Below are 576,716 nucleotides of genomic sequence, written 5' to 3'. Positions count from 1 at the left end.
TGTTCTCCTACCTCAGCCTCCCAAGTAGCTGGGGTTATAGGCATACACCACACCTGGCTAACTTTTTTTTTTTTTTTTTGAGATGGATTGTCACTCTGTCGCCAAGCTGGAGTGCAGTGACACGATCTTGGCTCATGGCAACCTCCACCACCGACAGTTCAAGAGATTCTCCTGCCTCAGCCTCCTGAGTAACTGGAATTACAGGCACCTGCCATCGGGCCTGGCTAATCTTTGTATTTTTAGTAGAGTCAGGGTTCTACCATGTTGGCCAGGCTGGTCTTGAACTCTGACCTTGTGATCCACCTGCCTCGGCCTCCCAAAGTGCTGGGATTACAGGTGTGAGCTACCATGCCCTGCCAGGTCTGAGTTTTCATGTAAAGTATTTGTCTTGCTCTATTATTAGCTCCAACAGGAACAGATGCTACCTACTATTACGTATTCTTCCCTCTACAGCCATGAACACCTATGTCATGTTCTCTACGCTCCTCCTGATGTGAGCAGGAATCTGCTTGATATTTCTCTGAATTTGTGATGCTTTTCATCAATTTTCATTCAAACGCAGAGCTTAAAGAAATGTAGCAAGCCTGAAAAAGTGGCAGAAATGATCCACTCTGTGTAAACACCATTAAAGAAGAAGAAAATATATTGTAGCCATTTTCACTTATTTTTAATTTCTGACCACTAGTGTAAGTAACTTCTATTTTCTCCACCGAAGATGAACAAAAATTGATTTATTTTAGCCTGGTCTGGTGGGAGACCAAAGTGCATCTCTTTAATAGGTCATATTATCATAATTTAAATTAATGTTCTTTTATGGGTTTAAAAGTGACCATTTTTATCCCTGGTGATCTTTGCAGTAACTTTTAAAAGGCTGAAATTTAGGATTTAGAAATCCCTAAGGAAAAAGGGTGCTAAGTTTAATTAATTTAAGTCACGTTTTTGGGTGTATGACATTTTTCAATTTTATTTCGGCCAAGAAAGACACCAAAGTCACAGGCACTACCACCACTCATCAGACACTCTTGGTCCTGGGGTCCCTTCAGGTCTTTTGAGAAACTTTTCTTTATAAAATAATCTAAACAATAACAAGCAATTCCCACCGAGAGTACTTTTTATCTCTGTATCACATCAAAATAGCTAACACTTCGCAATAATATAAGTAACTCCATGCTCAAACACATGGTGGGGGTGAGGAGGCGGGAGCTGGTAACATTTCTCCCACCTATCACCTCCCCTTACCTGGCTCAGTCTCTTACTTGCATCCATACTGTATAGCTATGACCAGGTGGAATTCTGGGTTTAAGTCTGCCTTACCCTGCTGTCTATGAATTGAAGGGTACCAAATAGTGGCCTTCCTGCTTGGCTTTGAAATGCATATATCGAAAGAGTTGCAATCCAGGAGGCCACCTAATATAATCTTCTTCCTCAGGTTCAAATCCATTATACAATTCCCCCACATTAAGGGGTCTTATGCACAAAACTCCTCTAATCAAAGGTAATTCCTTAGTAGCATTACTTAAGAATCACATAAACAATAATAAATCAGAATAGCTTCCTCAAGGCCATAGTTTAAAAGCTTAAGAGTAGATCCCTTAGAATTCATATAATCACTAAGATGACCTGAATGAGCAACAGCTGAGTCTTCGCTGAACTACAACCGTATTAACCACCAGGATTAGGAAAAAAAAAAAAAAAAAAAAAAGAGTCCTGACTTAGACCTAGCCCCCAGATAGGACGCAGAAATAAAATAGAAATCCTCAGCAGTGCAGGAAGTTTATATCATGGACGGGAAAGTACTGGGGCTGGTGCATAAATACATGTTTAGGCAGATTGCTCCTGAGTGGCAGGAAACAAGATGGTGTCTAAGTTAGGAGAACAAGGATAGGAAGAAAAGGAATCAGGCCAGATGGCAGAAATCTATGCCAGCCAGTCTTCAGCTCGAGGATAGATGTCTGAGATGAAACGGATTTCATGCTGAATCACATTCTCAACTAATTTATTGAGATGCTTAAGGAACCTGCCCTTTGAAAACTCTTTTACTCAGTTTGTATTTCCTTTCATTTCACTTCATGTTTTTAAGATCCAGTCTCCTGAAATCACTCAATATCCTATCCTGACATTCAATTTCCTAAATCTAACATCTGAAATAAGAAACAGGTGGGCTTAGATGGAGTATTCCATTACACCCACCCCTCGGTATTTCACATACTTCAAAAAACAGCTAAGTAAACTTTGTGCACCCTTTGGTTTCATAAACAGGGACTACAAATGATGCAAGCTGAACAAGCTCACTCTGGAGGTCAAATACTCCTCCGGTGTCTTTATGAAAATGAGACTCAAGAATTAGAATAAATGGGAAAGAAAGGATTCCTGACAGAAAGTTTCCCTTAAATATCAGTATTGAGCCAGGCAGTAGTTCCCAATGTGTTACAACCATTTGTGCAAGAAGAACTTTCTGCATAACCCTCAATTATAAAAGAGATAAAGGTTTGGATGCTCCAGTTGAAGTGACCCTGAGGAACCCTCAACTTCAGAGTCTGTCTCCCTTCATCATCTTCTCCCCACGGTTTCTTCCTTAGTAGCTGCGTCTGAGGTGTATCTGCAGAACCCAAGGGCTATAAAAAAATATGATTTGAAAAATACTGGCTAGTAGTTAAAAGTACAGGCTTTAGAATCAAGAAATCCTAGTTCCAAATCCCAACTCTCCCATTTATCACCTGCATGAATTTGTGCAAATTAACCTAAGCTTCCATTCCTCATCTATGAAATGCAGATAGTAATAGCAACCTCTAGGGCTGTTTTGGAGGTTATATAACAGAACGCATGTGAAATATTTAGCATTGCCTGGTCTATAATAAGAATTCAATAAATGTCAGACATTATTAAGATGACACATTCTAAAGAACTTTAAGAATTCTAATACAGAAATTTTTTGAAGTAGAGGTAACAGTGTAAACTGTTGCCCTTGAAATCTTCTAGAATATTTCCCCAGTTGTGTTCAGCAGAACATTATCCCCATGAAATATTTCATGAATATAAAGCCTGTGGTCAAATCTGTTAGGAAGATCTTATGTCTAGTAAAGCCTCCCAGAAATTCACAATGCATAATAAAGGCCCAATGTCTGGGGCAGAAGCCCATTAGTCACATGATAAATTTTCATCTTAGAAAGATCCCTCTTGCTGGAGAGGGGAGAATGGAATAGAGCAGACAGGACTAATGACAAGGACACTAGTTACGAAGCCATTGCGGTAATCCAGGGGAGAGGTAATGGTGGCCTGAACCAGGGATGAGTAAAGAAAATTGATCAAATTCAAGAGGGAGTAGGGGAGAGGGCAAGGAATATGACAGAGTCCACGATGAAACCCAGGCATCTGGCCTGGAAAATGCGATCAGTGGTGGTGTCATCAATGCAAATGAAATACAAGCGCAGGGCCAGATTGGGGACAGATGAGTTTCATTTTGCACTAATGAGTTTGAGATGCATATATTACACATATTTTTCATTGCAAGTTACAGAAACCTCATTCAAACTTAAAAGGGGCTATATTAACCGTAACTGGGAAAGAGAGGGGTGACTTGATCTTGGGAATAACTGGCACTGGGGACTTGAGCTTCTCTCAGAGCCACTCTTCTCTGCCTATTCCCTTGTATCTGCCTGTGCATTGGTTTCATTCTCTCCTCCTGGGGATGGGCTACAGCAGCTCTGATTTAAAGCTGAACAATCAGAGACAAAAAATAACTCTTTTCCACCAACTTGTTAGTAGAATATCATGGGTAAGGTCTTGGATTGTCTGGCATGGGTTAACATTCCCTACCCTGCATGGTCAAGGGCTGTGATTGGCATGGGAAAGAAGCAGTTTTCTCAAAGAACTGGTTCTATATCCAGTAGGAGAAATGAATTTAGAAAACGAAGAAGGCATTCACTATAGGATACCTATACATCACCCAAATGATACTATATAATAAGCAATTGAATTATAAGTTAATATTTAAACTTTTTGAAGGATATTTATCAAAATACTATCATCGAACACTCTGATACATGGTTCTATATTCTTTTATTATAAAAATTTTGATAATATTAAGAGAGTTCCTTGCCATTTACAAAACCCTTTCTCTCTTCCTCCCTGTAACCTTCAAAACAATGCATGAAAGAGGTATTACCAACCCTATTTTACAGGTGACATGGAGCTAAGACACAGAGAGGTTAAGTGACTTGTGGAGCCAGTACTTTGGAGTCCGAGTCTTTGGATATTAAATTTCATGTGTAGTGTGGCTACAAATTTAATGCACATCTTAACTCTGAGGTACAGGTCTAGTCTTGCTAGTACCTAGTCACTTTTCAGGGGGCTGAGTGTGGAATGAATGAGGAGAGAAGTGTAAGTCCCATTTGGTTAAAACTTAGCCCACACATATAATTTAAATACTTCTTTTAGGTAGGCTCTGTCTGTGGGGAAAATTAAAGTGTTCACTAACTCTTCCTCCCCCATAAAATGTCACTTTATTACATGGAATAAAGTATGTGGTTCATAGCAGTGTTTGATTAAGGGGAGGACAGTGTCCTCTGGCTCTACTGGACACTGGGGCAACATCACTTGTCCACCCTATGGCTGGTGTCTTCTTCTTTCTGCTTGGCAAGAGCCCTGTACCAACCTGATTAAGTACAGAACCCCTCAGCCCTCCCTGAGGCTAGAGAAGCCTTGAAGATCTGACTGCTCCTCCCATCTGCCTCAACCCGGAAAATATGCTCTGCAACCTTTTCTCAAAACCACTATTCCCTTTGATAAAGTCACTCCTATGGATAAATTCCCTAGCTGGACCCTCAGCTAAGTCTGATACTTGTCTATACCACAAGGGACTTAAGGAAGGCTTAGACAAACTGAAAATTCGAAACTTCTCAGCCTGACCATACAGCAACACCGAATTCTTTTTAGGTTTGGTGACATCTTCAGCTGGTATAGGCCAGCTGAATGGATGAGTTCCAACTAAGGAACACAGGTGGAAGAGCCCCCTTCCTCTGGGTTGCCCTCACTCCTCTAAAACTCATCCCCTTCTTGGCTTAAGCTCAGAGAAGAGAAAAATAGGGACATACAGCGATCGTACCTCTTTCCTACTCTACCTCTCCCCCATCCTCCCATATGCCCTGCACTGCGAGGGGTGAGGTTTTCACTAGTGCTTTTCAAAGTTCAGTGAACATCAGAATCACCCAAAAGGACTTGTTAAAAAGAAAAAGAAAAAAAAATAGATTGCTGAGCCCTATCTCCAGGGTTTCTGCTCTAGTAAGTCCGATGTGAAACCGGGGAATTTGCATTTCTAACAAGTTCCCAAGCCATACTGATACTGCTGGTCTGGGGACAACACTGAGAAGCGGTGCCACAGGTCATTCTTCCCCTCCAACCTGTGGCTAACTCATTGCAAACAAAGGGATGTTTTCTACAGCTTGAAAAAACCCTATGCTTTAAATCCTCTTGATTAAGGGTGCTCTCTTTCTCTTACATATGAGGAGAACTTTAAGCTATGGATCTTACAGGCTTAGTCCTTGATTTGTTAAATAGAACCTAGCTTAATTTCATAAATCTTTTCTGAAACTAAAATGCCTGGTTTTACTGCATCCTATTAAATATTTCATGTATCAGAAGCTGAACATTACTCTGTACATTCCTGTACATCTTTGCATTCCCGTATGACAATCCTAGCATACCTACAGATAGATGGACATCCTTAGCTGAGTGAGGAGCAAGTCACAGTCAGAAAGAAAAAAAAAGAAAAAAAAAATCACATTATTTTCAAAAATCTACCCCTTAGATGTATTTTTTGCCACTGGAATTGTAGAAAAATCCTTTCTTTCCAAACAAATTTTCTTCCTTCAATTATAGCTACATACTCATGGTGCCTCCTCTCTGGACACAGAAGCTGAATACTTAACTGGAGGTTCCTTTTTGTTGTTTCTTTTAGCTGATATTTTCTAGATAACTGTTTCTCTTAACCAACTTTTTAGTCCTCTTTATTCCTGGATTCTTCTTCTTTTGCATGCTTATACAATTTTTAAGAAAAAAACGAAAAATTGGAAGGTGCCTGTGTCTTTCGTTACCTATCAACACAAGCACTATGAAAGTTTGTTTTGAAAAAGTCATCCTTTCTCAGCTGTCCTGGAGGGAAGGGAAAAGGTTTGTGTCCAAGTTTTATGAGAAAGAAGCAGGGCCCTAACCCAGAATTAGGTGGTGTCCAGGATAACTAAAGGAGAAGCCCTGTTCTCAAGTGGGAGGATGCAAAAACAGAAAGGGGTGTTTGGGGACTAATTGGGCAACTATCCTTCTCCCGACTAAAGCTCACTAAGGAGAGGGAGCAGGGATGGTGATCCTAATTTGGATAGCTTGAGGATTTCCTCCATAAGTCCCTCTGTTCCCAAAGTGCTTATACAATTTTTTTTTCAGGTTGTCATTGGTCTCCAGATGTGCCCTTACAAAGGCCTATCCTCCTAGTAGGTATGCCACATCCAGAACAAGAGCATTTGGACAGGACAAAGGAGTAAAGGCAAGCATGGCTCATGAGTGCTACCCAGAATAGGTGAACCCAGGTTTGGGGTCCCCTGGAAGCCAGAAAACAGCATGAGGCTGTGGGAGAACGGGGAAGAGCTAGAGCTAAAACTCCAAAAAGAGCAGAGGCAGGTATGGTATCCTCTACACTGGTAAGGCTCAGAAGCTGCTAAAATGGCAGCATCTCAGACTCCATTCACATCTGAGGGTCATAACCCTGGAGTTATGCAGTGCACAACCTGGGCAGCCACATGCAACAGCCCCTGTCCTTTGAAGGCCAAAATAAATCACTAAAAGGAGGAGAAATTGAGTGCTCGTGGGTCTCAATCTCTCTCATTCTGTACAAAATGAAGCCTCCCTGAAAAAATATTAAATCACAAGAATTGCCAAGTTGGACGAAAACTGGCATGGTTTTCTTGAAAAGCCTTAATTTATGAGGTTAACTGCCAGAACTGCATACAGCCTTCAGGCTGAACAAGGACAAAAACATCCAGCCTTCAACTGCTGGCCTTGCTTACCTAAAGCTTTTAAAGAGAATCAAATAATAAGAGCCAAAGACCAGCAGGGGGAAGAATGTTTTTCCACTGAATCCTAGAAAGGGCTACAGTAGGAGAAGACCCCAGTTAGAGGAAACTGACGCACCCTAGTATGTATCTGAGACAGCCTCCCTCCAGAGAGTTCTACAGCACCTCCCTCTTCTCCAGGAGGCCACTGAGCTCCCATCTGGGACCTGGGTGTCCTACTGCACTCCTCCAGTTGACTATTCTCTGTCCATGGAAGAACATCTGTGATTTTTTCACTGTGTTCAAAAACAATGCAGCAAAATTGTCATTAGCAGTTTATAGAAAGACAACTGTGTCAACAGGTCAACTTTCCCGACTGTGCTGTAAACTAGTACTAATTAACCAGGTGACCTTAGGCAAGTCGCTTCTCTCTGGCCTCAGGCTGTTTACCTAAAGAATTGGGGATCAGACTTTGTACTATCTATAGATAGTCCAGCTCTAGCACTGCATTCTATGTAAGATTAGTCCAGCTCTAACACTGCATTCTATGTAAGATTCTCTATCGTTCTTTCCACATTTTTCCCACGCCTATACAAAACTTACCATTGCTCTTATTTGATGAGGGCAAGAGTCTTTGCAAAGGCAAACATAAGAAGGAAATCAGACAACCACTTCTGACATAGTCTCCTGTAGAATTTCTTTGTAAAGTTCACCCTCAGTGTCTTTCATTAAACATCAGGCACAAAACTGCATGTATAAAATTAAAGCAATCTACTGTCCAGCAATCTGTAAGCATCTTTTGAGCTGAAGCAATTTGTTGTTCCCCTTTTCTGTGCACAGTGAGACCTCTCTGAGCCTCTCTCAAAAGGCAGGCAATCAAAAGGCAGAAGTCTTATCTCACCTCACCCCACCAGGCATTGTGGCAACCCCTCCACCCATCATGTTCGAGCAGGAGTTAGCAAAGCTCCATCTACTCTTCTTCACCAGCACTTCAACCTAGGGGCAGGGTCTACTGCAGCTTGCCAAGTGGAATATGGACCAAGCCAGAGCAGAAAGACATTGTGCTTTCAGGTTCTGAGAAGACATGATGAACAATGAGAAGCCCTTTTGAGCGTCTCGGGCCCTACCTTTTAAGTTTCCATTCAGCCCGGGATGAATTCGAGCTGCTCCAGGAAGATATCTGTTCTTTCCATCTTCCTTCCTGGGCTCTTGTTTTCCTGGGAGTTGCTAAGGATGCTCATGAAATTCGCACCCCATCCCTGCGTTTTTTTGTGACAGCATCACTCTAATTCATTGAATAAGCTCTGTCACAAAGAATAACAGACAGCAAAAAAACAGATAACACATATTGATCAATTCCTATGTATTTCAGGTGCGTGCCTGGTACCTTCTCAAGTTATTCTCACAATAACCCTATCAGGTCAGTACTGCCTTAACTCCACTTTACAGAAATAACACCAGAAGCCACAGAAATTAATTCTCCCTCTTTCACACAGCTAATAAGCAGAATTGGGATTTGTCTTAGTCTATTTTTGCTGCCATAACAAAATACCTGAAGCTGGGTGATGTATAAAGAACAGAAATTTATTTCTTACAGTTCTGGAGGCTGGAAAGTTCAAAATCAAGGCACCAGCAAGTTGGGCGTTCAGTGAAGTCTGCTGTCTGCTTGAAACACAGAGCCTTGTTGCTGTGTCCTCTGGAGGGAAGGAACTCCGTGTTCTTAGAGAAGGCAAAGGGTAAGTGAACTGAGCAGCCCGTGAATGCTCTTTATAGAGGCCTTAATCTCATTCACCTGGAAGGAGCCCTCGTGTCTCTTACCTCTTAAAGGCCCCACCTGTTAAAATCATCAAATCAGCCATTAAGTTTCAACACCTGAGTTTTGGAAGGAACACATGCAAACCATAGCAGAATTAGAACCCAGGAAGTCTGAGGACACAGCCTGCATGCTCTACTTCTCTGCTACGCTGTGTAAGCCAGACCTTTCCCATGTCCCGGCTTCAACAACCTTTCCCCATAATTGGGGTTGCCTAAGGTTTGCCTACGGGCTTCAAAGAATCCAGACCCAACCTTGATCTCAGGGGTAGGTAGTAAAGGAATTATTTGTATGGCTCTGTATATATACACATAGTACCAAGATACCTTTCCTTGTGGCTCCAGCCTTGATTACATGCTCTAAATACACAGCTAAGTTCCTTACTTATTCCTGGGCCAGAGTCCCTGTTGTAAATTATTTATTACTTACATAGCCCTTAACTCATTCATTGCACAAATATTTTTGATTACGTATTACGTGCCAATCATGAAAAAGAAAAAATACAACCCATTAACAAATATGTTATATCCATTTTACAGATTGGAAAACAGAAATTTCCTGCCACCCCACACCTAGTAAACAGCAGATCTAGCATTTAATTCCAGGTCTTCCTCTTTAAGAAATTTGGACCCTGCCTTATTCTTGCCACTCTTCTCCTTGACGCTTATATTGTTTTCCAAACAACCAATTCTCTAATTTTCTGACAGCAAATGAGTGTCCAAGTCATTTCTGACACTGACCATCTAGAGTTGGTGCAAACTCCACAAGTCTCCGTTCCACGAGATGCCAGCTGCAAAAGGAGTCCCCAAGATACCTGCCTCGGACCAGTCAATTACAAGTTCCAGGGTTCCCATGACCTGTCCTCAGGTCCAAGGATTTGCTAAAACGACTCAGAGAACTCAGGAAAACTCTATACTTATTATTTCAGTTTTCTTATAAAAGCTACAACTCAGAAACGACCAAATGGAAGAGACACATAAGGAAAGGTATGGGTTATGAAGGGAACGTGCAGAGCTTCCACGCCCTTGGCAGGTGCACCACTCCCCCAACATAACAGTGTGTTCATAAACCAAGAAGATCTCCCCTAGCCTTGTTGTTCAAAAGTTTTTTTATAAAGCCTTCCTTATGCTGACATGATTGATTGAACCATGGCACTGATGATTAAACTTAATCTCCAGCCCCCCTTTCCTCCCTAGAGGTTGAAGAGTGAGGCTGAAAATTCCAATCCTCTAATTACAATGTGTGGCCAGCCCCTCCCTTGAAACTATCTGAGGTGCCACCTTGAGTCTTCTCATTAGCATAAACTCAGATATGGCAAAAAGGGGTTCCTTAAGAATAACAAAAGACTGGCCGGGTACTGTGGCTCACACTTGTAATCCCAGCACTTTGGCAGGCCAAGGCAGGCGGATCACCTGAGGTCAGCAGTCCGAGACCAGCCTGGCCAACATGGTGAAACCCTGTCTCTACTAAAAATACAAAAATTAGCCAGGCATGATGGCACACACCTGTAATCCCAGCTACTCAGGAGGCTGAGGGAAGAGACTCGCTTAAACCGGGAGGCAGAGGTTGCAGTGAGCTGAGATCATGCCACTATACTCCACCTTGGGCAACAGCCATTTCAAAATAATAATAATAATAATAATAATAATAATGACAAAAGACAGTCCAGTCAGTTAGGAAATTCTCATTTCTAAAGCTCTATGCCAGGAACTGAAGGCAAAGACCAAATTTATATATCCTTAATTGTACCATAACCCTCCAGGAACCATAGCTAAGGACTGAAACTCTGTTACCTGCCACCAGACTCCTTTGAAGAGAACGACCTGCCTAGTGTCTGTGAATGCTTCCTGGCCTCCCCATCAGTGTGTTCTGCACACCGTCAGGGGGCAGCCTGTCTGCTTACCTGGAAACTCTCCCTTCCACTTGGTTCTGTCTACCGGACTAGTCTTGCCCCAGAACCCACAGGCAGCTATGCCCCCTACCTCCCCACCCACCCAAGCCTGTCTCATTCCAGGGAACTTGTCTCCATCCAGGACTCCCCCACCCAGGTCTGTGCCTATAGGAGTTAACTGTGTCATATTTTGCCAGAGATGAATGTGATCCAGACATGCCCAAAGGGCATTTGACTTTGTCAATTATGAACATGGCAGACCACAGACTTTGGCAATGAAAAGGTTAGAGAAAGAATTGGGTCAGTATAAATCACAGCAAGAAAAAAAATCTATAGAGTATTAGATTTGGAGAATATTACTATCCAGTATTATTAGAACACCTATCTGGCCATGCTAGCTAGGGCTGTATCAGTGTTTCCATTATAAATCCTATTTTCAAGGGTTTATGACTTGCTGTAAAAATTCAATTGAAGCTGAGAAGCAACATACTGAGTTTGCAGTGCAAGAAGCAGTTTGATTCAAAGAAAAGATTAAAAATTGGGGAGAACTAAACAGAAAAGAGAAAAAGGAAACATGTTGTCTAAAAAAGAGGAAAGCTACAGAGCTGCCCTGCTCTTGTGCCCTCATGTGAATTAAAGATGATTTTGCTTTTAGATTTGAGTTTTCACAGGTTATTAACTCTTATGTGGGAAGAGGCCTATACAGATACTAAAGCCAAATGCATTTAGCAGCATGATGTTTTCTAGTTGGGAAAGGCGTGATAGTAGCAAAGGTAAAACCTTGTTCCACAGGGGGTCCTGCAGGGAACAGTGCTCTCCCATCCCAGACTGTATTCATGAAAACCCTCGAAGGATATATATTGAATCTTTCCTGGTTTAGTAAAAGCCAGATGTGATGGTTTCATTGATGTCAACTTAACTAAGGGATACCCAGAGAGCTTGTAAAACATTATTTCTAGGTGTGTCTATGAGGGTGTTTCTGGAAGATATTAGCATTTAAGTTGGTAGACTGAGTAAAGAAGATCCACCCTCACCAGTATGGATGGGTTCCATCAATTGAGGTGATGAGAACCCAAGCAGAATAAAAAAGCAGAGGAAAGGGGAATTCACTCTCTTTCCTGAAGCTGGGACATCCATCTTCTGCCCTTGGACATCAGAGCTCCAGGCTCACTCCCTTTACCCTCCCCACACTGTTCTCAAGCTTTTGGCTTTGGACTGAGAGCTATACTATCTATCAGCTCCCTGATTCTCAGGCTTTTTGACCCAGAAAGAATTACTCCACCAGCTTCCCTGGTTCTCCAGCTTGCAGACAGCATATGGCGGGACTTCTCAGCCTCCATAGTAGTATGAGCCAATTCCTACCATAAGTCCCCTCTTAAATATCTATATATACCTTGTTGCTTCTGTTCCCTGGAGAACCCTGACTAGTACAGTAGGGCACAGGAGATGCTCAGTAAGTTTATACTCTCTGATGAGGAAAACATTAGTTCCTGAAAATAAACCAGTCATCTATGTCTCTCTCTCTCTCTCTCTCTCTCTCTCTCTCTCTCTCTCCCCCCCCCCCCCCCCCGGAGAGTACATTTTGAAGCAGGTGCTACAATTTGTCTACATCTGTGACTATTTATCCAGTTATCATTTCATTATAAAATAGCCCAGAAGATACTTTACCAGCATTACCCCTAACCCATACTTCCCAAGGAGAGAATGCTTCCGTTAGTTCAGAAATAGCATCTCCCAAATGTTGGAAGTGCATGCTTAGAATACACAGTTCACCAAAGCCTACCTTGCATATTTGATGATGGGTCTTTGGCCCCCTACCCCAATTTTCAATAAATAAATCTTGGGTTAGTTCAGGAGAGTAAGAAGAAGACAACATCCAGTCTTTGGGTCCAGACTTTCTCCATGGGAGGGAGTCCAGGGATGGCAATCTAATTGAAAGAATAAAATATAAAACTTGTTTTGAAGCTGTGATTACAGCTGCTTAGATCATTTGATTGCTTAGAGGAGCTTTAAGGGAAAGCTGATAGAAATAATTAGGGGGACATTAATGCCTGTCCAATCTTTGTTGCCATTGCCCAAGTGAGATTCTGTATTCAGGAGGATGATCTATCTGAAACTCATGGTTTAATCTCAAGTAGAAGGGCTGAATGAAAGGGAGATAGAATTTGTTTTTAAGTATCAGTGCAGTGCCAGACAGTATTCCAGTTGCTTTCTATATGTTATATCTTGTAAGCCTTATAAAAACCCCATGATATAGACATTAATATTCATGTCCATTTAAACAATGAGGAAATTAAGACTAACTCACCCAAGGTTAAGCCACAAAGTGGCAGAGGTAAGATTGAATCCACACCTTTCTGACTTCATAGCCTTTGATCTTTTCACATCAACTCCCAGCAATACTTGGATAAATTACAGAATGGAAATGAATTGGAGATGGTCTGAAAATTTCAAGCTTGATGTTATCTGGGATAGGACCGAGGAGAGGCCTGGTAATCATCTGCCCATAGGAAGGCTGGCTTTAATTGTGCAAATTCCTCGAACCTAGAAAAGTAAGGTTAAATTCAGAAAATAAAAAGCTCCTAGGATTGTTTAAATTAAAGCATTTAACCATCTTGCTAATTTTATATGTGAGCAGTCTTACTATGAACTCTGAAAGTTAAGAGCTTCCCACTTTCAAAGGCAGTGTTGGTAATTAAGCTATTGTCTCCCAGCTCCCCACCCAGCCTGCTATACTCTGCTTTGCGATGTGACTGGGAGCCTGCAAAGGACATCTCTGCTTTGCCAGCCAGCACCCTGTTAGGCTTTGCCAACCAGAGGTGCTAGGAGGAAACTGGGAGACTGCAAGGGGCCTTCTGCCTCCTTCCTGCCTACTTTCTGTTCCTGCAGCAGTACTTGGTTCCAATTTCAAATGTTTCCCACACTCCCAGAACCAGCCTTATTGTACTCCCTCTGAGATACCGGGACCAGCCAGCTGTCTGGGGCCCCTTCTCCTAAATTGTAGATTCTTTATGTATATATAAAATTTAAGTTCTGGGGTACACGTGCAGAACATGCAGGTTTGTTACATAGGTATACAGTGCCATGGTGGTGTGCTGCATCCATCAACCCGTCATCTGCATTAGGTATTTCCTCTAATGCTACCCTCCCCTAGCTCCCCAACCCCCAACAAGCCCCGGTGTGTGATGTTCCCCTTGCTGTGTCCATGTGTTCTCATTGTTCAACTCCCACTTATGAGTGAGAACATGCGGTGTCTGGTTTTCTGTTCTTGTGATAGTTTGCTGAGAATGATGGTTTCCAGTGTCATCCATGTCACTCCAAAGGACACGAACTCATCCTTTCTTATGACTGCATAGTATACCATGGTGTATATGTGCCACATTTTCTTTATTCTATGAACCTCAACCCGTTACCTCTGTCCTCCCAGCTCCAGAGTCACCTATGTGACTTCTGTGTCCCCTTTGCCTTTAACTATTTAAATATCTGTTTAATATATTTCTTTTATTAAATTCTCTCTTAAAATAACTGGTGTGGTTTATTTTCCCGAATGGGCCTGACTGATACAAAGTCCCCTGGAGGAAGCTTCTTTAACCTTTTTCTGAAGTTTCAGTCTCCTTGTTGTCTGAAAATTCTTTTTTATACTGTGTCATATTAAAAATTAACCTATTCTGTCCCCAGTATTTACTTATTATTTAACTCGGAGCATGATAACTTTTCTAAGGCTCAATTTCAGTATCTCTAAATCTGGGGTATAATACCTACCCTTAAGTTATCATAGGGACTAAATTAATCTATGTGTAAATATCCAGCGCAATGGCTGGTACATATAGATGCTTGTGGTGAATATATTTATGAGCACCTGAATCAAACCTTCTTTGAAGTTGATAACTGGTGATCTTCTCAGTGAAAATATAAAAAATAAAAAATAAAAAACAGGCTGGGCACAGTGGCTCATGCCTGTAATCCCAGCACTTTGGGAGGCTTAGGCAGGTGGATCACCTGAGGTCAAGAGTTCAAGACCAGCCTGGCCAACATGGCAAAACCCCATCTCTACTAAAAATACAAAAATTAGCCGGGCGTGGTGATGCATGCCTGTAATCCCAGCTACTCAGGAGGCTGAGGCAGGAGAATCACTTGAACTCAGGAGGCGGAGGTTGCAGTGAGCCAAGATTGCACCATTGCACTCCAGCCTGGGTGACAAGAGTGAAAATCCATCTCAAAAAAAAAAGAATAAATTCTTTTTTCACTTGATGAATTTTAAGTTGGGTTTCTCCCCTTTTCAACCAAGAATTCTGGATAACATTGCCCTCAAATTAATGTTAATTAATTTAAAATCCAAGACCCATTAAAATTTTAGTTTCAATCTGTTCTGGCTTTAGTAGAGGTAGGGCATAGCTTACCACTGCCTTAACTAGAAAAACCAGGCATGTCGCAGAAAACTCTCAAATACCCTTCAACTATCTCTTCTTCAAGCTCAGTAATCCTAGTTGTTTCAACTTTTTGAAACACTGTTTGAAAAGTTCTTTTTGACTGCTATCTAAACCAGAACAGCACATCATGTTTTTTAAAATTTCTTGATGTAAGTCAAAGATATGAGATATGTAACTCCCCTCTCATATCGACAAAAGAAATGGCCAATGTGTCTAACCAGTGACATTTTGCCATCTCATCCAGTGGAGAGTAATGCAGAATAAACAGTCTGAAAATGAATCTTCTTGCACTTCAGATCTCCTCACTCCTCTCTCATGATCACCTTGATGTTTCTTATGCATTATTAGTGAAGGACTAATCGCATTTTAATGTTGTAGACTGGAGTTTAATTGTTAGTATAAAATTTAATGGTCCTAAGTACAGGGAACTAATTGCCTCCATGAAAATTTGATGTGACTCTGTCAGGTGTCCATCTGGATACAAGAATACCCCTACGGCCGGTGAGTTCATCGGTTTGCTAATTTTCTACAAGGGATTGGATTTTATTAACTTTTCTTGCCTCCATGGCAAGCTTAATCACACAGAGATTGGCGTGAGGCTTGGGGTAACATAAACTACACCAAATGGGTGGAGTCTTTAGATGTGCTGCAACTGGAGGAAACCTGACAAAATGCTGATAGTGGCAATAGTAACAGCAACAGCCACCCATACAGGCAAATAAAAATAGATTCTTACTTTATGAACAGGAACCCCAGGCAAGTCTTTTAATATCTGTCCTCGGGTTTTTCATCTGTAAAAGGAAGTGATTGGAATAGATGTCTGAGGTCTTTTTCAGGACCAAAGTTTTGAGCTCTACATCCCAGAATGAGATTGGTTATTAAGTGATTTCACTCTATAAAAAAACATGGGGCCAGGCATGGTGGCTTACTCTTGTTATCCTAGCACTTTGGGAGGCTGAGGCAGGTAGATCGCCTGAGGTAAGGAGTTTGAGACCACCCTGGACAACGTGGTAAAACCCCTTCTCTACCAAAAATACAAAAAATTAGCTGGGCATAGTGGCGCATACCTGTAGTCCCAGCTACTGGAGAGGCTAAGGTAGAAGAATCGCTTGAACCTGGGAGGTGGAGGTCGCAGTGAACTGAGATCACTCCGTTATACTCCAGCCTGGGTGACAAGAACGAAACTCTGTCTCAAAAAAAAAAAAAAAAAAAAGACAAAGAAAGAAACATGGTAGAAACCATTATTCCCATTTTATACATTTTATAGTTAGGTACATTTCAGCAGCAGCTCAAGGCATGACAGCCCAAACAAAAGAAAGATTTTCTTTATAAACCAGATAGTGCTGTATTCATATATCTATTCAGTCAGTCAGACCATAGTTACCAGGACTACTTTAGTGGAGAATGGTGCAGAATGTAATTCTAGAAACTCCTTACTAGAGACATAAAACCTGGAGGAACATTTCAGAATCTCATAGTTAACAGATACCAGCTGCTACAACAACAAAACAAATACTACATACCAATAACTTGTAGTCATCAAAATTAATAATAACTCATATCAAGATTCATATTACATCTTCCTATGCAATAAGTGAAATTACACATTTATAAGACACTTTCTTAGGCCAGAATTCAAGAATCTCCCAAGCTACAAGATCTGATATAAGGCCAGTTTATTTTGCAATCAACACCCTATGGAAATACTAGGAGGACAGAATGAAAGGAGGAGTGAATTTTGTGTTTATTAATTGGTGATATGATAGAGCTAAATGCAGAGCAATATTAAGGTGATACCAGCTGGGATGTCAATCAATCATGGATACTAAGACATCAGTAGAAATTTACTTTTTTTCCATAGGTTATTGGAGCACAGGTGGTGTTTGGTTACATGAGTAAGTTCTTTAGTGGTGATTTGTGAGATTTTGGTGCACCTGTTACCTGAGCTTTATACACTGTACCCTATTTGTAGCCTTTTATCCCTTGGCCCTCTCCCACCCTTCCCCAAAGTCCATTGTATCATTCTTACACCTTTGCAAAAGACATGATTAGAAATTTAATGAAATAGAAAAACATGTATTTATAAGAACTCTTTTCAGGGTTCTTTTCTATGTGGTTGGAAAAAATATTTTTAAACACCACTTAGGGTTGGAATAAACCCCTCACCTGCCCCAGGAATATATTCAAGTAACATGAGATGGTACATTAATGAGCTGCTTTCTAAGAAGGGTGATTGTGTTAATACAGAGATTTCTTTCTTCTAAGTTAGGTACACAAGTTTGGCGGGCGAGGCGGGGGGTGCGATTATGAATTACTTAGAGCAATAAGTAGAGCTCTTCACTCAGCATCCTTTCCCCCATGAGATAGGTTTTCAGCCTCTGATGAGCAAATGTTTAATGAACATCGGATTGATGGGATATAAAATTATGAGCATATTCCTGGGATGCATCCATGTTATAACCCAGCTCTTCCCACACACACGCTCTTCTCGGGCTTGAGAGAAGCAGAGTACACAGAGAAGGAATCCTACAAAATCTGATCCCAGGAAGCCAGGGAGACTCTTCCTCCTCCCGTCACAGTGTTGTGCCCATCACAGTGTTGGACACTGGAGATGCAAAAAAATGAGAGCGCACAGGCCCTCCCTGAACCTCCCTGCAAAGCACTTTCAGTGCATTGGCTGCTCTTCAGTAACAAAAAAAACTGAATATGAATAGGTGTCAGCAGTGGTCCTGGACCTTAGTTTTAATTTCTCCCAAGATCTGCCTTTTCCTCTACATAAAATGCTCTTTCAGAATATACCAGAAGATCCCCAGGCCAAATGATTCCATTGTTCAACACACATTTATCATGCATCACTCTGCACTGGATATGGTAGCAGGTGCTGGAGACAGGATGAATAAGATAAAGCGCTTGCCCACGGGGAGCTCAAAGCCAGGAGCATCCTCAGACAACTCAGCCTTAAGTGTTGTGATGGAGGTAACCACAGAGATCCAGAGAGAGCAAAGATAAACACTGCACAATCTGATTGCATTCAGAGATGATGACGATAAACGACGCTGTGCTAAATCCTCTACGTTCATTATTTCCTTTCATCCTCTCAGCAACCCTATGAAGTATTAATAACCCCATTTTATGAGTAATAATATGGAGAAACGTTTATCTTTTTGTTCATAGCAGCTGGTCAGACGATTCTTCTGTGAAGAGGAAGCTGTCGGATAAGCCCACTCATCCAAATCGAGAAGAATCAGCCTCCATGACAGGGTACTGGGCTGGGCACTAGATTTCCTTCAGAGGAGCAAAGAGAGCTGCTTTACATAATAAAGAGGAAACAGCGGCTGTCAAGAAAATGGGGAAGAATGACTGGGAGACGTGTCAGCAGAAAAACAGAACTCCTGGCTAAGGTGTAGGAGGGGAGGAGGAAACAGAAGAAAAGGCAAGACTAAGAAAGATTTTCCTCTCGCCTGTAATCCCAGCACTTTGTGAGGCCGAGACGGGCTAATCAACTGAGGCTGGGAGTTTGAGACCAGCCTGGCCAACATGGAGAAACCCTGTCTCTACTAAAGATACAAAACTAGCCAGGCATGGTGGCACATGCCTGTAATCCCAGCTACTCAGGAGGCTGAGGCAGGAGAATTGCTTGAACCCGGAAGATGGAGGTTTCGGTGAGCTGAGATCATCCCATTGCACTCCAGCCTGAGCAACAAGAGCAAAACTCCATCTCAAAACAAAAACAAAAACAAACAAACAAAAACAAACAGATTTTCCGAAAGAAATCCTGTGTGCTGTGTGAGGGAAGCTTGCCCTGGAACCTTACAGATATTCAGCAAATATACTTGAATTTCTTATGGAAGACAGTGAAGAAGATGTATTTTGGCTCAAAGTTGACGAAGTGCTGGAATAGAGTCTGAATACGCTGATGAGGCCAAGGGCTGGTGTCTGTTTTAGAATAAAAATGGGGAAACCAAGATGAAAAGCGATTATGCTAAAAGCCTAGGCTCTGTTGCTTTTTGAGGTACAAAAATGTCTGTCGAGAGGCTGGAGAATTCTGTCTGCTTCTTAGGAATGTTGAGAGATGAAGACATAGTCTCTAGTGGAGAGCTGAAATAACCACCCTTGCCAAAGGATACATGGAGATCCAAAAGTCCTGACTTTCCAAAAATGAAAGATTTGGGAGTCAGAGGGCTAAAGATCATAGAAACAGACCACATGAGCAAAGCGTTGTTAGAAAGGAAGTATTGCTGGGGCCTTGTAAAAAGAAAAAAGAAAGAATGAAGATTCATGAGCCCAACACACTGAGTCTCTCTGGAGCAGAAATGATGAATCAAATCACCATGGAAAAGTGAAAAAAACAAGAAGAGGGAGAAACAATGAAAAAGTATAGGGACGGTGGGCCAAGAACCTGAAATGAGATGACAGCTGAAATTCAGGCTGGGAAACGACGCTATTGAGCAATAGAAAAGGAACTGTAAGAACCTGTTCTGCACAAATAGCTTGAACAATATCTTTTGTAAAAAATCTGTAGGAGTGAGTTTTACTTCCAGGAAAGGATGTGACTTTGTGGCTAAGAGAAAAGAGAATTGTAAAGGGATGGAGGAGTTAACCAGGAAACCCCTGGCCTCTGCTTTCCTAGAAGTAGAAACATTTTTGTGGCATTTATGCTGAGAAATGAGGTTAGAGGAATTTGTTCAGTTTTCCCTAAAAGAAGCTCTCCTGTCTCACTCACTTTGGAGCAAAGAGGAAAGAAATGGGACAAATGTGGCATGTGGTCCCTCCCCCACATTTCCGCTGGACACATTCCACCTCCTGGCTCTCCTGTGGCTAACCTTGTTCTGGGTGCTCAGAATACTTATTTTCATTCCTCACTAATAATCAGGGCTGCATCCGGGTACATTTTTTCCCATACAAATGTAGATGCCTTCTCAGGTTTTTACAGCTTAAATCTGCAGTCTCTTTGAATACGACCTTTTCACTTCAGAAAGATTTTATTAATTTGCAACTCAGTGATGGTCTCCAGACCCTACGTTGCAATTAAAAGCATCAACTGTGTAATTTTAGAACTGTTCTTCGGTGCTCCCAAGACTTCAATATTGAAATGGTAGTTCATTGAACTTGAAGAAAACAAAGGCTCCTGCAGCCACGGTGTCAACAAATAAGTAATGGCCCTAGCTCACCAGAGAACTGAAACCCAAAGTGTGATTTTGAAAGCAGTAACTGACAGTCATGAAACAGCTGAATTACTTTATACTATAAAATGAAGACAGTCTACTCATGAATCTGAAGGGAGGAATAAAAGAGTAGGGTTTATAAGTAATACATTATGTAGATTCATTTTAGAATGTGAATAGCAGAGATTGTTACTATGACGCATGCTCCAAACCAAGGCTTTTGCCATTGAATGAAGTAATTATCATTCATTAATCTTTGCAAGGATTATGAAAACGTGTTTATGATCAGGCTCCCAAGTATCTGTAGCCATGATTATAAGGATAGATTTGTCATTCCAAATAAGCAGATAATCTTCCTGTTTAATAAGCCTCTCTTCTTAGAGATTGAAATGCATTGTGGGAATCTCAAGCAAACGATGCTCCAAACACCATTTGTTAGTTCTAGGTTTATTCAATGTGATTAAACTTTAAAAAAGAATCATAATAAAGCACCTCTTCTACTTCATCCTTTTCCTCTCTCCCTTTGAACTTCTCACTCATTAATTTATTTCAAGCAACTTCAATAATGCCAAATACAGATCACAGAGTTATTTTTCCTCCTCATCTTTTTCGATATGATGAACAAGACCATTCAGCCTGCCGTGGCACACCGAGGAAGCAGATGGTACCACTCAGCAGTAGAAAGAAACAAGAACTTTGTGCCTAACAATCGTGGGTTTGAATCTCTATTCTATCCATTATTCCAGGCAAGCTATTTAATGTCTATCAGCCACACCTTTCTCACCTGTCAATGGTGTAGTGTGGTTTAAATGATTCAATGGATGCAAAGTGTGGATGCTTAATAATGGGAGCACCACCAGTCCAGATCATCTTACCTCTGTGTCTCCTGAAAGGTGACTAGGAGCAGCAAATAATAGAATGGACCTGTCCCTAGACCCACCTGTACCCCCTTGACAGCTACCACTCACACTAGAAGTCTGGTATGGCAAATGTATGGCCAGTGACCCAGCAAAGCATGCAGGAAATCTTTCTTTGGTACCTAATTCATAGAATTCTTATAGCACTCAAAATCTGTACCACTCAAAGTCTCTACACTCTGTTTTATATTATGGGTTCATCACTTTGTACACAAGTCTGATTTTTCCAGTGGTACTCCTGTTTCTAACAAGCATGGATTGCATCTTGCACTGTTTAATTCCTTAAGAAAACTAACATCCTACCAGCAAATTCAACCCATAAATATACATTTTTTTAAATTTTGAGACGGAGTCTTGCTCTGTTGCCCAGGCTGGAGTGCAGTGGTGCGATCTCAGCTCACTGCAAGCTCCGCCTCCCAGGTTCACGCCATTCTCCTGCCTCAGCCTCCCGAGTAGCTGGGACTACAGGCGCCCACCACCATGCCCAGCTAATTTTTTTTGTATTTTTAGTAGAGACGGGGTTTCACCATGTTAGCCAGGATGGTCTCGATCTCCTGACCTCGTGATCCACCCGCCTCGGCTTTCCAAAGTGCTGGGATTACAGGCGTGAGCCACCGCACCCAGTCAAATATACATTTTTTTATATAAGGTGTTCCTTTGTTTTTTTTTTTAATGAGAAATTTGTTGTTGATTATTTAAGGTATTGGTCCTTCTCCTTTATTACAGACCAAATAACAGTGGCTTAACTGAGATAGATACTTAATTCTTTTTCAGTAAAGATCTGGACTGGTAGGCAATCCAGGAGTGTGAGCAACTCTGCTCTTATCTTGTTGCTACCAGCTGTCCCTGAAAGTGATGAGCCTATCCATGTGGTTGAAACAGGCTCACCACCAGTAAGAAGGGGAGAAAGAGAAAAGAAATCCAAGGAGCTTCTTTCTAAGGACATGACAATGAACTTGCACACAGCTCTCACCTTCAACCTCCACTGAACAATACTTGGCCAATGGCCACATCTTGCTGCAAGGGAAGTGGAAAAATTGAATATTTAGCTGTGGAGCATAGAGAGAAGGGGAGGGCACATGTCTCACTAAAACTTGAAGGATCCATTATAAAGAGAAAGAAGGAAAGAGTGGGTTCTGGGCAAGAGCAATCCCTGCCACAGTAGCCACATTTGAAATCAGTCCTAGAATACTGGCTTCTAAAAGAAAGAAAGAGAGAGAGAGAAAGAGAGAAAGAAAGAAGAGAGAAAGAAAGAAAGAAAGAAAGAAAGAAAGAAAGAAAGAAAGAAAGAAAGAAAGAAAAAGAAAGAAAGAAAGAAAAAGAAAGAAAGAAAGAAAGACAGAAAGACACAAGGAGAGAAAGAAAGAAAGAAAGAAAGAAAGAAAGAAAGAAAGAAAGAAAGAAAGAAAGAAAGAAAGAAAGAAAGAAAGAAAGAAAGGAAGAAGGAAGGAAGGAAGGAAGGAAGGAAGAGAGGAAGGAAGGAAGGAAGGAAGGAAGGAAGGAAGGAAGGAAGGAAGGAAGGAAGGAAGGAAGGAAAGAAAAGAAAAGAAAGAAAAGAAAGAAAGATCTGATAGCACAGGGCTCAGATTCCAGTGAAATAACAAGTAGGTGACTCTGAAGAACAGTTGCAACCTTTCTTTTTTTTTTTTTCTTTTCCTGTAGTCCCCATCAGGCCCTGATACCCATCTTACACATGTAGTCTCTGTTATTTATTCACATCATTTGTCTAGTCCCTATGGGCACTGAGTTTGCACCTAATGTATCCAACATGGTGCTGGGCACACCTACTGTGCACTTACTGTGTACTAAGCACTTTTCCCACATCATTGCATTTTATCCTCACAGCAATTTTGCAAGGCAGCTTTCTTTACTCTGTGGTATAGCTGAGCAAACTAAGGCTTAGAGAGGTTGAATAACTGCTAAGTTTATCTAGAAAGTGACAGATACAAAAAAAAAAAAATGTTAAGCTTTCTCATCTGACTCAAATGTCCATGCTGGGAAGTGGGTGGGCAAGGGATATCCAGAGAGAAATCTGGCACAGTTCAATTTATCATTTTCATTTTCTTTAGTGAAACAACTTTCTTCTTTCTTGCCCATGACATCTTTAATATGGACTCTCTTAACAAAAGAACAACTGCAGTATGTAATTTGAGTCATTAGAAAAGCACATCTTAAGACTGCTAGACAGAGTGAGAGTGGACTGGCTTGGCGTGGAAGACCTGGGGGAATTTCCCACCCCCTTAAGGGTCCTGGGGTTTCCCATGAGAGTCCAATAGAGTGTGCATCCCTAGTAGTCCCCAACCACACCCTATGCTGCCCTCTCTGATGCCTCCCCTGTCTTAGAATCCTCTCTGTATTTTTTTTTTTTTAAGACAGAGTCTCACTCTGTCACCCAGGCTGGAGTACAGTGGCACCATCTCGGCTCACTGCAATCTCCGCCTGCCAGATCCAAACGATTCTCCTGCCTCAGCCTCCCAGTAGCTGGTAGTACAGGTCCAGGCATCTATGCCCAGCTAATTTTTGTACTTTTAGTAGAGCTCGGATTTCGTCATGTTGGCCAGGCCTGTCTCAAACTCCTGATCTCAAGTGATCCGCCTTCCTTGGCCTCCCAAAGTGCTGGGTTTACAGATGTGAGCCACCACCTGGCCTGCTTTATCACTTTCTAGAGGCTTCCCTCTGACCCTTTGAGGCCCAAGTTCAACTCAGCCTCTTCCATGAGGTCATCCCCAACTAGGCTACCTCCTGTGACCACCCCTAGATCTTACAACCATCAGTGCTCACTGTTGACCCTGAGCAGTATGTTCACACACATTCTTCCAATCTCCCAAGCCAGACAGCAAGCCTGCAGCACTAAACTCACTGCCCAACACAGAGCACATCTATGGTGACTGATTAATGTCATAGTGGATGTTTCTCATTTCAAAAAAACCGAATGGAAAAAAATTTATATTCTTGGTTTAGCACTTCCCATGTATATCCTTGAAACTGGCCATTTCTCCTTTTCAGCTGATAGCGTTATGGTCACTGTGAGGTGGGAAACAGTGTAAAAGGAGTAAAGAAAAGTTGCCTGAGAACTTTTAAGGATCAAGTCTTTGGTCTTGGCTCTCTTTCCATTCATTCATTCATTCATTCATTCTACAAACATTATTGGCCATGTACCATGTGCCCTTGAAACGGGCACTAGAAACACAAAAATGAACAAGATGGGATTTTACCACCAAGAAGATCTCATTCTGGTTGGAGAAAGACATAAGAAAACAATGATTACATTACACAGCAAGGACTCTGTCAGACGACTTGAGCATGGGGAAGGAATGTCAAAGCCAAGCCATGGGAAAATGACTCTATTCTTCTGTGCCTTAGTTATCTCACACAGCAAGACAGAAATAACTGTTCTACCTTTGCGAGGCTTAATGCAATCAAAGGAAGCAAAACATTGGATGTGTAAGGTATCGTTATGGAAACTCAGTTTTGTTCTTCCATTGGTCTTGACAACCTTCATTAATCTTCTCACCCTTGTTTACCCAAAAAATAGTGACTCACAGTTACATAACAATTACCCAAAAAATAGTGATTCATATTACATAACAATTAGTGATAAAGTTAATTAGAATCCAGATTTCTTAACTCTTGTTTTTCAGCAATTGCTCACTGTTTAACACGAAAGATCACTTCAAATGAGAGATAAATGGAAGCAAAAGCTCATTGGGAATAGACTAAAAAACATATACATATGAAGGTCATCTGTTTCTTTTTAGATACTGAATTTGGGATAAGAGCACCTTGAGTCTGGGGCATGGGAGATTGGTCAGCAGTGGTGGCCCCAGTCATGGCAGGTGGCTTCTCACAGGACTGTGAGTCCCATGGAAGACATGGCAGGAGAGTTGGCAGGTGGAGAAGGATGAATCCTGACTCCTCTGTCTTTCTCTAAGTCAAGACAGTGGAGCATGTGTGCTTTATATCATGTGTTTTGTCATTTATTCCTTACAACAACGCAGTGAAATATGTTCCACTATTATCCTCATTTTACAGAGAAGGGAACTAATGGCATCGCCTTTTTTTTTTTTTTGGAAACAGAGTCTTGCTCTGTAGCCTAGGTTGGAGTGCAGTGGCACTCAGCTCACTGCAACCTCTGCCTCCCAGGTTCAAACCAGGTTCAAGCGATTCTCGCACCTCAGCCTCCTGAGTAGCTGGGATTTCAGGCATGCACCACCACGTCTGGCTAATTTTTTTTGTATTTTTAGTAGAGATGGGGTTTTGCCATGTTGGCCAGGCTGGTCTCGAACTCCTGGCCTCAAGTGATCTGCCCACCATGGCCTCCCAACGTGCTGGGATTACAGGTGTGAGCCACCGCCCTCAGCCTCTAACAACATCTTGATTAGAGAAAATCTTGGGCTAACTAACATGGTCACTGTTTGAGTCAACCTTCCAGCAAAAAGGGAGGGCAGGAGGGAATTATTCAGAGCAAAATTTCCACTGATTTTCTCCTCAAAATGTGGAATAAGAAGAAAACCCGGAGAAGAATGCCCGAAGCAGATGTAGTAGAAGCTTCCTCTCCCAAACATCCTCGGCAGCCAGCACCTCAGAGAGCAATCCAGCAATAACCGCAATTACCCAGCATCGCACCAGACACGTCAGGAAAACAGAAGCACAGGCCTGCCTCCCACCGCTCACAACTGGATCAGGGGAAAAAGGGAAACCATGGGGCCTTCGGGTGCCAATTATGCATTGTTGAACACGGAACACTAACAATGGCATTCACTCAAAACTCCAAAAGGCCCGTGAGTCAGTTCTGACAAGCATAACAAGTCCTGACTAAATACTTTAAGAAACTTTCTGATTTAAAACAAAATTATCATTTAAATCAAACTCGAGTATGGTTAATTGTTCTGTGACTCACTCAAAGAGTGCTTTGGGTGAATTTTACTTTACTTCTTTTCCCCTTCAGTAAGCTAAGAACCTTGATTCTATCAGTTGGAGCTTGTCACAGAGAGGGGCTTGATGGGGAAGGAAAATTAAGAATAATGGAGTAGTCAGAAGGGAGATACCCCAGTCCTAATCCTCCTTTTTAGGGAGGAAAACTGAAGATTCAACAATGCCTCCAGGTGAATGGTCTGATCCATCTTCTCTGTAATAAAAATGAGCTATGAAGAATTTCCCACTGGAACTATTGAGGGATATATCAGTTACCATTCTTGTGGGCAGCAGGCTAATCCTTCCAACTCTGATCATATTGAAGAGGTCATGTGTCCACGGTAGCCCTGTCTTCTTGTCAAACCATCTATATTGATACGTGTAGCTATGTAGGGTCCCCCTCATCTGACTTACAGCCTGGAAGAAACAGAGGCCTGTGACCTCTCTTTCCTCAAGGGCAGCTCTTTCAATCAACAGACTTTCACTGAGCACCTACCTTGCACCAACCATTCTGAATTCAGAGTCCATCTCTTCTCTCTGGGAATGTACAGACTACCGAGACAGAATCACGGAAACAAAACTGGAATGAAATATGATTACGATAATAGAGGTAGGTACATGGAACCACAGGAAATAAAGAAAAAAACAAAGGTAACGCCAAACAACTTGTAAGAACTGGGGACAGAAAGAGGGTCAGGGAAGGGTTATCAAATGAGTGACATTTGAACTAGGCAGTAAAGGGTAAGTAAGAGTTTTCCATATACTTACGTTTCCTGCTCATCTGTAAGATCTCCGAGGTAGGATCAGGTTTTCTTCAGAGCTGTATTTCTAGGCTGAGCACAGCGGCTCAAGCCTGTAATTCTAGCACTTTGGGAAGCTGAGGTGGGAGAATTGTTTGAGGCCAAGAGTTCAAGACCAACCTGGCCAACATAACAAAACACTATCTCTATTTTATGTATGTATGTATGTATGTATTTGAGACAGAGCTTTACTCTTGCTGCCAGGCTGGAGTGCAGTGGCACAATCTCATCTCACTGTAACCTCCGCCTCCGGGGTTCAAGCTATTCTCCTGCCTCAGCCTCCCGAGTAGCTGGGATTACAGGCATCTGCCACCAAGCTGGCTAATTTTTTGTATTTTTAGTAGAGACGGGGTTTCACCATGTTGGCCAAGCTGGTCCTGAACGCCTCACCACAGGTGATACACCCGCCTCGGCCTCCCAAAGTGCTGGGATTACAAGGCATGAGTCACCACGCCTGGCCTCCCCATCTCTATTTATTTATTTATTTAAAGCTGTATTACTAGCAACTAGGACTTTTCCTGAGACAGGAAGGAAGGAGGGAAGGAGGGAAGGTGGGAGGGAGGGAGGAAGGGAAGGAGGGAAAGATATTCATTTCACAGGCATGGAAAAGGGGTATAGCAGACATCCTTTGACTTGCTCCACCCCTGTTCTCTGGAATCTGCCCGTCTTGCCCATAGGCATTGTATTAACAATATGTTTCATTTCTTCTGCTTGAACCTGGCCCCTGAACATGGTTGACCGCTCCAGAAACGGTCTGTCAACATGAAATAAACCAGAGTGCCTTGAGAATTTGACAGTAGAACACACACAAAAAAAAACCTTAGCCTCTGGATCACTGAATCTATAGCTGATAAACCTGGGAGCTGTGGGGAGTCCATGTCTTCTACCATGTGAGCAGGGAGCAAAGGAAGCCAATTTACAAAGAGCAAAGAATGAAGTGCATGTGCAGAGATGAGAACCAAGGAGAAATGAGAGATAGGAAATACAAACTAATTTCTACTGCCTCCCAGGTCCTAGTTCCTGATACCAGGTTACATTCCTGTTCTTAGGTTATTTATGAGTCTCCCCATTTTCTCAGTAAATTTTCTCTTTTTTATTTAAGTCAACTTTACTTGTTTTTTGACATTTGGAACCAAAAGCATTTTATGCGTCAACAGTGAAGTTTGGGGTAGAGAGGATTCTAGGCAGAGGCTTAACATGAACAAATGCCCTGAGGTCTGAAAGGGCTTGGTTGTTTGAAGAATAGGGAAGAATTTGGTTCTCCATTAATCAAGACAAAGGAATGGGTCCTGGGATGCCAGAAAATCCCAAATAAAAAGGGACCAGTCATGCTGGAAACATCCACCTTTCTCTGAAAATTCCTACATTTGGAATGTGCCTAGGAATCACAGTCATAAAGTCTGAGAAAGGTGTTCAAGTTCCATCAGCAAATGAGTACAGATAAAAATCTTACAAGGGCCTGCACTACATAGGCTTTGGAGACTAATGAAGTTCTAAAATTTGAAAAGGGTCAGCAGGATCAGAGAATGGATATTAGACCTGAGGAGAGACTCACACACTTAAAATAGGACAAGGTTTTGCTCACTTATAGTGAGATGCAATGATCACAGGCCCACGAATGCTTGAAGTCTACCTGCATGAGACATTCCATCTTATCTGACCATAGGATCACAAAGTCCCTGTGAATACTAATTAGAATTTACCTATATGCGCTCCTCCATTCTCCACACAAATGTTAATTTTCCGTCATGCTCTTCTGTACCTCCTGAATCATGTTGAAAGTCATTACAATAGTTCCTGACACATTTTCAGCCTTTCATCTGCTATTAGGCAGAATCCCATGCACCAAGGTATAGGAAAACAAGTATCCTAATGTCCTTCTATCCATTCGTATTATAGAAACACAGTGTGGGCCAAGGACTACCAAGGACTTCCAGAAACCCCAACTTAGCATATCACATGTTAAACAGGTATGTAGGGTAGAGCTTATTAGCATTACAAATGGCATTGCAACATGAGTTTTCTCTTTCAAAAGATTGGTTTTCAAGGTTACTTTAACTTGCCTGCTTCTCCAGCAGTTAAAATATCATGTGATTTTTTTTCCAAACAGCATTTACACACACTCTCCCAGGAATTCTATTATTGTTATGGGATGGGTTTGACCTATATTGAACTTAAGATCTTTGGCAAAAGTAATTCCAAATCACAGCTCTGGAAAGTTTTTCAAGGAAGTCAAGAGTAGAAGTTGCTTTTTGCTGCATCAACACAAGAGGAGACGTGAATGAAGTAAGTCCCTCTTGGTTTTAATAATTCACTGCTTGATGTTATCTGTGTCCATGTGACCATAGGCTTGGGTATCGAGCATGCACTCAACAACATCCTAGGCACATAAATAAACCATCTTCTGCTCTGAGTTCAGGAAACAGTTATTGATCTTTTCCTACCTGACTTTTCTGGAGATTTCCAAAACAGCTTGTCTTAAGAGAATTAAAGACTCAAGTATATTTCTTTTGTTCTTTGACCAATATAAAATCACCAACACCTTGCAAAAGATGAATTCTGACAGAGAAACATTAGCATTTGCTTTTGATGGCCAAAGCAACTGTCCTGGTAACTTAGCCTGGAAGTTAAGATACAAAAGGAAAAATTCAATCTCCTGGCCACCAAGGCCATTTTGCTCTGTCAAGAATCAGACTCTGAATTACAGCTCTGGGACCCTGATCAGCCGAAAATCAGGCCATATGATCTCCATGGATCTAATAGGACAAAGAGATACTGTGGTGCAGAAATTCTCCCTCTCCACATACTCAGTTGCCCATTTTGGATACTAAACTGAAAATCTAGATGTTAGCCCTAGCTCCAACAGGCTACGTGATCTCAGAAAAATCCTGTTGTTCCTTGGAGCTCAGTTTCTCCATCAGTCAGATATCAATGGTTGGTCAGCCATCAGGCATTTCCTTCCCCTTTGATCATATCCCACTACAGAGGCTACAAATGCTGATTCACACTTTCCTAGCCATCTTTGAGGCCAAGGTTCTGTGATACGTGTGGACAAGTCATCTGGGGGGATTCTATATGCATATCATCCTTGGAAAACAGTGACATAAGAGGAAACTACTCTCTCACCACCCGCAGATACTCTCTTGATTTCTCCTTTACACCTTTTCATGGAAGATAATGAGGCTTGAATGTTGCCACACACACACAATAGAAAAGAAAGACCGGAAGAACCTGCATTGTTGAGGCGGTATCACTGAGCCAATGAACTAGACTATAACCTCCTCCAGACTTCTTGTTAAGTAAATAACTCCTGTCCTTAGGATGTAAAATATGATTGGTGGGTTTTCTGTTATTCACAGCCAAAGTATTTCAACTGACACATACATCTATAAAATACGAGGGTCAGACTGGAGTCTCTAGGGTTCTTTCTAGCTGTAAAAGTTATTAGGTAATTTTTATGTCGCTCCTTAGCACCATCAAAGTCTCTTCCCTTGGCTGGCTTGCTCATGAAGAGCAAGTAAAACCATGCAGTTCCCAAAGGTTGTTCTTCAAAATGATAAATTAATAACAATTGTGTTGCTTCCCCTATAAGAAAATGGAGCCTCTGACTCACCAGTGGTAGAGTATGATTTTGGCAGAGCATGACTTGGGCAGAGCAGTGAGCATGCACACTAAGCATCTCCAACCTGGCACATGATCAAGTGCATTGTTAAGACAATGTCACTGATCTTTAGAAAACGCAAATCAAAACCAAAATGAGATACCATCTCACGCCAGTCAGAATGACTATTATTAAAAAGTCAAAAAATAGCAGATGCTGGTGAGGTTGTGGAGAACAAGGAAGGCTTATACACTGTTAACGTAGTGTATAAGGCTTATACACTGTTAAAGACAGTTCCTGTCTTTATAAAGAAAGAACAGTTACTGTTCTATTATAAAGAAAGTTCCTGTATGTTCATCACAGCACTATTTGCAAGAGCAAAAACATGGAACCAACCTAAATGTCCATCAATGATAGACTGGATAAAGAAAATGTGGTACACATACACCATGGAATACTGTGCAGCTACAAAAAAGAACAAGATCATGTTCTTTGCATGGACATGCATGGAGCTGGAGGCCATTATCCTCAGCAAACTAACATAGGAACAGAAAACCAAATACTGCATGTTCTCCCTTATAAATGGGAGCTAAACGATGAGAACACATGGACACATATACAGGAACAATACACAATGGGGCCTGCTGGAGGATGGAGAGTGGGAGAAGGGAGAGGATCAGGAAAAATAACTAATGGGTACTAAACTTAATACCTGGTGATGAAATAATCTGTACAACAAACACCCATGACACAAGTTTACCTATATAATAAACCCGCACGTGTACCCCTGAACTTAAAATAAAAGTTAAAAAAGGAAACAATGGAAATACTTGGGAGATTGGCCCATGGCAATAGGAAAGTGAGTAAATGCCTATTGGAATGTGATCTGAGGAGCATTGATAAAAAGGTTTTCAATACCAAGTAACTCTCTCATCCCCAGGAATTTCCACGCAATTTTCAGCATTTCTGTTGCCAGAATCTTCTTGAGACAAATTGAGAGAAGTAACCCATAAGCCAGAGAACGTTTAAGCCTTGAGGAAATGGAAGGCAGACCAGATGGATTTGGGGAAATTATTTAGGGTAGCAAAAAGACTATAGACTATAGAGTTATGGAGCTATGCTTGAGTCCTTGTTCTACCACCTAATACCAGTATATCTTGAAAAAGGCACTTGAGCCCTCTAAAAGTCATTTATAAAATGTTCTGCCCTGACTTCCTTTTCTCTATGGCTGTTACAGAAGGCCAATAAGCATATAAGGAAAAAGCCTTTGAAAAGTGGAGTGATGGCTAGGTGTGAGAGACCTAATTCTTAATTATAAGGAATAGGCAAAGTGCAGAGGGATGTCCACTGGGCACAAGAACCTGGGGGTCAGAGGGGCACAATGGAAGGCCAACAGCCACGACTCCACGAGTCAATCTGAGGCAGGCATTTCCTGGGTTGATTTTTCTCAGTTTCTAGCCATCTACCCTATGCAGGGGTTAACGCCAGTTCCTGGCTTAAGCAGTGCCTTTCTTCAAACTAAGTATCTGACCACCTAGTAGTTGCCTTAACAGCTGCAGGTATTGGAAGTACCCACATCTCAGAGCTGCTTCCTCCTCCTACCTGGTTTGGGCTGTTTCCAAGGCATTTAATCTCCTCTAAGGATGTTGAATGCTCTAATCTTTCTTGTAGTCCTATAAGGGAGATTGAACTGTGCAACTAGGCGGAACAGAGAAAGAGGGCCAGGGTATGAGTGGGTAGACATTGAACACTTGTTAGAAGCTCAACTCAGCTACAAACCCAGCGTGCACAACAAGGCTTGCCACCTATTGGCTCGGGGCCTCAGTTTCCACATCTGCCCTCATAATAGGACCAATTATTACCTGTCCTGCTGGCCTCCCGGGAACACTGTGAAGTTAAAGTGAACTAATGGAGGGAAAGATGGCTTGAATACTGGAAAGCAAACAGATATGTTTCTGGGGCAGTGTGCAGTTGTGGGTAAAAGGTTGAGCTTTGAAGTCAGACACATTCAGCTTGTGCCCTAGTTGGTCACCCTAGCTGTATGATTTTGAGCAAGTTGCTCCGTCTTTTCAAATCTCCATTTATTGTCTTTAAAATAAGACCCTAACATTTACCATATAATCTGAATTAGTGGTTAAATTGAACAATATATTCCTGTCACTCATTAAGCAAATGCTTAATCAATGTCAGTAATAGTAGTATTTGTTGTTGTTGTTATTACTATTAATCCCATTCCCTTGTCAGATCACAGGATTGAAACCCAGAGACAGCCTCTGCCTATGCCACCTCTCAACCTTACCTCAGTGTTTGTTCTACAATGTCACACAGGCACTGAAACCTCTATTGAGACTTACAGATGTGAAGATAAGTCCAGAGCTTTACACTTGATAAGACCCGCATCTCAGAGCCCCTTTCTGACCACCACTGTCCTGTCGGATCCTTTGCTGAGTGAGGTTTTACAGCAAATGTCTGTGCTCTGATGCAGAACGCAACCAGACAAAGCTCAACATCGTTCTTGCTAGGCTCCCTGCCATGGAGAATCCACACTGCAGTGCTGACGCAGCCTGGCAGAAGCACCTGGCAAAGCCCATCCAAGCTAAGCTTCACCCCCTCTGGTTCCACAGCCCCCACAGGGCGCCTGGCTTGTCCTTTTTGAGACCTCAGTCCCTGCCTCCATGTAGGAAGCCAGCACGCCAGCCACATCCAGACTTGTGCCCTACACAGCACCCCTTCTTAAGTGAGAGGCAGAAGCTGAGCGTTCTTCCACCCATTGCCATTCCAATGTGGTGGGCCAACAGCTGAGTTGGGGCCAAGCCTTCCTGGGGCACCCGCAACCCCAAAGATAAATGTCCTTATCTTTAGACTTACCACATTGTATTTTTTTCATGTAATTACTTGTCTGTCTCTCCCACTAGATTGTGAACTCCTGGAACACAAGAGCCCCTTCATATTTATTTTTATATTTCTAGGCACTGACACTGACCACAAAAACTCTCAGTTACCATTAATTTACCTAAACTGTTGAACTGTCAAATGCTAAAATGCATGAGCACATTTTGGGGGCATGTCGATATAAGGAGAGTCCAACAAACTGCCCCTAAGCACTTTCAGATATGTGTTAGCCTATCACTAGGCACACTTCACTCACCTCACCAGAGGCCCCAGTACAAAGAAACAGAGTAAAAGAGCAAAAATGTAAACAAAAAAGTCCTCAGAGCAACTATCCCTTCTATCACATTACAAGCTCCCTGCTCACAACTGGCAAAGCTACCCAAGAACAACTCAACTTCCACCTTCTCGTGTCCACCTCTGAGCTCTGGGGCTATTGGAAATCTGGGCCATCACCAGTCATGGCCTCTAGTCACAACCAGCCCCTCAAATAGCACAGCCAGCCTTGATTATTTCCCTAGTGAGAGAAAGCTCTTCTCCAGGACCACTTCCCCACCCTTCTAACCCTCAAGACGTTACCTCTTATTTCACCAAGAAAATATACGCCACTGATGAGCACTCTCTCAACTTCATGCCAACATACCAACATTCCTTCCTATATACACACATTTTCTTTTTTCCTTCCCTCAAATTATAACAGATAAAGAATCCTCTCTCCCATCCAAAAATAAGCATTTCTAATTATTTGTAATCTATCTTTGAAACTTCAGTTTCTTTTCTGATGGATCCTTCCCAGTGGCGTGCAACCTCCTCAAGTCTCTTTTATAATTAACAAAAAATAAATAACAACAAAGACAAACCAACAAAAATATCCTTATTCACAGCAAAATTGAGTGCAAAGTACAAACAACAACAAACTTGTCATTTTGTCTTTGTTGACGACAACTTCTATTCACACAAAACCTACACATGGATGTTTATAGTAGTAGCTTTATTCATAATTGCCCAAACTTGGAAGCATCCAGGATGTCCCTCGTGAATGATTAAATAAACTGTGGTGCATCCATACAATAGAGTATTATTCAGTGCCAAAAATAAGTAAGCTATCAAGTCATGAAAAGACACAGAGAAACCCTAAATGCATATTACTAAGTGAAAGAAGCCAATCTGAAAAGGCTTTATGCTGTAAGATTGCAACAACATAAAATTCTGGAAAAGGCAAAACTATGGAGAAAGTAAAATGACCAGTAATTGTCAGGAGTAGAGGAACATGAGAGATGAATAGGCAGAAAGCAAAGGATTTTTGGAGCAGTGAAAAGTATTTCATATGACAGTATAATGATGGATATATGTCATTATACTTTTGTGCAAAGCCACAGAATGTACACCAAATGTGAGCCCTAATATAAACTATGGGCTTTGGGTCACATGATGTGGCAATGTAGGTTCCTCAATTGTAATTGATGTAACTAGTGGGGGATGTTGATAATGGGAGAGGCTGTGCATATGTAGGGGCTGGGAGTATATGAGAACTCTTTGTACTTTCCACTCCATTTTTCTGTGAACCTAAAACTACTCTAAAAAAACTAAAAAGGCTTTTAAAGCTAAGCACACACCACACACACACACACACACACACACACACACACACCCCCCACATGTATAATCCTCATTCAACCCTCAGGTCCAATTACCAGATAAGTTGGCATTAAAATAATTACAAAATATTACAGGTTACCCTATAAAAGAATAATTAAGAAGGCATGTTCATCATTCAGCCTTCCAAGAGCCAGGGCTCTCTGACAGTTATCTTTCATTATAAATGAACTGCTGATATACAGACATGGATCTTAGGCCATTTGTATTCATTAATCTGAGCCAGTGTCATAAGTCTGATTATCTTTTGTCTCACCCAAGAGTGAGCTTCTGGACATCCAAAACATAAGACCAAATGGTCATATAATCTAGATTTAATAGATATTCTCTTAACTAAGCTGTATTTACTGAGTTGACAGTGCTCCAGCCCTCCGTAAAACATACAGACTGATGGCCACAGCACACTGAATGCTGTGGTTAAGCTGGTATCACAGTCTCTATTAACATACATTTCTCCCAGCTGAACTATATGATTAAAATCTAAACAGTTTATTTTATTTTATTGAGACAGGGGCTCACCCTGTATCCCAGGTTAGATTGCAATGGTGTGATCATAGCTCACTGCACCATCAACTTCTTGGGTTAATTTTTAATTTTCTTTAGAGACAGCATCTCTCTATGTTGCCAAGGCTGGTCATGAACTCCTGGTCTCAAGTAATTTTCCCACCTCGGCCTTCTGAAGTGCTAGGATTACAGGCATGAGTCACTGTGCCCAGCCATTTAAACAGTTTTAAAAACTCTTTACCTATTATAATTATGTAATTTAATTAAATATTTATATACTGATATGTATTACTTTATATAATATGTAGGTATACTTGTATATTAGAAACTGATTAAATATAAATATGAAGAGATTTGATTCGTTATCAATACAATTTGTTACCTACAAGAAAATATGATTTTTATTGCTTACAAAATATTATTTGTTGCCTAAAACAAACACACTTCACCTGTAAAGACAAACAAAGACTGAAAATAAAGAGATGAAAAAAGATATTCCATGCCAATGGAAACCAAAAAAGTGCAGGAGTAGCTATACTTATATCAGACAAAATAGATTTCAAGAAAAAAACTATGAGAAGAGACAAAGAAGGCCATCATATAATGATAAAGTGGTCAATTCAGCAAGAGGATATAACAATTGTAAATATATATGCATCCAACACTGGAGCACACAGATATATGAAGCAAAATTATTAGAGTTAGAGAGATAGACCCCAGTAAAATAATAGCTGGAGACTTCAACACCCCATTTTCAGCACTGGACAGATCTTTCAGACAGAAAATGACAAAGAAACATTGGACTTAATCTGCACTATAGACCAAATGGACATGTGAGATATTTACAAAACATTTCATCCAACAGCTGCAGAATACACATTCTTCTCCTTAGCACGTAGATCATTCTCAAGGATAGACCATATGTTAGGTCACCGAACAAGTCTTGAAACATTCAAAAACACTAAAATAATACCAAGCATTTTCTCTGACCACAGTGAAATAAAACTAGAAATCAATAACAAGAGAAATTTTAGAAAGTATGCAAATACTCAGAAACATTCTTTCTTTTTTTTTTTTTTTTTTTTTTTTTTTTGAGACGGAGCGCCCGGGTGCGGTGGCTCACGCCTGTAATCCCAGCACTTTGGGAGGCCGAGGCGGGCGGATCACGAGGTCAGGAGATCGAGACCATCCTGGCTAACACGGTGAAACCCCGTCTCTACTAAAAATGCAAAAAAATTAGCCGGGCGAGGCGGCGGGCGCCTGTAGTCCCAGCTACTCGGGAGGCTGAGGCAGGAGAATGGCGTGAACCCGGGAGGCGGAGCTTGCAGTGAGCCGAGATCGCGCCACTGCACTCCAGCCTGGGCGACTAAGCGAGACTCTGTCTCAAAAAAAAAAAAAAAAAAAAAAAAAAAGAAAGTATGCAAATACATGGAAAGTAAAAAATATGCTCCTGAATGTCCAGTGGGTTAATGATGAAATTATGAAAAAAAATACTGAAACAAATCATAGTGGAAACATAACATACCAAACCCGTGAGACACAGTAAATGCAGTAGGAAGGAGGAAGTTTATAGCTATAAGTGCCCACATAATAAAAAAAGAAGACAAACTTCAAATAACTAATCAGATGTGCCCATCATTTTTATTTGAAAAGCTCCAAATAATAATGATGCTTCTTAAATAACTAGAAAAGCAAAAACAAACCAAACCCAAAATTAGTAGAAGAAAAGAAAAAATAAAGATTAGAGCAGAAATAAATGAAATTGAAACAAAGAAAAGTATACAAAAGATTAATGAAATGAAACTTGGTTTTTTGAAAAGATAAACAAAATTGACAAAAATTTAGCCAGACTAAGAACAAAAAAGAGAAAATACATTAAATAAAATGAGAAATGAAAAAGAAATTCAAATGATTATTAGTGGCTACTATGAGCAACTATATGGAAATAAATTGTAAAATCTAGAAGAAATGAATAAATTCCTAAACATGCACAACCTGGCAAGATTGAATCAGGAGGAAACCCAAAGACTGAAGAGACCTGTAAGAAGTCACAGGATTGAAGTTGTAATAACAAGTCTCCTGGCAAAGAAAACACTGGGACTCAATGTCTTCACAGCTGAAACATACCAAATATTTAAATAAGAACTAATAGCAATCCTACTCAAACTGTTCTGACAAATAGAGGAGAATACTTCCAAACTTATTCTATGGGACCAGTATTAACCAGATACCAAAACCAGACAAAGACAAATGAAAAAAAAAAAAAAAAAAAAAAAAAAAAAAAAACTACAGGCCAATATCTCTGATGACTATTGATGCAAATATCCTCAACTAAATGCTAGCAAACTGAATTCAACAACACCTTAAAAGATTATTTATCATGACCAAGTGTGATTTATCCTTGGGATGCAAGGATGGTTCAACATATGCAGATTAATCAATGTAATACATCATATCAACAGAATGAAGGACAAAAAAACCATATGATCATTTCAATTGATGCTGAAAAACCTCTTGGTAAAATTTAACATCTCTTCATCATAAAAACCCTAAAGAAACTGGGTATGCAAAAAACATACCTCAACATAATAAAAGCCATAGAAGACAGACCCACAGTTAGTATCATACTAAATAGGGAAAAACTGAAACACTTTCCTCTAAGATCCAGAACACAATAAGGATGCTCACTTTCTCCACTGTTATCCAATACAGCACCCGAAATCCTAGCTAGAGCCATCAGACAAGACAACAAAATAAAGGGCATCCAAATCAGAAAGGAAGAAGTCAAATCATCCTTGTTTGCAGATAATGTGATCTTATATTTGGAAAAGCCTAAAGACTCCACCAAAAAACCCTTAGAACTGATAACAAATTTAGTAGTTACAGGATGAAAAAATCAACATACAAAATTAGTAGCATTTCTATATACCAACAGGGAATAATCTGAAAAAGAAATATAAAAAGTGACCCCATTTACAATAGCCACAAATAAAATTTACTAAATCAAAGAAGTAAAACATATCTACAATGAAAACTATAAAACATTGATGCAAGGAATTGAAGAGAGGACATCAAAAAAAGTAAATATATTCCATATTCATAGATTGGAAAAATCAATATTGTTAAAATGTCCATACTACTCAAAGCAATCTACAGTGTAATCCCTATCAAAATACCAATGACAAGCCAGGCACAGTGGCTCATCACTGTAATCGTAGCACTTTAGGAGACTGAGGCAGGCAGATCACTTGAGGTCAGGAGTTTGAGACCAGCCTGGCCAACATGGTGAAAACCTGTCTCTACTAAAAATACAAAAAAAAAAAAAATTAGCCACGCTTGGTGGTGTGCACCTGTAGTCCAAGCTACTAGGGATGCTGAGGCAGGAGAATCGTTGAACCTGGGAGGCAGAGGTTGCAGTGAGATTGCAGAGGTTGCACTGCAGTCTGAGTGACAAAGCAAGATACAGTCTCAAAAAAAAAAAAAAAATACCGATGACATTCTTCACAGAAATAGAAAAAACATCCCTAATATTTATATGGAACTGCAAAAGTTCCAGAAGAAGAGACACAACTATTCTGAGTAAAAAGAACAAAACCGGAGGAATTACATTACCTGACTTCAAATTATAGTACAGAGCTATAGTAAACAAAACAGCATGTCATAAAAACAGACATATAGACCAATGGAACAGAATAGAGAACCCAGAAACAAATCCATCCATCTACAGTGAACTCATTTTCAACAAAGGTGCCAGGAACATACACTGGGGAAAGAACAGGCTCTTCAATAAATGGTGCTAGGAAAACTGGATATCCATATGCAGAAGAATTAAACTAGAACCCTATCTCTTGCCATATACAAAAATCAAATCAAAGTGGACTAAGAACTTAAATCTAAGACCTCAAACTATTAATCTACTAAAAGAAAACTTTGGGAAAGCTCTCCAGGACATTGGAGTGGGCAAAGATTTCTTGAGTAATACCCCACAAGGTAACCAAAGCAAAAATGGACAAACGGACTCACATCAAGTGAAAAAGCTTCTGCACAGCAAAAGAAACAATCAACAAAGTGAAGAGACAACCCACGGAATGGGGGAAAATATTGGCAAACTACCCATCTGACAAGGAATCGATAACCAGAATATAAGAGGAGCTCAAACAACTCTTACAGGAAAAAAAAAAAAAAAATCCAATAATCTGATTGTTAAATGATCAAAAGATCTAAATAGGTGTTTCTCAAAAGAAGTCATACAAAAGGCAAACAGGCATATGAAAAGGTTCTCAACTTCATGATCATCAGAGAAATGCAAATTAAAACTGCAATGAGATATCATCTCACTCCAGTTAATATAGATTATATCCAAACAACAGGGAATAACAAATGCCAGCAAGGATATAGAGAAAAGGAAACCTAGTACACTGTTGGTGGTAATGTATATTAGTACAACCACTATAGAGAACAGTATGGAGGTTCCTCAATAAAACAAAAAATAGAGCTACCATACAATCCAGAAATTCAACTTCTAGGTATATACCCAAAATAAAGGAAATCAATATATCAAACAAATATCTGCCCTCCCATATTTATTGCAGCACTATTCACAATCACCAAGATTTGGAAACAACCTAAGCGTCCATCAGCAGATGAGTAGATAAAGAAAATATGGTACTTAGACACAATGGAGTATTATTCAGCCTTAAAAAAGAATGGCATTCTGTCATTTGCCACAACACAGATGGAACTGGAGGACATTATGTTAAGTGAAATAAGCCAGGCACAGAAAGACAAGCATCTCATGTTCTCACTTATTTGTGGGATCTAAAAACTAAAACAATTTAACTCATGGAGAGAGAGAGCCACAGAATGATTACCAGTGGCCGCAAAGGGTAGTGGTTGTTGTGGGGGAGTCAGAATAGTTAATAGGTACCAAAAAATAGTTAGAAAGAATGATTAAGACCTAGTATTTGATAGCACAACAGGTTGACTATAGTCAACAATAATCTAATGGTACATTTATATATTATAACTAAAAGTATAATTGAATTGCTTGTAACACAAAGGATAATGCTTGAGGTGATGGACACCCCATTTACCCTAATGTAATTTATTATGTATTGCATGCCTGTATCAAAATAGCTCATGTGCCCCCAAATTTATGTACTCAACAATGCATCCAAAAAAATTAAAAATATAAAAAAGATTGGGGGAGGAGGGTGTTATACAAATCTTGAAGTGTTCTACACTCAGATTGCTTCCTAGTGTTAAATTCTAATTCCATTTTACAGAAACTGAAACTGGAAGTCACAGATGGTGTACTGTGGATATGGTTATGCAAGAAATACAGTGCTAAACTCCACAGTGACGTACCCATACTCAAAGGCCATGATTTTGTGTCAAAAGATCAGCACATAAATGCACATTTATCCAGACTGAGTTAAAATAAGATGTCTAGGGAACCGATGAATCATGTTTTATGCTTCTTCATTTTACTCAGTTTTTTCAATTAACCAATCAACTGCTGGTGCTGATCACGTAGAATCAAAGGGCTTTTAGTGTAGTACGGTGCTGGATTCTGCCCAGCTGCAGAAGGCCTCCCTCAGATAACACTACCATCTTCTCCAAATTCCTTCAGCTAGGTCAAGAGGGCTCTCATATTTAGATCCAGGCCTTTGGTTATGCCACAGCAATTAAGCTGTGTCAATTATGACATCAAGCAGATGTTCAATAAATGATTGCTAGAAAAACAAATTAATGAAAAATAACAGAATAAAGATGTGGAGCTTCTTCCAAAGTCCATCTCATCTAATCCCATATCACTAGCCTAAACTAGTTTTTTTGTTTTTTTTGTTTTTTTTTTTTTAATGTTAGTTGTTTCTTCGTAAAAGCCCACTAGAGAAGAAACTAGTTAAGTAACTCATCCTTGCTTTGGAAATATAAGGATCTGTTTCTCGTCTTCTTACCTAATCTAAGTCATCTGTTCTAAAAGTAAGTTTATTTCTTGTCTGCTCTAAAAGACATAACACTGCTTATTGCTGAACCTACCTTGGTTCCCCCAAATCTTCCTAAATTACTTATTTAACACTTACCAATACCCATCGGGTGCTGACAGTGTGCCAGGAGCTGTGCTCAGTGCTGGGGACAGGTCAGGGAACAAAACAGACACCATCCCATTTCTTAAATGTCCTAGTCACAAAAGCTTTTTTAAAAAAAGAAAGTTGTTTTAGGTTATAAAACAACCAATCCACAGATTAGGGTGCAAAATTTACGGAGTCTTTGCCCACGAGTTCCATGCAGAAACCAGAAAGTGATGCATCCTTTAATTTTGCACCCTAGTCCCCTCCCTGTCAGTAGGTTCCTCATTCCTCCTTCTATGTTTTAGCTTTTCTATAGCCAAGCTTCCAGAATCTTGTTTCTTCAATTCATTCATAGCCCGCTATAAATCTCTGGGCCTTTTTTGCCACATATGTGTCTGGTATATTTTGACATGGTTTGCACCTGGGAATAGATCTTAAAGATTTGTTTAACCATAAATGTTTCAGCCTTACTACTCTTCAGTGAGAAAGAAATCACTGAGTATTTTATTTTTCAGCTAAAAAATTAGCAAGCAAACCTAAGAATAACAAATAATTGTGTCTTATTCTGAGAATAGACAGGTTTCAGAAAATGCCAAGACCTAAACTTGTGTGAGTTTAAAGGTACTAGGAAAAAAAAAATACCTTGCTGAAAAAACCTACTGAGAGACAGAATAAAGCAGTAGAAAGAGACTAGTAGTCAAGACCTGAGTTCAATTTCAAGTTTTAACATGTGCTGATTGGATTTAAAAATGAACAAAATATAATCCCTGCCATCAATAGGCAGACATCTAACAGGGATGATAAACAGATGATTACACACAGTGAGATAAGTGCACTGATGGATATACTCACAGGCTTAGGGAGCACAGAGGATGGGAGACTGAGGGGAAGAGAGAAAAGGGAAGTGCTATGGTCTGAATGTTTGTGTCTCTCCCAAATTCATGTGTTGAAGTCTAACCCCCAAGTTATAGCATTAGGAGGTGGAGCCTTTGAGAGATGATTTGGTCATGAAGGCACTGTTCAAGGGTTAGTGCCCATACACAAAAAGACCCCAAAGAGCTAGCTTGCCCCTTCTACCATGTGAGGACAACCGTAAGAAGGTGCCATCTGTGAGAAAGTGGGCTGTCATCAGACATTGAATCTGTTTGCACCTTGATCTTGGACTTCCCCGCCTCCAGAACCATGACAAATAAATTTCTGTTTTTTTCATAAGCAACCCAGTTTATGGTATTTTGTTATAGCAGCCCAAGCAGACAAACACAAGAAGAAATGAGGAGGAGGGGGTACCTGAACTGAGTTTTAAAGTAAGATTCTAAATTAGCTGTGGGTAGAAGGGGCAGAAGAGCAATCTCAGCAGAGGGGACTGTCTGAGATTTTTCCAGATTCAAAGACTAAAAAGTTGGTTCGGTTAATAGGAATTTAATATAAAGATACACAAGGAAATAAGAGACAAGAAGCCATCTCTATATCAGAATAGTCACATCTCCTTTGGGATATTCAGGAATCAACACAATTATTAGCATTCAGTTATCCTGGGTTCTCCAAGAAGTAGGTATATTGTCCCTGATTCTAGTGATCCGTCACACTGGTGATTAGCATCTCTCTCTCTCTCTGTCTGTCTCTCTCATCCTCTCTCTTTCCTCTGCTTTGCTATTTCCATGTTTCCAGTAAAAGATCCTTTCTTTGTTTTGGGGTCTCATTCCCTCTAACTTCTGTTTATTCATGGTATTTATTGCCACTGCGCTTCTGCCTACCATCTTTTCCTGGTATGTCTTGGCTTCTTCCGTCCTACTGTCTGTTGATTCTGTTCATTGCATTTGAATTCACCAAAAGAGGGAATCCACTGGCAAGGTCCATCCCGTATAGAGAAGCCCTGCTGAGCAGAGAGCTCTCATGCCAGGCTACCTCAAGGATGCTGGTCAGTGGCGTCTGTGTCACTTGATTCCTCCTGGTTGAGTTATCAACACTCAGAGCAGCGACATCACACAGTTTGAAACACCATAACCTATATAGAAGTGGTTTTGTTTTAGGAGCATCTTCTCCAGCACCCCAAGCAAAGGTACCAAGGTAGAAAAGAAGTTCTGCTTGGAACTGCAAGCTGCTTGGCCATGCTGAAAAGTAAAGAAGGAACAGGGTGTGTCTAGGGATGAGACTGACCAAGACCCTGGAGGGTTTTGTATTCAGGTTTAAGATGTATCAGGCTTGAATTTCAGTCTATAAACTGAGATATATATTAGTGCCATATTTCTGCATATACTTTAAATCAGCTTAAATCCAATGCAGATGCACCCTTTAACATAGTGGCAGAAAATTCCATCTCAGTTGTTACAGGTGGTGTGGAGAGCTTATCCCTTGGGGTTGTGCAAAGATCCCAGGGTTTTCTGCAGAACCAGTGCATCAAGGAAGCTCCCTTGAACTCTGGTCATTTGTCCACACAGGAAACCACTTAAACACCCAGTGTTTGCCACTGCCACCATTGTATCTGTGCAATGTAAAGGGCACAGGAGCCTCTGCCAAGTCTGTGACCATCAGTGGTCTGGTCAAGCCTTCCGGAGGACACTGAGCAGTCATTTGCCTTTGAAGCAGGAGGGCAGCCTTAGAGAAAGACAGCAGGGGTGGAAGATAAACCTCCACTCTCTTTTTTGCTGAAGGCTGACCCAGACCCTTAACCACCCAGGGCTAATGGAGCAAAAAAGTAGCTCAGCTCCTAAGTCCATGCTCACTACCCTCTTGCATACAGGAAGCCTTGCTACACGGATGATCTCTGCCCCGAACCCCAGCTCAGAGGGTGCTACCTCCGTGACCCTCACTGTCAGCCACACGTGGTTACAAAACAGAACAGAGGATTTTATAGAATCTGTCTGTCCCTCTGTAGAATTCATTTATGAAACAGCCTGGCTAAACATAACGAATCACAAGATAACACATCTAAAATGAGAACGCTGGGGGTTGAGAGCTGGCTATTCAGAAGGAAACGTAAGCAATGACAGGACAAAGAACATCACTTTCCCAGGAAGGTGCCGTGGCTGAAATGAGAATCCATCACTGACAGAGATGACATGGGGAGAAACAGAGAGTGACTGGCCAGGGGTAGGCATGAGCAAACAATGAGGCAGGAGTGTCTTTCAGGATTGATTTGACAGAAAAGGAGACAGCAGTATTTCAACCGGAGCTTTAGAGCAAATAGAAAATCAGATCTCTGACTGAAACAGTAGCAGAAGAAAATTTGTATTCAGAATACATTTTCTCCTTAAAGAAGAAAAAATATAGGGCCACAGAAAAAGGCTTTGCAAAAACAAGACAACAGTAAGTCACCACAGCCTCCTCCTCTTCCCCCCAAGGAAGGCCACGATTGCTGGAAGGGGATCTGATAACCTAAGACAAGGCCATGCTCTCATACTTCACCTGCTGTGGGATCTCCAGTCAAGTACTTCCAATCTCAGAGCCTCAGCACCCTACTCTATTGAATAAGGATAATAAGACCTGCCTCATAGGGTTGCTATAGTTATGAAAGTCCTCTGCAAATTCTAAAAAAGGCTGCTACATATTATTAATATTATTCCAACTCTGTGACATTCTAGAAAGGGCCACACTATGGAGACAGTGAAAAGATCAGTACTTGCCAAGGGTTAGTAGGGAGAAAGGATGAAGAGGTGAAGCACAGAGGATTGTTAGAGAAGTGAAACTATTCTGTATACTATCATGGTGGACACCTGCCATTGTACGTTTATCAAAACCTGTAGAATGCACAATGCCAATACCGGGCCCTAACGTAAATGATGGATTCTGGGTGATAATGATGTGTCAATGGAGGTTCACTGATTATAACAAATGTGGTAGGGGATACTGGTAATGGGGGAGGCTGTACACATGTGGAGTAGGGAAAGTAAAAGTATATGGGAAATCTCTGTATTTGTAGCTCAATATTGCTGTGAATCTAAACCAGCTCTAAAAAAATTAACTTCATTAATTTTTTACAATTAAGCCTATTTTTTAAAAAATTACGTCTAAGCCAGTATCATCAGACTCATTCGCATGTTAGTGTGTAATGCTCTCTATGTGAATGCATTCATGTCTGACAGTCCCAGGGCTATCCCCACTGGCCCCCATTCCAACACTGCACAGCACCTAACAGGCTACAGACCACTTTCACATTCCTCCTCTTGTGGCTTCCCCAAGGCACACAGCCCTTAGCTGATTTAGGTGGAAGAAGGCGGCCTCAGTCAATTCCTGGTCTTATGGACTCAGGCCCCTGCTCCTTCTACCATGTTGTGTTTACAGATTTCTGAGAGATGGATTATATCTATACCCAGCCTGGTGCCCACCACCTCCCTCCCCAATGTCTTCCAGAGCTGCCAGGATGTGCTGGCCCTTCCTTTGCTAACATGTCACCCTTTCCTGCCTCCTAGCCCCTACAACTTGCCACTAAGACCATGTACCCCTCCCTCCTATTTCCTCTGCCTATGCTCACAAATGTGTCCAAATGGGTCAGACTCTACCCCATTCACATCAACCCATGGATTTCTGCCTTCAGCTCTTCAGAACCATCATCCTGTTATAAATTTACCTTTGGGAAAACTACTAGTAGCATCATTATTAAATATTTATTACATACTATGCACTTATATACATTTTCACATAGAATTCTCACTGTAGCCTTTTGATGTTGCATAGGTAATAACCAGTATCCCCAAAGTGAGGCTCAGAAGACTGAATCTCCAGTTTGTATTTAGAGGAGTCGAATTCAAACCAGATCAGTCTGACGTCAGAGTCTGTGTTACACTGGCTCTGACACCCCATCCTCAGAACTCTCTTAAATGACACATTGATCTTCTGACTCAACGTTCCTCCTAACCTTGAGCAGTGAAAGTGACTTCTCCTCATGCCCATTCTTCATTCTGAGCTAATCTTTAATCACTTTCCCTCAACAGATGAAGTGCAGGCCATCGGGCCACAGCTTCCCTCTGGTTTTCATCACGGCCCTTTCTCTATGATGCCCTCTATCATCATACCCAAGATTTCCAACATCCCTTCTTAAAATGCTTTTCATTCCTTAGCCTCTGAGTTTCTCTGCAAAGCTAGTGACCCCAGTCTCTACTCAGCCACAGGAAACTGCAGAGTAACAGGAATTCCATAGGTGTCTTCATGGATCCAAACAGCCGCAAAGCATCACACCATGTCTATAAACTGTCAGTGTCTCCATTCCTGGACCTTTACTCCACCTCTCTAGCCTCTTGTGATCTCCATTTCCCCACCTGAGTTAGCCTCCCAGTCCATCACCCCCTCTCAGGGACCATTTTCCCACATCTCACTTTAACAATGCACTCATTGCCATCCTAGAACCTCATTTGCCACCCAAATGTGATCCTTCCACAGCTAAACAATGCCCTCTATTTCCCAAGACTTTCTCCAGAAAATCTAGGTATCTTAAAATGTGGAAATAGAATGATAAAATAACCCTGAGCACCTTTCAACGTAAGATCAAATACAAACTACTAAGATCAAATACTAATCCTAGCAGGGCCCTCCCTCTTGCTAGAACTCTTTCATTCAGCTCCCTTGGCACTGTCTGTGAATGGCACTGCCCATAGCAGCCACTCTGTTTTCTTAGCCTTAATTCCAAATGTGCCACCTCACTTTCCATAGGTAATTTTACTTTCACTGTGAAGATTACACAATTATTGCAAATTCCCTCAGCTTTCCTAGCTCTCTTTAAAATATCTCCAGAACTTCTTTCCCTGTCATATCTGAGAAGTGTCCTGTTTTTCTGTCAAGACTAATACTTCTACCTGTTCTTGATCCCATTCACTCTTATCCCCTCCAGCATCTCATTCTTATGCCCAGTGCCATCTCCTCTCCCCTCTATCTGCGACCTCCCCCTCTCCCATCTCCCCCCACCTCCCATCTTCCCCTCTATCTCCTATCTCTACCCCTATCTCCCACATCCCCCTCTATCTCCCACCTCCCCTTCTATCTCATATTTCTAAGCCTATCTCTCACCTCCCCGCATCTCCCATTTCTCCCTTCTATCTCCTATCTCTACCCCTATCTTCCATCTCTCCCCCATCTCCTATCTCTACCCCTATCTCCCACCTCCCCTTCTGTTTCCCGCCTCTCCCCTCTATCTCCCACCTACCTCTCTATCTCCCACCTACCCCTCTATCTCCCACCTCCCCATCTATCTCCCACATCCCCCGTGTATCTCATATCTCTCCCTCTATCTCCCACTCTCCCCACCATCTCCCATGTCTCCCTTCTACATCCCTTCTCCTCCTCTAATTCCCATCTTGCCTGTCTCCCATCTATTTCATCTATCTCCGATCTATCCTGATGTCTTTCCTTCCTCTGGCTTCTTGCGCTATGTTCATAAACAATGTGATCTCCCCATGCTAAATCAGCGATTCTGGCAGGGCCATCTGTGTATTCAGGAGTCATTACTGAACGCTATGAAGCAGGCTTTCTGTTTGGTGCTGATGAGACAAAGAGAAATGGGGAAACTTCCACTCCCAAGGAGTTCACACTCCAGGGGAGAAACAGATGCGTGAAGAGTGGGACCAATTCTAGGTAAATAGTAAGTACAGGATTATCAGGACAACAGTTGAAAGAGGTCTCCTCAAGACAGGGAGTATGCTCTCTACCAGTGTCAAAGGACTAGAAGACGGGGAACCACATTTTCAAGATTCACTTGCCATTAAGGTTATGAGGTCATATCCTAATCAAGCTCCTCACCTCCTCATTTCCAGATTACGGCAACATTCTCCTGGATAGTCTCATAGCTTCAAATCATCTTCCAATCCAAACTTCACACTGCTTCAAGGGTAAACATCACTTCATAACAGACACTTCAATGCTAAATATTATTCACTAGCACCAGGATACAAAAATAGCTCACCTGAACTGCACAACAATGGAACAAGCTTCTTGCAAAGTAGACAACTCTCACCATTACTATTGATACTACTTATTTTGTATTTACTCCATTACCTCTCATTACTCGTTATATTTCCGTTTGTATATGACTCATTTTCTTTACTAAGTTGTAATTTCCATGAGGGAAACCCTGCAGATGCAGGAGTTCTGAATCTTTTTCCATTGAGTCATGCCATGTTTCAATTTCTTAGTAGGCAAGAAAAATAAAAGAAAAAAGAGTAAATCAAGATAAATATTTGCAGCATATATGACAAAAACAGTTCTTATGTATATTATATATAAAGTGTTCTTAGAAATCTCAAAGAAAATAAATGAACATGCCAATTTAAAAATGGTCAATGAACATGAATAGGCGTTGAAAAAATGCTCATCGTCACTGGCCATCAGAGAAATGCAAATCAAAACCACAATGAGATACCATCTCACACCAGTTAGAATGGCGATCATTAAAAAGTCAGGAAACAACAGGTGCTGGAGAGGATGTGGAGAAACAGGAACAGTTTTACACTGTTGGTGGGACTGTAAACTAGTTCAACCTTTGCAGAAGACAGTGTGGCAATTCCTCAAGAATCTAGAACTAGAAATACCATTTGACTCAGCCATCCCATTACTGGGTATATACCCAAAGGATTATAAATCATGCTGCTATAAAGACACATGCACAGGTATGTTTTCTGTGGCACTATTCACAATAGCAAAGACTTGGAATCAACCCAAATGTCCATCGATGACAGACTGGATTAAGAAAATGTGGCACACATACACCATGGAATGTTATACAGCCATAAAAAAGGATGAGTTTGTGTCCTTTGTAGGGACATAGATGCAGCTGGAAACCATCATTCTTAGCAAACTATGGCAAGAACAGAAAACCAAACACCACATATTCTCACTCATAGGTGGGAATTGAACAATGAAATCACTTGGACACAGGAAGAGGAACATCACACACCGGGGCCTATTGTGGGAAGAGGGGGGAGGGATAGCATTAGGAGATATACCTAATGTAAATGACGAGTTAATGGGTGCAGCACACAAACATGGCATATGTACACATATATAACAAACCTGCACGTTGCACACATGTACCCTAGAACTTAAAGTATAATTAAAAAAAAAAAAAAGAATTCATTTGGGAAAAAAAAAAAAGAAGTTGGATGGAGTATTGGGTGGGACACTAAGCATCTAAGTCAATAAGCTAATGATAATTGTAATTATTCATTGGGTACAGTGTATGCTGCTTGGGTAATGGGTATACTAAAATCTCAGAAATCACCATTAAAGAACTTATCCATGTAACCACATAGCACCTGTTCCCCAAAAACTATTGAAATAAAAAATCATTATCAAAATTTAAAAAAAGAAATGCAAGTAACTAATACACATAATTTCTAAAATTATGTAAACTTACTAGTAATCAAATAACGTAAAAATTAAGTGTATTTTAAAATATTATATATTTTCTAACAATAGCTAATTTTTATTGAGTCTTTGCAACAAGCCAGATTCTCTTCTAAGAACTTGACATGAATTCATTCATTAATCTTCCCAATAAGCCTGTGAGGAAGTTACCATCACTATTCTCTAAATTTTACAGGGAATGAGGTACAGAGAGGTTAACTGACCTACCAGGGTCACGCAACTAGTCAGTGCTGAAGACACAATTTTAATTCAGATACTTGGACTCTAAAACCATGTTCTTGGCCACTCACTCTTCTAGCTCCTCTAGATGACTAAACAATTATTGGATGTTTTGTATGTGCCAGGTACAGTGCTAAATGTTGTGAATAAATTATCTTCTTTGACCCTTACAATAATCCTAGAGAGGATTTATTTTCTCTTTACTTAGCAGACTAAGAAATGCTAAGAGAAGCTAAGAAATTTGGACAAATTAACAGCTATTACAGTAAATGGTAGAAATGGGTTTGTTTGCACAAAAGTCTATACAAGATGTTTGCAAGGGTTTGGGGAAATAGGTACTTTCATAAACTTGATGGAAAAGGTAAACAGTATAACCATTTTGAGAGGTAATGTGGCAAACATCCTTGGCTTTTTTTAGTTTACCATTGTCTCATGTAGTTTTTTAAGCATATTGTTTTCTTTAGAAATCACCATGTATGATGATTCTCTGATAAAGATGTCTAATTAATATTATTTATATTTGAGACTAGAGAAATAGCTAATAGTATATTCTTATAAAGAAACACAATATGTTCATTAAAATGATGCTGTAGTCGAATATCTTTATGATATAAAAAAATGTTAATGATATGTTGCAAAGGGAGAAAGGTTAGATCACCAAACAGCAAGTACCATATGACTGCATTTTTATTAAGAAAACATATAATATAAAAAGAGTTGACTAGATAGCTAGATAGGTAGATGTCTAGCTAGTTAGACATTTAGATACACAGAGCTACCTAAACAGACAGCTACAGGCTAAAAGCTTTTTAATAGTAAGAAAATATTTAAACTGGCTGTCTCCATATAGTAGAATTTCAGTTATTTTTTCTTCTTTGGATTTTTCTGTATATTTTCAATGTTCTGTTTTTCCAGTTGTGACAAGGGGAAAAATGACAATTTCTGTATGTGGTTCCACAGAATAAACTAAAGAAGGTGTCTTGGAGCTTATAAAAGTAATATTTCTACCTAAAGTTCACAGACAATGTCAGTGGTTGTTGTGCTAAGACAGACAAAAGCCAAGAATAATTGTTAATATTTCCCATAAGCCAGTCACACAAAAGATCAGTCCTTCCTTACAAACCCAGTTAGAAAACTTTCTAGACTCTGGATCCCTTCTCACCAGGGAAGCCTAGACAATTCTCTCTTGCCCTAAAATACCGGGTTTTCATTTGATAGCATTCCCCATAGACCCTTCTCCCAGTCCTAATGGACCTTCTTGTCAGATGAGCCAGTTGCCTTAGTTAGAAATCTTGATTTGCAGGTTACAGAAACCAAATACAGCAGCATATGTCAAAATGACTTTATTAAGAAGAAAAAGGGTCATCTCTCACAGAACTCAAGTACAGGACGAGAATAGCCATGGGCAGCTTCTTCCTGAACACCAGCTTCATTCCCCTGTGTCTCCATAAATTGGCTCTCTCTGTTCCTCTACTCCATGGTAGAAGATAGCACCCACACCTCCTGAGTCCACAGCCTCAGGATCAGTTCCACAGACTCGCTGGAAAAAAGCCAACTGGCTCAATTTTGCTCAGGCATTCCTCTTTGACACTGCTAGGGTCAGCACACGACTTCCAAGGTACACCTGTGGGGTCAGCTTGTGACCTTGTGGAGGGAGGGTGGTGGTTCCTAGGAACAAGGGGTGGCTGCAAGCAGCAGACTCTTCGAGAGGTGTCATCTGCCAGCCCTGCCAGCCCTCTTGGCTGCATTGCCCTTTCAGTTGCGGTTAGGATCACACAGGTAGCATCCTGCAGCTCTCTCATTATGTCCAATCAGTGAATCCTGTCAGCAAACTCAACTGTAAGGGCAGGAACCAACCTTACCTCCTGCTTCTTCGATATCTTCCTCTGCACAGCACATTGGAGGCTTTGGATACTTATCTGATTGCCTCCAGGATGTGTCACCCTGCAGCATGAGCTAAGCACATGGCATAAACACTCCCAAACTAACTTTTAGGTGATGAAGCCAAACAAACAATTCTGCTCCAGAATCAGAACCAAGGATGAGGATTGAGTTTTGAAATCTGTGTGGTTTTAAAGAGATATTTACATGGATATCAATTCTCTCTCTCTCTCTCTTTCTCTCTCTGTGTGTGTGTGTGTGTGTGTGTGTGTGTGTGTGTGTGTGTACATTTTCTCCTTTACGGCCAAAGTGAAGAGAAGGTAAACTAGAAATTGCCTCCATTTTCACAGTCCACTGTTTTCCATGCTGGAAATCTATAAAAGAAATTTTGGTCTGTGAAATAAAGTAGCAATGTTCACATAAGAATGCAAACAGAATAGAATTTAGAGCCCATCTCCTCAGGCCTACCTGATATCAAGCTCAGACACATTAAGATAATGCCATTTGGGATCTTGTTTTAATTGGATTTTCTAATCTTCCGTATATTCTAATGAGCTTGGGGGAAGGAAATCTTCAGTGTTTAGGATACAGCCTCTATCAAGAGGATCCAAGAGTTTTCTCTTTGGGCTGCCCTGTGTCGAGGAGTGAAGGTGAAGAGGGACTTAAATGTGAATCTCAGCCACCTATGTGATCTCCCAGCCTTCAGCCTTCAAGAGGTGCCTGTTCACATCTTTTATTTCCATCTCTAAGGAGCCATAAGTTACAAAAGAATGACCCAAAAGTCTTCAGCAAAATGTCTTTCTCAGAGAGCTTACTGTAGTTAATATGCTGCATTTGATAATAATTTAATAAGGATCTATAAATCCAATCACAGCCAGAGGTCAGTGGGCTGCAGCCCAGAAGGGGAGAGGGCTCTGTTGACCATGGCCACCCAACAAAGGGCAAAATGCCTGACCCCTCAGCCCAGACCAGATGGCCGGAGATGCCCAGCTCATCAGCAATACCACCTAGAAAAACAGAAGTGGACACAACAGTGAACACCTCTGACTATCTGTTAGTGCTAGGGCTGCCATAAGAGTACCACAGACTGAGGAGTTATTTTGTTTTGTGTTTTGTTTTGTTTTTGAGACGGAGTTTTGCTCTTGTTGCTCAGGCTGGAGTGCAATGGCATGATCTTGGCTCACTACAACCTCCACCTCCCGGGTTCAAGTGATTCTCTTGCCTCAGCCTCCCGAGTAGCTGGGATTAGAGGCATGCACAACCACGCCCAGCTAATTTTGTATTTTTAGTAGAGATGGGGTTTCTCCATGTTGGTTAGGCTGGTCTTGAACTCCCAACCTCAGGTGATCCGCCTGCCTCAGGCTCCCAAAGTGCTGGAAATACAGGCATAAGCCACTGCTCCTGGCCCAGACCGAGTAGTTTAAACAACAGAAATTTATTTTCTCACAGTTCTGGAGGCTGAGACCAAGCTCTCGTTGTTGGCAGGGTGGATTTCTCTGGAAGCCTCTCTCCTTGTCTTGTAGATGGACACCTTCTTGCTGTGTCCTCACAGAGTCTTTCCTCTGTACATGTCCATGTCCAAATTTCTTCTTCTTATAAGGACACCAGGGTAAGGTTGGTGCCTGCCCTTATAGTTGAATTTGCTGACAGGACTCATTAGGACCTGCCTCGTGACCTCATTTCAATGTAATTACCTATTTAAAAACTCTATCTCCAAATACTGTCACATTCTGATAATCTGGAGGTTAGGACTTCAACATATAAATTTGTTCAAACAATTCAGTCCATGAAACCATTCAGAAGAACAAGCTGGGAATACACATACTTTCTCTAAACCTCTCCGACCCTGCTGGGAAACCAGACCAGCACTGTTGTGACATGAGCAAGCTCTAGACAGATGGCCTAGACCCCAATACTACATGTCCAGATACAAGCTGTGAGACCTTAGGCAAGTGACTTGTCCTCTCTGGGCCACGGTTTCTCAGATGCAAAATGAGGATGATTATAATAGTGCCTAAGTCCTATGACATAGGATTGCAGTGACAAGGAAATTAGTTCCACACTTGAAGGGCTTAGAACAGCCCCTGACACAAAGAAAATGCTTAATAAATATTGGTGACTTTTATTATCAGTTGAGCCACCGGGCACCCTAGCTAATTACTAGCCCAGCCAGGGTGGAGATTTGCTATATCTACATCCACTGTACTGTTGAAGGTGCCCCCAATGAACCGTAACTGAGGCTACCCATGAACCCATAGTGAGTCTAGCCAAAACCTATTAGCCACAAATTGGGAAGCAAATATCCATCCACCTTCCAGAAGCCTCAGCCAGCTTACTCTTTCAACTTAAGTCCCTGAGCACTTAAGGCTTCTGCTTCAGTGAATGAATATGCATCCACTTCTAAGCCCCTTCGTATAGGCTGAACGGACAGGTGATGAATTTCTCCCTTTGTTTTATGTTTGTTTGTTTGTTTTTTGTTTTTTGTTTTTTTTTTTTAATTTTCACTAAAGACTACAGAGAAAGGCTTAAACTAATCCTGGGAAGACAAAAGTCTTCTTTTCCTAGTCTATTTAGTCTTGCCCATAGCTAATCAGCGTGTTTGTTGGAGCGGACCCTAGCTCTGCTACAAAAACACGACAAGGAGGAATGTATAAGCCCTAGTGACATTTTCACTTTGATGTACTGGGTGTTTGTAATTTGACGATGCCAGGCGTTCAGCTTTACAGGCACTACACCAGTGTCAATGGAATCCCTCACTTCCATCTCAGAAGTGGAGTGCCATCACTTACATCAACAGACTTTTTAAATTTTTATTTTTATTTATTTATTTAGGGGTACAAATGCAGGTTTCTTACATGCATATATTGCATCATGGTGAAGTCTGAGCTTTGAGTGTACCTGTCACCTGAATAGTGAACATTATATCCAACAGGTAACTTTTCAACCTTCCTCCCTCTCCCATCCTCCCACCTTTTGTAGTCTCCAATGGCTATTATTCTATTCTGTATATCCATGGGTACCCATTGTTTAACTCCCACTTTTAAGTGTGAACATGTGGTATTTGACTTCCCGGTTTTGAGTTATTTCACTGAGGATAGTGGCCTCCAGTTCCATCTCTGTTGCTGCAAAAGAAATTTTGTTTGTTTTTATGGCTGAGTAGTATTCCATGATGTGTATGTGATATATCAGAATCTTCTTGACAAATCCTATTCAACCATCAGCATAATATTTTCTCTTACTGAAATTTTACATCTCCTTGCTTGAAGATGTAAGTAAGAATGCTTCATTAGTCATTGCCTGAGTTTCTTGACTGTCTTCCAACGCCCAGATTTTAAGTGTGTGTGTGTGTATGTAAAATAGTCTGCAAATATTTTTTCCCATTCTTTAGGCCAGGGGTCCTTAACCCCTGGGCCATGGACCAGTACTGGTCTGTAGCCTGATAGGAGCCAGGCTGCACAGAAGAAGGTGAGCAGTGAGTGGGCGAGCGAAGAAGCTTCATCTGTATTTACAGCTGCTCTCCATTGCTTGCATTACCGCCTAAGCTCCACCTACTGTCACATCAGTGGTAGCATTAGATTCTCATAGGAGTGTGAGCCCTATTGTCAACTGTGCATGTGAGGGGTCTAGGTTGTGGGTTCCTTATGTGAATCTAATGCCTGATGATCTGAGGTGGAGCCAGGCAGTGATGCTAGCACTGAAGAGTGGCTGCAAATACAGATTAACATTAGCAGAGAGGTTTGACTGCACAGAGACCATCATAAATCAATTGCTTGCAGACTCATATCAAAACCCTATCAATGAGCAGCAAGTGACAATTAAGCTGGATCTCCCTATTGTTTAAAATCCAAATGAATGGCAGTGATAAACCCAAAATTCAAAAGAACAGTTACTTCAAGGTAGAGATGGAGGCTTGGGGTGAAGAAAAAGAACATAGATTAAACTATATATATATATACACACACACACACATATATACACACATACATATATATATACACATACACACATATAGATATGTGTTTTGTTTAGGTTTTATGTTTTTGAGATGGAGTCTCACTCTGTCACCCAGGCTGGAGTGCCGTGGCGAGATTTCGGCTTACTGCAAGCTCCACCTCCCGGGTTCACACCATTCTCCCGCCTCAGCCTCCCGAGTAGCTGGGACTACAGGCGCCCGCCACCACGCCTGGCTAATTTTTTGTTTTTGTATTTTTAGTAGAGATGGGGTTTCACCGTGTTAGCCAGAATGGTCTCGATTTCCTGACCTCGTGATCCACTCGCCTCGGCCTCCCAATATGAAACTGTATTTTTAATGTTCTAGTTTTATAAGCTGAGTGTTGGGTTTATGGTGTTTATTACTATGTTTTATAGCAAATGTGTTACATATTTTATGTATCAAATATTACAAAATATAAAATAATTATAATTTTTAAACTGGATTTTGATGTTTTTTCAGTGACAATTTTAACCATTTCATTTTTTAACTTTTTATAACATTTTACTTTTTGCTGCATTTCACACATATTTCAACAACCACTTTTATTCTTTCAAAAGGGGAACAAAGAATGCTTTATTGAAGCATAATGGTAATGTGCTCAATCCCTTTACCCAGGTATAAGAAAATGGATGTCAGTTTCTATGTCAGATCCATTTAACATCTTCAAGAGATTGTTTTTGCATTCCAGCCCAGGTGGTCATGGTGGCCCTAAAGATAGCAACACCTTGTACCTAAAAGCACAAATCCTAACAGGGCAATATTGTTGCAAGGTAATACTTTTCTCCAAGAAAGCAATGAAAGGTAGCATGGGTGAGTTAAGGAGCAACACTGCTATTCTCCTCAACTCAGTGGCATCTACTTGGTACCTACTGTGTGCCCAGCATTGTCATGGGCACTGAGGATGTAGTGATCACTAAAACAAAAACACACAGCCACTGATGGCAGGGGACTCACCTTCATTTTTCTGTAAGTTTCACTTTTTCAAATTTCCAACTTTTATTTTAAGTTCAGGGGTACATGTGCAGGATGTGCAGGTTTGTTACATAGGTAAACGTGTGCCATGGTGGTTTGCTGTACAGATCATCCCATCACCTAGGTATTAAGCCCAGCATCTGTTAGCTATTCTTCCTGATGCTCTCCCTTCCCCCATCCCTGACTCTCCAATAGGCCCCAGTGTGTGTTGTTCCCACATGTCCACGTGTTCTCATCATTCAGATCCAATTTATAAGTGAGAATATATGGTATTTGGTTTTCTGCTCCTGCATTAGTTTGCTGAGGATAATGGCTTCCAGCTCCACTCACATCCCTGCAAAAGACATGATCTCATTTCTTTTTATGGCTGCATAGTATTCCGTGGTGTATATGTACCATATTTTCCTTATCCAGTCTATCACTGATGGGCATTTACATTGATTTTATGTCTTCAATATTGTGAATAGTGCTGCAATGAACATGCCTGTACATGTATCTTTATAACAGAATGATTTCTATTCCTGTGGGTCTATACCCAGTAATGGGATTGCTGAGTCAAATGGTATTTCTGCCTCTAGGTCTTTGAAAAATCACCACACTGTCTTCCACAACGGTTGAACTAACTTACATACCAGTGTAAAAATGTTCCTTTTTCTCCACAACCTTGCCAGCATCTGTTGCTTTTTTTACTTTTTAATAATAGCCACTCTGACTGGTGTGAGATGCCATCTCATTGTGGTTTTGATTTGCATTTCTCTTATGATCAGTGATGTTGAGGTTTTTTTCATATGTTTCTTGGCCATATGTATGTCTTCTTTTGAGAAGTGCCTGTTCATGTCCTTTGTCCACTTTTTATTTTTTGAAAAGGAGTTTTGCTCTTGTTGCCCAAGCCAGAGTGCAATGGCGCAGTCTTGGCTCACTGCAACCTCTGCTCCCAGGTTCAAGTGATTCTCCTCCCTCAGCCTCCCAAGTAGCTGGGATTACAGGCATGGGCCCGGCTAATTTTTTGTATGTTTAGTAGAAACAGGGTTTCATCATGTTAGCCAGGCTGGTCTTGAACTCCTGACCTCAGATGACCCACCTGCCCGGCCTTCCAAAGTGCTGAGATTGCAGGCATGAGCCACTGCACCCGGCCCCATTTGCCCACTTTTTACTGGGGTTGTTTTTTTTGGGGGGGGGGGATATTTGTTTAAGTTTCTTGTAGATACTGGATATTAGACCTTTGTCAGATGGATAGATTGCAAAAATTTTCTCCTATTCTGTGGGTTATCTATTCACTCTGATGATAGTTTCTTTTGCCGTGCAGAAGCTTTATTTAATTCATCCAATTTGTCAATGTTTGCTTTTGTTGCAATTGCCTTTGGCATCTTTGTCATGAAATCTTTGCCTATGCCTATATTCTTTATGGTATTGCCTAGATTTTCTTCTAGGGTATTTATAGTTTTGGATTTTACATTTAAGTCTTTAATCCATCTTGAGTTGATTTTTGTATATGGTGTAAGGAAGGGGTCCAGTTTCAATTTTCTGCATATGGCTCGCCAGTTTTCCCAGCACCATTTGTTGAATAGGGAATTCTTTCTTTGCTGCTTGTTTTTGTCAGATTTGTCAAAGATCAAACGGTTGTAGGTGTGTTGTCTTATTTTAGAGTTGTCTATTCTCTTCCATTGGACTCCCCTTCTTTTTAAAAAAAAATATGAAATGCTTCACAAATTTGTGTGGCATCCTTGCACAGAGGCCGTGGTAATCTTCTCTGTAGCATTCCAATTTTAGTGTATGTGCTAACAAAGCAAGCAAAGAACTCACGGTCTGATGTGGACAGGCCAAGTAAACTGAAGTGCAACAGTGTTAAAGAAACATGAGTAGCCCAGGTATGGGAGAAGTTTACTATAAGTTGTGGGGAGGGGGGTTGATGGTGAATTAGAAAAAGCTTCTAAAGGTAAAGGAAAAAAACAATCCAGAGAGAGGAGACAACATAGGTGAAGACATAGGATCTGAATATAGTATTACTAAATGGTATATTAAGTAGGTGCATTTAATTTTTAAACAGCCCCTAAATCCCATTTAAATGACATTTATGTCAGCATGGAAACAACAAGGGTGCCACTGGTACACCAGGAATTTTGAGAAATTTGTGAGTGTACTCACCAATGCTTCATTATGGGCTTTGGGTTGCTAGAACTGGGGATGCACAGGTTATATTTCAGATGATTTAAAATTTGCTCTACAAGACTTAACATCTAATCATAGCTGACTAGAATCAATATTTAAAATTATTTTACATCTCTTGAGCTTTCTGCAAATTAAAGGGGGAAAAAATTGGCTCTGAATTATTGGGGAATAAACACAAGTTGGAAATTGTTTTAAAAAAGGAATACAAAAACCCAGATCATTAGGACAGTCTCTGCAATCAAATCATCAACTCCCTCCATTGGAAGAGATGGCTTTGCAAGATCTTTGCTGTGGCCTTCCTTGCCCAAGCCTCCTCCATAGGCATAACCATTCTCAATTTCTATGAATCCTTTCAAAGAACTAGAGAGCTGTTTCTGTCAGATAGAGGCACATAGTATTATTACTGCAACAACCCAGTCAGAAGAAGGCTTTATAAATTACTCACTAGGCTGTGGGTGGGTTAAGAACTGATAGTCTGAGTTCCTAGACTTTCCTAACAGAAAATGGTCAACTGCAATTACTTGATTCTCCTTTCAAATGACTAATTCTCCTCTGGTTTCTTTTGGGTCTCTCCCATTTCCATTCTGGGTAGCAATCCCTGCTGGCAGAGATGGTAATTAGGTGTGATTTAAGTGTTGCATAATTTGTACAATGCTATAAAATGCCAGTGCAAAATCAAGAGAGTTTGGTCAAGAGGAAAATTTATTTTGGAAAAAAAGAAGAGAGGGGGAGCAGGTGGCACTAGGCCATCTGCTTCAGAAGGAATAATTATTAGGATTCTTGTTTTGCTGAGAACATTTTTAGAAAAAGCATTTGCAAGGGTTGCTGAAGAGTAGCATCAATGGTCTGAGAAGGGAGTAGGAAGAGACACAAAAGCCAAGCAGGCCAAACTGTCCAGACAAATCCAGGGCCAACTAAGCCAACCCTGCAAATGAGAACTTCCCAGAAACATCCAGTAGGAAGGAAATCCTGAAAGTAAAAAGTCATCATCAAAGTAGAAAGGATGATTTCAGCTCTGATATTGTCTTTTCATCCATTGATACTATCCAATGCCTTACATCTCCAGGAAGCAGAGTAACATGAAAAGAATTGTGGACCACAATGTTTTAAGGATGTCAGACTTTCTTCCTTCTCAATCTCTACTCCCTGATCATGTGGCCATTTCTTCATGCCTATACCCCTGTCAAGACAAAGGGCTTGGACATATAACTCCTCAGGTGTAAATACCCATGGAGAAAGAGACAAACTCTTACAGGTATCAAGGAAAGAAAAGGGAAGAGAGAAAGAGAGGAAGGGAGGACAAAAGGGTGAAAGACAGTGAGAGGGAGGGAAGCAGGTGAACAGAAAAAAGTGCAAAGAAGAGTATGCTGCTGGGCTCTAACTTTTAGAAGGTATTGATTTGTGAACAAGTACCATGAATTTGGGTTGCTAAAGATGAGAAGTGGTTTCTATAAAATTACCAATTCAAAGGAATTTGTGCTCTGTGATTTTTAATAAATATTGCACACATAATTTAATGCTTTAGTTTTAACAGTTTCTGTAATGTGAACTAAATTAGTCCATTTATTGCAATATTTGCCAGCATCTATTATAATCACTATAATTACTTTCATCTGTCTATTAAAGGACACTTTCTATTTCATATCATTATCCTTACACTGAAATAGCACAATACAAATTAGAAATTATATACAGACAAATCATAATTTCCTCCCAGAATTTAAGTTTCTCATGTGAACACTTCAGTGATAGATTTCAAGTTTGGCCAAAAGAACTTAAACTTAACTCATAATTGGTATAAAATGAGGTTTAATGGATAATATTGAATAGAGTAAAACCTCATGAATTTGGGGTTTTATAAATATATCTTTGTTACATTCATAAAAACATAGTTTTCTAATAACTTATTATTAGTAATTATCTTGTACCAAGAAGAAGCTTCTTAATGCTGTCTCTGAGAGTCTTGAGTGTTTCAAAAGCACTTAAAATTTTCTTATATGCACCGTAGGTTATACTGTTACCAGAGCATTCACTGCTTACTGTCTTTTGGAACTGAAAATAGAGTATTATATCTACCCTATCTATTACACCTGGAAAAATATGCTATACTAAAGGCGATGTAATCTCCCCTTCCCCTACTTGAAAATACTCTTCTGAAAAGGTTACAGAGAAGGGTTAATTGAAAGAAAAAATATAATCATATCACATATGGTCCTGGTTCTTTGTATGTGTAGATCCCCCAAAAAGGAAGACCACAGAGAAGAGGAGTGAGTGAGAAGGTTCCAAGAACCAACTCTCCCTCCAAACTCACCAGCCAAGTACCTAAACCCACATCAGCATAGAATAAAAAAGATTCAGGTCATCTTCTCACAAGAAACTTAGCTTTGCTTCTGAAGGAAAGCCATCTACAAGAAACCCCCATCTAAGATCTTGACTCATTGTTTCCTTGAAGCTATTTAAGTAGATATAGAGACAAATGCCTGTGTTCCCATTTGAGTCATTCCTTGTCCTTTCCTCCACTAGAAATACTCAAGGGACTTGAGCTCAGGGGTCAGTTTTCCAGAAGGAAAAATACCTCATTATGCCTGCCCCAGGCAAGCCTACCTTGAGAAGGAAAGAGAGGAGCTACCCTGATTATGGTGAGACTACACTGAGTAGTTGAACAAGGTGATCCCTAAGGCCCTACCAAAAACAATCAATCTTTTAGTTCTAGTTCAGTCTGTGCCTGATTTTATTGATACTTCTATATGTAAATAATGATATTTTACTAAATGGAAAACACAAACAGAAGTGATGCTTGTGAACTCAGTGCTGCCCTGGTATAAAAGAAAACACAACCAAACTCAGCTGACAACTGTCCACAGAGGCAGCATTTAAATTAGCCTGAGGCAGAGGGGAATCACCAATCACAGTGGTCCAAACTTGAGTTCCTGCAAGCCTTGCCACTGAGAGCTACAGTGCTCTGGGTGTACAAATAAATTTTAAAGGCAGTCTAGGCCACAAGGACTGCAACCCCTAGACAAGTCCTTCTGCTGAATTGGACCCAGAGACAATGGACAGGTGGGGCAGGTGACCTACTGAGACACCAGCCAAGGTGACTGAGTGCTGGTATCACCCCTCCCCTAGCCCCAGGCTGTGCAGCTCACAACTCCAAAAGAGACCCCATTCCTTCATTTGAGGAGAGGAGAGGGAAGAATGGGGAGGGCTTTGTCTTGCACCTTGGATACCAGCTGAGCCACAACAGGATAAGGTACCAGTCAGAGTCACAAGGCCCCTTTACTAGGCTCTAGCTCCCAGATAGCATTTCTAGACACACCCTGGACCACAAGGGAACCTGTTGCCTTGAACAGAAGGACCTAGTCCTGGCAGGATTTATCATCTACTAACCGAAGAGCCCTTGGGCCCTGAATAATCAGCAGTGATACCCATGTACCACGTCAAGGGCCTTAGGTGAGATTCTGAAACTTGCTGGCTTCAAGTGAGACTCATAATATTCCCAGGTGTTGTGGTTACAAGGGTAAGATGCCCTCCACTTGAAAAAAGTGGAAGGAAAAGCAAAGGAACTTTGACTTTCACCTTAGGTACCAGCTCAGCCACTAGGGGATAGAGCACCAAGTGGCCTCTTAAGGTCCCCAGTTCCAGGGCTTGGCCCTTAGTCAGCATTTCTGGACTTGCCCTGGGCCGGAGGGGAGCCCAATGTCCTAAACAGTGAGTCCCAGGCCAGGCAACATTCACCACAAGCTGACTGAAGAGCCCACGTAAGGGAACATCAGTGGTAGTTTGGCAGTACTTTCTATGAACCTTTGTTGGCCATTGCCACAGGATGAGGCTCTTCTGCCTTTGGTAAAAGATGGAAAGATGGAAAGAGAGGGAAGGACTGCATCTTGTGGTTTGAGTGCCAGCTCAGCTGCTATGCAGTAGAACACCAGGTAGACTTTCAAGGTTTTTGACTCTAGTCTCTGGTCTCAGATGGCACCCCTAGACATGCACAGGGTCTCGGAGAACTTGCCACCCTGAAGGGAAGGAAGTAGGCCTGGCAGGCTCTGCCACCTGCTGATGGTAGAGCCCCAGGGTCTTGAGCAAACATAGGCCATAGCCAGGGAGGGTTCCACCAGGTCTTGGGTGAGACCCAATTCTGTACTGGCTTCAGGTCTGACTCAACACAGTCCTAGGGGTGATGACCCCAGAGGTGCTTTTGTCACATTATTCCCAGCTCCAGGGGGCTCAGAACAGAGGAAAAAGACTCCATTCATTTGGGAGAAAGTATGGGAAGAAAACAAGGGTCTCTACCTGGTAATCCAGAGAATTCTTGCAGATCTTATTCAAGACCATCAAGGCAGTACCTCTATGAGTCTGCAAGAACCACAGTACTACTGGGCTTGGGATACCCTCTAAAGCAAATATAGCTTAGATCACAACACGCAAGTCCTTTTGAATATCTAGAAAGCCTTCCTAAGAAGGATAAGTACAAACACCACCAGACAATGAAGACTACCATAAATACCTAATTCTTCAATGTCCAGACACTAAAGAACATCTACCAGCATCAAAACCGTCCAGAAAAACATGACCTCACCAAATTAACTAAATAAGGCACAAGGGATCAATCCCAGAGAAACAGAGATATGTGACCTTTCAGGCAGATAATTCAAAATAGTTGTGTCAAGGACACTCAAATAAATTAAGAATAACACAGACAAAGAATTCAGAATTCTATCAGATAAATTTAACAAAGAGATTTAAATAATTTTTAAAAATCAAGAAGAAATTCTGAAACTGAAAAATGCAATTGGCATTCTGAAGAATGCATCAGAGTCTTTTAATAGCAGAATTGATCATGCAAAAGAAAGAATTGGTGAGGCTAAAGACAGGCTATTTAAAAATACACAGTCAGAAGAGACAAAAGAAAAAAGAATAAAAATTATGAAGCACATCTAAATGATCTAAAAATAGCTTCAAAAGGGCAAATCTAAGAGTTATTGGCCTTAAAGAGAAGGTGGAGAAAGAGATAGGGATAGAAAGTTTATTCAAAGTGACAGTAACAAAGAACTTCCCAAAGCTAGAAAAAAATATCAATATCCAAGTACAAGAAGGTTATAGAACACCAAGCAGATTTAACCCAAAGAGGACTACCTCAAGGCATTTAATAATCAAGCTTCCAAAGAACAAGGATAAAGACAGGATTCTAAAAGCAGCAAGAGAAAAGAAACAAATAGTATACAATGGAGCTCCAAAATGTCTGGCAGTAGACTTTTCAGTGAAAACCTTAGAGGCCAGGAAAGAGTGGCATGACATATTTAAAGTGCTGCAGAAAAAAATATTCTACCCTAGAATGGTATATCTGGAAAAAATATCCTTCAAACATGAAGGAGCAATAAAGACTTTCCCAGACAAACTAAAGCTGAGGGATTTCATCAACACCAGACCTGTCCTACAAGAAATGGTAAAGGAGTACTTAATCAGAAAGAAAATGATGTTTATGAGCAATATTATATCATCTGAAGACATAAAACTCACTGGTAATAGTAAGTACACCAAAAAAAAAAAAAACACCACAGAATATTATAACACTGTAACACGAATGTGTAACCTACTCTCATCTTAAGTGGAAAGACGAAATGATGAACCAATCAAAAATAATAACTACAACAACTTTTCAAGACAGAGAGAGACAACAAAAAGTTAAAAAGCAGGGGGACAAAGTTAAGGCATAGAGTATTAGTTTTCTTTTCACTTGTTCATTTGTTTGCTTATGTAAACAGTGCTAAGTTGTTATCAGCTTAAATACTGTATTATAAGATAGTATTTGCAAGCCTCGTGGTAACCTCAAACCAAAACACATGCAACAGATACACAAAAAATTAAAACTGAGAAACTAAATCTTATCACAAAGAAAAACTCCTTTGCTCAAAGGAAGACAGGAAAGAACGAAAGAAGGAAGAGAAGACCACACAACAACCAGAAAACAAGTAACAAAATGGCAGGGGTCAGTCTTTATTTATCAATAATAATATTGAATGTAGATGGACTAAACTGTCCAAGCAAAAGACACAGAGTGGCTCAATGGTGGGGAAAAGACCAGATTCAACGATCTGTTGCTTACAAGAAACATACTTAACCTATAAAGACACACACAGACTGAAAATAAAGAAATGAAAAGGCCGGGCACAGTGGCTCACACCTATAATCCCAGCACTTTGGGAGGCCGAGGCAGGTGGATCATGAGGTCAGGAGTTGGAGACTGATCTGGCCAACATGGTGAAACCCTGTCTCTACTAAAATTACAAAAATTAACTGGGCATGGTAGTAGCACCTGTAATCCCAGCTACTCAGGAGGCTGACGCAGGAGAATTGCTTGAACCCAGGAGGTGGAGTTTGCAGTGAGCCAAGATCGTGCCATTGCACTCCAGCCTGGGCAACACAGCGAGGCTCTGTCTCAAAAAAAAAAAAAAAAAAAAAAAAAAAAAAGATATTCCATGCCAATGAAAGCCAAAAGAGCAGGAGTAGGTACATTTACATCAGACAAAATAGATTTTAAGACGAAAACTATAAGAAAAGACAAAGAAGGTCATCTTATAACAATAAAGGAGTCAATTCACCAAGAGAATATAACAATTATAAATATATATGCACCCAACACCAGAGAACCTAGATATAAAAAGCAAAAATTATTAGAGCTAAAGAGATAGAACCCAATACAATAATAGCTGGAGACCTCCAAAACCAACTTTCAGCATTAGGTAGATCTTCCAGACAGAAAATGACAAAGAAACATCAGACTTACTCTGCACTATAGACCAAATAAATCTAATAGACATTTACAGACCATCTTACCCAATGGTTGCAGAATACACATTCTTTTCAGCAAATAGATTATTATCAAGAATAGACCACATGTTAGGTCACAGAACACATCTTTTAAAAATTCAGAAAAATTAAAATAATATCCAGTGTCTTCTCTGACCACAGTGGAATAGAACTCTTACTCAATAACAAGAGGAATTTTAGAAACTATGTAAATACAGGAACATTTAAAAAATATGCTCCTGAATGACCAGTGAGTCAATGGAGAAATTATGAAAAAAATCTTAAACAAGTAATAATGGAAACACAACATACCAAAATCTATGGGATACAGCAAAAGCACTACTAAGGAGGAAGTTTGTAAGTGCCTACATGTAACAAGAAGAAAAACTTCAAACAAATAAACAACCTAATGATGCATCTTAAAGAACTAGAAAAGCAAAAGCAAAACAAAACCAAAATTAGAAGAAAAGAAATAATAAAGAGCAGAGCAGAAATAAATGAAATTGAAATGAAAAAAAAATAAAAGATCAATGAAACAAAAAATGGTCTTTTGAAAAGATAAAATTGACAAATATTTAGTCAGACAAGCTAAAAGAGAGAGAGAGAAGATCCAAATAAATAAAATCAGTGACTTCAAAAAAAAGGAGACATTATGCTGACACTGCAGAAATTCAAAGGATCACTAGTGGTTTCCATGAGCAACTATATGCCAATAAATTGGAAAATCTAGAAAAAATTGACAAATTCCTAGACACCTACAACACACCAAGATTGAACCAAGAAGAAATCCAAAACCTGAACAGACTATTAACAAGTAGCAAGATCAAAGCCATAATAAAAAGTCTCACAGCAAAGAAAAGCCTATGCCCTAGGATACAAATTCTACTCAAACTATTCCAAAAAAAACTGAAGAGGTGAGGAGGAGGGAATATTTCCAAACTCTTTTATGGGGCCAGTATTATCCTGCTACCAAATCCAAAGACACATCCAAAAAGGAAAACTACAGGCCAATATTGCTAATGAATATTGATACCAAAATTCTCAACAAAATACTAGCAAATTGACTTCAAGAATACATTAAAAAGGTGATTTATCATGGCCAAGCAGGATTTATGCCTGGGATGCAAGGATGATTCAACATATGCAAATCAATCAACGTGATACATTATATTAACCAGATGAAGAACAAAAACCATATGATCATTTAAATTGATGCTAAAATAGCATTTGATAAAATTTAACATCACTTCATGATTTAAAAAAAAACTGAATATAGAAGGAACATACCTCAACATAATAAAAGTCATATATAACAGACCCACATCTAGTATCATACTAAATGGGGAAAATCTAAAAACCTTTCCTCTAAGATTTAGAACAGGACAAGAATGCCCACTTTCACCAACGTTATTCAACATAGTACTAGAAGTTCTAACTAGAACAATCAAACAAGACAAAGAAATAAAGAGCATCAAAATTGAAAAGAAACAAGTCAAATTAGCCTTGTTTGCAGATGATATGAGCTTATGTTTGGAAAAACGTGAAGACTCCATCAAAAAACTATTAGAACTGATAAACAAGTTCAGTAAAGTCACAGGATAAAAAAATCAACATACTGGCCGGGCACAGTGGCTCATGCCTATAATCCCAGCACTTTGGGAAGCCACGGCTGATGGATTACTAGAGGTCAGGAGTTCAAGACCAGCCTGGCCAGCATGGTGAAATCCTGTCTCTACTAAAAATGCAAAATTAGTTGGGTGTGGTGGCATGCACCTGTAATTAATCCCAGCTACTCGGGAGGCCGAGGAAGGAGAATTGCTTGAACCCAGGAGGCGGAGGTTGCAGTGAGCCGAGATCATGCTATTGTAGTCTAGCCTGGGCAAAAAGAGTGAAACTCCATCTAAAAAATAATAATAATAAACATACAAAAATCAGTAGTATTTCTATGCATCAACAAGTAATAATCTGAAAAAGAAATTAAAGAAGTAATCTCATTTACAACAGCCACAAATAAAATTAAATTCCTAGGAACTGACTTAAGCAAAGAAGTGAAATATTTCTACAATGAAAACTACAAAACACCAATGAAATAAATTGAAGACATGCAAAAAAGTGGAAAGATATTCCATGTTCATGGATTGAAATAATCAATATTGTTAAAATGTCCAGACTGGCTGGGTGCGGTGGCTCACACCTGTAATCCCAGCACTCTGGGAGGCTGAGGTGGGCAGATCATGAGGTCAGGGGATCGAGACCATCCTGGCTAACATAGTGAAACCCAGTCTGTACTAAAAATACAAAAAATTAGTTGGGCATGGTGGCATGCACCTGTAGTCCCAGTTACTTGGTAGGCTGAGGCAGGAGAATCACTTGAACCGTGAAAGTGGAGGTTGAAGCAAGCCAAGATCACGCCACTGCACTCTAGCCTGGGCAACAGAGTGAGACTCCATCTCAAAAAAAGAAAAGAAAAAAAAAAATGTCCATACCAGCCAAAGCAGTCTACGGATTCAATGCGATCTCTGTCAAAATACCAATGGTATTCTTTACAAAAATAGAAAACAACAATCCAAAAAGTTATATGGAAACACAACCCATCCTAAGCAAAAAAAACAAAACTAGAGGCATCATATTACCTGATTTCAAATTATACTATAGAGCTATAGTAACCGAAAAAGCATGGTACTGGCATAAAAACAGACACATAGACAAATGGAACAGAATAGAGAATGCGAAACCAAATTTATGCATTTACAATGAACTCATTTTTGACAAACGTGCCAAGAAGATGCACTGGAGAAAGGACGGTCTCTTCAAATGGTGCTGGGAAAACTGGATATCCATATGCAGAAGAATGAAACTAGACCTCTATTCCTTGTGGTATATAAAAATCAAATCAAAGTTGCTTAAAAACTTAAATATAAGACCTGAAACTATGAAGCTACTAGAAGAAAATATTGGGGAAACACTTCGGCATATTGGTTTAGGCAAAGATTTCTTGAGTAAAACCTCAAAAGTACAGGCAACCATAGCAAAAATGGAAAAATGGGGTCATACCAAGTTAAAAAGTTTTTGCACGGAGAATGGCGTGAACCCGGAAGGCGGAGCTTGCAGTGAGCCGAGATGGCACCACTGTACTCCAACCTGGGAGACAGCGAGACTCCGTCTCAAAAAAAAAAAAAAGTTCCTTCACAGCAAAGGAAGCAATCAACAAAGTGAAGAGACAACCCACAGAATAGGAGGAAAATATTGGTAAACTACCTATTTAAAAAAGGATTAATAACCAGAATATACAAGGTACTCAAACAACTCTATAGGAAAAAAATCTAATAATCTAATTAAAACTTTGGCAAAAGATTTGAATAGACAGCTCTCAAAAGAAGACATACAATGCTAAACAGGTATATGAAAAGGTGCTCAACATCACTGAACATCAGAGAAATGCAAATTGAACCTATAATAACATGTCATCTTACCCCAGTTAAAATGGCTTTTATCCAAAAGACAGGCAATAACATATGCTGGCAAGGGTGTGGAGAAAAGGGAAGCCTCATACACTGTTGGTGGAAATGTAAATTAATGCAACCACTGTGGAGAACAGTTTGGAGGTTCCTCAAAAAACTAAAATTAGAACTACCAAATGATTCGCAACCCTACTGCAGGGTATATACCCAAAAGAAAGGAAGTCAGTATATCGGAGAGATATCTGCACTCTCATGTTTGTTGCAGTAGTGTTCACAATAGTCAAGATTTGGAAACAACCTAAGAGTCCATCAACAGATGAATGGATAAAGAAAATGTGATACATATACGCAATACACTATTCCGCCATAAAAGAAAAAAATGAGATTCTGTCATTTGTCACAACATGGATGGAACTGGATGTCATTATGTGAAGTGAAATAAGCCAGGCACAGAAAGACAAACATCGCATATGCTCACTTTTTTGTGGGATCTAAAAATCAAAACAATTGAACTAAAAGAGATAGAGAGTAGAAGGATGATTACCAGAGGCTGGACAGGGTAGTGGGAGGGTGGGGAGATGGGGATGGTTAATGGGTACAAAAAATAATTAAAAAGAATGAATAAGACCTAGTATTTGATAGCACAACAGGGTGACTACAGACAATAATAATTTAATTGTACATTTTTAAATAACTAAAAGACTATAATTGCATTGTTAATAACACAAAAGATAAACGTTTGAAGGGACAGAGAGCTCATTTTACATGATGTGATTATTATGTACTCTATGCCTATTCCAGGCACGGTGGCTCACGCCTCTAATCCCAGCACTTTGGGAGGCCGAAGCGGGCAGATCACAAGGTCAGGAGATCGAGAGCATCCTGGCTAACATGGTCAAACCCCGTCTCTACTAAAAATACAAAAAACTAGCCGGGCATGGGGGCGGGTAACTGTAGTCCCTGCTACTCAGGAGGCTGAGGCAGGAGAATGGTGTGAACCTGGGAGGCGGAGCTTGCAGCGAGCCGAGATCGCAGCACTGCACTACAACCTGGATGACAGAGCGAGACTCTGTCTCAAAAAAAAAAAAAAAAAAAAAAAAACCTCATCTACCCCCATAAATATATACACTTATTATGTGCCCACAAAAATTAAAAGTTAAAGAGAAAGAGGTGATGCTTATCAGGTCAAGCCATGGAGTCACTAGAAGACTGCACCAACAGGGCAGAGCCATCACAACCTCTAGCTGTACTGAAAACTGTGGTCTTCAAGGTAAGGAAGACAGTTGGCCAACGTGTTCTTCAGTGCAATATAGTCAAGTGGAAAGGGCACCAGGCAGTCAGGAAAGCCAGGTGTCAATCTTGCTGAACTTTTAACTACCTGTGGGGCCAATACAACCTCTCTGAACATTTTGTATATGTCTTGCCTATAAAATGAAGGGGATGAATATCATGACTGCTACGTCCCTTGCAGCTCTAGGACCCTGTGATGTTCATAAAATGCTCCCTCAATAGAGATGATAAGAAGATAATGTTATTTTTTTAAGCAAGAACTATACACCTAAATGTGGCATAATTTACTCCCAATTTTTGAAAGAAACAAACTCAATTTTTTAAAAGTTTGTCAGAAAAGATGGAAATTTAATTAAGTAAAGCGATTTCTTTACATATTCCAAATTCAAAATAAATGGTGTTCAGTCTGTTATGAGTGATTTTGAGAAATCTTACATGAACAACAATTTGGCTCTCAGCTGAAAAATCCTGGTGGCTTGTATTTCTGACTTGTATGAGCAATTAACACGCCTCTCAATGGACACGTGAGCAACAACTTGGGGCCACAAGTAATCAAGGAGTTCATTTTCATTTCCTGGAGCATGAAAGACAGAAACCGGGCGTTTCAGCAGAAGCTAGAAAATGGCAGAAGAGATGCTGATTGTGGTTTTAACTTTCTAATTTCATCTTCAAGTGCAGAATGTGCCCAGAAGCAACACCCAGCACAGAAACCTACAGCAAATGTCCATAATTACTTCTTTCCCAGCCTCCTTGAAACATTAGCAATCTGGAGGCCAGGTCCATAAAACTGGCCAGAAATCACTCCAAATCAATTTCCTAATCGTTGTCTTGAGAAGCAGGCAGACGTTATGCCATAATGTGACTCCCCTAAATAATTATTCAATGAAATAGGGCTCCTGCCTCTGAAATCCTCTAGGACCAATGGGATTTCAGAGGCAGCAATGAAGCAAATATTTTGTTTCCCTTGGAATTCAAATCATGTGGTTCGCTCTGTTTCCCTGTTCTATATACCTAGATAGATGCTTATTGCTTTCTTCTAAGTTCTGAGACAGCCAAAATATAGAACAGTCTGCCTTATTATAATACTTCCATGTTTACAAACATATTTGCCAGGCTATGTTCCCAATCTGTAGCCTGAAAAATTGGATATCCTGACTACTGGACCTGCCATAATTTATCCTCTATACATTCACAAGCTCTTTCTTGCTCTCACTCTTCTCCAGGCTGGTACCAATCAAACAGTCTTGGCATTTCTTCAAATAAAATTTTAAAACCCCAATCCCCAAGTTGGTTTTGGTCAAAAGATTCTTTCAAATCCTAATCAAAAGCATTCAGAAAAATAAGAATTTATTTTGTCTCCAGAGGTCCATCTGAGATGTCAATTACTAGTATAGACGTAAACATATGGAGATTTAAACACTCTGGCTGACGATGTCAAACATTGCAGTGGAAGGACAGGGTGGGGAGGCTGGAACACAAGGATGCAAGATAAAGAAGGGACAGAGAGAACAGCGTGATACAACTTATCTTGGACAGAAGGAATTTGTTTAACCCTTTCAGTTTTCATAAAACATCATCCTTGGAACAAGATGACCAAGTGGGGAGAAAATCCAGCCACCGTCTGTGCAGACATCATACTCAGCAGAAGTCAAGCAAGAAATCCTACCTTGAGGGAAGCCAGTGCCCTCCTCAGACAGATGGAGTCTGCTGAATACCTGCAGGAAGATGTCTAAGTGATGCCCATTCAGACATCTTCATGCCACTACCTCCTCTTAAAAGGCCAGAAAGACCATTTTGCAGCTGCAAATGTTCCCACCCTAGACTCCCGGCAAGCAGTCGAGTGCTGGGCCAATTCACTAACAATGGAAAAGAAGCCACTTGACCTCTCTTCAGGACTTCCCTCCATCCCAGCAGCCCCCACCACACCTGCCCTTCCTGTAATTGCTCAGGGCAGGCAGCAGGTCATTACTGGAAGGGCAGATGTGCCTCCCCTCCTGACTAATTCAGGCAACATTTTCACACTGCTGAGCAACAATTCACAGCATGAATAAAATAAAAGAGGCAAAGAGATGGATTCTTTTACTGCAAGTGAATATGGAAATCTGCTCTGGTACTCTAAAGTTATAAAGGTGCAGTGGAGACACTGGGTTCCCCTGAATTCACCAAGAAAACCTTGGCATCATATAAGTAGAGGAATGCAAAGACTCTTAAAGTTAATAGTTGCACTGGAACAACTCAGGAGGGTGTCCTCTAGTCTAGGGCATAGAATGAGGGAACCTTTCTAGGCCTTTTTAGTTTTCATAAACAACATTGTCAGACCCACTGTATTGGTGCCTTGATTATTTTAAAAATGTAATACAGAGTCCTCTTGTGTGCCAATCTGGCCTACTCACATCTGGTATATCTAACTCCATCATTAGTTTTAAAGCTGACCCCAAAAGAGCGTATGGTTTTGGTCAAGTGGCTTATCTTGTATGATGGACAAAACTCAATGATGTTGGTCAGGAGATGCCATGAAGTTGCCATCTCAACCAACGTCAATTTGGTCTTCCAATGAGGCTAGACCTGCAGAGTCAATGGCAGCCCCATTCATTGGCTTTTTTTCTCCTCTATTTCTTCTTCCTTTCTTAAAATTTTATTTTTAAAATTCCTTATACATGTATAAACATTTGTAATCAAATGTACAAATAGACCATATCAGACATCTTGGTTTTTTGTGTTGTTTTGCTCCCCTGCTCCCATTCATTCTTAAAGCTCCACTCACATGATGGCCCTGTTCCCCAGCAAGGAATCTTCTGGTGACAACCTAGCATGTGTCCTTCCTTATTTTTCCTTGTGTTCATATAATAATAAATACAAAAATATATATAAAATATACATATATCCAAGATATGGCAATGTTTTACAAAAATGGAATGATATTTTAAGCGCTTTGCATCTTGTTTTCTTACTATAAACCAGCTCATGGAAGTCCCTCCAAGTAAAGCAATGGAGTTACAGGTTTTCATTTGGTTTTGCTTTTGATTTTGCTTTTTTAATGCCTGCATAAGACATTAGGGTGTGAATGAAAATATAATAATTGACAAAACCACTCCCCTCCTGATAAACATTCACTTTGTTTCCCGTGTGTGTGTGTGTGTGTGTTTTATGTATATATTTTATACACACATATAAAAATCAAGAGAGAGAGAAAGAGAGATATTTATTATGTAAAATTGGAGGCTGAAAATTCCCAAGATCTGCAATCAGCAGGCTGGAGCCCCAGGAGAGCTGATGGCTTAAGTTCCAGTCCAAAAGCCAGAAGGCTCAAGACTCAACAAGACCCAGTGGTTCCGTTCATGGCAGAAGAAAAGAAAAGAGTAATGTCCCAGCTCAGGGAAGTCAAGCAGAAGGAGGCCCCTCTTACTGGAGGAAGGGTCAGCATTGTTGTTCTAGTCCGGGTTTCAGTTGATTAGATGAGCCCCACCTACACTGTGGAGGGCAGCCTGCTTTACTCACTCTACTGATTCAAATTTTAATCTCATCCAGAAACACCCTCACGGACACATTCAGCATAATGTTTGACCAAATGTCTGGGCACCCTTTGGCCCAGTCACATTGACACATAAAATTACCCATCACAGTATCTCCACATATTAGTGTTTTTGTCCTTACAGGATAAAGTCTGTCATGCTTAGCTCAGGCTACTATAACAAAATACCTTAAACTGGATGGCTGACAAACAGAAATTTATTTCTCACAGTTCTAGAGACTGGGAAGTCCGAATTCAAGGTACCAGCAGATTCAGTATCTGGTTCATAGATGGCACCTTTTCATTGTATCCTCACATGATGGAAGGGGCAAGGCATCTTTCTGGGGCCTTTTTTATGAGGCACTAAACCCATTCATGAGGATTCTACCCCTTGATCTAATCACCTCCCAAAAGGTCTCACCTTCTAATACCATCACATTGATGAATAAGTTTGAACATATAAATGTGGGGGCATGACAAAACACACAGACCATATCAAAGTCATAGCAGTGGAATAGCGAACAGAAAGGAATGTGCAGTGTTAATTTTAATGGTGTTTGACAGTTTGATTTTCACAAAGACAAACGATTTATATTTCCACCAGCATTGTAGAAGAGGACTCTTCTCCCCAAATACATGGAACCAACCCAAATGTCCATCAATGATAGACTGGATAAAGAAGATGTGGTACATATATACCACAGAATACTATGTAGCCATGAAAAGGAATGAGATCATGTCCTTTGCAGGGACATGGATGAAGCTGGAAGCCATCATCCTCAGCAAACTAACACAGGAACAGAAAACCAAATACTACATGTTCTCACTCATAAGTGGGAGGTGAACATTGAGAACACATGGACACAGGGAGGGGAACAACACTCACCAGGGCCTGTTGGGTGTTGGGAGTTGATGGTAGGGAACTTAGAGGACAGGTCAATAGGTACAGCAAACCACCATGGCACATGTATACCTATGTAACAGACCTGCACATTCTGCACGTGTATCCCTGATTTTCTTTTTTAGAAGAAATAAAGGCAAAAAAAAGAAAAAAAGCAGGACTCTTCTCCATATTCCCACCAGCGATGAAAATTAATGCTATCTTAAATTTTGGCCTTTGATTTTTTTTTTCATATCTCACTGTTACTTAAAATTGGATTCCCTGAACACAAGTGACTTTTAATAGCTTTTCATAAGGCTTTGGCCATCTGGAGTTCTTCTTCTGCAAATAGTCTCTGCATTCCATTTGTCCATTTTTCCACTGGGTGGTTTGTCCCTTTTTGACAGTTGTAGAAGTTGTTTGTAAATTATTAGATGTATGGCTATTAATCCTGCTTTCCATTGATTTTTTTTCTGTGACTATCACGTCCTTGGTTTTCTTTCATTTTGTTTGGTAAAATCTTTTCTTTGGTTATGACCTCCCCTGCCATCAGATTGTACAGGTTAAATCCCAATTTGTTTTGCAAGATTTGTATTACCGTATGCTTATGAAAATAATCCAATTTTGCTTTGATCCAGATGGAGAACTAGGAATCCCAAGGCCATATTATTTAATCCAGCCTTTTCCTACTGCAACACATTAAATTCTCACACAAATCAAGCTTTATTTATGGATTATCTATTCTGTTCCACTAATCTCTTTATTTTTCTTAATGCCAGTATCATGTTGATATTATCTCATTGACTTAAAAGTGGATCATAATATCTGGTAAGTGAAGTCTCCCCTTCAGTTTTGTTTTGCACATTTCTCTTTGTTAGTCTAAAAAAAACTCACTCTTCCAAACAGATAGAAAATTACAGCTAGATAGGAGGAGTAAGTTTCAGCTTTCTATAGCACTACAGAGTGAGTAATAAACAATTTATTATATATTTTCATATAGCTAGAAGAGTGCATTTTGAATGTTCCCAACACAGACAAATGATAAATGTTTGAGGTGATGGATATACTAATTACCCTGATTTGAGCATTACACATTGTATACATACATGTACGGAAATATCACACTCTACCTGATAAATATGTATAATTATGTGTCAATTAAAATATTGAAAATTTAAAACAAAATGCTTCCTCCACATTACACTGTAAGATTGTCTAATTTCTAAGATAATAACTCTGTTGGGATATTCACAGAAATTACCTAAAGTTTGTACATAAATTTTTGAAGAAATTACTTTTGTACTAAATGTTTTCCTTTGGAAAAAGAAAGTCTTTCCAAATGGTTAGATATTGTTGTGTGTCCCTCAATAAGGTTGTATCGTTTTCCTCAAATAAGTCTATGTCTTTCTTAATATAGTCATTTAGTACTTAAAGTTATAAATGAATTTTTTCCGTTTCTGACTGCTTGCTTACTTACTAAAAAAGACAAGTTTTGGTATTTGTATATGAATCTCATTCCAGCTACCTTACAAAATTATTTTACTAACTTGAGTAGCCTTTTTTAATATCTAAAAGTAGAGCCTTGGAGGCTTTGAAAGGTTAAAAAAAAAAGCATACTTCTTTTCTTGACTTATTTCATTCACTAGAACTCCAACACAATATTGTACAATGACAGTGAGAATATTCCTTTTCAGTGCCTGATTTTGACAGAAATAGATGTAGTGTTTTGTCACTTAAGGTAATATTTGCTGGTAGGTAGCATGACTGATCTTTATTATATTTAGGTTGTTTACTTCTATTCCTATATTACTTCACTGTCTTTTATAAGAATTTTATAAAATGCCTTTTCAAAATCTACTAATGTAATTTTGTAATTTTTCTCTTTCAATTAGCTCTTTTAATCTCTTTCCGTTTGTTCATTAGAGTTATACTGATACAGATATTTATATCCATCTTTTCTTGCATTTCTAAAATAAATCTTATTAGGTCACAGCATTCTTTTAAAACTCCACTAGATTCTATCTGCTATTTAGTTTATGTTTTGCATCAGTGCTCTTAAGTTAGATTGATTTATAGTTTTTAAATTTTCAATTATACTTTATTAGAGCTGAGTATTAAAATAAGATGGACTCTATTAAGTGAATTAACATCTTCATTTTTTCATGATCTAGAAAAGTTTATTTAACATTGCAACTATCTTTCTTTAACTATTACAGAAATCTGAGTTAAGAACCCGTTTAGTTTTGCGGCCTATTTTCATTGGAAATTATTTCACCAAGTGTTGTTCTCCTCTCTGCTCTCTACACTTCCAGCTCCAGGGTTCAGCTCAGTGGTTCAGGGTCTACAGAGAGCAAAGTTCTTTGCTCAATACTGTTTCCTCTCCACTTCATTTTCTTCCCAGTCTAGTTCATTTGCTATTTGTTTTGAGTCCTTTTCAAGTATTTTGCTGAGATAGTGAATGGGAGTGAAATATACGCTGGAGGATTGCATGTCTTCAAATCATGGTAGTTTTTTTTTGCTTGTTTGTTTGTTTTGGGGCTGGTTTTTTTTTTCGTTTGTTTGTTTTGTTTTTTTTGTTTTGTTTTTTTGGCCTTGATGGGAGAATATCTTGGCTGGACATTGGATTCTTAGGTTGTGTAGTTTCCGTAGATTTTGCTCCAGTATCTTCTAGCTTCCAGATGAGAAGTCTGATGCTAATCTTCCTCTTATTTCCTTATGAGTAATCTTTCTTCCTGTCTAAAAACTTATAGGATTTTCTCATTATACTTAGAATTCAGGAATTTTTAGCAGAGTATGTCGGGTCTCACTTTTTTCATCAACCTGACCTGGAACTTGGCTAGACCCTTCAATATACTGACTCAAGTCTTTTCAGAAATTTTTCTTCTATATTTAATTATTACCTCTTCTTTAGCTGTTTCTTTGTATCCTATTGTAAATCCTATTCATTCCAAGTTGTCCCCTGGTTCTATCCTCCCAGTCTCTCTCTCCTTTTTTCTCATGATTTTATCTGCTTTTTTCTCATGATTTTCATCTGATTTTGCTCTGTGCTTTGATCCTCTAAGCCACCAACATGAGTGGCCCTCAACAGTGACCATTAACTCCTTCAGTTACATCTACTAAATTGGTGAGGACTTTTCTTTCCTTTAGAAAGTCCTTTCGTAATGCACTTACATTTCTTTGGGTTTTCTTACTGCTTTTTTACTCATTTCCTCCAACAGCTCTGTTTTGCTGAGATTGTGTTCTGTTGGTTGTGACTCATCTTTCTCCAGCTGGTAGGATCTTTCAGATGCATGTTCTTTTTCTCTGTTGGCTCTGTGTGATCAGGTCTGGTTGACGGCAAACAGGACAGAGTCTCTTTCTCCAAGGGCTGGTAATACAAAAGCAGGCAGGTTGCAGGTCCTGCCAAGGCTGCAGGAGGAAAGTGCCCGGCACCCCAGGAGCCTCAAAGAGAGAGGCAGTTGGACTACTGCTCAGCTCTTTATTGGCCTCTTAGGCACCAGGGGGACCAGAAGTGTCCACAAGACTGATGTCATCCTTCTTCCTGAGGTACTAAGATCTCTCTGGGCCAAGCCATTTGCAGGATCAACTGCTTGCCAATTTCCATAGAACTCTGATGGTTGTCCCCACACTCTTACTAAATCTGTGTCTAGTTCTGATATAAAATTCCTGTCTAAATTCTCCAGAGCCTCCAGCCCCACCTGGTCCCAGCACTCACAGCTCCAGCTGCCAGTTAGTCTCAGAGATGCAGATAAATTGGAATTGGGAGTGTGATGAAATTAACGTATTTCCCGGTTAATAAAACACAAACACACACACACAAAAAAAAGAAAAAAAAAATACTCTGCATGTCTCTCCTCCCCACTCAGTCTATTTCTAACAAGAAAATCACATGGGTGCCTGGTACACAGGCCTGCTAGAAATAAAAATTTAAAAAAAAAAAGGAGCAATCCAAATTAAGAAACAGTTTAAATGATATTTTTCTTCATTTCTGCAAGGCCTGTCCTGGTTCTGTGGAGGCCCACAGCATGTGGGTCAATTCTTATGTTCGCCACTGTGTTAATTAAAAACAGGAAACTGGGCTGAGAAGGTAGATCAGAGGGGAGGAGTTCTTTCCTCCCAGCTCTCACTTGGTCTTCATTTAATTCAGCTACAATGCCAAGAAAACTAAATATTACAAAGTAATAATCCTTGTGTGAGCACTAAGTTAGGAAATGAAGAAAAATATCACTGGCTCATGCCCTAATAAAGCCAAGCTATTGAAAAGGCTGAGAATTTATAGCAAATTCCCTTCTGAGGTGCTTAACGACCATTCTGCTTCTCTGTTTCCTTTTTACCAATGCTTGAAGTATGTTTGTGCAGCCTGCAGCTGCCCTGGACTCTCAGCCTACCTCACTTCACATCAAGCCCATTGGAAAACTGCAGGCTCCAGAAGTCTTTGGGAAGCAAGAGTGGGCTCCAAAGAACAAACATAAATGGCACAGGTCCCTCAGGGCCCAAAGTGGGGAGAAAGCTCTGGACCAGGAGTCTGCCTAGGTCTCCTCACCTGTAGGGTGGAGGCCAAAACTCCTGCCTTCCAGGACTCTTGGAAGGTTAAAGGAAAATGCTTCATAAAGAGCCATGCAAAAGCAAAGTGATGGAAGCTGTTACCGTCACATCCTCATCCCAAAGGCTTTTGTGGGTCTTGCTTTCCAGGCCCATGCTTCTGCTCCATTCAAGCCTGACAAGTTTCAGAAAACACATTGCTTCACACCTCTATTTTTACAATCCCCATTAGCAACAAGAGGCATCAGAGTGATTAAGCCAGTACTACTATTAACAGTCTCTCATTGATTTATGACAATGCAAACAGAAGCATCATATGGGTGTAGTTTAACTGGATACATTAACTGTGCAATAAAAGGTGTTATTTATCATTAATAAACTTAAATCAATCCTGACTCTGATAAAAACATAAGAATAAAAGATCTTAACAGGTTCAAGTATCTAGAAGGAAAGCATTGTTTTTTGTTTTACTTTTCTTCTCTGCTTTTGTCTTTCCTAATAAGGGTCTTCTCTCTAGTTCTTTTGGCAGGGAAATAACAAGATTTTTCTTCACTAGAGCGCTCAGCAATTATAGGATGTGTTTGCCTTGACTTACTGCCCTCCCACTAATAACAGAGGGAGGCATCTTATCTCCAAAGGGCAAAAAGCAACTGAGAAATTCTGGAAGCATCACTAATCCCATAAACTGGCAATCCAGGGTAGTGGCTCAGAGACAGGCTTCCTTTTAGAGTCAGAAACATTTCAGTTCTAACTATATTCCTCCACTTGATCGCCTGAACTAGTCATTCAAAGATTTCTTCAGCCTCTTTTAGTTTCCGTTTTCTTGGCTTTGGAATATGAAGATGCTCTATAACTTATCAGTGAGGATAACATTAAGTAAGATAAGTATTTGAAAAGAAGCTATCCCAATAGCAAGTATGCTGTGATTTGATATTAGTTTTTGTTAATAAACACCATTTACTTCTACCCTAAAATGCCCACGTATTATTCAAAGAAAATAAAATGCTGATTTATCCAAAGCTAGGGTTAAAAATCTGGAGACTGTGGCTCGGATGAGTGATTCCCAAACCTGCCTGCTCATCGGAATTTTCTGACGAACTTAAATTGCAGAGGCCACATCCCCAGTGAATCAGAACCCCCTGGGGGAGGGGGTCATGGCAAGAAGCTGTGTCTATTAAAAGCTTCCCAGGTGATCTTGGGGAGCAGTTGTGTATGGGAACCAGTGGCTGAGACAATCAAGGCTCCAGAAAAATTAGTCCCGTTACATAAAAAGCAAAAGCTAAAAAAAAGAAAAATTGCATCCCAATTTCATTTCCAAATATGTCGCTAAGTTGCCTTTTAAGACACTATCTTGGAGAATGCCTTGTATATGTGATTAAATGTGATAAATATAAATACATAAAGAAACAATATTCACAGAAGTAAAACACCAATGGCAGCCACCAAAGGTACACATTGCCATAAATGAGCTTCATGAAGCACAGACACATTGTCTGATGAAAAACATGAACCAAACCATCTTTTAGTTTTTACGTTACAATTGGTTAAAATTCAGTAAAGGGTCCTGAGGGCCATTGAAAACTCTTCCCTGATGATGTGGTCCAGAAAAGCCTACAGGAATTTGTGTAACATCTCAAGAAAGGGTGGTATATGGGAAGCACACATGGATGCCAGCTTACTTTATATTTGCCCTTAAGGCTGGTCCTTTCCTGTGTATGCCGCCTACCCAGTGGCCCAAGGCAAAAACCTGGCAACACCCCTGACTCCCCCTTTCCCCCCACTTGCCTCTCCTGCGCAGTGACCAATGCGTCCTCTCTATTTCACCTTCTAATCATCTTTCCTCTTGTCCCCCTCTACTGGACCACCACTGGTCCCAAAGAGGCTGTTATTTTCCCATCCTAGCCATTCCAGTGCCCTTGAAAGACAGGAATCTGCTTGGGACCAAGGTCCTAACAAAAATGCACTCAGGAACTCATGGATGCTGAAAGTGGACAATGCAATAGATGGGACAGGCAGATACAAAATTCTCTGGGCCTGATTTGAGACCCCTCAGAGAAGTCTATGTAGAGTCTCCTGGTCTAGAGAGTCTTGTGTGTTTTTATTGGACAAGTCATGGAAAGGGAGGGCCACCAACCCCAGGATCAAGGTCTCTAGCCAGAAGCTCTAAAAATTTCTATCCACAGAATAAAGAAAACACATTATAGGGTAATATAAGACAACAGGCAAGATCCGGGTCAGAGCAGGTATGGATTTGAGCTGCATTGCTGCTGCGTCATCTTAGACAAATTCATCTCTCTGAACCCCAGCTTCCCTATTTGAAAATGAGAATGACAGTGCCCATTTTACAGAGCTACTCTGAGAATTAAAAATATTTAAAAGTGCCCAACATGCAGCAATCACTCAATAAATTCTAGCTATTACTCTTATCAATAACTGGATGTATATGTATGTAAGTTTGCCTATTAGAAAGAAACTGAAAAGATATATTCTAAAGAGAACTATTCTTTACGGTTGCATCATCCTCATTTTTAATTTTCGATATTTTACGAATTTCCCCACAGCTTAAAAATCTAAGATTCTTCATCCTTTAACGACACAGTCTAAATCTAATGCCACTTTGATGACAGTAAGGCCATCAAAATGTGGAAGGGTGAGGGATGAGAGTGGAGAACAGAAATGGGTGAGAAAGGTACTTAAAATGAATGACTTCTGAAGCCTTATTACAACAAAGCCAATCACCAATGGCCTTGACCAAAAGGATAAAAGAGTACACATTCAAATACAAGATGCTATCACACTCACCTGTACAATCTACCCAGAATTGGGACACCCATTTGCAGCATGTGAGCAAAGTATAATCTTAAATAAACCATGCATTAGTCTGTTTTCTTGCTGCTGATAAAGACATACCTGAAATTGTAATTTATAAAGAAAACGAGGTTTAATGGACTCACAGTTCCACGTGGCTGGGGAGGCCTCACAATCATGGCGGAAGGTGAAAGGCTCGTCTTACATGGCGGTGGCGAGAGAGAATGAGAACCAAGTGAAAGGGGTTTCCCCTGATAAAACCATCAGATCTCGTGAGACTTATTCACTACCATGAGAACAGTATGGGGGAAACAACTCCCATGATTCAATTATCTCCCACAGGTCCCTCCCATAACACATGGGAATTATGGGAGCTTCAATTCAAGATGAGATTTGGGTGGGGACACAGCCAAGCCATATCAAACTGTATGAAGGTAAATAAAGCCAGCTGCTAGAATGACAACCCCCAAATCTCAGTGGTGCCATTCTATTATGCTCTGTTTCTTACAAGACAGGATCATCATTTCACAAGACAAGAACACATGGTCATGCAAAGACCCAGATGCCTTGCATCCTAGGACCCCATCCTCTTTGGAATCCTCTCCAGCCCACTGGGAAACTGGAGGAGAGAGAGACGATCAGAAATGGTAAGTTCTTATGGATCAGGGCTGGAAATAGGCCTCATCTCCTCTTCCACTCATATTGTATTGGGCTGAACTCAGTTAAGTGCCTCCTCACCTACTCCCGTAATAGCAATGACGGTTGGAAAATATAGTCCAGCCACAGCCCAGCAAGAAAAAGAGAGCACAAATACTGGTGAACCTCATGAGTCTCTCAGATTTTCCTAAAGCAAATACTGCATTCAGAGGATTTATGCACTGTGCGTTTTTTCCCAAAGACTGGGAAACCTGTTTAATTTTTAAGATCGTTTACTGATTCCAGGAGCGATTGGCTAATCAAGTCCTAGGGTCACTACAGGTGGCGTCTGGCCCTTCTTAGACTACCCTGAGTTCACTTTACCTGTCAGATGTCATGCAGACCCTACCACTTGAGCCACAGGGACACCAGTCAGGGCACTGTCGAAATTAGCAACCAAGCAAGATTTCCAGGAAGGCAAAGTAACCCAACCGGGTTACAGCCTGGAAGCTGGAAGTCTGAGAAGAGACAGGGGTAAAGTCTGTCTGAGGTTTCCAAGGTACAGCTGTGGAGAAGCCTTTATAGCTCCCAGCCAGAGAACACCAGGTAACCACTACCCCATAGGCCATCTCAGCATGGCTGGCCAATTGACTTGCTTCTCAGTCCCATCCTGAAACAGCACTGTCTTTTCAGCTAATTGCTAATGCAGGGTAGTAAGGAAAGCTCAGGAAGAAGCCCTTGAGGAGAACTCCACATACAGTAGATAATAATATAATAGCTGATGTACCTCATGCCAGTCAGAATGGCAATTATTAAAAAGTCAGGAAACAATAGATGCTGGTGAGACTGGAGAAACAGGAACGCTTTTACACTGTTGGTGGGAGTGTAAATTAGTTCAACCATTGTGAAAGACAGTGTGGTGATTCCTCAAGGATCTAGAGCCAGAAATACCATTTGACCCAGCCATCCCATTACTGGGTATATACCCAAAGGATTATAAATCATTCTACTATAAAGACCCAGCCATCCCATTACTGGGTGTATACCCAAAGGATTATAAATCATTCTACTATAAAGACACATGCACACGTATGTTTATTGTGGCACTATTTACAATAGCAAAGACTTGGAACCAACCCAAATGCCCTGGATAAAGAAAATGTGGCACATATACACCATGGAATACTATGCAGCCATAAAAAAGGATGAGTTCATGTCCTTTGCAGGAACATGGATGAAGCTGGAAGCCATCACTCTCAGCAAACTAACACAGGAACAGAAAACCAAACACTGCATGTTCTCACTGATAAGTGGGAGTTGAACAATGAGAACACATGGACACAGGGAGGGGAACAACACACACCAGGGCCTGTTGAGTGGTGGAGGGCAAGGGGAGGGAGAGCATTAGGACAAATACCTAATGCATGTGGGGCTTAAAACCTAGATGACGGGTTGATGGGTGCAGCAAACCACCATGGCACATGTATACCTATGTAACAAACATGCACATTCTGCACATGTATCCTGGAACTTAAAGTAAGAACAAAAAGAGAAAGTCTTAAATAATAACAATAATAATAGCTGATGTATCAAAATTGGATTTTGTTCCCAGGTCCTGTCATAAGCAGCTTTACCTTGGCTTTCCTGTGTAATTCTCATAATCACCTTCTGAGGTGTGTTCTACTATTATGCCCAGTTTGTAGAGGAGGGGACCGACACTTGGCAAGGTTCAGTCACTTCACCAAGGCCTTTCAGAAAATAGAGGCAAAGCTGGGATTCAGTCTCCAAAGCTGAAGAATGGAGCTGCTACAATCTGCCCTCTGCAAAACTTCTGATAGGGCTTCTGGTTCTTGCTCTGCATTTAGCATGGGCAAGAACTGACCCTAAAGAGTGATTCTCCTAAAATAGGATGCAGTCCCTTCGCTTCTCCTCAGATGCTTTTCATCGTGGTGGGGAAGAGGGTCGGAGAGGGGCTGTTGCCTAGCAACATTGCATTTGCTGCCACACCCTTCCAACTCCCTCCTTGCAGATTCACAAATAACCTCTCTCCTCACATTATGGCAATCCTTGCCCCCTGACCCCTCAACATCCAGGAGGCAGAGTAAATACATGGCCATCTTCCCCATAGACACCTCTAGGCTAGGAGAGGCTAGGCTGCAAATCATCTACCACTTCAGAGACGGAAGGTGTAGAGGGTGCAGAACCTTACTTTCCCCATTGCAACCCTCGTGGGATGCTTTATGTAAATGTCTTCTGATTATAAAAGAATGAGGAGGGGAAGGGCTGATTCGTAGCCAGCCAGGTCTTCACAAAGCCCTGGGGCAGCCTGTACAGCCCCAGGCTACAAAGACTATCCCTGAGACCACCAGAGGTAAGACAGGCTCCAGAGATGTGCATGTGGGGAGGGGGAATGGATGTGTAAGCTCTACCCACAGGAAATTCAGGACCAATCCCCCCAGAGCAAATGCCCCAAAATCTATAATGCAGGTGCAAGAAACCTGCCGAATGCTTTTCGATCAGAATAAAACAGATTTCTTTTTCTGCTTTTTCTTACCAAGTGACTCCTAGAGTTGGGTCACGGTGTCCCCGTCCTCCCAGCAAGCACCACGTGGGTAAGCGCTTCCGCACGACCTTGTTAGGATCTGAATTGAACACGCTCTGTCCACGTAATACCTAATGCAGTGCTCAGCGCAGGCAGATGCTTAGAAATTACTTTCAAATGAGCATTTTACAGATGACCTCTCTTCTCTCTCTGCAAGCCATGTTGAAATAAAGAAGACAATGATAATGGTAATACGCAGGAACTTTGTTAGAGCACTATTTGTTCTCTTGAGGCTCTATCCTGGGTCCTTTTCAAAGGGATTTGGTTATTAAAATACCTCAAAGATGTATTACAAGGCAGTTTCACCAAAAAGACAGTGGGGATATATCAAAACTTTTTTAAAAACTAAATACCCTGCCGTACCTCCATCCTTCAGGAGTTAGAAGGGGGAGGCACTGGGATGAGGAGAGGAGGAGGCGGATCACACTTTATGACCTTCCCAATAGTTTACCTATGCATGGAAGAGGGACAGGGGAGGGAATCTGATTTCCTCAATTCACTGAAGCAGCTTCCTGTAGCTATATCAAGTCCCCCAAATGTCCAATCGTGATGGAGACATTGGGACTAAAACACAACCCTTTATTCTTTCAGTGTGAATTAAATGCCTTAACATACCAGATACTCTGCTGTGCAACAGGGATACAGTCATGAAAAAGACCAGCCTTCTTGGAGTTCCTAGTCCAGTAGGGGAAGCAGACGAACAGGAGTCTCGTGGCGATGTGAGTAGGGGGTGAAGGAGCATCTCGCACACTCCCCAATATCAGATACCTCCTGGCCTCACCTCACATCCTCTAGGCTTAACTTTTACCCCAGCAGCTCTTCCACGGATGCATCCTGAAAGCTGCTCCACATGGCTCTCACTCTCTGTCCTGGAGATTCTCTGCAGTCACTTGGGATACCAGCAGGAGCCACCGGCTATTCACACGGGTGCAATCTGGAAGAGCAATACTCCTTGGTGCACTGACAATGGAGAGCAGGAGCCAATGCTTTTCTTTGAGGTACCTTAGGCAGACAGTTCTGAGGTCCATTTATACAGCTTGTTATGCATTGAATCATGTTCCCAAAAAATATGCTGAAGCCCTAACTCCCATTACCTGTGAATGTGACCTTACATGGAAATAGGATCTTTGCAGATGATCAAGTTCAAGGTGGGTCCTATTCCAATATGACTGGTGTCGTTTTAGAAAGGGGAAATTTGAAGATAGACTTGCAGATAGGGAGAACATCATGTCAAGATGAAGGCAGCAATCAGAGTGATGTGCCTGCAAGCCAGGGAAAATCAAAGAGGGTCAGCAAACCTCCAGAAGCTAGGCAAGTAGCATAGAAGAGATTCTCCCTAACAGCCCTCAGAATGAACCAACCTTGCCAACACCTTGATCTGGGATTTTTAGAACCCTGAGACAATACACTTCTGTTGTTTCAGTCACCCAGTTTGTGGTACTTCGTTATAGCGGCCCTAGCAAACTCATACACAACTCCTCAGAATTCCCAGTGAGGTGCTTCCTCTGTTTCTCGCAATGAGGTCCAGCTTGGTAGCCCATGCTTGTGATGGCTTCACTTCAATCCCTGCTTCCATTTTCCCAGCAACCTTTGCATAGTCCCTTGGATCTCAAAATTAAGTCCTCTAATTAAAGCCCCTGCACCAAACCCTTGACTTTGCTTTCTAATGGGAAAAGCCAGGCTATGGCACCCACCTTTGGAAGACAGTCAGCCATCAATCTAGGTCCCTGAGTGGCTACATGGAGGAGAGACCTTGGACTGTTATGTGAGTGAGAAAGGGAGGAGCCGCTTAGCCTACTCTGAGTCACACAGGGTGAGCCCCCTCAGGGCCTGGCTCTGACAGACACATCCTCTCTAGTACACGGGTGTAATCAAGCCCATGATGGTGCTATTAGGAGAAATTAACAAGGTGTTGGGGCAAAAGGTCACCAGTAACAATGCTCACTTCCACGTCTTCCCAATGCAGACCTTCTTCACTGCCTTTATTTAATCAAGTACAGGGGTAGAGTCTCTTTGTGGAGGCCCTCTTGTTGGCTTCCTGGAGAATCCCACCACCTGTCCTTCCCTTCCTCATCCTACCTCACCCCCACCCATCTATTCCTCCTGGGTCGGGGGCTGCTGGGTTAATCAGATACATTGCTTAACCACTCCAGCTACTTCCTAAGAGGTATTCCAGAAGAAATAAAAGAAAATCCTTTATATGCTAAAAAGGTGCTACTGGAAAGTATTTATTATATTATTAAAATGTCTATGTTTGTATCTTGACTCCTGCACTAGACTGTAAACTCTTAGTGTCACCAAATGTGGGGAAATCTTTCTTGCTTTGTATAAAGTAGGAACTGAATAAATATTTTAAAACTGGGAAGGCATGGTGGCTCACACCTGTAATCCCAGCACTCTGGGATGCCCAGACAGGAGGATCACTTGAGGCCAGGAGTTCAAGACCAGCCCGGGCAACATAGCGAAACCCCATCTCTAAGTTAAAATGAATAAAAATAAATAAATATATAATTTGAAAAAGAATTTATTCTCCTCACACTTAAATTTAATATTCCCTAGTCACTCCCTTTTATCAAGTATTATCCCAAATATGGTAGTAAAAGAGCAAAATTCAGCATTTTTCCAAGATAATTTTTTTACATATTTACAAATGACTGGTTTTAATGCCATGGTTTGAAATGAGCATGTCTGTGTAGAGAACTGGGAAAGTCCTTCCCCGCGGCCTTGCCTCTGACCACGCGCACGAGTGGTGAGCTACTCCTGCTCACCTCCCAGAGCGCCCTGTATGCACACGATAATCAAGCTGCATTCGTCCATCTGGCACTCAAGGACTTGGAAAGGGAGCCAGAAAACATAAAGGCAAATCTCTTTCCACAAAGCTTCCCACCTGCAGAAGAGCTGTGATAACACTCCTATTTTTAGCACAGAATAATCACATCAGGTGCTTAGTGAGGGGCTGGGGGAAAGGGCTGGAATGAACCAGAAGTTCTGCACACACTCACTCTGCCTCTGTGCTGTGGACACCCTCCAAAATGTGCTTGCTGCCAGTGGCATTTAAAAATCATAGAGTAAGGCTGGGCACGGTGGCCCACGCCTGTAATCCCAGCACTTTGGGAGGCTGAGGTGGGTGGATCACGAGGTCAGGAGTTCAAGACTAGCCTGGCTAAGATGGTGAAATCCTGTCTCTACTAAAAATACAAAAAAATTTAGCCAGGCATGGTGGTGGGCACGTATAATCTCAGTTACACAGGAGGCTGAGGTAGAGAACTGCTTGAACCCAGGAGGCAAAGGTTGCAGTGAGCAGAGATTGCACCACTGTACTCCAGCCTGGGCAACAGAGTGAGACTCTGTCTGGAAAAAAAAAAAAAATCATAGAGTGTGTTCAAGACACTAGCAGCACAGAATACTAAATACTACAAACAATTTAACTCTGTGGGCAATTATTTGCTCAGGATTTGTGTGTGCCTGCAAATATTTGGGCAAGGTCTGAATAGCAGAGGCATGGAGAGGTGAGGAGTGGTGGAGGGAAGCCAGCCTTACATTTCCCTACTAAGGCCTGGTGAGGTCTGTCAGCAGCATTTAGAAACCAGCCTCCAGGGGAAGTGGGTCTGCCCTAGTTTCCAGCATCCTGGAAAGCTCCAAGTCTTCCCAATGATACCAGGAAAGCAAATTAGGCAGAGAAAGTGGTGATTCAGTGGCTGGTACAACACTGGGTAGGTCCTGATGCCTAGGAAACTGGAACAGAGTCTAAGTCAGTGCAGTTCAGCTACAATAAACCAATCAGAGTTACAACTTACGAGCACCTAGTGGGTTTTCATTTGTTTGTTGTTTTGTCTTTTTTTTTTTTCTTTTTGAGACAGGGTCTTGCTCTGCCACCCAGGCTGGAGCGCAGTGGCACAATCGTAGCTCACTGCAGCCTCTATCTCCTGGGCTTAAGTGATCCTCCAGGCTCAGCCTCCCAAGTAGCTAGGACCATAGGCTCAGGGCACCACACCCAGATAATTTTTTTAAAATTTTTTTTAAGAGATGAGATCTGTCTGCGTTGCTCAGGTTGGTCTTGAACTCCTGGCCTCAAGCAATCCTCCTGTCTCGGCCTCCCAAAGTGCTGAGATGACAGTACCTTTACAGTAAGGTGTTTACTGGGCCTTTCCAAACTTGTGGATGGAGGTGCCCATTCCCACGTGAACTGCACAGGAGCGTCACCGATCAGGAACTGTCTCCTTTGGATCCAAAGCCCAGAGGAGTTTTCCAGTTGTTACACAAGTCTCAGTTTTAACCACCTTTGAGAAATACCACACAAATTCTGCTCTGAACCTCTTGCCAATAAAAAAATAAATTATTATCCCCAGCAGCAATCCTGTGGCTATAAGCCACAATAAAATTATGAAATACATCAATGAAGGTGCTAACACACTATCCAACGAAGAATGCTCTCAGCTCATCAGATGCAGTAAAATCGATCCCCTGGCATGATGTGAGCACTTGATCAATTTATTTCATTGACAAAGGGATCAATATGCCGATTTTTTACGGTATTAATCATTAGGTGAATTGTATTCGTTCTGCAAAAACCCTTTATACACTTAGCAAAAGGGTTTTCTCTCTCAAAACTGTCGCTGTGAGGCTTTTTTCTCCGCAGATTTGGCATTTCAGCACTCAGGCCCATCTATGGACTGAGGACCGTGAACACAAAGCAATCCCAGTCTCGGGTGGCAGGCATAAGAGGCAGAGGCTTTATTTTTCCAGGAGTGTGGTGATCTCACGCAATGCTAAAAAAGCGGTGGAAATCTGGAGGCAGAACGAGCATTCACTGTCAAGCCCGGGACCAGACAGAAAACACGTGGCTTTCTTCCCCCATCCTCCCTTTCCCCAACACTCTGGTACCCTGGTGTCTCCCGGTCTAGTGCCATAAAGCTCTCTTCTGAGTTTGGTAGGTGACTGAATGACCAGAGCCCCAGGAAGCAGGAAGCAGGGAAAGAGCAACAGAGATCGCACCTGAGAGCCTGAGGCCCTGCTAGGACAGGCAGGAATATCATTGCACCAGAGTCCTTCCAAGAGCAGACTGGTTTAAAGGAAAAGTTAACAGGTGAGCTGAGGTCTGAAGCATCCGTTTAAAAAAAAATACAATAAGCCACCAAAACTTGCAGTACCGAGTCAGCCCTAGGGAAATGGCTCAGAAGGAAAAAGCTACAAGTATTATCAGAGACTGTCATCAACTGGGAATTGACATTCCTCAACTCAGGAGGCACCTACTGCAGAGATGGCAGCTGACTCCCAGTGATGCCAGCAGGCTCTTCACATCTGCGCTGGCAATAAAAGGCAATGCAAGGAAAGCATGTGCGATCAAAGCATGGAAACACAAGAATATCTTTCTGATGTCTGTCCAGAGATTATTCTCCTGCCAAGGGCCATTTTTACCAAAAGGGAAGCACACCAGGGCCATCCTGATGTGTGTTTGTCATGGACACCTTGCTGGACACAGGATGTAGGACTCCAGGATAGGAAATCAGGGCAGGGTACGAGCAGAGTACGTCGTGCAACAGGGAGACAACAGTGAAAAAGACCAGCACAAACATCGTGTCTTGGAACTCAGTCCCAGGTGGACACAGCTGGGACCTCTTAACATGAAGTGGGAGCGATTCAGAGTGATTGGGGAAATGCAAGGCCAGAAGAAGCTAGTCCTAAAAGGAGGTGTCCTAAGTGAGGAACGGGCTCTTCTCAGAGGCCCTGGAAGGATTGCTACAGAGGAGCAGGAGGAGGGTACGGAAGGACGACAGTCAATATTTTGTCAGTTACCCAGCGTTGTCCTGGTAAATTTAAATACCCACCTTCCTTCTCTGCTCCCACCTCCACCAGAGCTCCTAGTCCAGTTGCTCAGAACACTGACAGATGACCCAGTGGCACTGCTCCTCTGACACTGCAGACCCAGTGTGTGCAGGCACATGTCCACAACAGCTCTTTAGGGGGCAAAAATGTATATACATGTATATGTCCATTCATTTCTTATAAATGTAGATATAAAAGGCGTAAAACACACAAGTGACAACTAATAATAACATTTATAATACTCTCTATTGTACATTTCATATAACTGATTCTTCCAGAATGCTTTCGTCAACTTTGCCAAAGTCTTCTAATTGACTGAAGAGCTGTCTGAGGACCACCACCCGATGGGGCAACATTCAGACAAAGGAGCAGGTGGGCAGAAATTTCAGAGTTACCAAGAATTTGTCTGGCCAAGAATTACTTTGAATATGATAGTCAAAAGTTGCTGCTCCTACCCCAGCAGCGCTGCTCTTGTGCACATCTGTGTACAACACACACACACACACACACACACACACACACACACTCTCCCTGCCATCCGGAACAGCCTCACTTTTCTATTCTCCAGCCAGCAAATTCCTGAGCCATGGTGTTAAACGTGGAGTTACCATATGACCCAGCAATTCCACTCAAGGGAAATGAAAATGTAGGTCCACACAAAAACTTGTAGATGAATGTTTATAGCAGCATTCTTTATAATAGCCAAAAAGTGGAAACAAGTCGAATGTCCATCAACTGAAAAACAAATAAACATGATGTGGTATATCCATATAATGGAATATAATTTGGAAATAAAACGGAATGAAGCACTGATACATGTTACAGCACGGATGAACTTGGAAAACCTTCTGCTAACTGAAAGAAACCAGACCCAGAAGGCCACATATTGAATAATTCCATTTATGGAAACCCAGAGACAGAAAGTAGACTAGTGTTTACCTCAGGCTGGGAAGGTTGAAGGAGAAATGGGATGTAACTGCTAACAGATATGAGGTTTCTTTTGAAGATGATGAAAATGTTTGAAAATTGATTATGGTGATGTCTGCACAACTCCGTAATATACTAAAAACCACTGGGAAGGACACTTTAAAATGGTAAATTATATGATATGTTAATTATATCTCAATAAAGCTGTTTTTCAAAATTTCTGAGCCATGGCAAAAAAGCTGGTTGACGTCTTATTTCCTGTGAACGTACTTCCATTGCTAATGGTTGAAGAAGAGCTTTATGAAATGTCTTGACCTCATTTTCAGATTGGATTCCCACAACTACCCTGTGAGGCCAGCAGAGACGAGATTGTGTTTATTTATAAAAGGCTGAGGTTCAATCTGTTAGGTGACTTGCTTAGGGTCACACAGCAGATTTAGAATGGAAGTTGGTCTTAGCATTTTCTACAACTTACGCCGACACAGTTCAACTAACTGCAAACTAAAGAGAGGGTAATTACCCTACAAGTGAGTCACATGGTAAGGCTAGGAGTTCAGGCGGGTTACAGAACTAGACCAGGGGTGCGAAGGCCCTGCTGAAAGTCCTCCCTATAAGGCTGAAGAACAGGAGAGCTGAGGTGCTGATTCACAGAATGAGGCCCTAAGAGTGGGTGAGATCAGGGCTCCGTAGGCTGAACGTCAGGCACACCTAATTGATTCAGGTGTCCACCCAGTTAATACTTAATGGGCATCTACTGTGACCTAGGCCCCAGGGATTCAAAAGAGAACAAAGTCCTCACTGTCATGGCTTTCAGGGTAGAAAAGGACAGACGATCCTATGACCAACTAATTATGATTGTGATAAGGGCTCCAAGAGGGGAAACAAAAATGCCAAGAGTATATAACGGGACATGGCCTGCTTCAGACCAAAGACAAATTGGGAAGAGAAAATCCAATATTTTGCCAGATTCTATCTTACCAATTCTAAGTATGTCTTTTCCTTGCAAAGTCAAACCAAATAACCTGTTTCTGGTTTTTTGTTTTTGTTTTTGTTTTTTCACATTGAGCATATGATATTCACTCCTCTGCTCTCAGGTTTTCACAGAAGATGAAACATCTATAAACACTTCAAACCACTTAAGAAGTCCCAGGAAGGGAAATTTGATCTTTCTTTTTGCCTTTTTACTTGCTTTTTCCCAGAGAAAATCAGGTTTATCTGATTAGCAAAACTGGTGAAAGGCTGATACCCACCGGGCCCATTTACAGTGGGCAGGCCCACGCACTGTAACATAATTATGGGCCGATCACTCACCTCTCACTCTTATGGGCCCCTGGGCTCTGGAGGCCTGGGCTCTCCTTGTTAAGCAGAACCAGAAAGTGCCTGCCTATTATGCCAAGCCCAATCTCTACTCTGTGTTCCAGTTTCTTTATCTGAGGCTGGGTGAGTGTTCCAATTACCCATGAGTAATAAACTATGCTAAAGCTTAGTAGCTCACAAGAACAGTTATTTCATAACATATTGCAATTTTGCAGGTCAAGAATCTGGGATGAACTCAACTGAGCAATTCTTCTGCACCGCATGACATTGACTGGTGTTACCTCATGGTGTTTGGCTAGTGGCTGGGTCAGGTTACAGGGGAGGTGGGTCAGACAGCTTCACTAGTATGCCTGGCACCATGGCAGGGACGGCTGGAAGGCTGGGCTCAGGTGGGCGCCTCTTCCTCTCCATGGAGTCTCAGGTCTACTGTGTGGTTTCCCAGCAGGGAAGTTGGACTTCTCACCTGCCCGTCTGAGTTCTAATAGTGAGTAGTCCAAAAAAACAGAAAAATAAGTCACTAGGAAACTGCCACAATGTTACTTCTACCCATATACTATTGATCAAAGCAGCCAAAGATCCCGTCCTGATTCAAGAGTGGGGGACATAGATCCTACTTGCAATGGGAGGAGGGTCAAAGATATGAAGCTATCTTTATCTACCATAATGGGTAGGTCTGATTTTGAGGTGGGGGAAGATAGAGAAAGCTCTATTTGGCCTCGAGCCTACACAGTTTTCTGGAGAGCCCTTACTTTGGTAAATAAAGGTGCCCTGTTGGACCCCTGCTTAACTCAGTTCTTTGTGTTTACTTTCTATAAGTCAGAACCCTGGAGAGTAAAAGGAATGACTGTCCACCCAGACCTAGGATAGCCTGGGTTTACAGAAGCTAAAAATCCTAAGAAACCAGGGCAGGCTAATAGAGTGAGAACTCCAGAGAACACTTACAATTTCTTCTAACCTCTTTTTTTGCTGCCAGCATGAAACTCAGACTCAGACTTGGTGTGCTCAGCAGTTGCTATCCTGTGACCTGTGGGGTAGGCTGGGACTGGAAATGAAAGACTACAAATAATGCTTTTGGAGTTCTTCCCCAGTTGTTCCATTAGAAATGGGCCTTGTGGGGCCTAGAGGTGTAATTCCTGGGATCTAACAGCTGTGGCCTCTGCATTGCTTGGCATCTTGCACCACCTTTTCTGGAGCAAACAATCTCACAGCAGACCTGGTGTGCTGACCCTGGGGATCGTGTGCCATCGGAATCACAGATGGCTCTCAGGCAGCAGAACCCTGCACGGGCACATGCAAACCTGACGCTGAGATGCACATGCGTGTTTAATCAGCCTTGTGCCTCATCTCGGTAAGGAGCCCTGTAGCCCTCATCAAGGCCATGTTTCTGGGAGCATGGATGTGGAATGTTGCATAAACAATGCACAGAGGCAAGGGCACGCCTGATTAAAGCAGCAGGGATCGGTGCTGAAGATCTAGGACATCTTATTTCCCATCCCAAATCCAAGTGAATGATGCCACCAACAACAATAAAGGTAACAACAACCACTGCTCTAAATATTTAAGTATGTAAACTCACTTAATCCCCAAAATAATCCTGTGAGGTAGGACGCCCATTAACTGCATCATACAGGTAAGAAATCCAAGTACATAGCAATTGAATAATTTGCTCAAGGTCACCTAGAAAGTAGGTGGAGAAGGAGGGCTCTTGAAATCCAGAGCCCACGCCCTTAGTCACCCTGTCTTTATCCTGGTTAACCTCAACAACATAGCTGTGGACTGTGTCCTTAAAATCAGGAGAGTGAGGCCGGGCATGGTGGCCCACACCCATAATCCCAACACTGGGAGGCCGAGGCAGGTGGATCACCTGAGCTCAGGAGTTTGAGACCAGCCGGGCCAACATGGTGAAACCCTGTTTCTACTAAAAATACAAAAATTAGCCAGGCATGGTGGTGGGCACCTGTAATCCTAGCTACTTGGGAGGTTGAGGCATAAGAATTGCTTGAACCCGGGAGGCAGAGGTTGCAGTGAGCCAAGATCATGCCACTGCACCCCAGCCTGGGCAACAGAGTGAGACTTTGTTTCAAAAAAAAAAAAGGCCAGGCATGGTGGCTCACGCCTGTAATCCCAGCACTTTGGGAGGTCGAGGTGGGCGGATCACGAGGTCAGGGGATCCAGACCATCCTGGCTAACTCGGTGAAACCCTGTCTCTACTAAAAACTTCAAAAAATTAGCCGGGCACGGTGGTGGACGCCTGTGGTCCCAGCTACTTGGGAGGCTGAGACAGGAGAATGGCGTGAACCCGGGAGGCGGAGCTTGCAGTGAGCTGAGATTGCGCCACTGCACTCCAGCCTGGGCGACAGAGCAAGACTCCATCTCAAAAAAAAAAAAAAAAAGAAAAAAGAAAAATCAGGAGAGTGAAGCAGGACTTCGACTTCTGGGTTTCTCAGCTCCTCTGGTGTGTTGGTTTGCTAGGGCTTCCATAATCAACTGCCACAGATGAGGTGACTTAAAATAGTAGAAACGTATCCCCTCCGGTTTCCAGCGGCTACACATCCAAGGCGAAGCATCAGCAGGGCCGGGCTCCCTCCGAAGGCTCTAAGGGAGGATTCCTTTTCGCCTCTTGCTAGTTCTGGTGATTGGCAGCAATCTTTGGCTTTCTTAGCTTGTAGAGGCATTGCTCCAATCGCGGCTTCCACCTTCACAGGACCATCTTCCCTGTGTCTGTGTCCTCTGTGTATGTCTCTGCTTCTCTTTTCCTCTTCCTGTAAGGAAAGCAGTCATTGGATTTGGGGCCCGCTCTATTCCAGAATTACCTCATCTTAACTAATTTACCAGAAGATTCTATTTCCAAATAAGGGCACACTCTGAGGTTCAGGGATGAGAAATTCTGGGGGATACAATTCGAACCAGTATATTTGGGGACAAAAATGGGGCCATTCCACTGCAAAGAGGCAAGGACATCTTGATTTGGACTCAACTCTACCTTCCCTGAAATTAAAACGGCTGGTCCATTTGCCCAGCTTATCTTTCTCTGCGGTCTCTAAGCTCTTTTAGAGTTTGTATGTCATCTGTGGTAAGAACCCCAGCATTTAGGTAAGAACCCTGGCTCACTTGTGAGGTCTGCTTGTTAAGGAGACTCTACGCTTCCCATTGGTGGGGCAGTATCCCATGTTTTCTGCCTCTCATGACAGCTTGCATAGCCTGTATTCACACAGGTCACAAAATGGTCTTTCCAAAGCACAGTCTGAATGCATCATTTTCTAAAGGCTAAAATCTTTCCCAAACCCTCACCCCTCCGAGGAGCTCAGCCTGGCATGCAGTCTCCGTGACAATGTGGAATAGCCCCGTGCTCACAAGCATGAGCTCCGGAGTCAGACTGCCTTGGCTCAGAATCCTGGCTCTGCCACTTGTAAGCTGAGATTATATGGGCAATGCACTTAAGCAGTGCCTGGCACATAAGAAGTGCCTGCTAAATGTTGGCGATCATTATTATCATCACTGCTTTCCAGCCTGGGTTCCCGATCCACATTAGCTCCTCGCTACTGCCCAAACACTGACATTTTTCAAGCTCCCGTTCTTCACTTTTCTAGAATGCCCTTTTTCCTCTCTTTCCACTGGAAATTCGAATTTATTGTTTTAAGCCCAGTTCAAATTTGCCCTTTCAGTGATGCCTTCTCCCACCTGACCTGAGCAAACTGTTGCTTTCTCCTCTGTGCTCCCACACACCCTGACCTTTCCATCCTCCCTCTCTGTATCGCCTGCCCCTCTTGTCCCCAAAAGCATCCAGCACCGTGGCAGGCACATCGGTAAGCTGTCAGAAGCTATTTATTAAATGGATGTACAAAATGCTGAATATTGGACATTTTTTTCAGCCTTTCCGCTCTAGTCTCTCACCCTTACAGACTCACCACTGTCCTTCAGTCCGCCTCCCGACCCACAGCCCCTCCAGGCTCATTTATAAATAGGAAATGACATCTGCATACAAATATATCCCAGAGGCCAGGAATGCTCTGAAGACAAGGTCAGACACACTTGTTTTTTTCACCTTCTGAAACATCTGATTCCTACCTATTTTAGCTTCAGTATCTAAAACTCAGGCGTCTCCCTCAAGGTCAGTGAAGGTTTTGCCCACCTTTTCACACCCTTCATGGAAAGCCTCTCTCCTTTGGCTGGTAGCCCTTCCCCAGGATAACTCCCATCTGGTTCTAACGCGCACCATCTGAAATGATGACACCACGCCTGAAGAACCCAGTGCTTTATTTCTTCACCCATTCAACACAGACTCTAACAAGACAGACAGATTTGGAACCTCTGAGTTCTCTATTGTCAAATGAAGACGGTGTTATCCCATGAGGAGCTGCATGTTTTGTAGGCCTTATGAACATGCAAGGGGTATGGAAATGTATAGCACAGGTGTGTTCCCCAGTCTGAGGGGAGACAGGAAGTCCCCGTGTGGAAGTGATGTTTACTCAAATATCTTGAAGGATGAGGAGGAGTTATCCGGGAGAAGAGCTCGGGGAAGACTGCTCAAGGTAACCCCGAGGCAGGAGTGAAAGATTCTTTATACCCAAGAGCTGAGACAGCTAACATGGCTGGAGAACAGTAAGCCATCGGGCTGCTGAAGGAGGCAGAGGCCCTATTACACAGGACAGCGTGACTCGAGGGAAAGCTCTTCAACCTTATCCAAACAACAGAGAGCCTCTAAAGGGCTGGAAGCAGAGAAGGGAGCTGCTTCGATTTGGTTTAGAAGGTTCATCTGGCTGTGGACTGGATAATAGGTTGGGGATGGTGAGGTGATGAGTTAGGAGGCTGCCGCCGAAATCCAGCCTCCTCCTAATGATGTCGTATTAACTTGAATTCTGACACTCTTTCCTGAGTGGGAGAGAAAGTGGCGATGCCGGCACATCAGGAGTATGAACAGAAGTGTTCAGCCCACCAGCACATCATCCATCCATGCACTGGGGACCATCATCTGATGCATCAAACGGGTCTTCCTGGTTGAAAGTTGCTGAGAGTGGCTGCCATTCTTCACCTCCTCTCTCTGCTCTGCTTCCTCGTCCCACTGCTTGCTGTGTCTCCACTTGGCTCTTACAACACCAGCAGTGGAGGACACTGGTAGTCCACCAAAATCTGCTCTTCCCTTTTTCCATAGGAGTGGAATCAAAGTCAGGCTCAAAGTCAGGCATGAGGCTGCCCAGCCATGCTACATTTGCCAGCTTAGCTTCTGTTACAGTTAGGTGAGGGCGTGGATGAAGCTCTTACCAGTGGGATGTGTTGTAACCAGGACCACTTGCAGCCTGCAGCTCCAGCAGTGTGTCCTGACCTCCTCCATACTCTCTTCCCACATGTGGCTGTGACTCAGCCTTGGCCATCCAGGCAGTGAATGGCAGAGTGCTGGAGAAGGGCAGAGCCTTGAGATGGAAGCAATCTAGTCCTCTAGCAAGTGGACAATACTGCCCATGGTCCAGGAATGCTTATCTAAGACATGCAAGACAAACTCCTTTCCTCTTTATCCCACCAAATTTGGGGTCTTTTTGTAAGAGCAGCTTAGCTCACACTCATGTGCTGACCTCCCTTCTGTCCAACTCTTCTAACACAGGAACTCACACTTCTGGTCACAACACTTCTTGCTTTTCACAAATTATCACTAAGCAGTTTGGTTTTCTTTTCTCCCCTTTTTAAAAAGGAAAAACAAACAAAAACATTGTAGATACCAGAGGGAAGATACAAAATGCAGACAGGCAAGAAAAATGATGCATAATCTCATGAAAATATGCAATTATTTAGTGGCTCATTCTGTGTTATTATATTTGTGATCTCTTTTAATGTAAGAATATAGTAAACATCTTCATGGGTTTTTTTTGAGACTGAGTCTCGCTCTGTTGCCCAGGCTGGAGTGCAGTGGTACGATCTCAGCTCACTGAAACATCCACCTCCTGGGGTCAAGTGATTCTCCTGCCTCAGCCTCCCAAGTAGCTGGGACTACAGGCATGCACCCCCACACCGAGCTAATTTTTGTATTTTTGGTAGAGACGGGGTTTCACCATGTTGGTCAAGATGGTCTCAATCTCTTGACCGCATGATCTGCCTGCCTCAGCCTCCCAAAGTGCTGGGATTACAGGCCTGAGCCACCAGGTCTGGCCAGTGAACATTTTTTCATATCAAGAAATATCTTTTTACAACAGAATTTTTCGTTTTTAAATTTTTAAATTTTTTATTTTTAGATGTGACTTTTTAAAATTGAAAACGAAAAATGCCCTCAAATCTTTGAAGTCCTATTGGATTGGGATAAGTAGAGACAATGAACAAATATTTTGAGTAAAACAAACCTGATACAAGTCATGGCAAGTAAGGAATGTCCCAAAGAGGATTTTCCAGAGTTAAAATACATTCCAAGGCCAGCCATCTTGTCCTTCACTTAGACCCATGCTTCATCCTGGCCTTTGATTTGTAAATTTGCTTTGTTTCTGATTTACCATAAACTGGAAAAAAATAGAAATAAGTCTTTTAAATAATCTTTTTGTTATTTTCACTTTATTTTCTCCCTTTATATATATTTTTTTACCTTTTTAAATAATTTCAACTTTTATTTTAGATTCAGGGGACATCTGTGCAGGTTCATTACCTGGATATACTGTGTGATGCTGAGGTTTAGGGTACACATGACCCCATCACCCAGGTACTGAGCATAGCACTCAGTAGTTAGTATTTGAGCCCTCTCCTCGGGCCCCCTCCCTTTTCTAGTGGTCCTCAGTTTCTATTGTTCCCATCTTTATGTCCGTAAGTACCCAGTGTTTAGCTTCCACTTATAAGTGAGGACTTGCAGTATTTGGTTTTCTGTTCCTGAGTTAATTCGCTTAAGGCAATGGCCTCCAGCTGTATTCATGTTGCTGCAAAAGATATACTTTCATTCTTTCTCATGGCTGCATAGTATTACGTGGTGTATATGTACCATGTTTTTTAATCCAGTCCACTGTTGATGGACACCTAGGTTGATCCCATGTCTTTTTTTTTTTTTTTTTTTTTTTTTGAGATAGGGTCTTGTTCTGTCACCCAGGCTGGAGTACAGTGGCACGATCTTGGTTCACTGCAACCTCTACGTCCTGGGTCCAAGCAATTCTCCTGTGTCAGCTTCCTGAGTAGCTGGTATTACAGATGTGAGCCACTATACCCGACGGATTCCATGTGCTTGCTATTGTGAATAGCACTATGATGAACATACATGTGCATGTGTCTTTTGGTAGAATAATTTATTTTTCTTTGGGTACATATCCAAGAATGACATGGCTGGGTCAAATGGTAGCTCTGTTTTAACTTCTTTGAGAAATCTCCAAACTGCTATCCACGGCAGCTGAACTAATTTACTTTCTGGCAACAGTGCATAAGCATTCTCTTTTCTCTGCAGCCTCGCCAGCATCTGTTGTTTTTTTTTTGGCTTTTTAGTAATAGCCATTCTGACTGCTGTGAGATGGTATCTGAGTGTGGTTTTCATTTGCATCACTCTGATGATTAGTAATGTGGAGTATTTTTTTATATGTTTGTTGGCTGCTTGTATTCTTCTTCCGAGAAGTGTCTGTTTATGTCCTTTTTTACAACAGAATTTTTAATGGATGCGTAGTATTCCACTGAGTCTACCATAATTGACTCATTCACTCTCCAACTGTTGGAAATGTATGTCATTTCCAGTTTGTTTGTTTGTTTTATTCTAAACAACTCTAAAATGAAGATCCTTCAATATCCTTTATTATTTCCTTAGCATAAATTGCTGAAAGTAAAATTGCTGTATAACGGAGACACAAAATTCACAGCTTTTGATGTATACTGCCAGCTTGTCCTCGAGAAACAGTAAACCAATTTAAGGCAGGTTGGTTTTCTAATGACTGCTATGTACTGTCTATTTGGGCAAACAGAAAACAAACAAGAAGTCCCTCAAGCCTCACACGCCCCTCCCTTGCACTTGTAACCATAATACCATCTTCTTGGGCAGGCGCTGAGCCTCCTGCCTCCCAGGTGTCCAGGCAGCAATTCTGCGAATGCAGCTTGCTGTCCCTCATATGGAATAAAGATTGGAGGCCAGGTGTGGTGGCTCACGCCTATAATCCCAGCACTTTGGGAGGCCGAGGCGGGTGGATCACGAGGTCAGGAGTTTGACACCAGAGTGGCCAACATGGTGAAATCCCCGTCTCTACTAAAAATACAAAAGTTCACTGCGTATAGTGGCAGGTGCCTGTAATCCCAGCTATTCGGGAGGCTGAGGCAGGAGAATCCTTGAACCTGGGAAGCGAAAGTTGCAGTGAGCCGAGATCGTGCCATTGCACTCCAGCCTGGGTGACAGGGCGAGACTCTGTCTGAAACAAACAAACAAAAAAAGATATGTAAGGCAAGAAAAAAAACGTAATTTCTGCTATTTTTATTAAGGGCAGCTTCTTGAGGCTCTCCGAACAGGGCTAATTTCCATTTTCTGAGACCTCAATAACCCTCTCTCTCCACAGGAAAAAAAAAAATCAAAATATAAATTCCTTAGTGAACTCCTCTCTGATCTCCGCAAAGATTTAATGGCAGAGTGGAAGAAAAGTCTTAAGGTACTTCAACAGCTTAACCACATAGCATACCTATGCGTTTGCCGCACATGAGGCAGGGCTGCAACCGTGTCTGTCCAAGTAAACACAGGGGCGCCCCTTGATAATATCCCTTGTTGGCTTTTCTTTTCTCCAAAGTCACAAAGTCGGATCAAAACAACTCTACCAACACCTTAAAATCCTAATGGGCTTCTTCATTTAGGATACCTTCGTGAAGATTTTCTGCACTTGCTTTTTCTTTGAGCGATCTAAGCCGCAAGCATTCTGAAGCCCGGAGATCAGGGTTTCGAATGTTAAGTCTATTCTTGACATCTTCTCCTCTTTCTTTTCCTACTCCTCTTTTTAATGATGGACCCACAGATTCTTAATATTTCTTCCAAGTTCCTTAGCCTCCCCAGAAGCCATGCTTAAGATCTTACAGTGGCTGTTATTTGGGAGATGGTCAGAGGAAGGGCTGCGGTACACTGACAGCGTGGTACATATGCTCACCTGGCCGACTTCATTTCCTTGCCTGTACATCGAAGGCATCCAGGCCTCCTTCTGTCCTGTGTGCCCATGGGTGTATCACAAAGACAGGCATTGCAGTGAGAGCCATTTCCAGCCGATCTTCACCGTTGCTTCAATAATGTTGAAAGGTGTTTACTTTATTCAGCTGGGGGCACGGCTAAGACTCGATCGTCATGGACCGTCATGGGCCCTGGAGAACATAGATGTTACACTGGGGGCAGCAGTTCTAATATTTTTAGATTAGAAGGGGAAAACATGAAAGGGAAAATGTGATTCTTACAGTGTGAGGCTTTAGGTGAGATGCAATACTGAGCTGTGGCTTCTGTCTACCTCTAGCATGTGCGCGCTAGTGGTTCCTCAAAATCCCAGCTTAGATGTGGCCTGCTGCGGCAACTCTGGTGTCTCTTCAATGCCACAAACTTCTGGCTCTGACGGCCACTCCCAGCTCCGCTGCTGCGACTCTGTAGTACCTAATTTAAACTCCCTTGAATTTCAATGAGCAGGAGACTCTCACTGACCCAGTTTATTTTTTGCTCTCTTGTGTATCAAGTCAGAGTTTGTCGGCTCAAGGTTGGGCCTCACCGTGGTCTGGTCAGCTGGGGCCATGAAGTATAAGGGAGAAGAGGTTCCTATTAGGCCAACCCTTGCATGTGGCAGGGAGGTGGGAGGGGTCTCCTTACTTAGAAGGTACTTGTGGTGCCAGAAAGGCCTCCATCTATGAATTCATATTCTAGCAGGGAGGAGAGGAAGAGAAATTTGAATAACGCAGACAGCCCATGCTGAAGCCGGATCCACCCCACACGAGTTCTCTTTGTCAGGTGTGGGAGGCACATGAAAGAAGAGGGGTAGAAGGAGATGCGTTTTAAAGAGACAAGAGCCTTCTCCAAGGCAGAGATTCCTCCCTGAGTCTCAGAAACCTTAACAGCGCCTGGACTATCTACACACTGAAGTGCCTGCTCAACTGAAAAGCCAGGAAGCAAACGCAGGCTCCCCACGGGGAATCTCCAGACACAAAGGGATCCCTCCTCTCACTCGTCCCTGCATTGTCTTCCAGAACATCCGGAGGTGTGTGCCTGGGAGGAGGGCAGAGCTGAACATGACTCACCTGAAGAGCTGGGTGGCAAGGCTTCTGTGCAGGCAGCAGTTTTCATTCCCATGGAGTGCTCACTCTTGAGGAGGCAACTGGAAACCCTCCTCCTCCTCTTCCTCATCCCTTTGGTGCCTTCTTTGCAGAGAAGCAGCTTACAGCTCCCTCTGAATGGTGGGGGCCAAGCTGATTTGCCCTTGTACTTATGGGAGCTCTGGGACAACGAGCTGGCTCCAAAGCTTAAGGAATCATCAGCAGTTGAGGCTCAAAATCCTTCCTGAGTAGCCAGACTGTCTGCTAGATGCCTCAGCACACTGGGAGTGACGCTGAGCTGCAGGCAGTTCTGAGGTTTAAGGCCCAGGTGGCTGTCTGGTCCTTGCGGACTCTTCCAGGCCATCCTTTTTTTTCACCAAATAGTACACACTGGGCATGGTCTGTGTCATCATCAAGGGGAGCACACCCTCTACCAATGGCTAGGAACCCTGCATTTCCATCATTACGCCTCCCAAGGTGAATCAAGGCCTGCAAACGTAGCTCTCAGAGTCCCACAGCTCCATGCCCCAAGCAGAGACCTTCCTCCAGGAGTCAGCCATCGGCTGCTCCACCGACCACAGAGACCTTCAGCTGAGGCTGTGCAGGGAAGAGGCTGTGGTGAGGAGGCCAAGCTGTGGACTTAGCCCAGATTCAAATCCTGGCTCTGTGACATGGGGAAGTCACTTACCTCTCAGCCTGTTTCCTTACCTGTAGGATTGGGTAAAACACCATCCCTTCAGAATTAAAGGATTAAATTCTACCTAGATTAAAGGAGATAATGGGTGCAAATGGCTTCACACAGATAGTGCTTGGTGTAGTTAGGCAGAACCAGTAGCTCTCATTGATCATTCATTTATTCACACGCACACATTATCATAGGCACTTTCCTTGTGGCAGGCACTGGGCTAGGTGCTAGAATGTGGAGAAATCAGACAAATAAACAGTTACTTTTACTGCAGCACACAGAAGCACTGAGTGTTGTGCAAATATATGGAAAAGAGTTCTAACTCAGGTTGGGGGAGGAAATCAAGGAATACTTCCAAGAGGAGGTGGCAGCAGTGAGCCGGGAAAAGAGGGGTGATGGGAGAAAAGGGCGTTCTTGGCAGAGGCAGCAGCACGTTCCAAAGCCCAGGGGGTTATGAGAGAGTCTCCTGTGCTGGGACCCACAAGGCCACAGTCGTGGCTGCTACCTAACACCACGGGAGTCAGTTGTTTTCTCTGTGAATTTGAAGGCCGGCAATGTATCTGTGCATATGATTTCTGATATCAACACACATATAATGCTATTAGGTTCAAATGCTTCCAAGCCAGTGCCTCACAGAGAAAACACTTGCTGACAGTGAACATCTGTGGCCTAGAGGAATCCAGTGCTGGTGATGGGGCTGTGGTTTTAAATTTAATAACATTTTTACTCACTCGAGGATAGTTTCTGTTCAGCCCTGCGGCCCTCAGAGCCAGGCTAATTTGCACACAGCAGAGACACCCAGATTTGTTTTTACCCAGAGCAGGAGATAATAAATAGGTGAGGACGAAAATTCTCATTGGATAAAGGTAGTTCAACTGCAGGTGAAAATAAAAGTAAAAATCCTCATGAACTACCCAGTCTCCTGTGTTACCAAGTGGTACCTCCAGCTGGGGCATTCCAGTCATTCAGGATAACAGACAGGCTGATGTTTCAATGACTCATCTTTGCAACAGCAGGGTCAAGACCAGAGGTTAAGAGACACGTTTTAATTTAATAAACCATCTGTAGGAAATGCAAGGTTTTCAGTTTACTGTCTTTGGCTTCCCTATCTAAATACATTTACATTAAGGTCCAGCACATCTCTAATTAAAATCTAAATTGTATTCCAGACTCACCTCCAAAGAATGGCCTTGAGTTCTGCGAAGACCTGGCCCACGGACTTGTGAGTTCATATTTGAAAGCTCTTTAACTCTTCCCTCCCCAGTACACCGTTTTCCATTTTTCACCTGGCTGGCAGTAACCTTGCTATGAATATAACTAGGGCTCATTTCTCCTCCCAGCAGATATAACTGCCACTTCATAAAAATAGTCAGAAATCTTCAAATGATTCATCTCATCAGCAGCATAACAATAGCTTAGAAATATACTAGATTTTCAGACATAGCTCTTACATGTCAGAGAACGGGGAGAGAAAAATGCACCGTAAAGCCAATTAAGTCTACTTATAGAATACTAACTCCAGGCTCCACGGTCCACCCAGCAGTTCTCAACCCCAGCTGCACATTAAGATCACCAAGGAAAGATTCAACTACACAAAAGAGATGGAATGACTAAAAACAATGAATTCTCCAGAATGATTTAGAACGATCCACCAAGTGCAACTGACACCGTTTGAATAAGGTCTGTAGATGAGTGAACGGTATTGTATCAATGTTAATATCCTGGCTTGGATAGCTGCGCTGTGGTTATGTAAGATGTTAACATTTGGAAAAACTGGGGGAAGGATACACAGGACTGCTTTGTACTATTTCACATCTTTTTTTGGAAGTCTGAAATTATTTCAAATGAAAAGTTAAAAAAAAATTTTAAAGAAAGTAACTGGGAAAAAAAAATACCCAGGAAGCCTTTAAAACATACCAGTGCCTAGGCCCCATCTCAGACCAATTAAATGGAATCATTGTGTACAGAGCCTGGGTTGCAGTATTTTTAAAACCTCTCCGGTGATTTTAATGTGTAGCTAGAATTGAAAACACAGTTAGGGGTGGGTGAAGTGATTCTGATTCCAGTTTTCCCAGTTGTGTCACCCCCTGCTCCATGACTTCAGGCAGGTCATTGAACCTTGCTAAGCCTCAGTGGTCTTATCTGTTAAATGGGGAGACTAAGCTGTAGCGGAGTATATTGACAGTGTGACAGTGGAGGGAAAGTGCAGATGGAAAAGGCTTTATACAGTTTCAAGAACTGTGGAAACGGAGGTGTCGGTGAGTCATTTCCTCTAAAGAGAAGCATCAATACTTAAGAGCCCCAGTACCTTTAGAATGCAATGACATGTGCCAGGTGCGGTGGCTCACGCCTGTAATCACAGCACTTTGGAAGGCCGAGGTGGGTGGATCACGAGGTCAAGAGATTGAGACCATCCTGGCCAACATGGTGAAACCCCATCTCTACTAAAAATGCAAAATTTAGCCAGGCATGGTGGCGCGTGCCTTAGTCCCAGCTACTCAAGAGGTTGAGGCGGGAGAATCACTTGAACCCGGGAGGCGGAGGTTGCAGTGAGCTGAGATTGTGCCATTGCACTTCAGCCTGGTGACAGAGTGAGACGCCATCTAAAATAAAGAAAGAATGCAATGACATGCCAGTACATTAATAGGGGTAGCCTAGTGGTCAAAAAGCAGGCATTTCCATTATAACCAGGGCTTCCTTTCCATTGGTCACCTCAACCCAACCTTGCCTTGCATCTCTTTTTTTTTTTGAGACAGAGTTTCCCTCTTTTGCCCAGGCTGGAGTGCAATGGCGTGATCTCGGCTCACCACAACCTCCACCTCCTGGGTTCAAGCGATTCTCCTGCCTCAGCCTCCCAAGTAGCTGGGATTACAGGCATGCACCACCATGCCTGGCTAATTTTTGTATTTTTAGTAGAGACGGGGTTTCTCTATGTTGGTCAGGCTTGTCTCGAACTCTCGACCTCAGGTGATCCACTCACCACAGCCTCCCAAAATGTTGGGATTACAGGCGTAAGCCACCATGCCTGGCCCTTGCCTTGCATCTCCACAGTGACAAGGACATTTGTGCTTGGACCACACACCATCAGATTTCACTACCTAGGTTTTTCATTTTCTATGTGGGCTTATGACCTAAAGGATAGGTGATGATCTCTATTTATTAAAAGAACTGTCTTCTATTTGTTCTTGTAACCACTCCATCTATAATAACGGTTCTTAAATGGTAGCATGCACTAGAATCACCTGAAGGGTTGTGAAAATATATATTGCACAGAAATGTTCATAGCAGCAATATTCCTACTATGGTTTGAATGCCCCTCCAAAATTCATGTTGAAACTTAATCCTCAAGGTGGCAGTATTGAGAGGTGGGGCCTTGGAGAGGTGATTGAATCATAAAGGCCTTGCCCTCATGAATGTGTTAATCCATTCATGGATTAATGGTTTGATGAAATAATAGATTATCCAGGGAGGGAGACTGGTGGCTGTACAAGAAGAGGAAGGAAGACCTGAGATAGCAGTTAGCGTGCTCAGCCCCCTTGCCTGCACTATCTCAGGACTCTTCAAACTATCCCTAAGCACAAGAAGGCTCTCACCAGATGCGCCCCCCAACCCCAACCTTAGACTTTTCTGCCTCCATAACTGTAAGAAACAAATTCCTTTTCTTTATAAACTACCCAGTTTCAGGTATTCTGATAAAAGCAACAGAAAATGGACTAAGACAATTCCTAACAGACAAAAAGTAGAAAAACCCCAAGTGTCCACCAACTCATGAATATATAAACAAAGTGTGGTATATCCAAATAATGGAATATGATTTGGCCATAAAAAGGAATGAAGTACAAATGCCTCCTGTAACATAAATAAGCCTTGAAAACATTATGTTCAGTGAAAAAAGCCACACACAAAAGGTCTATAATATAGTTTTCTTTTCTTCTTCTTTTTTTCTATTTCTTCCTGGTTCAATCTTGGGAGGTTATGTGAAAAGGAAATTTACCTATTTCCTCTAGATTTTCTTTTTTTTTTTTTTTTTTTGAGACGGAGTCTCGCTCTGTCGCCCAGGCTGGAGTGCAGTGGCGCAATCTCGGCTCACTGCAAGCTCCGCCTCCCGGGTTCACGCCATTCTCCTGCCTCAGCCTCCCGAGTAGCTGGGACTACAGGCGCCCGCCCCTGCGCCCGGCTAATTTTTTCTATTTTTAGTAGAGACGGGTTTCATCATGGTCTCGATCTCCTGACCTTGTGATCCACCCACCTCGGCCTCCCAAAGTGCTGGGATTACAGGCGTGAGCCACCACGCCCGGCCTATTTCCTCTAGATTTTCTTATTTATTTATTTTATTTTACTTTAAGTTCTGGGATACATGTGCAGAACGTGCAGGTTTGTTACACAGGTATACATGTGCCATGGTTGTTTGCTGCACCTATCAATCTTCATCTAGGTTTTAAGCCCCACATGCATTAGGTATTTGTCCTAATGCTATCCCTCCTCTTGCCCCCCAACCCCCGACAGGCCCCGGTGTGTGATGTTCCCCTCCCTGTGTCCTTGTGTTCTTATTGTTCAGCTCCCACTTATGAGAACATGCAGTGCTTGGTTTTCTGTTCCTGTGTTGGTTTGCTGAGAATGATGGTTTCCAGCTTCATCCATATCCCCACAAAGGACATGAACTCATCCTTTTTTATGGCTGTGTAGTATTCCAGGGTGTATATGTGTCACAGTTTCTTTATCCAATCTACCATTGATGGGCATTCGGGTTGGTTCCATGACTTTGCTATTATAAATACTGCTGCCATAAACATACATGTGCATGTGTCTTTAGTAGAATGATTTATAATCCTTTGGGTATATACCCAGTAATGGAATGGCTGGGTCAAATGGTATTTCTGGTTCTAGATCCTTGAAGAATCACCACACTGTCTTCCACAATGGTTGAACTAATTTACACCCCCACTAAAAGTGTAAAAGCGTTCCCATTTCTCCACATCCTCTCCAGCATCTGTTGTTTCCTGACTTTTAAATGATCGCCATTCTAACTGGTGTGAGATGGTATCTCATTGTGGTTTTGATTTGCATTTCTCTAATGACCAGTGATGTTGAGCTTTTTTTCACATTTGTTGGCCACATAAATGTCTTCTTTTGAGAAGTATCTGTTCATATCCTTCACCCTCTTTTGATGGGGTTGGTTTTTTGGTCTAAATTTGTTTAAGTTCCTTATAGATTCTGGATATTAGACCTTTGTCAGATGGATAGATTGCAAACATTTTCCCCATTCTGTAGGTTGTCTGTTCACTCTGATGATAGATTCTTTTGCTGTGCAGGTATTTTCCTATTTATACAAAATGTCCAGAATAGGTAAATCCACAGAGGCAGAAAGTACATTCGTGACTGCTAGGGCTAGGGAACATGGTGGGAGAGGAGGGGATACCTAAAGAGTACAGGGTTTCCTTATGAGGTAATGAAAATGTTTTAAAATGATTGTGTTGATAATTGCATGAATCTCTGAATACACTAAAAACCATTTAGCTATACACTTTAAATGAGTTCATTGTATGGTATGTGAATTACATATCAATAAACATGCCAAAATATATTAAAAAGTGTATCCACTTCTCAAAAAGAAACCCCACACATTTCTGGGCCCTAACTCCAGAATTTCTGACACAAGCGTATCTAGGATAGAACCCACGAATTCACATTTCTAACAAGTTTCCAGGTGACACTGACGCTGCTGGTTCTGAGGCCCACACTACAAGAACCACGGATCTACAGTATTCTCAGTCTGATTGCCTAATAAAATGCAGGAGGGCTCTGTGCATGTCTTCTGGGTCTTTGGAGATCTGCATTCCCCTTTTTGTTTTCTTTTCTTTTCTTTTCTTTCTTATACTGGGATGGTCACAGCATGAGGAAGTGAAGTCTTCTGATTTATCTCTTGTAAGAGCAGTGGACGCCCAATGCAAGACATACCCCTGAACACAGGTTCTACGCTGGTGAGTGGCTTTCTCAGAGTGTTGAAAATAATTCCTTGTGGCATTTGATGTGACTGGCTTGGATGCAAAAAGTATCCAAGAGTCTTTTCTAAACCTTCATCTTGACTGTAATTTAGAGTTAACTTATTCTTTAACTGAGGGGGCCTCATTAGGTATCTTGCCTCACAATCTTTAATACTGTTATAATATGCACATTTATTATCCCACAATTTCCCTTCTACAAATGTATTCTGAAGGAAGTAAGAAGGATGTGTGCAAAGATTTAACTGTAAGGACATTCATCATAAATGCATTCAATAGCAAAAATTTAGAAACCACCTAAATGTTCAATCATAAGAGATTAAATAAAATATGATGCATCTGTTGCATGTCATTTTCTGAATAAACCTTTTATTTTAGAACCACTTTAGATGCACAGAATCACTGTGAAGCCAGCATAGAGTTTCCATATACCCACACCCAATTCTCCTATTATTAACACCTTACACTAGTATGGTATATTTGGCACAATTAATGAACCAATACTGATTAAATTATGATGAACTAAAATGCATACTTTATTCAGATTTTCTTACTTTTTACCAAATGTCTTATTTGTCCCCTAAACTCCTCTTGACTGCGACCGTTTCTCAGATTTTCCTTGTTTTCAATGATCTTGAGAGTTTGGGAAAGCACCAGTCAGGGATTTTGTAGAATGTCTCTCCACTTGGATTTGTCCGATGTTTTTCTCAGGATTAAACTGGGGTTATGTATTCTGGGAGAAAGACCACAGAGGGAAAGAGTCATTCTTTTCTTCTTTTCTTTTTTTGTTTTTTTGTTTTGTTTTGTATTTTTTGAGACGGAGTCTTGCTCTGTCCCCCAGGCTGGAGTGCAGTGGCGCGATCTCGGCTCACTGCAAGCTCCGCTTCCCGGGTTCACACCATTCTCCTGCCTCAGCCTCCCGAGTAGCTGGGACTGCAGGCGTCCACCACCAGGCCCGGCTAATTTTTTGTGGTTTTAGTAGAGACAGGGTTTCACCGTGTTAGCCAGGATGGTCTCGATCTCCTGACCTCATGATCCGCCCGCCTCAGCCTCCCAAAGTGCTGGGATTACAGGCTTGAGCCACCGCACCTGGCCTAAAGTGCCATTCTTATCACCTCATATCAAAGATACACACTATCAATATGACTTTTCACTGCTAATGTCGACTTTGATCACTTGGCAGAGTTACTGTTTTTCAGGTGTTTCCACTGTAAATTTATTCTCTTTTTTGCTCTTTTCCTACTATATTCTTTGGAGGAAAGTCACTATGCACAGCCCACACTGTAGGAGTGGGAGTTTATGTTTCATCCCCTTAAGGACAAGACAACTACATGAATTATTGTGAATTCTTCTGCACAAGAGACTTGTCTCTACTCCCACAATTATTTATGTATTCAATCATTTATATCAGCATGGACTCACGAAAACTTATTTTGCATGTTGGGTTATAAGTCAATACTACTTTATTTTGTTGCTCAAATTCTTTCATCTTTGGCCACTAGTTCTTTCACTTGGCTCCTGTACTCTTTGGCATATTCTCACACTGTGAGTTTTGTGTGTGTTTCATACTCTCTTACTTTTGGGCAATACAAGATGCTCCAGGCTCATCTTATATATTTCTTTTCTTTTCCTTTCTTTTTTTTTTTTTTTAAAGAGAGAGGGTCTTGCTCTGTTGCCCACGTTGGAGTGCAGCAGTGGCAAGATCATAGCTCACTGTTAACCTTGAACTCCTGGGCTCAAGCGATCCTCCCACCTCCATTTCCTGAGTAGCTGGGACTACAGGTGTGCACCACCACAGCCGGCAAATTTATAAAAACTTTTTGTAGAGATGAGACTTCATTAGGTTGCTCAGGCTGGTCTCTAACTCCTGGCCTCAAACCATCCTCCCACCATAGCCTCCCAAAGTGCTAGGATTACAGGTATGAGCCACCATGCCCAGCCTCATCTTGTATATTTCTTCCCACAGTTATAGAATCGGCCGTTTCTCCAATTTTTTTCCTTTGTTTGGAGAATGGTATCAGATATTGGAAACCAAGATCTGGGCACTAGGTGTGCTTATTGCTTGTATGTCATATTCAGTGAAATTTTAGTATGTCATTGAAAATTGTGTTGTAAAAAGATACTTAATGTCTACCAAATATTTAGAGAAATATGTAATTTATAAAATAGTATAATCTCATAAATTATTTCATATATAGAGAAGAAAATACACGAAAATACTAACAATGGTTATCTGTAGACATTCAATGATAGGTAACTGTATTAGGTTGGTTTTGCATTGCTATAAAGCAATACCTGGCCAGGTGTGGTGGCTCATGGCTGTAATTCCAACACTTTGGGAGGCCAAGGTTGGAGAATCCCTTGAGCCCAGGAGTTTGAGACCAGCCTGGGCAACATGGCAAAACTCTGTCTCTAAATAACAACAACAACAATAATAATAAAAGAAATGCCTGATTGGATAATTTATAAGAAAAGGGGTTTTATTGGCTTATGGTTCTGCAGGATATACAGGAAGGGTAGCAGCATCTGCTTCTGGGCAGGCCTCAGGAAGCTTCCAATCATGATGGAAGGCAAAGTGGGAGCAGGCACATCACACAGTGAAAGCACGAGCAAGAGAGAGAGAAAGTGCCACACACTTTGAAACAGCCAAATCTCAAGAGAATTCACTTACTATCGCGAGGACAGCACCAAGAGGTTGGTGCCAAACCATTCATGAGAAACTGCCCCCATGATCTAATCACCTCCCAACTGGCCCAACCTCCAACATTGGGGATTACATTTCAACATGAGATTTGGGTGGGGACACAGATCCCATCTATATCAGTAACTTATTTTCTTTGTTTTGCATAACTACAATTTTAAAGTTTCTAAAACATACATGCATTCATTAATAATATGAAAAGAAAATGAGCTTAGGAAGCTCCTGTGATTGACCCAAAGTCACAGAGGTTCTATTGGTAGAGCTAGGATCAGAGTCTGAAGTTGGAAGACTCCACTCCAGCCTTTCTCCCACAGCACGAGGCCCATCATGTATCCCAAAGGGTGTCACTGGCACTCTGAGGGAGTTGGGTTAAGACCTCTGACATCCCTTACCACTGAGAAGATGATGGTATAATCCCCCCTCCCTAAATAAATAAAAACAGTACTAAATTATAAAACACAAAATGTATATGAATGTCAAAATTAAAAGATCTTTCCAAATTTTTTAAATTGCAAAATGCAAGCAACATCTATTGAACCTCAATCTTTCACACTTTTAAAAACTGTTGTGGCTTGGTTAGATAAGCATAATGAAGTAATCGTGCTGCCTGGGACACAGCAGTGCAGGGCTGGTCCCCCAGTTCTACCAGCCACGCTCCTGATTTCCACAGATGCCAGGGACCATGCACAGCACCTCCCACCTACAGAGAAAAGCTAGGCCCTAGGTAGTCAGACCAATACGAGTTGCATTATTTTTGGGAAGGGCTGGAGATAATCCAGTTTCCTGCAGAATTCAGATGGAAGGTCTCTAAAGATGCTTCTCCAAGGTCCATGACTGTAGGGTTCTTGTTAATGCAAAGAATGATAAAACCTTTTCATTAATTTTATAGCTAAAAATCACACTGGCTATTCCATTGTACCTATTAGACCAGTTAAAATGAATAAAGTAACATACCCCTACACTGGAGTAGAAGTAAGCCTTCTAGCTATTGATTCATTTATTGGCAATGTAGAGTAAGGTATCTTGCAAGAGTTTATGGAGTAGTTAATTTATATACTTGTTTGTTTGTTTACAAATACATACATCCATACAAGAATGTATATGGCAGCTTTATTCGTAATAGCCCCAACCTGGAAACAATGCAAATGCCTGTCAACAGGAAAATGAAAAACAAATTGTGGTAGAACGATTCTCTTTTAGTTATCTATTGCTACATAATAAACTACAGTAAAATTTAAAGGCTTACACAATAATTTGCTTTTTCTCACAATTCTGTGGGCTTGGTTGTATTGAGCTGGGCAGTTTTTCTGTTCCACGTGGTGTTGACCATGGTTATGCATACGGCTACATTCAGCCAAGAGTTTGGCTGGGCCATGTCTGGCATCTCAGCTGGGTGACTGGAATGTCTGGTAGCTGGGTGAGCCGCTCCCTCCACATGGTCTCCCGTGGTTCTGTAGTCTAGCTGAATTTCAAGAGCAGCCAATGTCTTATTACCAATAACTTTTTCTTGAGCACTTACTATAACCCAGACACATCATTATATTGCTTTGTTTAATCTTCAAAAAAGTGACTGGAGGTGCACATAATTATTATGCTTTACGGTAGACTAATATGAAGCTCAGAAACAACAAATGTCAAATCTAAGTTCAACAGCTAATTAAGTGTCAGGGACCAATTAACCAGGAGTAAGAGATAGAGTTGGAGCTCCAATTCCTATCTGTCCCATTGCAACGGGAGTAACAATACTGCCAATATACAATTGGTCAGTGGCTTAGGGTAGCACTAATTTGATTTCCAAGCAAGACAGCAGCTCCCAAAACAAAGAGACAAATATGTCCTGGGTATCTTCATGCTCAGTAAACTCAACACATCCCCTAGGATTAGTTAGGGTCCTTGCTGCTCTATGGCTGTGCAAAGCCCATCTCAATGGGGCATTTGCCACTTTCTACACTCAGCCAAGGGCTTTACCTTCCAAGCTCAACCTTTTTCTTCCCCTAGCTGAGTATTAGGCAATGGCTGTCTTGGGTAAACTTTAGTGTGAATGACTAAAAGTCTCAGTCCTGCCAGGCTTATATGCTTTTTAAAAGAAAATCTTATGAACCCCAAATGGATGTATAATTAGTCAGATGTATCTGTTCATTCAAACAATGCTTGTTGTGTGTTCACTATGTGCCTTTTACTATTCTAGGAGCTGGGATACAGCCATGACAAAGATGATACTCTCTGGCCTCAATCAAGGAGCTTACTTTGTTTGGCAGGGGTAGGAGAGGAGAGTAGCATGAAGATGGACAAAAACAATGTCAGGCAGTGGTTAAGTGATAAGTACGTGGTTAGGATGGAGTATGCCTGGGTGGTTTAGAGGGTGCTATTTTCCATGGACTGGTCAGAGAAGGCATCTCATGAGGTGACACTTGAGCCATTCAGGCACCTGAGAGTCAAGAACTTCAGGCAGAAAAAAATGCCAGAGTCCGATGGCTGGGTGCAGTGGCTCACACCTGTAATCCCAGCACTTTGGGAGACCGAGGTTCATGGATCACCTGAGGTCAGGAGTTCGAGATCAGCCTGGCCAACATGGTGAAACCCCATCTCTACTAAAAATACAAAAAGCTTATCCAACACAATCAAGTTGGCTTCATCTCTGGGATGCAAGGCTGGTTCAACATATGCAAATCAATAAACATAATCCATCACTTAAACAGAACCAATGACAAAAACCATATGATTGTCTCAATAGATGCAGAAAAGGCCTTCAACAAAATTCAACAGCCTTCATGCTAAAAACTCTCAATAAACTAGGTATTGATGGAACATATCTCAAAATAATAAGAGCTATTTATGACAAACCCACAGCCAATATCATATTGAATGGGCAAAAACTGGAAGCATTCCCTTTGAAAATTGGCACAAGACAAGGATGCCCTCTCTCAACACTCCTATTCAACATAGTACTGGAAGTTCTGGCTAAGGCAATCAGGCAAGAGAAAGAAATAAAGGTATTCACATAGCAAGAGAGGAAGTCAAATTATCTCTGTTTGCAGATGCCATGATTGCATATTTAGAAAACCCCATCATCTCAGTCCAAAATCTCCTTAAGCTGATAAGCAACTTGAGCAAAGTCTCAGGATACAGAATCAATGTGCAAACATCACAAGCATTCCTTGTGACACCAGTAATACACCAATAATAGACAAACAGCCAAATCATGAGTGAACTCCCATTCACAATTGTTACCAGGAGAATAAAATACCTAGGAATACAACTTACAAAGGATGTGAAGGACCTCTTCAAGGAGAACTACAAACCACTGCTCGAGGAAATACGAGAGGACACAAACAAATGGAAAAATACTCCATGCTCATGGATAGGAAGATCAATATCATGAAAATGGCCAGACTCCCCAAAGTAATTTATAGATTCATTGCCATCCCCATGAAGCCATCATTGACTTTCTTCACAGAATTAGAAAAAAAGAACTTTAAATTTCATATGGAACCAAAAAAGAGCCCACATAGCCAAGACAATCCTAAGCAAAAAGAAAAAAGCTGGAGGCATCATGCTACCTGACTTCAATCTATAATGCAAGGCAAATACAAGTAACCAAAACAGCATGGTACTGGTACCAAAACAGAGATATAGACCAATGGAACAGAACAGAGGCCTCAGAAGTAACACCACACATCTACAACCATCTGGTCTTTGACAAACCTGACAAAAACAAGCAATGGGGAAAGGATTCCCTATTTAATAAATGGTGTTGGGAAAACTGGCTAGCCATATGCAGAAAATTGAAACTGGACCCCTTCCTTACACCTTATACAAAAATTAACTCAAGATGGATTAGAGACTTAAGCATAAGACCTAAAACAATAAAAACCCTAGAAGAAAACCTAGGCAATACCATTCAGGACACAGGCATGGGCGAATACTTCATGACTAAAACATCAAAAGCAATGGCAACAAAAGCCAAAACTGACACAATTGGGATCTAATTAAACTAAAGAGCTTCTGCACAGCAAAATAAACTATAATCAGAGTGAACAGGCAACCTACAGAATAGGAGATAATTTTTGCAATTTATCCATCTGACAAAGGGCTAATATCCAGAATCTACAAAGAACTTAAACAAATTTACAAGAAAAAAAAAATCTCATCAAAAAGTGGGCAGAGGATATGAACAGACACTTCTCAAAAGAAGACATTTATGTAGCCAACAAACATAAGAAAAAAAAAGTTCATCATCACTGGTCATCAGAGAAATGCAAATCAAGACCACAATGAGATACCATCTCACCCCAGTTTGAATGATGATCATTAAAAAGTCAGGAAACAACAGATGCTGGAGAGGATATGGAGAAATAGGAACACTTTTACACTGTTGGTGGGACTGTAAACTAGTTCAACCATTGTGGAAGACACTGTGGCAATTCCTCAAGATGTAGAAGATGAAATACCATTTGACCCAGCAATCCCATTACTGGGTATATACCCAAAGGAATGTAAACCATTCTCTGTAAAGACACATGCACATGTATGTTGATTGTGGCACTGTTCACAATAGCAAAGACTTGGAACCAACCCAAGTGCCCATCAGTGATAGACTGGATAAAGAAAATGTGGCACATATACACCATGGAATACTATGCAGCCATATAAAAGCATGAGTTCATGTCTTTGCAGGGACATGGATGAAGCTAGAAACCATCATTCTCAGCAAACTAACACAGGAACAGAAAAGCAAGCACTGCATGTTCTCACTCATAAGTGGGAGTTGAACAATGAGAACACATGGACACAGGGAGAGGGACCTGGGACCTGTTGTGGGGTGGGGGACTAGGGGAGGGATAGCATTAGGAGAAATACCTAATGTAGATGATGGCTTGATGGGTGCAGCAAACCACCATGGCACGTGTATACCTATGTAACAAACTTGCATGTTCTGCACATGTACCCCAGAACTTAAAATATAATAATAATAATAATAATAAGCACAAAAATTAGCTGGGTGTGGGGGTGGGCGCCTGTAATCCCAGCTACTTGGGAGGCTGAGGCAGAAGAATTGCCTGAACCCGGGAGGCAAATGTTGCAGTGAGCTAAGATCATGCCACTGCACTCCAGCCTGGCCAACAAGAGTGGACTCTGTCTCCAAAAAAAAGAAAAAAAAACAACAAAAAACAAACAACAACAAAAGCAGAGTCCAGTGTAACTAGAATGGTGTAAAAAAGTAGTAGATGAGGTTAGAGTTAAAACAAAATATATGGCCTTGTAGGTTATGGAAAAGGCACTCGATTTTACAATAGTCCCCACATATCCATAGGTGTATATGTTCCAAGACCCCCAGTGGATGCCTGAAACCACAGATAGTAACAAACCCAATTGCTGTCAATTGAAAAACATGTCTGTTCATGTCCTCCACCCATAAATGTAATGCCTTTCCATCTTAACTAAGCGCATATCACACACTGTGGCTGTAACTTGTGCAGTTTGAAATGTAACACCAAATCTAGCACGCATTTGTTTTTCCTTCTTCACAGTTTCACAAATAGAAGAATCACTGTTACTGTCCATCTTAGCCAACTTAGCATACTATTTTTTTCTCCTTCCTTATTAAGCCAAGAGCTTTCACCTTTTCACTTAAAGGTGGCTTCTCTTTGGCATATCCGAATTGGCAGCATCACGACTCTTCTGCTCTGGGGCCATTATACAGTAAAACAAGGTGACTTGAACACAAGCACTGTGATATCTTGACAGTAGATTTGATAACCGAGATGGGTGACTAATGGGTGAATAGTGCAGGAAGTGTGGATCCGCTAGACAAGGAATGATTCACATCACAGACAGAATGGGGCAGGAAAGGGCTAGATTTCATCACACTACTCAAAATGGTACACATTTAAAACTTCTGAATTTCTTACTTCTGAAATTTTCCATTTAATATTTTCAGACCACAGGTAACTGCAGGTAAGCAAAACCTTGGAAAGCAAAACTGCAGATAAAGAGGGACTACTGTATTTGAAGTGAGATAGGAAACCCATAGTTTTTAGCAGAGTCATCATACAATCCAGTTGATGATTTAAAAGGATCATTTTGACTGCTGTGTGAGGGAAAGGGTAGAAACAGGTAGACCAGTCAAGAGGTTATTGCAAAAGTCCAGGGAATCGTGGCGTGGAATAGAGTAGAAACTGCCATGGAAATGGTGTTAAAAAGTTGGCTTTTGAATGTATTTCAAAAGAAGAGCTGGTGGGATTTGCTAATAAATTGGATGGAAGATGGAAGAGACAAGTCAAGAATGTCTCCAAGTTTTTGGCCTGACAAACCAAAACGGTGGAGATGAAATTTACTGAGATGGGAAAGAAAAAGGAGGGGAAGACTGGGGGGTGAAATTAGGAGTTCATTTTGGAACATATTAAGTATGAGACGCCCACTAAACATCCAGGTAGACATGTTGAACATGAGTCTGGAAAGCAAAGATGTTCATCTACAGACAGAAATTTGAGAGTGATCAGTGTATACATGCAATTTTATGCCATGAGACTAGATGAGATCATTCAGGGAGGGAATTTATTAGGTTGGTGCAAAAGGAATTGCGGTTTCTGTACTGTTGGAATTTGCCATTTGATACTGAAATAAATGTGGTTATGTTATACATCATTTTAATGGGCATTTCTTGTTTTTTTTGTTTTTTGTTTTTTTTTTTTTTGCTAAGGACTTATTTCTTGCTGTTTATGTTTATTTTAGACTTTGGAAATGATGTTAGACAAAAGGCAAATGCAAGTGATTTTCTTATTCAAATTCAAAATGGGTCATAAAGGAGTAGAGACAACTTGCAACATCAACAATGCATTTGGCCCAGGAACTGCTAACAAACCTACAGTGCAATGGTGGTTCAATAAGTTTTGCAAAGCAGATGAGAGCCTTGAAATGAGGAGCATAGTGGCCAGCCGTCGGAAGTTAACAATGACTAATTGAGAGCAATCATCAAAGCTGATCCTCTTACATGAGAAGTTGCCAAAGAACTCAACACTGATCATTCTAAATTAAAAGCTCAACATTGACCATTCTAAATTTTTTAAAAAATCGCATCTTCTCTTATTCTACACACCAACAATAAACCATTTCTCAATCAGATTGTGACGTGCAACAAAAAGTGGATTTTATATGCCAACTGGTGACAACCAGCTCAGTGGTTGGATGGAGAAGAAGCTCTAAAGCACTTCCCAAAGCCAAACTTGCACCAAAAAAGGTCTTGGTCACTGTTTGGTGGTCTGCTGCCAGTCTGATCCAATAGAGCTTTCTGAATCCCGGCAAAAATCATTACATCTGAGAAGTAAGTATGCTCAACAAATTGATGAGATACACCAAAAACTGCAATGCTTGCAGCCGGCATTGGTCAACAGAAAGGGCCCAGTTCTCCACGACAACACTGGACCGCACATCGCACAACCAATGCTTCAAAAATTGAACGAACTGGGCTATAAAGTTTTGCCTCATTCGCCACATTCACCTGACCTCTCATCAACCAACTACCACTTCTTCAAGCATATCGACAGCTTTTTGCAGAGAAAACCTTTTCACAACCAGCAGGATGCAGACAGTGCAATCAAAGAGTTCATTGAAGCCTTAGTACGGGTTTTATGCTATAGGAAAAAACAAACTTATTTCTCATTGGCAAAAATATGTTGATTGTAATTGTTCCTATTTTGATTAATAAAGATGTGTTTGAGCCTAGTTATAATGATGTAACATTCATGGTCTGAAAGTACAATTACTTCTGCACCAACCTGAAGGCCCCTAATGTTTAGAAGTCAAGAACATGAGGAACAACCAGAAAAGGAGAGTGAAAAGTAGTAGTAAGGACACACACACACACAAACACATACACAGAGAGAGAGAGAGAGAGATCTGAAAGCTAAGCACAAAAGCATTTCGAGAAGGTAGGAACATCACTTGTACTGGAAGGTTGATTAGGATGAGCCCCAAGAACTGTTTTTGGATATAGCAAGATGGAAGCTGGTAGTGAGTTGACAAGAGTTGTTTCCGTGGAGTGACAGAAACAAAAATTTAATTAAAACACTTTAAAAGAGATGGGAGAACTGCCAGCACCCATCTTCCCACTGCAACCTGAAGGTGTGACACTCAGAAATGCTCCAAGGACTCTTCGTGCTGGAGAAAACATCTAACGTCACAGGTGGGCTCTCCAAGGAGGAGCACTGGAAGACTTTCAGCATTCCAGTGATGAAGACCATCAATCACATTGAGGAAGAACAGATTGCTGGTGCTGGCCATGAGGCTTGCTTCAGTGAAAGCCCCACACAACGATGTGGGGTACGGTTTGGAGACCAAAGGAAGTGCTTCCTAGAGAAGTCAGCAGCACAGTATGGTTCACAAACACACCTGCTAAGGTGGCATCATGTCTAGCGGTGGCAGGCTACTCTGTGGGCACCCTGGCTGCATGCTCTATGCAGTGCCTGCCCGGTGCACAGTAGGTGCTGAGGGGATAAAGTCTATGAGGGACCCCACTCCCACAAACGACTTCACCTATTTATGCCCTACACCTCTCCTGTGCCAGTTTCTCCTGTCTTCTCCCACACACACTTTTCTACCTTGCGTTGTGTCCTGGAAGACTACAAATCACATCTACAGGCCACCTGCCCTCTGGTTTTGGGTCAAGTATGACCAATGCGGATCCCAGGCAGAAGTCTAGAAAGAAGGAAAGCGAGGTCAGGGTATGTATTCTGTGGTTTCTTCCCTGTGGTCACCTCAGCCTGACAGCTCATGTCAACTGAAGGTCATGAATCAGGTGTTTATGTTCTCTCTCCATCCGGATTCTGATAGCTAAACACTCTCTCTCATCCCCTCAGGGGCGAGGGATGGTAACACTTCTATTCCTAGCTTCAGGGCAGACAACGCTTTGTGGTTTCCTTACCCTGCCCTTCTTATGCAAATAATTATTTTATTAAACCCCCTTAGAAGTATCCTAATTTTTGTGTGCCATCTGTTTCCCGAACTCAGATAGAATCTGTATCTGTGAATAATGACATTAATAACTCTCTGAATTCCACTAGAACCTTGCTACTCAAATATGCCAGCAGCATCACCATCTCCTGGGAGTTTGTTAGAAATGCACAATCTCAGGCCCCACCCCAAAGTACCGAATCAGAGTGTGCATGCACTTTAAAAAGAGTAATGAGGCTGGCTGCGACGGCTCACACCTGTAATCCCAGCACTTTGGGAGGCTGAGGCAGGCAGATTGCCTGAGCTCAGGAGTTCGAGACCAGCCTGGGCAACATGGTGAAACCCCATCTCTACTAAAATACAAAAAAATTAGCTGGGTGTGGTAGCGGGAGCCTGTAGTCCCAGCTACTCAGGAGGCTGAGGCAGGAGAATTGTTTACACCCGGGAGGCGGAGGTGGCAGTGAGCTGAGATCGTGCCACTGTGCTCCAGGCTGGGTGACAGAGCGAGACGCCATCTCATAGATAGATAGATAGATAGATAGATAGATAGATAGATAGATAGATAGATAGATGATAGATAGATGATAGATAGATAGATAGATGATAGATAGATAGATGATAGATAGATAGATGATAGATAGATAGATGATAGATAGATAGATAGATAGACAGATAGATAGATGATAGATAGATGATAGATAGATGATAGATAGATAGATGATAGATAGATAGATGATAGATAGATGATAGATAGATGATAGATAGATAGATGATAGATAGATAGATGATAGATAGATAGATGATAGACAGATAGATAGATGATAGATAGATAGATGATAGATAGATAGATGATAGATAGATAGATGATAGATAGGTAGATGATAGATAGATAGATAGATGATAGATAGATGATAGATAGATAGAGAGATGATAGATAGATAGATGATAGATAGATAGATGATAGATAGATAGATAGATGATAGATAGATAGATAGATGATAGATATAGATAGATAGATGATAGATAGATAGATGATAGATAGATGATAGATAGATAGATGATTGACAGACAGATGATAGATAGATGATAGATAGATAGATGATAGATAGATAGATGATAGATACATAGATAGATGATAGATACATAGATAGATACATAGATAGATAGATAGATAGATGATAGATAGATGATAGATAGATGATAGATAGATAGATGATAGATAGATAGATAGATAGATAGATAGATAGATAGATGATAGATAGATAGATGATAGATAGATAGATAGATAGATAGATAGATAGATGATAGATAGATAGATAGATAGATAGATAGATAGATAGATAGATAGATAGATAGATAGATGATAGATAGATAGATAGATAGATGATAGATAGATAGATAGATAGATAGATAGATAGATAGATAGATAGATAGATGATAGATAGATAGATAGATAGATGATAGATAGATAGATGATAGATAGATAGATGATAGATAGATGATAGATAGATGATAGATAGATATAGATGATAGATAGATAGATAGATGATAGATAGATATAGATGATAGATAGATGATATAGATAGATAGATAGATAGATAGATAGATGATAGATAGATAGATAGATAGATAGATAGATAGATGATAGATAGATAGATGATAGATAGATAGATAGATAGATAGATAGATAGATAGATAGATAGATAGATAGATAGATAGATAGATAGATAGATAGATAGATAGATAGATGATAGATAGATGATAGATAGATAGATGATAGATGATAGATAGATAGATGATAGATAGATGATAGATAGATAGATGATAGATAGATAGATAGATAGATAGATAGATAGATAGATAGATAGATGATAGATAGATAGATAGACAGACAGATAGACAGATAGACAGATAGGGAGTAATGAGCCTTGCTTCAGTGAAAACCCCATCACCACCATGTGGGGGAATGGCCTGGAGGCCAAAGGAAGTGCTTCCTAGAGAAGTCAGCAACAAAGGACGGTTCACAAACACACCTGCTAAGTTTGGTGATTCCTGTACACGTTAAAATTTAAATAGATCCTGAAAGCTGAAGTTGAAGCACTGAGGTTGACACTCTGGGCTATACAGAGAAAGCAGTGTCAGATGGTGGTTAAGAACACCTTGTAGGCAGACTGCCAAGGTATAAGTCCTAACCTGGCCCTTACTCCAGCCAAAGTGCCTTACTTCTCTATGCCTCAGTCTCCTCAATTGTAAAATGAGTGAAATCAGAGTGGCTGGGAGAATTACATTAAATAGTGCAGGTAAAATAATTCAAAGAACAATGCACGCAGTCACGGACTCAATAAAGGTTAACTCTAAAAAAAAAAAAAAAAAAAAAAAAAATCTAAGAAGCACGGCATTGGAGTATTCTGAGTGTTATTGAAGCTCTTTAGGTACAAAAAACCCAAAGACTCACTAAGCCTAGCTCAGGCAGGACAACGGGGTCTTACGCCTCAGGCAGAGGAGACAGACTTACACAGCAATCCAAGAAGAAGACCCATGAAAAGGTGAAGCCTCATGGAGACAAGAACCAGGGGGTCAGCTTGGATCTGGGAGTCTTCCCCAGACGGCCCTGACCAGGACTCACGACTCTGTGCATTGCTTCCGCTCCTATGACCAGTTGGGTCCCTCACCACTTGCTCTTGTCTTTTTGCCAGCTCTTTTTCACCTGTAGTTTTGTTGTTTTTTTTTTTTTTTTTTGTCTTTTTTTTTTTTTTTTTTTTTTTTTCCTTTTTGTGGAGAATGGCGTCTCGCTATATTACCCAGGCAGGTCTCGAACTCCTGGGCTCAAGCTATCCTCCCACCTCTGCCTCCCTGAGAGCTGGGATTACAGGCGTGAGCCACCACGCCTGGCCTCACCTGTAGTTTTAACTAACTTCTAATTTGAGTTCTTTTTGCCTATCACATGCTCCCTGGTCTGTCTCATAACCTTCCAATTTTGCTCACTACCTAAATTTCAGTTTCTGAGAGTAAAAAAGTCATTCACTCAATTCATCCCTGTTTGGGCAGAGCTTTTGGCACCAGCCTCCCTCACAGGCTAATGGGTTAGAATTTCTGAGTCAGCAGGCACTAGGTAATACAGTATAAAACATTTCTGCCCTGGGCTGTCGGCTCAGCAGGGGCTGTGGAAGAAAATCACACTGTGATTACATGTCTAGTTAAAATGGTCTTAAAAGACATGAAACAGGGTTTGAAATCTGGGTTGCAGGCTCTTTCCCCTTCACCTATACCACCATCTCCCATCCTCCCTCCTTCCCCCCACTTCCTACGAACACCTGCACCCTCTGGCAGTTGAGGTGACTTTTCATGTTCAGCATATTTCAAATGTTGTGTAACAAAATTAATTACATTTAATTAAACTTAACAATTTTGTACAGCCCCAAACAAATCTAAAATGCCATGTTAAGCTTATGAGATGGCAGCCCTCCAAAGGGTTCTGCTGCTGGGAGAATCCATCAGAGGCTTATGTAATTTTAGGGATCATTTTACATGAGTCTGATGAAAGGCCCCTTAGCCTTCATTAAGCATCAAACAAGAATTATTGTCTGGGTCCTAGACCAAGCAACTACCTATGTCCTCCCTCCTTCCTGCATTCCAGCAAGAATTCCCTCACTCAAACCACAATCTTCCTCTTTCCGTCTGCTCTTTTCAAGGTGCACTCAAATCATGAGATTGCTTCTCTCTTTCCCCCCAGTACACAGCAGCAAGGGAGGGAACTGTATCTCTTACGAGCACAGGGCCTGGTATATGGGAGTTGCTGAATTTATTAACATTTGTCGAATGAATGACTGCTCTTGCTCATTGGTTATGTGTTTCTCCCACCTCGTGTATGAGTCAGGCTTTACTGTAATAAACCCCCAGGTCTCAGCGGATTTCTTGTTCTGCAGGATTGAGAGGTGGCTGTAGGTCTGCTTCACCTGCCTTCTCACCTTGGGCCCAGACTGAGGAGTGTCTTCTCTCTGGTTCATGCTGATCTGAAGGTGTAAGGCAGGACTGATGGAAACATCAATGCAGCTTCAAAGCTCTGCGTGTGACCAGCCCACAGTCACTTCTTCTGCGTACTATGGGCTAAAAGCAGGTCACATGACCAAGCCCAATATTGGTGGGCTGTTAAGAATATGTTCCCCAAGGGAGGGAGGGAGCCAGTGAGTATCTGCTGCACAAAATACAATCCATCATGCATTGTTACATGAGTTTTCTACCAGCGCTTCTCTGATGCTTTAACTAGTTTTCAAAATTGGCAAAGTAAAAGCCCCTATGACACATATATTAGGATCCATTCAGTTCCAGGGACAGAAATACAAGCCAAAATATTTTATGCAAAAGAGAAATGTACTTATTCATGACATAACCGTGAAGTCCACGAAATAGATTCGGGTGAAGCCCAGGGGTTTGATGTCATCAGGGCTTTTTCTTCATCTCATTACTCTGCTCGCCTCAGTGTGTTGGTCTTATTCTCCCCACTCTCTCAGAGGCAGCCCGAGGCCTTATGTCTACATCCTTCCTTCATAGTAACTCCCCATGTGTACAGAATTTCTTCTCACTTGCAGGGAAGGAGTCTAATTGTCCCCACCTGGGTATTACAGCTGCACCAATCTCTGTCTCTAGGAGACGGGTTCCGATGGCTGGCCAGATTTTAACCAGGTACCCACCCCTGATGTCAGAGAAAACAGGGTCTATTACTAAACATTCACACATGGTACAAATGACAGGGAGCCAAAACAGTAGTTAATTTAGCCCACTTACAAACATATTTGTTACCCAAGTTTTCTATTAGCACTGTTCTGATCTTTAGAATTCGTTTTCAAAAATCTGCACACTAAAATCCCCTACAACGTACACATTTGTCAGGATCCATTCAGTTCCAGCGACAGAATACAACTCAAACTAGTCTATGAACCAAAGGCCTTGCAATATGTTTATTCAATGTTTATATATAGGGAGTAAACTGCCTTAATTCCTTACTTGGGTCAGGAAAAACAATCTGAAACCTTACAGGGTAAATTCAACAGTAAACCTTCAGTTTACATACTCTTACACTTTATGTCTTTTGAAAATATTTAAGGCCAAGAGATCCTGTATCAGAAACTTTTTTTTTTGAGACAGGGTCTCACTCTGTCACCCAGGCTGGAGCACAGTGATGCCATCACAGCTCACTGCAGCCTCGACCTCCTGGGCCCAAGCGATCCTCACAGCTCACTACAGCCTCCCAATTAGCTAAGGCCACAGGTATACACCACGACACCCAGCTAATTTGTTAATTATTTGTAGAGACAAGATCTCACAAAGTTGCCCAGGCATGTCTCAAACTCCTGGCCTCAAGCGATCCTCCTGCCTCAGCCTCCCAGAGATGGGATCCCAAAGGCTTGAACCACCATGCCCGGCCAGAAACTAATTTTAAAAATCTACCCAGGTTGTTGTCCACTGAATTCCTTTCCCATCTACTTTCCCCTTTCTTCTCTATACAGCCATTTCGTCCAGTTCTCATTTCTATCATTCTATATCCTTCCTACGAGAAGTGATAGGGGAATGTGCTACAAAAGATCTTTAAAAATTGAGCTGATTTTATGTCTGCTCATTAATTCACTAAGCAACCAGAGGGCAGTTGCTGTGTTTGGCTCTGGGGATGAAACATGGCCCTTTTGCTCTTTCAAGAAACTTGTCATTATAAAAGGGGCAACAGACATATAAACAAATGTCTGTAACATCGCACGATAGGCACTGTAATAGAAGGAACAGCTGGAGAGAAGTGTGCCGAGATCCACGTGCTGTGAAGAGAATTCTGAGCACCAGGGGAAGGCTGGGTGGGAGAAATGTGAGAGCAGAGGCAGTGGCCAGGCAGGAGATGTTGCAGGGGTCTCAGCAGCACATGATGGGAGAATGAACTCTGACTGAAGGCAGCAGCTGTGAGAATAGAGAAGAAACAATGGATAAGAAAGTTGTGGCCGGGCATGACGGCTCACGCCTGTAATCCCAGCACTTTGGGAGGCTGAGGCAGGCAGATCACCTGAGGTCAGGAGTTCAAGACTAGCCTGACCAACATGGTGAAACCCTGTCTCTGCTAAAAATACAAAAAATTAGCCAGGCATGGTGGTGGGCGCCTGTAATTCCAGCTACTCAGGAGGCTGAGGCAGGAGAATCGCTTCAACCCAGGAGGTAGAGGCTGCAGCGAGCTGAGATCACGCCATTGTACTCCAGCCTGGGCGACAAGAGCAGAACTCTGTCTCAACAACAACAAAAAGAAAGTTGTTACAGAAGAGGCATCAAAAGAACTAGTAAAGCAAAGAGTGGGAAGAGGGAGAAGATGAAGTGTCGCCTGATTTCATTGTGATAGTGAAATGATGTTGGTGCTGGCTCACAAGGATACCAAACAAAAAAAGAAAAGAAACTTTTCTGAGACAAACGCGGACTTAGGCTGAGTTGAAAAGGTTTGAGATATCCAGGTGTTAATGCCATCATTTCTCTTCCTTGTAATTTTATTTGCACCTGTTACTGAAAATATTTGTGCATGGAGTGGGAAAATAGGAAAGGGACGGAATCATGAGAAGGTAGCAGATCTATAAGATCAGTTTCATGTCAAGACTCATTTCTTTACCATATTCTTTCCCCTTGAAGAATCTGAGTTATCTGTAACAAAAAAGAGGCTCTGCCTTGTTTTGCATCGTACTCATTACCAGGAGCTGGGTCTGGGTGGGGCTCTGCGGTAGTGCTGACTGGAGCACTTGCAGAGGACCTGCAGCTACTACATGCGCAGTAAGAGGCCATGTTTTAGTCAGTCTTCGTATTTAGAACTTCTGTGAATTTTATAAACGATCACTAGCAAACCTGCAAGTGTTAAGTTAAATGATATCCTTGAGAAGGCTAACTTAAGAACATGACAAATTCACTGTTTCAGGAATTGGCCAAGCACTTTAACCTTAAGAACCTTCCTTTGAGAGTTCTCTTACGTTACTGGACATAATGTAAACATTAATACTTTCTTTTATAGGAAACATGTTTATTATTGATTATCTCAATTCAAAAATATTCTTTCTCAGGGCTGGTCCATCATGCTCAGTCTCTTTGCAAATATTAAATACACCGAAATCATGAGCAATTTTAACAGTAACATAGAAACTTCTGTACAGTAAGCAAGACAGGAATTTCCAACAATGACACAAGAGCTCCAGAACTTGCCAGTAAAACAAAGGTAGCATTTCCAATGACAAGGCGTAGGAACCCATGGATAAAAATCTAACGGAACACATGCTGGAAACCGGGGTCAGGAAATGGTATCATCCACCCTCGATCTGAGTATGCTCAGTGATGGCACAAAGCTTATCCTGTGAGAGGGACTTGGAGATACGATCGCTTCTATCCAGAAATGTGCCCTTTGGGAATGGAGCATATGATACCTAAGTGCCCCCAAATCAACTGTGTTTCAACTTCTTGCCTATACAATCATAACCAAGGTTTCAAGGAGAAGGCAGGCGCAGGAAGTATTTAGCTTTGACTTCTTAGCAGATGTAACACCAGCTCTTCATCCTCCGCTAAAGACAGGCCAGTATCCAAAGGCTCTAACGTGTCCCACTTGGCCTTCTTTCGGTTACGACTTGATGGTCCCACGTCTTCCACGTCACTGTTGTTCCTCTTCTTCATTCCCTGCTGCTTCTTGGTATCACTGGTGAGAAGAAATCCAAAGATTTACTTTAGACTCAGTATGAAATCAAACATTTAAAATAGGACAAAATTACAGAGAGTTGGTAAAGTGATATTATTCAAGAATGAAGGAAACCATGGCAACATCAAGATATCTGTATAATTAGTAAGTACCTTCCCATCAGTAGATAGGTCCTACCATGCACCAAGCACGTGCAAGGTACTTTGTTCACACTGGGTATTCCAATCTTCACAATCATTCTAGGAAGTTACAGCTGTATCATCGACAATTTGAGGACACGGAGAGGCACCACAGGTATGTCTGGCTCCAGTGTGTGCTTGTCCTGCCATGTCAAACTACCTCTACTGAAAGTCAGGTTATCTTTAGGTAACAGTGTGCAAGCTAACAGCTATCTGGACAACAGGTGCTGCTTCTAATATCTGTTGCATTAAGCTGTGATCTAGAGATCATGCATAAAATAGAACCTGAGATGTTAAACTACAGATTACTTAAGACGTCAAATAAATTTCCTCCATTTAAAAATCTGTATCAAAGACACACACATAGCCTTAAGAAAGCAAACATTATTGCAGTATTTTGTACATACCCAAGACATAGACTATAAAAACAAAGCTAATTTCTAAAAGTAGAGGAAATCACTTGATATGCTAAAAATAGAAGAAAAAGCAAAACATTATCCTCCAAGCATTTTGAGATATTAGCTGTTCCAAGATGACCCAATTATTGGATATACGATTAAAACAAAATAAAAAGTCCATCTATTGGCAGTAGCAACCATGAATACAAGGCTTCCTCAGGGTCTGGCACTGCGCTACATACCTTACATAGATTATGTCATTGATATTCATGGTAACCCTCAGTGTGGAGTGCATGAGTCTCGTTCTGCAATGAGGTTAAGAGAGGTTAAATGACTGGACCAAGATTACACCCATGGGATTCAAACCCAGGTATGAATGATACTGAACCCAGCCCCAAAGGCAGGCTTTTGAAAGCAATTAGAGTTGACTCAATCAACATTTAAATACCAGGAACTGTGGAAAGAGCACTGGTTTGGCATCAACACAGTCAGACCTTTAATTAACACTTCTAACCCTCAGTTTTATTTGTAAAGACAGGTATTATGTAATTTATTTAAAATTGTGAGAATTAAATGAACTTATATAAATGAGAACACACAGTAGTGCTCAATACATGTTAACTTTCTGTCTATAAACTACTTCCTTTTAAATTCTCACATTCACTATATCTAATCAGCAAAAAAAAAAAAAAAATCACAGAAATATTACATTATATCCCAAGCACATGACGTGTTCTGAAAGAGAACAAACTGCTCCACTTCCAATGGCCTGGATTACTCTTTAAGAAGACAGCCTGGATATCAAAGTGAATGCACCTAATCAGCACATCCATTTATGACCAGCTTGATGCAAACCTGGAAATCATTCCTCCATTTTCCTCCCAGAAGTGTCCAATGCTCTGACTCAGCCATTCTCTTTCACCATTGGAGGAAAGACAAACTAGATGGCACTATGAGGTTATTTAAAGCCACAAATTACTGTATTTTAAAAGAGTGCCTGGAGAGATGAACATGAAAGAGTTCCCTGTGATACAAATTCAGTCAGCAAATAATTAAAATAATTCTTAGTGAAAAGGGGCCTTAAAAAAAAGTATTGAGCCCTAATCTTATGAGTATGGCCAGTCCTGTGACAATCCCACAGGGTTATAGTGCCAGGATTTATCTGGTTCAAGGGAATACTGATTTTTGCTCTACCTATACGTCAAGTGCATCTCAGGTCAGCTCATCAGAAATGGCCTGATTAGTGAGCTGTCTATTGCATCCTCTGTTAATGTGCTCCTGCACATTACATGCGCTGCAGGAAATAGGTGGTTTGGATAACAAAAGGTGGAAAATTATGTAGTCCAAGTATTTTCACAATAGGCAGCTTTGCTGCTTTGTGGATCACTTCAAATTCTAGGAAGGCCCTTTATACTACTTTCTATAGCAAATGAGCAGCAATCTGTATAATAAATTAATTATTAAACAACAGTATAGGTATTCTACAGATAAATTACCAAAAGGGGGATACTGTAATAAACCTAGAAAGTAATTAGGAAGCAGAAAGCAAACTATAGCCACTATCTGGTCTCTTCAGAAAAGGCCTCTTCCAAATGGAGTGGCACTAGAGGACTCCCTTTCATTTACAACCTAATGAATCAGGCAGGCAGTGGGGTTCTGACCCCATCTAGCTAATGTTCACCTGGAGCTCACTGGATCCAATTAGGGACAGGGACTTCTTTCTGATGGGTTAACAATCTAATATACGTAATAGAGAATTCTAGTTTCTTGATTTTTAAATATTTTCTGCAAGTTCTGGGAGGGGCTCTTGCATCTTTCTATCATGAGTTCTGTTAGGAGCCATGGTGGCAGCACATCATTGGTGCCATGTATCAAACAGATAGTAAAACATTCTGAAGATAACAGGTCCACTGAAATAATGAAAATGCAATAGAGGTTGAAAAAGGAGTGAAATCAGTGTTCTCCACTAAGCCGAGGGAGGTAAGGAGGTCCCTGAGATGACTGACAATGAGGGGGTGGCCTGCAAAACTGGGGCGAGTCCAAGTCTGAGCTCCACATTTTATCTTCATGTCAGCACTTCTGTGGGACTTAGACTCTTGCCACATTCTTTAAATGTTCAAGGCAAGGGTCAAAAGCAAACATATCACTGCTCAGCATTAAGACAGTGCAACACAATGGATAAAGCACATCTTAAAAAGCCAAAGCATCGCTTAACTCAGCACACCAAAAGCCCCACTACTGCTATAAAAATCAAAAGTAGAGTTAAAGAATTCAGAGATGTCAGTCTTTCAATAATCCAAATAACAAAGACTTTATTAGTAATGTCTGGTGTGCCATTTAAAGGACGTATCATACAACAGAGAAAAAAATCATCATATAATATGTAATCTGAACAGATGATGACAGGGAAATTCGATTTTGAAATTTTTGTGAAAATGGATACACAAAAGCTTGTCTGGATAACCAAAGTAACCATCTGAGCCAAACAACTCACTCATTGCTAATAATTAAGCAAACAAGATACAACATTGGAATGTGAGTTCAATTTTAAAATCTTTATTTGTAATTGAGTTTTAAACGGAATATAACTTTCTGAATTTCTAAATTTTCTGAAACCAAACATCAGAATACTCGGAGAAACTGAACTTATTTTTCAATAGGGCTGATTTCCTGGTTTCAACATTTTAACTTTTTTAGACACTTGTAGGTTACATCATCACCCCGGAATAACAGGGTTAATTTCACAAGAAACAAAAGAGCTGGAAGAAAACCTGAAGTTAGCATGTTCAGGTCAGCTTTCCTCCCAGTCCCTCACTCCTCAGGCATGGCCCTCACTCGCGAGCTCGGCAGACACTTGGGCATTTCCACCAGTGTTTGCTGCAAATGTGGTGCCTCCCTCTTCTGGGTCTTCCTTTGTCCTTCAAGACCCATCTCCAATTCCTTATCTCCCATGAAAGGTACAAATCTGCCTATTAAAAGTGATCTCTTTCTTCTGAATTGGAAAAGCGCCAATTAACTATTCGTTAACTTTCAATAATCCAAATAATAAAGACTTTATTAGTAATGTCTGGTATGCCATTTAAAGAACGTATCATACAACAGAGAAAAAATCATCATGTAATATGTAATCTGAACAGATGATGACAGAGTAGGTATGCTACGTAATCTTTGTTCCTGTTGATAACCTGATCTCCAACTTAGGGTCCCTGTGTCTATGGGAAAAGGTGAGACTGCTTAGGTCAAGATATATGAATCATGGGTTATTTTCTATATATATATATATATATATATTTTTTTTTTTTTTAATCTGATATTGTGTGCCAAAGACTAAGTTGTGGGATTTGTTTGCTTTTGGCTAGAATTATATTAACTGGGCTTTGTAAATGCTCAATACTTCAGATACTTGGATGAACTGGAAATTACATCTTTGTTAATGAAACAAATGCGAAATATTAACTTTCTTGAGAGATAAAAATCTTTTAACACATGGGACCACTATGGTTGAAAACAGATGATGACAGGGAAATTCTATTTTGATGATTTTGAAATTTTTGTGAAAATGGTTATACAAAAGCTTGTCTTGTGATGACGAAAAGGTTTGGAGTCATCATTCCAGGATAGAAAATGGTGCTCCATGGATCATATGGAGAAACCTGTGAGAATTCCTGATAATTTTACTTTTCAGTCTTACATATCAGCCTTCTTAGGAAGCCATTCAATAATGGTTTCCATGACCACTCTCCCCTCAGGACAATACAAAAAAATTAAGAACCAGTCATCTTAAATAAAAGTTCTTGCTGAAATATCATTTATAAAACCTTCATGTATAACATTTCTCTTTTGAGCCCATTGTAAGCACGCTTAGAGAATTAGTCTCCGTCAAGCACAGCTTGGCTCTTGTCTTTTTCATAAAAATTTCAGTGGTTCTCTAGAAAGATTATTAGTATAATCTTTAAGGAGCCTCATGATCTGGTATATGCCTGCCTCTGTAAGCTGTTTGGCATTAGTCCCCCTTAATATAAAAGAGCCCCTGTTCTTTGGGGCTCCTTTCTATTACCTGAATATGCCCTAGCTTCTCAGTTTCTTTTATCTCGATATGGAATTTCCTTTTCTGTTTTCTAACTATCTAAACCTCCCTTATCCTTCAAAAGCCAGTTCAAATAATACCTCTTCCTCAAGGATTCCACCTTGTGCATTGTAATTTGGTATAGATTTCTTCTTCTGCCTACTAAATGGGTAGCTTTTTGAGGTCTGGGGCTCCTTGTCTTCATTTCTGAAGATGACTTAAAGAATTCATTCAGTAAAGGTCCATTCATCTGAACAGTAAAAATAATGACAGTTAGGGTTGTTCGAAGCCCCAAGGATTACCATCACTGCAACAAAAAAGGCAACATTTCAATGGATTTTGCTTCTAATTCAACTTCCAGCAGAGTTAACAGAGGAGAGTGTCACGTGTGGGAGCACCCCCCAGAACACTCAATCCAGTCTGTGGGTGCACAGGCTCCTGTCTGCTGACTAATCCTCCGTTTTTAATATCACAAGTTCCGGTGTTCTAAATTTTGGCTTTGCATGTTTTAAAAAATTATATAAGTGGCCAAATTATGGCTAAACCCAGTAACTTGTTTTTTCAAACACAACTTCTGCTGAGTTAACGCCCTGTCAATGGACAGTTTAAATTTTACCACTACTGCAACTTCCATGAGATGTAATCAGCAATCATCTAAATTTAAAGTACTTAAAGGTTGACTACAACCTCCCTGATTGTACCTTCCCAGTTTCCTCTTCCTCTATCCATTACATAAATGTTCATTTCCCCAGGTTCCATCCTTGGGCCTCAACTGTCCTCATCTTACATATTCATTCTGGGTATTCTCATGCAGTTCAGTGTTTCCACAGTCTTCCACAATGCTAATGACTTAAAAATGTGCATCTTTAGCATAGGGTTTTTTCCAGACCACCAGATCAGCATATTCAACCAACTCCTGGATGTTTCTACCTGCACCTCAAACTAAACATACTTCTATCACATGTTTTCCCCAAATCTGTTCTTCCTGTATTTATTTCCCTTCTAAGTGAAAAGGACTACTCCCCCACTGAAAACCTGGAAGTCATCCTTGAGCTACCTTCTCCTTTATAACCTTAATTTAATTGATCCTCTCTCAAATCCATCTATGTTTTCTAGGGCTTCTGCAACCATCCTCACTCATTGACCTCCTTCCAGCTCTGGGAAGCCTTCCCTGACCCACCCCCATGTGAGTTAAGTGCCCTCTTAGGGTTACCCTAACATTGTGATTACTTCCATCGCACCATCTGAAATGCCTTATGGCAACTGTCTATGTGTTTATCTTCTATTACATTACAAGTTCCCTAAGGACAAAAACTTTGTCTTGTTCTTTGCAGCCACACTGCCTTGGTACCCAAGGGCTTAATACGTGTTTCTTGAAGAAACGAACAAACCCCCTGGGCCGAGCTTCTGTCCTGCGTAGTATCTGACTGGCCCACTGTATGTCATATAGGGTCAGAAAGAATAATCCCCAACTAAAATCACATTCTTATCTTCTTTGCAGCATACATGATTCATTTTAAGCCAGTATGTAAGTAGACATTTAAATCTGCATTGTATTTTTTCTCTAAACACTGTATCATTAATTCCAAAGAAATTGAAGAGATCAAAGCCACAGTGAAAATTAACACACTAATGGTGGAAGGGAAATTATACTGTAAAAAAGTACCACCCAATAACTTCAGACTCACAATGAGAAATGAGACAATACTTTTAAGATTATAAAAAGATCAAAACTTGGCATGTCACTTCAACAAAAATGAGTAATTTTGATGTTCTTTGCAATAAAATCTAACTATTATCCTTTTAAAAATGTGTGATCACATCAAAATCTTAACCCTCAATGAAGTACTGACAAACACACTCTCTTTTGACCAAACTTGAGTCTGGCTCTTCTAAGTCGTCTTTCTGACTGGGCTTTGTCTTTAGTCCAGGTCTGCCAACTTAGTCCAGTTTAACAAGAATCCTGCTGAGTCAGTGTAACAAAAATCTCTCACCCTTAATATCTGGTCAAATTTCCCATCCCCCAGGCTTGCCTTCGGTAACAATCCTGTGGAATCTGTTTAGCCAGAATCCTCCAAACCCTTGATGTTCCTTCTTAATAACTTTCCATTAATGATCCCTCCCTGTAAATCTCTGTAACTCTCACTCGTCCTAGTTGTACTCTCAGTTGAGCTCAGTCTCTCACCCCTACTAAAAAACCCCATTGCAGTGGCCCCTACCCCTTGAATAAAGTTTGACTTACTATTCTTTAGTAAGTGTCATGAATTTTTTTCTTTAACAGCATGTAGCACAGTCAACAAATGACTATGACTTCAAGACAAAGGTATCAGGTTCCATAAGACCTGCAATGACAGTGGGATCTCCCCTCACTTTCCTGGACGTTAGACTCAGGGTGGTTTGCCACCAGCAGATACAATATTTCAACAGAGTATAATAAGCAAATACAGCACTTGTCAAAAACATTAAAAGTTAAAATTGAAGTTGCTTTCATTTTTATCACAAGAGTACTACCTAATGTTGATGGGAAACTAGACCAAAAAGCAAATTCTCAACTTATATCTTTTGTTTTCTTTTGAAGAGAAAGACCTTTAGAAAAAAACAAACAAGAAACATTGGTATCCAGGAAAGAAACAAAGTGGATGAAGATTATATGAAGCCACTAGCTACTCTAAATGAAGTACTTCCCTGATTGTTGAGAACTACATACTGGGTTCTTAGAGAAAGTGGAAACCATCTTGTTCATTAGGGTCAATGGAGAATGGAAGAGGATCCTCAAAGACTGGAGACTGGCAAAATGGTTCCCATTTTATTATTATTTCTTTTTAGAGATGGGGGGTCTTGCTATGTCGCCCAAGCTAGCGTTGAACTGAGCTAACACAATCCTCCTGCCTCAACCTCCCTGGGACTAAAGGCGTATCCACCATGCTCAACCTGGTTCCCATTTTCAAAGAGAAGGAGAAGGTAAATTTTGCAAAGTATATAAAGCTTTCAACAGGACTTTAAAGTGGATTACCAACTTTAAAAAAGAAAGGCTGGTCAGCGAACTATACCTGTGGGCCAAATTTCACACAGTGCCTGTTTTATACCTCAAGTTTTACTGATGATGCAGCCTCACCCACTTGTTTATGTATTGTCTACAGTTGCTTTACCACTGTACCGGCAGAGGTGAGTATCCCTCAAAGTGTAAAATGATTACTATCTGGCCCTTTACAGAAAAAAGGATAGATCCCTTTTTTATATTTTACACACTGATGACATATGTGCAAAACAAACAAAACCAAAAACCAGACTCCTGGTTCTAGTAGCTTTTGTTGGCTCACTAAAAACAATTCCTATAAGACTAACCTTACTGCTTTGAGAGGGTTATTTGACTGGTAAAGCAGGAAAATGAATGCTTTTAGGCTTCAGCAAGGCACAGAACACACCATAACCTTGTGGATAACATTGAGACACAGGATCTGAAGACAAAATTAAGAGGAAGCGTAACTAGGTGATTAAGAAGAATCTTTAGTTTCCTAAAAGGTTTATTGTTAAAGGTATTTTATAACATCTAGTTCATGGTGCCTGGATCTTACTGTAACTTCGTCCTATCAAGTTTAACTCAGTATATTTGGAAGACACTGTGACCATGGAACCTTTTTTCCCCTTAACTTTACAGGTAAGTTCTCTGAAATATACACATGGCATAATGTAAAAAATATCTACTTTTCCCCCTTCCTTGTTTAATGTTGTAACGACTGCTTTTACAAATCAGTTACTTAACAATGATTCAAGTACTGTTATTAAATACGTCATTTCCAAAATTCTGGCACAGAGGAAAAGAAAATGGCTTTGGAGACAGTCTGACCCAATTTAAACCCTAGCAGTTGCCTAAAACTTGGGAAAACTGCTGAACGTCACGCAGTGCCAATTTTTATGTTTGCAAATGTGACTAATATCTACCTCATAGAGAGATTAAATAAGTGATATATGTATAGTGAATGCATTATAAATGTTAACTATGGCTTCTCCAACTCCCCATGGTAGGCATGATCTTACTTTTCTGTTGATGTTAACTGGATTATATTGGTCTTTACCAGGTAAGGTGAGAAAGCCTTTTAACTTGAGATGTCCCCCCACCCCCTGAGACAGGGTCTTGCTTAGCCCAGGTTGGAGTACAGTGGCACTATCATGGCTCATGAGAGAACTCCTGGGGAGCTGGGACACTCAGGAAGGGATTCTGAATGGGGTAGGGGTCTGGGACAAATTCTAGGAGGGAAGAGAGGTCCTGGGTCCCTGTTAGGTTAAGGCCCTCAGCAAGCAACAATAGTCTTTGATGCGTTTATTAAAATTAAGTATATTATTATTAGCCTTATCTCAGGTAAATCTTCACTTTGAGAGGCTGAGAAGACAGTTTTTCAAAGGGCAACCCTGTTCGTAAGGAAGGGCTACGCTAAGCTAGAATTTCATGTTTGGCAGAATAGTACTTAATCCAGCATATAACCAAAATCTGAAAAGACAAAGTCTATTATTATCACAGTCTACTATATTTTAAAAATTAAAAACAGCTTTAAACTACAGAAGTTATTATGAAATGGTTAAATTCCAAAAGACTGACAATACAAGATGCTGGTGCGGCTGTGGAGCAAAAAGAGCTCTCGTTCATTGCTGGTAGGAATGCAAAATGATGCAGCCACTTCGGAAGAGAGTTTAGCAGTTTCTTATAAAACTAAATATACTCCCTACCATGTGATCCAGCTGTCGTGCCCTTTGATATTTACCCAAAGGAGCTGAAAACTTATTACCACACAAAAACCTGCTCATGAATATTTATAGCAGCTTTATTCATAATTGCCAAAATGTGGAAGCAGCCAAGATGTCTTTCAATAGATGAACAAACTGCGATACATCCATACAATGGAATATTATTCAGTGATAAAAAGAAATGAGCTATCAAGCCACAAAAAGATATAGCGGAACCTTAAAAATATATTGCTAAGTGAAAGAAGCCAATCTGAAAAGGCTGCATATACGATTCCACCCATATGGCATTTCAGAAAAGGCAAAACTGTGAATACAATAAAAAGACCAGTGGTTGCAAGGGATTCGGAAAGAGAAGGATAAACAGGTGGAGCACAAGGGATTTTGAGAGCAATGAGCTATTCTGTGTGATACTATAATGACATTCTGTGTGATACTATAATGACATTATACATCTGTCAAAACCCATAAAATATACAACACCAAAAGTGAACTCTAATTTGAACTATAGACATTAGTTAATAATAATGTATCACTATTAGTTCATCCATTGTAACAAATACACCACACTAATGCAAGATGTTACTGATCGGGGAAACTGCAGAGGTAGTGAGGGGAAATATGAAAACTCTATTTTTTATTCCATGTTTACTGTAAAAACTAAAACAGCTAGGAAGAAAGTCAAGAAAAAAAAGTATAGTTTAAAATAGGTAGTATACCCCCCAATACATTATAACTTAATTAAATTAAGCATAACAACACATCAGAGTTTTCTCTTTTTATCCCCAAAGAATTACATGTCCCTTAATACATCACCTGAGTTACCTTTCCCATCCTCATTTAGAGTACTCAGACCATCTCAATTTCACTTTTCTGTTCTTATGAGAATTTCAATGTTGGCTCACTCCTTTCTAATGAGTTGCCACTGTATGGACTAGAATAGCAACTGTTTCTTATACTCATCACCTTCCATGAAGTCAGTACCACAATCAGGATAGACACATGGGTAGAATGATGATGAGGTGAAAAGCAGCCAAGGAATCTCCTAACAGGAATACACAGAATTGTACAGTCATGATGATGCTATTAGGGTAAATATTTAAATAATAATTGTCTACGCAAACCATGATTAGAACACTAGGATAAATATGAATCATTCCTTCTTCCCAGAGGTAGCTTTCAATAATTTGTCAGGTCTCGCCTCAGAGAGGGTTCTTCCTAACCATCTTGGCTAAAGCGAACTCTCCCAATTCCTCCCTCACCGGTTATTGTTTTCAAGGCCCTGTCACCACCTCTTATCTGGTTTTTGCTTACTTCCTTATGGTCCACCTCTCCTGCTGGAGTGTACGCTCTATGAGGGGCTGGGGTCCAGTACCTCTTCTTTATTGCTCTCTGCCAGTCACATGGTAAACTAGCAGTTTATCAAATGCCTAAATCATGGGACTGTCGAAGGAGAACAGACAGGTAAGGACAGTCCTACACTCCAATTTGGTAACATGGACTCTCTATCCACATTTTGAATAGGCTATGTTACATGACATTATTGTCACTACATCATTAATTTCAACCAGGCTGTAGGATATTTTTGCAAACTGTTTTGAATATAGGGCCTAGTGCTATCTGGGGACTTAATAAACGACTTCAATGAGGAAGACAGTGAAAAGTAGATACCCTAGAGGGCATTAAGTTTTATTCCTATCAATGTATATACTCATGTACTAACTCCTACCAGTTTCGCTTTTAGTAATTAAAATAATTACTACATATTAATGACCCTATTCAATGTCATACTTCACTTTCTTTTTACCCTTGTTAGATCTTTACAGTAACTTTGCAAGGCAAAAATTATCTTCCTTTGACTGATGACAAAAGCTGGGTCACACAGGTTAAGTAACTTGTCAAAGGTCCACAACTTGTGAAAGAAAGATTCAAACTCAGGTCTCTCTGATCCCCAAACCTGCAGTTTTCCCCACAAAGCCAAGTAGCCTGCCTTTGTTCTAACAGTCTTAATTTCATAAAACTACTTTCCCTGTCACAAAGTTGATAATAATACTGCATGTAGATCAATATTCTAAAACTACAAGCAGTGGCGTACGTGGGCAAGGCATTCAGTCTCTTGGTGCACAGAACCTCACGTAATTCGTATCTCACACCTGCTAGAGCAACTATTTTTGTAAAATGGATGCTTCTGAGAACACTCTGCCAGGATCAGGCATAGTTTAAATTCCTATGTATTGACAGAGAAAGGCATAAGGAGAGAGACTGACTCACTGATATATTATTCCAAGTAGCGGGAACTCCTAGGGCTTGTTCCACTTGAATTTTAAATTCCCTTTCTGGCTCTTAGGACACTTTAGCTAATAAACTTACAAGTGTGGGAAAGAGTGGGGCAAATGACATATGATCACAAGAAGAGCAAGGTAATCATTGGTACCTGCCATGAATAGGAAGACCACTCACTGGTAAACAGCATACTTTAAATAAATGACGTGTGAATTAAATCCAAAGAAAACAAGTCAGAATGTCCTTTGTAACCCAGAAACCACACTTCCTGGGCTGCGAAGACACAGTAATCAGAACCACTACACCAAACTTCAAGAATGTTCCTGCCAGGTGCGGGGCTCACGCCTGTAATCCCAGCACTTTGGGAGGCCAAGGCAGGCAGATTGCCTGAGGTCAAGAGTTCAATACCGGCCTGGCTAGCATGGTGAAACCCTTTCTCTACTAAAAATACAAAAAAATTAGACGGGCTTGGTGTTGTGCACCTGTAGTCCCAGCTATCGGGAGGCTGAGGCAGGAGAATTGCTTCAACCCAGGAGACGGAGGTTGCAGTGAGCTGAGACCGCGCCACTGCACTCCAGCCTGGGCGACAGAGTGAGACTCCATCAGAAAAAAAAAAAAAAAGTTCCAAGTGCTGTCCGATAGGCTATGGCCAAGGCAACATAGAAGAAAAACATCTTCTGGGAAAATCTGTCAACTTCTCTCCTACTGGATGCAATGCCTTATAGAAACCCAACGTAGTGGAGTGAGCACTAAACTTCCAAGGATGCTGGGGCAGACAGTTCCAATAATTAAGTTATAAAACGGCAACTGAAATTATGGGGGATTCTGTAAACCTGACTGGAAAAGAGACTGTGCAGCCAGAAAGTGGCATAAGACTCATTTTAGAGCTCATAACTTCTGTGGCAACTGCATTTCTTCATGTACAATTAGGGGTGCGCAAGTTCGTATGTGTTAAATTACAGAATAGGGGATTGACATCACTGTACAGCCTATTCAAAAATTTCACAAAAGCAAGGACAAGGGGCTGCTAGAAGAAAGCACACTCCTTTTATTAGACAGTCTGAGCAGCTTTTCAACTTCTTGCTTTTTCTTCTCTTTCTTTTGGAATGCAAACTTTATCAGGTGAAACCACAGACTGATACAGCTGCAAGGAAGCTGAGGGTGGGTGTCCAGAGGTGGAGAACAGTGAACATGCCCTTACACAGAAACCCTGGGTGTCCTTTTACAACACGCAGCTAAACTGGCTGTGCAAAGCTACTGGGAGAACCAAGAGTTTAGTGCCCGAGAGCCCAGTTTTGGACATTTAATTGTATAAAACTCTCCTTCTTGCATTCATATCCATAAATGTAGCTTGGATTTTTTTCCTAAATAATTTAAACCTAATAAATGAGCTTGTGATCATTTGAAACATACTCAGAAACCTTTATACCTATCCTAAAGTATTGGCACTTTGGTATTCAAAAATGTTGTGCCAGAGACTTTTCTCCTTACCATAAATTTTAATTTATGAGTCCATGCAACGGTCCTAATGAAGATTAATTATTGCAGTACATTCCATAAAATGTGCTCAGCTTTCTCCTGTCAGCAAAGGCTACCACATGTAGAATTGGTAGTGAAAATATATCACATCCTTAATGTCTCTTTTCTAGCTGCTCAGTACTAAAAACAAATTTGTAAAAACAATTTCATCTAAGAAAAGATTGATGGGCTCAGACTTCATTATAAACATAACTGCAAAAGGAGAGGAAAAAACTGGTCCTCTTGGATCAGAATTCTAATAATCAGAAAAGGCTGGGGGTGGTGAGGAAGAACGAGAAGGCAGAAGATTGCACATCACACCATTACTTCACATATGTGTTTCCATCTGTAAAATATCTACGATGCCATTTAGGACCGGCAAAAAGTTTTTGGCCCCACTCTATTGTTCTGGTCATAAATCCAGCAGTTAACTGCACAGGAGTGTCTATGCTACATGCACGCCCACGCCATCATTTCGCATGCAATCTCAAGATTTCCCTAAAGCTCATCCAGAGTCCAGGTTAAGAATCCCTGCTCCACAGCAGTTTAGAAGGTACAATTATGTCTCTTCTCCCAGATTAAAAAAAAAATTAAACATCATACAAGTTGAGTTTATGCTATGCATTTTTCTCATGGCTAATCTGCATGTAGAACATTTTGTGCTCCCCAGAAACACATCTCATCTGCTTCTCTCTCAATCTACTTTCCCTGATTAGTTTTCAATATCCAAGATCATCACCTACCCAGGCATGTCCCTAACATTCCAGCTATCTGGCAAAATGAAGTTTTACAGTTTAGTCTCACTCTTCATCAGTCCTTCAAGTGACTTCAAAGGAGACAAAACCCAGTCTTCAACAAGGCTGCCCACTAAAACATTACTTATAATTACAAAATAAAATCAAATCACACAAGAACCCAAAACCTAAGCAACCTTTAAAAAATTTACTAACAATTTAAAAAAATTACTTACAATAACAAAAATTAAAACCCATTAAAATTACTTGTAATAACAAAATAAAACCAAACAAGAACCAAAAACCTAAGCATAGGTGAAATAAAATCAAACAAGAACCAAAAACCTAAGCATGGATACAATCTAAAAATTTTAAAAGGGAGGTGGGCAAGGAAATTATGGTGTAACCAAGGGATGGAAAGTTTGCAGTCATTAGGCACGAGTGCATTCTATGTGAATGCAATGTGAAATGACTAAAAGAAACATCCTAAGAAGTCATTCACAAAGGTTTTTTCGGTGAAAACAAAGTTGCAGCGCACCAGAGTTAGGGCACCTGCCAGAGAACCCTACTAGCAAGGGTGGTTCATCTTAGCCTCATGCCATCCTGAGCTATTCGTCCTTCTTAAGAGATCCTGGTGCTTCTGAAAAAATGACAGGCTCCCAACTGTCCTGAGTTATATAATGGTTGATTAAATGGTAGAGTAGAAAGCACAGGGCAAAAACAGTAACAGTAAAAGAGTAGCTTCTTAAACTCCCAATTTCTCACACTATGTCTTCCCCATCTTAACTCAGCCCTCACCCCAGAAAATAACATCCTCCTTGCCCAGTGTGTAGCAACCTTTCTCTAAAAGTCCGAAGACAAATATTGCCTTTCCCACCCCCACCCCAACAATCTGCCTCGGGAGTTTCTCCAAATAGTGTTCTTATTTTCAAATGTTTGACAAGTAAGAAATGATTAAGATTTTCTCTTGAAAGTTGCTCGGCATGTGAGAATGGGGCATATACTCCTGAAGTTGAAAAGAGTAAGAGGAAAGAATGGCAGGCACACAATAAATTCACTACATAATTAAGCTGAGCCAACTTCTTTCTACATCTGCTACACACAATGAGACTCAATCAAGTAGAGGTTCAAGTAATTGGAAACCGTAGTGAATAGTATTTTTTTAAACAATCATCTAGACTAAGAAAAAGCTCTTTTAGCTCCAGCCAAAAACAAGGAAATGAAAATGGCTTCTGAGAACTTTGTTTTCCAAGTGAAAAGCCTCCCACAAATTATGAAGCCGACTGTAAAATCTTAGAATAGGTACTGAGCAAAACTTATTTAAGAGATGTCACAGAACTCAATACTAGGAGAAACCACAGAGGTTAAAGTAGTTCATCTACTTCATGTAAGAGATCATTTTTAAAGACAGGCAAGTTCACTCAAAAGATAGACAAATGAATATGGAACAGATTTTCAGAAACAAAACAAAAACCCAAATAAAAGAACAAACACGCAGACCAAAAACCTTGATTAGTCTTTTGATTCAGAGGTGTGTAAAAATAGGTTAAAAGAACCACCTAATTATATTTAGACGTGGAATCGTTTACTCTGTACAGGAAAAGGTATCAATCCATATAGAAGTTATCATATCTAAATGATGACAATGGCCTCAGTACAAACTACAGATGTAATTGGTCTTATGCTACCTAGAATAATCTACCAAATACCCTACACCATGTAAGAATTCTTGATAAAGCCACCTGCCTTAAAGAACGTAGGCTGCAAAGCAAAGATTGATATAAGGTACCAAGAGTCTAGTCACCACCTTTTCTTTTTCCTTTTTTTGTTTGAAAAAGGTTAAGATTATAAATATTAAAACCTTAATTTGACTGGATAATGAATATCTGGAACATCTAGCTGTTTCTTTTTCATTGTATTTAATACTTTGCAAATTTTCACACCATTAACAATTCACACGAAGATGGCCAAAAACCAAACATGATAAATGCTACTAGATATACAAAAATTAATCTTATATGTTCCGAGTCAAGTCTCTCAGCCTGTGAAGCACAGCTGTGAGAAGCAATTTTATTGAAAGAAGAGTTTTAAATGGAATATGATTCAAGACACTCATCTCACTTTAGAGGCCACACTTTTTAGAAGTGCAATTTACCCTCCCCTCTGCTCAGTTAACACTTACACCTAAGTCTGATTCAGTGTAGACATCACTGCCTTCAGGAAGCTCTTTCTGATCCACCAGGCCTAGACTGGACCCATCACTTATGTGGTCTCCATGTTCATTCTCTACCTACTCCATTCCCTCCGCCTCCCCCAGTGCACAAACCACAAACTAATTCATCACACTGCTGTGTAATTGCTTACTTAGCTACCTGTAACCTCCATGGAACAAAAAGCTTTGTGAAAGCAGGAAAGACACTTTTCCTGTTTAATGTTTTATCCTCTGTATCCATGCCTGGCCCATGACAGGCACTAAAACATTTTTAGTTGAAAGAATGGATGGAAGAAATGTTATAATCCAGAGACTAACAGATCAAGTGGGTATTCTTAACTCTTAAGTAAAATATGATTTAAATAATGCAGAAGATTCTTACTCTATTCCTTGGCACCCCATATAGAAGCTTTTAAAAATATTTTTATTTTGAACGTGATGTAACTTTATCGCATGGACAATTTGAAATGAAAAATCATTCACAAGCCCAAAGGCAATTACAGTATCTGAGGTCTTCGTTCCTAAAAAGGTACAAAACTCTTGCAAAACTTACTGGAGGAAAGAACACAGGATTCTGTGCAGTTCCCAGCAGACCAATAAATTCAATGAATGTCACAAAGCCCACTGAAACAGAAAGCTGGGTTTCCTACTAAGCTGTTTTGTCTACAACTGCAACAACAACAACAACAAATCCTAACATCTATTAATTCTACCTGTGTTAACTCCACATTTTCGAAGAAAGAATGAGAGGTGAAAGCCAGAGTAAAACGCAGCCTAGACCAATGTGTAAGACGGATAAAGATGAGCAAAAAAGCCAGAGAACATCAAAGCAAGCTCTCGCTTCTACACCTGTTGTCAAAAATAGCACATGAAAGCCTAGATCCTTAAATGGAGTTTGGACATCTGGCCCCAACTACTTCTGTACTACGGGTAGATTAGCTGGTCCCCTGTTTCACAGTTCTGTTTTTGAGGATAAATAAACTATTCATGGTAGCATTCTTAAAGCTCATCAAAAGAAACCCAAAGTCATATAATTTTCATTGTCCCTGAAACCCTATTATAAGCAAGATCTCTTTTGGTAATGCTAACTAAACTGAGTTGAATCCACATCAGAACTCTTTCGAAATCTCAGTGCTGGAGATAACAATTCTGATAATCCTAGAGGGTCGAAGGTAGTTTAAACTCTATTGCAGCTATGCACTGAACTGAGAAAGAAGGCAGAAGTACAAACTCTTTAAAATCCTGTCAGACCTCCCTGAGGGGGAACTATTGACCCCAGATTCTGTCATTCTCCACTAAATCTGGTTCCCCATTGCCTAGTTCCAACTGACAGTGTCTTTTCCACATGGAGCAACAAAAGTGTTACTCATGCTGAATAGTTATGCGTGTCAATAAAGTGAAGGAAAAAGAAACACCCATAGAAAACTTTCAAAGAAACTAGCTCATGCTACTTAATTTGGGACTAATATCTACTTTCTAATTGGTCTATCTAGTCCCCTAAGAGTGAACTCATCTCTGAAAATGCTAAGTGTATGGCCAGAGAATAACCTACTGAGAGATGTGATGATGTCTAAGAGGTCAGAGTACTAGTCATTGCCTTAATTACTGAGTAGAGGGTTAGAGACTGCATAGCAAGTAAAACCTGTGAACCTATCAGGAGGACCCACTAAAGCTGACATCACAAGATCTTAGCACATAGTCATACAGCTTATGAGAAGCAAAGAAAAAGAAGGTGTAGCCAAACTAGAAGAATACAGAAAAACTGTACTGGTGCTACTATGCAAATAGTAATAGCAACAGCAATTACTACTGTCAAAATTCTAGTATATACAATCTTCCAAATACATTTTCTTTATCCAAAACAATTTTGGTTTTAGTTTACATACATCTTGATTCACTGCCATTGAGGTAAAGAAACCACAGAAAACGGAGAAAAATGGAAATTAAAGCATAAATAGAAATTACAGACATAGGTTACTACTTACAATTTATTCCAAATCCTGCCTGCTAGTACAGGAATGGCAAATAGGTTTTACCTTCTGTATCAGTTCCAATTGATTGATAGAGACTGTGCTGAGGACTGCTTAGGCCAAATGGAACTGAATAGAGAAATAGCCTACTCTGAATGAAGGACAGGGGAAATTAAGCACCAGTAATATGTATCTGCCATCTGGGGTCTAGTCCAGTTTCTCAACTGTGGGCAATTTTGCTTCCTCAGAGATACCTGACAATGTCTAAAGATATTTTTAGTTGTGCCAAATGGTATTGTTAGAGGCCAGGGATGATGCTAAACAGCCTATACCCTTCCCCAAACAAAAAATTATCTGAGCCGGAATATCAATAATGCTGAGGGTGGGAAACCATGGTTTAGTGAAGTCTATGTTATGGTTAGTCCATGGAACCAGGTCTTTAGTCAAATGACATTATCCTGAGCTACTTCTCTCAACACCAGGATGATTCTATACACCTAACTAAGATTCTAGAACTAGGGAATCAGTTTAATTAACAAAGATCACATTGGTCTGTCCCTAAATTTTATTGTGACCACAGACAAGTTATTTTAGCCCTTAAAGCCTTGGTTTTTTCATCTAAAAGGAGGCTATAAGATTAGACAATGTCTGTGTTCACAGGCCAAAACAAAAAACCTGCTAGGAAGCCCTTATATACACTACAGGAATAAAATCCCTCATCAGTAATCAAGCCCTTGCTGATATCCTCCTCTTCAACAAAAGACAATTTTTTGTCAGCTTAAAACAAGTTAACCAATCCCAGTCTCCACTAATGCAGACTTGTTAGCTGTGCCTGAAATTAAAACTGCTGTAATTTTCATATAATGCTTAAATACTTTCCATCTGAACCCTTGTCTTTAAGTTAAGATGCTTTGTCATCTCTCAAGGTACTCCTACCTTCTTGTCCATCACCAGTACACTGTATGAACTCGGCTTCTTCCAACTCTCCATCTATGTTCTGCCATCTCTTGTATCATTCAACCTATTAATATTAGGACCAATGATATAGCCTCTTACAACTACATTTCTTTTTTAACCCTGTAAATCTCCTTCATCAATCAATTAATCCATTCAAATATGTCAAGGCATTCTCTGTGCCATGACATTGATATTAGGGGTGGGAAGTGAGGCTAGAGCAGTTAAGTGTTGGTACAAAAAAAATATGTAAAGACAATTTCTAGGCACAAAACATTTACAGCTAATTAACAGGATGAAATACATAAGCTACTAGAGAACGAGTTATATTAACTAGGTGGTAGCACGGAAATGTCACTAGAAGGGCAAGAAATGACAGAAGAATGAAAATGAAATGCCTGCTGTACACAGATGAAAGATGACCCAGAAACTGTCATTAAAAATGTTAGGGAGAAAATCCATATAAGTCCAATGCAGAAGGATTGCTGACATCCCACCAAAGGTTTCAAAGGTTGACGCTATCTTTTAAAGGTATATTAGACAGATACGCAAAATACGGCTGCAGAACTGTAAGAACCAATTAATGCTCCTTCCAGAGAATCAAGTTACATGGAAACACTTGGAAGATAATGACTAAAAGTCATGTATGTTACATTAAATCACATCTACCAAAATACAGACCCAATAAACCCTTCTAAAAGAGGTACATTTATATAAGAACCCAAGGGGCAGCAAACCTGACCCCACTGGGGTTCATCTAGGTCTCAGACACATACACCAAGGAACTCAGTGTGTACATTTACTCTTAGAGGTCAATTTTCAATGATTAGGAATATGCCCAGAACCTAAATTATTTAATCCTTATGGCACAAACATTTATATATTTTTGTAAATTCTAATCAAATTCTTTTCATCTGTGGTGCCTCTTGTGGTAGTAAAGCAAACATGTCTACTACCTAGAGCCTACACATGCTGTATAAAGCTAATATGTTCAACCACCTAGTTGTCCAACAGCAAATGGAAGTTTCTGGCATCACCTCAGAAGACTGCATTTGGATAAGTGAATTTTCTCTATTAAAAAATAATTCATGTTTAAATATGCATGAGACTCAAATGAAGAGTAACTCTGTCTCCCCACAGCATTTTCACCTAAGAAAATCTTTAAGACTTTTTCATAATGTTCTTGTTTAAAACAAATTATAACTCCCTATGGCCTATTTCTCCAACTCCAAACTCCCTGTGCTAGCACTTCAAGGGTTCCATCAAGCTTCCTCTTTTCTTCCATCATATTAATTCTATCTGTTGTCATTAGTACCTCCCTTCCGTAAAGAAGCTCATTGGTTTAGATCGAGCATGAGGTTTAACATTCTCAACTTTTAAATCAATAGACTCTTAACGTAATCTAATACATAGTACTCTGAAAACAAATGCTAAGCAAGTCATACTATTATTCAATTCTTCACATTTCATTTGTTTCTGGCAATGGTAGCAAATAAATAATCCATAGATTTTAAAGTGAAGGAATTTGTCAAAGGTTGTTTCTGTACAGGTTTTCCATTATTTTATTTATTAAAAACCATTTTTTTTGGTAGATTCAGGGTCTCACTTTGTTGATTAGGCTGGTCTCAAACTCCTGGCTACAAGCAATCCTCCCACATCAGCCTCCCAAAGTGTTGGGATTACAGGCATAAGCCACGGTGCCCAGCCCCTCCAGTATTTTATTTGTTATTTAATTCCATATAAAAGAATATGGAAGAATGATGTCCCCTTCTTAAAATTCAAGGACAATTTTTAGCAGTATCTTTAATAGCGTTCTTTGACAATGAAAAAAAATAAAACCCTAACGCTTTTTGCAGAGAACATATCTTAGTGCATCAAATACTTAGGCATAAAGGACTCAGAGAAAGATAAGGAAAAAAAAAAAAAAGGAAAAACACAACTCATGTATCACACACATCCATTAATAAGGATTATAAAAATGATCAACAAGGCACTAACATGATCAGAAAAGCGTATTTCTAGAACAATCTGCAACAAAATGAGTAAAAAAATAGCAGCAGGATTTCCAGGAATATAAGTAAAGATATATTTAAAAAAAAAGAAAAAAAGCAACAAACATCTCGGAGTAGAACTCTTAGTAACGTCTTTTGGTGGATTCATTAGAAGACTCATGTGAGTATTGAGGATGCATTTCATACCAATGGTAAAAACATACCTAATTTTATTTTCCATATCTTCACTATCTGAATCTTCAGAGCTTCTGTACTTATCTGGATCTGGGAGCGTGCTTGGATCAAATCCATCATCATCATCATCACTCCAATCCAGAAAGGCTTCCTCTTCATCTTTGGCCTAAAAAATAATAATAACGGAAATTGTAGTTGAAGAAGTCAGTTGATAAATAATCAGGTTTTATTTCCAGACCCAAATGGATACCCCTCTAATTGACATCCTCAGATTAGAAGTTTTCTATTCTGGTGAAGGCAAGCGACTTTCAGAACCACAACCATTTGCAAAGAGAATGAAAATCCTTATCATTTCAAAAATAAAATAAAATAAGATTCAGAAAGCAAATCACTACTCAGTCCTTTAAATACAATACAGGAGAAAATTGTCTATTTTATTATTTCCATGTAATTCAACTCAATTATCAAAGAAATAAAAGCCAAGTGCTGTGGCGTGCTCCTGTCATCCCAGCTACTCAGGAGGAGGAGGCAAGGGGCTTGCTTGAGCCCAGGAGTTTGAGGCGGCAGTACACAATGATCACGCCTGTGAATAGTCACTACACACAAGCCTGGAAAACATCTCTAAAATAAAATAAAAATAAACATAAAGAAACAGCATATAAAGTTGTTTTAGTGCTCCTGTCCACACATCTAAGTTTCAAAACTACCAAAAATATTAGGTGAAAATATAAAAGACCAGAAGCAAGAGTACAGTAACATTTGTTTGATTTTACGACCACAAAAGTATAAGTCTTAAAAAACTATCAGATCTATTAACTGGGCAGGGTAGCATGTGTCTGTAGTCCTAGCTACTCCAGGGGCTGAGGCGGGAAGATCTCATGTGCCAGATGGCTGAGGCTAGAGTGAGCCATGATTGCACCACCGCACGCCAGCTTGGGTGATGAGCAAGATCTCATCTCTTAAAAACAAAACAACAACAATCATCAGATGTGTACAAGTGTATTTATAGTGATGGGTCTTCTAAATTCAAATGCAAGTGCAAAATCACTAAGAACAATGGGAAAAGGGGAGGAACACCAAGAAATGGGAAAAGCAATAGTGCATGGGAGGGAATGTATGGAAGTTGAGATCTTTTCAGTTTCATGCAAGCAGGTAGGTAAGGGGGCTTTTTTTGTTTTTAATTTTTGGTGGTTATTTTTGTCAAAAAACAAAATAATGCAAAATTAAATGTATTATACATTTATGTTATGAACATCACATAACAAATTTATTTCTGGTAGACTGGTTTTGTCAACTACTAGATAAACCAAAACTAGCAGTGGCACATGCATTTAACAGAAAATTTTAAGTAGGACTAAAAAAACTTCAGGGTTTCTTTCAGTTACCATCTTTACAATACTTCTTCATACCAAATGATACAAACTTCAATGATTCTTTGATTCCTTTGATTTCCAATGATTAATGCTCGTTCCCAGAAATTGAATAACAATTCAGAATAGCATAATAATACTAATTCAAAGTAATAAAAATTTACTTTCAAATGGACACAATGCTATTTTGGATTTTGTTTAATGTGTTTCTTGTAATTGACAACATCTAGGCTTTGCTATTTCCTGACGTACAAAATGATTGCAATGTTGATGCTATACCGTATTGTCTGCGCTGCATTACAGTCAATTCATGACAATGACCAATAAAATGTATAATACCTATATTATGGAAAGCATGATGTGACTAATACCTTTATTAACAAACAAACAAAACCACTATCATTTACAACACAAGTCACTAAGTTAAAAATATCACCATAATGAAAACATTCTGAAGTACAATGTCTTTTTAGCAAAGTCTAAAAGTATGTACTTTCTAGCCATATACGGTAAGTAAATGGACATTCTTAGCTGCTCTCTTTGATTTCATGAATCATTTAAGAGATAATTTACAAAAATGGGACTGTGAAAGGGAAACAGGGACGGCAAAGTCACTAAGCAAGAGGGAAGTCAAGCTAGGGACTGTGTCAGGCAAACCTGTCTCCCATTTTATTCCTAAATAAGATAGCTACAAAAGCTACATACCTCCCTTGCCATTTGCCCACAAGGATATTCCTTGTGAACAAAGGACAGACAGAACTCAAAGTCATCCCTCTGCTCATGTGAGACAAATGCTTCTCTGATTGCTTCCTCTCCCCTATTGTTTCACTGAGCCAGACTAAGGCGTGAATGATTCCTCTACCTCCGCCTCACATGTGATTTGTGTATTTAGTAAGAGGCTAACCAGAGACTCAAAAGAATGCAACTGTTTATCTCTTAGCTACCTATGACCTGGAAGTTCCTTCCCTGCTTCGAGTTGACCTGCATTTCTAGACTGAACCGATGTACATCTTACAGATACTAATTGATGTCTCACGTCTCCCTAAAATGTACAAGCTGTGCCTCTACCACCTTGGCCGCATGTCCTCAGGACCTCCTGAGGCTGTGTCATGGGTGTGTCCTTTAATCTTGGCAAAATAAACTTTCTAAATTGGTTAAGATTTGTCTCAGATATTTTGGACTGACAGAACCATCCTCGTTTTTACCTCCTTTTGACTTATTTTCATGAGTCAGACAAATATTCTCTGACATATCTATTACCTCACAACTGTCCAAAAGAGCTGGACAACTCGAAGCAGGGAGGGGGGTTTCAGGTCATAGGTAGATAAGAGACAAACGATTGCATTCTTTTGAGTCTCTGATTAGCCTCTTACTAAATACACAATTTACATGTGAGGTGGAGGTAGAGGAAAAGTCGCTTGTGCCTTAGTCTGGCTCAGTGAAACAACAGGGCAGAGGAAACACTCAGAGAAGCATTTGTCTCACATGAGCAGAGGGATGACTCTGAGTTCTGTCTGTCCTTTGTCCACAGGAATATCCTGTGGGAAAATTGTGAGGAGGGCATGTAGCTTTTTTAACTTTGTAGCTATCTAATATAGGAATCAAAGAGAAGACAAGTTTGCCTGACACAGTTCCCAGTCATGTCAGTGTGTTAGGACACCATGGCTGGAAACTCACTGCTGTAAGCAAGGGAAAACCATTTAAGTATTTTAGCAGGAAACTAAATTAGTACCTTAGAAATGCAGCAATAGAAAGGGTGGTTGGAAGGTATAACATTTGAAGGAAGGATATAAGTTTTAAAACTGTAATAATTAACAAAGGAAGTAGCAGTGGAGATGAAGGTGGAGGATCGGTATGAGAGATATTAATGAAGGAGAATCAACTAGACTCTGTGGATTACAGGGGTATTACAATGGACAATGTTTGCACCTCTCTTCATTCATATGTCCATACCCTAATCCCAATGCGATGGTCATGAGGGTGCAGCCCTCATGCATGGAATTAGCACCCTCAAAAGAAGGAACTAGAGCGCTAGCTAACTCCCCTTCCACCATGTGAGGACACAGTGAGAAGCCATCTACAAATCAGTAAACAGGCCCTCATGAGATACTAAATCTACTGGCACCTTGATACTGAACTTTCCAGCCTCTAGAACTCTGAGCAATGTGTGTTGCTTAAATTACTAGTCTATGGAATTTGCTACAGCAGCCCAAAGTGACTGAGACAGGTACATAATATATTTAAGAGAATTAGTATATACAGAAGCATAGTCGTACACATCAGACCTCTGTTAAATACAGAAACAAAGAAGACAGCAGTTTAATAAACACTGAGAGGATACCTTACAAAACATGCTATGGTCTGAAGTTTGTGTCCCCCGCAAAAATTCATGTGTTGAAACCTAACCCCCAAGGCAATAGTATTAACAGGCAAAGCTTTTTGGGAGGCCGGGACAGGTGGATTGCTTGAGCTCAGAAGTTCTAGACCAGCCTGGACAACATGGTGAAACCCCATCTCTACAAAAAAATTAGCCAGGCATGGTGGCACGCTCCTATAGTTACCTGCTACTTGGGAGGCTGAGATGGGAGAACAGCTTGAGCCCAAGAGGCAAAGGCTGCAGTGAGCCAAGATAACGCCACTGCACTCCAGTGGGTGATAGGATGACAGAGCTAGCTAGCCCTGTCTCAGGAGGGAAAAAAAAAAAAAAAGTTGGAGGGCGGGGGAGCTTAGGTCCTAACAGTAGAGCCTATCTGAATGGGATTAGTGCCCTTATAAGAGGCCTGAGGAACCTTGCTCAGTCCCGCTATGAAGCAGAGAACAAGCCCTTACCAGACCCTGAATCTGTTGGCACCTTGATCTTTGACTTCCCACCTTCTAGAACTGTGAGCAGTTAATTTCTGTTGTTTATAAATTACCCCCAATCTAAGGTATTTTGCTATAACTGCACAAATGGATTAAGAGGGAGATGTCTTCATTCAACAAATCTTTATTAAGCACCTATTACCTATAGCAGACACACTTTTAGGTTCTGGAGATGCTGCAGTGAAGAAAATAATGTCCCTGACCTGATAACAAAATGAGCTGTTCTCGAACAGTTACCCACATAAGTATGAAAATGAAAGCCAGGTTCTGCTATTTCTGGGGAGCAGTCAATCAAGAGTGAATCAACTCCACAAGCCCTGCTAAATGTCTAACATTTGATACAGACAGAAAGCAGTTTTCACCTTATGGATCCCCTAACATGTGGCTGACTGATTATGCATTCTGGCTGTCAACATGCTTCTTTTTCTTCATATTTCCAGGTTGAAAGTTGCCACCACTACCCCCTCACCGACTAGTTCTCCCATCTTTCTCCACCCTTCCAGCCTGCTCAAAACAAGAACCCCCTATCATCCTCAGACACAGACACACACAGACACACACACACTCCTCAAAGCCCTGGGCAGAGAGAGGGGGAGCATTTCACCCACATGAAGAGATCAGTGTCACCTCTATAACTGGCAGTTTCTGAAACACAGTTTAAGAACCCCTGAGGAAATTATTTCACCTAAAATAGGAATGACTTTTCTTAAAACAGTTAGTTGGAAAACTCATTTACAAGTAGGGCAGGTGAAAATGTCCCAAAACAGAAATGTTACCTGACTGGTTATTTTGGTTTTGGTTCTGATAATGGCAAGAAACACAAACAAGATGTGGCAGTCTCCTACAACAAACGTACAAAGTGCTTTAACATAGATTATCTTACTTGATCTTCAAAGCCTATGAAGTAGGTCAAAAAGATTTATTGTTCCCATTTTTGAAATTACAAAACTGTGCTTCAGATGACTAAATTACTTACTGAGGTCACACAAACCTGGACATACACAAGGAGTTTTCTCCTACATCACCCTGAATCTCAATTCTCACCATTAAAGCTTTGGATGTGCTTGCACAGTGTTTTTTTCAGTATCAAGCGTATTTTATAAGCTTTGTAAAACATGCAGGTGCTTCCTATGATACCTTACATGTGGTAATCTCCACTTTCCTTATCCTTGGCTCCCAAGCCTCCTTTTGGCTTTTGTTTTGCCTAGAATATTGCACCAGCTGCCTAATGGGTCTTCCTGCAAGTATTCTTTCCCCAATTCTGATCACTCCAATTCTGTGTTGTAATTAGAATTTTGAAATAGATTTCAAATCTGACATGTGATAATATAAGACACCGGTTTACAACACATGTACTTTCAGGTCCTGGCACTAGTCAAGCCTCTTTCCACCTCCAGTCTTCGTGCATGCTACTTCTCTCCTGGAACACCCTCTGCTGCTTCTTGCCTGTTGTGGTGCCTTCTAACATCAAACGCATGGTGCCTCTTCACACCAATCCAACAGGTACCAACAGGTGCCCAAAAATACAACTCAATTCTGTCAGTAACCATGCAGAGTGTCTTAACACAGATCCCACAAGTCAAGGGTTCAGTCCCACAATACTGTCCACACTTCAGACAACCGTGGCCAGTAGACTACAAATTCAGGGGTTCCCACAGGCCCATCTCAGGTTCCATAATTCTCTACAGCTTTTCACAGAACTCAGGAAAGTGTTTTACTTAATGATTGCCCATTTATTATGAAGGCCTAAACTCAGAAACAGCCAGAGGAAGAGGCACAGGACAAGGGAAGGGGTGGGAATGAGGCACAGGACAAGGGAAGGGGTGGGAGTGAGGCACAGGACAAGGGAAGGGGTGGGAGTGAGGCACAGGACAAGGGAAGGGGTGGGAGTGAGGCACAGGACAAGGGAGTGAGGCACAGGACAGGGGAAGGGGTGTGAGTGAGACACAAAACTTCCATGCCCTTCCTGGGTGGGCCACCGTCCCAGCACATGAATGTGTCTGCCCATGCAGAAGCTCTCTGAACTCACTGTTCAAGGGCTTTTATAATTCAATCTCCAGCCACCCTTCCCTTCCGGGGAGGATGGGGAAATAGGGCTAAAAGCCCCAACCTCTAATCAACTGTTTGGTCTTTCTGGTAACCAGCCTGTACCCTGAAGCTATCTAGAGACACCACCCTAAGCCACCTCATTAGTATAAACGCCAAGTGCTGAAAGGACTTCTTAAGAATAACCAGAGACACTCCTGTCACTCAGGAAATCCCAGGGGCTTAAGGGTGTTCTATGCCAGGAACCAGGGACAAAGACCAAACATGCTTCTTTATACTATACCTGATAACACAAGTCGTCAAGTATTTCTAAGCATCGCTTCTTCAGTAAAACTTGTAAAAAGCATCTGTTTCATAGGACGACTGTGCAGGTGAAATGAAACAACATAGGTAAAGCACTTAAGAGTACCTGGCACACAGTAAGACCCTAAAATATGCTACATAATAACACACTTTTCATTTCCATTCCCCCAGAACTCAGCAAAGTACGTGGTAATGTCTGTCGTCTGACGCCAAATATAAATGGGACACAGGAGTAAAAACATATTTAATGTATTAGAGACCCACTGCCTGATTTTTTAAACAAATTTCCTGATTAATCTGTTGCCCTAGTCATGCTAGGCTGTCAGTGATTATCAGTGAGAAAATGTATTAAAAGCCTAAATACAGAGAATTATCTTTATTACATTCCTACATGCCATACAGCATTTATAAAAACAAAATAACCTTTAAGAAATGAATTTAAATTTTAGTTATTTAATTCCATCTAGGACTTAAAGTCTTCCCATATTGTATGAATTAAAAGCAAAATGTCAACTTTGAAATTTCACAAAGAGGAAAAATTCCAAAATTTATTATAAACTATTTTTTATTCCAACGAGGAATGTAAAGATTAAAAAGAAAATTTTAGAGAAAAGTGAGGCAATCAAAACACACTTTGTTCCACTAAAAAAACTTCAAAACAACTTTCTAAGAATGCATTAACTTTTCACAGTTTTTAAATTTAAGATAAAAAATGACTGCTAGGGATAAATGACCATCCTCAGTAGTTAAAGAGAGACTGATTTTGAGATTTTCCCAAGCTATAAATCCTAGGCACTAAACTATTTACAGAAGAAATTAAAAATTTTTCTGAATTATGAACACAAAAAGGTTAGTGATGTTATTAAATGCATCACTGAAAGTGAGTATGTATTTACTAAGGCAGATGTGCAGAATAGGAAACATAAGAGCAACTGACAGTGCTGAGAAATTATGGTTCCCACACCATAATGTTAAATTTTAACATCCTGGCCCCATTACCTTTTAATAATAATGTTGTAACACTAACAAAAATATTTCACAATAATTTCAGTTTATCTGCCTCCTAGAAATTTATTCTACAATGGTGATTTGGGTTACAGCATAATACTGATTTACATACTTCATCTTTGGTATATGACCAAATGTGTATGTATTGGGTGCACCTCTAATATATGCTGGCTTAATTGTACTTTAAAACCCCAACCTTGATCCCCTACAATTATGGGGATCTTGCTCAGAAACATCTCTGCCCTTCCTAACAGCCAGCATTAATGTATACAATTGACACAGCAAATGAGAGGAAGGCAACACATTTCAGATCTGGCCGCCTAACCATATAGAAATCTGAGGGGATGAGAGGCAATGGGAATTCGAGACCAGCCTGGCCAACATGGTGAAACCCTGTCTCTACTAAAAATACAAAAATTAGCCGGGCATGGTAGTGGACACCTGTAATCCCACCTATTCGGGAGACTGAGGCAGGAGAATCACTTGATCCTGAGAGGTGGAGGTTGCAGTGAGCTGAGATCGCGCCACTGTACTCCAACCTGGAGGACAGAGCGAGACATCGTCTCAAAAAAGGAAAAACAGGAAAAAAAAAAAAAAAAAAAAAAAGAGGCAATGGAGGATGCTGGGGAATGATAAAAGCCATATTGAGGAACAAGCAGGTAAATTCAGATAAATGCCACCTCAGTACAGAATTGGTCCCTTCAATAAAGTAGCACTTACACAATTTCCTCTCAATACTTTTATTTTTTTTCTCATCATTCTAAAACAATGGGAATATCTGACTGAAGGACTATGAGGAAGTGATATAAATAATGCATGCAGTGAATAAAGTTAAGAATGGCAGGCAAAGGGCTGGCACATGAATATGCAAAGCCCTAAAGAGCATATTCCAAAATTGGACGGCTCTTCAGAACTTGGAATATTCATTTAACAACTGTTTACTGCACACTTCCTGGGTGCTGAGCATTGGTATAAAAGAAGAATGTAATCTGAGACACAGCACACCAGTAAAGGACTCTGATTCAGCATTTTAACCTTAAGACTTTTAGCAAAATGAGATTTTTTTCTAAGGCTGCTTTGCACAAAATTCATTCTTCTTCCTAAATTGCTTACTCACTTGCTTTCTTAATATACGAATATTCTACTGAGCCCAACAGGATACTGATGATGCTACAATTTCATAATGCCCTATTAAATAATGGTGCATCTTATTGATCATCTTAATTTCTTGTCTTTTCTGAGAAATGTTACACTAAATAAGATATTAAGTAAAAGAAAAATTGCAAGCCCAGTTCACTATTTTTCTTACAATAATAAACACTATAATAGGAGATGAGTCACAAAACACTAATTTGACTTCGGCTCCACTAATGGCTAGCTGTGTGTCCTTAGGCCATTAACTCAGGAAGCTTCTGCTTCCTCATCAGTTTAATCTGAACACTGACATCTACCATTCAAGGTTGTTATGAGCACTGGAAGAGAAATGCATGTGATGATGCCTATACTAACATTTACCATCAACCCACGTGTGCACACTGGGAAAAGACTTTCCAGCAGTTTGGCAGTCATATCCTTAAGGACCCTCCTGCTTTCTCTAAATTCTAAACATAAGCAGAAATGTGAAATATTTACATCATCTAAGGAAGCAGTGTATCATACTAGAAAAATATACAATACTATACACAAAAGAATATAATTGAAACTAAATAAATGATTAAGGCTCAAAGGAGTACCAATGTTAGAATGAACTACAGTTTTTTGTTGTTGTTGTTGTTGTTTTGAGATGGAGTCTAGTCTCATTCTGTTGCCCAGGCTGGAGTGCAGTGGCAAGATTTCGGCTCACTGCAAGCTCCGCCTCCTAGGTTCACACCATTCTCCTGCCTCAGCCTCCTGAGTAGCTGGGACTACAGGCACCTGCCATGATGCTGGGCTAATTTTTTTTTTTTTTTTTTTTTTTTTTTTGGTAGAGACGGGGTTTCACTGTGTTAGCCAGGATGGTCTCGATCTCCTGACCTCGTGATCCACCCGCCTCAGCCTCCCAAAGTGCTGGGATTACAGGCATGAGCCACTGCGTCCGGCCCAGAATGAACTACAGTTCTTGAGGAAGATAAATAAAAGTAATACATGCTAAACCAGGTATTAATAGTAAATAGTTTGATGACTAAAATATTACTCAATTAAAAAAAAGGAATATATACAAAACCATGGATGTTATGATTTGGATCTGTGTCCCCACTCAAATCTCATGTTGAATTGTAATCCCCGATGCTGGAGGTGGAGCCTGTGGGAGGTAATTGGATATCACAGGGTAGATTTCTCATGAATGGTTTAGTACCATCCCCTTGGTTCTGTCTTTGCAGTATCTCGTGGTTTAGAAGTTATGTGTCACTCCACCCCCCTTCTCTTACTTCTGCTCCATGCCTTCTGCCATGAGTGGAAGCTTCTTGAGACCTCCCCAGAAGCCTCTATGCTTCCTGTATAGCCTGCAGAACCATGGGACAATTACCCAGTCTCAGGTAATTCTTTATAGTAATGCAAGAACAGCCTAATATAGTGGATGAATCTCAAATGCACCTTGCTAAACCCAAAAAAGCCAGACCCCAAAGGCTACATATTAGATGACTCAATTGATAAGAAATTCCAGAAAAGGCACACTTATTGGTACAGAAAACAGATCAGTACGAGGCAGCAAGAGGGCATTCTTGAGGTGATGAAACTACGTCGCATCTTTGATTATGATGGATACATCACTATGCATTTGTCAAAACCCATAGAAGTGAACCACAGTGAATTGTACTGCATGTAAATTAAAAAAAAAAAGGACTCCCCCACAGAATAATATTTTAATGACATTTAAGTGTTCACAGTGGGTTAGAATATAAAGAATGTACTATAAAAAACATATATAGAGGAAACTTCAGGTGGTGGGACTGGGTCACAGGATTTCCCCCCGCCTCCTTTTAAACAATCTAATAGTATCTTACAATAAATAACATTTTTGAAATTAAAGAGATGAAATTGTTTTAAAACTCTAAAAGATCTTGGTATAGAATATATTGTAACAGGTTCAGGAGAGCTTTAGATTAGAAGTTCTTCACCTGGGGTTCCTGGAAGCCACCAAACCACTGAAACAATATGAAAAATATATAGTAAATATACATAACACATTTTGTGGGGAGAGTAGAGCCATAACTTTCAGAGTTCATGGGCAGCCCGCAACTCCCAGTTACTACTGCCCGGGGCTGAACTGATAATAACAACATAGGTCTCAAATTAGACTATCCTGAACTTTAAAGGTCATTCATCACTGAAAGCCTTGAACATGTTTTAGGTTTCAGCTGCCTGGTGACACATGCCAATCTTAGGCTGCTCAGAAGCAGAAAAACAGAACAAAAGCATAAATGCTACATTTTTTAAAGGCAAGAGTTAATAACATTTCAATAATTCAGAAAATAGCCATGGAGTCAGTGGGCTCGTGTATCTCTCTGGCACATGGCTACATTTTCAATCTTTGGCTAAAACTGTCGTATCTCAGGGGAAAAGAAAAACCCTGACGGAGCTAGTTGAGATCTGTTTTCACATAAATAAACAGAGGAGATGGATTTTCAGTCAAGTGCATGTTTGGTTTACTACATTCTTCATTGGTTGTTCCATCAATTTATCATCACTTCTCCAAGTCGGAACCCAGACCATTTCTCTCAGTGAGCTATTGAAAAACTACTCTTTGCAGGTACTAAAACTGACTCATATTTGGTGAAAAATAAATAGCAATTTGAAATCAGAAATGAATTGAATGAATTCAGGTTTTGACAAATGCATATGAATGAATCCAGCAGAATGTGAAAATCCATTAACCATGCGCATTCAAAAAGGCAGAAACACTAAATAGTGGGGAAAACATTCCTACAAATGTAAAAATTACCAACTATGACACACCATCTTGCCAAAAAAGTGTCACCTTGATACCCCTGAATGAAATGTCATGGAATGAACATTTCCAGCCAAAAACCATTGTTTTCCTTTAGCATTTTATAAAGAGGCCTCAGTCACTTCTGCTGAAACCACCCTGCTCTGACACCCTGCTCTAATACAGTAGGGTCATTTCCAACTCATTGGTTTTAAATAAAATGTCCATTTATAAAAAGAAAAATCAGAGAAAAAATATTTTTTTCTCTCCCAATTTCCAATATTATAACACCAATGACTCAAGGAAAGTGGAATCAAACAAGGAACTTAATTAAAGAGTACTTTGCTTTGGAAAACAGGAAATCTTCAAAAAGTTAATCATAAAGTTATCATACAACACAGCAACTACAATCCTAGGTATATACCCAAGAGAACTTAATACATATCCACAGGAAAACTTGCACATAAATGTTCATAGCAACAACATTTATAACAGTCAGAAAGTGGAAACAATGTAAATGTCTTATAAATGGTAACTGGATAAATAAAATGTGGGCTACTCATACGATGGAATAAAACTGTCTCTTGGTATCTGTGGGGGATTGGTTCCAGGACCCTTTATAGTCATTCCTCAGTATCCATGGTTGGTTAGAATCAAACAAAATCCATGGGTGCTGAAGTCCCTGATATGAAATGGTATAGTATTTGCATATAACCTATGCATATCCTCCCATACACTTCAAATCATCTCTAGATTACTAATACCTAATATAATGTATTATAAGTGCTATGTAAACAGTTCTTATACTGTATTGTTTAGGAAATAATGACAAGAAAAAGTCTGTGCATGTTCAGTACAGATGCAATGTTTTTTCAACTATTTTTCATTCATGTTTGTTTGAATCCATGGATGAGGGACTCACAGATATGGAAAGCCAACTGTACTGTCAACGAAAGAAAGGAAGTCCTGGTATATGCTACAACATGGATGAACCTTGAAATCATTATGATAGGTGAAAGAAGCCCATCGCAAAGGACGACATATTGCATTAATCCACTTATATGGAATGTCCAGAATAGACAGATCATGGAGACAGAAGGTAGTTTAGTAGTTGCCAAGGATGGGGGAAAAGGGAATGAAATGGAGCTAAAGGGTACTAGGTTCCTTTTGGGGGTGTCAAAATGTCTGAAATTAGATAGTGGTGCTGGTGGTTGCACAACATTACGAATATTAAAAGCCACAGTATTGTATTTCTTCAAAAGGGTCTGCAGGGCCAAGTTTTTCTGTGGACATGTATTCAATTCTCTTGGTATATAGCTGGGATTGTAGTTGCTGGGTTGTATGGTAACTACGACTAACTTTTTGAAGACTGCCTGTTTTCCAAAGCAATCTTTAATTTTATAGTACATAAATTATCACTATTTTAAAAATAAAAAAATTAAAGGTTATTTTGATTTTCAATGTAAAGGTGCAAAATTTTTTACATTCTACTTAACAAATAGAAATGATTATTTAATAATGTAAAAATTCCCTTTAATTTCTCTAAAATGGTCAATCCAGTTATTCAATAAGAGTAAAATTAGAAAGGAAAGGAAGACGAAGAGATAGCATCTTAACGTCAGCTAAAAAACGCCAGCAGACTCAATACACTCAGGAACACTTCCTGATTTCAAATCCCATCGTTGCCAGAGAGGTTTAAACAGATTATACTCACTTAGAGTTCAAACAGTGAATATTCAATGAGAGAAAAAAAAATCCTTAACTTTTTAGCTTAAAACAGGGTAAAGGCCACAACCATAGAAAGTGTTAATATTCCCATTACAGAAATTCAGATTTGAAAACTGAGATTTAAAGGGGCCAAATAACTTTCTCAATGACATAGTTTAGATTATAGAGTGGGAAAGAAATTCCAGTACGTTTGACTCCAAAGTCCACCCTCTTCTCATTAGGTCATGAAGAACCAACTTCACTCTTGAGAAATCCAAAGATATGTTAGCCCAGGATTCTGGGTCCAGTTATTGTTATGGCTCGAACATAGCTTGTAGGCATGAAGTTTTGTGCCCTAAGCCTCTCGCCACAAGCATTACTGCACACATTGAACTCCTGATTTATGTTGCTGTTTAGATAAATTCTGTAGCCTCAAAAGAAATATTTCATGAGTTAGAGCCCTGTGTGCCAATCAACCTCCAGTAAATTCTTTGTTACAGACTATTCCTGACGCCGGTGGTCTCATGAAAACTGGTCATGTAACAGAGCTTAAGAGAAGAATTAGGACACACTAAGAAATCTGACACTAAGAAAATCGGATGTTATGTCTGAGTAGCATCTTTCTACACAAAGAACAATACAGTCCTTTCATTATTCTGTCAAATATTAATGAAGTTATCCACAAGTTCTACTGGCTGTTTAAGATTATTATTTCATAAATGCCCACAGACAGTTTTGCTCTAGTTCTTTCAGAATCCAACATTACCTAGTATATTTTAAGACATTTAATACATTTCCATAATGACTTTTTTAATACCCTAGATATCGAAATCCCTGTAGATAAGATAGTTGGTAAAACATTTTGGTTATTCCTAATGAAATATTTGTGCCTTTCAGATATTTGTGCTGGCTGGCCTATCTTTCCTCTTGTTTATAATTCTGATAAGAGCCACAGAGGAAAAATTTCTTATAGAGAAGTTGCTTATTAGCAAGTAAAATATTTAAGGCTACAGCATGTTTATGAGCTTGCAGTTTATTTGGAGCAAAGGGATGTTTTCTGAAGTCTTTATTTGTAGGCACATTCCAACATAACCCCAGAATGTTCACAAAACTAAAAATTCTGTACTCTAGGATGCAGGGTAAAACGTCTCAGAAGACATATGTAGGCTCATATATACTGCTTACAGTTTTAGTCCTGGTAATAAATTCTATAATGAAAAGTTAGCTACACATACGGAAGCTAAAGTTTAAATCATGTAAATATCTTTTAACATAAATTTTAACTCAGAAAGAACAATGTGCTTATTGTCTCACTTGGTTCAGAAATCTAGGACTACGATTAGCTTGTGCATTAAATTCATGCAACAAATATTTAGTGAGTGCTTACTATGCATGATGTACACATGGTAAGGGACTTTGGGGAATACAAAGAAAAACCAGATCTGTTCCATGCTCTGAAAGTGCTTCCAGACAAACACAGTCAACAACACAGGGGCATGTATTATTCTAAAATGAGGGAGGGAGTGATACATGAATTACAGGAGAAACTACATAATTACAGTGCTAGTAAGGCTAGGCCAACAGAAGGCTAGATCTGGCACTCGGACAAGGTGGTGGTGGTGGCAGATATTAAGGAAGACTTCATGAAGGAGATGCCATTTCAGTTATGCTCAGGATAAACGAGGAAGGGAACATGTAGAGGTGATGAGGAGGGCATTTAGGTGATGGTACAGTATAAACAAAGACACAGGACACGAACTGTGTAGACACATACAAGGTAGATACTAGAAACAATCAGTAGAAGTACCAAGTCCTCCTCCTTTCGAGCAGAGACAGTCCCTTGCCAGAGTACACAACTTGGGAAGCAGGATTTCAACCCCCACAGACTCTCTCCACAAGGTATAATTCCACTGCTAACCTGATGACCGTATGGGGCAAACCTGGGCATGTATGGGAAGAACATACAGGGCAGAGGTAGTTACTTCTGCTAAATCTTGGGTCTACCACTCCGGTTGTGCAACTTTAAGTAAATCAACCTTACTGTACCAGAGATTCATTATTTGAAATAAAATGGTATTAATAACTAACTAATGACTCTAAAGCCTAATGAGAAAATAAATATAAAGTGTCTTATACTAAGCTTGGCTAATGCAGGCACTCAATCAGTGACAGCAGTAGCCACTGTTTGTGTTAGCAGAAGGAAAGCAGAGGACTTTAAGTATTCTAGAAAGGTGGACTGGACATAGAATTCTGAGCTGACGTATCTTTGGATTTCTTAGTAGTCAAAATATCTGTAGTAGGGAGCCATTATTTTAGCTAGGTGTGTTAGGCCATTCTTGTACTGCTATAAAGAAATACCTGAGACTGGGTAACTTATCAGAAAATAGGTTTAATTGGCTCACAGTTCTGCAGGCTATATAGGAAGCATCACACTGGTATCTACTCAGCTTCTGGTGAGGCCTCAGGAAGCTTACAATCTCAGTGGAAGGTAAAGGGAGAGCCAGTATCTCACATGATAAGAACAGGAGCGAGGGGAGGAGGGAAATATCAAACTTTTTTTTTTGAGATGGAGTTTCGCTCTTGCTGTGCAGGCTGGAGAGCAGTGCCACAACTTCAGCTGACTGCAATCTCTGCCTCCGGGGTTCAAGCGATTCTCTTGTCTCAGCCTCCCAAGTAACTGGGATTACAGGCATGTGTCATCACACCCAGCTAATTTTTTGTATTTAGTAGAGATGAGGTTTCACCATCTCAAGAGTTTCACATCTCGAACTCCTGACCTCAGGTGATCCACCCACCTCAGCCTCCCAAAGTGCTGGGATTACAGGCGTGAGTCACAGCACCTGTCATGGTACCACACATTTTTAAACAGCCAGGTCCCATGAGAACTCACTCACTATTGCGAGGACAGCACCAAGCCATGAGGGATCTGCCTCTGCAACCCAAACACCTCCCACCAGCCCCCACCTCTAACATTGGGGATTACAATTCAATATGAGATGTGGTGGGGACAGACATTCAAACTATATCACCAGGTAAAGGGCAAGTTTAGGATGACAAAATAATTCTAACATTGTTGTGCATGTCTTTATGTTGATACAAAGGTACCAACATCATAGGAAAGGACTTCTTTGTATTCTATTGTCTTTTTCTATTTTATTTTCTTTTTACAAAAAAAAAAAAAAAAAAGGTAGCTGTGCATGCTTTTAAGTGTTCCTAATGTGAAAATATAAACAGGTGGCAACACCACATATCTCCTTCTTTTTCTGTTTATTTTGAAATGCAAAAGTATGGGAACCAGCATATTCAACACACTCCTGAGATCTCTGTAATTGGTTTTAAAATCTTCAGGCATCATAAATTTCATCCCAAGATTATAATGTTAAGAAATACCACTTGGAAAAGTCAAAATAATTTATAACTTAACACGGGGGGCAAGGAGGTAAGAAAAAAGAAAAACCCAATAAAGATAGTTCCAGAACTACTGCAGAGAAAAGGGATTGACATAGACCAGTGCATTTGTATGATGAGAAACTAGAGGCAGTTGAAAAGTGAGAAAGAATAAAATAGAGATTGACCCAGAGACAGGAAGTTGCAGTTGAAATTCTGAACTTTCTTGTGTTCAATGGGCATTTGAAAATACTAGGATTTCTGTTGGCTTGCTTGAAGAGATCAATACACACAGTTCATATTTTGAATGACTCCCATGTAAATGTGTGTACATTAATAAACTGGCATGCCGTTTCTTCTAGTAATCTGCCTTTTGTCAGCTGACTTTCAGCAAACCTTCAGAAGGCAAAGGGGAAGTTCTCTATTTGCCCCTATGCTTTTGGCACCGCGAGCAGGATATCAAAGCCCCTCTGCTCTTCTGGAAGCCACATTCAGGGGAACCTAGAGCCTGACAAGCTAGCAAGAGTGTTAAGTATTCCTTACCAGTTAGGCTCCCAGTCTCTGTATATGGAATCTGGTTGAGTGGATGGGAAAAATCTCACTTGTCTTTTTTTTTTTTTCCCCTCTGCAAAATTTTGATTAATGGGGGAAAATTATTGGTATGACTTGACTTAGGTGTAGAAATTCTGGTGTATTTTCAACATGAATATTCATATTGTCTGATCCTTTTCCTCCCAGAAATTACCTTTATTCTGCTGCCTCTGTCTTGCTGTGTCATTTGTTATAAAGGGTCCCTCTCATCTTATTTTACATCCTTGAGAGCTTGCTTTGGGACCAAACAGGAATACCTGCTCCTGGTTTCCACCATCTAGGGGACATGATTTTTGGGTCATGTCTGGTGGCCAGCCTGAAAAGACTGGGAACCCTGAGACATGTAACATCTTAAGCAGCCTAGTCTTTGTTCTGAATGTGCCAAGATCTCAGGGGAGTTTGTCTTAAGTCCCATCCATAGTGGCCTTTTGTCATCTTGATTCTTGATGTCTGGTTAGTCCTGGGAAAGTCCAATCCCAGGAGGGCCTACCCAGTGTCATGGATTAATGGGTCTGTGATGGGCAGCCCCTCACAAATTTGTGGGATACTGGAGGCATTCTATATACAAATGCCATCCTTGACTTCTGTGGCAACAAGAGTTTTTTTCTTTCTTAACCTATTTCGGGGAGTGAACTTTTTGAAGGATCATGGGAACTATCTCTTCTATACCCTCTCTAGGAACAGCTTTTGCTTATATGGTAAAATTTTATTCTAAACCTAGAAAATTACTTCGTAGGCTTTCCATGAAGACGCTTATTGGATTGAGTTGATACTAGAATAATACACCATCAGAAATCCTAATTGTCAGTGGCTAGAAGATGGTTCCTTTGAATCAGAAAGACTTCTGTATTTGAAAAAGACTTCGGATAACTCAAATTCTAAGCAGTTGCCTTATTTGTATTTATGGGAGGATCAAACTGAAAGAAAGACATATATTAGTGTCATGGTTAGCCTTAGATTGTCTCTTAAAAAAAAAAAAAAAAAAAAAAGCAGAAATCAGATTTAAAACAAAGTTAAAATCCTTTGTACGTTCAAACTGCCTGCCTCGGGTCCCCTGCGAGATTTGCAAAGAAGGCCCCTCCACCTTGTAGTCTAGTAGTTAAAATTCCACACTCTCACCTTGGCAGCCTAGAAGTTTGATTCCCTGCCAAGGAACCAGCCCCTTGGAGATGTAAATCCTTTAACACAAAAGGGGAAAGAAAAAAGAAACATTTATTTTTAAAATGGGTTTGATATTTGTGTGACTCAACTTTTTGGGTACCCATTTGTTACTGATCCTTTTCCCTTCCGTGGACAGTTTTTGATTTCCTATCTCACTAACTGTCTCCTTTAATCCTCCATCCATGGGGCACACAGTTGTCAGGCCTTTGTGTGTAGACAGTCAGCTGGGAAGCTGAGACCCTAGAGAATACTGCCAAGCAGAAACATGGGCTGTCCCCTGCTTGCAGCTAGTGAAACTTTGCTTTCTTTGAACTGTCTTTGGGGGTGGTCCTGGATCTTGTGAGGCCTGCTTTCCGCCTCTTTGGAGATAATTTGCACTTCCTTGGTTAAGTCATAAAAGGCTTATTGTTTTTGGTCTTCAGTCACTTGGACGGTACCTTCAGTTTAAAGAAGTTAAAAAGCCAGGAATGTTAGCTGTTTCTCTCAGCTAAAGTCTAAAAAGAAATTTTTTTTTAAATTTTCGAAAGAGCTCTATGGTCAAAAGTCAGCTTAATTAAAAGCTGATATTTGGATTATCATTTTTTCTTCTTTTAAAAAAAAAAAAGTCTTTCTACTTTTTATCTGTTGGATCCTATTTCTCTACAGGGATTTTTTTTTTTCCCCAGTCAACTGAAACACTTAGTTTCTCAGTCTTCTAGTCAAGGTCAGACAATGTCACTGTCATGTAAGGATTATACGTGTACCAAGCATTCCGTACAAGGAAGGCACTCAATAAAGATTACCTTTCCTTCCTATCAGAGAAGCAACTACGATATGAGGACAGATGTATGATACCAAACTGGCTTGAATTCCTCTAAATATGTATCAGTTACAGAAGGATTATGATTTCAAACAGAACTCAGTGAATATTCTGGTAAAAACCAGGAATGCTCTTGCTTTAACAATAAAATCTAGATTGTTTTCTACTACAGTACCAATCAGACAATTTCCCACTCTAAAACATGTATGGGTTAGCATCCTGAGCTAAAGGAGACTGGCAACTAAACAGATACCAGTATATGCATTTATTATCACTCATATTAACACACCACAATGTGCCTAAACCAATTCCTTCCACAATAAGCCTAGAGAGTACAGTTAAAACATGCATTGGCAGGAAGAAAAAAAATATGTATGTGAAGGACTACTGCTTTAAAAAAAAAAATCACCAGTTCTAAATACCATCAAGGGGCTGCAGACATCTGTAACGCTGGATTCACAAGCATGTTTGTTCATTTGTTTTGTCTTTTAAATATACCAGTGTCCACTGTCAGTACTCTTTAGAATATATAAATAACTAACAAGAATTGCTCTATAACAATTCACAGTAGCTGTATGTAAGTAACAATTCTTAAGCCTATGATCTCAGATGGATAATATAGTCATGGCAAAGTGGAATATCCTACTAAAGTTACTTTCAATTAATTTGCATCTTAAAGTTCTGAGTCACTTCCTCTGAATGATTAAATTTGGGTGGCATGATGTATACAAACATTCCAGTCCTGCTCGGTAAATAGCAAATTGCCACAAAGAAGAAGTTGATATAACTTTCTTTTTGGCATAAATGGTTTATTTCAAATCACAAACTATCACCACAAAGGAAGAAAACAATTCAGTATTCTGGGCAGCAGGCTGATAACTTTTCATTAGTCTGAAAACACTTTCCTGAATTTTCTGAAAGCAGGACAATTGGAACAGAAGCCTCATATGCGGTTGGTATCTGGGCATCTATGCTATGAAAATAGGATTTGTGATCTTTCCTCTGCTACTAGCTCTATATTAATCAGAACTACTGAACTTTGGGTTAAAATTCCCCAAATATTTTTGGTGACAATTACTAAAGACTAGTGCTGCAACATTATTATTAAGTAAACTTGTATTATTAGTTACATCTTTCAAAAATCCCAGGAAAGATAGAGAAGGTATTAATTTTATAAGATGTTAAAATCAATATTGACGTATTACTGAAATATAGAAATATAAGTCCTTTATGGTCTGAAAACTAAATTGGGCTCTAGTCATGATATAATATGCCACAAAAGGAAACCTAGTGACTCCTTAATATCTGCTAGGAAGTAACACTCAGATTTTAGGAAAAGATCACTTAATAAGAGACTAATGAGTTTTTTTTTTTTTTACTGAGTTTATACCCAAAGGAGACCTGGATATAATACAAGGGAACTAATAACTCAGAAAAAACAAATCACACCTTAAGTACAAGCAAAAAAAGAAATCACTTATCCAGTGATGATATGTAATGCTCTGGCGAAGTTTCCTAAAGAATTTAAGAGAACATTTAAACCTTTTAAAACAGAGCTAATTTTACTGTCCAAGCATTTGTAAGATTGGTCCCAGTATGCGCTTTTGTTAATTACCCAGGTCAAAGCTTGTCTCTATAAATCACTGCAGATATTTCAAACCTGGCTGAACTTAAATTACAAGTTACCTAAAATTCCATCTTTTTATTTTGAAATTGTCCAAAGTAGTTATGATCTAAAGTATAGGCCAGAGCAAATGCCAACTACAAATCCAATTTTCTACAAAAGTTTCTACTTAGGTTATGTGAGAAATTTCCATTTTAAAAAAAGGGAAGAAAGCAATCACTTGTAATATTCTTTCCAGCAGTAAAGGAAGCTTTTCCTCTTCAAAAATGAGAATGAATTACAAAATGCCCCTCAGTGCCCTCAAAATTTCATAATAACTATTTTATTGAAAAGTCACATAGTTGTCCTTTACTGAAGGCTTTAATTTTTTATGCCAAAGTGTTTTACAAAAGAGCATAAAAGAGTATGCCCATATGAGCAAAATACCATTTTTAAAGAAGTTTTGCATTTTGAATTCTATTGACTTTGTTATTTTCCCATGACACTTTGGCAACAGAAGAATTAAGTTTGTATTTACAAAAATTAAAGAAATGGCTCTAAGATACGCCATGATAATTTTCTTAAATCTGCTCCATTATTTACTTTAGGCTTCTACTTTCAAATTTAAATCATCCAAATTACACATTAAAATTAGTCGTGATCTGTAGCACATAATAAGCAATGGCTTATAATCAGGAAAAAGACTGATAACTCACTTTAAATTGTATAAATACATCTTTTAATACTCCACTGAAGAATCTCCATCTCAAGTGTATTAGAAAGGATGAACATTTTAGTATCAATTTCCTACATCTTTACCCACCTTCACCTTAAAGACAATGAGAATGCATGAAGATATTTCAATTGCACTATTTCCTAATTCTTAGTCTTCCTGTTATCTGAAAACTAAGTGCCAATCTACTATCTCCACTGCTAAAACATGCCAAGTGTATTATTCTCATGCTCTCGCCTTTTTAAATCAAGAAAAGCAATTAACTAGTTCATAATTAACATCTGATCATTAGATTTTCATAAAATTCACTTGTGCAGTGAAAACCTTCAAGTGCTGAAATTCTCTATTCCATCTCTTTACAGTTTACTGCACAGTCATTTATAAGTGGACTTCAATAGGAGAACATTTAATATAATCAATTTTCCATTCAGCAAGACAAAACCAAAGAAAAATACTTTGTTTGCACAGGAGACATATACTTTGGGGAGATGAATACTTGGGAATCATAGCTAACTTATCCACTGCATACATTTGCATGAAATTTCTATTTTCTATTACTTTCCCTGGGGAAAAAAATAACCTAATCTTGCGTATCAATCTCTAATATTCTGTTTAGCAATCAATGCCCCCCTAGTAAGGGACTGACAAAAAGAATTTACATACATCATTGAGGTGCTGGACTAAGATTGAATCACCTATCCATATGTAATTATTTAAAGATAAATAGTTGAGACTACAATCTCTGGTGATGACATATTTGAAAGACAGTTTATTTTGTGCATTTTTAAAGGTACTTTTTCCCTCCAAAAAAATAAGGAAAATAAACTGCTAAAAGGAAAACACAAACATGGTACAAAATTATGAGAAGGAACAATATCATTATTTATGGGTTAACATTTAAAAGTTAACAATGTCTAGCACATTTTTAATGAAAAAATGAATGAATGAAAATGTGTTAGAATTTCACATTTTACAGATAAGAAAATTATAGGATGAGTAGACAAATATGGCAGTAGAACTAGAACCCAAATCTTTTGGTTTTAATATAAAATTATTTTTTAATAAAATTAATACAAAATTATTTCCACAAAAGATAATTTATCCAAATATCCCTTACCATCCATAATCTGCACTACCAAGTCAATGATGTGAATAATCTTCAAATCAATCCTAAACTATCACTATATTAAGAAGCTACTATACATGTTAATGAACTCTCATGTGCACTTCATCTTTTCCTTCCTTTCTTCAACAAGTATTTATTGATCATCTGCTATATGTCAGTTTAGTAGATGAAAGACTTTCTATAGAGTAAAATACCTGTTAATAGAACTACTATATTAGCCTACACATACACACAAAATAAATTAAGAGGAAAGTGAAGATTTCACATATAAGATTTTAAACAGTCTTAAGGATGAGTTGGAACTTATAGGGCAAAGGGAAAGATGGAGAGGCAGGAAGGAACAGGGAGTGTTCAGTACAGCAACACTGAAGGATAGGTGAGAATAGTGGTAAGGGCCAGTTGTACAGGTGCTAAGGAAATTTGCACTAAATTCTGAGTCCAAGGTTATTAACCTTTTAGAAGTAAGAACGTCCTTCATCATTAAAAAAAATGGTATAGATCCCTCAATCCCCATCTCATCCCAAATGATAATTGTACTTCTGTTATCTGAGAACATATACAGTGACAAAAACTATTATGAATTTAGAAACCCCTTTTTAAACTATAGTTTTCACTAGTTCTATTAATAACAGTACTCACATATTTTCAAATTAATAATATATATATAGGCTAATTATTTGAGGTATGTCTTTAAAAAATGCTGATTGTATGGACATTACTACAGGATAATGCAAATGAAGAAAAACACCAACAAATGAGGTTAAAAATATTAATGGCAAAGAATATGAAATCACATGTCTCAGTCCATTTATGATGCTATAAAGGAGTACTTCAGACTGGGTAACTTCTAAAGAAAAATGGTTTATTTGATTCACAATTCTGTTGGCTGGAAGACTGGGCATCTAGTGAGAGCCTCAGACTGCTTCCAAAGGGGAAGGGGATCAAGCTTGTGCAGAGATCACATGGTAAGAGAAGAGGCAAGAGAAAGAGGGAGGGAGGTGCCAGCTCTTATCACCAGCTCTCTTGACAACTAATAGAGCAAGAATTCAGAACTCACTCGTTACCACAAGGATGGCACCAAGCCTTTCATGAGGGATCCACTCCCAAGACCCAAACACCTCTCATGAGGCCTCACTTCCAACACTGTGGGGATCAAATTTCAACATGAGGTTTGAAGGGTCAAATATCCAAACTACAGCAACATCTGTTCTGACTACTACAGAAAGCGTAAGACAATGCGGCATATTCCCAGACTCATGTGCAGGCTTCCCAGGTCTCTCTCAGCCTTCTGGTTGGAGACATTGAGAAGCTATTGATAATACTTGAACAAATTGAGGATATTTGCTGCTAGGTCTGAGAAACTCATCTTTGCTAATTTTAGGGGGATTTTTATACCACCCTGTTAGCTCTTCTCTCTTCTCGGTGCCCTCCCCACCAAGTGTTCTGGAGAATTCTGGCTCCATGCCTGCTGCTCACAAATTCAAGTAGCACAATCCTGACTGTAAATTATGACAACAATGGGTGATCAGACAGCCAATTTTATAGGTGTAGCATACTTTAGAGGACAGGGTTGGTGCTTACCTGAGATTCATTCCTGAACCACAGTATGTAATATAATGTTAACAGTAACGGCATTATGATGGGGACTGATTTACAACTATACTTTGAGGCAAGAAAGTGCAGAATTGCAACACTTTTCTGAGAAGTCTACTTTTTCTTTGGATATTGGTTATCCACAGAGTCATATGTAATTTGAGAAGGTCCACGATGGAAAGTTCCAATTATTAAAAGAATGTGTTGTTCATTCATAACGCTTTCTGCACATGCAAGAGTCAACTGGACAGACAGACTTACTTATCTGCCAGACAATCATGATTTCATTGGCTAGGTTATAACCTCAGCCCTGCAGAGCGCCTGTGAAGGGCTCAGGACAGTGAAACATGATCTTTCAAGGGCCTGGAAGTAAGTTGGGAGCACAGGCACCATTGCAGGATGATGAGAATGAAGGAAAAACCAACAGATTAGTTTTTAAAAATGTAAAAATTCCTCAAAATGCTTAAAATCTTTTTGAGAATGCTGGCCTAAAATATAATTCCTGACTGTCACCAAAATGCTTAATGAAGACCCCACACTGCTGCACAATCGGTGTAACTGCTATAGAGGTCACAGGAGTTCCACAAGGGCTTCATAAAAGGCAGGACACAGATTTGAGACAAAATTTTAAAACTAAGTGGCAGATGGAAAGACAGTCAGTAGACACACACAGAAATGGCCTCGAACGCAGAGGAGAGCAGGGAGAAAGGCTGCATGCACTAGAGCAAGAGACTCTAGGAGGGGAAGTAGAAAATCAGGTCACATCTAGCAGTTCAGAGCTAAACTTTAACCTCAGCTGCTGCAGGCATGGCATGTACAGGTGGGATTTCCTCCTTAGTCTCAACCTTCAGCTCTTTATTTCAATATTTCCACGGTTCCTCCCTCATTTCTAAATATATTTACCCATTATTTTATTATAAGTGTTCTCACATGCTCCCCCAATTCTCTGTGGAGTAGAACTCAGTGTAATAAACAGGTAAATTTCTGGCAGGATTGTAGGGTAAGGTCATATTATGTTGAAAAAAGTAGTTTAATGAATGAGGAGCTCTCCACGGGTTTCTGAGCCTACCCATAAACAGGGTAGAGGCTTTTTTTTTTTAAGTGGCATTTGAAAAACTCATTCCAGCAGCAAGCAGCATGTTGAAGCAATGGGGGAAAAAGAGGGTGTTGCAGCACTATAGGAAGCAGGTGACACTCAGAGGACTTGAGAGCAAAGTAGCAGCTCTAGAATAGCTGAGGGCATCTGCAACATACCATTGATAAATCCTACTACACAGGCACCATTTGTTATTCCCAAGAAGTTACTAGGGGGCAGAAGTCTCTCTCTCAGCTACGATTGGGAGTTATGGTTTATCATAGATGAATTCTTCAACTAATAGCCTACTTATAGGCTATTACCATCTAGGCACAGAATGTGGGCTCCATATTACATATTTTTTCCTCATTTTTACAATTGATCATGAATATCCAAGACATTTCTGTGAAACTACATTTATCCTTATAGGAGACACCGTAAAACTACCAAATACTCAGAATAGTGAAATTCTCAGGTTTTGAAAGCCTTTGCCTAAGGCAATCCATGGATCTATACCATAACAAATACCCAAGATCTACTGGTTTATTCTGTATTATCTGGTCATATATCAAGTTCTATATGCTTTTTATCTTTATAAGGATATTCAACACACATTTTTTGAATCTCTGCTACAAAAGAAATGAAATTCCTTAACCTGTTTAAGTACTGAAAACTATTAAAGAATTGGTATGTTATGCGTTGCATTTTCTTTATAATGCTTCAAAGTGCCAGACCAATCATTTATACTTATCATGTGGCTACTCAAGCCAAACTTCAAAGTGAAAACATTTTCTCATTCTCATGCTTGTTTTTCATTCTTGGCTCTGTCTTCTAAAACTGTGAGTTTGCTTTATAATTCTGGTTTACTTGTCTCATAGCAACCATAAAAGCACACAGGTAAATGGCTATTCTATGATTAAATAACCTTTTTAAAGGTTCTCCATATATTGCTGTAATTCAACTTATAATGTGAGCTACAGAATTTGACATTTGTTATGGTCATCCGTACTTTGGCACAAGTTTTTTTCGGTAACATTTTGTTTATTTAATAAAAAGCAATCTGAAGCAAAACAAACTGCTGACTTTTGATATTAGTGGGAACACAGATGATAATTTTATTTTGTACCTTTTCAATTAGTTTTAAAGGTTTTATTTTATTTATTTATTTATTTATTTTGAGATGGCGTTTCACTCTTTTCACCCAGGCTGGAGTGCAATGGCGTGATCTCGGCTCACTGCAACCTATGCCTCCTGGGTTCAAGCGATTCTCGTGCCTCCGCCTCCCAAGTAGCTGGAATTATAGGTGCCCACCACCATGCCTGGCTAATTTTTTGTATTTTTAGTACAGACGGGGTTTCACCGTGTTAGCCAGGATGGTCTTGATCTCTTGACCTTGGGATCCGCCCACCTCAGCCTCCCAAAGTGCTGGGATTACAGGTGTGAGTCACTGCACCCAGCCTTTAAAGGTTTTATTATTTAAAATTTCAAAAACCTTAAATATCAACAAAAAAGAATAATGTTAAAAAGAATAATATCTTTCATCCATTGTGAGAATCCCTCACTAAAGTTTTATACAGTGACAGTACTTCTAGCTCATAAATAAAATAAAATTTCCATTATTCAAACACAATGAACTGGAATCTTCAATTAAGTTAAAATTTGGGGACATTAAAATTTTAGATGAAAGAAGCAATATGTGTTATGAATCACTACAGATTTCAGCTTTATTCTCTTCTGATTATGACATCTACAAATTATGTAATAATAAAAGCTGAAAAGGATAACCTGGAAACACTGTAAGATCCTGAAATAAGAATTCTGACACCTGTATAACCAATACAGTTTACAAAGCACTTTAACTAAATTGACTCTTAATTCTCAAACAAACCTATTTGATGGGCCTTTATTTCTATTTTATAGAAAAGGAAACTAGGGCTCAGATATTAAATACCTTGGCCATGCTGTTGGTAAATGGGCAAGGTCTGAACTAGAATCAAGTCTTCTAGCTACAAACTATGTTCTTATCACTCAATCATACCACTTTGTATCGCAGAAAACTAGATTTCAACCATGGAGATGAACACCAGGGTCTATTGGTTAGCTTTCAAAAAAAGTTTTGTTTTTTTTTAAACGATGGAATTTGATAAATCTTGTCAGACACATTAATATGTATATCCCACGTCTAGTCTATTACCAGTGCAGCAGCACATCCACGCAGCATCCTTGGTAAAATGCTTTAGTTTAAGCCAACCTCATCAAATTAGGAAAGGACATAGGAATTCTGCAGCATAATCCCTAGTCAAAAATACAAGTACAACTGTAGTCTTTCAGGGGTCTGTGTGTGCGGGGAAGTTAGGCAGGGAATATATAGAAATAGTCAAGACAAGTAACATTAACAACTATATCTGACTATAGGAAGCAAATGGCATATGACCTTTACAACCAGAAGAGAGTGTATTTTGCTTACTTAGATCATCACTGGGCTTCTGTATAGTAAAGAAAGAAGTTTAGAGGACTCTTTGGCCAACATAACTACAATGCTAATAGAAGGGGGGAATATATATTGAGTAAGTATAAGTATTAAGAGAATTGGAGCCACCCATGGTATGTGCAGACATGCTACCAATAAATTCATGTTAGAATACTATTGCCACCCCTTATTCAAATTTAGTTTGACATTCAATACAGAGAGGTTTTTTTTTTTTTTTTTTTTAGACGAAGTCTTGCTCTGTGGCCCAGGTTGGAGTGCAGAGGCGTGATCTCAGATCACTGCAACCTCTGCCCCTCCAGGTTTAAGCAATTCTCTGCCTCAGCCTCTGGAGTAGCTGGGATTACAGGCGCGTGCCACCACGCCCAGCTAATTTTTTTGTATTTTTAGTAGAGACAGGGTTTCACCATCTTGACCAAGCTGGTCTACAGAGAGGTTTTTTGTTTTTTTTTTTTTTACGGTTTATGGCCTACAGAAAAATAATATAAATGGTTTGATATCTTTATTTTCATCTCAATCATTATTCCTCTCCTAAGAAGACTTGTCTATGAAGTGAATAGCAGGCTATTAAAATCCGTAAGTCATCGAACCTAAAAAATAAGGTTCATAAGCATTAAGAACACTACCTCAGACAAGTAATATCCATTTTCTCTGATTGAAAACACTATAAAAACCAAGGGCAATTTAGTAACTAGAAAGTTAAGGGGAAAAAAAAGCAGCTTTTTTTTTTTTTGACATAGAGTCTTGCTCTGTCACCCAGGCTGGAGCGTAGGGGTGTGATCGCGGCTCACCACAATCTCTACCTCGCACATTAAAGCGATTTTCCTGCCTCAGCCTTCCTGAGGACTAGCTGGGACTACAGGCACCCACTACCACGACCAGCTAATTTTTTGTATTTTTAGTGGAGAGGAAGTTTCACCGTGTTGGCCAGGCTGGTCTGGAACTCCTGTCATCAAGTGAACCACCCATCTCAGCCTCCCAAAGTGCTGGGATTATAGGAATGAGCCACTGCACCTGACCAAAAGCTGTATTTCTAACTAGTGGTGTTTTTTTATTTTTATTTATGTTTTACTTTTTAGCAGACTATGAGTTTCAGGTTAGTGCGGGTTTATTCTTACATCAAGAGAATTAACTAGCAATCTGCTCAGAGCATTAACAAACTTGCTGTACCACGTTTTTTTTTTTTTTTTTTTTTAAAGGAAAAAAAAAATCAATGACAAAGCTAGAACAAAGGAAAAATAAAAACAACTCTTTCCCAAGCAACTAATTTTCTACATACAGACAAATATAAAAGAAAAATACACCTCTAAGATTTTTTTAAAAAAGAATGCTTACTTTTCTGTTTGGGAAATAAGTACTTATTTCTAGATATCAATTAATTATCTCTATTCTATTATTCATTAATAGCCTTGACTATCACATTGGATAAAGGACAATATTACATGATACCTAAATGGGCTGTGTACAACATGGCAATAAATATTGCCATTCAGAAGACTGAAATTATAGATAAACACCCCAATTTTCCTTTTCTCTATTAAAAATATTCTAATTTGTAGGTATTTCCAAACTCTACAACATGGAAGTAATGAGCTAATTATTCCATTTCTAGTGTTTTCATATAATACGCCATTTTCCAAGAGTTACATATTTAGTTGCAGAAGAATACAGAAGGATGGTGACTAAGGCAGCCCAGAAGATAAAATACAGAAATGTTTCATTACAATAAAGCAATGGTCATAAAAGTAACAGATAACCTACAAATGTCCGGAACAGCACATGAATTTTCACCTGATGAAACCAGTTTTGAATGAGATTAGCAATGGGTGAGATCAGTCATGAACGAGATTAGTTTTATATGACTCATGGAATAACGTTTGCTGGAAAACGACACAAGAACACAGATTCAAACTTAACTTGGTGGTTAAATAACTGAAAAATGCTTGTTTATCTTGAAGAAGCATCTTTCTTATCTGCTGCCTAGTGGTTTTGATTTGTTTCATTCCAAATAAATCAAAGCTACTTTGTTTCTGGTATCTCATATCCTGAATTTGACTGATAAGTAAAGCAATGTTATAGACAGCATTCAAATGAGGATGGATTTTCAACGGCAAAATGCAAAAGGACTTTCAGAGGAACTCAGATTTCCAGGGGGTACAGGAGGCTTTTTACATTCTATTATCCAAAAACCTGGTATAAAGAATGAATTTTCACAGGCCACTGACAATGACCTATGAAAAAAACAATGCATTTTCACACAATTTTTCAGAGGAAGAAGACAGACTGTAGAGCTAAAAGCTCTGAGTTTGAACCTTAGATCTGATACTTCTTTAAGTATTTTACCTAATCTTTCTGAGTCTATCTTCTCATCTACAAACGGGGCTTTAACAACCTGCTTTTTAGAGTTTTGAAGCTCAAATATCTTTCACAGGGCCTGGCAAATACAAGAAATTAACAAATGCTACTTCCCACCTACAGAAGCCAACAAGTGAGATGCACAGATATCAGAGGAGAATGAATCATATACCCTTCCTCCTATCCCCTCCCCTTCTCAAACTAAAAGCCAAAAACGTGGTATTACACATGAGTAAATTAATTTTTAGTTCACTGAAAGCTATTCCCAGTGCTGTATCTTCACTTGAATTTTGCCTTCTTCCCTTGACATGTCCAAATCCAATTATTCCTTTATGGATCAGCTCAAGTCTCAGTTTCCCAATAAAATCTTTTCCCTTAATTCTCTACATCTCTATGTGTAATAAATACAAGATTTTCTACCTCAAAGTGACTTATCTGAATGTCTGATTATTCATAAATTTTGGCCCCAGAGGTTGCCCTTGGGAGCATTACACTTGTTACCATGTACATCCCTAAATTTTTCCATGCTGTTAGTTTTAACTCAATTTAAAAGCATTTTATCTTACTACCTGCAAAGCAGAGTATGGGAAAATGGGGGCAGAGGCAGGGGAAACTTAATGAGCATTAAAATTGTGAAAATGGGCCGGATGCAGTGGCTCACACCTGTAATCCCACTTTGGGAGGCGGAAGAGGGTGGATCACCCGAGCTCAGGAATTCGAGACCAGCCTGGCCAACATGGTGAAATCCTGTCCCTACTAAAAATATAAAAATTAACCAGGCGCGGTGGCGGGCACCTGTAATCCCAGCTACTCGAGAGGCTGAGGCAGGAGAATTGCTTGAACCCAGGAGGCGGAGGTTGCAGTGAGTTGAGATCGTGCCACCACCCTCCAGCCTGGATGAGAGCACGAGACTCCATCTCAAAAAAAAAAAAAAAGTGAAAATGGATGGAGATGGAATCATGGAAGGCCAATGATATCACACTGTGAGGTTACATGTATTGTATTTACTGTGCAATGAGGAGCTACTAGAGGTACCAGGAGAATAACAAGATTAAATATGAGTTTGAGAAAAAACTGGTAGTGACACGGGGGCATTAAGATACACTGAAGGCCATTTGGAAGCTTACTGTCATTAGTCACATTAACAAACAAATGAAGAAACCAACAATAACAAAAACAATGTGACAAAGAGTATTAAACTAAAGCAGTGGAAATTAGAATGTCTGTAAATGGAATTTGGACATAAAAAAGGAGGGAGGGGGAAGACTCAAAAAAGCTTGATCCATGTTTTTGGTAATTTCATTAAATTTCACAAAATCATGGTGGAAAGACCACCTGTAAGGGAAAAATGAGTCATATTATAAATATGTTTAATGTGTGAAGCTTATCAAAACATGTTTGCACAGAAGTTGAGAAAGACACTCGAAAGAAAGGTGGGGCTGCATTCGTAAGACTTGGAAGTCAGGTCTGAAGAGATCATAATTGAAGTTAAGGGGGGAAATCTTTTAAAAGTACAATAAGAAGTAAAGAAGTGTGATGGCAAATTTTGTTCAATTCTCAAGCAGCAAAAGAGAAAAGAAAACATTACATAACTGAACCAGTAAGATCAATAATTCTGAAATGGGTGGGGATAGAGAGTTAGAGAAACTGAGGAAGAAGAGTTTCATAAAAGAGGAGAATGTAGAGTAGGATAAAAGCTGAGATACGATCCAGTGCTGTGATTTCTGAGTTACAGAAGAGCAGAAAGAGCAGAGACGAATGAAGACAGGGACCTACACCAAGGCTGGAAAAATATTAATTAGAAGGTAATTGGTAGGTAGCCATCAATAGTTATCGGGGGAGGGGAAGAGGTAGAAGGCAAGAAGCGAAGGAGGGACAAGGAGGGAAGTGGGCAGAGAGGACGGTCCATATGTAGACTGGGGGAGAACAAGCTTTCTAGAATAGGGATCATCAAGTGTGAAGGCCCAGAGGTAGCCAAGTACCTGGTATGTTAAAGGAAGGTGTGTGCCTAATCAACCCCTGGTGAGAAATGATGGTATATACCATGATGGAGAAGACGTGGAGAGGTACTGATTTAGCAGAAATCAGGATGAAGATATGTAAATAAAAAATTTGTCTAGTTGTGAAAAATTTGAAATGCCTAATAGACACCCAAGTGAAAATATTAAGTAGGCAGTTAAATGCATGAACCAGGGCTTAGGAGAGAGGTCACAGCTAGAGATATAAATTTAGGGTTCATCAACATTGGAAAGGTATTTAAAGGCTAAAAATGGATGAGATCATCCAGGAGCAAGTGAAGACAGAGAGCAAAAGAAGTCCAAGGACTAAACTCAGAAGCATTCCAACAACTGCGAGTCTGGAATTAGAAGAGAAGTTAGGAAACAAGACGGAAAAATAGTTCCCAGGGAGGTAAATGGAAAATCAGGAGAACTTTATATCCTCAAGTTTACTGAAGAAGGGCTTCAAGGAGAGAACGGACAACTGTGTCAAAGGCTGAGAGGTCCAGTAAAATAAAGACAGAATTGATCACTTTATTTGATAAGACAGAAGGTGCTGCTGATTATGAAAAGACAGGTTTTGGTGAAGTGGAGGTATAACATGCTGAGTACGTAGCCTGATGAGAGATGAGGAAGTGGTAATAACAGCATACAGAATTCTGTGGCATTTGACTATAAAGGTAAATCAATGTGACACAACTGAGGATGAATGCAGACTCTAGAAAGAGACTTCCTCCCCTTATTAGATAACACGTTTGCATACTAATAAGAAGATCTGGTAAAGAGGGAGAAATTGCTAATACAGAAAAGACGTGGTATAATCCTGCAACAAAGTCCCCAAGGAGAAACAAGAGGATGGGATCCAGCAACCAAGTAGAGAGGCTGGCCTTAAATTGGAGTTGGGACGATTCATTCGTGGTAATAGATGGAAAGGCACAGATGCAGGAAAGAATATGATATAACAAAAAATAATATCTTGAATTACTACTGTTTTCTCAGTAGTAATTTCAGAGATTCTGTCAGTGATTGCTTCAAAGCAATCATCACAGGTAATACGGTCTACTGAAAATAGGACGAGCCAGGAAGTGGGTTCTAGATCTGGTTCTGCCAGTTTGCCACCTAGCACTTTGGGAGGCCGAGGCAGGTGGATCACGAGGTCAGGAGATCGAGACCATCCTGGCTAACACAGTGAAACACTGTCTCTACTAAAAAATACAAAAAATTAGCCGGGCATGGTGACGGGCTCCTGTAGTCCCAGCTACTCGGGAGGCTGAGGCAGGAGAATCACCTGAAGCCGGGAGGCGGAGGTTGCAGTGAGCCGAGATTGCGCCACTGCACTCCAGCCTGGGTGACAGAGCCAGACTCTGTCTCTAAATAAATAAATAAATAAATAAATAAATAAATAACACCAGTCAAGTCTCTCAAGTTTTAGTGAAAATTAGTACACAGTGTCCTTAAGCAGAGAAAACATGTCAAGGGAGGGGAGAAAAAACTCGTAACATATCCCTTTCCTGTTCCTTTAAAGCCAACACTTAATGATTTTAATGATAATGATTATTTGAAATGGCAGGAGCGGAAAAAAGAGGAACGAATGGACAAAGACATTATTGAACAACAGAACTTTGGATACCGAAGCAACATTTTAAGAATAAATGAGGAAATGTTGATGACCCAGAGATTTTAAATGATTTGCTTAGGGTCATATCATTGGCCCCAAAAAAGCAAAAAAGCATAGTATGGTGTATAGTTTATGTCCTTTCTTCAAAGAGCATTTTCGCACATTACTGAAAAGCACTTCTCTGTAATTTCCTAAAGTACTAACAGAAATAGAAACAAAAGTTAACACAGACAAGAAACTCGTTAAGTCTCACTTCCCATCCATCAATGAAAAGAAATAAATTTGACTCTCTATGTACATATAATAACTTAAGAGCATGTTTCAAATTATTATCTACACAATAGAGGATTAACTGCTTACATTATAGATGTCATCATGAAATTGTTATGGGGTTTTAAAATATGTTTCTTCACAAGGTGGAATTAAACACAAGTCTCCTTTAGTCAGACTGCTGAGCTCATTTCAGCCCAACATTCATTGATGAGGTGCTCAATCTTTTCTAACCACTGCCTCCATTTCTGAGACAGATGAGGAATTAAAACATGAATAAAGCAGTCTGGGATCATAACATGAATGGAAGGCCCTGGCGTCGAGAGTTATCTTTTCAAATGAGCACAGAAAATGTGAATGCTTCTGCCTATTCCCAGATGTAAAGGAGTGGGGGCATATTTTGAGCAAACACCATTTCATGTAGGTTTTATGGTATAGGAAAGCAAGAAAATGACTTCAGAGAATTCTTAAGTTACTTGGAGTGATTATTTAATCTATTTTATGGAGGATGGGATGCTTTTCTCATTTTCTTTTTTCCCCACAGTTCATAATTACTTCATGGTAAAGCAACTCTGATGCTATTCACTTCTCCAATAGGAAGTAAACAGAGTTTAAAAATACTAAAGTATTTAGACTTGACAATTCAACTATTTGTTAGTGAATCTCCTACTGGTTTGCTCTTGAAGGATATTCTACCATAGGATAAAACAACACTGGTCAGCACCATACAGAGTGGTGGCAAAAAAAATTTTTTTTAATTAAATAACATTTGGGAACTCTATGTAGACTATTTATCTAAAATATGTCCCTTATTATCAAAAAGGACTACTGTATACAGATACTCCTTGACTTACAAAGGGGTTGCATCCTGATAAACCTATCATAAGTTGAAAATGCATTTAACACACCTAACCTACCAAACATCATACTTAGCCCACCTTACCTTAAACATGTGTAGAATGCTTACATTAGCCTATCATTGAGCAAAATCATCTAACATAAAGCCTATTTTATAATAAAGTGTTGAATAGCTCATGTAATTCATTGAATACTGTACTGAAAGTGAAAAACAGAAGGGTTGTATGGGTACTCAAAGCATGGCTTTTACAGAATGTGGATCACTTTCACACCATCATAAAGTTAGAAAATTCTAAGTCAAACCATCTTTAAGTTGGGAACCATGTATATACTACTGAATTGAAAGGATTAACACTCCCCAAACCATAATCCTGTTATGAAATAGAGAGACCTTGTTTTGTAAGGCTTATTTTTCCAGATTGCTTTACCTCAAATAGCAGGCTTGCCATTATGATCACACTGTGCTTACGCATCTTTAATTTACATCCAGGACTTCCACATCGCTAAGTTGATCTATGAGAAAAACTTGCACAAAGGCAATCATCCTATGGAGGGCAGTCATAAAACTTAACAGCCTCCCCATCTTGGGGGGGAAGGGAAATATTACCATTAAGCTACAAGCTTTTGACTATTTACAAAGGTTTCTAGAGGATAAAATACTGAATCCTTTTGATACTGTAAAATGTTGTGCTCATAATGCATGTGAAGCATTGAGAAACGGTTTAAAGAGTATTTTAAAAATGATTAAGTTTTAAACACAATACGTATGGTTTAGTTCAGAGAAAGCAAAAATATGCATAAGAGTCTGTCTATAAATATGTGGTACTCATAAAAATAAGGCTTTTTTCAGGTCAGTCAAAAGGGAGAACAACGTAAAAATGCCTTAAGCTACAAAATAAAAAATTCAATGTCAATAGCAGAAAGACTTCAAAACAGCACAGAAGAAAGCTTTTCTAGAAATACAGCTTTAAGTACCACTTGGTAATAATAGCTTCGATTACATAGTTAAGGAAATAGAAAATTCCACATCTGTCTAAAGTCTGGGCCAGATGACCCGGATTATGTTACTTTCCTGTTTAAAAGCTCCTTGAGGTTCCCTGTTAACTATAGAGCAACCCTGGGGTATATGATGTTACTTCCTTTTGCCAAAGTGCCTACGTTTTCCTTGTTCACATCAACTCCTACAATTTTTTTCAATACCCAGCTAAAATGAGACTGTCATTTGAATATATCTGCTATCATATTTACGAGATTATACTCTGATAATCTGTTTACAGAGTGGGCTTTAAGCACTAGAAAGTGGGCCCTTCAGAGATTAAGGTGATGTCTAATTGATTTTTACATATTCAACCATAATGCAACGCCGTTATGGATTAAATTTTCAGTACTCCACTCCCACCACCAAATTAACTTATTGAAACCCTAACCCCCAATGTGGCTGTATTTGGAGACAGGGCCTTTAAGGAGATAATAAGGTTATAAGGGTAGGACCCTAATCCGATAGGCTTAGTACACTTAGAAGAAGAGGAAGACACACCAGATTAGTATCATTCTCCCCCGCTCCCGCCCCTCACCCTGCAAGCACAAAGGAAAGGCCATGTCAGGACACAGCAAGAGGGTGACCAGGAAGACAGTCCTCCTCAGAAACCAACCTTGACAGCACCTTGAACTTGGACTTCTGGCTTACAAAACTGTGAGAAAATAAATGTGTTATTTAAGCCATCCAGTCTGAAGTATTTTGTTATGACAACCTGAATTGACCAATACAAATGCTAAGAAAGTATTTTGTCAAGTGGAGTGTTATTCAAAGCTAGTCTTCAAGGATCCAAAAGTTAGGAAATTGCCTTCAGTTACTAGCAAATTTTTTTTAACATCATGTCTTAAAGCTGAAAAAATATGCAATTATATCTATAAAAACCTGGTCTTGATAGGTGTAAGAAGCAACAGAACATTTTGATATGGCCACCTTGTAAAAAGGGACATTCTGACAAGGCTCGTTTAAAGAAGCCATGTCACAATAACCCCATTAGAATGTAAAATTCATTTTTTTTATTAGTAAAATTTTGTGCACAGATAGCACTCTTATTCTATTTCTAATGTCACCTATCCAGAGCTGGTGAGAGTCATCCGATTAGGGCCAAGGTTACTTACTTTATTGAAGTAACTTGGTAACAACTACAGGTGAAATAAAGGACCTTTGTCTTTTTGGGCCTTCAGCATTGCCCCTGTATCAAAATAGCCAAGCCAAATACTATAACCATGTGTTACTAAGTGCTCCCAAATCTGCTACAAATCTTACCCATGATATTTTATCAGTGGGAGCAATGTAGAAATTACCATTTTAGGAAAATTATATTACTACTTATAGTAATTCCACTACAGAAATTTGAAGAAGGATCTAAACTACAGTATATGCTATTTATATAAAAAGAAAGCTACCTGTTTATCTTTGTAAGGATACAACTAATCTTATTCCTACAAGTAATGAATCCAAATGTTTAGAAGACAGAAAATTTCGGCTGGACGCGGCAGCTCACACCTGTAATCTCAGCACGTTGGGAGGCCGAGGTGGGCGGATCACGAGGTCAGAAGATTGAGACCATCCTGGCTAACATGGTGAAAAACCCTGTCTCTACTAACATACAAAAAAAATTAGCCAGGTGTGGTGGCGTGCACCTGTAGTCCCAGCTACCTGGAATGCTGAGGCAGGGGAATCACTTTGATCCCGGGAGGCAAGGGTTGCAGTGAGCTGAGATCGCACCACTGCACTCTAGCCTAGCAACAAAGCAAGACTCCGTCTCCAAAAAAAAAAAAAAAAAGAGAGAGAGAGAGACTTAGAAAATTTTCACAGTAAAAAAAGCATTCTATCCTCAATTCTAGTTAGTGCCAAACATGGAACACTATGGAAGTTAACAAAAGCAAAAGTATTTCAGTTGCATTTAGCGGCTATTCACTACCATAGGTCACTAAATTACAGTTTAGCAGTTAAATAATTTTTGTAAGTTCACATACATAGTAAGTTTTCAAACTGAGATTAAAAAAAAAAAGAAAAACTATGTTCATCTCTAATGCACAAGTTCTTTGCACTAACATATAGCTTTGACAACCAAATGACAAAGGAAGGCAAGTATTTACCACAGCAGTTCATGTTGGAATAAATCTAAGAAGTCTTTAATATAGAGAATCCCATGATAACATGTCAAATAATGACCCTCATCAGAAAGAACCAAGTGAAACATTATAGGAAGTCTTTGTCACAAGACTTGATGGGTTATTGTGGCAGAAACAAGGAGAATTATTTTTAAATAATCATAATTTAATTATAATTATAATTATATAATTATAATTAATAATTATTTTAAATAATCATAATTTAATTTCATAATTCAATTTAAATTGCCACATTAGGGAAAGAAAACAAGAAAAGAAAACCAATACAAAAACTATAATTCAGTGGAAATAACAGTAGCTGGCCAAAAGAAATGAGTGAAAAAAGACATGAAAACTTTCTGTTGCTGTAGTGATGGTGTGATATATACATCTATATTCACAAATAAACTTTTGACATGTAATCTCCAGTTCACTGAGGCAACTCGTTCTTCACAAGAGGATGCTTCAGTGCATCTCAGCTGAGTTGCCTTTTCTTCCAGGGAGAAACAGATGAACAAACAAAAATTTTGGTCCAATCTATCTTTTCTTTATAAAAACCTTTCCATATTTGGAAATGGAAAGTCATTACATTGAAACATCTTGTCCTGTATACAAATCCAATATGCCTATCTTTGTGTAACATTCAATGACAATCAAATATGGTATTTTGTCATGGAAAATATTTTCAAATAAGTAGATGAAAAAACAGCTTTCCTTTAAAGCTTCCTTCATCTGAAAGAAAAGGAAGGAGGGAGGGAAAAAGAAATCACTAAGGTACAAACAGAAGCAAGATAAAGAAAAGGAAAAAGACACATTTGCTAGCCCTATCCAGCTGTGCCTTAATAAGCCTTCTTGATGTAAACTTATTTTCCTCAGGCTAGACTGTTTCACTTCAAATGATGAGATAAACTCTGCCAGATTTGGAAAGCTACAACAAATGGCAAAGCAAATGGGAACTGTGCTTTTCTACCTACTCCTTACCAAGACAAAATTCTCCACGCCAGGGAGCTATACAAGTGTCTTCCACAGGATTCCCATAGTGAAGTCTGTATCTACTCAGGTCCACAAGTTTAGACTAGGAAATATATATCTTTTACACATCAAATGTAAACAATGCAAACTTATCTTGAAAAGGCACCCCCCATCCTCACAATAAGTCTCTAACAGAAGCTTGATTTGTACAAATATTTTAGAAATTCAATGAAGTTCTTTACAGCAACTATGCTGTAACAATAGGCTTCTAAGTGTGATTGAGATTTGGATATAACACTTCTGGAATCTCATTTGGTCATTAAAATGAAAAAGTAAAAATACTTTTTCTATAACCAAAAGTATTACATAAATTTAAAGAACTATAAATATACACAACTTACTAGACTTTTTACTTTCCCAGAATAATGTCTACATCATGGAAAATAAAAGAAAAACAGTGCTGATAACTTTCAAAGAATCATAAATATGAAGCAACCACAGATTTTATATTCAAGTTTGCACCAAGATTTAATCTGAAAACATTACTTTGAAAAGTTAAGTATAGTATATAAAAACAGCCACAAGACAACCAGGACTTCATCCATTTACGCTTTTCTCAATGGGGGCTATATATTCAGAGTTTTGAATTTTCCAGAATATTTTTGATTGTTTATGAAGACAATATGCCAAGCTTTGGCCTTCTGTTCTCAGTGTTTACAGCCATCTCTTCAAAGAACCCAAGAATTAGCAAAGGTTCGGGAGGTCAACTGGACTAACCACTATCAAACCAAGAATTTCCTTTATAAGGGAGGTTTTCGACTTTTATTTGGACGCAGCTAGTAGTGATGGCGAGACAACACTGAAATCTCTCTAAAAACTTCAAGGAAAGCTGCCACATTTTAACACCCATATGTTGGTCTTTGATATGACTTCTACAATAATCAAAAAAAGGATGCGATTTCTGTCTTCTAGAAAAGTGGGGTAAGAGAGGGAACTAATTTGTGGACAAGTCTGTAAGTGCCGTGTACTAACAGGTGCTGCACAAGTGTTATCTCACTTACTTTTTTTTTTTTTTTTTAGCAACTTTAGAGTTTAGGTACTAATATAGCTTGACTTTACAAAGGAAAAAACTTAGGCTCAGAGAGTTTAAGAAACTTGTTCAAGATCACACAGCTAGTAAATAAACTGGGTTTTAATCCAGGTCTGTGTGTCTCAAAAGTCAATGTTTTCCCTTCCTAAGTATCTTCTGGGCGAAACTAATTAAATATCCATAGTTCCTCTGTAACTGTGGATATAGTTATATACAGTATGTTCCTCATACCTCATGGCTCCAAAGGCCCCTCGCCATTTTGTCTGCTGATGTGGCATAGAGGGAAAAAAGGTATGAAGTCTGAGGTTTTTCCTGGTACGTAACTTATGTACAACTTCAGATGAGTCATTTAACCTGTCTGACCTTCAGGCTCCTCATTTGATGACAGAAAATAACAAATGTCAGATATAACATAGTAACAGGAAGGTACTCCCAATGGACCTAAAAATGAGTGAAAAAAAGACTATTGTGTAAGAGTCAAACCACAAAAATCAACATCAAATCAGGAATACACAAATAATTATTAGATTCAAACTATCATGTGATATTACTGTTTTTATCAAGAGTCAATTATCAGTATTTTTTTTAAAGATTCAACCTAATATTTTTTAAAGATTCAACCTACTACTTTTCAAAGATTCAACCTAACATTCTCGGAGAATATATAATATTCTCCAAGGTTCTATTTTCTTTACGTGCAAACCTGGAAGAACGTCACATGCTCTAGTGTACATAACAGCCTTAGTCACTCTAAGTTAGGTTCCCACGGTCTTATAAGCTAGGCAACATCTGTATGAAAATAAACAGTAAAACCCACAGATACTTCCCGGAGATTCATTATTTGGCCTTTCCAACCTCACTGACTATCTCCAGTTCCTGCTAATACAACAGTAACCACCTCCTTGCAAACGGCAGCGGTAAGAAGCTAACCAATAGGACCGCAAAACGTGAAAGTGCTTCATGAACTGGGAAGCCAAAGCCGACGTTAGTTATTATATTGGATGATAGTTTTATATTCTTCCTGTGGAAACAAAGATCCTCTCTTTTTCTAACTGCTCTCCTGGACACCTGGTCATTTGTTGTGGATGAATATTAGTACATTACAGGCACTATTCTTCATCTGTGCACTTAACACATCAGCAGCCACAAAAGGCATTCTGATGAGAGCTTAAAAATTGCAACAACAAATCTCTTGCTGAGAGACCCTTCTAAGTTTACAACCCCTGAAACTGTTCTTCTATAATGACAGAAAAAAGGCTACAGGGAGTTCTAAAAATGGGATTAGAAGTACCTGCAATTTTTCACAAGCTTGTGACCCATCAAACCTGGTTTCCACCAGGATCTGCAGTTTCAAATCATGACTCATTAAGTTCTCAATGTAGACAAAGGGCTAAGATACAAGAAGTCTCATTTTAAAAATACGTGTATTAGAACTTTGGAAATGTGTGTGTCAGACAACCAGCACAGATTGACTAAACTCAGCCAGTCTCTTTTCCTTTAAATCAGAATTAAAATGTCATACACAGTAATGCAGGCTCCATAGAAACTTTATGGTTCTATGGTTTCTTGGGTTAGGGTTATTTCTTCAAATAGGCAAAACCTCCTCCTGGCTCCATAATCCCATTTTATTGGTTGTTTAACTTTAGTTGTGGTAACTTTACATGCATTACTTCATTTAATTCCCCCAAACAGTGCTATGAAATAGGTACTATTTTTACCTTCATTATATAAATGGGGAAATTGCACAATGGGTTTAAATAACTTGCACAAGAATTCAAACCCAGACACTCTGATTCCAGAGCCTCTTTTTCGCCAATAAAGGAACTCAGCTGAAGTACTGCAGCATTTCACTAATTCAAACCCCGTTATTCTGGCATTGACAGTTTAAAAAAAAAACAAGTCTGGCTGAAATGAGCTTTTGAGATGTCAAGTAAGGCTGGATTTGTCAGGAGGTTAGAAAGGTTTTAGAGCTACTGAAGAGATAAAACTATTCTCAAGGACCTTCAAATATCTCAGAGCACCCACTCTAAAAGCAACTGTCACTTGTAATCCCAGCATTTTGGGAGACTGAGGTGGGAGGATGGTTTAAAGCCAAATGTTCAAGAACAGACTGGGCAACAAATCAAGACCCCCCATCTTAAAAAAAAAAATAAAATAAAAATGTTTAAAAAGCAACTGTCATGCTAACAGATAGCTCTCTGCTAAATAATATGTTATTTTCTGCTTCTGATTACTTTCCAATGTAGAGTAATCAACAGAATTATGAGTTTCTGAGTGTCTTGAAAGGTCTTGGGATCTGTTTCATCCAAACTCCCACTAAGGGCAGAAATGCCTTGCTTCAATGAAAATGGCATCTAAAGTAGAGACAGTGTGCAGCACGCTTCCCTCATGAGGGGGGCTCATTCTGTTTCTCAACAGCTCTAACCGTCATGCAGTTTTTCCACTAAGCAACTTTTAAAAAAAATTTATTTTAAGCAAATTTCAATCTTCATCACATACAGTCTTTTTTTTCCTATAAGTCCAGTCATCTTGGGTGAACCACTGATTTTACTGCATATCTTGAGCTATAAAACACTGCAGAGTTATTGTTTTTCCTGCTTTTATGAAAACATCACACAAAGCAATATACCCTCTGACTCTCAGCAATCTTGCAGATTAAATAGAATGCATCTTCTCTTAGGTCAAGTAGGTAGCTACTTGGTTAGCTACAACATCTAACAGAAATAGACCCTTTGCAATTATTTGAATGAAACAAGTTCATGTACTGTTTGATCCAATTTAGTCCAATACCTACAAGAATGGAAGATTAATAGAGTAATTTACTTGGGATTAGTGATTTACAGTCTGTGCTGTAATAAAACTATAATGATCTATAATCTATACTTTCTCATAAATAGCTTTGTATTGCAAATAAAACATTTGAGGGATGTTCTGGTTCAAGCAAAATGCCTAGACAGTGTACATGTATGTCGGAGGGCCTTAAGTCTGAATTCTCCTTCTTGGACAATCAGTCATTCAATCTCTCTGGGAAGAGGTTTTATGAAAGAAATTTGAGATTCTTTACAAGGAAAAAAGAGAAGATGCAGACCACAAAAGAATTTGTCCAAAAGAAGGTGTTCTCAGAAAGATAGAAGTTTTCTTGCTTGGGACAGGCAGGACAATGTTATAAGACAAAGATAACCATAGATTATCAGGGGAAAACAATCCTATAATGGCTTACTCCTATAATAAATGGGTTGTTTAGTTTAGTCATTCAAAAACATCTTTCTCTGAACTATCAGGCATAACACATCTGTAGATCTAAAGCTGAGAGTGAAAAGGAAAAAAGAAAAATATTATAATTTTTGTTCCCAAGGGGACAGAGGCAACATACTCATTTTTGATAAATATGCTACTCATGGACAACGTGTCAAGTTTTTCTCAAACTTGACCTTCAGACAATTAAGACATCCTTGTCTACCTATTTGGAAAAACAATATATCATGACTCAATTTTTTACTCTAACAAAAGGGTCACTTAGTCCATACTTAAATATCATATTACCCTAACACAAGATGACAATACAAAATTTGCTGATCTTGCACTGATTCATGTGAGAGTCATAAAGAATTGTGTGAGCACTCAGGATGATTTAAATATGAATTATGCCCATTATGTTTATTCCATAAACACTCACAGATTTTATTCCAGGCCTCCTCCTGAGCAGTGGCTCCTGATCTCAAGTCACAACACAGCCCATATTTAATGAGGGTAATTCCTAGTTTTCAGAAGCCTTTATAATATGAGAGCAGAAGAGGTGGGAGGAGTGGGAAAGTGAGAGAATGGAAGGGAAGGAGAATGACCATAAGAGAAAGGGAAATGGGGGGGGGGGAATGGAAATTAGCATCCGTATTTTTAAGAAAACATATTTGTATCTGCCCCAAAAAATACTGCTATAGAGAAATACTATCAAATATTTTCACAAATTCAAACACACACATCCCACTGGGTGCCACAATTAACTTACAAACTCTTCTAAAACAAACGATACTAGTGCCAGAAATAATAGAAGTCAGTTGAGAAGCTAGTACACTGAACCAAAATGGACTCCTATTTTTGTTGTTAAAACAAGTTTGTTTTGCAAACCAAAGCTGTCTAAATTTGGGGAGAATATTATCTCAAAGTATCCCTGATTTTGTGGAACTTAAAATACTTTTTATAAACTACGCCCGCATCCTTCCATCCCCTACACAAACTTATATAAGTGCTAATTTCAAGGGAATGAGGGCTGTTTTCTTAAGTATTTTATGCTTGTATCAATTTGCTTTTCTCTGAAATAGCCAAACACAGTAGAAAATGCTTGTTTTATAGACACGAAAATAGAACACAATGATCTTAAAGGATATTCAGTGCAAATAACCACTTAATGGAAAATTAATTATGTAAAATTGACTTTGAGTACAATCAGTCATCAATCTCTTTTATGCATTCGTGATTTATCTTGATATAATATTGTACCAGTGTTTGGTATCCACAGAAACATTTGAGAAGATGAGTTTAAAAACATACAGAACAAAAGTAAGAATCAAGATTACTGCAAGATCGTTAACTCTTAGGGCAAATTCAGAATGTTACAATGAATGTCATTTTAGTAAATTGCTACTAGCAATGCAATCATTTGTTAACTTAAATTTCTTAGTACCTCACTAAAACTCCTTTATACATAAACAAGGGGGAGACATTCACCCTATCAAAGCTTAATTATTATTATTTTTTTTTTTTGAGGTGGCCCAGGCTGGAGTGCAATGGCATGAACTTGGCTCACCACAACCTCCGCCTCCCAGGTTCAAGCGATTCTCCTGCCTCAGCCTCCCAAGTAGCTGGGATTACAGGCATGTGCCACCACGCCTGGCTAGTTTTGTATTTTTAGTAGAGATAGGGTTTGTCCATGTTGGTCAGACTGGTCTCAAACTCCCAACCTCAGGTGATCCGCCCGCCTGGGCCTCCCAAAATGCTGGGATTAGAGGTGTGAGCCACCGCACCCGGCCCAAAGCTCAATGTTTTAAATTAGTGGGACGGTTAAGGAGGAGGATGGATTTGGGGTGTAGGCAAATGGATGGTACAGAGGAAGCAGAGCTAAAATTTGTTTTTAACTCTAGAGCAGTGGAAGGAAAAGATTTTTTTTTTCTCAGTGCTAGGGTGACCAGTAGAGTATGCTGGAAAGAAAGGGGGATGAATAAAATGCAAGGAGGCATTACATTATAATTCAAATTTTTCTACCAGCAGGAGTTTATGTGTTCTGGAGTTCCAAGCCCCCACCAGAGGGCAGGATGCCCGTTCCCATAGAAGCTGAAGGCATCTTTGAGTTACAATTAAGGTGATCACACCTGGGTTTGCCCAGGACAGTTATTTTGGTAGAATTAGTCACTGCAACCCCTTTCACTCACCAAAGTATCCTGTTGTATGATACTTTATATGGGCATCCTAAGTGATAACAGAAATCAACCACAGTATAGAACATCTTTTCTATGGGGGAAAAAATGTTCCAGTTTACATATGAACTCCGAGACAAAGTGTATAGTTAGAGATTGTCCATGTGTGCTAATATCTATCTGGGTCCAGTTAACACTGCTTTCTAGCCCTCCCCCTCTTTATTTTGTTTTACTGTTCTGCCTCTGAAAGGATTCTGAAACATCCCTAGAGTTATTATGCCTTTCAATAAACAGTATGCTATAATTCTTCAATTTTGACACTATTTTGGAAGTGTCACAATGAAAACAAGAAACTGTATTAAAGAGTTACTGCTTCTTTCACTCGATAAATACTCAGTACCTACTGTTTGCTCGTATCAGGCTAGGCAATGGTGATTCAGCAGTGAACAAAACAAAGTCCCTGTCCTGAGTTTCCTATTCTAGTGATGGTAAAAACAAGCAACAACAAACTAGTATGTATTTATATATTGCCTGGTAGAAAGGAGTACTATGGAGAAAAATAAATCAGGGTAAGAGAATACAGGATAAGAGGAGGTTGCTATTTTGCATCAGGAAATCAGTGAATGCTTCTCTAGTAAAGTTATGTTTTAGCAGAAATCTGGAGACAGTAAGGAAACAAATAACAAAGCTATCTGGTGACACCAAGAGCAAAGGCCAGAATCTGCTTGGTGCATTTGAGGAGTAATTAGACAGTCTGAAGTTACGCAAGTTAGTGACAGAACAATGGGAAATAAGACCAGAGAAGGAGCTGGAAGCTAGATCATATGTGAACTTTGTAGCTTTTGTGACAAATTAGACAGGGAAACTCTTAAAGGATGGGGTTCTGAGCAGAAGAATTATAAAATGCGACTTACTTTTAAAGGCTCATTCTGGCTACTATAATTAAGAATAAACTGGGGATAGGAGAGTGGGAGGATAAGAGAAAGAAGACTAGCAGACTAGTTAGAAGACTGCTACAATTAGTAATTCATGTTACAGATTATGGTGACTTGGATGATAGACATAGCAGGAGTGTTAAAAAGTGGTTAAACTCTGGATCTATTTTTAATAGTTTTTATTTTTAAATAATTGTAGATTTACAAGAAACTTTCAAAGGTAATACAGAATTCCCATATACCCCTTATGCAGGTTTCTCCTATTGTAATTTTATAGTCTATTTCTCCCAACCAAGAAACTAACACTGGTATATTACTATTAACTAAACTCTAGATGCTATGTGGACTTCACCAAATTTTCTCATCTACTTTTAAGATACAGTCAAATAGGATTTGCAAATAAATTGTGGTGCAGTATAATAATGAAAGAAGTGAAGGCTATCTCTAGGGTTTCTCCTGAGCAAGTGAAAGAATGAAGTAAGTTCTTCAATTTCAGCCTTCTCCTAATTCATATTCACATTTTACCATAATTTTCTATAATGAAAGTAAAAATCTCTACTGCCAAAATTGCAGTTAAAATCTTAAAAAATGAACACATTGCAGAAAGCAATGAGTCAGTATCGATATACTGACTCATAAAATAAAAGTTTGAACATATCAAACTTTTCTTGTTAAAAAAACAAAAATTCTTTTGGCAAAATTATAGGACATCACAAAAGCACAAAAATAAGATTTTAAAGTTTACTTGTAAACATGAATAATCCACAGTCTGCTCAGACTGAAATTTACAGCAAGACTTACTCATTGAATGAATTTTAGAAGGGTAAGAAATTCCCCAAAAATAAAATGTTAAAGAAAACTTATCAATAAAATGCAGAACAATCTGCATCAAAATGGAAGACTCGGTCACATCTGTAACAATTCACACTTGACAAAAGACCTGCTGACATGTCTTATTCCAAATGATATGCTTCTAAAGTTCAAATATCAGTATTTTTAGATTTCAACGTTAAACAATGAAAAATGCTTTCTCAGTTCAGCTTCTTTCAAAGAGAAGATGAGTGATGAAAACGATCATAGGCCATGACAGAGCATAATGGCAATTTTATGCCCTGGCCTTGCCGGGTAAATGGGCTGGAATTTTACAAGATAACTTTAAAAAAAAAAAAAAAAACTGGTTTAAAAATTAAAGAATCAGAGTTTAGAATGCATGTGCATGGCTTTTAATACACAAGTAAATTCATCAAGCAATTATTTGGGTTTTCCTTTAATTCTTCATCTAACTTCTCCCCCTTCCATGTCCATCCTTATCACTATTTCTTGCCCAGGTTTTTGAAAAGGAGAGTTTACCTTAGCTTTTTCTCCTACTCACTGTCAGGCAGTCACGGGAGAAAAAAAAGGAAAAAAAAGAGCTTAATTCTCAATTGTGGCTGGGGATTTACCTCTTTGACCCTCAGTTTTTTCATCTGTATAAATGCAATAGATAGTTCCTCTTACCTTCATCTCAAGATTATTATGGGTAATGAATTAAGTAACATATGTGAAAGTTATTCACAAACTGTTAAGGAGCTCTGCTAGGGTATTATTGACATATTACAGTACTGGCACAAAGACATAGTTATGTTAGCAACCTGACACAAATTCTTCAAGGACTTTTGTTGCCTAGATCAGAGAACATTGGCACTGGAGAACATTTGGAATATAACCACAACATACCCCTCTAGCTTTGCCTCTCCATAAAATAATCCACTTTCAACTAATATTAGACCAGCGTCATTAAACTCATTAGAGTATCAACTCAGTGTATCATGAAGCCATCAGCAGATTGTGACCAGCATTTTATAAAAAGAAAATAGAATGAAATAGAAAATTTTGAGCACGTGGCACATAGTAAGGGTATGTTATCATTTTGTGAAATTTTTCTTTTAATGTTGTGTGTACATGTTACCAGGAAGTGATGAAAAATGTATTTCTTACTCTAAAGTGTAGCCCCCCCGCCCCCAAAATGTGGAAATCCCTACACTGAACTCCCTACTCTTCCACAGCCATACCTTCACGGTCTTCAATCGTCCAGCCATACTGATAACGTTCCTTGCACCCAGAATGCCCTTCTACCTAAGCTTTCTGGATCTCCTTTCCTTATCTGAAAAATGGAGGTAACACAAACAGCATTTCACAATGCTGCTATGAAAGTCCTTTGTTATTAGGTATTAAATGACATAAGGCCCCCCCAAATTTTTTTCTGCCCCTTCTTTCCTGACTGCAAACCTCCATGACAAGGTAAAGAAATATAGTCAGTAGTCTTAAGAACTGGAGGCAAAAGAAAAATGAATCTGGTTCAGTATATGCAAAGCTATAATATCTAGAAAACTAGGAGTTTCCTCAAGCTACCATTCAAATGAAAGAGATCTTTAAGTCAGAGATCTTAAGTCAGGAGGGCTGCCTGAAGACAGATCACTAACTTATTATTTCCTTGATGTCGGAGGAAAAGCATTATAATCATCAGTGTTATAACAAAGTAGTGCCCTCTGGGTCCAGAGAGATTTCTGGGGACTCTGTGCCCCTACTACTGTGTTGTAAAGTCATGATATCTATTTCGTTAATAATTTTCCTATACATTTTCCTTGCTGCCCGTTATCATGTTTCACTTTCTGATAAGGGACTGGCCTTTAACAGACTACATGTTCTAATTTGCTATTTATCTTCTGCAGTGTTATAACTCACAAAACCACTTATGTTAGGACCGACTAAAATGAAAATTAGTGTGTATGGGTGTGGGCCTTGCCTGGAGGCAGAATGAATGTACTCCATACACACAGGTGTCATCACTTCTATGTTGACTGACAGAGGCATTTTGTTCACTTCCAGGTTCTTGACTATGGTAGTTAATTTTCAAAACAGTGTTATATTTTATCATGGATGAGACTAGATCTCAGTTTTTAAAATTATTGGCCTAAATTGAACAACCAAAATTTCCCAAGGTAGAGTGTCAAATAAAGTTCTGGCTTGCTCTTCAAACTTCAAACTTTCTACTCAAACTAGTGAATAAATGCATATGTGCGTGAACATACATTCCTACTTCTCTCAAGTCTTCAGTGACTACTGCTTACTCCATATACCTCAAACTACTTACTATAACTATAATTCTTAATATTCAAAGCCCTCTATTTTAACTTGTACTGCTCCACTTTAAGAATCTCTACTTTTCAGGTAAAATTCTGCTGGTAATAACTTGTGACTTAATATTTCCTTTTGTTTGATGTTAACCTAGCACATTTGATCCCACTTATTGTTACTATAATATTTCCATGGTTCATTACTATGAAAGAACTTTCACGAACACTCATCTTGATTTATGCTTCAAGGCCTGACTCAAATGCCCTCCCTGGGATGCTTTCTTTTGTGAATCCTACAAGTCAAAAATAGTCTCTCCAATGTCTGAACTGTCTTTATACCAGTCACAAGTGGTGCTTCTATAACGATGTCCATTATTTTATCTTTTACTGACCTGCCTTACAGAACAGAAGCTAAATGTTAAGATTTTGGAGTCGGTCACTTACTAAATGTCAGTCCTTGAGTAAATTTAACTTACTTAAGCCTCAGGTCCCTCATCTGTCAAAATGTGTTGATAATACCTACATGTGAGGACTAAATGACATGCCTTAGCACAGTGTATGGTACGCAATAGTTCAATACTGGCAGCTATTAAAAATTGTCCTCTGTTATAGATCTTAGTTCTTCCTAAAGCATTCAGCACATGATAAGCGCCAAGTTTTGGAAACCTCATCTCTCCGAATATCTCCATGTTCCAGTCAGTTACTGATATTTTACAGGTATACTTATTGAATAAAATGCCCTTTCCACCTATTCACAGTCCTGCCCAGGACTCAACATCTCAACTACTGAAATGGTCTCCTAACTGACTTTCCCAGCTGCTCCAGCCCTCCCCATCAAATCACACAGTGCAAACAAAATTGATCTTATTAACATAAAAATAATACTCTCATTGCCAAATCCTATGTTTGTTTACAGTTCTCAACCTACTTCATCTCCTTGTGGCACTCCTGTCCAAGTCCTCCTTTAAATTCTCTTTTCATACTTCCCTGAAAAATATACCAGTTTTCCCAGCTGCTTTTCATCTGCCTGTTCCTTAACTGTTGCTATTCTCCAGGATTTGTGACCTGGCTCTTTCTCTCATTCACTCTCCAGAGTCCAACTACCAAACTGGAATTCGGAATCCACTACACACAAGGAGGTATGCAACCTTCTATACTAAAATTTCTTCTTCTGTTAAATGGGGATAACATTATTACCTATAACTTCAAGAGCTGAAGTTTGTACACTTAAAATACATTACTTAAACTCTCCCTGGAGTTAGCACTTAGAATACTACCCGACACAGGCCGGGCGTGGTGGCTCACACCTGTAATCCCTGCACTTTGGGAGGCCGACGCGGGTGGATCACAAGGTCAGGAGATCGAGACCATCCTGGCTAACACAGTGAAATCCCGTCTCTACTAAAATATACAAAAAATTAGCCGGGCATGGTGGCGGGTGCCTGTGGTCCCAGCTACTTGGGAGACTGAGGCAGGAGAATGGCATGAACCCAGGAGGTGGAGCTTTCAGTGAACCAAGATCGCACCACTGCACTCCAGCCTGGGTGACAGAGCAAGACTCTGTCTCCCAAAAAAAAAAAGAATGCTACGCAACACATGGAAAATACCAAAGAGATGTTTCATTATTTTTTTTCCTTTGGATTCAATCATTACATATGTAGACAATTCCCAAAACTTCTCTATCATAGTATTAATTACATTGCTCTACTTACAAATTTCCTCCATTAGACTGTGGGTTCCTTAGAGCAGGCTAATTCTATCGTGGCATTATGAGGGGTAACACATAGTAGGGTACTCAAGAAATGTGTGTATGTGTGTGGAGAAAACAAATGAATCCTTCTAGGGTCATCCTACCACTTATACTGCATTCCCCCACCAAAATCTCAATGCATCCCGCACGCTCTCCTGAGTCAGCCCAAATCTTCAACTTGGTGTTCAAGATCCTCTATGATTCACCAATTTCTCTAGCTCCAGCTCCTGTTATTCCTCTTGAGTGCCAGTAAAAAAAAAAAAAAAATGATAAGACCCTCCCCAATCTTACACTTTCCAAAAGCCCCAAGGAGACCAATCAAATCCTTTCTACTGAAATGGTTAGTCTCCTGCTGTATTTCAACCACTGGTAAACATACTATTCAGAATAAGTGACACACCTCAAAAATATTACATGGGAAGGTTAGAAAGGATACAAAAATGATAGATCATCACCTCCTGAAAAACAGAAATCAGAATTGTAGAGCTGAAAGGATATATAGTCCTGAACACTTCAAGCAGCATAGTTAAGAGATTTTTCTTAAGACCACACAGTGATCTACTGCTACCACCAGGATTAGAAATCAGAGTCCCAGACTGTCCGACCCTCTATGTCAGCACTGGTTCCACCTAACGCACCAGGGCCACTCTCTCCCAGTGTGGTCACTTGAAGCATTCTCGCCTTCTTCCAACACTGAGCTAAACACAACAGGATTTACATGTATACCCACCAAGGAGAAACCAAATCCTGCTGCCCCTTGGCAACAAGGCTCTTGGCAATGTATCTCTCATATTCTGATGCCCTTATATCCCAGCATTGGTTTTAGATGGTGTCGAAAAGAGTTCGGGCTAAGAACAACAGGTGCCAGACTGCCTGCAATCAGGCACACTGAAGGACAACTAGAGCCTGGTCATGCTGAGTTTGTAAATAATTTAAGAGACAGGGCTTACATTTACCCTCGTATCTTCTAGTAGACATTCTGCCATGGGGGTGTAGCCAAACCAAAAATGGAAAAGGTCTAGCACCTCAGGGTTGTAAGAAGTATACAAGTTGCCAGGCATGGTGGCTCACACCTGTAATCCCAGTACTTTGGAAGGCTGAGGCAAGAGGATCACTCGAGTCCAGCCTGGGCAAAACAGAGAGATCTCATCTCTACAAAAAAATAAACAAAATTAACCAGGTGTGGTGGCATGTATCTGTGGTTCCAGCTACTCAGGAGGCTGAGATAGGAGAATCACTTGAGCCCAGGAAGTGAAGGCTGCAGTGAGCCGAGATCACGCCACTGCACTCCAGCCTGGGCAACAAAGTAAGACCCTGTTACCAAAAAAAAAAGTATAGAAGTTGATTCTATATATGAATATAGACCACTGGTTCTTAATGGGGTGGTAGTAGTATCTTAATTATACATATATACTGCATGAACACACGTAAATAAGTCCCCTACCCCAGTGATTCTGATGGGAGAAGGGTGAGGACAGAGGAAGCTAGATATGTGCATTGTGAGACATCTTTCAGTGATTCCCAGCCCTGATTGAACCACTGGTTCAGATCCTAAGTATCTGAGAATGAACCTGCCTAAAAAGGCAACATATACTAATGCTGATTAATCATGGCTCACATTTTTTAATGTAATTCATAGCTCACAAAGTTCTTACACGTGTATTATCTTCACAAGAACCCTGGAAGGTTGGCAATGCAGGTAACACCACTACTGTTATTCTAAAGAGGAAACTGAGGCTTGGAGGGAACATGACTGCCTTGGATTCCAAAGCTTACTGGCAAGAACTGAATTTGGACCTCCTATGTCTCAAACCTAATGCTCTTTTAGGAGAGCTCTAACAACCTGGCAGTAAATGATAAAGGCTGAATGAATTGAAGCCCAAAATCTGATCTAGCATTACTGATGAACTCACAATATGGATTAGAGTCCCATTCATTCTCATTTTTCTCTTCTGCTTAGAGAGGACAATATTTTTTTTTTTCCTTCTCTCACTTTCTGTTGTCCTCAAAGCACCAACCACAAAAACATCATGTACTACTAGCTCTACTGAGTGGGGCAAAAATCTTATGGTTGGATGGATGCCAGGAGGCAGGGATCAATAGCAGTCGTGTTTAGAATTCAGACATGTACGACTCATGTTAAAAGCAATTAAATGAGGCTGAAGCCTTCCAATAATATACTTTCCAAAGAAAGCTGTGCTAATATAAATAAATGGATGAGCTTGAGAATATATATCATTTCCAACTGAAGGAAATGAGATAATTTTATGAAATAAAAATCAAATGTGTCTGTAGTAAGAGGGAAAACTAATGTACACAGCTGAAAATCAAGATAGGTAAAATAAAACAATTGGTCTTAATTCTAGCAGTAATCATCTTATAATCCAAAGACAGATAAGCGATAGAATTCTTGATAAAAGAACTTTTAGATCATGTATATACCATTTCTGCAGCATTTTCCAAGCTTAACATTTTATCTGGAATCTTATAAAAGATTTATTCCCTCAAGTAAAGACAAAAGTGAGGCTACATGAACAAAAAGTGCCTACTTCCCCCTTAATAATATCATAAACTCTTAATACCGGACCAGACAGAGTCCAAGTACATTACAGATACTAAGTACCTTTACTCTGTAGATGGTGAAAGCAAAGAAATAAATATTTAATTCACATAAGATGTACATGGAAAAATAAATAAGGTACATTACAGATACTAAGTACCTTTAGCCTGTAGATGGTGAAAGGAAAGAAATAAATATTTAATTCACATAAGGTGCACATGGAAAAATAAAAAATAACCAGAATCTATGGTAAGAATGAGGTAAGTCAAATTAATATGCCTCCTCATGGGAAAATAGTCACTTCTTTATTAGATGATCTTTCAGGCTTTGTATGTTTCTGAATTTCTATGGTCAGTTACTATTCATCTATTTCAATTTATAAAGTTACAGTAGTCACATATAATGATCTCTCAGACCAATGTCCCTTTCATCACCCTTGTGTTCCTTTATTCTAAATAAATGCCAATTCAACAGCTCTTAGTGTCCTATCAGACAGCATGAAGAGTAGAGATCTCCAGAACATTCCAAGGCCACCACATCACCTCATAAGTTTAGAGCAAAAACTAAAACTCACTGGGATGTGGAGGAGGTTAAATGTCTCTGAACAGCATAATGATGACCACACTCCTCCTTATTTAAAAAATACAATTTTTTCATTTTAATTTACACCAGAGTCAAAATAAAGCTCATTTTCTCATTTAGGGGAAATTGTTTTTTAAGTTTTAGGAGGTCAAACACCACACTTCTTGGAACAAGGGGATTTTAAAAGAAATGTGTATTTGAAGAATATGAATTATTAATTGTCTTTCATAGCTTTCATAAAACATGAATGACTCCAGGGACTAACGCTCCTAATGCTTCTAGAATTACAAGAGTTATCCATAATATATTATTTTCCTGAATCTACAGATTAAAATATCTAGGCTGAAAGCATATAAAGAGATCTCATCTTCCCCTACCATTTTTAAAAAGTAATCTTTGCCCGGGCTCAGTGGCTCATGCCTATAATTCTAGCACATTGGGAGGCCAAGGTGGGAGGATCACTTGGTGTCAGGAGTTCATGACCAGCCTAGTCAACATAGAGATCCTGTTTCTACCAAAAATAAAAATAAAAAATTAGCCAGATTTGGTGGTACATTCTTGTAGTCCTCGCTACTCAGGAGGCTAAGGCGGGAGGATTGCTGGAGCCCAGGAGGTCAAGTTTACAGTGAGCTATGATAGTGCCACTACACCACAACCTGGGCGACAGAGTGAGACCTTGTTGATTAGATTGATGAAAGAGAGAGTGAGAGAGAGAGACAGAGAGAGACAGAGACAGACAGAGAGAGAGAGAGAGAGAGAGAGAGAGAGAGAGAGAGAGAGAGAGAGAGAGAGAGAGAGAGAGAGATGGGGTTTATTAGAGACGTGGTTTCACCATGTTGCCCAGGCTGGTCTCAAACTCCTGAGCTTTAATTGAAGTATGGCATACCTCCAAAAAAGTGCACAAACCATAGGCTTATAGCTTGATGAATTTTCATAAAGTAAATATACCCCATGTAACTACCACCCAGATTAAGAAATTAGAACACTCTCAAGTTCTTTAGGAGCCCCCCTTCATGCTCCTTCCCAGTAATCACTCCCTCTTTTCCTCAAAGGTAAACTCTAACCCCAAATATTAGTTTTGCTTTTACAAAAAAACCTTTATGTAAATAGAGTATCATAGTATTTACTCTCCTGTCTGGCATCTTTTGCTCAATACCATGTTTCCGAAATTTGTCCGTTATTGGATGTAGCAGTAATTCCTTCATAGCTATATAACAATTTGTCATATGACTATGCCACAATTTATCTACCCTACAATTTAGGTTATTTCTAATCTTTGACAGTGATACTTAGTGCTGCTGTGAGAAACACACTCACCCGTCCAAACCCAAAGAATGGACTTAGAGGCACAAAGAATAGCAAAAGTGAGACTTTAATAATGGTCTTACAAGATCAGATGTCTGGTAGGCAGGCACGTCCTGGGCAGTCACAACAGGTAATTTATCTGGGTAGGAAGCATCCAGCAAGGGAGAAAGATGTAGCCTGGGAGACTAGGCCAGTCTCTCCTTTACACGTTTTTCTGCCTGCTTTATATTCGCTGGCAGCTGATTAGATTGCGCCCACGAGATTAAGGGTGGATCTGCCTTCCCTAGTCCACTGACTCAAACATTAATCTCTCTTGGTAACACCCTCACAGACACACCCAGGATCAGTACTTTGTATCCTTCAATCCAATCAAGTTGACAAGCAGTATCAACTAGCACAGTAGGAAACTTAGGTCTGTTCTTCTTCTGTGTTCCATCTCTGTTATTTCCTTTTCCTACTGACTTTTTTCTCCTTTAAGATATGGAAGAAATGGAGCCTTCCCTGCCATTTAAGAAATAGTGGTGGCCGGGCACAGTGGATGATGCCTGCAATCCCAGCACTCTGAGAGGCCAACGTGGGCAGATCACTTGAGGTCAGGAGTTCAAGACCACCCTGGCCATCACGGCAAAACCCCGTCTGTACTAAAAATAGAAAAAGTAGCTGGGCAACGTGGCATGTGCCTGTAGTCCCAGCTACTTGGGACAGTAAGGCACAAGAATCACTCCAGCCTGGGAGGCGGAGGTGGCAGTAAGCTGAAGTCACACCACTGCACTCCAGCCTGGGTGATGAAGTGAGACTCTGTCTCCCAAAAAAAAAGAAAAAAGAGAAAAAAAGTGGCATCCTCCTCCTCCTCCTCCTCCTACTCCTCCTCTGCCCCATCTTCCCCCTCTTTTCTTCCTCCCTATGACTGACTGTCTTCAATTTTGACTAAGTGTTAAGAGTATGGTTGTTTCTGCTTACATACCATATGGCAGTGCTCTCAATCTTTTTCAGTAGAGGAAGACGTTTAACATCAAACTATTTACAAGATGATAATTCTACAGTGATATATGTCATTTAAGAAAACACAAGACAGAAAATTACTCTGAATTTAGCAAAACAAACAAGTTCATATTTTGTTAATCTTAATATAGCTTTTACATACTTTTAAGGAATGATAATATATATGTATGGTATAGATAACTTATTCACTGTAGAGTCAATGCTGAGAATTTTAGAAATTCCTAGTAATAACATGGAAAACCCACACAGATTCTTGTACCATAGGCTGAGAATTACTAAAAGCAAGTCTTACAATAGTTCTCTAGCCCTGCCTTTATTTCTTCACATAAGCAACAGGATTCTGAGTTATGAAGCAAAATATTAGGAAGAAGAAGAAAGGAGGAAAGAATCTACATGTTTTTTCCAACTTTGAGACTTTTGTGTACTATATCAGAAATTATGATGATATAATCTTACAACAGCCAGTAATGACTACTAACAGTCAAAAGAATTCCCATCATTTAGACCATTAATGAATGCTAATACATACAAAAATATAGGCAAATGATTGTAAGTATCAGTCTCCACAATCATGATGGTCACATCCACACATACCCACATACACAGTTCTCTACATAGTAGAGCATGTAACCAGTGGAATAACAGACTCAGCCACATAATGAAACTGACCACAATGATTCAAATACAGTTAATTTGTTCTGCTAGATGTGCCTATAAATCCCTAACTCAAGTATATAAATGTCAAATTATCTCTAACTTGACACAAGCTGAATAAACCATGATGAAGTATAAAGGGCATCACCTGGATTGATTTACTGTTTAGGCCGTTTCATTGGAAAGGATCTAAATGACCACCCAACTGAGCAGACTATTAATAATACAACTATTTTCTACAACATAAACAAAGGGATATATACACACATAGCCCTTTTTTTCTAACACCTTACTCAAATTTATTATGAATCTGTTTTCCTCAAGTTTTATCTGGTTAGTACATTTTGCAAGTTTAATAAAAGAAACAGTACTCTGACTCTAACACCAAACATTAGTTCTCTAAGAAGTATTAGAATAAACACATTCTGACAAAGTCATTAAAATTCTGCCTTAAATGAATCTCGTATAATACTCCAAGTGTAACAACAACAGGTTTGACTTGTTTCCTGAAAAATTTCCTCTTATTCTCAGAATTAATGGCTGCCCTGAACAGGTTTAAGATCATCCTTAACACCCACTGCACAGTCAAGGAGTGCAATCCGACCTGGATCTGAGTGCTAGCTCTCCTACAATCTAATCACATTTGAATAAGGTCACAATTATTCAGGCTACTCACGTTCAATGGCATCAAATGCAACATTCACCATGATACTGTCAACGAAGAAATTTTAGCAGGACCCACTTTTTCGGTCAAACAGATATTTATGAGCAAGGAATTGCATTACAGAGTGAAGTCACAACTTCCATGAACATTCAGTTCCAAAGTTGACAGGCAAGGTGAAAAATCAACATATCAAATTACCCTAGACTATCCCTTTTACCACCCAGAGTACATATGTATTGCATATGGAATATACTCAGTTTTCCATATGCAACTTGAGGAGTTCGAAGTTAGATAAAAGGAAGGAAGAAAGGCAAAATCAATATGCACGTCTTAGGACAACTCATCTTTTAAGAATTCATTAAATTCTTTGCAAATAGGACATGTGTAAAGTCTTCTAATGGAATTCTGATTGCCTATAGAGTTTACTACATTGTTTTAATATTAAGAATCTATCATCTTAATACAAATTCATGGATTTGTTTAACACAAGATGGGGTAGAAGGGAAGTAGCAACTTGGAAAGGGCTGAGTGTGTTAGATACATCCAGTCTGCAGAATGGGAATTTACTGTATAGCATTAACATGTAAAATGTTAACTTTAAGAATGAATATAGTTGCATTTCACTGCTTCAGATATCTACAGAGCATTTATTATGTGCCAACCATGAAAAAAACTCAGCTGCTGCTCTCAAGGAGTTTATAGTCTAGTGATGAGAGACAATCACCAAGTAACACAGCAGAATGATGTACACGAAGTCCGGTGGTCCAGAAAGGAAGAATTTCCCGAGTCGGCCTGAAGGAGGCAGAAAAGGCTTCAAAACGGAAACAGTTCAGAAGAAAAAGCAATGAAGGAGAAGGTATCCTAGGCAGAGGGAAAATGTGTATACAATTTAAAAATCAATAAGATACGAGAATATGGTATGTTTAACTGGTCTTCATGGGCTGGAAGTAATGGTAAACGTTTCCTAATATTTCATCCGTAAGAAAAAAATTAAGCTGCTGGGATTCCAGTGAGATTTTATAGTAACTAATAGGAGATGCACAATAATCTGTATCTGCCTACGGTTCTGTTCTATTTCTTAATGTTCTGTTTCCTAATGTAGCCACTTGTAAAAGAGAACTAATTGTGGATAAGGAGAGCAATTTCAGGAGAAGAAATATTTACTTGCAACTTCTGCTTCAGCTTTTAAGACTCTCGAATGCGAATATTCTTGACTACCTCGGAAATGACCTATGGCCCTAATGCTTCAGAGTCAAGGCTTCAGAGTCATATAAAGCAGATTTGCATCCCGGCTCTGCCATTTCCTAGCTGGATATTCTTGGGAAAGTTACTTCAACTTCCTAAGCTTCAATTTCCTCATCTACAAAATAAAAGGTAAAACATGAGTGACCTCAGCCCTGTTTACGAGGAGATGGCCAACTATGAGCCAGAAAGCCTGCCCTCAGCCGACAAGCACTGTGATGAGCGATAGGAATACAAAGGAAAATAAGAGCCAGAGCCAGAGCCAAAGACAGAGAGAAGTGCAACCACATCAGCGCTGTAATGATTGGAGGTGCTCTACACAGGGGACCACGGGAGTAGTTCCAAAAGCAGGAGCCCGTAGGATGTGAGAGAGTCAGAAAAACCTTCATGAAAGGGGTAACCTTTTACACATGCTGACAAGAGGCCCAGAAAGATAAATGGCATGTCTCCAGCCACCCAGAAACTGTAAGACATAGCCTGCTTTTTAGACCTCAGCCCAGAGTTCTTTCCTTACTAAAGGTATTTGCTATTAGTAATTTTCTACGACTAGTTGTTAGATCATGGATCATGGATGACATTTGTTTTTGCATAGAAAAAGAAAAAAAAAGCAACATACAGAAAGAGCATAGGACAATAAACAACAACAGGGAATGAAGATTCAGGAGACCTGAGGGCATATACCAGTTCTGCCACCAAAGAAGCTGTGACATCAGGCAAGTCATTCACTTGCTTTCAGCCCTTATTTGGGTACTAGCTATGTATGTATACATTTAAGGAAAACAGTATTTCAAACAAAATCTTCCCTGGAAGCTCAAAATGTAAAGAGGAAAACAAAGTTGAGCTGGTCTGGATGAGGACTAAATGGAACCCTAGAGCCCTGCCCAAATAACTCACGCGGGGGTGGTGGGGGGTGGAGAGCAGAGTCCATAGGTCTCTCAATATAATACTGAAAACCACTGGAGTAGATCCGTGGCTGCCACACTCGCTCTTCAATTTCATGGATCAGAAAAAGCTCAAAAAAGATTTTAAAGGGGTGAAATGGGTTTTTACTTTGCCAAATAATAAGACTTTTTAAAAATTATCAGTATTATTTCCTAAATGAAAGGATATTTTAACACCGAAAAAGTAGGAAGAACAAAATATCAAACGAATAAAGTTAGCTTTGCTTTATGAAACTACTGTTCGGTCAGAGAAAAAGTCATTGAAGACCAGTAGATTAGAGAGTCAATCCAGGGCATCTCTCAAGTCTATTAGAGTTTTTCAAGTTTTTTTTTTTTTTTTTTTGGTGTTTTGTGGGGTTTTTTTGGTCTGTTTGTTTGTTTTGTTTTGTTTGAGACAGAGTCTCACTCCGTCACCCAGGCTGGACTGCAGTGGCATGATCTCGGCTCACTGCAGCCTCCACCTCCCAGGTTAAAGTGATTCTCCCACCTCAGCCTCCCAAGTATGCTGGGATTACAGGCGCACACCACCACGCCCGGCTAATCTCTGTATTTTTAGTAGAGATAGGGTTTTGCCACGATGGCCAGGCTGGTCTTGAACCCCTCACCTCAGGTGATCCACCCGTCTCGGCCTCCCAAAGTGCTGGGATTACAGGCATGAGCCACTACGCCCAGCCTAGAGTTTTAAAATTAAATAACTACTACTTCTTCAGACCTCCTATTCTGAGAGCTCTAACTTCAACACTACTTTTCTGTTAGTACAGAGATTACTTTAGGTATTCAAGAAACTGTTACCTAAAACCACTATTTGTTAAGTATAAATAAAAACACAATACAAACCAGAAATTAAAAACAAGTGAAAATGTACAACGTCTATAAAACTTCAACCTCGAAATGTATGGCATCATATTAATTTTCCCCACACCTAAAAACTACGAACTATAATCATCATTTTTAATACAGTCAAAGCAACTTTTAACTATTTTAAGTATTTGAGTTCTTTCCTACTCTTTGCTCCTTCATAGTCAGTGTTCAATTTCATCAGACTCAGACTTTTGTTTAATAAATCACACTTTTGGCCAGGTGCGGTGGCTCATGTCTGTAATCCCGGCACTTTAGGAGGCCGAGGCGGGTGGATCACGGGGTCAGGTGATCAAGACCATCCTGGCTAACACAGTGAAACTCTGTCTCTACTAAAAATACAAAAAATTAGCTGGGCGTGGTGGCGGGCGCCTGTAGTCCCAGCTACTCGGGAGGCTGAGGCAGGAAAATCGCTTGAACCTGGGAGGCGGAGGTTGCAGTGAGCCAAGATCGCACCACTGCACTCCAGCCTGGGTGACAGAGCAAGACTCCATCTTAATAAATAAACAAACAAACAAACAAATAAAAATCACACTTTCTTTTCAAAAGTAGCACAGTACTGAGATATTTCTGAGGATCTATTTCCCCAAGTTTTGGCACTGTTGTTCCTTTTCCTTACATTTCTACAAAATCATTCCAGCGACCAAGGACTCCTACTGGCACTTGCGACCCTCAAAGCAAAAGGAAATTTAGCTAGATAATGAGGTAAAGCTGTATTCCAGGATTATGTAACCTCCCTGAACCCAAAAAGCAATGTGGTCTATTGATCACTGCTACAAGTATTTTTCTGGATCTTAGTTTAAAATCTCTAGGTCATAAGAATATACGACATCTTGTTAGCTAAAGTAAAAACAATTCTGTTGTGCAGTTCAAAGATTTCTCTGCTAAAGAAAGTTTTGATACCCAAAAGACCTATATTTCCCAAACCACTATTAGGTACCCAGCAAACCTTTGTAACAGTTTCAGCTCCGTATTTATCTTCCATTTCCAATTCTGCACATAACATAATCTAGGCAGAACTTAGGTCTATCTTTTAACAAAAAGTCGTATCAGATTCCTGAGAGGTCCATTCCAACTTTAGTTTATCCTACTCACACTTTAAAGCAATTTTTCTTAGAAATACTTTCAATATGCCAGAGAAGAGATTACCAGTAATCATCATTTCTAAAATTGAAAATTCACATTATCATTAAGTTTTCTCTTTTCTGGGAAATAAAGATAATTCCATTAAACTTCACTCAAACACTCCCCCCCACCACACACACACACACACACACACACACACACAAATACTGTGTCCTTTATATCCTTCCTTGCATAATAAAATGATGTTTGCTGCACAAAACACAAAACAAGGTAGAAAGACAGCTATGTGAGTCCTCCCTTTCTTACACTTTCAGTTTCTACGCAGTGATTGCTTAAAATAGCTATAAACAGCTATGACTACATTTCCTGGTAAATTAAGTCTGCAAGTACCACCTTCTTTGACCATTAAAATACCTTCTGGATATCTTGTAGGTTCAGGGATCAAAGGGATGCTCTAGCTGGAATCTGACTGAAGTGATTCAGAAGGCAACATCCTAAGTAACACAATGATTAGGTTTACATAAGAGGATCAACGAGAAGACAAAGTTTACTCAAAAACTAAGTCACATCTGTCATTTGAAGCACACACACTGAGAGAAACCTGATAATTTACATCATATTTCTCCTTACATATCACAGAAATTTGTGCCATCATCCCTTTACCAAATGTTTCCAAATAATATCTTCTGGGTCTGCTTCCAAAAGGCACCTCAAAAGCCATGAGGGCCTTCATCCCCTGTCACTTTCATTTGAAAGGAAGCTAGGTGCAAAAGGTTGGTTTGAGCTCATTCCTTGGGCTCTGTCAGTCAGCCTGAACCTGTCATTGCTGGCAGTCCTCAGTGTCTTAAGGAATGTTTGAGTCCTGGCTGCAAACCAGCCACTGATCCCTCTGGTAATATCACTCTTACAAAAGGGCTGCCATCTCTGAGCACTCAGACAAGGGCTGTGAAATGGAGGTAGCTAAACTATTCAGAGCAATAATAAAACACAGCCTCTGTCTATTTAAAGCTCCTGGCTGAGCTGTAAAGCCATGTCAGCTCTTCTTTCTGTTCTTAGTCCGATCCTTAGTGGTTATACAGAAATGAGACCTTCTCTTGACAAGAAAAATCTTCTTCCTTTTTTAGATGTCAGGAAATAAACACACAGGACAAACACGGAAGGGGAGTGGGAAATGGAAGGGAGAGTCTGGCATAAGGAGTTCACTTAAGAGATCAGTCCCCAGTGAAAATGCCTGATTCTCACGACTTTACCATTTTTTCATTTCCCCAGCAGACACAGTATTAAAACCAAATATACACATCAATTTATGGGGGAATAAAAGAAGAGGTTTCCAGGAGGATAGCTCAAGGGTGAGAGCAATTTCTTACAGCTTAAACCACCATGGAAAAAAAAAAATTGAGCATACACCATCAGTAAGTATAAAAAATAAACCATATTTAGTGATATATACAAATATGCATGAATAAAAACAAAGGAAATACAGTAACAGGGCTTTCTCTGGCTCTAGATTATATCTTTCATCGTACATTTATACATGCAGAAATGAGAGCTTCTTAGTGAAATAAAATAGGTTTATTTTTATGCTGAACATGCAATATTCATAGATATCAAATGCTTTTATTAGATTTAAGATTTTCTTCTTAAATTTCAATCCTTCCCACTACAGCCTCTGAGATCTAGTGTCCCTGCCATGGTGGTTCATGCCTGCACTTTAAAGCATACACAGAAGCCACCACCTTAGTTAGCAGTCAGGCTGCACACACTGGAGCTCTCGTTTTCGGGCACCTTTGAAGACAGAGTGATATTTAATACTGAATATAAGCAGTCTTTTCATCTTACACTGTAGAATAATTGCTTCCCACTTCAGAACTATAGCATGAGTTATCATCTCTGACTTGCTCTCTAAGTGCTATGGCCAGCATGGAAAAAAAAAATGACAAAGAATATTAAGGGCCTCCTCAAGGGAGTTGGAGCTGTGCTAACTGCCAAGAGGAAATCATGGCTAGTCAGAAACTGCACAATGAGATACAGCATGAGAAATGACATACGTTTTTGGGCCCTAGTTCTAGGAAATCATTTCTACTAAATGTCCTCAGAATGCAGAAGCTGAACACTTCTCAGTGACAAACACATTATATAAAAATCATAGCTGCATGTGGACGGTGTTTATAATTATACATACATACTTGAGGAAAACTGTACATATGTATTTGCTGAAAAGTATCAGCTACAGACTATAGTAAAAGTGGGAGATACAGAATGCTTTTCTCCTAGATTCTAAAAGCTGAACTGATGCTTTCAGAGTTACCTGTTATCAGGTTGGGTTCACACGGGCTGTCTACCTGAACATGATACAGATGAAAATTCTATCAGGCCTGGCCCACAGAGTCAACTGCCTTTTGTATTTAATAGACACAAAATATAATGGGAAAAAGTGGTGGAGTAAACAAGGCAAACTCAGTAACAAATTATCTTAGGTATTTTTCAGCCTGCACCAGAGAGGAAACAGATGAATACAAGAAAGTGAATAGAAGGCCGCATGGGCTTGACTACAACTAGAATATCATGATATACAAATGATATATAAAATCCATACTGAAAAGAAGAGGATTTAAATTCCATTTTAACATTACAAGCATTGTTCTTGCCAAAATATAAAATGCTTTTATCAATTCTACCTTAATAGAGCTTGGAAAAACAAATGTATATAAACCCTTACCTTTGCTTGCCTCTTGTTGGCTTCTCTTCTGGCTTCCCTTTCTTTCAGTCTTTTCTCCTGGAGACAAGGAAGAGGAGAAAAATTAGCAGCATATAATTGGGTATAAAACAGAGTACATATTCATTACAGTTTTATTCCCTAAAGCTAACTAATATGTGACTTTCATTTTTCAACAAATATTTACTGACTATGGGATTGGCACAGGTATTCATGAATCATTAAGAATGTGTCAGACAGATCTGAAATCAAATCCCAGTTCTATCACTTACTCTGGCTATGCAATGGTTAGTACTGACTTTCAAATAAAACACACACAAACAGGACAGGTAAAACATAATGTACGATTATACAAGAGACACATCCTAGTGATTACTTGGAGGTTCTAGAAACCAAGTTCAGTGGAAGGAAATGCAAAGGAGAAAAAATAAAAACTCAGAAAGCTTTTGGCTTGCTTATTATCAAAGAGCTTCTTTAGAAAATGACCGAACTCAAACCTGGGTCTTCATGTGCCAAATCTAGTGCTTTTTTGCAATACATTCTAATAAAAATAAAAATGTTAATATTTGGGGGTTAAACATTAACAGATGTGACTTTAAAAACAGAAGAAAATAATAACTAGTATTATTTTAGCAAGCAGCCAATTAATGCAATAGTGATTATCAAACTTTATCCCTGAATTGGTTCTCTAATGAGATTATAAGAGATGTTCTGCCACTAAATTAGAATAATCTCAATGCTTCCCCAAGTTGTGGGGAAAAATGATGGCAGTTTCTAAACAATTTGTTCCTAAATTAAGTTGGCACCAATCACAGGCTTTCTTTGAGCATTAGTAGACTACAAAATACATGAAAGAAGCAAAACAAGATTAAAGAAAAAATGTGATATAACTGATCATAATTAACACTTCATTTGAGCTGGCTTTAGCTTGTGGATACACGTATTTGTAACTTTATCTCCCTTCTCTTCCCACCCCACCCTCCATGCAGAGTTTTCCTGTGTTAGACATTCATGTTATTCTACGAAGACTGCACAGTGACTTGAGTGTTTTGCTGCTTACACTAATGTTAAGACTATAGCTATATAAAATATCAAGTAACTGCAGAGAGGAATAAAATTGTACTTTCATAAAAATTTATTTGTCCATTAGCACATTACTATGCTATTTTCTTACCAACAGAAATAGCTCAGAATTATTAAGTATCAACAATGTGCTAGGCATTTCATATAACAATTCGATTTTTTTTATCTTTTTAAACCTATGTAACAGAACTTATAAGGTATTACTATTCCCATTCTGTAGATGAAAAATGGAAGATCAAAGTAACTAAGTAACTTGACTGATGTCACACATAGTAAGTGATGGACTTGGGATTAAACTGGGCCTGCGGAGCCGAAGTTCTCACTCCCTCAAATCTAGCACATCACTACACTTCATACTCCTCCACTGGAATACTGACTTCACTTTGTAGGTTCGTACGTAGTATTTGTATCCGTATCAGCATGTTTTAGACAAATGTTGCCACTTCCTTTATCATTATAAATAGTCCGCTACCATACAGGTCTTTTCATCCTGATAGCATTTTTTATTTTCCTGACAGCATTTTATAGACATTAATGAATTTTTGTCAGTCTTCTGCGCAGAAGAAACAGGTAACTGATCACATTTAAAAGCCATACAAATTTTTGTTGTAATTATTCAACAACTAGTCTTCTTTCAACACATCAGTGTCTGAAAATGGCACTTCAAACTTGCAAAGAATAAATTCGATATATTCACATCAGAAAAATCCTTTCTACTCAAGCAAACATAACCATGCTGAGGTTTTCCATTTAGTCATTTTAATCATAGCAGAAAAAAATGGACAATTTTCTACTTTTACTGAATTCCAATATTAATTCATTATAGTCACTAAAAGATATTTTAAATTTCAGCTTTAAATTGGCTATCAGAATTTATATGTGCATGCAAATAAGATAATTTTCCCTTTTAAATTTTCTACCAAAATTTTCAGACAGATGAGATATCCAAAGACTTTTACAATATGAAGCAAATGTTACCAAGATATGAAACAAATGCACTAATGACAAATTTTTAATACTGAGTAAAACTAAAAGAAAATAATTTGAAGTGAATCATTAGAAAATGTTTCTTTCTTATCTGAAAAAGCTTTATTAGTACCCTGTCTGAAAAGAGCCAAGAGTAAACATCGAGAGAGAAGCAAAAGAACTGAAAGTAGATATGTCATAATTCAAAACTTAGAAAATGAATATATTCTTTGTGGGGGTAAGAAAAAAATATTTTAAAGACAGTTTATGACATATGACAAAACATAAAGATAAAAGGCTGGAATACAGTCACTTCAAGAGAAAAGTATAAGTGAATTTCATTAGATTCGGTAACTGAAGTCCTCCTCCCCTTTTCATTAGGTGTGGCTCAAATGCTTTAAATCCTTTATTTTTCCTATTTTGTTTTTGAGGACATCCTGGTACCAAAAACTATTTTATGCTACAAAAAAAGAAGGCAAAATGTTATCTTTAGTTCTGCCATGCTACAAATGATTAAGTATAAGGGGAGCATGAAATTCAATAATGAAAATCAAATTCACAAGGGACAGAAAAACAGAAAATCAAATTTCAAGGTATAAAATACTCCCTTTATAGATATTATATTTCTTTTGGATTCTCACACACTATAGGTCCTTAGCTTCCAGAAAAGAAAGTACCATGAAATATGAATTTCATGAGCAGTCAGGACTACGAATTTAAACTTTTTCATTCTAGGGTGATACTTGAAAATTTGTAATTTGAAAGTAAGACTCATTTTTGGAGGTTATGGAAGTATAATCCATTTGCATGACTCTCGGGCAACTGTGTCAGTTTGGTAAGGAACTGAGTCCCCAGCTACCACGTAAGGAAGAAGGGGACATGTATCTTTACTTCAGTATTATAATAACCTATTTTTCAAAAAAGAAAACTGGCTTAACAAAAGTGAACAAAAGAAAGATCATGAGAATTGTTAAGTCCCAAAGATATCCCCTGCCTCTAAGAACAAAATTCCAGTAAACCTAAATCCTTGCCAGGAACTTAACACAACAAGGTTCTCTGATCTGTTACCTATTTTACAGAGTTTTGCTTGAACGACATTAAAAAGTGGACTTCTATGAATAAATCTGTAACAACTATAACAAGGATATGAAGACAGAATGAGAAAAACAAATTGATGTGGAAACACTGAATTCACTAGTTAAATCCTTTGAATATTTACCCAACCACATGGTAGGCTCTGGATACATATAATGGGCAAAACAGATATAGACCATTGCCCTTTGCAGTTTATAACTTAATCCTATCAGACTCCCTGATTCCACTGGCAGCAAACTGCTCCCTGCTCCTCAACCCCAATCTCTAACTACTCACCATCAACCTAATACCCAACCCACCTCTCCAACACCATATAGTTTAAAAAAAAAAAAAAAAAAAAAAAAAAAAAGCATGAAAATAGATCAGATTTATGTAATTCTGAATATTTGTCTCATTTTTGATGCTGGATATAGAGCCCAAACACCAAGATATTGAGCTAAATGTCACTAGATGGTATAAGCTTGTGAGAGTAAGAACAGAAACCTCCCCAGGCAGACATCTCCAAATGGTAGGCAAAGATTCTGTAGTAACAGGTTGGCTTCCATTTTAATAATAAACCTGGTTGTGACAGTAGAAGGGCTGAAACTAGAAGGAAAAAGGGTTGTAATGAAAAGGATCTTGTATTCTCTTCTATAAATAAGCTTCATTCACAACATCCATTTTAGAATTAGGCACCAGATGCTGAGTCCCTTGTCCTCAAGATGACACTTCTGATCTTAGTAAAATTTTGTAAGGACCATGTGAGCCAGACCAGTCTCTGGTTCTCTTTCTTTAGACTCTTAAATGGCCATAGCTATGGAAAAATGGATTCGGGCACTAGTGTATGTACACATACAGCTATACAATGAACATTCAGGAAAAAGTGGTATTAGTATAGAGTCTTAAACTATACTACTAACCACAACATTAATTTATTCTTTTTTTTTTTTTTTTTGAGACGGAGTCTCGCTCTGTTTCCCAGGTTGGAGTGCAGTGGCAGGATCTCGACTCACTGCAAGCTCCGCCTCCTGGGTTTATGCCATTCTCCTGCCTCAGCCTCCTGAGTAGCTAGGATTACAGGTGCCTGCCACCATGCCCAGCTAATTTTTGTGTTTTTAGTAGAGACAGTGTTTCACCTTGTTAGCCAGGATGGTCCCAATCTCCTGACCTCGTGATCCACCCGCCTCGGCCTCCCAAAGTGCTGGGATTACAGGCGTGAGCCACCACGCTCGGCCTTAATTTATTTTTAATTTATTAGAGATCAATGACCTTGCTCTGGAAACATGAAAAATTTCCATTATTTGTCATTTCTTCTTCAATACCCTCTACTCTTATGATCATCCTCCACCTTTTACCTCATTGCTTCAGAGTTACTCTGCTATAAAAGAATGTCTGATGGCTTGACATAGGTAGCAACACAGCTGAATAGTTAAAAAGCATAAAGTCTGAACAGTAACAAAGACTTTGGTAAGAGTCCCAGGACTGCTGTTTGCAAGCTGCAGGGTTCTGGACACATTACCTGACCCTTCTAAGTCTTAGTTTTATAATCTGTAAAATGCTAGCTCACTGATTTCAGAAGTTAATTATTAGCATATAATATGATGGTACATGTAAACTTACTGCAGGGTCCAGTTAAGTAAGTGTTACTTGTTACTGTTAATATTCTTGTGGCTACTATTCCTCAGATGCCTGATTACAGTTTCCCTCTTTCTTGACTATCACACAAATTTATGGTTAAGTCAACTGGACTCCAATGCAACTTAATTATGTGTCAACAACAATAAAACAAGATAGATTTTCTAAAGTCTTCCTTTAATACTTTCCTAACTTTCTAACATTCAAGCTGGTAGTAAATGGAACATAGAGTAATGCTGTACCATCTCGGGAAGCAGTCCAGAGCCACATCTTGACATGTTTATGTTATCTAAATTCATAATCCGATATAGATAAAGCATTAGAATTTCAAGGGAATGAAAGAGCTTCATAATGAATTGTTTTTCTCTATTCTCAGCTGTGATAGCAAATATTATCACCTTAACTACAAGTCATCTTTCAGAACTAAGAATGATGACACAACACAGAGCAGGTTTTCACTCCATTAAAGTAAAAATCATTCAAAAATAGGATCCATGGCCTATCTTTCAACAGTTCAGACTCAATTATTAAAAAACACATTGGCAGGGCACGGTGGCTCACGCCTGTAATCCCAGCACTTTGAAAGGCCGAGTTGGGCGGATCACGAGGTCAGGAAATCGAGACCAGCCTGACTAACACAGTAAAACCCCGTCTCTACTAAAACTACAAAAAATTAGCCGGACATGGTAGCGGGTGCCTGTAGTCCCAGCTACTCGGGAGGCTAAGGCAGGAGAATGGCATGAATCCGGGAGGCTGAGCTTGCAGTGAGCCAAGATCGTGCCACTGCACTACTGCCTGGGTGACAGAGCTAGACTCTGTCTCAAAAATAAAAAAGAAAAAGAAAAAAAAAAAAAAAACATTGCTTTCATGTGAGAGTAGCATTTTGTCTTTACAGTTTACTAGTTTACTAATGGTTTCATATGCAAAAGTTACAGCTTTTGCTATTTTTATTTCCAATGATTGGTTTCAAGAGGTTCTAAAGAGAAAATAAAAATAACAGACATATTTAAGCACAGCTACCTATAAGTGCCAGACAAAGCTGAATGGCGGGGTGGTCTCAGAAGAAAGCAGTGCTTAAAGGCTAAAACGACAACTCATGAAGAGCAACTAAAGCTGCTAAATGACCCAAGGCAGTTACAGAAGGGTCCCTGAAGTCCAGAGTAGCCGCTGTGCATTTTGGCAAGCAGGCAGCTTGAATTCTACTCCCAGTGATGCCATGAAACTATATAGTTTGGTTTGATTTGTTTTGTACTTTAAACCAGTTAGGATCTTTAGATCTCTTATATACAAGGGAATTGAAATTCGTATGTCAAATAGATGTCTACACTCTCACATTTATTGCAACATTATTCACAATAGTCAAGGTATGGAAAAACTGAAGTGGCCATCAACAAACAATGGATTAAGTAAATGTGCTGTACAGATGTACAATGGAATACTATTCAGCCTTAAGGAAAACACAGAATTCTGTCATTTGCAACAAGAAGACTTTTAGAAAAGGGAAATAAGCCAGGCAGAGAGGTAAATACCGCACCATCTCACTTATCTGTGGAATCTAATTCATAGAAGTAGACTTCATAAGAGCTCACAGAAGTAGAGCGTAGAGTGGTGGTTACCAAAGGACTGGGTGGAAGGGGTGCAGGGGAGATGAGCAAAGGGAAGATGTTGGTTATAGTGTACAAAGTTTCCATCCGACAGGAGGAATAAGTTCTGGTGATCTATTGCACAGCTTAGTGACCAAGTTAACAATAATGTATTGTGTATTTCAAAATAGCTAAAATAGTGGATTTTAAATGTTGTCACCACAAAGTAATGATAAATATTTGAAGTGATGGTTATGTTAATTAGCCTAATTTGATTATTGCACAATATATACCTGTAATGAAACATCTCATTGTACCCCATACATACAATTATGTGTCAATTAAAAATAACATAAAACTTTAAAATAAAAAATAGATGTAAAAAATCTTTATAACTCAGTTTTTTAAATCTTTAAAACAAAGATTTACTTGAATCATTAGAAATTATATAGCTTTCAGAATCTGGTAGATGAAAATATGATTCAAAGACAGGTGTAATAGTATGAGGGAAAAACAAGTAGGACAAAATGAGTAGCTGAGTCCTACTATACTAACACTGAGTGCATATGCAAAGCTGTGATTCAAGGCTGTTAACTTTTAAATGCAAGAGCAAACAACTACTTCCAAACAGAATCATTAAGACTAAATTCACTTACATATTAAATATCCTATACTTTAAACCAAAAATATAACATTTTGAACACACTGAAAAAAAATGCCAAGGCTTACAAAATCTTCTACAACTGATACACATTAAAAGAAATGTATTAAATACAGAAGCATGTGACAGGTTTTGTGAAGTTTTTTTCACATGCAAAATTCATTCAGGTACAACCCTTATTCGTAACTTTGGGTCAAAAGTTTATTCACCTTCTTCTATCTTCCTGAAGTAAAGCTTCCCCTAGACCCTGTTGTTAGTATTGTCAATATTCTTTAGGGACATATAGTTCTTCTCAATATACTTTCATAAAAGTAAAAATTATGAGTGACAGCCTCAAAGGGAAATAGAATTATATTTGCCCAAGGCAAAATTCTACACTAAAAGAACTAAGAAGCGTTATTATAGTAGTAGTATACTCAGGAAAAAAATGTGACTTCAAAAACCAACAATATGTTCAAGTAAAGCAATTAATTAAAGCACAGTAATTTGTGCAGGATTAATAATATATTTAGTTTTTAAAGTTTTAATGGTTACTGGAAATATGTAAAGAAGAAAGTCTTTTTTTTTTTTTTTTTTGAGACGGAGTCTCGTTCTGTCACCCAGGCGGCAGTGCAGTGGCGCGATCTTGGCTCACTGCGAGCTCCACCTACCAGGTTCACGCCATTCTCCTGCCTCAGCCTCCTGACTAGCTGGGACTACAGGTGCCTGCCACCACGCCTGGCTTTTTTTTTTTTTTTTTCTGTATTTTTTAGTAGAGATGGTGTTTCACCGTGTTAGCCAGGATGGTCTAGATTCCTGACCTCATGATCCACCCGCCTCAGCCTCCCAAAACACTGGGATTACAGGCATGAGCCACCACATCCGGCAAGAAGAAAGTCTTTTCATAAAGTAAAGCAAGCAACCTGACTTGTCAGGGAGAAAAAAATTACAAATTAAAATTCTATTTTCCAAACAGTAAAGGATGATTTTATTCCCACGTCTTAACTAGATCTACGGAGCCAGAGATCTCACTGACATCTGGCATTAAGTCCCACTCCTACTCCCTGATTTTTCAGATTAGGAAAGCAAAGTCCCAATCAGTGACTAGTAATCCAAGCTGGACTGGGTATAAACTGTAATTACTGCACCAACGTAGTCATTCCACACTCAAGTACAGGTTATTCCGCAATACAGCACAGTATTCTTCCCAAACATCACTGCTTCGCTATCCCAAATGTGAAGATGTGCCACTTAAGAAAATATTCCGTATTTCCCGGGTAGAAATCTACTCCATAACAGCTTGGTGCATAAATGATGGGAGTACCTATATTGTGCCTTATGTATGCTATTGCAGTAAACATGCTAATGCTACAGTACTCACAAATGCAAAGTTTTCTCTACTTTAATACACACAAATACATGTATGTGTTTGCCAATGAAAATACTACAAAATCAATCATGTGAGCATCAGGTAACATTTATATTAAAGTTGAAGAGAGAGAACTATTCTAGTTATTTCTTTGTGCTTTTTTTCCAGGTAAGATTTTCAAAATCCTATTTGGAAGGCATGTCTTGTACAGAATACACATATTTTACATAAAATAGAACGTTGTCACTTTTTAAAAAAAATACTGTGACTCTTGTAGTCACAGAAGTATTGACTTCAAAACCAGCTGTATGTAAAGTTCAGGTGATTTCTCTCACAACTTTGTCAGCTCAAAACTGTTCTGTTCAGCCTTGCTATGAGATAGTCACGGAGACGGTCTAAAAAATCACATGCTATGTTCTAATAATGATGCAAAGAAAATGATTTACAAGCTCAAAACTAATTGAAAATGGAAAAGTGTATGATACACCTTTCACATAAGAAAAGAAAAAAATACGTATTCCTACTTATTTCCATTTGCATAAGGAAAGTGAAAGGACAAGTTTAAAATTAAAAGTAGTTAGCTATAAGGGTGTAGGTATGAATAAGATACACAGACATAGGCAGAAGCATGAATTCTCAATGTGTGTGTGTGTGTATATATATATATATGTATTTTTTTTTTTTTTTTTTTTTTGGAGATGAGTCTCACTCCTGTTGCCCAGGCTGAAGTGCAGTGGCACGACCTTGGCTCACTGCAACCTCCACCTCCCAGGTTCAAGCGATTCTCCTGCCTCAGCCTCCTGAGTAGCTGGGATTAGAGGTGTGTGCCACCATGCCCAGCTAATTTTTGTATTTTTAGTAGACGGGGTTTCATTATCTTGGTCAGGCTGGTCTTGAACTCCCGACCTCATGATCCACCCACCTTGGCCTCCCAAAGTGCTGGGATTACAGGCGTGAGCCACCACGCCCAGCAATGTGCAATTTTTTATCTTGATTTTTGAGTCATGTGATTATTCATGCCAAAACATTTTATGAAAAAAAAAAAAAAAAAAAAAAAGGATGTGCAAGCAACTTTTGTGAAGTAACAGCATGTCCACAGTTAACTAAGACTTAATTATAATCTTCCTGAAGATGGAGGGACCCATGTACATATGTTAGTTTTTTCTTATTTTTCTTTTTTAAAGAGACAGAGTCTTGCTATATTGCCTTTTATTAATGAGTGGCTATTCACAGGTGCAGTTATAGGACATAGCCTCAGGTTCCTGGGCTCAAGTTATCCTTCTGCCTCAGCCTCTTAAGTAGCCAGAACTACAGGTGTGAACCGCTGCACCCACTCAGCAGCACCCGGATATTTTAAATATTCTATGTTCACAGCCTATGGCAGAGCCTAGCAAACAAACACTGTATAAAACAAGTACAATCTGCCAATTTGAAATTAACTTTCTAAAGGTTTCCAGAACAATATTCAGTGATCTGGTATAGTAATAACTTCCACATGGGAGAAAAGAGATGGCAAGGAAGGGGAAGGGGGTGAACTTTATTTTATGTAAATCCTTCATATTTCTTTTACTGCTGGCTACAACTTAGAAATACAGTACATTCTTGCTCAGTTGTCCCCTGGATAAATAAGTAGACTGCAAGCTGAAACGTGACAAGCTCCTGATACTCTTAATAGTAAAGATTTTAACAAATTGCTAATAATGTCAAATTTCAATTTAAGTACTGCACTAAGAGTAGCAATGCAAGAAATGTTTAGTTCTCTCATTAACATAAATATCCAACAATTGTAACCAGTATATTTCAGGTTCATTTGTTCTCCATATTTTTGGAACGTTTTTCTCAACATTCATTTTCCATCCCTAAAGCTATCTCCAATATCTACTTTTTCATCAAATGCTACTCTGAAGCTACATCAAATATTAAAATAAAGAAATGAGAACTGCTGTTCTATTTTTATAAAAAAGTGTGTACTGGTCCATGAAAGGTCAAATAGGAGTGAAAAGCTCTAAGAATCCTTCTCAGAATGTACTTAACAATGTCCACATCCAAAGGTATTTTGTTCTTAATACAAAATTTAATATTATAGCAGTGCTTCTCGGGTGTTTCTCACTGCATTACCTTGAAATCACTGCGTCAAAAGGGTGCTAAAGAAAGTTCTTTAAAAAATGTAAATCTACTTTATTTCGTTAATTCATTTTTTATCTAGTGAAATGTTCACTTCCAGGGAATGAAGTAGTATAACGGCTTAACAATATCATGTGTGACCACTACATCAAGGATGACAGAAAACTGCCAAGTTCAAGGCCACAAGGGCACATGCTAATTTTTATAGAAGTGTTACAAAGTCTCCAGTTTTAATACAATAAATTTAATATATTATCAAGTAATTGATATGGAAAGAAATTTATCAAGTTGAATCTGGAAACACCATCAGTCTTTTCCAATGGTTGAATGGTGAAACAAACCTCAGTACATCCATACCATGGGACACTACTTAGTAATAAAAGGAAGAAAGCATTGATGCACACGACTTGGCTGTATCTCCATAGAATAATGCTGAGTGAAAAAAGCCAATTCCAAAAAGCTACATACTGCATAGTTTTATATAAAACATTCTGGTAATGACAAAATTATTGAAATGGAGAGCTTGGGATATCTCTATCAACTACAAGTGAAACTACAATTATCTCAAAATAAAAACTGTAATAACAACAACAAATCCACTAATACTATTTAGATCACCTCAGACCAAAGACAGATTTAAGTGGCATTCTCAGAAACCAGTCAATATACAGACTCCCCCAGCAGAGGAACAAATGAACAGAAAAAAGAAGAGAGTAGCCACAGAAAAAGAAGTGTCAGAGAAAACAATGAAGAAAATAATATACTTATTAATGAATAGCTAATGAATATTTAGACATACTTAGGGACATTAAATTTCACTCAGTATGAATTCAAGATGGAAAGCTTACCCGATGCTTTGCCTTAATCTTCTTTCTATATTCTTCTTTGTCAAATTTGTCCTCTTCCTCAAGTCTTTCCTTTGCTTTATCTAAGTTGATACCACCGGTGTCATCATCTTCCTCAGCATCCTTGATGGCAGATTTCTGCATCTGTGGCCACTGCTGAACCAACTACAGGCAGAAAAAAGGTCAGTGTCAGCAAGAAGTAGGGGACACTCCAGAAAAGCACTTCATTTTGTCTGATGATTCCAAAAAGGTGCAGACACCCACTTTCTGCCTTACAATCTGTATTCTTAAATCTTTTAACCAACTTCAAGCCACGGAAGAGACCGCCCTAGTCAGAGTAAAGTAACACTGCCAAACCCAATGAGAACAGGATTAAAAGAAAATTTCACCAAATAATTTGGAGAAGACAGTCACAGACTAGTGATGCTCCAGCATCTTCCCAAACAGCATTCTTAGTATCCTATTCTCCACACAACTCAGCTCAAAATTATCTGCACACAGCAGGAGTCGGGCTGAGTAGGACTCAGGCTGTACCTCCTTTGGGCTTCCATGGCACCCAGTGTGTTACTCTCACACAAAGTTCATTGCACCGCATTGTTTTACGATCCTGTTTCTCTCACTAGCATTAATCTCCTTGAGGGCAGTTGTATGTGTTGTTTACTTATCCTTGGAGCCCAACATAGTATCTGGCACGTATTAAACAGGTGCTCAAAATGGATCAATGAATCACATATCAACTGACAATACATATAATGACTGAAATAACTAACTGAAAAGGAGAAAAACAGTTTGGGTTTCACAGGCTTGCTCAAACCCACATGATTTTACACAAACAGTTTAGGGTAAGGAACAAGGTGACCTAGAAGATGGGGCACTGATCTGGGAATGAGGGGACCTGGCTAAATGTCCTGGCTTTTTCATTACTACATAATGCTAAATAAATTAATCTCCAGATATCTATGTCCCTTCCGGAAAAATAGAGGTTTATTTAACTCAGTAATTTCTAAGTCTAACACCACAAAACTCTATAGACAATTCAGACAAAAATAACTCTTATTTTAAATAATAATTAGTTGCCCGAAAGATTTAAATAACTGCCATTGTTTTGAAAGACTGCTAATTAACCTGCCAACAAATGGAAACTGCAAGCACACACATCGCAGGTTTTATTGTCTCCTCTCTCCTCTGTGGCCACCATAACCATTCTTCAAGATGAGATTCCTATGGAGTCTCAACCTTTAGCAACCAATGGGATTGATAAATATCACTGAGCAGCCATGCTAGCAGTCACTGACCCTAAAGAGGCAATGTGAGGGATCAGTTGTAATAGTATGAATATCATGATACTTGGCTCCTCATCCCCACTGCAATCAGAGGGCAAAAAGTTTATCCTTCTATGAGCTAGAAAAAAAAAAAAACAGTGGCATTTCTTTCAGAGCATTAAGTCAGAAGTTTCAGTATGGCTCACATCCACAAACATCTCCTATTAGCACTAAGCACACACTGAAACATTTTATACTTGAGGATTTACATTCGTTTTGGAGCTAAGTGGCATAATTTGTGCAGTTAAACTTAGTAGCATACTAAGGAACCTCATTACGCCAACAGCACTCATCTCATTTTACAGTGAACATCAGATGTCATATGACTATTCCAGTTTAGTCTGTTTCTCAGGTGCTGACCTCTTTTTCGTAATTTCATAAAGACTCATTATCTGTCATTTAGATAAGCTTCCTCTTCAACTTCCACCACCTTTGAATGACACACTATTTTGTTACTTTTCATGTGATTTATATGCCCCAAAATAACATCCAAAACTTTAACTTCAAAATTAAAAGGAAACATACTCCATTGGGGAGAGGTTGCTTAAGCAGTCTTTATGTTAGTGACGATGAATATATAATGTGCTATATTAGTTAATATGAAAAGCTGTTCTTTTATTGAAATAGATGTTTCATTCAATCAATAAATTTTTCTGAGGGTTTATTACATTAGGTATCTTTCTAGGTGCTGGGGATAGACTAGTGAACAAAATCAACAAAATACCTTCCTCGCAAGAAGAAATGGAGTGGAAACTGACAATAGTCAAATATAGATTGAAGTCATAAAGTAAGTGCTGTGAAGAAAAGTGAGGCAAGGTGAGAGAAATGAGGTTATGATGGAGGTAGGGTGCTCTGTGCTACATGAGGATAGTCAGGAAAACCTGGGCTGGTGAGAATGAGGCCATGAGATGATATTCAAAAGACCCTACCTACTATAACCACTCCTCAGGTAAGTCACTTGACATACTGGCTCTATTTCATCATTTTAAAATGAAGACAACAGTTATGTAATAGCATGAACTTTCATGAGTAATCTGTGAGTGGTAGCCCCTTCCCTATACTATGGGTATGTATTTACAATATGGCTTAGGGAAAGTTGAGATTAAACAAGGCACCTCTGTGTCTTAGGTTACTTTATAAAGCAGAGAATTCCCTCCCATAGCCAGCCCAGCAAGATATATACAAGTACAGCATTTAAAATTGAGGACGTGCAAAGCAGAGGCCTGAGTGAAGCAAAAGAAGCTGTGGTACGTAGCTGTATTAGTATTCTCATGTCTGTTCCATAGAACATAATGTTCAATACCATGAAGAGAAAACCTTATCTTTAATAAAAACATAATTTAGAAAGTTCAAAATCAACTCTGTGTCAGTATTACCAAGAAGTATCTCGGTTCATTGCCAGTAAGGCATCCTTGTTCACAGCAGTAGAGCTGATGTACAGCCTACAGTAACAGTGAAAGGAACGGCCCAGCATGCTGTAGAGAAACATTTACTCTATCATTAATGAGTGGTAAGTAAGCAAGAGAGCCAATCTCTCCTAATACTCCAAATGTACCTCAGAAACGAAATACTTCTAAAATCTTACCTCCCCTTCATCAGTAAATGTTATCTTCTTATTCACTTTGAAATTTCTCTTCATTACTTTTTTTGCTTCTGCAACTTTGGTCACTTTTTTCTTGATGCTGGATTTAGAAGGTTCGTTCTTCTGTGTAAGAACATAACAAAAAACACAGATGATTAGGGAAATGGTTGCTCTACATTAACAATCCAACTCTGGCAATATACTTTTCAAAACTGGGTGCATTTATTACTCATTGGCTAATGAGAAGCGTTAAAAACACTGTCCAGGAATAACATTATTTGGCTTATTAACTATGAACTCCTCCTAAAACCTAAAAGTTTAAACACAAATAGGAGGGCTAGTAGACGAATAACATTTACATTTTCTCTTATTACTAGAACTGTGCTATTTGATAATATTTAAGGACTAAAAATTACATAAAGTAATACATGAGCATAAGATAAATAAAGCTATCTTCCAGTCAAAATTTCATACATATCTTAAAATGTGAAGTTGCAAACTTAAGTTCTTAGAGTAGGAAAATGTATACTTGGAAAGCAAAATGATTGCAATACATTGTTTGCAACCAACATTCCTCCTCCAATTATAGTAATTTACCATAGGAACACAGTAAAATATCTGATGACAATTAAACTGTGTCCAGGCCGAGCATGGTGGCTCATGCCTGTAATCCCAGCACTTTGGGAGGTCGAGGCGAGTGGATCACCTGAGGTCATGAGTTCGAGACCAGCCTGGCCAACATGGTGAAACCCCACCTCTACTAAAAATACAAAAATTAGCTGGGCATAGTGGCGGGCACCTGTAATCCCAGCTACTCAGGAGGCTGAGGCAGGGGAATCACTTGAACCCAGGAGGCAGAGGCTGCAGTGAGCTAAGATCACACCATCGCATTCCAGCCTGGGGACAGAGCGAGACTTTGTCTCAAAGGAAAAAAAAAAAAAAAAAGCTGTGTCCAAAGGTGAGATGGAGGCAACACTTAACAGGATGTGTTGAGTAGGACCTAGCTTACAACCTAAAACCACTATAGCAAGATACTAAAAATTCAAAGCCACTGCTTACTTATGCTAAGTGAATGGTGAGCGGACCCTCTGAGACCCTTGGAGAGGTCATAGCATAACCTGCTTTGAGAAAGTGACAAGACACAACCCGTGTCTAAGGATTTGGATTATCCTCCTCAAATTAGAGCTAGTATTACTATTGGTGGTACTTAACCCAATGCAGCTTCCATTAGACAGAATAAGAAGTCTTTGGTGCAGTAGTTAAGAACGAAAATGTATTTGAGCTCAAGCTCTATCACTGATACGCTATATGAGAGTAAGTTACCATTACCCAACCTCTGGGTTTAGATGTAAGTTGAAGACAACAATAGCATCTATCTCATACGGTTATTGGGAGGATTGAAAAGTAAATGTAAAACATATGAAAAAGTACTCAATAAATCTCAAATACAACTTTTACATGTTGATTTTGTGCTACACAGAGAGATCACGCCAAGTGCATAAAGGCTTACTTTGCAAAATACCAGACTTACAGTCTCCCTAGTTGATTGATTTTTAACTCTGTACTATAGGGAATCACACAAGGAAAAAAGAGGAGGGACCAATCTAGAACATTATCTATAATTACCAGAAGTTTTGGGAAGCAGTGCATTGGTTACAACTGCTACATTATGGTAATAAGTACACACAAAAAAGGCAAATCTTTTAGTAGGAGATACTAACAATGATGAATACATAAATGCTTAAAAATAAACCACCAAGGCCGGGTGCAGTGAATCACACCTATAATCCCAGCACTTTGGCAGGCAGAGGTGGACAGATCACTTGAGGTCAGGAGTTCAAGACCAGCCCAGCCAACACAGCAAAACCCTGAGTCTACTAAAAATACAAAAAAATTAGCTGGGCATGGCGGCACACCCCTGAAATCCCAGCTACTCAGGAGGCCGAAGCATGAGAATCACTTAAACCTGAGAGGTGGAGGTTGAAGCGAGCCGAGATTGTGCCAGTGCACTCCAGCCTAGGCAACAGAACAAGACTCTGTCTCAATAAATAAATAAGCAAAAAAAAAAAAAAAAAAAAAAAAAAAAAAACCCAGGCAATTAAAAATAACAAATCCACTAAAATAAAGGCCTGTGCCAAGTTATCAACGTATTATATTTTTAGATAATGGTCATAGTTATGAAAATCTGCTAGTGCATCTGCAAAAATATTATGATTTAACTACAAGAAAGTTGTTTTGACAATGATGGTTCTACTACATGGGTATTACTAAAACAATGACTTTGTATTTCCGGTTCAACATGAAAGTCATAGTATCTAGTTACATTTATTTCTCAGACTACAAATTACATCATTTTATAAGTTACCGCCATCTTCAACCCATATAAAGCTAATGAAAAGATCAATTGCCTCTGAGGTAGCTTTTATTATATCAGAGACACTTCGTATGCTATAATTGAGGCAGGAGAATAGGGTCTGGAGGCAGGAAACTTAAGGCTAATTCCTGCTGAATCAAGAAAAACACCAAGGTCTGGAGGCAGGGAACCTGAGGCCGGTTCTCCTACTTCCCATAGCTGGATCAAAAGGAAAACACCTGGGTCTGGGGGCAGGGACTGTAAGGCCAATTAACACAAACTTCCTAAAGCTAAACCAAAAGGAAAACCCCCATCTCCCAACATGGAGTAACAAAGGATCAAAGGCTACGCTCCCTACAATCCCCCCACCCCCATCACACCTCAGATGGAAAGGAAAATACCCTGGATCGGCCAACCAGGGACCATCCCTTCACCTGCACATGGTGCCAGTTCACCTCAGCCTTTAATTAGGCTTGGACCAAATCCTTCATCCAGATAAGGGGTAACTGATAGGAACCTCAAAAGAAGTACTTAAAACTCAGAAAACTTTGTAACAGGACTTTGAGCCACTTGCTCAGGCCCACTTCCACCCCATAGAGCGCTTTCTCGCCTTAATAAATTCCTGCTTTTGCTGCTTCTTTCCTGTGTTTCACTCCTTTGTTATTTTGTGCATTTTGTCCAATTTGTTCAAAATGCCAAGAACCTGGACAACTTACTCAAGGCCCTCCTTCCAGTAATATAATCACTATATACACATCACAAGACTTCTATGAAAACAGATTAAGTTTTAGATTTCTTCTTCCCACTGGATATTCTCCACTTCCTCCACCTCCCAGGGGTCCGTGACTCCACAAATATCACCAACTGGTGACAAAAGGCTCTAAATTGCTGTGCCTACCCTCTCTCCACCACTATGCTTATTCTAAGATGTGTGACTATTGTTCTTCCTCAGTTAATATAATCTTCATTTCCTTATCTCACTTCAGAGAGTAACTGAGTAAGTTGTGCGGTAGTAAAACATCTAATAAGCTTGTTCACCTAAAAAATAACCTGTAGGACCCCTGTGAACACAAGGGATTAATAAGACCCCCACTTCTGTCAGCCTAGTCAGTATTCCTACACCTCCTTTTCCTCACAAAGGCTTAGAGACCACCATCAACACAACCACCAGGGCTGGTGACTTTGTTACTGACTCCTACTGCATCTTCTTTGTTTTAGGGCTGGGACAATTCTTAAGGACCTTGGATCTCTCATCAGACCTCATCTAAAGACAGAGGCAATGCTGATCAAACAGTATAAACTTAAGGGATCATTGTAATATAAACATAACATAGTAAATTATAATCACATAAACCAGTAAACAAAAAGTACTAGGAAAGAACCTGAGTAAACTTTCTGGGGTGATGGCAATGGTCTAGATCTTGGTAAGTTTGAGTTACACAGGTGTATATATTTGTCAAAATTCATCAAATGTTACATGTAAGATTTGTGTATTTTATTGTATATACATTTCTATCTCAAAAAAGAGTACTGTAAACAATATTGAACTGTAGTTAATGCCATACAAGCTGAAGTATATGGAGGAAAGTGTAATGATGTTGGCAAGTTACTCAAATGCACTAAATAAAAAAGGATGGATAGATAGATGGATAGTTATGTGATAAAGAAAATATGGTAGATAGGTGCCTAATGCCTGTAACCAGCATTTGGGGAGGCCAAGGCAGGAGAATCTCTTGAGCCCAGGAGTTCAGGACCAGTCTGGGCAACTTGGTGGCACTCTGTCTTTACTAAAAATTAAAAAAAAAAAAAAAAAAAAAATTAGCCAGGGTTGGTGGCACAGGCCTATAGTCTTAGCTACTCAAGAGGCTAAGGTAGGAGGATCACTTGAGCCCAGGAGGTCAAGACTACAGTGAGCTGTGATCACCCCACTGCAATCTAGCTTGGATCAAAGAGCAAGGTACTGTTTCAAAAAAGCAAAGAAAGAGAGAAGTATGGTAAAAGGCTAACTGTAGAATATGAATGGTAGAATGCTGGGCGTTTGGATGTCCAAAAGTATTACTTCTTACAACTTTTCTGTACGTTTGAAAATGTTCATAAAACACAATAGCCCAGTCTAGAAACAACGGGGGAAAAAATCAGAAAAATGTTACCAAAAATTGTCAATGGAATAAGGGTCAGAAAAAACAATCCTGCAGAGTGGATCCTTAAGTGAGGTGGGTCAAGTTGAAGAGCTTTAGGGAAATCCATGAAACCACTAAAATTACATGACAAAATGTAGAAGCATTTGCATCTCTGCCTTCTATGGTTTACATTGGTTTCTGAAAGAGTTCTGTGTCCTGCCCCCTTGAAAAAGTAAAACTTTTAGTTTGTTTTAGGGAAGTCACTGGAAGAAGGAACAGAAATGCCCACGTGGGTGAGAAGAGGCTTGTTTATCATATTTTCCTGTTAGGCTCTGGCTTTGCTCTGATACTCTAGAATTATTCTTCACCCATTCAAAGATGCTGTGAATGTCAATGCCATCCAAGGCATCATAGTACATAGTGAGGATGCAGCAGTGCAAGAGGGGTGGACTCCCAGCCTTCACAGAGCCCAACTCTCTCTATGGAAAAAGATATTAAACAACTAGAACAAAACATTAATTACAAATATAAGAGCTTAGAAAAAATATATGGAATAAATCAATATGACCACCCTAGGTAGTCACGGGTGATGAAAGCAGGTCAAGGAACTTCCTTTCAAGGAAGAGATGTTTGAATTGAGTGGCAAATACTAACACACTGTGGCAGTGCCAGCACATCAGTGATGTGCTAAACACCTGTGCTGTCCACTGATGGTGTATTTTACACATGGCTGACAAGACAGTCTTAGTTCCACGGCATTCTTTTTAATATTAACTTTAGCAGGTAATACATGCACATGTATTCTGTAAATTGTACTTAAGTTAAAAGGTTGTTTTTCATGTCCTCTTCAGCAACCTCAGTTTCTCTCCTAAGGATCAAGTGCTGTTAGCAGCTTCTGTATCCTTCCAGAGAGATTCCACTCACATTCAAGTACAAAGGAAAAACATGAAGTTACTAAAAGAATTACCTCCCGCAATTAAAAGCCTTGATTTTATCTATTCTTACACGTGCTTTTATATATCCAGATTAAGTTTCTAAAAGTGAAAGTGCTCAAAGAGTATGTATAGTTAAATTCTGAAATACATTTCCAAATAACCCTCCCAAAGTTATACAAACTTACAATCCCACCAAAAATTTATAAGGAATTGATTTACCGCATCTGCAGCTAAGTATATTATTACGCTTTATGTTGCCAGTCAACTAGGTGAAACAGAGTACCTCGGGGAAGTTTTAAGTTGCAGTTGTATTATTTTACGTATGACAGAACATCTTTTCAAAGGCATTATTTTTCTGTGCACCATTTGTATTATCTGCCAGTATTTCTAATGAATTCCTGGCATTTAATTTATCAAGTTGTGAAATCTCTTCATTCGTTAACAATGCTTCAGTAGTTTTCCACATCTCATCATTTATATTTAGACTTTTGCCATACAAGGTAATCTTGTTATTTTGCTATGATTTGGTTTTTGTGAAGGTGACGTGTTTAATTTTTTACATAATCAATTTTAGTAAATGTTTTCTGGGTGTGTACTAAACTTTATAGTTTTCTAACTAGAAGAATTTTTAAAAATAAATTTAACTTCTTAAAATGCAGATTTTACTTTTTTAGAATTTAAAAAAATGGCTCTTGGACAAGAAATAAAGTGTTAATACTTTTTATACTTCTATTCATTAAGAAAAATATAAAATATATCTACTGTTAGGTAGGAGTTATATTTTTTGACAAGATTTTGTATTATCGGTACAAGAACAAAATTTATAGCAGCCCTAAGAAATACAGTGAAACATTAGCTGACAATATGTAAAACATCAAAACATGACTTTCATTTATATTTGCACCTCTTCTACAACATGTATGCTAGACTTTAAACAGCTAAAAGGAAAGTATTATAAAATACAAAATTGATAGTTACTCTCAATGTCCTGTGATAGGTGTAGAAAGTTACTAGAAATAATCTGGAAGATAAAAGAACTACTGCCACCACCACCAGTCACAAAACCAATAATGGTTCTTATCATAAAGACCATGTTAGCTAACACTGGCTACAAGAAAATTCAAAATATAATCAATGAAAAAAAAGCTACTTTAATACAAGCATTACTACTACATATCCTACAAAAGAAAATAAAACTATTGTTAAAAAATGGCATTTTAAATGAAAAGCAAAAATCACAGGAAAATAAAAGTTAGAATTAAAGACAGTCCAAAGAAATGCAATTTTTATGTTTTCTTAACGTTGCTCCCATTTGGGCCAACTAATAATTTATAATGAAAACCATTATATCTAAAAGTGAAGTAAACCAACAAAATAAATAACAGTCAACACTGGAGGAGACCTTTAAGATTACCTATTATAGCTGAAGCCACTCCTATGAAAGATAAGAGCATTTCTTTTTCTTTTTTCTTTTTCTTTTTTGAGACAGAGTCTCACTCTGACACCAGGCTGGGGTGCAGTGGGGTGATCTCAGCTCACTGCAACCCCCACTTCCCGGGTTCAAGCGATTCTCCTGCCTCAGCCTCACGAGTAGCTGGGACTACAGGCGCATGCCACCACGCCCGGCTAATTTTTTATTTTTTGTAGAGATCGGGTTTCACCATGTTGGCCAGGATGGTCTCAATCTCTTGACCTCGTGATCCGCCCACCTCGGCATCCCAAAGTGCTGGGATTACAGGCCTGAGCCACCATGCCCGGCCCGATAAGAGCATTTCTTAAGATTAATAAACACTGTTTCCCAAAAGTCCAAACATATTTAAGTATACACACTTCTATTGGCTAAATAACCAAACTCTAATAGAACTTGTTTATGATTTAAAAAAGAAAAAGCAAGCCCACCTGCTATCAAAGCATAATGCCTCAGTCATCCTAAATCAAATGAATTACAGTAATTCAAATATTCTCTAACTTTATGGTATAAATTAAGAACATACTATTTGATATTTTGTTTTAAAGTCATCTACAAAATCTTTTCTTAATAAACTATAAACAGAACCAAAAACAAAAATCACATGATTATCTCAATAGATGCAGAAAAAGCATTTGACAAAAATCCATCATCTCTTTATGATTAAAACCCTCAGCAAAGCCAGCATAGAAGGGACATACCTTAACATAATAAAAGCCGTCTACAACAAATCCACAGCCAACATTATACTAAACAGAGAAAGTTGAAAGCATTCCCCCTGAGAACTGGAACAAGACAAGGATGACCACTTTCACCACTTCTATTCAACATAGTACTGGAAGTCTTAGCCAGAGCAATGAGACGAGAGAAAGAAAGAACGAGCATTCAAATCAGTAAGGAGTAAATCAAACTGTCGCTGTTTGCCGATGATATGATTGTATACCTAGAAAACCCTAAAGACTCATCCAAAAAGTTCCCAGAACTGGTAAATGAATTCAGCAAATTTTCAGGATACAAAATTAAAGTCCACAAATCAGTAGCACTGCTATACACCAACAGCGACCAAGCCAAGAATCAAATCAAAAACTCAACCTCTTTCACAATAGCTGCAAAAACATAAAATAAAATACTTAGAAATATACCTAACCAAGGATGTGAAAAACCACAAGGAAAACTACAAAACAGTGCTGCTGAAAGAAATCACAGATGACACAAACAAATGGAAATATATTCCATGCTCATAAATGGGTAGAATCAGTATTTTGAAAACGACCATACTGTCAAAAACAATCTACAAATTCAGTGCACTTCCCATCAAAATACTACCATAATTATTCATGGAGCTAGAAAAAAAAATCCTAAAATTAATACGGAACCAAAAAAGAGCCTGTGTGGCCAGAGCAAGACTAAGCAAAAAGAACAGGTCTGGAGGCACCACATTATTCAACTTCAAACTATACTATAAGGCCATATTCACCAAAATAGCATGGCACTGGTATAAAAATAGGCACATAGACCAATTAAACAGAATAGAGAACCCAGAAATAAAGCCAAGTACTTACAAAGGTAACAAACATAAAGTGAGGAAAGCACACCCTATTCGACAAATTGTGCTGGTAAAACTGGCAAGCCACATGTAGGAGAATGAAACTGGATTCTCATATGTCACCTTATACAAAAATCAACTCAAGATGGATCAGAGACTTTAACCTAAGACCTGAAACCATAAAGCTTCTAGAACATCAGAAAAACCCTTCTAGACATGGCTTAGGTAAAGACTTTATGACCAACAAAAGCAAATGCAACAAAAACAAAGATAAATAGATAGGACTTAATTACACTAAAAAGCTTCTGCACAGCAAAAGAAATCAGCAGAGTTAAGAGGCAACCCACAGAGTGGAAGAAAATCTTCACAATCTATATATCTGACAAAGACTAATATCCAGAATCTACAAAGAACTCAAACAAATCAGCGAGAAAAAAAAAATCCCATCAAAAAGTTAAGGACATGAATAGCTAATTCTCAAAAGAAGATATACAAATGGCCAACAAGCATGTGGAAAAATGCTCAGCATCACTAACTATCAGAGAAATCCAAATCAAAACCACAATGCAATACCACCTCACTCCTGCAACAATGGCCATAATCAAAAAATAAAAAATAATAGATGTTGGCATGGATGCAGTGAAAAGGGAACGCTTTTACAGGGCTGGTGGGAATGTAAACTAGTACAACCACTACAGAAAACAGTGTGGAGATTTCTTAAAGAACTAAAAGTAGATCCATTTGATGTACTTTTTATCCAGATGATTTTATCCAGCAATCCCACTACTAGGTATCTACCCAAAGGAAAAGAAGTCATTACATGAAAAAGATACTTGCACACGCATGCTTATAGCAGCACAATTTGCAACTGCAAAAACATGGAACCAACCCAAACACCCCCCAATCGATGAGTGGACAAAGAAGCCACTAAGCCAGGCACAGTGGCTCACGCCTGTAATCCCAGCACTTTGGGAGGCCAAGGCAGGTGGATCACCTGACGTCAGGAGTTCAAGACCAGCCTGACCAACAACATGAAACCTCGTCTCTACTAAAAATACAAAAATTAGCCAGGCATGGTGACAGGCACCTGTAGTCCCAGCTACTCAGAAGGCTGAGACAACAGAATTGCTTAAACCCAGAGGCGCAGGTTGCAGCGAGACAGGATCACACCACTGCACTCCAGCCTGGGCGACGGAGCTAAAGTCTTAAAATTAAACTGTAGTCTTAAAATTAAGACCCACCTACAGAGTTTCGGATCTGAAAAATGAAAAGTTCTGAAGATTGGTTGTACATCAATGTGAATATACTTAACACAACTGAACTGTACATTTTAAAATGGTTAAAATAGTAAATTTTATGTTATGTGTCTTCTACCACAAATAAAAATGAAATTTTAAAATTAAGAGCCAATGAAAATACAGCAACTTAAAATGTTATTACAGAAACAAAGTTTGTCTTTTCAGAATTCCTACACAAATATTAATTTGCTAAGACAAACATACCTGCTATAGCAATAGTCCTAAAATTACACAACACTAAAGGAGAAGAAGTTTTGGCTGGAGGATGGGGAGCAGGGTGGGCAATGCAAGGGAAGGGTAGCAAGGGAAGTTGAAAGCATTCCCCCTGAGGATTGGAACAAGATAAGGATGTCCACTTTCACCACTTCTATTCAACATAGTACTGGAAGTCTTAGCCAGAGCAATGAGATGAGAGAAAGAAATAAAGGGCATCCAAATCAGTAAAGAGTAAATCAAACTGTTGTTCCTTTGCTAGACACAAGGAGGATTAAAGGCCCACAATAGAAATCAACTAAAATTATATGAAACAAGAATACTTATAAATTATGAATTGTGGAAATAATTTATAATGGTTTAAGAAATCTCATAGGATTTTTCTTCTAAAAAAATCCATATTTATCAATCTTATGTTTTAAGATTTAATAGAAGGCACACTATAGTAAACCTTGACCATATGCATAAGTTTGAGAATGTGGAAATTAAGAGAAAAATGAAAATCAGATCTGCCTCCACCACCCAACTGTTACTGTAATTTCTTGAGTGAACGGCTACTGCATTAGCCTGTCACACAGACTCTCTGCGTGCACTCTCACCCCCATTATAGTAAGCCCTGTGGTAATCACTTGTTTACTTCTGTGCTTTTTCCTAACAGATTGTAATTCCCAAGAGGGTTAAGACCATTTTTATTCTATTTATATCCCCAATGTATCACAGATAGGCCAGCATATAGGAAATATTCAATAACGACTGAAATAAGAATTAGTGAATAAACTACATATGGACTACTTCATTTACCATTCAGAACAACTGTGAGTCACATCTTGTTCCTACAAATTTTTAATTAGAAAACTAAAGCTTAATTCAGCAATTTGTTCAAGGTTATATAACTTCAAAGTATTTGACTCTGTTCATATTCTACAATGCATAGTTTCATTTCTGTTCAAACTGCCTTAGAAGACTGTAGCATCATAATTTGACTCAATATTTGCCTTTCAAATTTCTATCAATTTAAGAATGTTTGAGAATTGCTAATTTGAGAAACTCCCATCGCTTTTTTCAACTTTAAATCCATGACCCACTATGAAAGATTTTCAGAGAGCAGAGCATGGCAGCTGAAAGCCAATGAGTTAGAACTTGAGTGTTCCGGATCAAGGGCCTTTCAATGACGTTGGACCCGGAGGGCACAAAATGGAAGATGCGTGTGGATGTGATCTCCTCCTTACAGAGCTTCCTCATCTATGCGGCCCTGCTGCAAGTCACCGCTTTTATCTTAAAGAAATTGGGCAGCATATGAAAATTGGGCATCACATGTGACTGCCAGATATGAAGAACTTGGTTAGAGTTTCTACTCCCACCTGCAAATAAAGAGGCCCAGAAAGGTGTAAGAGACTCTTCAATTCAATGGACATAAAAATTCTACTTGTTAAGAACAAGTTTGGCTCTGGTAACTGAGGTCCATAGCTAAAATATAAAACTATTTGGGAAGTACGAAAAGATGTCTCATGGTCATGGTGTGCCCTTAGGCCTGTGATATTCAGCCTTTTGTGAATGTTAGAATAATAGTAAACAATGTCACGCTCCATTTTCTGGCAAGTATTAATTATAAGGGAATTATGTCCCTATGACAGCTATGTCTGTTTACCCTTATACTTCTATCTACAGTGTATTTGTGAACAGTCCCTTAGTTACACTGTATGAAAGTCAGCACACAACCACAATGACATTTAAGCACAGGACCATTCATCTATGTTTTTAATAAATGTACCAATTAAAAAAAAAGATTTTCAGACTTTATACATAGCTTGATTAGTTTTAAAAATAATTGTTTTCACATCCAAAAACCTTTTTAAATACTAAATATACTATTTCAAACTATAAGACCCCAATCCTAATTCTCTTCTGATAAGAATCACAGCTATTATGAAATTAATTTATATGAAATACTTGACTCTTCATCTTGACACTTCATGAATTATATCTAGAAAATCATTTAGAAATGCTTCCAAATGTGTATATCCTATAGATAATTCATATTTACTCCAAAGTCCTACAGATGACTGCCTATATTTCCTATCAAAGTTACTCATTTGTCAAGGCTTGATTGGTCCTGATTATATTAAGACAAACTACCAGTAAATGTTAATCTTTTTTCTGCATGATTAATAAGGCCATGCACTACTATTTTCCTTGTGGTTTATAAATTGCAATTCTAATCTACAATGTGATGAAAGAATACAATGATATATTGAGCAACAATGACAACTATTTACTACTAAATATCCATGATTCATTTTTAAGTGATCTTAACAGGTGAACATGAATGAGAACAGATGATTATGTCTTGCTTGTTTCCTCCCCACCCCAGACCAATACTACATAGATATGCAGTGATCTTGGTTTTGTTCAAACTTCCTTCTGGTTAAGGAGGACCATAAGGCAAAACCTCTACTGATACTGCCAATATGAACATTCTATACAATGTTTTTTTGATTGCTACATTCCTCCTTCAGGATTTCTGGTGCCTCCTTCAGGTTTAACTTGGAATACTTTTCCAGAAACTGCTTTTTAACCTAACAAACTCTTCCCGAGCATGTGTACCTGTCACCTTAACTAATATCTTAAGGAAAAAAACTTTCAAATATATCCCCTATACAGTTTCTTTCCCCTCCACTGTTTCTCTCATTTTCCAGATATACATTCCCCAAAACCCCCATTCCAATGCCTACAACATATCTGTCTTCCTTTCCTCAATTTCTTGTTAGAATTAACATAAGTTTCTTAATTTTAAAACACCTCTTTATAGCATTTTGGCCTAATTATTATTTAAATTTTTCACTGTGCCTACAATTAGTCTAAATAACATGTAAATTTCTGTTCTTGACCCAAGCCCTATCTGACTTTCCTTTCATGCCATTTTCCTTACTTAAGCCTCATTCCCAACTAAGTCTCATTCCCAGTCAAGTTTTATGATCATGTTCATTTATTTCCTGTCTTAAATGATTCCTTCTACCTCTTTGAACATTTACAGTGTTACAATATTTAAGGGAAAATCCCATAATTTCCTATTTATTACCTTAGGACATTTTCTTTGATTTGTTTAAATTGTTCAGGCCATTTACTGTTCTGTTTTGCTGGCTGGGAAATATGTATTTGCTCTACACCATGACCCTTGAAAAAAAACAAAGCCACTATAGTGACAAAAAATCTCAGATATTTCCTGCTGTTTAACAAAATTATGAAACCACTCATATTTTGCTGTAGGAATCCAATTTTTAACCTGCCACTTTTAATAAATATTTCCATATTAGGAAGCAAGCAGCTGGAAGCAATTTAGAGAAACGGTGCCTGATACATTTTTCCCCTCTCCTTTTAGATTTCAAGAACGACAGTATTGATTTCATTTTTAATTTGTGTCCAAATTGGCTATATAAATTTCTCATCTCTCACAGCTTTTGGAATTCTTCTAGAACTCAGAAATTTTATAAGCCACATAGCAAAAAATAAAAATAAAAAATAAAAAGCAGTAACATTAAAAGGAAAGGTAACTTGTGTCACATGGTCATTTAGCTAACAGGGTTAAGGGAAACTGACCACATAGGGGAGGCAACAAGGCGATAATGAACTAAGTTAAAAGTCCCAGGACGGGACAGGTGCGGTGGCTCACGCCTGTAATCCCAGCACTTTGCAAGGCCAAGGCGGGTGGATCACTTGAGGTCAGGAGTTCGAGACCAGCCTGGCCAACACAGTGAAACCTCATCTCTACTAAAAACACAAAAATTAGTCATGCATGGTGGTGAGCACCTGCAATCCCAGCTACTGGGAAGGCTGAGGCAAGAGAATCACTTGAACCTGGCAGGCAGAGGTTGCAGTGAACCTAGTTGCACCATTGCACTCCAGCCTGGGACACTGAGAAGACCCTGTTTCAAAAAAGAGTCCTGGGACAGAAATCATGAAACTATTTCAAACAATATGACACTATGATATACTTCTCTTACAGGAGTGTCTCAGCTATCTACACTTCTACCACCTTCCTTCCAAGTGATACCAGAGACTCAGCAAGAATGTGCCAGTAGCTAATTTAATCAGAATTTGTTTGAACAAAATGGGAGAGCATCAAAATAACATTCAAGATGTTTCACTGTACATTTGACTGAGAATTCCACAATTGGCTCCAACACCTATAAGAAAAGCGTATTACTTGACGGTCTGGCTAGTGTGGCTTAAAGCAGAGTTTCTGTAAATTCATTCATCATTAAAGTCTAAACAAACAAATGCCATATAACACTAGCTATTCAGTGAACCATCAATTTTTACAAGTATACAAAAACACACACATGCATGTGCATCTATACTATCTATAACCCTGTTAGCCAAATCATAGAGAATCTCTCTATGATTTAAAGCCTTCACAAAGAACTACAATAATGGAAGAAAGATATATGCTAAATTCAAACTGGGTTTGGTACCTGGTTGCCATTTGTTGGTACCATTTTTAACACAGTATTTTAAGACATTTAAGAGATGTTAAAGCTGTCCTCTTGGCCGCCCAAAAGGAGATCATCACTGTTACGTCTGACATTTTTCTATAATGACTTATGTTATTAAATCCCAATACACACATGGGCTGTATGTTAACAGCAAGTGAAACAAGTATCACTGCCACAGCCAAGCTATGTTCACAACTACCATGTGCAGTAAAGTTTCCAAGTTCTACCTTGTATTGTATACAAATATTAGCTAAGCAGAAAGTACCAAGTGAAAAGTCAAAGGCTAGCCTATGTGTACTATGTTTCAACAAAAAAGTGCCCGGATGATGTCCAATATTATTCAAAATTGGATATTCTTACACATACCGTTTGTAAAACTGTAGTGTGCAAAGCCACATAGTGGTGATTAAAAAAAAAAAATACTGGAATCATTACAGAACTTGGAAGGATAAAAGGACCCTCCAGGATCACCTAGAGAAACACCACCTACCCACTCCCAATCCCTGGAAAGTCAAGAGAGAATTTCAAGATCACATAGACAGTATCAGCAAAGTCAGGGCTAGAACCCCAAACCCTCCAAAAACCTAGTCTGTGCTCCTACCCTGACACTGTATGTAAGAGTATCTTATATTTCATCTTAGCCAAATGGCCAAGAAGCAATATATAACAGTATCTCCAACGGAAACACCTTAGAGCTAGACCTTCCTCTGTGAATCACAGTTTTCCTAAGCAATACTGAGAGACCTCATAAAATAAGAAGAGTAGATTGACAGCAAATGTTCTCTTTAAAATGAAAAGAATCCTTGAAGGAATTCATTTTTAAAAGTGTAATTTTCAAGACAGCGGGACATTCCGCTTCACAGAGGGAACCTTCATAGTGCTAGTGATGGAAGAGAATTAAATATGGGTGATGTTGAGAAAGGCAAGAAGATTTTTGTTCAGAAGTGTGCCCAGGCCTACACGGTGGAAAAGAGAGGCCAGCACAAAACTGGGCCTAATCTCCATAGTCTCTTCGGGTGGAAGACAGGTGAAGCTGTTGGATTCTCTTACACAGACACCAATAAGAACAAAGGCATCACCTGGGGAAAGGATACACTGATGCACTATTTGGAGACTCCCAAGAACAACATCCCGGGAACAAAAATTATCTTTGCCGGCATTAAAGAAGAAGGCAGAAAGGGCAGACTTGATAACTAATCTCAAAAACGCTACTAATGAGTAATAATTGGCCACTGCCTTATTTATTACAAAACAGAAATGTCTCATGACTTTTTTATGTGTACCATAATTTAATAGATCTCATATACCAAAATTCAGATAATCAATGACAGAATATTTTGTTCGGCAGTCCTGATTTAAAACTAAGACTGGCTTGTGGTTAAATGAATATGTCTGGTTTTTTGAATTTTAATAGTAATTAATTCAGTAAATGCTAACACTATTTACCCGTTCTAAAGATATGATTCGATTTCGTTAGTAATGTTCAACTTCTCACAAAGATGAATGCCATCTTAAAACTTAATAGAGATTGGTTTTATATTTAGATTTATATAATGGTTATGTGAATATATTGAAATACTGGGGAAATTCCTTCACACTGTCTCAGAACCAAGCAAGATTCATCTGTGTTTCATGTTCATTTGCCTCTTAAAGGCAAGAGTTGAAGATAAGGTAGCAATGTCTACTTTATATTTTTGGCCTTAACTATGCCAATCTAATTAGATTCCTTGTATCTAAAATGATTCTTTTTACTTATTGAAAGGCATTTTAGTGTGGTTTATGTGTAATATCAAATAAAGATAACTTAACACTTCTCACATTTTTTAAAAAGCGTTTTCTTTTGTTCATAAAAGGACCATCGAAATGACTAAACCTGACCTCTAATTTCTTCTCTCTCAAAAGTAGAGCATATGACAGAAAGAAAAAATACTCTATCCCTCAATGTTCTGCACTACTTTACAATTTCCATCTGTCCCCATTAGCAATTAATCATTAAAAAAGTTTGACAGCCATTTAAAGTTGTTAGCAGATTTTTGCTTATTAGTTTTTTTCCTATCTCCTACCTTAGAATGAGTCCCTGCTTATTCGTTAGTAAATCATCACACTAAAATGCAGTATTTTCAGAAATATAACCTCCAATAAAAACAAGTGTAAATCAATTCGCAAATACTAATTTTAATAAAATTTTTACTAGTCCCCAAACTCCATGCTGCATAATCAGCGTTTTAAAAATCATTCTCCTTCCTACCATCCCAGAGAGACTAGAAAATTTAAGACCTATCGGCCAGGCACGGTGGCTCACGCCTGTAAACCCAGCACCCTGGGAGGCCGAGGCGACCGGATCACAAGTTCAAGAGATCAAGACCATCCTGGCTAATACGGTGAAACCCCGTCTCTACTAAAAATACAAAAAACTACCCGAGCGAGGTGGCGGGCACCTGTAGTCCCAAGCTATTCGGGAGGCTGAGGCAGGAGAATGGCGTAAACCCGGGAGGCGGAGCTTGCAGTGAGCTGAGATCTGGCCACTGCACTCCAGCCTGGGCGACAGAGCGAGACTCCGTCTCAAAAAAAAAAAAAAAAAAAAAAAAAAAAAAAAAAAAAAAAGAAAGAAAAGAAAAGAAAATTAAAACCTATCAATATGTTTGAAATTCTTCCCCTAACAGCAAATTTATGTGAAGATTCACCACTGAATATCTTAAGATATTTGAGACTTCTTATCACCTTCTATCCTCAGCCCTTTGTTGATGTTTCTCATGATATTTCTTACACTCTACTTGTGTTTTTAAAGGCTTCTTTTACTTCATCCCTCTGAAACACCCAACTCCCTGAGGGAATGAGCTTTGTCATACTCATCTTGTAATGCCTTGAGCAAGCACACACACCACGCTTAAACAAATCAATAATTATTTCTGGAACTGAGTTGAGCTTGGGCTAATCAAGATCAATTTTCTTTGAGAATAACACTCAAAGACTCTGAAATGCATTCTACTGTTACCTATTCTGATACCAGTTTGCTTAAATAGCATAGAAATAAGCATATTTCACATTTAACTTGACATTTATTTGTTGAGAAAACGGATTCACAGGCTCTAGGCAATCAAGTCTGATGTGAGAAGCAGACCTGTCTGAAAACACCGGGAGTCACTGTGGGCAGCCTAGACCATGAGCTGGAATCACTCCATCCTCCTCTTTCCCAGCCAGTGAGGCTGCAACCACGCTCGACTTCTGACAGGACCATGGCTTCCTCCCTCAGCAAGGCAGACCCAACTTCCCATGAACCTCAAAGTCTCCACAAGCCTGACAGCTTAATTTCTCAGATGACTGCAGGCATCCACAAGTATAGTGTCTGGTTTGTAGGATTACACACTGATATGTTTGATCGGCCACTTATTCTAAAAGAAGGGAGAACAATAAGGGAAGGGATATCTCAAGTGGAACGAAAATCTATGCTGTGTCTAGCAGATTGGCAAAACTCTGGGAACCTGCTATGTGGAATAAGAGGGAAACCGGGAAACCACCTCCTTCCCCTACTTCATCCTGGCTTTGTACACATTCCCTTTTCCCAACAAAGTGTATTCCTTAATCCATGCCATATGCCATTGTGGAATTTCTCCGGATTTATGATGACAAGTGCCAATCCAGATGGGACCTACCTGACAAATCTAAACCTTTCAGAGTTTAGTGAACAGTAGTTAATAACAGATGCCACGTGCCAAACACCATGCTAGAAGTTTCGTATTTCATTTACTCAGCACAACCACCCTTTTGAGGAACTGCCTGTATTTTACAGATGATGAAATAATTATTCAGCTAAAAAGACAGAAGCATGCTCTAAACTCAGGTTTATCAAACTTCAAAATTTATCTTCTTGAGCTTTGAAGCTGTACTCTTCTCAGGCCTCCACAATACCACTGATGGAAATAAACTTTAGGAACACTGCTTGTAGGAAGATTAAGTCTACTCCCTAAATTTTGAACCCTATAATCTCCCTCAGAAATAGGCGTACAGTTTCTACTTGAACAAACCCTTTGACAGAAAATCCACTAAATAAAACATGTTGTACTGGGACACCAATTCCTATTCTTCTTGTATATTTTTTTAAATAACTGTATCAACGGAAAACTACTGTTTTTACTTTTTTGAAAAAATGTGTCATTTCCAAATGAAACAGGCAATTTATATTGGTCAAAATGCCAATCTAAATGTTTTCTTCAAGTTCTAATATTACCCTCAAGAGGGCTATGCTGGTACTGAAAGCAAAGACTAATTGCATTTTCTTCTGTTACTCTAGGAATAAGACAATAGTAATTACAGGTAGAGGTAAAATAAAGCTGGGGGAAAAAAACAGGAAAGGTAATACGAGTTCTGCGACAAGCTTCAGTGATAACTATGGGCCAAAAGATAACATGTATAGAACAAAACAGATATGGAAAAGGACAGCTGTACAGAGCTAAGACAGTTATAGTGATTAAAAAGAGACAATGTGAAAACAAAGTCAGAAGAAAGGAAGGAACAAGGAAGAGCCAAAACTCTATGAAAACAATCTCCTCTCATGTGTTGCAAAAACATCGCACCATACTGCCAAGTCACTCTCCCCACCAACAGAACCCCAAACTATCAACTTTAAATTGGGAAAATAGAATAATTACACCAACAATGGTAAACTTTGAGAATTTCTTAAACAGATACTAACAAGATGCAAAAAATTGCCATCCATCTCCCAAATATATTCTCTTGTACACCAAAAGAATGTCTGAGATACAAAACTACAAGTGATAAGTCCCCCAAAAAGGGGCATACTGGAACATAAAATCAATCTTTGGCATTCACTGTGGTCATTTCCAAGTTAGTATGTTATTCCTAACCAGTACCGTTCACAGCATATTCTACACTGTTTCTTCTCCAAGCACTTTGGTTATTTGCACCATACAATAATTTAAAGGATTCAGCTGACTCACTAATAAATGAAACATTAAATAACTTAATGATGATCCTAATAAACGATTTTCCTCAACCAATTTTGAATACATTCAACTTCAATCAAATGAAGTAAACAGGTTGACTAAAATTTTCTATTAAAATGCAATTAATACTCTACTATTCTATTAAGATTCCTGGAGTTACATTATGAAACTCACTCATAATTTGCCTCATTCCAAACCTAAGAGGTTAAATGTCAAAACTTCCTAATAAAGACCACAAACTACCAAATAAGAGCATGGTCACAATAGTTACTGTGGTCAGCTATTTGAGAACCTCCAGGAAGCCTCATTTGACTAAAGCACGCTATATAGTTAATTTTCAACTTGCTTTGGAATGAGCCTCACATTTTAGGAATAATTAATAAACTGCCTCTCACTGTTCTGTCACTAGAAAAAGACCTTCACCTTGATAATGGTGTTGAAATAAACTCTACCTTACTCAGAAGCATGCATGTCCATTGGTGAGGGTAGGGGACACTGACAGGAGGAAATAGGAATGTGTGTGAATATCTAATCAGTTTCCAGAGTTGCTTCCTTCAGTTTACTTTAAAGACAGGTATTAAAACACTGCTGTATAAAATTCACTATTTTGCATTTCACAGGACAGTTGTTGAAATAAGAAAAGCTGTGCTTCTCCAAAGTAGCAGAATGTTGTCTCCTTATAGACAAGATGTTCTTTTTGTTTTCACAGTCAAGACTTCAGAGGCAAATGCCTGATCCACATTTAAGAACTATGTAAAATCTTGTATGAGCTGCATATTAAGTTTCCCACCAGTCATTCCTATTCTATCTGTACTTTACATGCCCTGCTGTTTTCTATTTTAATACATTTTAAAGCACTTTATAAGCTACTTCAAATTCCTTGTAGGATTAGGAGGGATAAAATACGAACTACAAAGAATAAAGGAAGCTCGGTCATTTATTCAACGAACACTGGCTATCTACTCTACTCTAAGTACCATTCTAGGCACCTGGGGTACAGCAGAGTTTGCATTCTAGTGAGAAGACAGACAAATATGCACATATGTCAAGGAGTTTTTAAGTGTTAGAGACAACGGTAAGGCGCTAGGGAGTAACTGGGCAGAAGGTAACGATTTTAGAAATATAGGGAAGGCCTTTCTAAAGAAGGTGCAAAGATCTAAAAGAAATGAAAGATGAACTCATGCAATGATCTAGATAAAGAGTTCTAGGTGGAGAAAACAGTAATGCAAAGGCCCATAAATGGAAATTAGTTTGTTGTTTTCAAGAAACAAAAAATTCAGGATGACTGGACTAGAGTGAGCAGGGTGGAAGGCGTTAAGAGAAAAAGACACACAGGAAGATTCTGTATTATATAAGGCCTCATAAGACAGAGTCAGGAGGTAGATTTCACCCTGAATGTGAAAGAAAGAATACAGCAAGTCCTCACTTGACACTGTTTATGTTGATAAGTTCTTGGAAACTGCAAATTTAAGTGAAACAACTACTGTATAACAAAACCAATTTTGCCATATTGATACAAACCAGAGTTCATTTCCTAAGACATAAAGAATACCATTTTTCTTAAAGTCAGAGTTTCCAGTAACCCATTTATGACGTTAAGTGACGACTTTACTGTGCGCATTTTGACTGAGATACATGATATAATCTTGTTTATTTTGGAAGGTGGGGGTTGCCTGCTATGAAGATTTAATAGGACCAAGGAAAGTGAAAAAGAAAACCAATTAGAAGGTTATTTTATTGGCCAGACGTGGTGGCTCACGCCTGTAATCCCAGCATTTTAGGAGGCTGAGACGAGTGGATGACCTGAGGTCAGGAGTACGAGATCAGCCTGGCCAACATGGTGAAAACTTGTCTCTACTAAAAAATACAAAAATTAGCTGAGCCTGGTGGTGGGCGCCTGTAATCTCAGCTACCTGGGAGGCTAAGGCACGACAATCACTTGAACTTAGGAGGCAGAGGTTGCAGTGAGCCAAGATCGTGCCACTGTACTCCAGCCTGGGTGACAGAGCGAGACGAAAGAAAAGAAAGGAAAGGAAGGAAAGGAAGGAAAGGAAGGAAAGGAAGGAAAGGAAGGAAAGGAAGGAAAGGAAGGAAAGGAAGGAAAGGAAGGAAAGGAAGGAAAGGAAGGAAGGAAGGAAGGAAGGAAGGAAGGAAGGAAGGAAGGAAGGAAAGAAGGAAAGAAGGAAAGAAAGAAAGAAAGAAAGAAAGAAAGAAAGAAAGAAAGAAAGAAAGAAAAAAGAAAGAAAGAAAGAAAGGAAGAAGGAAGGAAGAAGAAAAGAAGGAAAAGGAAGGAAGGAAGGAAGGAAGGAAGGAAAGAAAGAAAAAGAAAGAAAGAAGGAAAGAAGGAAGGAAGGAAGGAAGGAAAGAAAGAAAGAAAAAGAAAGAGAAAGAGAAAGAAACAAGGAAGGAAGGAAGGAAGGAAGGAAGGAAGGAAGGAAGGAAGGAAGGAAGGAAGGAAGGAAGGAAGGAAGGAAGGAAAGAAGGAAGGAAAGAAGGAAAGAAAGAAAGAAAGAAAGAAAGAAAGAAAGAAAGAAAGAAAGAAAGAAAGAAAGAAAGAAAGAAAGAAAGAAAGAAAGAAAGAAAGAAAGAAAGAAAGAAAAAGAAAAAGGAAGGAAGGAAGGAAGGAAGGAAGGAAAAGAAAGAAAGAGAGAGAGAGAAAGAAAGAAAGGTTATTTTATTGGTCTACACACAAGATAGAGTGTTTGAATTAGGGCAGTAAGTGAACGATGTGGTAGAGACTGGATATATTTTGAAGTACACTAGACTCCTTAAAGGGATAGATCTGGGAGATAAAAGACTTAGAGAAAACTCATGGGTTCTTGGTCTGAGTCTGAGTGAATGAATAAATGGTGTTAAACATCCAAGAGATATTAAATAACTGGTTAAAAGAAGTTTACAAAAGCAGAACAGGCTCAGGACATATACTTGGATTAGCATATGATTTTTAAAGAAAAGGTCTTACTAAATTTGCCTAGGAAGCATATGTAGATGGAGATTAGAATATAAGCCAAAGCTTTGGGGGTATTCCCCATCATTTAAAGATGGGAAAAGAAGGAGGAACCAGCAAATACAACCAAGAAAGAGCAACCAGTGAAAACTGGAACAAATTCAGGAAAAGTGTGATGTGCCAAAAGCTAAGGGAAGAGGGCAATTCCAAAAAAAAAAGAAAGTATGTTGCTAGGATGTTAAGATGAGTCCTAATAATTGATACTTGAGTTTAGCAAAATGCGAACTGTTCCAGACCATAGCAAGAAAAGTTTCAACAGATTGGCAGGGACAAAAACCTGATGTGAATAGATTCAAAAGAAAATGTAAGATAAGGTAGTGAAAACTATTTAAGCTACTCATTAAAGGAATTCTCTTCCTCATCCTCTGACTATCATGATGAAGGTCCAGATTTCAATCTAGTGTTATTGAGTCTAAAATTTAGCTATATAATGGGTTACTTTAATATACTAGAATGAATATCTAGTCATCAATTTTTACATTTTCCAGAAAATTAAGGATTATAAAGAATTCTTATCACAGTATATATTAGGAAAAAAATCAAAAGGAATCCAAAAGCATTTTAATAAGCGTTCTCTGAATAAAATGTTATATATCCATTCATACAATGGGACACATGACAGCATTAAATTTAAGCTCTTAAGTATGATATTATAGAAGTATACAGCTGACCCTTGAACCATATGGTTTTGACCTTCGAGGGTCCACTCAGACACAGATTGTTTCCAACCAAATCATACGGAATTTGCAGGATGTGAAACCTGTGTATACAGGTCAACCTTTCACTTACATCAGGTTCTCAGCGCTGACTGGACTGCGGAGCTTGAGTGTGCACAGATTTGGAACCAACCCCCTGCATATGCTAAGGGATAACTGTATTTACTCACTAGACAGCTTTCCCTAGTATTGATAATTTTTTTTTTAAAGGCCACAAATCATAATATCATGTCTGCTCTGTAACTTAAAATGTGTTGGGTAAAGGAGTATGTATGTTTGTATACATAGGGAAAAAAGACCCAGAAGTATATAAACTAAAAGGTAATGTTACATCAAAGTATATGAGAGGAATATGCTTGATTTTTGTTTTCTTTGTATTTATTTTTCAAATTTTCAGCAGAAGAGTAAATGAATGGCAACAATTACTATTCATAATAAGATTTGCTGATAAAAATGTTAAAAATAAAGAACATTCCTACTTATACTTCTAGATTAGCTCTAATGTCAATAAAATAAGTCTTTCCTGATTCCACTTTTCTGCCTCATCTCTAACAAGCTGGGCAATGAGCCCTCGTCTATGCTCCCAAGACTGTATCATTAAACTGTCAGTTTCTTAGGATTTATAATCCACTAGATTATTTAATCAATGGCACTAAACATGAGTAATTTGTGGATATTCAGATAAATATTAGCTGATTTCACTTATTCCTATAACAAATATATTGATGTATTATAATCTTCCCCCTAATGATTATTAACTTAATTACAAAGGATCATTTTTCTTTTTAAACTGACATTTGAATATAGAGTCATTCCGAAAGTTTGACTGATTTTTTTTGTTACTCTAAGATTCAAGATTTTAAGCTCAAGATTGTATGAAGCAGAAAATCTCTGATGCTATATTAGTTTTTATATAATGCATTTTACATTTTTATTGCATTCAATCTCCTATGGTAATCTATGATACATAAAAAAGATACGGATACTGGTATGACGGCTTGTCATCCAAAACTGCTAGAGATCAGAGCTGAGAGTGAATTCTCTAAACCTGGGGCTTATCATGCTGTAAAGCTGTAAAATAATAATCACATTTGATTTAGGACCTAAAGTAAAAATCAACATTTCACAAATTATGTTAATTAAAAATGAAAAATGCCATGGTTACAAATAGAGACTAATAAAGGGGAAGAAAAATTCACCCTTTAGACTGCAAATAATCTTTATACAAAAAATTAAAACTGGACAAGGCCATGTTTCATTTACAATACAAAGACCTACCATCTCTTAGTCTATGCCTATACCATCTGACTAGCTAGAGAAATGTAACCTTTCTGGAACACATATTACTCTATACTTCCCAATAAAGCTTTGGGTGGAAGGTAAAGAATAGGGAGAAGGAGACGAAAAAACATCCAGAATCAACCCTTACGGTGGATTGCCCAAATTTGCACCACCAGAAGTCTCCAAGTCAAGAAACAAACATAAAAACAGTTTAAGTTCAGAATTTCAGCAAACTCTGATGAGAAATAAGTATGAGTAACACTCTAATATATTTAAACATTATAAACAAACATATACAGATCAATGAAACAGAAAGACCAAAAACAGACCCAAAATACATAAGGTTTTCAGATAAAGTTGACAGGTTAAATCAGTAGAAAAGATTGACTAATGAGCAATATTGGAATAATTGGGTAGTTATATAGAAAAAAATAAAGCTGGATCCACACTTCACATCTTGCAACAGAATTTCAAATGAATCAAAAGCTTAGATGCAAAATATTAAACCATAAAAGTACTAGAATTCTCCCAGGGTTTATTCTTTTATAATATTAGAGTAGTGAAGGCGCTGTTCAACTTTAACATGAAATTTAGAACACACACAAGACAAAATTGGCAAATTCACCAACATAAAAAGTTTAAAAACATGACACAAAACAAATGACAATCTGAAAAACAAAACAAAATCAAGTAATTTGTATGTCCTCAGATTGGAAGCAAAAGATAAATTTTCACAATACAGAGAGCAAATAAAGAGTAAGAAAATTAAGATCGTCAGCCCAATTGGGTAAAAGATATGGACAGTTCCCAGAACAGTCAATATAAATAGCTCACTCATAAAATAAGACATGCAAAGGTAAACTTCACTAAGATAAGAATTCCTTCTTAACCAGAAAAGATAAAGTATTTGAAAAGATGCTGTGTTTGAAGAAAAAGTGGCATCAGATATTGAGTAGAAATGTGAATTAGTGCAACTAACAGTATCTACCGACATTCAAAATTTACATACCCTTTGACTTAGTCATTTCACTTCTAGGAATTTATTCTATAGGTATTTTTCTTAAACAAATATGTGCTCTTAATTTTTTTCAACATCAGAAAGAAAGTATATTTAGTATTTGTTTCCGTTTTCAAAAACATACATCATGAATTTTGTACCAATTTAGGAGCAACTTGGTACAAATCTGTTCATAAACAGTAAATGTTCGTGGCTTTTTTTCTTTTTGAGACGGAGTCACTCTGTCATCCAGGCTGGAGCGCAGTGGCATGATCTCTGCTCACTGCAACCTCCGCCTACTGGGTTCAAGAGACTCTCCTGCCTCAGCCTCCTGAGTAACTGGGATTACAGACATGAGCCACCACGCCCAGATAATTCTTGTACTTTTAGTAAAGATGGGGTTTCACCATGTTGGCCAGGCTAGTCTCGAACTCTGGACTTCACGTGATCCACCCACCACAGCCTCCCAAAGAGCTGGCTTACAGGCGTGAGCCACCGCACCAAGCCGATGGCATTTTTTTTATGGCTGCTTTTTTACAATTTCAGAAATCTCCATTTTACATCTTTTAGCACATGCTACAATCAATCTAGTCAACAGTTACGGAAGAACATATATAAGTTGATAAAGAGTAATAATATCTAAGAACTACAAAATTGCAATTCAGTGTTTACTACTATAGCTTAAATATATTAGTGCAGGCAGAGATGTGACATGTCTAATTGGTTGATCAGAAATCTATGAAATACTAATACTCTCCTTCGATTGCACATTGTTGAGAGATATAATACCATAAAAAATACACAGAATGAAAAAAGTCAACTGAAAACAAAGGCAGTTAATTAACTGACTACATATGTCAATTGTAGCAAGATTCACTGGTGCTGTGTGGCAAAAATTAAGCTTATTTCAAAGGCATAGTATTCAGTGTATTCATGATTTAACAAATCCAAGGAGTTAACTAGATTTTCTAAAAATGTCTTAGTTATTGATTTTGTTGTCTATTCCACAAATAGCATTTAGTTTGCTGGACAGAGTCTCTAACAACAGCTATATGGAAATTAATGAGCAGGCTGGCTGCAGGCTATCAAAGCAAAGTGATCTATACTTTTCCTAGAAGAAAATCAGGAACATAGTAACATGCTTATATCTAACTAGTACCAGGATTAAAAAAAAAAAAAAAATTCAAGTGAACATTAACAAAAAAGATCAAGATCTTCTACATATGTATAATTGCAATACATATAAGAAAAATATAACAAGTGTCTAGCAATAATTAATGCCTATCATGCCTAACTACTCAGCTCTCTTCCTCCCCAATATTTATAATTAATTCCCCTTTCCTGTGTTTCCCTTTTATAATCATCCTTTGATCTATTTGTCCCAACTAACCAAAATTCAGTAGAATCACTTATCATTTCTAGAGTATAAAGCAATGGGAAACTGGTAGGCAGTTAATGACAAAATATTAATTGGACATAGAGTCACAGTCATAGTTTGGAAGATTCTTTCCTACTCTCTGAAAAGGCAAGCATGTTAGGTGATCACTTTTAAACAAATCTCTCTAAGGTTATATAACATTATGTTCAACAAGTTTTCTGAGTTTTTTTTGTTTGTTTGTTTGTTTTGAGAAAAAGATACTATACAAATGGTTACATTAAAAAATATTATTTAAATTTAATTGTGTGTGATATGCCAGATCACGGCAGAGGATGGTGAATAACTTTTTAATTTGTTTCCTTTTCAAAAATAAATCCTGAGAGATGGGAGTAAGATGAGAGAAAGTTCAGAGAAGAGGTATCATGAAGGCTGTTTTCCTGGAGTATCCTTCCTTACTTGTACCCCAATATCCTTTTACAAGTCCAGTTCAAGTTTCACCTATTTCATGAAGGCATTCTTTTGCCCATTCCAATATGCTGACCTTGGATCAATTCCTACCATATAATTTAGCCCTTAACTTTGCAGGTCTTATCACATTTCCTAATTTTTATACATACCATATATCTCCATAAGGTGACGACTGAATGTACATACAGCCGAAGTCATTACTGTCATCCCCAATATACACACACACTGTACTGGGTACACTGCTGAGTACAAAATGATGGTCAATGTATACTCATACCATGTATCAAGTGGTCAGCTACGACTGATTCAACAAAATCTAGTGATCTCCTACAAGGGATCACTATGGAAGGTTAACAAAACAAACATCTCCCTTGGAGAGTTTATATTCCACTGGAGATAGGCAAGGAAAAATGGTAAGAATGTTTAAGTGCTATGACAGTAAGTATACAGCAGAGCAAAGAAGAATGGTGATTGTGTGGTGTGTGTCTAGGGGAGGTGGAAAACGGGTTGGAGGTGAGGTTGGAAGATTCTTTCCTATTCACCGAAAAGGCAACATGCTGGGTGCTCACTTTTAAACAAATCTCTCTAAGGTAATAACATTATGTTCAATGAGTTTTCCGGGTTTTTCGGAGAAAAAGAGGGTTAAAATTCCTAGGATTTCTAGTTGTGTGTGTGTGTGTGTGTGTGTGTGTGTGTGTGTGCGCGCGCGCGCACACACACATGCACTTATCACTGACATGTGGGACTAATCCAAAACAAATCACAGGTTCCATGGAACCATAAACATTTATATTTTGGATAAAGCTTGGCTATTTAATCCAGCACCCTCATTTTAGAGATGTGAACCCAATCAATAGGTTGTAAATAAATTTCACACCACTTTCAACACTGTCACTACTTGTCAACCTCTTCCCCTCATCTTTCTCTCTCACACACACACCACCCCCCACCCCGAGTCCTCCAAACCAAATTTGTAATCTATAAATACAATTGGGTGAAGCATCTCCTATTCTTCTCCACACAGATTGTCATCACGGCTCTCATGAAACATAGTAAGATCAAATAACACCTAATTAAAAAAAAAAAAAAACAATAGGTTCAAAAGGAAGACTGTAAAAACGAACCATCTTTATCCACCCCTCCTGGGGCCCAGCGTTCAGGCTAATATAATTTGCAAGTTCCACTGCATTACAAATACAACAGATGTATATAGATTAGGAAGGAAAACAAATAGCCAGTCCTAATTAACTTTCTCCTTCTCCATGCCCATACAACTTTGGACACTCATTATATTATATCTTGCAGTGAAATTGTGCATCTGTTCAGATGGAATTCAGCCTTAACTCATGCTCCCCAACAAGTACTTTCCACATTAAGAACACTCAAACATTTATGAATGACCTAAGAAACTATATATTCTGAGCTGCAAAAACTTCTAACAGTAACCATACATAACAGAAGGGTTGCAGATAATGTTGATGGTAGCTTTTTAAAAAATCTTCATGTATTTTTTATGTATTCTTCAAAGCTCATTATTGGTGTATAAAAACCTATCAATTTTTGACATGCCTGCTATACCAAAGATAAGACTAAACCAAAAGGGTAGAACAAATAGATGCAAAAGAGATTTGTTGATTCATTTTGTGAGTGACTACTATGTATGCCAAGCACCATGCCAGACATTGCTGCATATCCAGTGGCTCATAATACTGTGGAGGATACATGCATTAGAATGTGAGCTCCATGAAGGCAGACGTCATCAAGTCTGTGTCTCCAGCCCTTACACATTGCTTGGTATGAGCAGGTAGCTCAATATTTTCTGAATGAATCAAGCAAATTGAGAGGCAGCTCCTCCACACCCCACTCTTACATTCTTACCTTCACCTTTACTGGTATTCACTCCTATTCTTTAATTTTGTTCCTTCCCTTCCCTTTCTTATCCGAAGACTATTAATACCACTGAAATTGAGAGTGTTTCACACGTGCAGAAAGGCTTTACAGAGCACAGCTTGTTCTCTTTGTTTCCTGTTTTCACTGTCAGGATACGTATGCTTAAAAAGTCAGCCAACACACAAGGAGGGAAGGGGCAGAGTCCCTAACACCACATTCCCTTTATTACCTTATCGTCCAAGCCAAACTACCTCTGAGAGTCTACCTAAAATGTCTCGCATTTTACCGTCTTATTCACCTCTCAATCCAGTGCGATATGGTTTCTGATCCCCACTACTCCACTGAATCAGTGTAATGGCCTACTAAATGTTTGAGTGAATGCATGAAGGACATTTGAACCGGGTGTTAACAGTTATATAAGAGCTTGCATTCTCCATTATTTTAATAGATCGACTAATATATCACTCAAAATTGCCCCAAATAATTATTTTAAGATCAGTGCTAGTAAAAACTAGCATTTCCTGAGGGAAAAAAAAGTTATTTTCCACTATTACAGTTAGAATGAAGTCAAAACCTTTGCCTTCCTTTTCAATTTGGACATCAAGAATACTACAGACAAATTTCTAAATACTATGTTCAATTATAAAAACTACATACATGCCCTAATTGCAAGCACATGAACGTTCTTTGTGTGTGTATACATTCTTGCCCTTGCCTTCATATTCAATGAAATGTATTTTCACTATACCAGATTTTCACTTTTCACATTTTTGCCATTTTGTTACTTTTTTTTTTTCTTCTTTTTTTTTTTAAGGTGGGCCACCTCAAATCCTTTGCTGGTGAGAGACATGAGCATGGCTGACAGGATGACTGGCTGGGTAGATGAGTAAATCTTTTTCAAAATGTAGCCTGTTGCTTTGCCAAATAGCACATTATCACTGGGATACCAAATGAAGATGGAAACAACCTTAAGGAGTACTGATCACTTATTTTCTGATTTGCAAAACTGGATTTACATACTCCCACGACAGGACATTTCACCCTTATTTCTACAATGTGGCTAAAGGATCTCAAAGGCCAACATCTTTATGGTACTTAAAATTGCTCTGATCTGGTAGCCCAAACTATGTCTAATCATCCTAAAAGTAAGTATTATTCTATTATCAACAAATCCATAAATAAATGTATAAAAGCTACTATTATCCAATATTTGCCCCCCCCCAAAACAAATCAATCCTAACCTGCTCAGCATTTTTTGACTTAGAAGTCCAATTACACAGGTAGTCTACATATTACATTCCCAAAGTATCCCCCCAACACATGGTTTCCAACAATAGTCACTAGAAGAAAAATTTGTTAAGAAACTCTACATACTCCCATCATTGAAACATTTCTCTTGCTATGCTTTCTCCTTCCCACTTTAACTACGCTTTTTGTAAAAATAGTCTTCTCCCCTCACTCAAACTAATTAAAATTTCTTCTCATCACTCTATGAAATTAGTCTTTGACCATACTCAAATACATGAGGATGTATCAGAAGGATATTTGTAACTAAAATTTTCTTACCTGACGTATCTACGGCTTCGCGCTGTGCCTCAATGGTTCATCCATGGGTTTTCAGAACATGACACTTTTGTAATTTACCTTTCACTTTGCCAGTAACTATGGATCCATTTCTTTTCCTTCATACTATTCCTACTAAAAACCCTGTATTTTGTATTTCAGAAGGTACTATTTCCAGCCTTCTCGCCCTACATTCTACTTTTGTAGAAGATATTTTTATATGACCTCACCTATTACCTACACAAATTACTCTCAAATCCCAAACTCTCTAGTGTTCCAGACCCAGAAAAGTCCAGCTGCCTAACAAGCATTTTCACCTAGATGCCTAGAAGGCATGTCAACCTTACCAAAATATGGAACTCATTATTTTCTCCATAAATATCCTGATATGATTTTTCTGTTCACCACAGTCTGCTACTTTCATTCACATGTTTATTAGACATCTATCACATATGAGGCATTGTCACCACATCTAGTCAATTCATTTTCTTATCTCTCAAAACTTCCCCTCACAACCCACCCCCTAACATCAGTCTCAAATCAATCCTTCTTAACCAATACAAAAAGAGTCCTGCAGTACTCTCTAACCTGGTTTCCTCTTCCTCTCAAGTCTCTCTCACCTGGCTTCACATTGCTACCAGTCACAGCTTAAAATATAACTTTGAACATGTAACATCCTTCCTTATGTTTGCCTGTCACTAAGCAATAAAACCCAAGCTCTTCATAAGGTTTGACCCCAGCCTACGTTTTCCACTTCAATGACTTCCACTATACTCTACAAATCTTTAATTCTCAGACTCAGGTCCAAAACTTAGGAGGCATGCTGGATTCTTCTCTTTCCCTCATCATTTAATTCATTAGGAAATCCTATCAATTCTATCTCAGAAATGTATTTCTGTTACATCCCAGTATCCAGTACCCCATTCCAAGCTACTGCTTGCCTAACCTAGGACACCTGCTTCTCTTATCCCCAACAGCAGCCAGGGTGAACAGACCAAGATCATATCTTTAACCTGTTCAGAATCCTTCAACTGCTTCCCAAATTAGAGTAAAACACAAACTCCTTACAATAGGCACACAGCCTCATCACTGCTTACCTCTCCAACCTCATCTGACGTATCTATTGCTTCGCACTGTGCCTCAGTGCTTCATCCATGGGGCTTTCAGAACATGACACTTTTCTAATTTACCTTTCACCTTGCCAGTAACTATGGATCCATTTCTTTTCCTTCATACTAGTCCTACTAAAAACCCTGTTTTTTGTATTTCAGAAGGTACTATTTCCATACTCATCACTGTCTCTAATCTCTTCACATTGGCCTTCTATTGCTAGATCATACCAATTTGTCTCCCACTGTAAGGCCTTCCCACAGTCTTCCCTCTGTTTAGAATTCTTGCCCACCTCTTAGATGGCTAGCTCCTCCCTAGGCTTCAGTTGGTTCCTTCCCAGTCTTCAGGCCTCAGATCCAATGTGCCCTCTGAGAGAGGTCTTTGCTGGCCACCACATTTAAAGGATCCTCTCCACCACAGTTTGTCTTAGTTACAGCACTCTGTTTATTTCCTTCACACTGCTTACTGTACTGTGGTTTACCTGATTTACTTACTTATTTACTATTTGTGTGTATGCGGCTAACATGGAGCTGCCTTGACGACTACTGTGTGGACTACCCTCATTCTCTGGCTCTATAGCAGAGGGTGTGGCACATAATAAAAGCTCAATGTCGTTCACTACCTGAATGACTGTATGGATATCCTATGTACCAAACAGAATGCCATGAAGTTAGCCATACACACCACACTCTCATGTCTCTATCACAGTATCGAAAATACTTCTAAGGGAAAAGACGTATCTGTTAAAGTCCCTTCCATCCTACTTTTTGTTGTTTTTGTTGCTCTTAAAAGAAAAGTTTAGGCCGGGCACGGTAGCTCACACCTGTAATCTCAGCACACTAGGAGGCCAAAGCGGGTAGATCACCTGAGGTCAGGAGTTCAAGACCAGCCTGGCCAACATGGAGAAACCACGTCTCTACCAAAAATAAAAAAATTAGCTGGGCGTGGTGGTGGACGCCTGTAATTCCAGCTACTTGGAAGGCTGAGGCAGGAGAATCGCTTGAACCTGGGAGGCAGAGGCTGTAGTGAGCCAAGATCACACCATTGTACTTCAGCCTGGGCAACAAGAACGAAATTCCGTCTCAAAAAAAAAAAGGAAAAAAAAGTTTAAAATGTGTAAACAATTTTTAGGAAGATTATGGTTTATTATAAAAACTTAACATTCGAAAAGATCTGAGTATCAAGGTTTTTCTTCCTTCATTATTAAATAAGTACATTTATTTCAGGAATATAAGTAAATTTAACCCAGAAGTATTTAAAATTAAAGCATCTGTCAACTGTTGTTCATACTGGCATCAACAAACCAAGGATGTAGACACAAGACCCCAAGAAATTTGATATCTCTGATTTTAACCTATATCCAAAATTAAAGGTCACTCCTTTAGGTTGTTAAATTTGTGGTATCAACTCACCAATGTAACACAAGGCCTAGTATTAAGTAGGGGAAAAAATAAAAAATGAAAATGTTCAATGGAAATAAGCAAATAGTCTTGACAAATTCAAGTTAAACTTATTGTGAAATTTAAAAATATCATGTTGCTAAGAATGTATAAATCTGAAAAAATAATTATCTTCTGTATATGCTTATTCTTTTATTGAGACTTTTATTCTAACCAGAAATTTATCTTTGTACCACTTGCTACTTTAAACAAAAGCAACGATATGAATAATTTTATGAAAATCTTAATGAATAGTGGTGAAGAAAGTTCTGGCTTCCACTGTGGAGGCTCAAACATGTGGTTCTGTCTCACAGAGTGGCAGGGCACAGAAACTGCTGAGTCTCATGAGATAGACCTCATTCTTGGCATGTACACAATCCAGTCAAAATAGCAGCCATGCTGTAACATACTGTTCAATCTAGTCCTCGCATGAACACAATATACAAGCAATAAAATATACCATTTGTAATCACTTGAAGTTTATCTACCATCCATTTATTTCCATCTTGCCTATGGGAGAATGACCCTGAGGTGATGCCCAGCCCCTAGGATCCTGTCTCCTTGTGCTAATGCCCTTGTGTAATCCCCTCATCCTCGGTGTGGGCAGGACCTATAACTATCTTCTAATAAACAGAATATGGTCATGGTGACTGGATGTCACTCCCACAATTAAGTAACATTATATGGAAAGGTGATTAATATATAATACCTCCTCTTCTATATTCCAACACATTGAAGATTAGGGCTTCAACATAAGAATTGGTGCAGGGGGACATTCAGTCCATAGCAAGTGGCCTCCAGCCAACAGCCATCAAAAAGTGAAGCCATCAGTCATACAGCTGTCAAAAACAAAAATGCATTCTGCCAATGATATGAATGAGCTTGAAAGCGGAAAGCTCCTAGATGAGAAAGCAAACTGGCCAACACTTAACTGCAGCCCTGTGAGACCCTCAGCAGAGGTCCCAGCTAAGCTGGGACCAGACTTCTGATCCAAAGAAAACAAGAGATAATAAACACGTGTTTTCAGTTGAAAATTTTATGGTAACTTTTTTTGGAGGGTTCTTTTGTTTTTTTGGTTTTTTTGTTTGTCTGTTTTGAGACAGGGTCTCACTCTGTCACCCAGACTGGAATGCAGTGGTGCAATCGGCTCACTGCAGCCTCAACCTCCCAAGCTCAAGAAATCATCTCATCTCAGCCTCCCAAAGTAGCTGGGAACACATGCAAACACCATCATACCTGGCTAATTTTTTTTTATTGTTTTGTACAGATGGGTTTCAATATGTTGACCAGGCTGACTGCAAACCAACCCTATGCTCAAGCAATCCTCCCACCTCAGCTTCTCAAAGTGCTAGTATTACAGGCACCAGCCAACATGCCTGGCCTTTTGGTAACTGTTTGCACAATAGGTTATTAGTAAGTTGACTAGGAACTGCTCTCTAGTTTGATTTGTTATTTCTTTGTTGGACTGATGTACAGTGCCCTCAATAAATGCTTATTGAATTAACTACAAGAACCAGGTCTTTCTAGCCACTTACTTACATTTCAAACCTATGATAACAAAACAAGCAAAACTAAAAATAAGAGAACAACTAGAAACTGCCCTGGAAACAGGCCTATTTCAGCAGTGCCTTACTCTAAAAGGGATGAGAGAACCCAAAAGTGAAGAAATGTCAAAGAAATGGGATTGCTTCATGTAACCCTCATAGGACAGCAAAAGGAAAACAGTCCAGAGGCAACCAAAGGTACTCATTTCCAACACATGAGCATTTGCTTTATTTTTCAGATTCCTTTACCTACAGATTACTTTATAAACAATAGATTAAAAAGTGTTTTCTGCTAAAATACCAGAAATTGACTTATCTAAAAAAAAGAACAAAAATTACACATTAAGTATATTTTACATGAATTCAATTCAATTTATATAGATATGTCTCAGAGATATAATGAAGAAAAACAGCAATGATCAGGAAGAACAAAGTTTTTTTGTTTTTTTTTTTTAAACAGAGTTTCGCTCTTGTTGCCCAGGCTATAGTGCAATGGCACGATCTCGGCTCACTGCAACCTCTGCCTCCCAGGTTCAAGCGATTCTCCTGCCTCAGCCTCCTAAGTAGCTGGGATTACAGGCCACGCCCGGCTAATTTTTTGTATTTTTAGTAGAGACGGGGTTTCTCCATGTTGGTCAGGCTAGTCGCAAACTCTCAACCACAGGTGATCCAACCACCTCGGCCTCCCAAAGTGCTGGGGTTACAGGCGTGAGCCACTGCACCCAGCCTGAAAAAACAAAGATTAAGGTTCCAAGGTTCTAAAAAAAATACTGCTGTTAAGTAATATTGTTCACCTGGGTGGAAATGACCCTGAGTAACAAAGGTAGCAGCAAGCTTGCAATATTGAATAAAGTCTGATATATTGAAAGAATGCTGCTGGCAAAGGATCATTAATTTGAAAAGTATGAAAAAAAGAAATTGTGAAATAAGCAGCCAAAAAAACAAAACAAAACAAAACAAAAGCTGCTGGAGACAGCATGTATCTGTAATTGTAGAGTATAAGGTCTGCAGAATACATTCAACTCCAATTGCCTTCTCTGGGAACTATGCTTTTTCCTTGTTCCTACATTGGATTTAGAAAATGGTGGCTGCAAACATTTAGCTTTATAGATTGCTTGGACTGATAGTTCTTCAGAGTTGTATCTACACCCAAGTCTGGGGGATTGGTATAATTAAATTTACTTTCCATATGTAAAATTGGTTCTGGTCAAATCTACAAAGATAAATTCATGAAACAGGTATCATGGGTTAGGATATTTTCATTCAGAAATTCACTATGTTAACAGGAGGGATGGCGGATTTTCACCAAAGCATACATAGGAAAAAAATAAGAGTACATACCTGTCTTTTTCCATGCAATGGAAACAACACACTCTGGGAAACTTTTTTGTTTTGGGAGGGTTTGTTTGTTTTGGATAACTTAGTCTCAGAGAAAAGTTTCAGAAAATTACAAAAGAACAGCAACTTATTGTAAACATGACAGAGCCAGAAAAGAGAAATGATATATATCTGAGGGAAAATAATAGGCTGCTATTGTAACCATAAATTTTGTCAAAGATATCAGACGCCTCACCTTTCTTATGCATAAACGAAAGACTAATAAAAACATAAATGATTGCTTCAAAGAAAAATTCCAACCACCTGACATATTTTCAGTCAGTTTTTGTTGGATTTCATACATTTTCAGTTACATAAACTCACTCTTAAAGGTTAAGCATCCCAAATCCCAAATCCAAAAGTCTCCAAAACGTGCAGGATACTTGAAGGAAATGCTCATTGGTGCATTTCAGATTTCAGATTTTTGGATTCTGGATGGTGAACTGGTAAATATAATGCAAATATTCCGAAATCAAAAAATCCAAAACCCAAAGCACTTGTGGTCCCATGCACATTAGATAAGGTTTAATCAACCTGTACATCCTGTTCCAGACGTACTCCTGAGTTTTCTGGACAAAGTAGTGATGGGTTCCACCTGATCAGCCACAAGACACACACACACACACACACACAAACACACACACACACACACACACACACACAGAGACACCACTCACTTTCTCTTCCCCCTCCCTCTTCCTCCCCCTTCTCCTCCTTTTTAAAAAAAAAAAAAAAAAAAAAAAAAAAAATTACAAATAGGCTTACTGGAACAGTGCTATGTTGAGAATTTCTATACTTTTCTTTTTCCAGTGTTGTATTTTAAAAAGGAGCTTCCTTTGAATTAATAGTTATCCCTAAAGAAGATACTCAAGATAATCATTCTATTAATTGTGGTGAAAGACAGTTAATAGCTGATAGTATATACCTTGATTAAGAGCATAGATTTTGGTGTTTAAAACAAAAAAAAATCTGGATTTGAATTCTAACTTTACTATTTACTAGTTTTTATTTAGCACAGTGTCTAGCACACAAAACCATCCCCAAATTCTTTATGAAGAACAGGGGAAGAGGTCACTGCTTTCTGGGGACAGACGCATTATAAAGTGGTGAAAAGAAAGTAGGAAGGAATTGGGGAGATACGAGGTTAGGAAATTTGCTTATGATCAGGATATAGCACATAGTGTAGTCAGGATTCACAGGTCTTCTGACCTCTCATCTTGCAGACTTTTCTTTACACACAACAAGCTACTTACAACCTTGGAACAGTTTAACATTTCACAAGTTCAGAACTTTGAAAACATGTTTCCAAAACATACTCAAAAGTACACAGATACTATCTCAAGCATTAAGGAGGAGAGAAAGACAAGCCAACAGAATAGAAAACTACTAGCTGATTCTATGACAGTTTACAAAATATCAAACCTGTTGTTTCTCTTCACAGGTTAGGCAGTAAGGAGATATAATGATAAATTTTTTTGTTGTATTCTAATATTGTTAGAATACCACAGTCCAGCTAAGTATTTTCTTGACAAAACTGAAACAATCATATTCTTGCATTCAGAACACCCATTCTAACACTCCAAAGCACACACTCTAACTACAGGGCCTCTTCTATGAAGACAAGATACACTATCCTCATCCTCCCGAGTCTGAGAATGAGGAAATTGTATCTGAGTAGTCTGGTTCTGCCAATTTAAAGAGTCACCTCTTTGTGAATTTACGCATATATTAATACTTAACAAAATGGCAGATAACAAACAACAACCAATATGCATTTCCATCTCTACATACTGGAAAGATAGGAATACAAGAAGAATGGAGAAAATTCTTCATCACCTAGGCAAACAATCATTTGTAGATCAAACACTCAAAGGATAAGTGAAAATCATAATATATAGTGAAAATCATCAACTAAGAAAATGGAAATGGATATCTATAAAGGCAATAACATATTATACAAATAAATAGTTCAACAATATGTGTGCCCAATGAAATTAAGCAAAAGCATCATCTCACACAGTTTCCCATATTGATTGTCAATTAATCAACAAGAGTTTGACTTACAAATGTGGCACTGGAGGTTCCAAAAGTTCATAGCAATAGGTTGTCATTAGGAGCTTTAACTCTGTTCTAGGCAGGTAAAGCACCTACACAGGTAACAAGAAACAAGTGCTGGAGTGTGATAGATACACAGCCAACTGGAGAACAAGGCAGTATATGTTAAGATGTTCATTTTAAGGAAGAACATAATGTAAAAATAAGTTACGAAAGGAAATGAAGCTGGGAGCAGTGGCGCGCACGCCTGTAATCCCAGCTGCTCGGGAGGCTGAAGTGGGAGAATCATGTAAGCCCAGGAAGTGGAGGCTGCAGTGAGCTTTGGAGGCTGCAGTGAGCTATGATGGTGCCACTGCAGTTCAGCCTGGGTAACAGTGAGAGACAGACTCCATCTCTTAACAACAACAACAAAAGGGAAATGAACAACTTGAACTATAGTCATGCTGAACTAGTTTTAGGAAGTCAGCATAATCTATTCCACTAATATTTACTGAACATCAACTCTGTTTCAGGCATGGTACTGAATCCTGGGATATAAGAATAAATGAGACAAAGTTCTACAGATGCCCAGTCTGATGGAAAAGTTGATACTACAAACAAATAGTTACAATAAAACAAATGTTCCAGAGGAGGATGAAATCTCTGCAAGGTCAAAAGAAGGAAACACTCAGACTAGACCTTTCTCAATGGGGAGTCTGCAAGAAAATGAACACTTAATGCCCTAAAGCATCCACTGAAGGTCATGAATTAACTTCTTTCACATCTAGAATGTTAATATTCATGTACCAACCTTGGGAAAACTAAGAAAATAGTCACTCAAATAATCATTGTCTGAGTGAGGTTCAGATGAAGAACCTGGCAGACAAAGGTTGCAATCAACTAGTCAGATTCCACTCAAAGAAACAAGAACATGGTATTCCAGGGAGAGAGAATATTTGTTACGTTAGGACAAGGCCAAAATATACATGCCACGTCTGGAAAATTATCAGTCATTTGATGGGGATGCAGGGAGGGGTGAAAGTGAGTGAGGAGTCAATTAGAATCTGGTGAAAGAGAGAATAAGAAATTTAGTTTTCAATCAGATCATAAAGCACGCTAAGGACTTCGGAATTCACATTTAGGAAAAAGGAGAATACTCTGTGTATGTGAAGTGATCAGAGTTCTTCTAAAGAACTTCTTTGGATGGTTCAGATCACAAAAGCCAAGACCTAACCCCTTCAGGAGACTATCATATCTACCACTCAGGAAATAGAAAAATAAGTGTTCCATCCAAATTAGAGCCTCGATTTTATTACATTAAAAAAGCTTCATTAAATAATCAAAGTAAACTTTGTCATTCACATTTCTATCAATAATTAACAGAACTCCAAAAAAATACACATTTTTCATATTGACTGGTTTATCACGATTTCAAAAAATATTTACATTACAGTTTTAACAGGCTTTTGGTGAAAAGATAGATATCATGAAGACTGTAAAGAAAAAAAATGATTCCAAAAATAAGTTATTGAATCACCATGCAAAGTTAAAACTTAAGAAGCCCCAAAATCTTTTCTCCCCTACCCTACCTGCAACCTGCAGTAATCCTTCTCAGACACCAAATACACTAACATCCTCAACCCTCTTCCCTTAAAAACAAAAAGCAAAAGCAAACAAACAAAACCGCTCTTAAAAAGAGATTTGATATTCAACCTTAAAAAGGGAAGAAATTCCGATACATGCTACAACAGGGAGAATATGATGCTAAGCGAAACAAGCCAGTCACAAAAAGACAAATACTGTACGATTCCATTTTATATGTGGTATCTAGAGTAGCCAAATTCATAGAAACAGAAAGCAGAATAGTGGCTGCCAAGGACTGACAGGAGGAGAAAATCAGGAATTACAGAGTTACTGTTTAAAACGTACAGAGTTGCAGTTTTGCAAGATAAAAAAATTTCTGGAGATTGGTTGTACAACAATATGAATATATTTACCTATTGAACCACACACTTAAAGACAGTTAACATGGTAAATTTTACATTACATGTGTTTGACAAAACTTAAAAAGATCAGAAAACTTCATTGAAATTGAAATGATGAATAACTGAGGATGAGCACATGTCCCAAGAAGATAAAACCAAAAGAACGTTTATTGAAGACTAAGAGGTTAAAGTTCTTTCTTCTGTAAGCATTGAATGTTTAGGGGCAAAATGATACAATCAAAATGCTCATTAAGGAAGATTACTGTGAGAGCAATACATGAAAATAGATGGAAGTGAGAGCGGAAGACAGGGAGTCAAGTGACAGTTTTAGAAAAATGGAAAAACATAAGAGAATTAAAGGGTTGAGTTCAAAGAGGAGACTGCGGTTTCTAGCATGGGTAAGAGGAAGGATGCAGCCTGCACTCTGCTCCCTTGGGATCATTTTTGAGGAACGGCTGAACAAGCAGACAAAGGGGTAACAAACTGTACAAGGTGCAGAATGAGGCCCAGCTTACTGCTCTTCAGCCCCCAGGCCATTTGTCAGAAATCAAAGAATTGTTTTATTTATTTATACCTTTCCTCATCTGGGAAAGATTTGAAAAGGTCAGCAAATAACCACTTTTGTGTTACTTGCTGTTGGTCAAGCACAATAGAAGTATTTACACTCACTGGAAATTTAGCTGCTGCGATAAAGACATGGCTCTCCTTACAAATTATATGATAGATGCAATTCTGAAAGATTTTAAAATGAAATTATAATTCTGGTCATATGCTGAAGGTACTAAGTAAGCCCTCTTTACTAGATAGAGCTCTATCTCCTAGAGTGAGTCTTTTTGTAATACAAATCATTTATTGGCCGGGCACAGTGGCTCATGCCTGTAATCCCAGCACTCTGGGAGGCCAAGATGGGCAGATCACGAGGTCAGGAAATCGAGACCATCCTAGCTATCATGGTGAAACTCTGTCTCTACTAAAAGTACAAAAAATTAGCCAGGTGTGGTGGTGGGTGCCTGTAGTCCCAGCTACTTGGGAGGCTGAGGCAGGAGAATGGCGTGAACCCGGGAGGCAGAGCTTGCAGTGAGCCGAGATTGTGCCACTGCACTCCAGCCTGGGTGACAGAGCGACTCTGTCTCAAAAAAAAAAAAAAAAAAAAAAAAAATCTATTTTGTTATATCTTAGGGTGGATTCCTCTGCATTCATCTCTACTGCAGCTTGGGAGAAAGATTTGGAGTAAGGCTAAAAGAATGCCCTAAATCAGATGAAAGTATTGTCTTACTCCATTTTACGCTGCCATAATTGAATACCACAGACTAATGTATAAAGAACAAAAGTTGAGGCTGGGCACGGTGGTTCATGCCTGCAATCCCAGCACTTTGGGAGGCCAAGGCGTATGGATCACAAGGTCAAGAGATCAAGACCATCCCCAACAATGGTGAAACCTCGTCTCTACTAAAAATACAAAAAGTAGCTGGGTATGCTGGAACGCACCTGTAGTCCCAGCTACTCAGGAGGCTGAGGCAGGAGAATCACTTGAACCCGGGAGGCGGAGGCTGCAGTGAGCTGAGATTGTGCCACTGCACTCCAGCCTGGCAACAGGGCGAGACACTGTCTCAATTTAAAAAAAAAAAAAAAAAAAAAAAAAAAAAAAAAAGAAAAAAAGAGAAGAGGAGGAGGAAGAGGAGGAACAGGAAGAGGAGAAGGAGGAGGAGGGGGGAGGAGGAGGAGGTAGAAGAGGAGGAGGAGGAGGAAGAAGAGGGGCAGGAGGAAGAAGAGGAGGAGGAAGGGGGAGGAGGAGGAGGAGGAGGAGGAACAACAACAACAACAACAACAAACAACAACAACAACAACAGTAGTTTATTTCCTCACACTTCCAGAGACTGGGAAGTACAAGATTAAGGTGCCAATATCTGATGAGGGCCTTCTTGCTGCATTATAACATGGTGAAAGGCATCACACAGGTGAAAGAGAAAGCAAGAAGAGGCCAAACATGTCCTTTTACAGGAAACCCACTCACACAATAGTAGCATTAATCCATTCATGTGGGCGGTGCTCCCATCACTGAAACACCTCTTAAAGGTCCCACCTCCAACCCTTCCCTCCACATCAGAGATCAAGTCTCCAACACAAGAACTTTGGAGGACACATTCAAACAAAAGCATGCATTAAAAAGGCTATGCTCTCTTTACATACCAAAGGAAATAAGACCAGAATTCACTTCAAGTATATTAAGAATGTGAATAAAGTTCAAATATTTATACAACATTATAAAGACAGCTTTTAGATTAAAAAGGCAAGATTTGTCATCCCAGATAATAAAAATCTTTCTGTGCCATTTTAGCTATCGAATTCTATAGGGGATAGACATAAGAATAAATCAACTTATGGTAGTTTCTTACTGAGTACAATTTAATTCAAGACTCAGTGGAAGAAAAATAATAACAAATTTGTCCCCAAAAGCATATGTCTGCTGGAAGATGAAGGGATAAAACACAAGCATACAGTCAATTAGAACACAAGAGTTCTGTCATCACAGAACAAAAATGTAACACAGAAGACCAATGAAGCCACAATTGGCTCTGTGAAATGTCAGTAAACTGATGTCTTTTCTTCTGAATCAGGAAAAAAGACAACAAAGACAATTAGCAATATCGGGGCGGGGGGGAGAGAGAGAGAATCACCACAGATCATACAGGCATTAAAAGCATATTATAGGAACACTATTAACAGCTTCATATCAACAAATTTGGTGATTTAGATGGAATGAACAAATTCATTGAAAGGTATAAACTACTGAATGTTGTTTAAAAAGAAACTGAACACTTCTATACTTATTAGAAAAAAATCAATTTGTTATTTAAAAACCCTCCTACAAGTGTTAACTAGTTCAATTATTGTGGAAGACAGTGTGGCAATTCCTCAAGGAACTACAACTAGAAATACCATTTGACCCAGCCATCCCATTACTGGGGATATTTACCCAAAGGATTACAAATCATGCTACTATAAAGACACATGCACACGTATGCTTATTGCAGCACAATTCACAATAGTAAAGATGTGAAACCAACCCAAATGTCCATCAATGATAGACTGGATTAAGAAAATGTGGCACATATACACCATGTAATATTATGCAGCCATAAAAAGGATGAGTTCATGTCCTTTGTAGGGACATGGATGAAGCTGGAAACCAACATTCTGAGCAAACTATCGCAAGCACAGAAAACCAAACACCGTATGTTCTCGCTAACAGGTGGGAAATGAACAATGAGAACACTTGGACACAGGGCAGGGAACATCACACACTGGGCCTGTTGTGGGGTGGGGGGTTGGGGGAGGGATAGCATTAAGAGAAATACCTAATTTAAATGATGAGTTAATGGGTGCAGCACACCAACATGGCACTGTATACATATGTAACAAACATGCACATTGTGCACATGTACCCTAGAACTTAAAGTATAATAAAAAAAAAAAAAGCAAAATAAAAATAAAAACCCTCCCACAAAAAAAAAAAAAAAAAAAAAAAATCGGGCCCAGACAATTTGGAAAAAAAAAAAAAAGAATACCACTACACTAACTTTTGTAAAACACAGAAGCAGGAATACCTCTCAAATCATTCTGAGTCAAACATTACCAAGAACAAAACCAGACAAAGACATTACAAAAAAAGAGAAAACTAGGCCAGGTGCAGTGTGGCTCACACCTGTAAATCCTAGCACTTTGGGAGGCCAAGGTGCGCGGATCACTTGAGGCCAGGAGTTCAAGACCAGCCTGACCAACATGGTGAAATCCTACCTCTACTAAAAATACAAAAATTAATCAGACATGGTGGCACGTGCCTGTAATCCCAGTTACTGGGGAGGCTAAGGCAGGAGAATCACTTGAACCCGGGAGGCGGAGGTTACAGTGAGCAGAGATGGTTCCACTGCACTCCAGCCTGGGCGACAGAGTAAGACCCTGTCTCAAAAAAAAAAAGAGAAAACTATAAAGGAATGGTTTCACAAACATAGGTGTAGAAGTCCTTAAAATATCTGCGAAGTGAACCAAGCTACATATAAAAAGAATCATGGTCAAGAGGGGTACATGCCAGGAAAGAAAAGTTGGTTTAACATTCAAAAACCAGAAAACACCATTAACTACATTAACAAACTCCCCACTAAAAATAAAGGATTGTCTTAATAATGTAAAAAAGGCATTTCACAAAATTCAACACACATTCGTGATTTTAAAAAAACTGAACAGAAGGAAATGGAACTTACTCAACTTGATAAAGGACACCTCCAAAATTCTTCATGTAACATCCTAGGTAACACTGAGATACTCAGTACTCTAAGATGAGAAAAAAGGCTGTTGCCATTTCTAGTCAACATTGTATTAGAGGTCTTAGTGCAATAGGGCAAGAAAAAGAAACAAAAGGCATAGAGATTGGTAAGGATGACCAAAAACTATCCTTATTCAAAGATTACATAACTGTCAATTTGAAAATTCTTTAAAAACCTACAAAAAAGCTACTAAAGCTAGTATGGAGATCTCTCCAAAAAAACTAAAAATAGAACTGCTACATGATCCAGCAATCCCACTAGTAGGTATTCATCCAAAGAAAAAGAAATTAGTTTATCAAAGGGAAAAGTGCACTCCAGTGTTTATTGCAGCAAGCACTATTCACAATAGCAAAGATATGGACTCAATCTATGTGTCTATCAAGGGATGAATGGATGAAGAATATGTGGTATACACAATGGAATTATTAGTACTATCTAGTCATTTAAAAAATGAAATCATATCATTTGCAGAAACATGGATGGAACTGGAGGTCATTATGCTAAGTGGCATAAACTAGGCACAGAAAGACAAATATCCCATGTTCTCACTCGTGTGAGAGTAAAAAAAACACTTATCTCACGGAGGTAAAAAATAGAATGACAGTTATCAGAAGCAGCTGGGAAGGGTGTCTGTGAGGAGAGAGGGAGATAAAGAGAGGTTGGTTAATGGGTGCAAACATATGGTTAGACAGAAGGAATAAGATAAACGTACTGTTGGAAGAAATAAGTTCTAATGACTAGAAATACCATCTGACCCAGCCGTCCCATTACTGGGTATATACCCAAAGGATTATAAATCATTCTGCTATAAAGACACATGCACACATATGTTTACTGCAGCACTATTCACAATAGCAAAGACTTGGAACTAACCTAAATGTCCATCAATGATAGACTGGATTAAGAAAATGTAGCACATATACACCATGGAATACTATGCAGCCATAAAAAAGGATGGGTTCATGTCCTTTGTAGGGACATGGATGCAGCTGGAAACCATCATTCTCAGCAAACTATCGCGAGAACAGAAAACCAAACACCGCATGTTCTCACTCATAGGTGGGAACTGAACAATGAGATCACTTGGACACAGGAAGGGGAACATCACACACCGGGGCCTGTTGCGGGGACTGGGGAGGGGGGAGGGAAAGCATTAGGAGATATACCTAATGCAAATGACGAGCTAATGGGTGCAGCACACCAACATGGCACATGTATACATATGTAACAAACCTGCACGTTGTGCACATGTACCCTAGAACGTAAAGTATAATAAAAAAATAAAATAAAATAAATAAGTTCTAATGTTTGATAGCAGAGTAGGGTGACTATAGTTAACAAGAATGTATCGTGTATTTCAAAATAGGTCACAAGATACAAGGTTAGTATACACAAATCATGTTTTTATTTCCATATAGAAGCAATACACAGTTGGAAACTTGTTTTGTTTTGTTTTGTTTTTGAGACAGTCTCACTCTGTCGCCCAGGCTGGAGTAAAGTGGCACGATCTCGGCTTATTACAAGCTCCACCTCCTGGGCTCACACCGTTCTCCTGCCTCAGCCTCCCAAGTAGCTGGGACTACAGGCGCCTGCCACCACGTCGGGCTAATTTTTTGTATTTTTAGTAGAGAAGGGGTTTTACCGTGTTAGCCAGGATGGTCTCAATCTCCTGACCTCGTGATCTGCCCACCTCGGCCTCCCAAAGTGCTGGGATTACAGGCATGAGCCACTGCGCCTGAACACCATTTATAACAGGATGAAAAATATGAGTTAATTCCAGCACACTTGAAATTTACCTGAAATGTTTTTGGTGAAGTAAAGGTGTACCTACTTGGCACTAGACCCCTGGGTCAAGTCGTGAAATATATTCCTTAATAGTGTTGCTTTGTACTAATATATCCAAGGCGAGTTTTAGGGCAGTTTGTACCAGCTTGTCAGCAATGTTTACCGATAAAAGTGAGGATTTGCTGATTTGCATCTGATCTCATTGAAATCTACCAGAGGGCTGTACCACTGGGACTCATTATGTGAAAGAATATGCCTATTTGGTCAACAGGGTATAATGAGTCCCAGCTTTGAATCCATTTTGCACTTCCAGGTGCTGTGCACATATCAGTGGATTGTCACCTGAGAGAAAAAGAGTGGCTGCATGGCCAACAAAGAGAATAATTAGAGGTCATGCTCAGTCCCTCTAGACCCCTTGCTATTAGGGAGCCTTTGCCTATGACGCATATCTTTAATGCTCTAATCCTGTTGCTGTATTGCATCCTTTTCCTATAATAAGCCATCGACTTCTAGACATGGTCATTTTGGATCTTTTGAGTTTTCTTTAGTAACTGAATCCCACTGGTTGCCAATTAAATTTAACAAACTCTGTACATGACACATACAATGAAAACAACTAAACACTGCTTTGAAAAACTTTTAAAACCACCCAAATGAATGGAAATATAGGATCAGCAAACAGTATTTTCAAGATGTCAGCAACTTGATCAATATTAGTAATTCCCCAAGAATTCTAGCACTTTTCATAGGAAGTAAAGGTTTATTACAAAATGTATATGGAAGTGAAAAGAACCTAGAATAACCAGAACAACTTTGTAAAAAAAAAAAAAAAGACCAAACGTTGAAGGACATACACTGATTTCAAGATTGATTATAAAGCTACAGTAATCAAGAGAATATCAGCATAAGGATAGACAGATAATCAAATGAATAGGATATATACTCCAGGAAGAGAAGTGTATTCATATGAATATGAATATGAAGTGTGGGTGGGTGGGAAGTGCCTTAAGGTAAATTGTAAGAGTCAGAAAAAAAAAAACAAACTAAAAACTAAAAGAGAGACTAAGTATGAGAGAAATGTCTTGGCCACAAATGCATGCATCTGAGTACACCTACATCCACTGGAACAAGGTGATACCATTAAATGAGACAAAGTTCAAGAGGGACAATAAATTCTTTTTGGCACATGTTAGTGAAGGGAGAATGCATCTGAAAACAGAAAACGAGAGAGGAGAAAGTCACAACAGAGAGCATATTTGATATAATTTGTGAAGAACGGAATCAATTTTGATAAAGAGTTGGCTACAATCCACCTGAGACAAGGCAATATAGATTATATTTACCTTAAATATTATCATTTATCTGCACATAAAGTGACTGAAAAGTATGCTTTAATACCCCTGCTTCCTTCCTGCCCAAAATATTCCCTTTGTAGTTCATTGGGTTAATAAAACCACTTATCCAGAGATTTGCCTCTCAAGTGAGGGAGCAGAAACCATTTACATAGTTCTTTTTTAAGTAATAACAGTGAACATACGTGAAGTCAAAGAATAAGTGAAATTTTTTAAAACTTTACATCATCTGGAGTAGGGCAGATACTTTTGGTTGAATTTCTCTCCCTTATTTCTTGCTACAAGAACTGATTTTCTTGCTACAAGAACTGATTTATTTCGTTACCAAATGACCATGTGCTTTAGGGGGGCTAGGTTTATAATCCCCTGAGTGGCTCTTAGTTGATGTAACTCAGGGTTCTCAATCCTAGCTAGTTGCACAATAAAACCACCTGGGAACTTTGAAAAGACTAATGCCTGGTGCCCCTCCCCAGCTATTCTGATTTAATTGGTTTGGAGTTATAGGGTCTTTTAATCAAGAGGGGACAAGTCTGAGGACAAAAGCCAAATCAATGATGAACTAAGATTGTCAGAGCGGAAAGATGGATAAAACCTTGATCTTGACAATGTTATTGAGTTAACTGGCCCTAGAATTTCCTTTCATCCAGGTTTCTCATTATGTAAATAATAAAGTTTTCCTGGTTCTTTAAGCCACCTATGGTTGTTTTTTGTTACCTGCAGTGAAAAACATCCTACATGTTATCCCTGTCAATACAATTTTTGGGATATAAGTTTGGCTTTATAAACAAGTAGAATTTGAGTCATTCTGCTGACAAAGGACAAGCCAATTTTACATGAGCCAGCCAAGAATGATGTCACTTTACTGCATACGGAAATAATTTTCCACAGCTTATACAATATATCTAATTTTGAATATGGACAGATAGGCAGGTATCACGTACCTACTCAATTGCCTCTCAAGATAGCTGCAGACTTTTCTTTGAAACTGAATGATGCAGAGTATATACAATAATATCTTATGCGCACGTCTTTCAAAAGTTTTTAAAGATGTATTTCCTAGAGAGATTAGTCCGAAATAAATAAGGACATTCCCAAAAACCAAAATGAAACAAATAGGTGACATCTCCTCCTTTGTCTCACTCATCAATTCTATACTTAAACATAGTAAAAGCCACTGCCACCAATCCTCTGCTGCACACTATTCATCTCTGGCTCTGATGGTGTGACAAGAACAGGAAGTACCTGATTTAAAGGATTCTGCACCCAGATTCAATTCTAAGTCAATTATTTAGAACTTCCTTTGGTCTCAAAGGAATGAGGACAGCTTGTCACATCAAAATCTAACCTCTGAGGGCCGGGCTCACAGACCGGCAGGGGAGTGGGGTGTGTCTCACTCAACAGGGCCAGCCCAGAAAGGGTACGCCTATCTGTCCCTGCCTGAGAGAGCCCCATGGACCAGAACATCTAATAAAGGAAATGCGGGCATGGAGCCAGTGATTGGACAGGGCCCCTCCATGACCTAGAAGTGGACCAGGTGAAGGGGTCATCTCTCTCTTCCACCTCCAGACACTAACTGCCAACAGAACCAAAATACAAAAGAGCTGTATGGCTAAGTAAGAGCCTATCTGCTGACCAACACTCTTAAGCACCACCTACTGGACTGCAGCCCAAAATATACCACCAAAACATTTTGCCAGTATACAACATCAGCGAAAACTTTTAAAAATCTAGCTACAGGGCAGGGCGCCCCAGCTCACGTCTGTAATCCCAGCACTTTGGGAGACCAAGGCGGGTGGATCACCTGAGGTCGGGAGTTCGAGACCAGCCTGACCAACATGGAGAAACCCCACCTCTACTAAAAATACAAAATTAGCCAGGCGTGGTGACACACACCTGTAATCCCAGCTACTCAGGAGGCTGAGGCAGGAGAAATGCTTGAACCTGGGAGGTGGAGGTTGCAGTGAGCTGAGATCGCACCACTGCACTCCAGCCTGGGGAACAAGAGCAAAACTCCGTTTCAAAAAAAAAAAAAAAAAAAAAAAAATCTAGCTACAAATAAATATTCTGTACAGAGTCATGGCCCTCTGTAAACACCCAGAAACAAAGCCAACTACCTATACCCAACTTACATCACAGTTAAAGGAACACTAGCCCTCACACACAAGAAAGAATCAGCACAAGAACTCTGGCAACTCAAAAAGCCAGTGTGTTCCCTTATCTCCAAAAGAACACACTAGTCCCCCAGAAATGGTTCTTAACCACATTGAGATGAATGAAATAACAGACACAGAATTCAGAATCTGGATGGCAAGGAAGCTCATCAAGATGCAGGAGAAAGTTGAAACCCAATCCAAGGAATCCCGTAAAATAATCCAGAAGCTTGAAAGACAAAATAGCCATTTTAAGAACCAAACTGAACTTCTGGAAGGGAAAAATTTACTTCAAGAATTTCATAATACAATCAAAAGTATTAACAGCAGAATAGAACATGCCGAGGAAAGAATCTGAGCTTTAAGACCAATTTCTCAAATCAACTTAGACAAACATAAAAAGAAAAAAAAAAAAAAAAAAAAAAAACCACCTCTGAGTAATATGGGATTATGTGAACAGACCATGTTTACAGCTCATTGGCATTCTTGAAAGAGAAGGAGAGAGTGTAAGCAACTTGGAAAACATATTTGAGAATATATTCTATGAAAATCTCCCCAATCCTGCTACAGAGGAAGACATACAAATTCACAAAAAAACAGAGAACCCATGCGAGATACTATACAACATGATCATTCCAAGGCACACAGTCATCAGATTCTCCAAGGTCAATGCAAAAGAAAAAACCTTAAAGGCAGCTAGAGAGAAAGGTCAGGTCACCTGCAGAGGGAATGCCATCAGGTTAGCAGCAGACCTCTCAGAAGAAACCTTACAAGCCAGAAGAGATTGGAGGCCCATTTTCAGCATTCTTAAAGAAAATAAATTACAACCAAGAACCTCATATCCCACCAATCTAAGCTCTCTAAGTTAAGGCGAAATAAAATGCTTCTCAGACAGGTAAGCACTAAGGGAATGCATTACCACACCAGCCTTACAAGAGGTCCTAAAGGGAGTGCTCAACATTCAAACAGAAGTTTAAAACCTGCTACCACTAAAACACACACAAGCACGTAGCTCACAGACAATATAAAGCAATTGCACAACCAACTCTACAAAACAAACAGCCAACAACATAAAGACAGGATCAAAATCTCATACATCGTACTAATCTTGAATGTAAATGTTCTAAATACCCCCACTTAAAAGGCACAGAATGGCAAGATGAATAAAAAGGCAAGACCCAACTGTCTGGTGCCTTCAACAGATGCATCTCACATGTAATGACACAAACAGGCTGAAAGTAAAAACAAAGACCTACCATGCAAATGGAAAACAAAGAGCAGGAGTAGCTAGTCCTGTATCAGATAAAACAGATTTTAAACCAACAACAATCAGGGAGAACAAAGAAGGGCATTACATAACGATAAAGGTTTCTATTCAACAAGACTTAACTATCCTAAACATATACACACCCAACACTGGAGCACCCAGATTCATAAAACAAGTTGTTCCTGACCTATGAAAAGATTTACACCGCCATTATTACATAACAGTAGTGGGAGAGTTCAACACCCCACTGACAGCATTAGACAGATCACTGAAGCAAAAAACTAACAAATTCTGGACTTTAACTCAATACTTGAACAACTGAACCTAACAGACATCTACAGAATACTCCACCTAACCACCATAGAATATACAGTGCTCTCATGTGCACACACAACATATTCAAAGATCAACCACATGCTGAGTCTTAAAGCAAGTCTCAGTAAATTTAAAAAAAAAAAAAATTGAAATAATTCCAAACACACTCTCAGACCACAGTGCAATAAAAACAGAAAACAATATCAAGAAAATTTCTAAAAAATAACACAAAAACATAGAAATTAAACAACTTGCTTCTGAATTAACAATTGTTCATTAGATTGTTTGGGTGAGGGAGAAAGGACAAGATGGAGGAAAGTGAACAAGGAGGCGCAATCCTTGTTGCTTCCGGGTTCTTCCTCACCAACTTTCCCGCGCGCAGGAAAATGCAGCCCGCGCCCAGGAAGATGCAGATCAACCGAGCATGCGCCAGGTGACATCAATCCGAAGAGATCGAAACTTACCTGGCCACGCCTACGGAGATGCCCCTATCACGCCCTTATCCCACCCACTGCCCTCCCCCTTCCAGTACCAATGCATAAAAGTCCGCCGGCTCAGCGGCGTGACTTCTTCGGCCCCCGCATTCGTGGACCGGAGAACCTCACCCGAGAGCGCAGGCGCGACTTCCCTGGCCCCTCACACCTGAGGACCAGAGTGTGACCACACTCACCCGAGAGTGTGCGCGTATTTGCAATAAAAGACTGCCACTTTCTTATGTACTTCGGCCTCATGTTTAATTATTTAGCTCTCCTAAATTAAATTAAACAAAACAAAACATAGATGAACAATGAAATCAGGACAGAAATCAAAATTCTTTGCAATTAACAAAAGCAGAGACACAACTTATGAAAATCTTTGGGAGGCAGCTGAAGTGATGTTAAGAGGAAAGTTTACAGCACTAAATGCCTTCATCAAGAGGTTGGAAAGATCTCAAGAATCTAACATCACACCTAGAGGAACTAAAAAACAAAACAAAACAAAACAAAAATTCAACTCTAAAGCTGGTAGAAGAAATAACTAAAATCAATAAGAATTGAATAAAATTGAGACCCAATTAACAAAAAAGAGAAGATCCAAATAAGCACAATCAGAAGTGACAAAGATGATATTACAACCTATCCCACAGAAATATAAAAGATCAGAGACGATTATGAACACCTTTATACACAAAGAAATTAGAAAATCTAGAGGAAATGGGTAAGTTTCTGGAAACACAAAACCTCAAGATTGAACCAGGAAGAAAGTACAGCTTTCAAGTTCAGAAATTGAATCACTGATTAAAAACCCACCACGCCAAAAAAGCCCCAGACCAGATGGATTCACACCTGAATTCTATCAGACGTACAAAAAGGAAGTGACATCAGTCCTACAAAAAGGAAGTGACATCAGTCCTACTGAATTCCAAGAAAATCAAGGAGGAAGGGCTTCTCCTTAACTCATTCTACAAACCCAGCATCATCTTGACACCAAAATCTAGCAGACATACAACAACAATAATAACAAACTAAAAAATTTAAAAAAATTTTTAAAAAGCTTCAGGCCAATATTTCTGATGAACATAGAAGCAAAAATCCTCAAAATCGTCAACAAAATACCAGCAAATCAAATCTAACAGCACATCAAAGAGTTCACTCACCACGATAAAATAGGCTTTATTCCTGGGAGGTAAGGCTGATTCAACATATACAAATCAATAAATGTGATTCACCATGTAAACAGAATCAAAAGCAAAAACCATAAGATCATTTCAATAGATGCAGAAACACCCTTTGATAAAATCCAACATCCATTTGTGATAACATTACTCAACTTCAAACTATACTATAAGGCTACAGTAGTCAAAACAGCATGGTACTGGTACAAAAGAGACACACAGACCAATGGAACAGAACAGAGAACCCAGAAATAAACCCACACACCTACAACCATCTGATTTTGAACAAAATTGACAAGAATAAACAATGGGGAAAGGGCTCCTTATTCAATAAATGGTACCAGAATAACTAGCTAGCCATATGCAGAAGAATGAAACTGGACCCCTCATCGTATACAAAAATTAACTCAAGATGGATTACAGATTTAAATGTAAGACCTCAAACTATAAAAATCCTAGACAATAACCTAGAAAATACCCTGCTTGACACTGGCTTTGGCAAAGAATTTGTGGCTAAGTCCCCAAAAGCAATTGTAACAAAAACAAAAATGGATAAATGGGACCTAATTAAACGAAAGAACTTCTGCACACCAAAATAAATTCCCAACAGAGTAAACAGCCTACAGAATCGGAGAAAAAAATATTTGCAAATATTTTGACATTTAACAAAAGTCTAATATCCAGAATCTGCAACGAACTTAAAACAACAAGCAAAAAAACAAACAATACAATTAAAATATGGGCAAAGACCTATTCTGGAGACTAAGGCAGGAGGATCACTTAAGCCTGGGATGTCAAGGTTGCAGTGAGCTGAGATCACACCACTGCACTCCAGCCTGGGCAACAAAGCAAGACCTTGTCTCAAAAACAAGCGGGTGTTCAGGAGGGCAAAGAAATTGTAAATCAAAACCACAATGAGATACCATCTCACACCAATCACAATGGAGGTTACTAAAAAGTCAAAAAAAATTAACAGATCTTGTAGAGATTTTCAAGGAAAGGGAATGCTGTTGGTAGGATGGCAAACTAGTTCAGCCACTTCGGAAAGCAGTTTGGATATTTCTCAAAGAACTTAGAACTACCACTCAACCCAGCAATCCTACTACTGAGTATATACTCAAAGGAAAATAATTTACAGTATCAAAAACATACATGTACTTGTATATTCACTGTGATGTTATTCACAATAGTAAAAACATGGAGTCAACCTAGATGCCCTTCAATGATGGACTGGATAAATAAAATGTGGAACATATACACTACAGAATATAATGCAGCCTTAAAAAAAAAAAAAGGTGGCCAGGCGCGGTGGCTCAAGCCTGTAATCCCAGCACTTTGGGAGGCCAAGACGGGCGGATCACTAGGTCAGGAAATCGAGACCATCCTGGCTAACACGGTGAAACCCTGTCTCTACTAAAAAATACAAAAAACTAGCCGGGCGTGGTGGTGGGCGCCTGTAGTCCCAGCTACTCGGGAGGCTGAGACAGGAGAATGGCGTAAACCCAGGAGGCGGAGCTTGCAGTGAGCCGAGATCCGGCCACTGCACTCCAGCCTGGGCGACCGAGCGAGGCTCCGTCTCAAAAAAAAAAAAAAAAAAAAGTATGTCCTTTGCTGCAATGTGGATAGGCCGTTATCCTATGCGAATTAATGCAAGAACAGAAAACAAAATTCTGCATATTCTTACTTCTAAATGGGAATGAAAACGTTGAATACACATAGACATAAAGATGAGAACAACAGACACTGGGGACTACTAAATGGGGGGAGAGAGGAAAACAGGTGTGCACTTATTGGGTACTATGCTCACTATCTGACAGGATCATTTGTACCCCAAGCCTTAGTCATGCAATACATCCATGTAGCAAACCTGCACATGTATCCTTTAATCTGTAACAAAAGTTGAAATTATAAAAAGTAAGAATAAGCATGATTGAGATTGCTATTAAAAAGCTCATCTCTGTCCCATACTCTGGATTTAACCCCTCCCACATCCTCCTGAACCCCACTCTCTTCAAGGGCTTCTTCCCTTAGGCTATATACATGTTCATATCTCCCAGTTCTTACATCCAGAATAAGACTGCACCATATATATATTCCTGTCCTGCCAGCTACAAGCCTCCACTATCCACCCTGCTGCCTTTTACAGCCAGCCTTCTTGAAGTGTGGCCCACTCATCCTCTCTTCTATTCCTTTATCAACCCTCTTCAATATGGCTCTCCACCTCTACCACTTGAATAAAACCTTCTGGTAAAGATCACCAATTATTCCCTCATTGCTAAAACTAATGGCCCATTTTAAGTCTTCATATTTCTTTCTTGATTACTGTTAAGATTCCATTAAAGCTAAATTCTACATTAGGCGCTTGATGTATAAAGATTATTAAAACAGTCTCAGATCTTTAAAAAGCTCACAGTCTAATAGGAGAAATAGTCACAGAAACAATTCTAATATTGTGGTAAGTTCAGAAACAGACACCTATACATGACAAAGAGAAATCATAGGGAGTGGGCACTAGGAAATGGTTTCAAAGAGGCGATGAATAATCTGAGTTTTACAGGTTTAACGGGAAGGCATAACATTGTAAGCAAAGAAAGAAAAGATACTCCAGACAAAGCATATATGGGTGAAGAATAGAGAAATGACCCAAACTCAGACCATGTCAGTGAGCACTGAGGGGAGGGGAGGGGATGGACTGCAGAGAAGTTAACCTGTCAAGCCTAACTTGATACGATTGACTACTCTTTCTTGATTCAGTCTCTGACTTTCCTCCTACTCTTCTTTCTTATTGGATTCTATTTATACTCCCAAGAGTCTGGCTCCCAATCCTCCTCACACTCTAAATACTCTTGATTTGACTGAAGCTTACTACTGGTTAGTAATATGGTAGACACTGCAAACATGGTCACTATAAAGGGAAGATAAAAAGGAACATACTCATTTGTAACTTTACTGATAGTACCTGTGAGCAGAAAGAAATATTTACTTCTCTCCACAGGATCTGCCAAGCTAATTGCTAAGTATTACACAAATTAACATTAAAAAACAGCCACTATAAGGATATGGTAGATGAGTATTGTCTAAGGTGCATTCCAACAGATTCTAAGGTGCATTCCAACAGATTACTAAAATGTATTTTAAGTGCAGCTTACAATGTGGTGACAGAAGCAAGCAGAAAGGGATCTGGGAGAAATGAGAATGCAGACTCTAAAGTGATGAAGAAATAGTCTAGAATTTAATTGCAGCTGAGGAAAACCTATCATAGGGATTCTAACCATACCCAGAGATATTCAAGGATGATAGCTAAATGAATTGATAGAAGAAACTGAGGCTGTGTTTTCTCTGAAGAATACAGGGTCCTCTATCTCCAAATTCAATTCTGAAAATACTCTGCAGAATTGCCTGTGGGAACTACAATTCATAAGCAGAAACCTAAGAAAAGAGATGGTTTCTAAGGCAACCAAGGCCTATAGCATATACAATCTGACATATCAAAGTCATCACCTGAGCTTGTCAGAAATTAATTGGAAGAACAGATATGTTGTAACCGTGCCCTAGGGCTGCAAGCCTTTAAACAAATGAACACCATGCTCTGCATTAGCTGAATTTGCAAGCAGCCTTCTCAAGGAGAAAATTTACTTCTGTGGAGGTGAAAGGTGAATATCCCAGAAGAATCTCTTCCAACGGCTGTGCTCTTAACTCCCAATGGTCAAAGGAAACAAAGTCCTTACTTACAATGTTACAGAAGCATTTTTAACACTTTTAAAGTGAAATTCAAAATAGAGCAATTCAGTTGTCCTATTCATTATCTTGCTAATTTTATTTCTAGCAGAAAAACAAAACAAAACCAAAACTGCAAATTGTTCCTTCAAGAAAGGAAACAATGGGGGTGGGAGGGCGATTCTTTGGTTTACAGTTTTAACTACACTTTTTAGAACCTCTGATAACCAAAGCTCAGCCTTTTAGTTTCTTTTAAAAAGGCATTTCAACTATTAATTGGTAGAACCATTTTGAAAAACAAAACAAAACCTCTTTCTTCTTTGACCTTCTGTGGTTAAGAAGAGAGAAACGAAGGGGTTGATAGGAATGGAGCTAATCCCTTCATATAGTTCAATATTATGAATACTATTTGGCATATATAACAAACAATTATGTTATAAAACTACTGTGTAAAAGCTACCATTCAACCCAGCAATCCCATTACTGGGTATATACCCGGAGGAAAATAGATCATCATCCCAAAAAGACACATGCACTGAAATATTCAATGCCAAGCTCTTCATGATAGCATAGACATGAAATCAACCCAGGTCCCATCAATGGTATACCAGATAAAGAAAATATGGTACATATACACCATGAAATATGACACAACCATAAAAAAGAATGAAACATGTCCTTTATAGCGACATGGATGGAGCTGGAGGCCATAAACCTAAGTGAAATAACACAGCAACAAAAAACCAAATACCACATGTTCTCACTTGTAAGTGGGAGCTAAACACTGAGCACACATGGACATAAATGGGAATAAGAGACACTGCAGACGACTAGAAAGGGGAAGGAAGGAAAAGAGTGTGGGCTGAAAAACCACCTCTTGGGTACTATGCTCACTAAAAGGTCCAATATATATCCATGTAGCAATCATATACGTGTATCCCCTGTATTTAAAATAAAAGCTGAAATTTAAAAAACTACTGCATAAAGTTTTTTTCATTTAGTCCAATTCCACTAAACGAGCTTGTAAGTAAATCAGCTGTCACCACATTGTAAGTTGCATTTAAGATTCATTCCTCTTGAGAATTTCACTTAATAGGCTTATGTAAATTAAGTACCTTTATTTACTACCCCATCCAAATAAAAAGAACAAGTTGTCAATAACAGAAACATTCTGCAACAATATAACCTAAGCATCTACATTAATAAAGTGCTTAAGCAGAATACTAAGAACCTATTATTTCAATGTGTTGTTATAAAATAGCATCCTTTAGGACACAAAGACAAGTATATTTATAGAGGATGTGGTACACTAGGAAAGTTACAATCCAATTAGCACTTGAAAAGGACCTCCAGTATAGAATTCTTAGAACTCTGGATTATTCAAATGATGGCTATACTGGAAACAAACTAGGCAAAGGTGTTTTCTGGCCTAAACAGACAGACTACACCTATATGGAAGCACAGAGAAGAAAAAAAGTCCAAAAACTACCCCTCTAAAGTCATCTCAAAAGGATTTCCTTTAGACGTGCAAACTCGATAATTAATAATAATTACAAACCTTTTGGAGCTCTGATCTGACTCAACAACTGATATGTAAATATTAAACTCTGTTCCTTCCTCTTTAACTTCAGTCAACCTGTCCTGTGCTCTATTTGTAGCCATCTCCGTTTCATTAGTTATTCAGAAGATCTATTTAAAGAAAGCAACCCAACCATAAATTGGCATTTTACTTTTGGAAAGCAAGGTGGCAAAACACATCGATAGCTATGGTCCTTATCTTCATCTTCTCGTCTACCATTAAATGTCCATTTCTTTGCCAATGTTTTCTAAAAATTGTATAGTTTAATCCTTGATCAACCATGAAGGATAGATTTTCTTATCCTTTCCCATAAGGAGAAAATGGGGCTAAAATAGGTTAACTAACTTGCCACAGTCTCACGGACAGTTAAGTAGCATACCGGAAGGCAAAATACTAACACATCTCACTCCAAAGGCTTTGTTATTTTCTCTAATCCCTTTAACTCAGGAATTTTGTTCCAGTTTACCTCCAAGTAAATGAAACAAAAGAGCCAAAAAAAAAAAAAACTTTCAAGGATCTCTCTGCAACTTTTTTGCAGCAAAATTCAGAAACAATCAAACAGCTAAGATTAGGAAAATGGTACTCCAAAACAATAAAATGTTACGCAACTAACATGAAGCTCACGTAAATAATTTCTAAGTGAAAAAGGAACCCTTGGCCAGGCATGAGTGGCTCACACCTGTAATCCCAGCACTTTGGAAGGCCCAGGTGGGTGGATCACCTGAAGTCAGGAGTTCGAGACCAGCTTGGCCAACATGGTGAAACCCCGTCTCCACTAAAAGTACAAAACTTAGCTGGATGTGGTGGCACGTGCCTGTAATCCCAGCTACTCGGGAGGCTGGAATTCGCTTGAATCCGGGAGGCAGAGGTTGCAATGAGCTGAGATGGTGTCACTGCAGTCCAGCCTGGGTGACAGAGCAAGACCACATCAAAAAAAGAAAGAAAGAAAAAGAAAAGAGGAAAAAGAAAAAAGAACCCTCAAATTACATGGAGACAGAGTTCTAGCTGTCTAGAACTAATGGCAGGATAATTTATATGAAACATTCTCATAGCAACAATTACAAATCCAACAAAGAATATATAAAACTACTATTTGAAGGACTAGAGAATAAGCAAAATCAGGCAGAAACTGAAGGACAGCCTTACGAAAGAAGAAAATCATGCTGCAGGAAATCCTTGTTATGTTAGTTTTCTGTGGCTGCATAACAAATTACCACAAGCCTAGCCACTTAATATCCATTTATTCACTCCCAATTCTCTAAGTCAGAAAGCTGGCATAGCATGGCCAAGTTCTGTGCTCAGGGTTATCACAAGTCTGAAATCAAAATGTCAGCTGAGCCAAGTCCTCTCCTGGAAGCTCTGGATCACACTTGACTTCCAAGCTCATTCAGGCTGTTGGCAGAATCCACTTCCTTTCCAGTTTTAGGACTGAAGTCTCCATTTTCTTGCTGGCTGTCAGCCAGGGACCTCTCTCAGTTTCTTTAGACCACCTTCTCACAAAGGCCCCGGCAACAACACGCCAAATCTTCCTTGTGCCTCAAATTTGAGCTCCTCTTCTGCCACCAGCCACAGAAAACCCTCAGATTTTTTAAAGGATCTCATGTGAGTGTTGGGCCCAGCAAAATAGTGCCCCATCTTAACGTCAACTAATTATTTAACATACTCATGGGAGTAATATTATATTTACTGGTGCCAAAGATTAGGATACAGAATCTTGGGGGGCCATTTTTGGAATTCTATGTACCGTACCCACTTTTTCCCTGAGGACACTCCCATGCTACCTGGTTTGGACTGCTAGCACTGAAACAGAAAGTCACTATCTATTAGTCTAAAGAGTCAGAACATGCACCACAGGCCCAGAGAATCTAGAAATTACGAATCCCAAAACAGAGTGAGCCACAGAAAGGGTAGCTCAGATATCTGTATAACCCGCCTCAAATTCTTGGCTGACAGCTGAAATGCACATGCAAGTGGCAAAACTCCAAGGAGCTCAGAGAGAAATAATAGTTGGAAGAAAGAGCAGAAAAGAGATTTCGGCTGACCCTCACTGACAGGAAGACAAAGTTTGGAGTCTGAGTTCCACCAAATTAGAAGAGCTTTGATGGCACCTTGGATTTTCCACTGAAATCCCAGAAAGTTTCCAGGACTGATGAGTGTTCCTCAAAACTAATGGTGAAACCACAACACATCTGGAAATAACCCAAATGTCCATATACAAGTGAACAGCTAAACATACTGCTGTATATTCAAACGACAGGATACAACGCAGCATCAGAAATGAAGTACCTACTGATACATCCAACATAATGAATTTTTTAAACACTACGTTGAACTAAAAAAACCACACATAAAAATAATACATGTTGTATGATTATATGGAGTTATTAAACAGGCAAAGCTAAGCTATGGTCAATGAAATAATAGTCACATAGAAGGAGGACATGGGGCTGGAAAGGGCACAGAAACTTGCTTAAAATCTGTGGCTATGCTGCATGTAAAGTATGCTTTAAAATGTAAAAAATAAAAATTTAACTTATTGTACTAATAATATGCAGATTTATGCTGAGAAAGTAACAAAAAAATAGAGAAAAAGTATCTGAAGTCACTTTTTTTTTGATATCATAGTTACATCTAAATTTTAAATAGTATTGAGGAAGGAAAGTGAGAAAGTCCACGCATTCCCTGTTCTCACATGCTACCTGAGCTAACCAGCATAGTTAGGCATTGCTTTGAGATGATGCAATTAATCAAATAGACACTTAGGTTTCCATAACTTGACTCAGATACCAAGGCTTAGCATAAATTCTTCCTTTCTATTCTTTTCAGGTAGCTCGTCACCAGCTCCTGAATTGAACAGCCGGGTATGTCACTCATTTTTTTTTTTTTAATACATTCACTCAATTGTCAAATAACTGTGTGCTTTCTTGTGAAGGTCAAAGTCTTCATAGATCCTTCTGCCAATGTAAACCTGACACATTTAAAAGTCAGTATGCAGAGCAAAATCTATTTGAGATTAACATTTTTTCAATTCCATTTAATTTCCCATGACAAGTCATCCTGATATTCACAATGCTTCCTTCATTTCACTAATGAGCTAAAGACAGCTTTCACATTTATTTCACTTCTTTCAGAATAGGATGCATTTGGCAATACCAACCATTTAAACAAGCAAATGTCTAATTCTGAATAGGTTTTGAAAATGTTTCACCATGGCCTGTGTCACTCATAAACCTAGTTGGTGGTGATTCCTTTCAACAAGAGCACAGACTAGTAAGAAAAGTTGTTACAAATTACCAAAGGGCAATATGCTGCCAGCCACCCAGTCATATAAACTGGTATGTCTTCTGGTTCCAGCAAGTTAGAAACTCATTAAAAGCAGAGATAGGAATTTCTTAACAATGAGCAGTATGTGATTTTTGCTGGAGAGGAGAGAGGCTGCATGTGTGCCCAAATCCATCCTCAACGCATACCAGAGAACGGTATGAAACAGCATATTTAACAGCCTGTATTTCTCCACCATACAGGCTATAAAAAGTAAAGCTGAAAAGTCCTCTTGGCTGGGGAAAACACAGAATACAGCATAAGAAAGACTATAGGGTTACAGGTTTGGAGGGGATAAAAGAAATGCCAAACAATGTTCTCTAAAGTATTCTAGTACAGGTTCCAGGAATTGGAAGGAAAGAAAAAAAAGATACCTCAGGTATGTTTCAAAACCAAGGGCTAAATCAAGGCAGATATTTCCGGCTAAAAATAGCGTACTGAGTATACCCAACTCTACTTCCTCCAGCAAGGGATAAATTTTAAACCATGCAAGAAATAATTTAAGTATAAGCCTCCAAGGACCAAAAGATAACAGCAAACAGATGTTAACAAAATGGTATACTGCATTAAGAGGATGAACAATGGTAAATAACTCAGCAGTGTAAAGAAAATTGCAACCTAAGTGCCTGCCAAGGGCAATGCCCACAAGATGCCAGCCTAGTCGCACTGCCAATGAACAAATGATTCTCACTTTCCAACGTACAATAAACCAAGGCAAAACTTACTTCCTTATTGTAAACAGAATACAGCAACAATTCAGTTACTCCACATTTCCTTACTGGAAAGTAAGACAACAAGCCTGATTTCTCTTTCTGGTTGTCTACTGCTTACACAGTACTAGTTTGGGAATAGTTCGCTTTTGTTGTTGAAGTTTGTCCCAAGAACACTTTGCTCTAGTCACCAAGTGATTTCATGTATGCAGCCTTGCAGCTATGACACACTTCCTAGCTCACCATTCTTCGTGTGTCTCTGGGAACCAGTATTTTCTATCTCATCTAATACAAGCAAGACATCTTTTATGTTTCTCTGGACCCAATATTCATCTTCCTACTAGCAGTTGAAGGGCTAGGTCTCCCTTCTCAGCACTATGGTACACTTCGAAGCAATTAAATGAGTTTTTTTAAAACATTAGTAAGTTTTACATTCCTTTTTATAGGGAACTCTAAGATACAAATTAAATGCCCTTACTATATTTTGTCCTCAATTTGGCTGTAGACTAATGCCAACCCTTAAATATCTGTGGAAATTAAAATTTATCAATACAGTTCTGCAATGATAGAATCCGATTCCAGGAAGAGCTGACAACTAGATAACTAAGTAAAAGGTGCATTTGAGTATGTTGCATGTGCCCACGTCTGTACACACAGTGGGAAGCAGAAAACGGACAGAAAAGGCTCATGGATTTCCTAGACATCATTTGGTAGAAGAATAGAACAATAAATAAAAAAATTTATTATTCTCAAGAGAGAATCATGGCAGTTAAAGAACACAGGTAGATAGGCAGACATCACCAAAAGACAAGACATCAACAGTAAGTGCAGCCACCTTGACAGGTAAATCTCTAAAATCAATAGCCAATTGGCTAAGTAAGCAGAAAACAAAGTTAAGGTTGAGTTTGCTTTCTGTCACTTAAAAGATCTACTCTTACATGTAGATTTTACTCGAATGATGAGAGAAACCATTCTTACTCCTCACTTATGCCAGTATCATAAGTTCATAACAATAAGTAACAAGCTCTAATTCAACAAATATCATATGTATTAACAAAAGGAACTCTGCTACATTTTATATCTGAGTTGGCAGTGAGAAAGTAGTTACTATATCCTGTATTCCAAAGAGTCTCAAAGAAGAAAGTTCATTTTCTATTCAGGTTCTTCAAATACCCTTTTAAGAAGTCTGCGTGGTCAAAACTATGTTCACAATAATACCAACGTTTTACCATACTGACATTTTCAATTATGATACAAAAGCAATCTTGGGTTAAACTGCTGGTACCTTAACAACAATCCCTAACCTTTTTGGCACCAGGGACTATTTTCGTGGAAGACAATGCTTCCACAGAGAGGGGATGGTCAGAGTCTCATAAGGATATACAACCTAGATCCCCCACATGTGTAGTTCACAATAGGGATCAAGCGCCTATGAGAATCTAATGCCACTGCTGATCTGACAAGAGGCAGAGCTCAGGCAGTAATGCTCGCTCACCCGTCTGCCGCTCACCTCCTGCTGTGTGGCCTGGTTCCTAACAGGCCACAGACCTGTAGGCTGCCATGAGAAATTCCCACAAACTTCATGGCTTTTCAACGGCATTTATTTTGAGTTCTAGAACCCAGAAGCCCAAAATCCAACTATCGCTAGCAAAGCCACAGTCCTTGCCAAAGGCTATTAGGGGAGAACCAATTCCTTCCCTCTTTCAGCTTTTGGTGGCTCCAGACATTCCTTGGTTTGTACCCACATCACTTCAATCTCTGCCCCCATGATCGCACTGCCTCCTCTTCTTCTGTGTCTTCTCCCCTTCGGCCTCTGTGTCTTCCCTGTGTGTCTCTCTCCCATCATGACACTTGTCATTAGATTTAGAGCCTACCTAATATAATCCAAAATCACCTCCTCATCTCAAGATTTTTAATTATGTCTGCAACAACCCTTTTTCCAATTAAGGTAATATTCGTAGGTTGCGATGATTAGGGCATGGATGTATCTTTTGCGGGAGACATTATTCAACCCACCACTAGTCTTTTTAACACTCTGTGTGACCACCTGGCAACTACACATAAAGCACTTCTGCTGCATAGTGAAGTTTAATAGTTCCCTTGAGGAAAAACACTTGAGGAAAAACAAGATCAACTACAATCTTTTTGCTGGGCACCATCTTTACATGCAAGAACAATGAACAAACTACAATGAAAAAAACAAAGCAGCCTAAAGGCTACAAAACCAGTTCCATTAGCAAAGCCCTGATGTTGCTAAGACCTGACCCTCAGGCCGGGCTCGGTGGCTCAAGCCTGTAATCCCAGCACTTTGGGAGGCCGAGACGGGTGGATCACAAGGTCAGGAGATCGAGACCATCCTGGCGAACACGGTGAAACCCCGTCTCTACTAAAAAATACAAAAAACTAGCCGGGCGAGATGGCGGGCGCCTGTAGTCCCAGCTACTCGGGAGGCTGAGGCAGGAGAATGGTGTAAACCCCGGAGGCGGAGCTTGCAGTGAGCTGAGATCCGGCCACTGCACTCCAGCCCGGGCGACACAGCGAGACTCCGTCTCAAAAAAAAAAAAAAAAAAGACCTGACCCTCACAGCAAAGACTTGATGTCCTCCTGTTAGAAGAACATCAACATCAGACAAGACTACTGACCATGATGGATCAAGACAAAAACAAGCAAACATGTCAACATTGCCCAAACCACAAAAATAACCAAATATCCACCTTTCCTAGCTAATAATAACAACCACAACTTCCATACCAATTAAAGCTATAGCCTCCATTTATTCCTTTCTCCTGAAATACAAGACTCATTAAGATAAACAATAAGAGAACCATCCCACTGATTCCGTAACATCTAATCCAGAACAAAAGTCTCCTTCTCATAACCCTCCATCAAGTTAAAAAGTTTCTGCATGGCAAAGGAAACAATCAATAAAGAGACACCCCACAGAATGGGAGAAAACATCAGCAAACTGCCCATCTGACAAAGGATTAATAACCAGAATATAAAAGGAGCTCAAGAACGCTATAGGAAAAAAATCTAATAATCTGATCAAAATATGAGCAAAAGAGTTAAATAGACATTTCTCAAAAGAAGACATGCAAATGGAAAACAGGCATATGAAAAGGTGCTCAACATCACTAATCATCCGAGAAATACTAATCAAAACTACAATGAGCTATCATCTCACCCCAGTTAAAATGGCTTTTATCCAAACAACAGGCAATAGCAAATGCTGATTAGGATGTGGAGAAAAGGGAACCCTTGTACACTGTTGGTGGGAATGTAAATTAGCACAACCACTATGGACAACACTTTGGAAACTCCACAAAAAAAACCAAAAACAGAGCTACCATATGATCCAACAATCCCACTGTTTTGGGTATACACCCCAAGGAAAGGAAATACATCAAAGAGATATCTGCACTCCCAATGGTTGTTGCAACACTGTTTACGATAGCTAAGATCTGGAAGCAACCTAAGTGCCCATTAACAGATGAATGGATTTTTTAAAAAATGAGGTACATATGCACAATGGAGTACTAGTGAGACATAAAAAAAAAAATGATATCCAGTCATTTGTCACAACATGGATGGAACCGGAAGATCATTATGTTAAGCGAAATAAGCCAGGCACAGAAAGACAAACATTGCATGTTCTCACTTATTTGCGGGATCTAAAACTCAAAACAATTGAACTCATGGACATAGAGACTAGAAGGATGGTTACCAGAGATTGGGAAGGGTGGCGGGGGGGGTGGTTGGTGCGGGGGTGGGAGGTGGGATGGTTAATGAATACAAAAAAAAAAGTAGTTAGAATGAGTAAGACTTACTATTTGATAGCATAATAGGGTGATTACAGTCAATAGTAATTGTACATTTTTAGATAACTTAAAGTATGTAATCAAATTGTCTGTAACTCAAAGGATAAATGCTTCAGGGACTAGATAGCCCATTCTCCATAATATGTCAATTTCACATTACATGCCTGTATCAAAACATCTCATGTACCCCACAAATATATGCACCTATGTACCCACAAAAATTCAAATGAATGAATGAATAAATAAAAACACTCCTCCTTTTCCCACCACATATCTGTGTGAGGCCAGATTTTCTTAATACCTTTCAAAGAAACATGTTGCAACAGATTGAACTCTGAAGCTGTTATTAGAATCCTGCTGTTTTCAACTCTTCAGCCAGACGTTAAAGAGTTTTGCAAAACTAATGCTGTAACTTTCTCACTAAATTTTTTTGAGACAGTTATTTTTCATTAACTGTTTTATGCTAGCATGTTATGAGTTTATTATTTAAATTAACAAATATTGAATAAACATCTCAATGTTAATGTCTAATATAGTAAGTATCAATAGGTAAAACATACAGAAACAAAAGCTCTTTGGGACCCCTCAATAATTTGAGAGTTTACAGGGTTATTGAGACTAAAAAGTGTAAGCAAATGAAAAACAGGACCTGGAAGGACATGTTTTCAAACTAGACCACACAAAATTCCCACAGTGGGAAGCAGTCTAAGGATGAGTTCATAACCTAAAATTACACACAAAAAAACGTTAACAACCCATCATTGTGAAAGTCAACATACACAAAACACAGGAGTTTATACTTCCAAGACATTTAGATAACAGAATTATGTGACAGATACTACAAAATAAGTTTAACATTTACTAAACATATAAGAATAAATCAGAATCCAAAAATGAGATAGTACTTTTTTTTAAGAGCAGATTAGAAAAAGAATCAAATATAACTTACTGCAAGAAAAATGGGCGGCATTGAAATTTAAACACCAATGGTTGGGTTAAAACCATAAATCATATACAGAAAAAGACATCAGAGATGAACTAGAAGAGGAATCTGAGCAATTAAACAGAAGAAAGCAGAGAAATAAAGGAATAAAAAATACGAAAAAGAGATTACACAACATCAACAAAATAAAAGGCAACATACCAAGTTCAAGTCGTGAAGGGAAAAAAAAAAGTTGATAATTTTCCAGTACTGATGAAAGAGGTGAATCCTCAGACACAAGAAATATGAATCCCAATCAGTGACTATGCATACAAAATTTTAAATGCAATCAGAAATTCAAATTACTTCAGGAGAATGACAATTAGACGAGTCCAAGCTACGGCATATGCCAGAAGACAATGGAATGATATTTTCAGATTAACAAAGATAACTGTCATACCCAATCAACATTTCAGAGCAAAACAAAAACAAAGCATACCCTCACTGAAGTAACTACTAAAATATGGTATTTTAAAATACCATATTAAAAATCAAAACGCCATTTTTAAAATGAGGCAAAAAAAGATGAGCAAATAGTAAATGTATAGCTGTATTTTTATAACATATATATTTTATAAGCATTGCTATCTGAGGAGGAGGATGACAACTAATGTTGGAAGTACTTTAAAAAATGAAACCAAAATATTGAATGCAGTAACATTTGAGTTGGAAAAGTGAATAGTGTTCCAAGTGTCTTAAATTGTACTTGAGGTAGAAATATAGCTTAATCTTAGACTTTGTGACCTCAAGTATGCTCTTATTACATCAAAGATAACCACAAAATTTGGATGTTTAAGATAACCAGACCACAAGACAAAATACGCTGCAATATGCAGAAAGCCAACAAATAAGTCAGGATACCAATATAAACTCTTCTGTTTCACCAACTCCCACTCTTCCTCAGGATACTTCTCATATTGTATATAATAACAAATGTCCACTTGACATGACACAAGAGTGACAGTGTTAACCCAACTAATAAACAAGAGAAAACCTTTTCTCCTCTCAAGACAAATGTATAGATAGAAAAATCGAATTCTTTCTTTTATCCCAAAGGAACATCCTGCTCCTCACTTTGGAAGCCACAGATACACAGCTGACCCTTTAACAACGCAGGGTTTAGAGGCGCTGACCACCATCATGGACAGGCAGTCAAAAATCCACATGTTGACTCTCCAGAAACTTAACCACTGATAGCTTACTGTTGACTGGAAGTCTTATCAATAACAAACAGATTAACACATATTTTGTTACATGTATTATATATCACATTCTTACCATAAAGTAAGCTAGAGAAAAGAAAATGTTATTAAGAAAGTCATATGGAAGAGAAAATATACTTACTATTCACCAAGTGGAAGTGGATCATTATAAAGGTCTTCATCCTGGTTGTCTTCACACTGAGTAGGCTGAACAGAAGGAGGAAGAAGAGCAGGTCTGTCTCAGGGTAGGAGAGGCAGAAGAAGTGGAGGAGGTGGAAGGGGAGGCAGGAGAGGCAGGCACACTTGGGGTTACTTTTATTGGGAAAAAAAAAATCCACATTTAAGTGGACTCTCACGGTTCAAACCTATGTTATTCAAGAGTCAACTATATATGCCCAGGATTGTATAGGCAGTTCGTCATATAAAACAACTCTTAATGTACTAAATCATGAGTTAATTCAGCAAGGAAAAAGCTAAGTAAAGGGTATTTGTAACAGGATGAATAAAGGACAAGTGATAAAATAGCAGAGTTTAAGTAGGAAAACTAAAAACAGTTTGAAATTTGCAGTTGTGAACTGCTAGGGCATAAAGCACATCTCTCTGGGACTGACTCCTAAAAAGTAAGAGGAGACAACCTTTTTTTTTTGAGACGGAATCTCACTGTGTCTCCCAGGCTGGAGTGCAGTGGCGTGATCTCGGCTCACTGCAAGCTCTGCCTCCCGGGTTCACACCATTCTCCCGCCTCAGCCTCCCAAGTAGCTGGGACTACAGGCGCCCGCCACCACGCCCAGCTAGTTTTTTGTATTTTTAATAGAGACGGGGTTTCACCATGTTAGCCAGGATAGTCTCGATGTCCTGACCTCGTGATCCACCCGCCTCGGCCTCCCAAAGTGCTGGGATTACAGGCTTGAGCCACCGCGCCCGGCCGAGGAGACAACCTTATCTCCACTGTAGGTGCTAATGCTGCCAGTGGATCTCAGTGAAGGCAGTCTAATCTTTTCCACCTTCCTCTCCTCATAGTAATCAACGTCTTATACTCATTGCATGTTATCAAGTCTCCGATGCCTGAATACCTTTATTGGAATTGGAAAGGAGACAGGGTTTTATTGTTTGGTCCCAGAGGAACATGAAATCTGACTTCTACTTCATTGGAGAAAATGAATTTCCTTAGCACAGATGCACTTTTATACTGCCTTTTCTCCAAAAGCATCTCAGTATAAAACAAGTAATCCTGAACCTGACTTACAATAATCAGTAAGGTAAGTCCAGAGATGAATTGTTTACTGGCAGCTGAAATCATATGAAGATGCCAAAGATAACTGGCGATATGTATGATGAGACCCACATCGCTTAGTGCCTACTACTGCTTTTTCTTTTGATTCTCCGATATAAGAGCTGAAACAGCTGGTACCCCAAAAGTGGAAGAGTCCCTTGCCCCAACAACCACTTAAAAGACATCAATTAGCATCTATTACTTAATAAAAAGGGCTCTCAAAATAATTAAGTTTTCCATACTCTTAAAGCCAACCTGAAAGTTTTTAATCAACAAGCCACCTAAAGTCCTGATGGCTGCACACCAGTCCAGCCAGTTAATTACTCTACCAATCCTGTGTAACAGTACTCAGTCACTCAGTCAGCCCTTCAAATACTCAAGGCATGTTAACTATGTACCAGGCATTGTGCAGGAAATACTGTGATGAAATGATGATCCTTCCTAATATGACACAGCACTTTCCCGGCTTATTACAACTTAATCTCAAAAACCGCAACATTCATTAAACTACAATTTCTTCCATATCGTTTTGTTAAAAATTTTATGGATCACAAATAAAACTCACTCCCAAGTTACTACATCACAAGTTTACTCCAAAGCTAAATAGTAACAATGAGAAAACAAAACATGTTACATAGTGCGTGTTCCATAAATGTTTGCTAGTCATCAAGATAATAAAAGATCTAAAGAATACAGCATTTACAATGGTTTTCAAGCAAGAGTCTCCAAAGTCACCAGGGCAGAGAGTTTAAATACATAGGCATGCACTTGAGTGAAGTAAAGAATTTTAAAAATCCTTTGCTACCTTATTCTCATGATGACAAGACAGAAACAAAGTTACAGATAAGATACTACAAAGGAAGAACTGGGAATACCTAACAGTCGATATGACACAAAATGAATTGTATAACCACAGGTTAATTTAGTTCTTTCTGAGGAAAACTGCTGGATTCTGTGAGGGATATAAAAGCAAACAAAAAAATTATGCTTTCATTAGGGTATCATACAGTGAAGGAGAGAGAATACAAAAACAGAAACAGGCCGGGCGTGGTGGCTCACGCCTGTAATCCCAGCACTTTGGGAGGCCAAGGCGGGCGGATCACGAGGTCAGGAGATCGAGATCATAATGGTGAACACGGTCAAACCCCATCTCTACTAAAAATACAAAAAAATTAGCCGGGCGTGGTGGCGGGCTCCTGTAGTCCCAGCTACCGGGGAGGCTGGAGAATGGCGTGAACCTGGGAGGCGGAGCTTGCAGTGAGCCGAGATTGCACCACTGCGCTCCAGCCTGGGAAACAGAGCGAGACTCCGACTTTAATAAAAAAAAAAAAAAAAAAAAAAAAAAAAAAAAAAAAAAAAAAAAAAAAAAAAACAGAAACAAAGGAAAATATAATTAGAACTATAAATGTAGAAGCCTGTAGATAATACGGGAAATCTACCAAAATCAAAATCTTTTTTAGAAGTAAAACAGTATCAATAACATTTAAATAAGGCTTTGCAGAAATTAGGAACACAAGTGTGGATAACCTTGGTCACTGAATTTTGTAGGCAGCTATGATTCAATACTTCAAATGAATGAGAAACTATTTAAATTTCCTTAAAACATGTCCAAATTCAACAACAATTTAAGGTTCTTTACAGCAACATCTAACCTAATCTTCTATTTCATTTAATACTTTCTCACTTCACCAAGTAATATGCAAAACACACAGTGAAGAACTAAATGATTGTTGAATTGCTGCACTGGCTTAACAGAAAATCTCATTTATTTCAATGCAGATAAAAAAATCATTTTGTGATGCTCCTGTGATAAAACGTGCATGAGCAAGTGTCAAACACCATGGTTAGCCACGTGTTTTTGCAAGGCAGAAGTAAAGTGACACATATTAAATACAGGCTAACTCTTAGATTTCATATGAGGTTGTCAAATTTCTCCAACTGCAGTCAAAATATTTTATTGCATTTTGGCAGCTGAAGTGAAACTAGGGCTACAAATATTTTTCTGGGCCAAATTTAAAGACGGAGCACCTAATTTACCTTAAAACTAATAGTCTCTTGTCATCTAGTCTTAAGTAATGTTTCTGAAAGAGCTGTAAGTAATCTTCTAAAACTACTATAGTAGGTGAAACTTTAAGGTTAATGCTTTTTCTTATCCCTATTCAAATACTATGATTAATTTTATATAGGTTAAAGAATCCAAGGGAGGGACAGGATGGGGATTTAGAATAAACTGAAGGAGCCTACTTTTTAAATTTAGCCCCACTACCACTGCTGTGACACCTCCATCATATTTTAAGCAAATAATAGACTGTCGTATTTGTTCCCTCAGAGTTAGGGTACAAACCTGCTTTAGGGAATTGGCAAAATAATGTTACTGTAGATTACTCTGCCTCTCTCTGAGGTCTATAAAGAAATTTGGCTTCTTCAGTATATTATTTAATAGAAAGGTCTATTAAAATCTTGCACAAAAGTTAGTATCTTAGTTAAAACAAAGAAATAAATTTTAAATTGCCATCAATGTAAATTTGTTTTCATTTGCATGACCTAGTAGTCTTATATAAGAGAACATACTTTTGAAGAACAGGTTTTTTCATTCCAAAGTTTTAATTTTATGTCATAATTTATTCTAGAATCAGTGCAGATGACAATTCAAGTCATTGTATTCAAATAGTTATTTTATGATCAGTTTTCAAATCTTTATAGATTTTTAAGAGACAAAATCGAAACACATTCCATGCTAAACCTCATTCCATCTCAAATTATACTGATTACTTATATTCACAGTATCAGGGTAGATATTTTGTTCTTCCCCGCCCTTGAGAAGGAGTTCTGCTCTTGTTGCCCAGGCTGGAGTGCAGTGACACCATCCCAGCTCACTGCAGCCTCCACCTCCTGGATTCAAGAGATTTCCCTGTCTCAGCCTCCCAAGTAGCTGGGATTACAGGCATCCACCACCACACTTCACTAAATTTTTGTATTTTTAGCAGAGACGGGGTTTCACCATGTTGGCCAGGCTGATCTCAAACTCCTGACCTTAGGTGATCCACCCGCCTCGGCCTCCCAAAGTGCTGGGATTATGGGCTAGAGTCACTGCACCCAGCTTGGTATTTTGTTCTTAAGTGTTTTTTTTTTGTTTATCCTTTAAAGGTCCTCCTAGTTTACAATGCCCAGTTGCAAACAGTGAAAGTGATGTGCCTCAGAGAGAATTTTATAAAAAATAACCTCAAGATGTTATTATCCCCAACATCAAAATTAACTAACAACATCTGTCACCATTTCTTTCACTCTTCATCATGTGCTCTATGTGGCTAAACCCAAAATTAACTGGAAGATGTTACATTCCTTTTATGTCATGTTTAATGACTCCATGCAAGGAAGCTTTTAAAAAAATAAAATAAAATTGAAGGAAGCAAACTTCATTTTGCTGCTATCTAACACAATATATACTGCCAGTAAAAGTAAGTTACAAAGATTTTCCATTCAGGTTTGCCTCAAAAAACAAATGGCCTATTTCTACAATTCTCATTATTTTATTCACTTGGCCAATCACATAATGAAAGCTCTATATTTGGAACAGCTAACCTCTGTCAATCTGTATTTTCTGTAAATAATTTGAAACCTGTTAGAACACAGCTTATTCTCTTTGAATATCAGCTATCCTTACATAAAAATTTTAAGCTTGAACTATTTAATGCATTATTATTAGATACGGAATGTTTATTAGGAATAAAAACTCTTTGCTTTTTGTTACACATAAATTTTGAGCAGAATCAAATTCTCTCCAACTTAACCCCCAATTAAAATAGCATCTACTACCCAATGAGTCACAATTCAATTTAAAGATTCAATTAAGAAAGTCCACTTTTCTTTCACCAAATGAGTTTAGTTATATCACAGTACAACTATAAAACGCTCCTGAAATAAAAAGCTTTCTAGCCCATTTTAAAAGGAAGCCCAGTAAATTCAACACTGGAAAAAGCCTGGTGCTAACTGATATAGTAAATAATATATATGCATTCTGAAATGTTAAGTATCCCCCCCACATCTCTGGCCACAGATCTCCTGTGGATTATTCAGACTTATTTGTTATTGGCATATTGTTTCTAGTAACAGAACGCCTTTTGGATAGGGTTTTTTAATGTTTATGTTACTATGGATTCTTATTAAACCAAGAGGAGAGAGAGAGTAAAAATAAGCCCAAGTGAGGATGACCTTCAGGAAGGCTTATGAAATTAAGACAGCAATGGCATCCTCCTACATTAGAGGAGCTATCAGCTTCTCAATATTACTGCTACAGTGCACAGTCTGATCTGGCCACAGTGGAATGTGAAACCAGAGGAAGAAAATGCACCAGACCCTTCTCTGCCTCTATTAATTGAGCATCTATTCTGCCAAGGACACCCAGCTTCCCCTCTGTGGGGAGGTATGTGCTGTAGTGAAGCCTGCTTGAGGATCAATGAGAACAGGGAGTAGCAACAAGTTACAAGAGAAGAGGATCTATATGTTCCATCATCACTTTGTGGCTGCAATTTCTTTAGGGCAAAATAGGGAAACTCAAAGACGCTCTGACTAAAGGGAATCAAAGAGTTCTACATAGAGCGAAGGAAAGCCAGCACAGCCTATGGGCAACATTTTAAGAAATGCTCAGAACAATATTATTGTTCAAGAAAGGAAAGAAGGAAAGGAGTATTCACTGTCAGCCAAACAGACAAGCACTCTCCATGGGGATGTGCAAGAAAAATATTATAAGTGTGAGGGTAAAAATGTATATAATTTTTACATAGATGAAAAAACTTTGAGAGCGTGATCTAGACTTAACTTTTGCCTTCCCCTAACTTTAATCAGGATCATTTACTTAGCCCCAATGAGATCGGCCTTGCCTACACAATTAAGATGTTTGGAGAACCTCTGTCTCACAGGATCTTCAATATCAAGTTCCCCCTCCAACTACAAGATAGCTTCTAGTTGCCTAGTAAGTTATGTTTGGCTTTCAGGAACTCCTTCTTAGGTTTTTGGTCTCTACTGCCTAGTTTTTAAACCTGGGTTGCTGATCTGTACTGATAATGCCCAATTACCATCATTTCAGAGCTATCAACAGTGGAAAAGGATTTATTTATTATCCTGTAATCCCTGGTTTGTGTGCTTTGTTTTCATAAGCAAAACACAAATGAGCCACACCATTTACCTGACAGTACACTGGTCCTAAATGGGAAAGTAACTCAAAGAGGAATAACTGCCTATTTCCTCAAATATGTTACCTACATAGGGGCCGCTTATCTGTTTCTGCCTCGCTAGTAGATGCCTGTTTTGTCAACGCTGTATTTGAGCATTTCATTCAATAACACAGGAATCATATCAATCCTTAAAGAATAAAAATACCGCCAAGGCATCAGAATTTTAGAGCTAGGAAGGGAGTTAAGAGATCCTAGTTCAACCTCCTCCTGTCAGCTATCAGATCAAAATAGAAATTAAAAGTTTAGAAGCTTAAATAGCAATTTGATCAAGGTCTAAACAATAAATGTCAACTGTACTCATTTTTAATGAGGACAGTAACTCAAACTTTGATTTTTTGTATTTATATTAGTGCAGGAATTATATAAATTTACTTAATGATTTATTATAACTATGCCTTATTTTCCAGTCTTAGTACATCTCCCATGGCAGTAATATATGTTCTTCCACATAATGTACACTACAGGAAATTAAGTATACAGTATAGCTCTCCATGCTACCAGTAAGTTTTACTTCTTATGATGACCCAAATGGCAGAGGCCAAAAGATATGTAAGTTGGAGTAGAAACACCATCATTAGGGATGCTGAAAAGTCTTACAAGGAAAACAAATTCAAATTTATAACTGACACTTTTTATGTAATCCTTGTGTCCGTAATACAGTGATCCCCACATGTTTTTCTGAGCTGCCCAGCTAACAAAGGAGTTCTAATCAGTAATCACTGAGGACAACACAATGATAGGAAAACCGTCTCACCAGGCCAGAAGCAACTGCATACTAAACCAAAGGAATGTCATAGTAGAGAAGATTTGAAGTGTAAAGTCTTTAAAAGCCATTTAGAAAGTCCTGAATCAAAGAGGACCACAAATAGTTACTGCCACACAAAACGAACTGTCTCACAGACGACAAAAAAAAAAATTGAGAGGCTCTGCCTCTAGACTGCTATTGTTCTCCAAAAGGAAAAACACAATCCTATAATTTCATAACATTTAAAACAGAGGCAGGCTTCCTGTACTTCCCAGCTTTGGTACTCAACCGAGTTGAAAAAGATCCGCTCGTGCCCTGGTTCTCATTTTTAATGGATGCTGCACTGTTGCTGTTAGGAAAAGAAAAGGCAGAAAACTAACCAGGTCCTTGCAGGTTATAACACACTCCGTAATAAAAGCAGAAGTGAGGAGAACTCGAAAATTATTTTCATTTTATTCCTTATATTTGTACTATAATGTAGGCTGCAGTTACAGTATTATATGTTAGGTTAAATTTCGTTACACTGTTAGAATTCCAATAGGTGTGCTTAGTGACTGAATTACTGTATTTATTCAGTATTCTGAAACCTTTGAAAATTTTTTACATCACTTCAGTGAAGATGTAAGTGAACAGCCCTGCCAATCAGAGAAAGAATACATGGTAATGACTAACATCAAACTCAGAACTCCTTTTTGAGAACAGCATAAACAGTTTTCCCATTTCTAAACTCCAGGCTTTTACTTCAACAGGTCACTCATCTCTAAGTTACTGAGATACAAAACAGGATAAGGTAACTGTCTTTCCTATACAGGCCCTGAAGCCCAATTTTTTGGGGAAAAAAAAAAAACGTGTTATGTTGTACATGAACGTTACATTCATGTGTACATAAAAACACATTAAATCCCAGTATGATCTTATATCTTTCCAAATAAAAACATATTTACATATATATTTAAAAACAAAATAGCAAGGAAATTATTCACCAAATGAGGCAGCTCCTAAGTTGCCCAAATAAAATTACCATACATAATTCTGAAGGATCAATGTTGAGAATGTTCCCGTAAGAACTAATATGAAAGCATGCATGAGTTTGAACAGGTTTGGGTTTTGTAAACATATCAGATGTAGAGGTAATTCTTAAAAATATAAAAAGTGGAAAAGAATTTAATATTTCCATGTCCTTCCGTGCCTCCTCCTTAGTCCTCATGTGGCCACCCATAACCATGCTACCTCATACACACACTAACCCACCAAGGAATCTAGGAAACTATGCCAATTTTCTGTAGAGATATATATTTTGTTAAGACAAATAACATTCATCAAAATTCAATCCAATATACAAAATAACACTCAAGCATACTGAATGCTAAGAGGGGGAGAAAATCAACCCACATACACCATACAGAAAACACTAACAAAAAGGAAAAGATGTAAGTGAACGTTCCAAATTCGAAGAAAATGAGAAACAGAGGAATTGATAGGAGTACCCTTCACTAACAAACACAATTTATGTCTAACTCTTATAGTGTGAGATTCTTCTTTTTTTTAAACATGGATCAATGCAGGCAATTTCTTAAGACATATCAAAACCGTTTCTTTCACAAATTCAACACAATGAAGTAGGTAAGAAAAACACATTCCACACAAAAATACCTCCTTTAGCAGAGCATGGATGGCCATAAAATTCCCTCTTTACTGGGTAATTTTATACTACTACTAAATATTCCTGATAAAATATACCTGGGGAGGCAGCATCTTAAAACAAAAATCTATTGCCACATCCTACTCTGAGTTATTGGATTAAAGGAATGCACAGCAAATCTAGTCGTGATATATTATCCATGAAAAAAAAGTGATGCAGCGCTATGAGACACAAAACCAAATTCTGCCATTTTAGCATTTGTCAAGTTCAGAGTCTTTAAAAGCCCTGGAACAGATGTAGTGTCAAGAAGTCTCAATAGTTGGCTATAAGAACTTCTTAATTTTGCATTTCTATGATAATCTTAAAATCCATATGCACATTCTAGATCAAGTAAATGACTATCTTACAACCATATCTACCACCTGAGCTCAGTGGAGCATTGAAAACTACACTAATACCAAGCAGCACCCCTGGAGCTGTATGAGCGACGATTAGCGCAAGTTCAAATGGAGGAGGAACACTGAATCGTCACACAAACCAGTGGAGTGCCCACATGGCCAGCTAAAAACAGCATCATCCATCTCATAAATAAATGCGATTTATTTGAAGTTTATTGGTATTTAGCTTTGTTATTTTGTTTTGGTCATATAGGTATATGAGAGCTGTAAGTAAAAGAAACTTAAGCACGGTTTTATGTTGTTATAATCAAATAATTAAAAATAATTAAATAGCATCTGAGATAAGTGGGTTAATTATTAAATTACCCATTTCTAATTTCCCTTATTAGCCATACTAGTGCCAACTTCTACTAGTGCGGAACGCAGAATAATCGATCATATGGATTGTACTATAATAGCACTGCTACAGGTGGTCTATTCATTGGCATAGATACAAAAGCAAATAACAAGGACTACTTCCCACTTTCCTTTTGGCCACCCTAAAGGCAGCTTAGAGGCATCATTATGACTTAACTAGAGCAACTGAATGGAGCTTTATCATCAGTTACTGTAGTAGCCAGAAAAATGACCCCAAAAAATGTGCACATGCGAATCCCGGCATCCTGTGAATATGTCAGGTTACATGGCAAAAAAGAATTAAGGCAGCTAATCAGCTAACCTTAAAGTAAGGAGACTGTCCTGGATCATCCAGATGAGTCCAATGAATCAAAAATCAAAAGGATCCTTAAAAGTGGAAACAGGAGGCAGAAGGGGGAGGTCAGAGTGATGTGATGCAAGAACAACTTGGCACTTGACCCACTGTTGCTGGTTTTGAAGATACAGAAAGAGGCCAATGTGGGTGGTTTCTGGAAAAAGACAAGGAAAGGGTTATACCCCTAGAGCCGCCAAGAAAGGGACACAGCACTACTGACCCCTTGCTTTTACTCCAGAGAGATTCATCTGAGACTACTAACCTTCAGAACTCTAAGATAGCTTTGTGTTGCCTTAAGCCACTAAGTGTATTACAGCAGCCACAGAAAACTAATACAATTCCTCTATTATTCCATTTTCTCCATGATAGAGATCCCCTTGTCCTAACATTTTACCAAAGCCAGAAGTTTCCCTGTTAAGTTTATTTCACTATTTGGTATGTATTTCCTGTGAGCTACTTCAAATCTCGTATAGGCTGAGATGGTAAAAATTCTAAAAATAAATGATAGAAGCATCTGTCAAACATCCTGAATACCCAATGAGCATGAACCTGTAGTAGAAGATGATAAGAATACAAAAAGTATAACCTATAGCTTCACCCCTCACTTATCACCATGAACCTAAGTCTCTGCCACAAATGTCGCTTGGAGGACATTTGAAAAAGCTGAGCAGGGGAATGACTAGTTAGGAGGGTTAAGAACAGTGAAGACAATGCTGCCACTACAGCGTAAAAGAAGCACCCAAATGAGGTTGCTGGAGCAGTAGGCAGCCCAATCATAAGCACAGGGAAGTTTGACAGTCAAATTAATTCTGGTTTAAAGTTTGCCAGGTTGATGAACTGGAAAGAAAGGAATGCAATTACATTCAAGGTAATGATAAAACCAAAACAAAAAAGGAAAAGGTTGAAGAGATAGATCACAGAGTCAATAGTAAAAACAGAAGGCAATAACTGAGATTGACAGATGGTAAGATGATGAACCGAAGGTCAAGGAAAAGCCAGAAAACAAGTACAGGGAGAATAACAGATTATAAGGGTCAGAAGATTAAGAAATTAGGGTCAGAGGGAACAAAAGTTTTCAAGAGGACAACCAACAAGTAGTTCTGGAAAAAGGTAGTCGAAGGGTTTGATCACATCTAAGCATAATCACAAGACTATGGAAAAATGCTTGATTATTAAGGTGGCTTAATTTTTAAGGCTGACACCAAGGAAGTTAACTGTGCTTTTATAGGAAATCCCTTGGGAGCACTCCTGGCCACAGTGCTTCTAGCTATTGCAACCTAGGAACCTTGATAAGTATGGAAATTATAATAAATAAAAGTATGACATGTGCACACAACGGTCTCCAAATCCCATAAGTAGTCTCCAAAACTAGAAAAATATGGTTAACAGTAAATATTTTTAACTGGATAATTACGTAAAATTAAAATCAATAGGTGTAGCTTATGTTACAGAGACAGATACACAAAAGTTGACAACAGAGTTTTCATAAGTCAGAAATTTTGAAACGCAACGTGAATCTTGGAAAAGAGAACAAACATTTCTTGTAGAGAGAGAGGAAATAAGGAAGAAGACCGAGGTGAAGGAGATAACAGACAGGTTGATGATTTGGTTTGAGGAATTATTTGTGGGGAGAGAAAGGAGACTTCTGCTGTGAATAGGTTGCTAAAATTGTGCCTGTGATACCCAATGAACCCCAGACCAAAGGCTCCAGAAGGTCATCCAGTTTCCCCATACAGCACCTTCCTCAGCAGCTTTGCCCTCTGTCCACTCCACAGCAAGAACCTATTAAACGGAAAAATTTAACACAGACTCAGACTACAATCATCTGTTCTGGGTTTACTGCATTTGTTTTTCAGATCTTTCCCAGGTCAGGAGAGATTGTGTGTCAGGATGTCTGAGGAATTATAAAAGAAATAATTCTACCCAAATAACTTTATAATGTATTAGCCTTCAATTAAAACCAAAAGGATGTGATAACAAGACATGACTCGATGTTGACTGTAATTTACTAAAACGTAAGAACTGTATTGTATTCACCATAGGACTAGCCAAAAGCCTAATGGGCATCATGAACCATCAAGGAACACAGACAGATGTTCTGAAACATGAGAATACTGCCTTATTTGCTTTAGTCAGGCTGCAATGAAGAGGACTTTTGAAAGAAGCCAACCTAAAATCTGCAGAAAATTATTCACAGCTCTAGCACACTTTCAGCTTTAACAGCTGACCCACAAAGACATTACAGAAACAAAGTTACTAACTAGTTTAGTACTATATAAACCAAAGGTTAGGTAAAGTCCATAATATCTTAAATCAACAGACAAATTCAACTGCACGCAGCAACCTAAAAGCTAAATAAATAGCTAAGTGGAGTAAATTAATTTGAGTGAAAATAGAGGGTCAATTTAAATTTAGCTCTGATCTATTCAGTGGTCTTATTCTCTAGGCAACTATAAATTTAAACTCCATTACGTTTGCAATCTGAGTAAAGCCAAGAATGCCATTTGATCACAGTGAGCTTGACATCCAAATGTATGTGGTCTCGCAGCACTGGTAAATTCTTTTCCATATAAGACTCATACAGGACACCACAAGCAATCTAATGACAACCTCGAGCTGAATTTCACTAAATCAATGTATGAAAAATAAATACAAATATACCAGCAAAAATCACATTTGATAAAGTTTACTGCAAACTAACATTCCTATGGTGTGAACAAACATCTTTTAAAAAGAAAACTGTAAGAGCACTAACAAAATCAGTATAGCCAAAAGCTAAGCATAAGGAAAAATTCAGCTGCTGACATGACACATGACTTTGGAATAGTTCCTTTTACCTTTTCCTTTACAAAAAAAGAAAAAGAGAGAGAGAGAGAGAGAGAGAGAGAGAGAAAGGCTCAAGTGAAAACAGCCAATACTTAATTGTTGAGCATCTGTTATGTATTAAACACTTCACTTTAACTCTCAGAACAACTTTTTGGGCAAGTACTATTATTAGCCCTATTTTCCAGAAGAGGAAAACTAAAGTAAGAAGTAATATTTCCCAAGTTACACAGTTTACAAATGGCTGAGGCAAGGTTTGAACTCTAAGTTTTACTCCAGAGCCAATGTTGTGAACCATTTCACTATATTGTCTCATAAAAGCTTCTCCGTGTAATCATCTGAAAAGCATCTAACTGGGAAAAGAGAAAGAACCATCCATAAAATATCTGTAAGCTCAAAAGCCTCAGAGGTACACAATTCTTTTTCTATAAAGGGCTAGACGGTTCAATATTTTAGGCTTTATGGCCCACATGGTCTATCACAACTACTCGATCCTGTGGTTGTAGCCTGAAAGCAACCCCAAACAAATGACTATGTCTGTGTTCCAATAAAACTTTATTTACAACACAGGCAATAGGCCAGATTTGTCTCAGGGGCCTAGTTTGCTAAACCCCGGGCCACCTCATAACCAAAAAGATATTTTAAAAGTTTGAGTACACAATAAAATTCATGACTCTGATAAGTTAGAGAAAAAATCATGCAGCTATAAAAAGTAACTTCAAGGATTTTCTCCAGGGCAAATGCTTTTATTTGCAGGAAGCATTTGTGGTTTTGCTTATGTTATTAGAATGCATTGCTTTCGTGTTAACAGCACGTTCTCTCCTTGAGGCTCTCATGGACACCTCTAGGTTTTTCTAAGTCCCCAGGGAAAGCAACACCTCCCGCCAAGAACAAGCCTTACAAAACCACAGCAGTTTGCACCATAATTGCTACACAGCCTACATTCATTCCTGTCCCACATTTATTCCCCATTGACAGCATCTGTTGTGTCAGGGTCGGGGGCCATGACATTCAGTCAACAAAATCAGGTTTCCTCAAATAGTGAAGGCAGGAAATATAAGAGAGCTCACTTGAGTTAGCATATTCAAATTAAGCAGATGTAAATGTAACAGTCTGAAAATCCAACCTTTTCTGATGTTCTGACTTTCTGGTTTTAACTGTTATGCTCCTGGTCGCCCATCCAGTTAAGTACAAAGGATAGAACAGTGAAAAAGGTTTGCTCTCTGTTCTCATAGATTTCCCAGGCTAACCGAAGTTATGAACAAGAAAACAGAATCTTTGTTCCTTCTATTACCCATAGATGCTAAATGTGCAGTGTGTCTTGAATTACCATTCTTCCTCTCATATACCTAACGCTATACTCTAATTTTGACCCTTACCCATCTATTTCATTTCCAAGTGCTTTTAATCACTTATATTTTTTCGTAGGAACATTTTAAATATGCACCCAATGTATGCTTTTATTTATAATAAATGAATCTGAGTATACATAAAATCAAGTATACACAGAAAAATATGAAGGATTAAACAAAAACAAGTTCTAATATTTTCTTCCTATACCCCAATGGATTAAACTCATTCCACCTGAAAACTCTATTATGGCAGTAGGTTCTAAACGTGACACTACCAACATAAACCTTAAAAATTAAGTGCTGCCCTCAAACATATTAATGAATAAATACTATGAGGACACTGATGAGGAAATAATTCACGGTACTTAGACAACCCAGATGGAGGCCAAGCAAAGCTCATATTAAAGGCTAGGCCTTTGGAATCTATACTGTATACCAGAAACAGTAAATGACTCACTTAAATGAATCATTCAGCTAAACGATTCACTTCAGACAACGCAGCAGTATCAAATCTGAACAGAAAACCAGGCCATTATAGAAAGCCTATTACTTTGTTGCAACATAAATCAGCATCAAAACTAACTGTCAGAAAAATTCTTTCATTATGAGGTGATATCAACACTAAATGCAAAAGATAAATCAGGAAATTATTACCTTGGATTCACTTTTTTAAAGAGAAAAGACAGCCAATAATAATAAATGTAATATATGTTACTTTATATATACACACTCAACCCTGTATTCAGCACTTCACATTCCTAAGGCATCTCAAGAAAAGCCTAAGAAATTTTAAATTGATGAAGCCTCTCAATACTACTAAAGCAAGTACCACGTGGCTCAGAATAGCACCAAATTAAAAATGAAACTCACTCATCTAATAAAATTTCACTAAAAATGTCTAGATCCATTTCAGAATACTTTTGCTTATTTGCCATTGTGTCCAATACTTGCAATTTTTCATGATGCTTTACAATTACCAAATGAAAATACACCACAAGAACTGTATGCCATAAATGCTTACTTTAGTTTCCTATTTTGTTCTGAACCAGGAATTCGTGAAGAAAGAATCTTTTCCATTCATGATACATAAAATGTGTAACCCACGAAAACATGATGGACAGAGGGAGAATGGTCATTGGGGAGTACCTCTAATGCTTATCAAAATTTTTTGTTTCATAAATTCTTGTAAACAACATATGTACATGATATGTACCATGCTGTTGCTTCTTTTCGTAAACATTTATCAACATTGGAATGGATGACTCCATTCTGTAGATTTGTCTGTATGTTTATAAACAACCTGTATTTTAGAAGGACTGTTATTTATTTTAATCTAAAGCTAAGCAAATGTGAAATCACAAAACAGTGGTTATTTTTAAAGTAGTTTTAATCCAACCAAGGATAAGCATTCAAGTAATTATGTAAGGTTTGCGCCTTAGGATTAAGACACAAATTTTTAATGAGCACTCAGTCTTGCTGTTAGTTCATCTGTAGAAAACAATTAAACACACATTTGGTTTGCAGAAATTTTATGCATTATAGAGCTCACCCTTCTGAAATAAAGACTCCTACTAGTCACTGGTAATAGATACAAAGCACATTTCCAATTTATGATAAAGACTGGTACATTTTCCAACATTACAGCTTGGCTAGCAGAATTCAATACAGCAAACATTTATTTAGCACATATTACATGCTAGGCTCCAAAGGAGAAAAATGAAGCTCAAATGACATTCACTGTCTAGTAGTGGCTCGAAATCTAGCATCAAATCTCCTAGAATATTAATCTCCTAAGAATATAAAATCAAATCACTTTATATTCCTTTATCCCCTAAGGTGTGAAAATCTAAGGTGTTCACAGTGGCAAAAATGGTAGGCTATGTTTATGGTTTGCTGTTGGAAAAATCCAACTTTAAAGGTATATGTAACATGAATATGACAAATACAAACCACCTCAAATAAATACCACTGTGATTATTCCACAATAAATCACTACCACATGGCATGTGGTAATCCAATCTGGCTGTTAGACCAGAACAACAAAATTGTTCCAACTGATTCATGACATTCATCAGCTACCTACTCAGAACAGACATCCATAAGTACACAAAGATGGATCCATAATAGTGATGCGAAACATGCATCACTGGTTATCAGATAAAACACTATTGCATGTTCTTGCTATTAGGTGACAGTTGCGAATTTAATCAAGGCTCTACCTGAATTACTTGGTGAGCCACCTCCACCCAATTCATCCCACAGGAAAGAAAGTGAAAAGAACATCAAAAAATGCAAGTAGCAACCCAAAACACTGCATACACTGACAGAAGCACTAGGACACCATTTGTTTTCTCTATCTTGTGTTAAGCATCAGAAGCAAGAGGAGCCCGGTAGGTTTTACCTCAGATTAAACTTGGAGGACCCCTCACAAATGCTCTAACACCTCCACAGAAAAGCCAGTATCTATGGTCAAACTACCATGACCATCCTCAAGACATAACTTCACGACGTCAGTACCTTGTTCTTACCACATGCCCCATTCTTCACAATCCATATAATTCTGAGGCGTCTTCCTTCTCCACCTACCCCATGGAGAGAGAGCTCTAGAACCAAAAATGGATAACACTGATTGGAAACTTCACCATATATTAAGACCTGGCTGACATGGTGGAGAGAACTCTAGCTTTGGAGTAAAATATTGCTAATTCCCATCTTGGCTCAAAACTGTATTTTCACTGGTTTCTTAATCTCTTTAAAGCCTTCCGGTGGCCCCAGTAGCACCCACTACCAGCTTACTTAGTACTAAATAAGCAGGTGTGATTTAGACTGAAGGACAGTTATATAGCTGACTTAAACCAAATATTGACTTGCCAAATGTAGTAACAGAAAGATAATGGGAGATGTGAATCTCAAGTTTTCTACTAACCAGTTATCAGGTTATTGAACTACTCACACAATTATGCTGTACATCAATTTCCCTTTTGTATGTACAGAGGTTTCCCCTAACTCACTATCTTTCACTCTCACCCTCTTCCTCTTGTCATAGGCCCCCTTCGGCAGTCTGATAATGCCTCTTCTCAGAGTAATGCTTCAAATGCATAAAATATACACTGGATTAGTTGGTACCACATTTATGGACCCCTCCCACTCGACTTTCATAATATATTAACTGCAGATTAAGAGCTTTTATCATGGAAGGAATTGAATTAGATGGACTCTTCTACTTAGTCTTTGATTCCAAACTCATGGAAAGTTTCATTTGATTGTAACGAAATCTTGCAAATAAAGTAAAAATTATTTGCTTTATAACTTATTGTGATTCTTTAGATACCTATACCTACTCTATCCCCAAACCCTTAATTTTTTATGTTAAAGTACATGGTCTGTGATAGGTTTACTTACATATTTACTTATAAATGTTGAGACATTTATACCAGGCAATGAATATGTTTAACTCTTCTGAGCATCTATGTGATAAAAATACAATGCTAGAGATACTAGGAATAAAAAGCAACAAAATAAAAAGTCCTCTCTTTTATGGAAATTTAAAACATAATTAGGGGCCAGGAGTTGAGACTCATGCTGTAATCCCAGCATTTTGGGAAGCCAAGGCAGGAGGGTCACTTGAGGCCAGCAGTTGGAGACTAGCATGGGCAACATGGTGAAAGCCTATCTCTTAAAAAAAAAAAAAAAATTAACCAGGTGTGGTGATGCACATGTATTATAGTTCTAGCTACTCAGGAGGCTGAAGTGGAAGGACCACTTGAGCCCAGGAGCTTGAGGCTTCAGTGAACTATAACTGTACCACTGTACTCTAGCCTCCTAGGCAACAGTGAGACCCTGTCTCAAAAAAAGGAAAAAATTTAAATATATAATATACATATGAAATATATATGAAATTCATATATATAAGAAAAGTCTATCTAATTCAATTCCTACCATAACAAAAGCTCTTAATCTGCAGTTAATATATTATGAAAGTTGAGTGGGAGAAGTTCATAAATGTGGTACCAACTAATCCAATGTATATATCACACATTAGAAACATTACTCTGAGAAGGGCCCTATAGACATTATCAGACTGCTGAAGGAGGTCTGTGACAAGAGGAAGAGGGTGAGAGTAAAAGAGTTGGGGGAACCTCTGTACAAAAGGGAAATTGATTTATAGCGTAATTGTGTGAGTAGTTCAATGACCTAATAACTAGTTAGTAGATAACTTAAGATTCACATTTCCCATTATCTTTCTATTATTACATTTGGCAAGTGAATCTTCAGTTTAAGTCAACTATATAACTGTCTTTCCGTTTAGATCACACCTGCCTATTTAGTACTAAATAAGCTGGTAGTGGGTAATACAGCATCACTAACTGCTAAATATACTAAAATAAAAAATCTTTGATGTGAGCTTTCCTGATTGTTTCCCAAAGAAGAAAACAATGACACTCTCCAACAACCAGTTTCTCAAATGAAATCTTTCATAACAGAATCTTAATATGGCTTCTTATTTCCATCAACTACAACATTCATTTTGTTCCTTGCAGCTCCAGCTCAAAGGACAACCACGACATTCAAAGCAATAGCTGTACTTTATACAGATTTTGCAATTTAATTTTAGCTTTGATCATACTTGATTCTAATCATTTTCTTCCTTAGAAAAGGAGATTACAAACCCAAGACAAAAATCATTTTTACGGAGTACTTACAGGATTGCTCATCAAACTAGAAGTGCCAAAAAATTACATGTAAAATTTCAGTAAAATACAATTCTTAAACACTTGTTTTACCTAAGTTTCTTAAACAACAAAACAAAAAGCTTTGCAACAAGAGGATAAATGGCCATTTTAATAATGTTTGTAAATAATTCTACTTAAAATAAACAGCTAGTTAAAATTCTGCACTCTTTACATGATCATTAAATACTTAATTTTGATATGACTTCTTTCATGACAAATTATTCAACTTCACTGACAAATTTTACACATTAAATGTGATTCATCCAACTTATGTCTTACAGATGCTATATTTATTGACATTTACAGAAAAACTCACAGCAATGACACCTCTAAGAAGCGTCAGGAGAGAAAGCCAAGCAATTAAAGGAAGTGTTTAATAGGAAAGTTGTATGACTTCTTTCAAGCATAACAAAAAAACGATCAGCTCCTTGACCTTTAAGTATCGAAAGAACTTTAAATTTAGACCTGATAAAACATACCATCTTGTCAGTAAGCTAATAACCTTGAACAGTGAAATAAATGTACTATCCCACTCCTTGAAAAACATTCCCATCGATAACAGTGTAAACACCTATTTGGGAGAATTATAGTACCATGTACCAAATTCCTATTTCACAAATGGAGCATAATGATGAATTTTTATTTCCATCGCCACTCTACACTTCAAAAATAGAGATGCCTTCAAAAATCTAGACGTGCGGCCGGGCACGGTGACTCACACCTGTAATCCCAGCACTTTGGGAGTCCGAGGCGGGCGGATCACAAGGTCAGGAGATTGAGATTATCAAAGAAAAAAATATATATATATAAAAATATATATATCTAGACATGGTCGTCTAGATATTTATGCCTGTCAGTAATTCATATCCAACCCACTCCCTATTCTATTTCTCCAGTATTTAAAAATGAGTTTAGGCCAGGTGTGGTGGCTCATGCCTATAATCTTGGCACTTTGGGAGGCCAACGCAGGAGGATTTAAAAAAATAAAAGTTTTAAAATTTAAAAATAGTAAATTAAAACATTTAAAAAAACATTAGGCAGGCACGATAGTGTGTACCTATAGTCCCAGCTGCCTGGGAAGTTGAGGCAGGGGGATCACTTGAGCTCAGTTCATGGCTGCAGTGATCTATGATTGTGCCACCATACTCTAGCCTAAGTGACAGCACAAGACTCCATTTCTTAAGAAAAAAAAATTAATGAGTATAAGAGCTGACCAAAAACAGGTAAGTGGCAAGAACACTATCTTCAGACCCTAATTTCCCAATATTTAGGGTCTCCCTAGATGTCTTACTGATTTCTATTTTAATTCGGTTGTAATCAGTACATTCTGTCTTCAACCCTTATTTCATGACCCAGTATATGGTGCATTATGAACATACCACGTGAACTAACGAATGAATATTCCGCAGTTGTTGGATATGGTGTCCTACAATAACATTTTGGCCAGGATGGTTGATAGTGTTGTCCAGATTTCCAATGTCTCTATGTCCACTGATTTTTTATCTAATTGTTCCATCATTTGCTGACAAAGGAGAGTTAAAGTCCCCTATAATAATTTGGAGCTACCCTTCTCTGGCACTTTCTCTCGTTCAGAAGCCTCCCCTCATTCTCTGATAGACGTGATCGCCCTAGCTTCCTATCTCTGGGGTCCCCATACCAGAAAGACTGCATACTTTCTGTAGCAGCTTTCCACCATGTGAAACTGTGGTCCATCCTTAGGACAGGTTGCTAAAACAGAAAATCCTCCCTGTGCCAATTTTTTCTTGTGAGTTTCAAGTCCCTTCTAAAATCTGCTTAGTTTTGCTCACACTCTAGAGTACTTAGATTTTATATTGTGTCCAAAGTTTGTAATTATTTTTTGCAGGTACATCAGTCTATTAGCTTATTTTACCATATCAAAAGTCCCTACACAGATAAATTTTTTTTCACTCTTACTGTATATGTGTGTGTCTGTCTCTATCTGACATACTGCACCTAGGAAGACAAGGATCTACAAAAAATTTGATAAACATGGTACCAACAAGAACAATTTCATGAATCGGTAACTTCAGGGTCATAATGTATCCAGCAAGAGGAAGGTCATTAATAGTAGTGGTTAAATGTTTATTTAAATAAGACTATTTCAGTAGCTATGCTGGAGGATGGATTTAAGAAAGAAGATCAGTTAGGGCACTAATTTAACAATCCAAAGGACAGACTAGGAAGTAATAGGAGGCATAAAAGAATGGGGATTAGGCCAGAGAAATCAGCAGTATACAGGTAAGTAAACAAGTTCCACGGAAATTAAGGGGACTGTCAAGGGAGAAGCCACATTTTGCTCCCACAATCTGCAGTCTGAAAATACTAAGGCATTAACTCTTCTCTCCATGTTTCTTACATTCACTGCTATCACCTCAGTCTACCCTACAGAAATGGAAAATAAGCAATGATCATGTCAAAACTCTTCCATCCCATGCTAAAATCACTGCAGTCTGGCCAATTGAGCCAAACTGAATGTCTCATTTAATAATATAAAAGTTCTACTTCTATATTATTAAATATCACTAACAATTGATCAGTTAAGCATATGGTAGGACAACTATCTGCTATCCCTAATTTACATATTGACCAAACTAATCTACCTTAATTTATTGCACATATCATCACACTAAACAAAAAAAATTTTAAGTGATCCCTGCTTATACTGTCAAGCTCAAATTCATATACTGGGACTCTTAATCTAGCACAACCCACATTCAAATTCAGCTATTCTCTTATATATATGTTCAGACCCCTTTACATATATGTTCACAATTCCACCCAGTCCCTTCTTACAATGTGACATATACATTTCTATCTGCAAGCCTTTGTTTACATTATCCCCTTGCTAAAAAGCCCTTATAACTACAATTCTTGGCTAAGTTCTTTTCTTCAAGATTCAAATCTTATCCTCATAGCCCCTTGCATTACCTTCCTCCAAAATATTTCTATAGCAAACCAAGCTAACAGATATTATCTTTAAGGCTGATGCTTTCTATACCCAACCAACCCACAAACAACATGAGAATAAAGCCCTTATTGATCAGTAGGGAAAGGCAAATCAGAAACATAAAGATACTATTTCCTATCTAGTGAGATGGCTGTAATCAAAGAGACGGATAATGAGTGACAGTGAGGATGTGGAAGAATTGGAACACTCATACCCTGCTAGTGGGAAATGTAAAATGGTGCAGCCATTTTGGAAACAGTCTGATAGTTCTTCCAAAATATAGACATACAGTTCAAGTTTTACCATTTGACCCAGTAACTGCACTCCTAGGTATATATACTCAAAAGAAATGAATAATTACGTCCACTGAGGAATTTGTATATCAATATTTGTAGCAGTATTATTCAAAACTGCCAAAAAGATAGAAACAATCGAAATGTCCATCAACTGATGAATCGATAAACAGAAGTGATATATCCATACAATCGAATATTATTCAGCCATAAAAAGAAATGAAGGCCGGGCGCAGTGGCTCAAGCCTGTAATCCCAGCACTTTGGGAGGCCGAGACGGGCGGATCACGAGGTCAGGAGATCGAGACCATCCTGGCTAACACGGCGAAACCCCATCTCTACTAAAAAATACAAAAAACTAGTTGGGCAAGGTGGCAGGCGCCTGTAGTCCCAGCTACTCGGGAGACTGAGGCAGGAGAATGGCATAAACCCGGGAGGTGGAGCTTGCAGTGAGCTGAGATCCGGCCACTGCACTCCAGCCTGGGCGACAGAGTGAGACTCTGTCTCAAAAAAAAAAAAAAAAAAAGAAATGAAATACTGATACATGCAACAACATGACACTTAAAAAAAAAATGCTAAGTGAAAGAATCCAGTCACAAAAGACACTTATTGTGATTCCATATGAAGTCATTCCATATGAAATGTCCAGAATAAGTAAATCTATATATAGAGAAAATAGATCAGTGGTTACTTATGTCTGAAGGGAATGGAAGAAAACAAGTGAATTTCCTTCACTTGTTTCATTAGCCCTCATTATTTACTTATGTCTAGAATAAGTAAATCTATAGAGACAGAAAATAGCAGTTATTTATGTCTGAAGGGAACGAAGGGTTGTGAGGTAATAGCTTAAAGGGTGTAGAGTTTCTTTTTGGAAGTGATAAAAAACATTCTAAAACTGATCATGGTAATGGCTGAACAAGTTTGTGAACATACTACAAACTATTAAATTACATACCTTAAATGACTAAATTGTATGATAGAAATTACATCTCAAGAAAGCTATTACCAAAAGGAACAAGACACACAAAAAGAAAAAAAATGGAATAACATGATGCATTCATTTTCAACATATCTAACCCTATGTCCTATCAGGTCCTCAAGGTCTAGAACACTTCAATATCTGAATAATTTACTTTCTTCTTGCCAATAAAAATTCAAACTATTAAGGCTAGTTAAAATGTTTAGCATCTAAGACTTCAGAGAATTAATTATAAAAAGGAAGACTCACTTTTAGAAGTCATGCTTTAAGATGGATCTGTATTAACTTTCATTTACTTAAGGTCATGATCAGATTTATATTTAAATGGCACTAAGTGGTCACAGTGGTAACACTGGATAATATTAAAATGTAAAATAGAAATTTTCCAGCCAGACGTGGTGGCTCATGCCTGTAATCTTAATACTTTGGAAGGCCAAGGCGAATTGCTTGATCCTAGGAGTTTGAGACCAGCCTGGGCAACATGGCGAAATCCCATCTCTGCCAAAAAATACAAAAATTAGCTGAGCAGGGTGGCAAGCACCTATAGTCCTAGCTACTTGGAAGGATCACCTGAGACTGAGGAGGTCGAGGCTGCAGTGAGCCATGATCGTGCCACTGCACTCCAGCCTGGGTGACAGAGTAAGACTTATGGAAAAGAAGGAAAGGAAGGAAAGGAAGAAAGGAAGGAAGAAGGGAAGGGAAGGAAAAAGGGAAGGGAAGGAAGAAGGGAAGGAAGAAGGGAAGGGAAGGAAGAAGGGAAGGGAAGGAAAAAGGGAAGGGAAGGAAGGGAAGGGAAGGGAAGGGAACAGGAAGGGGAAGGGAACGGGAAGGGAAGGGAAGGGAAGGGAATGGGAAGGGGAACGGGAAGGGGAACGGGAAGAAAAGGAAAGGAAAAAAGAAATTTTCCTTCGCTTGTTTCACTAGCCCTTGCTATTTCCTACAGAGCTCTTCTACCCTTCCAAAATTGGCCACAACACACTTTGTGCTCTTATATCCTCTTTCCCTCTTTCTTCACCTATGACATCTAATACAGCCTTAGACACTTACTAAATCTCCACTACTCCAGAAAGATCTCCCAAGACTCTAGCCCCAAAGTTCAAACTTCTAGGCCAAATTAAAAATATTTTATTACTGCAGGTAAATAGTTTACATTGTCTTTCTTACACTGCTATCTTATATCATTTCACTTAACATTTCCACATAAATGTCCTGTGTCACTATGTAAGTTTATTGAAGGCTGACAAGTCTAACTTTTTCATATTTGGGACAGTAATGTATCCATAATAAATGAGTAAAAGAACACTTGGTTAACTATTGGGGATTAAGAGGGGACATGGCAGAGGGTATTTAAGGTCAACCAACACTCCCAAATGCTCAGGCTAACCCACTCTGCATAAAGGCTTAATAGTATTTTTAATTCTTTCATCGATAGACTTTTGGGTGTCTACACTACGGACTTTTCACTGGAAGAATAAACGAGTCCCTGAACTGGCTGTGGATTGTTGTTTTTTGTTTTTTAACAGAGATCTCAACAGACTATGAATAAAGTTGGTGCTCTAAGTAGTCCAGCAGAATCTTTCAACCTGAGAAACCAGGGACATAAATGGCCTCATTAAATAATCATTTTTAGGCATCTGCTAAGGTTTTACATTTCATACAATGTATGCAACTCAATATATGGATACCATGGAAGAAATGCTTCCTGTGACGAGACTACCCTCTCTCTCAACTTACAATGAGGGATTCCTAGAAAACTATATAAAGCCACTCATATTAACGATATTAATGGGAATATAAACATAAATGAGTTGTAGGTCTGAATTTGAAAAAGCTTATGAATCATTTTTCTCTGTTATACTGCTAAGTACACTGTTGGCAAGAACATATAAACCCAGCACAGATGTGAACACATAGGCCTGCCAAAAAGCCTACTTTCATTTCTAGTTAAAAATAACTATATAATTTTGATTACTAAATTCACTTAAACGTCTCAAAAGGAACACAAGTATTACCTGGCAGTTTTTATATTGCTTCTCCAAGATTCTCATTTATGGGGACAACAGGGCTCAAGTGGCATTGCGTGTGTGTAGGAGCACTTGTGCTGGCACTGAAAATGGGACACCTGCTTCCATTTGCCACTCCCTCTACCAAGGTTATTTTCAAGCTGAAGAAGTACACAGCCATAGAAAAAGGTCTTGCAAAGTCTTCTGGCAATGGTAATTAGCATGCACACCCTTTATCTTACCCTACGCAAAACCATATAAACACTTAGGTCCAAAATCTAAGTGTGGGACAGCACTGGGATCTCACTGATCTCTACAGTGAACTCACTCTAAAATAAAATTACTAATAGTTCAATACAGAAGTTAATTTTTCCAAGCATATTTAAAAGAAGGTGGAACTTCCAGTAGTATGTTGAATAGGAGTGGTGAGGGAGAGCATCCTTGTCTTACTCAAGTTTAAGGGGAACGCGTCCAGCCTTTGTCCATTCAGTATGGTATCAGTGGTGGGTTCTTCAAAGCTTGCTCTTATTATTTTGAAGTATGTTCCTTAAATGCCTAGTTTGAGGATTTTTAACATCAAGAGATGTTGAATTTTATTGAAAGCCTTTTCTGAATATATTGAGATAACCATGTGGTTTTTGCTTTTAGTTCTGATTATATGATGGGTAACATTTATTGATTAGCATATGTTGAACCAACCTTGCATCCCAGGGATAAAGCCTACTTGATAGTGGCAGATTTGCTTTTGGATGTGCCACTGGATTCAGTTTGCTAGTATATTGTTGAGGATTTTTACATCTACGTTCATCAAGGATATTGACTTGAGGTTTTCTTTTTGTTGTGTCTCAACCAGCTCTTGGTATCAGGATGATACTGGCCTCATGAATTAAGGAGGAAGTCTCTTCTCCTCCATTTTTTGGAACAGTTTCAGCAAGAATGGTAACAGCTTTTCTTCATACATCAAGTAGAATTTGGCTGTGAATTCATCGGGTACTGGGCTTTTTCTGGTTGGTAGGCTTTTTATTAGTGATTCAATTTCAGAACTCATTATTGGTCTCCTCAGGGATTCAATTTCTTCCTGGTTCGATACCAGGAGGATGTATGTTTCCAGGAATTTATCCATTTCTTCTAGGTTTTCTAGTTTGTGTGCACAGAGGTGTACATAATAGTCTAAGGGTTTTTTGAATCTCTGTAGGATCAGTGGTAACATTCTCTGTCATTGCTGATTGTGTTTATTTGTATCTTCTCTCTTTTTTATTAGTCTAACTAGTGGTCTATCAATCTAGTCAGTTCTTTCAAAAAAGCAACCCCTGGATTTACTGATCTTTTGCTTTTGTTGTTGTTGTTTTTTGAAACGGAATTTCACTCTGTCGCCCAGGCTGGAGTGCAATGGTGCGATCTTAGCTCACTTTAACCTCCACCTCCTAAGTTCAAGTGATTCTTCTGCCTCAGCCTCCTGAGTAGCTGAGGTTACAGGTGCACATCACCACACCCAGCTAATTTTTGTATTTTTAGTAGAGACAGGGTTTCACCATGTTGGTCAGGCTGGTCTCGAACTCCTGACCTCATGATCCGCCTGTCTTGGCCTCCCAACGTGCTGGGATTACAGGCATGAGGCACTGTGCTTGGTTTTTTTTTTTTTTTTTTTTTTTTTTTTTTTTTTTTTTTTTTTTTTCTCACTTTGTTGCCCAGGCTGGAGTGCAGTGATGCAATCTCTGCTCACTGCAACCTCCACCTCCCAGGTTCAAGTAATTTTTCTGCCTCAGTCTCCCAAGTAGCTGAGATTACAGGCACACACCACCACACCCAGCTAATGTTTTATATTTTTAGTAGAAACAGGATTTCACCACTTTTGGCCAGCCTAGTTTTGAACTCCTGATCTCAGGCAATCCACCCACCTCGGCCTCCCAAAGTGCTGGGATTACAGGCAGGAGCCACTGCACTCAGCCTGTATGGTTTTTTTGTGTCTCAATTTCCTTCAGTTCTGCTCTAATTTTATTTTTTGTCTTCTTCTTCTAGCTTTGGGGTTGGTTTGCTCTTGGTTTTGTTCCTCTAGTTGTCATGACTAGGTTACTAATTTGATATCTTTCCAGCTCTTTGAAGTCCTGGCCAGAGCAATCAGTCAAGAGAAAGAATAAAAGGTACCCAAATAGGAAGACAGGAAGTCAAACTATCCCTGTTTGCAGATGACATGATTCTATACCTAGAAAATCCCATAGTCTTTGTCCAAAAGCTCCTTGATCTGATTAACTTCAACAAAGTTTTGGGATACAAAAATCAATCTATAAAAACTAGTAGCATTCCTATACGCCAACAATAACCAAGCTGAGAATCAAATCAAGAATGCAAGCCCGTTCAAAATAGCCATAAAAATAAAATACCTAGGAATACAGCTAACCAGGGAGATGGAAGATCTCCCCAAAGAGAATACAAAACACTGGTCAAAGAAATCACAGAGGACACAAATAAATGGAAAAACATTCTATCCCCACAGATAGGAAGACTGAACATTAACATGGCCAGACTGCCCAAAACAATTTACAGATTCAATGCTATTCCTAACTAACAACCATTAATATTCTTAACAGAATTAGAAAAAACTAATTTAAAGTTCATATGGAACCAAAAAAATAACCCAAATAGACAAGGCAATCCTAAGCAAAAAGAATAAAGTAGGAGGCATCACCTAACATCAAACTATACTACAAGGCTACAGTGACCAAAACAGCATGGTACTAGTACCAAAACAGATGCATAGGCTCATGGAACAGAATATAGATCCCAAAAATAAGGCCACGCACCTACAACCATCTGATCTTTGACAAAGTCGACAAAAACAATGAATGGGGAAAGGATTCTCTATTCAATAAATGGTACTGAGATAACTGGCTAGCCATATGCAAAAGACTGAAACTGGACCCCCTTCCTTACACCATAAAGAGAAATCAACTCAAGATAGACTAATGACTTAAATGTAAAACCTGAAACTATGAAAACCCTGGAAGATAACCAAAACATTAACAAGCCATGCATCCAACAATTGTCTAATATTCAGAATTTATAAGGAATTTAAATCAACAAGCAAAAACCAACTCCGTTACAAAGTGGGCAAAGGACATGACCAGACATTTTTCAAAAAGACATAGTGTGGCCAAAAAGCATATGAAAAAATGCTCAACATCCCTAATCATTAGAGAAATGCAAATCAAAACCACAATAAGATAGCATCTCGCACAGTCTAAACGGAGATTAAAATGTCAAAAAAATAACAGTCACTGACAAAGTTGTGGTGAAAAGGGAGCACTTATATACTGCTGGTGGGAATGTAAATTACTTCAGCTACTGTGAAAAGCAGTTTGGCTATTTCTCAAAGAACTCAAGGCAAAATTACCATTCAACCCAGCAATCCCATTATTGGGTATATGCCCAAAGGAATATAAATATTATAGCCTAAAGACACATACATACATATGTTCACTGTGGCACTATTCACAACAGCAAAGACATGGAATCAATCTAAATGCTCATCAATGGTAGACTGGATAAAGAACATGTGGTATATATACACAATGGAATACTATGTAGCCATAAAATAAGAAAGAAATCACGTCCCTTGTAGCAACATGGATGGAGCTAAAGGCTATTATCCTAAGCAAACTAACATAGGAACAGTAAACCAAATACCACATGTTCTCACTTTTAAGTGCAAGTTAAACATCACTGAGTACGTATGACCATGAAGGGAACAAGAGACACAGGGGCCTACTTGAGGGTAGAGACAGGAAGGTGGGTGAGGGTAAAAAAAAAAAAAAAAAAAAAAAAAAAAAAACTACCTATCGGGTACTATGCTTATCACCTGGTGATGAAATAATCTGTACACTAAACTCCCATGACATGCAATTTACCTATGTAACAAATCTGCACATATACCACTAAACCCAAATTTTTTCAAAAAAAGAAGGTGGGTAGCCAAAACTTCTCATGAAAACAAAACAAGACAAAACAAAAGAAAACCCTAAAACCTAAAATTTAAGATGACATAAGAGGACCATACAAAGAAAACAGGTCCTAGAGATCAAAGCAATCTGAAAAGAAAGGGATGGTGGGTGGATTAATTTAGGTTTAGGAATGATTTCACACAAGATACTTACTCGGCATCTGACCAGCTTTTCAAAACTAACACAGGAGTCTATCTAAGATTAACCCATTCAGAAAACTAATATTTACTAATCCTTTATATTCCTGATACTTTTTCTACCTGATGGTACAGACTCAAATTGGGGTAAGGAATCTGAATAAGCAAAGATAAAAGAAGAACCAGACTTGAATTGAAAAACTTCTAATCATTTACTCATTCATTACACTCAATAGCCAGCTACTAAGAATGTATTATAATGACAGGCAAACCTGACAGATAACCCAAAAATTAATAATATATATTCCTTACCCTCATGAAGGTATATAGTATAGTGGGGAAAACAGGTATGACAGCAGTATGCTGAGCGCTTTAACAGCAGTGAGTGCTTTAACAGCAGTAAGCACAGATTGTTCAGAAAGCACACTTTGGAGTACTTAGCCCCAGAAAAGTTAACTGCCCACTAATTTAGGGTCTTATAAAACAAAAGCAATGACTTTCACATGGAGGAATCTGTGTCTCTCTGGAATTCATGTTGATCATTTCAAGTAACTTTTCTCATTTGGGAGAAGCCGATAAAAACAGAAAAATGGAAAGAGTTTTGCTACATTTTGCTACTACCTAGCTTTGAGAAGCCATCATCCATGGGCCCCTCATGTTTCTGTACATCTTGTGTCAGCAACTTTTCCACACTATTTTATGGATGTCTGGATAGCATACAGCCTTAGGAGAGACAAACAGTGTCTCCCTGCGGGGGGAGATGGGCAGATTGTTTCCTGACCAGAATAAAGACAGCTTCTCCCTCAGGGGCCAAAGTTGTCCAGGTTTGCTAGCAGCCTTTTAGTAACAATAGGGGTCTCCTAAGCTTGAGCTTGTACACGTAGAACACAAACCCACTCTGTGGAGAGCACCAACCCAGGCCTGTCTCCATGTGGCCCCTGTGGGACTTGATGGGCAGGGGAACCAATGCCAACTTGAAGCTTATACTGCCTGCTGTGCCATGAGTTGTCCAGCAACATAAGAAAGTGTGGCAGGCTAATACGTGAACCTGCAAGTAGGGTAGAATCTCAGACTCTTCATAATTCTTGAAACCTAGAGAATCTCTTTCGTCAGTAAATAAATCAGAAAAGCCAAAGAAACCTGAAATTTCTGTCATAAAACAGAGGTGATGGGGCTTGAGGTAGGCAGGGAAAAGGAGTAACTTGGTATGCCATACCTAATCAATTAATTGCAAACTCATTACAAGTCTGGTTAGTTAAGCTGGTGCTAGTAGACACACTGGAAACTAGAGAGGTAGGCTCCAGGATATTGACAGCATATTCTTGCACAATAAAATACCTCTTCTTCCCTCCTTTTTATGAAAGAGAGAGGATTAGAAATAAGTATTTCTAAAAAGATTCAATAACCAATAGTTTATTCAAGCTATTAAATAAAATGGCTCAATAGCTACTAAAACATGTATTAGTAAGCACAGTAAAATTCAGCCAACCTAAAAAACCCTTAATAGGAAATAGTAAAAAGAAAATAAGACTCACTGAAAGCCAGATTTTCATAGATTCCTTTAAAAAAAAAAAGAGTTCAGTCTCAGAAGATTTGAGTGAGGAGTACAAATACAGCGCTTTAATAGTAATTTACCTACTCTTCGACTTGCAAAATCCTACTTTATGAATATGTCAGCAAGTAAAAGACAGTTCAGATAGATGAAAAGATGCGAAGAAAACAAAACAATGCTGATCCAAACCATAGGAGAGAGCATTATTTAGCAAGTTCGTGCTAAGTGTTTTTGGAATATGCAACCATTTCCTACATCAAACATTTTGAAATTAGTGTGCCTTCCAAAATTAGGTATCACAGCAAGGAAGAAAACATTCCTCTGCTTTGTTCCTTTCCATGACAAAAATCAGTACATATGAAAATGCATGCAGGTAGAAGAATTATGCTAATCATGATCATCCAAAGATATAATAGGAAATATGTCTTTTTAATTTTAAAAACAAACTTGGATGAGAATTATTAGGTGTAGGCATGCCTTATGGTTGTCACTGAGAAACTGATTCACTGAGTCTAGCAATGAGAGAGACAGGAAGGAAAATGGCACGAAGACAGATCATCCCTGAAAATATTAGCTTCGTCCTAATTTACGTATGTTTCCAAAAGTTGCAATAAGTGATATCTATTTCATGCACATTAATGCCAAGAAATTTCTTCTTAGATAGTCCTGGGACATTTACAGTGCCCAGTTTACTAAGGCACTTGTTTCTAGAGCCTAGAATTTATGCACCATAAGAATCACCACCATGTTGGCCTTATTAGAACTGTAACAAAATATCACTGTTTTCAATCATTTGTTATGCCAAATAAAAACGAGCAGATTCTCTGCCCAACAGTATATCAAGACCGTCTGTCACCTCTATTCTAACAGCCAGCAGGCAAGCTAAAAGAAGAAGTCAAAAACAGCAACAGCCTTCTGGAGGGGAAAAAATGTCCAGAGATTGATGATCTGCTACCTGCTTAATAGAGAGAAACTTTTTTGTCCTATGGCAAAACACTCCTAGCTTGAAAAATAAGTTTTAAAAATTTGGTTTATTAAAACAAAAACCATAGATGTTTCTGATCATAATGTGTTGAGGAAGAACTACATTTTATTATTTTGATACTAGGGATGAAAGTGCTGCCAATGAATGCCTTGGAAGAGGCTCAACTGAAGAAAAGGACTCCATGCTACAAACAAGCATTAAGTGCCTAACATGTGAAAGATGCTGCAGCGAATGCTGAAAAAAAGCAAGAAATGCTACCTGATTCAAAGAGATTACTTACTTCATACTTCATTACACACTTCATTATATCTTACTACACACTTCATTATATAGACAATGTGTCTACAGATGCCTATATATTAATTCTTCTTCTTAATCTTCCTTCCCTTTAGGGGTAGAGGGTGGACAATTCAACTAGAGAATCTGCCTTAGTCTGCTTTGTGCTGCTACAACAAAATACCTGGAATAGTGTAATTTATAAAAAAGAGAGATTTCTCAAAGTTCTGGAGGCCGGGAAGTCCAAGACCAGGGCACCAGCATTTGGCATCTGGTAGGAGCCTTCTTGCTGCATCCTCACATGGCAGAAGGCAGAGGATAAGAGGGAAATACACACCTCACACATGCACAAACACCCCACAACACTGTATAATTTTAGGGCAATACAAACAGAAGAAATAAACAAAAGAATACAGAATGAGGTTTTATTATTAAAACATAAAAATAAAACAATCTGACCTAGAGGGAGACAAAGGAAGAAGCAAAAAGGGGAAAAGAAGAAGAAGAATAAGAAGAAGAGGAAGAAGAGGAAGAAGAAGAAAAAGGAGGAGGAGGAGGAGGAGGACGGCAGCAGCAGCAGCAGCAGCAGCAGCAACAACAAGGGAAGCAAAGGGGTTCATTTTTCATTATTCTCATAATTTAACTTTAATATATTTTACAAAGTCATAGATCTGTGATTGCTTCAAAATTAAAACATTGGCCGGGCGTGGTGGCTCACGCCTGTAATCCCAGCACTTTGGGAGGCCGAGGTGGGCAGATCACAAGGTCAGGAGATCGAGACCATGGTGAAACCCCGTCTCTACTAAAAATAGAAAAAATTAGCCGGGCGCAGGGGCGGGCGCCTGTAGTCGCAGCTACTCGGGAGGCTGAGGCAGGAGAATGGCGTGAACCCGGGAGGCGGAGCTTGCAGTGAGCCGAGATTGCGCCACTGCACTCCAGCCTGGGCGACAGAGCGAGACTCCGTCTCAAAAAAAAAAAAAAAAAAAAAATTAAAACATTAACCCTTCAGCAAAGATGGCTTGAGAAACACTGCCCTAAAGACTTAAGATTTAGATCATGAAATCTGTATGCTAATCTTATACTTATTTTATAAGTAAGTTTATATTTATACTTCACTTTCACTAAACAATACGCATTTCTTAATATATAGACATCCCTGTTCCAATTAACGTGCTAGCACCAGGTTCAAAGAAGGTCTGAATTATCTTCACATTCCCCCTAGAGTGCCTAGCTCTCAGTGTTCAGTTAACCAAGTGGCAGCTTACACATATGCTCAGAGAACCAGTAAAGCTGGAATATCTTTTTTTTTAAGGTTCTTGAAATAATTTATTTCAACAAAAGCAGTGAAGTAGCCATCATGGAGAAAAGAACTTCAGGACTTTCTTACTGTTTTCAAGTTTCATACTGTTTTCATTTCAAATTACCTATGGGGGAGGAGGAACAATAATCTTTGCAATGCTTAAAACCTCTACAGGTCATGATCCAGCAATGATGGAAGAGTGCCTTATACACCTTCCATGGTGACTACCTCTGACCATTCTATTTGAAATTGCAGCGTGCCACCTGCCTTCCCTCATCTCTTCATCTTGCCCCTACCATAGCACACATATTCATTTTTTGCCCATCCCACCTGTTAATGCACAGGGAATACTGTTTGTCTTGCCAACAGCTCTCAATGCCTAGCACACAGCAGGTGTTCAAATATTTGCTGAATAAATTTTTCTAAAAACTTCATGAAGCCTTCACTTAATAAGCCAGCATTTCACCTAAAATGTACACTTTTATAGTAAAGGACAAAGCTTCGCATCAAAGCAAAAGTGATTTAATTCTACCTATCACCAACAGATGGCACTAGCCTCAGATGTTGCCTTGGACTTGAAGCTGTTTCAAGATATGCATCGAAAAGAACAAAGTCAAAACAAAAATGCTTTGACAATTTAAAAATGTTGAAAAGAAACGTGAAAGTTGAATGCAGTGCCATCACAAAGATAGTCCTCCCATTAACGTGTTCAGGTACAGATACACACACTGACTGCTTAGAGACTTAAAAAGTGGTCTTATGAACAGCATTTCTGGAAACTAATCTGCCATATTAGCAGTGTTGTACAGTTATATTTATGAGAGCCATATAAACAAGCAATTGTTTATGAATTTGAAAACTCCTTATTTCTAATCATTTAACAATCAAGTTCAAGGGCAATTCACATGACCTTCAAGAACAACCTGTGTCCTATTTCACATTTCTTTCATTATCTGTATGACTACCTTAAAATAAAGATAAATACGTCCTGTAAAAGTAGCTGTTGAAACTTCAACCACAAAAGTAGATTCAAAAATTCAGGGTCAGCAGATGCTATGAATATTGAGTATTGTATAAAAGGAGGAGATAAAGGAAAACAAGTCAATATTTGATATAATGATCCAGCATGTTACAGAATAAACATCAAGCCAAAACCAGCTTTAAGCTTTTCACTGAAAATTTACATCCTCAAGAAGTCATCTGCATACCAAACTCAAATAGGAAAAAAAATATATAAAGCAACTCAATATATGCATCTAAGCTTCATGTTACACAATAACTACTCCTTTTGAATTGGAACAAAGCTTAGAATACAAAAAAAAGAATTAAGCACAGGATGCAAAAAAAAACAGAAAGACACCTATAAGACAAATGAGCATGTATACCAAACTATCTCAGCTGGCAACATTTGAGATCATCCTACCATTGTTTCACTTCATGGTAGCAAAAACTCGGGGTACAGTAGTCTTGACTTTAGAGTTCTTCCTTCTGTTTAAGTCAACTGAACATTATATAAGGCCCCTGAACATAAATCACCAGGTATGGAAGAGAGAGAAATTAAGAGTCATGTGGCTACATTATGAAATGCCACGAAAAAAAAAAAAATACTAGCAAAATAGACAATTGGAATCCAGAGGTCAGTGTGTTGAAGAAGTAAAGGATGGTTTCAAAGAAGCGACAAGAAAAGCACTGAATCTTGAAAAATGTGAAATGCTGGAGTGGGAAGAAAATAATCCAGGAAGGAATCCTTCACTGTTTAAGTGGAAACTGGGAAGAATGGTCTCACAGGACAATAGGATAGGGGCTAGCTTACAAAACCCAACTGCAAGCGTGAACTAAAGGGTAGCACGGAAGGTAAACCACTTGAAAAAAATACTAATTTGACCAAGGTTCACAGGAAGATGACTCAGAAAACACTGAGAACGAATTATGAAGCTTATACCCCCCAGCCAAGAATGAGGTAATAAGAATCTGGGGGCAGAATGGCAGTGCAAGTAGGAAGTGAAAATGGAACACTAAAAGCCACCACTAAATGTAGAAATGACAGGAATCAAAGCAAGCACAATTATACTGAGGCAAGTCAGAGGGGCCTAAGTACAGACTCCAGTTCTAGCACTTCACTAACTATGGAACATTAGGCAAGGAAGTAAGTGAACCTGTCAAAGCCTGTGTCTGAACTTGTAAAATGACAACACTACACACAAAGCTGTGGTAAGAATTTAAATAAATGAGATATGATAGTCAAAGTGCATGGTAAGTTATAAAAAAATTGATAGACGTTAATCTTTTTCCAGCACTTATTTTACAAATACATAGTCTAAGCTCCTAAAAGTCACTAAGTACCTAACACAGTCCCTGGCATCTATTAGGTAATTGCTGCTGAAAGGAGAAAAAAAGAAAAATGGGAAAAAGAGAAAAAGTGAAGAGACAAGAGGCAGAAAAATCCTAGCTCCCACATAGCAGAAGCTTGATTTGGAACTTGGAATCTTTTTCTAAGAGTATACTTACAAGCTTCAAAGTTAGCTAATCTGTGTTTTAACACCAACAGTGAGTTCTTACAGTACTAAAAAAAGAAAAAGCTACTTAAAAAAAAAGTAGGATTAAATCAATGTAAACAGGATCTGGAATCAACTCTAAGGCACAAAGTATAATCTATGGGTATCATTCAAATCTTAATTAAAACTGACCTATGTTTACTGTTAAGAAAGCTTTAAAAGGACATTTGTTGAGCTAAAATGGAATCTACCCAGTCTCATTTCTAAAAAGGTTTAAATTGAAAAAGAAAAGAAAGCATATGCTTAGAGATTTCATGTTCACATTTAAGGAAATAAATGTTCCAAAAATAAATTTTAATTTAATCATTTTAGTTATATGTTCATGCTCTTCTCTAACACTGTCTCCCTGGAGGTCAACTTTCTAACACACAACAAGACAATCGGCCAAAACAAGGCTCTTCCCTATGGCGGGAGGTCAGTCAGCCGTCTCTTACCGCCTTTGTGCCTGATCACTCCACCTGCACTCTCTCCTGCACATGTCTTATTGCTTCATCACTCGTGGCACCCTCTCCACGGCTAAGAAAATCTTATTGTCCTTCACTGCATTGACCTCATCAAACAGAAAAGGATTGTGACAAGGCAGCATTCCAGAAGGCCTTGCTTGCACCTGGCACTCAATGCCTCTCGTCTCCATTCACACCAAAGTCTAAAGGCAAACATTCATTTTATACTCCAAGTGTGTGCACACAATGAGTAGCCCAAAATTATTTACAATACTGTCAATTACACTGACATTACCCAATTACAGAAGGCAAACTACACACAAATAATGGTAGGCATGATAGGAGAGAAAGAAAATGTGACTTGGCATCACAAATAGGTTTCACTGCTAACTTCACCACTGTGACCTTGGACAAGTCACTTAAAAGCTTTCCTTTCCTCCCCCGAAATTTTAAATAATAGCTACCTTTCTTGTCATGAGGAAAAATGAGAACTTATGCAGAAAGTGTTCAGTATATGGTAAAATGCCAAATAAATAATTATGGTTTTAATTATAATGATACGATTATTAGACATATTCCATACAATCTACAATTCAATGGGTTCCTACTGGCTCCAAGTTTCAATGTGGTTCTTGTACAAATCTCCTTTTTCCAGAAAGATAAGAAAGGAAGAAAAAGATAATCAAGATAAAGAGAATAAGTTATAAGTAACAAAGCCAGTTCACTCCTGTGTCTGGTATGGTGTCTACAAAGACAATTCTAAAACATGAGCAACAAAAATTTCAACAAAGTCAGCAGTGTCTGGAAAAGCGCTTAGTCTTCCCACAGGGAATATAGTCAGTTATATGTGCAAATGATAGTATTATTCCCACTTTATGTATAGTTTGATTTCTCTGTATCTGGTATATCCTTAAAAACAGGTAATAAAGGAAAAAAGTAGCCTCCAGTGACTGATGGACGCATATAACACTAAAACATAAAATGCAAAAGTAAAGGATAAAATGGAAAGCCAGGCTGGGTGCAGTGACTTATACCTATAATCCCAGAACTTTGAGAGGCTGGGGCAGGAGGATGGTTTGAGTCCAGGAATTCAGGATCACTTGAGCCCATAAGGTCGAGGCTGCAGCAAGCCATGATGACACCATTGCACTCTCCAGTCTGGGTGACAGAGAGAGACTCTGTCTCAAAAAAAAAAAAGGAAATCCAATTGAGATCATGGATGCAGAGTCACATTTAAAACCAATTGCTTAAAAACATGGAGAAGAATCAAAAGATATTAATATGAGTGAAAATAAGTATTAATTTTTAAAATTCAAAAGTAGGTAGCAGGTGAAGTTAAGACTAGGAGAGGTAGTTCAAAAAAGGGCTGGGTGCGGTGGCTCACGCCTGTAATCCTAGCATTTTGAGAAGCTGAGACAGGTGGATCACCTGAGATCAGGAGTTTGAGGCCAGTCTAGCCAACATGATGAAACCCTGTCTCTACTAAAAATACAAAAATTAGCCACCTGTAATCTCAGCTACTCCAGAGGCTGAGGCAGGAGAATCACTTGAGCCTGGGAGGCGGAGTTTGCAGTGAGCCAAGATGGACCACTGCACTCCAGCCTGGGTGACACAGCGAGACTCCATCTCAAAGAAAGAAAGAAAAGGCAATTAGCCTTTCTATTTCAACTGGAGAACCACGAACTTCAACTCTACTGTTTGTGCACAGTACTAGGGAATGCACAGGAAGAAACAGCAAAACATTCCTTGTTTAGCATCAAAAATCCTATCAACTGCCCCAAAATGTTCCTCATATTCAACAGACATGACATAATACTTTAAATTTATTACAGTAAAAAAAAAAAAACATGCAAGTACATGTGTACTTTAGAGATAGAACTTCTTACAGTATAATGCAAATGTAGTCTTAGTAAACAGAATTTTACAACACTATAATTAGATACTACCACTTACTATCTAAATTAAATTATAAAGCTCGGCCTACATAAGTATATCATTTAGAGTCAAGTTTTTTATGCTCACATTTATAGGTTCAACAATACCTTTTGAACCATTGTAAGTCAATGAGGTGAACTTCACAAAATACAAGTTTTCCAAAAATAAACCCTAACTATGAGTTCTATATAAGTCACAGCAAACAAAACCAAAGTGAAGGAATAAGAAATTCAGTAAATTCACTCCCTCATTCACAAAGTATTTGTGAAATTTGCACTAGTCATTGTACCAGGCCCTGGACACACACTGATCAGTAAGACAGTATTTTCCTTTTGTTTGACTGCCCTGGATTATGTTTTCCCAGGAAGACAACTCCCTACCACTGAGACATGTGTTAGGGGAGCATGAGTTGTCACTTTTCTACAAGCCTCTCAGTTATAAGGGAAAATCTGTCTAGGTCGTCCTCGTTGAGAAATCTCTAAGATGTGAAGCTGAACCCAGAGCTACACATACAGCTAATCTTATCAAAATGTTTAGAAGTAAAGCAATCTGAAGGAAATTCAGGACCACAGAATTTACTGACTGAAATACATCCTACTGTTCATACCAAGAGTAAGAGTGGAGAACGACTATTGTTTTCCTGGTAAAATTATAATGGAGGCAGAAGAGCATCAGCCATGGAAGACAAGCTTTTACTCTGAATTGCCAAAGTGGAACTTTCATGCCCACTTGAATTGATCCATTAGTTCTAATACCATGAAGAAGTTCTTCATGGTAACAAGTTCTTCTTCTCCATGAAGAAGTTCTTCATGGTATTAGAACTAATGGATCCAGAATCTAGATCTTACAATCCACTATCAGAGGAAACTGTGATTGACAGGGGAAAGAAACAGACTTTAGAAGAATGTTTCCAGATGTTCAGAATAATTCATCAGCTTACTAGTAGTTGGGAAGGTATTTTAATGGTCACAAGAGATATCATTAAAGAATGTGCAGACCAAATCTTCTCTCTGGTGTACATTAATGCTGTGCCTTGTGCTGTTTTAGAGACAGGGTCTCTCTCTGTTGCTCAGGCTGGAGTGTTGTGACTCAATCGTGACTTGCTGTAGCCCTGGACTCCTGGGCTCAAGCGGTCCTCCTACCTCGGGGAGATTACAGGTGTGAGCCACTATGCGTGGCCTGATGTACAGTATTAACAAGTGAGTTATTCTTAATTACAAAGTGGAAAATCCAGTCAGGTATTACCTGTTTAATGGAGGGGGAAAAAAAGGCCTGCAACAATTTCTTGTGTTCTTCCTTGTTTCGTTTTTTTCACTCTGAGAAAAGGATATTTGCTCTGTCGAGCTGCACTGTCACAAGCAGAGACTGATTACTGCTCCCCCCATCAAGGGCACTTGTGAGACAATGGTACTAGGTGGATGCAGAATCATATTTTATGGTAGTTACTGAAATGTGGGTTATTCAATCACTCCTCAGGGACTGACAGTTTATCAGGCCAGGAGCAAGCTGTGATGTGGCAAAACCTCTCTGGATGGAGATGAGCAGATCTGATTATGGTCTGGAGGAATCTGTGACCCTCCTTCATTGAGAGCGGCATCAGGAGGTACTATGTAGTGTCACTGGGGCCCTCTTAGAATCTTGTTGGTAACCCAAAGAGACCTAGGTCATCTTGTGCCCTAATATGTGTAAGCTCGGTAATCATTTGGGGGTAAAATTTTTGAAACAATTATTGTAAAGTAAGTGTTTACATGAGATAAGGAGAAGACTCCTATCTTGTATTTTTGAACTGTAGAATCAGTTCCATGTTATGCTGGTGACAGTAGTGAAAGTGAAGGAGAGAAGAAACCTGTCAATTAGTAGAACTCTTTAAACAGAGATTCAAAGAAAGGATATTAACCTAAGTATCCAACAGCAGGGGAATGGTTAAATAAAGGTTAATGGCATATTAGACAACCATTAAAAATATTTGTGAAGAAAACTTTAATGACATGGGGAAATATATATACCTAGAAGCATCTTTTATTTAAAAATGGATATATGAGCAGGGCACAGTGGCTTACTGCCTGTAATCTCACACTTTGGGAGGCCAAGGTGAGAGGATCACTTGAGGCCAAGAGTTTGAGAGAAAGGATATTAACCTAAGTATCCAACAGCAGGGGAATGGTTAAATAAAGGTTAATGGCATATTAGACAACCATTAAAAACATTTGTGAAGAAAACTTTAATGACATGGGGAAATATATATACCTAGAAGCATCTTTTATTTAAAAATGGATATATGAGCAGGGCACAGTGGCTTACTGCCTGTAATCTCACACTTTGGGAGGCCAAGGTGAGAGGATCACTTGAGGCCAAGAGTTTGAGACCATCCTGGGCAACACAGCAAGATCCCATCTCTATAAAAAAATTTTAAAACTTATCCAGGTATGGTAACATACACCTGTAGTCCCAGCTCCTCACAAGGCTAGGGCAGAAGGATTGCTTGGGCCCAGGAGTTTGTGGTTACAGTGAACCACAATCATGCCACTGCCTTCCAGCCTGTGTGACAGAGTGAGACCCTATTTCTTAAAAAAAAAAAAAAAAAAAAAAAAAAAAAAATGAACAAATGTGTATATGTACACTTAAAAAAGCAAAGACAGTTGTTATCTCTAGGTGGTGAAATTACAGGTTATTTTTATTTGTAATTTACTGTGTTTTACTAGAGATTTTTCACCAAAAGTAAGCATTTTATAATCTGGGTAAAAGGGTATTTTATAGGAAATTTTTCTTGAAACCACTCTTGCAGAGTCCCCCGCCCTGCCCCTCAAGAACAGAGCACTCAACCTTGGAAGAACATCATCTCTGGTGCCCTGGATGTGAGAAATACTAAGTCTGAGCAGGATTGAGAGGAAAGGAACCTAAGTTAGGAAAAGGGCTTGTTGTTTTCTTAGAATGAGCATTTGAAATTTTTAGAGCAATTTTCCAAAGTAATTTCATGTCTCTTGAATTTAAAAATATTTTTCAAATGGGCTTGTATACTGTGTGTGCTTTTAGGGTTTTTTTTTTTTTTTTTTTTCATTTTTCTAGGACTTTTTTCCCCCAATTTAATAAAATTTGCATTTACTAAAATGTACCCATAAGGGTCATGATTTCACTCATCTTTAACCATGCCCTTGTCACAGCATAAAATGAAAATGTAGTTGTTCAAATAGGAACGCTAAAGTTGAAGGATGAAATAGTTGATCTCTTCACATATATTTTCTATGTGTCCTTTCTAGGAATGACTAAAAAGACTTAATGTGGAAACTATACTTGAAAGTATAAAACAGTCCAAACAAGAAAACTTAGACACTGACGTTAGGTAAGGAGACTGTACCTTAGTTAACATTTAAAAGAAACCAGAATGAATTGTTACTGTTTTGATCATGGATGTAATGGATATTTTAAAATTAGCTATTAATTGATTTCTAAAATAAAATCAAGAACCCTCCTGTTTAAAGTGAGAATACAATTCTGAATTTATTCATATGGCAATAAAATTCTGAGTATTTTTACTTGAGTAAAAAAAAAGACAGTATTTCAAGGAATTTGGAACAAAGTAGAGAAGGCAGGCAAATGAACAACTGTGTGTGACAGGGGACACAAAGGAAAGTTAAAAGCCAGAGGCAGTAACTTTACCATTTGAGGGCATCTTACAAATCAACAGTAAACAGACTAATATCGTAACAGGGAAAAATATGTATGAACTATATATACACAAATTAAGAAAGAAATTTTAACTGTCTAAATAATTGTTAATATTAATATAAATTATTCATATACATATTAGAATCAAAAAGAGATTCAAACAATACAGACACTAGTAGGACAACGATCAACATGACCTCTATGCTGGCAAAATATACAAAAAGCTTTCAAAATGTGTCATATTCCCAGTCATCACAAAAAAAGAAAACTGCAAACCAGTATCCCTCACAACAACAGAAAGATCCTTAACAAAAATACTAGCAAATAGAATCCTATAATATAAAGAAATATTGCTTAAATGGAGTTTTCAAAGGAATTTAAATTTGATTCAACATGTAGCAGGGGAAATCAATATACCATAATCAAAAGGCTAAAAACCACCACGTCATCACCTTAATGTTTACAAAAAAAGCATCTGGCACAAGTCACAATTCATTTTATCATAAAAACACTAAGTCAGCTAGGAATAGATGGAAGCTTCTTAACCTCATAGGTATTTACAAAAAAACCCACAGCTAACATCAGATGTAATGGTAAAAGACTGAATGCTTCCCCCTCAGTAAGATCAGGAACAACACAGCAATATCTACTTTTACCACTTCTATTCTACAGATCCTACACTCGGTATAATCAAGCAAAAGAAAAAGAAATAAGAAATACAAGGCGCACAGATGATAAAGGAAGAAATGAAACCATCTTTATTCACAAATCTCATAATCAGCTACACAAAAAAATCCAAAGAAACTCCCAAAAAGCCACAGAAACTAATAGGTCAGTTTAGAATGATCAGTCTACAAAAACAAACTATTTCTATATACTGGCAACATATAATTGGAAATTGAAATTTTTAAAATACCATTTATAATAGCATTAAAAAATATCAAATAGTAAGAGATGACTCTAACAAAATATGTGCACATTACATGTGCTTAAAGTTATAAAGCAATGCTAAAAAGACACTAAAGAAGGCCTAAATAAAAAGGTATTGTTACAACGTCAATTCTCTCCAGTTAGATTTACAGATTCAATGCAACCTCAGTGAAGTCATTGGCAAGCTTTTTATATGAAGTAACTAGCTAATCCAAAAACTTATATGAAAATGCAATGGTCCAAAAATAACCAAAGCAATTTTAAGAAAATATATATCAGTTGACAGACTCACAGATCTAAGACTTACTATAAAACTACACTAATCAAGATTGGTGTTATTGGTCAAAGGACAGACCTATAGAATAGGAGTCCACAAAGAGACCCACACATATATGGTCAACTGACTTTCAAAGAGTCAAGGTAGTTCAATAGAAAAAGCATAGTTTTTTCCAAACAAATGGTACTGAATCAGTTGGATACCCACACGCAAAAGAAGTGTACCTTGACCCTTACTTAGCATTATATACAAAAATTAAGGCAAAGTGGATCCTAGCCCTAAATATAAGTGCTAAAACTGTAAAACCTCTAGATGAAAACACAGGAGAAAATCTGTGACTTTGGGTCAATCACAGATTTATCAGATATGATGCTATATAAATTACCTAAAATGTGATAAATCAGACTTCAAAATTTAAGATACCTGCTCTTTGCCAGACACTTAAAATAAAAACAAGCCATAGATTGGGAGAAAGTATTAGCAAAATATATCTGATTAAGGATATGTATTCAGAATATATAGACAACTCTTAGAATTTACTAAGGCAACACTATTTCAAAAGAGAGACAAAAGACTTGAAGACATTTCACCAAAGAAGATATATGAATGGCAAATAAGCACATGTAGAGATGTTCAGTCATTAGGGAAATGCAAATTAAAACTGCAGTAAGGTATCACTACATGTCTACTAGAATGGCTAAAATTAAAAAGACTGACAATACCATGTGCTGGCACGATGGGAGGCAACTCGAACTCCTATCCACTGCTGGCAGGAACATAAATTGGAAGAGCTGATTTGGAAAACAACTGGGGAGTTTCTCAAAGTTAAATATACACTTAACATATGTTCCCAGTAACTCTATTCCTGGAAAATAACCCCACTTGTTTTCCCGAGAAATGAGAAAATTATTTACATAAAAATATATATTTTTATAATGACTTTTGTCATAATCACCAAAAACTGGAAACAACCAATGCCAATTTAAAGCTGAAGAAAACCTATCGTACATCCATACAATGAAATACTCAGCAATTAAAAGGAACAAACTACTGATACATGCAGTAACATTAAGCTAAATGAAAAAAGCCAGACACAAAAGGCTAAATACTGTATTATCCTATTTATATATCATTCTGAAAAATGCAACACTACAGGGGTAGAAATCAGATCAGTGGATGCCAGAGGCTGAGTGAAGGGTAAAGTAATTGCAATGGGAATAAGAAATATTTTGGAGTGATGACGCTGTTCTATTCTTAATTGTGGTAATTACACAACACCATACATTTGCCAAAACTCAAACTGTAAATATTAAAGAGTTAGGATAATTTAGATAAGTGATATACAGTAAAACTTTTTAAAAGTTTAAAAAGTTATTTTGCTATATACATTTTTCAAATGCCAGATGAGCTATTAGTACTTAGACACATGTCCTACTTATGTGAACTCATGGTATTATAAAATTATATCATTCCTTCTCATCTTAACTTGATGCTTTGGTTATGTTCATGATTCTTAGAAAGTGGTATACATAATAGTTAATACAGTGGCTAAATTATTTAAAACAAAAATTTAATTTCTTGTATTTAACTTTGCTGATACTTATTACAGACTTAAAATGATCTAATTTAAAGCAGGATGAGACAGTACAGGATTATTGGATGACAGCAATGAGAATTAAAGTCAAAATACCTATGTTCGAATTCCAGCTTTGCCATTTACTACTTGTGTGCCTCACTACTGTATATTGTTTCTGTGCCACAGTTTTTTTTTTCCGTCACCTGTATAATGAGATAGTAGTAACGACCTCTGCAGTTATTTCAAGCACTAAATGAGGTAATGCTTAGAAAATGACTAACACATAACACATATAAAGTGTTCAATAAGTACATTTTCTAGGTTTTTAATTTTTAGTTACTTAAACACTTTTCTAAGTTTCAGTCAAAATCTATTATGTATTTCCTACTGTGAGTCTTGAAATTTTATTCAACATTGTATAAAGAGTAAGAATCAAGCTCATTTTTTACTCAATTCCCTTTTAAAAAGATGATCAAGACTAAAGGCATAGAAAGTAGAAAGGGGAATAAGAGAGAAGGGGAAACCCATTTACTGTGCACCTACAAAAGCATCCTAAAAAACAAGTGCTTTATCTAAATGGATTATTTCTTTTGTTCCTCCTAGAATACGGCTACAGAGAAACAAAGGATTTACATGAAAATTTTTCATAAACATTCATAACTAGCCTTTAAAAAAGAACTGTTCAATTTCTATTTAAGATACTGGCTTGGTTCCCATAAACAAATGTCACATTAAGAGTAAAACTTATGTTTAGAAAGATTTAAATAATTACAACTGTTCCTTATAATTTACTCAGAAAGTAGTATCTTAAGAATTATAACAAAGGATCCTCATGCCATAAACCAAGAAACTTCATTGCCTTCCTTTGAGACGTAATCGGGACTTTGGCAGCTTTTAAAACACAGCATCAGAAAACCAGTAAATAAGATTAAAGTTGTTAACCTCTTAGAGCTCCCAAAGTTATGAAAAATATGAAAAATTCACTGGCACTTACTCTGTGCTTAAATATGGGGGAAAGGAGGAAGAGTTCATTGCAAAGAAACCCGGCCTCAGTTTCTCTTAGTTTTCACTTTCAGTCCCCAAAAGGCAACAATAAGCACACAGTAAGACAATGTAATAGAAGACCCTCCATTGGGAATAAACTTACCTGTAATGTTTTCTCCTCTTTAAGGTCCAATCCAAACACATTGTGCCGTTTCACCTTCAAGAAATCAGCATCTTCTTCCTCCTCATCTCTGTCCAGGAACTGCGTAGGAACTTCCTTGATCTTCTGTGCTTCACTGGTGTTAGGAAGAGATGGAGCTTGAGATCCTTTTGCTTTTGCCAGCTTCTCTTCCATTTCTTCTTCATCGTCTTCCTCTTCGTCCTGTTCTTCATCATCAGTATCATTATCCAGTCTGTGCTCTGTCCCTTCGAGTCTTTTTCCACCTTTCTGAAGGATAGACATTTTCTCATTGAAGTAGGCTCTAAATTCTTCCACTTCATCATTGGTGAGGGAGGGAGCCCTTGGCTCAATTACTTTATCAGCTTGGCTCATTACCAATTCTTTGGTGGGTTGTTTCTGCATTTTCTGAAGAAATCTTATGCGTGGTGCCACAGCAAGACCAAGAGACCTTAAATATGGAAAAATGTGAAAACAGTCATCTCAACACTGATGATATGTTTATAGGTATCATAGAAGAGTTTCTCAAGAGCAGAGATTTCTAGAGCTTTTTTAAAGAAAATGTTCCTGTGAGATACAACTCAATACTAACAGGTTAGTTGATACAAAAAGTAAGGCAAAATACACTGAACACCTGTCAGAAAACATTTTAGACACTGTTTTTTCTTTAAGAGGGTAACATGGAATAAGACAAAGAGCACTGAACCAGAAACAAGATAACAGTTCAAGTACTAGACCCGCCAATTTCCAATTCAACTCTCTTAGCTTCAGCTTCCTTATAACATGGAAATAACAGTACCTGCCAGGCCTAACTCACATTTGCTGTAAAGATCCAATTAACTAACTACATGAAAGTACCTCATAAAATGTTAAGCACTAAATAAACCAGAGAAGACATGACCATGAAAGGACAAAACACAATTCTCTACAGAGAAAGAACTAGAGTGTGGTCCCCATCTCCCTTCCTGAAACAGAATATGGCACAATCATTGCTATAAAAATGGATTTTATAAACCAAACACCAAAAAAAGAAATTAAAAAATCTTGTTTTCTCCATCAATGATCAATATTCAATTTAATATCATGTCTTTCCCAGCTTGGATCAAAGCTAATAGCTTTCATTAAGTTCTCACTGATCGATGAAAAACAAAATCTTAGATTTTATCAAGGATTGCTCTGAATAAACAGTAACATCATAACATGAATCCACTGCTCTTTTCCTATCTGACATGGTTCAAAGAAACTGAGAGATGTAATGTTGAGAAGCATGGATTCAAAAATAAGACTGCTGAGGTTCAAAATCTGGCTTCCACTTACTAGCTGTGAGATCTCAGGAATATGATTTAATCTTTCTATACCAGAGCTTTCCCATTTGCAAAACAGGATGCTAAGAGTACCTACCTCACAGGGTTGTTGTAAGAATAAATTAGTTGACAGATGTGATGCACTTAAAACTAGTGCCTGGCATATAGGCAACTAATGAAAACTTGATGTCATCACCGTCACCACTGTTAGGGTTAGGATCATGAACTCATCCAGATAATTTCTCTCAATGTATTGCACTTACATTTTTATGTCTCTCTCAGCTACTAAAACAGAGTTTCTTGAAGGTAGCAGTACCTCTTACACATCTACAATTTAACATCTAGTACAATGATTTGCACATATTAGGTATTCAAAACATGTTTCTTTAGTAAAACTTTAAAACCTTTAACATATCTTAAATAGCACTGCTTTAGGTATCAAAGGCTTCTAAAGGAAATTACACACCTCAAGGAAACTACACAGCTAACTATCTACAAAAAGTAAAATACCAAATTCAACTATACTAAAATCTGTTCTCAAAGTTAATTTTCTGCCTTCTCTAAGCACCACAAAAAGCAAAAGTCATCAACTACCAATAGATAAAATTTACTGGAATCTATTCCAACAAACGGTCCCCTAAATATGGCCTACACTATTAAAGACCTGTGCCTTTCCTATCTGCTAATATCCCAGGTAGGTCAAGTCAGAAAACCAGGACAAAAATTCACAGGGAGCCAAAAGCCAGCTAATAACCTAAGCTACAGATCATATTCAGAAATAATAAAACTAGGAACTGGTATATAAACATGAGCAAACAACAACATGTTATCCATGGCACGTGGTTTTCCATCTATCACTTAAATGGAAAGCTGGCAGCCCTACACTGCTATAAAGCAATTTAAAAGGTTCAAAAATGTAATAACTGACATATTACCTGTTATGGTAAACATACAGTTCTAACAAAGAATAGAAAACAGCAGCTCACTCAGATATATGTTGTAGTTAGACTCAGTTTAAAGGTAAAGGCACTCAAATTCCTAAGAGCAAGTCAAACATACAGACCTTGCCTTGTAATCACATATTTCACCACAGTCTGTGAAATTTCATGCTGATATTCAAAGTATGATTATCTCAAAGGTGCTTCCGTAAGATTATGTCAATGTTTTTACCACTCCCACAGGTAGGAGCCCACTGAAGAATAAACATTCCTCCTTTATAGGTCAAAAGGTTAAAACAAAACAAAACAAAACAAAAAACCTGGCCAGGCGCAGTGGCTCATACCTGTAATGCCAGCACTTTGGAAGGCTGAGGCGGGGGGATCACTTGAGCCCAGGAGTTTGAAACCAGCCTGGGCAACATGGCGAAACCCTGTCTCTACGAAAAATACAAAAAGACTACCCAGACATGGTAGTATACACCTGTAATCCCAGCTACTCAGGAGGCTGAGATGAGAGGATCACCCAAGCCTGGGATGTCAAGGATACAGTGAGCCATGATCACACCACTGCACTACGGCCTGGGTGACAGAGTAAGACCTTGTCTCATCCCCCAAAAAAAGCCCTCAAATACTAAGCCAAAACAAAACCAACCATTCTGTTTCATACAATAGTAACCTCAGTTACCAAAAAAGGGGCATCTTGCCATAGTAACTGTTAGTACCTGTAAGAAACACCAAGATAGGAGGAATATTCAGGTAGTAAGCAATAGAGGAAAATAACCTAACTTAAGAAGAATCAGAAAAGAGACTCACATCCAAAGCACAAAATGTCTATGGTAATCCAGGCAAGGGTTTCAGAGAACAAGAGAACTACAGAAGACACAAAGATTTCAAAGAATGCTTATTGGTTGCTCTCCATCTCCTTTGAGATCAAACTATAGGAAAGAGCCAATGTCACTTTAAGGAACTGATACTTACAAATAACAAACTGCTCCCTGATAATAAGAACTGAACGCTGAACTAATTTTCTGCCAAGCTGATTTGTTCTTTTCCACTGCGAATCTTTAACAAACAGATTCGTTTAACATAAGGCAGAGTGGTTTAAACTAAGAATCTCAGAGAACCAGGTTTCAAACAAATTCTTTCTGGCCGGGTGTGGTGCCTTACGCCTGTAATCCTAGCACTTCAAGAAGTTGAGGTGGGTGGATTGCTTGAGCCCAGGAGTTTGAGACCAGCCTGGGCAACATAGTAAGATCCCATCTCTAATTTAATTAATTAATTAATTCCCTCTAACTTTGAGGATTCACTATTACAACTATATTATGAATACTTACAGGGCATATTCAGGTATAGGTAACTTGCTCACATCAAATACTTCTTTATCCTTCATTAGATATACCGATCGTATATAGGAGACAAAACACTGTAAATTAAGAGTTTGAAAAGTACAATATAATAGCAATTAAAAATGAGTTTAGACTAAAATATAAGAAAATTAACCAATGGGATAAATTCAGTAGTACTGAAAAACCACAAAACAGTTCAGTATATCTCCATTCCATACACACATGAAAACCTACTTTTTAGAATTGTAATATTAGAAAAAAACTTTGCATTTGGTTTCATAAAGCCAACCTAACCCAGAATATCTTCTTTCCAAAAAGCTACTCTAAAAGTTAGTATAATTCCATTACAATAAGGTCCACCATTGGGAAAATATAGGCTTTGGAATAATATAGATTTGGAATCTATTCAGAGCTCAAATTCTTACTGAGCAAATTTCTTGTTTCTCTCCATGTCAGTATCCTCATCTATCAAAAAAGAGATACATTACCTTCTACTTAGAGTGTTATGAGGATAAAATTAGAAAAATGCACGTAGATACCTAGCATATCTTCTAGAATATAGTAACAAGTGCTAGTTATTGATAATTTTTTTATTGTTGTGTCAAAGGTAAGTTTTTCAATGAAATAAAATTTTACATATTGAGATTTAATAAAACCATGTCAGGAAAAACTTTATTGCTAAAGCTTTTCCTTTTTATGATTTCAAGTAATTCATCATTAACTTGGAATATTTTCTTCTGTTCCTGTTTAAAAAAAAAAAAAAAAAAAAAACTATCTTCATACTAGAGTTACAAAACCAGAATATAAACAGGGTCCTGATCCTTTATCAGTTCGTCAAATAAACAGGTAACAAAACACAACTAGGTAATATTTTATTTTTAAGTTGACTTTAGTAAAGTATATTTAGTTCCTGTTTGCATACTTCCTAAACTTCACATTTTACCTAGCTTTACAATAATCCTTTCTACCCAACTAATCTCCAAACCATTTTCTATCTCCATGGGCATAAAAAACAATGAATGACACCAGTTTAAAAATAATTTTTCCCCTACAATCATCTACAAGCAACCACCTCAGTTGCTTATCACTTTTATTCTATCCAGATTATAATCAAAACCTAGAAAATCACTTCTATGAAACTAGATAGCTTGCTGCTGCTGGCAACACAGTTAGCCATTCTGTTAAACCATGCGTGACAACCAATAAACTACATCATTTATTTCAACGTGCTTTTCTATAATCAGTGCTCTGGAAGACTCATCTATTGTATGCACAAACCAGTGAAACAACATCTTTCCGATGTTTCATATTTTCTGATAGATAACTGAATGACCTCCTAGGCCTGCAGTAAGTCATGACATACCAAAATTAATCTAATATTTTTAAATGTGTGTACTACTTCCAAAGCTCCTAGAAGATTTTAACTGCAAGTTTGAAGAATGTTTGCTAGAAAAAACATGCACACGTTTGCATGCCCAAAATTTTTAAGAAAAATGAGTATTAACAATTTGTTCGAAGATCCTTTAATGAAAAGGTTCTCAGGTAAAGTAAGCTTACAGAAGTCTAACTTGGTATAGCTTACAATTGATGCTCTCATATTTTGGAATGAATTTCTACTGATATAACACAGTAGGTCTCAAGAAAGCTAGAAGAGACCTGGATTTTGGTCTGTTACCCTAGACAACTTTTTTTTTTTTTAAAGACAGAAACTCACTCTGTAGCCCAGGCTGCAGTGCAATGGCACAATCTCGGCTCACTAAACCTCTGCTTCCAGGGTTCAAGCAATTGTCATGCCTCAGCCACCCAAGTAGCTGGGATTACAGGCCTGCACCACTACACCCAGCTAATTTTCTTGTTGTTGTTTTTAGTAGAGACAGGGTTTCACCATGTTGGCCTGGCTGGTCTCAAACTCCTGGCCTCAAGTGATCCACCCATCTCAGCCTCCCAAAGTGCTGGGATTATAGGCGTGAGCCACCACACCTAGTCATCCTAGACATTTTTTAATTTTCAAGCTAGCATTTATCCATCTGTACAGTCAAATCAATACCACCTACCTCATTGGTTGTCAGGAAGACAATGCATGTAAAACAGTTTTGTCATAACTAAGTACCTGGCACACAGTAAGCACTCAAATTTTAGCCTCATCATTAATGTTATTCTAAGCACACCAATGATAATTTGCTAAAATATAAAATAAGTTAGCAAAAAATTTAAGATCTCTTCTTTAAATAAAACTTACTTCTGGCTGGGCGCAGTGGCTCATGCTTGTAATACCAGCACTTTGGGAGGCCGAGGCAGGCAGATCACTTGAGGCCAAGAGTTTTGAGACCAGCCTGGCCAACACGGTGAAACCCCGTCTCTACTAAAAATACAAAAAATTAGCCAGGCATGGTGGCAGGTGCCTGTAATCCCAGCTACTCAGGAGGCTGAGGCAGGAGAATCACCTGAACCCAGGAGGCGGAGGTTGCAGTGAGCCGAAATCGTGCCATTGCACTCCAGCCTGGGCAACAAAAGCAAAACTCTGTATCAAACACAAACAAACTTACTTCTTTGCCAGGAATAACAGTTTCAAAACCATCACATAAAAGCCTAACTATTGAACGTTTTTCTGCTCAGGCTACTCTATCAACTTAGGGTGAGCTTTCTATAACTCTTCTTTATTTTCTTCCTCCCACCTCATCTATCTGCTGAAATAGAATCCAACCTCTGAGTTCCTACTCTCTGGCTCATTGTTGATATGCTATGGGAGATGCAAAGATCTTGTAAATGCAATAAATAGCAGTAAACGACAGGTGAAAATGAAAGGGACTCAAATATCTGTTAATTCAAAGATTAGATAGATTGGAAAGCACAATGAAAAATAACTTCACATCTTCCTTTACCAAAGAATCTACTGTGGGATATTCTAAAAAACTTTAAAAAAAACAAAAAAAAAGTTTAACTAAAATAGATTTCTCACCACAAGTATGTGAGGTAATACCTACTCTAGTTAGCTTCATTTAGCAATTACACAATGTATATTTGTTTCAAAATATGTTACATACCAGAAATATGATTTATCAATTAAGAAAAATAAAACTAAATATTGACTTCTTTATGTATCTGCTAATCAAGATCTTTAAGTCCAGAGACATAATTGGGGAACATAAGTCATATTCATAGGTTAAAATCTCATTCCTAAAGATAATTTCGCTAGAGTTCTATGCTTTCTAGAAATTCAGTCTAATGTAGGAAGATATTAATCTCACAGTCAAGAAAGTACAATCAGGAGTTACAGCAATTTTACAAAAGAAATAAAACTTAATAATGTTATCAAGTATTAGAAATCAGGCCACTGTGCATCCAAAAAATCACATTTGAGAGGATTTTCCATATGTCTTTGACAAAACTAAAGATGATTTTTCCCAATCTATACATAAAAAATATTTTTCAAAATTCTGAAGAATAAGCTAGACTGGCCAGGCATAGTGGCTCATGCCTGTAATCCTAGCACTTTGGGAGGCCGAGGCGGGTGGATCACCTGAGTTCAGAAATTCCAGATCACTCTGGGCAACATGGAGAAACCCTGTCTCTACTAAAATACAAAAAAGTAGCCAGGTGTGGTGGTGGCACACACCTGTAGTCCCAGCTACTCAGGAGGCTGAGGCACAAGAATCACTTGAGCCTAGGAGGCAGAGGTTGTAGTGAGCTGAGATCATGCCACTGCACTCCAGCTTGGGCTACAGAGTGAGACTAAGTCTCCAAAAAAAAACAAAAAAATTATATATATATATATATATATATATATATATATATATATATAAAAAAAGCTAGACTTATCTATCAGCAAATTACACTGCTTGAATATCTGAAGCATAAACATGCAACCTAGAAGTAGCAGAAAATGATAAACTTCATGGTTTTTCCATTCAATGAAAGTATCCAATTGAAAAATGACTTACCCGTTGAGCTCTTTCTTTTAAATCTTGATCTTGAGCTAGAAAAGATTCCAATTTTTTCTGGACATCTATAAGTTTTTCTGGATTGATTCTTTGTAACAAAAAGATAAAGATTAAAATAAGACATCTATAAGTTTTTCTGGATTGATTCTTTGTAACAAAAAGATGAAAGTTAAAATAAGATATCTCAAAGTTGGAGACTAAAAACAGTAGGCAGCATTTTCCTATTTTCCTCAGTATTTTTAAATGTATAACTATTTCTCATCTATGAATCAGATTAGATGGAAATTAAACTAGACACAAGTTTGACACTCTTAACTACTATGAGTAACACAGGAGAAAAGAAATGACATGTCAGACAGTTTCTCTAAACATCCCATGCTGAGTGAGATACTTGGATTAACAACACAGTTAGCATTGGCTTCTTAACAGATAGAAAGTAGTCTCCCATGAGAGATCCATTCTATATGAAATGGAATAAATGAAATCTAATTTTTTTAAGAGGTCTCACTCTGTTCCCTCAGTGAGGCTGGAGTGTAGTGGTGAAATCATAGCTCACTGTAATCTTGAACTCCTGGACTCAAATGACCCTCCCCCATCTCAGCTTCTCAAGTAGCTGGACTATAGGCTTGCACCAACATGCCTGGCTAGTCTGTTTGTTTGTTTTTTCTTTTGTAGAGACAGGGTCTCACTGTTTTGCCCTGGCTGGTCTAGAACTCCCGGCCTCAAGCAATCCTTCTGCCTTGGATTCCCAAAGTGCTGAGTTACAGGTGTGAGCCACCATGCCTAGCCCTAATGTCATTTTTATAAATATTTCTGTTTCAGTCAAATATCATAAAATCAATTTCAAGTAATAAAAAAGTAGCCAAAGACTGCAGTGATTTCCTTATTTAGAAATTAGGCATACTATAACAGAGATGATATTTAACTCTGCCCAGAGAAGCTACAGGAAAAGAAAAAAAAATGTTACAGAGGTCTAGGCTTCACAAGAGACCTCACTGTTTCCCTGATTTTAGGCTGAACCACATTGTTCAGGCCAGGATGGTGATAGGTGGTGGTAGGTAAGATTGTGTATGGTTTTTTTTGTTGTTTTCTTTTGTTTTTTGAGACAGAGTCTGGCTCTGTTGCCCAGGCTGGAGTGCAGTGGTGCCATCTCAGCTCACTGCAAGCTCCGCCTCCCAGATTCACACCATTCTTCAGCCTCCCGGGTAGCTGGGACTACAGGCACCTGCCACCACGCCCAGCTAATTTTTTTGTATTTTTAGTAGAGACGAGGTTTGACCGTGTTCACCAGGATGGTCTCGATCTCCTGACCTCGTGATCCACCCACCTCAGCCTCCCAAAGTGCTGGGATTACAGGCGTGAGCCACCGTGCCCAGCCGTGACTGTTTTTACTTATTTTTATTATAAAAAATTTCAAAATACACAAAAGAAAAGGTAGAGACTTTCACTCAGCTTCAACAATTACCAAGTCACAGTCAATTTTGTCTCTTCTACATCCTCAACACTCCTCCCTGAATCTAACCGCTCTCCAAATTATTTTTAGGCAAATCAAGCCAGGGTGTTTCAACAGCCCCAATACAAGTAAGATTCTGATGGATTCCACTGATGCTGAATGTACACATCCTTAGACACAGGACAGCACAACTCTCTGAGATGGATAGACAACCCCAAAAGTAATTCCATACAAGAGGTTTAATTCTTTCAATCAGCAGTGCTCCTGAAGTTAACAAGTTCTCCATCTCATTTTCTCCACTAATAGTCTTCAGAAAAGGCCATTTAAGACTTAAAAAAAAAAAAGAGTCAGACTTCTGATATTCAGTACCCTATGGATGGAGCTTGGAAGTCATCACTCTATCATAACAACAAGTAAAAAGTTGAACAGACTGGAAAAAAAAGAAATCAACAACTCTTCTTTTATCCATGATAAAGATGGAGGACACAGGACAAACCAGAGTCCCCTACACAGGAAAGAGAGAGGTGAGTACAGGGAGTCACCGCTTACCTCAGCTGAGTCATGAGCAGAAACAACAGGGGGAGCCAGTGCCTGGGTGGGAGACCCTCAACTGTAATTGATAAAACCTGCTGGAGGCTCGGTGTGGACAAGTCTGAGAAGTAAAAACTCCAGGAGGACCCATTCATAGGGCAGCCCCACACACATGAGTTTTACCCCAGGAGCTCAACCAAGTTCTCATGGTAAATGTCAGAAAAATTCCCTCATGCTTTCAGCAAAACAAAGGGAAAACGAACCACTTTGAAATATGCCTGAGCACTCTGCTCTTAACTAGTTTCTCCTGAGGGTGGGCCTTGTTAACGAGAGCCAAGCTTCCTAGGGTTTTATCTGAGCCTAACTGACCTTGGGGGAGGGAAATGCCCAACTCTAGCCATCCTTTCCCACTTAAGTTGGGGCAGTGGGAAGGCAGAGACTGAAAAGAATTTGTAAAGTTCACAGTCCTGAGGCATAGGCTCACTAAAAGACTGAGACCTACTATAGGTCTTAGGAATGCTTCCCCCACAGTCCCCACCACCTCACACCTTACCACCACAGCACTAACATCACTAAAGGCCTATTTACAGCAATTCTTTTTATAATACCTGGTACATCATATCTATCATGAAAAAAATTACAAGGCATACTAAAAGCAAGAAACATAATTTGAAGAGACAGAGGAAGCATCATAACCAGACATGGCAGGGATGTTGGAAGTATTAGGCCAGAAATGTAATTTAAAATAACAGTGACTCATATGCTAAGGATTCTAACAGATAAAACAGGCAGCATGCACAGATGAGAAACATAATCAGAGAGATGGAAATCCTAAGAAAGAACCAAAAAGAAATGCGAGAGAACAAAAAGAACTGCAACAGAAATGACTAATACCTTTGATAGGTTTATTACTAGATTGGACACAGCTGAGGAAATAATCTCTGAACTTGATAAAAACCTCCAAACCTGACTGAAAACAACACAACAGAACTTCAAGGACTATGGAACAACCACAAAAAGTGAACATATGCATGATGGGAATATCAGAAAGAGAAGAGAAACAGAAGCAATGCTTCAAACAGTAATGACTCAGAATTTCCCCCAAATTAATGTCAGACACCAAACCACAGATCCAAGAGCTCAGAGAGCTCCAAGCAGGATAAATGCCCAAGTGAGAGGGGGAGAGACAGAGGGAAAAAGAGAGAGACTGAGACTATACCTAGGCATATCATTGTCAAACTACAGAAAATTAAGTATGTTTTTAATCCTGAAAGAAGTGGGCGGGGGGCACCTTACCTATAGAGGAACAAAGACAAGAATTACACCTGATTTCTCAGATACCATGCAAGCAAGGAGAGAGTAGAATGAAATATTTAAAGTGCTGAGAGAGAAAAACCACCAGCCTAGAACTCTGTACCCCACAAAATTATCCTTCAAAAGTGAAAGAGAAACACTTTTTCAGACAAACAAAATTTGACAAAATTTATTTCCAGTAGAATTGCCTTGCAAAATATGTTTAAAAGTTATTTAGAGAGAAAAAAAATAACGTAAGTCAGAAACTCAGATCTTCATAACAAAGGAAGAGCACATCAAAGGAGTAAATGATGGTAAAAAAAAATTTTTCTTATTCTTAATCTATGTTTTTTCAAATTAATAGCCCCAGCATGTTTAATTATGTATATTTACATGTATACGCTTATGTATGCTTTACATAAGTGAAATGAATGACATCAATGATACAAGGGACAGGAGGGATAAATCAGAATTATAAGGTACTCACACTACCTGTGAAGTGCTGTAGCATTATGTCATTATTTCAAAATGGGCTTGGATTACTTGTAAACATATATTGCAAAAACATTAGAGCAATCACTAAAAAAAAAGTGAAAACGAAAAAACACAAACTGGTATGCTAAGGAGAGAAAACAATCATTAAAATGCTCAGAATCACAAGAGGCAGAAAGAGAGGAGACGAAAGAATAACAGGGCAACAAACAAAAAACAGTAACAGATACATTAGATATTCATCCAACTATATCAATAATCACTTTCAACATCAATAGCCTAAATGCATCAGTTAAAAGAGATGTTGTCAGAGTGGATCAAAAAACAACACCCAACTATATGTCGTCTACAATAAACCAACTTTCACTATAAAGACACATAAATTAATAAAAGTGGTTTGATAAAAATATCTCATGCTAACACTAATCAAAAGAAAGCAAAAACAGCTATATTAATGTCAGAGCAGACTTCCAAGCAAGAAACTTCTCAGGGAAAAATGGCATGACATAATGATAAAGAAGTCAATTCTCCAAAAAGGCTACAATCCTTAATGTATAGGCTCCTAACAATAGAGCATCAAACTATGTGAGACAAATACTGATAAAATTGCAACCAGAAAGATGAATCCACTGTTATAATTAGAGACTTCAACACCCTTCTATCAGGAATAGACAAATCCAGCAGGCAGAAAGTGTCAGTAAGAACACAGCTGAACTCAACAATACCATCAATCAACTGGACACAACAGACATCTAGAGACTACTTTATCCAACAACATAATACACATCTTCTCAAGCTCACAGGGAACATTCACCAAAATAAAACACATTCTGGGCCATAAAACATATCTTAACAAAATTAAAAGAATATAAATCATACAATATCTGCTTTCACATCACAATGGAATTAAACTAGAAATAACAGAGGCCAGAGGCAATGGCTCACACCTGTATTCTCAGTACTTTGGGAGGCTGAAGTGGGCAGATCACCTGGGGTCAGGAGTTCGAAACCAGCCTGGCCAACATGGCGAAACCCCATCTCTACTAAAAATACAAAAATTAGTTGGGCATGGTGGCCCATGTCTGTAATCCCAGCTACACGGGAGGCTGAGGCAGGAGAACCACTTGAACCCAGGAAGTGGAGGTTGCAGTGAGCCAAGATTGTGCCACTGCACTCCAGCCTGGGTGACACAGCCAGATTCTGTCATAACATAACATAACATAACATAACATAACATAACATAACATAACATAGAAATAGCAGAAAGGTAACTGGAAAATTCTAAAATACATGGAGATTAAACATACCTCTAAATAACACAAGTCAAAACAAAGTATTTTAAAATTTCTCTTAAATTAAATAAAAATGAAAATAACTTAGCAAAATTTGTGGAATGCAACAAGAGCAGTACTTAAGAGGGAAATTTATAGCACTGAATGCATATACAGTCATGGGCCACATGATGTGTCAGTCAGTGATGGACTGCATATACAACAGTGGTCTCTTAAGACTGTAATGATGGCCAGGAGCAATGGCTCACACCTGTAATTCTAGCACTTTGGGAGGCCGAAGCAGGAAGACTGCTTGAGCTCAGGAGTTCGAGATCTGCCTCAGCAACATAGGGAGACCTTGTCTCTACTAACAATAAAACAAATTAGCCAGGCATGGTGGCACAGGCTACTCAGGAGGCTCACTTAAGCCTGGGAGACTGAGGCTGCAGTGTGCCAGTGAAGCTGAAAAATTTCTATCACCTAGTGATGTCACAGCCATCCTAACACTATGGGGCAATACATTATTCACATGTTTATGGTGATGCTGGTGTAGGCAAACACACTGCACTGCCAGACATATAAAAGTATGGCACTTACAATTACACATGGTACATAATACTTGAAAATGATAACACAACTGTTACTGATTTATTCACTATACTTTTTACTATTTTACAGTATTTTCCTTCTACTTATAAAAACACCCTCAGGCAGGTCCTTCAGGAAGTACTGCAGAAGGAGGCATTGTTATCATAAATGATGACAGCTCCATGTGTGTTATTGGCCCTAAAAGCCTTCTAGTGGGGCGATGTGAAAATGAAAGACAGTGATATGAATGATCCTGACCCTGTGTAGGCCTAGGCTCATGTGTCTGTGTCTCCATTTTTAACAAAATGTTTTAAGGCAAAACAAATATTTTTAACCAAAAAAAAGCTTGTAGAGTAAGGATATAAAGAAAATATTTTTGTATAGCTGTATAATGTGGGCTTTTAAGCTAAGTGTAATTACAAAAGAATCAAGGAGCTAAAAGTTTGTAAAATAAAAAAAGTTACAGCAAGCTAAGGTTACTGAAGAAAAAAAGTTTAGTGTAGCCTACGTGTACGGTGTTTACCAAGTCTACAGTTGTATACAGTAATGTGCTAACTCTTCACATTCACGCACCACTCACTGACACCCAGAGCAACTTCCAGTCCTGCAAGCACTGTGGTAAGTGCCCTATGCAGGTATGCTTTTTATCTTTTAAACTGTATTTTTACTGTGCCTTTTCTATGTTTAGACATGCTTAGATACACACCTACCATTGTGTTAAATTGCCCACAGTATTCAGTGTACAGCATGTACAGTATTAATGCTGTACAGGTTTGTAGCCTAAATGCAATAGGCTATACCATATAGCCTAGGTATGTAGTAAGCTATACCATCTAGGTTTGTGTAAGTGTAGTCTATGATGTTTATACAAGGATAAAATTAATGATCCCTTTCTCAAACTTATTCCCATAATTAAGCAACATATGACTATATTAGAAAGAAAGTACCTAAAAATAAATCATCTACAGTTCCAACTTGGGAAACAGAAAAGGGGTAAATTAAATCAAAAGCAAGCAGAAGAAATAAGAACTAGAGTAGAAATGACTGAAATTAAAAACAGGAAATCAATAGGGGGGAAAAAATTAAATCACGAGCTCGTCCTTTAAAAAGAATAAACAACTAAAAGAAATCATAAGCCTGTAACCATACTAAGAAAACAAAAGGACACAAGTTATTATTGGAAATGAAAGAAGGAATATCATTACAAATCCCATGGACATTAAAAGCATAAAAAGATTATGAACACCTCTATGCCCACATATTTGATAACCTAGATGAAATGGACCAATTCCTTGAATGACAAAATCTTACAAGAAGTAAACTCTCTCAATAGGCTACTATCTATTAAAGAAATTGTATCAATAATTTATAACCTTCCAAAACAGAAATCACCAAGCCCAGATGGGCTTACCCATAAATTCTACCAAACATTTAAGAAAGAAATACCAATTTCCTATGATCTCTTTCAGAAGACAGAGTCAAAGGGAATACTTCCTAACTCATTCTATGAGGCTAATATCACTTTAATACCAAAACCAGACACAGACATTACAGGGGAGAAAAAACTACAGACCAGTATCACTCATAATGATAGATGCAAAAGTCCTCAACAAATACAAAAAAACCTACTGCTAATATCATACTTCATGGTGAGAAACTGGAAGCTCTCCTGCTAAGATCAAGATGTCCCCTCTCACCACTGCTATCCAACATCATTCTAGAAGTCCTAATTAATGCAATAAGACAAGAAAACGAAATAAAAGGCATACTGATTAGGAAAGAAATAAAACTGGCTTTGTTCACAGATGCATGATCATCTACGTAGGAAATCGAAAAGAATGGACAAAGAAACTAGACTAATAAGCAATTATAGCAAGACTACAAGATTGAAGATTAATATACAAAAGTTAATTACTTTCCTGTTTTTATCACAAATGAAAAAGGGAACATCACTACTAATCCCACAGACATCAAAAGGATAAAAAGACTACTATGAACAAATTTGGGAGGCCAAGACAGGCAGATTGCTTGAGGCCAGGAGTTCAAGACCAGTCTGGCCAACATGGCAAGACCCCATTTCTACTAAAAATACAAAATTTAGCCAGGCATGGTGGCACATGCCTGTAGTTCTAGCTTCTTGGGAGGCTGAGGCATGAGAATTGCCTGAACACAGGAGGTAGCGGTTGCAGTGAGCCAAGATTGCAAGACTGTACTCCAGCCTGAGCAACAGAGCAAGACTCTGTCAAAAAAAAAAAAAAAAAAAGAAACAAAAGAAAGAATACTATGAACACCAATTTACCAGCAATAAATAAGTAGAATTTGAAACCAAAAGCAATACTATTTACATTATTAGCACTCCCAAAAATGAAACACTTAGGTATAAATCTAACAAAATATTAGCAAATTGAATCCAACAAGGTACAGAAATAATTATACATCATAACCAAGTGACATTTATCCCAGGAATGCAAGGCTAGTTTAACATTTAAAAAAAAAAAAAAAGACCTTAATGTACTCCATCACATCACCAGGCTAAAAAAGAAGGAAAAAAAAAAAAATCGCATGATCTCATCAGATTAAAAAAATTTTTTTTTTTTTTTTTTTTTTTTTTTTTTTTTTTACAAAATCCAATATCCACTCATGATCTTTTTTTTTTTTTAACTCAGTAAACTAGGAATAGAGGACAATTTCCTCACCTTGATAAAGAATTCATCTACAAATGCTGGCAAGAATGTGGAGCAACAGGAACTCTCATTCATCGCTGGCAGGAATTCAAAATGGTGTCACCACTTTGGAAGACAGTTTGGCAGTTTCTTAGAAAACGAAACATATTCTTACCATCTGGCCCAGCAATCATGCTCCTTGGTAATATCTATCCAAAGGAGTTGAAAACTTATGTCTACACAAAAACCTTCACATGGATGTTTATAGCAGCTTTACTCATAACTGCCAGAACTTGGAAGCAATTATGATGTCCTTCAGGGTCGGGCATGGTGGCTCACGCCTGTAATCCCAATACTTTGGGAGGCCAAGGAGGGTGGATCACGAGGTCAGGAGATCGAGACCATCCTGGCTGACATGGTGAGACCTCATCTCTACTAAAAATACTAAAAATTAGCCAGGCGTGGTGGTGGGCGCCTATAGTCCCAGCTACTCGGGAGGCTGAGGCAGGAGAATGGTGTGAACCCGGGCGGTGGAGCTTGCAGTGAGCCGAGATCATGCCACTGCACTCCAGTCTGGGCTTCTCAAAAAAAAAAAAAAAAAGATGTCCTTCAGACCTTTGAAAGTTGAACATTAATCCAATATCCACTAGCTATAAGACTTAAGCAGGATTAAGGGAACTGCTGACAAGAATCTAATTGTGGCTTTTTGGTTTTAATATTACTGATGTGATCTTACATATTTTTATTAAGGGAATGAAAAGATCTTTTCTCTTCCTGATCTATCTTTAACCCTGTATTTAGTAACCTATAAATGACATTCTTTATATAGCACCTTATTCTCCCTGACCCATCAGAATTCAGACAACTTACTAGCTTTTATGGCAATCTGGTTATCTGCATAAAATCAATACAAATCTGTCCTTTTTATAACCAGGCTATAGTTGGTTATATAAACAAGTTCAAAACAAAACAACCTTAAATGCATACTACTAAGTGAAAGAAGCCAATATGAAAAGGCTAGGTACCGTATAATTCCAACTATAATATATGACATTCTGGAAAGAAACCTATGGAGACACTAAAAAGATCAGTAGTTGTCAGAGGTTCAGGGGGAGGGGAGAGGAATAAACAGGTAGAGCACAGGATTTTTAGAGCAGTGAAAATGCCGTATGATATTAAAATGGCAGATATGCATCATTACACATTTGTGCAAGCACACAGAGTGGACACCACCAAGAATGAACCCTAGTGTAAACTATGGACTTTGGTGAAAAACGTCAACATAGGTTCATCAATTGTAGCAGGTGTACTCTGGTGGGGGATGTTGATAATGGCAGAGGCTGTGCATGTTCGGGGAATGGGCTATATGAGAACTCTATCTTCCTCTCAATTTTCCTGTGAACCTAAAACTGTTCTAAAAAGAGCCTTTTGATAAAAGTCAAACCAGGCAGTTGAATAAATTAGGGGGAGGAGGGAATTAGGTGCACATAATTAAGCATAACAATTTCATGCCTTCATTTTCCTAAAAACATAAAGACAACAAGTAGGTCTTACTTGATTTCCTTCACAGGTACTTTCTTCTGAAGAAGCTGCTGCACCATAGCTTTTTCTGAGGGAAGCAAAATTAATAAAGCTTCACCATCCTCTTTGTACCTAAACAAAAAGAAACAAAAACTTTAACACATCAATGTAATCTGCATTTTACATTGTAACAGTGTGATGAATAGATAAACATGGAAACCAGTTCATCTAATCATTAAATATCAGAGACTGGCTTTTAATCTCTAATAACAGAAAACTAGGACTCTGAACACCTCATATCATTTTCATCACTAGTTATCATTCCTAATGACTTTCAGGCTGTTCCACAGAAGATGATCTAAATTCTAAGAAATAAATCAATTAAAGAGATTTTCTTAAATAGCTCTCTATCCACGTAACAAGGAGACAATTTCTCACTCAAGCCACTAGAGGATCACAATAAAGTTAATCTCTGAATAAATATGGCACCCAATATATACTTTTAAAAAAAAATCAATTCCTTTTCCTGGGGGTTTTATTTACACCTTGGAAGTAAAATTGTCCTGAAGCATTAGTTATAAGAAATAGATCTGTTCGGCCAGGCGCGGTGGCTCGTGCATGTAATTCCAGCACTTTTGGGAAGCCGAGGCAGGTAGATAACCCAAGGTCAGGAGTTTGAGATCAGCATGGCCAACGTGGTAAAACCCCGTGTCTACTAAAAATGCAAAAATTGGCTGGGCGTGGTGGCGGGTGCCTGTAATCCCAGCTACTAGGGAGGCTGAGGTAGGAGAATTGCTTGAACCCAGGAGATGCAGGTTGCAGTGAGCTGAGATGACGCCACTGCACTCCAGCCTGGGCAACAGAGCAAGACTTCGTCTTAAAAAAAAAAAAGAGAGAAAGAAAGAGAGAAAGAGAGAGACAGAAAGAAAGAGAGAGAAAGAGAAAGAGAGAAAGCAAGAAAGTGAGGAAGGAAGGAAGGAAGGAAGGAAGGAAGGAAGGAAGGAAGGAAGGAAGGAAGGAAGGAAGGAAGGAAGGAAGGAAGGAAGGAAGGAAAGAAGGAGGGAGGGAGGGAGGGAGGAAGGGAAGGAAGGAAGGAAGGAAGGAAGGAAGGAAGGAAGGAAGGAAGGAAGGAAGGAAGAGTTCTGTTCAAGTAAAACACTTGGCTCCAATCCATGTTACTTCTCTTCCCTCACCTAGTAAAATCTTATTCCACGCTGCATCTTCAGAAATTTGTACTGACATGGGCCACAAAACATCCTGTAGTTACTAAGCTTCTTGTGCTACTTGCATACAGATTTTCCCAATACCTTCATGTCAGCCATTACATACAAGCAGTAAAACACAGAACACAATTGGATACTTGGAGAAATTTTTTAAATAAAAAGAAGAAAAAATCTCAAAACACTCTCACCAGGATTCATACTGTAAAATGTGAGGAGCAAATAAACCTTTTACTGAGAAACTTTGTTGTGGGCATAAACTTTAAAGAACATAAAGAAAGAGAAGATGAAAATCCCTGTCTCCAGTGATCTAATGTTCCTGTTAACTATAAAAAACAAACACACAGGCAAGAGAATCAAGAGAACAGTCACAAAACAGTAAATAAGTAGGTGCAAAAGGACAACCATAGGCAATAAACCACCAACTCAGAAAGGAAAAGAGGCCACTCGGGGTTAGCCAGAGAAAAACAAAAATATGTCACAGAATATGAAATGAAATTTCAGGTGGGCCTTGAAGATGGAAAAGAGTTTAAAGCTGTCCCCCTAGGCAGTACTGGACTAAACCATCCATGCAGCCAGAAGTCATTAGCATCTAAAGTAGTGAAGAGAATAAGGTACAGCAAAGGAGGAGAATGGCATAAACAAGGGAGTGGAAGCCAGAAAATACAAGGAAAATGTATTCCACTGAAGCCCAGGGTACACAAACAGCAGGAAGGACTGCTAGAAAGGTACATTAGAGCCTGTTTTTAGAGGCCCCAGAATGTGTCTGCATACAGAGACTGAATACCACCAATATGTAAGTAGAATTTTATCATCAAATTCTGGAAGGAAAAACTGGCTTTGACATACTGAGAGGTGGCACTGCCTGGAGAAACTAACATCTAAACTGAGACCTAAAGAATAATTAGGAATTAATCCGACATTAGGGGAAGGGATATAGATGGGGTAATCGAGTTTTCCATGGGCTAAGGCACCATTTGAGAGCCCATTGGATACTTTCATCTTCTTCATGCCTACTTGCTTTTCTAGTCAACAGAGGGGACAGAGTGACGCTGAACATACAATTTACTACTTTCACCAATTATCTGTTTAGAACTGAAAGACTAGTACCAAATACCTTCCTCATAGTATTTTAACACAGAATAATATGACTCACTTCATCTTTGTTCACTAAAAAAAATTACGAATTTAAAGCAGATCCCTAAGCAGTATGGGACCAGACCATGTGTGAAGGCAGCATTTATTACTACATAAAGCAGTGAGGTGACACACTGAGCAGACAAGATAACGGACAGACATCATGTCTGAAGCTCCCAGACTCCACCAAGGAAAGATTACAGGTCCAAAGAGGACAGGAATCAGTTAATGCTGACTCCTAAGCAGTATACTTCCAAAATGCCCTTGAGGCAGCCAGACTCTTGAGGTTAAGCGAATTACCTCCAGAAGTAGAAAGGCTTATTCTGTCTGGAACCATTAGGAAGGAGGAGAACAGTGGGTTGAGGGCTACGCAACAGTCAACCCTTTTAATACTCTATATTCAAGTTCAGGGATGGCAAGATGAAATAAAAAGGCCCACAAATCTACATAGGGCAAGAACTGTGGCAAAGAGGTAAGAGAACCTAGGAGATCAAAAAGGCATTCACTCAATGTTCTCTCATGTTCCAACTGACTCCTAGAAAGGAATAATAAGGCTAGTCACACCTCTGTTCATCTCATCTACTCATTCCCAGGGAGAACCGCGGAAGATGAGTCAGGACTAAAGTCACAAAGGGCCCATGATCAAACCTTTTAAAGCCTCAGCTAACAGAATATATGTAGAAGGCTACACAAGGTTAAGACAAATAGCAACAGCAGAATTTTAGAAGAAAAAGACTCCCAATGGAAAATGGAAAATACCCAAAGTCAAATCCATAAGGCAAGCACCCATTAAAAAGATCATTGGCCATTTTACCTATTTTACATTACACACATCTTTTCCCTGAAACAACATAAACCACAAGTTATCTCCCACATGCTAATACCAAAAGTTCCCCAGTAAGCTTTTATTCTAGAATAAAAGCACTTTTTAAAAGAAGGCATAAGTACATTTCACTTTTTAAAAAATGCTTGCAAGAATACAGTCTATTTACCCATGAGCGAGCTTTTAGATTTCAAAAGCAATATTCAAGGCCCAAGGCTAAATACATAAGAAATAAGTGTTCTTCAAAAGATCTACACTTTACGCCAGGCGCGGTGGCTCACGCCTGTAATCCAGCATTTTGGGCAGCTGAGGCAGGTAGATCACAAGGCCAAGAGATCGAGACCATCCTGGCCAACATGGTGAAACCTCGACTCTACTAAAAATACAAAAATTAGCTGCACATGGTGGCACACGCCTGTAGTCCCAGCTACTGGAGAGGCTGAGGCAGGAGAATCATTTGCACCCAGGAGGCAGAGGTTGCAGTGAGCAGAGATCACGCCACTGCACTCCAGCCTGCAAACAGAGCGAGACTCCGTTTCAAAAAAAAAAAAAAAAAAAAAGATCTACACTTCAAAACTACATTTAGACATATTTGTTTTCAAAACATATTTATTTCAAATTGATAAATTGTATTTATCATGTACAACATGATGTCTTAGAGTATATACACATTGTGGAATAGTTAAGTCTAGCTAATTAAAATATGTATCACCTCACAGTTATCATTTTTGTGTAGAGAACATTTAACACCCACTGTCAGCATTTTTCAAGAATACAATACAGTATTATTAACTAGTCACCATGACAAATTATTTTAAGAGACAGTCTAGCCACCTGATAAAAAGCATCTGAAACAAAATTTCATTTTCGCCATCAGTATCAATACTATACTGAATTTATGCAGCTCTTCCAAATTTATGAATTTTTTTGGATTAATATATAAACTTGCAGGTCTTAAAAGCAAGCAACCAGCAGGAAGTTGCAACACAAAATAGTATTCCTGAGAGCCCAGGAGGTTGGCCTAAAATCAGCTACTTACTAAATATCAGAGACTTTAAACTTCTAAATCCACTACTTTTTCAGTTACATCAGGATTCCCTCCAGAAACAAGAATACTCAACAGATTGGTCATGATTGTCTAGCTGATATCAGGAAGCTTATCTCCACATCCTGCAGCTCACTAGTATTTCTAGTTAAAACAGGAATTCAGACCATCGGTTTGGGTGTACAAGGTAATTCTTCCACTGAAATAACCTTCAAACAAACTAGAGCCAGAGGCAGGAAAAAAGCCCTGCCATTCTGGCAATAATTTGCCTTCTACCCATGAACCAATAATCTTTAACTACTCAAATTCAGATTCTCCAACACATCAACTCCATTCCAGTTGGGTCTTTAATTGTCCCTTAAACTTTGCTCATTCATCCTTTCCACTATCATCCTACCATGGTCTGTGATATGCCATTCACAGCTGCCTAGCCACCCTCAGTTCTCTTAGCCTGGTTCTCCATGTTACAAGTCAGGTTACAGAAAGTTTATTTATAACAATCCCATTTTTGTAACTAGAAAAAATATACACAGACATACAAGAAAAAAACATTTCTAAGTAGTCAATTTAGGTGACTTTGTTTTGTCATTATAGTCTAGAATCTGTTTAGTGAATAAGCATTATTTTTGTAATACAAGTTATTAAAAATAAGTTTTTTAAAAAACAATGCTTTTAAGACCTACATCTTTTGTTTCACTCTTACCTCATTTAACATACATCCTAGTACTACCAATATTAGTATATTTCCTTATCTTGATTATTAAATTTGAGGACATGTATACATTTGTCATGTGTCCCTAACACATGCACAACAAATATTTGGTGAGTGAACACTAGAAGCTTTATCAGCAGATAAAACTCTAGACTTGGCCAGGCACGGTGGCTCATGCCTGTAACCCTAGCACTTTGGGATATCAGGCAGATGGATCACTGGTCAGGAGTTTAAGTCCAACCTGGCCAACATGGTAAAACCCCATCTCTACTAAAAGTACAAAAATTAGCCAGGTGTGGTGGTGTACCCTGTAGTTCTAGCTACTCGGGAGGCTGAGACAAGAGAATCACTTGAACCCAGGAGGCGGAGGTTGCAGTGAGCCGAGATCACGCCACTGCACTCCAGCCTGGGCAACAGAGCGAGACTCAGTCACCAAAAAAAAAAAAAAAAACACCAGATTTAGTCAAAAGAACTGGGTTCTAGTCCTGTTATACTATTAGCTGTGTAACTTCAGATAAAATAAATTACTATTTACTACATTTTCTTATTTCTACATTATACAATTGACTGATTTATGTCCCTTTAGGATCTAAAATTACAACTCTGACTACTGATTTGCTAGCTACTGCTCACAATACAATAATCAAGAGGTGGAGAAAGGGAGACATTTGTTGGTTACACTCTACTATTGCAGAGTCCTCTCTTTTTCCTGCCCTGTATCTCCTTCTATTCTCCCTGTACCTCAGCCTTACCTGTGACAACCATTCCCAAGATTTCATGTCACTGGGGGAGAACAGTACAGTCTGTTATGCACATGCAGAAAGACAGCCATAAGGGATCTGAGTCCAACTGTTCTGTTCCTCCTGCACAACATGGTACAAAGGAGAGCTTACTCCAGGAAAAAGGTTATCTCTTACAGAATGTCTGAAGATTCTATACTAGATTTAAAAAAGGAAAAAAGAACAGGTTTGGAAATATTCTGGGGAAAAGAAAGTCATCTGCACCTTAAGATCTCAAATAACACACAGGTATACCATGTCAGGCCCAACAGTGACAAATGAAGTTCACCGTAAGTAATTAGAAAGAAACCAAGCTGGCTAATACATATTGCATGGAAAGCTTCTAGCAAACTGATTAAGAACAAGGATTTATGGGGTTCACAGAGAAAGGGTAGAAATCATTAAATTCTATCAACTTTGTCTCCAGAAAAGATTTTTTTTTTTTTTTTTTACAAAAAAAGGCTAAATTGTAACAGATTAAGAATAAAAAGAAACCTCAAATGAAAGTGGTACTGATACCAATTTTAGTGGTACTAAAATTATCCTTCCAGGAAATAACAGAGTTAGATACGATTAACCCCATTTTACCAGAGAACAAGCCTCGGCTTAGAGAAGTTAAAGACTTGTCCAAGGGTACATGGTCAATAGGTGACAAAGTCAAATTCAAACCTCAGATTCCTGATTTTCTAAAGGCAGTGATGGAACAACTACAGGATGTCTATCTCTCATAGTCCAAAGAAAGAAAACGCATACACTCTTAGTTTGTCTTCATGACCGCAAATGTCAACAAATTTAAAGACATCTACCTTTCTTCTCCCAGTAACTGGCTCCCATGCATTCTAGAAGCCCCGCATGGGAGCAGCAGGGCTGCTCCATTAGACATAATCCATTAGATGTAAACAGCTGGATCAGGGCACAACTGGCAAGAATGAGTTCTAGAGTCAGAAAGACCTAAGCATAAATCCCAGGCCTGGTACTTACTAAACTGAGAAATCGTAGACATAATCTACCTTAAAGTCTCTGAGAAAGAGTTTCCTAATACGAGAACCTCCTTCATGAGTTGTTCGATGAGCTAAATGAGTTCATTCATACAAATATGTATTGAGTTTGGGAAGTAAAAGGCTAAACCACAGTCTACTCGTTCTCTGTGTAGTACAGGGGTGGGAGGTAGGAAAGAGGATGCCCTGCGCTCTCTACACCCCAATAAAAGTGATATGGTCAAATCTCCTAGAAAACATATTAATGACAGATCTCCAGGGAAACAAACATTTGCTAGGTGAGAGTTCTCACCTATGAGAGGCTTTTAATAGGATGTACCATGGTTGTTCACAATTTATGGATTTGAAAGTATGCTTCTCTGGTGGGCTTTGTAAACAAGTATACAAATAGTCCATCTATGCAAGTGTCCATCTAAGCTACACATTATTTAGAGTCTTCTATGTTAACATGGGCCACAGCTTGCCCTAATTTGGCAAGAAAATAACCAGGGAGCTATAATAGAGATCCCACACCTCTTCCTATTTCACCTCTACCTCAGGATTGCTTTTATCCTTGTAATCAGTGGTAAAATTCAATGTTGGGTGTGGTAGGCAGCTTATAGAACAACTCCCAATAATCTGCACCTCCTGGTATTGACACCCTTGTGTAGTTCCCCAACAAGGAATAGAACTGACATGCAACCACCAGGATGTTACATGAAAGACGGACTGCCACTTCCAAGTCTAGGTCATGAAAGACATTACTGCTTTATCTTCCTCTCCCTCAGCTATCATCTGCCCTCTCTGATGAGGTCAGTTACCATGCTGTGGCTATCCTGTGAAGAAGACCACATGAAAAGGAACTGAGAGATGCCTCTGACCAACAGCCAAGGAGGAAATGAATCTGGAAACAACTATGTGAATAAATCTGAGAATGAATGCAACCCTAGTTGAACCTTAAACGACCATGTGACACCTTCATTACAGCCTTGTGATAGACTGAGAGCCAGAGGACCCAGATGAACCACACTGGCTGGGTTCCTGACCCACAGAAGCTGCAAGATAATAAATGGTTATTGCAATAATAAATGGTTACTGCTTTAAGTCACCAAGCCATGGGTCAATTTGTTACACAACAATAAATTAACATATTAGGATAATTAACATATTAGGTAAGATCTGATTCGTGAGTCTGAATCACTATCTCAAATGTCTAACTACATGTCAGGTCCTGTTCTAAGCACTTAGGGTATATCAGTACACTAGACAAACATTGCTGCCTTTATGGTACTTACAATCAAGGTGAAAAGCAATGTAAAAATATACTAAGTAAATACTCTAGTATATTTGAAGGTGATAAAGGACTTTGGAAAAAGGAATGTCGAGCAGGGTGAAAAGGAGTGGTAGGGGAGGGTAAGGAAGACAGGCATGTGGATACTTGAGGAAAATGCATTCCAGCAGAAAAGACAGAGCACCAGTATAAAGGCCCTACCGGCAAAAGCATGCCTGGCACATACAAGAAACAGCAAGACCAGTATGGAGCACAGAGAACAAGGGGAGAATACCAGGAAACTGGAGGGAAAGGGATTACTAGTTTAGGCCCAGGGGGTCATTGGCTTTCACTCTGAGTGAAATGGTATGCCATCAGAGGAGTGATATAATCCGACTTATGTTTTAGAAGGAACACTCTGCCTGCTGTATTGAGTAGACAGGAGAATAAAGTGGGGGCACCCCTACTCCCAAGGGGTACCTGGGAAATAGACTCCTAAGAAATATTCCCAAGGGATGCCTGGGAAACAGGCTCCTAAGAAATATAAGCCCTCCTTATCTACTGCTACAGCCATACTGGCTATACTCTCCCCCAGCTCCTCACTGCTTCCAGATGCAAAATAAATTTGCTGTGACCTTTTATGTAACCTTTAAATCTTAGATACCAACAAAGGTAGAAGGTCATGTAAAGAAGCATCAGCCACTATCTACGAGGAGCAGACTGCAGACCTTCACAAATGTAAGCTAAAGGAATGAAAGAAATCATTTTCACTAACAAAGATTGCTTCTATCTTATATCTAAGGTACACATGGTAACCCTTGGAAAGTAAATGCTCATGAAAACTGTCTTTTTACCTTTATTATTTCAATTCACAAACCAATTAAAGAGCCTATTAAAAAAATTATCATTAGCTATTCCATAAAGTACCAGTATTCTCCCACAACCAGCCATGAACTCTTCACAAGTTATTACAGATTTTAACTAGTGGCCATCTTCCTCTTTTCTAAGATCTAAGCTGCTACTGGTGAGTGTGCAATGCTAAGGTCTGGCCTCTGCTGTCCCCTAGTGGAATCACATTCTGCTCCTTATGTTACAAAATTTCTGAGCACCACAAAACCTAGCCAGGCAAATAAGGCTAAATTAGAATATTGCTGAAATTATTTTATCTTCCACTATTCTGGGGGAAAAAAAAAATAGTTATATATGAATGCCCATCTTCTACCCACAACCCTTCCCCACCCTCCCCAAATAAAAACATTTTTTTTAATTGAGAATACCTGATGCCTATTTTCCGTTCCCAAATATTTTCTACTTTCAACTGGACATTTTTATAAAAACTGGAATAGCTTGGTTTTGTACCAAAAAAACTATAAGCCCTAAAGAGAATTGCTTTTTAAAGTGGTAGAATGTATCACAGGATACAGCATTATAAAACTATATTCATATACCTGGGTTCACTTATCTCTAAAGGAGACCATTTTGTTAAAAGGGGTGTGATGGTTAAGGAAAATGCAGGGAAATTTCTCAAGTGCTACAGATCAAAAGGAATTTAGAAAGGTAAAATTAATTAATACAGAATTAGGTACTTCAAGGCAAAAGTACCCAAATCACTTTTTTAGCTAAAATAAGAAAAAGAAAACAAAAGAGTCCCCAAATCTCAGCTATTTTGCTAATGATTTTGTTTTCCTATGTCGATATATTATAGTTCAATTCCAAAAGCAAACACTATCTGGCAACTTGGTTTTAATTACAGCCGAATACACAGGATTTTAATAAGATTCAAATTTTAATTTAGCCTTTATTCAATTCAATTATTCAGTCTCATGGCCCACAAAACTTTCTAATTATCTTTAAGCCCATTATTGGCAACTTTTAAACTGCCAGAAAAAAAAAAAAAAAAAAAAAAGCATTATATATGCTAAACCTTTCCACTAACTATACATCTAAAATAGTCAAGTAAAAATATTTTTAATTGGTTACAAAAGGTCAAACAGGCTTGTGCTTTAAAAGTTAATGACCACATTAAAAATTACATTACAACATTTTTTTCAGATTAGTATTCTCTCTCTTCAGACACAATAATGTGATGTTGTTCTAACTCCTCTTCATCTCCACAGTCATTAAGACCCAATTTAATGTTCACCACGGCATGTTCAACTACATAAAATTTTCATCAACTTCTCTAGGTACCAAGAACCTTGAAATATTCTCCCCTCTAGAATCTTTTCCTGATTTATATTGACATGTCCAATAATCTTCATATAGGGAGAATTTTACTGCTAAATGTATTCTATTTAGGAATCAGTCTGCCCTGTCCCCAACAATACCACTGGGACATCTAAAAAGTATGTAATACATATCAAAATAATCACATTAAAGAATATATTATATTAAAGATATCAAAAAGGAAAAGAAAACATAAAAATAAAAAGCTCCCACACCCCTGGCCCAATGCACTTGTGAGACACCATATCCAACCTTGCCTATCCAGAGGCCCACAGGAGCACAGAATGCAGATATGTGCACAGGTACACGTACCAATTTACACAACTACACATTTACTGAGGAGAATTACACTGTGGAGAAGGTCATTCCACCGACCACCACTGATGACTTCCCAAAATACTCACTATGAATGACAATCAAAACATGTACTCGCCAGGCACAGTGGCTCACACCTGTAATCCCAACACTTTGGGAGGCTGAGGCGGGCAGATCACTTGAGGTCAGGAGTTCAAGACCAACCTGGCCAACATGGTGAAACGCCATCTCCACTAAAAATACAAAAATTAGGCAGGTGTGGTGGCAGGTGCCTATAGTCCCAGCTACTTGGGAGGAGGCTGAGGCAGGAGAATCACTTGAACCCTGGAGGCGGAGGTTGCAGTGAGCTGAGATCGCACCACTGCACTCCAGCCTGGGTGACAGAGCGAGACTCTGTCTCAAAAAAACAAAACAAAAACGATGTACTTAATACATTAAAGATCAATGAGGCACCAACTACCCCCTCATAAAAATGGAGAAGAGAACAGGCAACTATTCTACCCATGTCCCATTTTACTTAGTTCCAATAAGAAAAAAAATTCTAAAAGCAAGTTTGTCCAAATGTACAATGACATCATATACAAAATCCAATCCTAACTGTATTGCTTGTTTAAAACTACATCATCAATTGCAATTAAGACTTACTTTTGAACCCGCTAATACATAAATCCTATTTTTCTCAGCAAACTATCGCAAGAACAGAAAACCAAACACCGCATGTTCTCACTCATAGGTGGGAATTGAACAATGAGATCACTTGGACACAGGGAGGGGAGCATCACACACTGGGGCCTGTTGTGGGGAGCAGGGAGGGGGGAGGGATAGCATTAGGAGATATACCTAATGTAAATGACGAGTTAATGGGTGCAGCACACCAACATGGCACATGTATACATATGTAACAAACCTGCACGTTGTGCACATGTACCCTAGAACCTAAAGTATTAAAAAAAAAAATCCTATTTTTAAATAGTCTTTCACTATTATACTGTTCTCTCCCTTCTTTCATGCTGGTGAAAAGAAGCACATTTAATTTGAGTGCATTTTTATTATAAACCATGTTTAAAGATGGCCCACAGAATAAACATGAATAAATAAAAAATAAAAAATAAAAAAAACAAATAAACATTCAAACACCTTATGAAAATTAAATCGAATTTTAAAAAGATCTATTTCTTGCTAGGCTATAAAAAGACATAAAAAACCTTCACTTCAGCTGAAACAAAATGTGACCACATAAAAACAAAAAAATTGTTTCTTCAAAGCTTCAAAAAATATAAATGCATAGAAATCTAAAAGAACTAAACTCCAAGGGGACTTCCTAGGTAAACAAGGGATACAGCACACTTTCCTACCTGGGGCCACTTGCTGAAGTGGGCACAGGGCAGGTGGTAAAGCAAGCCTGCCAGACAGGACAGTCTGTGCTAGGGCCTAAAGATCCTGACATCCCTGGGAAAGCTTTGAGAAGAGTTTGTGGCTTGAAATTGGAAGCAACCGTTGGTCTAGTTAGACCAATCCTGGAATCCATATGATAAACACCCAATCATCCAGTTTTGATAAGAAAACAGAACAAAAATGTAAAACCGAAGAAACAGTCCATCTGTGGCTAACCACAATTAATCATAATCTAAACAGCATAATAAAGTAAATTCCAATTCTTAAACACTACAAACATCAACAAGACAAATGTATATTGAAGCTTTATTCATCTCTATTGTCTTAAGATCCATTTCTGGATGTGGAATTACTAAGACAAAAAGAACAACTCTAAGGTTGTTGATAAGTATTACCATATGCTATCTAGAAAAATGTTAACCATTTACAATTCTACCAAGAACATATACCTCCCAGCTTCGCTGCTACAGCTTAATAGCAATGATAGATTGTGTAATCCTTTTTGATTCATTCAGATCCCTTTCTATGCCACTTAATTCCAAATGACTGACTTTACTATGTTTTGTTGTTTTTGAGACAGAGCATCACTCTGTCGCCCAGCCTGGAAAGCAGTGGTGCGATCTCAGCTCACTGCAACCTCCGCCTCCCGGGTTCAAGTGATTCTCCTGCCTCAGTCTCCCGAGTAGCTGGGACTACAGGCGCGCACAACCACTCCCGGCTGATTTTTTTGCATTTTTAGTAGAGACAGGGTTTCACCATGTTTCTCAGGCTAGTCTTGAACTCCTGACCTCGTGATCTGCCCACCTCGGCCTCCCAAAGGACTGGGATTACAGGTGTGAGCCACAGTGCCCAGCCTACTAAGTTCTTTTCTAGACAGTTCCTCATACCCTTGAGCAAACATAGGATATTTTGGGGGGAAAGTGGGGAGTATAGGAAAGAGGAGAGAGAGGGACTGGTCTTCAGCAATGTCTCTATTTCCAGAACTAGGAAGAAAGGAAAAAGAGGTATCTATGATTCCAAACCACTTAGCCTCTTCTTAGCCTATACTTTAGAAGGTAAGAGCACAAGATCTAGACTAGATGAGCCAGACTGCCTGGGTTCAAATCTCGGCTCTGTGGATCTTTGAACAAATTGTTTAACTGCTCAAAGATCCAGTTTCCTCATCTGAAAATAGGGATTTAATAATACAGTAAGTAGTCCCCCCCCACCCCGTATCTGTGGTTTTGCTTTCTATGGTTTCAGTTACCCACAGTTAACCAGGCCCAAAAAATATTAAATGGAAAATTCAAGAAATAAACAATTCATAAGTTTTAAATTGCTCACCCTTCTGAGTAGCCTGATAAAATGTCACACCATCCACTATGTCCTGCCTACGATGTGAATCATCCCTTTGTCCAGCATACCAGCATATGCACGCTCAAGACCCCGCTTGTTAGTTACTTAACTGTCTCAGTTACTAGATTGAAAAAACATAGCATATATTGGGCTTGGTACTGAGTTTTCAGGCATACACTGGGACCTTGGAACACAACCCCTGAGGATAAGTGAAGACTACTGCAGTCCTAGACCTAACTGACAGGTCATTAGGATTCAATGAGATGACTTTCAGTGAGCAGTTTTGCTGAAAAGTAAAGTACAAGAAAGTTAAAACAAACTAAAGTAAGATTTTTATGGATTTTTTGCAGCACTAATCAAGTCTTAGTCATTAAGATTTACAGTAGCTATCAAGTTGCTATCAACTCACACCATGAAATGCCAAAACAGCACTTACTTACCTGAACTGCTTTCTTCATTTATCTGCAGTTGGGAAAGCAGTTTTGTTATTTAGATAGCAGCAAAAGAAAAGAAATTAGTCAGTACACCTACCTGGCAGTTCTACCTGCTCTGTGAATATATGTGTTGGCATCCTCAGGACAATCAAACTGAAGAACCCAATTCACGGCTGGGAAATCTATAGAGAAGGGATGTGAAGTTAAGAAACTGGTTACAAGATCTGCCCTGCTGCACTATTTTTATTTTACAATATTGCTTGCCAGGACTTTTCATCACATCAAACTGATGGATATCATCTATGAACTCTATTAAAAGTAAAATTAATTGCATGAACCAAGAGATAGTAAGCATTTCTCTTGACAAAATGAACTAAAATTAATGACTGTTTGAATATGTAGATTACTTCGTATCTGACACAGAAGAGACAGATTGCTTTGTGTCGGACAAATAGTGAAATACCCTAATATTTAATAACCTGAAAGCACGACTTCTCATGGGGACATGGACAAAGCTGGAAACCATCATTCTCAGCAAACTAACAGGAACAGAAACCCAAACACCACACGTTCTCACTCATAAGTGGGAGCTGAACAATGGACACAGGGAGAGGAACATCACATATCAGGGCCTGTCGGGAGGTAGGAGATTAGAGGAGGGACAGCATTAGGAGAAATACCTAATGTAGATGATGGGTTGATGGATGCAGCAAACCACCATGGCACATGTATACCTATGTAACAAACCTGCACGTTCTGTACATATACCCCACAACTTAAAGTACAATAAAAAATAAAGTAAAATAAAAACTAATCAGGCATGGTGGTACATGCCTGTAGTCCCAGCTGCTGGAGAAGCTGAGGTGGGAGTATCACTTGAGCCTGGTAGATCAAGGTTGCAGTGAGCTATGATCATGCTACTGTACTCCAGCCTAAACTAATAAACATGACATCTGACATACGCTTTAGAGAACTCCAAGAGGGACAGGAGGAGGATTATGAAAAAGATAATTGTTAAAGTTGGGTATATGAGGGTAGATTAAACATATTCAGCTTTTGTGTATGCTTCAAATTTGCTATAATTAACAATACAATAAAATTAAGTGACTGAAGGATGCGAATTATCACCTATTTATTCTCACGCTTTGTTCCTATGTCTAGTTTCCCTCTCTAATTACGTCCATCCCCATCCATTCCCACAAAGCCAGAAGTTGTATAATCAACAAAGCAGCTTTTTGAAAATAAATTTAAATGCATTAAAGGTAGTGATTTATCAGATAAAAATTAGAATGGTGAAAACATGGATTTCACTGATTTTTCTTGTTGAATGAGTTCAGTATCTATAAACAAGTTTCCAATTTTCAAAGAAACGAGAATTGTTTTCATATCTTTAAACTTTTAATCTCTTCGATTTTGTAGGTTCCTCAGTATTCTATGGTGTGATTATCATGAAACAGTAAGAGTAAAAAAGATACAAATACTATGGAAATTTTCACTGATACATCCTTAATGTTAGTCAATTGCTACCAATTTACTACTTACTTTTCTCTTACAAAATAAGAAAAGAAACTCAAGTATTTGAGTCTATCAGATTTCCCAAAATACACTTTATAAGCAAATTACATTTCCCATGATCACAGAAATTTCATGGTAGGAAGTTTTCTTACCCAACCCCCTGGCTGCAATATCAGTAGCAAAGAGTACCGCAGCTCTCTTACGGACAAACTCATTATAGACTTCCATTCTTCTCATTTGCTGCTGTCGACCATGGAGGGCAAGGATAGAAATACCAGGACGTAGCCGGCAAAACACTCGGTACAGATATTGGACCTGGGGCATCAACAGAAGAATAAGTTTGCTTATGGCAGATGACAGCAATAAAGCTTAGAAGACGGACAGCAAAAATGTATTAAGCAGCACGAATTTTACCAATTAAAAAAATGTTCAAATATAGAGCAGAGAAAGAGAAATGTAGTTTAGAGTTGTGGTCTGCAAAGATTTTTGCTCATGTATTTCCTTTGATTTTCAAAAAAATGCTCTTCTTATATTTTTGTATTGGTATCTGAAATCTTTCAAAATTTCAATCATAGCAAAGAACACAATTTCTGGTAAATACTGATGTTTTAAAATAAACACTTATCTCTTATGAATGTATCCCACAGATTCTCATCAGCAGAGCAATGTGATACCCAATTTCAACCAAGTAAAAAATGTGAACTCTTCTTTAATTTTAAGAAATTTGATTTCCTTCCCTCCTTTAATTCACATTTCTATTCCCTAACGTCACAGAATTGCATCTTAAGTTTGAAGCTTGAAAGCCTTTTATTGATCATGTTATCATACCTCATTTCCTACAAAAGAAAAAGCTTATTTTAATTTCCTGTGGCCATAGGCTGACTGAACTTTCCTCTCAGACTCAGCAATTATTAAAATAATCAATAGTACAGAACTGATCAAACCAAGAAATATGTTGGGATTTGATTTAAAAAACTGTTAGACATAAATAAAAACACTGTAAATATATCTCAATGTATGGGACTATATAGAGTTAATTGTTTTGGTTCTCTTTATGTACCCATAAACAGATACTATGGATTGTTAGACTGAAAAGAGTTCAACATTATTTTATTTTCTCTAACATGGGGGTTAAAATCTGTTCACATAAATAAAACTCAAAGGAAGTTTAATTCTGAGCTCCTATAAAACAGGCCAAAACTCATAATGCATTATTCCAAATAATTTTTGGCGATCTATTCGCTCAGTTAAAGAGAAAGATAAAGTCTCTCTTCAATTTTGCTGAAAATAAAGAATGGGAAACCAAGTGAATTGCAAAATGACTTGTTACCCAATCACTAGTCATTTACTTTCTCAAATGCAATTCGCTACTTGCCAGGGAGGTTCTGATTCTGGGACAGTATCAGGCAAGGATTAGAGACAGCTGGACTTAGGCCTTTCTTTTGTCAAGATGTAAAAACAGCTTCTCCAAGAAGACACCAAATGGCAGATGATGCTGGTGCAGCAGAAGGGTCCACAGGACCGGGAATGGGAAACCACAGAGGCCTCGGCAGAGGCTTCAGCAACAGCACCTGCAACCAAGGCCACTGGCAAAGCCAAGGAAGGGATGCCAGTCACTAAGCTGTGCTGTCTGGTCAAGGACATGAAGACCAAGTCCCTGGAGGAGATCTCTCTCTTCTCCTGCCCATCAAGGAGTCTTAGGTCATTGACATTTTCCTGGGGGCATCTCTCAAGAATGAGGTTTCAAAGATTATATGGTGCAAACGCGGCCCACACTGGCCAATGCACTGGGTTCAAGGCATGTTGCCATTGGGGACTACAATGGCCACATAGATATGGGTATCAGGTGCTCCAAGGAGGTAGCCACTGCCATTTGAGAGGCCATCATCCTGGCCAAGCTCTCCACTGTCCTTGTGCCGAGAGGTTACTGGAGGAAGAAAATCAGCAAGCCCACCAGCCCTTGCAAAGTGACAGACCTCTGTGGCTCTATACTGGTGAGCCTTGTCCCCACCTCAGGAGGCACTGGCATCATCGCGGCCCCTTGCCCAAGAAGCCACTGCTGATGGTGGGTATTGACAATTGCTATACCTCGACCAGGGGCTGCAGTGCCACCTTGGGCAACTATGCCAAGGCCACCTTTGATGCCATCTCCTAAAGAGTAGAAACTTTAAACAAAACTTTAAATAGAACTTTCAGAATCATTTCCTAGTATCTAGATACAAAAACCAACTAAGTCTTCTTTAAGAGATGTGAAGTTTATGATTTTCTGGTTGGCTACTGCTCAGGACACACTTCCAAGTTACCTTGAGGAATGCTCCCAGGATCTGGGAAGCTTTGAAAATCTAAGATAGGTCCTTAAAAAACTGAAGTCTTTTTTTTTTTTTAAGACAGGGTCTTGCCATCTTGCCCAGGCTAGTCTTCAACTTCTAGACTCAAGCAGTCCTCCCACCTCAGCCTCTTAAAGTGCTGGGATTACAGGCGTGAGCCACCGCACCAAGGCTAAAGTCATCCTTTACATGTTAAAATAAGGTTCAGTAGACAACAGCATCAGATCACCACTTAATTTCCCATAAGCTAGAGAGAAACTCATCTACATATTTATTATGGAAAATTATTGCAAAAGCTGTAAATTTAGAATTGATCTACTACATTCCCTAGAAGTCATCTGGAATCTGAAATATAGTACAGGAGAAGTGGCACACGCACGCACGCACGCATGCACGAAGATGGTGGTCCCTTCTCCTCAAGAGAGGAGACAAAGTTCTCTTAGACATCTCTGAAATCCTCATTCTTTATTCCTAGCACAGGGCTAGTGTTCAAGCAAGAAGTGTTTATTAACTAAGATATAAACAAAACACTTCAGAAGGTTAGAGGAGGGAGCAACTGATTCCTTCAAAAGGGAGTGTCAGAAAGGGACTTTCAGGTATGACATTTGAACTTAGCCTCAAAATAAGTATTTCCCCAGATTTAGGTGAAGGGATGCAGGGAGGCCATTCCAGACAGATCAGCATAAACAAAGATAGAAGGCATGGAAATAAATGATATATTCATTCCCATATTCCTGGAGGGTAAGGGAGGTATCAGATTATAAAGACCTCTGCTTAGCCTGGTTAACAACTATTCATTCTACTAATATTTATTGAGGACTACATTTCCAGTATTGTTAGCACTTAACAGAATGCCTAAGAAAAGACACAGTTTCTGCCGTTGTGGAGTTGAAAGTCTCAACCACAGATTCCTTTACCACAAGGACACTAAAGATCCCTCACCACACCTAGCACTGTACTTCTCGTACAATACAATAATTTGTCTAATTGATTTGCCATTTCAAAAGGGACATTCAACATACGTTCAGAAAGAAAACTAAACAGCCAATACCTCTTTGCAACTGGAAAAAAATACAATGCTCTTCTTCTTCAGATGGCTTCTCAAAAAGGAATACAGCACACTTATTTTTTGCTGCAGCTCACAGACTATGTAGTTCTGTTCCAAAGTGGCAGGGGTGCTTGTGGAATTAAGGAAAAGAAAGACATTAAAATATGTCATGTAGGTAACTGAAATCCAGACCAAAAAAGGAAACAAGTTTTAATAGTGGCACATCTCTCAAGCAAATTTCCTACACACATACACTAAAAAAACAGTAATTTTTCTCTATTGTCCCTTGGGATATGAATTCAACACATCACTTTAAAACACATTCAAAATCCCTTGTAAATCAATGTCAAACAAAGCACAACACGAACAGTGATTACCTCTAAAAATGCGGGGTCAAGGATTAACTAAGAAGAGGCTTAAGAGAACTTGCTGGGCTGATTAGTATTCCACATCTCATTAGGGCTTTAGATTACTGAGATATACACATTCATCAAAGTCAACTGTATACTTAAAATTTTCATATTTCATTGTATACAAATTTTATACCAAAAGAAAGAAATCTGTACAAATATTAAATTCTCATTAGTAATAGGTGTGAAGTATTTAGAGAGAATACAGATATCTGCAATTTACCCTGAAATCCATCAAAACTAAAATGGGTTAATACAGAGTTAGAAGGGATGGATGAAAGCAAGTAAATGGATGCTATCATTAGGTAGTATCTAGGTGTTTGTTATAAGGTATTTATTGTAAAAGTCTTTCAATTTACCATATGTTTGAAATTTCATTATAAAATCTTGGAGAAAAATATACATGCATTTACTCTTTGAACTAATAAATCTACTTTATTCCAACATTACTCTGGCTTTAAACACACACACATATATACACACACACAAACATATGGCATTATTTATAAAGCAAAAAATGATCAAAATCAACCTAAACGTCCATCAGTAGGGACTTGCAGTATGAACGATTACACAGCCACATTAATTATAATGTAACTGTAAAAAAGGAACGAAGAAACTATCCATATATTGCTGTGGAGTGATGTCTAGGATACACTGTTAAGGAAAGAGGCAAGTGGCGGAATAGTACAGATAGTTTGGTACCATTTATCAGGGGGCTATACATTATATATGCATATTCATGCCCACCCATGTGTGTGTTTACAGTGAAAGAAAAAAGGAGGGGGGACAGACAAACCAAAAAATACAAGTCAATTGGTTTTAGATATGACAAAGTTATGATCCATAAAGGGAAGAATTGATAAGCTGGACTTCATTAAAATTAAATGTTTCTGATCTGTGAAACACACTATCAAAAGAATCAGAAGATAAGCCACAGAATGGGAGAAAAATATTTGCAAAAAAATCTGATAAAGGACTGTTCTCCAAAATATACAAAGAACTCTTAAAATTCAACAATAAGAACAGAAACACCCAATTTTAAAAGGGTGAAGGAGGTCAAAGATCTTAACAGACACCTCTCCAAAGAGGATATGTAGATAAAAAATAAGCATATGAAAAGATACCATACCAACTTGGGCAAAATGGCGAAACCCTGGCTCTACAAAAGAATACAAAAGTTAGCTGGACAGGGTGGCATGCGCCTATAGTCCCAGCTACCTGAGAGGCTAAAGCAGCAGGATCATTTCAGCCCAGGAGTCTGAGGCTGCAGAGGGCCATGATCATGCTACACTGCACTCTAGCCTGGGTGACAGAGTAAGACCCTGTCTCAAAAAAAAAAAAAATTTAAAGATGATCCACATCATATGTCAACAGGGAAAAGTTAATTAAAATAATGATATGTCACTTCACACTTATTAGATGGCCAAAATCCAGAACAGTGACAACACCAAATGCTGGCAAGGATGTGGAGCCACAGGAACTGTCCTTCATTGCTGGTGGAAATGCAAAACGATACTGCCATTTTGGAAGACAGTATAGCAGTCTCTTAAAACCAAACATACTTTTAATACCTGGCCCAACAATCATGTTCCTTGGTATTTACCGAAAAGAGTTGAAAACATATGTCTATACAAAGATCTGCAAAAGGATGTTTATTGCAGCTTTATTCATAATCGCCAAAACTTGAAGGCCATCAAGATGTCCTTCAAAGTGAATAGAAAAATAAACTCTGGTACATCCAGACAATGGAATATTATTCAGTGCTAAAATGAAATGAGCTATCACTCCATGAAAAGACATGGAGGAACCTTAAATGCATAATATTAAGTGAAAGCAACCAATACGAAAAGGCTACATACTGTATGGTTCCAACTATATGACATTCTGAAAAGACGACACTATGGAGACAGTAAAAAGATCAGCAGCTGTCAGGGGAGATGAATAAATAAATAGGCAAAACACCAAGGATTTTCAGGGCAGTGAATACACTGTGAAATATTGTAACAGTAGATACATGTTTTTATAAATTTGTCCAAATTAATGGGATGTACCACACCAAGAGTGAACCCTAAAGTAATAGACTTTGGGTGATAAGGATGCATCAACATAGGTTCATCCATCGTAGCAAATGCACCACCATTCTAGCGAGAGTGTTGATAATGGCAGAGGCTGCATGGGGACAGCAGGTATATGGCAAATCCCTGTATCTTCCTCTCATTGTTGAGGTTAACCTAAAACTGCTCTAAAAAAACAGTCTTTAAATAAGAAATAGGCCATATCTATAGGGAATTATGGGAAACAGAATGCAGTTATACAAAAGAGCAAAATGAAACAAGCCCAAATATATATCAAGTTGACGACTTAATGACAAAGGAATTATTTCAAAGGAAATGCCTTTGAAGGAATGTGATTCCCACATCTTTTCTGGGATATCTAAGGAAAAAAAGAGAAATGCAAAGGAATCTTAAACTTTTATAAGTAATCATATTGTCAGTAATAATATTGGTATTAGCCTGAAACTATTTTAGATATACTGACTTACAGATGAAACAAAAGTCTTTAGGAATTAATGTTTGGCAGAAGAGAAAAGAGACACATATTTTTTAAATGAGGCTTAATAAAAACCTTGTAATCCTAAATTTAATTTGTAATTATCAGCTGAACTCTTTTAAAAAGGCCTGTCCACTGTAAGGCTTAACACAATGACCATGCCCATTAGCACTCAGACTATGGTCTTTATATACCGGATCCTGCTAGAAGGATTTTATAAGAACTGGAAATATATAAGATAAACTTAGAACACCAGAAAGCAAAAAGTTCACCAAAGATTACTAAAATGTATCTACAGAATCGAGATATTAACTTGAAGCAACTACTAGCGAAGTTTGGGATGACACAAGATGAATATTAAATATAAAAATTTTTATTGATTCAAGGACATAAAAAGATGTTTAAATCTGAGTTAAGTATCATTAATTCATCATTAATTACTAAAATTTTTTTAGTACATTTAGTTCATTTTTAGTACACACAACCCCCACCCCCAACCAAAAAACAAACACTGCTTACCTTCAGAAAATACTAGGGAACCAACTCACTGGTGTTAAAGCAGATAAAGGGAGTAAAGCATACATTCTAATATTCTGGCTTTCCTGTAAGAACTGTACCTCAGATAATCACACAGTTCATGTGAAAGCTGTTTGATATGAAATTATTTAAACTAATGAAGAAATAATACAATTAAAATATCACAATTTTGCAAACCCTGATGAAATAACGGAGCTAGGCAATAATTTCTATCAGCTGCTAAACTTACAAGACTAAGAAGCTGCTGGTATCAGATTAACCCTTTGGTCTAGAATAGCAACTATAAAAGCATGAATAAATACAAAACAAAACAAAAAGACTGACAGCACCTGAGAGCAACCAAGGCAGGTAGGACTTGAGGTGCTAAAGGAGAAAATGGAAATGCCCTGAGCCAAGCCCTCTGTTAACAACCTCACTTTTCTCCCCAAAAGCATCTGCTGATTGCAAGACAGGAAACAAGGTAGCAGCCTTAAGTCTAAACATGTCAGTCCCAGGTCCCAGAGAGAATGAAAACTGAATCTAAAATTTTTCATACAATTTACCCTTGAGGAGCATGCTAACCCCTAAACTGAGTGTACATAAGGCATAATGAGGAAAAACAAGCAAAAAGCAACCAACTGGGAAACTATAGAACTGAGCAGACATTCTGGCAGGGTCACAATGCTATGAGGTTCACAACTTGCCAAGACAGACGGGCCCTGGTAGATACCTCAGTCTTTTGGTTGAGACCCTAAGAAAGGCTATTCCCCATCTGTGAGGGTTATACTCCAAGTCTCAGGACAAACCAGAAACAGGATAACCCCAGAGTCTAATTGCCAGGCTAGACCAGATCAAGACAGCCTGACCTTAAGACATTTGCTAGCCGAAAAAAAGAAAAAATTACCTTCAAAAGAACAAGAGAACTGTCAGATGACTTTAACAGAAATAATGGAACCGGGAGTACAACAAAGATGTCTTTGAAGAGGGAAAAAAAAAATGCCAAGATAGGCTTCAAAAAAAATGAAGATGAAATAAAGAGGTTTTCAGAAAGGTCAAAACGCTGTTCACTAACAAGTATGCACTAAAGGAAATTATTTGAGCAAAAGAAAAATTCTCAGGTGGAAGTATGACAATACAAGAAGAAGAATCAGGTAAGTCTAAATAAATACTGATGTTGCAAACTGATAATAGTGGCTTATGGGGCTTAAGATACATGTGGAATTAAAATACTTAACAATGAAGACACAAAGGTAGGAAGAAGTAAAGGGACCTAAATAATAATTAAATTAACTGTCAAAAGCAATTATCATACCAGATTAAAAATATGCTACTCACAAAGACAAACCTAAAAACATAGGGTGTAAACAATGTAGAAAGTAAAAGGATGGGAAAGGATTCGCCATGCAAATGTTAACTAAAAGAAAATTGCTATATATAGACTAATATCAAACTAGACTTAAAGTTGGCCAGGCGCAGTAGCTGGGAAGCCGAAGCAAGTGGATCACCCGGGGTTAGGAGTTCGAGACCAGCCTGGCCAACATGGTTAAACCCTGACTCTACTCAAAATATAAAAATTAGGTGGGCACGGTGGTGAGCACCTGTAATCCCAGCTGTTTGGGAAGCTGAGGCAGGAAAATTGCTTGAACCTGAGAGGCAGAGGCTGCAGTGACCCAAGATCACGACACTGCACTCCAGCCTGGGCAACAGAGAGAGACTCCATCAAAAGAGGGAGGGAGGGAGGGAGAGAGGGAGGGAGGGAGGGAAGGAGGGAGGGAGGGAGGGAGGGAGGGAGGGAAGGAGGGAAGGAGGGAAGGAGGGAAGGAGGGAGGGGGAGGGAGGGAGGGAGGGAGGGAGGGAGGGAGGGAGGGAGGGAGGAAGGAAGGAAGGAAGGAGGAAGGAAGGAAGGAAGGAAGGAAGGAAGGAAGGAAGGAAGGAGAAAAAAAATAGACTTAAAGGCAAAAAAGAATTAGTAAAGATAAAAAGAAACATTTTATAAAATAAAAAAAACACTGGGAGTAGGGAAGTGTTTTGCTACTCGTATTACAAATAAATTATTTATTTAAAGGGCTCCTCCAAGCCAATAAGAAAAAGGCAAAAAAACAAATCCAAAAAAGACACACTGTACACAGAAAATAAGCACACACACACACACAAAAAAGAAGCATTTCATAATGATTAATGTTTCAAATTGACAATGCAATACTTAATTTGTATATACCTAATAACATAAACTCATGATAGATCTCAAATTTGAAGATTTTCATAATCCACCATAGAATTCAACTGGTCACTGAAAAACAGCAAATCGCTATGGCCCAAAGGCATATTCTCTCAAAAATAAGATCATTGGACATACCAGTTGTCTATATATAACAACATAATGAAAACACTAGTATACTTTTTCTAAAGTATGCTCTGGCTTACAACTTCGGAAAGATCTGATTTTTCTTTAGTTGTTGGGTCCTTCACAATTTGAGAGTAGATACTCTCTAACAATTTAAAATGTTCTGGAATATAATCTCTCATGGTGTATGAACCACACTGATAAGCTACTAAAGGGGAAAAGCTAACATTGATATTAGACAAAATTCCTAAGAGCATCTGCTTTTTTATGTTTCCTATAAATTTGGAATATTAGAAAACCACAGCCATTATCATATAATCTGAGGTTTTATAAATTATGTCAATACGTGTCTGCCTTCCAAAATTTTTTCTGAAAATTTTGTCTACCACACTTTTATAAGTGATGGGACTGGGTTTCAAAAATCATTTGTGAAATAATATCAAAGTCTTTGTTGTTTTTTTCTAAAACTTTATAATTTACAGAAAATAACCAACTCTTACCTACAGATATTGGCAATAGGAAATAATAGGTACAAATTAACTTGCATAAATTATGAAAGGTCTTAGAGACATCTAATGATTAAAAAATTTGTCTGATGAATATTAAAAATAAGCTGGAGGCAAATAGCAAAAAAAGAAAAGTGAAAAATCCTAGACAGGCAGTCTTTATATTTTCAAGTTAATTGTTAATTGTCACAAAAATTTTCATAGCTATCTCAACACTTTAAGAGATCAATGTCTACTCGAAAGTAAGCCAAGGGAAAAAGCTATACCTCACGTATCTTACTATTCCATTCCCAAGTTCTTGAAAGTCAAAGATACCAGTACTCAGATTCCCCAAGATAACCTAGAAGCAAAGAATCTGGCTTCTCTCTTCTCAGGCTTTTAAAATCCTAGACATCTATTACACAAGGTCAAGATGGGCCTGAATACTCATATTTTCTCTATTTAAGGAATTTCCAGATAACACAATTCATTTTCCAAACCTATTTCTTTTTAGGCTAACATTTCAGAGCAAGAAGAAATAAAAAATTTAAGATATAAATAATAGTAGTTGAATTTACATTGCTATCTTCAACAAAGAATCCAACTTATATTCACTGGAAAACATTTCTCCTGGAAGTCTGCAGTGATTCATACCAAATACATATGCTTCCAATTGTCATATAAAAATACAACTTAAAACATATTCCAGCTGGGCACAGTGGCTCATGCCTGAGTGTAATCTCAACACTTTGGGAGGTCAAAGTGGGATGATTGCTTAAACTCAGGAATTTGCTCAGCCTGGGCAATGTAGTAAGACTTCAACTCTACAAAAAATTTTAAAATTAGCCAGGCATGGTGGTATGCCCCACTTGTCCCAGCTACTCAGGAAGCTGAAGCAGGAGGATCATTTGAGCCCAGGAGGTCAAGGTTACAGTGAGCTACAATCAAACAACTGCACTCCAGCCTGGGCGACAGAATGAGCAAGACCCTGTCTCAAAAAAATAGATAAATAAAAATTTCCCCAACTACCTGTATATCACAAACATACATACTTTACATATTTCACTGTAACACACATACTTTACGCTCTATTTTTTAGTGAGACCAAGACAAAAACAATAGTTGCTAGAATTTTAGACAGAAAGGTATTTTGCTAAATACTAATGTGCTTGATAAAATGTGTTCCATAACACATTAGTACTGCATAATCCTGCTAAAAAGGATGATTCCGTATGCAAATAATTTTGGTAAATGTAGCAAGCTACAACCACCTTCCACTGCTTTGAACAATCACAATGTCCATGAAAATATTAAAGGTTCTGAGAAATAGAAACAAAACCGTTTCACTTTGACTCACCATTTGCTATCTCATCCCTTCTCTGTTTATGGAGAGGTAGTGTTGGTAAACGGTAAAATACCTCTTAACATCTATGGAAAAACATTTGTTCCCCTCCCAGACCACATTTTGGGAAATGCTACATTCGAGTACCCTGACATTTAAAGATATATCAAGAATTTGGGTAATTTTAACTGGTATATTTACTATGCTTTGCATAACCAATAACGCATAGAATGTCTTAATTCCCAGAAAACAGATATTTAAAATATCAAATCCCTAAACTAAAAAAGAAAAAAACATTTATCTTGATTGAATCAAAGAGTACATACCTATATTTTGCTTTTTCATGAACCCAGACATACTCAGGGTCTTTCAAACTCAAGCGTGCAAGGTCCTTTACAGATTTAGTTTGTGTTGCTGAGAAAAGTAAAGTCTGACGTTTCTTGGGGAGATTTTCAATAATGGCATTCATGGTATCAGCAAAGCCCATGTCCAAGATTCTATCTGCTTCGTCAAGAACTGAAAAAGGAAAATGCAAGTTGAATTATCATATTTAAAATACACATTAGGCTAAACACAATGGGGTATCCTGGATTGGATCCTAAAACAGAAAAAGAACATTAGCAGAAAAACTGGTAAAACGTGAATAAAGTCTGGAATTTATATGATGTATCAATATTAGCCTTAGTTTTGATCAAAGTACCATGTCACGTAAGACATTAACACAAAGGGAAGGCCGGGCACAGTGGCTCAGACCTGTAATCCCAGCACTTTGGGAGGCCAAGGTGGGTGGATTACGAAGTCAAGAGATCGAGATCATCCTGGCCAACATTGTGAAACCCAGTCTCTACTAAAAATACAAAAATTAGCTGGGCGTTGTGGTGCACACCTGTAGTCCCAGCTATCGGGAGGCTGAGGCAGGACAATCACTTGAACCCGTGAGCCGAGATCGTGCCACTGTACTCCAGCCTGGCAACAGAGCGAGACTCTGTCTCAAAACAAACAAACAAACAAACAAACACATTAGGGGAAACCAGGGGAAGGATAATGCAGGAACTCTCCACTGCAACTTTCCTATAAATCAAAAACATTCAAAGATACATTCAAAGAAACATTCAAAGAAACATTCAAAGTTGATTTAAAAATACACATTAGGTAGTATTCCCAAGCCAAAAAGAAAAAGTTCATTTAAAAAAATGCCAACTTGACCTTTCAAGTTATTAGAAGCAGGTGTTAAAAATCTTGGCACGGTCTAATACTAATGTGCCTAATTTCACATATAAAAGTACATATATTCTTCTGATTTTTTTAAATCTAGTTATACTTTCTGGGTTTAGAGCCCAAATGCCAAAATGTGTCAGTAATTTTTAAGTTTGTTTTGAATCATAACATTTATCCAACATAAAATTTCTATCATTAAAATGTATAAGGGCTCTCTCCTAAGTCTGAGCCTTTTTTTTAAATCAGAAATTCATTTGACTCACCTAACATTTGGAGATCAGTAGCATGAAAAGATACTGTTTCATCCATGTGTTGAAGAAGTCGACCTGGTGTGCACACGAGTATATTTATGTTGTTGATCCTCTCAGCTTCGTGTTTCAGATCCTGAAAGCAGTTATTTATTTTGATTACAGAGACACATCACTCTCAGCAGCCTCTGTACCAAAGCTATAAAAGCCACCTGCATGTGCCATTTCATCACAGCATTTTAGATACTCTTGGAAATAAACTAACTTTTCCCTTGTATTTCTGCAGCATATCCACATTTCTGGGCTAAATAAAAAAAAAGTCTTTACGGGAAGACATAAGGAGCTCAGAGTTCTAAATTCTTATTCATACCCAGGATTTTGAGGCTAAGAAAAAAAATAATCAAATGAATACTCCAAATCAGGATTTCCTATTTGGATCAGAACTGACATAAACTGGAATCACTCTCATTCTTTAATTCAGGACCCAGGGACACTGAACAGACTCTGACACCACTCCAGGACTGGACTTTGTGAACTGCAAAAGGCCAAGGTTCTCTCCTTGATACAAGAACCACTTCTCACAGTCCTGAAGGCTGGGGGAAAAAACAGAATGTTGCCCATTGTTAAACTTGGGCAACAGGTACATGAGGGTTTGTGATGCTATTCTTTCTTCTTTTGTGCACGTTTGCATAAAAACTCAAGTATTTATCCCCACAGTCTAGAGGAGATTCTAGCAGATACAGGCATTCTAGATGTGCTGTACAAAAGAACAAAAGTGAGCAGCAGGTCTTAAATATTCCTCCAAACAATCTACCTTCCTTTCTTCTGCTGCTGGTGTAGCAATGCTCTGAATTATTCAACCTCTTAGATAGATACCTTATTAAAAGGTACTAGTTCATATATGGAAATATCTTTCCCAATGAATATCAACAAATAACTTTACAGGATTAGAGTAAATATGTCTTAGACAGGCTAATCAATTCAGATTCCCCGACAAAAAAATGGACTTTCTGGGCCTGCAAAATTGGCAACCAGATCGCAGATAGCAGTGACCATACCAAGGTGCTACTACCCCATGAGGCCCTGGCCTAGGAGGTCAGTCTGTTCAGATGAAGTCTCTGCTGCCTCCCTGTCAACAGTCACAGTACTTCAGTATAAGTTACAGAAGGAAAGGAAGGACATAGACAAAAGGACGAACCTTTCCACCAATGATGAGACCAGCTGAGAAGTCATGATTCTTTCCTACTTTTCGGAGAACCTCAAAGGTCTGATAGGCCAGTTCTCTCGTAGGTGATATTATGAGAACTCCCAGCCCATCGGTTGAGGTCCACTGCAGACGATATAAGGCTTCCAGCACCTCAAAAAGACAGCAAATTGATATTCAGTAAGTCATCAGAAGTCAGCTTTTTGGCCTGCATCTCAACCTTGCCCCTCCAAATCAAAGGGATCTTCCAAGCAGAAGGCATACCACTCCAGTTTTATCCAGCCCAAAGTAAATGATTTTGTTTATCTTCCATCAGAACCATCCACCCCCAACTCGGACAAAAGGGAAAAGAAACCCCATGGTAGCTCAGCTGCTGCCAGAGCCACGCCATCAGGAAACTGGCTATCAGTGAAAGGTATGTGCAACCCACAGACCTTTACAACACACTTAAGGATATATTTATCATTTTCAAAATAACCACACTAAAACTTTTGGATGGGCGCAGTGGCTCCCGCCCATAATCCTAGCACTTTGGAGGTCGAGGTGGGTACATCACTTGAGGTCAGTTCAAGACCAGCCTGGCCAACATGATGAAACCCCATATCCACTAAAAATACAAAAATCAGCTTGGCGTGGTAGTCCGCATCTGTAATCCCAGCTACTTGGGAGGCTGAGGCAGAAAGAATCACATGAACCTGGGAGGCAGAGGTTGCAGTGAGCCGAGATTGCACCACTGCACTCCAGCCTGGGCAACACGGCATGACTTCATCTCAAAAAATAAAAATAAGTAAATAAATTTTCATCCATGCAGCTGCTGTAGTTATACAGTAAATGAATTCTCTAGCTATAGACAGACACTAGGATTTAAGAGAAAAGTGGTTTTTGCAATATTTGGAACAAAAACTAAAATGAGATTTTTCTGGGTCATTTTATAGGAATGAAAGATTAGGAGACCAACATAACAGAGATGGAAGTGAATGCCTAAGAAGCTCTACTGTTTTGCTGCCATAAAAGACCGATAGCAATGTCCCAGAAAATTCTCAACAAACACCTAAAGCTCCTTAAACTGAGCATACTTTAGCTTTATCCTAAACAAAGTGGCAAGTATAAATGCCACTGGCAGGCTCACAACGGTGAGAGCAGAAACTGTCTTCCAAGAGTCCTACTGCAGCGCAGAACCACTCTAACCTGCCATACTGGAGCACCCCACTTCCATCAAGAATGTAATGACTTGTCAAAGCACAAGAGTTCATTCATTAAGTTATTGAGTGCCTGCCGCATGCAAGGTACTGTGCTAGGACCTGGGGAAAATGGGGAGAACAAGACACACATGGCTCCTGTTTGATGAAGCTTGCATTCTAGCCAATCTATTATGAAATCTAACATACAAATCTCTTTATATAATTCGCATCTGGGCACAGAATGTTATAAAATTGTGTAACAGACAGTCTAACCCAATGACAATGTACTTACTGGAACAAGGAAAGCCAAAGTCTTGCCAGATCCAGTTTTGGCTGCTCCAAGTACATCTTTACCTTGCAAAGCCAATCCAATGGTCTGCTTCTGTATCTCAGTTACCAAACGGTACTGAGCTTCTTGCAAACCTGGCAACATGGAGGGAAGGATTATACTTTAGAAAATCCCTGTAGAATGGTGTTATAGGCTAAGTGAGTTGTGTCCCCCAAAATTCCTATGTTGAAGCCCTAATGCCCCATACCTCAGAACATGACTATATTTGGAGACAGGGCCTTTAAAGAGGTGATTAAGTTAGAGCCTCATGGGGTGGACTCTGATCCAATATAAACGGTGTCTTTATGGGAAGAAGCTTGAACAGAGACATGAAGAGTCCACATGCACAGAGGGAAAACCAAGTGAAGAGGAGACAAGTTATTCTATGATCCACCTGTTCCACTTCTGGGTATAATCCAAAGGATATATTAATAAAACCAGTACTTTGAAAAGTATTTGTGCTCCCTAGCTCATTGAAGCATTATTCACAGAACCCAAGATATGAAATCAACCTAAGTGTCCATGAATGAGTAAAGAAAATGTGATATATGTTATATACATACACACACACATACACACACACAAATGGAGTATGACTCAGCCTTTAAAAAGGAAATCCTGTTATTTACAACATGGATGAACCTGGAGGACCTTATGCTAACTGAAATAAACCAGGCACAGCAATAAAGATACCATATAATCTCACTTATATGTAGAATCTAAAAAAGACAAATTCATAAGAGCAGAGGGTAGAATGGTAGTTACCAGAAGCTGGTAAGGAGAGTGGGAAGATGTTCATCATAGGATACAAAATTTCATTTAGGAGGAAGAAGTTCAAGAGATCTATCGTAGGCTGGGGGTGGTGGCTCACGCCTATAATCCCAGCACTTTGGGAGGCCAAGGCAGGCAGATTGCTTAAAGCTCAGGAGTTCAAGACCAGCCTGGGCAACATGGCAAAACCCTATCTCTACAAAAAATTTTTAAATATTAGCCAGGCATGGTGGCACGTGCCTGTGGTCCCAATTACTCATGAGGCTGAGGTGGGAGGATCACTTGAGCCCAGAAGGCTGAGGCTGCAGTGAGCTAAGATCACACAACTGCACTGCACCCTGGGTGACAGCGCAAGACCCTGTCTTCAAAAAAAAAAGAGAGAGAGAGATTATATATCATGGTGGCTATAATTACAACATACTGAAAAAAGAAAAATTACTAAGTAGATTTTAAGAGTTCTAACCACAAAAGGATGAGGTAATATTAGCACATACATAATTGGCTTGATTTAGCCATTCCACGTATGTATATGTATATGAAATATACATATTTCAAAGCATGTCAGACACTGTGAATATATATAATTTTTTTTTTTTTGAGACAGTCTCTCACTCTGTCGCCCAGGCTGGAGTACAGTGGCACAAACCTGCCTCCCAGGTTCAAGCAATTCCCCTGCCTCAGCCTGTAGCTGGGATTACAGGTGCCCGCCACCACACCCAGCTAATTTTTGTATTTTTAGTAGAGATGGGTTTCCCCATGTTGGCCAGGATGGTCTCGAACTCCTGACCCTGTGATCCACCCGCCTCGGCCTTCCAAAGTGCTGGAATTACAGGCATGAGCCACCGCACCTGGCCAAATATATACAATTTTTATTTATCCAAAAATAAAAAGGCAGCAAGAGCGCAGCCATCCGCAAGCCAAGGAGGCCTGGAACAAATCCTTCCCTTATTTTGCCTTAAGAGGAAACCAATGCTGCCAACACCTTGATCCCCAACTTCCAACTTCCAGAACTGTGAGAAAATCAGTCTCTGTTAAGACACCCAGTCTGATACTTTGTCATCTCAGCCCTAGCAAACAGATACAAAGGGTGTCCCGTCTTGGTTTGTTCCCTTGCTTATTTTAACTAACAAAATTAGATTTCATTTTATTCAGAGGCTGCTGGAATCTCGTTTTTCTTTTCATCAGTCCAGAAAGAAAGAGAATAACATAGTGTTAAAACTTGAATATTGCTTATTTTCATTGATTTTCATGGTATCAAAATTTGCCAAAATAAGATTTTTCAAGCTAAACTCTCTAAATCTTCTCCCATTTATCAAAAATGCCAAGAAATCCAATAACACATCCCACGATCACCATATACCTACCTTTCAGTGTTTTTTTGGACAAGGGAAAATCTGAAAATCTTGTAATTTCATTTACATTTATCTGGAAAAAAAAGAAAAAGGAATCTGGGTAATTCATTTGTTTCATAACACAGCCATTTTTTCTCCACATTGTACTGCCTAGCTCATCCTTGGTAATGCAGGGTTGAATTCAATCATCACTTCTAATTAAAAGCCATCATTCCTTCTGAAAGGAAATATGACCTGAAGAGGCTATCCCTGAATCGAATATACATTTGTAAGCATTTCAATTGGTAAGGAAAAAAAGGTCACCCAATACACACAGACGCACACACAGCACACATATTACTACCCTACCTCCAAAATGTTGAACATAGTAAAGCATCAACCACATCAATTTTAGGAAGAAAATATACTTCCTATCATCCCTCAAGGGATATCAATTTAAGAAATAAGGACAAAATTACTACAAACCACAGATCACAATGAAAATAGTTCTATACACACAATTTGGAAAAAAGAGTGAAATAAGTTGGAGAAATATTTCTTGTTAGCACAATCCTTTCAAAGTTTTAACCATAAATCAGTGGACTATGAAATCCAACCTGATAACTATTCATTTTGGGGTTATTGAAGGAGTATTATTTTAAAATAATCGGGGGAAATGTCTGTCATGCTTTGAAGCCACAATAAGTAACATTTTGCTCTCTAACTTTACATTATTCAAATATTCATTACTGACGTTCTTTATTAGCACAAACCCAATTTTCTGAATTTCAGCTGCGCAGGAGAATTATTTTATTACAGATGCTGAAGGCAGGAACTACTGCTCATTTCTGGAAATATGCTGCCAAATTATTCATGATTTGCAAAAGGAAAAAGCTGCATTTATATGGTTAATTTATTTAAATTACACTCTAGGCAGTAAAGGGATGACAGTTGTATTTCATTTTACAATCTACACATCTTTTCTATGATTCTTAACATAGCCCAAGCAGGGTTTACTATGTGCCTTCAAATGCTGAAAATACAAATATTAAAACATTGTCTTAATCCCTACAAATCATTTCAGATATCACTGGAAAGGAGGCAGAATCAGCGTACCAGCATTACAAGAATGGTTTACTCAAATAACATACTGTCCCAGCAAGGACAGTTAGAAGATACCTCAATTAGAAGATAATCTTCCGGACGGGCGCGGTGGCTCAAGCCTGTAATCCCAGCACTTTGGGAGGCCGAGACGGGCGGATCACTAAGTCAGGAAATCGAGACCATCCTGGCGAACACGGTGAAACCCCGTCTCTACTAAAAAATACAAAAAACTAGCCGGGCGAGGCGGCGGGCGCCTGTAGTCCCAGCTACTCGGGAGGCTGAGGCAGGAGAATGGCGTAAACCCGGGGGGCGGAGCTTGCAGTGAGCTGAGATCCGGCTACTGCACTCCAGCCCGGGCGACAGAGCCAGACTCCGTCTCAAAAAAAAAAAAAAAAAAAAGAAGATAATCTTCCAAACAAGGCATTAAAAGTAGGTGTGGTCCACCCTTGCATTCGTGGTATTGTCAGCTAAAAAACTGTTTTCAAAGGGAATGGAATGCCTACAGAAGGAGGCAGGCTGCCAACACACTCTTCAATCCCCAGCAAGAGACAGTACGGGCAAAGTGAGCTCCTCAAACAAAACATTGCACAGCACATCTGTCTTCCTAAAGTCAGTTAACCTCCTGGAGGGAATGAAACTTCTCCAGCACTCTTCCATCAAGCATTACAATAGAAAACTATATAACTTGTTTGTTTGTTTGTTTTTCAGATGGAGTCTCGCTCTGTCGCCCAGGCTGGAGTGCAGTGGCGCAAACTTGGCTCACTGCAAGCTCCGCCTCACGGGTTCACGCCATTCTCCTGCCTCAGCCTCCAGAGTAGCTGGGACTACAGGCGCCCGCCACCACACCCGGCTAATTTTTTTGTATTTTTAGTACAGTCGGGGTTTCACCGTGTTAGCCAGGATGGTCTTGATTTCCTGACCTCATGATCCGCTCGCCTCGGCCTCCCAAAGTGCTGGGATTTCAGGCGCCATATTCTTTAAAAGAAGACAAAGAAAAGGAAATTTTGATTCTGCTGATGTTCTAAAATAGGGCCCAGCAAACTACAGCCTACAGGCCAAATCCAATTTGCTGCCTATTTTAGTAAGTAAAGTTTTATTGGAGCACAGCTACAATAATTCATTTACTTATTGTCTATGTAGTTGTTGCAGAGACTGTATGGACCACAAAGCCTAACACAGACTATCCAGCCCTTTACAGAAAAAGAGTTTGCTGACCCTGCTCTAGATATTCTGTTATATTCCAAGGACTACATAGCAGCCACAGCAGGAGATGGCTATGGTTCCTACAAACAAAATAACCCAGCCTGGCACGGTGGCTCACACCTGTAATCCCAACACTTTGGGAGGCTAAGGCAGGCGGATCACCTGGGGTCAGGAGTTCAAGACCAGCCTGGCCAACATGGCAAAACCCTAAAAATATCTCTAAATTTTTAAACGTCTCTACTAAAATTACAAAAATTAGCCAGGCGCAGTAGTGCACGCCTGTAATCCCAGCTACTTGGGAGACTGAGGCAGGAGAATCGCTTGAACCTGAGAGGCGGAGGTTGCGGTGAGCAGAGACAGTGCCACTGTATGCCTGGGCCACAGAGCGAGACTCCACCTCAGAAAAATAACTCTTTTCCCCTTGCCTCTATCCCTTTCTTAGGGGGGAAAAAATCCCTTCCATCTCCATAATACTCATACTCAGTCTACAAATCTGTCTCGCTATTCTTCTGAATTCAGTGAAGAGATATTTCAGGGATGGTCTTTATTAAAGGCTTCCCACGGCTATTGGAAAAGTTGGAAAGGGGAGAAGGAGAAAAGGGTGACATCTGACCATCCTCTTATACTTCTCACAACTCTCTAGTAATGCCTATTTCTCGCTAAAGTGAATAATGCCTGATGAAAAAAGCATTGAAACTTCCTAGAATGCGCCACCTACTGCAGTCAAGAACAGCAAACCGCCTCAACTACACCAGACAAAATTCTGATTAAAAAAAAAATCAGGATTTGAATGCAGTTTCTATACAGTACAGCTGATTAGTCTAAATGAATCCCAGGTGCAAAGAGTCCTCCAGCAATAGTGAAAACAGCTGCTGAACTAACACAGCTAGCTCAACATTTCTGAGCTTCAATCCCTAGTTTTCCAGCAGCCCCTCCAATACACACTACCCCTTAGAAATACACCACCCTCCTGCTGTGAGAAGTATAGATGACTGACAATGCCAGCTGGGCCTCCTCTAGACTCACCATGAAAAAGCCATGCTTCCCCCGGGGCTGCTCCTAGTCAATGGCGGGGCTCAGCAGTGCTACTGCAGGCCCAGGGATTCCTCTGATGGACAACTTTGGATCAGTGACTCCCCATCAGACTGGCTGAAGGTTTACTTGGAACTGTGCTGCAGTCTGAGACTCTTCCTACCTGCTTCTCCTTCCATCCTTCTCTCCTTTCCCTCCCTCCTCCTGTTCCCTCTCCCTCAGCCTTCACAGACATTCCCCCTCCTGCACCTGCAACCCTTAAAGCTCCAGTTCACCCAGTCCCATTTTGTCATCTGCCTCTCAAAGGACCCAAGACCTAGACTCTACCAATAGTCTCCAACCTGATCTCTTACCCTCCAACCTTTACAGCTCGGATATATTCTCTATACAGAGTCCCGCAACATACTTCCCATGGCTTCCAGATTGAGCGTGGCCTCTGTATAAAGTTCCTACTGTTACTGTAATAAATTACCACAAACAGTGGCTTAAACCAACGCAAAGAGATTACCTTCGAGCTCTGGAGGTCAAAAGTCCACAATGGGTTTCGCTTGGCTAAAATCAAGGTGTCAGCAGGGCTGCATTTATTTTCTGATGACTCTAGGGGAGAGTCCATTTCCCCGCCTTTTCCAGCTTCTAGAGGCTGCCCACATTCCTAGGTGGTGACCCTCTTCTGTCTTTAAAGTCAGCAACAGACTCCAAGTCTTTTTCACATCACGTCACTCTGACACTGACTCTTCTGCCTCCCTCTTCCACACCTAAGGACACCTGTGATTACCTTGGGCCCACCCAATCCAGGATAATCACCCTACTTTCAGGTCAGCTGATTAGCAACCTTAATTACCCCTTGCCATCTAACATATTCACAGGTGCCAGGTATTAGGATGTGAACACTTTCGGAAGCCATTATACTGCCTGCTGCAGCCTCCAATGTCATCACAGTCCAACCTCCTTCTCGAACCCATCTGAAGCCAACTCAGGAATGCATGCAACACTCCAAGGAGCATTTCCTCCCTCAAAGAATGCCACGCATTTTCACCTCTCTGTATTTCCCCGTGTTCCCTCCACCTAGAACATCCTTGCCCATCTTTTCTATCTGATGAACTCTGATTTTTAAAAAAGCTTAGCTCCATTCTTGGCAACTGTAAACCACTGGACAGTTTGTACACTGCACAATGAAATCTGCTATGAATAAGATGCAGGGCTTGAAATCCAGCCCACACCAGCTCCCCAAGCCAGGCCTGAGGTTGCAACCACTAGGAAGAAGGGTAGCATACCCAGAGGAAGCCTGTTTTTTGTAATGCATCTGACCAGCAGGAGCTCAGTACAGGATAACTCAACTTCCCCTAATTACACCATCCTCTAACTCCACAGCACTGAGGTACACGTTACAAAGGATTATAACATTTTATACATACTAATATAACATGTGTCACACTATATCAACCCCTCACACTATAGCAAACCCAGGTTCCCTAGGGACTTGGGCATGTATTTTTTACCTATATACTCACACCCGCCTAGACAAGTGCCTGTCAAATTGTTTCAAAAGGTTTCAGAATCAAATTGTTCAGTAGTTCACCAGTGAGGCTACTGAGCACCACCTGTGTACCATGGCCATGTAGTAAGTTTTATGTACAATGCTACCACCGGAGGAGCCACATAGTGAAGGCCTGCACCTTGGTTACCTAGAGAATGATAAACCTGCTATTCAAATAATTATATCCTAGTATTGCTAACCTTGACAATTGATTTCACACTGCATTTATTTCTCAACCAAATCTTGAGAAAATATTTCTAAAATTAAAGAAGTAAAACAGAACAATGCTTAGCGGGGGGGGGAAAGCTGCTCCTTCAACAGTGAAATAAATGGGATTTAAATAAATGCAACACAGTAAAGCATAGTGGTTTGCTGCACTGGTATCAGACGACCTGGGTTAGAACGCCTTTTTCACTCCTCAGCTGTTTAACCTTACACAAATCATTTAACCTTGCTGTGCCTTAAAGTTGTCTCACCTGTATAATGGGAACAATTTCACAGGGTTATTTGTGGTTAGTATACGGAAAGCCAGCACGCATAAGTTTGATGAATGTTCACAATTACTACTGAAACAAGAAACAAAAAAAGAATAATCCAATGCTGCCAACCAGAGCAAAGCTGCCTGGGAAAGGTCTAGTCTTACAGCAAACAACATCTAAACACTGACTGAGCACCTACTCAAGGACAAGCACTGTGCTTTCAGACTCTGGGGAGTGCAAAGATGAGCACATCACTGGTTGCTGATCTTGAAAGGTTCATGGTCTAGTAAGAGAGTTTTTTTAAAAAAGTTAATGAAGTTATTGCAAAGGCGGTGCAATGTCATTCTTCTGTATTCACAGACAGAAGTGAAACATTCTCCTACTGACCCCGAAGTAAGTTGACATGTTGTGATGTTGTAAGTCTATGGCAAAACCTATGTGGCAAAGGACTCTCAAAAGCTGGAAGTGTCCCCAAGCCAATGACCAGTAAGAAAACAGAAACCTAAATCCTATAACCACATGACGAGGAATTCTGCTAACAACCTATGGTATCTGGAATTAGATCTTTCCCTGGTTATGCCTTTGATGAGAACACAGCTCAGCCAATCTTAATCTTAATTGCAGCCTTGTCAAGCTGTGAACAGAGGACCCAGCTAAGCCATGCCCATACCCCTGACACACATAAACTGTGAGATAATATGTGTATGTTGTTTTAAGCCACTAAGCTTGTGATAATTTGTTACATAGTAATAGTAAATTAATTCTGAAATAATAGACACAAAATTTGGAGTAATTAATACCTCTGGGGGAAGGAGATGTAATTAATGGCATCACAGTGTGGACTTCAAAGTTGTTGTTAATATGTGCTTTCTTCTTTTTATATCTTCATATTTTCTCTTGCAAAGAATATGTTGTTAGATATTTTAAATAAAATCTTAGAGTCTCTCACTTTAATTGGCCAGATTAATCCATTTATATTTATTGCAATTTCTATTATTTTAGGACCTAACACTACTATCATTTAAAAGTATTTTTTCATTTTTTATACATTCCTTGCATTTCTTTTCTTCATTTATACTTTCTACTGTATATATTTAGTGTTCTTATTCTGTTTATATAACATTTTTCTCCATTTGCTCTTATAATAGACTTAAGACCCATTTAAATTGCTTTGCCTAATTAACAAGTACTATAGCATTCTGGCGTATTCCTATGTACTCCCCTTGTCTATTACATTAATTTTGTCTGTAATTTTATTTTGAGTTCTAAAATTTCCCCAGAGCTGAGGCAGGAATCCAGCTGCCTATGCTGGTTTGCCATTTTGTTGGGATAAGAAACATTTCATTGTAATATTTAGTTGTCTATTTCTTCAGCTATTTGACAGGCACATAATTGTTTTATCAGCCTTTAAGTGTCACATGTATATCATAGTATTTTGTATGAATCATTTATTTCATTAATATTTTAAATAAAAAAGTATCTGGCAAAAAAAAAAAGTTAAAGAAGCCAATCATCGCAGACAGTTGATAAATGTTGTCATAAAGGTTTCTACAAAATGCTACAGATGCACAGTAGCCCTAACTCAGCCAGGGGAGGTGATGAAGACGGGTTTGCACTAAATCTTGAAGGAGGAGTACCTGTCCTTAGAGTGGGCAGACGCGTCCGCTCACTGCACGCAGTGGAAACGTCAAGTACCAGGATGAGAAGCACAAGAAGCATGGACAACTCACAAAACTGCAAGCTGTTCCTTCATATATGCCTATCATGTACCGCTTGGTGTATACACATTATCTCATTTGGGCCTTACAACACTCTGGGTGGCTAATAACTTCTGTTTTTTGAAAGAAGAAACTGAGACTTAGAGGGGTGAAGAAACCTGACTAGCCAATACTCGAAGAGAGTGAGATTTAAACCAGGTCAGCCTGACCACAAATAACTTACTCTTCAGCAGACTAAAGAGTTGTATTTCTTGTTGACACACTGAATTTGACAATTTTTCTAAAAGTAACTGTGAACCAAGGAAGGGTTCTAATCAGGAGTAAAATGATTAGATCTTCATCTTGGAAAGAATCATTCTGGCAGAAGTATAGAGGATAAATCAGAAAGGTTTAAGGCCCAGGGGCCAAATCCTATCAGCCACCTGTTTCACTAATTAAAGTTTTACTGAAAAACAACACCCATTCATTTAAGTATTTCTATGACAGCTTTTGTATTACAAGGGCACAATTGGGTAAGTAGTTCTACCCTTATGATTACAAAGCTGAAAACATTCACTATCATTTACAGACAAAGCTTGCTGATCCCTGTCGAAAGCAAAATTTACTATAGTAATCCAGACAAGAGATGATGGGGGCTGAAGACAAGGCAGTAGGGATGAAGAAGCATTTGAAAAATTTAAGCAGAACAAATCACCAGTGTGACGGACTGGTTATAAGAGTAGGTAAGAGAGAAGTACCTAAGACTGCTCCTAGGTTTCTAGCTCTATGGTCTGCTGAGATGGTGGAGCTAGGATATGATAGGCTAAAAATGATCCCAATTTATGTCCATGTATTAACCTCTGGAAGGTATGAATGTTACCTTATATGGCAAAAGTGACTTTTCAGATGTGATTAAAGATCTTGAGATGGGGTGATTATCCTGGATTATGTGTGTAGGCCCTAAACGCAATCACAAGCGTCCTTATAACAGAGGAACACAGGTAGACTGACACAGGAGAAGGCAGAGACTGGAATTATGCAGCCACAAGCCAAGGAATGCCAGCATCCACCAGAAACTACAAGAGGCAAGAAACAGAGTCTCCCCTAGAACCTCTGGAGGGAGCATGTCCCAGCTGACACCCTGATTTTGGCCCAGTGAAACTGACTTCAGATGTGTGGCCTCTGGAACTGTGATACAGTAAGTCTCTGTTGTTGTTGGGTTTTGTTGTTTTTTTGTTTTGAGACAGAGTCTCACTCATGTCACCCCAGCTGGAGTGTAATGGCGCGATCTCAGCTCACTGCAACCTCCACTTCTCGGGTTCAAGCGATTCTCTTGCCTCAGCCTCCTGAGTAGCTAGGATTACAGGCGCCTGCCACTACGCCTGGCTAATTTTTTTGTATTTTTAGTAGAGGCGGGGGTTTCACCATGTTGGTCAGGCTGGTCTCGAACTCCTGACCTCAAGATCTCTGTTGTTTTAAGCCACCAAGTTTGCGGTAATTTGTTACAATGGCAACTTTAATTCCAAGAATGTTCCATCTATTAAATCCCTGATTGTACTGCACTAGAAGGGGGCTGAGAAGCTGAATGATGTGGGTGAAGGCCAACAAACATGGGATTTAGAGAAAGGGAAAAAAGGAATTGACAGACCTGTGGAGCCTGGAGTTTGGGGAAGAAGTCAGGAGGTCAAAGTGATCGTTACAGGTATACTCATCTGGGAACAACAGCTACAATATGAGGATGATATGTGACAGAAACATACCAGTGATCCAGCTTTTCTAGGCCAATTCTTGGATACGGACATGAAGCCTGTGGAGAAATGAGGTGGGCACAGGAAGGAGCACAGATGATGTTGAGACATGCAGTCTGGCTTCATGGTTAAAAGCAAAGGCTTTGGGATTAGAAAGACATGGATCTAGCTTCCAATTCCACACCACCTACTAAGCGTGAGAGATTCGGACAAGTTTCATTCCTCTTAGAACCTCAATTCTCCTACCTATTAAGTAGGATTATTAATATCCATACCTCAGATCAAGTCAAACAATTACTGTAAGCACATGGTGACTGCTTTAAAATGCAGGTGTCATTATTACCATTATTGTCATCAGTATTATTACTATGGATATGACTGTAGCTATTACAGGATTAGTCTCCCTACCCTTAGGTACCGCCGCATTTCTATCATTTTTTTAGGAACAGTGTGGCAAGCAGAAGAGTGGCCAGGACGGTGCAGAGGTTTGAGCTGTGGCACCCGGCGTGACCTCCCATTCCCGGCAGGGTCCCGGTGACAGATCCGCCGCCTCCATTCTGCAACCCCTCGCCGCAGTGACACGCCGCCCAGCTGCTGGCCGGCCCAAGCCCCCTCCCCAGCGCCGGCCTCACCTTGTCATAGTTCTGCATGAGGCGGCTGATACCCTCGCGCTCGACTTGCCATTCGGGTTTCTTCAGTTGCTTCCTCAACTGCTTCTTTTTGTTCTGCCTGTGGCTGTGTTTTTTCTTCCAGCGATTGAAGCTCCGCACCGGGTCGGGTCGGGCTCCCGAACCCGGAGAGTCGGCAGTTTTCCCCATTGCGTCTGTGGCGGCAAAATCTCGGTTCACCCCCAGACACGAGACACCTAGGGCCAGGATCGCGGAAACAGCATGGGGAAAATGCACAGAGGCGCATGCGCGAACCCAAAAGCCCGCCCCCGAGCTTTTGAAACCGGGGCACGCGCCAACGGCGTCAATGAAAAGGAGGGTTGTGACTGGCGAATTGGCTCCGGCAGGGAGGAGCAGTCTGGGGAAACGGGGGCGGACTGAGCGACGCCGGGAGCACGCCGACTCTTTAAAAAGACGCATGCGCACTGTTGTTGTTACTATGGTGACGTCATACGCTGAACCTTTAAGGGGTGTTCACACATTTACTCCAGGTTCAACTTTGCGAAGCGTTCCTGAGTGTGTGTGTACCCACGTACAAACTGAATGAAAATTTTGACCCTCGTTTTGCACATTTCGGACCAACGAGTCAAAAGATTTGCCCAAAAGTAAACAGCTAATAACCTCTGATTTCCATCCACGGCGTTTGTACTTCCTCAGGAATAAAAATAAATATTCTACATTCTTCTAATGCCCCTCTAGGTTTTCCTTTTCCTCTGGACCCCTCAGACTCTAGCTGCAACAGCAAGGAAACTGGAACGGAATCAAACTGAATTTACCTTAAAATGCTATTATGGAGACAAAATGATAACTAACGTAAAGAAGTAGGTAATAGAGGCCGGGCACAGTGGCTCACACCTGTAATTCCAGCAATTTGGGAGGTCGAGATGACTGGATCACCTGAGGTCAGGAGTTCGAGACTAGCCTGGCCAATATGGTGAAACCTTGTCTCTACTAAAAATATAAAAATTAGCCAGGCATCGTGGCATACACCTATAATCCCAGCTGCTCTGGAGACTGAGGCAGGAGAATCGCTTGAACCCTGGGGCGGAGGTTATAGTGAGCCAGGATCACCCCACTTCACTACAGCCTGGGCCAAAGAGTGAAACTCCATCAAAAAAAAAAAAAAGGAGGTAATAGAAAAGTTATTGCAAGTTGGCCATTTAAGTGAACTGGCTTTCAATGAATTGAGTTTTTTTGACACATTTACCTACAGCCTCCAGGAAAACACCAGATGGGGTGGGAGAGCTCAGTTGTGGCAAAGGAAATTGGAAAATTGAGTTCAAAGTTCACAGGCAGAATTTTGGGCCCTCAAATTCCCTTTCCAACCCCACATATCCAGATCACTACTCTCAACTCTATGTCCATCCTCCAAACAGGGCATGGCTTACCGGAAGGGAGTGAGGACAGGAGGTGAACTAGTGAATTTCCACACTCAGGGACACTAGATGTGGTAGAAAGTAAAGCTCAATAAGGAGCGATTATATAAAAGTATATATACATCCTCAAAAAATTAAAAACAGAACTCTACACCAGCATTTTCACTTCTGGGTGTGTGTAGCCAAAATAAAAGAAAGCAGGGTCTCAGATATTTGCACACCGTGTTCACCACAGCACTATTCACAATCGCTAAAAGATGGAAGCAGCCCAAGTGTCTGTCAACTGATAAATGAGTAAACAAAACATAATAAATACATAAAATGGAATATTATTCAGCCTTCAAAAAGAAGGAATTTCTGACACATGTCACAACGTGGATAAACCTTAAGAATATTAAGCTAAGTGAAATAAGCCAGTCACAAAAGGACAAATACTATATATGGTTCTATTTACGTGAGGTACTTAGAGTTGTCAAAATGATAGAGAGAGAAAGTAGAATGGTGGTTGCCAGGGACTCAGGGAGAGGCCAATGCGGGGGTTACTGTTTAATCAGTACAGAGTTCCAGTTTGGCAAGATGAAAAGAGTTCTGCCAATTGGTTGCACAACAATGAGAATGTATTTAATGCAACTGAATTGTATACTTACAAATGGCTAAAGTGATAAATTTTATGTGATGCGTACTTTACTACATATGTATACCACATATGCATACTCACAGAACAATAAGGCCCTCAGCTATAACTCACTTTTTTCCTAAAACTGTAGGAATCAGGCATGTATGCACCCCAGGCAAGAAACTGGAAGGTTCAACTCTAGGAAAACTGAATGCCCAAGAGAAAGATCTCAATATAATAACCTCTAGGAAGCAGGCATGGTGGCTCACAGCTATAATCTCAGCACTTTCCAAGGCCAAGGTGGGAGGATTGCTTGAGCCTGGAAGATCAAGACCAGCCTGGGCAACATAGTGAGACCTTGTCGGTACCAAAATTCAAAAAAATTAGCGAAGCTCGGTGGCACACACCTTAGTCCCAGAAACTAGGGGGCCGAGGCAGGAAGATCACTTGAGCCTACAGAAGTCAAGGCTGCAGTGAGTCCTGATACTGCCACTGCACTCCAGCCTGGGTGACAGAGCCAGACTCTGCCTCAAAAAAAAAAAAAAGAGTAAAAGAAAAAAGACATTTTGGCAGTTGTCAAATAAATGGCAAGTCACTAACCACCCCCTTGCTCTTTAGTGAAACTTATCAGTTAATAAGCCCTCCATTCACTCATTTCTAATCAGCCTTATTCTTAAATGCGAGAGAATAACCAAAGACCAACAAATATTTTAGGAAATCCTTTAACTTAAAAGTTTTAAGCCAAAACTAGTAAATAATGCAGAAAGCAAAATAAGCCTTCAAAAAAATCGTTATCAATATTCTTAGCAAAATAAAGCCTCATATCCAAGAAATAAGAACAGGGAATACTCAGAGAACAAAACAAAATTCTTCATAGAAGTCATTTTGTGTGTTACATAAATCAAATTGTTAACATAAAATAGTGGAAAATTCAAATTTTAGTCACAAGAACTCAATATCACATTCCAAAGTCATTAGGATTTAATAATTTGTGATGAAAATAGTTAATATATTGATCACTTAAAATGACAGCTTTATGATGGTTTCTATGCTTAGTTGCTCCAATACCTTGTTTTCTGTAGAACTGACTCCTAGATAGGCTTCCAATTGTGATACTGAGGACATTAAATATGTTTTAACACGTTTTAAGACTCTATATTCTCCACTGCCAACCAATATTCACAAAGATCCTAAAGAACTTAAAAAAAAAAAAATTTGGAAATGTGCCTGGTAACTACTGCTATTAATACAAATAGAGGCAATACTCCAGTAGCGGAGGGAGGGTCCATACTAAAATTTAGGGAGAAAATGTAATATTTGGGCAGGCGTAGTGAGTTATGCTTGTAATCCCAGCACTTTGGGAGGCAAAGGCAGGTGGATCACCTGAGGTCAGGAGTTCAAGACCACCAGCCTGGCCAACATAGTGAAACCCCGTCTCTACTAAAAATACAAAAATTAGCCACGTGTGATGGCACGTGCCTGTAATCCTAGCTACACAGGAGGCTGAGGCAAGAAAATCGCTTGAACCCGAGAAGTGGAGGTTGCAGTGAGCCGAGATCGCACCATTGCACTCCAGCCTGGGCGACAAGAGAGAGACTCCATCTCAAAAAAAAAAAAAAAAGTAATACTTGTAGTTCATCATACATTGATACCCCATCTAATATTATCCATCGCTTAGTTTCTATTTGTAAGTTTGCAACAGTTTATCATCATAATTATTCAAATTGCATGTCTCAAAAACTCTGAAAAGATCATTACATTCTTTCAGTACTTTAAAACTTTTTTAAAAGATTATCTGATTTAGCAAGATAATAATGGTAGTGATGAGCACAATCATTGCCCGGATCTCAGTTTATAAAGACCATTTTTTTCCACTCAAATGATCTAGAGCTCTTTGAAGAAACAGCTAATTCCAGGGCTGACACAAAGAAAGTACAAGATAACCTGGAATATCTTGAAGTGCCAGAAAATAAAGAAATGCTCAAAGAATTATGGAATGGAAGGCACAGTTCTATTTCTTGACCTAGGTGATAGGTATGAGGATATATGCCTAATAATAGTTCAGTAGATTCTACACTTGTTTTACGTAGCTTTTTATAGTGGAAAAAATAAAACAGAATATGTAACCCCAAAATATGCCTCTTTGATAAAAAATTATTTTTTAGCTAAAGACAATTAAGAAGCAACAAACACAGGAAGAGCTCTTCCTATCCTCCCACTTTGCTTAAACAGAGGATATAAATTGCCCTTTACTGGAAACAATTCTAGTTGTCATAGCAGCCCAGAGACAGCACCAGAGGAATCTGCAAACTAATCTTACTCCATTAGTTTCTTTGCATACATTTACCTTCCACGGTTTCCCACATTTGGAAGCCCAAAACTGTTTTCCTTTTTCCTGTCATTTCTCTACAAGTGCATTGTCCTTTGTTGAAGCTGTTATATAAGCCAGAGTTCTCAGCCACTGCTTTGAGTTACTTTCCATTAAAGTTACTCTCATGTGATGTACACTGCACACATTAATAAACTTGTTCATTTTGCTCTTTTTAATCTGTCTTTTGTCACTGGGTTCTGTTCTAACTACAATTTTATGAGGTTCAAAGAAAAATTATATTCCCCCCCCCCGCCAATAATAGGAAAATAAGGCCTCATATCCAAGAAGTAAGAACAGGGAATACTCAGAGAACAAAACAAAATTCTTCATAAAAGTCATTTTGTTTGCTATATAAATCAAATTGTTAATATAAAATAGTGGAAAATTCAAATTTTAGTCACAAGAACTCTATATCACATTCCAAAGTCATTAGGTGTATTTTTTTTAATAAAAATGATTTAAAATATAAAATGTTTACAACAAAAAGTCATGCCAAATTGGTACTGAGCAAATACATTTAAATATTGATGTTTTCAAAAATATAACTTTGACTAGCATTTTACATATTATCTAGACAATTTATCTGTTAAAATATCAATAATTTATAAAAGAACATTGTTTACTGCCTCTAATTGAGTATTAGTAGCAGGATAGCCTCAACTGGACTTCTATATCATGTATTTTACAAGGGTTTCAAAATTAACCTGAGTAAATGTCCGTTTCAATGTTTCAACAATGTTCCAACAGCTAAAAGGTAATTGTATAATTCTTGGATTATACAAAATTTTCAATAGTTTAAAAGCCGTCAGGCGGTGGCTCACACCTGTAATCCCAACACTTTGGGAGGCTAAGGCAGAAGGATTGTTCAGGCCAGGAGTTCAAGAGCTGCCTGAGCTCTTGAACTCCTGGCCTGAACCCATCTCTACAAAAAAATTTAAAAATTAGGCCAGGCGTGGTGGCTCACACCTGTAATCCCAGCAGTTTGGGAGGCCAAGGCAGGTGGATCATCTGAGGTCGGGAGTTCGAGAACAGCCTGACCAACATGGAGAAACCCTGTCTCTACTAAAAATACAAAATTAGCTGGGCATGATGGCACATGCCTGTAATCCCAGCTACTTGTGAGGCTGAGGCAGGAGAATAGCTTGAACTCGGGAGGCGGAGGTTGCGTTGAGCCATGATTGCGCCATTCTACTCCAGGCTGGGCAACAGGAGTGAAACTCCATCTCAAAAACAAAAAAGAATTTTAAAAAATTTGCCAGGTGTGGTGATGCACACCTGTAGTCTTAGCTACTCAGGAGGCTAAGGTGAGAGGATCACTTGAGCTGAGAAGTTCAAGGTTATAGTGAGCTATGATAGAACTACTGCACTCCAGCCTGGGTGACAGAGGGAAACGCTGTCTCAAAAGAAAGTTTACAAAAAGAGTTTCACCTTTTTTTTTTTTTTTTTTTACCATGAAGTTTAAAGAATGCACAACGAGTATGGAGTGCTCTGTAATACTTGTTGGAAATCTTCCTGTCGAAATCAATGTTTTCTTTATGTACATAAATTGTGGTACTGTCATATCTCTGACCTTCACATTTTTAATAGTAATTATATTATTATTATTACCAGAACCAGATTTCAGTTTCCTAGATATCAATGAACAAGAAGGGACTTTATTTTTTTAAGGGAAGATTATTTTCAGTTTGCCATAACATCCTTTACCTCAAAACTGTAGCATTTCAAACTTCAGTCAGGTTATTTCTTTTCACTGTCACAATTTTTACGCTGCTGTAAGAAACTTTTTTGGCATTTACTTTGAATTCAGGCTTTGGTTAATCTCTTACTGCTTTTACTTTTATGGAGAAGTAACTGAACCAAGATGGTGGTGACATGCTTTCAAGACGTTACAAGAACAGAAATACATGGTACCAGATCAAAAGATCTCCTTCCCCTCACATTATTTTGGTTTCTAGTCTGTGTTTATAAGTAATCTATTAAATATGCAGATCAGATGATTCCACAGTTATGTCATCTGCTAGCAAAATCTATATTCACATATAGAAATACAGGATTTTAGAAGTCTATAAATCTAACACAATTGTTATTTGTTCTATCTGGGATCTATACATGTTGTAACTAAAGTAACTGGACAATATTTAGAATTCTTGCTTTATTTAAATAATAAAATGATTTTATTCAATATGATAGTGTTAACTATTTGGTTTTATATTTTATCTTCTAAATATAAACTCTATTTCACAGCACCAATAACTACACATACTATACTTTTCAAATCAGCTTTTATCTTTGAATACTTAACACTTTGCTGATGTGCTTTTTCATTTTCTTTATGGTTTCTAAGAAGAGGTAATATATGCCAGTCTTTTCATCCATTTGCATAATAGCGTTGATATTTTTCATCTCCAGACAGTTTTTAATAAAGGCAGACTCCTTCAAGGTACAATCAAGTAACCAGAATCTAGTAACTTTTTCCTGTTTGAAAAAGTTTGTGTTTAAAAGCTTCCAAAAGCTTCCACCTGTGCTCTTCTTTTTAAAGAGTTTTCTTTTTTCTTTTTCTTTTCTTTTTTTTTTGCTTGTGATAGTTTCCAACAAGAATGACCCATGTTTTAACATTCAGGTTACCTGGCCATATACCCAAACTGAGAAAATGTTATACAAATGTATATCCTATTTATTTCTCTTCTAATTTTTGTTTAAATTAATCTCTTGTGGTTGACATGAAGGTAAAAAGTAAATTCCCATCCTGCTCTCAATTCTATGTTCTAATGAAACTAGTATCTTTCTCTTTTTTTCCTCAGCATTATCTACATTTGTGTTGAAAAAAATATATTCAATTATCTCAAGAATATTATTTTGTTCCTCTATAATGGCTTGCTTTTTTCTGTTTTCTGATTCTATTAATGTTTAAATTTTTTTTCTGATGTCTAGTAAGAAATTATATAATAGCTTAGTATTTTATCTCAGAATTTATACAGATTTAAAGCACTATAAATGAAAAAAAGCTGTCAAATTTTAACAGTGATTTTTCACTGCTTCACTGTGAGCATAGAAAGCTTTTAAAAAATAGTACTTCCCGAACCTTAGCCAAAAATATTCCAATTCTGTAAGTACGAAATAAGAACCAGGCAATTCTGTTTCATAGGGACCTCTAGTCTAGTAAATTATAATTAATCATAATAATTGAAGCTGATTATAATTAATTATGTAATTTGAATCAGTTCAAGATGAATACCACCAAAATTAAGCCATAATAAAACTATGAAAATTAACATCCAGAGGGAAAATAGCAATAAATAAAGTTTCCACATGCCATTGAGTCATCGTTGCTGTTGTTGTTGTTGTTGTTTGAGATAGGGCCTCACCCAGGCAGGAGTGCAGTGACACAATCAGGGCTCACTGAAGCCTTGAACTCCTGGGCTCAAACCATCCTCCCGCCTCAGTCCCCCGAGGAGCTGGGACCACGGGCACATGCCACCATGCGTGGCTAATTTTTTATATTTTTAGTAGAGACAGAGTTTTGCCATGGTACCCAGGCTGGTCTCGAACTCCTGGACTCACGCGATCTGCCTACTTCAGCCTTCCAAAGTTCTGGGATTACAGGTGTCAGCCACTGCACCCTGCCTGCCCTTGATTCATATTTGAACCCTAGATAATTATAAGATGCTTAATAAAATCAGCTCTACTCATCAATGTTATCAATAAATACAACTTACTGTGGCACTCACACATAAGGATTACTGAGATGCTTAACAAAACCATCTCTACTCATCAATGTTGTCAATAAAAATTACTGTGGTTATCACACATAAGGATTCTCATACTGTGGTTCACTAGTAAAAATACTTGAAGACTCATGCCCTAATCACTTGTCTAAGATAAACTTAATTTCTACCACTATTTACACTTAGTGAGAAATTGGAACTTCTAGATAGTTATTTTTGGTCTGTCACGGGCCAGCAGGTGGCAGGGTAGGATTAAGTGCTAGCTTTCCCTTGGGATTGGACTGAATTTGGCCTGGGTTTTTATAGTCACTCAGTAATTTGGTGTACTGGTAAGTTTGTCTGCCTTATTAAAACACTGAGTTTTCAAGACATGCTTTATTTACAATTAATACTCCCAAAATTCTATTTTTAATTCATTCTTCCAACGATTCTTTTTAATTAACAGGAAGTAATTGCTAACATTTGTTGAGCACCTAATAAGTGCTATTTCTAACTTCATTACATACATTCTCTCTAAACCTCACACAACTCATTTTCCAGATGAGAAAACTGAAGGCAAGAAAGATTAAATAATATGCCCAGGGTCATATGTGACCTAATACTTGGTATCATTGGTATTCTCTCCCAGTTTGTGGCACCGCAAAACATGTAATTTAGATTTATTTCATCATGGAAAGACTTCCAACTCTCCTGTTCTAAAAAGAATTAGGATCTTCATAAATAGCAGTTTATTGTCTACTAAGGCCAATCTTACAGAGTTCAGTTATTCGAGTTAACCTTGAATCTAATTGTTCACTGCCTATGTACAATTTCCATATATTTCTCTGTCTTACACAGTGTTAAAGCAAACTAAATATGGCCTGAGAAGGACTCTGTATTTCTATATTTGAGTTCTTGTGGACGAACTGTAACCTAGTTTTATAGGCAGACAAGATCGAAAATCTAATTTAGGAGTATGCACCTGTAACAGTAACTGAGTCTTGGCCAATCACGCATAGACTCCTAAGTGTTCAAACTGTGTTCAAATAAGGCAAACACCAACCTGTAACCAATTCAGCTGTTTCTGTGCCCCACTTCTGATTTCTGTATGTCACTTCCCTTTTTTAAATCTATAAATTTGTTCTGACCACGAGGCATCCCCGGAGTCTCTCTGAATCTGCTGTGATTCTGGGGGCTGCCCAACTTGCAAAGCATTCATTGCTCAATTAAACTCCTTTCAATTTAATTCAGCTGAAGTTTTTCTTTTTCTTTTTCATTCTTTCTTTTTTTTTTTTTTTTTTTTTTTTGAGACAAAGTCGCTCTGCTCACTCTGTCGCCCAGGCTGGAGTGCAGTGGCACGATCTTGGCTCACTGCAACATCTGCCTCCTGGGTCCAAGCAATTTTCCTCCCTCAGTCTCCCCAGTAGCTGGGATTACAGGTGCCCGCCACCAATCACAGCTAAGTTTTGTATTTTTAGTAGAGACAGGGTTTTGCTATGTTGGCCAGGCTGGTCTCAAATTCCTGACCTCAAGTGATCTGCCCACCTCGGCCTCCCGAAGTGCTGGGATTACACGCATGAGCCACCGTGCCTGACCAAGTTTTTCTTTTAACCAATTGATTCAATAAGAAAATCTTTACTAAAAGATTTCCAGTTTCAGCTCTAACAAGTAAAGAGCTTGAATGTTGTCACTCCCATTTTTACAATAAGAAAAATCTGGACAAAGTGAAAATCAATGACTTTTCTTGAACCCACCAGAGAACTGAGTTTTCAGGGCAAACTGCTACACTGAAATCTGGAGGGAAAGGTTAACTTAGAGACTTACAGCTGGAATCTGCCCTTCAAGAGAAGAAGTTGCTGAAACCATAAACTGGTAGGAACACTTACATGGTGCTTTTGATGAATTGCTGGAGGCTGAGTACAGACTAGCATGAGAGTGGGGGCCTGTCCCACCAAATTCTCAAGGTAAAGATCTAAGAAAGTTGCTCTTATGGCTCTGGTAGGGATGAAGGGTAAAGTAATTGTGAAATAGGCCCAAAGCACTCTCCATATCAAAGGAAGTCCTGCTCTCCAGGGAAAGCAACTTCACCAGAGCCTTGTGCCAGAGTCACAAGGAAAGGGCTTTCTTCTCACTCCAGCCCCTGTCTTCCCATCTCACCTATGGCAGAGGGAAAGTTACATAAGAAGAAATACTTATGAAGGTCACAGGCCAGACACGTAGACCCAGTGAAAGATAGAGATTGGGAAGATTATAAACAGCTCCCTCTCCTCTATGTCTCACCACCACTCCAGCAAGGCTCCACTATACTCATATATTATAATAAAATAATATTATATATATTAGTACTAATTTTCTTTAGAGACAGAATCTTACTCTGTCACCCAGGCTGGAGTGCAGTGGCCCAATCTCAGCTCACTGCAACCTCCACTTCCCGGGTTCAAACGATTTTCATGCCTCAGCCTCCCTAGCAGCTGGGGATTACAGATACATGCCACCATGCCCAGCTTTTTTGTTTTGTTTTGTTTTGTTTTGTATTTTTAATAGAGACAGGGTTTTACCATGTTGGCCAGGCTGGTCTCGAACTCCTTGCCTCAAGTGATCTGCCCACGTTGACCTCCCAAAGTGCTGGGATTACAAGCATGAGCCACCATGCTCCAACTTACTGTACTATAATAGTAGTGAAGTATAACTTAAAAAGCTGCAAGACGCAGACCTTTTCTAAAGAGAAGAACTTAGGGAAGCCCAAAATCAACAGAAGAGACAAAGCTGAGAACACTAGAGGAATTTGAAGCCTCTGGAATCTACAGCTACAGCAAACATTAAACAAAGCTCAACTCCAGCAAGATTAACATCAATCCTCACACATTTACTGTAGAGCTTTCAACAAAAAAATTCAAGGCATGTCAAAAGATATTACAAGAAATGTCTGAAGAGATAAGACAAGCATCAGAACCAGACTCATGTGAAAAAAATGTTGGAATTATGAGACAGGGACTTTAAAATAACTATGGCCAATATGTTAAAGACTTTAATGGGGGAAAAAAAGACAATATGCAAGAACAGGTGAAGAAGATAAGCAGAGAAATTGAAATGTCAGATACCAAAAATACTGTAACAGAAATAAAGAAAGCCTTTGTTGGGCTTGCCAGTGTACTTGACACTGTCAAGTCAAGTTAAGAATGTATTAACTTGAAGACAGATCAATACAAACTTCCCGAGCTGGACTGAATAGAGAAAAAAAGAGGAAAATCTGCAGAGGCCAAGTACTGTCAAAAATATAACTTATGTATAATTGGAATACCAGAAAGAGAAGAAAGAGAGAAGGGAACGGAAGCAATATTTGAAGCAATAATGACTACAAACTTTCCAAAATTAATGACAGACTCCAAACTACACATCATAGAAGTCCAGAGAACACCAAGCAGAATAAATACCAAAAACCAACAAAGCAAACAAACACACTACATGTAGGTACATGATATTTAAACTACAGAAAATTACAGACAAATTAAATCTCGAAAGAGGTCAGAGGAAATATTAAAACGTACCTATTGAGGAACAAGGCTAAGAATGACAGCTTCTCATCAGAGACCTGATAAGCACAAAGAAAATGGAGTGAAATACTTAAAATGTGATATTAAAAACGCACATGCACACGCACACACACACACCTCTTAAAACTCAGTGATAAGAAACCAAACCCAATATGAAAATGGGCAAATCAGGAGTTTGAGAGACCAGCTTGGGCAACAATCGAGACCCCATCTCTACTAAAAAGTAAAATTTAAAAATTAGCCCAGTGTGGTGATATGTGCCTATAGTCCCGACTACTCAAGAGGTTGAGGAGGATTCCTTGAGCCCAGGAAGTCAAAGCTACAGTGAGCCATGATGACATCACTGCACTCCAGCCTGGGCTACAGAGCAAGACCCTGTTTCAAAAGTAAAAATAAAATAAAAATAATAAATAAAATTAAAATGAGCAAAAGGTGTTCACAGACACCTCATGAAAGGAGACATACAGATACCAAAAAGCATATGAAAAGATGCCCAAACTATTAATCATTAAGGAATTGCGAATTAAAACAACAATGAGATTCTACAGTACACCTATTAGAATGGCCAAAATTCAGAACACTGACACCACCAAAGACTTCATATTGGGTGAGATGTTTAAGTTTGCCCTCATTTTTCTGTTTTATAGCAAAAGGTACATTTCTTTTTTAAACTTTTCTTCAACATCTTTATTCTTTCTTTTTTTTTTTTTCTTTCTTTTTTTTTTTTTAGACTTTAAATTCTGGGATACATGTGCAGAACATGCAGGTTTATTACACAGGTATACACGTGCCATGGTGGTTTGCTGCACTCATCGACCCGTCACCTACATTAGGTATTTCTCCTAATGCTATCCCTCCACTAGCCCCCAACCTACCGACAGGCTCCAGCAAAAGGTACATTTCTAACATTCAAGTGAATTGGTGCAATGTGTATATTAAGCTTTTTTGTTTGTTTTTGGTTTTTGGTAGAGACGAGAGTCTCCTCACGTTGCCCAGGCTGGTCACAAACAATCCTCCCACCTCAGCCTCACAAAGTACTAGAATTACAGGCATGAGCAATGACTTCTGGCCTAAATCAAGATATTAATATTATCAATTAAAACTGTCATTTATGCAGCTTATATATATATATATTTTTTTTTTAATAAAGACAAGGTCTCACTCTGTTGCCCAGACTGGAGTGAAGTAGTGCAATCATGGCTCACTGCAGCCTCGATCTCCTGGGCTCAAGTGATCCTCCCACCTCAGCCTCCTGAGCTGCTAGGACCACAGGTGTGCATTACCATGCATGTCTAATTTAAAAAAAAAAAAATTGTAAATACAGGGTCTCACTATGTTGCCTAAGCTTGTCTCTTTTTTTCTTTTTCTTTTCCTTTTTTTTGTAGAGACAGGGTCTCTCTATGTTGCCTGGGCTGGTCTTAAACTCGTGACCTCAAACAATCCTTCCACCTCAGCCTCCCAAAGTGCTGGGATTGCAGGCATGAGCCACCATGCCTGGCTTTTATTTTATTTGGTAAAAAGAAGCCAGTGTAGCTGATGCATTGGTTCAGGGCCTATAGGCTGTGAGATGCCTACACACCTGTGTCTAGGTAGGAGGTTGCCAGCAAAGGTTTTTCAACTATCTCCTTTTCTCAGTGCTTCTCCTCCCTTCAAGACTGCATTCCCAGAAAAGAGGGAACTGAAAAAAGGAGATGGGAAGCATAGACAGGGAAAAGAAAGCAAGGGAAGAGTCAAGTTGGTAGAGCTGCATGCTCTCTTCAAACTCTTGTGTATTATCCTGTCTACGATGGAGGAGGCGCAAACTCAACTCCTCAGCTGCCTTGGTTCTAAGGAAGGTCCTAAGGTAGCATTCAGGGCAAGGGAAACAGCTGTGTATGGAAGCATCAGCTTTCTATTGCTTCTGTATTCTCAATCTCAGCAGAGAGAGGAAAGTTGCCCTTTCACATTCCCCTCCTCTCTCAACGAAGCAAAGCAAAACAAAACTTTTTTTTTTTTTGAGACAGAGTCTCACTCTGTGGCCCAGGCTGGAGTGCAGTGACGTGATCTCCGCTCACTGCAAGCTCCGCCTCCCGGGTTCATGCACTTCTCCTGCCTCAGCCTCCCGAGTAGCTGGGACTACAGGCACCCGCCACCACACCTGGTTAATTTTTTTCTATTTTCAGTAGAGACGGCGTTTCACCGTGTTAGCCAGGATGGTCTCGATCTCCTGACCTCGTGATCCGCCCGCCTTGGGGTCCCAAAGTGTTGGGATTACAGGCGTGAGCCACAGCGCCCCGCCAATTCTTTGTAACTTAATCAGGATCACGTGGGTCCGGGAGGTTGCGGTTGCAGTGAGTTATGATGGTGCCACTGCACTACAGCCTGGGTGACCAAGCAAAAACCTGGATCATGTCAGTGCACTGCAGCCTGGGCGGCAGAGAGAGACTGTCTAAAAAAAAAAAAAAAAAATCTGAGTATGTACCACCTGTAGTACAAGTGTACAGAATGGCTCCCACTCATGTACACTTTGTCACCACAAGGAATAGTAGAATAGTCTAGAGGATGAACTAGCTTCTGCCACTAGAAATCTATACCCAAGATACTCTCATTGGTGGAAGAGATCAACCACAGGAAATGTTAAGAGTGTATCCAAGGTGCTTTCCTAGGAGTTAGAGACTAGTATAATTTCATTTGACAGTTGACCTGAGTTAATGTTCTGCTCTTTTGTTCAATGTTTGCAAGACCTTGGCTAAGCACTTAACTTCTTTGTATCTCATAGGAATCAAAGAAATTACTGAGCAGTGCAGACATGCAAACTTATGCCATCATGCATCTTTGCATTTGGAATGAGTCCTTTTCCTATGCAGATTATAAAACATTTAGTCTCAGAGATCCTATGAGAGTATTATTATCTTGAGGCATTTAGTGTAATTTACTGATGTACATGCAAATTCTCATACAGATGTTTAAAATAAATGTTTCATTTTAGAAGAGTTTTAGTTATACAGAATTTTTGTAAAGATAGCACACACAGTTCCTATATGCCCCACAGTTTCCTGTATTATTAATATCTAATGGTATATTTGTCACAATTACTGAATCCGTATTGATGTCTTATTTATTAACTGAAGCGAGGACTTGATTTGAATTTCTTCAATGTATGCCTAATGCCTAATGTTGCAGAATCCCATCTAGCATATCACATTTTATTCAGTTGTCATGTCTTCCTATGTTCCTTTGTCTATAACAGTATCTCACTATTTTTTTTTTTTTTTTTTTTTTTTTTTTTGAGTCAGTGTCTTGCTTTGTCACCCAGGCTGGAGTATAGTGTGTAATCACTCCAGCCTTGACCACCTGTGCTCAAGAGATACTGCCACCTCAGCCTCTTGAGTTTCTGGAAACACAGGTGTATGCCACCATGCCTGGCTAATTCTTTTATATTTTATTTGTATAGACAGGATTTCCCTATGTTGTCAAGGCCGGCCTCAAACTCCTAGGCTCAAGCAATCCTCCCACCTTGGCCTCTCAAAGTCCTGGAATCACAGGCGTGAACCACTGTGCCCAGCCCTTTCCTTGTTTTTGATGACCTTGGCAGTTTTGAGGAGTACTGGTTAAATATTTAGTAGACTATCCTTTGATTAAGATTTTTCTGGGCCAGGTACGGTGGCTCACGCCTGTAATCCTAGCACTTTGGGAGGCCAAGGCGGGCGGATCACGAGGTCAGGAGATCAAGACCATCCTGGCTAACACGGTGAAACCCCGTCTCTACTAAAAATGCAAAAAATTAACCGGGTGTGGCGGTGGGCGCCTGTAGTCCCAGCTACTTGGGAGGCTGAGGCAGGAGAATGGTGTGAACCCTGGAGGTGGAGCCTGCAGTGAGTGGAGATCACGCCACTGTACTCCAAACTGGGCGAGAGAGGGAGACTCCATCTCAAAAAAAAAAAAAAAAGATTTTTCTGCCATTTTCTCATGATTGGACTGGGATAATGTGGTTTGGGGAGAAAGATCAAAGAGGTAAAGTCATTTTTATCACATCATTTCAAGTCATTTTCACATCATCATATCAGCATGACTTATCACGGTTGATATTGATCTGGGCTCCTTGGCTGAGGTAGCCTTTATTAGGTTTCTTCACTGTAAAGTTACTCTTTTTTTCTTTCTTTCCGTACTGTACTCTTTGCAAGGAAGTTACTATATTCAGCCCAGATTTAAGGAGCAGAGAGTTACACCCCATCTCATTAAGGGTGTCTATATAAATTATTTAAAATTCTGCTGCCATTTATTTATATCAGAATGGATCCATGGATATTTATTTTTGTCCTTTGAGTTACTAGCCAATAATAGTGATTGATTTTGTTACTCGAGTTTTTTCCAGCTCTAATTATTGGGAGCTCCTTCAGTTGACTCTTTCAGTTGAACCCCATCATTATGGGGTTTTTTCTTTTGCATTTCAAGAACTTACTTCCTGACCCTACAAGATGTTCCAGGGTCATTTTCCTGGTGCACTCCTATGTAACTGTCAATGAAATATAGGCCCTGGGGGAAGAAGAATCCATGTAGATCAAAAAGAGCTTGTCAAATTTAGGAAGCAAGATATGAAATTATTTAAGGATTAAAAATTAACAGAAAGGTAACCTTCCTAATATCACTTTAACTGATAAAGCCTTTGCTACGAACTGCCTCAGCCTGGACACAAACCATTTATGACTGGAATCGAGCTAATATGTTCAAGTTAGAAAGTCAACAATTCCAAAGTGGAATTGGAACACTCTAATTCCACTATTTTAGTTATTTTAAAATATACAATATATTATTATTAACTATAGTCATCCTATTGTGCTACAAAATACTAGATCTTATGCATTTTATCTAACATATTTTTGTATCCATTAAACATCCCCACTTTATCTCCCTCTCCCTATTAGTCTTCCCAGCCTGTGGAACCCATCATTCTATTCACTGCCTTCATGTGATCAAATTTTTTATCTCCCATATATGAGTGAGAACATGTGATATTTGTATTTTTGTGCCTGGCTTGTTTCTCTTAACAAAAATAGCCTCCAGTTCCATCCATGTTATTGCAAATGACAAGATTTTATTCTTTTTTATGGATGAATAATACTCCATTGTGTATTTATACCAGATTTTCTTTATCTATTCATCTATTGATGGACACTTAAGCTGATTCCATACCTTGGTTATTTTGAATAGTGCTGCAAATAAACACAGAAGTGTAGATATCTCTTTGATATACTGATTTCCTTTCTTTTAGATATATACGCAGCAGTGAGATTGCTGGATCATATGGTAGCTCCATTTTAGTTTTTTGAGGAGCCTCCTGCTGTTCCCCACAGTGCCTGTACTACATTCCCACCAATAGTGTATAAGTGTTCCCCTTTCTCCACATCCTTGCCAGCATCCGTTATTGCCTGTCTTTTGGATAAAAGCCATCTTAACTGGGTGAGGTGATATCTCATTGTGGTTTTAAATTTGCATTTCTCTGATGATCGATGATGTTGAGCATTTTTCATATACCCATATACCTGTTGGCCATTCATATGTCTTCTTTTTTTTTTTTTGAGACGGAGTCTCGCTTTGTCGCCCAGGCTGGAGTGCAGTGGCCGGATCTCAGCTCACTGCAAGCTCCGCCTCCCGGGTTTACGCCATTCTCCTGCCTCAGCCTCCCGAGTAGCTGGGACTACAGGCGCCTGCCACCTTGCCCAACTAGTTTTTTGTATTTTTAGTAGAGACGGGGTTTCACCATATTAGCCAGGATGGTCTCGATCTCCTGACCTCGTGATCCGCCCGTCTCGGCCTCCCAAAGTGCTGGGATTACAGGCTTGAGCCACCGCGCCCGGCCTCATATGTCTTCTTTAGAGAAATGTCTGTTCAGATCTTTTGCCCATTTTTCAATCAGATTATTTGATTATTTATTGTTGAGTTCTTTGAGCTCCTTATATATTCTGATTACTAATCTCTTGTCAGATGGGTAATTTGCAAACATTTTTTCAATTCAATGGGTTGTCTCTTCATTTTGTTGATTGTTTTCTTTGCTCTACAGAAGCTTTTTAGCTTGATGTGATCTCATCTGTTCATTTTTGCTTTGGTTGCCTGTGGTCTTTGAGGTCTTTGAGGTCTTACTCAAAAAATGTTTGCCCATACCAATATCCTGAAGTGTTTACCCAATATTTTCTTCTAGTAGCTTCATAGTTTCAGGTCTTACATTTAAGTTTTGAATTCATTTGGATTTGATTTTTGTATATGGCAAGAGATCAGGGTCTAGTTTCATTTTTCTGCATGTGGATATCCAGTTTTCCCAGTACCATTTATTAAAGACACTGTCCCTTCTCCAGTGGATGTTCTTGGTACCTTCGTCAGAAATGAGTTCACTGTAAATGCACGAATTTATTTCAGGGTTCTCTATTCTGTCCCATTGGTCTATGTGTCTGTTTTGATGCCAGTACTGTGCTCTTTTGGTTACTATAGCTTTGTAGTATAATCTGTAGTCAGGTAATGTAATGTCTCCAATTTTGTTCTTTTTGCTCAGGATTGCTTTGACCATTCTGAGTCTTTTATCGTTCCATATGAGTTTTAGGATTATTTTTTCTATTTCTGTGAAGCATGTCATTAATATTTTTATAGAGATTATATTTTTATAATGATTGAATCTGTGGATTTCTTTGGGTAGTATGGGTATTTTAACAATATTAATTCTTCCAATCCATGAACATGGATATCTTTTCAGTTTTTTGAGTCCTCTTTATTTCATCAATTTTTTTTGTTTTGTTTTGTTTTTGTGTTTTGTTTTGTTTTGAGACAGAGTCTCGCTCAGTCACCGAGGCTGGAGTGCAATGGCATGATCTCAGCTCACTGCAACCTCCACCTCCCAGGTCCAAGCAATTCTCCTGCCTCAGACTCCCAAGCAGCTGGGATTACATACGCCTGCCACCGCTAATTTTTTGTATTTTTAGTAGAGAAGGGGTTTCACCATGTTAGCCAGGCTGATCTCGAACTCCTGACTTCAGGTGACCCACCAGCCTCAGCCTTCCAAAGCGTTGGGATTACAGGCATGAGCCACCACACCCAGCCTCATCAATGTTTTATAGTTTCATTGTAGAGAGCTTTCAGTTCCTTGGTTAAGTTATTTCCTAGGTATTTTATATTCTTTGTAGGTGTTGTAAATGGGATTTTTTTTTTTTTTTGGTTTCTTTTTCATATTGTTCACAGTTGACATACAGAAATGCTACTGATTTTTCTATGTTGATTTTGTATCCTGCAACCTTACTGAATTTATCAGTTCTAATAGCTTTTTGGCAGAGTCTTTAGATTTTTCTAAATATAAGATAATATCACTTGCAAACAAGCATAATTTGGCTTCTTCCTTTCCAATTTCAATGCCTTTTATTCCTTTCTCTTGTCTAATTGCTCCAGCTAGGACTTCCAGTGCTAGGTTGAATAACAGTAGTCAACATGGGCATCCTTGTTTTGTTCCAGATCTTAGAGGAAAGGCTTGCTGCTTTTCCCCATTCAGTATGATACTAACTTTGGTTATGTCATATACAGCTTTTATCATGTTGAGATATGTTCCTTCTAGGCCCGGTTTTTTGAGATTTTATCACAAAAGAATGTTGAATTTTATTGAATGCTTTTTCATCACCAACTGAAAATGACCGTATGTTTTTGTCCTTCATTCTATTGCTGTAATGTATCAAGTTTATGGATTTGCATAGGTTGACCCATTTTTGCATTTCTACAATGATTCCCACTTGATTATGATTAATTATCTTTTCATTTTTTATTTTTTTTTTTGAGACAGGGTCTCACTCTGTCACCCAGGCTAGAGTGCAGTAGCATGATCTCAGCTTACTGCAGCCTCAACTTGTCAGGCTCAAGCTATCCTCCCACCTCATCCTCCTGAGTAGCTGGAACTACAAGTGCCTACCATCACTCCTGGCTAATTTTTTGTATTTTTAGTGGAGAATGGGTTTCACCAAGTTGCCCAGGCTAGTCTTGAAAGCCTGGGCCTGAACAATATACCCACCTTAGCTCCCCAAAGTGCTGGGATTACAGGCGAGACCCACCGCACCTGGCCCAAATTATCTTCTTAATGCGTTGTTGAGTTTGGTTTGCCAGTTTTTTTGTTGAGGGTTTTTGCATCTATGTTTATCAGAAATGTTGGCCTATAGTTTTATTTAATTTTTTTTTAGAGATAAGATCTCACTCTGTTACCAAGCTGGAGTGTGGTGATGCAATCATAGCTCACCGCATCCTTGAACTCCTGGGCTCAAGTGATTGATCTGATTTTTATTGTCTTCTACTAATGTTGGGTTTGTTTTGCTGTTGCTTTTCTAGTTTTTTAAGATGCATCATTGGTTGTTTATTTGAAGTTTTTCTACTTTTCTGATATAGAACTTTATTGCTATAAACTTCCCTCTTAGTACTACAATACTTTTGCATATCCCATAGGTTTTGGTATATTATGTTTCTGTTTTTATTTGTTTCAAGAAATTTTTAAATTTCTTTCTTAATTTCTTCATTGACTCAATGGTCACTCAGGAGCATATTTTTTAATTTCCATGTGTTTGTATCGTTTCCAAAGTTCTTCTGCTTATTAATTCCTAGTTCTATTCCATTGTGATCAGAAAAGATACTCAATATGATTTCAATATTTTTGAATTTTTAAAGACTTGTTTTGTGGCCTAATATATGTTCTATACCTGAGAATGTTCCATGTGCTGAGGAGAATGTGTATTCTTTAGCTGTTGGATGGAATGTCCTGTAAATGTCTATTAGCTCCATTTGGTCTGTACTGCAGACTAAGTTCAATGTTTCTTCATGGATTTTCTGTCTAAAAGACCTGTCCAATGCTGAAAATGTGATGTTGAGGCCTCCAACTACTATTGTATTGGGTTCTATCTCTCTCTTTAACTCTAATAATATTTGCATTATATATCTAGGTGCTTCAGTGTTGGATGTAGGTATATTTACAATTGTTATAGTCTCTTGCAGAACTGACCCCTTTATCACAATATAATGACCTTCTTTGTCTCTTTTTACAGTTTTTATCTTGAAATCCATTTTTTATCTGATATAAGTATAGCTACTCCTGCCTCCTGCTCCTTTTTTCTTTTGTTTTGTTTTGTTTTGTTTTTGGATACAGGGTCTCCCTCTGTTACCCAGGCTGGGGTGCAGCGATGTGATCATAGCTCACTGTAATCTCAAATCTCAAACTCCTGAACTCAAGTGATCTTCTTACCTCAGCCTCCCAAGTAGCTAGGACTGCAGGTGCACGCCACCACACTCAGCTAATTTTTAAATTTTTGTAGAGATGAGGACCTTGCTATGTTGCCCAACTGGTCTTGAACTCCTGGCCTCAAGCAATTCTCCCACCTCAGCTTCCCAAAGTGCTGGGATTACAGGTTTGAGTCACCATGCCTGGCTCTTGCTCTTTTTTTGTTTTCATTTGCATGGAATATCTTTTTCCATTTCTTTATTTTCAGTCTATGTGTGTCTTTATAGGTGACATAGGTTTCTTGTAGGCAGCATAAACTTGGATCCTTTTTTTTTTTTAATCCATTTAGCCACTGTGTCTTTCGACTGGAGAATTTAGTCCAATTACGTTAAATGTTATTACTCACGGATAAGATTTACTACTGCCATTTTGTTATTTGTTTGCTGGTTGTTTTGTTGGTCCTCTCTTTCTTCCTTCATTCCTTCCCATTTTCCTTTGTATAAAAGTGGTTTTCTCTGAAGTATGTTTCAATTTCTTTTGAAAAAATTTTTGGGTATCTGTTGTAGATTTTTGATCTGTAGTTACCATAAAGCTTGCAAATAACATCTTGTAATCAATTATTTTAAACTGATGACAACTCTATTTACAAAAAAAAGAAAAATCTAAAAATCTCTACCTTTTAACTCCATCCTTTTCCCTTTTTGACTTTTTGTTTTTTCTATTTGTATATTTTAATACTATGTATCTATCAAAAAGTTGTTGTAGTTATTATTTTTGATAGGTCTTTTAGTCTTCCTACTCAAGATATGAGTGGTTTACACACCACAATTACAATGTTAGAGCACTCTGTGTCTGTCTGTGTACTTACTACTAGTAGTGAGTTTTACACCTTTAGGTAGTTTCTTATTATTCATTAATGTCCTTTTCTTTCAGACTGAGAAACTCTTTGGCATTTCTTGTAGGACAGGTCTGGTGTTGACCAAATTCCCCAGTTTTTTTTGTTTGTTTGTTTGTTTGTTTGTTTGTTTGTTTGAGGCGGAGTCTCGCTCTGTCACCCAGGCTGGAGTGCAGTGGTGCGATCTCGGCTCACTGCAAGCTCCGCCTCCCGGGTTCACGCCATTCTCCTGCCTCAGCCTCCCGAGTAGCTGGGACTACAGGCGCCGCCACCACGCCCGGCTAATTTTTTTTGTATTTTTAGTGGAGATGGGGTTTCATTGTGTTAGCCAGGATGGTCTCGATCTCCTGACCTCGTGATCCGCCCGTCTCGGCCTCCCAAAGTGCTGGGATTACAGGCTTGAGCCACCGCGCCCGGCCCCCCCAGTTTTTGTTTGTCTGGAAAAGTCTTTATTTCTCCTTCATGTTTGAAGGACATTTTTGCTGGATATAATAGTCTATGATGGAATTTTTTTTTTCCTTCAGTACTTTGAATATGTCATTTCACTTTCTCCAGGCCTGAAAACTTTCCACTGAGAAATATGCTGTCAGACATATTGGAGTTCCTATATAAATTATTTGTTATTTTTCTCTTGCTGCTTTTTAGAATCCTTTTCTTATCCTTTACCTTTGAGAGTGTACTAAATGCCTTGAGATAGTCTTATTTAGATTGAATCTTCTCTCTGTTCTATGACCTTCCTGTACCTGGATATTGGTATTTCTCTAGGTTTAAAAGGTTTTCTGTTATTATTTGTTTGAATACACTTTCTACCTCGGTATCTCTCTTTACTTCCACTAAGACCGATAACTCTTAGATTTGCCTTTTTGAGGCCATGTTCTAGATCTTGAAGGTGTGCTTCATTCTTTTTTATTTTTTTCTCCTCTATGTGTTTTCATATAGCCTGTTTCAAGCTCACCAATTCTTCCTGATCAATTCTGCTGTTGAGAGACTCTCATGCATTTTTCAGTTTGTCAACTGAATTTTTCAGCTCCTGAATTTCTGCTTGATTTTTTAAATTATTTCATTCTCTTTGTTAAATTTGTTCAATGGAATTCTGAATTCCTTATATGTGTTATCTTGAAGTTCACTGAGCTTTGTCAAGACAGCTATTTTGAATTCTGTTTGAAAGATCACATACCTCTATCATGCCAGTATTGGTGACTGGTGGCTTATTTAGTTCATTTGGTGAAGTCATGTTTTCCTGGATGTTCTTGATGCTTGTAAGTGTTCATTAATGTCTGGCCATTGAAGAGTTAGGTATTTACTCCAGTCTTAGCAGCCTGGGCTTATCTGTGCCTGTTCTTGGGAAGGCTTTCCACATATTCAAAAGGAATTTATTATTGTGATCTAAGCCTGTGGTCACTGCAGCCATATCAGCACCAGGAGGCGCCTTAAGCACAGTAGCACTGCAACTGCTGCAGACTCCTAGAAGCACTGCCTTGATGGGCTTGGGTAAAATAAGGTATAATCCCTGGTTTACCAGGCAAAGACTTTTGCTTTCTTTCCTCTTTTTCCCCAATCAGGAATCTCTCTTTGCTCTGTGCTGCCTGGATTTGGGGAGAGGTGACACAAGCATTCCCTTGGCCACCACAGCTGGCACTGTATTGGGTGACACCTGAAGCCAGTACAGTGCTGAGTCTCACCCAAGGCCCTTGGGACTACTGCCTGGCAAATGCTGATGTTTGTTTTTCAAGGTCCTAGGGCTCTTTAGTCAGCAGGTGGTGAATTCTGCCAGGATTCTTCCTTTTCTGGCCCAGGCTGGGTCTAAAAATGCCGTCACGTCATCGTAGCTAAGGTTTCAAACTAGGGGCCTCAGGAATCTGCACGATGCTTCATTTTACTGTGGCTGAGCTGGAACCCAAGTTGCAAGATAAAGTCCTCTATACTCTTTCCTCTCCTTTCTCCAAGTAGAGGAACCTCTCCTCAAGCCGCACCATCTGGAGTAAGGGGAGGAATAAGGCAGGCACTACCTTGGCCACCACAACTGTTGCCTCACTGGGTCACATGAATCCCAAGTCTATTGGCTCTGAGCCTAGCCCAGCACTGTGGTTTGCCCAAGGGCTACAGTCCTTGTGACCTGACTGCCTCCCAAATTTATTCTGGGCCTCAGCCACCGGTGGCGGAGCTGGACGGGAACTCAGGATACTACAGCTGGGGCAGAGGACTCCCCTTTGGTCTAGAAAATCTCTCCTTGGGTGCCAGCGGAATTCTTCTCTGTGTTGTTTTCCACTGTGACAGGCAGCAAAGTCCCATACTCACTTTGCTCTCCCTCCCACAAGAGCACAAGTTCTCTCCCCATGCTCAGTGTAGTACTACTGCCAGGGGATCGAGGAGGGTGGTATAGGTAATGCGAGGCTGTCCCTCCTATCCTCTTCAATTCCTCTTTCCTTGATATAATGTTAAAACCAGGTACTGCCTTATGAAGGTGCTTTCTTACATGAATAGTTGTTCATTTGCTGGAGGGTTCTATCTGACCACCTTGCTCTGCCTCCTCCCCCCATATTCACCTTTAGAAATAATTGACTTTTTGCCGGGCGCGGTGGCTCAAGCCTGTAATCCCAGCATTTTGGGAGGCCGAGACAGGCGGATCACGAGGTCAGGAGATCGAGACCATCCTGGCTAACACGGTGAAACCTCGTCTCTACTAAAAAATACAAAAAACTAGTTGGGCGAGGTGGTGGGCGCCTGTAGTCCCAACTACTCGGGAGACTGAGGCAGGAGAATGGTGTAAACCCGGGAGGCGGAGCTTGCAGTGAGCTGAGATCCGGCCACTGCACTCCAGCCTCGGCGACAGAGCGAGACTGCGTCTCAAAAAATAAATAAATAAAAATAAATAAATAAATAAATAAAAATAATTGACTTTTTAACACACTTTTGGAACAAATATTTTGGTAAGGAAAGCGTCTTTAATAAATTGATAGTGTAATACATTCGGTGTCACCGTGAAACTTCCTGGAGTATGTTACAGATTAAAAACACAGCAGAATTATAACCAGATATAGTGATTGAATGAATGCAAAATGATAATGGTTTTATATTTCCATATTATCAAGTGAAAAAGATGAATGTCCAGTCATACCTTCATTAATTGTTAAAATATTTGGAGTAATGTATATTTAGAAGAACAAATGAAAAGAAAGCTAGGTAGTTCCCACTAGGTTATTTAGGTAGATACATTATTCTTCAAAAATATAGCAAGTAAATTGAAAGCATTTCTTGCTTGGTTATCTATATATATATGTGTAGTGCTTCTGCCAGACCATTTAGCTGGCAAAGTCTTGTTCAGCACAAACACAAATCATTCATGGAAAAAACAAGCCAATTTGTTTGTATGCTAGAAGCCACTATCTCCCATGCTGATCTGGAAACAGAAAATGGTTTCAAAATTCTATCAGCAATAACAATCTAGTGTGTAATAACAAACATTCAGTAGATAGCAGAAGATACGGTTAATTGCTATCACATTTTGTTTTTGTTGGTTGGTTGGTTGGTTGGTTGGTTGGTTGGTTGGTTGGTTGGTTTTAGAGACTGGGTCTCACTCTGTCATCCAGGCTGGAGAACAACGGCATGATCATAGTTTACTTGAACTCCTGGGCTCAAGCGATCCTCCCATCTCAGTTTCCCAAGTAGCTGGGACTACAGGCACATGCCACTACAGCCAGCTAATTTTTTAATTTATTTTTGTAGAGTCAGGGTCTTGCTATGTTGCCCAGGTTGGTCTCAAACTCCTGGCTTCAAGCAGTCCTCCCACCTTGACCTCCCAAAGTACTGGGATGAATAGGCATGAGCCACCATGCCCAGCTGTTAATGCTATATTTGAAATTCTACTTGTACTTCTTATTATGTTCAAATTATATCTTGAATTTAAAAATTTAAGTAACTAGAAACCTTGTAGTCATCAAGGAAAGCAATGCAGTAACAGAGGAGAAAATGATTTCTGGAAGCATGTGGTTTTCTAAATATGCAGATATTTACCACTGCAGGCCATAATACAGCTATGCATATTTTATTATTAACAAAGTATGCAGTGTATGCCTATAAACATTCACTTGGTATTTCCCAAGCATCTTGTTCATGATATCATTTGGTATTGTTATGGGATTCTTTCCATGCTTTTTCTTTCTAGAGAGATCATCCCTCCCCTCTGTGGAAACATAAGGGGTGGAGGAAAAGTCAAGTCCCCTGGCACTCTTCAGTTTAATAATTACAGCTTTGGCCATCCATGAGTGTAACTACCTCCCTCCAAGAAATAAGTCAGCACTCTATTGGGACAGCCTTGGGTCCAGCTGCAAGAAGTCACTGTTGAAGACATTATGCTATGTGAAAAAATAGCCAGTCACAAAAGACCACAAAGTGTATGATTCCATTCATATGAAATAACCAGAATATTCAAATGTACAGAAAACAGAAGGTGGATGAGTGGTTGCCTAGGGTGGTGGGAGAGGGTAGGGAGGCAGTGGAGAAAATGACTGCTAATGGGCGTGGGGTTTCTTTTGAGGATGAAAATGTCCTAAGACCATGGTGATGGTTCCATAGCTTTCTTTTTTTTTAATATTTTATTATTATTATTTTGCATAGCCTTTAAAATATACTGGAAACCATTGAATTGTACTGTTTTGTTTTGTTTTGTTTTGAGATAGGGTTTCACTTTGTTGCCCAGGCTGGAGTGCAGTGGCATGAACATGGCTCACTGCAGCCTCAACCTCCTGGGCTCAAGTGATCTGCCTGCCTCAGCCTCCCGAGTTCCTAGGACTACAAGTGTGCACCACCATGCCTAGATAATTTATAAATCTTCTGTAGAGGCAGGGTTTTGCCATGTTGCCCAGGCTGGTCTTGAACTCCTGGGCTCAAGCCACCCACCCACCTCGGCCTCACAAAGTGTTGGGATTACAGGTGTGAGCCACAGTGCCTGGCCAAACTGTACATTTTTAAATGGGTAAATTGTTTGGTATGTGAATTGTATCTCAATAAAGCTGTTAAAAAAGAAACCATTGTCCCTACATCAGCCACTACCCTCAGAGTCACCCTATGTGTATATGTACTACAAATCTCCGTAATTATCAAGCTGTCCTCACAGGGTTAACAAGAATTCTGGACAGATATATAGTTACAATTAAGCAGCTATAATTAATCAGGCTGTGCTTTGCCCTCTTTCTTGTAACTGAAAGTAACATTAGATACTGACTATTTGCATTCTCACTGTTCCTACAGTTAGGATCTCTGATGTTAGAATAATATGGCTTTTGCTTATGAATTGCTTAAGGTGTTTTTAGATCCCAAATCCCAGGGAAACAGCTGATGCCAACCAGTTTAAAGACCCCCACAGAGGGACCAAATCAGCATGAGGAAACAGTTTCCTTATCTTCCTGTCCCATCACTTCACTCTGCACTTTTCAACCAATCAACAATCTCCATGCTTTGGCCCACTCCAAAACCCTTGAAAACTCTTATCCCCAAACTCCAAGAGAGACAGAGAGGTTTCCTCCCATTTCCTCGTTCAGTGGCCCTATGATTACATCTTTTTCTCTGCTGCAACCTGGTATCTTGGTGCCAGTAGGTAAAGGACGCTGTAGGTAAAGGACCTACAGTTATAATCAGATACAATGACATTTTGTACTTTGAATTTCCTTGTGGGACCTCTGGTGGGCTATTCATCTTATGCTTGAAAAAACCTCTGAAATGGGTCATGGCCATACTATGTATTAGCCAAAATATTGCTCCCTAACCTTTTTCCTACCACCTCAGCTAGAGTTTGGACTTTGGCATTTATAAAACAAACTGGCACAATTTTGAGAGTGGAAGGGAGAGCTGTCAATAATTACTCTGACAAATAAACCATAAACTAGGACTGTCCTAAGAAAAATATTAGGACATAACTAGAGTTCAACAACAGTGGGTATACAATGAGCCTAGTAGCATGATGCCAAATAAGAAAATGTCAACAATATTTAAAAACCTAAAATTTGAACAATACAAATTCCCCTTCATTATCAAATTCCCAGCGTTACATTTAAATACAAAGAATGGCCAGGGGTGCAGTGGCTCACACTGTAATCCCAGCACTTTGGGAGGCTAAGGCAGGCAAATCACTTGAGGACAGGAGTTCGAGACCAACCTGGCCAATGTGGCGAAACCCTGTCTCTACTAAAAACAGAAAAGTCAGCTGGTCATGGTGGTGCATGCCTGTAATCCCAGCTACTCAAGAGGCAATTCACAAGAATTGCTTGAACCCAGGAGGCAGAGGTTGCAGTGATCTGAGATCACGCCACTACACTCCCGCCTGGGCAACTTTTTTGGAGACTCTGTCTCCAAAAAACCCCCAAATACAAATAATGAATCTCCTTCATCCTTTTAGCTAATGTACAAGATAGTAAAGCCCCCACAGTCTTAAAATTAAATCAAAATCCCAAAGCCCACTCTTTTCCAATTTTGTTTTACACGGGTTCCTATGGATGAACTGAACACAATTCTGTCCTAGGACAGCCCTAAAATGAATGCATCAGATGCCATCCCTTCTAGGCTACTCAAGGATCTCAATGCAGCCCAATAATTGTACACTTTCTCTCCTCCATCCCAATTTTATTTTACTATTTTATTTTATTTTTTGAGACAGGGTCTTGCTCTCTTGTCCAGGCTGGAGTGCAGTGGCACCATCTCGACTCACCACAACCTCCATCTCTTCAGCTCAAGCAATCCACCCATCTCAGCCTCCCAAGTAGCTGGGACCAAAGGTGTGCCTCACTACACCTGTCAAATTTTTGTATTTTCAGAAGAGATGAGGTTTTGACATGTTATCCTCATGTGATTCACCCACCTAGGCCTCCCAAAGTGCTAGGATTACAGGTGTAAGCCAGGATGCCCAGCACTTTTTTTTAATAGAAAAGAAAAACCAGAAACAAAAACTTCTCTTGATGAGCTATTATGCCATCTCTCTCCTCTCTGTCAACACAAAGAGTCAAACGCTGAAATATTTGATAAGATTTATTCTGAGCCAAACATGAATGACCAATGGCTTGTGATACAGCCCCAGGAGATCCTGAGAACATGTGCCCAGGGGTGGTATGGCTACAGCTTGATTTTATACATTTTAGGGAGACATAAGACATCAATCAATACATGTAAGAAGATGTACATTGGTTTGGTCCAGAAAGGCAGGACAACTTGAAGTAGGCAGGGGTTCCTGGTCATTCATAGGTGGATTCAAAGATTTCCTGATTGGCAATTGGTTAAAGGAGTTATTATCTAAAGACCTGGAATCAATAGAAAAGAACATCTGGGTTAAGATAAAGGGTTTTGGAGACCAAGGTTTTATCATGTAGATGAGGCCTCTAGGTAGCAGGTTTCAGAGCTCTTATCAGATCTAAAAAGGTGCCCGACTCTTAGTTGTCTCCTGGATCAGGGAAAAGACCTGGAAAGGAATGGAGTTTCTCCACAGAGTGTAGAGTTTTTCATTTTGGGGTAAAATGCTTCAATATTTATTTATTTATTTATTTTAATTTAATATTTTTTCTTTTTCCTTTTTTTTTTTTTTTTTTTTTGATACAGAATCTCACTCTGTCAACCAGGCCAGAGTACAGTGGCACCATCTCTGCTCACTGTAACCTCTGCCTCTGGGGTTCAAGCAATTCTCATGCCTCAGCCTCCCAAGTAGCTGGGATTACAGGCATGCACCACCACACCTGTCTAATTTTTGTATTTTTGGGTAGAGGCAGGGTTTCACCATGTTGCCTAGGCTGGTCTTGAACTCCTGACCTCAAGTGGTCTGCCTGCCTCAGCCTCCCAAATTGCTGGGATTACAGGCATGAGCCACCACACCCGGCTAATGCTTCAATTTCTTCAAGGCCTGCTGTCTGTCACACGATGCTACACTAGAGTCAGGCTGGAATTTGGTGCCTCATTTCTACAAAAAGTCTATTTTTGTCATTCTTAAGAGCTCTGTTGTAATGTTAATGCTGGTGAGCTGCGTCTGAATTCCAAAGGGAGGAAGGTATAATGAGGCATGTCCAACCCCCACTTCCCATCATGGCCTGAACTAGCTTTTTAGGTTAACTTTGGAATGCCCTTGACTGAGAGGAGGGGTCCATTTGGTTGGTTGGGGAGGCTTAGAATTTTATTTTTGGTTTACATCTTTACAGCAAACGTCCTTGAAAGTTCAGTCTGTACTTGGTGTCTTTAGCATCTCTTCCTGTTAGCTCTTGAATCCACTCTAATCAGGTTTTTGCTTCACCAATCCATCTAAATTGTTCTATCAAGGTTGTTTTAATGTCAAATTCAGGTGTCAATCCTAGCAGCATTATTTGACACTGTTGCTTTCTCTCTTCTCCTCCACTCTTTTCATTTGGCTCCAGGACACCACAATTGTTGGATTTTTTTTTTTTTTAATCTCTCTTGCCACTCCTGAGTTTCCTTTTCTGGTTCCCTCTCAGGTCTGACCCCTGAATTTTGGAGTGATCCAAGGTTTTAGATCTTTCTTTCTTCTGTAGGGGCCAAGGAAAACTTTCATTTTGCCCTCTAGAGTTTCACTGAAAATTCCCGACACGAGGCAGAATAATAGGAGAAGCAGCATACAAATTTATTTAATGTGTATACATAAGAGCTTTCAGAATGAAGATCCAACCTCCCTGTCAGGTGCAGAAGCTTATACACTGAGGAAAGAAAAGAACTTTCATAAGAAGAATGAATGTGAGCTCTTTCAAATTATTAGGCCAATGGAAGCATTAAAATGAGACAGAAATCACACGCTACTCCCCTGTATGAGCTCCCTGTATTCATCTCTTGAAACTGCTTGCTATTGCCACAAATAGCTATCAATTAACCTAACAATGCCACACCAAATGCTATAATATAACCCACACCCTACAGCTTAACCACGTATAGCCTATCACTAATCAATACTATTTCTGAAAACCAATGAGAATTCCTGACAAACAACTTTACACCAGCTCACTCCCTGTCCCCATTTTTTGCCTTTAAAAATCACCTTGTAACTGCTATATAACTTATATACTGCTAGAGTGTATATTCAGGGCAACTTATGATCCTGGTTGGAATCTTCAACCTTGGCCCAAATAAATGCTCTACTTATATTAATTTTGCTTCAGCTTCTTCCTTTTACATCAACAATACCATCTTGAGGTTGCAGAAAGAATCAGGGCTTGGATCCTGGTAAAACAGGTTTATGGGGTCGGGGAAGAAGAGAAAGTCTGTTGAGGAGCAATAAATTATTACCAGGGAGAATGAATGGATGTGAAACAGAGATTAGCTGGTAAATAATGGTCTCTTTGGAATCTGAATGAGTCTGAGAAACAGACATTATCTTGTGAAAGGGTGTGTTGAGGTGTGGTTACATTCTTGGTCTTTTTTCTGTAATAGATAACTAGAGATAGCAGGGAGGGGAAGAAAAAATAATCATTCTTCTTGTTGGGTCTGGATATTAGGCAGATAAACCATGTTTTGTTTATGCATTCATCATAAACATTCTGGTATAATACTGTTTTGTTTATGCATTCATCATAAACATTCTGGTATAATGCTGGTATAAACATTCATGTACAAGTTTTTCTGGGGGCAAATGTTTTCATTTCTCTTGCATATTCTCTTAGCATCACAGTTTTTTGGAAACAAATGGAATAAGGTCATTCTCCTGCCTGAAATCTCCAGCTGGCTTCCTGTTGCAGTTATAAGAGTCCAAACTCTTTACCAAACCTTTCCAGATCTTTGTATTCTGGTCCTAGCTACATCTCCCATCTGATCTCCTAAGTCTCCCTGCTCACAATACTTCGCCACACTCTGATTTCTGCAAACAGCCAAGCTTGTTCTTGCCAGTGCAGTTTTGAACTTTCCCTTTCCCAAGATCTTCACGCGGCTGACTTGTTCTGATCAAACAGATCTCAGCCCAAAGATCACCACTTCCTTACTGTGGCCTTCCCTGACCTATGCATCTAATGTTGTCTGGTTACTCTTGGTAGTTAGAACACCTTTAATTATCTCAAATTATCTTTAGTATAGATTTTCCGCTTTTTTTTTTTTATACCTTCTTGACTAAAATGTACGATCTGTGAGATGAGAATTCTAGTTTTTCATCACTCCATTCCCAATACCCGTCTCAGTGTCTACCAAATCACTGTGGAGAAGGGGATAAATTACCTTGGCATTCATGTGACATTCTGTAAAGGTTATATAATGTCTATAATGCCTTCTCTTGTATTCATCTTTGTTTCAAAACATTATTCTAAACTTCTTGAGCCAGTCCTTCTTTTGTACTTCTTTTTTTTTTTTTTTTTTTTTTTTTTTGAGATGGAGTCTCGCTCTGCCGCCCAGGCTGGAGTACAGTGGCTGGATCTCAGCTCACTGCAAGCCCCGCCTCCTGGGTTTAAGCCATTCTCCTGCCTCAGCCTCCCGAGTAGCTGGGACTACAGGCGCCCGCCACCGTGCCCGGCTAATTTTTTGTATTTTTTAGTAGAGACGGGGTTTCACCGGGTTAGCCAGGATGGTCTCGATCTCCTGACCTCGTGATCCGCCCGTCTCGGCCTCCCAAAGTGCTGGGATTAAAGTCTTGAGCCACAGCGCCTGGCCCTCTTTTGTACTTCTTAGTAATCCTCATTACCAAGCAGAAGAGGCACTCAATAGATTTCTTATGATTTCAGCATGTAGAAGTTGTTTATTCAATGTAAAGAAGCAGTTATTAGAAGTTTATGAAGTTCTAGTGAAATTTTATTGGTTTAATGCCTATATTTGTATAACCAATACTAATATTCAAAATTAGGGAACCTATTCTGGTTTCCTTGAAGCCATGTAAAGATTCATAGGTGAGGTGGAGAATCTTTTGACTTAACCTAGTTTGTATTATTATATTTATAAGTACACCTCGACTTATTTGGGGCTTATTTACTCAATGAATGTTCCTACCATTTACTGAATAAAGGAGAAAGTCCTACCTGACTTTCTGTGATATTGTTCAAATATCTAAGCAGTCATACTTGGAATGCTCATGAAATGCAGTACACTGGCTGACAAATGGAGGTAGATGTAATGTGCAAGCATTTCCAGTAGCATCAAGATATCTGCTTTCATCTTTCATCATTAATTTATTCTTTTCTTTTCTTCCTTTTTTTTCTCATAGAGATAGAGCCTTTCCCTGTCACCCAGACTGGAATGCAGTGTGCAATCGTAGCTCACTGTAACCTTGAGCTCCTGGGCTCAAGCAGTCCTCCCACCTTGGCCTCTCAAATAGCTAGCATTACAGGTGCATGCCAGCCACCACACCCAGCTAATTTTTTTTTTCTTTTTCTAAAGACGAGAGTTTCCCTACGTTGCCCAGGCTGTTCTCAAACTCCTGGCCTCAAGTCATCCTCCGCCTTGGCCTCTCAAAGTGTTGTGGTTACAGGCATGAGAGATTGCTCCCAGCCCATCATTAGTTTCATTATGATAAAAACATCCACTAAAAATAACATTGTCCCAAGTAATTTTGTTATAGTTCCTCCTTTATTGTCAACATTAAATTAAATATATCTTGGATATTACTATTAATATACAAAATATCACAAAGTGTTTTCCTTTCAGTGAGTGAAAAATGAAAGGGAACATTGAAATAGGCTAGTCTTTGCCCAATCTTAGGGGTATTGTATTTGGTTATTAGATTTGCCTCAGTGACATTTGGAGGATTCCTGGGAGAGAGATGGCCCTACTCAAAGGCATACTGATTAGACAACAATAAATGCCATTTCAGCTTAATATAAGCCTATGGAACACTTGATTGTTGTGGATAATCCAGCTCCTTTCATGAACAACTTCCACAATGTGTATTTTCAGTCATATTTTTGGAGAAAGCATTGTTTTTTTTGTCACTTTCAGCTTCAGATTCTATCAAATTGGACAATGTCAGGTATTTTAGAACAATAAAAACTCTCGTGCACTATGTACCATATAAAATATACACCTTAATTGAATGCTGTAAACCTTTGTTGTCATCTGCATTCTTGTTAACATTTATCCCTGACCAGAATAAGTGAATGTAACCAACCAAATGCAGCAATACTTGTCTCTGTTTCTGAGACATAAATGATGTGATTTATTTACACTGGCTATCCTAACTGGCAACTAAATTCTGGTAGTTGAATATGGCCCTTTCATAAAAGATCAATTGAAAAAAAAACGAGATACCAGTGGTTAGATCTACCAGGGCCACTGTGGTCAAGAATCCTTATTTCCAACTCTGTTCTTCAGGTGGACAAGGAAGTAAGAGAGAGTGGAAACCAGTCTATCCATCAAGGCAAGTTGAATTAAGCACGCCCATCCCTATGTTTGGCAAAACTCTGAGCAACACCAATAGAATGTGCTTGAGAACTATGAGATGTTTAATTTAGGAGAGGTATCCAAGAAACAAATTATTGACTGGTTTCTTCAAGAAATATCAGTGGATCTTGAAATGCTGCTTGTCAGCATTCCATTCACATGCCTTCTTCTGGCATGAAAATATAGAAACTGAATTAGAGCTGCTAATCATTTCTGACTGGAGATGGAGGAAAAGTGTACAGGAGAAATCACTTATAATAAAAAGTCCATGATGTGCTAGGACTTGACAACTTGTGTAGTTCAGAATAGGCATGAACCAAGTTCCCATGAACATCTGAGCATTAAAAAAAAACACAGATAATGAGCAATGGTGGTTTTTTGAAGTATATTGTTTCTTCTATGTGCAGTTTCAATACTGGATTTGAATTACTGAACCTTAACTTTGATAGCATGTTATGAGTAAGGCTAGGAAAAGGGAAGCTTATTAAGATATCTGCAAAAACAGATGGAACAAGCTTCTTGGACAAAATAGAAATGAGAGGCTCAAAAGCAAGTCTAATGGGTGAAAGGAAAACAGAACATAAAGCAATACCAGACAGGAGAATAGCTAAAGTAAAGCCTGAGTCAACTCACCAATAAGATCAAGTCAACAGGAAAAATTCAGCACTTTCATTGACCAGGATGTAAGTAAGTTTGGAGGGAGACTTAGTATCCATTTTTGTGGACTGTGTTGTGAACAAAGTTGAAGTATCAATAACCTAGTTAAATGACTAATAAGTTAATGATAAAATATGTGGATTTAAGCCAAGATTCCTAAAATATGGATTGGCCACATGGCATCACCCTCTCCAGGCGATCCTTTGCGGCTTTCCTGGAGGCTGGAACACATTGGCAGAAAACTGTAACAGGGGAAGAGAGAGTTATTAGTACAGGGACAACAGCCTATCCAAAGATCTGGTGGCTCAGGAAGGTGTGGCTCTGGGTCCTTTCCTAGTTTTCAATGGAAAGGACCATCCACCCCATAAGAAAAAGATTTGTCCTCTTTATCATACATACAAGTGGGTCTATTCTTAGAACGAGAAGCATAAAGCATACTTCTTGATTATTCACTCTCATTAAATCCCTCCCAAGTCCAAGAGCCATGTCAAACATTACTGCATGTTGAATTTTACTTTTTTTTTTAAACAATTTGTCGCTCTGTCACCCAGGCTGGAGTGCAGTGGCACGATCACAGCTCACTGAAGCCTTGGCCTCCAGGGCTCAAGCAATCCTCCCACCTCCGCCTCCTGAGTAGCTGGGACTACAGGTGCATGCCACCACATCTGGCTGATTTTTGTGTTTTTTTGTGGAGATGGGGTTTTGCCATGTTGCCAGGCTGGTCTCAAACTCCTGAGCTCAAGCGATCTACCCTCCTCAGCCTCCCAAAGTGCTGGGATTACAGGCTTGGGCCACCACACCTGGCCTGAATTTCAATTTTAACTTTGTATTAATTGAGCAACTACTATATGCCAGATTTGTCCTACACACTGGGAATATAAAACTACAAAACAAAATCTCTGTCCACAAGGAGCTTGGTCTATAGGTTGAAAACTACATTAAATAATTTTAAAACTGCATATTAAGGAATAAGCACAAGGGAACATAGAGGAGGAAAATCTAAATTATACTTGGAGGTTGATTATCAGAATGGGTCATGATAGAGCGGAATCTTAAAGTAGGAGATATCCTCCAAACTAACTAACGAAAAGAAGAAAAGACTAAGGAAATGGCATGTTCAAAACCATGGTAACAGGAAAGAAGGTGGTGAAAGAATTCTACTTCTTGCTATAATGAAGTTGCCTGAACATTCCAACCACTTCGACTTGAAAACAACCAGGGAAGTTGGGAGAGGGAAGATGAATATAGATAGATATAAATATAGGACAGCCTCCAACATAGTGAGATCTATATGAGGGGCTAAGACAAAAGTGAGAAGAGAAGCTCATTGATGTGAGCTCATTATTATATGTGCCATTATTTCCCTTGGGGCATCTGCTGATTTTTCAGCTTTTCAGGAGAGAGACTGAGAAGCTGGGCAGAAGGCTGCTACGAAGAGACAGAGAAACTAGCAGAGCTTCAAGCAATTTCATAAGGCTGAAGAGATAAAAACTGGAGTTCAGGCTTGCCAAAGCAGTCAGGACTTTAAGGGACCAACATCTCAGACAAAAGGAGAAGTGTGGAGAAGTGATGTTGACACTCAGCAAGAGGATCCCTTATGAATATCTTGCAATACGCCAAGAAACTAAGCAAAAAAACAGCTAAAAACTTTCAGCTGTCTGGGGGTAACTCTGAAGATTTCTGAAAGTACCAGCATGCGGAGTTTGAGTGCTACACAGCCAGGAACCATCCAGATGGGGACAAAAGTAGCAAAGGAAAATGACCAACCATAACACAGAACTATTCTAATGGAAAAATACTGCCACCAATGCCTGGCATTTTGACACTCATGATACAAAGACCACATGCCAGAAAATACACCGCAGCTGTTACCAGAAGAACCAGATGCTTTTGACACATTGTTTCAATAAGAACCAAACGCCTTGCCCAAGGTCACTTACCTCCTATTTCATGGGGGTGCATCTGGGAAAGGGAATGTATCCACATGTGGATATATGGGTGGATATGGTATCATATGTGGATCCCTTACTTCAGGGAAATCTGAGAAATGTTATTTTAGCTTTCTAACCTCTATAACATCCAAATGCAAACCAGAAGGGGATTGGCATGGATGTTGAGTGAGCTAAATTCCAGTACATCTCCAAAGCTCCAAACCATTAGAAGGCATAAAAGGGGTTCAAGAAAATCCAATCAAAAAATAGAATGCAGGAAATAAGGGAGGAAAGGTTTATAAGAAGAAAGGTAGGTTTCATTTTCCAGCATCATGGTCAAATACATGCCTAGAATAACCCTCCCACTGAAAACCAATAAAAAATAAGATATACGAAATATTTTTTTTAAATGTATTTCAAAAGAAAATGAGGGAAATCTCCAAAAGCCAAAAATATATTGAAAGCAGGTATCTAGAAAGATAAGTTAATACTGATTTCTTTGAAAAAAGAACGCCCTGAGAACATCTATACATACGTGATAACCATCAACTTGCATTTTTATGACAATTTCAGTGGCTAACTCATTTTTAAAAAGTGATAATTACAAACTTTTAGTACTTAACTCCATAGTCTCAAATATATAAAGCAAATATTGAGAAGGAAAATTTAATGAATCCATGAACAAAATGGGAAATTTTATTTAACACAACACCCTTTCTAATTTATAGATCACTTAGGAAGAATAATAAGTACATACAAGATCTGAACAACACAATTAAGTACCTAAGACATAAATGTATAACATATTCCATATAACAATTGGACAATACTCATTATTTTCAAGCACAGAGAGAACACATATAGATGCTAAATATATGTCAAGTAAAAAAGTGAATTACAACAAATGCCAAATTATTTAGCATCATATATAACCTCTCCACAATGCAGCTGAATGAGAAATCAATGACGAACTAGAAAAGCTCCACAGGATTGAAAATTTTTAATGCACATTTTTAAAACAATCATGGGCTAAAAAGAAACCAAAATGGAATTACCTAAAAGATGATAAAGAAAACACTTGTATGACTCAGTTATAGAAATATTTAGAGGGACATTTATAGCCTTAAAATGCCTATATTTTAAATAAAGGTAGGAAAATTCATGACCAAAACATCCAAGTTAAAAAAAAAAAAGCTAGAAAATAAACAAAATAATAAATCCAAAGAAGGTGAAAAGAAGCAAGTAATAAGATGAAATTCAGTTAAACATAAATCAATGCTACATTATATAGAAGGTCAAAATAAAAGTCAAAAGTTGGTTAAGCCTTGTATCACAATGTAATATTCTTTATTTCTGAGAATGATTATTGCTTTTGTTGTTGTTGTTGTTGTTGTTTGTTTAGGGTTTATTTTTCCATCCTATTATTTCTAAACTTTCTGTGCCCTTATATTTTTGGTGTGTTTATTAGAAACTACACATAGCTAGAATTTGTTTATCAGTGCAACAATCTCTGTCTTATAACTGGAGAGTTTGGTTCATTTATGTTTACTTAATTATTAATTCACTTATTCCTTGTCTTCTTTGGGATTTTTATTTTCTTTTGGCCATTTTATTTTTCCCTTCAATAGTTTATGAGCTATACTTTCTATAATTATTCTCTTTCTAGTTAACACTATCCTTACCCTCCTTTTTAAAAATATAAGGATCTTAAAATACCTGAGCCCTAATCATTCACCCCCCGACTTACATGCTATTATTGCCCAGGATGTTCATTTACATATAAAGTTATATATATATAATTATATCAATATATAAATTTTTTTATATATAGTTATATATGTAAAGTTATATATATATAATTAATTAGACATTAAGTTTTTGTGTGATTAATGTTGGTTTACATTTCTTCATATATTTACCAGTATCTCTATTCACCACTTCTTCTTACTTCTCAGGCTTATTTCTGGCATCATTTTCTTTGACTTAAAAGACATCTTGCCAGGCTCAGTGGCTCACACCTATAATCCCAGCACTTTAGGAGGCCAAGGTGGGCGGATCACATGGTCAGGAGTTCGAGAACAGCCTGGCCAACATGGTGAAACCCCGTCTCTACTAAAACTACAAAAATTAGCCGGGTGTGGGGTGGGCGCCTGTACTCTCAGCTACTTGGGAGGCTGAGGCAGGAGAATCGCTTGAACCTGGGAGGTGGAGGTTGCAGTGAGCAGAGATTATGCCACTGCACTCCAGCCTGGGCAATAAAGCGAGACTCAGTCTCAAAAAAAAAAAAAAAAAAAAAAAGACATCCTTTAGAATTTCTTCTGATTTCTAAACTCTGAGTGATAAGCTCTCTATTTTGTTTGCCTGAAATATTTTAATTTGTTCTCGAAAAATAGTTCAGTGGATATGGAATTCTAGGTTGAAGGTAATTTTCTCTTATCACATTGAGAATATTATGCCATTGTTTTCTAGCTTTTCTTGTTGCTGACATTTTAACAGTCTTCTTTTGCAAGTCATCTGGCTTTTTTCCAGCTGCTTTTAGGATTTTCTAATTTTTTTTCTGTTATTTCACTGTCCGGTGTACAGTTGTGGGGAATTTTGGTATGCCCTGCTTTGGGTTAGCCAGCTTTCCTGGATCTGAGGTTTAGCATCTTTAAATAATTCTGGAAAATTGGCTGGGCACAGTGGCTTATGACTGTAGTCCCAGCGCTTTGGAAGGCAGAATGATTGCTCAATCCCAGGAGTTCGAGACCAGTCTGAGCAATGTGGAGAGACTCTACTTCCACAAAAAACATTTTAAAGTAGCTAGGTGTGGTGGTGATGGTAGGATCGGCCCATCTGAAGCATATGCTGTGAAGATGCCGGCTGCAGCGTGGGGTTGCATGGAGCCGGTGGGAACCCTGCCCGCTTCCAGTTGGTTGCAGCCTCCCAGTCATAGCTGCCCACCTGGGCATCCCTGCTCTCTCAGGGGCCTAGGAAGCTTCCCCTGCCCCCACAGGCTTGGAAGTGCCTGCTCCGGCTGCCTGGCTTCTCCCTGCTCCCACCACCCACTCCAATTTCAGAGCAAAGTTGAGGCCAAGCCCAGGTGCTGTCACGACCCAGCTGGGCATGCACACGCTCTGGGAGTGCTCACATGCCAGCCCCCTGCTGCCTCAGCCCCCTCCGGAATTTGGGCACTGAGGAGCATGGAAGGGAGCCCTAGGCAGTGCGGAGGGAGGCTTGGTGTGGCCCTGCAGGCGCCCCTCCACACAAACAGCCTGGGTGCCATGGAAGACATGATTGATGGTGGCAGGAGGCAGGCAGGCTCCTGGGCAGAAAGGGGTGGGTCCTGGTGAAGCACCACCTTCAAGTCAGGGACAGCCTGAGGCATGGGGGCCAGGCTGTCAGTTCTGGGTGGAGTCTGCAGCCTGGAGTGAGAACTTATAGTGGTTTTTCTAGGCCCGCCCATGGCCACCCGTGGACCAATCAGCATGCACTTCCTCCCTTCTGAAGCCAATTAAAAACCCTACTCAGCCGGACTCACAGAGATGTTGGGCTGACCAGCTGTGAGAAGGAGCTACCCAATTCGTGTCTCCTCGACGGGTGGGACAACCTGCCTGCAGAAGGAAGCTACCCACGCTGGGTCTCCTTCCCACTGAGAGCTGGACACTGGTCAGGACAGCTTGCCAGAGCTGTTGTGTTGCTCAATGAAGTCCCTCTCTGCCTTGCTCACCCTCTAGTTGTCCACCCACCTCATTCTTCCTGGACACAGGACAAGAACTTGGGATGTGCCAAATGGCAGGATGGAAAGAGCTGTACGTAACACAAACAGGGCTGAACATGCCACTGCAACTCACCACTTTGTGGGTGATGAGAAGGAGAGAAGAGCTGTGGTCCTTCAGGGAGGCCAGACTTATGGGCTACCCAAGCCAGGGCTGTGACACCCTCTTTGGGACTCTGTGCTTCCTGGTGTCTCCAAGCTTCCATGTACCACCACGTTCCCCTCATCCGAATGCAGGTTCCCATAGTGGAAGTTATGTGCGGTACCTCTGGTCCAACCACAGCCTTGCATGGAGCCAGCATCTGTGCCAGCTCCTGAACCTGCCTGCCCTACTGCAGCAGCCCGTGTGCCTGGCGGTGCACAGTGGTTGGACTCCACGCTTGCTCGCCCTGGGCAGGAGTGAGACCTCGGCCAGTAGCATGAGCCAAACGCAGCCAGACCAAGTGGGCACAACGAGCCCAGAAGGCGTGAGCAATGCTCAGGCAGACGGTGTCGCCCACCACAGAGGTTTCTGGCTGGCTAAGTGAAACCCTCAGGGTCCTATGGCAGCGGTGTACACCTGTGGTCCCAGTTACTCAGGAGGTTGAGGCAGGAGAATCACTTGAGCCTGGGAGATCGAGGCTGCAGTGAGTCGTGTTTGTACCACTGCACTCCAGCCTGGGCCACAGAGTGAGACTCTGTCTCAAAAACATAATGATAACAATTCTAGAAAATTATCAGCCATTATCTTGGAATATTTGTGTTTTTTAAATGTATTATTATATCCTTTGAGAACTCTGGTGACATATATGCCAGACCTGGCTGTTCTGAAATGTCTTCATCACAATCTCACGCTTCTTTGGTTTTCTGGCTAGGCACAGAATTCTAGGTTGAAAATCACTTTCCTCAGAGATTTGAACGTATTGCTCAAATACATTCAACTCCATAGCATTTTACTTTCCAGTGTTGCCCTTAAGAAATATGATGTCATTTTATTCCCAATCCATTGTATATGATGTATTTCTCTTTATCTCTGTTTATTTACTTACTTATTTTATCCTAATCACCAAATTGGAAACATTCACAATAACGTGCCTTCATATGAATCTTCTGCATCAGTTGTGGTCACCCCCTTTAGTCAAGAAACTGTTGTCTTTCAGTTGCAGAAAATTTTCTTATTTTGTTCCTTTGATCATTTCTTCACCTTCATTTGTGTCTGTTCTCTTGTTCTGAAACTTTTATTGTTGAGTTTTGGATTGCAACATATCCTATGTATTTTTTTTTAAATCTCCCCAGTTTTCTATCTGTTTGACTTTTTGTTCTAGCTTGTGAACAATTACTTCAACTTGACATTTCAAACCCCCTCCCCCAACACACACACACACACACACACACCAACCCTCTTCATGAACCCAGGTTTCACTCAGTCACGCAGGCTGGAGTGCAGTGGTGTGATCATAGCTCACTGCAACCTCGAACTCCTAAGCTCAAGCAGATCCTCCCGCTTCAGTCTTTCAAGTAGCTAGGACTACAGACATGTACCACCAAGCTCGGCTAATATATACATTTTTGTAGAGATGGGAGTCTTGCATATTGCCCAGGCTGGTCTCCAACTCCTAGTCTCAAGCAATCCTTCTGCCTCAGCCTCCCTAGTCTCTGGGATTATAGGAATGAGTCACCACACCTGGCTTCAACGCTTTATAGAATTGATTTTACATATCATTTTCCTAGGATTCTGTTTCTTCTGTTCTATACATATTTCTTTTTGTAGCCTCTTATTCCTGCTTCTTGGATGTACTTTGAAGATTTTTAAAGAGGATTTAATGTATACATCTATGCATATGTATATTTACATATATAAAACACAACATGTATATTTTATCCTTCTTCATTACATTTCCCTTTTTTGTCTATGATTGTTAAGATTTCTGTCTTTCTGGGCTGGGCACGAGGGCTCATGCCTATCATCCCAGCACTTTGGGAGACTGAGGCGGGCAGATCACTTGAGGTCAGGAGTTTGAGACCAGCCTGGTCCCAACATGGTGAAACCCCATCTCTACTAAAAATACAGAAATTAGCACCTGTAACCCAAGCTACTCGAAAGGCTGAGGCAGGAGAAATTGCTTGAGCCCGGGAGACAGAGGTTGCAGTCAGCTGAGATCACGCCACTGCACTCCAGCCTGAGCAACAGAGCAAGACTCTGTCTCAAAAAAAAAAAAAAAAAAAAAAAAAAAAAAGCTTTGGTTACAAGGTTTTCTCAAATTCAAAGTGTTTAGTGTTCTTTGGCTGTTTCTTCAGTTTTAAGAATAAGGCATCGAAAAGCTGATGTGATCCTGTGAGTCGTGGCTGTGATTTTCAACCAGTGGATTTTGCTATAGAGCAGAGTTGCTCAATAGAGGCGCTGTTAATGTTATGAACTAGATAACTCTTCGTTGTGGGAGGCTATCCAGTGCACTGTAAGATGTTTAGCAGTATCCCTGACCCCCACCCCTTAGATGATAGTAGCATCCCTCCTTTATTTGTAACTAAAAAATGTCACTAGGCATTGTCAGATGCCTAGTGGGAAGGAAGACCAAGTCGTCCCTATTGAGAACCACCATTCTAGTGTGATCTGGCTAAGATTTTGTTGGTGCTCCAAACAAGCATTTCAAATTGATCTTTTTTTTCTCATGGGGTCAATTTTCACTGCAAAAAATTATCCAGTGGCCTGCCTGGAGGTTATCATCTGGCCACCAGCATTCCCAGAGCAAGCTGGGAGTCTCGCCATTAGGTGTGAGGCTTTACACTTAGTTCCACCATCACCTTGCTCATTTTCTTTTTGTTCTTCTTTTTTGTTTTGAGAGACAGGGTCTTGCTCTGTCATCCAGGCTGGAGTGGAGTGGTATGATCATAACTCACCGCAGCCTGGAACTCCTGGGCTCAAGCAATCCTCCTGCCTTGGTCTCTCTCAAAGTGCTGGGATTACTGGGATGAGCCACTGCATGGGACCTCCTTGCTCATTTTCATTGCAGCTCATAACCCCAGCCTCAGTCATGCCTGGTGCCATTCAGCCCAAAGTCTGGTTCTACTCCTGGAGAGCAATACAATTCCAGTCTTATGTCAGGATGGAGAAAACCATCTGATTCTAGCTCTGAAGAGTCAGAGAGTTGACCTAGTGATCTAATTGCTTCTTACATAGGCTTTCAACTAATCTTGTATGAACCTTATTTACATCATGATCTTAGTGATGCCCAGCACCTCCAATGCTAGGCTTTCTGAGGGTGGGGTTAGGAGATTACAGTAAGATGAACTTAGCAGAACCCAGAGAAAAGTAAGTTTTACTTAAAAGAAGTAAAACTTACTTTTCTCTGGGTTCTGCTAAGTTCATCTACACTAGCTCATTTGCTTTCCAGCTTCCAAAGGTTTTTCTCCCCCATTTATTTTTTCTGTTTAATTTGTCCTTGTGGATTTTTGCCATGTTAAAGTCCTTACTGTAATCTTAGTGGTGTTTTAGAAGCAAGTAAAGGTAAAAGCATGTATTCAACCCACTCTTCAATAAGAACTCCTTTGCTGCGTGTTTTTGTTTGTTTGTTTGTTTGTTTTTGAGACGGAGTCTCACTCTGTCGCCCAGGCTGGAGTGCAGTGGTGCGATCTCAGCTCACTGCAAGCTCCGCCTCAAGGGTTCATGCCATTCTCTTGCCTCAGCCTCCCGAGTAGCTGGGACTACAGGCGCCTGCCACCACGCCCAGCTAATTTTTTGTATTTTTGGTAGAGACAGGGTTTCACCGTGTTAGCCAGGATGGTCTCGATCTCCTGACCTCGTGATCTGCCCACCTCGGCCTCCCAAAGTGCTGGGATTACAGGCGTGAGCCACCAAGCCCAACCTGCTGCATGTTTTAATAAGACCCCTTGTAAGTTACTTTCTCTTGACTTTACCCCATTTACCCCCTAAGCAGGGCCATTGGAGAAGAAATTGTGGGCCTGGGATCTTTCTGATTACCTATAATACAGATGGTGATGACTTATCATCTCAATGCTATTGCTGCCGCTAATTTCTCCTACTTGTCTTCCTTTTTGTAAGAGAGAAACCATGACATTTATCTCACTGAATGTGTTTTATCAGATCAGGCCAGGAAGTTTCTGCTACGTCATAAAAAGTGGCCTTTTTAGGAAAAAAGCCCCTATAGAAACACTAAAGTATGCTCAATTGAGTAACCTACCTTTGAAAGCTTATCTAGATTCAGAGTGTTTCCAGTTCTACATACCGACAGAAGCATCCCATTACTCACTCTGAGTTAAAGTGAATCGCCAATTCCCTACCCAGTGTATCAAAACAAAAGTGACTTAACAAGAGAAGACAAGGGAAGGACAGAGAATAGACTGAAACCACAGAATCCACAGAATCTTACATGTAATTTAAATTGAAGTCTATGTCCTCTCTTGTTTAATGGAGGCAGAGATCTGGAAGTTGAGGTCCTTCCTTCCCAAACTGCTCAGATGAATCTAAAAGAATCAATCATTAAAAAGTGAGTTTCTGTTTAGCCAGGCAATAACTTCCCTACTGCTTAAGCACTGGTGTTTACAACATGATTGAACAGGGAGGACCTGGCAAATGAGCTCTCTGTGGGTGTGCATGCCAATATCAATGCTGCACCCAGAAAGCATGCTAGACGGAGTTATGTTGATTCTTGGAGAAGTTTGCCTTTAATAATAATGCCAATTGCACCACAGACACATCATCAACACACAAGCCCCACCTCAAATGAAAAAACTTTTTTTACAAAACAATGAACACATGTTGGCCTGTTTGATTGGGAAAAGCCTACACCCATGATGAAAAATGAGCCTGGTGCTAAGAAGAAATTAGAACAACCATGAGAGAAGAGGCCAAATGTTATTGAGCAGGTCTTTCAAATTGGTGGCCTTGAACCATTGGACACAGGACTTTAAAATTTTATATTTTTATTGCAGTGATAATCTAATGATATAATCATTACATCAAAAATATTTTGAAAATATTCATCAGGCTATTTCTTATTCCCTTCATTTACTATGTTTCACAGTACCCTACTATAATTCATGCTGAACCCGATGGTGCCCAGGGAAGAAGATACAAACCAGAAGGAAATTCCACAGAATGAAGAAGAGATGATAGAGGGCAAGTAACCATAAGAATAGAAAGGGACAGGCCAGGTGCAATGGCTCACGCCTGTCATCTCAGCACTTTGGGAGGTGGGAGAATTGCTTGAGCCCAGGAGTTTGAGACCAGCCTGGGCAACATCGTAAGATCCTGTCTCTACAAAAAAAAAAAAAAAAAAAAAATTAAAAATAGAAAAAAATAAGAATAGAAAGGAACATAGAAGCCCTTCTGGAATGGGGAAGAAATGAGGCAAGAAGTCAAAACCAGTGTCCTCCTTCTCCTTGATCACTTAACCCCTCTTTGCCTTCATCCTTCCCTTTCTGTTCAAATTGCTTCTGCCTAAAGCAAATCCTTCTGGAGCTCTTTTAGCAAGGAAATGTGAGTCGTAAATCTTCTCTGTTTTGTCTTAAAATATTTTTATTTTGCCTTATTTTATTTCAACAATTGAATAATTTAGTTGGGGACAGAATTCTAAGTTGACAGTTTTGCAACTTTTACTCCATTGACTCTGAATTTGATAATTTCCGTTGAAAAGTCTATTGTCATTTTAACTAATGTTCTATCTTAGTTTAAATTTTAAAAATCTTTGGGTGTCTTAATATTTTCCTTTCATTTGAGGTGTTCCATCATTAGTTATCCTGAAGATTCATGTCTTTCATTAATTTAAGAAAATTCTCAGACATTATCTTTTGAAATACTGCCTCTCCCACTCTTCATTCTCTCCTTTGGAAATTCCTATTAGATAGGCACTGGACATTTTTCTTCTTTCTTCCATATCTCTTAAACTATCTTTCATATTTTCCATTTCTCATGCTTTTGAGAGTCACATTTGTGTATATTTTCTTAGATCTATATTTCAGGTCATGAATTGTCTATTTAAGGATTAGTGTAGCTATATTTTTTAATTTTAATTTTTAGACATTTCTTTTTTTAAAAAATAGGACTTTGATCTTATTTTCCTGTAATTCCTATTCTGTCTTATCTCTTGTTTTAAACATACTTATTTTATAGTGCTATAAGCTGAAGTGCTTGGGAGGGAGTATATAACTGCTGTTTGTTGAATCTGATAACTTCAACACATGGCAGATTATTTCCTCCTGTATTTTGTCATTTCACTGGGGATCATTTTTTCTATGTAGCCTTCGGTTTTGAAGTACCCTATAAAGTATCTTATTTGTTTGTTTATTTATTTATGTATATGGTTTGGCTGTGTCCCCACCCAAATCTCATCTTGAATTACAATACCCATTATCCCCACGTGTTGTGGGAGGAACCCAGTGGGAAGTGATTGGATCGTGGGGGCAGTTTCCCCCTTGCTGTTCTCATGATAGTGAGTTCTCACAAGATCTGATGGTTTTATAAGTGCCTGGCATTTTCCCCCTGCTAGCACTTCTCCCTCTTGCTGCCCTGTGAAGAAGATTCTTTCCTTTCCCTTTGCCTTCAGCCATGATTGTAAGTTTCCTGAGGCCTCCCAGGCAATGCAGAACTGGAAGTCAATTAAACCTCTTTCCTTTATAAATTACCCGGTCTTGGGCAGTTCTTTATAGCAGCATGAGAACAGAGTAATACATTTATTTTTTAATTTTTTACTTATTTATTGAGACAGAGTCTCACTCTGTCACCCAGACTGGAGTGCAGTAGTGCAATCTTGGCTCACTGCAACCTCTGCCTCCCAGGTTCAAGTGATTCTCATGCCTCAGCCGCCTGAGTAGCTGGGACTACAGACACACACCACCATGCCTGGCTAATTTTTTTTTATTTTATGCAGACAGGGTTTTGTCATGTTGGCCAGGTTGGTCTCAAACTCTTGGCTTCAAGCAATCCACCTGCCTTAGCCTCCGTAAGTGCTGGGATTACAGGCATGAGCCACCATGCCTGGCTTATTTGTTTATTTAATTTTTGCTTCTGGCAGACTGTCAGGTTGAGGTTTACATTAACTTTGTGACTTGGGGAGTTTCTGGACAATACAGGAAATTCCAAATCTGTCCATGGAGTACCTGGGGTTTTAATTTCTTGAAAGAGCTTATGTTGTTTTCTGCCCAAAGACCTAGGCATTGACATGTTTCCTTTGAGTCTCCCTGGGACAATGGAGAAGAGTTCTAGTCGTTTTTTCACACAGGTACATCTCTCTCAGTGTCCCTGCATAGGCTTAAGACCTATGGTCTTAAATAGCATTGTTAATTTCTAAGTCTAAAATCGCAGGGTCAGCCTGTGTGCTTACCACAAGGCTTTCACATCTTTTTTTTTCCGTTTCTGGTAGGGGAGTCTCCTTTCTCTATGTAGTTACATATAATTATACTGTATCTCTAAATAGTTACATTGCAGCCAGCATTTTGAGGTTTACAGGAGAAGATTCTGTGTTATCTTAGTCCTCTCTGTTGTTAGAACTACATGTTTAGCATTGAATCTTTAATTTCTTGGCAAGCATCTGTGGTTGCTTTTATGTCTTAATTTTAAAATGACAGTTACCTGTGTTCAAAGTAGTACTGGTGTTTAATTCTTTTACCAAAGTCAAACTTATTTCATTGAAGTGAAAATTCAAAATTAAAGGCAATTTCACAGGAAAAAAACTTTAGTTTTATAGAAAAGTTAACCCATTGAGACTTCCATTTGCTTGTATGAAAATGATATACAGTGGAATCATGAACTACTTTGATTGTTATAAATCAATGAGAAAAAATACAAGAAGAAAACGTAATGTATGAATGATGAGTTCAATCCAAGTGGAGGCATTAAGTGAGTGAAAGTTTTACAAGTAGGCAATAGAGATAACTGGTAGAAGAACTGAGTCATCACACAGCAAATACTATAAAAGGCATATTGTCATAAATGAGTAGATGGTTTACATAAATTTCACTTCTGTACACAGAAGTTCAACAGTTCATGACCATTACATATAGTAGTAAGTATGCAATTTAAAAAGTTCTGAAAACAGTGTGTTTTGTTCATTAGTGTTGCGTCAGGAGGATACAGTATTAAATTAAATATTTCATTAAAGTAAGCGATTGCTGATTTTTAAAAAAAAACCTAGTTCATTGTTTTCTTTCAGCAACACTATACCCTCTATTTCATGACATACATATTGGTAAATAGATTTTCAGGTTATTTAGTTTTTTTTAATTTTTAAGTTTAAAAAAATTGTTGCTCATATAGTTTAATAAAAGCTACATGAATCAGAAGTCTGTACCTAATTTTTTGCTTGCACATATTAAGCAACATTTAAATTAAAACAATTCAAGTCATCATTAAAGATCCAAGTAAGAAACAGTGGTATATAAGGATTAAAAGGAAACTTCAGACAAGTTAAATTTGATGGAGTTTAATTGAGAAAAAAAAAAAAGGAAACAATTTGTGAATAGGGTAGCCTTCAGAATTACAGGAGATTCAGAGAGACTCCAGGGGTACATCGTAGTCAGAATAAATTTATAGATTAAAAAAAGTAAAGTGATGTACAAAGATTGGAAGTGAGGTACAGAAACAGTGAGATTGGTTACAGTTCGGTATTTGCCATATTTGAACACAGTTTGAACACTCAGCAGTCTATGAATGGTTGAAGTATGGCTGCTGGGATTGACCAACACTCAGCTATTGTTACAGGTGCATACTCCTAAGTTTAGTTTTCAATTTTTGTCTGCCTGTTAAGCTAGGTTATGGTTCTCCACATGGACTCAAATATAGAAGGATGGAATCCTTCTCAGGCCATATTTAGTTCGCTTCAACATAAGATAAGACTCTAGAGCGGGAGACAGAATCCATGCACTGCAGCCCTGGATTTTCTATTAGGTTGAATGACATGAAATTGTCATATAACCTTTTTCAATTTTACCTACAAAAATTGCAATAATACATAATAGCTATGTAACCTTAAGTAAGAAATTTAACTTCTTTGAGTCTACCCTTTCTCATCTGTAAAATAGAGAAAAATAGTTCTGACCTATTAGAAAATGGTTGTTTATATATTAGAACAGGATTTATTTTACTTATCTAATAGATAGAGTTATTTTTTTTCCCCATGAGGATATGTTCCACAGAATCTGGTCTTTTATAATAAAAAAAATTACTCCATTTCCCCTGGGGGAGAAGAGGTGTCCTGCTTCCCCCAACCACTGGCAAGAGGGGAGAGGGGAACTAGCTGAAATAATTTTCCCAAGAAGAGTAGAAACTCCACCTCCTCCCCATCCTACCAGAAATCTCAAAGATGACCTTGCTGTGTTTGGAAACTTCCAATTTCCATTCCTATTCTTGACCCAATGTTAGACTAAAAGCTTCCAGCAAGGCCATAAATAACATAAATGAAGCCAAGATGGTTTCATGTTACAAGGTGCAAGAAGAGCAAGACATATTTCTACACAGAAAGGCTATAAAGATCCGGGACACTTTTGTCAAAATCCACATACAGTTGCCCCTTCAACAACAGGGGTTTGAACTACACTGATCCATTTATATGAGATTATTTTCAACCAAGAACAGACTGAAAATACAGTATTCCTGGGATGGGAAATCCTGATATACGCAAGGTAAACTTTTCATCTACGGGGGTTCTACAGGCTGGACTGCTAAACTTGAGTATGTGGGGATTAGGGATTTGCAGGGGTTCTGGGGCCAATCCTCTGAGTATACAGAGGGATGGCAGTATTATTTTGGGTTGAAGAGAGTGAAGCTCATGATTGCAGTCACAAGACCAAATTAATTTTCAATAACAATGACTGTTAAACAATTCATCTATTTGTAGGATATTAATTTGGTGGACAAAAGGAAGACAACCAGTCTATACTCAATGAAAAACAAATATGTACAGATAAACAATAAGCCATCAGATTTGATTCCTAAAGAATGGATATAAAATGCCAGAATTTGAGGCAAAAAAAAAATCATAGATCTGCATAGATATGTAGACACAGAAGAGCTATACATAAATACATGGACATATATGTATAAAATGTATATAGCCTTTGACTTAGCAGACAGAGACAAAGAAAACGTTCGCAGACACACAATGATAGGAACAGTAAGGATTATCTTACAGATCATAAAAGCCATGTGAGGTTGACCAGTCATTTTTGGACAGCATCAGTATACATTTATATTAGTGGCCAGAGTGATACCAGATTTAATCTAACATTCCATGTATAAGGATAATCATCTCTCAACCACCAGCCTCAGGCAGCCATGAGAATTAGATAGTACGACATGACATTTCACAAGGGGCTGCTATAGACATGACTCATATTTACCAAAAGAATGACTACTGTTTGGGATGTTACCAATTTTATTTATATGGAGGGAGGGGGAAGGGAATAGAGGAAATAACGCAATATAGTTAGTTTTTTAAATTCATGTTTCTTTGTAAGGTTTCTGTATTTGATTCTGGGTAAAACTTGAGTTGTAGAAGTGAGATTTTCGGCTTTTCCAGAAACTCCAGTGAAAACTGGATGTGATTATTTTTCAGGCAGGGGACTATGCAATGTGAATCTTTTCTGTTCAGGATTTGTGTGTTTCAGGTGCTAAGTGGAAGCAGACCAAAATATTCTCAGAATGTTCTCCTAAGAACACTCTAGGAAAACAAATGTGTCTGGCAGAAATATTTCTTAATGGTTACCAGGACTCTTCCTCCTCAAAAATGCATCACAAATTCCACAAATGAGTATATGGGGGCATACACACCCCCATCCACCTAACTCTAATTCCTAAACAAATGCCTCTTTTTTTGTCTATTCAAACGTATCTGAATTTTTAAAAAAATGTTCTCTTGTGATTTCTTATTTTATTAGTAACTCTAACAAATATATACACTAAAATAAAAATGAAGTCTCATTATGCCACAGAAACTTACAAGAGGTAAGGAAAGGGATAGAGTGGTGTACACCTTGTGTACACCTAACGGTTTAGACTGTCTTTAAGCATCCCACATAAGTGGCTTAGGAAGCTTATGCTGCAGCTGACTTTCTTTTTTAATTCACTCAGAATTTTGCCACAAATTCATTCACTCTTTACTAATCAGATATAATTGCAAGCCACTTTTAACCTGCCTAGAACATCACTGGTGTGCATCTGGCGTTAACAGAAAATACAGAAAGGACATAGGAAGAAAAAAGTCTTGCCTCATGTGCACCTTTGCAAAAGATGACTAAGCTTTTCATGCCCACAAACAGCAACTGCATCTAGTAGGCTAACAAGGCAGTAGCCAACAGGTAAATCTTCCGCCTCTTTCTGAACCGCTGAAGTACCCTTAGTCATCCTCCTTCCCTTCCCCTTCCTTCCCTCTTCCCTTCACCTCCCCTTGTACCCAGACATGATGTTCCATTAACAAATAATGCTCTTAGAGCATTGAGGGGAAGGCACTGGACAAGGAGAACAAGACTTTGCCTTCTTTCTCATTCACGGTTTTAGTGGAATCTGTTTGTTACCACACTAAGCCCTGCTTATAAAGGAAAACATTGTGCATCATGAAAAATTTGAGGGATGTAGACTGGATCTTGGGTCTCAGCTCTGTTGCCCAGGGTGGAGTGCAGGGGCTCCCAGTCATAGTTCACAGCAGCCTCGAACTCCTGGGCTCAAACAGTTCCACCCTCCCTCCTTATCCTCTCACTCTCCACAACACACACTGTTAGCTGAGACTACAGGCTCTGGCAGCCACCACACTTGGCTAATTACACCAGATCTTAGCGTTCAGAAACTCCGAAGTAGCTCTTGGTGATAGCCTCAAGCCCTGGGAACTGTCTTAGGATTTCCTATCTCAAAAAGAGAAAATAATTGGGTTTAGTTCAGTTCTTGTCTCTATTTAAGAGGGGCTTGATTAACACTAAAAACCTGAAGATTAAACCTTTTATCCTGGCCCATTTTTTCAGCTGTTCCCTTACATTTTCTACTCCTCTGCCAGGTTGCAAAGTTTTAAAAGACCATGGACTACTATACTGAGCATTACACTGAGTAGCTGCTCATCTAATATTTAAGGAATAGGATGGAATTACGCTGTCCCTAATTCAGGCTCCTGGCTCAGTACACCATCCACTGCTCCGGAATGTGATCACCCTATTGCAGTGTCATGGTGATGTTGACCACAACAAAAAGGAAGCAATGTCTCAGAAGAAACCAGGAGGCTCTTTCTAGTTAGTCAACGCACGGAAGACAAGGTGATTCACGTAATTCCAATGAGGTAATCATAAGACAATAGGATTTGAAATCAAGCAGGAATTATGAGTCATAACAGTCACGTTTTCAATTGGAATATCCAGTTTATTTTACTTCTCAGGGCAGCATACCTACGTATAGACAAAAGCAAAGGGCCCAGATTATTTGCTTTTTGTTTATTTGTTTGTTTTGAGACGGAATCTCACTCCATTGCCCAGGCTGGAATGCGATGGCTCGATCTCAGCTCACTGCAACCTCTGCCACCCTGGTTCAAGGGATTCTCCTGCCTCAGCCTCCCCAGTAGCTGGGATTACAGGCTCCTGCCACCGTGCTTGGCTAATTTTTGTATTTTTAGTAAGGACAGCGTTTCACTGTCTTGGCCAGGCTAGTCTTGAACTCCTGACCTCATGATCCACCCGCCTTGGACTCCCAAAGTGCTGGGATTACAAGCGTGAGCCACCACGCCTGGCCTGTTTGTTTGTTTTTTGGGGTTTTGTTTTTTGAGACAGGGTCTCACTCTGTCACCCAAGCTGGAGTGCAGCGGCCTGATTTTGGCTCACTGCAACCTCTGCCTCCCAGGTTCAAGCTGTCCTCCCACCTTATCCTCCCAAGTAACTGGGACCACAGGTGTGCACCACCACGCCTGGTTAATTTTCATATTTTTAGTAGAGATGGGGTTTTGCCATATTGCCCAGACTGGTCTTGAACTCCTGGGCTCAAGGAATCCACCCGTCTTGGTCTCCAAAAGTGCTGGGATTACCGGTGTAAGCCGCCAAGCCCGGCTATTTGCTTTTTAAAATTTATGTACTCTTGGGCCGGGAGCGGTTGCTCATGCCTGTAATCCCAGTACTTTGGGAGGCCGAGGCAGGTGGATCATGAGGGCAGGAGATCGAGACCATCCTGGCTAACACGGTGAAACCCCGTCTCTACTAAAAATACAAAAAATTAGCTGGGCGTGGTGGCGGGCACCTGTAGTCCCAGCTACTCGGGAGGCTGAGGCCGGAGAATGGCGTAAACCCGGTAGGCGGAGCTTGCAGTGAGCTGAGATCCGGCCACTGCACTCCAGCCTGGGCGACTGAGCGAGACTCTGTCTCAAAAAAAAAAAAAACAGGCCGGGCGCGGTGGCTCAAGCCTGTAATCCCAGCACTTTGGGAGGCCGAGACGGGCGGATCACGAGGCCAGGAGATCAAGACCATCCTGGCTAACACAGTGAAACCCCGTCTCTACTAAAAAAATACAAAAAACTAGCCGGGCGAGGTGGCGGGCGCCTATAGTCCCAGCTACTCGGGAGGCTGAGGCAGGAGAATGGCGTAAACCCGGGAGGCGGAGCTTGCAGTGAGCTGAGATCCGGCCACTGTACTCCAGCCCGGGCGACAGAGTGAGACTCCGTCTCAAAAAAAAAAAAAAAAAAAAAAAAAAAAAACATTAGCCAGGCGTGGTGGCGGGCACCTGTAGTCCCAGCTACTCGGGAGGTTGAGGCAGGAGAATGGCATGAATGCAGGAGGCGGAGCTTGCAGTGAGCCGAGATCCCGCCACTGCACTCCAGCCTGGGCGACAGAGCGAGACTCTGTCTCAAAAAAAAAAAAAAAAAAAAAAAAAAAAAAAAAAAAAAAAAAAAATTAAATACTCTTTATGCACAAATATATTTTAGTTTTATGACCATGGAAGAAATGTCGTAAGTATTTTCTCTCCATACATATTTTGTATACATTACTAGGAGTTATATTTATTCCCAAATTAAATATTCTCTCAAATAACTTGTCCTAAATTATTGTGAATAGCTATTGGAAGTGAGGATGAGAGAAAAAAGTTTTCCCTTGGGAAAGCCTCTCCTAACACAATGACAGTTGCTCTTGAGACAACGTAAATTCTGTTATCTCGTAAGCAATATAATTGACTAGATAGTAGCAACAAGGAAAAACCCGTTTAAATTTTTTAGAAAAGATAAAAAGAAAAAAAAAGAGCTTCAAATCACGGGAAAAAAAAACAAAAAACTTCAGTGTTTTGTTTTTTGTTTTTTGTTTTTGAGGCAGAGTCTCACTCTGTCACCCAGGCTGGAGTGCAGTGGAGTGATCTCGGCTCACTGCAACCTCTGCCTCCTGGGTTCAAGCAATTCTCTGCCTCAGCTTCCCGAGTAGCAGGGATTACAGATGCCCGCCACCACACCTGGCTGATTTTTTGTATTTTTATTAGAGACGGAGTTTCACCATCTTGTCCAGGATGGTCTTGAACTCCTGACCTCATGATCCACCCGCCTTGGCCTCCCAAAGTGCTGAGATTACAGATGTGAACCACTGCACCTGGCTTAGTTTTTTTTTAAAAAGAAAAGCTTAAAACCTTATTAATATGGCACTGTGATTGATAAGCAAAGCATTTTGCCTGGACTTTGGTAAGAAAGAAATAGGGCACTTGTCCATTTCAGTCCTTTTCCACCTTTTTATGTAGAGAGTAGCACAACTAAGTTTTCTCTACTAGCTAATATCTTTAGCAATTTTGGCTTCCCACAAGGTGTCTTCCACACAAGGGATGTCCAGGATATAGTTGACGCATGAATAAGTGAATGAAGTAATGCATTTCTCAACTTCGACATGCTGGGCTAAGGGGAGGCCCTTCACATAAACTTCTTGAACTGCCTTGACACTATCCTTAATACTTCTTTCAGGAGCACCTTCTTCTCATGCCACTTGTTGACCTGGAGAGTTACCAAATAACCAATACTTGTATATACATCTCTATAAGTGTGGCCCAGACTAGACTATTGGGTGGTACTCTGGCCATTTTTTTCAGAGCTTCCTGCTCTGTAATGATCTGAGTAGAGTAAGAATAGAGCATAAAACATAATTTCTTCCCCCATTATTAACGGCTATAATGTCTTTTACCAATTTTAATTTAGTCATCACATAGTGACTGATTGATACGCATTATAAGCGGAAACTTAAAAATCATGACTCATCAGCACAAGTAGGCTCTACATGTTCTGCCTGTTCAGTACAATAATAATTCATTTGGCGTGTCTCACTGAGCATTAACACAATAATGAAATCTGACTGTATAACAGCTTCTTAAATTTTACTACTTATATAAGTAAACTGTGTATGATCATCTTAATCTTATTATTTGTGTACTTTTTTTTAAAGTTTGTTTTGTTTTGTTTTGAGACAGGGTCTCGCTGTGTCACCTAGCCTTGACCTCCCAGACTTAAGTGATCCTCCTGTCACAGCCTCATGAGTAGCTGGGAGTAGCTGGTACAACAGGCACACACCATCATGCCCAGCTAATTTTAAAAATTTTCTTGTAGAGACAGGGTCCCCCTGTGTTGCCTAGGCTGGTCTTAAACTCTCAGGCTCAACGGATCCTCCTGCCTCAGACTTCCAAAGTGCTGGGATTACAGGCGTGAGCCACCATGCCCAACCTAAAAGTACTTCCCAATCTAGAAGTACAAAGGATTTTGAAGTTTAATCTGATAATAACTTATACAAGAATGAATAGCTTGACTTCTCTGAAATAGAAACTCACAAACACTTCTGACTTCTCTAAAATATGAACTTACCTGCTGCTATGTGACCCTGGAGTTAGGAACCCTGCTTTAAAGGTTCAGTGGACATCTCCAATGCTTCTAATCAGAGCACAGCGTGAAATTGCTCCTTTGTCAATGGAAGCAGGGATACTGAGAAACCTAATGCAGCATTAATACTCACGTAAGGCCAGGCACAGTGGCTCATAATCCTAGCACTCTGGAGGCTGAAGTGGGCAGATTGCCTGAGCCCAGTAGTTCGAGACCAGCCTGAGCAACATCGCGAAACCCCGTCTCTACTAAAAATACAAAAAATTAACCAAGCGTGGTGGCGTGCACCTGTAATCCCAGCTACACAGGAGGGCGCTAGAATCACCTGAACCCGAGAGGCGGAGGTTGCAGTAAGCCGAGATTGCACTACTGCACTCCAGCCTGGGTGACAGAGCGAGACTGTCTCCAAAAAATAAAAGTTAAAAAAAAACAAAAACAAAAACAACTCACATAAGTATCACTGTGGAGTTAGTAACAGGATAGTTTTATGTCTGGCTGTGGTTGCCTGAGAAGAACCTGCCATGCTATTTAACACCAAACACTACAACATAAAATAAGTATATGTATAGGAAAAAAATTTGCATTTAATTCTTCCTTGCCAGACACATGTAACTTTGGTTCAGTAGCATTGAATAATGATAAGTTAATACATTTTATTGCTTTTGCATATTGGGGAGGTAAATCCACACTGACAGTCAAAAGAACTGTGTCCCAGTTTTGCCACTTACTGGCAGTTGTCCTTAGATGAATTATCTAAATACTGTGACTCTGTTTCCTCGTGTGTGTGTGTGTGTTTTGAGACGGAGTCTTGCTCTGTCACCCAGGCTGGAGTGCAATGGCGCCATCTCGGCTCACTGCGACCTCTGCCTCCTGCGTTCAAGAGGTTCTCCTGCCTCAGCCTCCCTAGTAACTGGGATTACAGGCGCACACCACCATGGCCAGCTAATTTTTGCATTTTTAGTAGAGACGGGATTTCGCCATGTTAGCCAGACAGGTCTCAAACTTCTGACCTCAAGTGATCCATCCGCCTCGGCCTCCCAACGTACTGAGATTCCAGGCATGAGCCACCATGCCTGGCCTAACTGAAGCTTAGTAAATGTTGATTCCTTCTTTCAAATTTCAAAATGTTTGGACAAGCTCCCGTAAAATAGAAACAAAGAGTTAAATTTTGCTTCCACAAAGTCAAAAGTCTTATTAATAAATTTAGGCCGGGCGTGGTGGCTCAAGCCTGTAATCCCAGCACTTTGGGAGGCCGAGACGGGTGGATCACGAGGTCAGGAGATTGAGACCATCCTGGCTAACATGGTGAAACCCCATCTCTACTAAAAAATACAAAAAACTAGCCGGGCGAGGTGGCAGGCGCCTGTAGTCCCAGCTACTCGGGAGGCTGAGGCAGGAGAATGGCGTGAACCCGGGAGGCGGAGCTTGCAGTGAGCCAAGATCCGGCCACTGCACTCCAGCCTGGGCGACAGAGGGAGACTCCGTCTCAAAAAAATAAATAAATAAATAAATAAATTTATTGAGTTCATGTATCACATTGTAAAAGAACTTAGGAAGATTAAAACAACATTAGTTAGTTCTCATTCTAGATCCACAAAATGTTAGTGAAAATAAACAGAGTAGTCTGTGATTTTTAATAAAAATTCAGTAGAGGCTCAATACAATGCAGTGGAAAATAAGCACAGGTTTTGGAGTATGGGAGACATAGGGTCACATCCTAGTTCTGCCACTTCATAGTTTTGTGACCTTGCACAAGATTATATCGTTAAGGCTCATTTTCTTTATGGACAGGAAGGGGAGAATACCATATTTCAATGAATCTAATAATCCATATATTGTAAGACTCATTGTTCTTTCATGTACAAGTAAAAAAACACTGCCATTAAGACACAATGCTTTCTTGTAATGTAGAATTTTCATTTCATACTTATTGAAAGAGCTCTTTCAATACATTTAGACAGGTTTTAATCATATGTCACCCTAATGCAGAGATAAAAATAAAAATCTTAGCAAAATAAATTACTTAATGTATTATTCCTCAAATACAACATAGTAAGACTCTTTTCTTTTATTTTAAAACAGAGTCTCGCTCTGTCGCCCAAGCTGGAGTGCAGTGGCGCCATCTCAGTTCACTGCAACCTCTGCCTCCTGGGTTCAAGCAGTTCTCCTGCCTCAGCCTCCCCAGGTAGCTGGGACTACAGGCGCACGCCACCACACCTGGCTAATTTTTGTATTTTTAGTAGAGACGGAGTTTCACCATGTTGGCCAGGCTGGTCTCGAACTCCTGACCTCAGGTGATCTGCCCGGTAAGACTTTTCTGAATTGCTGTTGACTCACGGTCACCGATGTACCCACTTTTCTATATAATATTGGCTTCTATGCTATCAATAACATTTATGATGCTTAGTTCCTACAAGACAACCCTACAATTGCCTCCAAGATTTTCCTCCAAGCCATACTTCGATGCTGCTACTTTCATGCCACAAAAAGTGACAACCAAATTTGCTGATGAGCGGGCAGTGACAATCAGTGTATAGCTGCTGTCTTGTGGACAGTGACTATGGGACATTATATGATCCGTCTTAGTTTCAGAGACATTCAGTGGTGGGAAAATGTGCTTCTTAGAGCTGTGAAATGTGGGTAATAATCTTCACAGAATATCTGCGGAGATTAATAAGAAAATACATTAAAAGGATTAATAATATAATAAATAAATTGTAGCTATTATATTACAGGAAAGTGGGAGAATGCAGCACTTTTGATCTGTGACTCCTCACCATGTTCCTAGGATGGGCATAAATACTGAATTAAATTATTCAAAATCCTGGGTAGTCTGCTGTCCTGTTTGAGGCTTGGCATTTTGCACATGATGGATTTTTCAAGTCCGAAGCAAACATTGTCAAATAGAATATTCATTTTAGTTTCTTATCCCCTCACTCCAAAGAAAAAAAAAATGAAACAAAATGTTGTGGCTATTGTGGTAATCCATATCTTATAAAAGCATGGCGTGATCACCAGAGTATGACACTCTTTTCCTTTCTTCCCCTCCAATTCTGCGTTCTCCTGGGTACTTCCTGTCCACCACCACCATAGGGTCTGCAGATCCATTCCAAATAGCTACATTTAGAAAGGCAGGTCAGGCAAATGTTTGGCAGAGAAGTGTATCAATAAAAATATCAAAATCACTTTCAAGGGTAAATAAAAAATAGCTATAAGAATTACCTGGAATTTTATTATTTTACTCAGTTCTTCAATGAGGTCTGAAAATCAGCTTATCTAAAAAAGGGGCCGTGGCGGCTCACCTCCCTAATCCTAGCACTTTGTGAGGCCAAGGGCGGATTGCTTGAGTCCAGGAGTTCAAGACCAGCCTAGACAACATGGCAAAGCACCCTCTCTAAAAATAAAAAATAAAAAATAATTCGCTGGGCATGGTGGCACATGCCTGCCTGTGGTTCCAGCTTCTTGGGGGGCCAAGGTGGGAGAATCACTTGAGCCCAGGAGATTGAGGCTGCGGTGAACCTTGACTGTGCCACTGCACTCCAGCCTGGGTGACAGAGCAAGACCTTATCTAAAAAATCAATTAATTAATCAACTTAAAAAATTAAAAAGGAAGAAAATGGAGAGAAATAACCTTTTCTGCAGGGGAACCTGCTCATGAGCCCACAGGCAATAGGTCCCCTTTATCTAAGACAGCACTTTCTGCGACTGCGGTCCGAAAATATAAAATGGAAACTTCGAGAAATAAACAATTCCTAAGTGTTAAATTGCACACTTTTCTGAGTAGCGTGATGAAATCTCACACCATCCTGCTCCATCCCACGCAGGATATGGATCCTCCCTTTGTCCAGTATATCCATCCTGTCTACATTCCCTGCACCTTAGTCACTTACCAGCTATCTTGATTATCAGACTGACGGTTGAGGCCTCACAGTGCTCGTGTTCAAGTCACCCTTGTTTTATTTCATAATGGCCCCAAAGTACAACAGTACTGATGCTGGAAATTCAGACATGCCAAAGAGAAGTTGTAAAGTGCTTCCTTTAAGTGAAAGGGTGAGAGTTCTCAACTTAATAAGGAAAGAAAAAAATTCATCCAATGAGAGGGGTTGCTAAGATCAATGATAAAAACGAATCTTCTATCAGTGAAATTTTGAAGGAGAAAATAGAAATGTGTGCTAGTCTTGCTCTTACACCTCAGACTGCAAAAGTTATGGCCACAGTGCATAATAAATGCTGAATTAAGATGGAAAGGGCATTACATCTGTGGGTGGAAGACATAAACAGAAACATGTTCCAGTTGATAGCAAAGGGAGAGGGATGGGAGGTAGGGAATGACCAGGGTCACATATCAGGCTGATCAGGCAGAACAATATCAAATAGAACAAAGTTGCTCAACCTTACACCATTGACCTTTTGGACTGAATGATTCCTTATCTTCAGGGGCCATCCTGAGCATTGAAGGAGGTTTAGCAAGATCTCTGTTTTCTAAGAACTAGATGCCTGTAGTCACCCACCCCCTCTACCACCAATCCCTCCCCACCCCACCCCTGGAGTTGTGACAATCAAAAATGACCGAATGTCCCTACTGGGGTGGGTGTGAAGAGAAACTGCCCCTGCTTAAGAGCCACATACATAAGATAATATCAGCAAAGTTCATGTATCGTTGTGAGATACCAAGATCTCAAAAGGAGTTTGAGTATAGAGGACTAATTTAGGCAGGAATAATTCTCAAGGACGGTGGTTGCTGGAATCAGCCTTCAGCCCTGGGCTTGCTCCCTCTTCTTTCTTTCTCTTCTTTTTCCCTTCCTCTTTCTCCTCCTTTCTCTCTCTTCTTCCTCCCTCTCCTCCTCTTTCCTCTCTTTCTCCTCCCTCTCCTTTTCCTCCTTTTCTCCTCCCCCTTCTCCGTTCCCCCCACCCCCTCACATGGAGAATTTGACTTTGTCTTTTGTTTTGTTTTGTTTTTTGAGACAGGATCTTGCTCTGTCACCCGGACATGATCATGGCTCACTGTAACCTCCAATTCCTAGGCTCATGTGATCCTCCTGCCTCAGCCTCCCAACTAGCTGGGTTTACAGGTGCAAGGCACTGCACTGGGCCCAAGGATGTGACTTTGTCTTGTGGAGAGCAGCTCTCTAAGACAGAAGTCTTTGCAATCTCTGCTTGAGCAATTTTCTTTTTTTTTTTTTTTTTTTTTTTTTTTGAGACGGAGTTTCTCTCTGTGGCCCAGGCTGGAGTGCAGTGGCGCGGTCTCGGCTCACTGCAAGCTCCGCCTCCTGGGTTCACGCCATTCTCCTGCCTCAGCCTCCTGAGTAGCTGAGATTACAGGCGCCCGCCACCGCGCGCCCGGCTAATTTTTTGTATTTTTAGTAGAGACGGGGTTTCACCGTGGTCTCCATCTCCTGACCTTGTGATCCGCCCTCCTCGGCCTCCCAAAGTGCTGGGATTACAGGCATGAGCCACCGCGCCCGTCCTTGCTTGAGTAATTTTCTACACCACCAAATAGGTATTAGCCCAATTCCCTTAGCTACTGGGAAGGAGCTGCAGAGAGGCATGGAAAACTTCCTTCCTATACTCAGCAAATACACATTCAACAACACATGGAGGAACATTTAGGGAGAGCTAAGTTTAATAGCTGTGGGTGGCTATTTAAAAATAGAGACAGGTTCTCACTCTGTTGCTCAGGCTGGAGCACAGTGGTGCGATCATAGCTCACTGTTACCTCGAACTCCTGGTTTCAAGCGATCCTCCCTCCTAAGCTTCCCAAAGCACTGGAACTGCAGTTCCAGTGGTGGAACTGGAATGGTGGCTCATGCCTGTAATCCCAGCACTTTGGAAGGGCAAGGCAGGCAGATCGCTAGAGCCCAGGAGTTCTAGACCAGCCTGGGTAACATGGTGAAATCCTGTCTCTACTAAAAATACAAAACTTAGCCTGGTGTGGTGGCACATGCCTGTAATCCCAGCACTAGGGAGGCTGAGGCAGGAGAACTGCTTGAACCGGGGAGGCAGAGGTTGCAGTGAGCTGAGATCACACCACTGCACTCCAGCCTGGGCGACAGAGCGAGGCTCCATCTTAAAAAAAAAAAAAAAAAAATTAGTTGTGTATTTAAAGCTTCTTCTATTTCCAGAATATTCGCTTGTCCTGAATGTCCATTTTGAGAATTTGGTAATCACAAAAACACCTTTATTTTGTACTATACTATTGTGAGGTAATGAGCCTCAAATCTTTAGGAAAGTAAAATTTGAAAACCAAAAAACTTGAGTCTACAAACCTTCTCATGCATATGCATTGTCAGACAGTACTTGTTGAAAATGCAGATTCCTGGTACTACTAATGAGTTTGATTCAGTAGGTCTGGGTAGACCCAGGAATTTGCATTTTTAACAAGCAACCCAGGTGATTCTGATCCTCAGATAATCTTTTGAGAAATACTAGTGTTCAAAGGATATACAATGTAAGGATATACTGAGATTAGTTAGAAATGTATGATTTAGTCTAAGAGAAGGCATTTGGCAGGTACTTGGGCCCTTGTTTGATGCAACTCCGGGTGGAGGTTTGAAAGATTAGTGAAGGAGAGGGATTCCTGCATGTATAAATCACTGTGTGAGGAAAGTGGATAATTGCTTGGCGTTTAGGCAATTATACATGCAGATTAGAAGAGCACATATATATAAGCCAGACAAAACAAAGACAATGGTTAGTACATCGTAGAACCACCATGCCAGTCACATCATCATTTCCAACCACCCAGATGTAAGTACTAGCAATGACATGGTTTCTAATTGTTTGATGCTCTGATAGTTATGTATTGATGCAAAAATGTTTTGTTTGGAGGATATTTTTACCTTGAATGAGGAAAAATTATGATTAATTCTTTTCTAGTTGACTCCATATGCATCCCACACTAAAAATAATAAGACGTTTAATAAACATAGGCCTAAGTCAGTTTGAAAAATAATTCTTATTCTCGATGTTAATATTGCATACTCCCAGTATTGTATTCTAGAATTATTTCTGTCTTTCAGCTACTTCAGCTTTTCAAGGCATGAGTGAAAAGCAGAAAGAGAAACGAAGCTCTTCTTCTCTTTTTCTAACAGATACTAGCTAGTGATATTTTTCATTAGTGATTTTTATGTGTATGTTGTATCAGTCTATTGCCTGGAACAGCTGATGTACTTCTGTTTGTTCTCGGATTCATATTTCAAAAGATTTCCTGAGACAGAGGTTCTTAGACCTCCTACTTCTCTTGAGTCTTGGTTTGAGGACTCTTAGGTGGTCACAATGAAAAGTCCATCGTTTAAGATCTTTGTAGTCTGAGAAGGTAAATGGAAATGTTTTCAATGGTTTACAAATTTTTAAAAATCTGTAAGTGGTATGACAAAATTGAACCTGGACCAGAGTGTAATTAAGATATGGTTCCTTGGTTCCTGCTTTAGAGTTTTTGCTTAGCTAGTGGGAAAAGGTATGTAAACAAAAAGTGCCATAAAGAGTTCTAGGTGCTATGAAAAAAGCCTGTATGAGGAGAGGAGGCTTGAGGGAAGGTGTCGTCAGGCAGGGGTGAATCATAAGGGGAAGGGTTGGGAAAAGCTTCTTGCACAAAGTGAGACTTGAGCCGAGTCCTCAGTATGAACCTGTCTTTAAAGGGCTTATTATAAAATCAACGAGTTTGCAAGCTCATTAGAGAACCCAAATTTAAAATCCATTTTTTTAAAAAAGGTGAGTAAGTTGATATTAAATTGTGTGGGGCTGGTTAGTAGGTGAAAAACTTTCGGAAAAGTAAGGCAGGGGGGTTGAAGCAGGTACAGAGGGCTTTGTAAGGGAAGTAAAGCTGAGTCAAGCCTTAGAATGGGTAAGAAAGAGATAAGTGGAGTGGAGATTGGGGAGCAGAAGGTGGGGAAAGAGTCTGAGCAAAGACAGGGCCCACGAGGAGGAAACCAGCTGTCTGAGCAAGCATGCCTGACAGGGACTGGTGTGGGAGGTTTAACAGGGTCACACCATGACTGGCTTTAGAGCCAGGCAGTTTGGAGATGTGATGTAGAAAGGTGTTGGTGAGGCTGGGCGCAGTGGCTCACACCTGCAGTTCCAGTGCTTTGGGAAGCTTAGGAGGGAGGATCGCTTGAAACCAGGAGTTCGAGGTAACAGTGAGCTATGATCGCACCACTGTGCTCCAGCCTGAGCAACAGAGTGAGAACCTGTCTCCATTTTTAAAAAAAGAAGAAGATGATGGTGAGATCTCACAAATTCCTGATTAGGGAAGTCATATAGCAGAACATAGGCTGAAAGAAATATTTCCGAAAAACAAGTCTGCTTTCCATTTCAAACAATGGACTAGGGAGGCCGAGACGGGCGGATCACAAGGTCAGGAGATCGAGACCATCCTGGCTAACACGGTGAAACCCCGTCTCTACTAAAAAATACAAAAAACTAGCCGGGCGAGGTAGCGGGCGCCTGTAATCCCAGCTACTCAGGAGGCTGAGGCAGGAGAATGGCGTGAACCCGGGAGGCGGAGCTTGCAGTGAGCTGAGATCCGGCCACTGCACTCCAGACTGGGCAACAGAGCGAGACTCCATCTCAAAAAAAAAAAAAAAAAAACAAAAAACCAAAAAAACAATGGACTAAAAAGGGCTGAGACTGGAGGCTGGAGGCCAGCACAGAGGCTGCTGCAATCCTGCCTCACAGAATTGGCAGGGAGGTTCTGCAGTCCTGCCTCTGCTGCTGAATTATTACATTTGTATTTCTCGTCATCCTTTTCAGAATGATTCATCATATATGCCCACTATACAGTAGGCATGGCAAGCACATTAAGCATCAGAGTAGCTTTTCAAAGGATGCAGAGTTAGCAATGAGTTGAGTACATCCCACAACCTAGGTTCTCTGAATCCAAACTGCTCTAACGCAAAGTTTCTTGGCCTCAGCACTGTTGACATTTTGGACCACATAATTCTTTGCTGGGCATAGGAGGGGGGCTGTCCTGTACAACGTAGGATGTTTAGCAGCATCTCTGCCCTCTACCCTATAGATGCTGGTATCACTTCTCTTCCCACAGGTAACAGTGAAAAATGTCTCTAGACATTGGCAAATGACCCCAAGGGACAAAATCAGCCTCAGTTGAGAACAACTACTCTATTATATCAACAGTATAATTTTTATAAGAATCACATCTCCTATGTTGGACCTAGGCAGCTATTTTCCGTGGCTTTCACTTGTAACCCCAAGCCAGCACTGCTCAGACACTCAGTCTTTGGAGGATGAGAAGAGCCCCAGCAGCAGGGTCACTGCTTTTGTGATCAATTCTTTCTGGAAATGATGGGCTAAAATCCAATAGCAGGGAAAGGGTCTGCACCTTGAGGCACCCTTTCAAGGTGCTGCACCATCACACCCCGTTTCTACCTAGAACTTTGGGGATCATTGGTTTGATACTCTTGTCCCAGAATTTTTTTTCTATTGGCTAAGAACGCATCCCAATCCCAGTGATCTTGTTCTTAGAGAATCTCCCTCCTGTCCACTCATCTCTTTTTTTTTTTTTTTTTTTTTTTTGAGGCGGAGTCTCGCTCTGTCACCCAGGCTGGAGTGCAGTGGCCGGATCTCAGCTCACTGCAAGCTCTGCCTCCCGGGTTTATGCCATTCTCCTGCCTCAGCCTCCCGAGTAGCTGGGACTACAGGCGCCTGCCACCTTGCCCAGCTAGTTTTTTTGTATTTTTTAGTAGAGACGGGGTTTCACCGTGTTAGCCAGGATGGTCTCGATCTCCTGACCTCGTGATCCACCCACCTTGGCCTCCCAAAGTGCTGGGATTACAGGCTTGAGCCACCGCGCCCAGCCTTCCACTCACCTCTTACTTTTCTTACTTACTCTCAGTCCCTTCTAAGTTAATCCCATCTGATTCATCTCCACCCAACCAAGCCTATTTCTCTATTTACCTATTTTATGGTGACTGAAACACTTATTAATTTTACTAAAATTTCCTGTACACTTACAGACCTTTATGTGAGTGTTCCTTTCCCGTTTAACCTAAAACTGATTTCATCCTCATAACCTGAATTTCCTTCTTGACCACAGGTAGTAGCCACTTCTTGTGTTGCCGTCTTCCCTTTGACCCTGGGGTCTCAGGACCCTCAGGCATTGGCATTCTCCTTGGCCTTAACACCTACTTCCGTACCACTTTTCTGCCTGTCTTAGTGTCATATTCGTTAAAAGTCATCTCCACATTCCCCTTGACATCCCATCTTGTCATCTATAAACCAGAACACTTACTTACAGAAAAGGAGTAAGACTCAGGCCTCCTAACTGTGAACATCTTCTCTCTGAGTTCTAATTTGCAATAATAATACACATAAAACAAATGCAGATATTACCAAGAGGCTGAGTAGGGTAATCAGGGTAGGATGAAATAAAAGGAAATAGTTTTCTTTTAATTGGTAAAAATACTCAGCCTTCCTCCCCCGCCCCAGCCCCCACCGCCGCCTTTCTTTTGAGACAGGGTCTTGCTGTGTAACCCAGGCTGGAATGCAGTGGCACAATCTTGGCTCACTGCAGCCTTTGACTGCCTGGGCTCCAGTGATCCTCCCACCTCAGCCACCTGAGTAGCTGGGACTACAGGCACACACTGCCACGCCCAGCTAATTTTTTTTTTTTTTTTTTTTTTGTAGAGATGGGGTTTCACCATGGTGCCCAGGCTGGTCTCAAACTCCTGGGCTCAAGTAATTCTCCCACCTCGGCCTCTCAAAGATTACAGGCGTGAACCACTGCACCCGGCCTATTCAGCCCTTTCTTCAATTAAATGTAGTAAAACCAACTGCCTGCCATTAAAAAATATGAAACAGGTCTACTACCATCAGATCTTCTTTTCTGACCTGACCACTAGATCCATTTCTAACAAATATCAACTCGTGAGTAACAGCCTGTTCTACTTCCTCATCATTCCAGAATCCCAGCCATCTTTTCCTGGGGATCTCTGAAATCTGTTTGCTCCTCCTGGAAACACCTTTCTCTCCTCCAGGTCAATCCATAAGGAAGTCTTGCACCTTAGCATTGTTAGGTAGTTATTAGGAGCTGCTCTCTGCCCACAGGTGGAGGCCATATGCATTCCAGCATTCAGAGTCACATGGAGCAAATGGGCTCTCCCGATACAGAACAGAGTCATGCGGAGCAAATGGGCTCTCCCACACAGAACAGAGGGGTTGTATCTTGCCAGTGTTTACAGCCTCTTTGGCTTAATGCTGTCCTACTAAATTTAACTTCACATTTTGAGAAGCTTGAGTTAATAACGGCATTAAGCTTAATGCACTGAGCTTATATTTGGACTATCCCCTAGCTTACTGCAGTGAGGATGGGGAGGTTCACAATGTTATCAACATGGATAAAAGTAGTGAAATATGATTTAAAAAAAAATTTTTTAAGAAACAGATTCTCACTATGTTGCTCAGGCTGGCCTCCAACTCCTGGCCTCAAGCAATTCTCCTGCCTCAGTCTCCTGAGTCGCTAGGATTACAGATATAAGCCACCATGCCTGCTGTGAAATATGATTTAAAAATTGTTTTTATTAAAGTGAAGTTCACATAACATAAAATTAATCATTTTAAAATGAACAAACCAACGGCATTTAGCACATTCACAGTGTTGTACAACTAGCACCTCTATCTAGTTCCAAAATATTTTCAGCAATCCAAAAGGCAACCCTATTGTAGTAGTCTGTTCTCACACTGCTATAAAGAACTACCTGAGACTGGGTGATTTATAAAGGAAAGAGGTTTAATTGACTCACCGTTCCACATGGCTGGGGAGGCCTCAGGAAACTCACAGTCATGGCAGAAGACAAAGCGAAAAGAGAGGTGTTTTTCACATGGTGGCAGGAGAGAGAAGAGCAAGCAGGGGAAATGCCAGGCGCTTTTAAAACCATCACATCTTGCGAGAATTCACTCACTATCACGAGAACAGTATGGAGGAAATCTCCCCCGTGATCCAATCACCTCCCACCGGGTCTTGCCCTTAATACGTGGGGATTATGGGGATTACGATTCGCGACGAGATTTGGGTTGGGACACAGAGCCACACTATATCACCTGTATCTATTGAAATATGATTTTTAAACCAACCTGAGAAAGTATTATGATTTGCATAGTATTTGCAGTAAGGATTGGGTTTCTATTTTCCTTTCTCATCCTACTGACCCCTTATAATCTGCTTTATGTTAAAGACAGTTTTAGATGGGTTCAATGATGGCTCATGCCAGCAGTCCCAGTCACTTGGGGGCTAGCATGGCAGACTCGCTTGAGCCCCTGGAGTCAAGGCTGCAGTGAGCTGCGATCTGGCCACTGTACTGCAGCCTGGAAAGCAGAATGAGACCTCATCTCCAAAAAAAAAAGGCAGTTTTAGTGGGAGTCCCAGGCGGACAGTGAGTTACATGGGAGAAACCCCTCTGGCCCAAGTTATTTGCCTTTCTGGAAAATTGCTGGATAACATAAATCTACATTGGATACACCCCTCAAAAAGAGAGGTGTAGGAGATGGGGGCAAATAACCACTGAAAGCTATCAAGGAAGGAATTTGGAGGAAATTAAACTGAAAAGAGAAATTAGAATAGAGAGGTAAAGAACAGCTGTAGAACAGTCTCTGGCACACAGCAGGTGCCTAATAAATATCTGTTGAATGATGGAATGAACAAAAATAACCCTAAATGAAGTAGTGAAAATAACCCAGAATAAATGAATGGATGGCTGCATTGCAAATGGATGCAGGATACAGTAATGTTTCAAGGGAACAATTTGATAAGCCATGAGGGGAAGCACATTAAATTGTTCCCATGTCATTGCAGTTGGACCAGTCTTAAAAGCAAATAGGAAAGAGATGTAAAGAGTCTATCATTTCAAGGCAGGCACAGTGGCTCTTGCCTATTATCATAGTATTTTGGGAGGCTGAGGTGGGTGGATTGCTTCACCCAGGAGTTCGAGACCAGCCTGGCCAACATGGTGAAACCCATTCTCTACAAAAAATATGAAAATTAGCCGAGCCTGGTGGCTCACACCTGTAGACCCAGTTACTCAGGAGTCTGAGGTGGGAGGATAGCTTGAGCCCAAGAAGTGGAGGTTGCAGTGAGCTGAAATTGCACCACTGCACTCCAGCCTGGATGAGAGAGTCAGACCCTGTAGAAAAAAATAAAAATGAAAAAAGAAAGAAAGGAAAGGAAAGAAGGAAGGAAGGAAGGAAGGAAGGAAGGAAGGAAGGAAGAAAGAAAGAAGAAGAAAGAAAGAAAGAAAGAAAGAAAGAAAGAAAGAAAGAAAGAAAGAAAGAAAGAAAGAAAGAAAGAAAGAAAGAAAGAAAGAAAGAAAGAAAGAAAGAAAGAAAGGAAGAAAGAGAAAAGAAAGAAAGAAAGAAAGGGAGTCTATCATTTCATATTCAAATATTTACAATATAGGGGAAACGATCAAAGTTTTCATAGATTTTACTATTTGTCATATTTAAATACTTAACTTTGAAACTACACCTTGAAAGGAAAAATATTGATTGGATTCCAGTACTTAAGGTTTTAACAAAAAGGCCAGAAGTAGAAGGGCATCTATTATTATATAAATTATTGTTTACAAGCTTGGATTGTACCTAGTGTGGTTGTAAATTTATGTGACCATTTCTTAGTCAGTCTTGGAAATACTATTTCTATTTGTATTTCTTTATATGTTAAGTGCATTTTCTCTCCTCTGACTATTAACTGAAGTATGCTATTAATTTGAAAGTTTATCTAGTCAGCTCCTTAATCAGGAGAATGTCTAATATGATACATACTATCATGTGACTATGGGTATTAAAACATAGAGTTAATTAAAGCACTGGCATATTTTGATCTACACAATAATTAGTTTAATAGGATTTAGCAAGACCCAGATATTACTCTATTCCAAGAGGGTTGACATTTCTGCTCAATTAGTACTCAAGTTAGACATTCTAACTCAGGACCACAAGCATATATGGCAAATTTCACTCCAGTGGGAATATTCTATTACCCGCAGGAAGTCCCTGTATGGTGAACAATTCTTGTTGATCCATGGGCTCTGCTGCAGGACTCAGCCTGCTTCTTAAGGCATGGCAACAACTTCTTTGTGTTCTTTCAACAGCTTGTATTTAGAAACTTACGTGTCATTATCCTGTTTGAAGGCATTGAATAACATTGTACTTGTCACTGAACTTGTCACTTGACAATAAACACTTGACCATGTGAGACAACAAAGATAACCAGGAAAACAATTGTGTGTGGTGGAAAAAGGGATGGCTAGAATCCTAAAATCTGTGTGGTTAATGTATTGTTTGAAGTGTGCCCCATATATGAGAACAAATGACTAGTACAGGAAATGAAGAACCAAAAAGTACTTAAAATACATTTAAATTAAAATTAAGGTTAATTTCTGAAGGCCTTCATTGGTTAGTTAACTCAGTTAGCTCTGCTTAAAGTCTTCCACCCAGACACTAGTAGGTCCTGATAATGAATTTAAAAACAAGAAATGAAATTATCAAATTCTATTTAGTGGAAATTTGCCTTTTTAAATCACAATACGAGTTTTGAAGAACTATCATCCCCATGCTGTGCCAGTCACATTAAACTGTTAACAATTTTGTTTCTAGTTTAAAACCCAGGTACTTGAATCAAAATGAGAAAAAAATCCAAATATATTAATAAACGTTTTAAAATGCACGGAGAGAAAAAAGAAACTTCAGATTTAGTTGGAGCCACCATTTGATTAGATGTGAGTGGTATATTAAGCAATTGCAATGATCCATCTAATAAAAGGTTGCAAAGAGACTGCAGCATACCAGTATTTAGGCTGTTGATGGAGAAAGGAAAACTTAACTTTCAATCTCACTCCTTTCATTCCAAGTGGACATTTCTTTGAAGTTTAGAAGATGCTGAGTTCAGTCTCCCATATTTGAATTTTCTTCCACTCTCTGTCCCCTTTTCCCCCATCTCCATGCAATATAGAAGGGAAAGTATAGGAAAGGGCCCTCTCTTCTCACCTTCCTTGTAGATTCCAAGTTACCCAGATTGCAATCTCCTGGACTTAAAGAGTAAAATCAAGTTCAATGGATTAGTATTACAGAAGCAAACAAATGTAGGTCTTTGCTTATGAAGAAGTGAGTTACTGAAAACTTTTAAAAATCTATTGAGAGCAGGCATGGCGTTCCTTCTCTCGGGTCACAGTAGTTATTCAAGGCTGCACGCCATCAGCATTGTCAGTGCTCTCGCTTACCCTGCTTTCTTTACTGAAGAGAAGCCTCCCCAACAACCAAAAAAACAGGTTTCTTTTCCAGGTGTCACTTGATGTCTGCACAAGGATTGTTATTGAAAGGGCACTTCTTCTAAACAGAAAGGCAACCACATGGAAGTACGTAGAATTGCTATAAGGAAAAATATTCAAAGAGTGAATACCATAAAATGCCGGAACTGGTTATTGAGGTAACATAAAAACAGTCAACAATCTTATTTCTGTAAAGCAAAAGTTCTCAAAGAACCTTCAGAACTGAAGTTTCTTTTTTTTAAATCCAGTTAGGTTGTGAAATCTACAGAGGTCTTTCATAATAATATTAAAAGCCTTCATCAAAATATGCACACTGTGATTACAACTGTGCTATGAGTAAGCATTTGTATATATGTGTATACACAATTGTGATTTATAACTATAGCTTTATACACACACACACGAGAAAGAACTTTAGAATGATATTCAAATATGGAAGCGGTCCTTGAATTAGGATGGTTGGATTACAAAATATCTTTTGTTTTTCTTTTAGCATGTTGGTGTCATCATGCTACGTTTTCAATTTAAAACAATTTAATCCTTATGTCATATACAATGTGAGGTGAGTTCTGCCCAGAGAAAAGAGTTCCTCTAGTTTGGAGGCAGGGAGAGAAGAGATGACATCTGGAAATTTATTTTATTATCCCAGAAGCCAGCCAGGTGTGAGGAAGAAACTGGGCAGAATCCCACTGACCACCTAGCTGGGAAGATCTCTCTCTCTCTCTCTCCATCTCTCTTTTTCCGGAGGGCTTACCATATGCTACACACTTCCCAGACACTAGCACATTTAATTGCACAACGTTATGAGGTGGAAGGAGGTGAGATGGCTACCCAAGGTCACACATCTAATAAATAGTGTAGCCAGAACTTGAACCAAGGACTACTGACTCCAAGCCCACGTCCTTTGGATGGAATCTAACCTCCCTTGCTTGGCCTAGCTCCCTTATGTTATCAGGCCCACACTTACTTCTCCAACCTCGTTTTTTATGTCCCTCTTCCGGGCCTTTACCATGGTCCGGAGACATTAGCCCAGAGCATGCAAATCTCTCTTCTGCCTCAGTATCTTGGCACTTGCCTCTGCTTGGAAAGCCCTTCTCCTGTATCTTAGCAAAGCTGGATCCTTGACACGCTTCAGGTCACCGCTTATGTGTCACCTCAGGGTAGCCTTCCCAACCACCCCATGTAAGAGTATCCCCTCCTCTTCAAACTTACTCGCCACCGTATCACTCTGTTAATTTCCTTCGTAGCGTTTATCACACTTGGTAAATCCTTTTATTTATTTACTAATGTATTATCTGTCTCTTTCCAAGGGAGTGCAAACTCCCTGAAGACAGAGACCTGTTTACCTTGATGCCTGTGTGTTTCCAGCACCCGGCACAGGGCCTGAGATACAGCAGGTTAAACAAACACTGCATGCCCATAACCACTAAGCCCATTATCTGGGGCAAGGAGCCCTGTGGAGTATTTCTTAGATGAAGATGAAATAAGTTCAAAAGAACTTAGAAATAGCACGCACATCTACTTTCTACCCACATTTTATTCAACCAATTTGAGGACATTTGTACCCGTAAGTTCTTCACGTGTCTGGCTTCTTACCCTTCAGGTTTTAGCTCATACGACATCTCATCATGCGGGTCAGTCTCCAGACTGACCACTCTGGCTGGAGCCCTCCCTGCATCCCTCCCATCCTCCACCCTGTTTACTTGGTTCACAGCACTTATCACACTCTAAATTTATGTTTGTTTATTTATTTATTTATTTACTTCTATCCATTAGAAGGTAATGTTTTGAGCGCATGAACATCTTGTCTACACAGTTCCTAGAACATTTCCCAACAGATAGTAGACATTCCGTAAATAGTTGTCGAATGAAGCCACACATGGCCACTAATTTGTACTCCCTTTTTAGTTCTAATAATTTTTTTTTAACAGATTTCTTTGGTCTTTTTCCTAAGTAGATAATTATCACCTATGATCAATTTTCTCTTTTCTAAGAGTTACATCACATTGTTTTTTTTTTCTTCCCTATTGTATCAACTAGAACTACCAGAACAATGTTAGACAATATAGGGAATAGCAGGTGCCTTTGATGATTGTTACTTCAGAGACTCACCATTAATTGTAATACTGGTGTTGTCTGGGACAGACATTCCTTGCCACATCAAGGAAAAATCCTTTCTAAAGAATTACCAAGTAATTTTAAATTTAGCTCAATTTAGTTTAGTCCTAACGAAAAGCAACCTTGAATGTTATCAGAGAACTTTTGATAATAATGTGTTATTACTTTGATCTAATAATAAAGCAAACTATGTTAATATTTAAATCACCTGAGGTCAGGAGTTCAAGATCAGGCTGTAAAACACATGGTAAAACACATTCTTTAATAAAAATACAAAAATTAGCTGGGTGTGGTGGTGTGTGCCTGTAATCCCAACTAATTGGGAGGCTGAGGAAGGAGAATCGTTTGAACCCCAGAGGCAGAGGTTGCAGTGAGCTGAGATTGAGCCACAGCACTCCAGCCTGGCCAACAGAGTGAGACTCCATCTCAAGAAAAATAAAAATAAAAATAAAAAATCAGACATTCAAGCAAGTGATGTGATCAGCATGTCTCTTGGCTTGGTGATTGTCAAGGAAGGAAAAAACTAAGCCCTCTGGCGGGGATTTGGCCAACAGACTAGAGAGGGTAGGAGACAATGGGAGATTTCTAAAGATTATTGCTTTCTATCCAGCTGTGACTATTAAAAACCAAACTGATGAGTATCTATTTAGCTGAGAACCAAAAGGTTGCCAGGATTACAGATACTAAGATTGAAAATGGCTGCTTGCCACTGGCTAAATAAGCCCATAAAACAAACCTTTGGAGAATTCTTTTAATTGTAAGAGCATTGTGTTTAAAACTCCACAAAAACAATTCTGTATGGTTTCCAGGCCAGTCCCCAATGCCTTGTAAATTTCTCAATATAAAAGTTTCTCAATGGTATGCCCCATTGTGCCACAACCCAGGGCTGAAGCATGTTTTGGTGCTGATGTCTGATGAGGTTGGACATTCAAAGTTCTCAACTCAGCTTCTGCTCCTCATCCTTCCTTTGCTATCTCAGGGTTTTGGCAACCATTTTTAAGCAGATAACTTCCCAATCTACTTCTCCATCCCTGTTTCAAGAATTCGAGTCCCACATTTCTCATTTTAAATTGCCATGTGGATGAATTGTAGATACCTCAAACTGCTTGTGTCAAAAACTGAAAAACTGATTTCTGGACAAACCTTGTGCTTCTCATACTATCAAATAGACTAGTCTCCTTTTAGACACCTCTCTTGAGATCTTGCATCATCTTTGTGTCTCTTTCTTAATCCTCTTGTTTAATGAGTTACCAAATCCAGCCAATATTTTTGGAATTCCACCCTTTTTCTACTCTCACTTACATTGCCTTTGATTGGGTCCTCTTTCCCTTTCTCCTGCATCAGCATTCCAACACAATGGTTTCCTTGATGCCATCTTCACTCTACTCTTCTTGTCTATTGCTATCAGAGTAATATGCCCAAAGTTCAATTTTTTTTTTCTTTTTTTTGAGACAGAGTCTTACTCTGTTGCCCAGGCTGGAGTGCATTGGTGCAATCTCAGCTCACTGCAACCTCTTCCTCCCGAGTTCAAGCGATTCTCCTGCCTCAGCATCCCAAGTAGCTGGGACTACAGGCGTGCATGCTGGGCTAATTTTTTGTATTTTCAGTAGAGGCGGGGTTTCACTATGTTAGCCAGGATGGTCTCGATCTCCTGACCTTGTGATCTGCCTGCCTCTGCCTCCCAAAGTGCTGGGACTACAGATGTGAGCCACCACGCCCGGCCCTGAGTTCAATTTTAACTGCATCATTGTCACCCTCAAAACCTGTATGAGCTCCTCAGTGCTTACACAATGAAGTCTAGAATTGCATGGCATTCATAGTCAGAGCTCAGCCTGACTACATTTCAGCTCACTGTGCTCTGAGCACTAGCCCAGTGTTTCTAAACCCCTTTCTCATTACTGTCCCCACAATGAACCTTTTTAGACCTTTTTTCACAATCACCTCCCTTGTGCAATGTTAATACTACAGATACACTGTATATCTGTGTATTATGTGTAGATTTGTGCTTTCTACATAAAAAGAGGAAGATTTTACCCCCGTGGAGACTACGTGCTCTGCCAAAACAGATCATGTACCAATCCCAGAACATGCTCCAGTATTTTCTAGCTTCCAAGCTTTTGTTCAGTCTGGCCATTAGAGAGGTTGAGGGAATATGAGAAAATTCCTAGACTGTACTTCTGCTATTCAGCATGCTAATCCCCTTGCCTAGAATAGACTCACACATCTCCTCCCACCACCCCCTATTTCTTCCTCTTGAAATCTGACTCTTCATGCAGCAACCTAAATACTGTATCCTCTCTCCATCCACTCAGTTGCCACTTACTTTTCTGTGTGCTCATGGAATTTTCTTTATTCCTCTGTTATGTTCTTTGTTACATAGTCATCTTTCTATTTGTGTTTCTCTCCCACTGGATTACAAACTTTCTAAAGACAAGAACTGTGTTGTTCACAGTGTATGATGCCTTCATGTAATAGGCACCAGGATATGTTGGTTGAAATCAGTTCACTGATATACTGGAAACAGTGTAAAATCCCACCAGTGACCATATGGAAAAGTCCCACGTGTATGCTAAATAAATGAACACACTAGAAAAATTGGACGCCATATACAAGACATACTCCCAAAACATGATCACTAATACAGACCCTGTTTATAAAGGAGTTCTGTGTTGTGTACACCATAGGTGAACAAAATTGGTTCCTGGTTCACACAAATAACAGACACCCACAGAAAGTTGTCTGAATGGCTAGCTGCCTAGGCATGTTTTAAATAATGATGATCAAGTGGGGGTAACCCAGAGACCAAAACACAAGTGGCAATTTTTGATATCATGTTCTTATAAAGATACAGAATTTTAATTGGGTTTATGTGCCATGAAAAGAAATGATACATGCAGATGTACATTTTATATGTTAGTAATCATCACCGTCTTCAAAATGACCAAATTAAGGCTATGGGACAGAAAAGTCAATCTGACAGAGTTATTTTTGTGTAGGAAGTGAAGCCAAGATAAAAACATGTTTTCTGTAAAAGCCTTGATAATTTAAAAAAATGTATATATGTGAATATCTTTATAAATTTCCATTATTCTTCATTGTATTGTGGAACAACTGACTTTCTAGGAAAGCTATTTCCGTTGCTTCATAGGATTACCAGAGGATTAGGTATTTTTAAATGGCACGTGCATTACTTCTCTGAGTTTATTAAGATGGTAATAAAATCTTACAGAAAACTTCTAACAGGTGTTTTCTACCGTCCTTTGCTTCTGGGCTGTCTTCTCCTAAAATACCATAAACTGTTTTGTTTGTTTGTTTGTTTCTAAAGTCTGAGAATGACTTTTGTGGGACAGTGGAGGTGGGGGGTGTCTACGGGATGAGAAGCTTGGCAAATAATTCGTTTCCAAGGATACATAATTTCCGCCCTTCAGCCAGGTTCATCCACAGTCAGTAGTGTAATTGAGTTTAGTTCTTCCTGGTCTTTCAAACGAAGTAACCCTTTTGCCAGTTACAAACCCTACTTGCAATTCTATTTTCTATGGGCTCTTAATTATTGAAAGAGAGGATTAGTCATGAATCTCCTTCTTTTTCACTCCTTTGCTAGTCAAGCTCAAGTTCTGCGAGCAAACAGCAACAGCAAAAGCAAACACTTTGGCGCCAACACTTAGCCTTGCCTCACTTTAGAGGCAGAATTATATAGGCTTGTTTGCTTAACAACTCAGATAGGGGGCGGGGAGGGTGACGGGAGGGAACGAGGGAGGGATCGAAGGAGGGGACGAAGGAGGGGACGAGGGAGGGGACGAGGGAGGGGACGAGGGAGGGCCCGCCCCCCTTGGAACAGGATTGGTTCCCTCACTCCCTTTAGACGTTCACTTTGCATCTCGGTTGGACAGGTTGAGAAACATGTCATTAAGGTGTTGTCAATATGAGCCCTTTAGGTGTGGGCGTTCCCTAGGTTTGTGGTTTTAGACTTTCAAAGGGACGGACTTATTATTGGCTGTGGGATCAAGTTAGTGAAACTGGTCTTGTATATGTTGAAAAATGCCTTCCTAACAGGAGGCGCCAAGGAGCTTAAGTGTAACTCACACACAGTAAAGAAAATGACGAAAGTTCCTCCGGGGTTTGATTTCAGTTTCTTAAATGACGAAGAGGCCAGGAAGATCCTTCAGGTGCTGGAAAGAAATGAGGAGCTACGGAGGGCCGAGAAGGACAGGATCAGGTACAGAGCAAATTCATTTCTCTTGTGCTGGGCCTGGGTCCAGCAGGGGCCAGGGATCCGCGGGGAAGGCGCGGAGCTCGCGCGGGGCACCTGCCCGGGGGTGCTTCGGGCGGCTGCTGCGGAGGCTGCGGAGGCTGCGGGTCGGGAAGAGAAAACCGCGCCGAGTTGCCCTCTAAAGGACTTTGGGATGACTAGTTGGTACCCTCTCCATCCATACCAGACGGGCTCGGCTGCGGGTCTGGGGTCGCGCAGGGTGGGGGTCCGTGCGCTGCGGGGGCCGCGCAGCCACGCTGTGGTGTGCCGGGTGTCTGCTGGGCCATCGCGGGGCGTGGGCCGTTCCAGGCAATGAAATGCGGCGGGGGCGCGATCTGGAGCGGAATCCTGGCTGCTGCTCACTCCGCGGCCTGCGCGCACCCACGTGCTCCCACGGGTCCGACAGAACTTCCACCCTCGCCTAACACAGTTTTCCCTCGGCACCAGAGGCGAATCTCCCCACCCCACGGGGGCAGTCAGCGAAGCCTGGGAGAGCCGGCACCTCACGGGAGGCGAAAGGTCCCCACCCCAAGGGTAGGAACTCGAGGAATTTGTCAAATAGAGACTTATGTGGGCGAATGGGACTTGGACACACGGGGTTGGCTGGAATGGTTGGGTCTCCTTGTGCGTGGTGCCGTGGGGAGGGAGATTTTGCGAAATTTCATCCTTGACCTTACTATGCACTGTTGTAGGTGAGGGATTGGTTACTAAAGAATGAAATCCAGAGAAACAGATAATGACCTGGGATGTAAATTAACCAGTTTTTCTGCTGGGGAGTGTAAAGGGACTCTCGCCAATGTTGGAATATACCCATGTAAGTCTTTCTCTAGATAACTGTGGAAGGGAATTCAGGACATCGCTCTCAGGTCACACTGTGTGCCATTGATTGGAATTTAGCAAGTCGTTTTGTTTTATGATCAACTGCTTGCTAATGTGAGTTCCAGGTTCCCAATTATTTCTAGATATCCCCACCTGCCTGTCCCCCACAGCTGACAAAAGAAACCCTCCAAGGACTCTCTTCAAATTGGAAAATCTAGTTAGTCTTTATAGAAATAACTAGAATATACTAAGCCCCATGCCCTAACTTCACCCTTCTCCCCTAAACATGACTCTTTGGGGGATGAAGGAATATTTGAAGTTGGTGAATGTGGATTTCATACCATCAATCTCTGCCTTGAGAAAAAGTGGCTTTATCATTCCCCTCCCCTGAACAGTGTAGAAAGTGTGTCTTCATGAGAACAGTATGCCGCACCACACACCCCCACGTGCATGTACCTACTCATGTGCACATGCACCGCACACAGGCACACCCAACTCTCGGAAGAAGAACTTCTGAACTGCACGGAATTTCAATGCATACTCCAAAGGCACTAAGAAACTGCGGTTATTCTCAGTGTGTCTTACTGGAAGTGTTTCTTGTCTCTGAAGAGGATGGGGCTTCTTAAGTGATCCATTGTGTATTGGGGGAAATTGAGGGGAGAATTAGAAAATAAGGAGAGAAGCTTTCATTTAAGATGTTATCTTGGCTTTTTATTTTTGACCTGATGCTTGCCTTTGTTGTGTTTTCTCTATTGCAACTCATGACGCCCACTTCGGTTGACTTTAGAGGCAACTGGATCTCCACATAGATCTATTCAAAGCACATGTATCTACACAAAGCCATTGGGCTGGGCATTAGAAGGAAAATCAAAACACACTTTCTAATTTCATGGCACTCATATCCTAATGGAAGCATCAACAGAAAAAGCCATAATGCTAAGACAAAATCAATACTGTATTATACTAATTATTAAAAATATTTAATTGCCCAAACAATTTGAAAAATGTCACCATTAAAATACAAAAATCATTTAAGGAAAGTAGATGTGTGGACCAAATACCCAAGGCAATGATTTCTAGTACTGTCTTTTCCTTTGATTAATTCCCCACTTCCACTATCAAATACCCGTGTCTGGCTTGCGGTCTCCATGGGATTGTTCTGCTTACCCACTTCAGGCTCATATGTATTAATTTCAGTAGCAGATATTGGCATTCAGAAAGTTCCTGAGACAACATGTCAACTTGGCTGCCTCTTCTGCTCATTTTCTTGATACGTGTGATCATATTTTCCAAATCAAAAATCAGGACACATGACTTACAACTCAAGAGTATAATTTCATTCTGTTCTGGCTTGGCATATAGGAACAACAACAAAAAAGAAATGCTTCGACAGGCCTGTCTGAGAGACTCAGGGAAGCCTTTTTACTATATTGAGAAAGAGCTTCAAGACCTCTTGACTAGAACAATAAGGGTCCAAATGGGGAAGTTTAGAAAGTTAGCAGGTTGGGGAATGGCTGATGAGTTCATTCATATCTATGATAGGCTTGAGGTATCTACAAGACAACTAAGAAGAAATACAGGTACCCTATAGTTAGCAATATAGAACTACAGTGTTGGGGCTGGGCCCGGTGGCTCATGCCTGTAATCTCAGTGCTTTGGGAGACTGAGGCAAAAGGATCGCTTGAGGCCAAGAGTTTGAGACCAGCCTGGCCAACACAGCCAGACCCTGTCTCTACAACAAAAATTAAAAATAAATTTAGCCTGACATTGCTGCACATACTTGTAGTCCTAGCTACTCAGGAGGCTGAGGTGGGAGGATCCCTTGAGCCCAAGAGTTCAAGGCTGCAGTGAGCTATGATCGTTCCACTCCAACCACAGTGACACAGTGGAGACTCTGTCTTTAAAAATAAAATAAATAAAATAATTAAAAAAAAAAAACAAAGAACTACAGTGTCATGCAGGGCCAGAGATATTCTGAGATGGATGTGAGGGTAGTTGAGTTCATCATGCAGAAGGCAGCAGCCTCACCCACAGAGAAATCCCTGAACACATAGAACTTTTTCCTGATCTGTCTCATCTGTACCAGACCTCTATGGTTCCAACTTACCAGGAAAGTATTTGCATTAAATATAATAGTTAATGTTCTAATATATAGTTTATTCAAATTTTTAAGAAAAACACCAAGATTCAAACTGATAAATAGGCAAAAGATAGAAATAAATCATTCACACCAGAAGATATCCAAACAGTAAACATAACAGATGGGAAAATGTCCACCCTCACAGTAGTAAATGAAAATTGAAGTAACCTTGAGATAGCATGCTGCCCCTTTAAAAATAACAGAAAAAAAAGTCTGTGAGGGTTAGAATGAAATTGATAGATTCTTCACATTGTTAGTGACATTGTAAGTTGGGTTACAAGCCTTTTGGTGAGCATTATGGCAATATCTATCAAGATATGTCTTATGCTTGACCCAATGGGCCAATTCTTGAATATTTCTCATTAGTAGGAGATTAAGCTGGAGGAGATGGCCACACCAATATATATTAAGTGCTGCCTTTTTATGTAATAATAGTAATTATTGTGGTAATAATGACAGCTAACATTTATTAGGCCCTTACTGTATACTAGACACTGTACTAAACATGTTATACAGATTTAATTAATCCTCTCAATAACCTCATCAGGTATACACTTTAATTCTCATTTCACAGAGAAGGAAACAATTGAAAAAGATTGAGTATTTTGTCCAACTTAAGCAGCAAAGCCAGAATTTAAAATCCAGATCTATCTCAAAACTACTTTACCCATCAAGATTGGATAATCCTCACAACCATTTCTTGGGGTATTATTAATGGCTTTTTAAAGAAGAAAAACTGAAATTTAGCAATGTTAAGGAACTTGCCTAAGGTCACACAGCTCATAAATGTCAGAGACAGAATTTGAACCTAAATGTATCTGGCATCAGAACCAGATGTTACAGTGCCTGGTGTCATCAAGTTTTTAAATGGCATGTCTAGATTTAGATCATTTTTTGCTCTGTGGCAAGATTGCAGCCCGGGAGGGTTTTCCAGAATTTAGTTATTTCTGATTGATTTACAGTAATATCCTTGAGCTGTGGCACAGTTCTGAACGGGACTGTATATGTCAAAGTCATGAAGTGTTCTATAGCTGGTGGCAGCTGCCACATCAGGCAGACATTAAAAGCCAGATACACAAGCCTCCTGCCTCCCCTACACATTCTGCCTGCCCCCTCCTCTCCCAGCCTGTGAAATCTGCCTCTGGCTAAGGGGCAGAGTTTCTAGAGACATTGGATGTCTACTGATTGGGCTTTTACTGTGTGCCGGACACTGGGTTGGCCCTGAGAATACAGTGGAAAATAAAACACAGATTCTGCCCCAAATGACATCAGTCTACGAAAGGTTTCCATTGGTGATAGAATGTGTCAGATGAAGTGTTCATATAACTGTAGCTCATCCTTAAGCAGTCCTATGTGGCCTGGAAAAGGGACAACAAGAACAATGCCTGGAAGTCACAAGTGTGCTCAAGAGGCTTGAGCAAGTTCTGATACATAACAAGGTATCAGATTAACACACTGCGGATCTCTGAGCTGTCTGCACTTTCCAGTGGCATCCAATTTAGTTAATTGCTTTTAACTGAAGGAGAACTTTCTCTCAGATACATTCTCCTGTCTAGTTACTCCCGTGGATTTGTCCCCATAGGCAACACACACAGAACTACTATAATAATATCGTTCCGTATCCCAATGCCAAGGAGCAGGGTTTTTTTTTAAGCTTAGTGATATTATCACTCCTTTAGCTTATACAGTCTTTCATATTTGTTTTTTTATCCTCATCCTCAACCTGATAAAGCAAATACTATTATCTTCTTTTTCAAAAGCTAATAAAACAACTGTAATAATAGCTAACATTTGTTGAGTACTGACCCATGCAAGCTCTTTGTGTGCACTATCTCATTTAATTCGTACAACAACTGATGAGTTCAGGGATATCTTTATCTCCATTCGACAGAGGAAGCTTAGAGAGGATAAAGGGAGTGTCCGATCTGGGAACTCCATCTGTACATAATCACTGTGCCGTGCTGCCTCCTACAGTACCAAAAAGTTGAAGCAGCTTTCCCTCACCTGGCACATCTAGCTCATAACAGAACCAAGACTGGCATCTATCCACTTTAAAACTCTTGCTATTTTATCTCCACTCACCATAAAAAGAAAAAACACACAATTCTAGGTAGTCAAATGCCCAGCTAAAAGTTGGAGATGTTATTACTAAGGAAAATGGCATAATGGATATGGGAGGATAACTAGTACCATCTGCTTATATAGAAAAATTGCTGGCAACCGTTTACGTTAAAAAATGCATATATGCGTTCTGTAAGGACGGACTTTATACTGTTAAAATGATTATCTTTGGGGAATGACATTTAAAGGGACTTTCACCCTTTTACTACTGTTTTATTTTTGAGTTATCATATGTTATTTAAAATAGGCCAGGCACTGTGGCCTGTAATCCCAGCACTTTGGGAGGCCGAGGTGGGTGGATCGACTGAGGTCAGGAGTTCAAGACCAGCCTAGCCAACACGGTGAAACCCCATCTTTACTAAAAATACAAAAATTAGCCTGGCGTGGTGGCTGGCACCTGTAAGCCCAGCTACCTCGGAGGCTGAGAGAGAAGAATCGCTTGAACTCGGGAGGTGGAGGTTGCGGTGAGCCAAGACTGCGCCGTTGTACTCCAGCTTGGGTAACGAGCAAAACTCTGTCTCAAAATAAATAAATAAATAGAACTGTTTCTTTGGATAATAAATATGGAATGTTTGACTATTTTTTACTTTCATACATGTTTTTTTATGAAGGTAAAATAGTTTTTAAAAATGTCTTTTAAAAAATAAATAACTTTTACTGGTAAATTTCTTTTTTAAAATGTCTAAATGTTTTTCTGCCCTTGTCCTTTTCTTTACAATGTTAATGTGTGAACAGGTAAGTTGGTATATGGTAAGTTGTACATCAACCTTGATTCCTTGTGGTCAAGGATTATTTCAGGGATGGAGAGCCTCACACACTTAGGTACTCAATACCTAGTCAAATGGAACTTAACTTACTGCTATAGGAAATACAAACTAAGGGAAAGAAAGATCTGAGGAAACCAGGTGAAGGGCGAAAGAAGCTCAGGTGAAGGTTAGTCAGAAAATACTTTCATTCCTCATTAGCACAGATGGTCTTAAACCTAAGAACCACATGAAGGTCAAAAGGAGGTCAGGTTAGGTTCAGTAAGAAAATGCTTTCCTTCCCGGTTAGCATAGCAGTGTCTTAAAACTGAGAAGAAGGTGGCTAAGAACTAAGGAGGGCTAGCTAGGGCATGATCTGTCATAAACGTGGGTGGATTCTCTCCTTCACCTTCATTCAGGTCGGTTTTTCTGTAGTGAGTTATTCCCCAGGCTGTGAGATTTGAGAGCTATAGGCTCATCGCCCTCTCCTTCTCAGGATGTTTCTTTATTGACATTGCCAATGGCCCTATTAAAAGGCCATACTTCAAATATTAACAGATCACAGGAGCCAGCTTCCTCATTCCATGGTGTGTTAGGCTTTCTAGATGAAAGAGGAAATGGGAGATGACAGTGACCAAATTCCCTGCACCCCAACATAGACTTGTGTTTTTTTATATTGATCAAGCTTGCCTTGGTTTTAACTTTGAGACGATGCATTTAACAGCAATTGAGGGAGGAAAGGGGTGGGGGAGGGAGTAACTTATCCTGGCAACCACTATTTTGTTCTTCATCACTACAGTTTTATTTTTTAAAGAACGTTATATAAATGGAAGCACAGAATACATAACCTTTTGAGAATGGCTTCTTTAACTCAGTAAAATGAGGGTCACACAGGTTGTTGTATGTATAAATGATTCATTCTCGTCAGGCAAGTTCGCTCACGCCTGTAATCCCAGCACTTCGGGAGGCCGAGGTAGGAGGTTTCGCCATGCTGGCCAGGTCGAGACTAGCCTGGCCAACATGGCAAAACTCTGTCTCTACTAAAAATACAAAAATTAGCCAGGCATGGTGGCGCGCATCTGTGGTCCCAGCTACTCGGGAAGCTGAGGCAAGAGAATCACTTCAGCCCAGGAGGTGGAGGTTGCAGTGAACCAAGATTGTGCCACTGCACTCCAGTCTGGGTGACAGAGCAAGACTTCATCTCAAAATAAATAAATGAACAAATAAATAAATAATTCATTCCTTTATATTGCTGAGTAGTATTTAGTATTTCATTACATAGATTACTACAGTTCGTTTATCCTTTCACCCACCGAAGAACACTTGTATTGTTTACACATTTTAATGATAATGAATAATGCTGCTATCAACATCCGTGTGCAGGCTTTTGTGTAAACATGATTTTTATTAGTAGTGGAACTGCTGGATCATATTCTTGAATTTGCAAGAAACTGCCAAACTGTTTTCTCCACAGCTGTACCATTCTGCATTCCTACCAACAGTATATGAGTTCCAATCTCTGTCTTTGTCATTCAGGCTACTACAACAAAATACCTTAGACAAGGTAATTTATAAACAGCAGAAATCTATTGCTCATAGTTCTAGACCCTGGGAAATCCAAGATCAAGGCACTGGTAGATTCTGTGTTTGGTGAAGTCCCCCTCCTCATAGAGGGTGCCTTCTCTGTGTCCTCACATGGTAGAAGGGGCAAAAAGGCTTTTTCTCAGGCCTCGTGTAAAAGGGCACTGATCCAGTCATGAGAGAGGAGCCCTTTCAACCTAATCACCTCCCAAGGGCCCCATCCCTTACTACCATCACCTTGAGGGGTAGGGTTCAACATGTGAATTTTGGGGGGACACATACTTTCAGAGAAGAGCACAGTAGTTCTTCAGTCTTGCCAGCATTTGGTATTTTCAATTTTTTTTTTTATTTTAACCATTCTAATAGGTATCTCCTCATGGATCTCCTCATGTTTCAATTTGCATTTCCCTAGTGACTAATGATGGTAAACATCTTTTTAAGTGCTTACTTGCCTTCCATATATTCTCTTTGGTGAAGTATCTGTTAAAGTCTTTTGAAGAGTTTTTAATTGGGTTATTTGTTTTCTGATTGATGAATTTTGAGAATTCTTTGTATATTCTAGACACAGGTCTCCTGTTGAACACCAAGTTTGTAAACATTTTCTTCCCATCTGTAGCTTGTCTGAACTTTCTTCCTGTGTCTTTTGCAGAGTACAAGTTACCCAGTTTGATGAAATCCAACGTATCAAACTTTTTTCTTTTATGAATCATGCTTTTCGTAGCATTCTAAGAATACTCTGCCTCAGCCCAGATTACAGACATTTTCTCCTATGATTTCTTTTTGAAGTTTTATAGTCTTATGTCTTACACTGACACATTTTGAAATAAGATTTATGTAGAGTGTGAGGCTTAGATTGAGGCTTATTTTTGCATATTAATGCCCAATTATCCCAACACCATTGTTGAAAGACTGTCCTTCATTAAATTGCCTTTGCACCTTTGTAAAAAATTTGCTATATTTTTGGAGTCCCTTTCTGGATCTGCTCTTTTCCATTGATCTCTATGTCTTTTCCTTCACAAATACTATGGTATCTTGATTACTGTGGCTTTATAGTAGGTCTTAACATCAAGCAGTATGCGTCCTCCATTTTTTTTGTTTTTTTGTTTTGTTTTGTTTTTGTTTTTGTTCTTTTGAGACAGGGTCTCTCTTTTTCACCCAAGCTGGAGTGCAGTGGCACAATCTCGGCTCAATGCAACCTCTACCTCCTGGGTTCAAACTATTCTCATGCCTTAACCTCCTGAGTAGTTGGGATTACAGGCGTGTGCCACCACACCTAGCTAATTTTTTTATTTTTATTTTTAGTAGAGACAAGGTTTCGCCATGTTGGCCAGGCTGGTGTCAAACTCCTGACCTCAGGTGATCGTGCCCATCTTGGTCTCCCAAAGTGCTGGGATTACAGGCGTGAGCCACTATGCCCAGTCAGAATGAATTATTTACACATACAACAACCGTGTGACTCTCAAAGGTGTTTTACTGAGTTAAAGAAGCCATTCAATTTATTCTTTGTTTTTAAAACTATTTTGTCTATATCGTTCCTTTGCTTTTCCATATAAATTTTTACATTTAAATTTAAAATTGTTCATTGCTAGTATAGAGAAACACAATTGATGTTTGGTATTGATCTTGTACCCTACCACTTAGCTAAGCTTACTTATTGGCTCTAGGATGTTCTTTTTTGGGGGGGAGTTTTTTTTGGTGATTCTCTACATGGCCAATCATGTTACCTGTAAATGGAGATGGTTTTATTTCTTCCTTTCCAATACGTATGCCTTTTATTTCTTTTTCTTGCCTAATATTGACTGGGACTTCAAGCATGATGTTGAACAGGAGTATTGAGATTGTACTTCCTTGCTTTGTTGCTGAGCACTGCCTTTCACTATGAATTATGATGTTAGCTATGATTTTTTTTGTAGATGACTATTTTATTTTGTTGTTGTTGTTAATTTTTTTTTTTTTTTTTTTTTTTTTTAATAGAGACGGGGTTTTGCTATGTTGGCCATAGTAGTTTCTATCTCCTGGGCTCAAGTGATCCACCCGCCTCGGCCTCCCAAAGTGTTGGGATTACAGGCATAAGCCACCATGCCCAGCCTGTAGATGACTTTTATCTGGTTCTGTTTCTTGCTTGCTGAGAGTTTTTATCATGAACGTATCTTTAATTTTATTAAATGCTTTTTCTGCATCAACTTATATGACCATGTGGCTTTTTCTTCTATAGACTATTGATATACTTATTTATTTTATTATTATTTTTTTGAGACGGAGTCTCACTCTGTCACCCAGGCTGGAGTGCAGTGGCACAATCTCGGCTCATTGCACTTGGGTTCACGCCATTCTCCTGCCTCAGCCTCCCAAGTAGTTGGGACTATAGGCGCCCGCCACCACACCCGGCTAATTTTTTGTATTTTTAGTAGAGACGGGGTTTCACCGTGTTAGCCAGGATGGTTTCCATCTCCTGATCTCGTGATCTGCCCGCCTCAGCCTCCCAAAGTGCTGGGATCACAGGTGTGAGCCACTGCGCCCGACGATATACTTATTAACAGTAATTGATTTGGCCGGGCGCGGTGGCTCAAGCCTGTAATCCCAGCACTTTGGGAGGCCGAGACGGGCGGATCACGAGGTCAGGAGATCGAGACCATCCTGGCTAACACCGTGAAACCCCGTCTCTACTAAAAATACGGAAAAACTAGCCGGGCGAGGTGGCGGGCGCCTGTAGTCCCAGCTACTCCGGAGGCTGAGGCAGGAGAATGGCGTGAACCCGGGAGGCGGAGCTTGCAGTGAGCTGAGATCCGGCCACTGCACTCCAGCCCGGGCTACAGAGCAAGACTCCGTCTCAAAAAAAAAAAAAAAAAAAAAAAAAAAAAACAGTAATTGATTTTAGAATATCAAACCAGCCTTACTGTTGTGGGTTGAACTGTCCTCCAAAAAATTTAAAAAAAAAAAAAGGAAAAAAAACTATGTTAGAGTCCTAATTGCCAATACTCAGAATGTGATCTTACTTAGAAATAGCGTCTTTACAGAGATAATCAAGTTAAAATGAGGTGATTAGGATGGGCCCTATTCTAATATGAATGATGTGCTTATACAAAGTGGAAAATTTGGACGCAAAGACAGACAAGCATGCAGGGAGAATGCTTTGTGCAGACAGGAGTTAGGCTGCCACAAGGCAAGGAACTACTTCAGAAGCTAGGAGAGACGCCTGGAACAAACCCTTCCTTAGTGCCCCCAGAGGGAGCATGGCCCTGCCAGCACCTTGATCTCTAGCCTCCAGGACTGTGACACGTGTCGTGCAAGTCGCTCAATGTGCCGTACTTTATTATGGTAGCCCAAGAAAACGAATCCACTTATATTCTCAAGAAAATCCCACTTGGTCATCATGTGCTATTGTTTTTATATGATTTCACTACATTTGCTAATATTGAGGGTTTTTAAAAATCTGGGTTCATGAGAGATACTGATATATAGTTTTCTGGGTTTTTATCCTTTTTCTTTTTTTTTTTTCTTTGGAACAGGGTCTCATTCTGTCACCCAGGCTGGAGTGCAGTGGCGTGATCTCAGCCCACTGCAACCTCCACCTTCCAGACCTGAGTAATCCTCCCACCCCAGCCTCCCTAAGTAGCTGGGACTACAGGCATGTGCCACCACGCCCAGCTAACTATTTTGTATTTTTAGTGGAGACAGGGTTTCACCACGTTGTCCAGGCTGATCTTGAATTCTTGGGTTCAAGCGATTCCCCTGCCTCAGCCTCTCAAAGTGTAATCCCAAAGTGCTGGGATTACAGCCATAAGCCACCATGCTCAGCCTTTATACTATTTTGTGTGGTTTTGGTGTCAGTAATTCTAGCCTTATAAAATGACTTAGGAAATGTTTTCTATTTTCTGGAAGAGATTATATAGCCTTGGCATTGCTTCTTCCTTAAACATTTGGTAAAATGAAACAATGAAACCATCTGGAATGGGAAGTTTCTTTTTTGAAAGGTTTTAAACTATGAATTCAATTTCTTTGACAGATATAGAGCTTTTTCAGCTATTTCATCATGAGTGAGTTTGACAGTGTGTGTTTTTTGAGAAATTGATCTATTCTAAGTTGTCAGGTTTATATGCATAAAGTTATTTATAATATTCATTTATTATCCTCTTAATGTCTGAAGATTATGTAGGAATAGCCCCTCTTTCATTCCTGATATTGATAATTTGTGTCCTTTTCCTATTTTTCTTTTTTAGTCACAATAAAAGTTTATCAAATTTATTGATCTTTTCAAAGGACCTGCTTTTTGTCTTACTTTGATTTTTCTTTATTGTTTTTCTGTTTCAATTTAATTGTTTTCTGCTCTGATACCATTGCCTGCTTTATGTTTATTTTGCTATTTTTTTCTCATTTCTTACGGTGAAAACTTAGATTATTGATTGAAGACCTTTCTTCTCTTCTAGTATAAGCATTTTTTGGTTTTTACATTATTTTAATTTTAATTAACAAATAATAATTGTACATATTCATGAAGTATATGTTGATCTTTTGATACGTATAATAGATGGTGATTAGATCTGGATAACTAGCATATTCATAATCTCAAACATTTATCATTTCCTTGTGTTGGGGGCATTCAATATCCTCTCTTCTAGCTATTTGAAACTATATATATGTATGTGTATATATATACGTATATACATATATATATACATATATATATATATATATATTTTTTTTTTTAAGATAGAATCTTGCTCTGTTGCCCAGGCTGGAGTGCAGTGGCACAATCTGGGCTCACTGCAACCTCCACCTCCTGGCCTCAAGCAATCCTTCTACCTCAGCCTCCCTAGTAGCTGGGACTACAGGCACTCACCACCACGCCTGGCTAATTGTTCTATTTTTTGTAAAGACAAGGTTTCGCCATGTTGCCTAGGCTCTCAAACTCCTGAGCTCAAGTGATCTACCTGCCTCAGCCTCCCAAAGTGCTGGGATGACAGGCATGAGCTACCATGCCCAGCCATATTAATGTTTTTAAATACCTATAGTAATCCTACAGTGCTATAGAACAGTAAAACTTATTCCTCCTGTCTAGCTGGAATTTTATATCCTTCAACAAATCTCTCCCTCTCCTTCCTTTCCCCATTCCCAGCCTCTAATATCTTCTGTTCTACTTTTTACTTCTATGACGTCAACTCTTTTTAGCCTCCACTTATGAGTGAGAATGTGTGGTGTTTAACTTTGTGTTCTTGGTTTATTTCACTTAACATGTATACATGTATATACACACATATATGTATATATTATATACATATATACACGTATATATCTATGTACACCTATATAATAATATATACATATGTGTGTATATTATATGTATATATTATATATATACAGATATGTTATATATATATAATTTTTTGAGACAGTCTCACTCTGTCATCCAGGCAGGAGTGTTGTGGTGAGATCTCAGCTCACTGCAACCTCCACCTCCTGGGTTCAAGCAATTCTCATGCCTCAGCCTCCTGGGTAGCTGGGATTACAGGTGTATGCCACCACGCCCATCTAATTTTTATATTTTTGGTAGAGATGGGATTTCACCATGTTGGCCACGATGGTCTTGAACTCCTGACCTCAGGTGGCCTTGGCTTCCCAAAGTGCTGGAATTATAGGCATGAGCCACCTTGCCCTGCCTGCTGCTTGTATTTTGAAGCTTTGTTGTTAAGTGCATTTATATTTAGGATTGATATGTCTTCTTGGTTAATTGACACTCATCATTATGTAATGTTCCTCTTTATACCTTGTAATATGCTTTGCTTTGAGGTCTACTTTGTCTGGTATTAGTATAACTATTCCATCTTTCTTTTGATTAGCATTTGCATGAAACACTTTTTCTCATCATTTTTACTTTTAACATACCTATATTACTATATATACCTATATTACTTATTTGAATTTAACTTATGGTAGGCTGCATTTAGTTGGGTCATTTTAAAAATTCATTCTGAGTGGGGCCCAGTGGATCATGCCTGTATTTCCAGCACTCTGGGAGGCTGAGGCAGGCTGATCACTTGAGGTCAGGAGTTCAAGACCAGCCTGGGGAACATGGTGAAACCCTGTCTCCACCAAAAAATACAAAAATTAGCCAGGCATGGTATCAGGTGCCTGTATCCCCAGCTATCGGGAGGCTGAGGCAAGAGAATTGCTTCAACCCAGGAGGCGGAGGTTGCAGTGAGCCAAGATCATGCCACCATACTCCAGCCTGGTCAACAGAGCCAGACTCCATTTAAAAAAAAAAAAAAAAAAATTATTCTGATAATTTCCACCTGTTTCATGTGTTTATTTGAATCACTTTTATTTAATGTAATTATTGATATGTTTGGGGTTAAATCTACCATTTTATTTGTTTTCTGTTTGTTTCCTCTTTTTCCATTATACTCTCTCTCCCTTTTCTGCCTTCTTTTTGGTTATTTGCAACATTTTCAATATTCTATTTTAATATACGTATTGTAATTTTTATTATCTAAACTTCTCTCTTTTTTGTGGTTATGCTAAGGATACGTACATATCTCTTCATAGGCTACTTAGAATCACTATTTTACCCTTTAAGTGAAATGTAGAAGACTTACCACCACATAAGCCACTTTCCCTCTCTGCTTTATATTGTAGTTGTTTTATGTGTTAGAACTACATACATTGAAAAATCCCATCAAATAATGTTACAATTTTTGCTTTTAATCATCAGACATATTTTAAAGAACTCAAGAAGAGAGCAGTCTATTATATTTACTCAGTTTTACCATTTCTATTGCTCTTTTTCCATTCCAGATGATCCAAGTTTCCTTCTGGTATAATTTCCCCTCCATCTGAAGAACTTCCTTTAGCAATTATTTTATACCAAGTCTGCTGGCAATAAAGTCTCTATTTTCCTTTATCTGACAATATCTTTTTTTCATCTTCATTCCTGAATAATATTTTCATCGAATATAGAATCTAGGGTTGATGGCTCTTTTCTTTTAGCACTGTGTGGCATTGCTTTCATGTGTTCCTCTATCTGCGCAATTTTCCCAGTACTTTCTGGTTCCCTGGAGCTCCCCCTTTCAGTCATCTGTCCTCTACTGGAAGGGCAGAAAGAGAAAAAAAAAGCAAAAGACCTTTGCCACATCCCCTTGGGACCACAGCTATTCTAATTTGAAGGGAAGATTCCCTTCCCTGAGAGTTTTAGTGTGTATGGGCCCCAGCTACCACTGCTGTTGCTGCCAGAAAATCCTTTTCCTCCTCCTCAAGCCTGAACTAGAGGGCTTTTCCTAGAACTCTCTCCATTCACACCAATGCTCTCCTTCTGGTTTTGCACTACCCTGAGTCCAAACTAGGGTATAGTGGAGGAGAGGGAAAAAAGTAAATTCACAGCAGGTTCAGTGGTATTTTGCATTCTGTCACAATTTGCCTACTACTATTTATTTATCAGATATCTGTTCTGTGCCTTGTGACCAGGTTCTATGGCTACATCTGCTAGGAGAGACAGGGTGTGAACTTTTTTTTTTTTTTACTTCCAAAAAATAACAAAGGCCAACATTACTATACCAAAACTGAAAAGACACAACAACACGTTAGACTGCTCATTCATTATGATCAGGTGGGATACTTCCCTGGGATGCAAAGATAGTTCAACATATGCAAGTTAATAAACATGATGTATCACATTAGTAGAATCAAGGGCATCAACCATATGATCATTTAAATAGATGTCAAAAAAGCATTCATTAAAATTCAACATCCTTTCATTACAAAAAAAAAAAGAACTCTCAACAAACTGCATGTAGAAGGAGCATACCTCAAAATAATCAAAGCAATATAGGACAGACCCACAGCTAGCATCATACTGAGTGGGAGAAAACTGAAAGCCTTTCCTCTAACATCTGGAACAAGACAAGGATACCCCTTTCACTACTTTTAGTTCAACAGAATACTGGAAGTCCGAGCTAGAGCAAGTAGGCAAGAGAAAGAAAGAAAGGGCATCCAAATTGGAAAGAAAGAAATCATTGTTCTTGTTTTCAGACAATACAATCTTATATTTAACACAAAAAACCTAAAGACTCTGCAAAACTGTTAGAACTGATAAATGAATTCAGTCAAGTTACAGGACACAAAATCACCGTACAAAAATCATTTCTATATGCCAACATTAAACAATCTTAAAAGAATCTCATTTACAATAACTAGAAATAAAGGAATTTTTACTTAACCAAAGAACTGAAAGATCTCTACAATGAAAACCATAAAACGCTGATGCTAGAAAGTGAAGAGGACATAAACAAATGGAAAGGCTACCTATGCTCATGGATTGGAAGAATTAATATTGTTTAAATATCCATACTACCCAAAGTGATCTATAGAATCAATGCAATCCCTATTAAAATATCAATGAAATTCTTCACAGAAATAGAAAAACAACCCTAAAATGTAGATGGAACCACAAAAGACCCAGAATAGACAAATCAATCCTGAGCAAAAAGAGCGAAGCTGACTTCAAAATATACTACAAAGGAGCGGTAACTAAAATAACATGATACTGGCATGAAAACTGGGAGGCTGAGGCAGGAGAATGGCGTGAACCCGGGAGGCGGAGCTTGCAGTGAGCTGAGATCCGGCCACTGCACTCCAGCCTGGGTGACAGAGCCAGATTCCGTCTCAAAAAAAAGAAAGAGAGAGAGAGAGAGAGAGAAAGAAAGAAATGCACATTTAAATGGACGAAAGATCTGAATAGACACTTCTCAAAAAAATACATACAAGTGGCCAATAGGTATATGAAAAAATGCTAAACATCACTAATCATCAGGGAAATGCAAATCAAAACTGCAATGAAATACATTTCACCCGTTAAAATGGCTATTATCAAAAAGACAGAAAATAACAAGATGGTGATGAGAATGTAAATTAGTACAACCACTATGGATAACAGTTTGGAGGTTCCTCAAAAAACTACGAATAGAACTACCATATAATCCAGCAATCCCATTGCTAGGTATATATTCAAAAGAAAAGAAATCAGTGTATCAAAGAGATCTCTACACTTCCATGTTTATTGCAGCACTATTCACAATAGCCAAGATACAGATCAACCTACGTGTTCATGAATGGATGAATGGGTGAGGAAAATGCAGTGTATATATACATAATGGAATATTATTCAGCCATAGAAAAGGAGTTAAATTCTATAATTTGCAACAACATAGACGGAACTGGAAGATATTATATTAAGTGAAATAAACCTAGTACAGAAATACAAATATCACATATTCTTACCTATATGCGGGAGCTAAAAGAATTAGTCATATGGAGGTATTGAATAGAAGGATGATTACAAGAAGCTGGGAAAGGTAGTGGAGAAGGGAGGATGAAGAGGACTTGGCTACAAAATACAGTTAAATACAAAAAACTTGGCACAAAAATACAATTAAATAGAAAGAATAATATCTAGTGTTAACTAGAGTTAATAATTTCTTGTACATTTCAAAATAACTAGAAGTAAAGATCTGGAATGTTTCTAACACAAAGAAATGATGAATGCTTGAGGCGATGGATATCTTACTCATATTTGATCATTACACATTGTATTCTTATATTAAATATCACATGTATCCCATAAATATGTACAACTACTATATATCCATAAAAATTAGAAACAAATTCAAAAAAGAATGAAAAATAAAATTTTATTGAAGTTAAATTAATATAACATAAAACTATCCACTTTAAAGCTAACAATTCTTTGGCATTTTGTGCATTAACGATGTTGTACAATCACCCCCTCTACCTAGTACCAAAACATTTTCATCACCCCAAAATAGAACCCATTAAACAATTACTCTTCATTCCCACCTCCCCTCAACTGCTAGCAACCATGGATTTGCCTATCCTGGATATTTCATGTGAATGGAATTATATAATTTTTATCTGTCTTCTTTTACTTAGCGTTAATGTTTTTGAGGTTCATCCACCTTATAACATATATCAATACTTTATTCCTTTTCTTGATTGAATAATAGTCTATTGTATGCATATGCCACAATTTATTTATCTGTTCATCCATTGATAGACATTTGAGTTGTTTCCATATTTTGGTTGTGGTGAATAATGCTGCTATGAACAATTGTCTTAGAAGTATTTGTTTGAGTACCTGTTCTCAGTTCTTCAGAGTATATAGCTAGGAATGGAATTACTGGAACATATGGTAATTCTATGTTTAACTTTTTGAGGAACTGTCAAACTGTTATCCCCACATCATTTTATTTTATTTTATTTTATTGATTGATTGATTGATTGATATGGAGTCTCACTCTGTCACCCAGACTGGAGTGCAGTGGCATGATCTCGGCTCACTGCAACCTCTGCCTCCCATGTTCAAACAATTCTCCTGTCTCAGCCTCCCGAGTAGCTGGAACTACAGGCATGTGCCACCACACCTGGCTAATTTTTGTATTTTTAGTAGAAATGGGGTTTTGCCATGTTGGTCAGGCTGTTCTTGAACTCCTGACCTAAAGTGATCTGTCCGCCTCGGCCTCCCAAAGTGCTGGGATTACAGGTGTGAGCTACTGCGCCCAGCCTTCCCCTACATCATTTTTAACACTGTTGTGGTCTTATGTATTTTTGTTATTTATGAACATCATAACATAAAAATAACCCCTTCATATTAAAGACTCCGAGTCAACATAACTTTTGTGGTTGTATGCTATTCTACTGAATATATTCTATAATTTAGTTAACATTCCAATGTTTTAGTCACTTTAGTGTTTTCTTATTCTATTTGTTTCTTATTGCTACATTAAGTAACACTGGCAAGCCTTTATGCTTACATTCTTAATTCAATTTAAATCATCTCAAGGGAAAATTCCAAAAAGTAGCATAGATGTTTTCTAAGTTCTCATTACATGTTACCAAACTGCTTTCCAAAGTGTTGTACCAAATTGCACCTTCACTGGCAGTGCACGAAGGCCTTTGTTTTAACGTATCCTTTCTATCCCTGGATGGTGGTATTACTTTTTAAAAATCTTTGCCAATTTTGTGGAAAAAAAATTATGCTTCATCTAATTTCTAATGCTGTGACTATAATGAACTTAAACTGTTTTCATATGTTTACTATTCACATTTCTTGATTTGTGAATTGTCTCTTCACATCACTGCCCATTTATATATCAAGATCTGTATCCAGAATGCTTCTGCTCACAAATAATAGAAAATCTAACCATGACTTTAACAAATTGGGGGTACATTTTTCTGACATAACAGTACATCTGGAAGTAGGCAGCTGCTAGCTAGTTTAGTGGTTTAAGGATGTCAGGATGGCGTCTTTGTAACGCAGAATGGCTGCAACTGCTCCAGGCATCACATTCATATTCAAGGCAGAAAGGAAAAGGAAAGAGTGGAAACAACTGCTTCTTTTGGGTATATATCCAAGAAAAGAGTCCTTTTTATCATGGAAGCAAAGGCCTTCTCTGATGCCTTCGAGTGAATTTCTACCTTATATTTCCTTGACCAGAACCATGTCGTATGGCCATCCTTAGCTGCAAGGAAATTAGGAAAGCAAGAAATGGGATTGAAATATTAGAGTTTGACCAATCATGATCCATCCCCTGGGACTGAACACTCTGATGTTGACAACAAAATCAGAAAGGAGGGGAGTTGAGGGAAATGCATTCTAGAAGGCACTCAACACTGTTTAACATGGCTTGGTGTGATTTGAGTCTTATTGATTTATATATTTCACTAGACATTAAAGAAACTGACTTGTCCCATGTATTTCCCAGGTTTCAATTTGCAGGTAGCTTCTCTTTATCTGAAAATAGATTTTTTCTCAGTTTTATGTAACCAAATGTACCTCTTCTCTTTTTAAATTTCTTTTTTTTTTTTTTTTTTTTTTTTTGAGACGGTCTTGCTCTGTCACCCAGGTTGCAGTGCAGTGGTTCAACGTGCCCTGTAACTCCTAGACTCAAGTGATCTCCCACCTCAACCTCCTGAGTAGCTGGGACTATGAACGTGCACCACCACACTCAGCTAATTTTTTTAAAATCTTTTTGTAAAGACAGGGTCTCACTATGTTGCCTACATTGATCTCAAACTCCTGGTCTCAAGTGATCTTCCTGCCTCACCTTTTGTTTTTAAGATGAGAATACTCTTCTCATCTAGAGATTAGAGTAATATTCACTTCTAGTCTTAATTTTTTAATGTAATTTTTAAATTTACCTGACATATATTTTGTCTATAAGGTAGGATTATATAAATTTATTTTTTCCAAATAGTTGGCAAATTGTCATAGTACCATTGATTTCCATCTCCTTCTGAGGCCCTTGATAATTCCCTTTAGGGAAAAGACTGTAGCAACCAAATAACAACCACAAATAGTTGATGAAGTGAAATGCTATAGCACCAGGTTGTGTAAAATCTAAGAAGGAAATCATAGGGAAAAACACAGCTTTTATACAGAGAAGTGTGATTGCTGTTATACCTCTACCACGTACATAGTTAATTACTTCTGTTTCAGTTTTTTCCTCTTCCCATTTTCTATGTCAGATGGCAAACCCAACCAAGGGTAGACCATTCATCATGAGGTCTCCATCAATCAGTGGCCTGATTGCCATTTAGATCTGGTTGTTTTGCTGGTCAAATCAGTACCCTGGTAGGGTGGTATACTCTTTCTTTCTTTCTTCCTTCCTTTCTTTCTTTTTCTTTTTCTTTCTTTTCTTTCTTTTTCTTTCTTTCTCTTTCTTTCTTTCTCTCTCTCTCTCTTTCTTTTTCTTTTTTTCAAAAATTTTTTGAGACAAGTTCTCTCTATATTATTCAGACTGGTCTCAAACTCCTGGGCTCAAGCAATCCTTCCTCGTCCTCCCAGATTGCTAGGATTACAGACGCGAGCAGCCCATTTTTTAAGTTATAACAAAATTAATTTACTTCAAAAATTACTTAATCGCAAAGATAAATGACTAACAGAATTACTAGACAAAGGCCTGGGGGCGGTGGCTCATGCCTGTCATCCCAGCACTTTGGGAGGCCGAAGCGAGTGGATCACCTGAGGTCAGGAGTTCAAGACCAGCCTGGCCAACATGGTGAAATCCCGTCTCTACTAAAAATACAAAAATTATCTGGGCATAGCAGCGGGTGCCTGTAACCCCAGGTATTCAGGAGGCTGAGGCAGGAGAATCACTTAAACCCGGGAGGCGAAGGTTGCAGTGAGCTGAGATCACGCCATTGCACTGCAGCCTGGGCAACAAGGAGTGAAACTCTGTCTCAAAATAAATAAGTCAATAAATAAAAATAAAAATTGCTAGATAAGAAAGCAAACAAAATAAGAACCTCACATGTTGTGAATCTAATGTTTCCACTCACGGGGGCACTGGTAAGGATCCTTAGGAGATCATTATCTGCACATCAGTCAGGATCCAACTAGGAAAACAGAAAGTAGTGTGCTCACTTGGTTCCACAGAGATAAAAAGAAGCACAGAAACCAATCAGGGGACAGTGAGTAAACGTGTGGAGTACTTTGCCGCTTTAAAACTGCTTGGCAGGATCAAAGGGTTCTTCTGCCCCTGGAGCTATCTAGGCAACTGTAAAGAATCACTTTTTACTTTTAGTTGCTTTGGTTTTGCTTCACTGCCCACGTGGTGTGGGTTATGCATAAACACAAATGCGGTCGTGCCCACAAGCTGGTTAGATCCTGGCCTGGTGAACGGCTTATTTGAACCCCACTGTAGTTGGTCACATTGGCTCTACTTGAGCAGTTATGTTCAATGCCTGTTGTAAACATTGCTGTCAGGTATTTTATGTGTGGGTCCCTTCTTCAGATGTCAAAAAGGTATAGGAAAATGACTTTTGGGATTGTACGTATTTGAGGGGAGGTCTCGGTTGCTGACTGAATTACTACATTTGCACTCGAGCTTGCCCTTGGGAGCTCCCCTTCAGCATTACCGGGGCCAAGTGAGAGCTCTGTTTGCTCAAAGTTGTCCTCTAAGTAGTGGGTATTAAGGGCTTCCTGCCTCAGAGTAGAAAAAGCTCTTCACTCCTCAGAGTAGAAAAAGCAGGGGGATTCTGACAATGGCCTTCTCCATGGGGAGTACATCAGGGAGGGTCTGTACCCTTCTCTGCACTCTCTGGTCTGTTTCTCAGTGTCTCTTCCTCCTTAAGGACATCAGTTTCTCCCCTATTCTCAGCAACCCCCCCTCCTCACCCCACCAAAATTCATTCTTAGTTGTAGGTTATGGTATAGCACTGGCTCCACAGTAGGTAACTGGAAAGGCCAATAAATTAGGTCATGTCTATCCGGTTGTGTAATTGCTTTGCCTCTGCCATCCAGGCAAGTCTTTAAAAGGTTTATGAGTAACACGCTCCCTCCAGGGTAGCTGTCTCCACCTTCAAAGCCACACCAGGCCTCACCCTCAGCCAGCTCTACCCAGCTCTTTGTACTCCCGGTTCCACTGAGCTCAGGCTCCAGCTTCTTCCTTAGACTTCCTTTCGTTTTCCCCATGTGTCAACTTATAACACCTTATCCTGGGCCTTCCAGAGCCTTAAGGAGAGTTCACAGTCACAAAACAATATAGAAATGTAAATTTTTTCTTAAAAACAACTTGCACGTGTCTAAAACCCACCTCACAAATATTGTAAATGCCACAACTTCCAAAAAGTTTTCCAAAACAACAATGACAGTTTTATCATTAAAGTGATAATACTTTTTAGTGGCTCATGCCAGTGATCTCAACACTTTGGGAGGTCAAGCTAGGAGGATCACTTGAAGCCAGGAGTTCAAGACCAGCCTGAGCAATGTAGTGAGACCCCATCTCTGCAGAATAATTTAGAAATTAGCCAGGCATGGTGGCACATGCCTATAGTCCCAGCTATTTGAGAGGCTGAGGTGGGAGAATCGCTTGAGCACGGGAGTTTGAAATTGCAGTGAGCTGACCACGCCACTGCACTGCAGCCTGGGCAACAGAGTGAGATCTTATCTCTAAAAAATAAAAAAATAGTCTGGGCACAGTGGCTCACACCTGTAATCTCAGCACTTTAGGAGGCCGAAGCTGGAAACTCACTTAAGGTCAGGAGTTTGAGAGCAGCCTGGCCAACATAATGAAACCCCATCTCTACTAAAAATACAAAACTTAGCCGGGCATAGTGGCATGTGCCTGTGATCCCAGCTACTCGTGATGCTGAGGCAGGAGAATCGCTTGAACCCAGGAGGCGGAGGTTGCAGTGAGCCACGATTGCACCACTGCACTCCAGCCTGGGAGACAGAGTGAGACTCCATCTTAAGAAAAATGAAAATAAAAAATGCTATTCTGTTCTCAGCTTACCTGAACTTCATCTCTGAGGTGCTGCAGACACTCACAGGTGGCAGTCTCCTAAAGCTGGAAGATCCCACACCTCCAGGGGCCTGGGCCATTTCGGGAGGCAGGCCAGGCCCTGGTTAGTCTCTTGGCTCAGACCTGCTTTCCTTTCTGGAAGGTGGACAGTCATCTGGAGGTTTTGACTGTAGGTCAACCATCAGCATTAAGCATTGGGAGTAGCGCAATTTTGCCTTTTTTCTTGGATCTGCCAGGTATGATAAACTCCTCCATTTGCAGCATTGAGGCAGTTGTCTTTGGAACCTGTCACTGTCCCAAGACCCTCCTGCCAGTGCCTCACAGCATCAGGAGCCAGAGGTCGAGGGACCTCTGTTTTCCTCCATAAAATGACAGCCCCATAGATTGTTTTTCCATGTCATGATTCAGTGACACTTCTGTTCAACAGCACTAATTTACTTAGCGGATATATTTGAGATCCTACTGTGAACCTGGTACCGGAGATATATAAATGTTCTCTGTAACCTTTCAATGCCGTGAAGGAGGTGGGTTTAAAAACACTACTTGCAGGCCAGGCGCAGTGGCTCACACCTATAATCGCAGCATTTTGGGAGGCCGAAGTGGGTGGATCACGAGGTCAGGAGTTTGAGACTAGCGTGGCCAGCGTGGTGAAACCCCCGTCTCGCTGGCCGGGCGCGGTGGCTCAAGCCTGTAATCCCAGCACTTTGGGAGGCCGAGACGGGCGGATCACGAGGTCAGGAGATCAAGACCATCCTGGCTAACACGGTGAAACCCCGTCTTTACTAAAAAAATACAAAAAACTAGCCGGGCGAGGTGGCGGGTGCCTGTAGTCCCAGCTACTCGGGAGGCTGAGGCAGGAGAATGGCGTAAACCCGGGAGGCGGAGCTTGCAGTGAGCTGAAATCCGGCCACTGCACTCCAGCCTGGGCCACAGAGCGAGACTCCGTCTCAAAAAAAAAAAAAGAAAAGAAAAGAAACCCCCGTCTCTACTCAAAATACAAAAATTAGCCAGGCATAGTGGCATGTGCCTGCAATCCCAGCTACTCGGGAGGCTGAAGAAGGAGAATCACTTGAACCCAGGAGATGGAGGTTGCAGTGAGCGAGATCACACCATTGCACTCCAACTTGGGTGACAGAGAGAGGCTCCATCTTCAAAAAATTAAAAAATAAGAAAATAATAAATAAATAAATAAAAACAGTACATCCACTATAACGTGACAAATGATAAGATAGTCACACAGAGGGCCGCAGAGGTCATTTAACCTCATGGGAAGTCTCAGAGAAGACTTGCTGGAGGAGGTGATGCCTGAACTGAGTCTCGAAGGAGATGAGAGGTGAATAAATGTGAAGTGAACAGCATGTGGAGTGAACAACATTAGGCAAGCCCATAAAGATGTGAAAGACTACAGGGAGATGCAGACACCATCAGCAGTGAATGTCACCAGAATGCAACGTGAGAGGCAGCCACAGGCAAGAGAGTGAGCTGGGGGCGGCAGGGTGGAACGTGGACCCGTGTGCCGAGCCAAGGCCCCTGAGCTTGACAAAACTGGAGGGGAAGAGGAGCCACTGAAATGTTTAGAGCCACTGAATAACAAGGTCAAATTAGGTGGATAGCTATGGGTGGCAAGTGAAGCCTGGATTAGGGGAGAATTGTGTTTAGGGGCCTCCATTAGGGACGAAGAGAAGGCAAGTGATTTAAGAAATACTGGGAAAGTGGAATTAGCAGGGCGTGGTGGCTGACTGGCCGCAGGAGGAAGGAGGAAGGAGAGTTCGTATGAACTCAGGTTTCTGGCTTTGACGAGTTGATGGCATTTGACCTACTGCTGAAACGAGTGGGTCCAAATGGATTCTATACTTTGTGATTCCAGGGTAAGGTAATATATCTGAATACTAAAGGACATCAATTCTTCAATCAACTCTGAAATATTTAAAGCCATATCTCTTGTTATACATTATTTCTCAGCGATTGAGGTCAAATTTTAGGCCTGTGACCAACATTGGGGGTTGAGGGGAGGTGTGGACAGATTTCAAAGCAGAATTCTGGCCAAGGGAGCTTGGAACTTGTGCCTCGGCTCCAGATGGCCCGGTGAAGGACTTCTGGGAGAGAAGCTGAGAGCAGCCACCTGACAGGAGAGGAGGGAACCAATTGGCTCTCAGGAGCCACCACACCAGTCAGCCATGGTGAGCAGCCTGCCAGGCAGCAGGTGCCTAGCACGCCAGAGGAACCCGCGCGCGCAGTCATTTCCTCCCCTGCAGCTTTGGACTTCAGTCAGGAGCTTTATCTCTCCTATTCTAAGCAAAAATGGTTAAGGCCAACTGATTATTGAGACCCCCTCCCCCCACTCAAAAAAAAGTAAGACACTTTATTTCAGTAACTGCTTCTCCTCCCTGAAGCAGCGACAAGCTGGCTTTCAACGGCGCTCTCCCCTTTGGTATGGGGTCAGCAGAAGGGTGTTTCGTCTTCAGCCAGTGGGAAACCCCCTGTCTTCAGTGTGTTCTGCCCACCGGGATGGGGCACTGTGGATTTTGGTTTTGAAGCTTGTCCAGAGTCACTCAAGAGAGACAAAGCCGCCATTCTACTGTGTGCTACCCAACACCCACCAGGTAAGCTACTGAGCAACAGGATGAAGCCCCTGGAAGACTGCTTGGCTTTGGTATTCCAGAATTTGCTTAAATGTGTGGAACACACACCCCTGAGTTTAAAGCAGTGAGGCTGAGAAGAATATCTTCAGCAGGCACAAGGATAAAGGAAAGAGATACCCGTTCCCAGTTTATCATGATGTTTGTTTGCTTAACTAAGTCCCATTTAACATTTGGGGGATCGAGATTTGTGATGTTTTCATTTTTCTTGGAGAAATACTTGACGAATATTTTGAAGGCCTAATATTTATGTGGGTTATGAAATCTGCTACGGTAAATGCAAAGTGTGGGACTCAAGAAATGTATAATCTGTTTGGGAGGACAGAACACAAGAATTCAAACAAGAATATAAGGCTACGCATGACTAAGTACTTAATGGGCGGCATGGACAGCAGTGAGGTAGGGTTTTGGAGAAGAGACAGATGGATGGGAGCTAACATTATTAGGCAAAACTTCAAAGAGGCTGGCATTGAAGTGGCAGGTGGATAAGTGGGAGATAGATAAAGGAGAATGACTCCCAATTATGGCTTAATACTTCCATTAAACCAATTCTACATAACATATTTATTGAGCTATAATCAGGAGTTGGAATACGTAAATCTTCAATTCAGAAACACTGTTCATATCAATATTGGAAATTAAAGTCCGAAAGAAGGCTGATGTTTATTTACTCAGAGTAACCGCAGGCTTGTCAGATTTCGTCCCACCTGACTTCTTTCTCTTCCCCTCCTTAGCAATCTGTTCACCATCAGTAACTTCTACTAAAGGTTCACTAATTTTTAACAACCTTGCACATAGAGTGAGATTTAAGTTAATTGTTTTTGTTTTAAAATTCTGTAAATGTCAAATAGAAGAGAAGCACGAAATCATTTCTGATAAAAATAGAAGTTAAATCTGTGTTAAAGGGTTTTGTGGTCCCTTTCTCCCTAGCTGTGGCTCTCGGCTGAATAGGTTGCATCAGGCAGTGATCACGCAGTGTGTTGGTGCTGTCTGTGTTGAGTAACTGGCAAAAGACCACAAAAAGAAATCTTTAGTTTTCCCTCCAAGTCTCATTCTTTACGTGGGAGCATGGGAAGCCTCCAGAAGACTTGCATGATCCTAGTCTTGAGTCTTCTTCTGTGCATCTATCAAGGAAAATGAGAGAATTTCAGAGCAGCTGAAATTATTTATTTATTTATTTTGGAGATGGGGTTTTGCCATGTTGCCCAGGCTATTCTTGAACTCCTGGGCTCAGGCAAGCCTCCCACCTCGGCCTCCCAAAGTGCTAGAATTATAGGCATGAGCCACCATGCTCAGCCTGAAATTCTTATTTATAAGCCAGTGACACAAGACTGTAATAAAACTATTAATAGATAATAATCGACCTCATCATTTGGTCATTTTCTCTTGATGCAAGGCCTGCAAATAAAAATTTTTGTATCCACTTAAAACAAATAAAACAAAAACAAAGCTTCCTTCGCTCAAAAGGTCACTCAGAAGGAAAGTCTGCGATGAAAGCCTTCACCCATTGATTCCCGCCCACCCCCTTCCATGCACACCTTACCTACTTTCCATATTATTCACTCATTCACCGGGGAATGAGCATCACTCTTGATGAACAATAATGGATTCAGACCCAGCCTTAGTGGAGTTTATTCCCCAGCAAGTCTAGTTCCGATTGTCTTTTAAGGCCTGTCTGCGTGAATGCTTTCCCAGCCCTTAGCTAGAATTAATCTTACCCTTCTTCATAACGCTAAAGCAAGGATCTTGATTTTCTATTAATATTATATTATCAACCATGTCCTGTGTTATATCATAGCTACTTTGTACATATCTTTTTCCACCAATAGATCTTGAATTTCCTAGTGTCTTCACATCATCCTTACACATTTAAAGCTCATTATGGTTGAACAGGATCTTTTTTCCTCACTCGAAAAAGCATTTTTCAACCCTTTAGCTAAGTGCCAGCACAAGTTAGACTGTGTGACAAAGATATGTAGAAAGGGCATTGTAAACAAAAGAAAAAGTTGGAAAATTGCCCAGAGAGCATGGCAAAGTGCTTGGAATGGTTGGCACCCAGGGTTTACATGACGGAGTAATGGGAAACAAGTCCGGATAGGTAAGCATGGGGCTGGTAATAAAGAACTGAGCTTTACAGATGAGGAAGATGAGACACATAGATGTTATTTGATCAGCCCAAATAATGAAGGAATTAGAACCCCTCACCTGATTATCCTCACCATCCAGGCCCAGCACCCTCATGTAAGCTCGGACAGTAATTTTATGCTACCATGCCAATCCAGGGCAATTGACTGGGAAAAGATGAAGGTAGTGACAGAGAGTGTCTATGACACTAATGTCTGTGTGGTTGGGCCACATTATTCCTCTCTTTGTAGTGATCATGCCACTTGAAGAAAGGCAGAACAATAGGAAGCAAACAACCAAGAAGCTTAGGTGTATTGAAGACAACATTCAGCACTGATCTGTGGCATGTTGTAGTGGCCAGTCTGAGTCCCAGGTTAGTGTGATATAGACCTGGCCTATAAATTACACTCTGAAGCAAATGCCAAGAGTTGCCAATTTTGCCATTTGCTTGTCTCTTTACCTTGAATTTCATAGAACCAATATTTTAAATGGTACCTGGGCCAAAATAATCAGCAAAGGTGTTGAGCAGATAAGTTATCAAAAACTACAGGCCGGGCGTAGTGGCTTGTGCTTGTAATCCCGGCATTTTGGGAGGCTGAGGTGGATGGATCACTTGAGGTCAGGAGATCGAGATCAGCCTGGCCAACATGGTGAAACCCTGACTCTACTAAAAATACAAAAAAATTAGCTGGACATGGTGGTAGGTGCCTGTGATCCCAGCTACTCGGGAGGCCGAGGCAGAATAGCTTCAACTGGGGAGGTGGAGGTTGCAGTGAGCCAAGATCTCGCCACTGCACTCCAGCCTGGGTGAGACAGAGCGGGAAAAAAAAAAAAAAAAAGCTACACATATCCTATAAACAAAATTAATGTTCAACCTCTCTAGTAATCAAAGAAATAGGAAAAAAGAAAAAAAAAGAAAAATTTTTTTGGCCTATCAAAAAGAATAGACATAACTAATATTGGGAAAGACATGGGGAAATGGACATTCATACATGGGAAAATTTGATACAACCTCTCTCCAGGGTAATTCGGTGTGATATATTTCATAAGTCATTAAAACATGTTCATCCTTTGGCCTGGCAATTCCACATCAAGGAAATTAATTCTACGGAATTAATCAGGGATGGACACAATGCTAGTTTTGAACTGGGTTTATTTCAACATTATGACTCTAAAAACTTAGAAATAACTCCAATGAGAGGGAAGTAGGATCATAGGTTGCAGGATAGATATGCAGTGGTAGAATATTGACACAGCACAGCATTCTTAATGTAATGCTAAGTGGCAAACAGACTACACAACAGCATGCATAGGGTAAAAGCATTTTTTGAAAATGCAGGCATACATAACTGACATGTGAAGCAAGTAGGAATCATGGAATATAACCAGAAAGCATCTTTAGTTTTGCCTCCTACTATCCCTTTATTTCTTTTTTATTTTTTTAGACAGAGTCTTGCTCTGTCATCCAGACTGGAGCATAGTGGCACCATCTCAGCTCACTGCAACCTCTGCCTCCTGGGTTCAAGCGATTCTCCTGCCTCAGCCTCCTGAGTAGCTGCGATTATAGATGCACACCACCATGCCCAGCTAATTTTTTTGTATTTTTAGTAGAGACAGGGTTTCACCATATTGGCCAGGCCTATCTCAAACTCCTGACCTCAAGTGATCCATCCGCCTCAGCTCAAAGTTCTAGGATTACAGGTGTGAGCCACCGTGTGCAGCCGTCTCCTACTATCCCTTTGAATGCCACTGGATAAAAACAAAGGCAGTCCCTTGACTTTTCCGGTCACTTTAAGACACAAACACAGTCACAATTCAATGATAATTAGAACATCTGGTCCTAGATTAATCCCAGTTTTATTCAGAGGAGCAGGCCTTCACACAGCCACCGCTTTCTGCAGAGCAACGCCTAGGACAGTGAAGAGGATTTGATCCTTTTCCCTTTCCCTATCAGCCTCTGCCTCTCCACCCTTTCAATAGTTTTTGTGTGTTTGTGTGTGTTTTTGTTTTTGTTTTTGTTTTTTTTCTGTTCCAGGGTTGAAGCGGAGGGTGGCTGGGAGGCAAGTTTGAGTTTGAATGGAAGGCACATGCAGAAAAGCTGTTACTTGACTAGAATGGTTGTGAGGTGGCATCACACTCTCTGGGTAGGGCAGATGTTTAAATCTGCCTCTTCTCTTGTGTGCTCATCTGGGGTTTGCTGAGATGGCCCGTGGGCCGGCGCTGTTCCCCAGTAGCTCTTTCCTTGCAGATGATGTGCTCTCCCCTGCTCTGTGCTAGGAATCCAGGGATTCACCCACAACCTCTTTCTACTCAGGTTTCTTCACCCCTGGAGCCAACTCTAGCAGACATGAACTAAGAGAACCCCATGCCTCCTCAGCCTCTCCTGGGGCCCACATTTTCTCCATGGGACACACTCACACTGTGGTTGCCTGAGAAACCCTGGAAATGAGGACTGATTGACAGCTGAGCTATGCACTTCATTCTGCAGTCAAAGCAACTGGCAGGCCCCAGTTTCTCCAACTCAGACTTCTCAGGCAGGAGGCAGATACCAGTTTACCTCTTCTCCAAACCACAAGGGACATAATTAAGCTCTTCCAGTCGTACCGTTTAAGCTCCCTGGCTCTAGAGAAAGCCTCCTCACAAATCCTCTCTCTGTCTTCACTCTTCCAAGTCAATGCATGTAAGGGGACTTAAAACCCTAGGTAGAGAGGTATGGCTTTTGTTTGTTTTTAAAAATCCCACAAAGCAAGTTCTCCTGATTGGTCTTCTCACAGCTCCCTTAGATGTCTTGAATCTCTTGCTTTCATGCTTTAGCTAAAACTGAGAGAGTCCTAGTCCTGTTACCACTGCTTTAAAACACATGGATGAACATATGTACACACACAGCAGTACATCTGACTGTGGTAAATAAATGAGTGATTTCTTTTATTCAAGTTTTTGTTTGTTTGTTTATTTGTTTGTTTGTTTTAATGGAGACAGGATCTCGCCATGTTGCCCAGGCTGGCCTTGAACTCCTGGGCTCACTTGATTCTCCTGCCTCAGCCTCCCAAAGTGTTGGGATTAAAGGCGTGAGCCACCATGCCCGGCCTCTTCAAGTTTTTTCTTTAATTTCCAAGTCTTTTGCATTGAATGTAATTTTACTTTCTTTTTTTCTTTCTTTTTTTGAAAGAGTCTTGCTCTGCCACCAAGGCTGGAGTGCGGTGGTGCAATCTCAGCTCGCTACAACCTCTCCCTCCCAGATTCAAGCAATTCTCCCACCTCAGCCTCTCTAGTAGCTGGGACTACAGGTATACACCACCATACCCAGCTAATTTTTGTGTGTGTGTATATATATATATATATATATATATATATATATATTTTTTTTTTTTTTTTTTTTAGTAGAGAACGGGTTTCTCCATGTTGGCTAGGCTGGTCTCAAACTCCTGACCTCAAGTGATTCACCGCCTCGACCTCCTAAAGTGCTGCAATTATAGGCATAAGCCACCCAGCCCGGCCTGATGTAATTTTACTTTCATAATTACAAACAAACAAAAAATATCAACATAGAAAAAATTGTATAATGTCAAAGCAAAGTCAGTTTTATTGGCATTTGAAATTTCCTGTCCCAATCAATGCTGGAGAATTCCTCTGTGAACAAATTCCTACATGCTGCTTATGGCTGGATGTTTTTGTTATGTTCTTTCAGGTGACAAGGAACATAGAGCAGTTTCCTCAAGGGATGGGTGGCACTTTATTGTCAGGATCTAATGGAGAAGTAAGGAAACACAGGAAACGGCCTCAGCCCTGCACGGCCAGTCCTCAGGAACTGGAATGTTGATCAGAATACTGCAGCACTCTGGTGCCAATCAATCAACCAGGCTGGTAACCACAGGCTTGTGGCCCGGCTTCTCTGTGCTGCTTCTCCCTACTCACTTCCATTGCCAGGGCTGATTTCCTTCTTGCAAGTTTCCTCTCTGCCCCAAAGCTTCTTCCTGTTCGAGACTCTGGTGCCTCATGGTTTCTATTCATGGTACTGCTCAGTACCTTCTCACTACGTGTCTCTCAGCCATGTCACTTTGGTTTCTCTTTCTTGTCGTTATGATTTTAAGACATGCCAAGAGGAAAGACGTTATTAAGTTGTTAATCACTCTCCAAAATAGAGCAAATAGAATTTTCTGGGCAGCATTCTTGCTCATGTTTAGCTTTTGGGTCAAGCATGAATCTCTGGTTCAGGTGATTCGGGCAGGAATGCAAAAAATGTTGGATCCCATGAGGCGAAGCACAGGAACCACCCATGACTGCTTTACTACGAGTGGGACAGACTCCCAACACGTCATGGGATACCCGTATGCTAGAAAAGTGGTCCACATCTTTCAGACAGATCTACCACCGTGCTTAATTCATTACTTTGGTGGCTTGATTGACTGCTATTTTTGGGTGTTGCAAAGAGAATAGAGATGCCAGAATGATTTAAAACAAAACAAAACAAGACGGAGGGAATCAGATATCCAGATTTCTTTTTCTACGCCAATAACATCAAAGGGATTCAAAGCTAAATAGATGATGTATTTTTAAATCTAAGGTCATTATTAATAAATAATAGGCTACACCCATATATATATATACCAAATAAACAGTTCTTTTCTTCTATAAAGCACACCTGGCACTACTGCTTCTTTGCGTTGACATGTCTTTTCATTTTTGTGAAATAAGTTGATTGTTTACAGACTGAGTTCAATTATTTTGTACCTATTCTTGATGCACTGAGACACATTTATTTAAAGTACATAATGTCCACCAATGTTAGTTGTATTATCATTGATATTATGTAACAAAGCTTCTTTTAGGCCTTTTCTCCAAAGACTCATTGAGATTTCATGATAAATTATTTAATACATGATAGGGAATGATCACAAACTTTATTATTGAGATTGAGACAGAGGAATTTAGATACTAGAATTTGAGAGTTAAAATGATAGTGAATAATAAGAATATATAACAATGACGTTACCAGAAAAATATCTTTTACACAAAATCAAACTTCCATAAATAAGTTACATAATTTGGAGTAGTCACATGCATTTGTACTGCTAGCAGTATTTCATTTTACCCCCAAGTACAGATTTTGTTACAGAATTATTCCAGGAGTGGTTTGCAGGAGTATGTCTTGGTAAATAAATGTAACTACATCTACAGACAAAACGCGGTCTTCTGGATGAGATAATACCATATGAAAACAATATGTGTGTTTTGAATCACCGAGGCAGAATAATCATTCTAATGAGAACATTTAGTGCAAGGATTCAAGAGGAAACGCTCAAAGTTAACGCCCTTTGGCGTGTAATTCTGCAGTAATTTCTGATGAGGTGGCGTGGTTTGTCAGGTCAGTTGGTTTATCAGTAGATGGATAAAAAGGGTTTAAATGCCACACTCATCTTTGTAAGGCGGGGTTTATTTGCCAGAGAGGACTTGGAAAAGGCAGCAACCATGTGGAAAAGGGTTATTTCAAAAGTTAACTCTTTTTGAAAATAAGTACACTGCGATCCAAACCAATGAGCTTTAACCGATATCAGCAACAAGCTTCCTTTGACCCAGTGAGTGAATCCTGAAGCAGATGTGGTTTGCGAGTCATGGACTCTCCGAACCTCCACTATCCCTAATGGGAACCAAGAGCTGTAGATTCATGGTGCTGACATTTAGGAAACCTCCAGGCATTTCCTCTGAATTCTGCATCTTAACACAAAGACTGAATAGCTATTTGAGATCTATCGTTCTTTCGTCTGATTTGCATATTTGACCAGTGTGTGTGGGTGGGGTGGGAAGGAGGATAGTGAGAGTCTCATATTGCAACATTAAATTCCTTAAAGCAAGGTCCAGAATGTGGGATTTGAGTTGGTTTCCCAACACCCTTAAAACTGCTTGATACAAAGGGTGAATTCAGTTGAATGCAATAATAGTGGATTTTAATTACAGTATGAGAAGTGAAAGTAATGTCATCTTGTCACCTTTTTGCTTAGACACAGAAGGAATCTATAGGAGCATCACTTTCCTTCAACTTTATGAAAGAGCGTAGGCTGCTCTTTCTGTCTTCTATTCCTGGCAAGACAGATTCCAAGAATAAGAATTAAATTGCCTGAATATGAGGGGGAAAAAAACATGCTCTGCATTCTTATTAATGAAAATGAAGGAGAGATGCATATTCATGTGTACCATTCTATCTTGTTACCTAACTCTACCTAACTAGCAGTGCAGAGGATGTGGTCAGAATTTAGGATGTAGTTGTCTTTGGAAAGAAGCCATGAACAATATAATGAACAAATTCAAGACGTTGAGATCATACACTCTGTCTATGGATGAAAACCTTCATGGTTCTAACCTGCCTTGCAGCTGTGCTAGCATACCAGACTTGCGAGAGGCATTTATGTCCCCATTCTGCAGCTCTGAACAGCTTCCTTGCACTTTCAGAATCCTGACACTCAACTTGCCATTAACCCTTGCCCTACAAGTTTCAGTGGAAGATGTCTGAGCATCTTTATAAAGGGGAATAAGAGGGATGTAAAAGCTAGTTTTTCATTCTCTAGTATTCATTTTTTCGGTTATTCAACAAATATTTCTTCCCTGCTTGCTGTGTGTTCAGGAAATCGACACGACTTGGGGAGCTGACAATACAGTGATGAGACAACCAACACACACACAAAAAAGTACAGACACTTAACAGAGGAGGTTTATTCTAGGCATGGGTTGAATAAATCAGGCTCCTGGAAATAACTGTTCTTACTCAATGATTATCGTCATGCTGGTGGGGTGAGGGGGGTCTGAGCTGGGTAGAAGCTTAATTCTTTCACTCACCACTTTACAACCTCTGGCAAGTGTTTTCACCTTTCATGGTTTCAGCTCCTTTTACTGTAAAATGAGTATAATACCTACTTCATCGGATTCCTGTGGTGATTACATGAAATAATCTAGGTGGAAGCGCCCAGCATCATAGCCGTCACATAAAGTGTGTTTACCAATGTAAACTTTCCGTCTCAGGAAACAATATGCATTTACAGTGTGCAGGTTCCCATCACCTTCAGCAGCAGCATGAAGGTACTGGAAATGATACCAAATATTGCCTTCATTTTCCATAAAGTTATTGTCAGTTGGGATCTGGAATCATGTGTCCTTTTCTGGTCGTTTCATTTTAATCACGTAATGCATCCAGACAGGAATAGCAGAAAGTTCAAAGGAAGTGAAAGAAAGGACAGTAGATGCAAGAGAACAATATACCAGACTGGGACTTCCCAGGCTGAAATACAGAGGCCCAAGGGAGACAGAATTAGAAACTATGAGATCTGAGCCAAACACGGACTTGTTGACCACATTCTTAAATAGTGGAGCATACCCTTTGCAACCATAGCAAAAGTGTACTTAGAATCACAAAAAGTGGGAAGTCTGGTGCAGTGGCGTGTGCCTGTAGTCCCAGCTACTTGGGAGGCTGAGGCAGAAGGATAGCCTGACCTTGGAGGTTCAAGGTCAGCCAGGGCAACAGAGGCACTGTCTCTAAAAAAACAAAGTTTAAAAAGTGGGGGCTGGGCACAGTGGCTCACACCCATAATCCAAGCACTCTGAGAGTCTGAGGCAGGGGGATCTCTTGAGGTCAGGAGTTCAAGACCAGCCTGGACAACATGATGAAACCCCATCTCTATTAAAAATACAAAAATGGCTCAAGCCTGTAATCCCAGCACTTTGGGAGGCCGAGACGGGCGGATCACGAGGTCAGGAGATCGAGACCATCCTGGTTAACACGGTGAAACCCCGTCTCTGCTAAAAAATACAAAAAACTAGCCGGCCGAGGTGGCGGACGCCTGTAGTCCCAGCTACTCGGGAGGCGGAGGCAGGAGAATGGCGTGAACCCGGGAGGCGGAGCTTGCAGTGAGCTGAGATCCGGCCACTGCACTCCAGCCTGGGTGACAAAGCAAGACTCCGTCTCAAAAAAAAAAAAAAAAAAAAAATACAAAAATTAGCTGGATGTGGTGGTGGGCACCTGTAATCCCAGCTACTCAGGAGGCCAAAGCAGGAGAATTGCTTGAGCCTGGGAGGCAGAGGTTGCAGTGAGCTGAGATTATGCCACTGCACCCCAGCCTGGGTGACAGAGTGAGACTCCATCTTAAAAAATAAAAAAATTATAAGTGAGAAGGCATCCTTGATAGCCTCTAGTTCAACCCCCTAATTTTGTGGGTGAAGAAATGCAGGTCCAGGGAAAAGACAGTTTCCAAAACTCATATTCATTCACTAGTTCACCAAGGGCTGAGTCCCTACCCTATGTCCGACATCTTTCCAGAAAACAAGGCAGGCAAGGTCCTCATGCTTGTAGATTATATTTTAATGGGGTACAAGAGATATAATCAATAAGAAAGTAAATAAGTGAAGAAGATAATTTCAAAAGAAGATTAACAAGATTAAGAAAAGTAAACAAGGGCCAGATGCAGCGGCTCATGCCTGTAATCCCAGCACTTTGGGAGGCTGAGGAGAATGAATCACTTGAGGTCAGGAGTTCAAGACCAGCCTGGCCAACATGACAAAACCTCATCTCCCCTAAAATTACAAAATAATTAGCCTGACATGGTGGCAGGCACCTGTAATCCCAGCTATGCTAGGGAGGCTGAGACACGAGAATTTCCTGAACCCAGGAGGCGGAGGTTGCAGTGAGCCGAGATCTTGATTTAGTTTTCTTTTCTTAATATTGTTAATCTTCTTTTGAGTTTTCTTCACTTATTTACTTTCTTATTGATTATATCTCGTGTACCCCATTAAAATATAATCTACAAGCATGTCTCGTTTTCTGGAAACACTCCAGCCTGGGGGACAGAGCAAGACTCCATCCTAAAACAAGCAAACAAACAAACAAACAAAAGAAAAGTAAAGTAAACCAAGTAACTTGATAGAAAGCAGCTGAATATGGGAGAAGGAATAATCTATTTTGGAGAGCCGGGGAGGCCTCTGTAAAGATGTGACATTTTAGCTAAGACCTAAATGGCACAAAGGCATAGCCACGTCACAAACTAGGGAAGAGCATTTCAGGTAGAGGGAACAAGTCTGAAGCCCAGTGGGAGCCAGCTTGGCCTGTTAGAGGGAAAAAGGAAGCCAAATGCTGAGTGGAGAGGAAAGAGGAGTGATTAAAAGTGGTAGAAAAGGCAGAAGGTCAGACACTATGTAGCCTTGAAGACCACAGAGTTTAACATTGTATTCTAAGCGTGATGAGAAGCTGCTGGAGGGATTTAAGCAGGGGATGGCATGACATATCTTACATTTACAAAAAATCACGTTCAATAACATTGATGGGGGCCAGGCCTGATGGCTCATGCCTGTAATCCCAGCACTTTGGGAGGCCAAGGCAGGCAGATCACTTGAGGCCAGGAGTTCGAGACCAGCCTGGTCAACATGGCAAAACCCCATCTCTAATAAAAATATAAAATTAGCTGGGCTTGGTTGCGCATGCCTACTGTAATCCCAGCTACTCGGGAGGCTGAGGGAGGAGAATCGCTTGAACCTGGGAGGCAGAGGTTGCAGTGAGCCAAGATTGTGCCACTGCATTCCAGTCTAGGTGACAGAGCAAGACTCCATCTCAAAACAAACAAACAAAAACAAAACAAAACAAAAATAAAATTGATGGGATGCCACTGATTTGTACTGACCTTCTCCCGTACTGGGTCCCAGGAGATCAAACCAAAATGGAAACACTCTTAAGTGCCACATGATCAAACTGAAACTTAAAAAACAAAAACAGGCAAATCCCCAAATAGTCCAGATTTTCCAAAAAAAAAAAAAAAAAAAAAACACCAGCAGATTCACAACTAATCACAAAGGGCCCACCCAACGCCCACATGATAAGGAAGGTTTCCCTGCTTTAACCCTTACAAGGAAAGTAATCTGAAGTAGCCTGATGTTAATCAGTCCACTTTTTTGTATTATGCTGTTGTATTGTTCCTGTTCAAGCTGTCTTGTAAAAACCCATTGTTCTTCCAGGCAAGATGCTACTCAATTCATGAATCACTAATAAATGCCAATTAGATCTTTAAAACTCATTTTGTTGAAATTTTGTTCTTTGGCCATCACTCTTGCTCCTGCATGGAGCCTGGATGGAAGGGGAGCCACAGTGGAAGCAAGGAGACAGATTGGGGCTTGTATTAGTCCGTTCTCACGCTGCTATGAAGGCATACCTGAGACTGGGTGATTTATAAAGGAAAGAGATTTGATTGACTCACAGTTACGCATGGCTGGGGAGGCCTCAGGAAACTTACAAATATAGCGGAAGGGAAAGCAAACACATCCTTTTTCACATGGCGGCAGGAGAGAGAAGTGCCCAGTGAAGTGGGGTAAACCCCTTATAAAACCATAAGGTCTCCTGAGAACTCATTCACTATCGTGAGAACAGCATAGGGGAACCACCCCCATGATCTAATCACCTCCCACAAGGTCCCTCCCCCAATACGTGGGGATTAGAATTCAGAATACAATTCAAGATGAGATTTTGGGTGGGGACACAACCAAACCATATCAGGGCTCCTGCAGACATCCAGGTGAAAGATGGTGGTGGCTTGGGCCAGGGAGGTGGCTATGGAGATACTTGCTAGACTGCAGGCTCCAGAAAGGTGAGAATCTTTGTCTCTTTGGACACTAATGTATTCCAAGCTGCTCGAACAGTGTATGATATATAGTAAATGCTCAATAAATTTTAGTTGAATCAATAGATGGTTATTTTCTGAAATTAGAGTCCAGGTTTAAGATAAATAAAAGTATAAGCTGTTCACGTATGCTCGAATAGTATGCCTTATTCAGATGTGGAATAGTATGTGTTTTTAGACATTTTAATAAAGTACATGCAATATTCTTGCAGTTGTGTGGCCCAAACCGTAGCATCAGACAATGCATTCAGTGCAGTGTGAGAGTGAGCCTGGTGACAACAGGCAGTGAGCCTTGCCCAGTGCACTCCTCTTGTCTTGAGCTTGCCATCTAAGCTGTGTTTATGAACATCTGCACTGCAGTTTGTTTTCTCATGATCATGCGTTGATTTACGTACAACATAGAAAACTGGGAGTAGATCTGTTGGGCCTTTGCCAAATAGCTGATGTTTTTGAGTTTCTTTACAGGATAAGGAAACCTGAGGATGATTCCCTCTCTTTTTTGTGGGGGGAGACAGGGTCTCACTCTGTCACCCAAGGCTGGAGTGCAGTGGCATGATCTTGGCTCACTGCAACCTCTGCCTCTTGGCTTCAAGTGATTCTCCTGCCTCAGCCAGCCAAGTACCAGGGACTACAGGAGCGTGCTACCACACCTGGCTAATTTTTTTGTATCTTTAGTAGATACGGGGTTTCACCATGTTGGCCAAGCTGGTCTCAAACTCCTGACATCAAGTGATCCACCCACTTTGGCCTCCCTAAGTGCTGGGATTACAGGCCTGAGCCACTGTGCCCAGCCATGATTCTCTTTACTACCATAGAACTCATTAGTGTTGGGAGTGGTGATACATAATTCCCACCCTCCAACCCCATTATCCCTCCACCATCTTTACCACCCATCCTGCATATTTCACAGGTCACAATGACAGTGTTTCATTTGTTCCAGGCACAGCTGTACGGGCCTTACATACATTAACTCCAGTAATCCTCACACAAGCTCCAGGAGATATTACTCTTATCCCCACTTTACAAATGTGCAAACTGAGGCACAGAGAGGTTAAAATCACACCCAGTTAATAAAGATCAGGGTGGCTGGGCATGGTGGCTCACATCTGTAATCCCAGCACTTTGGGAGGCTGAGGTGGGAGGACCACTGGAGGCCAGGAGTTCAAGACCAGCCTGGCCAACATGGCAAAACACCATCTCTACAAAAATTAACTGGGCGTGCATGCCTGTAATCCCAGCTACTCAGGAGGCTAAGGCAGGAGAATCACTTGAACCCAGGAGGCAGAGGTTGCAGTGAGCTGAGATCATACCACTGCATTCCAGCCTGTGCAACAGAGTGAGACCCTGTCTCAAAAAAAAAAAAAAAAAAAAAAAAAAAAAAAAAAAAAAAAAAAAGTCAGGAGCCACATTCATCCCAGGAAGTCTGATTTCAATTTAGCCTCTCAGTATTTTAATTTCTTCACTGGTAAAATAGGGATATTATCTACCTTCACAAGGGTTCTTGTGAAGTTTAAATTAGTTAGTATGTGTAACATGCCTGGCCCAGGGCAAGCACTGTGTGACTGCTACCTATGATTAGCTTTCCAGTATTATTCCTATGGAAAAATTGCTTTTTACGTACACGATTTTAATTTATGTATAGGATCACATCTTGCACTTATGTCAAATATCAAGTGAACTGGTTCACAATGATGGCAAAATAAGTTGGTAGAACTCATTTATTATCCCCTAGATGGAGCAAATATATATTGATCTACCAGGAGTCTGGGACCATGCTAGGCCCTGGGGATACCAAAACAAATGAGACACAACACCTGTCCTCAAGGAGCTGATGGCCTGGTGACACAACCAAATAGGCACATGACAAGTAATTAAATGTGATTTGGTAAATACAGAAGTGACAGTGGGTGATTTCCTAGCTGGCTCAGGTAAAAGGTATAAATTCAAAAAGGGATCACGTAAACCTAGGAAGACAGAAGAGCTCTGATGAGCTACAAGAGGGACTGTCACTTAAACCCTAAGTCTGACCTCAGGGTGGACAGCTAGTCCTTTCTACAGCGCCTTCTTGAGGGTGACTGTTGGTCAAGGGCGACTATTGGTGAGAGACTAATCACTGTGCTCTGAACCAGAAAGGAATTACACATCCTTATTGCTACTTAGATAACTTATCTTTTCTTTCTGTTGTGAGTTTCTAGATGTTTTGTAAAAAGAAACATCCGGCCGGGCGCGGTGGCTGAAGCCTGTAATCCCAGCACTTTGGGAGGCCGAGATGGGCAGATCATGAGGTTAGGAGATTGAGACCATCCTGGCTAACACGGTGAAACCCCGTCTCTACTAAAAAAAAATACAAAAAACTAGCCGGGCGAGGTGGCGGGCACCTGTAGTCCCAGCTACTCGGGAGGCTGAGGCAGGAGAATGGCGCAAACCCGGGAGGCGGAGCTTGCAGTGAGCTGAGATCCGGCCACTGCACTCCAGCCTGGGTGACAAAGCGAGACTCCGTCTCAACAAAAAAAAAAAAAAAGAAAGAAACATCCAGAAAGATTGCAATGGTCAATTTATTGCATTTTTTTTTTTTTTTTTTTTTTTAGATAGAGTCTCACTCTGTCGCCCAAGCTGGAGTGCAGTGGCACAATCTCAGCTCACTGCAACCTCTGCCTCCCCAGTTCAAGCAATTTTCCTGCCTCAGCCTCCCCAGGTAGCTGGGATTACAGGCACCCGCCATTACACTGGCTAATTTTTTTTGTATGTTTTATAGAGACGGGGTTTCACCATGTTGGCCAGGCTGATTTCAAACTCCTGTCCTCAAGTGATCTGCTCACCTCGGCCTCCCAAAGTGCTGGGATTACAGGCATGAGCCACTCACTGCACCTGGCCTTTTTTGTTCTTTTCTTTCACCCAGGCTGGAGTGCAGTGGCACGATCTCAGCTCACTGCAGCCTTGACCTCCTGAGCTCAGATTCTCCCACCTCAGCCTCTTGAATAGCAGGGATTACAGGCACGCACTAGCATGCCCAGCTAGTTTTGTTCGTTTGTTTGGGGTTTTTTGTAGAGACAGAGTCTCAGTACGTTGCTGGTCTCAAACTCCTGGGCTCAAGCAGTCCTCCCGCCTTGGGTTCCCAAAGGCGCTGGAATTACAGACATGAGCTACCATACAATGGTCAATTTTTTAAATACAGAAAATATTGCTTTTTATCCTAGAGTAGGCAGTCTCTATCACAGCCATTCATGGAGTTGAAGTGGGCTTTATTATCCAGCCTGGCTTAAAAGCTGGTGCCATTATTTCGTTGCCTCTCTTTGAGTCCTAAAGGCTGCTGCTGTTACTGTTGTTACTGCTTGCTTGCTTGCTTTATAAAGTTGACCACTTTTCCTTATCTGAGCTTCCCTTCCTTCAGACTTCCGTGTATGATTTAACTTTACACTTATGAAAAGAACAATTTGCTTGCTTGCTTTTTCTAATTCTTGCCCCTCCCTGAGTCTTGGCCATGGGCTGAACCAAAGAACAGGCTCTGATGTCAGGGACAAAGGCTCTCAAATAACAATCTTTTCAGAAGATCAACAGGGAGAGAGACCAGGCCCCGGATGATGAAGCTGCTGGTGCAGCCACTGAGCCACAAGGCTTTCTCTTCCTTCACTCTGCCTCTTTCTGACAGGGACTGCACAACAGTTGTTCTAAAGCTTTCCCTGGAGGGTGAGTGGTAAGAAACCTGTTACCTAGAGGTATCACCTTTCTGAAGTAGGAGAACAGAAAGCCACACTCTCCCCAGGTGGTGAGTCTCTTGGGGCTTCAGGGTTTTGAAAAGGCTCTTGCTTGGACATCCTGATCCATCCTCCATGATGACGCTGGCCCGACGTTTAAGCTCTGACTCGGGATACAGTTCCTGCCCCATCCTCTCCATTTGTGCTTTTCTGTGTGTCATGGTTGCTGGGCAATAGGACAAAATTATGTTTGGATTCCTGCGTGGGAGGGAAACTTTAAAGCTGCTTTGATCTGCAAATCAAGGGACAAATTCACTTTCACAGGATTTGGTGTAATTGGAAACTTTATTCTGGGGTTGGCTGATGGCTGAACTTGTAGGAGATCAAGGGACTATTTGGCAAGACGTCCTTGAAGGCTGGAGTGGAGGGTTGATAGAGATTGGGGTGCTTAGCTGCCTGGAAGGAGAACAAGGTGTAACAAGATGGTCAGGTCAGCGAAGATCAGCGAAGATGTGAAAGAAAAAAAAAGATGTGTGTACAGAAGCAAGGGAGTAAGAAAAGTGAAAGAGAAATGTCGGAGATGTCAGAGAAGAGATAAAAACAGAAGTGAGAACATCAAAAAGAGGAATGGATGCCCTTGGCAAGAGGAGCTGATAAAGGGAACTATTTTGAGAAACATTTGAGATTTTTCTGACAAGAAAATGGAAGCTATTCCTGGCTCAGGGAATTGTTTGTTTTCAAAACTTGCATAACTGCTCTCTCTTCAATCATATCTGAATTCTCGTTACTGCCTGTTTAATTGGCAAAAGTCACTGTAAGTTTATATCAATTACATTGTTTATTAGTGGGATTAATAATGCCCACAGACAACGAGATACACGGTTAGGAGAACATGGGTTTTAGACTCAGAGGCGTGTGGGTTCACGTCTCAGTTCGGCAGCTCCAGCAGAACTGCCACGTTCTCTCTGTAAATGAGGATGGTGCTGGAGCGGTGTTAGGGTGAGGACTGGCAATAAGGACTGCAAAATCCAGCAGGTGGCAAGAGCTCAATTCGTATCATCGGTTATTATTTTTTATTTGTATTATTTCACCCGAAGACAGGGTGTTTGGCCAGATTATATCTGGAGACCTCTTTCGGCTTTATGAGATTTCTCAATGATTTGGATGTGATGTAGGAATGTTGAGGTTTTTCTGATCATAGATTTTAGAATGGGAGATATCTTCAAGATAACCTCATCTGTATGCATGTTTTTTTCAATTTATACATAACGAACCGCCCCAAAATTTATTTTTATTTTTATTTATTTGTTTTTTTGAGACGAACTCTCACTCTGTTCCCCAGGCTGGAGTGCAGTTGCACAGTCTTGGCTCACTGCAACCTCACCTCCCGGGTTCAAGCAATTCTCCTGCCTCAGCCTCCCGAGGAGCTGGGATTACAAGAGTGCAACACCACGCCCGGCTAATTTCTGTATTTTTAGTAGAGACAGGGTTTCTCCATGTTAGCTAGGTTGGTCTCAAACTCCTGGCCTCAAGTCATCTGCCTGTCTCGGCCTCCCAAAGTAGTGCTGGTATTTCAGGTGTGAGCCACCGCTCCCGGTCTCACCCCAAAATTTAAAGGCTTAAAACTACTTCTGTTTATTAGCTTAGCATTCTATGGGCTAGCCATTTGGGCTGGACTCAGCTAGGTGGGTTGCCCGGGATCACACATTGGGCACCACTATGACAGCCTGGCTGGGTCTGGATGGTCTAAGATGCCTTCACCCACGTGTTGGGTAGTTAGCAATGGCTCTCTGCTGGGCCTCTTTCTGTGCACGGTCTCATCTTCAAGGAGACCAACCCAAGCTTCCTTATACAGAAGTCTCAAGGTCTCAAGAGGAAGAGAGCAGAAGCTGTAAGATACATTGAGGCCTGGATTCAGAAATCTCAGTTTCACTTCCACCATGTTCTATTGGTTTTAGCAAGTGCGAGTCTGGCCCAGATTCCAGGAGGAGGTGAAGGGAGGTGCCTCTTAACAGCAGTTGTCCTGGGTCAGTCTCACTTCAAAGGCCAGAACTCTTTCTGTTTTGCTTCCTTGGTAATAGTAAACACAATGCCATCACTGACTACCCGAACCTTGAATTTTCTGGCTGTTGACTGTACCTGTTCATCCACTTTCCTGACAACGACTAAGAAAGAGGTTAAAGAGACCTTGCCTCAGCCGGGTGCAGTGGCTCACGCCTGTAATCCCAGCACTTTGGGAGGCCGAGGCGGGTGGATCATGAGGTCAGGAGATCGAGACCATCCTGGCTAACACGGTGAAACCACGTCTCTACTAAAAATACAAAAATTAACCAGGCGAGGTGGTGGGGCCTGTAGTCTCAGCTACTCGGGAAGCTGAGGCAGAATGGCGTGAACCCAGGAGGCAGAGCTTGCAGTGAGCCGAGATTGCGCCACTGCACAACAGCCTGGGCGACAGAGCGAGACTCCATTGCCAAGGAGTGTACCTCCAGGAATGATAGGAATTGTGGAGGAATTCTTTGCAAACAATCTACCCATCATTTATTCCTCTTCAACAAGTGGGGAAAGAAAAACCAAGAAAGTTAAATATTTGGCCAAGATCACCCAGCTAGAATCTGACACTACTCGTGGGCTCTGTCTCCTATCTGACAGTAACTCAAGAATGGGCCAGGGAGGGTTTCATTAACAAGGAGCAGACAAGAGGGGCCAACGAATTACTTAAAACAACGACTGGGAGATAAACGGACAGCTGTCATTTACTGAGCATGTTCTAAATGGTTAGTACACAATTAATTTGTCATGGAGAAAAGATGGGCACAAACCCTTGCTCAGAATAAAGACTAACAAAAGTGACAAGCAAATGTCAGCAAGGACTAAGCTGGGAAAGACAGAGAGGAGGGGGAGGTGGGTGTCATAACTCAAGGCTGGAAATAAAGGAAAAATAAGTTTAACTCAGGAATAGGAGTATAAGAGGAGTGGCGTATTCATGAGGTGCTAAGGTGAAATCCAAGGCAGCATTTCGCAGACAGATTCATGTGAATGAAGAAAGGACATTTTGACTTGGAGCAGAGGGCTGGGCCTCTGGCCCAGCAAGAAAAGACCTGATTTAATTTAATCAAGTTGATCAGCCTCAGGGTAAAACAAATTAGAAGTGTAGACAACAGTTCCTTGTGATATGTTGAGTCAAGCTGGACTAATTAAGCAGGCAAGCTGTGTATTAGTAATTTCACTGTATGTATGTCATTCTCAACCCTGAGGTTCTCATTGGCATAAAGTGCACTGTACGTCCCAATTGGCGCTGAATATATAACAAGCCCACATGGAAGAGGAAGAGCCTTGTGCAGGCTGGTTATGAAGTTGGTTGAATTCTGTTTACAAACAAATGTTATCTTTGTCAAACTGGGACTAGCGGGAATGGAAAGTACGGTCCTCAAGATTCATGTCACCGCATTTCCACTTTATGTTTAGATTTTTTTCTTACTTGCTAATGTCGAGCTTATTTGATGGTTTTTTTAAGTAAATGAATGAATCTAGACCACTGATTTTATAACTGTTGTGCTCTTTTTAGTACCAGAAGCTCAGTAAACCATTGTAAATGTACAAACTATACTTCCTGGGGATCTTGGGTGCGTAGGGTTAAGAAGATGAATTACAGGTACCCAGAGAGTTTGAGTTTAGACTTTTATGTCATATTTTCTCTTCCTGGGTCACCCTTACATCAAAGGCCAAAACTATTTCTGTGTTGCTTCCTTGGTAATAGTAAACATGATGCCATTATTGACTACCTGAACCTTGAATATCCTGGCTGACGACTGTACCTGTTAATCACTTTCCTGACAGCCATCCCTAGAGTCATCCTTGAAATATTTCTGCTTCAAAAATATTTGAATTTCTTCAAAATCTTGCCCCTTTCATGTATCTGCATGCCACTACTGTCTGAATTTCATTTCTCATTATCTTCAGGAAACAAATACTAGCATAAACGTATCTACGGATTATTTATATTTTACTTCCAACAGCCCTAACCAGAGTAGGGTTTGTATAGCTCAACATTCAAAATTTAATCAAAATGAAAGTCAATCTCATTACAATAAGACGATGATCAAAAACAGGAAAAGAAAGTCAAAAACTTTCTTATTTAAAACACATAAGAAAAATGAGCTTTTTAAAATTAAACATTTCTTATTCCAATAAAGAACTCTGAGACACTGAGCTTTTTTCTTTTTTTAAAAGGTGGAGTCTCACTCTGTCACCCAGGCTGGAGTGCAGTGGTGCAATCTCGGCTCACTGCAACCTCCCTCTCCTGTGTTTAAGTGATTCTCCTGCCTCAGCCTCCTGAGTAGCTGGGATTACAGGCGCCCACCACCAAGCCTGGCTAATTTTGTATTTTTAGTAGAGACGGGGTTTTGCCATGTTGGCCAGGCTGGTCTTGAACTCCTGACCTCAGTGATCCACCTGCCTCAGCCTCCCAAAGTGCTGGGATTACAGGCGTGAGCCACCACACCCGGCTAAGACACTGATTTATAAATTGACAAAATATACAATTGCCAAATCACAAAGTATAATTACTAAACAGACCTAAAGGAAGAGTTCAAGCCTTCCTATTATCAAAGAAATGTAACATATTTTATTAAACAAAGAAAAGAAAGATTCTTAAAAAGAAAAATAATTACTAACAATTATAAATAGTACCACCAAAATATTAAATTAGAAAAATAAAAATACTTGAAATAGTACCTTGTCTTCTAAGGATGCCTAGTGGCAGACTTGTACTTTGCTGGCATAAATGATATTGGTGTAGCTATTTTGGTAGTATGTATAAAGAATGACAAAAAGGGCTGGGGTCTGTTGTTCATGCCTGTAATCCCAGCACTTTGGGATGCCAAGGTGGGAGGATCAATTGAGGCCAAGAGTGAGAGACCAGCCTGGGCAACAGAGTGAGAGCTCTATCTCTACAAAAAACTATAATATTAGCTGGGCATAGCAGCATGCACCTGTAGTCCTAGTTACTCAAGAGGTTGAGGCAAGAGAGTCATTTGAGCCCAGGAGTTCGAGGTTGCAGTGAGCTGTGATGGCACCACTGCACTCCAGCCAGGACAACAGAGTGAGACCCTGTCTCTAGAAAAAATAAAATTTAACTTTAAAAAAAAATCACAAAAATGTTTTGACTCTTTGGCCCAATCATTCTACTTTCGTGTCTGACAGACACTATACAAATAGAAAATGCACAATAATATTTATTACAGCAATAGTTATAAAGAAAATTCTCAATGTCCTGGATGAGGAGAATAATAAATAAAGGATGGAAAACACACTAGCTTGAATATTATGCAAATACTTAATGATTGCTCTGAAGATGAGTGATGTTAAAGGTGTTATTTAGGTTTCGGTAATGTTAAGTTTTTGCAGTGTTAACTTTTGGGTTTTTAAAGATTATATATGCATGATATCTGTAAGTGGCATCTTCTTTTTTTTTTTTTTTTGAGACAGAGTCTTATTCTGTCATCCAGGCTGGAGTGCAGTGGTGCGATCTCAGCTCACTGCAAGCTCCACCTCCTGGGTTCACGCCATTCTCCTGCCTCAGCCTCCCAAGTAGCTGGGACTACAGGTGCCTGCCACCACATCCAGCTAATTTTTTTCTTTTTTTTTTTTTTTTTTTTTTGTATTTTAGTAGAGATGGGGTTTCACCGTGTTAGCCAGGCTGGTCTCGATCTCCTGACCTCATGATCCACCCGCTTTGGCCTCCCAAAGTGCTGGGATTACAGGCGTGAGCCACCGTGCCTGGCTTGTGAGTGGCATCTTCTATGCACTTCTGTAAATCAGAAGTCTAGGAATCTTCCTTGATGTGTCTCTACCCCTACTCCCCAAAACGCCATTACTTGGGAATCACTTTTCACCTTAAGTCACCCTGAACACAAAGTCTCCAGCTTCCCCACTACCATCCTGGTCCAAGCAAGCACCTCTTTCTTTTAGATCCTACAAGTATCCCGACTGGTCTCCTGCCCTCCACTGGAATCTACTCTCTACCTGCAGCTAGGATGATCTTTCAAAAATGCAAATCCAATGTGTCTTGCCCCTGCTGAGCCATCAATCATTGTTGCATGACCAAACACCAAACCGCAGAACCTTACCCCTAATGCTATGTTATCTAACAGCTGCCTGTCTTTCTGTTTACTTGGGCTTCCTCTCTGTCCCCGCACTCCAGCTACACAGGCCTTACTTCAATTCCTTACTTCTTCTCTGGGTGCACTTGTTGCTCTACAGAGTCTACCCCTCTGCCTGGAAAGCTCTCTCCCAGACCCTTCTGCCATGACCCTTTGGCCTCATCCTTCGTCCTTCATTCTTCCAGCCCGATGTCATCTCAGGGAAATCTTCACTGGTGGTGCCTCAGCCCAGGTCCTTGTTATGTGCTCTCTTAGCAGCTATTTACTGGTTTTTGTTTTGTTTTGTTTTTTCAAGGCAGAGTCTCGCTGTGTCACCCAGGCTGGAGTGCAGTAGTACGATCTCGGCTCACTGCATCCTCCACCTCCCGAGTTCAAGCGATTCTCCTGCCTCACCCTCCTGAGTAGCTGAGACTACAGGCGTGTGCCACCACACCCAGCTCACTTTTTGTATTTTTAGTAAAGATGGGGTTTCACCATGTTAGCCAGGATGGTCTCAATCTTCTAACCTCATGATCCGCCTGCCTTGGCCTCCCAATGTACTGGGATTACAGGCGTAAGCCACTGTGCCCGGCCTATTTACTATTTTTTTAGACCAGATCTCACTCTTTTGCCCAGGCTGAGTGCAGTGATGTGATCCTAGGTCACTGAGCCTCCAGCTCCTGGGTTCAAGGGATCATCCTGCCTCCGCCTCCTGAACAGCTGAGACTACAGGAGCACACCACTACACCTGGCTAATTTTTAAATTTTTTGTAGAAATGGGTTTCCGCTATGTTGGCCAGGCTGGTCTCTCACTCCTGGCCTCAAGTGATCCTCCCACCTTATTTCCCAAAGCACTGGGATTACAGACAAGAGCAACCACACCCACCCCTATTTACTTTTTTATTGTTTCCCCCTGACACACACCCCCACTCCAGCAGAATTTAAATCCCATGAAGGCAGGGACTTGTTCACTGTTCTTTGCCCAGGGTTCAAATGTGTGTTGAGTGAATAAGTCATATTTACCACTATTTGTTACCTTATGTCAATATTGTTATTGGATTCATATCTGTCTCTCCCACTAGACTGTAATCTCTCTAGGGTGGGAGCTCACCACTGTATGCCACCATTGTATGCCAGCATTTGCACCATAGGAGGCCTTCCACAAACCTATATTGAATATTATATATATATCTCAGCATCCCAAGTAGCTGGGACCACAGGTGCAAGCAACCACACCTGGCTAACTTTTAAACTTTTTGTAGAGACAGGGTCTCACCATGTTGCCCAGGCTGGTCTTGAATTCCTGGACTCAAGCAATCCACCTCCCTTGGCCTCCCAAAGTGCTGGGATTACTGGTGTGAGCTACCGCGCCCAGCCTGGATATATTTTATCTCAATTGTGTTAGAAATGCAGCAGAAAAATCACACCGAAAAAGTAATATTGACTGTGTTCAGATTATGACAATATTACTGATTTCTTTCTGTCTCCAGAAAAAAAAATTGATGGAAAAGTGAAAACACAAATAAAAATTCACAATTAAACAAAAAGAAGAAATAGCTCCATATATTGTAGATATTGTATAATAAAAAAATAAAATGAAAAATAATAAGCTAAAAATAGAAATGATACCTATAATTAATCTACTCTAAAACATCAGGTGTTTTCAACTTTTTTTTTTCAGTGTGCCCAAAAGGGGAATCATTTTTACATAGCTATAATCATAGATAAATGTTGTATTTTCATTTTCCTGCTTCATGTTATGTCATGCGCATTTTCCCAGGATTCTATGTTGTCTACATAATTATTGTTAACAACTCAGTTGCTCAGTTAAATTAATGTTCTTGGGGTGGGGTTATTGCTGTAAGATAAATTTCCTGGTGTGGATTTCAAAGTATATGAGTACTTTCAGGGAAATACAGATTTCTGGCTTCACTGGCCAGAAGACAGAAAAGAAGCAGGCAGTGGTGGGTATGTACACAACTGTGGAAGGAAAGCTTGAGGTACGATTAAGTGAACTGTGATTACTTTTAAAAGAGAGTCAGGGCTCGGCATGGTGGCTCATGCCTGTAATCTCAACAGTTTGAGAGGCTGAAGCGGGAGGATCGCTTGAGGCCAGGAGTTCAAGGCAAGCCTGGGCAACAGAGTGAGATTCTGTCTCTACAAAAATCAGTCAGGGACGGTGGTCCCAGCTAAGGAAGGAGACCGCTACTACTCCTGCTGCCCTCCTCCCCCCACCTTGCCTAGTTCACAAGACAGGAGGAAAGAGAGAAAGCAAAAAGTTAGAAAGAAACAAAAGTAAGATAAATAGCCAGACAACCTTGGCACCACCATCCGGCCCTAGAAGTTAAAAAAAAGTAATAATAATAACATCAACCCCGACCTAAACTACTTGTGTTATCTGTAAATTCCAGACACTGTATGAAAAAAACATTGTAAAACTTTTTGTTCTGTTAGCTGATGCATGTAGCCCCCAGTCACGTTTCCCACGCTTGCTCGATTTATCACGACCCTTTCACGTGGACCCCTTAAAGTTGTAAGCCTTTAAAAAGGCCAAGAATTTCTTTTTCGGGGAGCTCGGCTCTTAAGACGCGAGTCTGCCGACACTCCCGGCAGAATAAAAACCTCTTCTTTCTTTAATCCGGTGTCTGAGGAGTTTTGTCTGCAGCTCGTCCTGCTACACAGCTACTGGGGAGGTTGAGGCCAGAGGATCACTTGAGCCTAGGAGGTCAAGGCTTCAGTGATCTATAATCGCACCACTGCACTCCAGCCTGGGCAACAGAGTGAGACGTTGTCTCTAGAAATAAATGCAGAAATAAAGAAAATGTGTAAAAAGAGAGTCAATATTACACCAAGCCCGTATGGGGAAAATGTTGTTTATATGAAACATTTCTAAGTCAAGTAGCTTGACTGTCTCCTGAAATGAGACCGATGTTTTCAGAAACAGAGAAAGGTGGTGCCAGCTTTTGGGGAACTGACAATTAGGGAGGGCTCCAAGGAAGGGGAGGTCGGGTACAAATGTGGGTCATTAGTAAGTGAGGTGTTCATAAGTTAGAGGCAGCCAGTATTGGTTAGAAGCAGATACTTAGGATCTCTTAGTCTGCTCTGTTGGTAAATGAAGTAGCAATAGAGACAGGAGTACCAGGCATCAGAGGGAGGAAATGGCAAAAAATTTGCATTGAGGCACCAATGCAAATTCTGTAAGTTGAACATGTTGATTGCTGTCTAGTGCTTTGCAAAATGCAAGTCTGGGCAGGGTGACCTCTGGCTCCTTTCTCGAATATTTTATAAAATAGCAGTATCATAGCCCCAAGCAGGAGCCTGAGTTGCAGCCATCTCAGTTCATTGCCTTTTAACTCCAGATTTGCCACTTCGCAAATATCTTGCTCTTCAGTTCCTTAGCAATACAAAGACCCTAACACTGTGCTTTACAGCAGACCCTGGATAAAGGATAACAGCTGCTGAGCCACACGGAATACTTTTCAAAGCAGCAGAATCTCCCAAGGTTGGAACCCAACAACTTGCCTAACTTTTTCATTAGTGCTATCTAAAAGCAACCACTCTATAAGCCTTGTCATCATGTTCTTCAGACCACTTTCTGTTCATTTTGCCTCCGTCCAGGAACATCTCCCTCTGAATTAGGGACCTCTCATTTCCAAACAGTTCTAGAGTCTTCCTTAAATAGAGCAAAATGATCTACTTTGAAAAAAGTATTAATAAATCACAACAACTGGTGATTTAATTAAGAACTTAAAGCAGCATTTTCATTTGAAAGAGAATTGGGCAGGAAAGGGGAGGAGAGAAGAAAAAAAAGTAATAGGATTTCAGGCCACATGTTCTGACAATATGGGGCAGACATATTTGTGCGCCGCATGGCTTTTCTGTCCATCTCAAATTACCCCACTACCTTTGCATTAGACTTGTGCTCACTCATGGGCTTTTGTGTTTTTGTGTGTAAAGAACTTCATTATCTAAGACCATTATATTCGGCAGGGTGCGGTGGCTCACGCCTGTAATCCCAGCACTTTGGGAGGCAGAGGCAGGGGTGATCATTTGTGGTCAGGAGTTCAAGACCAGCCTGGTCAACATGGCAAAACCCCGTCTCTACTAAAAATACAGAAATTAGCCAGGCGTGGTGGGGGGCGCCTGTAATCCCAGCTATTCAGGAGGCTGAGGCAGGAGAATCACTTGAACCCGGGAGGCAGAGGTTGCAGTGAGCCAAGATTACACCACTGCGCTCCAGCCTGGGTGACAGAGAGAGACTCTGTCTCAAAAAATAATAATCATAATAACAAGAGTGTTACATTCAATAATTTCTTTTCTGCATGTTAGCTTTTATCTTTGACCACTGGATGGACAAGCAAGTATCCTATTTGTTACATTCACTGTTGAATCTATTGCCTACCTGGGGCCTCATAAACACTAAATTGATTAACATTGCTCAATAAACATTTAATGAATTAACAAGTGAATGAATGAGTAATCAAAATGAGAATATTCTAGTTTCTGCATGTCATTAGAACATCTATCATTCAATTGCATTATTAGGTCAGGTTTTAGCACATTGCTTAATCCAGGTTGTCCTCATCAGCCTGATGATTAGTTTAACTACTGGCAAAAACTTTTACTTTGCCATCATATTTACAAAGAATACTAAAAAAGAAAAAAAAAGAATATACCTAAAATACATTCAGTGTTGAAAGGGAAATTCTGATTAGAGCCATTTTTTTTCTAGACTCATAGATTATGCTGCTCCTCCATTAGGTAAAGTTTAGCCCATCACATGAATTGGCATTAGATGTGAATGAATTTAAAGAGTGCATTGAGGCTGGACCAGGTGGCTCACTCCTGTAATCCCAGCACTTTGGGAGGCTGAGGCATGCAGATCACTTGAGCTCAGGAGTTCGAGACCAGCCTGGGCAACATGGTGAAACCCTATGTCTACTAAAAATAGAAAAAATTAGCTGGTCATGGTGGTATGCGTCTGTGGTCTCAGCTACTTGGGAAGCTGAGGTGAGAGGATCACTTGAGCCCAGGAGGTGGAGGTTGCAGTGAGATGAGGTTGTGCCACTGTACTCCAGCCTGGTGACAGAGTGAGACCCCCATCTCAAAAAAAAAAAGTACATTGATTTAAGGATGAGCTTGATGTTAAGAAAATAAATAAAGACTGCGCTAATGTTTTTATTTTATTTCAGCAAACTTCAGAAGACAAAGAGGGATATCAGATGGCTTCAGGGAGTGACTGGTGAATGGTTTGAAGAAATTCAAAGAAAAAAGTTTTGCAACGAAACAGATGTTAGCCAGATGTTAAAACAACCACTTACATACAGGCTAAGGAAGGAGATGGCAAAAAATGGTAAGAAAAAGACTTTAGATTTAAAGTTGGTTTCTTTTTTTCTGTGGCATAGTATTGTAGATAATGGCCCAGTGGATCTCCAATGTAACCAATCCATGTTTAGAAATATTTTAAAGTCGTAAGCCACAAAAGTTTATAATACAATATACACTTTAAAAAAAGTGAACTGAAATTTTACTGTAATAATGTCTTGGGGTTTTTTGTTTTTTGTTTTTGTTTTTTTGAATCGGACAAGATAGCATAGTGGGTAGGAATATAGACTGCGATGTCAACAGAGGCCTGGATTCAAATCTACTCTGTCTCTATTCATGTGAGTCTGTTCAAGTCATTTACTCTCTGTAAACCTCAGTTTCCTCATCTTTAAATGGATACAATGATACCTACACCTCATAAGGTGGTTATGAGAATTAAGTAAAATTATGTGTATAGTGTATTAAGCTGGGCGGGGGCAGTGGCTCACAATTGCAATCCCAGCACTTTGGGAGGCTGAGGCAGGAGGTGGCAGGTGCCTGGAGTTTGAGACCAGCCCGGGCAACATGGTGAAACCTCATTTCTACAGAAAAATACAAAAATTAGCTAGACGTAGTGGTGCCCACCTATAGCCCCAGCTACTCTGGAGGCTGAGGCGGGAGGATTAGTTAAGCCTAGGAGGCAGAGGTTGCAGTGAGCTGAGATCATGCCACTGCACTCCGGCCTAGGCAACAGAGTAAGACTGCACCTCAAAAAATAAATAAATAAATAATAAAATACTAAGCTGGAACAGGGTAAGCACTTAAATAAATGGGATGACTATGATGAAGGGGGAGGAAGAAAAAGCGGAGGGGTGGAGGAAAGGAGAATCAGAGATCAGAGAAGGGAGGGAAGGTGGTGGAGGAGCTGCCACACTTCTGGAACTTTGGTAAACTCTATGAATGAGTTCTAATAAATGCCTTCTATATAGAAAAAAAGAAAACTTGCTTTCACAGGGCTATTGCGAAGATAACCAAAGTGCACTAGAAACTATAAAATACTAAAATAAAGTATCTTTTTACTGGCGCAGAGTCACATTGACTACTTTTTTGCATGTTATTAACATTAGTAACATCATGAAACATGTAAAAATAATTCTAAACTTCTATATTGATAATATCTTGCAACTCTCATAATAAACATATCTGTGTTTATTACATATCTGAACTCACAGTTCAGATTTTTTAGATCACCCCCATACATACCCTCTTGACTTTTCCCTTGTCCTAAATTCTCCTAATATTTATAAAGTCAGCATGTCCAAAATCATTATAATATCATGGATTTTTTAAAATTTTATTTATTTATTTATTTTGAGATGGAGTCTCACTCTGTCACCCAGGCTGGAGTGTAGTGGCGCCATCTTGGCTCATTGCAACCTCCACCTCCCAGGTTCAAGCGATTCTCCTACCTCAGCTTCCTGAGTAGCTGGGATTATAGGTGTGCGCCACAACGCCTGGCTAATTTTTTTGTATTTTTAGTAGAGATGGGGTTTCTCCATGTTGGCCAGGCTGGTCTCGAACTCTTGACCTCAGGTGATCCGCCCATCTCAGCCTCCCAAAGTACTGGGATTACAGGCGTGAGCCACTGTGCCTGGCCAATATTATGGATTTTGTATATGTTGATGTTGCCTTTGAATTTGTAATACCCGTATATTATCTATACATATATATTATACATAAACAGGTTGAATATCCGTTATCTGACATGTTTGGGACCAGAAGTATTTCTGATTTCAGATCTTTTTGGATTTTGAAATATTTGCATTATATAAACTGAAAAGTTGAGCATCCCAAATCCAAAAATCCCTAATCTGAAAGGCTCCAGTGAGCATTTTCTTTCAGCATCATGTTGGTGCTCAAATTTTTTTGGATTTTGGAGGAATTTTGGATTTCAAGTTTTTTGGGTTTAGGATGCTCACCCTGTATATGTTACATGCAAACACATATATAAACCATGTATGTAGCAAATACATATCCACAGAGATAGATTTTGGAAACGAATGAAGAACAATCTAAATGACTTAATTTCCTTTTCCTCTACTTTCTTCAGTATAAGAAGTTATGTAGTATGTGTCTATCACCACTGTTATAAGGTACTGAAATAAAAACTTCTGAAGGACAGCATGGTTAAGCAACATGAGAATTGAATGGGGTCCCTGACTTCCTAGCTTGGGTGAGAGGAAGAACACTGTAGGGAATTTGATTCACAGTACACGTGGAAACGTTCCCTACTATTTGAGTTTTCTGTACGCGGCAGAACCATCAGAGGCGCAGGAGAGAGGTGGTTCTGACTCCCTTAGTCCCTGAGGTCTTCATGTGAGGTTGCCTGCCCCGTCTCTAGTCTGCATAGAGGGAGAAAGTGACGTAAGAGCAGAGGCTTCATTCTTTCAAGTATATTTACTTGGAAATAATTGATGTAAAATTTTTACAATTTTTTTTTTTTTAGATCCAATAGAATTACCTACATCAAGATCTAAAAATGTAACTAATCAAAAGAAGCCAACACCTTTTTCTTCCCGGATGAGCTTCAGGTCGTCATTTGCTTCCCTGTTCTCATTCAGGAAATCTGGAAAGGAGACTTCAAAGCTTCCATCGCTGGGACAGAAAGGGTGAGTTAAACTCAGGTCATGTTACGGCCCATTTGTTATCCGATATCAGAGGCCAGCAGCCTGTTTTGTGTTCAAAGTGTTTAATGTTTGTTCTTAGAATTTCAATTCAATTGGTATTCATAACAGAGGAAATGGGACTTAGCTTGCATAGTGATGAAGTTCTTAGGAAACCATGAAATTTGGCTCACCTGAAATCCAACTTCTAACGAACTACAGCGTGCATTGGTGGTGCATTTGGTGAGTGATGGGTTAAATATTGGGAAACAGTGATTGCCAGTTTTTCCACTGCTCCAAGAGTCTGGCCTATGCCCTGGCCAGGAAGATATATTTAAATAAAAACTATTCCTTCTTTGCAGAGTATGTGTCCTGGTCACGTCCTGGTCATAAGGAGAGTTGGGGTATAAAGACTAGGTGAGCGAAAATGTGAGACAAAGAGACTAGAGATAAACAGAATTCTAAAACAGAGGGAGGAAATGTGATTACTGTTACTAGAAATACTGTTCCCATGTGTTTGCTCAGAATGTATAAGGTGAGGGAAGAGAAGCTTTTGGAGCAGCGGAAACTTAGTTCCAGATGGTTCCCAGTTTAGAACTGTGCAAATCAGTTCACTTGACTCAGTATGTTGTTGGATTACTTTGTGAAAAACAAGCAAGGCTATGCTTAAGTGCAATCGAGCTGACTGCTAAATATTTTCGGCATGTCTTCCTGGTTGCAAAGCTTCCCACCCTCTTAAGGTGTTGGCTTGGCACGTGATGTGTTCCGTGTGCCATCAAATCACATGGCGTGTTGCAGCACTAAATAAAAGGTGTTGGAGGTCACTGTCGCTGAGAAACAAGAGGCAGCAAGCAGCTGGTGGGTCGTGTGATGAGGCTGCTGGATTTAGCAGACCACTGTCCTCCCCTCTTGGGTGAATGGAGGGTTTTTCACTTCCAGCTTTCACCCGAGGCTGTTTTTGTCTGATGAAAAAAAGAGCTGACCACAATGTAGATTTATGTGACTGTAGCTACCAGAGTCACTAGCAAGGAAATACTCTTCAAATAGGTGAGTCGTTTCTCTTTGTAAAAATTTTTGAGAGACTAGTGATTCTCGCATTTGGGGGATTTAAAATTGAGAAAATGTTTCTTGCACAGTAAATATTTCTTTGAGGGAGAAAAAAATATTTCCACTGCACGGTATAGCTAGGATTTGTGATATCATTTGTATCTTAGGTGATTTTCTTTAAGGCAGAATGTTGTATAGCTGAACCATCTAATATTAGTAAACCGGGAAAAGTTGAGGAACCTGTTAATTCTATGGGCAAGTTATTTCCAAGCTCATATTGCAAATCATTGCAAAGGTGGATCAAAGAAGATATGGATCTATAATCTTCATGCTGGGTATCATGTTTTTTGGCTATAGACCAAACTGGAAAACATTAAAACTCTTGCAACATTCTGTTTAGCAAATGTTCTTCTTAGATATCGAAATACTTGCAGCTGTCTTTTAACAGGGAGAATTGAAACATAGACACAACATGCAGAAATAAAATAAATATGATCATTTAAGTATATTTATGTGTGTTTAGTAGTTTTCAGAATTTGTCATCTTCAAATACATTTTACTTTCAAAACATAAATGGAATATTTAACATTTATCTTATTATTATTGATATTGATAAGTATTTATTATTTCTGCTGGTGCAGAATATAATTAAAGGCACTGGATTTTGCTCCTAAGAGGTTTCAGAAGACGAAATATAAAAGCATGTTGTTTTTATTTTTAAATTTGAATGTGACCTAAATATTTGGATATGAATCCTATATGTGGGAGAAGAAGTGTTTATTAAAGGGGGCATTGTATTATGAGGAGGTGATATAAATCAGGTCATACATATGAAGGGCTTATAATCTCAGGTAGAACCTAACTTTCTTTGGCAGTGTTGATCTGAAATAGAAAATCAATCTGCAAAATGGACTGTGATTCAGGAGCTCCTCCTTACCTACAAGCACCCTGGGAGGGACTGACAAATGGCCCAGGGACACACAGTCATCCTCTGCAGGCAGCAGTCAGGTTTCTACTTGCTGAAGCCATCAAGGGCTTGACTGGCACACTCAGTGCTCTGGAAAACAAATCAGTAAAGCAATTTAGAAGATCTTTTGCAAATCAGAGAAAAAGAATCAATGCAAGGTGAAAGATAGCCTTCTGATCAGCACTTTAAAACGTGCTTATCAGAGACTTTTTTTTTCCTCTTTTTTAAGCTTTGGTTCTAACTGAGAAATGCACTGGGTAATAGGCAACCCTCCCCAGAAGAACATGGACTTCATCATTTCACCAGATTCACTTGTTCCCTTTAAGGCCTAGCCAATAATAGGATATGATATCTTCAAGCTCTGATTTCCTAATATCAGAGATAAAAAGCCATAGGAACACAGTGACCTGGTGAATTTGTAAAAAATGTAAAAAGAAAGGCCTGTCATGGCGGCTTATGCCTGTAATCCCGGCACTTGGGGAGGGCAAGGCGGAAGGATCACTTGAGCCCAGGAATTTTGAGACCAGCTTGAGCAACATGCTGAAACCCCATCTCTACCAAAAAGATAAATTATCTGGGCATGGTGGCTCAAGCCTGTAGTTCCAGCAACTTGGGAAGGTGAGGTAGGAGGATCACTTGAGCCTGGGAGGTGGAGGATACAGTGAGCCATAATCATGCCGCTGCACTCCTGCCTGCGTGACAGAGTAAAACTCTGTTTCAAAAAAAAAAAAAAAAAAAAAAGCAAAAAGATTGACCACTTCTGCCTCAGATACGATTTGCTCCTCTTCTCAAACATATACACTTCCCAAATTATCCCATTATGATTTTAATCCTATTCATAAATGATTGACCCCACTCCAACCCCAGGAAAAAAGAAAAATACTTTCCATTTCTGTTTTAATGTATACATTCCTAGCCAATAAATCCAAGAAAAGTATACATATATACATGTAGCTTTCCCTCAACATCTTCCTGCAAGTCATGTTTCCACGGGTCTTGTTCTGGGGTATCTAGTGCATGTAACATGTGCTCAGCCCCTACCATAGAATTTCAGTAACTTTGTCATCTCACAAATGCCTTCCACAGGGCATCCAATGGTGTAGGTCATCAGCTTATACATGCAGTCTTCTCAGCTGCCAAGCAGAATCTATAGTTGTTCCTTTCTTGTTCCAGACCCCCAATTATTCCAGTGATGCCCTCCCTACTACGAATAAGTGATGTGCATTGCCCTTCGGATGCAAAGAGCTTTGGGGGATCCACCTAGCTACTCTCAGGCATGTCCAAATTTTCCTGACCCATAGGGTGTACACAGCTCAGACAGTCCAGCTGCAAACTCTAGGTTACATAAGTAAAAAGGTCAAATTCTATTTTGGAAAACTAAAAGGGCAGATCATTTTTTTTTCCTGGTCTCTCTGTCTCTTGATCTCTCTCTCTGTTACCCCCCTTCTCTCCTCCTCCCTCCCTCCTCCTTCCAAATGCCCTACTGTGTACTCTTGCTTGTTGCTAGTTGAATGCCTATGTCTGAGTTGGAAGACACAGGAATCTAAGACACCTAGATTGCAGGAGAAGTCAGAGAAAGCAAGCTCCTTCTTTGGAAATGCTCCTTCTGTGATTCCAGGCATGGTGTCCACAGATAAATGGCAGCATTGTGGTGGCAAGAGGGAGAAACAAGACAAGGGGAGTGGTTTTGAGTGTTATCCCGGGTGGCTTATGGTTCCCAGCTGGTCTGATCGATCATTATTAGAATCTCATCAGCAATTGTTAAATGAAGACAGACAATCAGGCTCCAACCTGGTGCTTTTGAAGTAAGGCACAGGGAGCTTTACTTATTTATTTTTAATTCTCCAGAATATTTGGGTACTCATTCAAGTTCAGGAAGTGCTGCAGCTTAGCTTCCTCTCACTCTGGTAAGGGCTGTCAGAATTTTTGGCATGGGGGATAAAAGCCAGGTAATAGCTTCCCTTTCATGTATTTATCAAGCTTCTGTCCCCCTCTGGATCAGACCCTATGTTAAGTGCTGGAAATCAAACAGTGAAATGAAAGCAAAGTCCCCGCCTGGAGGATTTTATATTCTAGTGGGGAACACCATATTGCTGCATAGGTCAGGCAGGCAGCATGCCACAGAACTTTAGGATGTGCCACTTGCATCATGACCGTCATGGATTTGTACATGTCTTATGGCAATTTCCAGCAAATGACAGGAAGGGGTCTTGAGAAAGGGGTGCCCTGTAGAATTCACACAGGGATGCCATGTGGCCTAGCTGCCTAAGTAACAGCTGGGTACAGTGACAATGACAGTAGAAGGTGGTGGGTGCTATGGTGACGCATGATGTTCCTGCCAGGAAACAATGTAGAAGCACTTAGCTCAGACTAGAGGATCAAGATCCCTTCCTGGAAGAGGACAGCTAATTTTTGAAAAACAAATAAGACTAAGCCAGGCAATTAAGAATCCAGACGCTGCACTTGGCCAAAGAAATGACATAAACCGGCCGGGCGCGGTGGCTCAAGCCTGTAATCCCAGCACTTTGGGAGGTCGAGGCGGGCGGATCACAAGGTCAGGAGATCGAGACCACAGTGAAACCCCATCTCTACTAAAAATACAAAAAATTAGCCGGGCGCGGTAGCGGGCGCCTGTAGTCCCAGCTACTCAGGAGGCTGAGGCAGGAGAATGGCGGGAACCCGGGAGGCGGAGCTTGCAGTGAGCCGAGATCGCGCCACTGCACTCCAGCCTGGGCAACAACGTGAGACTCCGTCTCAAAAAAAAAAAAAAAAAAAAAAAGACATAAACCAAAGTGCAGAGAGTGGAGAAGGCAGGAATTCATCTAGGTCACTGAGGTTCAGTGACCCAGTACAAGGTGAGGGCTGATAAGAGATGGGGGAGGAGAGGTTGGCAGACGCCACAACACAGGGGCCTTATATGTGCACTGCCCCTAAGGAGCTTGGACTCATTCCTGCGGGCAGTGGGGAGAGCCATTAATACTTTTAAAATAATACCACTCTTCTCCTTGTTTTATACATATGACGGATAAAATCACCCAAAGCCAGCTCATCTGGACAAACCCTAACCTTTTGGCATATTTCCATGTGTGTACATGCATCCATTGACAGTTTTTAAACAGAGAAGTGACATAATTGGGTCTTCATTTTAGAGAGATTACTGTAGCCCAGTGGTTTTCAGCCAAGCGTGATTTTGTCACCCAAAAGAATTTTGGCAATGTTTGAAAACATTTTTGGGTCAGAGGTGGTGGCTGCCTCTAATCTCAGTGCTTTGGGAGGCTGAGGCAGGAGGCTCACTTGAGGCCAGGAGTTTGAAATTAGCCTGGCCAACACAGTCAGGCTGCATCTCTACAAAACATTAAAAAATTAGCCAGGCATGGTGGCACACACCTGTAGTCCTAGCTACTTAGGAGGCTGAGGCAGCAGGATTGCTTAAGCCCAGAAGGTCAAGCTTCAGTGAACTTTGATTGTGCTGCTGCACTCCAGCCTGGGCAACAGAGCAAGACCCTATCTCAATAAAAAGAAAACATTTTTGTTTTCCACAACTGAAGAGGGGAGGGTGCAATTGGGATCCAGTGGGTAGAGGCCAGGGATGCTGCTAAACATCCTACAATGCTCACAACAGATCACCACAACAAAGAAACGTCAACAGTGTAGAGACTGAAAAACTTTCTTCTAGCCGTATGCAAAGAATAGATTTGAGGGGGCAAAATTAGGGTCAGGGAGACCAAGTAGAGATTGCTGAGATAATGGTGGCCTAAACTAAGGTAGAGGCAAGAAGGAAAACAAAAGAATAGGCAGATTTATACAAGATTTAGAATGTAGGCCAGGCGAGGTGGCTCACGTCCGTAATCCCAGCACTTTGGGAAGCCGAGGCAGGTGGATCATGAGGTCAGGAGTTCACGACTAGTCTGGCCAACATGGTGAAACCCCGTCTCTACTAAAAATTAGACAAATTAGCCAGGTATGGTGGCGGGTGCCTGTAATCCCAGATACTTGGGAGGCTGAGGCAGGAGAATCGCTCGAACCCGGGAGGCAGAGGTTACAGGGAGCTGAGATCGCACCACTGCACTCCAGCCTGAACGACAGAGCGAGACTCCATCTCAAAAAAAAAAAAAAATGTAGACTCATGAGAACCTAAGAAATGAATGTGGTGGGTAAGGAAGAGAGAGAAGTAGAGATGAACTGTCCACTCTGACTGAGGAAACTCCCTATGGCAGAACGGATCTAGGAAGGTGAGTTATGAGGCTGGAAAGTATGCAGGAACTAGATCATACAGGGCTTTATGAATGCAGAAAAAAATTTCAACTTTCACCTGAGAGCAAATGGAAGTCTGCAGAGAAGTGGCATGATTCAGTTTATATGGATCACTCTGAATAAAGCGTAGAGCATTGGTTGGATTGGGACAAAAACCTGGACACAAAGGACAGTTAAGAGGCTATTACAGCAAAAAAGCCAAAAGATGATAAATGTCTTAACTAGGGTAAAGTCAGGGAGATGTTAGAGATGTGGATGGGTTTGAGAGGGATTTCTGAGTTTGAATCAACAGAGTTTGTTGATTAGGTGGATAGGAAGGACTGCAATGGAAGGAGGACATAGATTCTGTTTTGGACAAGTAGGACAGTGGGTAAAGTGTGCCCCACCAACACTTGGGGGGAAATCACCCAGGGTTCCAGTTAGAAAAGGATATTCTTGAGCCCCACCCTACTCTATTGAGTGAGAATTTCTGAATGGTGTCTGTAAAGGTGTGGAAATGAGAGAATATTTAATGAAGGTGGAATTAATTTGACAAATCTAGAGTACAGGTACCTGTGGAAGAGTGGAATGTGAGCAGATGAGACTTGAAGGGCACTGGATTATCCAGGAGTGTTTGCCAGATTAAAGAAAAGCCTTATGTCATGTTAAGATTTTGATTTTTAAAATTTTCTTAATTTTTTGTATTTTTAGTAGAGACAGAGTTTCACCACGTTGGCCAGGCTGGTCTCAAACATCCGACCTCAAATGATTTGCCCACCTCAGCTGGGATTACAGGTGTAAGCCACTGCGCCTGGCCTCATGTTGAGATTTTGGATAATACTTTATTGTAAGATTTTTAGGCAGGGGATTGATAAGATCAAATTTGCATTTTAGACAGATCTTTCTATTGGTGGTGTGAAGGATGGAGAGGAGTCCAGAAGAAAAACTGTGAAAGTTGACGCTCAGGCAGAATGACTGGAGATGGAGAAATGGGGATATATGTGAAATATCTCAGGTACAGCATCAATAGGACTTGTGGGTAAATGCAGAAGACGAGGTAACTTAGTATCCCTTGAAATGACCAAGTCCAGGGGGCTTTTACCAGCATAGTTTTAATGATACCACTGTTGCTTTTATTGACTCTCCAAGTGGAAACTCTTCACATCAGAAACATAAATTAGCTTGTGGGAAGGCCTGGGAGTGGGTGCAGAGACTCTGGGCCCCGAAAACTGCTGAGTCCTATACTCTTCTCCGCAAGTCCACAGGAGCACACGCAACCATGGCACTCTTAGGCAAGCATGTGTCCTTCCACTCGCTGCATGCCCTCACACTTGGTGGTAGCATCCCAACTGTGCTCCAGGCACCCTGTGGTCCTTTAGCTGCATCTCCCTCACACCTGCCATTCTCAGAAACCTGCTCCTGCTGCCCTCACTCCAAATCAGAAGGGGTCAGACTGTGGGGAAGCACCGTAAGGGCTGTAGCCCAGCAGGATTCCAGAAAGAACCTTCACAGTCTGGCATGTAGTCCTGGCTCCAGGCATATTGGATTACTTGCCAGTCCCCGACCTCCCTTGCAGTGCCCCCATCTCCAAGCTTTTGCTCAGGCTATTCTTTAGCCTCTTGTACCGCTTCCACTGCCATCTTCCTATTGCCTTCCCTGTTTGTCCCAGGAAGTGCTTGCTGGCTGGCCCCTCTGCATTTCCCATACATTTTACTTACACCTCTTCATCGTCCTTATCAAGTCTTGACTTAGGGTTTGGCTCTTTACACATCTGCTGTTTCCTAAAAGCTCTCAGAGAACAGGGTCCCTATCTGAGCCATATTTGTTTCCTCCAAAGAGCTCAACATAGTATGCAGAGTGTAGGAGGAAAACAGGCTCAATAAATGAGTATGGAAAAGAAGAATAAAAATAAAAGCAGTATTTAACTCCTAGATATTATTAGTAGATCCAGTATTTCAGAGTTATATGGAAAAATCCATAGTTTTCATTTCAATTTCTGCAAGACTCTGAGCTGAACTATAAAATGCATGTGGTTATCTTAAGGATATAAAATTATTTCGTCTCCCAGGTTTTATGTTCAACTTTTATGAACCATGAAGCAGCTAGAAGTTTGAATGGACAACTGTGCCTTGCCACTTTTAACTGATCTGGACCTAGAGACCCAGTTTCTTTAACTCTTGATCCCCATTACTGTTCTGTCAGTGGAGGAAAGGGCCTGATTTCATACAGAGCACTCAGTCATTATAGCCTATTAAATCTTTTTTTTTTTTTAAGACAGAGTTTTGCTCTTTTCACCCAGGCTGGAGTGCAATGGCGCAATCTCAGCTCACTGCAACCTCTGCCTCCCGGGTTCAAGCAATTCTCCTGCCTCAGCCTCCTGTGTAGCTGGGATTACAGGCATCTGCCACTACACCTGGCTAATTTTGTATTTTTAGTAGAGACAGGGTTTCTCCATGTTGGTCAGGCTGGTCTCGAACTCCTGGCCTCAAGTGATCCACCCACCTTGGCCTCCCAAAGTGCTCGATTATAGGCGGGAGCCACCACACCTAGACAGTCTATTAAATCTTGAATTCAGACAGAGAACCCCTTGGCATAAGACTATAGATTTAAAAGATTATGCCAGACACAGTGGCTCATGCCTGTAATCCCAGCACGTTGGGAGGCTGAGGTAGGAGGATAACCTGAGCCCAGGAGGTTGAGGCCGCAGTGTACTGAGATCACACCACTGCACTCCAGCCTGGGTGTCAGAGTGAGATCTTATCTCAAATAAATAAATAAAAGATTAAAATTTATCTCAGTTCTGGGCCTAGGTCTTAAATTTGTCACCTTCTCATTGAATTTGAGAAAGCAACACAAATATTAAAAGAATACTTGTTCACAATGAGAACACCTGGACACAGGAAGGGGAACATCACACACTGGGGCCTGTCGTGGGGTAGGGGGAGCTGGGAGGGATAGCATTAGGAGATATACCTAATGTAAATGATGAGTTAATGGGTGCAGCACACGAACATGGCACATGTATACATATGTAACAAACCTGCACGTTGTGCATGTGTACCCTAGAACTTAAAGTATAACAAAAAAAAAGAAAAAAAAAAAGAATACTTGTTCACTTCCAAAATGGTTTCCTAGTAAGTCAGGCATCTTTATAGAAGTCAACATCCTAAAGCAATGTTCATTGTTGTGGTGGTGGTTTTTTTCTCTTTTTTAGAAACAAAATTATCTTATGTACTGTTAAATCTGGTCATTACTTAATTGCTCTTTAAAATAAAAATGCAAAGAAACAGAAAATTTGTTTCCCATTAGGAAAAAAAGTCATCATGCTGTGCTGGGTAAGAAAGAGGGCTCTGACCAGGCACCATGGCTCATACCTCTAATCCCAGCACTTTGGGAGGCCGAGGCGGGCGGATCACCTGAGGTCAGGAGTTCGAGACCAGCCTGGCCAACATGATAAAACCCCATCTCTACTAAAAATACAAAAATTAGCCAGGCGTGGTGGTGGGCGCCTGTAATCCCAGCCACTCGGGAGGCTGAGGCAGGAGAATTGCTTGAACCCAGGAGGCAAAGGTTGCAGTGAGCCGAGATTGTGCCACTGCACTCCAGCCTGGGCGACAAAGAGCAAAACTACGTCTCAAAAAAGAAAAGGAAAGAAAGAGGGCTCTGGATCCAGACAGCCTTTGCCCAACTCCTAGCTCAGCAACTAACTGTGTATTCTGACTTCTCTGTACCTCCATCTTCTCATCTGTAAAATGGGAGTAGCCATAATGTCCATCTCAGGAGAGTGAAGCATCTAAATGAATTAACATGCACAAAGATCGAGCCTGACACAGAATAAACAGTGCAACAAACATAGCTATTATATTTTATGTGTTATGTTGTGCTCAAATGCAAATCCACTAATACGTAATTTTTTCTAGGCTACCTGAGGGACGAAGATGTAAAGCATTGATTCTATGTAATCATAGAAAACGGTTTCTATTTTTCTTCAATAATGCACTAACGAAGAAACGTCTTTCTATGGTGAATTAGAAATAGATCTTCTCAAGATATCAAAATCTAATGGCAAATGTGCTGTTGATTTTTCTTCCTGGTAAAAGTTAGGCGCTTCTTCAAAGAAATCATTTCAAATTATTTCCACAGATGCGACGGCCACGCAGGACCTCCCGTGCCTGTGAGGGGAGCTGCTGTGGTAAGTAACCAGATAACTACCGGTTACCCTAAGAAATTCAGAATTTATGTCATCCCAGGGTGGCTACCTATTTAAGTAGTATTCCCTTCGGCTCAGTTTTAAATTTATTTTAGAAGCTTGGATTTCTCCTCAAGAGTTCAAATTTTCTGAATTATATTTGGCTTCCAGTTGACTTTGGTACTGGAATTCGCCAGGAAGGAGTGAGGCCATCATGTTTCCACTCACGCCATCAGTGGCATCTCTGATATTTTTCCACGTGTTGCTCCCGTACAGCCCTAAGGGGTTGGGCAGAGGAGGCGGCCAGAGGAGGAGCCACAGCCACGTTTGCCAGCCAGGATGGGTCTGGACCAGACCCTTTCTGAGTGTCGTTATCATTTGTACTCAAAGAGGAAACCACTCATAGGTGAGATGCAGGAGCAAGTTTGCATGAGGGTTGACCCAGCGAGACGCTTCCTCAGAGGCTAAAATTTAAATTTGTCACCGTGTTCAGATGCTGATAAGATAAAGAAGCTTAAGAGTTCTGTTTCTGCTTTTTCATGGTCATAACTTTTGGTCTACACATGCCTGTGTCTTCCTGTGTAACTTGTATGGTTTGGAGCTAAAAGAAATGGAGAGTTTTGGAAGGCACCTTTAGGAAGGTTTTGAAAGTGTGCAGGAGGAAAGCAAATATATTTATCAGTGGATCAAAGCCTTAGTACTGGGACCTCCCTTTTTCTTTCTCTCTGTCTCTCTTTCTGCTCTCTCTCTGTCTCCCTCTCTCTTTGCAAAAAGCGTGAGGTAAAATTCTGGTGAGGAGGAGTGCATTAAACAGAGGTTTTTTTTTTTTTTTTTTTTTTTTTTTGGAGACAGTTTCTTACTCTGTCACCCAGACTGGAGTGCAGTGGTACAATCTTGGCTCACTGTAACCTCTACCTCCAGGGTTCAAGCAATTCCCCTGCCTTAGCCTCCCAATTAGCTGGGATTGCAGGGCCACACCACCATGCCCAGCTATATTTTTAGTAGAGACAGCATTTCACCATATTGGCCAGGCTGGTCTTGAACTCCTGGCCTCAAGTGATCCTCCTGCCTCAACCTCCCAAAGTGCTGGGATTACACATGTGAGTCACTGTGCCCGTCTGGAAACAGAGGTTCTTTACACTACTTCTTTCTGGATAACACTGATCCCTATTTTTCTCCTGTATGTGCCTCAGCCCTAACCATGACACCAGCATTAAAAATTGCTACACTCTAATGGAGAACTTGCTGTCCTCCAGGCACTTGACATAGATCATTTCATTTAATCCCCAGAGAAACTCTATAAAATAGGTACTATTATTCTCCCCCATTTAAAGATGAGGAAATTGAGGTTTAAAGAGTTAAAGATCACACTCCAGGTCACCCTGGTAATAGACTCAGGATTAGAAAGCCTGGGTTTCTGGAACTCCACAGCGGGAAGTCAGTAATGCCAGCAGCTCCTCAGCTCTGATGCCCTATTTGCACATGGACCCCAGTTGCTCCCCACCTGCAGAGACTCTGCTTTAACTGAGCAGTGGACTGAAGTGGCGTGACCCCCGCCATCCAGCTCTGCCCTCTGAGAGGACAGAGCCCTGCCCCAGGATGCTTCTGTACAGGATGCTTCTGTACTCTCGGTTCTCCTAGGGCAAGTGTTCAGATTGACCATCCTCTGCCGTTTGAGAGCCATGGGGTCTGAAGCAGAAAAGGCATGTAAAAGGAAAGGCAAACGCCTGGAAGAAGTGGAGCTAATTTGAAGTTTTGGTGATTTGAAAATCCAGTCTAGGGATTAATAGACATCTTACTTTGACAGTCCTGATTCCCACTTGCACGTAACCATTTCACTGCTTGGAGCATGTCAATCTAAAAGGCAAGAGCTAGGCGAATAAGTGAAATGGAACCCAGTGATTGTTGCTCCCCATGAATAGCTATTATGAAAAGGAAGAGAGAGGCTGGGAAGAGTGGCTCATGCCTATAATCCCAACACTTCGGGAGGCCAGGGGGGAGGACTGCTTGAAGCCAGGAGTTTGAGATCAGCTTGGGCAACATAGTGAGACCCTGTCTCTACAAAAAAAAAAAAAAAAGCTTTTAATTAGCTAGGTGTGGTGGCACACACTTGTAGTACCAGCTAATCAGGAAGCTGAGGTGGAAGGATCACTTGAGCCCAGGAGTTGGAGGCTGCAGTGAGCTACGGTTGCATCACTGTACTACAGCCTGGGCAACAGAGAGAGACCCTGTCTAAGGAAGAAAGAAAGAAGGAAAGAAGGAAAGAAGGAAAGAAGGAAAGAAGGAAAGAAAGAAAGAAAGAAAGAAAGAAAGAAAGAAAGAAAGAAAGAAAGAAAGAAAGAAAGAAAGAAAGAAAGAAAGAAAGAAAGAAAAGAGGGAGGGAGGGAGGGAAGGAAGGAAGGAGAGAGAGAAAATAATAAAAGGAAAAATAATAAAAGTACTATCTCTAAATTTTTTAAGTACTATCTAAAATAAGGCTTCTGCATGACATGTAGATTTCTCTTACTTACTCAAGGAAGTTCTAGCCCCTCAACCCCACAGAGAGCCGGAAATTGACCACTGATGCCATAGCAATTCTCCCCAAGATGTGAGGTGATGAGCATCTCATCACTTGGTTGGCAGCCTGGCAGGAGTGGTACAAGCAGATTCCACCATTTCATGGGAAGTTGTACTATATTATTAGATGATCTTCCACTTAAAAAAGAAGCTGCTACTTAAACATTTGCATAAGCTTAAAAGAAGCAAAAGAAACACAGAAATTTCAGAAAACATAGAAATTTTAGAGCTAGAGAAACACTTAGGGATCATCTAGCCCAGGGTTTCTCTCAACCTCAGCACCACTGACATTTTGGACTCCTGTGTATTGCAGGATGTTTAGGAGCACGCCTGGGACACTTGACTACTCCTTATCCCTGAACAAACTCTGGCTACTGTCCAGTGATTCTGCCAGCTCTGTACCCTTAGGAACACACCTCCAATGTGGCACTTCTTACACTGGGCTCTTTGTCCAGATTGGTGTGAGCTCCTCAGGCAGGGCCTGTGTATTAGTTTGAATTTATGCTGCTGATAAAGAGATATCCGAGACTGGGTAATTTAAAGAAAAAGGGGCTTAATGGACTCACAGTCCCATGTGGCTGGGGAGGCCTCACAATCATGGTGGAAGGTAAAAGTCACATGTTACATGGTGGCAGACAAGAGAGAATGAGAGCCAAGCTAAAGGGGAAGCCCCTTATAAAACCATCAGATCTCGTGAGACTTATTCACTACCACGAGAACAGTATGGGGGAAACCGCCCCCGTGATTCAGTCATCTCCCCCTGGGTCCCTCCCACAACACGTGGGAATTATAGGAGCTACAATTCAAGACAAGATTTGGTTGGTGACACAGCCAAACCATATCAGCCTGTGTATCCCCACTGCCTGGCGCAAACTGAGCACTCAGTAACTGAAAGAAGAAATGAATGAGTGGTTTTAAGCTGCAGCTACATTGGTGGATATGACCTGTGCAGGAAAACAGACATGGAACAAATTCAGGAACACCTTGAAAAATTAATTTGTTGATTTTACCAAGGCATTTGATAGTATCAGTGAGTTTAGGCTTCAGCTCTGACAGCTGTTCCACAGGTTTGGCTGCCCTAAGAAGTTCTCAGGTACTCTAAGGCTACTCTATGACAGAGGTTTGTTTGTCTAGTCAGGTCAGAATGGCAGACAATATCAGTAGAGTGAATTGGAGTTGTGTAAAAGGCCTCATTTTGTTCAGCCTATTTTATGTACCATGTAACTGAGATCCTGAAAGCCAGCATTTTGTAACTGGCCTCTCATCCTGTGGGATACTTTTCTACCTCATTTGGCTGCCAGCATCAACAGGAGTCCTCCAGGAAATTCTCTATAACCACAAAAGAATAGTAGCAGCAACAGTAAGGATTATTAAGTGCTAGACCTCGTTCTAAATGCATCACAGCTATTAATATTAATTCACCCAATTCTTACAGCAACCCTATGCAATGGGTGTTGTTACTGTTGCTGTTATTTTCCTTTTACCAAGAAAGAAACGAAGGTACAATGGGATTAGATAACTTGCCCAAAGTCGTATAAATATTAATGGGCAGAGCCAGGACTGGAACCTATGTAGAGCTCATGTGCTTAACCACTATGCTGTCCTGCCTCCAACATGCTTTTCTGAAGCCTAATATTACAAATCTTCAGTGTCTCAATTTCTATAATAATATATACTAGTCATCTTATATAATTAGTTTTCTTTATTTTTTGAGATGGAGTCTCACTCTGTCACCCAGGCTGGAGTGCAGTGGCACAATCTTAGCTTGCTGCAACATCTGCCCCCAGGGCTTAAGCGATCCTCCCACCTCAGCCTCCCAAGTAGCTGAGACCATAGACATGTGCCATCAAGCCTGCTAAGTTTTTGTATTTTTGGTAGAGACAGGGTTTCACCATGTTGCCCAGGATGGTCTTGAACTCTGGAGCTCAAGCGATCTGCCCGCCTTGGCCTCCCAAAATGCTGAGATTACAGGCGTGAGCCACCACACCCAGCCTTATATAGTTAGTTTTCTACCTTGGTATATCATAAATCAGTTCATAACTATGTGCAAAGTATCATGCCATATACAATGAAAGGCATGGAATGTCTCAGACAAGGTTCCTTTCTTCAGAGAGTTTACCATCTAACTGAAGATATATACATTAGTGAAATAACAGCAAAAAAAAAAAAAAATGGAAAGAAGAGGCCTTGGGATCAGATCATATGAGTATGAGTAGCCAGTGCCACCATATAGATTATTAATGTGACTTCAGTAAGGCACTTACATGAGATACAGTTTCCTCATCTGAAAAAATGGGAATGATAATTCCTAGTTAATTCACAAATTTGTTATAAGGATTCAGTGAGAGAGGATAGTTTTAAGTATATTAAAAATAAATGAGTAATTTTGTTCAAATACAAGAAAGTTGGAGGCTGGGCTTGGTGGCTCATGCCTGTAATCCCAGCACTTTAGGATGCCAAGGTGAAAGAGGGTTGCTTGAGCCCAGGAATTTGAGACCAGCCTGGGCAACATAGCAACCCCATTTCTACAAAAAATTAAAAAATTAGTCAGGCGTGGTGGCACACATGTGTAGCCCCAGCTACTCAAGAGGCTGAAGTGGGAGGACTGCTTGAGCAGGGAGTTCGGGGTTACAGTGAGCTGTGATTGCACCACTGCACTCCACCCTGGGAGATGGAGCAAGTCCCTGTCTAAAAAAAAAAAAAAAAAATTGGAAAGGATTTTGACACAGTTGTGCTACAAAGAGGTGTTTGAACCTCCTCATCTTCTAGGCCAGGGATGGGAAATAGGCTTCACCTTTTTTGACAACTCCAAAGCGTGGAGCATTATTTTGAGGGGGCTTATAAGTCCAAAACTGAGCCCTGAGGAGGATCAGTCAGTGTCTGCTCTGGGCCCTGGAGAGATGTACTTCTCTTCTAGGTCATAAGAAACTTCAGGAGCCTCCCAGCAGCTCTATGGTCTGTGTTTGGCTTCAGAGAATACGAGAATGCCTGCTACAGGGATGTAATGCACTAATAAGCCAAGAGCTGCAAAACTTGATCATGAGTAGAATGAGGTATTTCAGCATTGGCTCTGGAATCTGACAGACTGGAAATGAACCTCCTCCCCCCACCAGTGTGACCAAAGGCAAATGACCTGACCTCTTGAAACCTCAGTTTTCTCAAAGTAGGGATAATAAGAATACCAACTCCACAGGGTAGTTAAAACTAAATGAACTGAAGTAACTCACATAAAGCCCTTAACACATTGCCTAGAATAATCAATGTTCAGTTGCTGCTGCTAACAACAATAATAATATCTCACACATAGCTTAAATAAAAATTAGGAGTCTATAGGGTAGTGATAGTTTTCAATCTTTATGTCTGATACCTACTATTGACTAACAGTTCCTTTTGTTTTTTTTTAATCACTAACGTCACCCTTGCAGAGTTACAGTTGAGTGTAAATGAAATCTCAGTATTTTCTCTTGTCAGCTGTATAATTTACATCTCTGTGTGTTGAAAGCATCCTGAACATGTTGTTTGAGTAGGGTAGGTCTTGAAGTAGAGGGTCTGGGCGAAATAAAACCAGAGGAAATTACACTCAGGGTCTCTAGAAGGTAGTAATTCTTCCCAACCTAGAGAGGGTCATCTCTTCACATGACCCCTCAGTTCATGTACTTTTCATTTCACTGTAAATTATCATTACAAAGGCATGTGATCCTGGGGGCCACAAGGAATGTACTGGTCTACATACACAGAGAAAAGATTGTTTGGGTGTTAAATGGTCGAGAATGCCTGCTGTTCTCGTAATCAGATATATCTACTTTGCACCAACTACCAAAACTGAAGATTTGAGAAGAATGGATTTATAAGATCTGTAATGAATTGTTATATCACTAACAACAATTAGTGATGTAGGGTAACCTCTGAGTTGGACAGACAAAAGGGAACAATTTGATGTAGGGTAAAAAGAATTAACTTTAACTGATCTGATTTCTCAAATGATTAGTTTGAGGTTTTATTACCTCCAATCAGTATCCCATTATAATTGTGTTTTGCTTTTAACATTTGTTTACTTCCGAATTTTATGTAAGTATGCTAAATCATATTCAGTGACCAATAAGTTATCATGGGAGCACTCCTTTCTTATTAATAAATCTCCTTTGTGAGTGGTCAACCATGGCTTGCTCATAGAACTGAAAACCATAGGTCAATGAAATTTGGGCAGGTTTCTGTAGGAAATAACTGACCTAGACCTTGAGAAAGAAAACAAGCAGGAGTGAAAACACAAGGTCGTGAGAAATGTAGGGGTTAAGAGAACCGGCACCGTGGAATCGGACAGACCTGTTATGGAGAAATTAAGAAGTTGGAGCTTTGGAAAGGATGGGCGTGTGGTCTTAGGCTTGAAAGATGAGATGAAATGATGAAATGTAGTGGTGAAGGTCAAATAGAAAGGGAAATTTTGAGGTGGGGGAGAGGGATTCAAGAGGCAAGGACTGGGTAGCAGAGTGAGCTGAAAATAAAGACTGTAAAGGGAAGTGGGTGAGTGTAGGATGAGTTAAAGTGCAGTCATGAGTGACAGAGCCAGTTTGACAAAGGAAATGCAAATGGAGTTTTGGCACAAGAAAGTGAAGGCTTGGGAGTGGATAATGTTCGCAAGGTTCTGAAGACAAAAGCTTGAAAGTAGGGCAGTGATTAGATTTTATGAAATTAAGATGAACATTTGTTAGTAAAAATAATAATAACAATAATAATAATAATAGCTGGGCGAGGTGGCTTACGCCTGTAATCCCAGCACTTTGCAGGGCTGAGGCAGGAGGATTGCCTGAGGTCAGGAGTTCAAGACCAGTCTGGCCAATATGGTGAAACCCCATCTCTACTAAAAATACAAAAAAATTAGCCAGGTGTAGTGGCGGGCGCCTGCAATCCAGCTACTCGGGAGGCTGAGGCAGGGGAATTGCTTGAACCAGGGAGGTGGAGGTTGCAGTGAGCCGAGGTTGCACCACTGCACTCCAGCCTGGGCGACAGAGCTAGACTCCACCTCGAAAAAAATAAATAAAATAAAAAATAATAATAAAGGAAAACAAATTTAGTTCTATATCATTCTCTTAAATCCTTTCATTGAAAACTAGCAATAGGTTTTTTTTTAAGCCATTTATTATTTATACAGTCATACCCTTGAGTGCCTTCGTTTCAGAACTACCAGATCAGCTCCTTATGGCCGTCTGAGGGATTCTACCATTCTAGATAGGCAGTCCACAACCTTTTTGGCACCAGGGACCCACTTCATGGAAAACAACTTTTCCACGGAAAGGGCTGGTAGATGGTTTGGGAATGAAACTTCCACCTCTGATCATCAGGCATTAGATTCTCATAAGGAGAGCACAACCTACATCCTTCGCATGCGCAGTTCATAGTAGGGTTCGCCCTCCTGTGAGAATCTAAGGCCTAATCCCGGGGCTAAGCTGACTGGAAGCGGAGCTCAGGAGGTAATGCTCGCCCCTTACCCCACACTGTGCAGCCTGATTCCTAACAGGCCACAGATCAGTACCAGTCTGCGGCCCAGGGGTCAGAGACCTCTATTCTAGATGACCTCTAATGGAAACACACTTTTCCCCCTAAATCCTCAGGTTCACAATTTATTTTTATTTTTTATTTATTTTATTTTATTTCATATATTTTTTTGAGACAGAGTCTCCCTCTGTCTCTCAGCTTGGAGTACACTGGTGTCATCTTAGCTCACTACAACCTCCACCTGCCCAGTTCAAGCGATTCTCCTGCCTCAGCCTCCCAGGTAGCTGGGATTACAGGCATCTGCCACCACGTCCAGCTAATTTTTGTATTTTTGTTTTCTTGTGGGGTTTTTTTTTTATTTTTTTTTTGAGATGGAGTCTTGCTCTGTTGCCCAGGCTGGTGTGCAGTGGCGTGATTTTAGCTCACTACAACTTCCGCCTTCCAAGTTCAAGTGATTCTCCTGGCCCAGCTTCCGGAGTAGCTGGGATTATAGGCACTGGCCACCACATCCAGCTAATTTTTGTATTTTTAGTAGAGACAGGGGTTTCACCATGTTGGCCAGGCTGGTTTCGAACTCCTGGCCTCAAGTGATCTGCCCACCTTGGCCTCTCAAAGTGCTGGGATTACAGGCATGAGCCACCGCACGCGGCCAAGTTCACAAATCTTAAGGTCCACCAAGAGTTCTAGCTAACAGAGTCTTGAAAAAAATGTACATCGTTAGGAAATCCAAAATCCAAGCCATTGGAGCCATGGAGACAGCACTCCAAACTCGAGAGGGGTCAATTTCTTTCCTCTCTGCAAGGAACCCCCACTAAGATCTATGTAATGCTGTTACCGCACCCCACCACTTACCCAAAGTTAGCCTTTGATTGGAAGGTTTCCTTAGTATTGTTCCTTCCGTGGTGGCCAGGAAGATGTTACCAGAAAAAGGTCTGGATCCAGAACCCCAAGAGAGGGTTCTTGGATCTCGCACAAGAAGGAATTCAGGGCGAGTCTGTAAAGTGAAAGCAAGTTTATTAAGAAAGTAAAGGAATAAAAGAATGGCTATCTCATAGACAGAGCAGCCCCGAGGGCTGCTGGTTGCCCATTTTTATGATTATTTCTTGATGATATTATGCTAAACAAGGGGTGGCTTATTCATTCCTCCCCTTTTTAGCCCATATAGGGTAACTTCCTGACATTGCCATGCCATTTGAAACTGTCATGGCGCTGGCGGGAGTGTAGCAGTGAGGACAACAGGAGAGGTCCCTCTTGTTGCCATCTTGGTATTTGGTGGGTTTTAGCCGGCTTCTTTAGTGCAACCTGTTTTATCAGCAAGATCTTTATGACCTGTACCTTGTGCCAACCTCCAGTCTCATCCTGTGACTTAGAATGCCTTAACCGGCTGGGAATGCAGCCCAGTAGGTCTCAGCCTTATTTTACCCAGCCCCTATTCGAAATGGAGTTGCCCTGATTCAAACGCCTCTGACAGTGCTGTGTCAAGTTTGTAGGAAACTTTGGCAGAGAGAGGCTCAGTACCTTGCCTGAAGTCTCATCATTGAAAGAATTAATGTAGGTATAGAGAAGTTGCAGGTCAGTTACAAATGGCAAAAACAACACATTGTAAATTGAGAAATAAATATTAGAAAAATGGATTTGTAGTCCTTAGACTAATATTTTTAAGCTTGGGACAGTTTTGTGGGAGCGTGTGAGTATTTTGACTGGTGAAGGCTCAGAAATAATATTGTGTTCTCTACTTTAAAATTAGCAGACAAAAATATACAGTTCACCTCTGGAAAATCAACTAGTTGACAGTGCATTTGTCCCAAAGCCAGCAGTCATGAGGGAGGAGAGTGGCATGCCTCCGCCGTGGGATGCTTCACTGCTGGAGAATGAGTTTTTCCAAGGTAAGTTCATGCATTAAATGGCCTTTGCAACTACTGGTACTAAAGGAAGTAAACAATAACTAGTTTGTATTAAACTACTCAAAACATATCAAACGCTGTACTTTAATTTTTATGTCCTCCTGTTTAGCTTATTTGAAGAGGATGCTGACATGTTATTAACACAAGTATTAAGAACTTATGATTAAATATAATCTGAGCAAATATTCTCAAATCAAGGACTGATAAATATATGGAGTAGTAATAATGTTTAATATTTAACCACAGGGGTCAGGAGTTCGAGACCCCATCTCTACTGAAAATAATACAAAAATTAGCTAGGCATGGTGGCATGCACTGTAATCTCAGCTACTCGGGAGGCTGAGGTAGGAGAATTGCTTGAACCTGGGAGGCAGAAGTTGCAGTGAGCTGAGATCGTGCCACTGCATTCCAGCCTGGGTGAGAGAGCAAAACTCCATCTTGGAAAAAAAAAATTAACCTCAGGTAAAAAGGAAATATGTCTTTAGGAAATACATCTACAAAGTTTGCTGTTTAATAGACTTTTATTGTTCCAGATTAGGACCGAAATACACTGTGATAAAATCTAATTCATTAGACAATTAACCTTGTATGATGATAAAAACTGAAACAGGTTCCAAAAGCAGTGGCATTCCAAATGCACGTGTACCTTATCACTATCTGATCATAGTTCACTTTTACAAAGGTTATTCTGTATAAGCCTGACCATTTGAAAAGTTAACTCTGAACTCGCCACCAGCTTCACCTTGAGGAATTACATTTAGTTTGCAAAGGCAGTACCATCGCCTGGCCCCTATCGTGTGGTACAGCAGTCGGGAAGACAGTCAGCTGGACAGTCAACATAGGGGCTTTCTTCAGTCAGATGCATCCTGGCAGAGAACAGACGAAAATCTTTGTTCCAAAAGAAGGTTGTTTTGGAAGAGGAGAGCTACTGTTTATGGAATGAAAAAAGTAATAATAATGTGGCCTTTCTGAAAATAATGTAGAGAAGCAGAACAGGAATTGTTCTGATGTCAGGAGTGGTGAGTAAATAGCATTGTTAATCTGGGATTCTAAGTGGCTTTAATTTAAAATCCTGTCATGGGAATGTTAAGAGTGGTTACCTCTAGGTAGAATTCCTGGTGATTTACCTATATTGTTATACTTTTCTGTATTTTCTGTTGTAAATACATTCTGCTCTTGTAGTCAGCCAAGACTTTAAGGGGAAAGAAAAACATAAACAGCTTGAAAGGGAGAATGGACATCAAAGAGATTTTCATTATAATTTGTTTTAAAGATAGATTTTTATTCATTATGCAGTTTTGTTTTGTTTTGTTTTGTTTTGTTTTGTTTGCCCCACCTTATACCTCAGCATTGCTTATTTTATTGTGGCTATAGGGAACAAATTATTTCAGGTCCTAGGGAAAAATAAATATTTTTCACTAAAACATTGACAGATTTATTCCCTAAAGAATTCCTTAATTACATAACCTTAACGTTCAAGATCAGTTTTTCTTTTGGTTGTACAAACTTAATAACACCAACTTGCAAATAAAATAGGATAGGGAAAAATCCAGAACAGATTTTTTTAAATCCCTTTGGCATCTGCCCTAACATAATTGGCATGTTGTATGTACATTTCACCTATGTGTTCTCAGACACTTACATTTCCTGTCATTATACAGTTGAAATAAAATTTGTAATTTCTTCATATTTATTGAACATGAATATACTAAACTATATCTATTATAGAGTAGGTCTTAGAGAGTCTACAAACCTCAAAAGATTATGATTCTATTCAAAGTCTAATGGGTTTTTATTGAGGAAAACATGTCAAGTACAATTAAATTGATACAATTCAAAGAAAAGCCAACTGTGTCACCAAAAGGTAACACAGGCTTGTCTGAGATCACAGAGGCTGTGGTCCTAGAGAGCAAGAGCCCTGGGTCTGGGCTTGGTCTAGGTCTTCAGTTATCATAAGGAGGCCCCTGGGCACTGACTTTGACATCACCCCCAACTTTGCTCCTGAGAGAAAAGTAATCATTATTTGACAACAGCAGCTTCACGTCTTTGTAAAACTATGAGCTCATCTCACAGTAAAATCATCTGTATGGTTCATAAAGAAAGTGAGGGTTTTTTTCCTGGGTTATTTTTTTTTTTTTTTTTTGAGACAGAGTCTCGCTCTGTCGCCCAGGCTAGAGTGCAGTGGCACCATCTCGGTTCACTGCAAGCTCTGCCTCCCAGGTTCACACCATTCTCCTGCCTCAGCAGGAGAATTCTCAGCCTCCCAAGTAGCTGGGACTACAGGCGCCTGCCACCACACCCGGCTAATTTTTTGTATTTTTAGTAGAGACGGGGTTTTACCGTGTTAGCCAGGATGGTCTCGATCTCCTGACCTCGTGATCTGCCCGCTTTGGCCTCCCAAAGGGCTGGGATTACAGACGTCAGCCACTGTGCCCGGCTAAAAAGTGAGCTTTTATGGCACAGAGGTTGCATTGCACAGTGGTCGTATGCATGGACACAGAGGTTGCATTGCACAGTGGTCTTATGCATGGACTCAGGAAACAGACGGTCTGGGTTCAAATCCCAGCGCTGTGTGATCTTAAGAATTTGCTTAATCTCTTCTTGCTTCCGTTTCCTCATTATAGAATAATAATAGTAATAGGACCAACCTTCTAAGGTGGTGTGAGGATTTAATGAGTTAATATATTAAGTGTTTAGGACTCTGCCTGACACGCAGAAAGTGCTGTTTTATAGGAGTGTTAACAGGTATTAATTTTTCCAGAAAAAAAAATCTACCATTGGTATATCATTTAATAATATTATCTGGCACTTTTAATTATATATATTGCTCGAATCCCCCATCCACCTAAGTATGTTCATAAATTAGGTGCTAAGCTTTTGGTGGTAATACTGTTTTACAGTACAACCTAGAAATCATATGCTACTTACAGAGGCTCGTTTCTATTATGATCCCAGGAGGTATACACAGCTGGAAATATTGTAGCAACCTAGTGACATGAAAGAAATGAAAAGACAAGGCTTAACAACACTAACAATTGTCTAGTTATTCAATGTCTGCATTATTAGTTCCCTTTTATTACTAGCCCATATCTTAGAAAAACTCAGTACTCTTTAGATGCACTAAAAAAAACCATGATTAAAATTCATTGTTACAAGAATATAGTTCTATTTCCTTAGGGCGTTATGGAAAGTTCACTTTGAAAAAAAGTGATTTGAAAAAACAGGAAATAAATTTTCACTATAGTCTTGTAAAAGTCAGACTATCTTAAAAATATAATCAAAATTCATGTTATAACATTTATGATAATATGATAAAAAATAAAATTATAAATGATTATGTTTCTTGAAAAGGAGCCTTCAATAACTCAAATTATTATTACACTGTAAAAACATATACAAAAAAGTTGATTCACATTCTCTTTTCAGTTTTAGATGACTTGGATAGCAAATTGGCTCAGGAACAGTCTGCAAGCTCAGTGAATACCAGAACACCCCTCAACTATGGATCAAGGACACAGTTCAGTCACTTTTATTCCAGTGGTAGCAGACATGGTAATATCACAGAAAGGCACAAAAAACACTATAATGAAACTTCCAATATGTCTATCTATGACATCCTAAGACCAGGAACTCCTAGGGAAGGTTATAAAACCTTTTCTCCTAGGACAAGGACAATTTATGATATGTACAGGACAAGGGAGCCCAGAGTCTTTAAAGAAGATTATGTGCAAAAGAATACTTTTGGAAGTACTTCGCTGTGTTTTGACAGCAGACAACGGTCGGCCTTACCAGCCACAGGGCATTTCACAGCAAGAAGCTTACATTTTCCAGCCACAGCTCAGAACAAGAGTGGGTTTATACCACCAAGGCACCAGCAGAGTCCAAAGAGAACTCCTTTATCATCCATCATATGGAACAGATCGGATTCCTCTAGAGATAGGGAGAACCAGGAAGAGTTCCTGAGGGCACCATCACCAATGGAAATTGATCCTGCTGACAAGTATGTGTATCCCAGGGGTTTTCAGGAGAATAGGAGATATGAATCGTACCATTCACAGAATGTTTACCAACGTGTTAGTTTAAATGTTCCCATGGAGAATGCAATGAGTCCTGACACTTTTGAGAACTCAGAGAATATGCCATTCTACCATCAAAGCAACCCATTTGCCAGGTCTTTCTTCAGCAATACCTTTGGACGAAGCGGAGAACAGAGGAGATTTGGACAAAGTCCTTTTTGGAGCCAACAGAAAGGACATTCTTTCTGGTCTGACTTTCATCAAAGCAGGAAATCATTCAGTTCTTCTGACAGAGACTTTGAAATGATTTCCATGGAAGCAAATAGTGCATCAGCCATTCATGGCCATAGTGTTTCTTCTGAACACTGGGAATCATTTTCTTCTGGTTATGGAACAGATGTTTCCAGAGTCCAAGAAGAGCCACATCCCTGGCAGTTTGATTTTCAGACATCCACACTGGAGAGCATGGCGGTATCACATGGTAATGAGACCAAATTGACTTCTCATTTTGGCACACCAAATGTTTGCTCCATGACTGGTTCAAGCTATCACGTCAAATCCGGTGAGTTGGTAAGCCAACAGGACAGTTCTCCCGTAGAAGTACATATAAACAAAGAAGCTTCCTCATTTGGAATTGCTCAGCCTCTAGCATCCTCATTCAAAACTTCCTTTCCCCAGACTTCTGATGATAGAAGGAATCCTCAGAGTCCCAACTTGCAGAATCCCACAGTCACTTTGCAGAAAATTATTCCTAATAAGCCTGCCTCTCATCCAATGAGAAGCCATACAGAAGTCACTGTGACCAACAGCAATTCAATTGACTCTCTGCCTCTTGCCAAAAGCCAGCCCATTATCTTGGTCACAGAAGTGAATAATGAGAAAGACTTAAATGAATCTATTTCAGAAGAAGACAAACAGCTAAGCAAGATGGACCAGACAAACAAGGTAGGTGAAGTACCCCAACCTGTTTCACAGAGAGGGATCTCAAACTCTTTACCTGATTTTCAAAATCCTTTCTCCCAGGACTCAGCCAAGAGCAACAGATTTGGTTTTAGTGCATCTACCACAATAAGTTCAAAAAAGTCACCCAGAGTCTTTTCCAGGAAAGATACCTCCAAAATGTATACACCACACAAAGATAAATCCAATGACATTAAACAAGATAAGAGGTTTACTGAGAACAGAAAACTTGGCTCAACAGCTTCCCTTCCTTTCATTCAGGAACACAGAACACCACCATCTTTCCCCAGGACAGACCAAGGTTGTCACCAGGAATTAACTGTAAGTAATGAAGATATTTCAAGCATTATTACAACCAACCACTGGAGCTCTTCACCAACTGATATTCAAAATGCACAGTCTCCAGAAAAGCCTGTTATTTTAGATACTGAGGGAGAACAATGTGCCACAATTCATTCTACCAACTGCGGCAAGTTGACTGCTGGCCACAAGACCTTGTGTGATTCTTTAGATCTGTCATCAGCTGCACTACCAGATTCCTCACCATCAAATAATTCTTCCCTTGATGCTCCTGTGGTTCCATCTACTACAGTGTTCTCCAGGAGAAGTCCTTCAGACAAAGATCCATCGCTAGGAGAAAGAGAAGAAAAAGACAATGCTGGGAAGAACCAAAAGAATCAGTTTATTTTAAGCCACTCAGAAAACCAAGAGAGAAATGATAGTCATGTGCCTACACATGATGAAGTGGTTGATGTCAAATGCCATTCACACTCTCCTTTTAGGAATGAAAGAGGAAAAGGAAAAATAAGGCATCATATATCCTGTATTGAAAAGTTAAGCAAAACAGAAAGTATATCAGTACCCACCAGTGATCACAGGAGCCTCATTGAAGCAAATCAAAGCAATTCCAAAGTTTCTGAGCTTGACACAATTTATTGTACCTTGCCAAGAAAATCAAGCAGTTTTCTCGTACATGGCAGGCAGTCAGGAAGTAAAATAATGGCTGCTTCACTGAGGAATGGGCCACCTCCCTTCCAAATCAAAAATAATGTGGAAGATGCAATGGGGAACCATACATTAAACAAATTTAGTCCCAGTTCTCCTGAGTCAGCAAATGAATGTTCCAAAGTCATTTCAGACGCAGCCCTGGAAGCACCTGAAGCCACAGAGAGAATGACAAATGTAAAAAGCAGTGGATCTACTTCCATTAGAAAAGGACCCCTTCCATTCCTCATTAACAGGGCTACGTCGTCTCCCTCAGGGGAGCCACATGCCTCAACTGGAAGAGAAGAAAGAAAAAAGCCATTGACCTCAGGCACGGATGCTTCTGAGCTAATGCCAAGGGCTTGGGAGAGAATCATTAGCCCTGTGGAAAGTGACTCATCTGTTAGAGATTGTTCTTTAACCAAACAACACCACCGAAAGGAAAACTCCCAAGAATGCACTGAGAAAGAGGGTAAAATGGCTGCCTCCAGGAGAAGTGTACTTGCCCTTTCAAATGAAGACCCTTTACCTTTTTGTTCAGACTTGTCAGGAAAAGAACATGGGAAAACATTACATAAAGTTAAGACAACTAGTACATTTTCTGTTTCTGGTGATGACGACAATGTAAAATGTCTGGAAGTGGTCTCAATATATTATACTCTACCGAGGAAACCCAGCAAAAAATTCTGTAACCTCCTTCAACAGTATGCACAAAATACTAATTCACTTACAGAATCACCTCAAGTGGAGACTGAAACATTTCCTAATGCTTTAGAAAAAGACGAACAGAATTATTTTACACGAGAGCAGTCAGGAACACCGTCATGTGAAAATCTAAAGATGTCAGTCAACTCTGATCAGACGCTCACCTCTGAAAATATGACTGCCTTCCGATTATCAAATAGGGGGCCCCTAGTGCCTACATTACAGGAAATGGCTTCTGTTGAGGCAGCTGTTTCTCTTCCTGAAGAGGAATCTAAAGCCAGAGAGATTTTTTCAGATAATTTAGCTAAAGCACCTCTAGGTGATTCAGAAAACAAGAAAGAAAAAGGTAAAAAACTGCAAAGTGAAACCCTGCATACTTTATTGATGCCTCAGAGAAAAAATGTTTCCGAAGAAAAATCTGAAAATTGTCAACAATCCATTAATTCAAGTAACAGTGGTCCCTCTAGTCTTCCAGCTCTTTCAGAAGTTAATATTGGAAATTCCCAAGCCAGAAGAAATTCTTGGGAGTGTACAGGGAGTGGTAGAGCCATTCCTTTTACTGGAAGTGGGAAGTGTCCTCAGAAAGATCACACATCCACAACTGTAGGTGATGGCTCCAGTGGATCACAGCCTAGGGAAGGCAGAGGGGACATCGGAACCAACTGCCAAAAAATGACTAATAAAACACTTTCTCACTCAGAGAGTCAAGTCTTTGCTCTTACTCCAGCATTGCATAAACTACAGCTTGGTGAGGAGACTCAGTCAGATGAACTAAATTTAGAGAGTCTGCAGTCTGAACCCAGAGAATTACCTCAAAGAAGTCAGGAGGCAAATATGACAGAGAGCAGGAAGGCTGAAGATGAAATGCAGAAATCAGCTTGGGATCAACCTTCACTTCCTGAAGGAAACAATAAAAATAAAACCAACTCTGATGACCTAGTAAAGGGGGAAAATAGATCTTCAGTTAAACACAGATTGGCAGTCATGTCTAAAGCAAACAGAAAATTCCCAGCTAAAGATGTAAGCCCCAGAAGACATGTAGCTACTATCTTCCCCCAAAGTGGAAGCAGATCTGGCTTTGACCATTTATCTCTTGGCACAGTGGAGTGCAACCCACTGTTCCCTGAGCCTACTCCAAAATCTGCAGAGTCCATAGGCGAAAGCAGGTTGAGTGAGGATGGAAAGCATGTGAAGAAATCCGAGAACCCTATCCCCATTACTGTACTACCCAACAGAGAACCCTCTACACACATCAGCAACCAGAAGTCTAACAGCATTTCACAACGACATCAGAACGAGTTTAAAAATGTCTCAGAATCACCATCAAAGCATGAGATTTCTAAAGATGTCACAGTAGCTGAGAATTTAGAAAGAGAATCAGGAGCCCCATCCCCCATCACATTCACCAGCCTCAGGGAAGCAGAATTCTCTGACGATCAGAGGAGGCTGAGCCCTCCTTTTCCACTGGAGCCTGCACAGAAATCTAGAGTAAGCATCCCACTGGCCAGTTTGCTGCGGCAACAAAGGAGTGCTTCATCTCTGGAGTGGGAACCTGAGCCACACCTCTATCGTTCAAAGAGTTTAAAAAGCATTAATGTGCATGGCGATCTACTACGAAAAAGTCATCCTCCAAAAGTCAGAGAGCGCCATTTTTCTGAAAGCACGTCTATTGACAATGCCCTGAGTCGACTGACACTTGGAAATGAATTCTCTGTCAACAATGGGTACAGTCGAAGATTCAGATCTTTTTCTGAACTCCCCTCCTACGATGGAAATGAAAGTTGGGCTTATCGCAGCGGTACAAAAACAGGTCCCAGGTCTGCAACATCTATATACAGACCTATCGACTATGGGATCTTTGGGAAAGAACAACAATTAGCTTTCTTAGAGAATGTAAAGAGGTCACTTACACAAGGAAGATTATGGAAACCAAGTTTTCTTAAGAACCCTGGCTTCCTAAAAGATGATTTGAGGAACCCTCCCAACCCCTCAGAGTCGTTAAGCTCAAATTCTCCCAGTAGTCAGATGCCAGAAGATGGCTTATCTCCAAGTGAACCGCTTAATATCTATGAGGATGACCCAGTGGACTCAGATTGTGACACAGACACAACCACAGATGATGAATACTACCTGGATGAAAATGACAAAGAGTCAGAACTGTGAGGCTTTTTCATTAAAATGCTTTACCTTTTTCACCAAAAGCGTATAATGGAACTGAGGTGTATGTGTGCATGTGCATGGGAGGATAAAAGATCTAGTCTGGGCAGTGTCTGCTCTGAAATGTCCCACATCTCCTTTTTTTCCTCCACACCCTATATAGATACTTCCTGAATGTTAGAACAATGAATTCTTGTTTTGGGATAGTCTCTGCTATTTTCTCTCTCTGTAAATGTTCTTAGCCTGCCTTTCTACCACTCCCACTTAATCCCTAATTCACTGTCTGATTTGGGCTTTCTGCTTTACTTCCCTCCTAACATTTTTCATCTTTAATTGTGATTTACAACCCTAATATCCCAGGCACACATACAAAACTTACTAATTACCCCGCAGAACTGTGAAACTCTGTATGGCTTCTTCCAGTCCACACCCTATACTCATGACATTAAATAAAAGGTAGGGATGATAACAGTGGGGTAAATATTATCATCCTGTTTGACTCATGAACATTTATGAAGTTTAAGGTGATGATCTTCTCTTTCAAACAAAGATAAAGGAATTTTTTTTTTTAACCTGAGAAACTGCAAAAAGGAAAAAAAAAAAGATAAAGGAATTTTCTAAATACATCCTGTTATATCCGTAGTGGAGCCTGGGAGGCACATGGTCAAAGCATATGTTGAGGTTATAGATGAAGACCTGAATCCCTACCCTAGTAAGCCAATAGAAGGTTAGCACTTCTAGAAATTCCTCTGAAACTGTGGGGCACTGGCTGGATTATTAAGGGCTTTTAGTCAAGCCAAGGACTTAGGCCAGGCAACCTGGCCATACAGAGAGTTGCCTGGTCACAGAATTTCTGCATATGAAGAGAACATAGCTGAGGAGCAGAGAGAGGAAACAGGCATCCCTTCATGGGACCGACTTGTCTTTACTGCAGCTCTCTCAGCAACTGGCTTTTTCCATTTCCTCAGAACTATCCATTTTCACATTTTCTTTTGTTGCTGTTCTTGTTTTGTTTTGTTTTGTTTTGTTTTTGTTTTTTGGAAATGGAGACTTGCTCTGTTACCCAGGCTGGAGTGCAGTGGCATGATCTCGGCTCACTGCAACCTCCGCCTCCTGGGTTCAAGCGATTCTCCTGCCTCAGCCTCCTGGGTAGCTGGGATCACAGGCACACCCAGGCGCATGCCACCACGCCCAGCTAATATTTTTGTATTTTAGTAGAGATGGGGTTTCACCGTGTTGCCCAGGCTGGTCTCGAACTCCTGAGCTCAGGCAATCTGCCTGCCTCAGCCTCCCAAAGTGCTAGGATTAGAGATGTGAACCACCATGCCCAGGTTTGGTTTTTTTGTTTGTTTGTTTATTTTTTGAGATGGAATCTTGTTCTTGTTGCTCAGGCTAGAGTGCAATGGTATAATCTCAGCTCACTGCAACCTCCTCCTCCCAAGTTCAAGCAATTATCCTGCTTCAGCCTCCTGAGTAGCTGGGACTACAGGCACCTGCCACCACACCTGGCTAATTTTTTTTTTTTTTTTTTTGGTATTTTTAGTAGAGATGGAGTTTCACCGTGTTGACCAGGCTGGTCTCAAATCCTGACCTCGGGTGATCTGCCCACCTCGGCCTCCCAGAGTGCTGGGATTATGGCCATGAGCCACCGTGCCTGGCCCACATTTTCTTTAATTGCAAGGTAGACCACTTCTTTTCAGGTGGGACATTTTAGTCCCAAATATCAAGTGGGAACCTTGGCCAAGTCCCTCAAATGCCATCAAGTCAGATCTGATACCCTGGAATTCAGTCTTCACTGCAGGATCATTTACCAAACCCTTGGGAAATTCTAAGGCAGGGCTCCTAAGGGCCTGTCACTATGATTCTCTCAATAATTTATCTAGAGTAAACCACTTATGATACCCACTGATATTTTGACTTTCCTAACTCTTTAGTTGCCACGCAGAACCTTGGGGAATTTTTCTTCTAATTCAGGATAAAGACCAATAGATGGCAGTGAAGATAATCTGCTTTAACTACAGAGAGCATGCATTCCTGGATCTCAATACTATGATAGTCAACATGAATGGATTTTATCTTGTTTGGTTTATATTTGCTTCGTGACCTAATCTAATTTTCCATTTTTTATACCTAGTCCGTTTCTTCGTTATAAACTAAGAATAATGATAGGTGTTGGTGAAGTGTATAGAGATCTGGAACTGATAGAGATTTAAGAAAGAACTATATTATTATTATCCTTCTAACCATTCCCTTACCTAGACACGAAAAGCCTGGGTTAGTTTACATGGTTCCCATGCAACTCAAAGCTCATGAGCATGAGGTAACTGACATGAAAGCTATTCCCTAAATCTGTCAACTATTTTAAACTTCAAGGTCTGACCAATCCTGAGCTCAAAAAGCTCAAAAATCAAATATTGTGAACTTTTCAATGCAAATTTGTATGGCAAAGAATAAATAACACTTTATTTCTTGTTTAATATATGTTTGTAAATTCTGCCTTTCCTCTTTTTCTATTTATCTGATTATTATTATTATTTTCTTTGAAATGGAGTCTCATTCTGTCACGCAGGCTGGGGTGCAATGGTACGATCTCGGCTCACTGCAACCTCCACCTCCTGGGTTCAAGTGATTCTCCTGCCTCAGCCTCCCGAGTAGCTGGGATTACAGGCGCCCACCATCGCGCCTGGCTAATTTTTGCATTTTTAGTAGAGACAGGGTTTCGCCATGTTGGCCGGGCTGGTTTCAAACTCCTGACCTCAGGTGATCTGCCCGACTCAGCCTCCCAAGCTGCTGGGATTACAGGCATGAGCCACCTTGCCCAGCCTATTTATCTGATTATGTAAATAAAATGTTTATAAACCATGACCTACATTTTCTATGCAATTTTAAGATACTCAGAGTTAGTATTTTAATATTGAGTTTCTTGATTTTTTTAATGATCAGCTTTCAAATTATATTTCAGTATATACTCTGAGTCTACGTGTATGCTACAAAAGGTGAAATGAAGTTAGCTTATTTTTCAGTGAGTTTAGGCTATATTAAGAGTTAGGTTAGTTAGGTAAGGGTGAAACTGCTTTGGGGCCCAGACTGCACTGGAATCTACTATTTAAATTTAAAGGTAATTGATGGCCAGTGTTCAGTTGCACTATTTGTAACGTTTGCATGTTGGTCTGGCTCAAGTATCAGAAAAACACAAAATTCATGAAAATAGCACCTTTTATAATTTTATGCTTTTATAAAGCACTTCGTTAAAGAAGTATAGCAAATTTCTATGTATTTTAACATATAAGTCGCTGCATTTTAATGTTCATTTTTGGTATAGCTATGGTAACTTATAATAGTCATTTTTATATTCATAACTTGTTTTCTGAAAGATATAATCATTGTTAAAAGATACATTCATGTAAATGGAGTAAATCATGGGGGAATCAATCCTAATAAGTACCTTATAAATTATAAACTTATTTATATACTAGATTTCTATAACCATAAATTTTATACTGTAAAGTCCATTTAAAATAGGGTTTAATTAGGTTATTTTAATTTTTAGAGACTCCCCTCTAAATAATTTACTCTTACATTGTAAATAGATTGATGCCAACAAAATTCCTAGAGACTCCCCTCTAAATAATTTACTCTTACATTGTAAATACATTGATGCCAACAAAATTCCAATTGCTACTAACAAAGGTTTGGTTGGTGATAAGCTAATAAAAGCTACTTTGTATAGGAGGTAAATATGTGTACTGGAGGGGGTAAAAATCCACTTAGGTTATGGCAAAGATGGGAATCAAACTGGAAAACTCATAGCTCCATAAAATTAATATTCTTTGTTAAGTGCCAGAGGGTTTAAGAGAACTTCTTGCTAAGAGTTTATTGATAATAATAATGCTTCAGAATATCCCATTTAAATGTACAGTGTAAATATGTAAAATATTTTACTTCCCAGGCAAGTTTGTGAATGTATTGCCACTTAGTGGCTCTTTGTGACTGGTGATTCTGTATATCTGAAACAAATAAGCTGCAAGCACTTTTGTTAAAACTTTGTCAAATAATCCTATTATGTACTTGTTCTCAGACCTGTTCTCTGGGTATGAAATGTGTTACAAGACAAGGTGCAAATTTGAAACAATGCCTGTATTGAAATAAATGATTTAAACAGATGCACTATTTGATTTGGTTTTTATTCACATCCTCAAATGAGTATTAATTTTTTTTTTTTTCCCGAGATGGAGTCTCGCTCTGTCACCCAGGCTGGATGTGGTGCATGCCACCATGCCCGGCTAATTTTTGTATTTTAGTAGAGGCGGGGTTTCACCATGTTGGCCAGGCTAGGCTGGTCTCAAACTCCTGAGCTCAGGTGATTTACCCACCTCGGTCTTCCAAAGTGCTGGGATTACAGGTGTGAGCCATAACACCCGGCCCCCTCTCCTATTATGCAACAAGGCAAAATCAGTGCAGTGGCCTGATTTTGGCTCACTGCAACCTCCGCCTCCGAGTTCGAGCAATTCTCCTGCCTAAACTTCCTGAGTAGCTGAGATTACAGACATGCACCACCATTCCCAGCTAATTTTTGGATTTTTAGTAGAGATGGGGTTTCACCATGTTGGTCAGGCTGGTCTTGAACTCCTGACCTTGTGATCCACCCACCTTGGCCTCCCAAAGTGCTGGGATTACAGGCATGAGCCACCCCACCTGGCCCAAATGATTATTTTTAAGTGTGAAAGTTTCAGGAAAAATATAAAAGGTGGGGGGCTTGAGGGAGGCATGTTTTCAAACCAGTCTTTCTTATGGCTATTGAATGAGATCTGCCATATAGGTAGTTTTTAAAAAACAGTGGCTTGCTTCTTTCTTATTTGTACCCAAAAAGTAACAACCAACAGCAGGAAATCAATGTGCCTTGTTGCATAATGGGAGAGGAATGAAGAAAGTCTGAGGTTTCTTTCTGGAGATTCTCACATTTATAAAGGAAGAGGGGCCGGGTGTTATGGCTCACACCTGTAATCCCAGCACTTTGGGAGACCGAGGTGGGTAAATCACCTGAGCTCAGGAGTTTGAGACCAGCCTAGCCTGGCCAACATGGTGAAACCCCGCCTCTACTAAAATACAAAAATTAGCCGGGCATGGTGGCATGCACCTGTAGTCCCAGCTACTCAGAGGCCGAGGCAGGAGAATCACTTGAACCTGTATGGCGGAGGTTGCAGTGAGCCAAGATCGCGTGGCTGCACTCCAGCCTAGGCAACAGAACAAGACTCTGTCTCAGGAAGAGGGAGCTACGTGGAGTTGGGTCATCCACTGTCCAGTAGCACTGATGAAAGATAAGCAGGTCTCTCTAGTTGATATAAGTCATGCAATGTGAATTCCTCCCGAGCAAATTAATAAATTTGTACTAATCTTTTACCTTTTCTGGAAAAGCAACCCAAAACCCTTTTTCTATCAGGGACAGGAGGGTGTCATCATCTTGAATATGGACAGCATTTTATTCAAAAAATTTTTGCTGTCTTTTATTAAAATTTAAAATACACTGGATCAGCTAGGACTTTTAGTGATAGACAATAGAATCCTCTCTAGCTGGTTCAAATAGAAAAACATCTATTGGAGGCTGGGCGCAGTGGCTCATGCCTGTAATCCCAGCACTTTCAGAGGCCAACGCAGGCAGATCACTCGAGGTTAGGAGTTCAAGACCAGGGACTGGCCAACACGGCAAAACCCCATCTCTACTAAAAATACAAAAATTAACCAGGTGTGGTAGTGGGTACCTGTAGTCCCAGCTACTGGGGAAGTTGAGGTACGAGAATGGCTTGAAACCAGGAGGCAGAGGCTGCAGTGAGCAGAGATCACGCCACTGCACTCCAGCCTGGATGACAGAGTGAGACTCCATCTCAAAAAAAAAAAAAAAAAAGCAAGAAAGAAAAGGAAAAGTTCTATTAAATTGTAAATTTTGCTCACAAACTCATTAATAGAGATAAGGAGATAGATTTTGAGCGGAAATTCCAGGACCAATTCTAAAATCCATGCCACAGAATTGGACCTGCCAAGGGAGCTGCTGTCTCTGTTATGACCAGGAAGACGCCGAATCAGGACATCGAGTGGGCCAATGTCCTGAATCACCACCTTCATTTGGTCCAGAAATTGCTCCTATAGAAATAAAAACACCAGTATGTATAGACTTGCATGTAGGATTTTTATTGCTACAAGGTTTGTTGTGGCAAAACCTGGAAACAAAGTTAATACCTGATTGAGAAATGACTGACGTAGAACACTTACATATGTAATATTGTAAAACCATTGAAAATTCCTCTCTGACTTTAGAAACTGTCTAATTTTCAATGTCACTAAGTTGACTTAGAAGAATTTCCATGAGGTACTGTTGAGGGAGAAAAGTAAAATTCCATGTTTGTAAAGCATTTACCAAGAAACCTGCATATGCGTGTGTACACATGGAGGGACACACTGGTTATTAACATTGGTTGTTTTGTAGACAGGTGTTGGGGGAGAGGACGTTCAAGAACAGGAGAAAAGAGAGAGAAGTTTCTTTCCTCCAAAGAAGAAACTGTAAATATACACACATATATGAATATATATAGAGTATATAAATAAATGAGAATAGTTATTATTCATGTACTTAAGTGCAATGATTTATCGGGGTTATACAGATTGAAAACTAAGCATAAGTTTTTAAAGGATTTCTGTACAGGAGAGTATTTAATAAATTACTTTTCTTTCTTAAAAAAAGTGATCATCGGCTAGGCACAGAGGCTCATGCCCATAATCCCAGCATTTTGGAAGCCCAAGGCAGGTGGATCACTTGAGGTCAGGAGTTCGAGACCAGCCTAGCCAACATGGTGAAAACCCATCTCTACTAAAAATAAAAAATTACGTGGCATCATGGCACACGCTTATAGTCCCAGCTACTCGGGAGAGGCTGAGGCAGGAGAATTGCTTGAACTCAGAAGGCGTTAAACCCAGGAGGCGGAGGTTGCAGTGAGCTGAGATTGTGCCACTGCACTCTAGCCTGGGTTACAGGGTGAGACTCTGTCTCAAAAAAAAAAAAAAAAAAAAAAATTGATGATCATACTCGATTCTACAAAACATTTTAATAATATAAATTTTAATTTATATTAAATTAATAATAATAATAATATAATATTATATTTTAATAATATTAAATTTTAATAATATAAAATAATAAAAATAATATATAAAATAAAAAAAAGTTTTAATAATATAAATGCTAGCACTAAGTTTCCCTCTAGGCCCATGTTCTTTTCCCCAATCATCCTTTCTAGATTATGTCATCTTTCCGGTCTGGGAATTACAATTACAATTACAATTCCATTCTAGAAATGTTTTGGAGAGATGTGGTAGTACTAATATGATTGCCCAGTAGATCCTTTTTCTTTGCTCTGGAAACTGACATCCCCTCCCTTCAGGCCATATGTTGACTGTGGAAGAATCAATGTTCTTATTCAACCCTAAGAATCTGGGCACAATTGACTGTTTCAAGGTGGAATGTTTTGAAGGAAATTGGTTCTGGATGGAAGTTAATATTTAAACCAATTGTCTCACCATCTAAAATGTACCCTATAGACTGTAATACATGGAAGGGCAGGGACTGAGTTTATATCCCTAGCACCTTGCATAATGCATGACATAAAGTCATAATATAAAGTGTGTGTTGAATAAATATTGTTGATATTGTTAAAGTTTTGTGCATTTTATGGGATCTAATCTTGTCTAACCCTATGTAAGTTTTTTTATTCATTAGTGACATTGAAAATTAGACAATTTCCACAAAAATTAGCCAGGCTTGGTGGCTTGCACCTGTAGGCCCAGCTACTCAGGAGGCTGAGGCAGGAGAATCGCTTGAACCTGGGAGACAGAAGTTCAATGAGCCGAGATCGCACCATTGTACTCCAGCCTGCGTGACAGAGCGACAGTCTGTCAAAATACAATAAATGAATAAATAAAAATTAAAGGAAGAAAATCACACAATTTCTAAAGTGAAAGAGGAATTTATTATAAAGATGCAAGGATGTCTCAGAAACCAGAAACAGAGACGCTGCTCATGAACTGTACCAGACTCTAGTGCACCACACATAATCCAGAAAGCTTTCTGTATTTCTCTTCTGTTTTCAGAATACGAGGGAAAAAAGTAGCAAAGGTTATAATGCTTCTGTTGGAGAGCAGTCAGTATATTAAAAATCTCCTAACCTTGATTTTAAACTCTCAGGGAAAGGGGATTAGTTCAGCATGAGTCAGTTTCCAAACGAGGAGCCAATGAACTGTAGCCATAGTTAAAGTTATGCTGTTACAAAGCCTCACTGTTAACCAGGTAGACTGTGGAGTAAAGAAAGAGGAGTTACCAGAAAAGGTGGAAATGTTATAAACTGAGTCGACAATAATTAGCTGTGAATTTTATGTGACATTAATGTAAAGATTCCAGGGGCCAGTGCAATTCACAGAAGTGTATTGAATCTAGACCTTCCAGAGTTACACACTGACTGTAATTCTATGTGTTTGAGATTAGAGTTCAATATGGAGATGAATGTGAAAGGGAATGAAAAACTTCTTGGAGTGTATCATTTACTTCAAAGTTTTATACATGATGTTCCTCCTATCCAGAATGCTCTCCTCCTTCTCTTTATGTGGCTGATTCCTATTTGACCTTCAAGGTTCGGCATAGATGTCATCTCTTTCAGAAGCCTCTCTTGGTTCTCCCAAGACTAGGCTAGCTGGCCTTCATATGTAGTGTATAAGTACACTGTACTATATTGGAAAAGGCTGTCTGCCGTGGCACTTGAACTTTTCTGATCATTCTTGCTTGGTATGCCAGGCTTTCTGCATGGACCTTGAACTTCTCTGGTCATTCTTGCTGGTCTGCCACTCTAATGTCCAGCTCTTTATCAGGCCATTTCTCTGGGCAGTGTTTGTAGCAAGCAACTTTGAGGGATGAGATAACATCTCCCCACCCACAAAGAGCAGGCTTAATTCCGTGTAGCCTAAAAGAGGCAAATTCCTTTAGCTCAGTGCTCCTGTCCTGTAATGCAGCCCACTTTAGGCATCTATCAGAGTCTGTGTGCATTGTCCCCACAAGGCTTGGGAGGCTTAGGAACAAAACGCAAACCGACATAAAGCTCTGGCTACTGCTTTTGCAGTGAATAATAAAGTTCTTTGATACAGGAGTGTTGTATCTTTTGACAGCATCCATGAAACAGTAACAGGCCAACTTGTTAGTTTTTAAGTGGGATAAAATCCTAGACCATGCAGTTCTTGAGGCCCATATTTTAGCACCTATAGGCTATTTACATTGCCTCTTTGCCTTTCTTCTCCACTAAACTACAGGCACTTTGAAGTCAAAATACAATATCTAAAATACGGTAGGCATTTAATAAATATGTGTTGAATGAATGAAATTTGATTAATGATAAAGAGTCTGGTCAAGGCACTGGTTGCTCTGAAGAGATATACTCTTTGGAGACAGGTTAAGATGAGAAAGTAAACAGGTTGGTGCAGGCTTAGTATTGCTAAACACGAGTGTGTTCAGGTACAATTATATGGCTTCCCTGACGTGTTCTCAAAAAAAAAAAAAAAAAAAAAACCAAAAAA

The 576,716-nt window shown here is 39.6% G+C and overlaps 3 protein-coding genes, 1 long non-coding RNA gene and 1 other non-coding gene across 13 annotated transcripts; 2 read left to right on the top strand and 3 right to left on the bottom strand.

The window, feature by feature from the left end:
- Positions 1 to 58,799: 58,799 nt before the first annotated feature.
- On the bottom strand, positions 58,800 to 58,902 carry LOC126936646 (U6 spliceosomal RNA). Its single transcript, XR_007719478.1, has one exon. It is a non-coding gene; the product is annotated as a U6 spliceosomal RNA (small nuclear RNA).
- Positions 58,903 to 129,453: 70,551 nt separating this feature from the next.
- Positions 129,454 to 472,160, bottom strand: DDX10 (DEAD-box helicase 10). 4 transcript variants are annotated; one of them, XM_050758689.1, is made up of 20 exons: positions 472,082 to 472,160; positions 448,899 to 448,992; positions 404,091 to 404,323; positions 394,692 to 394,752; positions 392,521 to 392,651; positions 391,042 to 391,200; positions 389,859 to 389,979; positions 388,704 to 388,893; positions 380,731 to 380,857; positions 377,505 to 377,667; positions 375,935 to 376,019; positions 362,203 to 362,301; positions 352,358 to 352,445; positions 348,405 to 348,493; positions 344,814 to 345,279; positions 230,491 to 230,610; positions 227,587 to 227,748; positions 216,268 to 216,324; positions 151,403 to 151,539; positions 129,454 to 130,133 (listed from the first exon to the last, which is right to left on the bottom strand). In XM_050758689.1, the coding sequence occupies exons 3-20, from the start codon at positions 404,274 to 404,276 to the stop codon at positions 129,956 to 129,958; spliced, it is 2,619 nt and encodes an 872-aa protein (XP_050614646.1). In that variant the 5' UTR covers positions 404,277 to 404,323; positions 448,899 to 448,992; positions 472,082 to 472,160; the 3' UTR covers positions 129,454 to 129,955. The 4 variants fall into 4 exon arrangements, with proteins under 4 accessions (XP_050614646.1, XP_050614647.1, XP_050614645.1 ...); XM_050758690.1 differs by lacking the exons at positions 448,899 to 448,992; positions 472,082 to 472,160 and adding an exon at positions 415,742 to 415,756; XM_050758688.1 differs by lacking the exons at positions 404,091 to 404,323; positions 448,899 to 448,992; positions 472,082 to 472,160 and adding an exon at positions 398,404 to 399,287.
- Positions 231,759 to 241,720, top strand: LOC126935722 (mitochondrial import receptor subunit TOM5 homolog). Its single transcript, XM_050757510.1, has 2 exons — positions 231,759 to 231,801; positions 241,566 to 241,720. Exons 1-2 carry the CDS (start codon positions 231,759 to 231,761, stop codon positions 241,718 to 241,720), a joined length of 198 nt encoding a protein of 65 aa, XP_050613467.1.
- Positions 287,326 to 296,592, bottom strand: LOC126936214 (uncharacterized). Its single transcript, XR_007719393.1, has 2 exons — positions 295,415 to 296,592; positions 287,326 to 295,101 (listed from the first exon to the last, which is right to left on the bottom strand). It is a non-coding gene; the product is annotated as an uncharacterized LOC126936214 (long non-coding RNA).
- A 9,444-nt stretch (positions 472,161 to 481,604) lies between the features above and the next one.
- Positions 481,605 to 571,270, top strand: EXPH5 (exophilin 5). Of its 6 annotated transcripts, XM_050758680.1 has the most exons (7): positions 481,605 to 481,934; positions 535,122 to 535,282; positions 537,740 to 537,902; positions 548,287 to 548,335; positions 558,129 to 558,267; positions 561,712 to 563,246; positions 563,523 to 571,270. In XM_050758680.1, exons 1-7 carry the CDS (start codon positions 481,747 to 481,749, stop codon positions 567,111 to 567,113), a joined length of 5,826 nt encoding a protein of 1,941 aa, XP_050614637.1. In that variant the 5' UTR covers positions 481,605 to 481,746; the 3' UTR covers positions 567,114 to 571,270. The 6 variants fall into 6 exon arrangements, with proteins under 6 accessions (XP_050614637.1, XP_050614636.1, XP_050614635.1 ...); XM_050758679.1 differs by having other exon boundaries at positions 558,132 to 558,267; positions 561,712 to 571,270; XM_050758678.1 differs by having other exon boundaries at positions 561,712 to 571,270.
- The last annotated feature ends 5,446 nt before the right edge of the window (positions 571,271 to 576,716 follow it).

This window comes from Macaca thibetana, chromosome 14, assembly GCF_024542745.1.
Source record: "Macaca thibetana thibetana isolate TM-01 chromosome 14, ASM2454274v1, whole genome shotgun sequence".
NCBI lineage: Eukaryota > Metazoa > Chordata > Mammalia > Primates > Cercopithecidae > Macaca > Macaca thibetana.
This window is presented reverse-complemented; position numbering and strand designations above follow the sequence as displayed.

Bases quoted from the DNA above. Each gene is read 5' to 3' on its own strand.
- DDX10 (XM_050758688.1), bottom strand. From the start codon at position 398,610: ATGGACTCTCCCCTAGAGTCATCAGAAAATAAATGCAGCCCTGCTGAC. The intron at 362,302-375,934 runs GTAGGTGTACTG...CTTTTTGTTTAG, and splicing joins AGAGCAGGTAGAACTGCCAG to GTACAAAGAGGATGGTGAAG. The intron at 345,280-348,404 runs GTAAGTATTCAT...TCCATATTTAAG, and splicing joins CCTATACCTGAATATGCCCT to GTCTCTTGGTCTTGCTGTGG.
- EXPH5 (XM_050758678.1), top strand. From the start codon at position 481,747: ATGTTGAAAAATGCCTTCCTAACAGGAGGCGCCAAGGAGCTTAAGTGT. The intron at 535,283-537,739 runs GTAAGAAAAAGA...TTTTTTTTTTAG, and splicing joins GAAGGAGATGGCAAAAAATG to ATCCAATAGAATTACCTACA. The intron at 558,268-561,711 runs GTAAGTTCATGC...TTCTCTTTTCAG, and splicing joins GGAGAATGAGTTTTTCCAAG to TTTTAGATGACTTGGATAGC.
- LOC126935722 (XM_050757510.1), top strand. From the start codon at position 231,759: ATGTATTTGAGCTCAAGCTCTATCACTGATACGCTATATGAGA. The intron at 231,802-241,565 runs GTAAGTTACCAT...TTAGAACTTGAG, and splicing joins CACTGATACGCTATATGAGA to TGTTCCGGATCAAGGGCCTT.